Source organism: Buteo buteo, chromosome 21 (assembly GCF_964188355.1).
Source record: "Buteo buteo chromosome 21, bButBut1.hap1.1, whole genome shotgun sequence".
NCBI classification, from domain to species: Eukaryota; Metazoa; Chordata; class Aves; order Accipitriformes; family Accipitridae; genus Buteo; species Buteo buteo.
Window position 1 is genome coordinate 1395784 of NC_134191.1, and position 576716 is coordinate 1972499.

Consider the following 576716-nt stretch of genomic DNA (forward strand, 5'->3'; position numbering starts at 1 on the left):
AACAGCATAGGGAAAAAAAAAAAAAATCTGTAATATTTCCCATACTTATTTTATATCCCTTGGTGTTCATTAATGAGAGATGCAAGCACAGGACACTTCTGGTGGAAGTAAGTATCTTGTGCTGATGCTAATCAGTTAATGGGAGAGTACAGCTTCATGGAGGCTTTGTGAGGCTCTCTGGCAGAGGAATAGCTATCTGACAGAGATACAAATCTACCTGGAAATAAGCAGAAAAACGGCACTGAGAGAAGATCAATACTGAAGCAAGAAACTTGCAAAACTCTTACCGAAGTATTAAGATTTGTGCAGAGACAGCAAAGAGAGGGTTAGGGGTAGAGCATGATTGCACCTGATAGGGCTTTCAGAGGGACGAGGAAGCTTACACCCCGATAAAGGCTGCCCAGAGAGACACAGGGGGAGGACAGAAGCAGATCTGACCGACGGACAATGCATGGGGGGCTGCTCTGGCTGCTGCTGTGCAGGGGCTGGGTAAGCTCCGCTGTCGATGTGTGATCATCCTGCATTTTAGTAAATCAGGAGTCAGTAAAGATGGAGGCGTGAATTCAGAGTGCGAACCGAGTCAGAGCATCCTGACTTTCAGGAATTGATAAGGATTGAGCATTCTCCATTTCAGTTAGTTCTCCCTTTATGACTACATTTACCTTTCTTTTAATAGTGCATTAAAACATTGTGTTGAAAATGCACTATTCAGAGTTACTGCCAGGTATTCTGGTATTTCTTATTTTGAATATGACAAATACCAAATCAGATAAAAATAGGAAAAGGGTGAGCACTAGTATTTATAGCATTACATGATAGCTTCTGTCTGGTATGAAAATTGCATTTCCACTTCCACTAATATTGAAGGAATACTCTGCTTTTTATTTTAACCCCTTACTACCAAAGACTTGAGCATCGAGCAGATTGAGCTATACTGCCTTGAGCTCTAAACCCAGTATTTTTTCCCCTGTGCAGTACCCTACCAATGCTGCTTCATCACAGCAATGTTTTACGGTTGTTGGGCTGCATTTTTTTAGCGCATGAACATTTGGACTGTCGTACCATCTGTATAGTGCACAGTGAAATCTGAATGAGCATGTAAAATCCATTGCTGAGCCATGCTGCCACTTTAACACCAGTTTCTGTGTAACTGTCTAGCACCTCTTAAAATGGAGTATTTTTTTAGAACTTCTTACCTCTTTACTTTCTATTAAAGAAATGACTGGCGGCCATGTTTCACCCAGCCTTTGTTTTGCTGGGGACGAACATGGCAGGAACATGGCAGAAGGACCTCTTACCCGGCGACTTCACACCTGCGTGCACTTCAGGGTCACTCTGCTTTCGCTGGGCTGCGTTGCACCTAGGTTTACGGGCTCGGCTGCCCCGCAGAGTGAGTGTGTTCTGTTAACTTTCAGATACAGCCTCTACATTAGTCCGAAAAGGAAAGCCTGAGCTGAAACATCAATACAATCTGAGGAATGTCGATACCTGTCGGGGAGGAGGGCTCCAAACACTTTGGAGCTGTCTTTGGGCATTACGGTTATCCATTGCTGAAGTTTTCAAGTGACCTTCATCATTCCCAGCCTTCATTAAATATTAAAAGGTTAAAAGAACGCAAGCAGCAGGTTTGAACTAGTTCCTGGTGAATCTCTGCTCCCACTGAAATAAATAGTCTCTGCTGGTTTAGTGCGTGTTTCATGTTGTGCAAAAAAAAGACAAACGCTTAGCCTGGGTGCGCGCCGCCGTGGGCACTGTTACTTGTGTGACCACCAGCTGGGTGACGCCTGTGGCGAGCGTGCTTGTGCCTCCTTCTTCCATTCCCACTCCTCTGTCCCGTGTAACCACAGTGAATAAGTCTTCCCCGACGTGGAGAGGTACTCCAGTTAGTGCCGTGCGTTTCCCACCCTGCTCCTGGAAGTTCGCATTGCTTCAGGCTGCGGCAGCTAGCGTGGGGATGCGGAGAGACGATGCCATAAACGCCAGGGAATGGCAATCAGCAGCCCTTCTCTCTGCAGAGCCTGTCTGAAGTGCGGTGGAGAAACTAGGCTGTTATTAAATAATGCTTTGTGGCTGATTATAATGACAGAAACTATACTTGCAGTCTCTAGGTGGATCTGATCATCAGTCATCTCCATTTATTAAGTTGCTAAGAGAGATGAGAGCAAGAGTGCATTTAGTTCTTTCCATTTATAAGCCCAATTACCAAACTGTTTCTGCCCAAGCACAATGCTTGTCAAGCTTAAGTGAGAATAAATATTGCAGGAAGAAACAGAAGATGGCCGGTGACAAAAAATATCAGCCCACGAGCAAGGCTGAGTTAAAGAGCTGGCAGGTGGAAATTCTGCATGCGCGTTGTTAAAGGTGGGGGAGGTTTTACCAGGCACCAGCCCTCAGCATCCAACAGCATCCTCCTCCGTGACGGCCGTGGTGCCCCTCGGTGCTGTGGGGGGCACGGGGCTCCCCCCCGTCTGCGCACTCCCCTCCTCCCGGGGTGCTCGGTGAATTAAGTTCAAAGCTTATCACCAGAGTTTTGAAGGTGTTGAGGTATCTCTTTGTCCCTCTTCGAGAGGTAAAATAGTCCAGGTCCAGTGTACACTCTAATGTGTCCAGCTGTCCTTTAATGTGTCTAGACGAACACACCAGTTGTCAGTGCTTTTCTCTTTTTTTTTTTTCACCACAGTTTGCCATTTACTTAAATTTTGAAAACATAGGTTGTGTTTTGACGTTAATACTTTGAGATTGTTTGGGTGGTGCAGACAAGAAAAGAAAGAAAGGAGAGAATGAAATGAGTAGCTTTTTAGTTAATCCTGATTTCTGATTAAGTGATCAAGTAGGTTGGATGGCAGAGATGGGTAGGTACAGACCTGCTCTGTATGGGAAGACAGGATTTAGCAGCCACAGCAGGTGATGTAGGTTTATACACGATGCTAGTCATTGCGCTAATGAGAGGGAAGTGCACTTCCATGTCCCCTGGTACATCTGTGCTTAGCGCAGCAGATGTGATTTTGGGAGCTGCAGTCTTTCATCATTCCAGCTCTGTTGTGCTCATCCAGAGGACAATGGAAATCAGCTAAAATACAGATGTATGACTGCAGAGCAAGCCCCAGAACCTGACATGGGTGGCTGTGGTGTTCCCATTCTGAGTTTCGGTGTGAAAACACAGGCGGGTGGGCAGCGGCTCTGGCCCCTTCCTCGGCTCTCGGCACGTCCCTGGGCTCCCCCCCCGTTCGCTGGCGTTGGACCAGTAAGTGCAGAGGCACAGTTACTTCTGACACTTGCTAAAGGCAAGCGTTCAGCTGCTTGAATGCATTAGGAAAATCGGCCATTAAAAAGAGGGCTAATTATTCAGGAAAATATGTTGTGTAATTTGACATGGATTGTTCCGCTCTCCTTTTCTGAGCAGGGCTTAGGAAGAGGTGAGGCCGTTATAATTACAGATGTTTATATCTGCTCTTATTTATCTCTAGAGGTAAGACCACAAGCAGATGGACTAGAAAATATTTCCCAATATTCTCTTCTCCTCTTCTTCCAAAAAAATTCCTGTGGAAAAAATCTGAGTTTAAGGTAATTTGTACTTCTCAGCTGCACCCTTTAAAATCCGTATATTGACAGTTAAAATCTATTTAAACAGGTTTAATCTTTATGTATACCCTTCCGGTGGTGGGTCAGAATTTGAAAGAGAGCTTTAAGTTGCAGAAGACAGATTGATGCATGAAAACCTTCACCGTTACAAAACTGTGCAGCTACCCTGACCCCAGGGAAGCCGTGGGGATTTACACCCGCACACCGTCCAGCCCAGGGCATGTTCAGGAGACCTCTGCCTTGGCCTTTCTCTTTATTAGTCATGTTTCAAGTCAGTGGTGCAAGTGATTATTGCATTTGTCTTTGTTTTTCATGTTCGCTCTCTCTGGTGGCACTGTGTAGGCAATTAACAAATTTCCAGATAAAGATTTTTTTTTTTTCCTCTTGGACAAGGGGCTAGGATGATTTAAAACTTTAATTAAGTTTCCGAATTCTATATATAATTAATGGCACCTTTCCCTTGCTCCTTACTCATGTCTAAAGCAACAAATGAGCTCCTTGCAGGAGCCTGTAACCAAGAGATTGCCGCGGTACGTTTCCCACTGTACATACTGGATACGGAGGAAGATAGTTGCTTTGGGGTCATCATTTGAACTCTTCCTCCCAGTCTCAGAGCTTGCATCGGCACTGCAGGACCAGTGCAAAGGACCGGTGCTCAGCATAGGACAAACGGCAGGGAGAAAGGGAAGACAGCTGAAAGGGAGAGTGAATGTTTCTGCAAACAGTGCTGCAAAACCGTGTCCCCTCCTCCAGCCCACCCAGAACAAACCCCAACCCCATCAGCTCCGGCAGGCAGCTGTGGTCAGTGCCCGGTCCCTGCCCTCCCGTCCGCGGCCGGTGTTGGTGGGAGCTGGCAGAAGACCTGAAACAGTTAATGTACGCAGTGTTTGGATTTAAGCTCCTTACACATAGTGTCTCACACGGATAAATCTAACCGCAGCCATCATACCCCTACCTTACCCAGGGCCAGTCATACCTAGAACTTGGATCCGCTCCTCATTGCGTAACACCCCAGTCACCGTAATTACTCAGTAGAGCCAAGATTAATGGGAATGGCAGTGCAGATTTACTAAGAAAGAAACGCTCGTTCATTTTTCAGAGGGGTGCTGGGCTCACGCTCTCATTGCGTTGTCCCTGCTCCCTGGATTTCCCAGTGTGGGTCTGTGGCGTGGCTGGGAAAAGCCCGTCCTTGCCCACTCCGGGAGCTGCTGCTGGGTTTAGGGCAGCTTGTCGTTTCCCTCGTGTGCGGGTACCCCAGGGCTGCTCGGGGACTCTCTGCAGGTTTGGGACTGGCTTGTAGCCAGGGTGTGAAAATGCAGCAAGCAGAGATTCAACACGAGCGTGCTGCTTTGCAGGTGGAGGGCTGGTGTCTGGGGTCTCACTTTCAATGCACATTCTAAGTATTCCAGCTCATATCAAATATCAAAATCTGCTGTTTGATTAAAGTAATACACTAAAATTGTTAAAACAATTGTCAGGATAGAATTTAAGGACACTTTTTAATTTGCTGTCATAATTGGATAACTGGATACAGTAACTGCCTTTCTAAAATGTTTAAGTATTTCCTTAGATTGAATATAGATAAGAGCATCTGTAGGTAGTTGTGTGGTTGCTGTCTTGGGTAAAACACGTGGTCTGTCTTTCCTGGCTGGGTTCTGGTTGGAAAGGCTTGGGCACGGGATATCGGCCGTGGTCTGCGGAGCCCACAGTGAGGGACAGCAGTGCCAGCCAGGCTCCTGGGGAGGCACTGGTGAAACAGCAGAGGTCTGGGCTTCTCGTGGATGTGTAGGGTCAGGTAGGACTATTTCTGCAGGTAAATACAAATGGCTGAAGACAAGTTTGCAGAAATGGCTCTGAATCAGAATTCACAGGTGGAGAAAGAGATAGTTACCCTCTTTCTGTGCGCCACTGATTTCTTACTTCCCCTTCTTCTACAAAGTTGCTAGAAAATAAACTTTTTTTCCTCCCGCATTTATACAAGAAATACTCAGAGTAAAAATAATAAATGGAGTAGAACAGAAAAATACAACAGGATTATTTGTATCCTCATAAGAAGTCTAGCAAAGCAGAGTAATAGGCAGGAAAACGTCATGAGTGGGAGAGATGGAGGCACAGTAAATATCCAGACCTTCTCCATGGTTCAGCAGCTGTTTCTGTGTTATTAGTCCCAATCCTTCTGTATTTTCTCTCTTTCTCTCTCCCTCTCTCCCCCTGGTGCAGTATGAACAAAAGCAACTGTTATTGCCTTTTTATGAGGGAGTCAAACTCTCTGCAAAGAGTAAACAATTTTTCCATCAGTGGTGTTCACGGCTGATGACATACAATGCCAGTAGATAGTTGTTTTGGTAATCTGATGGGTTGGTTCCTGGGGTTAGTGCTTTCTCCCGTACCATTGCTCTCCCTTATTCTGCTCAGTGTCCTCCCGCAGCACTGCCTGCTGCAGCCGGTTGTGTGTCACAGTCATGCTTGACACAGCTTGGGTGTGTGTGGTTCTCGGTCTGCTTGGTGGTAGTAGTTCTAATAACCTGATAACCGTCTCCTGTGGAAGCCACAGACCTGAAGCAGATGTCTGTCGACAGCAATTATATTACTGCTCGCGTAGCTCCCGTGGTGTGGTGGGCACTCCGCAGACGAGTCCCTAAATGAGGCTGCTGAATTGTAAGAGCTCGCAATCAGAATCTAATGCTTCTCTAGCATTTCATGACTTTGTAAATATTGATGATTGTGAAAAATACATATGGGAAGGGAAGGAGGAGGGGAAGCCGCCTGTGTATGGCAGTAGTAATGTCAGGAAAACATCACCACCTTTGCAGTTTCATTTCTCGAGGTGCTCACTTACTGCTACCTTCCCATAATTGTAAGAGGATGACCCTTAAGATATGAACAGGCACATGGTACTGGGTGGGTCAAGATGAAAGTGTTTCCTTTGTGCTATGAATTATAAAATGTCCTTCTCCATTCATTTTAATTAGCATGCTTTAGACTGACTGCCACATTGCTCGGTATCAGAGAAAGAGCCACATTCAGACCGCTAGAGATAGCATTGAGTAATATATGGGATAATCCTGTAATTCAGTGACACTCATTGTGTTTCCTTGTACCTGACACTAAGCAGGACTCTCCGCCGCTGCTGGAGATGCCCACCTCTGGGGGGACAGTGCGAAAACAAGGTCTCACTTGCATCGTATAATTAAAAACCACGCAGCACTTTTCACACCATTACAGGTGTTAATTGGGGTGTTCTGGCCAAAGTCCAGCTGGCCAGTGGAAGCCCTCTCTGCTTTAGTGTTCCCTGGAAGGGGTTGCTCTGCCTCTTTTTTCCTAAAGTGCCACGGACTTTTGAGAGTGGCTTTGTCACGTAAAGTGGCTGCTCATGTCCCCTCCGCGGCAGCTGAGCTCCAGTGTGCGGTAAGCGAGCATCACTTCCTACACTACTGCTTTTCATGGGAAAACATAGTAATTTTTCCTCTCGGTCTGGTGTTATAAAGCGTAGTTAATATTCATTGTGTGAGATCCTGAGGTGGGAAGAATGGGTGATACTGCAAAGCGTTGTTCTTACAGGGCTCAGTGTAAGGAGGCAGCCCTGAACACGGGGTCACACGCCAGACACCTCTGTGGATCTGCATCTTAAAATCAGCGAATGACACAGTTCTTCCCCTTGCTGCACTGAGAACTTTGGGGAGACGTTTTAGTCACTACCTTTTGCTTTGTGAACCTTTAGACTGCACCCAAGTGAGCTTCCTAAGCTTTTCTCTAAAACCTGGAGGAACAGAAACAATTATTTTCATGGGCAATGTTGATGTTCTTAAATACACCCCACGCCATCCGTCTGCTCTCCTCCTTTCCATGGCGAGTCTCCTGCACTACTGCTCTTCCCTTGGTGAGCAGCTCAGGTAGCCACTTGCTCTGAGAGCAACCTAAAATGTGTACCGAATGGGGTCAGGCTCCTTGGGATCCAGTGGGCAAATCTGCTTGCATTTAGCACAGCTAGTACTAAGTGCATTTTGCTTCATTAAGGCGGTTGTAATTCATTTACAATGCAATGAAATCAAATTGATAGGCGTAAACCAGCAGAAAACATAAGTAATGTGGCAGTCACTCAGATTCAATGAAAGTAAATATTTAGATAGGCTTCTTATCGTGGGTTACAAACACAACTGGCGTGGTGGCCTCCACTGAAATCTATAATTTGCTTTGATAGTAATATTAATATTCAATATATTCAGCTCGTAATTGTTTTATCTTTCTTACTGATGTGTTTGTCTCTCCTCTGCTGCATCTTTGCCTTTGTGTAAATCTGTCCCTTTTCTCCGGCGTTACTTTTCCTGTACTCTAGCTCCAAGGCACCCTGCGTGGCAATCCCGTTCCATTCGCGCGTGTCCAAAGCCAGCTACAACTTCAATAACACGCTTTTTTCTTTACACAACTTGTTATCCAGTAAAGGCATGTGGGCATTGAAAGGGCTTGTCTGACGCTCTCTGCTCCCGTCCTGAAGCCAGTGACAAAGACGCTGGACCTCCCGCGGGCAGCAGTGCTGTGGGACCCCTCCTGCCCCGTCCCCCCTTGTCGGGATGCCGGTGATTCCCTTCGCAGACAGGCTGCACCTCCTTGAAACGTCCCCCGCATTTTGCAGGGGAGGGATGAATCTCTGACAAAGAGCAAAGATTGCACCTCAGCAGGGGGCCTCTTCTGTGCTCTGTCACTCCGCTGATTACAAATGCATACAAATTAGACAAACAGAAGAAATGATTTTATTTTATGCTAATTTTGGCCCGGCCACCTGAATGTTAACTACAGTTGCATTTAATTGCAGAGAGATGAATTGTGGCAGGTTACACAAAGTGGATTTATTTTACTTCTTCACTCTTCTCCCTTTTTAACACCTTATTGCTGTTTTGCTGGTGTGTGTGCTTCAAATGTTAATCAAGTATTTAACGAAAGGCCTAAATGAAAGTTAAATTAGATTTCATTCACTTCCTAATCTGCCTCTATGGAAACCCAAAAGCCATGGAGTAGAAAGTGCAATACAATCGCAAAGTCGTCTTTTTTTTTTTAACATTATTTTGCTGTACATATCACTTTATACTTGCATTTGTTACATTCAGTCAAAGGTTGATTACCCCTAACTTCTAGATAACAAAAATTTCTGAAACCCTGTATGACTTTGTTAGGGCTGATTATTATATTTTCAAATACTCGTTTTGGTATTGGAGTCTTTCCATCCACGTGAATACCTCCTACTTCTCCTCCCAACGTTGCACAGATATAAAATGACTGTCAAATACTTTTCCGTACCCGTCTCACAGCCTAGTGCACAGGGAGCCCGTGGGACGTCCCAGCGTGGCCCTGGCCGAGGGAGGGCAGGGGCTGCGGGTGGTGCAGACCTGGGGATGCTCCATCTGCTCCGGTGGTCCGGGCAGCCGCTTCTTCCTCAGGGCTCTGCGAGTGGGACCTGGTGCATCTCCTCGCTCCCCTTACGCTTAACATTTGCAAACGTAGAAAAAGGTAATACTTAATGTACGCTCTGTACTTTATTTTTCATTTAGGTCTTATTCCCAGAGCAATTCTATTCTTATGCGATTTAAAGTTACTGCATTGCTTTGAAGATCTTTTAGCCAGTTTTATTTTAATAAATTTTAATTAATTCTACCTTCCCTTTTAGGTCTATCCTCAGGAGCTAATCTTTCTATGCTTAATGCATTCTAAAATGAGGTGTTTACAATAATATGCAGAGTACATAGTAACCAAAGGCTGTATCATGCTTACTAAAAGATCTTGCTATGCTGAGAACGAAATGGCTGTTTTTTCCATGTATTTATACTGGTAATGCTTCTGTATGGGAAAACAAACATGCAAACAAACCAAACCTTCTTGTTCACTTAGTTTTTTGGGATGCGCTGGGATGCAGCGTCTCGCCAGCAGAGAAATCTCCCAGGAGGACCTGGAGGAGCAGCGGGGCAGGCAGGGGCATGGTGGTCCGTGGCGGCGGTCTACAGCACCATCGCACCCACCTCCCCTCGTTCCGTGGTTTTCATACGGAAAAGAACCGCACAACCTCCAGGCGATCTCTTGGCATGATCCGATCCCTGCAGTCGGATGGATGTATTGGTGGGGTTTGGTTAAACAACAGAAAATCTTTCACGTCTGCAGGCGTGCTCTCTCTCTCCCCCATCCCCTTTGCAGCAGAACAGGGTAGTTGTTGCCAGATGTGGGTGTTGCTCTTTGAATGGCGGCTTTCTGCACTTCTTTTAGAACATATTCCCCTCCCCAGGGGATAATATACTTTTATCGTCCTTGGCAAAAGTGTAAATATTTCCCTCGCCCCAGAAAAAGTAAAACAACAGCAAAAGCCTTATTATCTTCTGTGCACGGGTATGTTTAAGACACCGATCTGAAAGGGCAGGGCACTTCTTGCGCTGGAAAAAGTTTCGTAGGAGTCAGTCTGACTTGTCAATATTACAGCTTACTGTGTATGTGTATGTTTTAACTTGCGTAGCCTTTCCCTCGTCTATCATGCTTGCTAATGAGGGTCTTCTATGTGGGTTGAAGTCTTAACCAGTTGTCAAATTAAGTAGGGGGGAGAATGGGCAAAACGGGAAGGATGGAGCTGTGATTTCCAAAAAAAAAAAAAAAAAAAAAAAAAAAGGCAAACTTAAATCCTGGGGCAAGCAGGTGCCTCAAAGTATTGGCAATATCAAGGGAGGTGGTTGCAAACAAAAGTTTCAGATGTTTAATTTGTACGGGTGATATACTGGTCCATGAAGACAGCCATAATCTGATAAAAAGCTGATAGTTCATTTGCAGTTGGCACTGAAGATTAATGGCACCTCGTATAGCTAATATTCATAGAGATATAAAGGAAAGATTATTAACAGAAAATACAGTCCTTTTATCCATATCTCAGAGGAAGTCTCACCGTTTAGTTTAATGTCTTGGATCGGTCTGTAAGCAGCACAAAAGCACGTGGAAGAAGCGGCCGTGTCTCGCACGGTGGCTGAAGCGGTTTGCGTGATGCCCGTTGAGGCGAGCGATGAGGAGCGCTGCCCTGGGCATCCCGGGGGGCTGCAGCTGCGCGGGGGCACGAGGGACCCGGTGGGCCGGGGTACGACCTTGCCTCTGCAGTCCGTTCATGGGGTCTGTGTGGGAGGGAGGAAAATTGAGCAGTAATAAAGGATGGCAGCATCTGGCCCAGGTTCCTTCTTCATAAATGGCTTTTCCCAGGGGGGTGAGGTGTGAGCTCAGTGGCACCGAGCTCCCAGTGATGGCAGGGATCTCACCACGCGTGTCAGAGATACCAAACGATAGAACTGAGAAATCAGTCGTCAGAGAGAATATTATTTTTTTGGTGGATTAAAGCAAAGTTTCGGCTACTTTAACAAATTTTCAGGAGTCTTGGAGAAAAAGGAGACTAATTTTCAGAGCACTGCTCAAAATGCAGCGTCTCTTCTCAGCCTGCTAGTAGAAGGAAACATTAAATGGATTACTTCCATAATTACTTATTTATTATTTATTGGTCCTACAGAATGAAAAATCTGCTGGTGGCTCAGTTCTCACTGGAAGTTTCTCTCTTTGGCAAAAACACAACTTGCAATCATCTAGTTGAAACAACCCTTTCAGTACTTGGGGGGGCTGCTCGCTCCTTATCAAAGCTTTTTCTGTACATTTTACTTGTGTAGGGTGAGTCTGTACAAGGAACTGAGAATTTCTGTTGTGCACTTCTGCCCCCCCGCCCCCAGCGTGAACATCCAGTGCCCCTTCTGAAAACCATCGGGGAAATCCTGAGTATGAAACCCCGTGTGTTTCTGGAGACGGTGCGTCCCTTGAACATGGCACAGAGGCAGCAGGTGGATGTTCAGATTCCAGGCAGGAGATGTGAACACAAACCAGTCCCTTAACTGTTGCTCTGGCACATTTGAGGAACTTTTCTTCCAATTTTAAACTGAAAAAACTTTACTGTCATTCCTAGTTTTACAGACCTGAATTTGCACTGTTACACTCTCATGGCTTTTGGTGGAGCTAATCCTGCTGGTGGCGGTGCCGGACCGAAGGCGAGCACCATTCGCACGGCTGCACGAGCTCGGTGTGCACCCTCGCTGCCTTCCCATGCGGCAGCCCGCGGCAATTTCCCGGCACACGGGGTGGCTGCATGAGCTGTCGCTGAGATTTCTGGAAGGAGGGGTGCAAAACAGCACACGCCTCATGGCACAGAGTAATTAATTATAGAACTTTCTCTGTAGAAAAATCATAAAGGCATGCTGTGTATGTAAGGAGGTATTTAGCCCTTTACCTCCCTTTTTCTTGGAGGATCATTCGCATCCTCCCCATTGCCTGAGGTTCACAGCCCTTTCCTCTCTCCATTGCCATCACCCATCAGTGGTACCACCTTCACTCCTGCTGGGAAGGTCTACAAACAAAGAGGCATTAAAGGTCATGGAGAAGCTTCTCTGCTGTCCCAGAACTAACCTCTGTCCAGCTCTGGACATTTTGCAAGGGAAATAGTATTAAAACACTGGTTCTTTCATTTTAGGGAATGCACACACTAACACCGCACCTTTGTGATACTCAGGCCCTTTGGCTTTCAGTCAAACTCTCAAGATCAAGGAGGTCTTCGTTTTAAAGTGGGCCATTTGTCCAGCGGTGAGGTATTGATTGCTGCCCCGCGGTTACATGTGAGGAATTTCTTTGGGTTTGAGAACTGACTGTATGTAACTGGACTGCATTTATGAATCCCCCTTCTGCCAGAGAATGTGGGCCTGAACTGCCCTTTTTTTATTTTTAATTCCACTTCTCTCAATTCGTATGTTAAGGTCATCATTATTTTAAAATCTCTTGGTGTTTCAGGCAAAAGACCAAGTTATTGGGTCAGGCTTGACCCATTGATTGGTGACCCTTTATTGGGTGGTTGTATGTGGTATAACAGTTGTATGAATCATGGCATTTGCATCTCGCTTATTCCTAGAGAAGCTCACTGGCTTTAATAGGCTGTGCCTGTGCCTGGCTGGGTTAATAACAGAATTAACTTCTCCTCAGTGTAAAATCTTTTATCTGAATGATGATGCATGAACCCACAAAAAGGAGACAGCTTGTCCCTCAGTGTTCCCTGTCGTGTTTGTACTTACCACAGGGTGCACTGTCCCATATTAAGTCCCAATGAGAAGCAAGGAGTCCCAAAGGAAAGGGTCAAATGTTTAGACCATATTAACTTGTTCTTTTCTTTTTTTCTATACCTTTTAATAATTGTGAATCCATACCTGTTGGCTTACCTGATAACTTCAGGTGGAATGAGTGTTATTCTTTGGGTTTCCTCGTATTCAGTTGAAAGTGAAAGGTGAAGACAACATGAGAGGGTGCCTTTTCACATTATTATTTACTTTTGAGGTCATGCAATTATGTTACTGTGTCAGCATTCCTCCCTGCCACAAGGCACGCAACAGCGTGTGCTTGATCTAATAGATCTGCTACATCGTGTATGGGCATCGTTCAGTATGCCACCAGAATCCCTGTTATAAATTAACCCATAAACAGGCTCCAAAATGAGCCTTATTAAAATAATGATTCTTCTGTAACTCGTGTAACATTAACAATGATAATAGAAAATTTCAGCAAGTAAATAACTTGTTACCCTTTTTCCACAAAACCTGGAATTATGCTGAGCTACGCTGTAATGCATGGGTTAATAAGAGGGACCAAGAGTTGCTTCTAACAGATAGTTGGGGATGTGAGGAGGAGGTTAGAAACAGAAGAGGAACTAAACACGTTTCCTCAGAAGCCGACACTGCGGGTCGAGCCCAGCGCTCATTTGCATCTGAGTAAGAAACCCCGTGGTGTTTGTGGTAAGGGAGGAGATGATGGGAAAGCACATTCGGGGTGAGCTGGGCACAGAGTTACCCGTGTCCGCAGGTCACCAGGGTAAGGGACGAGACGATGTCAAGGCACATTTGGGGTGACCTGGGGACACAAGGGTGACTCTGTGCCCAGCTCACCCCGAATGTACTTTCCCATCGCCTCCTCCCTTGCCATAAACACTTAACAGTAAGTAGGTTCAATTTTTATTTCATTAGCTGAAGTACGCTTTCCAGATTTTATTGGAAAATAACAAATTTCCCCTTTCGTTACCATATAAGTGGTCTGAGCAGCTCAGCTGGGTCTCTTTGGCAGTGATGAAACCTCCCATTTTTCTTGTGAGACTTTTCTTCCTATTTCAATATTGTCATCTTTGTTTTCTCAGGCAATAACTTTTATGGGAAAACAAACAGAACTGTAGCAGTACACTAAAGTGGGAGCAGGGGAACACTATTATCTGGGAAGCAGAAAGTGAAACAGGCTGGTTTTATCTTTTAGCACTCAAACATATGTTTCAGCCAAGTGGTCGCCAGCCTAACTTACTTTTATTTTAACCTTTGCGAGACAATGTAGAATTCACTCACCTAATCAAAATTATCATGGTTATCAGTATGATTCGTTACAATGGAGTTGGCTGGATTCAAAAAGAACAGCAAGGGAATTTTTTCTATGAGGATGTGTACAGGAAGGTGAAATCTCAGTATTTCAAACGAGTAAATACTGGCAAAGAACTTCATGACAGCAGAAAAAATGACAAGTGTTGTCCATCTCTCATGAAGCCAAACACCAGTTCTGTTCGGTTCTTAAATAAGCAATATCCCTTCGTCTATAAGCAGTGTTCCCATCTAATTTCATGCTACAACAGTCTGTTGTGAACTGTTTGTGACCGTCCTGTGGCTTGGTCTCGCCTTCCCACGGCGTTCACGCTGAAGACTCGACCCGTGCAAAGAACAGAGTCCCCAGCGCCTGCCCCAGCCCTCCCGGGAGGGTGTCTGTGTCTTCAGCTCTCCTTGGCGTATGGTGGGGAAGGTGTAGGCATATCCAAAAGTTTATGGACAGCACTGGCAGAATTTGTCTGAGGGGAGCGTGCCGAGCCTGCCCAGGCAAGCCTGAGCCTGCGAGGAAGGCTGAGCGTCCACCTGAGGTGTTAGATGGGTTTATCCAAAAGCGGTAAAGATCCTTCCTCTGTTTAATTACTGAGCCATCAAGGCAGGAGCAATGTGAACATGCTTCTGACTTTGGAAGGTGCTCCATGGGAAGAACAGATACTGCGGTAAGGGCTCTTTGGGTAACGTGTACAGGCACTGCAAGAACCAAAGGTGGGAGGCTGAACCAGAGGAGCGTGCAGGCTTAACAGAGCAGGAGACTAATCATTGAAATAAAATACCAAGCACAAAGTGTGAATTTCTGTGTTTTCTAATTGAGGTTATATGCTCTTCTGGAACATCTGTTTTGCCCAGCTTCAAGTTAGTGGGTTAAACAGAGATAACAGGGTCAAATCCTGTAGCTCATGTTACACAAATGGCCAGCAAGCAGATTAATTAGAAAATTAGATGATATGCCCTTGAAAATTTTTCATGTATCACTTTATTTTAAGGGTGAATAGATTGATCTGTCTCCAAGCTTTCGCTCCAGCCTGAATGGAAAGAATTGCTGGTTTAGGGTGGCTTGTGTAATATAATCATTGCTTTGAGATGTGGCAAATTGGTGTGAAGAAAATAGTCTCTTGCATTGTCCCTGCCTTTAAGAAAACTAGCCAGGCTATGTTTACCCAGTTGGGGGTGATGGCGAAGAGAATGCAAGAGAGGTGGGTTTATTCTTTTTATTTAGGCAATTTTTATTAACACCTTGACATACTAATTCCTTGTGTTTCAGGAAACAGTAATTTTGCATAAGCGTGTCTCTCTTCTTACCAGGGCTCAAAGTTGCTTTTTCTTCCTTGTCTGTGCTTTATGTTGATACCCCAACACCTGAAACGAGTCTGATCCTTTCGGTGACTGGTGGAAACAGTGGCTCTGCCGCTGGGATGGACTGCAGTTGTCCGGGAGGAGATCACATCCCCCTGGCAGCAGCCTCCCTCCTGCATCCTCACCCACCGAGTGCAGAGCTTGGCTCCCAGAAACTGAACGTTTACTTGCTCGCTAAGGGAGAAAACCAAAAACTACCGTATCTGATGAAGATTGCTGTAACAATAGTGTTACAACTATTTTGACAGTGATTTGCAAGGAGAGGATGATATTTGAGAGTATGAGTCAGATTTCCCAACACCCTGAATATATTTTTCCACAAAATTCTCTGTGGTTTGATAACAGGTGATTATTTTCTTAGCAGGTATCTTTGCTCCAGAAACAATTATTTTTTTTTTTTTTTTTGGGTAAAATGTATCTACTGAAAATATCTCTTTCACAGTACAGCAATAAGAGTACTTTGAAGCAAGGACAGAAAATAAATGCATGACCAGATCTGGACATACACTTAAGAGATGTATGAGGAAAAGAAGAGGCAGCCCAGATTTATTACTGGATGACTCCATTTTCATCTCATGTAATTCTCCTTAATAAAGCTACACCAAAATAAAATTGGAATAATATACTGCTGGCCCTGCGCACAGCAGCTGATAGGAAGGATGTCTACACCAGTGTGTAACTCTGTGCTTGGATGTGCAGAGGATCCTAACAGGGAGCAAAGAACTTGCTAAGGAGGTGAATGAACAGTTCAGCTCCCTGTGAGACGCTAGTGCAGTCCTTGCTTTCGCTGAGCTCCCTAGCCTTTTCCTTTTTTTATTTTTTCCAGTTAAGAGTAAACCAAGCGATGTGCCTGCTTGGCAGTTTATATTAGGTCTTCCCCATCTCCGTTCTGTAGTCACCCATGTGTGCCACCGGACCATGTTGCATTACCGCGTGTGCTTTATCTGGAATGGGGCAGGATAAGGAAAAGCCGCAGCCCTAACCCCCGGCATTAGTCAGGGCAGCAAGTTCAGTTTTGCAGCCGATTTGCTTCCCCTGCCTCTCCGTGCCCACCGTGTAACAGCACAGGGTTACCGATGCTTCGTGCGCGACTTTTTCCTGGGGTCAGCTGCCGTCACGTTCCCAGCCGATGGAACGCGTTGGGTCCGCGCAGGTGCCCCAAAGTACTGCGTCTGGTTCTTTTGTCATCAGCTCTGAGGAAAGCCTTTAGCATTTTAATATCACATTAAATTCTTAAACCCCAGCAAAAAATGGTGCCAGCAAGCGTCAGAAGTAATGAAACTGCCACAGGAATTGTGGAGTTATTAAAAAAAGCAGCAATAGTGAATAAATTTAGCCGTCCTTCCATAAAATGCGAAGTAATGAATAACAAATAGAGGAGCTAGTGAAGATGCCGGTCCTGCCCCTTCCTTCGCGTGGCTGGGGGCACCGGTGGGTTTCATGACTTCGCTGGCCCCGCTTCCCTGCCTGCGGCTGTGGGGATGGAGGGACAGGGGCCGTGCACCCCGGGACCCGCAGCTGGGTGCTCGGGGTTGTCTGGTGGCGGAGGTCCTTGCTCACCACGGGGTGGGAGGGATGCCTGGCCCCCGTAAAAAGGTTACTTTGTCGGCATTTCAGCCCTCAATAGCTAAAAAAAAAATTAAAAAAATTATTAACAGCGTGGAAACCGTTTAAGTACTTCAGGTAATTAGAAAATATGCCGGCACTTTCAAATAAGTTAAATTAAATGTGTATTAAATAAGTACCAAAAGAGAAGCAAGTGCCAGGCATTAAACGAGTTATGAATAAAACATTTTTGCAACGTTACCCAGTAATTTAGATAACTTCACTCAGTGCATAGGTGGGAAGCGGTTTTGAGCGAACAAGCCTTTAATGTCTTCCCAAAGTGTAAAGCTGGGCGGTGGGCGGCCCGGAGCTTGTTTGGGGGTCTGTCGCCTGTCCCTGGGGCACCCGGCCGCTGCTGATGGGGCAGGTGGCCTTCTCCGAGGAAAACACTGGCGTTGGCCGTGGCCGTGGCGCCCGGAGCTGGAGGAGAGAGGCAGGGACAGGCAGGGCTGCCCGTCCCTGGGGAGCCTCCCGCTCCTGAACCCAAACGTCTTCTCGAGAGCGCACGAGATGTCGTAGCCGAACCCCCGGCGCCTGCCTGGCCCCGTGCAATGCAATGCTCGGCAGCGGGCACCTGCGAGGTGGGTACCGGCCCCGGGGCCCAGGGATGGAGACAGGGATGCGGGCCAAGAAAAACCCAGGGGGAATTGCGGCTGGACAATGTGGTTTTCAAACAAGCTCTTGCAAAGCAGTTTAAGTATTTTAATATTATTACAAATACTTAAATGTGTTAAATGAAAGCATGCGCGGGTGTTGGTTCATCGAGCATCTTTGAAATGAAAATAATGAAACAAATGACCTCTGCTAAATAAAACAGCTTTGCAGCACGCGGTTCAGCTGTGGAGTCTTTTGATAGTTAACGCTAACCGAAGGAGCGAGCGCTGGGGTCAGGGCTAATCCTTGGGAACACAGAGCCCTTGGAGTTTGAAAGCGCATTTGATTGCTTCAAAGGCAGCCCTTGAAATAAAAAAAAAAAGCCCTCCTCCACCCCCTCCCCTGTCTTCAAATGCGTTTTTCAGACTCGCCGCCGGAGTTGCTGCTCCCAGCAGCGCTGCTGCAGACGGCGGGTGCTCCGAGTGCCAGGGAGGGATGGGATGGAGGGATGGAGGGATGCCGGGAAGGATGCCCTGCTGTCCCGCGGCCCCTCCCAACCCAAAGTGCTGGGACAAATCTCGAGGTTTTCATAGCTTTTAGCCATTTCTTGGGCAAAATCACTAATACCGCCTGTGATGTCCTGTGACATCCAGTGTGATCGGGGGCACCTGCGTAGGGGGGACACGAGGAGCTGCTTTAACGGCCGCGGCTGTGCTGTCACTGCTGGGGTTTGCCTCTGACTGCGGAGCTTGTATCAGTTGAGGCTTGTCTTCCCCTAATCCAATTACATCCAATATGTAACTTGTACCGTTTTAAAATTACCTCTATGTCCTCCCCAGACTTAACTAACCAGTAATGAATCATAATTTTATTGTACTTTGGGCCATAAAAGTGTATTGTATCTTGCCATGAAATATCTTTATAAGCCTCAGCAGCTGTTTCATATCCCCTTTTTGCTTTATTTGATTTCATTTCAGCAGCAATCCGTACAGAACGGGCACACCGAGGAGGCAGCACAAAGCTGTATTATCTTTCACTGGTAAATACTTCTTGACTAATAATTTGATTCCTCCTAGAATTGTAAAGCAATAACAGAAATTAAAACAAAAGCCTGATTAATGAGAGGATAAATGGCAGCACGTCCCAGCGCAGAGCCGTGAGCAGGCAGCACCTGCCCCTCTGCCGCAGGAGCACGGGCAGGAGGAGAGGAGGAGAGGGCTGCTGACCTCCTGCACGAAACAGGGCAGTTCGGTCAACGTGGGGGCTGTAGCCTGTTCTTTTTTTTTGTGTACCTCAAACCTAATTTTTAAGACTTTCCCTAACTTGCTGCAGAGTGTAGCTCCTCTGTTGCTCATTTAAAGCAATCTTCCCAAACTCAAATTTCTAGATTTATATGTAAATGCACTGCAGATCAATTAAAAGATAAACCCAACTTTTATGTGGGTATATAGAAGGAATAAGCTCAATAAAATGTAATTCTCATATCCCAATTTTTGTATACAGTGATCAGAAAGCAATCAGATTATTTTTTATCCCCCAATAATAATTTTCCACTTTGTGGTCATATTTTTGTCTATAATTTATAGCTATAAAATATTTTTATATCAAAAGAGATAAGCTCTGTGTAGAGGATCTGTTTTGATCAGAGGCAGACTAACGAATCATAATGGGAAATATAACCTGGGGTGACCCGTGTATGAAAAATACTGTCATCGACACGATGATTTCTATCTGTATTTCGTAGAACAACCCTGCTTCGGGAAGGCACCGGGCCTGTCGGGCTGAAGAGGGTGGCAGAAGCAAGGTGCTGGCAGGGAAGGGGAGGTGGGATGCTGCCCGGAGCTGGCTCCCGGCGGGCGTCAGCATCTGCTCCGGGAGGCTCCGGCCCCACTGAGGGTCCGGCGAGAGCGAAGGATTGGCAGACGCGTGGGTGTTATTTATGAACAGCAGTGGTTCGCCTTCGTCCAGGCGGCACCGGATTCATCCCGAAGCGGGTTGCAGCCGGTGGGGGTGTCAGGAGTCAGAGCCGCTTCTGCGCGGAGGTGCGGGTCGGCTGTGCGGAGCCGGGTCCTGTCTGTCCGTCTGCCCGTCCTGCGGGGCTGGGGACCCTCCGCCGCTCCCCAAAACCCCGCCGCCGGCGTCACGATGGCCCCCGCGTGCGGGGTCCGTCAGGCTCGGGGTGAGCCGGTGCCTACCCCGTTTGGGTGGATGTGATGTGTTTAAAATACGCTGACCAGTAGGGGAGGCGAGGGGGCTTAGCGGAAGATGCAGTGGTCAGCGTCAACACAGTAATGTGTACTGCTGGATGTGACCCACCATGCCTCTTATCATAAACCTGCTTTTGATTCTAGATCTTATCATAATTCCCTTATATGATAGGCTCTGAGCACAGGGATAAGGGACTTAATTTACAGTTATTAGGATGCCTGGCCTGTAGCCAGTAAAATGCCTTTGCCTTTCAGGGGTGGTGTTGGTTTGTGCTGTACTGAAATAACATTGGAAATCATAATAAAAAAAAGAAAATCCATATCTCATCACAGTATAATCACACAAGCTACTTTTTCTTCTGATGAACAGTCCTACAGGCAAGATAAACTTTTCATTATCCTTGAACTTTGCATGTGCTACACGTTTCAGAATTTAACTTGGGCCAAGAGATGCATATGCAACCTAATCTTGGCTTTTTGTAAGTGCCAGGAGATTTAATACCATAGCAGAAGGGGTCATGGAGGTCTCCCAGGTTGACTCCCATTAGGGAAGCCAGCATATTTTAAAAATGATATAGGCATAAGCATCTGCCATACTTGAAAATAAGATGCTGGCTCTCCAGGTAATAAGGAGACCTTAAGAAAAAAAGTGCCTAAGTCTACTTCCAGGTGCCTGCATGCCCAGCTGCAAGGAACAGGTAAGGAGGGTTGATAAGTGTAGCTTCTACTTCCCTTGTCATGTAGGAAATCAATGGAGAGGAGAAAGACACAGTGTATAAATTAAAAATAAGCAGCAGCAGCAGCAAAGAAAAGGCTGGTAAGGCAGCATTACTCGAGAGGACAGAGAAGAAAAGAGAAACTCACTTGGCCGCTACTTAATTTAGACATGCTTAGGGACTTCTCTCATATATGTTTAGATTTTTGTGACTGCTTGCTGGAGAATTTTTAAGAGGTTCTTGCCGAGTTGCCATGGCAACGTCTGTATTGCAAACGCTGCATCCGCTGCCCGGACGGTGCAGCCGCCTTCCCAGAGCAACAGAAATACACTCAGATGTTTTTTTATTCTATTTTGTAGCTTTAAGGCTTGGTTGGAAATATTTGATAGCTCTAGCTCTCAGCCCGGTGTGGTTTCCAGGTGGTTTATAGGCTCCTCTGCAGCAGTCCCCCCCTGTACAGGGCAATACAGCCGCTGGAGGGGGAGCAGGGCTCGCTCCGAACCCCACGCACCCGAGCCCGGCAAAGGGAGAAGAATAGTGACCTGCTGAAAGAGATTTTCAGTGTGAAAGCTGAGATAGTGTTCATTCTATAAACCCTAAGGACAGGCATTTGTGAGGGAATCAAAGGATTACACAGACTTGTTCTTTTGCTGCTTTAAAGTGGGGGGCACAGAGATGCTGTGTAATTTTTCATGTGCTCCGCGGAGGAGCAGACGTGGCCAGCCGGGTGCTCGTGCTCCGCATCCATTTCTCTGCTGCTTTGCTGTGCCAAGCAGGGATGTTCCTGGGCCTGAGCAAAAGGTGGCATGGACACAAATCGTGAGACCGAGAACCGTGACATCTTGAGAAACTGTATTTGCAGGGCTGTCCCTGAGAGAAGCAAGGGGCAGGACGCCCGCAGCTGGTACCTGCTGGCGCAGAGCCTGCAGTCAGTCAGCAAACGCCTGTATCTTCTGCACAGTCCGGCCATCAGGTCTGCAGATCCCCTTTGCTGGTCGGGGTCGAGAGGAGACATGTGGCAGGGTTGGTCTCGGCCCCCCAGCTCCGGAGAGAACAGCCGGGGAGAGCTGGTGACGAACGCGTGGCTGTTGTGTCCTTTGCAGAACCACCGAGGCTGCTGGAAGGACTCTGACCAATGCCTTGAGACTTTGGGTACAGCTCTGAATTAATAAATCACCACGGTCTTCCTCCCATCCCTCTGTAAAATAGACAAATACACCAGGAAGGGGATGTTCAGGATGTCCAAATTCTCATTTAACAGTAGCTGCACAAGCAACCCCACAAATTCCCCAAACCTGCTGTTGTGGAGATGTTAGACTACGAGCACTGCATCTGCTGCCGCCCACTGCCGTGACTGAAATGTTCCTCTTGGCTTCAAAGGTGTTGAATGGAGCTTTTTGATCCCCACTCTTGATTTTTATTTCAATTCTCAAAAAAGTCCACTTCAGCTATTTATTTTAATGTCAAGAAAATTGATAAATGTTCATTTTTAATTTCTTTTTGTCTACTTCAAAAGGAATTTTTTAGTACTTTGTTTTTAAAATGTGAAGTTTGTGAAAGTTGTAAATAATTTTTCATGGTGGTCTTTAAAAATAGGCTTTTGCTCTATTTTTTCAGATCACCACATACTTATCCTGTATTGATGTGCAAAGAAAACCCAACCCCCTGTTTTTGAGGAGTTGTTTTGGAACTTAGTAAAACCACATACATCAAACAACTACGTACAGATGGTGGTACTTTTATTCCATATCAATCAAACCCACCAAAGTATCTTGGGTATTAGGAACACAGCATGTTGAACTGTAGAAACACATTTTCAATTATATCACGGCTATTGATCAAAACTCAGTAATCTGTATCTCAGAAGATATTAAGAGTTCGATCTGAAGATCAATCCATTTTCTTAATCTTAATTGCTCACTGTAGCGAAGGGATTCACTTTGAGCAAACTACGAACGTTGGACTAAACCCATCAGAAGTACTGCAGAGCGGGGAACAGAAGGCATACAAGCTCAGGAGAGCGTGCGTGCCAAAAAGCTACCGTTTTATCCAGTTCTGTTGGTTGGACATCTTACAAAATGTACCCCTCGATGGGAGAAGTTTCCTTCAAAGCAGAGCTGGGCAGGTGCTGCTGTGGGTGCAGGAGCTGCGTGAGGCTTAGCACAGGCAACCGAGGTGTTCTTCGGGGTGTGCCCTGTCCTTACCACCCCACTGATGGGTTCGTTTTTGACGTGAACTGCAGCGACATATTTGTCACTGATGTTTTGGCAAGGAGCGTATCTCGCTGAAGGTGTTTACAAAAGCAAGTGTAATGCCGGAGATGCTCTGGAGCACTTACGAGTTGTGCTAATGCATCTCAACATTTTTAGCTTAACCTTTCCTCGGGTGTTAGCCAATAACTTACAAACTTAAGTCACAACTTGCATTTTTGTTTCAACCATGAAGCATCTAGAAAGGCACTTGGATCACTGGTTCCTCTAGAATTGTCTTCAGAGGGTACTGCATGTTCAAAGCTGTGAATGGATGAGTGTGCTGTGGGATGGGGTTGTTGGCCCCATCCATCAGGTGTCTTCACAAGGCTCACTTGGTCCTGCTGCATGCATTGCGGTGGATAAAGCCATTAAAACTGAATGCCGGAGAGGTCTCTTTGTAGAAGAGAAATTTGCAGTGTTCAGGGGAAGCATGCATTGTTGGTCCTTTAGGATCAGAAGGATTTCAGAAAGGGCCTCTTTGATCACTGAATAGTTTTTGGGCAGCCATAGCAAACAGACGTAAACTTCTCCAAAATCCCGTTGGTTTTGCTCTGTCTGTAAGACTGTTCCCAGTAACTCCTGCTCTGACTTTGTGCTTTGTGCCCGTGCCTCTTGCTGTTTCATTCACAGCAGTGGAGGCTGCCAACCAGAGCAAGACCAAGTTGTGCTACGGCAGCTTTTGAGTTCTGGCTCGTCTGCGTGGTGACCTGGAGGGCAGCCGCAGCCAGCCTGAAGGTCTCCGTAAGGGAACACAACACCTGGACAAGTTGCATGTAACAGAACTGGCTGTTTGCAGCCTCCAGCCTTTTCCGCATCAACGTTCTGCCGCGGTGCGGGGGCATTGCCTTTCTCCCCTTCTCACGCAGTTTGATTTAGAGCTCATTGGTATTCCCAGTGACGGCGGTAGGAAAACTTTCATTTATCATGAGTTGTGCCTCTAATGAAATATCCATTTCCCAAATCAACTGCTCAAATTTCCTGTCACTTGAATGACTTGATATAGCATTGGAAGTATTGCTTTCGAGTGCTAACAACTGCTGAGCACTAATGCACAGAAGAAAGGCTCTGAGCCTCTAAAAGCTGAGTTTTCTTGCCAAAACAAAGTATGTGACTGGCAGGAAGTGTTTTTCTAAGATCTATGCACTCTTAATGGTGTCGCACCTATGACTATGCTTCCACGTTAGGACTCTCCTGCTGTAACTTTTACTTAAATGAGCTCCAAGTATGGAAACTGCAACTGTAGTTCGTGCTGTTGATGAAAGGAGTCCTTTCCACCTTACCTCCTGGCTTTTCCACCCCTGGGCTGCCTATCCCTGCCCTTTCCCCTGTGCTGACAATAATCTTCTTTTGCTCTGCTCGTTCATACTCTCTGGTTTCCCTCCGCCTGCTGTCTTCTGGGCTACCAAAGCCAGAGCCTTCTAATGAGTGATAAGTAGCATTAACCACTCTAATGGTCACGGGCTTATTTCATTGACTTTGCAGAGCTATTGTATTGGTAGTGTTCTCATAAAACCCTATGAAATGATGTGTCGTCCTTCTGACTTAATGCTAAAATGCGACGTTTTCATGATTTTGTTTAAAATTAGAGGTTTTAAGCCAACACTCATTCTATTTGGCAGTTAGTTTAATTACATTTGAGCTCACTTTAGATGGTGTTTGCAGACTCTGCCATCACAGGCAGGGCTGGACTGGCCACGCTGGCCATGAGCTGGGGACATTGGTTGTGGTCCAGGAAACCCTTCGGCAACAGATATTAAAGAAGATGTTTTATAAGAGCAATATTGCTTCATGATGAGGATGCAAAGCCTAACAAAGCATGCTGAGCAAGCTACAAAAAACAAAAATCATGTAAGATGCATTTGCTTTGGAGGCATTGGAGAAAATAGAAGAGATGCTTGTAGAGGTTGCTTTTTAAATGACAGGAGGACAGGAAGAATAGAAAGCATTACGTTGAAGAGATATGTAAGAGAAACGGGAAGAACCGCCATGCAACATGTTTCCTTGTGGCTCCTAGCAGTGATAATATTACTAAGAATATGAAAAAATAATTAATAATTATGGTGTGAAGAAGGGCAAAAATTAAAGACATTTTTTCTGTAAGGTTATATTCTGTTTACTCTAAAAATAAATAATTTACTATTTGTGATTTATGTTGTTAATTTAAATTACATTTTTCTTGAGTATGAGACTGCAGTAGATAATCATGTTCGCAGTGCCAAAGGCTGTGTTATGTCTTTTATAGAAGACAAGTCCTGGCCTATGTGTTTTGTGATTCAAGTTCCAAATTACATTATTCACCTCTGCCTCTGTGGTTTTATACCCTATTCAAGATATGTTCTAGCAGTGCATTCTTGTATGCCAAGAAGATGTTTTGGTTTTTTATCTTTATGAATGACCACATTATTTATTTGGAATACACCAAATGCCAACAAGTACTCATGGAAGCAGCAAGCAAAACCTCACAGCAAACAATGTGACACTAATCTGTTGTTTGTGCTAAAATACAGAAAGGAAATTACTGCTTGGCTGTCACGAAGCTCATAAAGGAAAAAAAGAAAAATGCCACTGAAAAAGAAAAAGCGTCAAAAGAAAGTTCCATTATCAGTTTGTTTCATGCCTTGTAGCTCCAGCTGCAAACAATCCCTTTCATAAATACACCCTCAAGATAAATGGCAGCACGATTCTGGTGGTATCAGTGAGATAAAACCACAAGTCTTCTCCATTTGGGGGAGGGAAGATCTGCTGAGACTACTGCTTTATTTTGTTACATCTCATCACCATCTTGGGGGAGAAAATGAATATGTATCGTCTGTTATCTTGTCATTTTTGAGCCAAACATCTTAAAATACATTTTCTGTGAAATAACCCTAGGGATTTCAAGACCAGAATAAATTATTAGAGCAATTTGAGCTTGGAGTCCCTGTACTTGCTTTAAACATGGCAAAAGCTCTTCCTAGTGTACGAGACTTGCTTTTGCTTAGTAACCAAAGAAAAGAAAAAAAGAGGAAAAAAACACCCCCGAAGCATACTTAGCCTAGGTGCTTCTGGCAACTGGGTAACTACTTAAACTGCACGAGCCGATGAGACTATTTAGTGAAGCTCTCCAAGGGCTTGAGCTGCAGATTGAGTAGGTGTAGTGGACAGATCAGGTGTTGAATGCCCTTTTGGATTGTAACACTGATCCTCTATTTAATAATTTGTGCTGGAATTTGTAAATGTTTTTTTCTGGTTTATGTTTTCCTTAGGCTCAGTAATAACTTTACAAGAACGTGTCTGGCTGTGAATGCCCAGGGAGAGACAGCGGATGCCCTTGCCCGGCCAAAGATCCCCCCGGCCGTCACCAGCAAGCGGTGCTGGTGCAGTGCCCGTGCAGCACCGCGCAGCCCAGCGTGGCAGAGCAGCAGTGCCGGTGCAGGACCGCGCAGCAGAGCAGCAGTGCCGGTGCAGGACCGCGCAGCAGAGCAGCAGTGCCGGTGCAGGACCGCGCAGCAGAGCAGCACGGGCTGTGCAGCCGCCCGTCCCCAGCCTGCCCTGCCCAGGAGAAGTCCAGGTCCCGCTTAGTTTGGCCAAGTGCTTTTCCCGGACGAGGGGTCCCAGCAGACAGCTAGGGCTCTTCTCTGATAGCTCTTGTGAATATATAATAACTACCTGACTTCAACAAGATCATCATACTGCCCCTGGAGTCGGTTCACTATGAAATGGCTTTATGGTATTTCCAATCTGAAAGCACTGAATGAGATAATTTGCAGTGGGCTTTAATGAGTTTCAGTCATTTGTTGCCTTACTCCCGCCACCACAGTGCTGACTGCCTGCAGCCACTTTCACAGGTAGCATTTGGTCCTAAAAATTGGGTGTTTTTTTTTAAAAGCACTGCCATCTAAATCATGTCATATCCTCAGTGAAACATTCAGAGAGTAAATGTAGAGTCCTGGAGAGAAAAATATTATTCCCAATTTTCACATAATGGAGCTGCTGCATAAAAATGCCCTGCGCTGAGGAATTCTGAAAATAGAGCCACAAATAAAACCCCAGATTTTTTTCCCAAAGTGAATTTCAGTATCACATATCCACAGCAAGAGTAGAAGTTTAATATCCATCAATATAAAAGGATTACAGCTTAGATTTGCATAGATTGTCATACTGCTTGGCTACACCAGCTGAAGGTTCTGGTTCCTGCTGCAGTGCAGGACGTTAGCCTGTATGGTCAACTGTAACAGCATGAAATGGTAAAATCTAAAAAAACACTTTTTAAAATTTATTTTGTTCTCACTGATGTGCATATTTAGTATCATATTAGGTAGAAATTATTTTAGAAATTTTAGAAATTATTTTTTGAAGGATTTATTTCTTTTTCTTCCACTGGCAGCGAAAGAGCCAAATCTTAGGCCAGAGCCACGACCAGGGAGCTCCCCGGCCGGTGCAGGGTTCAGCCATGACCCAGCCACGCAGCCTGGCTGGTGCTGGGAAATGTCTCCTCCGACCCCTCCGCTACACGGATCAGCCTTCCTCACTTACGGGTACGTTGCTGGCCTCAGGTTTGGAGCGACTCTCTGTCCATGCAGACTCTTTAAGACATATAAATTATATATAATGAGGAATACTAATGGTGCAAAGTCCTTTGTATAGAGTCTATACATGGGATTTGAGCACAAACAAAGACTTCTTTTGAGGTGCGTTGCCAAGACAAGTGATGCCCAGCATGCTTGGGTAGACTTGAGGAAAGTGTGAATTGCAAACACGGTCACTGTAAGTTTCCTGGTTGCAACGCAGGAAATTCCATTTAAATGTAAGAAGAAAGCCTTCTCCTGTGAGGGCAGCTGAACGTCAGCGTGAGCTGCCCAGGGGGGCTGTGGGATCCCCCTCCCTGGAGAGGAGGGTGCTGCACCCTTACCAGGGCTATGATACAACCTGACACCAGCCAAGATTGCTGTAAGAGATCTGAAATGTTTTTAAGTGTATCTAAGTGGCTGATGTTTATGTATCTCCCCAGTAGCAAATGAAATGTTCTCTTAACAACTATTAAATGTTAGTCATAAACCATCCTTAGCTGAGTTTTGCAGGTCAAAGATCTTACAGTAGTGAGTGACATTCAGATTTATTTGGAAAAAAAAAGTCCTTGTTTCTAGGAAAGTTCTTGAATTTAGAGGTGGCTGTGATTGCTAGGAAGTAAAGTATCTTTTATTTTGTGTACGTAGGTGATCGTATTTTAAAAACAGTGTGATGGGTTGACCCTGGCTGGATGCCAGGTGCCCACCAAAGCCGTTCTATCACTCCCCCATCCTCAGCTGGACAGGGGAGAGAAATATATAACATAAAGCTTGCGGGTCGAGATAAGGACAGGAGAGATCATTCACTAATTACCGTCATGGGCAAAACAGACTCAGCTTAGGGAAAATTAGCTCAATTTATTACAAATCAGCCAGAGTAAGGTAATGAGAAATAAAACGAAATCTCAGAACACCTTCCCACCACCCCTCCCTTCTTCCCGGGCACAACTTCACTCCCGGATTTCTCCACCAAACCCCCCCAGCGGCATGAGGGGGACAGGGATGGGGTTTACGGTCATCACATGTTATTTTCTGCCGCTTCACCTCCTCAGGGTGAGGGCTCATCTCACACTTCCCCTGCTCCAGCATGGGGTCCCACCCACGGGGTCAGTCCTCCATGAACTTCTCCAACGTGGGCCATTCCCACGGGCTGCAGCTCTTCACGAACTGCTCCAGCATGGGTCCTTTCCACAGTGTGCAGTCCTTCAGGAGCAGACTGCTCCAGCGCGGGTCCCCCACGGGGTCACAAGTCCTGCCAGGAAACCTGCTCCACGGGCTCCTCTCTCCGCAGATCCGCAGGTCCTGCCAGGAACCTGCTCCAGCGCGGGGTTCCCACGGGGTCACAGCCTCCTTCAGGAACCCACCTGCTCCGGCGTGGGGTCCTCCACGGGCTGCAGGTGGATATCTGCTCCACTGTGGACCTCCCTGGGCTGCAGGGGGACAGCCTGCCTCACCAGGGTCTTCACCACAGGCTGCAGGGGAATCTTCGCTCCGGCGCCTGGAGCATCTCCTCCCCCTCCTTCTTCACTGACCTTGGTGTCCGCAGGCTTGTTTCTCTTACATGTTCTCACTCCTCTCTCCCGCGGCTGTTTTTTCTCCCAACTTTTTTTCCTTCTTAAAAATGTTATCCCAGAGGCGTTACCACTATCACTGATTGGCTCGGCCTTGGCCGGCGGCGGGTCCGTCTCAGAGCCGACTGGTATGGGCTCGCTCTCTCTCGAACACAGGGGAAGCTTCCAGCAGCTTCTTACAGAAGCCACCCCTGTAACCCCCCCCCCGCTACCAAAACCTTGCCACATAAAACCAATACAAACAGATAAACAAAATCAGGTCTCAAAGCCAATGGTATATTCTGGAGGGTGTTTTGGGAAGTTTGCTGTGAACGGCTGGAGCAGGGACAGGATTGGGGCTGGAGGGGAGCTAAAATTCATTATTCTGAAATTTCCCAGTGCTGCTTAGTCTGTGACTCTCTGCTCCCTCCTGCTTCCTCCACAGCATCCCTCAGCCCTGAGGCACCATGACCCTGCTCCTCCCCGGAGACATTTCTCACCCCTCTATTTAGGAATGACTGTTCTGAATAATTTAGTACATTGGAAATCTTTGTTCTGTACCTCCAGACTGATGTGGAAATTTGTCTCAAACTTGAAGGCTATCTGAAATCAATAATATCATCAACTTTACCCACATTTACAAAGATAATATTTCCATAATATTGCCTGATTTCAAAGGGAAGAAGAAAGGCTGTGCAGTAGAAAAAGTCATAAAAAGTATTGCAGTGAAACAGCATTGAATTTTGGGAAACTTTTCCAAGACCATTAATTGAACTTTGTTACAAGATTTAAATGAGATATTGAAAATCAAACACTGTGGCGTAGTTTTAATTGCCTGTTCTCCGATAGAGCATAATCTTAGAGATGTAGTTTCTATTTTGTATCTGTAAAGAAAGGTTCAGCAGCCCCCCAGAGAACTGGTGTCATCTGTTTACTGCTTCAGAGATCGACATAGCATTTAAAATTATTTATCTTGTATGTACGCTAGTTTCTCAGCCGAACTCCTGTGTGCCAGCACACTTTGGGGACCATTTGTTGTTGGTACTTAAATCCTGTTCCGTGGTGCTGCTAAAAGCAAGTCTTAATGTAAATATCATTAGGAGTGTCTTAAAACTGTTGGTTATCACTGCTCTGGTTCAGCACTACTGTCTCCCTCCCAGTAGCTTCCAGTCTTCTGTGTGTGTCGGTGTGTGTGTACATATATACCCATTAAAAAAAGACTCCTCAGGGTCTCTCCTCACCTCGGGAACTGTACATGCATGACCGGAGCAAGGCTGGGGGTTCTGAAACTTCAGAGTTTTTGGTATGTAAAAGTAGCTTCACCTTCCAGCCTGGTCCCATCCCAGGCCGCTATTTCTTGTCATGAGCTCAGTGTTTAATGTTACTGGTTTTTTAATTATTCTTGCACTATGTGAAAGGCAGATGCCGACAATAAATGTATTCTAAAAATGCATGTATTTAATGGTATTACTTCCCCATACCCTTCGATAAGGCAGGTGTTGGCTCAGTCTGTGTGTCCGGAGGGGCGGATTGCTGTGTGCTGGTACAGCCCCGCGCGCTGCCTGGACACCGACACCCAGACCCTGGGGCTAAACCGGGGTACGGGGGTGCCCGGGCAGACAGCCAGGTTTTACCCTCTACCTGCGTGAGAGTGAATTGTCTTTGAGAAAGAAGGTGTATCGTTTGCTATTACTCACTGTCTGGCAGTAACGGGAGTTGCAGTGATTTGTTGGGTATCCAGCCCAGTGAGTCCCCTGGAATATGCAGACAGGGCTTGTCAAAGGTGGGCAGGTGTTGGACCAAGTCAACACAAAATTACAGTAGGGAAAACATTTGACCTGGTAAGTTCTGTGCCCAGAAACTCCGCTCCTTGCCACATTTTCCTTGCACGCTCTACTGCATTTCAGCATCAGTCTGTTTATTCAGAAAATAACTTCTGAATATTTTATCATCGGAGTTCACTAAACTTGATTTTTTTCCACACCACACATGCTAAAAAGGGAGATAAAATGTGCAACGAATGAAAAGCAGTTTTTCCGTTTGTGCAGACTGAAGGGTGCTGCTCTAAACCCAGGTACCACATGTGTGTCCCTTGCCAAAACCCTTAGCACTGCAGAGTACTTGCAAACCATTTCTCTGGGTGTAGCTGATTAATACCCATTCTTCACGGCTGTGTGTTGTACCAACTGAGTGTGGAGTTACAAGTTAGCAAGGAAGGAAAACATGAACTTCATAATGTTCATGTCATAGAAATAAATAATGGTGGGAACCGTCCTGGCCTGAAGCATGGTCGGTGCTTTGCACCGCCGGCAGCAATCCCACCCCATGAGTGCTTGGGAATGCAACAAATTGGGAAGGGAATGGACCATTTTGCTAAGTTTGGTAGTTCTGTACTCAGTGGCTGTACTGACATTTGTTCCCTGTCCTCAGGCAAATGATTGTGGCCACGTAGCCAGGTTTTTTGAGACAAGGACAATCGAAGTCATAAAAATATATTTATATTTTAAACTTCCACCCTTTCCACACGTGTTCAGCAGTTAGTTTGTCAACTTGGTAGCTGACACGAGCAATTCCATGATAAATGTTCCAAATTGTTTCACCCAAGCAAAAATCGCTGCAATTTCCTGCCGTGTCTGCTGTGGCATCTGCTGGGAGGAGGGCTGCTCCCCAGCAAGAGCCTTCGTCCTTCCCTCAGCTGCTGCAGCAGAGCTCAGCACCCTCCCGTACGGGCTGGGGAGGATGAGGAGGGCACGCTGCCACGCGCCAGCCATGGCTGGTAGCAAAGAAGACATTGGCATTTGTTACAGCAGTAAACTAGCAGTGTGCGGTTAACCCTAATTTCTGCACTCGAAGGGAGGCAGGTTGATGGATGGGTCAGTGCAGCGTGGGAAATACTGTGTCCCTAGAACGTTGTAATGAGAAATGACCGGAGATAAGAATTTAATTATGCAGCTAGAGGGTTTCTGAGTTAGCCTGACCTAATGCCGTTTGGGCTTTCCTTATTGAGAGCAAACCCTTGAAATGTACTTAGCAGAAAGCTGGCTGGTAATGCTCATGGGCTTTGGATCAGAAGAGCCCAGAACAAGATCCAAAAAGTAAAGCCGAATCACAGTTGCATGTGAATTTTACATATCTCCAAGTTAAGAATAGCCAAGTTTTACTGTATAATAGACCTTATATCAGTAAAACGATTTTCTTCTGCATATGTTGTCTCCCACTGGTAACAGAAGATATATCTTTGCAGATATATTGTAGATAGTATGTTTGAAGCAACTGAATCTGTACTTTTATACTGAGACATAGTAGCAGGAAAGTGGTAAACACAGCTTTAACTTATTTTTAATGAGAGTTAGTGGCTGGCAAGAGGTGGGGGAAAGCAACTTTCCGTGTCTGCACAACCAACCTGGGCTGCTGGTCTTCCACATATGACTGGCAGGGAGCTGCTTATCCCTGCAGTCAGGTAAGGTCTGCGCATGGATGTTGTGCACAGTGCAGAATTCAAGGCTTCCATGTTAATATTGCACTTAGGAAAAGTATTCCCTCAGTCATTTTTCCATTGCAGGTTTTCATAAACTGCTGAATATTTGATGAAAACAACACCAGTCCTTACTGTGCTTCCTGTGCGTATCAGAGAATGGCTTGCTTTGGGATCTTGGGGTTTCCTTATAGGTCTGCAGTTAGTGTTTATTTGGAAATAAATGCACCGGCAGGATGCGCTTAGTCCTATTTTTTAAGTATTGTAGAAGAAACTGCCAATATAGGGAACATGTGGTTCATGGTAGAGAAGGTTTAATGCAACTCGGTAGGTGTGAATTTTTGATGCAGAAACAATCCAATAATAGCCATAATGTCTCACTTAATGGGCAAGTAAACAACTCTGGTGAAATTAAAATAATTCACTGTATTAATACTGCAGGTTGAGCACTAAACAGGACACATATTCATGAAAAAGAGACCAATTTAAATCCAAAGGATATTAACTCTGTCCTTTCAAGAAGGTGTACAGCTATTTATCTTTTGCAGCTGGCAACACCAGTCCGGTGGAAGGGATCCTCCGTGCTGGCATGGCAGAGCAGGTGCAATTTCCATCTGCTTTCTATTCCCAGCAGAAGCAGGAGCTGCTTACTCTTTTTCCCGGGGTCGGTTACATGCCATAGCAGTATTCATCGCCTTCACTGTGAATTGGTGTTAACCATCGCTGGAGAATAGGCTGATACATATCCCAGTTACTACTGAGTAACTGAAACACACCCTGGGGAGACTTAGCTCTCAATTTATGGGGCATATGCACGGGGTTTCATATTGACTTTTCTAAATCTGTTATCTCTGCATGAATCACATCCATACAGAAATGGGAACTTCTGACCCAAACTTAAACACGTACTTAAAAGCCCCAACCAGATGAGAACCATAAATTGGATAGCTAAGTGCTGTGTATGTTGGAAATGGCAGATGCACAGATGGCAGGAGAGGCAAAACGTGTATAAATCTGACAGTTTGGAGAACTATGATATTTACACCTGGTGAATGCTTAAGGAGAGTGGCTATAATGATAAAGCTATGGTCCTAACTGCTGATCCCTTTTCTTTTCTTCTTCTTTTTCTTTTTTTTTGTTGGAGAGTGCATTTACAGAAAAAATGATAAACCTGAATTGTTTCCCATTCATACCAGAGAGCCACAGCTTCATTTCCAAGGGGATTGGTTAGCCTACCTTGCTAGTTTTAAATGGATTCCCTGTCATTCAGACTTTCCACCAGTTTTTAATCTGGACATTTTAATCTGCCAGCAGGCATTAAATACTCTGGTTTCTTCTGTTTCTTCCCTGAAACTGGCCAAGCTTTCCATGCGGCAGTGTTGTTTCATGAAAAGTTTTGTGATTACGTAGTATTAGTTTTCCCCTTAAGGAGCTAGCTGGGCCAATGCTGGTAACCAGCAGCGAGCACTAGGCAGGGGGAAGAGCTGCAGAAGGGCAGGAGGAGGAGGAGGAGGAAGAGGAGGAGGAGGAGGAGATGGGCCGGATGCTGCGGCGGGGCTGGTGGTGCCGGAGGAGAGCATCCCGCACCGCGGTGTGCTGGACCACGGTGTGCCGGGTCCCTGTCCTGCCGGCTGCTCCTGTGGGTTTCAGCGGGGCCCTTAGCCGCGTTTGCAAGGAGATGCTGGCCAGATTGTAGCGCTTTCTCTTTCTTTTTAAAAAGTGAGTGTGGCAAAGCTTTTAAATGCGAAATAAGGAGAGTTTTAAAGCGAAGCTGGGGACCAGAGGACGCTGCAGCATGCACTGGCAGTGTAAGAGGGCAGTCGCACCCCGACTGCCTGCCTGCCGGCGTGCCGAAGCTGCCTGCCGGTATTTTCCGTGGGAAGCAACGCTCCTGTGTCCGCACTTGAAAACTGAACTCGTAGCGTTGGTGTCAATGGTATTAACAATTGGGAGGTGGGACTGCCACCAACTGCAGCATTTCAGTGCCTCTGGAGAGGGGAATGTGTCTGGAAAATCTACAGATACTTGAGTCAAGCCTGTGTAAACATCTGCCTGGCAAGTGCCCCTTCATGCGTGAGAGATGGGAGATCGATAGAAGATCCTGGGTTTGTTTATAAATTACAAAAATGCAGAGAGGAGTACATGTATGTCTTTCTGTACATATACTATGTGAGACTTTTTGGATGAAGTGTCTATAGGCTTGCTTACCCTCACGTTTCAGGCCTTGGACGCAAACCAGCTCTGATGAGGTGGAGGCAGTTTTATCACTGACTTTAAAGAGAAAAGGATTGCACCAGCATGCTTTTATTTCCATGGGACAGCGCAAACAACAGCAAAAAGATCTGGGTCCCAGGCCTGTTCTGCACGATTTCCCAGGCAGGAGGCAGATCAGATATTGTCCTTTCAGTCTCCAGCGCTCTGGTTTGATGAGAGGAGGTCAGAAAACAGCCGTGACGGTGAGCCCTGGCGAGGCACACACCGCGTGCTCCCCGGTGCAGCCGCTCTGCCTCGTACAGCAGCCGCAGCAGCAAACCTTTGAGAAATGGCAAGGTGCAATGCAGAAACACGATCAGAACACTTAGCTGCAGTCTCTGCGTGGGCCAGAAGATAATTTTCTTTTGGGGCTGCCTTGGGATTTTTTGAGATGTAGAATTTTATTTTTACTGGCATTGCTGTTACGTCACACTGGTTTTATGTCCCGTTCTTGCAGGTTTGAAACAGTTAGTGCTGCCAGGGTCAGGGGGCTGATGGCACCGGCGGAGCGGTGGCAGGACGCTGCCCAGCTCTGCACACAGGATGCTCCTGAGCAGATTTCGTGGGCGCGCTGTTGGAAGGAGCAGCGACAGAGTTTCTTTCTGATGGGTGTTCTCTGGCTCTAAAAGTCCTTGTTCTAGTTCAATAAAGAGCAAGCGTACCACCAGCATATCCAAAGTTTCAAACTGGTAACAAAATAGTGTTTAGCTTTTTCATAGTATATGCGGTATGAGCAGGGTAGGACTGGTGAGGAAACTGGGAATGTCGTAGGAAATGCAAAGTCCCAGCACGGGCAGCCGGGGCTGGCAGGCGCGGGCGGGCAGTAGCTCACCGGGGTGGTGCTGAGGTCGCTTTTCACAAACCTCAGCAATGGTGATTTTCGTAACTGGTGTCACTGTGAGCAGCAGGAATGAATATGTGAAAACACAGTTTCAGAGGTTGCATTGCCTGTAATAAAATACTTACTGGTTTACATTATAGAGGTGAGAGTTGTGACACCATAGTTAAAACTGAGCTGAATTTCACTTTTTAAAACACATTTGTTTTTCTTCTGAGTTTAACCTTGATGCAATTTACCATATTCGGTCAGAGTATTACCTGGCTCTACATTGTATTTCACCCCAGACGGTGTTTTCTCTGTATCTTAACTTCATCATGCTGTAATTTTTGTCTCCTTATATGCACATATTCATTGATGTACTGGAACGTGTGTACTTATGTTTGAAATTTCTTCACAGAGGGTGGAAAAAGAGATTGCGTAGTCATAAAGGCTGCTGAAAATTCAAACCGTGATGGTTACTTGTGCCTGAAAGTATGAGCAGAGAAGAGTCTCCTATGCAGAAGTGCCCGGGCAGGTGTGCCCACACACTTTATTTGGTACACTTGCTGGGTGATGTAGCGGCACGCTTGGCCCTCACTCAGACCCCAGTAGCACCGAGAGCACCAGCTGGTGAGACGGCTTGCTGACACGGCAGGTGCTGAATCACTGTTGTTGAATCCTGCCGACTGCAGTTCAGGGAATTATAAAAAGTTATAGCTAGACAGGAAATAATTATATTGCTATCATATGCTGTAAGTAACTCTATGAATAATTACAGTTATCCAGCCCATTGCTGTACATCAAAGGCTGTGAGATAAGGGTCCGTTTCCAGTGTATGTTCTTTTAAAAGCTGTGTCTGACGTATCTTTCCTTAAACTGAAAGCTGTAGCTCATGCACAGGATAACTCCTTTGGCATAGCCAGAAGCTCCTCATTCAGTCCCTGTCTAGTGAAATTACTGCTTAATGTGAATCAGCCTAAAACTTGGCTACCCCATTAGAAATCTTGGAGTGACCAAAATACTCTGGTCTTGGAGAGTGAATTCACCAATGGCAAAATATTTTACTGTGAAATTGCATTAGGTGCATGAAAGATCAGGGTCTCTATCAGTGGCTGTATGGTATCTCTTCCACCGTACACCAAAACCTGAGAAGCCACGGATAGTTCTTTTGCAGACTTTTAACGGCCTCTGGGGTTTTACTACATTGAAAACATTGAAAACCAACCAATGGGAGATTTGATGTACGCTCTCCAAATGGCGACCCCGTGTTCATAGCCCGACAGCTATACACACAAACAAGAGGCCAGCGCTCTGCAGAGTGGGAGCGTCCTGATCAATTTTAATACTTAGTTGCCTTTTCTTCTGATTAATTAGGTGGTTGTTTGAATATTAATCCCTGTTCCTTACTTACCAGTATTGCCATAATTTTGTCTCCTGGGTGTAGAAGATTAAAATGCCCAGGAAGCAGCCTGAACCATTGAAGATACTAGTGGGAGCTGCGTTACTTTGTAAGCATAATATGATTGAAACATTTGTCTTCCCCCATGATTAATAATAAATCAGGCCTCTTATGTCTCCTACTTTAGGTTTTAATTTTAAACAATCTGTTGAAATACAGACTGCGTGCAAGAAAGGGTTCAGAACAGGCTTTGTTTGGATTGAAAACAGAAGTTTTGTACTGTCTTGGAACTTAAAAAATATATAGCTATATAAAAAATTCAGCCTCGTGTAATAACATATGGTCCCTTTCTGGATTTGATTTATGTCTGCAATCACACTATAAATCTTAACAACTGTACAGAGATGAAAACCATACAGTATGTATATGAGAAATGCCCCGGTCACCAGTGCTTGATAGTATCAGCTCTGGGGTTTCCAATGGGAAAGTCTGGTCCCATCAGACCAGGGGCAGGAAGAGTCTGTCCGAGAGTCTGCGGAGAATAAGGCTGTAAAGACCCAATAAACGTGTGTCTGCAATGAAATGTTATTGCCACAAACTGAGGAACCACGTGACGGTCTTATTTAAAGAGCTGAAGGAAGTATCTCAGTATAGTTTGGCTTTCTCCAAAAATTCTGTTCTGCTATTCCCTTCCATGGAGGTGCTCGTGCTGCCCAGATCACCTGGATGAACCCGGGGCTCAGCCACTCCGTCCCTCTGGGGCCCGGGGGATTCATTCCCATGGGCTGCTTTGAAGACTGCAGCCTGAGAGGAAATATTTCACTTCAATTCCCAGAATTAGTTTTGCTGTTACATGTGATTTCTTAATTTAAAAATGTGAGTAGAATACCAATATCAAACAACTTTTTTAATAAAAATGGAGCCCTACACAGATGCATTAGTGTGTGGTTTCAGCCAAAGGGCATTCATTACTTTTTCTCTGTACAACTCTGTGTTACTCAGCAGTTTATTCATAAAGGAAAAAAAAAAAGGTGCAATAGGAGGAATAACTGCACACTAAAGGAAAATTGAAAATTTTGCCTTTTGCCAAGTGGGTGAGTGAGCAGAACATCAGCTCATCCAAAACAGCACTGACAGAGGTGCAGATTTTTGCTTGAATGGAACAGTGCTTTACTTTCTGTAAAAAAAAATATTTTCAGGCTATTGGTCAAGATGTTTCTATGGTAACTGATATAATTTCATTTTAGTGATGGATTACAGAGGAAAACTCCAGGGCGGTTTGAGATGATGGAGTTTCATCTTACAGAGCCTGGCAGACCCTTTCTCTGGAGTTATTAGGCAGTTCGGGTTATGCTTTATATTTACTGGACATTGCTTGGGACGGCTGTGCACAGCGTCTTGGGAAAAATAGTAGTAGAGCTGTTCTGCTCTGGCGAGGAGAGACGCTGAAGTTTGTTCACCACCAGAGCGACGGTGTAGTAGTAGTCGTCAGCAAGTGAATTCGGTTGATCCAACCCAAATGCCCACGTACTTTCCTCCCCCAGCCCCCCCAAGTCCCCAGGGTGTGTGTCGCTGCTTAATTATTCAGTGTTCCCGTCTTAAACCAGCGTGGCGGGACCCGTCGTGAAAACAGGCTCCTGCACCCGTGTTCTGCTGCCCACCGCCGCGAGGGACGGGCGGAACGAACCCGCCGTGGCACCGGGGATGCTCAGGGATGTCTGCGGCGGGATGGGGGGGTCAGACCCCCGGTACCCCCGGTCTAACAACCGGGAGCAGCGCTGCTTGCTCCTCTGCGAGCTGGCACTGGGTAAACGCCTGCTTAAAGATTTTAAATCGAAAAACCATCTTATCCGTGGGTGTTACATCTGTCCCAATGAGGTGTGACTGGCGGCGGTCAGGACTCGGCGGCAGCCCCGGTGCTGGGGGTGGATCCGGCTGCAGCCCTGCAGATTCGGGGCAGCCGATCTGCCGAGTGCCCCGAAGCCGCCTCTGACGGAAAGGATGCTGTGGGCGCTCCCTCGGGGACAAGTCGGCGGTCTCCCACTTGGCTTTCTAATGCTTTGTGGGCCAGGCATTGTGGAGTTTAAGGTAATTTATATGTAAATTTTGTATTAATTGATACATTTAATATATTCATTTAGAGGGAGAGAGAACGACAAAAAGACCGAGGGAGAGTTAAAGATGTTCAAGTAGTGGATATATTCCATCTAACATGTCATCTTTTTTTTTATTTCCCTCCTACTTCTAGTTTTCAATGAGGGAGATATAAGAACCTTGAGATACTACTTTTTTCTGGTCTGTCAGATCCCATTTTTACTTAGTACCAGGGTCCATAGAGTTACTCCAGGCTTGTCCTCGCATACTTGGGAGCAGAATTTCCCCATAAAATGGGTATGAGGTAATTTTTGAATTTTGAGCCATTTTACTGCAGCCATGCGGCACAGGACTGGTTGCATTGGTTTTGTAAAGAATCAGAGAGCGGCAAAATTTGAGATCTTTGTTTTTAAAAGTTAGCTATTTCTACAGCAGGTATAAAATACAGGTACAGATATAGCAGACAGAAGAGATCTAATTTTTTTTTTTTTTTTGAGGGGATCAATATTCTACAGTAGGGAAAGATATCTATTCCCAGCTATAGTTTTATAAACAACATTTCATTATGCCTATTATCATAACAGCCCTTTCTATCTCCTCTGTCAATATTTGGCTCTATCAGGCAATGTCTTATCTTTAAAACAAAAAATCCATCACTGTGGCAAAAGGGAAAAAATACATTAAGAGCCCACCTGCTAATTTCTATTTGAGTCTAGAGGCCCAGAAGTGCTTTAAAGAACTCCTGTCTAAAACCAGCAGGTTTTGTATTAATTGCATATTAGGACTGTTGCAGTGAATTCCCACATCTTTTCACTCTGAGGTTTAGCAGTAGGAGCGCAGGCAAGAGCAGCAACGTTTGCGACGTGTCCGTGCAGATGACAAAATGTCCTGAGAGATTGCAGCTCCCCGTGGCCGACGTGGATGTCTGCCGGGATCCTCTCGTGGGAAAACAGCGAGGAGTCAGCAGGAGTTAGAGACCGTGCCGTGGGGAGAGGCAGCCCGCAGCTCTCCAGCTGCGTTAGCAGCCAATCCCAGATTCCTCTCTAATTTTACCTGCTGACTTGCATGAAGATTGCAAATGACCTTGCCTTCCGTAGGATTCCAAATCCCAGTTGTTACTTTCTAGGCTAGTTCTAGTTTAGACTATACTTGCCTCTGCTCCAGAGACGATGTGCTGTACATGGCTAGATGAATTGGCCGTGATTGTGGAGGTCCCATGGACTCACGCAGTCCCACTGAAGTGAAAAAATGAAATTTACACTTGAGAATCTCTTAATAATTAAACCAGTGGTGAAATTATAATAAAATTTCTGACTGGATAGATGCTTCTGAAGCCACACTAGCGCCAAAGGAGACAAGAGTAGGCTTCACGCGGGGCTGGTGTCCCAGCTTTTTGTTCTTGGAGGCTTTGCAGCAGCAGGTGACGTAGGAGATGCATATGGATTACTTAAACCCCTTCTTCTCATGTTCTCTTAGAGCACTGTTAAGACTAATCAGTACTTTATCCTGACGTTTCATTGGTTTTAGTTTTGTCACATCAGTATCCTTATAAAAACATCGTGTGTCTGCTTTGCGAGGGGAGAAAGCCTTATTCATTTTAACCATTTCTGTTGAGAGAAACACATGAGGTATTTCAGATACATATCATTTCCGTGCTAATTCGTCTTGAGCGCTATGGAAAAATATGTGGTATATTTTTATTCCATTTTGACATTGCACACAGACATATACTGCAGACTGCAGTGGTAAATGAGTCTCCAAAATTGCATATAATGTGTGTAACACCTGGTGTTAGAAGAGAAATAATTGCAGTGCTTAAATTCTATGGCAGGTGTCAGGAATAAAAATGTTACTTCTTCCTCATTGAAATATACAGGGGATAGTCTGCACACAACAGAGCAAGTACCAGCGTGTGAGCCTCAACTCTCTGCTGCCTTTATTTGGCAGAAAATAGTCTCAGAACCGGATTTCTGACTGTATGCTGCTGGGGTGTACACCAAGAAGCCTTTCATCATTTAACAGAATTATAAAGAAAAGATAGAGTAAGTTATCTGTGTATCATTTTTATTTGCTTGAGGGCAAGGAAGGTGCCTTTGCAGACTTCAGACCATCAAGGTACATCCATCTGGGGCCTCTTTGGTTGGGCCGGTGGGATTTCCCAGGCAGGAACGTCGGTGCACCTTTCCCTCTGCTGCCCCGTGGTGTGGCCGGGTGGTGAGAATTGCTGCCTTCATCACAGCAGCGAGGAATGGAAGGGGTTAATGTGGCCTCCGAAGTGCAATGAGGAAAGGGAAGGGAAAAAATAAATTGAAATCAAGAAAATGTCTTTAGAACAATTAATACGTGTCGGTACATAGCTCATCAAATGCAGCGCATAGGCAAATCGCATCATTTTAAAAAGGTTAACACCTTGGCAGAGTTAATTGCTGTTCTTCCTCTAAAATTCCAGTGTAATTTCTGATTTCTTATTTTGTTATTTATCTTTCAGCTAAGTAGGTTTTAAATAAAACAAATATTTATGCCAGTAAAGCACTATAGCTTAAATATTTAAGTCAAGCTAAGCAAACAAAACATAAGAGCATAAATATTTAAGGAAAGCAAAACAAACAAAACCAGAAACCCACACAGCTGAAGGAAACTGCCTTAAAAATCTGAGGAAGAAAACTTCATAACTAAAAATGTAAGTTATTCATTTAATCACTAAGTTGAATGATTTTGTGTATTAAACTTTTTTGCTTCAGATGTTGGGGTTCTTTGTCCTCGCTTTCTGCTGTCGCCTCAGTCTCTGTTTTCCCCCTTTGTGCGTAGAGCAGATTCTGAAACTCATGATTTTCCTTGGGGAGTGTATCATACATTTTTGCAAAGTGTTATGTATCTCTAATATTTATGCTACATGATCCATTTAATATGTGATCCATAAGCAGGTATGTGGTATTTATTACAATAGTAGTTACATTGTCCTCCTCCATCGGCTGCAAAAATGTGTTTCTGTGACATGACTCTCCAGGTCAGAAATGTCAGTTTATATACATGGTATAACAAAGGTGTAGATTTAATGGGCTGAAGCAGCCTAGATGCTGTGTATTTAGCAGTTAAAGTACGAAAGTACAGAGCACTTTTAATGCAGTCGGTGCTCGTGTGCGACAGTATGTAATTCAAAGAGACATACAGTGATTTACAGATTTCAGTGCTCTTTTCCTCCTGGTTGTGCAGAGGAGGCTGGAAATATGCAGGGCTTATTTCTTGGCCATGAATACACACATCTTCCCATATCAATTCTTTATTCTTATTCCATTTACATTTTCTTTTGCTGGGCAGAATCATGAAGGCAAGCTCAAACACTTTGAAGGAGCATACTTGGGGAAAAATTATCTGCCTTTTCATCTTGCCTCATTTCTCCATGAGCCTTGACAGGCTTTAAAGTCCTGGACTTCAGGCAATTCCTCGTGGCACATCTTCCTCCCAGCACATTTCCCTCCCCTGTGAACGAAACCTGAGGTTTTTCACTGTAAATAAAAACAACCTCTGTAAAATTTGAAGAAGTCGAGTTGGCTTTGAAGTTGTAATTGTGTTAAGCAGGGTAATGTGGTGGAAACACTGTCAAATTACCTTCATGGTGCTGAGAACAAATGCCTGAGTATCCGTTTCTGCAGTTGGAATGATTCTTAGAGAAACGTAGTGATAATCAGTTTGGGAAGTGGAAAGGACACCGTGTTAGAGGTGCCACTGCAGCCAGGGAAGAAACTACTGGGGCGAAACCCCTCGGCAGCCTTCTCGCGTCTTCCCAGCCGCAGGCTCGTGCACCGGCAGACGCCGCGTCCCTGGGGCGTTCCCGAACCTCGCGGCTCGGCTTGGAGAAATAGGATTTACCCAAAGTCCTGGGTGCCTGAGGTGTTCCCGCTGTGCCCCATCCGCCGCCCCGTGCAGATCTCGGCTGGGTGCGGAGCTGCAGCTGCCCACCTGGGACACCGCACATCTCCTGGCCTTGGTGCTTTCTGCAACCGGTTCATCATCGCATCCCCCAGTTCGGGTTGGTGGGACGGGGACAGACGGCATTGCGTTCGCTCCCAGTGAAAGGAACGCTCTGAGCACGGACGTCAACTGGTTTAGATACTCGGTGTAGTTACATGCGCTATAGCCATACACATTTATTACTTGGCATTTTTGTTAACAAAACAAATCCTTGTTTTCTCAAAGTTGATGATTCTAATATTTATTTATGATGTTTATCAATGGTAATTATAATTAGTCCTTTTCCACACTAGAAGTCTCTTAATTTATTAAACAAAGGTGATATTTACTTGCTCGAAGACTGATGCTGATTTCTGCTATTCAGAAAAGTACTCTGTATCCTCAGTTACGGTCTTATATAGCAAACATAGCAGCATTCACATTCATATTATTCACTTTTTATTGTACTAGAAAATGAAAAAGGAAATTTCTTATTTATTGGATTAATTAACTTTTTTACTCGTGATTTGTGTCAGACAGCTTTGGATGGCAGTGAAAATTCATTTAAAAGGCAGATCAGCAGCATCTTAAAACTCCTTTACTACTTAAGCAAAACTACTTCAAATATGTTGAATGCATCAGAAAAGTTCCTGACAAAATATGTTTTTAATTTTAAAATCTTTTCTGTACTAAATAACAGAAATACAAGCTAAAGTTCATGAATAGAATTGCTGGCTATTGAATCATTTTAAGACGTTACAGCTAATTGCTGTGAGGCTCTTCTGCATAGTTTTATTCTGTTTGGAAATGGGAAACAAGTTTTCCTCTTTCTTCAGCTCCCGCTTGGATTCTCCACTTTGAATGAAGGAGCTCTGGAGGAGAAGCCAACTGAACAAACGGAAATTAAGAAAATATTCTCCCTGCACCTGCAGAAGAGACTACAGCTGATTCATAATTTCACAAGCTGCTTGTAGGTGTATACTTGGGAATTTCTCCCAGTTCAGCGGTCTAACTACCTCTGAAACTCCTGGTACAGTTACTGCTTGGTTATTTATTTGTTTAATTGAAATAACAAGAAAATCTCTGTAGAGTTTGACCTGATGTGCCCTGTCACATTTCAGTTTAGTTTTTAGAAAGAAGACTTGGTTATAGCTAATTACAAGGTCTTTTATGTTTTTGCTCTCTTAAGTCACCTGCTGGACAGACCTACATGTAGGTGCGGATGGTAATCTGATATAAAATAAAGTGTACTCATATAGTTACGAATTGCATTGTAAATCCCACATGCAAGGGGGTAGCATTTTTAGCATCCCTAATGCATCATAAAATGAGATATAAAATAAGCATTATGTGGCCACTGTGTTGAATCTTATTTAGGCAAATAGGAATTCAGACACTTTTCCTTCTACCTTCCTTTCCACCTAGAAAAACAGAATACAACTATACAGTGTCAGCAGTTTCTCCTGTCGTGTGGAGCAAACTGTTGTATCTCTGACCTTAGATTCTGTGTTTTGGTTCCAAGATTACTTTTTTAGAAATTCTTCTTAGTTTTATTTTGTTTCTCCTCATGCACGTAGCATTTATCTTTTGTGGCCAAATAGAAGCAATTCATCAGCTTCAGTGACTTTATCTTTGTAAGAGGAAGGTTTTTTTATTTTTTTAAATGGATTAACTTTATAGCTCTCCTCTGGTCATCTTGTGAGTACCACGGCTGCTTTGATCTCTCCTGATTCCTTCTGCTGGGCAGGTACGAAAAGGCGCCAGCTGTGAAAATTGTTACCTTTGGATTTGCAGACAACGGATTTGTGTGTGTTGTTCCTGTGTGTCAGGCATACCGCTTGCGCCTGTCTGCATTTCACGCGGGGGTTTTCTCGGGGCCGGCGAAGGAGAGGAGAAGTCCCCGGCAGCCAGCCCGCGCCCACGCCAGCACCTTGCTTCATGTCTCTGACATCCTTGTCAATCCCACCAGGGCTCCCCAGGAGACGTGAGGGAAAAGGAAAGCGACGTTTATCAGGATGCTGTGATGTGTCTGAGAGGATCTCGGAAGAGGCGTGAGACAAATCTGTAGCAGGATGAAGGACCGCGGGCTCAACGCAGCTCGCCGGGAAGGAGCTCCCTCGAGGCTGGAGAAGTGTCTCCCTTGGAAGGAGCAACGTGGAGGAGCCCAGCACCGCTGTGTTCTCCTCCGCCAGCTGCCACGCGTGTGCGTGCAGGGAAACGGAGTCTTAACTGTCTGCTCCCGTATTACAAGAGGCTTGTTTGTCCTGTCGGGCTGATGGGCAGCTTTTGGAAGGCAAAGGAGCCTTCCAGTTGCCCCCTGTGGCAACCAGGACCCAGCCCTTGCAGAAAGCCACAGGGCAGAAGTGTACGAATGGACACGGACCTCTCTTCTTCCCTCCTAACCCTCATTTACAGCTTTGGCTGGCGTCCAGACATTGATCCCTGGGTTTTTAGCTGTAGAGCAGCTTTTAGAAATAGGAGCTCTTTATTCTTCCTCCTCCCTCCGCAGTAATGTGGGTGGAAAGTTGTCCCTCCCCGGGTGCAGCTGCTGGTCCCCCCCGAGACAGGGCAAACCCCTCGGCGCGTCCGAGGTGCCCTGGTCGGGCAGGCAGAGCCGTGCGGTGGGCGCCCTCGGATGGAGCTTCGGTGGGCTCTTGTCAGGTACTCCCGAAAGTCCTAAAATAAACCGTGTTTGGTAATTTGGTCTTCGAAGAGTGAGCCCTAATGAAAAGACAAAGGGCTGTCGTGCAAATATGTTTGCTTTGGTCTGCTTTTCCTAAGCGTTACAAGGAGCTCAGGACGTTCGGGATATGAAGGGTCAGTAATACCACCTGGCACCAGAGGAAACAGCTGGAAAAAGCCTACCGATGTGTGTAAAACACTCAAACCAGAACAAAGAACACTGACATGCTTGAAAATGAAGTTAATAATCTTACAGGAATTATTTAGTAGTATTAGGTAGTACAGTGTATTATATGGATAGTTATATTCAGAGAAGGTTTTGTGTAGGTCACAGCAAATAAGGCCTGGGGCTCATGTTGAATGATGTGACTAAAATGAAGTGTGGGAAGGCTGCTAATTAAGTAATACTGCCCTGCTAGAATCTCTTGGGGAAAAAAAGAGTATGCTAACATCTAACTGAAATTAAAGGACGTCTGATACTGTATTAAGGGGGCAAATTAAGGCTGTACAACCAACCTTTGGCCACTTCCAAAGCTCAGAGTGTTTTCTCCACAATATCAGCATCCTTCAGTGCAGCTTTCTGTGCAATACATACTGTTTAGCGTGATTGATAGTAAATATACAGCATCCTGTGGGCCAGTGATTGTAAACACTCACAAACACTGATCAAAGTTGAGGAAACTACCAAAAGAGCAAAATATCAAAGCCAGCCTGGCAGCGGTGAGGTAAGTCTGCAGTAAACGACGGGCGTCTTTGAGCGTGTATGTGTCACCCACCGGGACAAGGACTGCTGGATGGTGTTTCCCCTTATCCCAGGTGCTATGCCCAATATCTTGTGCCCTCCTCAGTAAATTTGTATACATCCTTGCCCTCTAGTGTCTGCATTTTGTACGTCACCCTTGCTTAGTCTAAGTAAACACATCAGTCTCTGTGTGTGTGTGTGTGTGTAAGGACACATTGGATTATTTCATTACTCGATGTGCTTATTTCCAGATAAGAAGATAAGGACCACACAGTGGTACAGTGATGAAAACCAATTGAGAAATTTCTGAAAAATTCTCCTTTTGAAATTTATTCCTAAATTACACTTTATTTTGCTTTCTTAATCTCTCATAGTCTATCTTTTGGTTTCTATGTGTCACTAGGGGCAGGTATTACTGGGTAGGTGACTCCATGCACAGCTTCTCCAAGAAAATATGCTTGATGTTGTCCTCTTTAGAGGCAGACAACACTGGTGAAGAGCTCTGAACCCTGAAATATGTCATGACTTAAAGCTTAAAGATGACAGTCCTTTTCCTTACCAGCTGTGCTATAAATGTCATTGGTCATACATGGACATGAAAGACCTTGTCATTTGAATGGTGCTTGGAAATTTAACCCCATATGTGGTACGTATCCCTGTCCTGCGGATGGCTAACAGTGCTCAGTACTGTCACATTGACATTGGCATTTATTTGACAAGAAGAAAGATACCTTTCAGGTTGTAATTAACCCCTTGAAAAGGCTGCAGAATACTTTCAACGTCAGAACTTTGCTGCAGAAAAGTAGGTCTTTGCAAAACCAGACCTCCACAGAAAAGGAGGTGGGCTGCTGTCCCCATTAGACTGAACACAGGGGTGGGCTGCATTATGTCACTGTGCTCCAGAGTTGTTAAAAAACTTGATGAATCTGAAGTATTCATTACCAAAGTACTGCTGATTATCATGTTTTCCTCCCTTTTCTTACAGATTTCTAGGTTTTTCTGAAGTTCTTTTGCTCCAGTTTCCTACCAGAAGATCACAAACCATGAAGCTTTGTAAATCCCCCAGTTCTTACTGTACCTGGTGAGGATGATTGCAGCCTTGAAAACCAGGGCTGAACAGCACGTGGCAGCCAGGGAGCCATAACACTTCTGTGATTTACTGCTTTGTTTCTGAGTAAACTACAGCTATATCCAGATGCAGATAATACAGGCACACATAAAGTCATCATACACCTACGGCTGCTATGTATAGAAAAGACAGGAGAGTGTGCCTTATAAATCCAGTGTCTTGATACAAAGGGAAACTCAAGTGAAGGAAAACAAAATAAAAATAGGTCTTAGCGAGTTGTAATATCACCTTTGGCAGGGTCAAAATTTCCCTCCTTGTCGTCTTGTCGGTTATATATACTTAATTTGATCTTCTGATCTAAAGAGGTAGATATGTTTGTAAAAGCGAAGGATGTAAAAAATGAGAGGGATGAATCAGTATGTGGAGAACTGAAAAGCTGTGGGCATAGAAAGTGGGTTTTGTTCCAACTTCGTTCTGGCTTTTCCTAAGCAAGTGAAGTCTAGAGTGTTCATGAATAATGAGAAAAACAAGAGTAAAGGTTAAAAAAAATCCTTGCAGCTGCCCAGTGTGATTTATCCTGTAAACAGATTGATCAGCCTGTTTTCCTCCAATGACGTAAACCAAGTAAATTTGTTTATCATTACAGGGCTTCCTGTTGGTTTTACTTCCCCATCTATGAAAGTTCCTAAAAGAAGAAGAAGCGTTTTCCAGTGACTTCTAGCGTGAGAGGGTACCAGCCCAAGCAAGCCCTTCCTTGGACATCTCGTCCTTCTCCGTTTGCTGAGCTGTCCTTCACTGATGGCTGCGCTGTGCCAGACCGTGCTCAACCGAGGGGCGAAGGCAGGGGTTCACGGGAGGGTCCATGTAAGTTCTCAGCATTTGCTGTGAGTTTAAAAGCCCACAGGTGCTGAATTGTGCGTGTCGTACTTCTTTTGGGATTCCCTCTGCAAAACCCTCTGGGCTTTGCAGATGTAGGAGTGGACATCATTCATCCTCTGACCAAAGTACATTTGGTATATGAAATTTGTGGCTGTAGATCTGTATGAGCCATACACCCCATACACATATGTTTCCCTGTCATTCAGTTTTTCCTACTTTGCCATGTGAATATTGTAGATCTTTTTTTTTTCCTGCAGTTTCGAATCATATTTGCTTGATGGCACATCATCATTTGCTTACTTAATCAGCAGGCACCGTCTTCCAGCCTTCACACAAGAGATGAAACTGAGAAGTATTTTTAGGACAAGGAATGCTTCTGAAGTAGCAATTAGAGTGTTGGGATCAACTTCACAAAATAAATGGGTAAGCAGATGTACATGAAGGCAAATACACTTGTGAGGAAACGTATTTTGTGCTTTACATGCTTCTGTATCTTGGAGTCCTTCATCATCTACAATGAATCTGAACACATGAGACAAATCTCCATCATAAAAAGTGATACATGAAAAGGACTTAGTAGGAATGACAATGGCTCAGGTAGTCCTCTTGTATAAAGATAAAGCTTTGGCCTCTATGAAATCTGAGTAATTCACTGTATTGTTTGTAGCTGTTTTGGTTGTCGTTTTCTTATTTGTATGTGATTCTGGTTTTCCCAGGTAAATAGTGTCTTAAGTTTATGCATGGCTAATAAGAATTAGCCTGACTAAGGGTAATTCTGGCCACTCATCCTTGTAGTGATGGGAACCCAAAAAGAAGTATGGAAGCACCAACCGAAAGACATGAGGAGGCCAGAAATACTTCCCTTGTTCCTTTGCAATGCTCTGCTGCCTGGCTTTTAATGTCCAATAATCTCTACCAATTCGCTAACCCTCTTTTCTAGGCACTGGGAAAGGTGCATGCAGAATAATTTATCATCTCCTCCAAAGCCACATGTGAAAGAGCAGATACAGGATTATACCAACTGAAAAGTTAGAGCAAGCCTCTCTTATCTTATGATTTAATATAGTAGGAGACAGTCTTTTTTATAAGTTAAAAAGCAATAGATTGAGATACATTCATCACAGATTAACTGAATTTCTTCCTTGAAGGGGCTCATTGAAATGTATGTGATGTTCATTGTTGTGTGAGATGCTGTTTAAAACTTTTAACAACAAGATAAAAGCTTGTGACTAGGAGAAAGAACTGCTGTCATTGCTGGATTTAATAAATCTTTGGCTGGGACAATAAGCCTGCGATAAAACCAGACAAAGCCTATTGCTTAAAAGTTATTTTGGCAGGTGGAAAGGAAAGACATTCTGTCACTGTGGTTCGGGGCAATGCATATCACTGAGCATGCTAAAACCTTCCCGGGATCCACAGGGAGAAGGCAGAAGCGTTGTCTTTCCCTGACAATAACCGCGGGCTCACAGAACGGCTGGGGCTGGAAAGGGCTGGCTAGGGCCAGGTGCTGAGGACATGCTCCGCTTGGGTCTGAGTATCTCCAAGGATGGAGACTCGGGGCAGCGGAGCCAGCTGATCTCCAGCCTCTTGGAGCTCCCTCGTGGGTTGGCCCGGGTCCCCAACAAGCACACACATCCAGCAGTCATGGAGTCCCTCAGAAAACCAAAAACATGGGTCAAAAAAGGCTTGGAGCTGTGAACAACAAAGTAGTCACCTGGTTTTTTTATTCTTCCCATGCCCAGAGAAGTTGCACGTTCTTTGAAAGACAAATTGTATATTTCTTATAAATAGAGTGGGTTTCTTTAGACACCATCTTACCAGTTTGTCTTCTAATGCTGACAATCTAGCCACATACACCAAAAAGTTTTAACGATATTTATCCACCTAATAAACTAGAAGCTCACAGATGATGTAATTTATAGGTAACAGAACCTAAAGGGTTTGGAATCTAAGCATTTAGATAGAGCATTTCATGATAAGGTAATATTCTTAAAAAAACTTTGAAGTCCCATCAAAAATCTCCAGTTTGCATTGAGACTATTAGAACAAAGAATTAAGAGTTAAGAGCTGATGTTAAATTGAGATCATGAATTCTTCAGGAACATCTCAGATTTGTCTTCAGTCCCAATGCAGCTGAGATGGACCTGTCCAAGAGCGTGGCTCAACTTGTATCAGTTATGTTGCTGCTTGTGTCACATCCACCAGAAATTAATTAGCCAGAGCTTAAAAGAGAAATCTGCGGTTGTCAAAATAGAAAAAGTATGTATGTATACTGTGTATATATGTGTAAAATGTATATATATGTTTATATTCATGTTCATATCTGTATGTTAAGACTCAAGAGTAAAATCAGCTAAAATAGCTCTGTGGCTGTGGGACTCTGGAAAGCACTTTCCTCTGGCTACGTGGCTTGATCCCCTGGTGTCTAAGGAGGAATTTGGAAGCTTTTCCTATAGTTGACGCATTTCTAGAGCAGCACCTCTCCTCACCCACCTGCTACCCTCACAGCCTTTCCTCAGCAGAGGTGGCTGCAGCCTCTCTCAGCCACCTGTATCCACGAACCCCGTAGCTGTGTTAAAACCTTTGTAGATGTGGCTTCAATACCGGTTTAAGCTTGCAGACGGCGTTGCTGTGTGAGAGGGTGCAGGTCAGTGTGAAGGCGCTGTCGGAGGGGCAGCGTCTCCTGCCGTGGAAGCATCTCGCCCAGTACTGGGCACCGAGGGGCTGTTACCCGCAGTGCTGCGTCCCGTTGGCAATGGCTGGAATGGCACAGAAAACTACCCCAAGCCAATCACGTGGCAGCAAAACCACAGTTATTGCCTAACAAACCTTAAACAAAAGGCTGATTCGTGCTCCGTTGCCTAATTATCACACTTTAGCACTAATTGTGAATTGCAGCTAACCAGCCAGGAGCATCAAGCTGTCCTTATTGTACCACTTTGAGTATCAGTAGCTGTGCTAGGAGTTTGGGACACATTGTTGGGCCTGATTTTAAGACCTTTACCGTGCTGATTAATACTTCACAAATCATCTGTTATTCATTTTATAGGACTTCCTATTGGTCAGATAAGATGTCGAGATTTACCCCTTCCAATAGTTAAGAATTAGGGAAGAAAATCAGAGTTTGGCAGAACGTACGTACCTGCATGTGAGTTGTAAAGAGGCCACTGAGGGACAGCCTTAATCATTGCCCATGCATCAAGTGCAAATGGAATTAAAAATGGTGTAAACTTTTCTTTAGGTGAGGGTTGGAAGTAAAAACTAGGACCTGCTGAAGTCCATGGGACAGAGTAGGTGACACTTTATGACGAATGGAGTCATAAGATTAGGTTAACTAAAGATTTCCATTGTGGCTAATGGGTTCAGAAAAATAGCTAAAGCTACTGAAATACATTTTGCACAGACCATTAGGCTGCCAAGAAAACCCATTTGCTCACTGAATAGCATCAACAGTCCACGTGTTACTCACATTGTGTAAGTACTATGAGATGAATTACATATAAAATTAATTTCCCTGCTGAAGAAGGGACTGGGACAAGAAGTCACATTTTGGTAAGTTATTTCAATAAGTTACTCTCTTTTGTATATTTGTAAATGAAAGACAACAGACAAATAACATTTTCTACTAGAAATGAAGTAGTCCTCAAAAGAAGCTCACTTCTTTAATAAAAGCAGCTTGGCTAGATGAAAAGTTCTAGCTGACTGGAAAGCAATTAGACAAGACACCAATAAAGTGCTTTTCTGGAGGAGTTTTATATTTTACCTCCAAGTGTTAGAGTGGCAAGTTCCTGCTAAAGCTTAGGCATGATGAACAGGGAAGATGATTTCATTTGCCTTCTGTACTTTCTACTAGTCTATTTTGTTCTATCAATAGGACTTAGATGGTAAGCTTCCTCAAGATCCTTCCATCTTAAAATTTCATAGAATAAAAGTTAACACTGAGTCACTTATCTATGAGCAAAATGAGTGTTTATGCTTTTCCATATGTTATTGCAGCGCATAAATTTGTACTTCACTAAGCACTACCCACATGTACCCCAAAGGGTTCGGTTTTTCCTCTTTCACTAACACATGTTCAACAGCTTGAGTCAACATGTTAAAAAAAAAATAATAAAAGTAGCTGTGGTCTAAAAAAACCCCAGTTTTTAATGATAGACCTTTCATTTGTTGTTGATTAATCTGGGGAGAATGTAACATGTTTTATCTCTGCCTCCCAGAGGAGATGTGCCTCGGAGGCGCATTTTGGGCACGTGCGGGTCTCTCGGGGATGTGCTGCAGCCGCTGGTGGGGCTGCTCCCCTGCCCGCTCCTGGGCTCGGGCTGCAGCGAGGTCTGGGCTGCGCCTCACATTCAGTGCGGGGTCTACGCTCAGTAAGTAGTTCATAGTTTTAACCTCGACTCTTACACATCTGAGAGTCTTAAGCAAAACACAGCCACATTCCCATTGTTTTAATGGCACAAATAACATATAAAAGTATGCTATTTTTTTCTGCTTTGTCCCTGAGATTAAGGAAGACTTCTACCAACTTTGGAGGCCAACAGCAGCATCAGCAAAGGTGAAAGAAAAGCAAACTCTTCGCTTAACAGCACCCTTGATGCATCCTTGTCAGCAGGGACTGAACCTGGCACTTTGTTAAAAAAGAAGACCTGACAGTGCGGTCACAGCAATGCGACCCATCTCTGCAGCCCGCGGCGGAGGGGCCGAGGTCTCCTGGCAGGAGCAGGAGGGGTGCGCGTCCTTGCAGACTCCACGCTGTCCTGACGGCAGCAGCGCAGCTAAGGTCGGCTTTCCAAACAGACAGCGAGTCGTCTCCTCTTCCAGTTTTCTCTGAATTACTTTAGCATGGTGAAACCGGGACCTGGTACAAGCTCGACCCTGCTGTCGCATCACTAGATCAGCGCGCGGTGGAGCAGCGTCACTTGTCTCTCCGTCCCCACGTGGGAGAGAAGCGAGGCTTTGGTGTGCGGGGAGTGGGCATGCGTTGTGTCGCTCGCCTCACTCCCTCACCCCAAATTCATACGTGACAGAGTCTCACGGTGGCCTGAAATAAATGATCCGTACTTAGAAGAATTCCTGCTGGCTGTAAGTAAACATTTACCATTTCAGCTTTAAATAATGCCAGAGTATAATCACAATCATTAATATTCACTATATGATTTTGCTGTCTACAAAATGAATGAAACGAGTATAGTAAACCAGGCAAAAAAGGGGTATGGATCATTTTTTATGAATTATTTTGAAAAGGCGGCCTTTTATATCAGCATTCTGTTAAACAAAGAGGGGGTTGTATATGGGAGCATGTAATCCTTTATGTTATACACTTAATGGTGAAGATACAGAAAAGAGGTCGGCAGAATTTAAGACACATCCTGGCATACAGAGGAGAATAGACCAAACTGTTTAAGTCTTAAAGCTGAAGACCATGGCTCCCAAGATGATAGGAAAATTACTCTCAGAGCCTTTAAAGGCCAAGTCTTCCATGCCGTCCCATCTGCCTTGAAGAAGCCCGTTGAGGCCAGAGGACTGCTCACGTCTGCAGCAGTCTCGGACACGGGCTGCCTGCGCTGACTTCACGAGCCGTCTTTACCTGTGGCTCCTACTATGGAGACCCTGAGAATGGATGGCGTTAATTCAGGAATTTAGCAGGTTGGCAGACCAGATATTTGTCTCCATGGGCGGAAGGGAGCAGAACCTGCTGTCCTCCTCAGGCACAGGGTTTTGATGTTCTCCAGCAACTACCACTGCAGGAGTTTGGATCCCCCTGTGAACTCCTTCCAGAAGGGTGTTGTCTGACCTGCAGTTGCCAAAGGGGAGGAGATATAGTTTCCTTTCTCTTCTCTCTTCTGCAGCTGTAACAATTCTTAACTACATAACCAGGGCTCAGATGCACCTTGTAATTCATGCACTTTTTTTTTTTCCCCTATTTTATGGAGCATGCCTGGGGCAGTGCCCTTGGCTACCGCACTAGGGAGCCCAGGGTCAAACTCAGCGCTGTAAAGCTGCTGTTTGATGATGTAGCGGCAGTGGAGCAACCGTAAGACCCATGTCAAGCAAGGGACTTGGGACTCTGGAAGAGCTGGTACTACTGTGATTTCACACAACGTGACAGAACAGTCCCACCGTGCTCCACCTGCACGCTGTTGGCAGGTTTCTGGAACCCAGCAAGATTTTAGAGGGAAAAATTTCTTCATCTCAAGATGGCTTAAAGTGATTACCCTGCATCTATGCAGTAAAGCTAAGATCTACTCAAGATTTGGTCAAAATCAAGAGATATAAACTAAATGAATAAACAGAAACAGTCAAGAGGTCACGGAAAACCCTGGGGTTTATGCCACAGTGGTTTAACAGTTTTATGCCACTGTGTTGCAGAGCCTCGATTGACTTGGCACTGATGGATCTGGGGGCTGGAAAATCGCTGGGGTGGGAGGGTGGAAGCCGTTTTTCCCAATGTCCAACTTATTACGCTGCTGGTTTACCCACTGCAGCCACCCAGTACCCACATAAAAGCCATTCTCTATCAGTGCCATTGGTACAAGCATCTTTTGTCCGTGTACGTGAGGGAACTGTTGGCATTTCAGTCAGGAAAACAAACCAGCACCTCTCTGTACCTGTACCTCTCTCGCTGGTTTGCAGCCTCCAGCCAGGCGGCCGCGGGGCAGAGCAGCCCTGGTGCAGCGTCCCCTTGTCACACTGGGAACAGCCTTGGGGAGCTCAGCCAAAAAAAGAGAACGGGTATTTCTGACTGGCCATACAGCTGAACCGTTACTTCCTGAGGGATTTCAAGCACTCTTTTTTGTGTCCTTGCTGAAAATGGCTCATTTTTAATTTCATTATATTGCTTCATAATATTTAGCATCTACCAAACATGATATATATGCAGGCAGTATCGTATGTAGATTATTGTCCTTTTCAGCCATCTGTCCAAAGGTGTCCAAAACTCTAATCTTTTCTACTGCTTACCTCGCTACATCACTTGTGTATGTCCTGGTGGCAGCCCCACCGCTCCGTCCCAGCAGTGGCACAGCTTGGTCTGGCAGCCATCGGGACCGCTGCTCCGGCTGCTGCCGCACGCTTACCGCACCTGGGGGCTGCAGCGCGAGAGGGGCTTTTGGAGCCTGCTTACGTAGATCACCTAGCATCTTAAATTGGGAGGGCTTTTCTTCTGGGTCCTGATGACCAAGAGGGCATTAAAGGCGTTGGCGTGTGCTGCTCATCGGCTCTTCTGCTAAGCAGTGCAAAATGGAGCCTAGCTCTTCTAAGTGAGTTCCAGCAGGAGTTGGAAGGGAAAGTTGATACTTTTCCCTGTAGGTCCATTTTCTGTACAGGGTCTATTTTTGGTTTTGTACATTATATGCAGCCAAGTATACTACAGGCATCAAAAAAACTGGAGGAAAAAATAAAGTCGAGATCATTCTTAAGGGAAAAAAAAGAAAGAGTACTCTTCTTGGGCAGTAAAAAATAAAAGCAGTTACCGAAAATAAAAGAGTTACTGAAAATAAATGTGTGATACAAATACAAAGCTTCGTGGCTATATTGAGAGAGCAAACAGCAAATAGACATCTTGGAAAATAAATGCACTCTTATGCACAAGTTGTTAACAACAGTAGTTAAGGCAGTACAACCCCTGCCCCGTCTGGAGGTCTTGGATTTACTGACCGTGATATGGGGTAAAATAACTCATGTAAGTGCTATGATGTATTGCTACCGCAGGCACCCTTATGAAGGCTAGATTGTAAATACTCGCTAGGCGCACAGCAAAAGGGGCCTCTTCAGAAAATTACTGACCTGGGCTTAAAGCGAACAAACCCCAAGTGCGGCGTGTGGCTGAAGGAGCCCTTGCTGGCGCAGGTGAGGAGGAGGAGGGAGGTAGCAATGCTGAGGCAGCACAGCGAGCTCTCTCTGCGTGCCCCAGCAAGGAGAGCCGCAGTCTGCGCGGCGAAGGGTTGACGGCACCGAAGGCTGTGGGAGTGCGGCGCGTGGATTTTGCCGTGCAATTCTGAACAATGTGGTGATTTGCTCAGTGAGCAGGAAGCCATCCCACGGATGGGCTTTCCCGAACTGCTGGCAGGAGCAAACACGCTCCTCTGAGCCGACGTTGCCGGCGAGGTGCCAGAGAACCAACGCGTGTCCCTCCGAGGAAGCTGAGCGCACCGGCGGGCTCCCACCATGTGCTCCCAATCCTAAAATAACAGCCTCAAATACAGCAACTCTCTCACTGGCCCCCCCCTTCTTTCTTCTTTCCCTCAGTAAATATTAAATAAAGCTGTGATGATTGGCAAGCTTACAAGAAAATAGGAAATTGAAGTTGGCAGCCCCAGATGTGGGAGGTGTAAGTTCAAATCTGTTTCCTCCGAAGTGTGGGCGGAAGGTGAGTAACTAACAGAAACAAGACCATAGAGCACAGCCCAAATCTTATGGGACTCCAGCTTTTGTAACTTCGTGCATACAGCCACCCTCAACGTACTCAAAATTTGTCTTTTTTGAAGTAGTTTTGGGAAAGGCCGGAGACACTGAGGGCTGGTGGTGTAATTCTGACTCCGTGGGAGTCAAAGGCAAAGCATCTGCCGAGCTGGATGGAAGCAGCGTCTCACCCCTCGGCTTTTATTAATTTGTTATAAATAATATTAATTATGCCTGTAGCACAAAAAGCAATTATAAAAATATTTTGCTAAACATCTTATCAAAAAGACTGTTTACCAAAAAACACTCAACTGTATCAAAGCCTTTACATAAAGCTCTCTTAGAAATTAATAAATATGTTTGATTAGCACTTTCATGGATGCACAGATTCTGTATATGGAAGCATTATAGTGCATTTAATTATATATAAAGGCAATTAATGTCACAAATGAAGACTAAGCTCTGACTCAGCCTAAATAATTGTCATTATCTATCATATAGCATGCCCAGAAAGCTTAACTCTGCAATGATATTTATGAACAATAAACTTGGCATTAACATACCAAAACAATTTGGGTATAATTCAGACTAAATAATAAATGGCAACAAAAAAAATCACTCCCATTCTTCATGATCTTTTCCTAGCGTAATCACATAGGCTTTTTTCACAGTATGTTCATCACCACGAGAAGTGAAAAAATTTATTCTCTTGAGCATGTGCTATAGATTGCACGCCAGAGACCGAGCATGAGTACATGTGCGAGTAGCTGCTCTGCCTCCCCGTGCCGGCAGCACCTCGGGGAGGTTCGGAGGTTGTCCATGACTTGGGTGGCCGCATCTCTTCCAGCTGAAGGACAGCTTTCCATGGAGGTGCAGAGCCCATGGACATCTCTTACTCTACATACACTTACCTCGAGTAATCATCGCTCTGCTCGGTACAGCCTGACATCTCCATGCTAGAGGCAGCTTTAGTTTTTTTTTTTTTTTTTTTTGCAGCACCTACTAACATAAGCTCATGCGTTTTTTTTCTGGGGGGGGGGGCGGAAATCCCACCAGCTTTCCTTGTCCAAACTTAGTCCTCCTTACTCATGAAAAGCCCCATCACTGTTGGCTACCATTCACATGACATAAAACTTGTCTTTAACACAAAGGGCCAGCTACATTTGCAACTGTTCTGTCCACAGGTATAATAACACACCAACAGGGACCAAAACTAGTCTCGTAGTACCGGTGTGTAGTCATTGGGTAATACGACGAAGATGTTATGAAAACAACGGTAATGCTGCATTGATGCTAAGTACAGCCAATTGTAAAATAAAGGACTCTAAATGGAGCTAAGGGCTCTTTTTTTTGTTTGTTTGAAAATGTGCTGTGTGGGTGTAGTTTGTGGCATTAAAAAAAATTATCAACAGTCTACAATGCAACATCTTCACCTTGTATAAGCTGTTAAAACACTGCCTTGCTGGTCTCCTCAGTGACTGACTTCAGAGTTTTAATAGATATATTAGACGTAGATCTAGATATAGATATAGAGATATATCTATAGATAGAGAGAAGTAGAGGTGATTCAAAAATTTACTAATGCATTTATAGTATTAAATGTCAAAATCCATAAATATTTTAATACAAGCATGATTATATATTGATTATAAATTATGTTTATATATGTGTGTAACATAAAGTGGTTAGCTATATATGGCAATACATACATCTATAGAGAGCTATTACTGTACTTTATCATATAGTTAGGTATAATACAGATTTACCAGTACAGGTCTGACGTCTTTAATTTTACACCGTGTGCATGGAGAAGCCGGTCACACGCTGGCTGAATGTTCAGCTGTTGCAGGAGGGAGCTGTAACTTCATGACCTTGCCTGCACCAGCTTCACCAGTGATCTGGCTGTGGAAGACACCAGTGAATGACACAAATCAGAGTGAGCATATTCCATGAAATACTTTGATATATGAATGTATTTCCAGGGTTTTCACGCCTCCTCAATTTACTTACTTTTTCAGGCAGTGATCAAACTAGAAAGCCATTCAGGGTGGATAAATCTTTTAAAGACTGACTCTGTGTTAACCTGAAGTAAACGAGTAGAGAACTTTGATGTTGAGTCTATGCCTGTTCAGAGGAAACGGGGCCCCGGCTGCAGTCAGATGTGTAAAACATCAGCCAGCTAACCTTTAACGAAAAATGCACATCAAGAACCAGAGGATTGTGGTTGCTCTACACACTGTGTGTGCGTGTGTGAGGGTGTGCGCGCATGCTCACACAGCTATAAAAATAAAATAAGCAGGAAAATGAAAGGCTCAGGTTCTATTCTCTGTTGGATCTAATGCAACATGAGCTGGGAGAAGAAATAAAAAAACCAAACCCCACATCACTCCCTCCCAGCAGCACCCTTTCCTCCTTCTACCTCATTCCCCCCTTTTCCAAACAAAGTGAAAACTAAACAAACCAACAAACCATTTTTTTTGCCCATTGAGAAAAAAAATTGGGGTCTTTTTTGATGGTTAACATACTTATTTAGCCCAATGCTGGCTCTGTCACATTTATGGACAGCACAGAGAAAAAGGATAGTGTTGCAGAGCCTCTGCCTTCATTATTTGTTGAGCTGATAATTCATTTCCTGCTAACAAAGGCTTTACTTGGTTGGAATTTCATCTTTCATTATTATATCTATGAATATTAAAAGAACAACGAGAAGGCCTTGCAAACATCTATCCAGCCCCCATGCTTGCACGCATAAAGAGTCAATCAAGATCTGACATGGAGGTCTTCATCACTATGCACTGTGGCCCATGTTGCAGCTGTCAAATTTTCTTTTGATGCTGATTAACTTCATCAGTATAATTGATCAAGTTGTCTAGAGAAAACGGGAGGCTAAATACTTTCCAAAGTAATCGTCACATTGCACCCAAAATGCTGTTACTATGCCGAAGGCAGCACGCAGGTGCTGTGCTGCAATTGGAATGAGTTTCCTCTCACCTCTTGCCTAAACTTTTCTCTTTTTTCCCCCCAGCTCACTCAACAGTTGCCTGGCAGATTGACTTTGATTAGTTGCTCATTTAATTGCATTCTGGTGTGCTGTTGAACATAATATCCTTCAAAGTCATAAAGAAGACTCAACAGCTGAAGACAGCTTTGGAGACCATCAAACACAGACACGAGGGCTTTCTCCACGCGACTGTAACTTGGCTTTTGGGGGTTGCTTGAAAAGGCACTTTTTTTTTCTTTTTTTTTTTTCTTTCTTTTTGCAATTAGCTGCCAGCTCCCCCAAGACCTTTTCCAAACCCGCTCTTTGTGCACAAAGCCTGAAATACCTCTGTGTTGGGTTTTTGGATGTCCACATCTGACAACATCATGAAATAAACTTTACTCACAAGGGGGGAGGGGGAGGGAGCAACTGAAAAAATATATTTATTGGAGTAAATAAAAAAAAGTTAACCAAAATCCTTTATTGATACATTCTTGGATAATATCACAGGATCGAGAGAATGGAAAGGAGGGGAGGAGTTTGCGGCAAAGATTGGTTTCACTAAATTGGCACATAAGCAGCAAGATTAACGAAATTACTTATTACAAACAGTATAAAACATACATGCTTTTTTAAGTCCTTATCACACTGGTCAATCATGGTGGGGCATCAACAGAGAAAAAACCTCAAGACATGTAAAAGCCATATTCTTTCCTCCAAATATCATAAGAATTATTGAAATTATTGCAAAATAGTCATATACCTTAAATAAAATAACAAAATAGAACACAAATACAAATATCAAACATAAATTATTAACATGTACCATAAAATACATTACTGGCATGCATTCCAAATATCAAGACCTCTACTAAAACTCAGCAAAAATCCTTTCTGCTTCCTCTGCAGCCCATCAGAGTTGTGAAGGGGGGGACGACTAACTTCGCCAGCACAGTTTTTGGTCTTTAAATTCTTTTTTTGTTTGTTTAGTTAAAAAAAATAACGTATATGGATTGCAGTGATACAGTAGTAATCATACAAGTCATGTACATAGGTCTTTTAAATCCTTAGTTGCTGTGGTGGTTTGTTTTGAATGTGCTAAGTCTGAGAGAACAGGGCCTCAATGGGACTGTGCATTCAAAAAACAAACAGTGAACTCGAAACAACATGGATGGCAATATGCAAAAATCCTCACAAACTGTACAGAAAGTTCAAAAACTTGCAGTCTGGAAGTACATAGAAAGACAGAATTAGCCCCTTGAAAGTCCTCGTAGCTGGACGCAGCCCGCCCCGGGGAGCTGGTCCTCCCGTGCCGCAGCCGGGCGCGTGGGCTCCCACGGCCGGAGCGGGTCCGAGGCCACGGCCGACGGCAGCGCCAGCGACGTACGAAGCCGAGAGCGATGAAGGATATTTCGGGGAGCAGCCGTCGGGAGCGCGGGGCTCCTCTCGCGCTTTCCCGCAGCATCGCCGTGCCCTCGCCCCCCCCGAGACGGACACCCCGGGGCTCGGAGGAGGTCTGCGCCAGCGGTGGATGAAAATCCTCACCCGTCCTCCGCCCCACGTGGCAAAACGGACTAGATAACCAGGTTGTTATAGCTGACGTACTTCTTTTTTGCAGCAGGGCCTGAAAGAAAACCGGAGAACGGTCAGAAACCCGCCAGCCGAGACCCCCTGGGAAAGGGCCGGCTGCTGGTCCGGACCCCCCGGCAGGGCCAGGGATGCGCCGGCAGCTCCCGCATCCCCGGGAGCAGCGAGCCCCGGGCGGCGCGCGCGCGCGGACCCCACTCCCGGCGGAGGGCCGATGGATCCGCCGACGCGGCGCCTCCAGCTCCAGCTATTACTACAGGCAAAGCTACCGCTGACTGATTTTGTTATACGCGTGCAGTCTGTACGACGCCACTGCTGAGGCACCTTAACTAGATCCCGAGAAGATTTCTTCTTCGTAAAAAACAGTGGCATCCTCTCCCGCTTCCTAAATCATCCTGGGCTAAACTTGTCTTTTCTCACGGATAAAGTGGTTCTCACTAAGTTTTATGACTTCCGCGAATTTTTCACTGTGGGGATGAAGGTACCAGCTTTCCTAATTACACCCCTCAAATTAAATCTGTTTGCAAACAGAAATAAATAAAACCAGTCAGTAACTACTTCGTGAGCAACGCTACACACTTCTGTCAGTAAAAATTGCAAATACTTCCAGCTGAATACACAGCAAAATATTCTGTAACACTTTGGCAACGCTGACGGATTAGGGACATGTCAACTGATAACATGTTCTCCATCAGGCATGTTAACAAAAACATCACTATTTATATGCAAATTCCATAACTAGGATGTAACTACATGTACTGGGCTTACGAGATTTTATATTGAACTGTGTTCCAATGAATATGGAAATTTTCCTACTTTTTCACTTGCCAAAAAAAAAAAGAAAAGCCAGTGTATGAAGTATGTATGCTCTTGCAGTAAAGATGAAAATCCATTATTCTAACTGAGTTTTCATGAGACCAGTTTAAGCTAATGGATATTCTCAAAAGGTTAAAATTATCAGGCACTGTTGTTATTATCAACTATTCTTATTCAGCATCTGTGGGGTTTTTGAGTAACTTGGATTCAATGAAATACATTAATGTGAATCATAATCAACCCTGCACAGCAAAACTGAATATATAAACAAACCTGATCCTCAATACATCCCCCAATAAAACAGACATTTGGAAGATAAGAGAAAGGGATAAGGCTGATTTTCTGGGATTGCTGGAAACCTTCTGCTCTTTTTCCTCCATCCCTCCCCTTCCCCGGGGGAGAGGAGGGCTCCGGAGCATCCCCCTGCCTCGGAGACCCTAACGCACCTCCCTCTGTGACCCCAGTCAGGGCCTGTTTTCCCTTGGTGTGTCCAGCAGCCAGAAAGCATTATTAATCAGAGACCGCTATTAATATTTCAGGTGGCCTGCTTTTCAGAAATACTTGCTTAAATAAGGACAGGATCTCCACCAACAATTCAGAATATTTTGAGAGTATAATGCATGAGAGTGCAGTCAAATGTAAATATTTTTCATGGGGTTCGCTATCTTTTTTACTCCCAAAGACAAAGAAACAGTTTTACTCCTAGGTATTTTCAAGGCTGTCATTTAAGAACCTCCTCTGTAACTCCAGCGCTTTGCAGTATTATTCTGAAACCCTAATTCAGCTGTTTCACCATGTTCCATATAAGAGTCAGAGCTGTCTGTTCAATCAAGGACTGATCCTACAAAATGCTGATCATCTTCAGTTCCCATTAACTTCTCTTGGACACGAAGGTGTTCAACACATGGCAGGATAAAACTCATTATCCTTCAAGGCTAGACTGCAAATATTCAATAAACTGTGGTATGCTATTAAATGCTGAAGAGAGGTAAAATGAAGCTGGAAAAAAAATATCATCATGAAACAGGTTGCAAAGTAATTACATGTATTATTTTGTGATATACTTCAGCTTTATCCATTACATGCTCCAATTTCAAACAGCAGCAGAGCTCCTACGACAGAGAAGGAGATTTTGATACTTTCCACTGCTGGTTCATATCACGTCAACCCTCTAATGCTAACAGGGGTTTTTTAGTCCAGCTTTCAGCAAACCTGATAATTTTGCTTGATGAGTTTTCTCACAAATTCAACCACAGTAGCAGCCCAATTCTCATTTTCAATATGACAATGAACCACCAGTGCCAAATGAGTTCAGCCAAGAAATATTGTTGATAGCGTGTGCTTCTGTAACCTCTCTGTGAAAAGATGGGCTCCACGCGTCTGAGCCTTAGACAGTAGTTATCTTTGGCACTGCTCTGCTTCACAAGAATAATGTAGTTGACAAAAGCATCATCCATAATTTAGATAAAATGATCAATAAAAGCTTCATGGTTATTTTAGAAGAGGAAAGACAATCTTCCTGGGTTTTAAAGGCTGTTAGGCCAGAGGAGATGATATCTCTTGTTAGGTAGCTGCTGCATTTCACAGCTCTGTTCCTGCACTAGCTCCAGGAACCTGGAGCTCAGCTGATGTATAACTTCCAGAAGCACTCCAGTCTTGATTTGAAGACTTCAGGAGAGAGACGGTCTACCTCGATAATGAATCGCTACTGAGTCTCAGCTCATCATTATCATTGGCAATTAGCACCAGGTATGGATTTTCCTCAAATAAATTAATTTACATGAAAATGGGGAATGCTAATGAAACATCAGCATTACCAGAATTCACCATGCTTTAATCCACAATACATGAGCATTCCTTGTTCTTTAAATGGAAAACAGATACAGATCTCATACGCTCTGTTGCTGCTAGTGTTAATGGATGACGGCATTCCAACAGTGAAAACAGATTGTCCTCTTGCGAATAACTTATACATGTTAATTAATATACATATAATTATGTCAACCTCAGCTGGCCATTGACATAGACCTGTTGGAGGCGAGCCAATAGCTGTGGTATGCAGAATCTGAAATTCGGGACTATACCTTCTGTACAGAAATACACAGTCCAACTGCATCCCCCTTCCTGAGGTCAGTGCAAAGGAACAAGCAAACAAACTGTGGGATAAACGTCGGCTGCTAGCTATTTTTAAGTACTGTGTAGAAAGGAAACATCCTAGATGTTGACTGCCTGCATATTTGCAAATAAGTATGCTCTTGAGGCATTGCTATCGTATAACTTGTTTGAAAAAAAGAGGACCTTTCTATTTAAAAAGAGGCTACATATTGCTATTAGTGAGAAGTGCCCTTTTCTGCTAATTGGTGGTGAAGAGCAACAATGTTAATAGAAGAAGAAATTAGTATGAGGAATACCTGAAGAGTACAATCTCATATATACGGACAGGACTGCTCTACTGGAAACAATCTCCAGGTTCAGTCCAGCCATAGGTAACCGCATGCCATGCACTTGTCAAGCAGAGCGCAGCACAGGGTTCTTCAGCCCCCATTATAGTTTTGCCTTAACTTTACTTGAAAAGAAAACTGTTTTGGCCACGTTATGGTGGAACCCAGCCTAGGCTGTCACACTTCAAAAGGTTAGGTAGGTCTGCTGCAGGGATGCACAGAGTGATGAACTGTCGTAATGCATTACCGCTAACACACGGTACTGGCGAGAAGGGAGGTGCAGCTATCATGTCTCCCTTGTGCTGCTGACACTGCTGTTTGTTAGTCTTCTGGGTTTATGAGCATTACACTTGCTCCCAATTTGAAAGTAATTGGGAACTTTGAAAAACCAAGAAGGCAAGAGCAATGCCTTCCAAGATGAGCTGAGACAGGGCGGGTGTTCGATTTCCTGGCAGCTGGACTGACGGAAGCATAAAGAAGGCACCTTGGTCATCACGAACCCCAGGCACTTCATAGCATGGCATTAATTGTAAGGATGTGCCTGTGTACAAGATACTGACAACCACGTGAGCTGCGAGTTGTCCTCTTAGTTATGTGCTGTGCCTTTTCCCGTTCTCCCTAAACAAATCCCACCCTCCTCCCTTGCAAGCATCCATTTCAAGACACCCGCACACAGCCTACAGCAGCACAACCCAGATGAAGACAACCTGTGGAAAATAAACAACATTTCCTTACAGCACGACAGTTAATTAAAAGCCTGTCCTTTACAACTTGCCAACAGGAGGTGGGGGGCAGTGATAGTCTACACCCATCCCCTTCCAGAAGTGAGTAACAGGATTTCAAATAACTGCATCTCTGTGCCAACAACATATTAAATACGCAGGAGCAAAAATCCTCTTTGGATATATAAGTTTCATCACTTGACTGGTTTTCATTATCTTGAGCATGGGCCACAAAGAAAGCAGCTCCCACAGCATCCAAAAGCAAGGCAGATCTGTCAATACTTGCTCAGAGTGAGATTTAATCACTTTCACTTCAATTTTATGCACATTTGTAACCTCTTTCGTGCTTAAAGAGAAAAGATTTATGGGGCAAAAGATGAATTTTATTACAGCCCACAGGCATCTTAAGCTATCAAATGTATGAAACATGATCTTAGTATTTCCAGCACTGAGCAAGAACTGACATCGTGATGGCTACGAGTCTGGAACTTCTGCTCTGATTTCCTTTGCAGTCACTGTGGCAGATTATGCTTACCTCCTCTTTTTCATTTTTTTAATTCTTGCTTAGAAGCCTGTATCACTTATGCCAGGCAAAGTGGAGGCTGATTATTAAATCCCACTTCTAGTCCATCTAAAAGGGAAATAGATGCAGGTGGCTCCTCCTCCATCTCTGTACCTGAAAGACAGAGCTATCCACATGCTCTGTTGCCTTTAAATTGGGGAATATATATGAGAAAAGAGATGAAAGCAACAGTCCTAAATGATCCTACATGCTTGTCCCAAACCTGACAAATGGAATGAAGCTTGGAGAAAATAATATAATTTTAAATTTAGTATCTAAATGTAAATAGATTGTTATATCACATTTTCACATCTCTCCTGTTGTGCTCCCTACCGTAGTGTATTGACAACTTATCTGGTATATAAATGCCTACAGTTATACAAAAAACATCTCATTTTATTGCCTGTGTCGGTGGGTAGTTGCTTGTCTCTGAGCTGCAGCCTGAACTGCGTGACTTTTATGCAGATTAGCACACAGAACCTCATGTTTTAATAATAGAATACGAATATATTAAATTACAGATATAACATTAGTAAAAAGTGTGCTCCTCTGTAATTGCTTTACAGCCTTCTCTTCTTATAAATTATATCACCTTTGGCTGTCATCTTTCCCTGTCACTCTCAGTAAAGCAGCAACAATTAGCGCCTCAGCACCGAGGACACCCATAAATAGCAGCGGTGTTCCTGTCGCCCGAGAGGTTTGCCAGCAGATCACAAACGACAACAGGGAGGGAGAAGCTGCTAAAGAGATTGTTTCTGTTTCCCGACGACTCATTTATCCAGTAGCTAAGTAGCCTGATGGCAACCTGGTGACAGGTTCAGAGGGGACAGCAGCGGGTCCATCGTTCTCCTGCTGCCGCCCCTGGCCGGGGCGATTCCTTCGCGCCACTCGGGATCGCACCTCCCGGGCTCGCCGGCTCCTCACCGGGCACACGTCGCCCATCCACACCCTCGGGCTCCCTCCCGTTTGACACGACCGTCCTCCCCGGGGGATAAACGCTGCAGGAACGGTTTCCTTCTCTTTGGGTGGTCTTGTCAAAAGTGAGTCAACAAAAATACAGCAGTGAGTACAATTTAACCTGCAGGATGAACAATACTCATGTTGAAGCACCGACTGAGGAATGAGCAACCCGAATAAACTTCTCTGACCATCCCCGCATCCCTTCTGAGGGGCACAGTCCTCTAGGTTCTCCAGGTGGGATAACTGGATCGATTGCCCTTAGCGATGACTGAAGTACCCGGTGGAGGGAGAACCAGAAAGAGCACGTTATACAAAATGCCATAATGAGAGGCAAGGGCTGCTTACAAAGAGTAAACACACTTTGGAAATTAATAGAAAAACAGTTATTTAATAGAACTGTATAGATTTATACAGTCATCACTGATATTCCTTTCACTAGTCTTGTGACACGCTGTGTATTATGGCATGTATTACTAATATGCTGCTTGTAATCCCCATGAAATGTTAGAAAATCAAAACCAGAATGAAAGTGGGTGGTGTCAGTTACATTTTGTCTTTTCCTTACCTTTTTTTAAATATATGCTTCAAATTCCTCGATAAGATTTCATCCCTCTGCTTTGCTCTTGTAAAGTGCTTTTCTTTCCTATTTTTGTCCAGTATTCAGAGTGATGTCACCATAGAATCCTGATAGGTATCAAAGGCATTAACTGTATTTCCAGACGAACGCTAAACCATGGCAAGGATCTTCTCTGCTGGGGGGGTTCATCCAGAAGAAACTCAAGACACCTGGAAACCCCCACCCTGCCACAATCACTTTGTGAGAGACGCAAGTTTTTGTCTTTAAATAACTTTTCTCCAATTTGCTTGGGTATCATACGTTGTTAATGCTTCTGATTTCATATCCCCCCCTTTTGCAATTGTCTCACTCCTCCCACCCTGCTCTGCCCCATCAGTAGTTTCACCTAACTGGTACTTGCGAAATGTGGGTTGAGATTTTGGAGGAGGATGTCCTGCATGTTACAACAGCAGCAAAACCACATGGAGCGACAGAGCGAGCCCTGAGGCTGCTTAATTCTCTAGAAAAGCCAGAATCTGTGAACAGTGTAATTAATTCATTAAATGCCATCAAAGAGCGCTACAGGAGGATGGAGGGCGCGTGGGGGGAGATAATGGCGTTAGGATGGCACAGCCTGGGCTCGGGAACGCCTCTCTGGCAGAAAACAAACCCCAGTTTCCATTTCAGTTTCACCAGCTCCAAAACCAAATGTGATTTTCAAGTGTGACGATTGGTACATTTTGTGTGAATTGGTATCCAAGGCACAAGACCCTAAATTGTCACTGCAAATAGGATCAAATTAAGCAGCCCCAGACATGGAACATAAAGCTGAGAAGGAACTAAAATGGCATAAAAAGAGAACGGGGCCGCGTCGCTTAGCAACCACCACCTTTTTGGGTGGATTATGCGAGTCCAGACACATTTGCACCATTGACAGTTGTTGCTTGTAATGTAAAGGAGCTTTCCCGTATCTCTGTGTGACAAGTTCAGTTAGGTGCTGGGGTGGTGAGGACCAGCCCAAGCGTGACCAGCATCCCGGTTATAGCAGGGATGACCTGCTCCGGCGCGGATCTGCTCCAGAGCTGGGTTTGCAAGAGCTCAGCTCTGACGGGTAGTCCCTGGAGGAGCTCCTCTTGTCTGGGGTTTTGCCTTTTTTAAGAACTTCGAGATTTTTTTAGTGCTAATCTCTTCTTGAGTTTTATTCATTTGAACTGAAGTGCTGTAGGTTGCCAGATGACTGCCACCAAAATAATAAAATGCACCAGGTATTAGGAATAGCTGTAAAATCTTCCAAAGGTAATCTGAAAATTTCCTTCAGAGGTTCCTTGAAAGATGAGTTTGCTGTCAAAGAATTTCCAGTGCCATTATGATATTTGTTTCGGCTTTTCTGAGATGCATTAGATTGGCTGAAGTATTCAAAGGACAGCACTGAAAGATGCTTGCAAACCACAGCCTGAGAAATTGCCCCCCCGAGCCGTGCCTGTGCACCTCTCCACGGAGGAGCCAGGCCTGTCCGCAGCAGGTATTGTGTGTGGACAAGGTGTTCCCTGCTATTTAATACAGAATACGTCATCTGGGAGATTCCTGCTAGCAGGGAGGAAGAAAAAACATCTCTGTGGTCAGGAAGATTGAAGTCTTGCAAATATATACATGAAGCAAATGGCTCACAAAAAAATCACAGACTAAGGTTTCTGAAGCCAAACTCTTAAAACTACTTGAGGACAGTTGATAGGTGAATATGAATAATAAAAAAGTCCTGCAGATTTTAACTGGGAAAAAACCCCTAAACAACTAGGTTCACTGGATAAATGTAGAACAAATAATTCACTTGGCTTTAAAAATTATAAATATATATTCAGATATTCATATATTCAGATATTTTCTTCACAATTTTCACAATCTGACTGTCTCATTTTCTGCTTCCATGCATTTAGAAATTTTGCAACAAAATGCAATCACATTTGCAGAACCTGATCTGCTGCAGAGGCCATACTGATCTATGCAATGCAAAGAGAGAAAAACTGAGCTCCTTGTCCCCCTGTGACCTGCTGTCCCCGTGTAAACAGGCAGGAACAGCATCGCCAGCGCTGGCTTCGGCAGCGCTGTCTCAGCCTCACTGCTGGGAGGGCAACCATTCAGCTGACTCTCTTGGGCTCAGATTGGGTCAATAATGGGATATTCTGGTCAACACCTCGATCCAGAGAAACTGCTGTACCTGAAACCACTCCAACTACCTGCCAGAGACACCCTCCTGTGTTGTGCTGTACGTCCTTCAGGAGGCTTGTTTCTGTATGCCACCTCCAGATCGCAGGCTGTGCCCACCCTGTGAGCTACGCTGCGCCTACGGGAACGCACCAGAATCTGCTGGTGAGACCATGCGAGCACCAGTCCCACGGCAAGCCTCGGAGAAGTTGTCTGACTGCATCCGACTGGACACCGAGATGGATGGAGAACACGCAGAATGATCCCACATTCACTTGGAAAGCAAAAGCAACTTGGCGGCAGTGGCTTTTTAAAGTGTCCCACAGTTCTAATTCCCCCGTTGCTGCTAAGAAGACCCACACGCATGGGATTTAATACTGCAGAGTTTGTCTGATGGAACGGGAAGTGGTGAAGAAAACCCCAATGCTAGCTAAAATCATCGCAAGTCAGGTCGGGCCACAGGGACAAATTTTTACCTAGTGTAGACACAGAATATAGCACTTAAGGTTAGAAGTCTAATGAGCTGTTGCCAAAATGTCAAATGCTGCAAAAGAAAAAACCAAACCAGCCTCCCCCACATGTGCACACACACTAATTTACGAAGACAAGGCCAGATTCTTTTTGGGCTCAACTCCACTAACGTGAACAAGGTGGCTGGAAGCCAGATGTCCAACCACTCTTTCTAGTTACATCACCAAATGCCACTCAGATGTCTTTGTTTCCAATCTGCAAAACGCTGATAATGTTTATAAACTCCTACCTCAGAGCGAGATCGTAAGGTGAACACCAGCACCTAGAAATCTTGAATAAGTGATTAATGCCAAGAGAGCTCAATCAGAAAAATAGCCTAAGCAATCTTGCCTGTCAGTGCTGCTCTATATACGCTTGATAACCTGGATTCATCTGGTTCACCTCTGTGGCATTCAGAATGCAATTAATAATGAAATGATTACTTCCAATTATTAGAATAATTATGTTTATGCATATGCATTCAAATGTATTGTTCAGAGCAGGGCTGGGCAAACGCTGCAGGTGTATTTCTATCTAAAGAGCATCCACACATCTGTCACTTTACACAGCTTCCACTTCTAAATTCCTCATATTCTAACCAGGGCTACATTTTACCTTTAGGGCTTTCTTATTATTATCCCTTTTAGAAACGGATATTTACCCTGTCTATCATGCAGCCCCTAAGCAAAGTCAGACTGCATAGCTAGTCAAGTGAATGATATAACTACACTTGAAGTGAGCCTTGAACCCAGGGGACTGGCAAAACATCGTACAGAGTAGTGCCAGGGCCATAAGTAACAATTACAAATATCCAATATAATGGGTTCTTTTAACGAGGATTGCTTTGAAGTTCCCAGAAGGATTTAATAGGAAGCAAGAGTACGACCTTGCCAGTTCCCCAGGGCACACTGGGATTTGAAGTAGGTTTTTCTTTAAACAAAAATCCATTTTAGCTTATAAGGCTTTCCAGTAGTACCTGCTGTCAGAGGTGTACGTTTTTAATTAATCAGGTTTTCAATTCATCAGGTTTTTTTTAGGATGCACTTTTTGTGAGAACAGAGAATGTATCCAATAGGAAGAATAATAAAAGCAGTTCGTGGGTGAGATAATGGCATAATGATAGAAATCAGTTCAGGTCAAAGTGGCAACGACATGACATTCTTATAGCCTAAGATAGCTTGTTTGGGTTTGACTACATAAAGTATGTGTTTGCTTCATCACTCTGCAAATGTATTCGACTGAGACCAATCTGCTGTTGAACTTTTATCTCAATAGGGATGAAGAAACTCTAAGCTCAGACAACATAGGGAAAGCGACCCTATTAGACAGATGATTGCACTACAGGACAAAGCTAGAAAATTCTGACTTCAGGTAGAATAATAACTCATTAATTTCAGTGAAGCAGACTTTCCCACAATGAATCCCAGAAAGGATGGGAAGCTTATCATACCAACCACCCTAAAACCCACAAAATGATGTAAAGATTATTCTGCAAAGTCAGTACACACCATTGCACGTGGCACTTACCTGTTTAGAAAAAGAAAAGATGAATGAATTGCTTATTTGAAAGTTGGGCACATTTTCATATAGTGTACCAGATAAATAATGAACTCTAGCTCATGCACTGACTTCAAAGCCATACTTCTCTAGCACAAGAGGAAAGAAATACAGCTGCATGTGGTTGGAAGTTTTGCCTACTGGCATGGGGTAACTGTTACACTTCTCTAACATTGCTCTGTGGACAGCAAATTTAACCTGTCTTTGTAAAGATAAGTAAGGAAAAATCCTATAGAATGTAGCACAAAACATACACTTTCCATTTTTAAGACAGCGTAATGGTGAACTCCAGCTCTACAAACATGAGTGAAATCCCACTCCCGCTCAAGTCGAGGGCAAAGCACCTGCTGATTTCAGCAGAGCCAGTATTGCTTGCCGTAAAAATTTACAGTATAATATAAAATAACGTGGAAAGTCATTGGTTTCTTACAACGCTTCTATAGCACTTTTCCATGTGGACACAGGGAGTGCTTTTGTGGGTTTTGTGATTTTCAGGCACACTGCTGTACGCAACCGTGCACCCCATGGCCCTTCTCCCTCGTCGACAGCCCCCCACCGCTGGGATCTGGGGGGCAAAACACGTCACTGAGCAACTTTACCCAAATAAAATGGCCTCTGACAGGAGACATGTCTGTGGTAAGGGCAAAAGTGAGTGTCAGAGGAAATTCACTCCTCGGAAGAATATAATAAAGATATGTACCTATGTTAATTCTTACAAGCTCTAAAAATAGGCCACAACTGGGATATGTGACACATGTTCCCCCTTTGCAACGGCAAGATATGGCATTCATCATTATGAATATTTAGCAATGAAAGTGATAGTTTTCTGTAAACAAACAAAAAGCCTGTCATTTATTTCTCTGCCCCTGAACTGCTTATGCTGATAACTCTGTCAGCATCAATAAACTCCTTTTGTTAAGCTGGAAAGATGATCTAAACCACCTGCGGTGACCGACACTGCTTTCAGCCTCCTCAGGACTGGGCTAAAAGACGTTTTTTTATCAGCCACACCTTTGACTATTTTGCAAGGTATTATTAAGGTAGGTGCATTCAGAGATAAATTCAGAGGTTGTTGTTTAATACTAATTTTCCCATCTGAGCCATCAAAAGAAAATGTGACTTTGAGTCAAAGAACAGAGCCAGACACATACTGTTTATGGCCTGAAAAATCATCATGTTTTTGCTGGAAAGATAACTGTAAGATTGAGATTTTGAGGCAGGTAATAAGACTGCAATAGAAAAGGATTAGTTTTACCCTTCTAAACAAAAGCTAAAATCAACAAGTATTGTACTGCCGAAGAACATTAATCTTGGCCACGTTTGGCTGCATCTTTCTCCCATCTCCTACTCGTCTGCTTTGCAGATAAAAACTTCTGGGTCAGGTGAAGTTTGAAAATATCTGCAACGCTGGGATCAAAGAATAAATAGCAGAAAGTCTTATCAATGCTTCCAGCAAATGAAAGATTGCAGAGAGGCTTAAAGAAGACCTGGCACAAGGAGCAGCCACGTAGCTGGCTGGGGTGTGTGTGCACTTTGGGGTGAGATGTCGTTAGGGGATGAGGCCGGGGAGCCGAAATCCCCGCTCTGAGCGGAGCGGGCACTGAGGAGCACAGAGGGACCCGATTCCCAGCGGACCCCAGAGCTGCTGTACGAACCTTCACATCAACTAAATTCACAGTGCTGCACTGCAGGCGGGAGCGTGCTAGAAAAGTGCCCAGGATCTTAGGAAATGTGTTTCCAAATCTTTAAGAGATTGTGGCAGGGAAGAAACAAAACCAATTCATATTACTCCATAATTGGAGCCGACAGTACAGAAACCACACTAATTTAAACTACATTTAAAATGTTTCCATTTGAATGCTGTGGACTGGAAAGATAACAAACAGTAGCAAATTATTTTCACCTGCTTAAAACAAAGCAATTAATGGTACGTTGGTTATCTTACCTGGAAAGCCAGGCTCTGTTGAGAGCTGTTAAAGCCAAGTGTGAAAACAGTTTGCATGAAACATAATTAAAATTATGACCCGAGAGATCTTCTAAAACATCCCAAAGGAGTCCTGAAGTCAGAGCTATAAGAAAACGACTCCTCTCTAGCTCTTCACTTTGCTCCCGAACCGGCTCCTCCACGTCCCCCACCGCCTCGTGCCGCTGCCCCTCGGCACGGCTGGGGGTCTGCAGCCGCCCTCCTCCGCCCAGCACATGGGTGATGCTTTCCACCCGGCTGCACCCCTCTCCATCTTGTCACCTGGAATCCTGCAATGTATTGTTCCCTTCTCTCCAGCTACTGAGAACCGATAAAAAAAAAACAAACCCACCCAAAACCATTTCTGACACCGCCTCAACAGCACTCGCCTTCAGTCAGTCCCTGTCCTAGCAATACCCCGGCACTTCCCCGTGCAAATCCCTGGGGTTTGACCCAAGCAGATATACAAGTAAATACACGGTTATAAAGTAATCACACAAGTAATCATTTTCTTTCTTACACCCACATTCAGTAAATACAGCTCTACATGTCTAGCTAGTTTATCCATTCAGTGATCAAAGAATTGAAAATGTTTTTCTAATTAATCATTCTATTTAATAAAAAAATCAAGAAAACTAAAATTCTGTGCAGTTGCCAAACAACAGGAACATAGGAATGAACAGCAATTTTTTCTCCTTTTTTTTTTCCCCCAACTATATTCAGTTATGGGTTTCATACTGAGTTAGATTACAAAGGTATTTTATGTTTACTCATTTAATGAGTTACAAGCAATTCCATTATTTACTCTGTTTATTTCCAGGGGTTTTTTCCTACAAAGTAGCACATTACCCTCCAGACAGCCCCCTGAATGCAGTGGCTATTTCTCTGTGCAGTGCCAAACCAAAAGCCTTGCTAGGACCTGGGCTCAAACAAATCATCCGTTTCAACTAAACTCAGGCACTCGTGGAGTCAGAGCCAGATTTGTATTTCTCACAATTTGGAAACACGTACTATTTTTCAATAGAAAATGGAAACCAAGATGACACCTGGAGAGAAAACTTTTGGAGAATTTGGATTTTGCCGAAGTCAATCTCCCAGTCAATAAACTGCCCATTCACGCCATCAGTCACATTTCCGAGCACACCGCAGCTCTGCTTCTGACGTGTGTGCCAAGGGAACCAGGCAACGGGGAGAAAAACAACATCTTGCCGAAGGACTGTGAATCTGAACCTATCATTGGATGTGAATGACAAGGTTACACCGAATACAACCTCCCTGTTGTAGAGGAACAGGTCATAGTTGTATTTTAAATAACAATAAGTGTCATATTTATTGGTCCATTTTTCCTTTCCAGGAAAACATAACGATAGAAAAGACTGAACAAACGCTTCAACATCCCGTGGGTAACTGGTTCTTACTCCGTACATCCTCTCCTCTGAAGAGATGAATTTCCCTTGATAAACACTGGATACAAAGCTGTATTTTGTACAGGTTTTTATGGCAACTTTTCACATACCCAAGCACACCCCGATTTCTCGGGGCAGTGACTATGTCCTCAGTGAAGCACATTGTACACGGGGCTCCAACCCATGGTAGGACTCCTTCTGGCTTGTACTTACACCGCACCAAAACCTCCTCCCTGGGCTGTCTCCGTGTCTGAGTTAGCGTAATCCCAGAAGAAAATGGTGCCGAACCTTTTGTTGGGTCATTTCCTTAGGAAACCACATTTCGTCCTGCTGTGACACACGCAGAGCCCAGTGGGGACTCTGGTCGGCTTCTCTACTCCTCAGGCATCCCGGCATCCCCAGGGGATGCCCTGTTGGCCGCACGGGACCTGGCTCAGCCAGCGCAGGGTGGCTTTGCTTGCGAGCCCTGGACTCTGTCACCTCTGCCTCCAGAGAGGGGGTCTGTAGAGCTCCAGCCCTGTCATGCTACTGGCCAGATTAACACCCTATAAATGAGAATGTGTGAAGTAGAGGGACGTTTGGCTATGGGCCATTTCTGGCAAGATCCACCACTGGGAGTATGACACTGTCTTACTGCCCCTAAGGAGATGAAGCTTGTATGAGAAAGTCCAAAAGGGAGAGGTGACCACCCCAGGGGCATCGGAGAGCAGTGAGGACACTCTTTCAACATTAGACTCTGCTGCACGTCTAAAAAACCATTTTGAACTGTATTCCCCTAACGCTTTACAATTTGGCACATGAGCTTAAACCAGAAGAATAACACCACATTCAGCTGCAGGTCTATTGGCATTAGGAAGATGTGCACACTTCTGAGAATGCGTGCACGTGTACCTTTGTTAGTCTACATAGATATTTGGGGTATGTTTGCACTGGCAAGCAAAAGAGGACACAGGCACGTGCAGCGCAATCACAGTCTTCGTCCCTCTCACGTGGGAAGTCTGAATTACTTCATCATGGAGTAAATGCAACGCCATACCACTGACAGGGTGAGGTTCCTCACTTGAAAGGAACTCCCCTCCTTTCCTTCAAGTTGGCCTGCTCAAACTAGTTGGCAAAGAGTTGCAAGTAACAAACATCTTAACAGAAAAATCAAGAATGTTCATGAAGTGCAAAGAGGCTAAATTCACTGGAAAATTTATTCATGGTACATAATTCCGTAATACAGTGTCTAACAAAATTACACTCTGAGCTGCATGGTTAAACAGAACAATTTTGCTGCAATCAACATTTAATTTTTTTTGCAGAAAGTCTTGATTTCAAATATCCTGGAAATGTTTAACAGCTGATATTAATAAGAGTACAGATTTAATGTAAGGCTCTTTATTCCATGGACATGATAAGCATCATGACAAGTGGTGTAACTATGGCAACTGTATTTTTTTCTTTCTTTTTCCACTGAACAGCAAGAACAGACATCTCTCTAGATGCAGTGCCAGACTCTTCTCCCAGGTAAGACTCAGTGCTCTGAGCTACAGAGAAGTAACTAAGCCAAACATCAGATCCCAGAGTGGAATGCCTTTCTTTCCTATTCTGTGTTGCCATTGTGTTTCATGGGCATTTACATGTATTTAGCCATTAACCTAATTCCCTTCCTTTTTTTTGCACTATGGCTAGAAAATAAAAACATGCTTTTGTTCCTTGTTGTCAGACAGAGTTCAAACCCAATAAACTCACCCCAAGTCAGAAATACCTATTTTCATGAACAAAAGGATGCTCTCCTCCTCAACGTATCACCATACGTCACTGAAAGAGATGCCCACATTTCCTTTCCTGAAGCCAACGACTAGAAAAAAAAACTGGTGATGTTTTCCAGAGATGCTGGGTGTGAAAGTGGTGTCTGTTTGCAATAAGAGAGAAACACTAAGAAAGACCAATTTCTTATGTGCCATTTTTTTGATTTGCTGCTGCTTACTGGCCCCCAAAAGAGAAACAAACCCAGGCCCCTGCTGCACAAATATATTCTCTGTTTGCTATCTGTGTCAACATAAAATAATATCTATCTCATTTTACAGTATTATTTTATGTCAGTGACAAATGAATGCTCAGCTGCGTCTCACGCTCGTTTTACTCACGTGCTCCTTCAGTTCATCAGCACTGTCATTTCCGAGTGCTACACTGAAATTTTCTATGGGTTTGTTTTCCACAAGGTGACAAAATACATCAAAGCTTGGGTAAAATCTCCAAAGACACACAACCGCACGCAGGAACAGGCTTGTACGTTATGACACCCGTGCCTGTATATTGCAGACACAAATGAAATACCTTGACCAGAAGCATGACAGCTATCAGGTAAATGTGGCTATAACTGACAGGCAGTTGCTGGGGTATGTTTGATTTTGTGGCAGCCATCATTTCTTTCTATTCCTGTTGACTGTAGCACACTTCAACCCAGAGCAATTTTTTACCATCAAGGTTTTTTTCTATTTTTTTCTATACAATCTTTGAACAGTTTTCTTCATGCTTGTAATCATGCACACAGAAAACTGCATGGATTCACATCTCTGAGAATGTAATTTACCTGTAATGTTACTTGTTTTCAGTTTTCCTGGCCTTTTTACTCCATTATTACTATGATTAGCATTTTAAACTCACTTACCAAATTTTCAATAGGTTTGTGAACAAACACTCTTTCAGCCAACCCGCTGCCACTGGTTCTGCCTACTGCTGGAAACACTTTGTACCTGCTTGCCTGTGAGCTGTTCCACTAAAGACTGGACTCCAATGATTTCAAATATCGTTCACCTCAGAAAAACACACAAAGGAAAAAAAAGAAAGAAAAAAACCAAACAAAACAAAACATGTTTTGTTCTCAGTAAAAACGCAGCAGCGAAGTCACCAGGTCTAACACAAAAGCAAAATCCCAGCAGCCAAATCTGAGAGGAACGGGCTCCACTTGTTCCCAGTGAGCCATGGACCCTTTTTCTGCAGGGAAAAAAAAGAAAGGGAGCATTCCCCCATCAGATCTGCTGGTGGGTTTTTTGTTGACTGAGCTTCACTGCCACATATCCTGTTACTTCAGTGGCAGCTGTGAATAGACCTCCTTTATACCTGAGAGGAAAAAAAATTAAGTCACTCATTTAATACAGGTTTTGCACCTAACCTTATCGTCTATATAGATTTCATCACAAATATAAGCTACTCACTTCTAAACCAGATGTTAGATGTCCTTAAAATAATTCATTTCACTGTCCTTTACTCCCTGCAGTATGTGACAGCTGTTATGGTGCTGATGGCTGTAAAACATTGCATGGGAACTGAAGCAGAGCTTCTTCATAGATGTTTTAATTCAGCACAGAATTTTTAAAGGAGGGTTGTTTTTTTTTAATGAAAAAAAGGAAAAATTATACCTTGCTTTGATGACCACGAAAATAAAGCGTGTATCTCAAGGCATGTGTTACTGGCTACTGCCGGGCAGGGCTGGGCAGGACGATGTGTGTAAGCGCAGGAATCCCTCACCACTACCACTGAGCCGAAGGGAACTGGGTTACACCAGGGAACGGCTACTGAGCATCAAGTCTAAGAACTACCATTGCACTTCACAGTCCATTAGAAATATTTTCTTTCCCAGAATACTGCATCTCCAGCATGCACTGAAGGCCTTTCTCTTCTGTCCTGTCTGCAAACCAAGCTTCAATATTTAACTGCAGTGGGGCTTTTCCGTGGAGGCTGTAGAGCGAGATGAGGAGTACTCAGACTTATTCCACGTGCACCACCTCGGAAATAGATCTGCAGCGTCGGCTGGTGACGGCTGCTTGTCTAACTGTTAATAATAACAATTTAATAAATTCAATTAACTAATTGTAATAACCACAGGCAAACTAAAATGGCTGCAAAACAATTTTCTAGCAGTGAAAAATCACCAACTGCAAACAAGATCAAGAAAATCTGCAAGGACTCGAAATTCTAAACCTTCAAATTCAGTTCCCATACTACCTCAGAGGCCAAAACACAGTACAAAGTTTAGCATATGATTCCTTCCGTCTTTGACTTAAAGGCCATTAGCTGTTCTCTCCCAAAATCTCTTTTCTAGCCACTTCCAGTAAAATTACCCACACTTTTATTCTCAGTGGCCAGACAACATTGTGCATCTGAGTTTGTAAATCTTTCTTGGGCTTGGAAGATTCCTGAATATATCGAGTCAGGTTTTGCACCTGAGGTTACGATCATGGCTGCTCGTGGGAACACTTTTGTTATAATTATAGTAGCAGTAACAATTAAAAGAGTACACATCCCGAAAGGTGCAAGATGCAATTGCAATGCTTCCTATTGCTTGGGTAGGGGAGAAAAGAAATATGACTCCAAATATTGCAATGTCCTAGCCTGGGGTGATTCCAGTGAAATTAAGCGGAGAATGTCAAGTCTGATTTCATAATCCTACAACTCTTTATCAGAGTCACCTCATTAACACAGAGGAGGATGTGAGTGCACATAAGAGACTACAGCAAGCTACCATGTGAGAACAGCACCAAGTGAGTCCTGTCAAGGTGACATGTACCCTGCTCAGGAGAAAGGGAGTCATTATAAATATATGGAAGACAAGAGAGCCAAAAGTCTTTGTCTTTTCCCTGATATTACAATTTATGAATTTGACAAATTCTCCCTGAGAGGATGTAAGGACTGATAAATTAGTCAGAGGGAGAACTCAGCACTACTAAGAGTTTATTAGGCAAAAAAGTGAGAGAGGGACTGGTCCGTGAGGTATAACAGTGTATGCTCACTCTTCTTCCAAATTTCCTAGGAAAAAAGATCACATAAAAAGACAAAGAGAAACAATGGAACAAAAGAGGAATAGTGATACAAATATACTAATTGACACTCATTTGTGTCTCAAAGACATATATCTAGCTACCTAGCTTTTAATATCCAAAGCACTTATAGTCATGAATACTGTGTTTTAGCTAGCATTGTTCAAACATCAAACTATAAGGTGATTGTTTAAGTGCATAAAGAACTTCAGTGTTTAAAAAAAGAAACAGTCTGACACTTTCCTGCATATGTACGTCTTGTATCGTGTAAGTCATGAAAGCTGTGAGACAGTCTGCAAAATAATTAATATGGGAGCATGCGATTATGTGAACGTATTAAAGTGCATCATCAAAAGTTGTTATTCTGAGATGTAAAAAAGAAAGTAACCCAATCCCCAAACGTTCAGACAGGAGGGGACCTGATGGAGGCTCCAGGGGGAACCGTGCTGCACCTGGAGGCTGCAGAGTCCTAGGGTCTCATGGCATCTACTGGCTTGTTACTGGCACACTTGGAGTTTTTCCAGCAAGATTTCCTGGACATAAAATAATATTAAAAATAATAATACTCTCATAAGTAGCTGGATTCCAACCATGCTTAACAAAGTCAAAAGGACAAAGACTTGGCTTCCCCTAACCTACCTCTAGGTCTCATTCAAGCAACAGTTGCAAAAGACTTCTTTCTGAGAGGTTTTAAATGAAACCTTTAAACAACACATACTGCTCTCTACCATACAAAGTGCTGTGGTGGCTTAAAAAATATATCTCCATTGTGAGGGATACCCTTCACAGTTTGAAATGTTGTGAGAAGAGTCTAACCTTGCATTGCCAGGAAGGATAATTGCAAACCCCCTTGTATCACTCACAAGATGCTTAGGGAGAGAATAATTTCTGGCACTAGCTTGGCTGCCGGGCAACAGGATGCTGTCGTGGATATATAAAACCTGAAGGAAAACATTGATTCAAATGGATATTGAGACCTTGAGAAACTGGTAAAAATTAAAATGCAAATTGAATTTGCAAATACAAACGGAGGGGGGAAGAGGAATTATGTTCCTGGAACAAAAGTCCTGCTTTTTGCTGTTTTTTAAAGGAGAAACCTGGAGAGAGCATCTGCCATGGTCCCACGCTGGTAGCTGCAGGGATGGGGTGCTGCTCCACTGCCCTGTGGGAAGGGCTCTGCTTTGCCCCCGAGCCCCTGGCCACGCTGGTGGCAAAGGGGTCCGAGGACAGAGTGGGAAAGGGAACTCATAAAACCCAACAAATGCGTTAAAAACATCAAACAGCACATTTAAGTTTCACTTGTCACTCTTCAGAACATACCAAACTGTATTTTCTTTCCAGCATACTGGTCTTAAGGCACTTCAGTCCTGCATGTCTTCATCTCTTTAGAGGTTGCATCTGTATAAATCTTTTAATTTAAAAAGTCAATAAGACCATATCAAACCAGCAAAATTGTACCTGTGGAAAACAGGCCTCATTACAGATACCCCTTGGTGTGTACAAAATTAAAGGTTGTTCAACTGTTCAACCTCATCAAATGTAGCTGGGCTACAGCTTGGAAAATATGTGCTAATGAATAAGTAATTTCTGGAATAAATACTTACATGCCAGTTTCCGGCTTAACTTTGCAAAAGTACTGGAGTGCAAGGAGCCTAATAGTGCGTAGAAGGGACCTGTGGGCATCTCTCGACCGGTGTGTGCCCATTAGAGACGCGTCCCTAAACAGGGAGTGACCACTGGGAAAGCAGCTCAGGAGAAAAAGTACGTGGTGATTACAAGAAGAGGGAGAAAAAAAACACCTCTGAAATGTAGAAAATGGAAAATAAAAAATGCACCTATGGTTCACAGTGTGGCACAAGAGCAAATTGTGTTTTGCCTGCTTTATCAAACTATGCTATGCAAAGTTACATAAAAATAAGAGTTAATGTTCCTGAGGGGGAGCAATGACAATACAGTCTGTTGCAACACATTTTTGCTAAAGCTTTAATAAGTGCCACCCGATCAATGTTGAGCAATATTTCTGCAAGTCTCCTAGCAGAAGCACAGCAAGTCTTGCCCTGGTGCTCCCCTTCAGACGATGGGGTGAGGGACTCACGGACTGCAGCATCTGGGACTGCGCCACAGGCAGGAGACAAGGGACAGCCTATGACACAGGGAAAGGCACCAGCCTCGATGCTGCAGCGACCTCACTGCAGTAAAGTAGGTGTTCCCTCGATTTCCCATTTATTGCCTGGGCATGGAGTCATAGAGCGGTTTGGGTTGGAAGGGACCTTTAAAGGTCATCTAGTCCAAGCCCCCTGTCATGGGCAGGGCACGGTCCTTCCCGTTGTGTCCAAAAAAGCTGTAAAGAGCAGTTTAAGTATCAGTTGAGAACAGGGAAAATGCTCAGGTTCTGCAGTAAAAAGTAGCTGAAAACTAAACGCAAAGCTGAGCTCCTGTATAGGGACAGGACCAGCCAACTCCTAACCCCCAAATCACATTTTGGTAGCTCAGAGCACTCACATTTTCTAACCTAGAAGAAACTGGGGGAAGTCTGTGGTCTTCAAGAACTGAGCCCTCCAGCAGGAGGGTGAGAGAAAATCCATTTTAACTGAAAAAACTTGCTAAAAAGGGAAGTGAATTTGTTCATCTATTTTATGCTTGAGTGCCTCCACTATCACTTGAAATCTGTTCTGCAGATGAAGCTTTACAGACCGTGGCACAGAGGGTGCCATGGCGGTGGCCGCATGCCGGCCGGCAATGCCGTCCCAGTCAGCAGAGGTGGATGCCGTCGCTCCTGCATCGCTTCTTGCACAGACCGAGGGCGAGATTTGGGGCTCGGCAACCCCACAGCGCCCGGGCGGTGCGGGGGTCACCCCCAGCAAGACTCGTCCCATGCTCAGCTAGATAAAGTGGAATCTACTATCTCAATACAATCATTTACAACTTGGGAAGCAGAAAAATGTGTATTAGGGTCTAATTTGGGGTGTTGCACAGGCTTATTTGGATATATGTCTGTGCAATACTTTTAAAATAAGCATATCATCATTAGAAGAAATTGATGATAAATGTTTGGTTTTTCAGTAAGCCATCCTAGAATACAAAGAGATGCAGTGAAGACCTGTCAAAGTCTTTTGCTTATCAATTTTGACTGCAAATTCTCATTTCTTAGCAGTCTCCACTGAATAGAAAATCCTTCAAGTGAGGTTAAACACAGAGCACTTTCTCAGGATGAAACTAGCCAGACTTAAAACGAAAATGATGCTTCAATCCAGAAAATAATTATTCTACACCACATGCTCTAAGGCGTGACGAGCTGCAGAACAACACACAATTCAGACCCAAAGGCTTCAAAGAGTCGCCCAGTCCCCAGAGATGCCGCTGCTGGATGGCGTAGGTGGCCCCAGGGGGGCCCTGGGCTTCCTGGGACTGCGGGCAGGGGGAGGACAGGCACGGAAAATCCTTGGCACTAAAGGGTAACTCGAACTATTTACCTCTTTCAACATAAGCCCAAGATCAGTTTGAAACCATGTCATGACTCGTATCACAACAGCTTCATTACAGCATAATCTAAGTAATTGCATATATATTCTAGGAGAGATACGACCAAGAAACATAATGACTTCCCACAACATGGTGCTGCACATCCCTTACAAGTGATCTCAAGGCTTTGCAATCACCAGGGAAATTCCTCCGCATACAGATCAAGCAAAAAATGACTTGTAAAGCAACTGAAAAACTTTTGGAAGTGGCACACTGTGCCCAAGCCCTGGGAGGAGAGCCCTTGCCTCGAACTGTGGCTGAGCTACCCTCACTCCTAATGCGACTATAATTGTTTAACAGCCTAAGTGGTGCTAATGGCCTGCTCTGTATAAAAGCCAGCCCTCCCAGCTCTGCCCTTGCAGAGAGGTACAATGATTTTCAAATTAATTCAGCTAACACTGGAGATCTACTCATTGCCCAAAGCAGTGCGCGGGACCAGCTTTGGGGAAACCCAGCGTGAATTCAAGAGGAAAGCAAAGTTCAAGGATCTGCCAGCTGCAGTACAAAGTTCAGAAAACATTTCTGCTGAGCAGGTACCTGCTCCTCTTTGTGTCCTTACCCCTCGCAGCCGAGCACTGCAGCACATAGCTAAGGTGGAAAGGTTGGCTGCTCTTTGAAAATCTGAGGCCAGTGCCTCCGCTAGTATCAATTGACGTTTCCTCTTCAAAGCAATGGGACCACTGTGGTTTAGACATGCTCAGCATCTGGCCCAGATCAAGTCAAAGTTCAGCAGAAAAGACAGACAAATGATAAAACGTCGCTGATGAGTTGCAGGGGTTCAGTGCATTATCCCTGCTAAAACAGCTTTAAGTGCTGAAGGACCACGAGTACCATCTTGTTGCAAAAAGCTACCGAAATAACAATGCCTAGCAATAATAATCCAATCCAAAAAGCAGGGGGACACTCTCCATTTAGTCTCCCCTTGACTGCTTTTATGAATGTTATGACAGACTTCAGAGCACAGCAAGCTCATGGGCATCACTCATGTCCTTCCTGGAGGAAAAAAGTAACCCATGCCGTGGTTTTCTTTGTCCTTCTTACACTGAAGCAAATCCCTGTTAAACAGTATGTATTATATACATAGCAAAGTGCTCAGTAACTCCAGTGTGCTGAAGGGACACACCAAAGAAAGCCACAGTCTGCACCAGCCTCGAAGAAGAATTCACTGACCTTGGCACGAAGCGTCAGACTGCTACCCTCAGAACATTATGGTCCTTGCTCACCAAGTCCAGAAGGCAGCAGAGGGAGGAGCTGTCTTTCTGGGACTTACGTGATCCCATCTGCAGTGCATGAGCATCTCACAATCATCATCCACGGGAGGCAGCACAAGGGGAAGGGAGCGTGGCACCACTTGCCAGCCTTGCACTGGGAGGCTGCGAAAGCCCAAGGGACAGATCCAGGTCTTTCAGATATCACAAGCACTTTAGTCGCTGGACTGTCTTTTCCTCCTGACCTGTAAGCATATTGCTTGGTGATGGATCAGGAGAAAAGCGCTGCAGATAATTCTACAGTGCCAAATGTGACTCTACAGCTCTACAAAAGCATTTGATGTTTCTTCGCCTTGTTCGGGTGACGGACAATTTTTTTCCCTGACCCAGATATCATGTAGAGTTTTTTAAGCCTTGTGTTTTCATCAGTCTCAACAGTAAAGAATTCCCATTTGTCACTCACAGGAAACAATTTAAAAGCATTATAAATGCATCTCTCTGTGCATCACAGAGCAGAAACTGATATAGTCAAGTAACAGCTTAAGCACTATCTTCATACCTACATACAAATATGTTACTAACAAAACAAGTGTCAATTTACAACTAAGTTGATGTTTTCCTCATATCATTGCTTTGCTTTTAATACAGTATATTGTTTCTTGCTGTTTTTTGTTTTGTATCCCTGGAAGAACAAATCAAAACATAGCAACCAGAGCTAGAGCAATCAGCCCAGTTGGAACCGAAGCACTCACGGGTGAGAAATGGAAAACAATACCTGATGCGGAAGAGCACTGGTGGGGGCAAGACCATCGTCAGCCCAAACCATCCTTGACTGTAGCATTTTTCATAGCTTTGTGGGGCCCAAATTTTAAAATCTGCTTCAAGAATCTGAATGGCCAATCACTTTTTATAGGACTTGGATGACAAAATTATTTGTGTGCCTTTGCAGACAGCAATTCCTTATATTATACAATAATGTTACATGGAAAAAATAATTTTTAGAAATCTGTGTGAGGTCCTAATTCTTTTAACTTTAAATGGTTTTTAAATTTTATAAAAAAAGGTGATTTCTCCTGAGATTTAGGGTGCCTTCTATCTCTCTCCTATTCTTCTCATCGCTTTCCTTTAGCAATTTCATCTTCACACAGTTGCCCTTTACTCTTTCACATTTGATTTGCAATAATACTTTGAGCAGCCCCTTCTCTTCTCCAACTACTTTGTTATATTTCCCTGGACACCAGCCACCATCAACCTTTCTGACTCTGGCCCTCTGGTAGAGGCAGGTCATCCTGGTGTTCATAAAGAGCTTCACAGCTTAAATAAGGCTTTCTGCCTGAGCTCTGTAAGTTAGAATAATGGGCATGATTCAAATACAATGAAAAGCAATTTGAACACTTCACAAGAACTTGAGCTGCATTGAAACTGGAACTGTGGCAATTTACACCAGCTAAAGATATTAGTATTTTTTTTCCTATGACTCAGGGACTCAATTCAAACAACATTCCTACCTTTGCTGATACAAGTTCTCACCTATTAGGGATCAGCTAACCATTCTGAAGGCTGTATACAGCAATTTCTTCTAGCACCAACTGCACCATACCGCAGTAGTCAGGCCAGCACCTTTCATACCTGGGCAAAGCCCCAAAGGAGCGGGCAAAGCCGTCTGAGCACACACACAGAGTTGCAGATATGAGAAATATTTATTAATGGTTGTTAGTTATTTCTCTCCAATATCAAATGCTGTCTCATTCCTCTCATTTCACTAGAAAAGCAGTAATTCCTGGCTGATGAAGTCACAAATACGAAATTAGCTCACAAGATCACCACATAGGCAGTCACAACACTCAGGAAAAGCCAGCCCTCAAAAATTGTTCACTCGTGGTTATACAGAAGTGGTCACTGGGATCATCCACAGTGAAAAAAAAAATTTTGCAAACTTTTTTTGAGCCATTTATAATTTTAGAGTAAAGAAGATTGCTCACATGTTAGCAAATGTTATTTTTATGCTGCCAGGCAGCCCTGCTGGTAAAGCTGCTAGAAATGACTCAGAAAACATCTTGTTAGTTGTTAGATCTGACTGCCATAATTAACTTTTGATCATTTGTTTGTTCCTTTTTAAATTGTTATCAAATATCTACATCTTCAAAGACTTTATTGGCAACCATCCCCACTGGTGGGAAGTAGAAGACCACCAGTCTCTTGTTTCGCTGGGCACAGCACAGGGATTAAATCACCCAAGTCCTGAGTCTCCCTTTTTCAAAGCGAGCCCTTCACGTGGGAGCTTTTGGTAATGGATGTGTGAACAATTTTTAAGTTAGATACTTGTCTTAACATAGCTGCACTAATGCACATTCAGCATTTATTTATGTATAGAATAATAATCATTATAATAATAATTTGAGAATAAAGTAATAAGAAGCTAGATTTTTCCTTACCTTTTTGGAAAGCAGGCAAAAGCTATACAGTAGGTGGAAGAGTGTACCAAGTAACAGATTTTTGAACACTCTTTCTTACTGGTGGTATGCAGTCTACAGGAAAAGTAAATACATTGGTATGTATAATATGTCTGTTCACAATAAACTCTTCAAATTTTGCCCTGTCATGGAGGCCATGACATTAATCCAACCGAAGAGCTCAGATTAGAGCAGCGATAGTGGAAAGCTGAGAGGCACCACTACATGAAATGAACTCTGGGTTAGAAATAAATGAACCAGTTCACAGAAGTTCAGGTACCTCTGAACATGGGAGCAGCTGCTCAGAAAAGAGCGGGTCTGGTTGATTTTTTTTTTTTTTTCCCCTTCCTCTCCCCTGAACAAACTCTGGAACATTTTGGCTTTAGTTTAAGACTCCCCAGTCCTTCCTCACCCATGCAGTCACTCTCAGGTTCCTCAGCATCATCGACAACCATTTTAGGTTTTTTCCTCAGAAAGATGGAATAGGCAACGTCATGTCAGTGATGTTAAGGATGAACAGGAATGAATACACAAACACACCAGGGCGCAGCACGGGAGCATTTGCACGGTGGTGTCTGCATGTCTGTCCGAGACAGGAGATGCTTGTGTTCCCAATACACTATCCAGAGTTTACTGATGGGAACCCACAAAGTCAATGTCCGTTCTCAATGCATGGAGAAAAGCGAGGATGGGCACACACTGCTCTTGCTGCTGTTGTGATAGAGAGGACCTGACAGTGCACAGGAAAGCACTGTTTTAAAATAGAAACGTGCCAACGGTGCCTGGTCTGTCCGGGGACAACAGACAGTGATTGCACTTCACTACTGAAAACTGAATCAACAGCCAAGTAAGTTCTACTTAATGCTAAATAAAGGAGAAAGAGAAAAAATCTTCTTGAATATGTCTGTACAGGTACTGAGCCCTCAAAGCACTGCTAACTGAAAAGTCCACAAAATTATAACACTACTGAAAATTAGACTGAAAATTGTAAGTCTTTAGGCCTTAAAGTTTTCTGGCTAGTCCATGGTGACACCGTTGCTTTGCCACTTCTCAACAAATCTCAGCTAAACTCCTTGGGGAAAGCGGTCTCCTCCCACGAGCTGCTCCATCTTTCCAACAGTTGTTTGTCACTTTGATGCGCTCGGTCTTTGCCACAGAGATGCTGCACATCTCCTGCTCACTGCTATCTACTACTGGGCTACTCTGCATCTTGATCTCAAAGCCATTCTCATAGATGGTGAGATTTTTCCCATGAGACTGGAAATGGGGACACTGGAAGACCAACACTCCCTGTGCTGCCAAGTCCCAATAAACCCTATCCCTATCCCTGCAAGAAAGCATCTTCCCAGGAGAGCCGCTCCCAGGAGGCACTGGGCAGCTTGGCTTCCTTCTCACTGCTGCTTCGAGAGGGAAATGCATGAAAGCAAACGTCCTTCCAGTAAGGTCTGCTCCTCCAGCCCACGAGAAGCACAACCTCCTCATTACCAAACCACCAAGACGCTGATTTCCCTGTCGTTCTGTTTGGTAAAGCTGTGAATTAAAACAAGTTTCTAGGGAAAAGGAGTAATTACATGTAAATCTCAATATAAGTTAACTATGGGTTGGGGGTTCAAATGTTTTTCTCATGGTCTGACACTCAGCCCTTGCAGCAGAAACACAAGCAGACAACCAAGCAGAAGCACTCACTGTCTGTTCTACTTCAGACTTGATAAGAAGTGTCTTCTCGAATAGTGTGAAATTCAACCACAGACACATGAGAGCAGAATGAACTCATTACATGAATGGAAGCTGCTGTGCACCAAATTCTGCTCATCTGACTCTGCCGCAAACAAGTATTAGCAGGAAAAAGCTGTTGAATGAGTAAAAGCATGCACATGCCAGATGGCAAACTGGAATGATTAAGAGAGTTTTCATAAGTAATGCAGTTTTAGATTGAAAAGCTTTGTTTTAATATATCCCATTCAGCATGAAAGCCCTCCCAGGTCATGGCTGGGGAGCTCGGCTTGTGAACCTTTTTGCTTCCCGTATATCCTAACAAAAAGCTGCGACACAGTGGGTCCTTATTCCTCCAGATGGGTGGGATATAAGACCACTGCATTTCAAATGATATTCCTCCCATGTTAATGTTGTTTCTTCTTTTATACTCACACTAAAACCCCAGTGCTTGAGCCCAGCTCTCCTAAGTGCTCTGCACATTTTTTCCGAGCTCAGGTTCCTGCAGCTCACCTGAGAGTTGTGTGCAGTGTTCCCGCAGGATGCTCAGCACCGCTGCTGAGGACCACCTGCTCTTAGGAAGCCGTGAAGGCTCAGGTAATTTATAGGCCTTCCAGTTTTACATGCACACCTTCAGTTCATTAGGCATTCTTTTCAAGTTAATACTAAACCACGGAGGTTTTGTTCAAGGCTATTTTTCTCTAAAACCATCCACATCTTGCTTTTGGTTGTGACTCTGGCATATAAGTAGGACAGGTCATAAATTTGGGCTTAGTCACCAAATTCCCCAATGTTTGGAGGTACGTGAATCCCATGCTGGTGGCTCAGTGCTAATCGGTTCTTAGGAAATATGAAATATGTGTGTATTTTCAACAGAAATGGCAACTCCAGTCTCCAGTACCTGAGCAAGCCATGAACAGCAGCATCACCAGGAAATATAATAGAAAATCAAACTGGAAAACCCAACTGTACTTTTCCACTTAGGAGAAAACACTTGGTAGCTAAGCCAGATCAGCATCCAAGTTAGCTTTGCACAGTGCTGGTGAGTCTTAGACTCTTCCTTTAATCCCTTTCAATTAATTTACTTTCAGCCTGACACGGTGAGCTCCAGGGGAACCTGCCACAGAACCCACAACCAGAACTTCCCACCCTGTGCCCCTCAGAGCAGCAGGTCACCGGCAGGCAGGGACGCGCTGCGCTCCGCCAGCTCCCTCCGCATCTGTAGGTAACTGTTCACCATCCGTAGTGGATCGAAACCAGTTTTAAAAAGAGATACTGAAAATACATTTTTTGTTTTCTTTTGAAAGAAGATATTTGAGATTTTTAAAAATGCTCCTAGCACTGATGCAAGCATCTGGGGCAACTTTTTATTCACATTTCCTACTTTCCAATGGTAAAATTCTGAAAATTTCCCCACCCATCCACTGTATAAAATATTTTTTGAAGTTGAATTACTACGAAAACACCAAAAGCTTATTTATTTGTGGACACTATATTCAAAATTTCACTGAAAACGAAGTTTGGGGAGTTTTGCTTGCATGACATTGGTTTTTTTGAGCTCATTAATATGGTTTTCAATTTTTCCACCTAAAAATGGAACTGTAAACATTTTTTTTAAACAAAATATTCAAATAAAAAAAAAAAAGAAACTCAGTTCAGGTATTCAATGAATTACTTGTATAGACATACATACTGAATGTTGCCTAATTATGGGGTTGATTGACAATCTATTGAACGCTACAGGAAAACTCCCATTAACTGTTGTAGTAGCCTACGCTGGGACTAAATGTACGCAAATACTGTAAGTACAGCAGTAGTTTATTTCATTTGATTTTCTAATAATTTCTATCAACACACATATCCAGGGAATGAAATAGTAGTAGTAGGTGCAGCTGATAATATGAACATATGGTACTATATATATAAATAATTAAAAGATTTAAAAGAAAATTTATTTTCCAAAGCATAAAAAATTTAAAAGCCCAGTACTTGGAGAAAGACATAGAAATTAATACTATTGCACATTTCCTGACTGGCTAGGTTGAACAGACAAATTTATATGCGTTAGAATCCTACATGTAAGCAAATGAGCTCACAGAAAGCATTCTCCCCTCACGCATACTAATTTTGAAGTGGTGAAGGTTTTGCTCCCCGTGGACTTTACCCCAGCTTTAAATCAGTGTTAACAAAACCGGGACTGAAGACTAGATGCTTAAGGCAGAACCTGATGGATCTCAGCACACATGGGGGATTCTGTCCCTTACTTCTCCTGCCTCTGAAAAACATATTCTAGTATATAGTCCTGGATGAAAAAATGTTGTATTTTATCAGAAATACAGGGGTTTAAGTGAGCAATCTTTCTTTTTAATAAACATATCTCCTTCCTCGGGGAAAAATTTGACTGTTCTTTGGCGGGGGGAAATATTCTCAGAAGTCTGAAACCAGCAATAAGGTGCAGCACAGGAGAATGGGAGCAGGAGGGGAAACCCGGAGCAGGAGAGCCCCAAGCTGTTGTTCCCACGGGGGGTCTACCTCTGTTTCTACACTGAACATTTAATCATCAGAACTTTCATATTTTTCTCATTGTTCAAGTCTTTTGAGTGGAAATTTTTAGATTTTGATTTTTCTGGAGGAGAAACTAATTCCAGCTCATTTGACCAGAACAGCAATTTGTGAAATGCAGTTCAGCAACACACACTCACCTGCCCTTTCCCAATCCCTTCCCCTCCTCCCTCTTTCTCTCCCTCCATCCTCAAAGGCCTTTTCCGACCCGGCCATCCCAGAAGCAATCCTTCCCGAACACGTGGAGGAGCGGTCGGACTCTGCACACCCCAGGGCTGGACCTCAGCAGCAGCGGCAGCGCAGCGAGGGGTAGACGCAGAGAGCAGAGATGATGGAAGGGGTTCCTCCACCGTGGGCTGCGTTACCCAACAGAAATGGGACTTGGCAGAGGGCTCTGCAGCTCTCACTCTTGCTGGGTAGTACCCCAATGTGGGAAATAAATAGAGTTATTTCCTCTGGCAGGGAGGGCCCTGTTCAGTATGACTGGAGGAGGCATAATATGGCCCTTAATTTACGAGGAGCATTTCCTTGCTGTCTTATGTCAGAATCATAGTTCAGATAGTTCAGTTTCCAAAGACAAATTTTGTTTTCCCAGTTAGAATGTGTTTTGTATACCTGCATGATACGACATCAGAGAAAAATACTCAAGGGGTGAATAAAGGGAGGAAAAGTGCTGTGTCAATAATTTGCTGGCTGTTTCCACTTTGCTTTGACAGCAGAGTTTCTGCTTTGAGGCAGATATTCAGACAGCAGTTAATAGACAAGAAGTGGCAGGGATTTCAGCAGCAAATGGATGAACGGATCATGGGCAAGGAAAGGGCATTTCTCCACATTCAGATCTGTTTTTCATAAAAACTGCAGACATGCCTAAACCTTTCCAATATGCTACAAAGTTGTGCAGCTGTCTCCTTCCTCAACTCCTTCCAGATTCAAATGTAAATCAAATTTGATGGCCTCAGTATGTAATTTTGTGCTACAATATACCAGGCTATGCACATTAAGGAAACTGGAAGCATCTTTTCGATCTATTTTCCTTTTAAAGCAGTGGCAAGATTTGCATTAGGACCGGATAAAATCCTTAAATGGGAATCTTCAGGGATTGTGAGATTTTTGCAAAGAAACTTTGCAAGAAACAAAATTATAACTCAGGTTAGCAGAGTTATCAATGAGTTTGGTGCTTGCCTCTCCATCCATCCTGGAAACTGTACCTGCCAGGGTTAGGAAGGTTTGAGTTTGACACAGGCTGAAGGGTCCAGTACTCAAGGATGCTGCTGATCTCTCACTCGCAGAGGAGGGAAAGGAGGAGGAGTTACTCACAGCTACCCAACATTTTGCGAGGAGTTGCTGCCAACTGGCACAACTCAAAAAAGTCAGGAGGAAATGGAGAATTTAAAAAAAAAAAAAAAAAAAGAAGTATGTGAGACATCAAAAATCTTTAACTGAGAAGACCAAATAATATGAAGACCCTAAACCTCAGGCATTGGTCAGTGCCTCCAAAACCCCCAGCCAGCCAAGGAAGAGAAGAGCAGCAGTACTTACTGTTTGGGTCTACGTTCTCACACAGCTCTGTTTTGGCTTCGCCGTTGGGCCTGTCGCTGGGTTTGTGCGAGAGCCGTGACGACATGGTCGCTGCTGTGACCACAGCCTTGAAGCTGCGTTTCCGTTTCTGGACGTTTAGCTCAGGGTGGAAGATGATGATGTACACCTTCGGCATGTAAAGCATCCCCAGGGCCACTGAAGCACTTAAGTTCATGGATATTGTAAGTGTGGTAGTTTGTATGTAGAGCTAGGAGACACAACACATGAGACACTATTACAAATAAGATGACTGGGAAGCAGGCTGCAGTACTTCAAACACTAAGTAACCCCTTAAAAGCCTTTTTTAAGGAGTTTGCAACCAAAGATACGTGAGCTGAGATCTTTGCACTGCAAACCCCCGTGAGGTCCACCACACATCTGCTACCTGTGGTATCGACAGCCTCTTCGGAGACTCAATGCTGGAAACTTTCAGTGTCCTTAACAATCACAATTTCTGCTTTACGCTTATGGTATAGCTTCCGTTTGTTTACTTGAAGATTGAAGGTCAGATTTGGATTTCAATAATGCTGGTATAAATTTAAATTTCTGTCTACTGTAAGTTATAGAAGAGGAACTGTAATAATACAGGTTAGTAAAAAAATCTTACTTTTTTTTTAAATTTGAGGAAGGTGGGATTTTTTTGTTTTTACTATTATTCTCTACAATTCATTGAAATACCTTTGCGGAGAATACACAATGATTCGTGCACTCATGACACTCAGTTATGCTTATTATGAAAAAATAGTATATATGCAAGTCAGAGAACAGGTACTGCCATGAGATGGGTATTCAAAGAAACCACAAGGATTTAAAAATGTACTCTGCAAATATACAGTGGTGGAAAAGCCTTTTTTTCCCTTTTTTAAAAATTTATTATCTTTTCAGAGGACACACTTAATAGATAAACAGTTCTCGCAACTTAAGAGGATCAGGTTAAACAGTTAAAAGTTAAAAAGCGCAGAGACAGCACAATACAGGTGTGAGGGAGCTGAAGAGGGAGCAAAGTCTCTGCGGATCCTCTTCAAAAATTAAATATACAGTAAATCCATATAGATGGGAAAATCATTACATGTTGAGGGTGATTTCTTCAGAACACTATTTCCTGTTCTCCTCCTATTCAGTGCTAATCATTCTGAATTTCTGATGGAAAAACTCCATGAATAAATATAATGGCAGAGTAATATGCTGACTCTGCCCAGGTATTTCCAAATCCCCATCTTTAGAAAAATATGAATGTCTCCAGACTTGCTAGTTCTATCTACATAACAGTTGCTATCATAGTGATTAAGACCACCACTGGAAGCAATAAAATGCCTTACAGAAAACATAAAAACATGCTGTGCATGGATGTGTCACCATCCAGATGCACACATGCAAAACTTAAAGTGCTTTCTCAGTTTCTATTTACTCATTATCAGAGGGAAACGACACTGCTGTTGTCAGAAATTTTGCCAAAGTCAGGACATTGGGACACAACCCATCTCATCTTGTGAAAGGATACCCTGGGCCAAGCTACACCACTGGAGGCTGGGAGGGAGCCCAAGGGGTCACCTCGTCTAAACCCCCGCCCAAGAAGAAGCCATCCACACCAGAACGACTTCTGACAGGTCACCCTGTCTACCCACGTCCTAAACCCACCCTCTGACGGAGGTTTCACAGCCTCCTGAGCAAACTCTTGCAAAGGTCTCCGAAACATCCAGTCTGGACCCAAACGGAGCTGCTAACTGTCCTCCGCTGGTGGCACGGGGAGCAAGTGGCCACCACGCCCTCCTCTCACCTTCTTCTACATATTTAAATCATTACTGTCTTTTGGAGAACTTTTAAAGAGCAGTATGGTGCCATGTTGCCCCTTGGTCTTTAACAAATAATGGGGTAATTTCTCCTAACTTCAGCCACTGGGAAGATCTTGGGTCCTTCCGTCTCTCCCTAACCTGGACACTGATGTCAATCTGCTGCTTCGCCAAGATGTTTTAATCCAAACCTAGTGTGGAGCTGGAGGATTATTTTCAGAATTTATCTTACAGCACTGCTGTGAAACATGATGTTTATTTTTTGCAGTCAGGTAGTGTAGTTGCCTGCTGCTCTCCACCGCGGGGTTACTACCCGGCTGGTTGCTCCTCACCTTATACCTTGCAGCTTAATGTTGCTACACTACAAATATATATATTCTATACCTTTATTTCTATATACATAGACACTATGTCTATTTATCTTATAAGAACATTTAAAAAAGAAGACAGTTTGCAAGGCATTTGCTTCCTTGGAGCTGATCCTCCTTTCAGTTATGTTCACATAAATCAGCTGTAACTCAATTGGGGTCAAGTGCCTTGCATTGATATAAATAACACAGACTTAAATATTTATTAAATAAATTGAATAGCTCTTTGAAAATTGGAAATTACATATATAAAATATAACATTTAAGGGCCGCAGGATAAACAGGAAGATACCCTTCAAAGTGTTTGTAACTTACTACCAGCTTCTATCCTTGCTAAGTAAGATAATTATTATCTCTATTTTATAAAGAGCTCTTGCAATTGCTATAGGAGCTGCAGATACCAACACCTCGAAAGGCCAGGAAGATGCTGTGGACTGCATACTTGACAAATTACATTACATCTAGGGACTGTCTGGTTCCCAGCTCTGTATTCAGACCACACATCTCTCTGCTGACACTTGGGAAGAAACCTTCCTTAAATGAAGTCTGCAGTCCTTCTGGTTTAGCCTGAAAAGGATGCAGCTCTGTTACACATGTTTAATAAGAACTACCTCTGTTTCTATATACTAGATATGTAACTAAACCTGACAGGCACTGAATACCTACTAAGCAGAATTACTGAATGAGATCTACATTGCTACAAGGTTAGAAAAGATCCGTGTCAGGGAAGAGCTCTGTCAGAACTACAGAAGATGTATCAGTACTTCAAAGTGGTGTTTTGATCAGCAGTTATCTCACACGACTTGAACTCGCAGAAAGTCTGTTCAAGTAGCCATATGGTGAAAAAGGCACAGTAATATTTTGAAACTAACTCTTGATTCACTTTCCTAGAGAACATAAAACCTTTATAGAGAAAGCAGGAATTTGGACCACAAGGGGGAAAAGTGAAAAAAAGCTAATGGCACAACATTGCCAGCATGACACGCATCATTATTTGTTTATGTTCCACAGACAGAAATAGCATATTTATGTTTGATTACGGATTTTGTCCACCCAAATCCCACTTCTTCTTCAGCATGGAAAACAACAGCTCCCCCCCCCAGGAATTTTGATGAACTTGTCAGTTAAACAAAATAACTTTGTATCACCACACTCATAGACATATGTCATAGACACACTGTGTGTGACAGCAACTTAAAATCCTAGAAAAGCAGAAGGAAAGATGCATTTTGAGTAAGAGCTACTTTTAAAGCGCTATGTAGCAAGATGTTTTCAAATGGGTCCTCAGCAGAAGTATTTGTTACCTACGCGTGGCATTTTCTGAATTTTGGAACAGCTCATGAGTGGGATATGCGATACTAACGTTTCTTATCAGAAAGAGAAGCTAAGAACAAGTGAAGACGGTACACACCAAGAGAAGAGGCTCCTGTTTGCACAGCTCCTTTGGGACAGGACACTCAACCCGCACTGAGGCCACCGCCTCTGGCGCGGGAGCCGGGTACCAACATTTGATGAGCTTGTGGTTTTGCAGGTACGATCAGCCCCCGGCAAAACCCCACCACCGGAGTCATTCGCTGTCCTCTGAGCCATCGCTCTCGACACGGGTGTTTTGGGTGGGTGGGCACAGGTTTCCTGAGACATCGCGGGAGATTGCTCCCGCGTGCTCGAGCACCTCCACAGCCACGCGCTACGGCCAGCAGCTTCCCTGCGTGGTTTTCCATGGGCTACACCGGTGAGGATCTGGTCTTACTTGGAGGTGACTTACCCTGGGGATGGTTTGACCCAACATTTTCCCCTTAATCCCAGGCTGCTGTGATTGCAAAATGGCAGAGTGCCTTTAACATTTTCATCTAGGTGCACACAGGTATTAATTTTTACTTCCTTCTGCTATTGAGGGGTGGAAGGTTAAACAATTATTTAGTCAACGGGGTCTTTTGCAGCACCACACCAGCAAAGTTTCCTACCTTGCAAATGCCGATGGGAGATAAAAGGAAAGGGAGAAAAGAACTTTTGTAGAACAAGGCAAGATGAGTGACACATAATGCTTCTCATGACAAATGGGAGCTTTATAAAGATAAGGGAAACTAATAGATATGCTTATTATGCAGAGCCTTAGTTTTATGTATTTTATCTCTGCTTTGTGGCTTTACCAGTCAAACATAAAAATGCAGTTTACGTGAAAGTATTTCATTTCTTATTTCACTTCTGATAAACTCTCTGAAAGCGTTTTAGATGAATGCAGGTGGGTGACTTAAAATACAAAGGATAAGATTTAACCGACAATGGGAGTCATGCATGCCTTTTATTGCTGGCTGGTGAACCTGGTAGTTTCAAACCTGATAGCAAATTAAGAAATTAAGACGCAGATTTAGTGAGAGATGCTCGAACTTGACAAATGAAAGCTGGGATTGAGCAAAGTATTGCCAGTGGAAATCAAAGCTTTCTAAAATGAATGACGTGTTGGTCTCTGCAAGCCCACTCCCATGGAGGGTTTGAAGCCACGCTTGCTACAACATAAGGACAAAGTCATTCTGGAGGGTCATCCTCAGTCACATCTCTCTCCTTCTCTCTCTCAAGCATACTCTGAATTTTGACAATTTTTAACTCAAACTTAACACACTGCAGTTACAAAAGCATCAGACTTTGAAGCAGTGCATTGGAGAAAGCTCAGTCCTGAAGATATCATTCACATGCAAAGGCACCTAGATTTTATCATTAATTTTACATAAATGATTTCCATCTGAATTTTAGATTTCTATGTTTTCCAGATTCTTGCTTTATTCATGCAAATGACAAAAATTACCTTCAAAACCTTGAGAGAAAATTAGACTGGTCTTGAATACAGACATCTAATAACCAGCAATTTTTATAGAACAAATTATATCAATGGACAATTTTGCATGAGCTAGGATTACTCTCAGAAGTAAAGAACTGCAGGATCAGACCTTTTGTTCTTTGCTAACCCAGGGGACTGATTTCCAACTGCTGGGCCATAATAACTGAACTTATAGCTGCAGATCTTAGCAAAGTCTCTTTAGGAGTCAGAAACAATTTTTGTAGGCTAATGCTTTGCATTCGCAGACTAATCAGGAGCAACTCTCCTTTTATCTAATTCAGCTTTCTAATTATGCAGTGAATTGTGTTATTTTGTAATATGGAAACGAAGTGGTAACTTGAGATATTTTTGGACTTGTGTTATCACAAACCAATTTGTCTCACTTTTATATGGGAATTAAAACAAGTGTTCTTACATATGAAGTAGACAGTTAATAAATCTCCCAGAATACTCTTCCAGGTCATCTGAAGATTTAATCTCATTCCCTACATTATGTTGTGCAAATATAAGAATGAGAAACATTTTTTAATAAAAATTAAAATTTGCTTCCACTGCATTATATGTTTGCAAAGATACGGAAAGTAAAAAGACTTGAATAGAAATGTGTTCTCAGACATTTTAGTGTCTAATGCCCCTACCCACCAAAGTTACCACATCATTTTAAAGGCAAATTAAAAAAGGAAAATACCTGTTTTCCACTGAAACCTGTGCTTCTTGTACTTTGACTTTAAATCGGCTTTGCTTAGGAAGGACAGCACTGCCCGTCTACCTCCAACAAAGGTGTTGGCCTTTCGTTACCCAAACCACTGCAAGGGGCTACATCGCATTTCTCATAGAGCAACCCCAGCTGTTATTACGGTGGCCTACGGCCAGGACCCAGGGCAGATGTCACTGTACAAAAATCTCCAGTCGCAAAGCACCCCTAAAACTACGCTAATTCAAGAGAGACTGAAGAATCAGCAGCTGCTTGCATCCCTCTGGGGACCCTTTCTGCCCCTCCGACCGCGGCTCTGCGTGGCAGGGCGGACAGGCTGCGGCCACAGCCCTGCATGGGCTACGTGGGGGGCGAAGGTCCTCCAGTGCGACCCCCTCCTTTTGGCAGCACCATACCCTCAACTGAAAAACAAAAACCAGCTGTAAAAGCAAACACCATTCTCATTTCCTTAGACAGCTTGATTTATGGAAGTTTCAGGCAACAGTGACTTTACCCAGGCAACCATGTCTTTCCACAAGGATTGTACACTTCTGTTGTCTGAGAAATATAAAATATTATGTGTGAAGCAGTCCTGTCAGCTCTCTTTACTGACCTGGCTCAGTAATCCTCTTTTCATGCCCCACTGAGGCTTTCCAGCAGCGCATGCACATCCCAGGTTCCCGCCACCGGCTCCCGCAGATACAGACATACACTTACTTTCTTCACTTGGATGGTACCAGTTCAACTGCAGATAATACCATGCCGCCCTGAAGCTTATCTCCTGACGACTTCCAGGACCCCTGCCTCCATCCCCATCCTTTTAAGCATCATAATCTGCTCAAGCTGTCATTTAGCAGTGACCTTTAGAGAACAGAACAGTTTGAGAAAACCCAAAACTCTTTTCCTAGATTAGAAGGTTTTAGGGTTTTAGTAGCGCTTAGAGAAAGCGGTTTCCCTTTCTTTTAAGCTAACATTATTTTGGAAAAAAAACCCAAACACCAGAACCACCCCCCTGCCCCCCTGTGGACATGAGGCTCCAGCATTCTGCACAAAAGGGGCAAACATCTGGCAAACAATCCAAAAGACAGAGATTTCCAGTGGCAGGAGGTCACTTAATAGATGAGAGACAGCGACTATAGCACTCATCCGCTGTTCTAACCTACTGCTCCTAATGGTATTAATATAATCCACACTGTATCAGTAGTTCATCATACTTTTATAGCATTTGAATATTTTATAGGCAAAAAATACATGCGCATGCCAACACATCCACTCTATACTTATGACAAACTCTAAAGGTTGCAATGTCAAGCAGTCAGGTGCTGTGATGTTAAACCAGGGTTCTCTGTGCTGCTTTAATTTGGTCTCCTGGTACACAGGTGCTACGATACAGCCATCAACTAGATGATCACATGTGCTTGTTCCTCAGGACTCTCTTCATTCATGGATGATTATTTAATATGCTCTTTTCTCCTCAGTTTTCAGCCTGTTAATTCCATTGCCGATAAGTATGCCCTTTGATCTTTGTTGTAAAGATACAATGCCTACTTTCTTTGTAAGATTTTTACAGATTTTTGCCTATTATTTGTGCTGTTGTACTGTTTGGTGCGTACTTTTCACAGTGCGTGGAAAACAACCGTGCTCCTCTGCAGAGGTGAGCATCAGTGATGCTTCAGAAACACAACTCAACAGCAACGTGAGACAGGCAACGGCACGTAAATTGTGATGCTCACCAAGTTTTACAGATGACAATGGATGCTACCCAAGGGACGTTTGATAAACAAATCATAGTAGTTATGCTGATTGCAGTTATTACTGTACAAAATAGCAAGGCACGCAAATAGCCTTTGTGAAAAGTCTATGGGAATGTCACAGAATCAGTCATACAATTTAATTATAAATTCTGTGCTTAGTAATTATATGAAAGGTGACACTGAAGGAAAGGATGGGATTTTAGTTTCAGAAAATTTCCCTTTAACGGTTGGTTGTTTTGCAGGCTGACAGCCCCAGGGCGGCTTATCAAACACACAAAGCTCACGAACATCCCCACCAGAGCTGCTCCCGGTGCCGAGGCCAGGCTCAGCGGACGGGCTGCGCGTCCCCGGCACACAGGGCTACGCGCGGCATGTGGAACACGAGGGCTTTGGGGCACGCGTGCAGCCCCGTGACATTTTCTTTTTAGTTTTTCCCAAGCTGATTTTCAAGCTAAACCCCCTGTTTGTTCTACAGCTCAACACGGAGCTTTGTGTGCCTGACAGGAATCATTTTACCAGCTGGCTGCGGCTAGACCTGAGGTTGGATGGCTTTCATCAGTGAAAATAGTTGGTCTATTAAGTTAGCGTCCTTTGGAAATTCTCACAATATTACATCTGGTAGATCAGAAAAAAATGCAGGTTAACTTAGTGGGTATATTTCAGCGTAATGGAAAAACAAGAATAGTTCCACAGGAACAGCAAGCACCCAGAGAGTAACATCACAGTTCCCTCCGAGATGTGAAAGTAAAGAAGATTAAAGTTTGGAAAGTAGCTCCCCAAATTACTTTTCTTTTATACCCAGTAATAACAACCACATCTCACTCTTTCAAGAGGTCATCAGCTATCTGCTGGCCCTCACTAAGCAAGAGCTCGTATCAGCACAGCGCTGAAATCCAGTGGCGGGAGCAAAAATATTTATCTCATGGTGGCAGCTCTGCAGTAATGAGAGGGGCCGCAGAACCCGAACCCCCGGCCAGGTACCCCACCACCGGCACAGCACACCAGAAGGGGAACAGTGGGGAATTCATAAGCCCAGAAGAAAACCTTCTCACACAGGTGGGGAGAAACATTTTGCCTTTTAAATTAATTTTTTTGTTAGGGCAGTTTAAGACAACTCTTTCTTCCAAGAGGTTCATAGGCCTTTGAAGGGTCTTTTTCTTTGCTAACAATAAAATGACTAAATATCACAGACTGTTCCGTGCTTTTTTTAGATGCAATCTCTGTGTTTATCCTTACAAACCAGAAATTTAGAGTTCCAAATAAACTACAGAAGTAACAACTAATAGACCATCACAAAAACATTGTGTGCCTGGATGAGTTTCTTAACCAGAAACAACTATTATTCCTACTAAGAGAACAAGGGAGGAGCTGAGAAAAGATTCCGATCTGAAGAATCGCCACCGTTGAAGCAGAAAACAAAATGGTATTAATCTCTTCAGGAAACTAGCCAAGCCTCGCATGCTATATACACTGCAACATAGACGCATCAGCTAAGTTTCCACAATTTCATCTCCAAAGGTGACCAAAAGCAAAGTGGACATTAGCAGGAAATATTGCATTTAATGACAATACTCAGTTGTCCTGTACACGGGGGACTCAGTCGAAGAATTACTTCTGTAAACGTTGGCTTCGAGGACTATAAATAACCATTCGCTATTGCCCAGTCCTGCTCTAGTTCTGGGAGGGATTAAAATTCAGTGTCTGTCTGCTGCCATGGGAGCAGTAAATGCAACACCTGGCGTGGAGTTTGGGCTGGGCAATGGTAGCCCATTGAAGGCATCACTGGCCAGCTCTCCCTGGGGGTACAAGGGCCGACAGGAACGCGAGCGTGCACACCCCCTCGCTGCGGGGAGCTTTACATCGAGACGGCCTCCGACACCCTTTCAGCCTGTGGCAAACGTGCCCCTCCATTGACCGCAACCATGCAATGCAACCTACTTTACCGATACGGCCTTCTCGCTGACATGCACCGGCTTCAAAAAATACCTACAGAGAGGCAAAGAAGATCTTTCTACTTTACCCGGAGAGCCCTTAGAAACTACCGCAATGGAGCAGGACCCCCTGAAAGGCAGCAGTCCCTGCAGGGCACGTGGCTTCAACAGCTCACACGGGGACTTTCACAGGCACTTTCCTGAAGCATCCACGAAGCCATGATGCCCATGACAGCAATTGGTTGAAGTTGCAATGTCAGTATTTATACCAATAAAATGAGAATGCCTCACATAGATGCACCTAAAAGACTGACTTGCTGAGGGCAAAATCAAAGTCAAACCAAGGAGCTGGATGCTCCCGGAGACGTCACCATCATCACTCCAAGCCCGCCTCACCTCAGGACCCATACCAAGTTCCCACAAACAGCATTCCTAAACAGAAGCGCAAACCCCTCACGGTTACCTTAATTATTCAGCTGTGAAAGGTCCATGTTCGCGCCCAGCACTCTGCAAGCCTGTGCCCCCCCAGGGCCCTCGGCCCCGTGCCCCCCCCCCAGCCCACCTCCACCTCCGTCCCCCCCGGCACGTGTCGTTGGGGGCAAGGGATGACTCTCGCCCCGGCTCACAGTGACGAGGACGGCCACGTCTCGTGTGCGCACAAGAAGCATCACCATCGCTCGCAGGACGGCACAGGCGCCGCGAACAGCGAAGGCGACCCGCAGAGCGACCACGGCTGCTTCAGACACAGGGCTTCTCCCCTGCCCTAAGAAACCGCTGATGCTAAAGCAAGCTTTGATGTCAGATCTGATATTTCTGGCCACCTGACGACAGCTTGTGATGTTCCGAAAAGTTGCTCTAAGTCACATCATGAAGTACAGAGGTCTGGGAGAAGAACATGCCCAGAGCCGTGAAATTCGCCTTGTCGCAAACATGCCAGATGGGATCTCGTTCCCTCCTTACGATACGGTAAAACATGACAGACACCAATGCACAGGTATCATGCTGGGAGAAAGAGCGAGAGTGTGATAATGTTGATAAACCCTTAGACGTGCTTATGAACGCCATCACGTTCGCTGCTCCCGGTGGTTACCAGCTCGGCAATGACCACGTTATACACCAGAGCTATGCAGGTAATGGGTGTGATGAATTATGTTTCAATATGTTTCTAGCAGCAGGAGGCTTAGCATACCAAAGGGAAAATTGGGGTCATATTCTGAAAGATTACCACCTGCAGAGGCCAAATGCAAAGGCAGACAGTACAGCAGTAAACAGGCCTACAAGGACTAATTTCCAATTCCCTCTGCCTGCACTATAAAACTGTTCCTCCTAGTGTCACACTGCCAAAGCCAACTTAAATTTTCATGTCCTAAGAGCATCCGACACATCTAGTTTTTCATCTTGCATTTCACTGGCAAACATGCAGAGTGAAGATGAAGTAAATGTACATATTTTAAATATATTTTCGTTATTCGAGCTCAATATTTTATACAGCTTGTTCCCTTATAATAAGAACTTCCTTATGCAAGAAATTTGCATACATCAGAAAAAAATAAATATTTATAGATTATATCCTTAACTTGTATGATAATTCAAAATACCAAATGTTAAAGCACTTGCTCTGAGGGTTATGATGCAGATACAGAAGGAGGAGGAATTTTGTCTCTCCAGCCTGAGAGAAACTCTAGCAGCTTATCTAGAAGGAAATTAAATTATTCAGATAATTGGACAGAGCAGCAATGGAAAAGCATGTTGCTGCTTTCAAAGGGCATCAAATGGCTAAAAGAGAAATTGAAGCTGTATCAAAGACAATCCCACAAGTCAAATGGTTTATACAGACTATATTTGGCAGAGATTCCACATCCCCTGGAAAAAAAGAGCTGTCTTTTCTTTCTGTATCAGTTACAGAGACAATAAAGATGCCCATGAACTACTTAGAATCATTTGGGATTTGCTCAGTGAAGAAATGAACAGTGATGGTCCTGGCTTAAGTCAACAAAGGATTAAAGTTGTTTCAAACTGGTGACTCCGTGGAACTGACTTTACGAGGATTTCTGAATTTTGTTGTCTCTTTGAAGTAGAAATTTGGCACAGAAGGATGTGCCAGCAAAACAATTTTCTTGCAAGGACAGTAGTGTTTGAAGCGAGGTCCATGCCTCTCCACCACTGAAATAAGATGACGTTCTGTCTCCTTTTGGGTTCATCTGCTCTGTTTGTTTGCTTCTGGACATGCAGCACTGCTCTGCAATGCTGCTGTCCCTGGCATGGTGATGAGAAACGCGTGTCCTGCTGCAGATCCGGGGGTGGTGGGTGGGCAGCCAGGGACGGTGGCAAAGCTGCGAACCCCGTCCAGGTTACAGCGAGGATGAGCCCTCCTGGTCCTGTACCTGTTAACGCAGGTAATGGCGAGGGAGAGCCGGGAAACAGCTGCACACGTACCTCTCCTTACAGTTTTCTTCTATGCTAATTCCACGTCCGTGAGCTGACGGACATAAGAATTTGAAATGGATGAAGTTTTCCCACAGGGATCTCAGCTGTGCGCTGTTAACCAGCGCAGAGGTCTGTCCACAATAGGAGTGTCCCCAGACCCAGCAAATCATTTTGCTTGGGTCACTAAGGGGTCTTCAGGTGCTAAGAAATTTCAGTCACAGCTGAGTTTGGCTGTATTTCAAGCACAGACAGAAGTGAATAGCTCAAGAAATCCCATTATCAATCCTCAGAACTGTCTAATATCTCTTGCTTGACATTCGTGTTTGTTATAATAGCTATAAAATAAGTTACACATCACTAAAAGAGACAAACACAAAGTGCAACAGAAGTAATGTACATCCCCAACTTCTATTATTAAAATAATGGCTTTTCCCTCTCTCACTGGCTGAGCACTTAGCTTTTTTGAGCTAGAAATAATTCTTCATCTGTCACTTTTTCAAAAAAAAAAAAAAAGAAAAAAAAAAAAGAAAGCCTTCATTTCATTCTTCACCTTCACCGCTGCACTGCTAAATTGACTGACATACAATCTTGGCATTTTAGGGTATTCAGTGCCAGACTTCAGCTGCTGTTATAAATCATATTTCTCCACACTTATTGCATTTTATTCATTTTATACATGACCAGAGATTAGAGTTCAAATGAAATAGATTTTGCTATCCTTCTTATACTCCAAACATCACTAGTCTAGAAATCTTTAATTTTACTCACTTCAACTACTGAATAATTCAATGTAAAAGGAGAAGAAAAAACCCTGCAATGCTCGGTTTGAGATTCTGAGCAAATAAAGCGGGGATCGTCTGACTGCCACGGCTGTGTCTCTGTAGCCCGGTGTGCTCGCAGGCACTGCCCAGCGCTGGGTACCGCCTGGGCACCAGGGATCTCTCCGGCCGGGTATGGCCCCGGAGCCGCGGGACGAGCAGCCGCCTTGGGAGGGCTCCGGGGAAGGGGGTGCCAACAGCCGGGCACGCTCAAACCCTCACCCTGAATTTCAGGATTTGAGAAGGTCTGATCACGAACCGACTCTGCTCAGGCAATACAGTATCTGCAATTACCAAAATCCCTATCTTCTAGCCTCAGTTTTCAAGAGAAAATTTATGGAAGTGCTAAAATGCACTCCATTGGGGAAATGCTGGCCATCCAGTGGGACGCCAGCACAGCAGAAATGGCCATTGCGAGGCCCTGAACTTCCCAGAACTATCTTGGGGATCAAATATTGCTCGTAATGGTAGAGACCAGACAGCCTTACCACACTTACAGTTCTTCCTTACCAAATAGCTGCTGAGTGAACATGAGGCAAAGCTATTCCACAATTAATGTATTCTTGAATAGAAAATAAACTCAGGCCAAACGATTTCAAGAGCATTCCATTTACGTTAGATGGATGAATAAGCAAGAGTGAATATTCAGTGAAAGGTATTGATTATAAAAAGATGAAAAAACTGCAAGCTAATGTGTGTATAAGTAAACATATAGACTGGCAAGTAGATGGGGAACTGAAAATATTATGGCCCTCATAAATAGTTTTGCATAATAAAACAATTTTAAAGAAACTTTCACTCAGAGAAGCTGCCTAGCTTTCTAGAATTTTACTTTGCAGTCATTCAGGATAGATGGTGTTAATAAATAGTTCAAGAAAAAGAAAAAATTTCTTTTTTAAAAAAACAACTTTAGATGCTTAATCTCACACCAGTAGCATGTTAAGGTAAACCTCTCTGATCACCAGTCTAAGACATTAAATGTTTTCAGAAGAGGTCTCTGTCAGACTGAAAGAGGTGCTGGCATTTATTACTCACAACAGGAAAACCTGAAGTCATGTTTAGGTTTATCTGTCTTCCCACACTGGAGATGCCTTTCCCTGGAGTAAAACACCCAAAGTTTGGAGAAAATGAAGAGAAAGCATCTAAGCACGGCCGCAGTGGAGACCATCCTACACTGACAGTGAAGATGTGTCCAACGCTCATCACTGCAGCTCAAACACTTACGCATGCAGAGAAAACCTCTTCAGAAAATTGTACCACAAACTGGTGCTTGTGTATCACGACGTACTAAGTGCAGAGACTTTCGACAGCCAGAAATACAGATGTACGAAGCATCAGTTGTCTGAGGCTATGTGACGTACTGCTGAAAGAGTGCATCAGACTGAGATGTGAAGCCCAGAGCGTCATTTTGTAGTAATGACATGGCCCACGAGCTACAGCTTTCATGTATGGCTGGATTCACAGGGGAACACAAAATGACTGAAATGAGAAATTACCTGAAATAACCACTGAAGCATGCTAATAACACATGCTAATTTCTCAAATTCTAAAAATTTAAGCTGCAGAATAATAATTACAAGTAAGTCTCATTTTCACTTCTTGTTAAATGTTACTTTTCTTTGGTGAAGCAAAAATGTGTATATCCTTACAACACTGGCTTGGGCTAAGGTTACATAGATGCCATACTAATACAGCAATGCTAAAATAGGCATATATAAATAAAATATGCCTATTTTAGCATTGCTGTAATAGTATGGCCCTTAGGAGCAACATAGAAACTGTTGGTTATGTGTGATCAGAATAGAGATGCAAGGTGCTGCAGGTCTCTCCTACCTGCAGTCAGAGAAGACAGCAACCAGAGCATCCACATGCCTGATTTCTCCCCTACAGGGCACAAGCTAGCTAACTTGATTTGCCTTCATAGAAGATCTTCTTGCACCGTTTCTTTCTCTATGCAGAAAGTACAAATAAATGTGGAAAAGTAACTGAAAGACCTTTCTATTTATCTGGAAGCAGATCTTCTTGGTTGGGAGTAAACTTTCTGTCAGCAATGAAGTAAAGCTTCTACTGACCTTCTCTTCAGCCAATTTAAATACACAACTTACAGCATCCAAAAAGCGATCAGCGGTCTTGTATTTTGGGGCCTACAGCTTAACCTCCCCCCCCACAGGCCATCTGACCCCCAGACACAGCCTTTGGGCTTTCAGAAAGTCACAGCCCTTCCGAGGTGCCGCAGGTTGGGCACTCAGAAGGACTGAAAAGCTCCAGGCACACCACAGTGTGCACCTTCCCACGGACCTCGCGTGCTCAGGACGAAAACAGACCTGCCAAGGTAAACATATTCTGACCTCATTGCGATAACTTATCGGGCTACACACGCCAGAAGGATCAAACAGTTCTCTTCCATCCTTTGCATGGAGCTACATGGAGCCTTTTGGAAGCTGCATGAGAAAGACAAGGTGTGAAGCATCTCAAAATACAAAGAATCATCCTCTAAGGAAAAGCAAGATGGAAACCCAGAGACAGCAGGAGCTTCTAAAACTCCCTTTAGTTCACAGGTTGGCTCTTTACACTTCGTATACTTTTATCAGTGTGGGCAAATGAGATAACATAGTATGTATTAATGCAGGTAGGCTCCTTTGTCAAGCTGCAGGTCACAACTGACGACGGGCTTGACAGTCAACAGCAGCTCATGTATCTGCACAAGGTTGTCATGGCAATGAAACATCTGCGAATGCAGCTGATATGAACTGCTGCTTTGCCTTGACAGCACTGAAAAATATTGCCAAAATTATTCATAGCCTGAAAATAAGAGAGGCGCAAATGCCCTAATGGTTTTCTCCCCACTATATGCTGTTAACCATTTTGGGTTTTGCAATTTTCTTTATTTTTATTGCACAGTAAATCAGTCAGCCTTACATTATGACAGCAAGGAGCCCTTTCAAGTAATGTATCTGGGTCTTGCAAAATTAAATTTATAATCCAAAATAAATATAAGTATTTTTATAATCACACACAGTAGCCTAGTAAGCTAATACTGTGAGGAAAAAAAAGCAAAAGAAAAAAGTCAAGCCCCAAACCACCCTTACAAAAGGGGCCAATCTCTGGCCGCACTCCAGGAGGGTGTTTCTCCAGGTGTCACTGGGGGTTTGGATGGGGCTGGAAAGGACAAAGTGCATGCATGGTGCCCGTGCTGATCCTACTCTGTGGAGGCTAGGTTTTCTTGAGCTGTCAATTCAGAGTCTTAAGAAGGAAAAAAAAGAAGGTATTTCAGCCCATGCTATGCTCCTAATGAGAAGCAGGGCTCCACACAGAAGATTCATTTTACAGAGCGAGTGTCAAAATTTTTTTCTGTCCTTTCACCTTCAATTTTGTCTCCCCTGATCCAGCCATATGAATGTTTTATTTATATCCAGTCACTTTCACCCAGTTGGAAGGCATTCTCTGAAATAAAATTGCTCTTTTTCTGAGACAGTCCAGTTAATAGATTCCCTTCGCATCCAGTCTCTTCAGCAACAGAACCTCCTTGATCTACTGACACACCAGGCTTACAAAAAAACCCAGCCCAAACCATCCCCCCTCCAAACAAAAATCCTCTGCCCCACCCAGAAGAACAAGACTTATTCTCCTACGCAGCTGGATGTCATATCTTCAATAATTATATAATTCTGAACATACATGCTGGTGATACTCTCTTTTGATCTGTTGAAGAGATTTCTGTGAGGTTGCACCCAAATAGGACTGAAGTATCACACTGCCATGCTACACAACTGCTGGAGAGTTATTTTACCTGCATCACCAGGTCTGCGAACACTGTCTGGAGAATTTATTTGATTTCCTCACAATTCTACTGGCTCCAGGGTATTCGTTTCTGGGAGCATCGATTTCATGTACACACTCGTTCTGTCCCTACCTGACCTTTTCTCTCAGAGCAGACTCCACCTGGCCTCCACCTAACCCTTCCATGTGGCTTGTTGAAGCAACCACGTATTCCTCTACACAAGAACAACTGGTGTGCAAAACCTCAAACCAATCCCAGAAAAAAATACTTCGCCCCTCTAACACATCTAAGAACTGAACTATGGCAACAGCCCTGCCTGTTCCCATGCTAATTACGGTCATCTCGTTTCCTCCATCACTGTGGCCCTGCTATAAACCCCAGAAAAGTCAATGGGGATCTTGCAATGTCAGTGAGGTTTGACTCAAAATACTGAGAATAAATTCTATATATTTGCATACAAAGTAAGACCTAATTCTGCTTGGAGACCTTCAGGGGAATTCAAAGTGCAAGCTGGTGTCAGCAGAGGAGAGGGGAAGAAAAAGGCTAATCCTACACATATTACTTCTCTTTAAAGACCTTTAGAGTAGAACACTGGTTATTAAAAAGCACTGACATAATATATAAAGCAAGCCAACTTTTCACTGACTTTTTAAATTATAATGTAATTATTATTTAAAACAGAGCATTTACATATTGCTTTTGCTACTTAGAAACAAACTTTGTTATGGCTGGAAGTGTCCTTTCTGTTTAACAACGCCATCACAGTGCTGCATAGAGAGTGTATGTGACCATGCAGTCTGAATGTGTTTTGGGATCTGAAGGTTGCATTCAAGTACAAAGATCAGTCTGCAATTCCAGCCCATCAGTTACTTTAACTGGGCTCTGATTTATTTATTGGCATGATAATAATTTTATTTTCTAAAGTGTAAAAGTGAACAGAGAGTGTGTTAGAGCTGCTTAAAAGAATGCCTGGATTCACATGAGGATAAGGCAGCAAAACCTTCATTCCTGACCAGCCATCATTAGGAATATAAATCCTGGCAAAATAAAGAAAAATAATTCCTTATATTTAAAAAAAAAAAAAAAAAAAAAAAAAAAGAAGAAGTAGTTAAAATTTTTCCTTTTCTGTGAGTTACCTGAGGATACCTCACTATTTTTATGGAGCCTAATTTCTCAAAAGCATCTACGGGCAAAGCAAAACACTGGAACATGAGTCTGCTTCAGAAAGCAGCCTGAAAAGCTGTGCCTGGACTCTTGTCTTCGCAGGGCTTGTGAAGCAGCCAAAACTAATGGGCTTCTTCACATAATCTCCATTTTCCCAGTCCGCAGGGAGAAAAGTTTCTGCTGTTCCCGAGGACACAAGCCCCTGTCCTGCTTGTGCAACCCCTGGTGCAACCCCACCAGAGTTACTCAGGGGCAGAAAATTGCACGGGGAGACCAAAATATTTTTGCCTTTGCTCTGTTTTGATATATTGGTTCTCAAAAGACAATATTCCTCCGTAACTGCAGAATGGTCAAAGGTCAAACTGTATTGTTTTAACAGTGGTAGCAGTGTACTGAAAGTTTTCCATCCTCAACCCCCTCACACAAAACCAAAACCCCAACATCCCCCCGCCCCCCCCAAAAAAAAGAAAAAAAAGAAAAAAAAGGATTTCAGACATGGGATGTGGGCAGCAAACAAAGCCCCACGCAGGTTTTGTCCATGCATGGCTGCTGCCAACAGCTCAAGCCAACCGTCCCTGCAAGAAGGGTGAACCCAGAGAGTTTACCCCCAGGTGCAACCCTTAAATTCTGCCAGCAAACCCCAGCATCTTCCTTTCCAAAAACCAGACTGGGCTTTCTCCGACGCTCAAATGAACTCGTGTGAATACAGAAAGGTTTGTGCCAGCCCTCTCCGTTACAAGCCCCTGTCCCCTCGCCCAGCGCAGTCGCTCCGAGTCGCGTTCCCCAGCCGAGGTCCAACGCTGCCCTGATCCATTCAACAGGCTTCCCCGACCCCTCACGCTGCACCTCGGCGAGCACTTCAGAATAAATCACACTGCACCCCGCAGGGAAACACGCAAAGCCAGGAAAGACACGTCAAGAATAGAGAAACACTTTGTGATTTATTTTTTTTTTTCAGACAAATTGTTCACGTTTTATAGGTGTGCACTAGTAGGTGTTAATTTTCTCTGTTATTCCTTCAGAGCTGTCCAAGTTTGCATTTAATTAACTAAATGACTTGAGCCATCCAATTCTTGTTGCTACTAATGTATCACAATTAGAACAAACTGTTGCCACGGCAACTGCTCAATCTATCATAATTCATAAACTGGAGTGAGCTTGCTTTGTGGTTTACGCAATCCTTGGGTTTCTGTGACATGCAGATGGGCGTTTATTGTTATGCTAAATTGGGAATGGGTAATCCCAGAATACGAGATGATTTAGGTGCTCATTTAAATGAGATTTAATTACAAAAACTCTATCATTTTAGGGCCTGCCAAATTCCAGTCATTCCACGATCCCCCATACTGTCAGGAGGTATCCATGCATATCAACACTAATCCAGAGCATCAGGAAAGAGCTTCCTCTCTTAATTATCAAATGCTACATTTATTTTATTGTAAGAATAAACTGAGTCTCTGTCTCAAGTCTGATGCTGCAATGACAATTTACAGCAATATCCAATCCACTTTCCAATATGGTCTAACGAGGTGATACCGCGTCCTACTGCATCCTTTATCACTGTATGACAGCTCACAATTCCTCGTTACCAGCTCCAAGTTAACTCTGAAATTAACTCCTACACATCATACCTGAGAGATAACATTACAAATCACTATGAATTATTTAGAGCTCCTTATCAGCAGTTTCATTGGGGTACTTAGACAGAAAGCAATCTAGAATATTACAGGATGAGAAAAACCCGAGCTTTAAGCCAAATCACCTCACACGTTTAACCAATCCATGACCTGACAAAAGTTAATGGCCCACAGACCCTATTCTGCATCTATATCTTATTAAATATATTTTTGACAGGATAAAAAAGCCAAACGCTGTTTATTGCTGTCTTCTTAGCTGCACAGCATACCTGCTTTTATACTTAACTGAGATTTATTTACTGTCTTCTATCCCTTATTATGTATCAAGAAATAAATGTTGAGTACCTAAGCAGTTCCCTTATCTCTGCATGAGGAAGCCACAAGGAAGCTTGTAAATACAAGGCTGAATTTGTGAAAAACTATACCTTCTGTCAGCAAATGCAAGCTCTGGGCCTCAGGGGAGAAAAAGCATCCAAAGGAGGAATTTTTCTGTGTGTATGATTGCAATCAAATCAAGCCAGTCCTGCTCCCACAGGGAAGTTTACTTTAATAAAGCTTGTCTTACCCATTACCTTCCCGAGCCCAGTGACACAGCGCTGGGCACTGAACAACCCCCCGTGCTCCGCAGACGCTACCCGGGCACACATCCAGAAGATGTGTTTATTTTTTCCCAAGCAAGTCCTTGCTCAGGTCCAAGTTAGACGAAACCTGGTGCTGGCGCTGGGCTCTGCCCGATGCTGGCGAGGTGGCTGGCAGCGCTCAGCACATGGAGCAATTATCAACAGGGATATTTAGAGGCCCTGACCTTTCCTTCCTATCTTCAGTCATTAACACATTTCATCTTCCAGTCAATAAAATACGCTAAAACTACATTGATTTTGAAGTTCTGGAGAAGCAAATCACTTGATCTTTCTGCTTAAACTTCCTTGGTCCTCCAATTAAGGTACCAGAATAAATCTTAACTACCACCTAATATCAGTTTTCACAAGACTTTCTCTCCAGCTGTAATCATGTTTTAAGCACCCTGGCTAAACTAATTGATTTTCATTCCTTTCTGTTAACATCACCTAACACAATCTAGTGCTAAGCTTTTAAATGTGTTTTACTCTTCAACTTACTGGTGAATTATTGTTGCTAGTTAAGTTTGTTAGCAGGATCTGTTCCACTACTAAAAAGAGCTATCTTGTCTTCAAATTATATTTAATTATCTCCATTAAACATTACAGGCTGCTCTGATGTTGAAAATGTAAATCACAGGGAACAAGAGGAAGATGATAGCATATTGTTCATCACATATTTTGCCCTCCTACTCCCTCCGCATTCTTTTAAATAAATGTCTCTAACTGTAAGTCCAATGAAGATCTTGTGAATGCTCGAGATACTCAATGCACAATACATGCGTTATTTTTCAGTTGTTATAAACACAACATGAGCATTACTTAATTGGTGAAGCCCCATGACTCAGGGGCACGGGCAGGGTTAAACCTCAGGCTTCCCTGCTCTAGCAGAGGCAGTTAATGGCTGAATGGATGGCATTTAATGGGCAATTAGCAGTGTAAGAAAGAAAGGGGGTTATTGCTGAGTCAGTAACCAGTTCTTCAGAAACAGGAGTTTCACCTCCTTCCCCTGCCCTGGGTTTTGTCACCACAGACTCTTCAGCCATTTAAAAGCCAACCGCCAGCAGGGATTGAACGATCTCTTGGTGCAGCGCCTGACACCATTAGCTGACAAGCGCTAAACCTGAAAACCCCTTCCTAAAGCCCGGCGAGTTTGAGGCCAGCAAGGCTCTCCTGCCCACCGCAGCTGAGCCCAGCCGCGGGTAAGGACGATGTCCTGCACAACACGCCTGCCGTGGTACCGCTGCCGCTCCGTGGGTACAGTTCGTGGAATCACAGAATCATTTAGGTTGGAAAAGACCTTCAAGATCACCGAGTCCAACCATCAACCATGCCCACTAAACCATGGCCTGAAGTACCCCGTCTACTCGCTTTTTGAATACCTCCAGGGATGGTGACTCAACCACTTCCCTGGGCAGCCTATTCCAATGTCTGACAACCATCTCAGTGAAAAAATTTTTCCTAATATCTAACCTAAATCTCCCTTGCCACAACTTGAGGCCATTTCCAGCCCCCAACCCCTTTCCCACCCCCACTGCTCAGTCTGGGAAAGAAAACACATGGATCTTCAGTTTCTGCTGCGGAGAGAATACAGGCAGGCACATTAGCCATAGCTAAGACAAAGTTTAAGATGGAAACGGTGTCAAACCACCAAACGGCAGAAGGAAAAGGCCTTCCTTGTCTCTCTTTTCCCCTGTCTGGACAGGGCATCACATCACCTGGTGACAACCCACAGCGGGGGCTATGCCACAGCCATGGGCAGAGAGGAGACCTGGGTCCCGCACCCACAGCCCCCGCGGTACGGATGGGGGCTTCAGGAGAGCTCCAGCTCCGCTTCGGGACTGCACCTCCCACCTCCCGAAGCTTTGCTCAGGCAGGTCGAGCAGAGCACTTCCCCAGTGAGATCCCTTCTTTAACAGGAGGGAAAAACGGTAAAAAAATAATCTCTCTCTGATCTCTTTCCCTAGGTTCTCTTTTCTCTTCCAATTTGTCTCCTCGCCCATGCATCAGAGCAGCTCTTCTTGTATATGCTCGTAGGCATCTTTGTTTTGGCAGTTGCAGACTAACCTCTTTCTCTTTGGGAGGCTTTTCATTTGTCATAAGGTATTGATCCACTGACAATAGTTCTCCGCTGCTTTCTGCCATATAAACAACATCATGGATTTCAAAAGCTGCCTGGGAAGTAAGGGCAGAGCGGGAATCGGGGACATCTCTGTGCCAGGCACCGCAGGATGCTCCTTTCGCGCTGGCTGTTGATCGGGGACATCTTGGTCTCTCCGTAACCAGGTTAAACAGCGTCAGAGCAGCTCAGCCGCTGCGGAACGAGCTGGCCAGGGACCACGGGATGTGTCCTGCTGGTGGCCGTGACCTGCCAGTGGCTGCGGTCCTTCCCCAGCCCCGACACCCACACAGCCCACGGAGCAACAGACGTATTCGGCACTGGCACAGCACAACCAGGTCTGCAGGAGCCCCACAGCTCTGCTGCACGGTAAGGGAGGGAGGATCCTCGCCAGCTTTTTCTGTGGAATCATTTTTGATGAATATGAACACAGATTTTAAAAAAGCAATTATTTCAAAATGCAGAACTGTAAACATGCCCCCAATCACTTTTGACGGGGTACACTTGGGACACAAAATTTTTGCTTCGTTCTACAAGAATTCATTATTTTTTCTTTTTAACCTTCTGCTAAGCTTGTGCCTCAAAGACAAAATACAAGGCAATTTCTTTGACTGAGTATGATGGTTTCTACTTTTACTATTATTACATGCCTGCTTAAACCATTTAAAACAACAAATAAATCCTTCAGGTCAATATTTTTCTGTTCATCTCTTACGTATATTTTTTTTTTGCTTTGCATTAAACTGGCCTTGCTAGACTGAAAATGCACTTTCAAGAATAGCTGTTTTCTTCCTTTGCAAACCCAGCTATATTTAGCTCACTGGTATGCACAGAGGACCTGACATTTTTGTGTTAGAGGAGCTTATTCAGAGCAAACTGCAACCATCTCCACAATCAACGGAGGTTTTGCTTTGCGATGGAGGAGATTTCCTTCCCAGTCCCTGCAGCTTTGGATTTTTTACTGATTTGGTAGAAAAGTCATTTCAGCCTTACTCTCTTGGGTAAAAACATCAGCTGAATTGCTAGCTCCAAAGTTGTGCATTCTCTCTTCTTTCCACACTGCTTTGGTGCAGGGTAATACAGTTGTACTACACGTAGGAAGTCACTGCCCTGTGACGCCCGTCCCACAAGCTCACCCTGACCGAATGAAAGGCAAAACTTCACTTGACTGACTCTCTCCTAGCAGGTTTGTTTTCTCCTTCCCTTTTGTTTCTGTTTATTCTAAAAGGACCTGAAGAAAAATTTAGCTCTGAATGCGTGACCCAAGTAGGGGCACTAAAGGATGCTCCTTCCATGTGGGACTGACAAGGGTACTTGATTTCGTGCCCTTCTGCAGGCTGCTTTCATAAGCCATTCATAAGCAATGACAAAAGTGCTTAAGGACCCATTCTTTCTGCTGAAGTGGTTTGATCAAATGAAACCCTGACTCTGGCATACAAGTTCAGCAAGAAAATTGAGAAACATCTGCATAACTTACATTGTATTGAATAAGCCCTTTGTGGTTTTCTTTTTGTTCCTGGATGAGCTTAGAATCAGCAGCCATTATTTCTTACTCAAAATAACATTATTATGTTTCTACAATACCCGTGGGGTTCAGAAACTGGTTATGATCTGCTCTCATAAAATGCTACTTCAGTTCCTAGCATTTGGCTTACAATGTTAGCCATGATTTACAGGATTTTTCTGAAAAGATGATTAACTCTTGTTCAAACAAAGGAACATTAATGGGAACTGAGGTTTTCCACAGCAAAAATCAATCTGCACTATACATCACACAGACCTAGCAGAGCACACCATCCTCTGGTCACCTGTTGTTGAAAAATCCTATAGAGGTTAGCACAGGGAATGACCTTTCAATACAGCTCCAAATCATCCCACCCGAACCCCTGAAACAGGGCTCTCCCCAAAAATGCATGCTAGAAGAGAATCAGGGTTGCAGGAATATATCAGTACCTCTGGAAAACCACATCGTCTTCGTCATGTATTTATCTCAAGCCTCACATACACAGGAAATTCAAAATAAGCATTAAAATACATTCTCACAAATTGAAACTATCTGAAAAGACATTCAAATAAACTTACCCTCCTCTGTTCTGAGCAAATGAGATAATTTTATGATTAATTCCTTGTAAACTAACTTTGAAGAGCTATTTTATCATGATACAGTTACCCCTTTTTCATATATGTAGGTGCCTTGAGGTACATGTGACTATTTACACTATTCAAAAGTGCTATTCACCAAACAGGGTTTTCTAAGACTGGGTTTTTACTGTTGCTACCATAGAAATAACAGCAAACTTGAAAAAATCCCCCACTAACACCCAACAGCAGTTGCAAGGTTGATGCAACAGCTCTGCTGGAGAAATTATGTTGTCAGCTCAAGTGACTTTGACATTGCAGAGATATCAAAACGCAAGCAAAGAGAAAAGTTTCATCAACAAAGTAATTACTCGTCTGGACTCAATGGAACCGCAATTATTTCACGTTGAGGTGTTGTCAGTTTATGCTGCAGATAAAAACTGTTAGGTAACACTGACAGGGGCCTATGCAGAGATTGCTTTTCAGATGTAAAACTCTCCTGGCAGTTCTAAATTTTCTAAAAAAAAAAAAAAAAAAAGGAACCAAAAAGTACATGTCAACACTATGCATTAATCACCTACACATTTTTCCCTTTAAAAATTATGTTGCTTTTTAGCCAGAGGCAGTTAAGTATGCACTAGAAATCACAGAGGAAAAAGATACCCTTCTTCCACACTTCCGCTCGGCGCCTTTTTGAAGTAAGTTCAGTGCTGGTGTGCATTCAGAGGACAGGGCAGCTGGGCACCAAACAAAGCTGAGCAGAGGCGGGGTGCCCGGAGAATTAGGGACAAATGCCCCTGCCACTTCAGGGGCTCAGAGCACGCAATGTGAAAAAGCACCAAAACCATTCCTAAGTCTGCTGTCCCAGGCAATCCTGGGATTGTTCATGCCTTGTGGCTCTTGGTTAACTTGGCAAAATCAAAATACAGAAGGCTGAGGAGGAGGAGCTGGTTTTAACTCCCTGCTTTGATGACTTGGTGAAGCAATTTGGCTGCTCTGGGCTGCACCAGCAGCGTGGAGGAACGGTTCTCCCCAGATGCCAACAAAAAATTACTAATTTAGGGTTTTGCCCCAGATCATCCCCTTCCTCCCCCCAAGGTGGCACCTGCAGCAGCACGCCCTGCCATGACATGTTCTCAGAGACCTGCAGTTTCTCTTCAAGGGGCGGGCATTTTCAGTCATTTTTGGTCTGCTTAAGTGGTCCAGAGAGGGAGACCACAGAACACAGCAGGGAATTTGGCAGCCCTGTTGCATTGTGCCCTGGTCACTGAGGCAGAAGGGGATAGGGGTGACCCTCTCCGGATTTGCGTGGGGGTATTTTCCCCTCTATAATGCATGCTCCTTCCTGGGTTCCATTTATTTTTCCATCTTCCAAATCAGATTTTTTTCTCTCTCCTCTTCACAAAAGGGAATGGAAAAGGCTAGAATTACCACAGCGAAGAGATCCCTCACTTTCTACATCAGACATCAAAGCAGCACGCTCGCAGCCTTCAAAGAGTCCCTCGGTGACTGCAGAACTACCGCGGGGTTGCTAACTTAAAGTAATTTCTGCTTAAATGAATACATCTCTGTTATGAGACAGCCACATACAAATTTAAACGTAGTAGTATTACTCCATTATGAAGATACCTGCTTCAGTAATTGAAAATTTCACAAAATGAATTGATTGTTAATTATCTTTTAGCTTTTACCTATACATTCCTGTAAGGCTATTACGTTATAAGCATGAACACAACAACGGCACCGCTTATACCTGACTAACAGTTGGTGGCATCCCTTCATTGGAAATGTACACCCTCCTCCTTAGGTAATTATGTGGAACATGATTGTGGCCTTGGGCTCTGCCTGCTCCGTGTTTTCAATTAGATTTTACTACAGAAGTATATATTAACATTAAAGGAGCATTACAATGCAGCAAATGTGATAAAACAGATCAATGTTAGATGTACCTTATGCTTCTGTTGTTTCAAGAATCATAATCACCATTAATTTATGGTCTTCTGAGGAGGATCTAATTACTCTAATCATCTCTTATTTCACCCAGAGTATGCACTTGTGCTGTTACCTAGCTTTAAATACCTGCCTTGACAATACAGACAACATAGACCTGCAGTTTTAGCAATCCTACAGCCTTTTACTGGCTTGGCTGAATTTAGAAGGTTCTGAGCACAGTCAGATGCTCGGATGGGAGATCTCCCAGACAGGATCAAGTGTGGGTAGAAATCCCTCTTCCAGAAGAGTCCTGACTCGGGAATATGATTGTGGGTAATATATTTATCACCAAAATGTCTTCATTCTTGCAGTCGCTAGAGATGTCTCTGAAGAGCACAGGTGTCGACTCCCACACCCTGGCCAAATCCTGGGTGATTATTTTCTGCCCAGTTTGAACTGCCCCGTCTTCCCCACCTGACGACACCGTTAATGCAGTCGTGGAGGGCACTCTGCATACCCCTGTGGTGAACACACCCTGAGAACATGCATAGAATGACACGCACCTGCCCACCTTAAGCTGTATTTCTGAGTGCTGCTAAAATACCTACAAGCTAGCTGATACAATGCTTCTAACATGCAGTTTTTAAATCCATCTGTAAAGTGCTTCAGGTTTCTTCTGCATGCAAGGAACTGTTATTACTGTTATTACTGTATTCATTTCTGAAACACTCCAATCTTTGCCTGGCTAAACATTATACAAATTAGTGGTGGATAAAAATGCAGAATCATTATATAGTTCCAGAAATAAGTGAAAATCAAAGCTTTTAAACACATTTAAATATACAGAGATATTTTCCCACCGCTCATTGTTTTCTACCCAGTGTAGAAATGCAATTACAAGGAATTTCATGGCAACACACATTAATATACCATTTTAGTCTCACTTCAGAGAGTAGCAAAACTTTAGGAAATATTTAATGCTTTACAAAAGTGACTCAAAGTGCTTTTGAAATACCGAGTGTCAAATCCGGTGTATAGAAATGCAGCTCCATCAGCGGAAGCGAGATCACATTTGGCTATCCCAGAGCCAGGTTCCATTTCTTACACGATTGCTCCTTTTTTTGTATTGCTTTCTGCAAAGACCCCACCTACCCGGCTTCACTCGTGCAATGCCTCACGGCATTGCTTGTGTAGCCTAAGCAGAAAAAGCAGTTGTTTCCCGGGCTGAGCTCTGCGGCAGAGCAGCTCTTCTCCGTGCTCCCACCTCTGAGCAACGCGAATGCCCCGGGACGGCAGCGAGCCAAGTGCTTGCACCAAGTCCCGCACACAGCACCTCTAGCCCACTGCCTAGGAGAAACCTGCACCGCCGGCAGTGAGGTCTCGGGATAAATTAGATGTTTTTACATCCATCTCTAATAGCTGGGGAAAGCTGCATAGAAGCTCACAGTCACAGCAGAAAGATTGCACTGGTTGCAATGCGATGCTGCCGACTCGGTGCGGTGCAACGCCGCGGACTCTTTTGCAGGAAAGCACTCAGGAGTTCGCGCAGCTGAGGAATTGGCATCCCCCGCCCGCCCCCCGAGTCCCGACCCGGCCAGAGCCCAGGCGCCCCGCAGCACCCGCTGGCCCTGCAGGCACCAGCGCGTCCTCCTGCGGCGCGGGGCACGGGCCGACACGTCGGGGCACGGGCAGCCGTGCAGAAAGACAAACCCGCGCTCGTTGCTCTCCGTGCACAGCTCTCCTGTGGCAAGAGGCAAGGTCCATGTACAGCTTGAGACGAGGCAATGAAATTATAAAATGGCCTGTCTTCTCTAGAGATGTTGCCTCAGGCACATCCTGCAGAACCACAAAGTGAAAGAGCTTCAAGTTTTCTTAAAAATACAACCACCACCCAGAAGTAAATCTACCCGCCGTCGTGCATCTCCTCATGAATCTCTGAGGCGAACAGCCTTCACCCGCTCCGTCTCCTGCTAATGAGAGTCGCGCTCATCCTCCACGGGAGCAGGTACAGCACCAGGTCGCAGCAGCCCCCGCATCGCCCACCCAAGCAGCGAGCACTCGATCATCCCCCAGCCTCGACCGCGGAGGGGAGAGCACCGGCAGTATCAACCTCCCAGCCTTTTTGGCATCAACCAGTCCAACAACTTTTTCTGTCTAAGCTTTAATTGGGCTTTCTCTTCGTGGGCCCGAAGCCGTTTCCCGTCATGTCAAGAAGTGACAGATAACCACACTTCTCCCCACTGTACTGAAGTGGTAGGGTATGGTATACCCAGAAATCCCAGGTGCCCAAGTTAGGCCACTATAATTTTGCTTCACTTTTTTTTTATTTTCCTTTTTTTTTTTTCCCCAAAATTTTTTTTACAGCAGCCTACTAAGCAGAGGGAGAGGGGGCAGGTATTCCTGATGAGGCCATTTACTCCCTGAAGCGATTAGTAAACACTGTGAAGCAATCCAGTCAGTAATATTATATTTTTCCTGAGCTGTACTCTCCCGTAGGAGTTCTTAAAAGCAGCTGCTAAAGGTCATAAGCCAGCTATATTCAGTAAGCGGTGGGTCTGTGAGTGTCTGTTTGTTTAGGGAAGAAACCTCCCACCAAAGCACCAGGGAGAGAGAAACAAGAGTGTGGCAAAAGATCGATGACTCCAGAACTCAAAATTCCTTTAGCACTTACTGCTTCAATGATATTTATGTAAATACTGACTTCTTATTTTAGGGTTAACTCATTAGTAGCAGTAACATATTACAAGATTTTCGTGCTATTTTTTGACTAGTAATAGCATCCCTTTCCACTTGGAAAACAAAATGGATGCAGAAGGTAATAAAAGAAATCTTATTGAGAACTTTACTGAGAAGTTAGACGTTTAAGATTTTTGATTAGTTCTGCTTAAATTAACTTTGAAACTCTATAGACACTTAAAGGTATTCACAAGGTTTTTTTACATACTTTTACGGTAGTGCTCTTATATATCCTGACAAAAATATATGCCAGCAGGATCATTTTTGTAATAAAGGTTATCACCAAAAAAAATTCCACTGATTATTTCATTTCTCGATTTCAAAGAACACTTAATTTTCCCCTCAATTAAAATGAAATGCTATGTACTCACTGTGAATAGCCCAATACTCCACAAAAGTGGACTTTATTCTATACTCTGTTCTTGGAGCGTCTCCAGACCTTACAGCTCCAGCCTGAAGGGCCTTAACTGAAATTAAGTGAAGCTGCTTTTCAGTTCAGGCTTGTCTCAAGACAGCTCTAATATCAGATACTTACAATCTATAGTTTTGTCAGGGATACAATCTTGAGGCTGGATAAAATTAAGAACTTCAGCATCTGAACATGCAGATCCCTAAGATAATGAAGCAATGGGTGAACTGAAAGCATATCAATGACAGAAATTAATATTTGTGGTTAGCGAATTTTATGCCGGTACTACTAGTAGAACGCTTCTTTAAACAAAAGCTACAATTCACAACTGTCCTTTTATGAGCCCCAGATTATGGGAGATTCAAAGTCACGTTCCCTGTGAGCCTCAAAGCCTGATTTTCTCCACCATCCAACAGTATAAAACTCCAGCAAATGTTGCATTAAAATCCTCATAACTCCAAAATCCACATATGTAGAGTTGCTATAGCAACTGTCATCTCAAGCCTTCCCAGGGGAGAAAATAAATGTGTGTCCTACCTGGTTAATCGGTATTTGTGTTACAGAGAATTGAAGGGTAACTTAGTTTCACCAAAAAATAGAACATATACTGAAGTGCTACCGTGTTAATGTGACATTATTTAATCTGAATAAGAATTTGCTTTGCATGTACCTTCAAATTACAGTATTTATGTAACACTCAACACAATAAGTAAAAATGTTGCTGCCAAATATACCTGACTTATGCTGCTTATTGATTTGAAGAGGGAAGGTGGAAGAGTAGATGGGATTAAGGACTTCAGTTTTCATAGTGGTTGTATTACAATAAAAAACAAACCAAAACAAACAGCCCTACAACCAAAGGGTCATGCAATCTGGATGCAAAAATAAGCTGATGGAAGATGATGACTGTATGGTCAACTTTTCCCCATTTCTCTTCATTCCAGGATGAATAAAGCTCCCAAGCAGGAAGACCACACTGGCTGAGAAACCATCATCACTCAGTCAGAGTCATGACTGTAACTGTTTTAACTTGAAAAATGTCCTGAAAATAATTCAAGAAAAAAAATCCCATTTGGAGAATATATTCAGGAGGCATGTCGACAGTTATCACTTGCTTGTAGAAATATCCAGAAATGTATTATTTTAATCTTAGCAATTACTAAATAAGAGTAATCACAGCTATGAGGCAATAAAATCTCTGTGAAACAAAAATATAATGATGACATATCCCTCTATGTTAGTTCAATGACATAATTTGAGAAAATAAGATCTTAGGAGAATATTCAACATACACAACTACATCTGTACATAGTTAAAGAGTACAGATATGGACTTCAAACCTGCAGAGACAATGATTTCTTTTAATCTAATGGTTATAGCTCTGGCGAGTTTCCAAATTGCACTCCTCCTTCAAAATCTGAAGAGCACGCTCACAGGAAGCCATACATCTGTACATACTAATAAGTGATGCCGTCAGTCTGAGTAAAATGCCAAACGTGCTTGTACAGTAATGCAAAGCAGCATTAGGTTTTGGGCAAGCGAAGTACCCAAGTGGATACTGTCATGCCTGCTACATAAAGCAGATTGATGTTCAGGTTTGCCATTAAAGGGAACCAATTTTTCAGTATTACATTCTAGGGATTCAGGAAATTTAATTTAAGCAACAGTGTATATATATATATAGTAGTACTAAATAACCACAGGAGAAGAAAATAGCTTGTGATCTCATAGTCCTTCATAATTAGAGCTAAACATTGTTCGAAGAAAGGGAGAACACAGCGCAAGACAAAACCCCACCCTAACCAAAGCTGTTTAACACAAACCCACAGGCGATTCCTCCTGCCCTATTAATCTCCATACACCACCAGCAATATACCCAAATTCGGCATTTCCAGTCTCCCAATCCATCCTTCCTGCGCAAATTTTTTTAAAAGAAGAGATTATTTCTAGAAGCTTACTTCCACTTTGGGATGTGCTTTTTATCTCAGCTTCCTTCCTGGGAGATTCTCCTGCAAACGTGGCGAAGGAGAGGGACGAAGCACCTCTGGGAAGGCTCCTGCCTCGTTAGGCTTTGCCGCCAGGCTGTGAGGAGGCTCTGCTGCCTGTCTTTGCCACTTGGCCACCACGTGCCGGTGAGCAGGGACCCCGGGGCTGGGGACACACTGCCGGACAGACAGTCTTACAGACAGAGCTGCTGCGTGGTGGCTCCGTCGGAGGAAGGTGAAGGCCAGTTTCTGTCTGTATTGCTGCTGAAGGCACCGACTGAGGATGCCACGCATGGGTCTGGGAGTCGTACTTCTATCCGCCTGTCCCAGCCATCTTTTCATATTCACTTAATCATAAATACAACTACGTTACATGACAAAGGCTAAAAAAATGGTAATAGGAAGTGTTGAAAAGTATTGTTTTTCCTAACAATAAATTGACTTCTATGCACAGAGAAAGCAAACCAGTATTTTAAGAACTCTACATATCACATTGATTTAACTACAGATGCTTTTTCCCCTTCACTTTGCTTTTACGGTGAAAGTATTGCCTCTGGAAATCTGCAATGGTGTAAGTTTTAAAAATATTTACATTACAAGAGAGACTAATAATAAAAAAAGCAAACTATTACTGCCACCTATGAAGTGATGTTTTCAAGTTGTGTTAGAGCACATCACATGCTCTGCCGCGCACTATCTGTAAAAGGAAAAAGAAAAAAAACACCACCACCCCCCCCAAGAAATGAAAACGCGTGACTTCGTGAAACCAGGTTAATCTCAACACATCTCCCAAAACATTGCCCAAGCAGGAGTGTGCTGCCAGGGAACAGCCTTCCCACGGAAAGAGCAAACCTGGCATCCCCACAGCAGCAGCAGCGTGAGCCGGGGGTCCCGAGGCACCACACGAGACGGAGCACGGCAGAGCTCCCCGCGCCGCACGCAGGGACAGGGCACAGGGACCTGGCCCCAATCAGCCCCGGCAATCCCCTCTGCAGCGCCCTGCCTCTGGAAATGAGTTTAAATCAGAAACAGATAATCAAAGTAAAAGTGGATGAACAACCAAGCGAGAGGCTGCAGGGACTAATTAGTCTCTGGTGCAGGGCTGCGCGGGGCAGGGCGCGAGGCGCAGCTTGCCGCAGGACGCGTTCCCACACCACCTGCACCCCTTCCCGTCCTTTCACTTTCGTACTCTAAAATTTTGACTCAATTTGGCTTATTGATTTAGCCGTGCTTCGCCTGACCTTACAGAGCAATCTGTGCTCTTTTCAAGTGCCACTTCGTATTGACTCTGCCGTGGAGCTATGACTCCTATAATTGGTTTAACAGCTCTTTGAGGCCACTTTGTTTCTGATAAGATACCCACACATCTGCCGAGAATTTAAAATAGTTTTGTTGTCAAAAACAATTACACCAGGAGCGTAAAAGCAGCGTTTCATCCCTACCGTCCCTCTCCAAACGTGTGGGTTAACAAGCTGAGCAACGCCAAGGTGGGAGCTGGGCGGCAGGCAGGGATGGGCACTGTCCCCTGTCCTCAACGCCAAAACCCCACTGACCCTTCAGCTGATGAAGGTTTTGGTCGTTAGGAGCTGCTCAGAGTGGAACAGTAAGTGAGCCCCTCTTCTCTGTTGGGATCCCTCTCTATATTTAGTGGCTTTCTACCAAATGCTAATGGAAGGATCATTCTGAGCAAAGACATGGCACGGTTCCAGTCCCCAGTACTGTGTCCTGGACCTCGAAGGTTACATCAGCAGTTTAGGATATATACTGATAGTTATAGGAAAACACAAGAAAACCCCACCCCAAAACACAACCCCCAAAACCTAGACAACAGCAGCGATTCCCAGGTATGGGGCAACGGCTATGTGACCATTGCATCAAAGCCGAAGAAACCCAAAGAAAGGTGAAACGTGGTAAGGACAACCATATTCCACACCCACTAGGAAACGACACGTTGCATTACCAAACCAAGCTTATAAATTATAACTGACCATGTGTTTTCTGAATTTTTAGATAGTGGACAAAGAAACCGGCTGAGTAAATGCAAGCTGTGAAAAGGTCAGGAATCTGCTTTTTCCATGTGCCACCACCCATACAGCTTATGTTTTACCTCCATCCTGTAGCACAAACTCCGATATCTCACCTTTCTCAAACCATACCACCCCCCTCCAGTCTGCTGCAAATGCTACTGCTTGAATTATTTGCCTTTTATGAATTACTTGGAGCATACTTCTAGTTCTTTTTTTGTTGCTGTTGTTATTTTCTACACTGAACAAGGTAGGTATTTTCAATATGCTTTCTACAAAACAACATTATGCTTGTATTTATTGATAAAATAAAATAAATCCATACAATGAGAATCACAACATTACATATAACACCATTTCTCACTTTAAAAGATTGTGTTGCATGAGATTTTCAGCAGGTGCAATTTCCATTTCAGCAAAGAGCTGTGTGGCTAAGCTTAAGCACAATATTTTCCACAGAAAATATCTGACAGGAAATCACTAGCAATCACCAAAAAGTACAATCCCCTCACCCCCACTCAAAATAAGAGAGACAGAAAAGCAAGCAAAGCAGCAGAACTACTGCAGCTCGATCTCTGTGCAGGGCAGAAGGGGGAAAAAGCCCAAACAGCAAAGCCATCGGGACAGCACACTGACCGAACCTGCTACAGCCAACGTCTGCCACCGCCACGGGCTGGGGCAGATGGAGACACCAGCTATCGCGGCTGTACGTAAGTGCATTCACTGTACGTAAGCGCATTCACTGTACGCAAGTGCATTTGCATTCACTGTACGTAAGTGCATTCACGCGTGTTGCGTGCACGCCCATTGCACAGGTACGATCACGCTGGGCGGTTCGTTGGACAAAACATCGCAGCTTTCAGTCCACAGAATTGCAATAAGCCCCCGCAGCACCTGAGGAGTCTGGGCTGTGATGGCCAGCAGGTGCTGAAGCCCCTTGTCCCCCCGCAGCGTCCCCCCGCCAGGGCTGCACCAAGCAGCAGCGGCCAGCGCCACCGGCTCTGTTCCCCTGCGCTGGAGCACAGCAAAGGGAAGGGCTGCTTCCTTCGCCCAGTACCCTCTTCTGTGCTCTGTGTGAAATCGAGTTAATCAGCATCTCTTTTGCCGTCCTACACGAATTTGTACAAGAATCTTACACTTTCAAAGAAGTACAGGGTAAATCAGCTCTATGACCACATGGAAACCTAAAGCTTTTGCTACTGAATGATTCTGAACGCTGGCAGCAGCCTTTGAAATTCTTTGGGTCTTTCTATCACCTGCTTAAATCTTTGCAGACAACAATTTAAAGCACTTCATCTTGGTCACCTGCAGGCCTAAAGCATTCCCAGGCAGGGAGCACAAAAGCTGCACTGTACTCCCTGCATCAGACCAAAGTTATAAACGGGCCCAACTGTGTTTAAAGCTGCTTATGCTGTTTCTTATCTCTCCCTTGACAGGGAGAGCAGAGATGTTTGAAGCATTTGTAAGACTTGGCAGACCTCCTTTCCAGTTGAAATTAATTCCCTTTAGGGATGCAACGGCTGCCTGTAAAGCCCATTGCAGAGGTGAGATGATACGTGAAAACCTCTATAACCTCTGCTTCCTCCTGGGCAATTCCCTCTTCCACCCGTGAACTGAGGCCAAAACAATTGCAAATCTCTGTACAACCAGTGTCCTGAATTGCAAAGAACAAAGCTCTGGTGCAGGCACCTTCCTATGGAAGGGACTTCTAGCCAAAGCACGGACCCGCCCCAACGACATTGCTGTCTTCCTGCAATTTTACTTCAATAACCCGTAATTTTAACAACTGCAAATTTGGAAATTATATCCCTGGCACAAAATGAGACGTGTTAGCTGGGATCTGAAATTTGCTCACTCATTTAAAAGATGCAATAATTTTATCCACAGCGGTGAGCTTGCCCAAGTCTTGCATTAAAGAACAAATGTTAAACGAAGATAGAGGCAAAAAAAAAAAAAAAAAAAAAGGGAGCAAGAAGCCAAAGCTCTTTCCTGCACAGAGAAGCCTGGGTTCAGTAAGTGGAGATAACTGACAACATGCTACTAAATCCACGCAAGATCTGTGGGAGAGCATTTGAGGTGAGGTCAACGATGCCTAGATTCAGCCGGAGTATGCCACAGGTAAGGAGACATGGCAATGATTTTCCCTGGGCTGGGGAGGGTAAAACGATCTTACAGCTGTTCAGGACAGCCTAGTATTTTCATTTCTCCCTGAAGACTAGGCTTGCAGGTGTTTGCCAAATCACTCTGAAATTACAGCTATCTCCAAACAAGATTCAGAGGGAAGTAAAACCAGATCTCTACCACTGAGCATTAGCTGGAGCCACTTGGGCAGCAACAGGAACGTGCAGAAGGGGCCCGAGACCCAGGAGGTAATTGAAGTTGCAATGTTCAGTCACTCACAGTTTGATTCAGCCCTACACATTGTAATAGTAGATTGATTTTTCACCTCTTGAATACTGTTTACTCAAAAGACACAGAGCAGCTAAGGTTCTCCCTTTTTAAACACTTTAAGGGCAAATCTGAAAAGTTTTTTTTCTTGCCAATAGACCTTCCAACACTTTTGGAAAATGAATCGTACTGTCCTCTGGCTGTTTACTATAGCCTGCTTCCTCCAAGGCCACCATCCCCACCAACAAATATCATGAGAAGAAGGGAGTGACTTTCTCCTTGTTCCGCTGTGTGAGACAAAAGAGAGGCTGTTAACGTTTGTACCCAAACCATCATCGCAGCATCAGCTGCAACACACAGGGCTGGGATCCCAGCTAACTGCGGGTCCCAGCAGAGCCGATTCGATATATTTACAGAGTGCTTTAAACCTGATTTCTGTTGGCAGCAAAGCCCAAAGCTGACCAAGTTTTGCATCTCTTCACATGCCCATCTGCTCTGATTGCCAGGGCCTATTTCCCTAAGCTGCCCAGCTCCTTTGCTCAGCTGCCAGCGCCTGAGCGGCTGTGAGCGCAGGATGGATGTGATGGGCACTCGAGCCCTGGGACAGACACACTGCAGACTCCTCTGCAGCATCTGAAGCCTCTCAAAGCCAGCTTCTAATTGAGTCTGATGGCGCTTTGCAATAATTCATTTTTGTAACAATCCAACTAATGGATTAGATCCTAGTGTTTGGATGCTTTTTCTTAAGTCACATAAGTGTAACACTTTGGACTGGCTTTTGGCGAATGAACAACATGGGCTGAAGCAGACCCACTTGCTAAGAAAGGCAACCTGGCATTCAGTCCAGGACTCTGGCTATACCCTTGCCATGAGCTATAGAGTAAGTCTACCTGGGCTAGTTTAAAAATAACGCGTGCAGAATGCAGTGTCAGTCTAGTCTCAGCAGCTGGAGCTCAGGACAGACTATTTACCCTGCGGTGTAAAGGTGCCCTCACGCTGCTGTTTGTGAAGCAGAGCAGTCATCAGACTACACACTGTCCTCAGTGCGGAACTCCAGAAGCACAGGAGTATACTTGACCATTTTTTGACTTTTTTTTTTTGCTTACATCTTGTATTCAAAATGATTTAGTTAAGAGATGCCTCTTTCTGGACAATATGACAGCTAATTCCCACTTATCCTACTGAAAAGATACAATTGAAATGGATGCAACAATAAAACTAATGGCTAATATGATTGCTATTGATCATTTGCCAGTTTATGAAATGAATAGCTAAACGGAGAAGGAGAATAGTGCTATATATTGCACACGTCTCAGTAATGAGCTAACTGGATAGCTCATTTTAAAATCTATGTAAAGCTGAACATCAGTGCGTAGTTTATAACTGCAATGAATCCTGATACATCGGAGCACGTTTGTTCATTTTCACCTACCTTTTCGGCTGACTGGGCAGTGCCAAAAAATATTGGAATGAAGGCAAGCCATACTATACAGGTAGTGTACATAGTGAATCCAATGGGTTTAGCTTCATTAAAATTCTCTGGGACACCCCGAGTCTTGATGGCATACACAGTACACGTAACCATTAGAAGAATGCTATAACCCAAGGAACAAATGATTTGTAGATCCGTAATGTCACATTTGAGAACTCCTCTGGCTTGATCAGGGTTCATAGTTTTCTGCTCATCATAATCTATGATGATGTTGGGTGGGTCAACTGCAAACCAAATAAAGACACCTAGAAGCTGAACAGATATCAAACTCGACGTGATCGCCAGCTGCGATGTGGGGCTTATAAGCCTAGGTGCAGTCACTGACTTTTTGCCCTGTTCAAATATGCGGTAGATGCGGTTTGTTTTAGTTAACAGGGCTGCATAGCTGATGCACATCCCCAAGCCCAAGAAGATACGCCGGAAAGAGCACACTGCAACATTTGGTTTGGCGATCATCAGAAACGTGATTATGTAGCATAGAAATATCCCTGTTAACAGGACATAGCTGAGTTCCCGCCCAGAAGCCCGGACAATGGGAGTGTCGTTATATCTGATGAATGTTGCCATGACAAAAATGGTGGCGATAATTCCCAGCATAGCCAAGAAGACGGGTATCACAGCCCAGGGCGAGTGCCACTCCAGCTTGATGATGGGTATTGAACGGCATCCCGTTCGGTTCTCGTTGGGCCGCTCGTTGTATGAGCAGAGCAGACAAGTCACCTCGTCCGCCTGGTACTGATAGCCGTCGCAGAGCTCGCAGTGCCAGCAGCACGGCATCCCCTTCACCATCTTCTTCCTCTCTCCTGGCTTGCAAGGCAGGCTGCAGACCGAGGATGGGACTTCACGCACTCCTTTGCCCCACTGCATTTCATCGATCTGCAAGACATGTGAAATGGAAAGAGGCTGGTTATTTAGAGGTTACTGTCAGACAACCAGGGTGGGAATGGAAGCAGGGAGGACCAAAGGGGAACCTACAATAGAGAAAAACCAAATGGATAAACTTTACACGTGGTAGACTCCTGGAAAAGCACCAGGAACCACACACACTAGTGTCTTCGCATGGGACTCTGAAGCATGACTGTATTTACTGCCTTCATTTTTCACTTTTATTAGTCGTTAATTCTGGTGGCATGACACACAACATCAGATAAAACAGTGGAGTGCAAACCTCTTCCTTTTTTCATGAACATTAGTAAGAACACTGCAATGGCTTGAGGGAAGGCAGGAGTTACATTCACAAAACTGCCTTCCACGCACCTAGAGCTTGGGGCTTCTTACTGAGACCAGAACAAGAGATCTCCCTTCTTGGAACTACAACTGACCAGGTTAATATTTTAAATGAGGTGGAAATGTGTCCTATATAGGGCATGGAATCAGTGAGAATATGGCAAGATCTGCAGTATGAGCCACATAAGAAATATGAAGGACAAAGAAAATAGTCATCAATGAAAAATGCAATAATTGGATAATATTTCATTTCAAAGTCACATTCCACTTTTGAAACACCAGACATGCTTCTGGGAATGCAAATTAGAAATGATTATATTAAATAAATGGAAAGTCTCACTTGCTCTGCAGTCTTAAGAAACCTAAACTCCAAAGTATGTGCACAAAGGCTCCCAAGGGCTGCAGAAAATTAGACTCACAAATCATTTCAAAATATTCCAGACTAAAGCCACTAACCAGTTTCCAAGAAAAAGGGAGGTTTAGCATTGGAGCCCCCCTGAAATAGTCCAGACGAGAACCACTGGGAAGGTCCTGACATTCCCAGTGCCAATTCATTGCATCACTTACCAACTCAGCTGCCCAGCAAAATTTCGGTGGCGCCGATAGCTGCTCTGTGTGTGTGTGTGTGTATATGTATGGCTTTTCCAAATACAAAACCTGATCTCCTGGGATAGGTGTGAATAAGTGCATTAAAAACACAATTTCAGCTCTTTTTTTTAGGTTACTTAAATGCTTACAAGCTCCACTATTTTCCCTACAAGTAAAAAATTCTAAGATGAGTTTCTTGAATCAGCTGCCTTGATTATTAAGGTATACAGGAAGACTGGGGTTTGCAAGTCTTAAATTGAAGGATTAAGTTGCACTTTCCTAATTTAATTCAAAATAGATCCTGTATAATCTTTATTTCATATATCTGAAAAAAACCCTAAAGTCACACACTGCTCAAATACTATACTACCAAGAGTCTCTGCTGTGAATGTTATAAAAATAATCCCTCAATAACAGATATTCTAGAGGTCTGCCACTGCTTGAGAAACTTCATTAACCTTCAATATTCACAACTTATTCTGAAAAAAAAATTAAAAATCCACGAACTCTTCTTTCATACTGCATTGAGCTGAAGGTATGTAGCTTACCGAAGCCGAAGGCATACTGATGATAAAGGAGAATACAAAGACTCATTTAACTGCACTGGTAAATGGTAGGTTGGTCTTACTGAAGAGTATGCATAAGGAGCCAGGAAGTCCATTTCTGTGCCCGACTCCCTCACTGCTCCAACTAAAGGCTAGCAAGCCCTTTACAAACCTGAGTTGAATTCCTAGGTTGTGCGTATGCCTCACAAGAGAGCTGGAGTAAGCTGGCACGTGTCCGTGTAACTTACTCACTGCAGAGGCACGATAAATATTGTCAGCCAGAAAGAGAACCAAAGAGACAGTGAGTAAAGAGAACCAGGGCCAAGATTTCCGACCCATAAAACAGGTGTGAAAACTTCATGACAATTCCTTAAGAAACCAAGTGACCGACAGTTTGCCTCTTCTTTTACTCTTCTTAATCACTGATTTGTACCTTGCTCTTTTCAAAAGTAGACCAAGACAGCATAACTACAACTTACCTGTACAGCTAGAAAGTGAGACATACCGATCCAGTCTGGAGCCTCCACTTTCTATCATAACTATTAAACACAGAAGTTAATTGACGACCTTGTTATAGCATGCAATGATATGAAATGAGAAAGGCATCCTAACTGTATGGATTTTGACCCAGTCTGCAGTGATGAAAGGGTTTTCATCAATTTTCTGCATGCTAATATCTCACAGAACAACAGAATTATTAATGTGCTATCATATCCCCCCCTTATGATTTACAAAAGGATGAATTTCCATATTCTCAAAAGTATCCCATGGCATTGCTGGATAGTTGGGACAGCCTAAAGGTACTTTATTCTGCACAGATTCTATGTGTAAAGAGATAAATAGAAGATCAGGCAAAATTATGGAAAGTCCTTTTTCTGGTCTCCTGGGACGACACCACAATAACTCTGTACAGAGAATCCAAGTCAAGCTAGAGACACTTTTCCCACTCAGAAGAGAACATTTTTGAAATATTTTTTGTCTTTGACATAAATTATTGTTTCATAACTCCTTTCAGAAATGCAAACAAAAGCAATAAAATGTTCATCCGTGTATTTGGCTGCTTTAGGATTGAGTAATTGTGCCTGACGTACTTTTTTCTGTCGCCCTTGTCCCCTCCTTCCTTCTTCCAGCTTTTAGTGCAGTTTCCTTGAAATAATTTAGCTTTTGAAAAACGGAATCTAAAAAAGACTTCTATTGTGGCAAGTAATTGTTATATTCAGCCATTTCTTGCATTTACTTAAATCTATAACTGCTTATCTTCAATGACTTTTTCCCCAAGACTTTTAGTCACTATGAACAGCAAACCGCTTGCTTAAAGATTTTGAGCTCAGAGTTTCAGGATCAGGATCATAAAATCCTGATAAAACAGCAAGGATAACTTTTGTCCACAACTACTGTAAGAGGACCTTCAACAAAAACAAAATAGCAGAACATTTCATTCAGGGGCAAGAATCGCAGCACTGGTTTCATCGCTTCTTTCTTAACGTGTCCGTGGGACGCAGCCGCAGCCCACTGCCGCGTCCTGCCCCAGCTCTCACCGATGGCAAACCAGCAGCGGGAACGTCCGAGCAGTGTTCGGAGATACAAGCCACAGAAAACAGAGCTGCAGACTGCCACGACAAGTCTAAACTTCTTGCACATTACTTCCTATTTTTAAAGGAGAGATGTGACAGAAGTAAAAATGGGTTTGAGGATGATGATTTCCAAGAGTGTTGTTTCAACGCACATCCAACCTTGTCCACCAAGATTCATAACTAAACCACATCTATTAAAAACACAGATGACAAGACTAACTAGAGAAGTGGCAGATTCAGGACTCACGAGGTTCATGCTCTTTTGCTGACCCTGCCCCCAGGCCCATTTGATTAACTTGGGCAAAGCACTTCACATATTTTCTTCAATTTTCCCACCTATAAGCTGGAGGTACTGTCAATTACATTTATAACAAAGACCTATAAAAATCTGTGAGATCCACGGAGGAAGAGTGCTATATACTTACAAATCCTACATTTCTATAAGCAAATACAATAAAGTCTTATCCCATAATCAGAAAGTGATTATCTGAAAATGCTAATCATAATCTAGAAAGCAGTAAGCGAACAATTTCATAAATCATGAGAAAGTACTCTTGCAATTAATGCAAAAGTTGCTTTTTTACGTAGAACCTTCCATTTCCGTCATATGTAGAAATAGCACACAGAGGATTAGGGAATTTATCTTCCCAAACCAAGACCACTTACAGATGTAGCCAGACACGCTGTACTCGCAGCTATCCAACAATGTCGCATCTTGATCTTATCACTTGACCAAGTCAGTACCGAGTGACACAATGAACACCTCCACTACAATTCTGCCAGATTTGGGAAGGATGCAAAACCTAGACTGCACTAGATGCTGTAGACACATGTGTTTAATGTCTTGAAAAATGACATATCTACCCATCATCCATTTATCATCATGTTAAGTGGCACATCTTCAACAGTATAATGTGCAGACTCATGCTATTATAGTTCATGCACTGATGAACTGATCTGATAAATGGGAAAAAACCCCCCACCAAACAAGCCACAACTGGTTCATTGTAGGACATTCAAAACAACTGATGAAAAAAGAACTTCAAAGCTGGCCCTGCTCCATGGTACTTGGATCGACTAGAGCCACCATGTTCCAGTGGGACACTATGTTTTGCCCTACCACCACAGTACAGAGGAAAAAAAAACCCAAGCCCCCAAATGAACAAACAAACAAACAAACACCCCCCCCCCAAAGAAAAGAAAAAGCTCCCTCCCAGATCCAGTGCCTTCCCCACAACCACAGGGCAATGCAGCATGCCTTGGTTAGGGGTTAACTCTGACTTTTTTTTTTCCCCAAGCTCTCCCAACTCCTACGTATTGCCCAGTTCATAAATGCCTCAAGCTAGAGGGATGGGATCCATTTCCAATATAAATTCTCATTATGTTCACTACAGAACAAACATTAACAAGAAATGCTTAGTCTGTCTCATAAGGCCTAACATAATTGTTCATTTTAATGAATAAAGTAACTCAATATATGTGTATAATTTAAACATCGCTGCTTTTTTTCTCACCACCACAAACAATTCTGTAATAAGCTATTTGTTCTGAACTAAATTGTTTCACGCAATGTTTGATTAAAATAAAAATCAGTACAAAAATAATTACATTAGTGATAATTAACCTACTTGGGGAAAAAAATAGCCATGATCCCTGGTATGACTTTCATAACAACTGTGCCATTAATTTCATGGACACAGTAGAAAACAAGTGCGGAGGATTGTGCTCAGATTTATTGCCACCTTACAGATTGCTTTTAGACTTGAGTTACTAAGTCAGCAGTTCAAACAGTTTTTTGTATATTCAACTTTACAGATAGACATATTTGCATGACTTAGCTTTTAGGGCTTAGCTATTAATGTCTTGTAATTAGTTTCTAAATCCAGGGCTTTAACATGATAATAGTTTTAAGCTAAGAATATGTCAATAACACATAGTCAACAGGGCCTTCTGCAAAATATCAACTAAAATCCCTTCAACAGATAACAGCAACGATAAGCCAAACTACCAGAGAAGGATGCAAAGCTACTCCAGTGACTTGCCCAGACACTGCAAATAACGTGTTTCACTGTAACTTGTTTTAATTGCACTTCCTGCAGGCGATTGACAGAAAAGCCTTAAGACAAGCGTGGAGCCTGCAAGGTGATGGAGACAAAAAATCCCGATGGTTTTTGCTTGTGACAAACAAATCACTGCATTCTGAGCAGTGCAAGCTTAACACGTTTTTCAGGGTAGTGCAAAAAATCCCCAGAAACTACAAAAACTCTGTTCAAACAGAATGATTGTTTCCGCAGCGGCAGCGTACCAGCTCTGAGAAGCCGCTGCATCCCTTGCCCTCCCTGCGGGGACCGAAGCCACGGTTCCAGCCCAGCCCCTCCGTAGGACCCGGCTCCGCTTGCCCTCGCACCCCCTGGCTCGGGAGTCACCCGCTTAGCCCGAGTGCTCTCAGCACCAGTTTGAGCCCAGTTACACCCCGACACCCCAAACCAAGGTAAAGACTGAGCTCTGGTCCTGCCTCTTCATTTTCTTTCTGTTTTCATGTTTTAAATCAAAGTCAAAATCCAGCTACTTCAAAGCGGCTTTTAAAATCCGTGCAGGGCAGAAGTAGGACACGTTAACCAGCAGCCCCCCAAACCCCGAGATGACAGTGCGTAAACCTGATCCCCAGCGGCTGCCAGAGCATCTCTGCTGGGACGGGTATGCTGCAGCCCCGGCAGAGCCCGGGCACCCCTGCTCCCCACAGAGCATCCGAAATCCGGTCCTGAGCTCTGCAGCTCACTCCTGCCTCGCGACAGCTGTTTTTTCTCCCTACTTTCAGGAACACTTCATCAGTGAGATGGAGCATCAACCCCAGCGCTGCCTCCCTCCTGACACCAGAGATGATGTGGTTTGTGCTAGTGAATGTTTTTAGGTATCTTGGGAAACTTCAAAAGAAAGCTATTTTAGAGGAAAAGCAAAATCTCCTAAATTTTCTTGCTCTGCTGCATTAATTATCTTAAATCCCTCCACTCTATCTTCTTTATAAACAGAAGTTAAATGTCCTTATATGCTTTTTATTCTGGTTTCTCCTACTGCTGTCCTTCTTGTTTCTGCCCTAATGTAACAGCAACAGCTGCGGGAACAGAGAGTGTCCTGTCCATAAACACACACAGGACAAGCAAATCACAACATTCTAATTCAAGGTGTTGGAAACTCATCACTTCTCCAAGTCTTCCAGCCAAAAAACTTGCAATTTTTCATTGTCAGCACAAATCAGAAGCGTTGTCAAGAAATTGTGACAACATTCCCATAATGCCAGACCCTCAGCTTCACACCTGCTGATTCAGATACCTATTAAGGAGCAAAATGCCCCCAGGATCAGTCTCACCCAGGAACCGCACAGCTCCAATTTCTTCCTCTCATTAATGTTGTGACAGCTCCTGGGAAGCCCCAGCGTGGGCAGGGATCCCACAGCGCAAAGCGCTGTATGAACGTGTGCGGAAAGTAACTTCCCTTAAAGCTTTTGGAAGACGCGGGACCGGCTCCTACGTTTACTCCCGTGTGAGGGGGACGGGGCTGCTCGGCGGCGGCGAAGCCTGGCACCCTGCGCGGCGCTGGGAGACCGGGGGTTTGCATCCCCAGTGCCTTCTGGGCTGGCGTACCAGTGTTTCACTGGGTAGCTGGTGGAGGCTTAAACTGGAGAAATACTGGAGGTCAGTCATCTATCTGCATTTTTCTCTAGTGGGAAAACTCTAATTTCATTTTAACACCTTTAATACCTGCAGGTGCATCGGGGAGAGACTCCCTCCTGCTCCGCTATTCTCGCACCGAATGTTCAGCTGCATGTTACCTATCATGGGTAAAAATTCCCCTGGCACTGGTTCTTGCCACCTAGAGTAAAGGACAGTTGGTATTTGGGTACAGGTATAAAAATCTGCATTGCATCTGCATCACATTTTATTTAACATGTTAAATTAATTATGATTTAAACTTCAACTAAAAACATCACTTCTGTTCCTACACTGTAACTCCTTTTCAGTGATCTCATAATAAGCAGTTCTTAACCTACATATAAACCTCATTTATTTTTCTCTTTCCTTTCCTAATCTTACTTTTTCTTTCATTTAATATTTGTCATCATTTTCTACCAATCTTACCTGCTTTAAGGACACCAGAAGCAAGTTACACTGAGCACTTATAATAACATCTTTAATGAGATCCGAAGGCTATTTGTTCTACATTAAAGCAAGGACATTTTTAGCACAACACCGATGTAGAGAAAAATGCTTAATCTACAATTTTTGCAAAAATGCATATTATCATACATTTCTGTTGACACACAATAAAACTGAAAATTAATTATTTTAATGCTTTTATATCTGACTACAGCTTCATGTCGTCTTCTCACTAATGGAAGGGGATGGACCATGCATCTTCAATATTCATCCTGCATCCCCTACATAATTTTTTTTAATTAAAAAAGAGCAAGTACTTCCAAATGTGCATTTATAATACACAATTTTTATCTATTTAAATTAACAGGTTAGAGCAAATCTATCTTCTGCAAGCAGAGGTAATCTAAGACAATTTTTCATCCTTAAGTGGCTTAGAATTAGAGTATCTGTAATCAGCCCCAAGCCAAGGACTGAACAACAGGGCGTTTGGGGGTTTATGCTGCTACCTCTTGTGTTGTGCCCAACATTTCATTCCCAGCACATCTCATTGTCAAACTGGTCAAAAGAGAATGCAGTCTCATAGTCATCTTCCATATTTCACAAAATAGGCTAAGCTTATGGTGCTCTTAATATTTTACATGCAGAAAATAGCATCTCCCACATCGGGAACAACACTGCCTTTCTTGCATGCTGGGCTTAATTTCAGAATATTATGTAATCATTTTAAAATTAATAAAACCAGCCCTCATTGTCTATTGCTGTTCATTCTGCTGCAGTCATTTCCCTCCTCTCAAAAAACAACAGGTATTTTTAGGGGAAAGTTCAGTCTCCAAGTGCTTTCCTTCGATTCCTGCTACAACCCAGCACAGTGCAAACCTGCGTAGCATAAATTATCTGATTTTTTGCTTTTTTGAAGGGTGCTCTAAAAGCATCTGTTGGGGGGGGAGGAAAACCTATTGCACGGCATTAAGGGGATATTTACACAGCAGATTGCAGCTTGATATGGGGAAAATGACAGCTCACTGTGGGACCAGCCTAGAATGCCTTAATCAAGTGACACTCCCACTGATTTCAATTGGAGCTTTCTTTCAGTGAGGAATGACAGATTGGTGTTTAATTATACTAGAGATCACCTTGAAATCACCAGCAGGTTACTCAAGAGACACAGCTATGAGGGATAATTTACCCTAAAAAGTGCTAACACTGTTAAAACTTCTTTGGGGGGAAAGATCTAACTAATGTGGTGCAGGGATTATGAAAAATAATAACCTCAGGACCATGCTCACTAGGGTGCTCCATGAGACTTGCCAAAGGAACTCTGTACTGAGTAGATGGAAAGCATGATTTTTCAAAGTCCTCTAGCTTGGCCCGATGAAGATGGATTTTACTGACCATAACCAAAGGCAGCTCCTTGCCATGAAGGTCTGCGCTGATCCTTGATTGAGAGCAGCACTTTCACATTACTCAGAAAAAATGTAATTTTTTCTAGATTGCATCTCAGAAACAGGTAGGTATTTTTGACATTTTTGCAAATGTTTCAAAAAATATTCTGCTCAGGTATCTGTAGAGAGGAAAGATCAATGATTTAAGATTGGCAGTGATAGACAGAACTGAAAGCATCACACTTTTTTTACTAATAAGCAATACAATAGCCTTCACTCACAGCAGTGTCTGAAAGCTGATTATACAAGCAAGATAATAAATGCTGTGCCTCAGCAGCCATAAGGAATAAAGGACATGCAGCACTCCAAATAAGAGCTATGCAGAAATGCTTTTTACACATACTCTTTCGGTTCACCTTTACAAACGAACTTGCTAAGTCAGGACTCTTTCTTTGATTCAATCTACAGAGCTAAATATTCTAGGAGAGGATCACTCTCCCTCATCATTTGATATTTATATTAGTTTAAATATATCATTTAACTAATGGGCCAAATGAGAATCCCCAAACAAAACCACAATGAAGTTAACCATGTTGTGCCGAGCAAGATATGTATGCGCTTTACTCAGAAGGACACAAAACCCGTGCAACCTCAAGGCTGAGAAAACTCCTGCCATTCCCCTCTTATGCCACGTTTTATCCAAAGAATGCCCCTTAGCGCTAGATGCAGTGTCACTCCAACCCTTAGCATCTGCATCTTCAGAAAAGACATCAGAAGCACATTTCCCAGCTTGCACCCCAGCACGCTGTCCTCGCTGGAAGCCACGCTCCAAGGAACCTCAGGCCATTACGCTAGGAAAGAGCGAAACACCACAAAGCGCTGAGGCTTCTTCAAACTTCTGCGAAGGGACACGTGGGGATTGTCACGTTTCTTGCCATGAATCCAGTCCCAGTGGCTGAACCGAGCTCAGTAATTTGCCAAACCGGTTTGAACTTCACTACCATTAGCCTTGTTACAGAGCTGCATCAAACTCCGCACACATTAGCCTTGTTAGAGAACTCACATCACACGGCATGCACAGGACGAAGGAGATGCGAGCAATATCCTCTGCACACTCGTGGCCAGAGTTCATTTCACTTCTTTAGATTGATTGATATGCCAGCTACAGGTTTCTTAGAAAAACTAGTTGTAGGATGTGGGTCAAAAATAGTGACGCCTTGACACAGACTATATTCCTGAAGAGAAGTGGGGATGTTTCTTCCTGATTAATGACTGCACAAACTCAGTAGGAATTAGGATTTTGACCCAGAGGTATTTAGAGAGGACGTGCCTATGTACATTCATAGGAATTTATGTAAAGCAGTCCATTAAACAGTATTAAGCCCTTTTAAAAAGCTGTATGTTTTTAGCAGACGGGACCAGGAGCAGGGTGGTCGTGCCACTCGGCAAAGCTCAGAGGAGGTGTCACTGGCAGAACTCATAAGCCACGATTTCAGCCTGAAAAAACGTCCACTCATCTCACTGCTCATAACCTTTTGCCAACTTCGGATCTTTCTTTTGTCATATATAAGGAGATAAACTGCTTAATTAAAGGAGCAATTTACAGCTTGTCTGGCTACTAACTGGGACAATGAAAGCAGACCTATGGAAATAGTAGCCTGGACACCCCTCTCTTAAGAATTTAATGCTTTTTGGCATAAGCTAGCTTCTCATTTAGTGTCACGATCTTCAGTGAAACACAGCTGAAAATGAAGCCTGGTGCCTCTGATGAACAAGAACAGCCTGCAGTGAGGAATATGCTTCTTCACACAACAGGTCACCGTGCCCAAATGACCACGGCACTGCCACTTAACCCACCTCTGGGTCTGCCCAGCACTCAGCATCTGTTATTAGAGAGTTGAAGCACCAGACTGGGTTGCATCCCCAGCCATCCCATGCACATCAAACACCAGGATCTCCATAGGAGTGGTCTGATCACAACAGGATTCATATATACTGCGATGTAGAACAAGAAGGGAAAAGAAGAAAGATTTCATTTCAAAGTGAGGTGGCCCAGTTATGTACTTGTATAAGAAAAACTGTTCAATATTTTACTATCCTGGTGGAAAGAGCATTAACAAAGTTCCCTTCAATCACAGGTATTTCAGATCTTTACTTTCTTCTGCTTTTTAGGTTGGTTGGATATGTTTGCATGAATCGTAATTCAAATATACCCATGTTGCAGCTAGAATTTAAATAAGAAACTTAAATGTCATGAGGTATATGGTAAATAATTAGCTAAGGCTGCCTTTTGTATGACTCCTAACAGAGAAGGCTAAAATGGTCTAGCTGACTCCCACACTGTTTCCCACCCGAAGATCTCCGAGCGGTACACAAACGCAGCAGTACATGATAAATAGGACAAAGGACACTATCAGCTGTAATAAAGCCGTGGCACAGTGAGATGAGAGCCCCAAGCCATCAGCACACAGTTTTTAGCATGTGCCCACTGACTCTACCAGAACTTCCCACATATCTGCAGTTCTGTTCTTGCTCAGTGCCCGTCCTACAGCATCGAGACTGAAGGGTTTCATTCTGCAGGATGACAAGAAACCTGCAGGTCAAAGTACCAAAGCACGTAAATATAGCTCAACATTAGGGCAAAGCAATTGCTTACCATTTAAACAGTCGAAATCTAATGTTCAAATGCTTTTTTTCTAACACGTTCATGATGCTCAATGATTGGCAAGTATAAGTCCTAAATAACTAAGCCTGGATGACCATGGCACATCTAGAAGCAAATCCAGGAATTCTGATTATTCTCCTGAAAACTCCTTTTCCGAGCCACAAGTTGACCTTACCCAAGTTTTAAGAAAAGGATTAGCCCCTTCTGTTTGTTTATCTCTGCTTATGAGCAAATAACTTCTTTTTTTCTTTTATTTACAATTGTGAAAAAGGAATACATCTGCCAAATCTGATATACTACTTTCAAAACGGAAAGGGTAATAACTAGAGATGTAACAAATGGCATGTGTTTAATTTGGATAGCATTTATCTTGAAGTGCCTGCCAGCTCAAAATGCTTTAGTTTATTTATCCTACTAATTCCCAAGCTGATTCAAAGACCAGTATTTGCTAGTCAAATTATTTGGTCCCAGTTTTCCCTTTCTAAAGAATCCACATCAATGGTACAGTAATTTTCTCATCGTGTCTCGCGTGCATGGCATAATGACACGCAGGCCAGGGAAGCAAGATGAAAGAAATGCAAAATGCTCAGTGAAACTCGGTACCTAACGCATTTAGGCCTTAATTGGATTGCTGCAGTGTTATTAATACTATTAAATTATCTTGCTCAGGTTACACTCAGTCAATTGGTCCCTAAAAGAACTGTAGATGGTACACAGAAAATTAGGGTTGGCTGATGGGACTTTAATTATACTGCACTTGAGGCCAGTCTTCCATCAATGCCGCAGTCACATCTTGCTGAAACTGAGCGGGGAGAGAAAGAGGAAAGTGATGGGGTTGTGATGGGTGGTTCTGCAGGGGAAGGTGGCCAAGGGCTGATGCTGGCAACTGCTTCTGCTCCAAAAGCTGCGCAGGACACTGGTTTGGTCTGCATAGAACTGGCATGTCGCAGCAGGTAGATGGACAAAATGGGAAAACCCAGCAGCATAGACTGAAATTGAAGATCGTTCCATGGATTTAATATCTAAATTAATGTTGGCCCTCCAGTCACACCCTGCCTAAAATTATAACAGTATTGGTCTAGTTGAAATTCCGCTAAAGTTCTGCAAAAAAATTCAGAGCTTTTTTTTTTAATTAACCTTGCAAATCTAAGGAATTGTGTGCCTCATCACAGTTTTGCATACTAAAGCAATAGTAACACAACACTTTGCCTTCCTCCTGCCTCTCCCTTCCATCTCTTTGAAAAGTAAAAGTACGATCAGAACTGGTACCTTATTCCCTCCAGGTGAATGACCTAACTATTTAACTGTAAGACGTACTCTCAGTTGTGCACCTTCCTTCTGGTGCAGTGAATTTTCCTTCCCACTAACAGGGTGATGCATTCAGTAACATCACGGAGAGCATCCTGGTGCGCTCCCCTTTCGCAGGGAGCAGCCGGCAGCAGGGAGGTGGGATTCCCCCCCAGGTGAGGGGGACCACATATAAAGCTCCCACATCCTGAATGAACTCGAACCTCATGTAACAGTTATCAAGGAGAAAAGCCTGTACCACCTTTTCCAGTTGTATTTTTGAGAAGAAAAGGGACCCACCATCAGCTTTTGCAAAGGGACGTTTAAGTCTGTACTACCCTTCACCAGCCAGTCTAATGGACAGGCATTGCAGGAATGGAATAAAATATCTAATTATAGTTACCATTGGGAGCCAGATGCTCAGATGCTACTTTTAATGGTCAAATACATATCCTCCACACCATTAAAAGGTGCAATTAACAAGTAAACAAGGTTGTTTCACGGGAATCATTTAACACAGCATTTTCATATAAAATGTACATTTGCAGATTAGTGGAAGAAGAAACAAATAAAAAACGAAAACAAAGCAAATAAAGGCTTCCCCTCAAGTTTTAAGAGCAGGCTAAAGACCCTTTGCAGCTGTTTATTTGGGGCCATTATTGCCTATCATGTGAACGATTAGCTTGAGACATATTAAAATGCACACTATATATCCGATATTAGAGTCTTGCTGCAAACCACATCAATTTTCTACAGAAATCAGTATTCAGGGACATTTAAAAAGTGATTATTTTTGACCCACTCAATACACATTCTCTGTCAGGAACCTTTATGCTTTGCTTAAATGTTGGAAACTCTAAGGACTGTTCACATGGTCCTGATGTGTGCAGAGCTTTTTAAATAGCCTTTGTGGGATTTCTTTCTCCCCTCTAAAGAAAACAGGCGCAATAATATGTGGTCAACATAATTTCTACTTTACTATCCTTGGCACTTGCATCTGCATGGTAGCAAAATTTCATTTTGCAAAGCCCAGGTGGATTATGCTTTGGACCTACAAAAATAGCTTTAAGCCCATAGTTCCTATACCTGTTAATACAATACATTAGAAAATTTTACATGCAAATTCAATAAATAAAAATGGAGACAAATAAGCAAGCCTTTGACTGCTGTTAATAGTCACAGGACTACTGGCATGACTGGAGGATGCCAGCCCACACCTGGCTGGCAGGGTACTATTTTCTGTCAAAATTCCTTTGCCAGGGCAAGGATGAGGTGCAAACATAAAAACTAGCACAGCACCTCTATGCCACCGGAGATCACCCCCACCAGAGAGCAGCCCTCCTTCACCCGTGACTCTGAGGGCGATGGGAGCTGCGAGGCACGATCAGAGCCAAGGGATGCTGCAGGTTTACAGCAGGAGTTACGGGGGGTCCTGCTGGACTGAAACAAGGGGCGAGAAGGATGGAAAACTCTGGCAAAACCACAGCTAAGGACCACAGTGGACCTAACTAGAAACCTGAGTTTTCTACTGGATTCCCTGACAGGTATTTGCAAAATGCCAAGCGTTCACGTGCTGTTGGACAAGCTGTTCTATTCTGCTTTCTGCTCTCCGAGTGGTGGAAGAGTAGCTGCTTGGTGAGCAGAACAGCTTTGTTGCACATATTTGGTGTTTTTCTCCACATAGCTGGGTGAACTTCTCCAAACACAACAAAGCACATCTGTCATTGAAAAGCATCTTTCCGTTTTCAGGTATTAAAAAAAGAATATTACGCCCTCAATAACACACAAACTGACATTATTACTCCTGCCAAAAGCAACCAAACCTGTTAATTACCCATAACATATCCCAGCAAAGTATTTGCTCTTGAATATATTTGCTGACAAAAATACATTAGCCTTGCAAAAAAGGATTTAAGAAGTGATGCGTAGGAGCAAAAATATCACCTATTTTAAAAACATAGTGATTTATTTTTTGACCTTCTATTTCTTATGTTACTCATTCTCAGAGCATAAGCCTGCCTGCCTACAGGCTCATGGACATTTAAGAGAACTACACAAGAGGAAGCAAATTCTGAAGTCACCAAGTCTTCCGCTACCTAATTTTTTTTCCATTATAGCTTTTATGAGCTCCTTACGTTTCTGTTTTTTTCCTATCTTTGAAGAGATATGTAATACATCTTAGATATTCTCTCAGCCTAGTTTCTCTTAGCATTTATATCCCTACAAACATTTTACCTTGTGACATTCTCAGACCTGGAGGAAAATTATACCGATGCTCAGAGTTGCCAAAAGCTGATATAGCTTAATTCACTTTGCTTTGCCTAAGGTAGTACAGCTCACATGGTATACATTACCGCCTAGGCAAAATGGGTCAATAACAAAGAGGAAATGACATTTCACGTCTTTAATTCCAAGTCTGAGCTAGTTTTCAGAGTGAGGTGTAAGATTTAACTATTGCCTTCCTATTTTTATATAGCAAAAATCTATGTATAAAGTTTAACTCACTGAAAAACCTTTCTTTTTTACAAACCCCACAGTTTTCATCATTTTTGAGTGTGGCAAATAAGAGACAGGAAAGAGATCCACACTGGTCTTGCTCTTCTCTTTGTGGATTATTTTCTAATTCTGCAGCCGGTGGTGACTGAGGGCTGCGGGTACTTGTTCTCCTGGATGTTCTGTTACGCTATTCACATTCCACTTTATCAAAGCTTCCTAACACTTGAATTCTCCAAATCACTTTCCCCATACCAAAAAATGCCACCCTGGAAGGATTTCTGATTCACTTCATACAAGGCCTTGCTGCAGAATGATTGTGCAGGACTCCCACCTGGGTACCAGCTGTTGCAGCACACGTTCCAACTATTTGCCAATGTTACATACCCCTCAGCTTTCTATTGCATATATGCAGATGCTAATGCAGTCAATACTGTGCTGCTCCCAAGATTTTCTGGTTTAATTTGGCATTACATGCTAAATGTTTGGCACGAGTGTATCGAAGGACACTTGGAGACACACTCAGATTCTCTGGGTTACAACATGCACTAGCTAAGACTTTTTTCAAAGAAAGCACAAGTACAAACAGGATTATCTGCATTTATCATGATTTGCAATGAGTTGTTTAGCTCTTTTCTGTGGTACAGAAGAAGTGTTCCTTGATTCACATGGTTACTATCACGTACTTCGAGGTTGTGCCCTTATCTGAATAAAAATTATTTACAACAGCCGTTTCTAAACCTAATGCATCAAAACCATCTGCAGTACTACAGACCACAACGGTTTTATTCCAAGAGTGCTTACCAAGTCAGGCTGCAATCACAGCTTGTGAGCAGGACCTACGTGATTTCAGTCCTGCTGCCTGTTAGCACACATTTTGGAGACCCGATGGAGGACTAAGGAATTAGCATATGGTCATTCAGCGGGCCAGTGGTTTGAAAAATTCCCTTCCAGTTGGCTGAAAGTTAATTCTGCAAGTTAAGATAATTAAAGGTGTTCATGCCAGTCATGGTTGACATGAGCAATGAAAGATTACAGAATCTAATGACAGAACAAAATAAACAACATCTATTATTATAGTATACATTATAGCTATTGACATGTTGGGCATAGTAACTCGCTAGCCAAAACATGTAATTGGGATGTATTTTAGTAACACACTGATGTAATTATTCACCTTTAAACCTCTAACTGGACTGCATACAGTTTGGCTGACGGTGTAATGGAGACTGAGCTCAGAAATGCCCAGCTATGGCAAAGAGCTTTGCAAACAGGCTGTAGACCTTTCTGGAAGGACTTTGCATTTAGCAGCATTTATGCTGTGAACTAATTCCCATAAAGCCAGGCACCTGCAGCCTCACGAGCACGATTGTGGCCGTGTGTCAGCCCGTGACTGTTTGATGTGACACTGAGAAGCGGGTGGAAGGACAGGACCAGGGTCGGGGAGCAGAAGATGCAGAGTGTCAGTAACAGTGCCATAGGGGAGAGGGGCTTCAGGTAGGTTTAATTCATCTTAGTGGGGTGTAAATGCCTGAAGAAGCAGCCCAGAACTTTTTTTATGCACCATGAAACTAGTTATTTTGGAGCAGAATAACATTTCCAAAGAGCGCCTTGAGAAGAAGAGGAATGCCGCTGCACTTGGATGTAGCCCCAGCTGAGGATCAGGGTCAGCAGCAGTTGCAGTTCAGCAGGAGCAGCACAGGCTGAGCAGTATTTCCATCAGAAAGAACAGCTCCGATTAAGTTACTTTCCAAAAATGTCAGAGGCAATAGTGGCTAAAATAATTCATATTTTTCAGCTATCAGGAATCCAGTTACTTCTGGATGCAACTACATCTCCATGTATGCCAATATGCTGTAACGTACAGCTAATTAAATCTAAGGGTTTAGCCGATTTCATTAGAAATGTAAACGGTGGTAATTTTCAACAAGTGGCTGCATCCGCTGAAAGCTCAAGGTTCTGCACTGACATATGAAAACAAAACATACTAATCATGCTTAATACTTAAAATCTTAATTTTAAATAACACCCTGACCTCATTTGCTGAAATTGTTTAATGAGACTGTCTAACACCTGAATAATGCATACCTCCTGTCAACCCATCAGCTCACAAGATCTCAGGCTCCAAGTTGTAATAGAGATGTATTATCTTTGTACCAGCTACTCATTACAGTCTGTAACAGGAATAGGAAATGACAGTACAAGGGCAATTTATGTGACAATAACTGAAATGAGAAAGGAAATTGATACCAATTTTTATCTATCTTGATGTAATCTTTGAACCGTGATTTTGAGCTTACTCAGATGTTGCAAACCAACAGAAATCTTAAGGATTATACATTGCAAAGGTCTGTGCATGTATATACATCCATCCATCCATATACACACATATAAAGGCATGTAAACACACACATTTTTTAATATATATTTGCAAATAGGGGCTTTGTGATCATACTTTACATGCATATAGGAGCTAGAACCAATAATGCTATCAATAATTGTGCTTTCAGTTACACACAGCTTCACTAAGGTGAAATTGTTTAAGCTAAAATTTTCTAGGTTGGGAGATGCCAAATTTCTATTTTTAAATCTCAGATAAATACTTCGAAATACATTCTTTTAAAAGCATCTAAAAATCCCCAAAACAACCCTGTGGTCATTGTGGTGAAATTCTCTCATCCCTTGCTATTTGAAGCAAAAACTTCTAACTGGCCAGGTAAGTGCCCTTTTGCTCTCCTTCCACCAGAAACTGGGGAAATCCCAAGCTTTCCATAAACTGAAATCTGCATATGCTCCAAAAGATTTACCTTTTGCTGCAAAATATTCTGAAAAAAAATATCCATCTGCTCTGAACATGCTCTACTCCGGTGAAAAAAACCTCCAAATCAAAACCCAACAACAAAACCAAAAAACATTGAACAGAAATAAATTTGAACACATTATTTGAGAAAAATACCATCTGTTGGCAGAATATTCCTGAGCCTCAAACTTCACTGAATAGTTGCTTGGATCTAATTGCCATTCTGAATGTCTTACCAAAAAAACAAGGCAGGTACATATAGGTCTCTTGCCAGAAGGTTAGACATTTGATTACACTTTTCATTAGCTTGCTATTCGTAACATTTATTTCCAAATTCTATAACAGAGATGTTTATGGCATGTAAATAGATTAGTCTGAGCCCAAAAAGATTCAGTAGGTATTGATGTGTGCAGGATCTGCATAAATTGCATAGATCATTACAAAATAACTTAATGTATTTCTATTTGTGGGGGAAAAAACAGAATTGCAGCATAGACGTTGCATCATTCTCTTTGTCAATGACTTGCTTCGAAAGGGTCCCTGCCTGCTGTCAGGGGCAGCGGTGGCTCCCCATCCTCTGGAGGGTGAAAGCTGACCTCAAGCCCTACGCACTCCCTGTTTGCTCCAAGACCAGAGACCCTGAGGTACTGGAATGTTACTTTCTTTAAAGCAAGGTTTCTTTTTCTCCATTTTTCATGCTCCTCTAAAATACTGGCCCATACCTACAGTGAAGAAAACAACATAATACAGCTATTTCCCCAAGGAGGAGGGAGTTATTAATAAGTCCACAGCAATTTCCTTTGCACCATATAACATGACCCAGGATTTATAAGGGGAGTTAGATCTATGTAATGTACGTGTTTATGGAAGCATATTGATAATTATCAATACTATTAATCTTCTAAGTACTTGTTTAGAAAGATTGCAGCAATATATCACTTATTGCTGGAGGAAATTAATAAAAGCATAAGGAATTGCTAAGCAGCCAGCCTTCCTGACGCTGCATGCAAAAGGCTCCATTTAACCGGCAGTCATGTTTCAAGCTGTACACTGCTTCATGTGACTAAACAATCTACAATTCAAGGGCACATCTATAAAACAATACTGATTTTTTTGTTTATCTCTGCACACAGTATGTTTAGGCATCTTTAATATGTATTTATTTCTGTTTGCAAACAAATTAATTAGAAGAATGTTTTAATTTTATCTGGAGCTTATAGTTAACCCCGTCCGATGCTTTGGAAGTAAAATATGTTTCAAGTAAGAGCTACTTGAAATCTCTACAGTGTAATAATGGACAGGACATCCTGTTTTCTGTCCACAATCGAGGATACACTTTCTTCAGCCATCCTGAAAAAGTGCTGCAGCATCTGATCAGAACCCCAGTGCCCAGTGGCACCTTTATAAGCCATAACACCGAGCTGGAAGAGCGCATTTGACAAGTTGGAGATGCTGATGCAATTAAAACAACATGATGCACCCTACGCGGACACTAATAGGCTAGAAGTACAGCATTAATTAGACAATCAAACTGAAAACAACCTGCATTAGCTTGCTCTAGGAAGATATCCCTCCCTAATGGCAAATAAATAGGTCTCCTGTAACCATTTCACTACTCACCAAGACGAGGGTGAAGGCGAAACAGGGCATCACGTCCGCCACCGTGCTGCAAGTTGTGGGGGGACGGTACGAGACGACCACCACGTCTCAGGTGGGTGCTCCACTGCGCGGGGGAGGCGAGAGCCCTTCCCCCAGGGAGAGCTTCCTTCTTGCTGTTCAGTCGAGACCTCTGGTTCGTCACGCAGGACCTCAACACCCCAACAACTCATTTGTTACTAGATGACGGAAAGCAGCTAGTGTCCGTACGCGGGCGCACGGACAGGTCTCCCCAGCCTGCGCAAGGCTCAGCCTCAGTGGCACCAACACATCCAAACCAGGCCTAAGCCACGCAAACTGAAAACTTTAAATGAGCTCAGCCTTTTAATGACCCCCGACAGCTTGTCAGTATGAAATAGGAAAACAGGGTGGGGATGGAAGAAGAGGCCAAAACTCTGGCTTTTCGGTCAAATGCAAGTCTGCTGCTCACTTCAGCAATACAAGAGATTGAACCCATATGCCTACTTGTCCAAATCCAATAGCAGTCTACTTGGCAACACTTTTGCGTAAATCACATTTTTAACAAAAAACGTTAACAGCAAGACTAGCTTTACTTTACTTTTCGTTCTGCATAACTGTTGGGAATTTCTAAATTTTGCTATCATATTAGAGGAAAAATTTGAAGGAAGTGGAACATATGCACGCTCTGTCTGCCCCTCCATCTGTCTGCACCAACTTCCTTCCTAATAACTTTTGAACTTCCTGGCCAATTTGAAGCACATTTGCTACAAGGAGAGATTTCTGAAGGATGTGTCTGCAGGATTAGTAAAACTCAGTGGATAGTTAGAAGAGAGATGCACCCAACTCTGAGCATCTCTCTCCCCCCTTTTGGTTTGGCCAGCCAGCCAACCAGTCGGCATACGTGTGATTCAAACAGCCACGATACAGGCTGCTGCTTGCACAGCAAATGATACAGGGGTGCGGGAGGGAGTTCAGGCACTGCAAGGATACTGTGGAGACAACTATGGGAAGGAGTCACAGGGAATGTGATGAAGAGTGCTGCTGTGATAGGGTATGCAGAAGACAAATCCTTGGAAAAATAAGATTCAACAATTTCACAGGGATTTTCTTTACTTTTTGATTTTGACAGTTCAGGGATACTTGCAGAGGTTTGGATGTGAAAACATAATAAACCTGGGACCTGCTGAGTTAACTCTGTATAGAGAAAGAGAAGCAATATCACCAAATTTCCCACGAGAACCTGCAGTTCCTCTAGGAGTGATCCATTTTTCTCTCCTTCAGGCATATCAGCTCCTCCAGGAGAGATGCATTTCTGTTCAAAGCATTAGAAGTTGCATTCATAGAAGCCAGCCAGGTATGGGAGCTGGTCAGCCAGTTCCCTGCATTCCTACAGTGCCTCCTATTGAGCAACCTCAAAGTGCTTTACAGAGTCTAACAAAGGCAGGCACGCGTGGCAAGATGACATCTATTGGTATTGGATCTATGGCATACATGGGGTAAAACAGAGCATGGAACATGAACTACCTTTCTAAAATTCCAGGTGAAACATAAGGCATGAAAGCAGACCCTGTATCTCCTGGCCACTCTGCCTTCATGCTTAACCCACAGAGTCATCCTCACTATTTCCCATTGCTTGAACAACACAAGCATTAGAGATCTAGCTACTGCTAAAGTAAAAAAAGAAAGTTACCCATTTGAAAAGCAAAACAACCAAAAACCAGCTGGTACATGACACACCTTCTTCTCCCCATGCTAGAATTCCTCCTTTTCACCACTAGTGCTTTTGGCTTTTGAAATATATTAAAACTAAATACAGTCAAAATAGTTCTCATAATGATGCAACTGCCTTGTAATACATGAGCATACTCTCAAAACTAGCATAGTAAAATGCAATCCTGGTTTCAGATGCTAATATTACTGTGGTCAACAGTTTTATTGCCTAGTTGCATTAGCTGTATCTTTGCTATTCAACAGGCTCTGGGGGTCATGATACAGGATTTCAATAGGGATGCAGCTGGCCAAATTTCTGATCCTAAAATTCAGGGCAAAGCATTTCAAATTGCAGGAGGACGCATACTATAAATATTGCATACTAAATCTGCATGCAGGGGGCCAAAAAGGGTCTGACAGAACATCACATAATCTTCATAAAAGAGAGAGAGGCAGGAGGTGCTCTTCCATGACCTCTTATGGGAGGTGGGTGGGCATCTTGTGATCAAACTTCACTGCAGGGAGAACAAAGCACTGCAACAGTTTTTCATGGAATACTGGCCAAGCCATTTAAAATTAGACATCTGCTCAATTTATCCTTGTGTAGATATCTGTGAAATACAGCCAAAATCATTACTAAATCATGCATTGGGCACTAGGCAAAGCTGTGCTAGGTTGCTTGACAACAAGCAAGCAAAAGAAAACTTGGTGATTATATTGTCCTTACGTAAAAACTACATTACGTCCCAAGTTTGCTGCAGCAAAAAGTCATAAAATATTTTCTTCCAAATTCTGACCTCAGATACAGAAACGTAAATCCAGGGTGAGTCAACGGCACTCAGAGGAGACACTTCACATACAAACTTGCTAAAGGGAGAGCAGAGCCTGGCTCCTGTGTGCGTAGGGAGCAGACATCTGCCTTTTTTTTTTTTATGTCTCACAAAAATGTTCAGTAAAGGTGATACAAAGATGTGGAGAAGCAATCAGGATAGAGAAATATGAATGCCTCAGAAATTTTGTAAAACCAGGTTTATAAACTCATGACAACAAAAAGAAAACAAACTGAAACAGCATATTTTGAGACTTGCAAATACATTGTTAAAGATCTCTTCAGTCTATCTACTGTCATGCAATAGAGAGAGAAATGTAAGAAGTTATTCTGTAATTTTACATGAAAAAAATCTGGTACAGCTATCAAGATTAATCAGCCCTGTGCCCCTCGTACTTCTGCCCTTGCTCCAAAATACTGTGAATGGGAAGGTGACATAGACCATTGTAGATTAGACAGACAATAGACTGAACAGTAGCACTAATTCCAGGGAAATAAAATGCAAAATATTCTTGGTCTTTCTTTGAATGAAGACAATGATAAAGAAGAAAATATTTACTCACCTATGATGGTCTTCGGCACTTATTTACCTACCGCCTTTGAGATCTGGAGTGTCCTTACCATTAAGGCCTGCATAATAGGGCAGAATAACTTTTCTATTTTGTAACTGAGGAAATTCAGACACACAGAACTAAATGAGACTGCCCAAGATGACAAGTCTCTTGGAAAACAGAGCATCACTTCAGCATTTTCTAAATTAGTAGTAGCACTCTCACCAAACATCCTTTTGTTTCTCTTCTTGTATTACTATTAAAGAAATAAGAATTGGGGAAATATATCCTGAAGTGTTATCTCCACAATAATTACTGAAGACAGATTGTAGCCTTTGGTAGTTTCTCCTGGAATGTATTTAATAGTAGCTATTATTTTGGTTGGTTATTTTAGGGAATCCTTGACTGCTCTAAACTCCACAATTTTCTTTATTATTGTAAGAAAACACAAACAGGGACTACCACAGCAATGCTAATCCTGTGTGAGAAACTAGGACCCGTAAGTGAGTAGAAGGGAAGTTAGTGAGAGAATCTCAACTACTGACATAACCCTGTAGCCGTGAGGATAGGAGGGTTAGGAAAGTGTGCTTTTTATGGAAACATTTAACACACCAACAGGAATACAAATCAAGCTCCATTAATTTAGCTTTAAATTTTAATGAATCAGGATGTGTAGTTTACATAAAGAAGGATTTACTTGATAAAATATTAATATTTTTTGCTAAAAGAACTGTAAATTGCAAGTTAATATAGTTTTCCTTAAATAGAACATCAAAAGCTCGAAATCACTGAAAGAGCACGTAGCAAATCAAAATGAGCCAAAATTCAGGAAGAGCAAAATATCATGGTCAGTCTCAAGGACTGGACCGTTGGTAGTCCACAGTAGTTACTTCATTTAACACAAGACACGAAAACTTTAAAAATAGAAAGTGCACTGCATTCTGTTACACTCCAGACGATGGTGGTTTGATTTACCTAGGCAGCCCATGGCTTGCATCCCAGCTGAAGCTGCATAGCTGGAGCGCTAGCTCAGGCTCCCCACAATTAACGGGTCTCATCCCCTGGGTGCAGCAAGCATTACGCCGGCTCCGCGCACAGAGAGCCGAGGCACAAGCCGCAGTTGCTGGGATCACACGCTGCGTGCCAGGTACGTCCTGGCCACCTCTCGAGTGCGTGTCAGGAGGGGACCACGCTCACGCAGCCTTCCCTTTCACCCCGTGCCCTATTTTCCAAGGGAATCTGGCAGCAGAGACAGAGAGGAAGCCGTAACGCACCAAGGATGGACAATGTCAGGAGAGGGAGCTGGCATCATCTCGGGTGGGAACTTGGACTGAGAGAGGAAAACCCTTCTGCAGCAACTGGCATTTCACTTCAGGAATACCTTGATTTTATTCAGGCTCTGCTGCTGAAAAGCAGTCAGACCGAACTGAAAAAAACATCTTTGTGCTTTAATAACAACCTACAAGGAGTCAAATAACTATAAGGTTAAACTGGCACCACTTCTCCATGAATTTGAGGCTCAAGCAACTTGCACAAAGTCACGCAGGAAGCCTGAACCCAGATCTCCAGAGACCTGTCACAGACCATCCTTGTATGGACAAAGCTGACACAAGTCTCCAGCTTTCTCAGCCACCAGTCGTGTTTTTTTCATCTGGGAAACATCAAAGTATCTTCAGGGTCTTTGATCGCCTGCTGTTACGTGCTTGTTTTTCTTTAGGCGTCATTACAAAACGGCCATCTCATTCATATGGATATCTTTGCTACGTGCTTAAAAGTAACACCGGAAAAGTGAGTCACTCAAAAATATTTAGTTTCAGCTTCCCTACAACCAGAAAAACTGAAAAGCATCTGCAAATGAAAGCCCACTGGTCTCAAACTACAACGCATTACTGCTTCATTTTCCAAGTTGGCAACTAGGGACTTCAGACACACAAAAGTAATAAAATTTGCATGATCACCTAATGTCTCTATTAGTCTGAGGAGCTTTGGTACCCAGGGTATGGAGAAGAGGTTGCAGGATGGAGTAAAAGAAGATAATATGCAAAAAAAAAAACAACCCACCACATTATGCATCTGTGAAGAAATAGTAAAGATCCCTACTAATCTTTGTAGGATGCAAAAAAGCATTTATTGACTATACCTGACAAAAAAGAGCAAACAAAGAATAAAATAGACTCACATTGAGCTGGAGGTCATCTGTCCACTGGCCAACGAGTCGGTAGCCGGGGGTGCTGGTGTTAGTGGTGTGGTACTGGAAGATGTCGTAGCGCCCTGGGGCATCACCGTTTTTGTTGAACATCACTGGAGTGCCAGCACTGCCTGGGGGAAGGAAACAAGACAAAATCCAACCAACCAATGCCAAATCTTTACAATACTTTTTTTATTTAGTCATGGTTGAGAGCTTTCAGACTGGCAATGTGTTTCAGGCAAAGGTCATCTATCACCCAATCTAAACTGGATACTTCAGGACACAGTGGGATCATCCTAGCCCTCTTCCAGAGATTAATTATCACTGCCCAAACCTAATGACTAAAAATAAAACAAACAGAACTAGATCAGCCTGACTTCACTCTAGCTTTGCACAAAGCAAGAAATATCAGAAGGCTTTTCTTCCTGCCCTCCAGCCTCCCTCCCATCTCTCTTTCCTTGGGGAGTTCTTTAGTGAAAATCACTCCTGTGAATGGAGCCTCTAAATGATTTTTTTCCCCCAGAAAATGTTCCATCTGCTTCTGAGAGATACTGCTGTCAGAAGTCAGCCCAGGTCTAGTGAATCTTGACTAGCATCCAGAAATAGCTTCCTCCTCCACAATATGTTCTTATTCCCATAATCAGCATGCAGTTGGGATGGAAAAGAACAGACTAAGCTACAGGAAAACTGTTCCTTGTGTACTCCTTTATTTAAGCTCTATGACACTGACATAAGCTGAAAAGTGTCTCAGTCAGGAACAGTTCAGGATCAGGATCCTGAATTAACTTTATTTGACATATACTAAGGTGACTAGCACGGGTAAGGAAGTGCAGGGCAAGCAACAAGGCAAGGATAGCCCCACAACCCTTCCTTTGTGCCTGGTGCTGAGCAAAGCCAGCCGGCAGCCTGGAGGTGCACCGATAGGTGAGCAATGGGACAGACGATTCCTGATCCTCTGATGACCTGAACATCTGCATTTTAATTACCATGGCATTAGATGTGAACCCTTTCTTAGATAAGAATTCAAAGCAGCACTGAATTTCCTCAGATCTCTAGGTGAAAACTTCAAGGGTGACATTTATTTCATGACATATTAAAATAGGTTTCAGTAGGGTAGAGTAATATTGTGTCAAGATTGAAGATTATGACAATACTCCAGCATATCTATATTCAAAGCTTCCTCCTCCTGCGTAACTTTTTTTCCCTAAAGCAATGAAAAATCTCTCCTGTTGTAGCACTGAACTTTAAGATTATGGTTTTCTTCATGATTCCCATTCTTCATTGAATTCCAGTGAGTGAAAAAAGATTTGAAGGAATGAATTAGCATAGTTTCCATTCTAGCTCTGGTAATTGTTTCCTGTCTATCCTACAATCCTCTGAGATCAGATACAGATTCAGTTCAAAGGCTGGTTCAGAAAATCTTCCACTGAAATCTGCCCTCACTGGTTCCTTATGAGCACTGGGTAGATATTTAATTGTCATTACAGATTAATGTAGCCAGAATACATTTACAGTGAAAACACTTAAAGTGAATAAGAAAAAATGGCTGTAATTCCTAGGCTCCTTCGGCAAGTCAGCACAAATGGTAAATTGGATTTAGCTAATCACAACTCTTAAAAGGCTGTATATTATTAGTTAAGCTCGGTTTTGTCAGAGCCGACAAAAAAAGTACAATTCAAAGGGTAGGAGCTCAAGCGAGGCTCCCAAAATACAATATAGACATTTGTGGTTTCCCCGCATCCCGACAAAACCCCAGCATGGACATGAAGAGTGTCCATGTCTGTGTCTGCACGTCAGAAGGCAGACCGAGAGCGGACACCATCATCGTGGCCATGCCAAAGTCAACAGTGCCAAGACAAACTCTGCTGCCTCAAAGTCTTCTGTAGGCTGAGGGGAAGCAGCCAAGAGCATGTCTACAGTCACCTTCGTGGACCATCAGGAATGTCGCCCAGAACCCTCCTGGCTAAGCCACAGCCACCCCACCACAGTGCACAGGGTAGAGCCAACCTCTCCATCCCCCGGCTGGGCACCCAGAGCAGGTTCCCTGCCTGCCTGCAGACGGTGCCGGCAGAACCCCTGATCCCTGCTCAAGGGGCAGGCAGCGGACAACAGGGCCAATAAACAGAAGGCCAACGTGAAGGATAGGTGCTGTTATGGACCTAAGAGGTCCTAAAGTGAGAATGTATCAGGAGCTGTCACTCCAAAATGTGCCACTTCTGTGTTTTGCAGGAGCAAGAAAACTTTGTGTAGGTTACTGCTAATTGTTGCTTTGCATAGCTGAATGCAGACAGCTTTTAAACACTGATGTTTAAAATAATCCTTATGATCGGTGAACGCGCTTGGATGCTACAGGGCTGCAGACTGCACAGCAACACGGCATGATACAGCATTGTCTGCTGGGTCACCTCCAGAGGCCCCTAAAGGCACAGTCCCTTGGGACATCGACCTCATGCATGGATGTGGATACTTGATAGTCAGCAGTAAACACCTGTTGCTATTTTCAGGTACACACACATTTATGCGTTAAAATTCTAGAGAAAAAAGCTGTGAAAAGTCTGGGATCTGTAGGGAAGACGAATAAGTATAGAAACGCAAAGAACCGATAATCTCAGGTCATAAGTCAAGCAGAAGTGTCCCGTTTCCTGACTTTGAAGTTGGAGTAATTGGACTCCTGGCAAAGTACCTACTTAGTAAGTGCAAGCTTTCTTTAACCTTTGTGTGGGCTCTGGTGCATGCTTTGGTGCTCTTTTTGTACCATCTGCCTGGAGGAACCCATCAGTCCTGTTTTAAATTGCTACAGTATTTCAGTCTCCACTTGCAATTCAAGTTCCTTTGTGCACTTACGAAAATAATAAAAAGTAATGTATGAAAACCTCCCTACAGAGAAGAGAGAGTATTTTCAAAATGATCCTATTTGTTATTTGACTTCTTGATCTTCTCATTATTAAAACATATGGTTGTTTAGTTGTGTTTTGATAATTTAAGATTTATTTTCCTTCTATTAAATTTTACAAGAATTTTGCTCAGCCCCAGAAAGCACTTCAGAAACTGAGTATTAGCCTCTAGACTGCAGCTTCTTGCTCATTCAGAGGCTATGACAATTTAATTCATCTTCAGTCCCCACCAAGTAAGCTGCCTTCTCACTACACAGACACAGAGAGTACATGACACCCTTTCACCTGCAGGATGCATTCAAAAAACCACACAATCTGACTGAATTTGTAGAATTTTGATATCTTCATCACCACAAGATAAGAAGTGAATTAATAGGAGAAGGACAGGGTGCTAGACAGGTGTAACTAGCTAAGGTGTTTCTTTATTATTCAGTTCACGTTTACTGCAGTTTGAGGACCTGAAGGGCTCATATGAACAGAATCTTTAGCTTTTTCAATAGCAAAAATACAAGCACTTTGCACTTTGAGATTTCCAGATTCTCACTGCAGGAGCACTTGAGGTTTTTAAGTTTTCCATATTTGGGGCCTTTTTGTTCTCAAGGTAGTGTGATGATATCAAAATTCATACTGAGCTCCTAGTACAAATCCAGTCTCTCCTCATTAAAGCGTTGCTTGAACTCTTTCTGCATGAATGTCATTACCTTTGCAAGGAAGAAAAGACTCCAAAAGCAGATACAGACAGGATGATTTCAACTGCACGGTGACAAGGAGATCTATTACATGCAAAGAGGATCTCAAGCTCACGGGCTCAGGATGCTTGAAAATGGGCTACACTTTTTCTCTCTGGCACACAGTTTGGACAAAGCACTCCTACTGCTCTACTTTCCAGTTTTACTACAATTTTAGGTAGAAGACTGGGAGAACAGGATTTTAAGCATAGACTAAAGAGTGTTTTTCAAGTCCTAACCTTCATGAGATGGAGTTGCATGGCTGCACCGGTGACTGAAGGAAGGGCAGGTTAAGATGAAGGCTAAAACCAAGAGAGTCGATACGAGCCCAGCAGCGCACTCCTCTGTCCCTGCCCTCCCAACCACAACATGATGGCCAAGGAACACATAGGCACCGGCACCCGTGTCCCAGGAGCTCCCAAGCTTTATCAACAGGAATACACCACCCATACCAGGCAAAGCCTCTCTCATTGCTTCTTCCATTCCCTCATCGCTCTGCATTTTTCAGACCGGCCTTGTCCGTTTGGTGAGTTATATGATGGTTGTTTATCCTGCACCACTGGGAAGACTGAACCAATCCACAACAATTCCAGGAATTTACTTTTACAGAATACCGAGAAGAAACTGGCTATCTTTCCATAGCCCAGGGAATGAGCCCCAGGAGGGTCGTAGCTGAACATGGAGCCTGGGTGTACAAACACATGTGCAGTTATGCGCTATGAATATGACAAGAAAAAGCTAAACTCTGCCCCTGGATAATGAACCTTAGAAGGAATTGGTTCTTTTCCCACGGAAAATGCCTACAGCCAGATAGCCAAGAGAAATTAAAAAGGTTTAAAGCTATCTCAGCTTTGTTACCATTCTCCTTCCTGTGCTAAAAAGCAAACCACTACTTCAGTCACTGTGCTGGACATGAGTTACATGTATACAAGCAAAGAAAAACACCATATGGCCATGTAAATCAACCACAAATAGAGAAAAAAAACGTAATCTTTTAAAAGCCTGACCAAGGAAACACCAATAAGGAAACCAAAGTTGGTGCAAACCAATTCTTGAAGCTGGACGGTAGGCAACATTACTGTGACACCCAATTTCTCATAAATTATTTCCCACCACTATTAAAATGATTAGATGACTGTTCAGCATCTTTATATGCAAGAACTGTCTAGAGATGACCATGTATGAGCTGCTTTTCAGTACTAAAATGGCCCAAGTGCAATACTGTACACGAATGCTGTACTTCTACAGGAGCTTTGTCCTTTATAATTAACCTTCCAAAATGAGGAAAGTAGAACTCTCCAGACCTCCTCAGATCATTCATCTCAGAATTTGCTTCTGGCTGTAGTTAACACCACTTACTTCAAGGAAAGAAATTAAAATCTCCTCATATTCACCTTGCTGTTTATAAGATGATTTATACAGGAAGGAAAAACATCCTTGGCACAAATGACCAAGCTTGACCATGAAATACCATCTGTGTTCCTACCTTTAAATCTCTCAGGTCCTATTGGCTATGTGTGGGTTTTGTTAAGTTTATTAATAAAAATGTTTATTAGTGGATCACAGCAGGGAACACCTCGTTGTGCTGCCCAACGAGGACATGAAACTCATGCAAAACCCTCTTCCCAGGCAGCGACAGCCTTGGCTGCCTCGCACATTTTGAAAGGAGATTTTTCAGTACTTTCCTAAATGTGTTCTAAATATGGATTTGGAGGTCTAACTTCTGGCTCCTGGTTAAATCTCAGATCTCTATCTTATACAGAGCTAGGGCAAGAGCAGTAAGACCTCCTGGTAAGTACATTAGCAAGGTTTATGAAGGAGAAATAACATTAAGTTGCTGTAATGTTACCTGCTGTAAGCGATTTGCTCTGGTGCCTCCGGGCTGGTTGCAAGTGCATGTTTGTTAGTGAAACTAATAATATTACAGTGAAACATATAGAGGCAAGGAAATTTTGCTAATATTTAGGCCTGATTTATATAGTGCAATGCAGAGAAAAAATACATGAAAACCCATTGTACTGTCTGAAACAGAGGGCTGGTATTGCAACCAACACTGCCACATTTGGGAAGCACAGGTGGATAAGTGATAAGCAGACAAAGAGATAAAGTCCTCCCATCCTCATTCCAAGGATGTTTCATCTCCTCCGAAGTCTTACTAGAGGAACGAAGGTTGGAGTAACTACTCTAAATCACATAGTTCCAGCTCTGCAAGTAGTCCTGGCCTTTCAGCCATCCTCTCCCTTCTCTTGAGCATGCAGCTAAGCTGGGTTCAGGCTACCAGAATTTCATCCAGTTAGTTTTCTCCAAGTACAGGAAACAATATAAATAACAAGAAGAAAATGATGTGTGATGCTAACAAACTTCTAGGGTTTCAACAGGCATATTTAGTCAGAGACAAGCTTAGGCTTTTACCCAGTTATTTCTCCCATAGGAAATCAGCCTTCTGGAAGGTATCCTAAAATAGCAGCAGAGATTTCTGTCTTTGGGCAGTTGTTGCCTATTTGCCTTGGCTACAACATGTTTTCAAATGGATACTAAATAAACATGGTCTTCTGCCACAAACTCTAGCATAACCACAAAAAAAGTCTTGATCTGCATTGAATGAAAAAAAAAAATATATAAAGTGAAATTAAATGGAAAAAAGCCACATGGGTCAATATGCTACTGAAGAAGCGGTCTCAGCTCACCGTTGAAGTTAACGCTGCGTATGTACTTGAGCAGCTTTTTGCCTCCTGCATGCTCCATCTCGGGGCAGACCCCCGGGTAGTCGGCACAGAGGTCCTTGTTCATGTGGTGGAGCGCGTGTGCCATAGCGTACACAGCATCGATCACAAACTGGACCTTCCCCTCCTGCTCATAGTGGGAGTCTTTGCCAATTCTCTCCTGTCCTGCACGTTAAAAACAAACACACACACATATACAGACACACAGAAGGACAGTAAGGAACAGTATTTTCCTGGTATCAAATACAAATGAATCCTCTTGGAGCACATTTAAAGAACTGCATGTTTTAGTCAATACAATAAAACATTTTGAGTTATGGTTGTACTAATTAAAACAAAAACGAACCTTCTTTCTTGATAGTAGAATCATCAAGACTTCTTCTTGCAAGTTATTCTACCATAATCCAGAAAAACAAATCCTACCATAATCACAAACTTGAAACTCTAACCTACAGGGACCACTGTAGAGAGAGAAAACACCAGACTCCGTATGCTCCCAAGTATGTCTTTGAAAGAAGAAAGCATTTAAAATAAAGCACAGCTGGTATTTTAAAGTCTGATGTTTTGTTCTGCTGCAAATCCCAGTCTCTAATTGAAAGACAGAGCCAGATTGAGGGAAGAAAGAGTCACTTCAGAGATGCATCCGAAGGGGTGCTCCAGAGAATTGAGCGAACGTGCCTGCTATTAACGCCACCTCAGGAAGCTCAGTATGTTTGCATTAACTATGCACTCCCCTTCTCCCCAACCTGCAGAGACTGAAATGTCCTTCAGAATCCACTGATTGCCTCTAAAATATTTTAGCAGGCGAGAACTTAAGGAATCCAAATGCTTAATGTCATCCCAACTGCAACGGGGGGGAAAGCAGTGCTTTGAAAGTCGTTCCTTGATCGCTGCAGCACCCAGCATGTTAGAAACTACAAACCCTCTGCCTGAGATCTTCTCATCCGACAGGACAACGCACCAAAAAAAAGTCTGAGAGAAGGGAGACAATTTGCAGATGGAAAATCAGAACACAGAAATTAAACCACAAAGAGCCAGAAGAACTCAATAGAGGTGACAAAAAAGGTGAATCTAAATATTTTGAGTGGTAGGCTTGTGCCTTAAACATTCTCTCCCTCTCAGACTTTAGATAGATATGTAACCTGGTAACATGACTGTAAAACTGGGCAATAAGGTGGCCTCCTTGCTTTTATGGTTGTGTGAACAGATAACTGGGTGCCTCCGCAATTAAGCGGCAAACCAAACAGTATTTTCAGAGCTTGAAGCAAGCCACAATGGGTTGAGAGTCAGGAATCTTTGATCCCTCCCCCCCCCAAATTGCCCACTAACTTCTTGTTTTACCTTGTCCAAGTAACACCTGCATGATTCAATCTGTCCAGCTGCAAAATGTGTGATTATACTTACCTATCTCACCAGGGTTTCATGAAACTTAATTACTGCTTGTGAAGTGTTCCAAGCTGCATCGATGAAAGCAGCAGAAGTGCAATCTATTATTTTCCAAGGGTGGCAACACCACATCCCATTTGTTCCCCCTGCAGCATCACACTTCTTTCTAACCTCTCATCGGTCTTGACCACCTTCCTGCAGTCCCTGCAGGTCTGGGTACTGCCAGGAGGTCCAAGAAACCCACCCTCGGAGTCACCTCTGACAAATATGTTAGAGACTTTCAATCAAAGTAAATGCTCAGTTGAAGGATGCAAGTGAGGAAAATTCCTTTGTTAACACCCTTAATTAGAAATAGGGATGAGTGAATTTAAATTAGTTGATTGATACCAATAAGGAAGGGAAATCAAGTTGTTAATGACTGTGAGAACTAATGATTTTAACAGAGGCAAGAAGTCCCTTTTCTTGTTGCTGCTCAACTAACACGTTCGTATCTGTCCCTCCTGTGCTAATGAACGGCAGCCTCACCGGCACCAGACCCCGTTGTCCAGAGCCAGCCCGAGCCACCTCCTTCCCCGGCAGTGCTGGGTTTTCAGAAAGCCATCACCAGGGAGCAGGCCAGGTCTTTTCCAACATGCCTTCCCTTGGGGCACTCTCTTGATTCAGCTCTCAGGCTGAATCATTTTGTAGCCAGCCTATGAGCAAAGTTTTTCAATTTTTTTTTCAGCTCATGAGAAAAGGCAGAGTCCTAAGCAATCCTTTTTTTTTCTTCTTTGAGTGGAGAGGCAGTAGACCAGAATTATGAATGAGCACAGAGAGATGACCACCCTTTTGCAGAAATTCTACAAGCACAAAGAATGTCTAAATAGGTCCACAGAAGCAATTTGCTTTAAAATAGGCAAAGATATAATCCCACTATATGAACATCTTTATTTATCTACAACTTTCCTCCTTCTTTGGTTCCCTCTGTTATTACCAAACTGCACCATTTACGTCTGATCCACTCAACGTACATATTATGCTTGAGAGACTCCCTACCAAAGCCCCTCAATTTGAAATCTCAGCTACACTGCAAACACTGAAGTCCTACAAATAATTCAGCAGGGTAAGAGAGCTTCCAGACTGTGAGATCCACGTACTGTCCTTTTCATTATTTCACTCCCCTCTCATTGATTACAGAACTTATTACATTTCCAGGCCCTGACAAGGAAAATGCTTTTAAGTGATTTCAGCTCAGCTACATAACCAAATTAGCAATGCAACAGAAATGCATGCCAAGGGAAGTGAATCCGGGATTGAAATGCTGCACACAAACAATACTGATTAGGCATATTAAGTTCCAGAAGCACGGCTGCCCAAATGCACAGCAGAAAGAAAACCTTTAGCAGTGAAGATACCCATGAAAGGAACCCAAGTAAAATTCACTTAGAAAAACCAAGTGCAACGTTAACAGTGTCCAAGTATGAAAATAATAAAGATTTGAAAAACTTTACAGAATTTCCAGTAACAAGAATGCTTTCCTGTACTGAAAACAGCCAGTTAGTTGAGTATTAAACATCAAGAATTGGTGCACAATAAATCCAGATACGGATTCAAATGTAACTGCCCACCCAGAAAACATGCAAGAATTTATACAATTAGAACAAGAGTGTGCTATCCTTCATATAAACATAGGTCGAGTTACCTTTTAAAGAGACTTTATTGCAATTAGAAGTTTAGCCCAAATTTGAACTAGCAAAGAACCTGCAAACCAATTGTCATATTTTACATATGTCAAATAGTCGTCAGACTTCAACACTAAAAAAAAATAAAATTAAATATCCAAATTAATGCACCTGGCTGAACAGAGTGTTCCCTCTAGTTTACACCAAACTACCACTGTAGTAATCCAGTGAGCAGCAAATCAGGCCCAAAGTCCATTTTCAGACAGGGATAAACCTAAGATGCACAATTTTAATTCCAGCTTCAACATTAGTGTGGCAAATATTTCCCCCTCTTAGGTTTAGCTGAAGATGCCAAGCAGAAACTTTTACCACATGCTTCAGCGATAGCTCCTGTATATATGGGTGTATAGAAATTCAATCATTAGTTATTCCTGAAAGAGAAGGAAACCCACAGAAGCCATTAACTTCTTACAGACAAAAGCAGCAATACCGGTGCTGCGTGTGCCTCCTGACAAAGGGGCAGTCTTGAACCCCCAGCCCAGTCATGTTAGGACATCGGGGGGGTCTCGGGGGAGCGAAGCTTAGTGCAAGAGAGAGAACCAACATACGAACTCAGGTGCTGCGTGCAGCAAGAAACCAGGCAACCCTCCATGCTGTCAGAAGACACCACAAGCACAGAAGGGAAACATAAACCAAATTTGCATTGTGATGTGCAAATCTTCTGTTCTCCTTACATGTCCCTGTTCTTTAAAGGTTGCCTTTTCTTTTTTTTCTTTTATTTTTACACCTTGGTGATCTTCAGAAGCCATGCAACAACATTATTTTCTTCAGCAATGAAGTAGCTGACACCTGAGACACATGCACACAAAGTGATTTCAAGAGAATGCACTTTTGTTCCATGGATTTGAAATGGAGTACCTTGGGATGTCACGAGAAGGATGAAACACAAAAGCAATTTATTGACATGAGCTTTTTTGCTTCCAAAAGATCTATTTGAAGGTGATGACAAATAATTTAACCTCACTTCCTACTAGAGTCTCAAGTGCTCATCATCGTGATTCCTAAGAGACTGAGCAGCTAGGTCTCTTGCTGCAGGCAAATCCTCACAAGAGAAAAATTCTGCAACAAAGAGAGGAAAAAAAGCCCCAAACCCAGAGTAGTGAGAATACAGAGAGAAATAAGTCCTCTTGTACAATCTCCTTCAGATGACAGAAATGAAATGCAAGTTTAAGAACTCCTGGTCACACTTTTTGCATCTCCATAAAGGCGATGCTTAACACCTCCTTGTATGGAAAAGGAGCTGACAACACCATTTTTCACATTACATTTTCTCAACATGTCTCCTTCAGTTGATTTTTCTGGACTTATCGTTGATCATCACATAATGTAGGGGATATGTTATGATGTATAAATAGTGTTGCAAGGACAATTTTTATGGCATATAATTCATACAGACAGACATCAAAATCCCACTTCATTGGTGGTTACATTAGAAGAATTCAGACACTGGTTCAGTTTCTGAAGGATTAAACACATTTTCAAAGGAACTCACATAATAGTACTGCTGAGAACCTGGTGATAGTCATCATTAACAAGAGATTTAATTTAAAGATTGCAGAATGCTCACAGTATCAAACAAGCAGCTATTATTTGTGCAAGTTAGAATTCAGCAGCTGGTTAAGTGCCGACAGAAAAATGTATACTCTTCATCCATCTCCAGCATATTTAGCATCATTAGAAACATGATGCCTGTGAGCAAAGAGACATCCATGATGCAACAGCTACAATTATTAGTCTATAACTGCGCAAGTGCCCATATATGCTATTTCATAATGACTCTGAAGCTTCCTCCAGCTACACACAGCCCAGAGAGCTCAGCCTGTGCAGCTGCAGCGGCTGAACTCGTGGCACTCCAGAAACATGCACAACAGCACAACACAAAAGGATCCATCTTTAATAGACAAGTGCCTATGTCCAGGGGTCTCCAAAATAAGATTAGAGCTATTACTCCTCAGATACTCACTCATGGTATAGACACTACTGTACACACAGGAGGTGTAAAGTCTGAAGGCTTCTCCACATAAGCTCTTTATTTGAAAGTAGCTGAGTACTAGAGCTTGAGAAAAACTAACAATATGCTAGAGCAAATATTGTAATTTAAACAAGCAGAGTATGACAATCAGGCCTCTTTGCAATATAATCCATGTATTGTCATTTTACAAAGAAATACAAGATCTGATAATACAGCTATGTAGTTACAGTCATCTATCCAGCCCATCCTAATTCAGAAGATCTCATTATAGACAAAAGCCTTTATCTCAAGATCATCAATCCAATCCCCATGGATTCTCTTGGGGAAAGCAGATGAACTTCCCAGTTTCTACTGCTAGCCACACAAGAACATCCTTCTGTGCTAGGTTAAAATTTCAGGCTAAACATCATCTCCTTCAGGCTACGGCAAGCTGGCAGAGTCAGGGCAGCAGCACAGCCCAGGAATTCCGGCCAGAGCAGCCACCTCCCGAACGTCGGTGTATGCCAGTTCTGCCGTATTTCTAACGGCCAAGGAAACCTCTCCCTCATCTCCTCCGCAACCTTCAGTATCAGTGTAGCTCTACAGCCTCCTGCCACCCTGATGGAGAGAGAGAACTTCATATCGCACAACAAACTTGGAAGTCAGACCAATGGTTCTATGCCAGTAACAAGCAGGGAAGCCTTTTTTAACTAGAAAGGCTTTTTTTCTTAAGTTGGTACACGCTGGACGCACAATCTGTACATCTACTCTTGCAGATGTCTAACAGATACAGCTGTACTCAGTGACTCTAGTAACACCACTAAAACCCCCAGAAAGCAGATGTAGTCAGCTTTAACTATGCCTAATCGGCTAACATTCTCTAATCAGACTTTGGAAACCAGGCTCTCACAATGCCTTACAATGTATTCCTCATGTAGGAGAGCAAAAAAAATTCCCGTACTGTAACTGGTCTTCACTCATAAGTATTTAAGTAAAAACCAAAAGCAGCATAGTGCAGCAGAAAGTCCTACTGAAAATTTGTTATTCCAATACCAGAAATAACAATATTACATAGTAAGGATCATCATCATAATAATTCAGCAGTTTACAGAAAGCCTTGATGTAATGAGTTTTGTGAAGCTACATCCACTTCCATGTGTCAGACAATTATTTTTTTCTCAGTTACTCTGATTCAGCCCACTGTAACAGTTTCTGTTCTCAGGTGTGTATGTATATCTAAGGGAATAGGTTTTAGATTAGAAAACTGACCTAATTTTCTTACCTGAGATGTTTCCTGTGCATTCAACACTCCTATTAAAATATATGCAATAGGTGTCATTTATATTCCAATGCTGAAATACTACATTCATAAAAATACCAGCACCAGGCTAGCCAACACTGATGTAAATCAGAGACACTTTACAGCTTTATTTTGCTAACGTGCAAATGAAGAAAGCTTCCTGTAGCAATAATTGCCAGTGAAGCCAGTGATCAAGCAAATGTATGGAAGAAGCACTTTTTAATGATTAGAAGGCCTAAACTGGAGCTATCTTTATATTTGGGCACTTGGGTAAAAATGCAGTTTGCAAATAGAGGAATATGTATGTAAATAGCAAGAGGATAGTCATTGAATCACGGAGCTTTGTTGGGAAATCACCTTGGCAATCTAGAAACATAAGCAATTCTAAGAAATGTATTTCTGAAAGATAATAGAATTTAGAAATCCATAGAACTGGTTTACCTTAAGAATAAACTCTTCAAGATTGGTTTTATGTTGGTTGAACCAACTATTGCAAGGTTCTTTTAGGAATTTCAGGTATATATATTTTGAATTACTATGATGCTAAATGAGAATAACTTTTTGAATTGAAAGCATAGAGGTCATTAAGCTATAATGCCTGCTTGGACAATTTGATATTATATGGAAAACTCTTTGTTTTTGAGTTGTACATAGCCAGTCAACTTGCAAAGTAGTGCATAATATGGTTCGTTTGCTCGTAAACTTGTGCATATCACATTTTTCAGAGAAAAAAATTGACTTTTCTTTCTCATGGGTGTTAGCATTGATATGTTTAGGCAGTCTGAAGATAATTGAAGTATTTACAAAATAAGATGCAATGCAATCTATGAAAAGAACAGGGAACTGAAATCCTGGGTTTCAAATTTAAGTCAAACATTGGCTAACCATGCATCCTCACACAAGTCTTAGCATCTCCAAGCTATGGCTAGAGCTGTATTAGGGCGAAGAGTCAGAGGAGTCACCCAAAGATGAGCTGGGCTTGCTAAGAAGTAGTTTATTGGAGAGATATTGAGATGTGTCTTGGATTTCCCCCTTGCCCTGCCTTGAGAGGGAGCCTATAGCCAAGATCACGGACAACTTGAAAGACAATCACCATCAGAAAGAAAAGAAGAAGCAGAAGTGGTCAATGGAAACATGTTACAAAATTATGGATCAGCCACTGACTAGCAAGGAGGAAGAGGCAGGCCGTACTAGCAAAGCAAGAAAACAACTGCCTAGACCGCTTATTTACCTGCATCAGAGCATGGGATGTAATTGAGAAGATAAGTTTCCCATCCTGGTCTGCCCTTTAACCTTATTCGTAGCTTGCAGGGCAAGCTAAAGAAGATAAATTTTAGTGTTTACCCTTTCTGCACTGAAATATTATATACCTTCACACACATGCATTAACACACGTTTCATACCTCAGAGCCTGGAGGAGAAAATGCACAGAGCAACCTCTGTAACAAGAGCTAACCAGAAGCTTTTTTGCTCATGCCTATGTCATTAATCACACACCACAAAATCCTGGGCAAAAATCCACCCCAAGATACAGGCATGTAAATCCTGCTGTGTCCAGTGACAGCTGGAAAAGGGTATCCAAGCCAAATACTTGACCTAAAGCAAATTATTTTACAATTTGTATACAGGATTCACAGCAACCAGCCTTACTTTAAGTATTTCTGTATTTCAGCACCTTGGGGCTAACCACAGCTTAGGACTAGACTACAGTTTAGGACTACTGCCTAGGCAGGACTTCTTACAGATGACAACAGCGGGCATTAATAAAATGACTTGGTCAGGTAGAAAGATTTAGTATCATTGGCCAAGATTTCGAAAAAAAAAAATACTGCTGATTTTTTTTAACTTGTTCTGTTGGGGGGGAGAAAAAAAAAAAAAGAAAAAAAAAAAGAGGGATAGCAACAAAGCCTGGACTGCCACAGCCTTAGCTGCCCCACCACAGAGCTTACAAGTCTGTCAACTTGTCTTTGCATTATGCACAGGGATAATAAAGCACAGCTACAGAAAAAATTAATCTTGATGCACAGAAAATTGACTGCTAACTAAACGGAGCTGACTGAACTGCTCAGCCCCTGTGCAGCCTTGGAAAGGCATTTCAAGGTACACTTATGTTGAGCACACCCACAACAAGAGACAGAAGGTTTTGCAAGCTGCACATTCTTGGACAAAAGAAAAATGTACTGTGGATGGTTTGGATCTTCCTAAACTTGCTTTTTCCGAAATTCTGAGGAATTCTTGATATTTTCTGTAGGACCAGATGCCGTGCTATGCACAAGCCTTCCCACAAATAGGAAGAGGAGCTGGGAGCAGCCGGCGGTGCAGCCCTGCGCTGCTGCCTGCGAACACCGGGCAGCTTTCTGATGGAGCTCTGGTTTCGTCCTTGCATCCCAGCGATAGCAAACGCTTGTTTCTATAAACCTGCCATCCTGAACCTTGAGCAGCGCTAGAGATGGAGCACCTTCTGCACTTACAGCCCTCAACACCCTCAGCGGGAATCAGTCTAAATTTAGCCCCTCTTCCCGACATGATTTATCTGGCACTGTGAACAGTGAAGGTCTTCTGACACCCTCAAGTCCAATAGATATTCATCCTAATGAATACCATAAAGCTGTTCTCATAAAAAGTGAATCACGCACACCATGGCTCCTGGCATTTGTTTTAAAAAATGCTTTAGATATTGGCCATCTGCCATTAAGTTGCTTGAAACATCTCAGACAATTTATTTTTTCCTGAGATGAGGAATTTTGATAGCATTTTGAAAACTATTTTTCTTTCCATAGTAAATTGCACTTTGCTAATCTATTAATGCACTAGATCACTTCTTGTAGTCAAATTATAAATAATATTCTGATATCCTCAGGCTCTGCTATTTGCTACATCTTTTGTTTCTCATTATTTTTCTTCCCTAACATATGGCTCCATAGTACAAGCCATTTTGCTGGTGAAAACAAGACAGGATATTGCTATTAGCTTCTTTATCCTCAACCCCCCTCCCCCCCAAAAAACCAAATCCCAGTTACTGGTATCATTTTAAACCAAATCACAGATAATGAAGTGGTTTGCCAAAATTACCTGGGTTGTCTTCCCCCACTCCTTCTTTCCATGGTCATGAAACTCAGAACAGTGCCACATTTGGGGTGACATGCCAAATCCTGCATATCTAGACTTGGGCTTCCAGCAGTGTGGTTTCATGATATATTTCCCAGAACCACCATTTGTTTTGAGAAAACCCTGATCAAACAGAGCTCTCAGCACTCTGTATTACATCTTTCCCTTCAAAGGTAAATCCCCCAAAAGCAGTTACAGGAAATTCTGACAGATGTACGGCACACATGGCACAACTTTACTGTAAAATATAAACATATAGGGTAACTATTCCTTTGCTACTTTAACCTTTTCTTGTATTAAATGGAAATCTGACCTTTTCTTCCTTCCCTAAACAACAGCTGTATCCAAAGCACACCGAGATTTGAGGCAGGACATTCACCAATCTTGTCTGAAGCCTCTGATGCACATCAGAGCATGAGGTATCCTCTCCTGAGCTCTAGAAGCAAGTATATGTGTATATACACACACTCAAATTACTGCCTTTTTTATTGTTATTTTTACCCAAGACACCTCTGTCCTTCACTGACTTTTAATCCTATTGTGTAATATTTTCAGATGAGATAAACTCAGTCCTTAGAATAGCCTTCCCTCACTGATGCTCCTTACCTTTTAAAAGGGATTTGGTCTCCAAGCCACCAAATCTTTGCCCAGTAAAATCCTGCTGATGCGGCAAGCTTCCTCCTCTTCCTCCAGCCTTCCACGGGAACCCAACCAAGGCCAGGGCTCAGAGCTGCCCCAGGACGGGCAGGTTTAGGAGCTCACTCCCCGTGTAGCGTGGCACGTGAGTTTGCTCACAACAAGGCTGCAGGAGATGCTCCTCGGTGCACAATGCACCGAAAGGATTCAGGGGAGTCCTGAGACTGCTCCTGCCTGTTCCTGCCTATGCATCGCCGGGGAAGGTGAATCTGGGTCCCTTTGAGGCATTTTCTCTTGCTCCAATTTAAATTCGAAGTGCAACAGTTCCTCTTCTACAAACCCTTTGCTAAGTTTCTGTCACTTCATCTTGCAGGGAGCTTTCTCCCAGCATCTTCTTTAGAGCAAGTCATTGTCTGAGCCATCACCTGGGCTGTACCTTCAGACTGATTACACTTGCAGATAATTAGAAAAGCTCTCTGAGTAATCTACGTTCTGATAAATGACATCCGAGGTGACATCACCCTCATATCACTTCAAAGTCTCCTTGAGTGTAAATCTATCTGAATTTAAAGCTATGTTTAATAAGTGAAAACTGTCAAGTGTTGCAATTGCCTTTGCAGGTACTGTTACCCACCAAGGAGGCGGGTCATTAAAAATGCAGGCGCTCTCGGTATAGCGGATGCCTCTGTGTATTCAGAGTACTTGCATTTCTCTGGCACACGCCTCCTTCTGCTGCAGGTGCGTGCAGGTGCTTCTGATGGAGTGGGAAACATTCCATACCCGCACGTGGAGACGTTACTGTTGGAAGCGGGAGCACCCACGGGGCAACCACGCTGATGGGTGCCGTTAGCAGAGCAACCGGCAGGCACACCGTGGCCGTCTGCACAGAGGTGGTACAGTGCAATACTACTAAACATTCAGCACTGTATATTTGATTTCAGTAATCACTTTGAAACTTATGAACAACCTGCTTCATGACAATACAGACACAAAAAACTTGTTTTATCATCTGTTAATTCTAACTCCCTAAATTTCACAGCACTGGCAATATTAGTACAATGTGGCTTTGTACAGTGAAATATCTTCAGTTGAGCTCACGATCAAAGCCCAGACCCCATCTCTGCACGGAACGTGGTGTGGGCAGAGCATTCGGCATGGCTCCCTTCGCAGAGTCACAGCTATGAACTACAGTACTCTTCTGCAAAGACAGTAATTTTCTTCTGATAATCCTCTTCTATAAAAGCACATTTTTACCATAATGCATGGTACTGCAAACTACTTTTTTTCCAAAATATTCCAACATTAACCTGATGTGGCCTGTTATGACTGAAGTGAACCTCTAATATTCCTAAATGTAAGCAGCAAGAAGTAAAACAGTGAACTGCCTAAACCCAATGCTTGTTACTATCACGCTGTTTCAGTGTTTACAGTAGGTTCCACATGTAGTTTGATGAAGTCTCCTCAGAAGCAAACCGCAGCATCCCTCAAGGGTAGAGGCAGCGACTCCAGGCCCTGGGCAAGCACAGAAGGCAGCACCCAGCCGAGGTGACACCACTTTTGCATAAGGAACAGATCCTTCTCTTCTCCGGGGAAAAGCAAGGGACTCGGCTCTTTCTGCCGTACGCGTACGTACGGCTTTGAAACGGCCTGCATCCCAGCAGAAATTATCTGCACAACAGATAGGTCTTAGATTTTAGGTACATACAAGGTATCCTTGGCAGCAGTTCAACTTAGCAGCACCGGATCATGCCCTGAACCATGCCAAAGTAAGTCAATCCCTGGAAAGAGCATTACTAATTACAGCAGTGTGTTGTATTTAATGTTATCTAGAAATAAGGTGGGGTGGGCTCAATGTATTTTCGTTTTCTCTTTCTACATCTTATCCATCCTAATTATTGAAAATTTTTCATGCTTAAATAAATATGAATGACATTAATGTAGAAGTTCTGCATATAGAAATATTTCAGGAAGTTGTGATATGAAAAGGTAAGCTGCCCACAGGGTGCCTTCTTGGAGCAGCTTTTCTTCTCGATCGCAGTCTGTGGCCACGAGCCCTGAGCTCTCCCTGCTATGTGCGAGCATTTCGATTTGGAGCATGAGCCTCCCACTCCTCACGCTGGTGCTCAGGAGCACTATTGCTGTCAGAAACCGATGGCCTGTAGCCTAGTATCTTGCTGCATTACAAATTACCAATCAAATTTTAAAATAATGATGATGATCATTCATAATATTATTACATCAGTGGGACATTACGACTCTCATACTAGCAATATAATTCAAAGCTAATGCTTTTTCTGATGCACAATTTACTTCAGTTTGTAGAAGAGGGAAGGAAGATGTCAGGGCATGTCATTTGGTACAATATCGAGCTACAATGCGGCATTTCAGTTTGATAGGGTAAGTTAGCCACCGAAAACAAATGTTTCTGCTGAATCTATGCCAAGGGAAGGCAGAACACCATTTTTACGTTCACATCAGAAAGCACAGGCTGTGAGCAATTGTAATAAAATAATGGCATAAACAATAAGGGTGATAAGACACTTTTAGAAATTATCCTAAAGATCTTTTAGCAATTTTTAGTCAAATTCCAGCCGTTGGGGAAGATTCCAAATGCCAAATTTAACAGCAGTGTATTCCCAGCGGTAACTGCACTGTTTCTGTGCACAACACTCCTACTCCTATCCATGAATTGAAACCAAAAGCAGATGATATGAAATATGGAAAGTTTTCATCAATTTTCAAAGTAAAACATATCCTCCTATGAACTAATTTCCTTTGATCAAAATTCAAGGCAATTATACAACATAACACATTTAAACTGCTGCTGTGAAAAATTAAAAGGAGAGGGAAGGAAAGGCAAAGGGAGGCAAGGGCAAGGCGGACATCTGACAGTGTTATTGGCTTTACTATCTGTATCACAGGAGATACCTTCAGGCCAAAGCTTATCCACTGCATTTTAAGCCCTGAGCAAATGCCACAACCCCAACTACAGAGGTTCACGCCACAAACACAGGCTTACCAGGGACCTGGCACTTTGAGGGCAGACTCCGACATTTTTCAGTTTCAGAAATACTTTTCTAGACAACTACCCTCAATCTAATACCTTAATTCAGCACGAGATTAAACTGGCAGTGCTGCTGTTGTCCCTATGGATCATCCCGCAGCACTTGGACAGGTCTGCAGAACTCCAAGAACATGCGTCTTTCCCTTCAATTCCTTTCAAAACAAACACTTCCAGTTCAAAGAACTTATCACCCCGCGTCATTAAGATGGTTATGCTGAGAAGTGCGTAACAGTTAAAAATGAAATCACCCCACTGTTACTTGGGCTTCTCTGTAACTAAAAATAATTCCTTGAATGTCCATGTGATCAGAAACAGGAATTCCTGGAAAATATGATATTTCTAATGGCAATACCTCATAAAAGGAAAAGAGAAGCGAATCTGTCATCCACCAGAAAACAACAGAGGTCAAACATGACTCTAATAAAGGTCATGAACCTCAGTCACAAATACAGACAGTGCATTTTCTATGTTACTGAGTTGAGGCTGCAAAAATTTATTTAACCCCAATTTCTTAAATAACATCAGTGAGGAGAAAAATCTGATCAACAACTTTATGCTACCTAAAATGAAAACATTTCACTCTGTGCTAATACTTCCCTACAGGTGCATTACCTTCAAAAGTTAAACTCAAATGTACATGGTAAGTATATGACTGTGAGCAGACGGTGCTTTGACACAGTAGGTGGCCAATTTGTGATTTGCAAATGGGTGACAAGGCACAAGTTGTGGAAATATCCTCCATCTAAAACAAACTAACAAAAACACCTCACCTCCCCCTGCACTCAAGCAAAAACACAAAAATATTGATTTTCCTGCTGCATGGACAGCCAGAAAAAGGAAAAAATAGAAGAATGTATTTTTTGACTCTTTCCATCTACTTCTCTTGTCCTGTAAGGCTGATGCTGCTGTTCAATTTTCTCTACAACCTACAAAAATTCAATTTATTTTTTCAATCTGTCCCCAGCCAAGCTTCCTTACATCAACTGTGCAGTCATTCCACTGCAGCCCGCGTCCAGCAGCACGGGGAGGGTGAAGTGAATGAAGTTACCTGTGCATTTACGGTCCGTGTCTTCCTTCTTTGACCCACTGATGGTTAACTTGCAGTTGAAGTTCTCCTCCCAGTACTCTGCAAACCACACGTTCCTTCTGTTGTTCTCCAGGGTGCGGGAGGTAAAATAGGCATCGAACCCTGGAGAATGAGACAGGTAGAAAGCTGAAGTGTAGCTCATACTGCACGGGAAGTACTGCAGCCTGAAGAACAAATACTCTGCCTATATCTTCTTCAACATCCAGCACACGTTCACATCTCTATCCACATGAGATGACCGTGGAAAAAAGGAAGTCCATTGTACGTTTTATCTAATCAGCTGCATCTTGCAAGTAAATTACTCTGCTACTAACTGCGAGGTATAAAGCTAGGTAAGATATATGTAAAACAGAGATAATACAAAAAGATTTATAAGCAAAAAGCATGGATTAGATATATACCAAAAAGGAATGGAATTAAATGATATAGTGCAGCTGATATTAGGCTGAGCTCAATACAACTAGTTTTGTAATTAACCTCTCCAGACCTCCAGAGAAGGCAGCTTCATCTAACCTGGCCATTATCAGTACACCTCATTGGTTTTGCAGTATGTATAGTTCCCTTAATTTCCTTTCACAAAAGTACAGATAAACTCAGAGAGCAAAACTTCTAAGAGGTAACTGTGAATCACCGTGATTTACCAGATGCTGGGATTAGACATCCTGAAGTGGGGGGGAAGGTTTCCTTCCTTAGACCTGTGAGATTTGGTTTGCTACTGAAGCCATGTAGCCACAAACAGCTTGCAGCGCTGCAAGAGTAAAAATGACACACAACTCCACCATTAAAATAACGGGGGGAAAAATTATAATTTTTGTTGAAGGGCAGTAAGGATATCTCAAGCCCCTGAGTCTTCTTTTTGAAAATACACAGTCCTCTATTCACTGAAAGAAACCACATAACAACTACTGAATAGCTGTGTAGTGGTGACTAGTTCATAGTTTTCATACGGCTCTAAAACATATTCTATCTCTCTTCAGCACCTCACCAACTTGCCAGAAGAGAAACATATTTTGCTTTGGCTTCATGTATTTTTTTTTGCAGAAAGGTGTATCACTGTATATATACACACATGTTTATACACATACACAAATGTGTGTGCATGTACATATATATTTGTGTATGTATAGTGATTAAAGGAAAGGTGTATCTAAAGGCTTACAAACCAGGAGGGCAAATAAAAAGAATTTAAAAACATACTACAAAATTATACAGTTTATTAAATTGTGATAACAAATTAGACCTGCCATAGCTCGGGCACCCATCCCAGGGTGAAGCTGCTCCCAACAGACACCAGTGGGTCCTCAGGAGCATGAGAGCAGGGACGATTGGAGACCACCACCCTCCCACAACAATATTTTTATTGTCTTACTATCCCAGTATACTTTTGGGTTTGGTTGGCAAACAAAAGATTTGCATGAGAACAAATACATTAGCGCACATCTACGTGCTCATACGCGAGGTCTTTTGTATTTTTTTCTTGTCTTTTTTTCTTTTTGTAGCCGACAGAAGCTGTATTCTCTCATCTGTTCAGCAGGAAGAGTACATGGTGTGACACAGCCAAGTGTTCTTGGCATAGAACATGGGAAAGGTTTATCACCTCTGCACCAGAGGTGCCAGGAAAACAGGCAGTCGTTGTTCCACCCCTTTAGCCAGGTTACGGACTCCTGGCAGCTGAAGTCCCTGCTTAATTTTACAGGCTTTCCCAAATCCGACAGTCTCTCTGAAGCAAGGGGGCTGTGCTCATTCTTTTCAGAGAGTTATATCAGTCTTACAACAAGCATATTCAAATAGCAGGATATTCAACACTATTAGTAGTGCTGAGTAGTTTTCCTAAATCCTTCTAGTTATCTGTCTTTAGCCCGCAATGAGCAACACCAGAGCTTTTGCTTACAGAGACAGTTTAGATTCAGTATTTTTAATGTAACCTTCCAGAACTGCAATCCCAGTTCAAGTTCAGGTTACAAAAGGGTTTTTTCTTTTACTAAGAAGGCTGTTGAAGTATTCAAACTATGCAAATGTGAAACCTGGATAAAGCAGATCTATCTTAAAGAGGACCTAAAAATGCTGGTTGCTCACTGAGAAGGTCAGAGGTAAATTATCTGCCATCCAAAAAGTGCAAAACCATTGAAGATGCAAATCTGAGATTATCTGTTTTGTCCCTTTACTTGGCTTTACAGCCTGTACCAGCATTGCAGAAGAGGGTGGAAACACAGAAGCAGCAAGCTCTTACAGATACTAAGCCATCTCTCTATATTGCATGATCACATGGTTCCTTTTGATTTTGCAGTTAGAAATGACAGTAAATACATATTCCATTGGAAGAGAGAAAAAAGTTCCTTGCACCATAGCCAACAATTTATCTCACTGAAATAGGTGGGTAAATTGACTCAATCTGGCAGTCCTCACAATGAAATTGAGTCAGAGGAAAAACATATGGCATCATTAAATTAGCATAGCAATCCATCCACTGTGGGATAAAAATAGACAGCATATAAACAGATGTTTTCAAATAAGAAAGAAGATTAGGAGTGGGGTCAATCTGTCTCCTTGTATTAGCTTTGTGTACTATTGACCCACCTACAATATATATTTTCTTAATTCTGAATCTACTGTTCATGACTCGCATCCAAAGCCCACTGCTTATAAGACAATGTACATAATCTCCAAAAATCAAATCAGAAAAATAAGTATTGGGGTCTTCAGAAACAGGTTGAAGGCAAATTAAAATTTTACCTGCAACCTCACTAGAAAATATGTGTAGGTCTCTCCCGCAGCAAATACATCAGGGTGCTTCAGAATGATGACAAACTGTAAGCGACAAGCCATACCAACTTAGTGCCACGCTGTCTAGTCGGCAGCCAGCACCTGAAGGACCACAACCAAATCATGGAAACCTGCAAGCAAACCACCAAAACGGGATAGGAGAAAACCTCTGTGGTGTATTTAAGTACTACTGAGTATTTAAGTCAACTCCATATACTTGGTATGGCTTGTCCAGCCATTAACATGGTTTTTGCAGCTCAAAATGAAAACTTTCCAGAATAAAACTGCATGAAGTTGCAGTAAAAGAGCCAACCTGTGATGGCAGAGACCCCTGATCTCCTCCTGCTGTATTTATGCTAGGGCAGGGACTTAACCAGGGTTTCCCACATTTTAGGGAAATAATTTAGTAAAACTCTCCTGCCACAGCTGTTCTCCTTAATTAATGACAGATTAGTCACTTATGAATGTTTCTGTGCACGGTCTCTAGAAGGGACAGCACAATTTCTGCACTTCTCGGATGAAATTGCCTCAGGAAAACATTCACGTGGATGGGTCAGAAGGAAATTTAGAAAATACTCTTAGATTTTAGGCACATACAAACTAAACCTGTTTTCCTGTAAACCTGTGTGTCTTAGTTTTACTCATAATTAAAAGAGATTTCAAAGGGGATACTGAGTCATAAGATCTGCAATATATATATGGCTCAAAAAGAGAAACAGTATACCTCACCAATGTGCCAAACTAACTGACCTCTGGGAAAAGTGCTCTATAACTTAATAAGATAAAATCAATAAGTCTTGATAAAACTGTAATAGAATTCCATAAGAATTACTCTAAACCTTTACAGATTTAATAACAAATAATAACATTCTCATTGATTTTTTTTAATGATCCCTCTGCATTCTCAAGAAGGACTATAGATCCCGATTAAAGAGTGTACATTTTTTATCATTATTTTCTATTGATCAAGACAAGCAGGCAAGTGACTGACTGACAGAGTGATGGAGTTAAGCAGCAGGCCAAATTTCTATTAATTTCTTACTGGGTGGAAGTACTGTGCACCCACTTGCTGTTTCTGGCTGCGCTGTGGATCACAGCACTACTGCTCTCACGTAGCAAAAATCCTGGCGAAGACCTCTAGAAGGCATCGCCTTTGCGAATTGCCCTCCTTCCCAACATACTTAGGACCAAGAAAAGTCCCCCACAGCCAGGGCCAAAAGGAAGGAGTCCTACATTGCTCCATAGCAGCAAGGCCAGGAGTGTGCTCACAGGCACCATTTTTTTTAATTTGATAAATATTTACAATTTTTACACAAAGTGCTGGCACATGTGCACAGCTGGGGTATGATACACCACAGAATAAGACCTAGAACGTTTCATATCATCTGGTGCAAACCTGTGCACCTCCACGGAATGAACTGAACTGTGCCAGTTCACAGTGGATGAGATTTTCATCCAATTTAAAAGTTAGTACAGAATGCTCAGTGGAATCTCACTGCTCCTAGAATATTTTTTTTTTTCTGTTTTTTCCCTATATCATTCCCAAGAATACTGTCAGAGAAGTTATTATGATTGTCTGAAATATACTGGCTGAACTGAATACACATCATGCTTGTTGCTCTGTGATTTGAGCCAACAAATCACTACCGTTTCATTTTTTCCCCACCATTATTTTCAGAAGGGTAATTGTGCTCGATGTACTTTAAAGCAACTTAAAAAAAAAAAAAGAAACCTAGAGGAAAAATATTTTTTTCAATTAAGAGAAAATAGGATCAATTTAAAGATCTTACTATTTTTAAAGTTCACATTAGATAGATGGCTAATAAGCAAAGCAAACCCCAAATATTCAATTCTCAGCAAATGCTCATCTTTTGCTAGTGTTACTGCTACCACGCAACCAACCTTGTCAGTGGATGTCAATTAAACACTAGGAATCCCACGATGAGTTTCATGATTTAAATTCCTATTAAAGAACAGTTTGTAAAGTAGTTACATATCTATATTATTGTATTTTGAACACTAATCATAAGGCTATGATGGATCTACACAAAGATTAGTGCCATGTAAATATTGTGAGCTAACGCGTAAGGATTTATGTCCCGAGTTTATTTAATAGCGATGGCTATAGCAGTGCTCTGACTCTCCCGAGGATGAGCACAACCCAGACGAACACAAGCACCAGCTTAGGAGGACGGCGGTGCACGATGCCACAAAGCACAGGGTCAGGCAAAAGGTTTACAAGCCCCTGGGCAGTGGCGTGTGGTGATGGGCAGCTCCTTTTTGAAGGGGCAAATGAAAAATGGTCCGTGAATAGGAGCTCCTGCACCACTTGTTCCACTGTTGGTCACACGTGACAAAATTATGTGGTTACACACTGCAAAATACAGTCTGTCACCTCTGCAGGTTGGTGTAGAGCAAAGGAACTCCTGATGTCATGCGAGGATTAACATTAGGTAACTTTTCACCAGATTCAGACTCATCTGTAATTTGTTAACTCTTGGAATAAGCCAATGCTTGCAATTGTCTCAAAAAGATACAAAACATATTCTGTCTTAAATCTCTTATCAGTCAGGACTATTTCTACGCTTCCCATGTACCACAAAGCTGTCCTGCAAACACAAGCAGTCCTATCTATGTCAGTGGGTTTGCATCAGAGGGACATCTTAAATGCATATCTAATTTTAGACACTTTTTTTGAATTAATATGATTCACAGCCATTAAAGTTGAAATACAGGCAAATGTGTTCTCTATCATAACAACAGACTTAAGTCTGTGCTTAAGCTTAATCTTTTTGAACTGAAGACATTAAGACAACTTACATGCATAGTGCTAAATGTAAGAGTTTTGGGTTCAGGGGCTCAGGGAATTATCTGACCCAACCAAAAAATCTGGATGCTTAAATGTAAAAGTAGGAATAATCACTTCTTACCCTTGTGCATGGCCAAATACTACACTTGAGTGACAAGATTTAGTGATTTCCCAATGTTCCCCATATATCATACTTAAGAAAATTATTTTTTTCAGCAAATACCTTTAAGAGACATAGATAGTTATTTTATGAGATTTTACAAATTACAATAATCTCTTATTACTTTAAATCACTGTGATTTGATTAAATCATTATTCTTACACATGGAGAGATGATACTACCTAATGGGTTCATTTATTCTCCACCCCAGGATTAATATATAAATTAACTACATAGCAATGAAACAGACTTTTAAAAAAACAACAAACCAAACAACCCCCCCCCCCCAAAACAGGGGGGCAAGGAGTAGAGGAAAGGGACCCAATCCCAAGCACTACGGAGGGCTGGTGAAGAACAGGCGAGGGGAGGGACGAGTGTCACTCGGCTGAGACGCCAGCAAAACCCGAGCACTTTTGGTTGTTCCCCTGCTTCACTCAGTGGGATACTCGTGGTGCCAGCCTCAGCACCCCTTTGATCGGGATAGGAGTTATCAGCAGCACTGAAGTGACTGAAATCAGAAATTACTGGAGGAAGATCGAGCGTCTCATCCCCAGCTGGCTGGAGTCAGGCTCTGCATGTCAAATTTTATCTGGGCGTTTTATTCTGCACCGTTTACGGTCAGTCATCTGGACGGGGAGTGCAGCACAGCATCCAGCCCTGCCCAGGAGACCCTCGCAGCCCTCCAGCCTCCCCGTCTGCTCTGAGAAACCCCTCTCGGGTCCTGCCGGGGCAGGGCATCGCTAGGGGAGCAGGATGCCACAGCACCGTGGAGCCGGGAACACTTAGAAGAGCAGTTCGATCCTCAACCAGAAAATGAGGCTGACTTGTGGTTGCTTTTGACACCCAAAAAAGCCCCAAATGATTTATTTCTAACATTAATCTTGCATCTCTCCTTCTATTTAATGTTACGTGTTGCCCATTTTCTGCCTGAAAGCATAACGCTCAGCTTCCCTGACAGAGGTGGCTGAGGGAATTTTACATGCTTTGGAGGATAAACCAGGCTCCAAGCCTACCGATGCGGTTTGCCATGGTCAGCTGCATTACAGAGGGAAAAAAAGCGCAGGAGCACAGAGGTGGCATTTATCACAGGGAAGGCGTCAAGCACACATCGACCGGGAAAGGACGGGCTGCAGACGAGAAAGACGGCTGCGCAGGGAGGGCAGGGGGAGACCCAAACCAGAGCAATCCCCTAGGAGAAGAAAGAGATTAAAAGAGGGGATCCAACGCTGAACTGGTACCCAGTAAAACCATCAGCTGCCCAGTGAAGTTTCCAGTACCTCAGGACATGAACCGCGGGCAGGTGGCTCATGAAGATCCCCGATGATAACATGCTACTGGTGTGAATGAACCAGATATTTTTTAAGTGAGACTTCTGTCGCTTCTTTACCAAATCACTAGCACACACTGTGAAGCATCTATTTCATGTGTCAGCAGTGACTTCGAGGGCTCTGGGGTTACTGAATAATTAAGGAAAATAATTAAGCCTAATTAAAACACAAAGTTGTTGACCAACTGCATTTCTCACATGCCTAAAGTGTTTTTATTCTTAGCCCACGTGGCTTGTAAGCAAATACAACATAATGACCCAATTTCATACAAGTAGTGATTTTAGCAGTTTATGATATTTTTATTCTTCTGTATTTTGTCCAAAGTATGTCCACACTAATGATTGCTAGTTATACAAATTTTATTTACCCAGCTAGTAAATCATGACTTACTACGATTACTGATGCCAAGTGAGTTGAAAGCAGCTACTCAAATAATTTTCTGATTTTCCTAGCATTCAAGCCAAAATAGTTTAATTTACTGACATTAAATGTGGGATAAAAGCTTTAGATGTGGAATGATAAGATCAATTTTAAGACAGCTAGTCTTTTTTCAGATTTTATTATGTTGCCCAAGCCACACACTACACAGTATTACGGAGCCGTTACGACAGTCTGTGGATATTTTCTTGACCTTCCTACTCAATAAAAAGGCCATCATATTAAGTGATTTTATTAACCTCCTTCATGCCATAAAAATGCTTTGCAGTTGTTTTCTTTTTTAATAGTTGCCACTTGTGAAAAAGGGTATTTTAGTTGATGTCACATTTGACTTTTTATATACTTGACATAAAGCATGTACAAAGGAAACTCAGCTTGCCATACTTAGGGCAAATCTGGGATTTTAAGCTATAAAGCTTCTATTACGGAAATAGATATATATTGGCTAAGTATCATCATTATCACTTTTATAAAATTACACAGCTGCCACGGCAATGAGATCATGACCTAGGTGGTGTCTAGCCAGTGCTGTAATAGAAAGGTTAATATAGAAGTATATTATTATTCATTATTCTACATTTTATTGCCCTCAGGCACTTCTTACTTTCACAGAGCTCCTACTTATACCAATACAAACAGTAGAAAACCCTAAATTTATTTTTCCTATTTGTTATTTAATTGCCATACCAGCTAGAGGCCTCAGCTGAGGAGGCAATTTTCCTGTTGCAGCAGGCACTGGACAAACACAAGGAGCTCGTCCCCATTCCCAGTTTCTCTTGCTGCCATGCTCTTCTGGATGGCACCAGGATCACCCTCGTACCCGAGCAGGAGGCTGATGTTCTAACGCAGAGGGTCCCACCGCTTTCTTTTTGCGCACCACAAAGACCGAATCCATGCCTCGTAGCACTGAGAGAGTTGTTACGGGGCAGTAGATGAGGAAGGCTTGTGCTCCTCTTCCCCCAAACAATTGCAGACTTCATAATGCATATTATTTTTGCCTTTTCAGCCACAGAGGGACTTTCCAGGTTGACATCGGTGTAAGTCACCTGGGTTGCTTAATGCATACAGTGCTCCCCTTTCAGCTGAATACTCCACATCTTATTCAAACGACTCCTGCTGCGGGAATGAATAATTTTTTATGAATTGCTATATGCAGAGTCCCAGCCAAGGGGGAAATGCTGCTCACATAAGCCTACTCTTGCAAGCAAGGATCTGTATCTGCTGTAAAGATTATCACCAGAATCAGGCCAAACAGAACAGATTTAAAAATACATCCAGAAGCAGAATGTCTCTCCCAGTAATTCATCCTTTCCTGCTGCCCAGTTATTGGAAATGGGCTATTTGTCTTGCCAGGACTTTATCCGTGAAGTATTCTTTTTTTCCTCATACCTGAAGATGAGTGAAATCAGTTGGTTTTTGTTTGTTTGTTTGTTTGTTTGTTTGTTGTTTTTTTTTAAACACTTATCACAAGGCAACTTAGTTAATAGCTTGCTTTCCTTCTCACTTACATACCTGGTCTTCTTGAAATTATCTGTTGCTTCTTGCTTTACTGAAAAATAGACCAGCTTCTGCATTAATCTCATTTGGCAGCAGTGAAACTCAAGTGGAGTTAAAACAGTGTCACCCAGGGACATAAAGCAAAGCAGTGGCAAGTCAGGCCCGTGGATCAGGATGCAGACCACTCTTTCCTATTAATAATACTTACCCCCAAATTCTGAGCTGTTATTTCAGTTTTTCATTTGCAATTAACTGTTTAACAAAATCCCTTTGTATGCATTGATGTCTTCTTCCCATTGGTTTTCCGAGTTCTTCCTTCCCACCCTTTTTGACTAAACGGGAAAAGCTGCTCCACAGATGGCCTGTTTCATTTTAATAATGCAGAGCAGTAAAATCAGAGAGATACAGAAGGTCTAAATGCAGAACACGAGAGTGGTTTTCTTCCCTTTGATAGCAGCAGCAGACAAAATGCACATTGCGTATCCTTAAAAGCATTTAAACTCAAGTCATCTGCTTGCATAATTTAAAATGGGTATAAAAATACAGAAATCCCTCTACATTGTAATGCAGCAGCTGGAGTAACCCCTGAAGATGTTCAACAGGTTAAAATTAGCAATAATAAAAAACCAAAAATCAATCAGCGCACATAACGAACATGCCAAAATAAACAAGAGGGCAGGTCAGAGCTGCCCACGGAGGAGAGGCTGGGGTCGCTGCCCGGCGCTGCTGCAGAGGACGGCCGAGGTTGGGCAACGCAGCCCCCCCAGAGCACCCCGACCGCGCAGAAGGTCGCACCCCGCACCACCGCTGTACACATGCTCTAATTCCGCAAATAAGCCAAGAACAGGACCAACAGCGATGCTACACAAAAGGTAATTTTCTATCATCCTGTGCTACATGACCTAAATTCTGAGCTGTGAAGTCATAAATAACCCCTGTGGTGGTCAATGCACACCCCCGGCTGTGCCTTTCTGGCACCCGTGCTTAAAAATCAACTTGCAAAACCCAAATCAATGCTCAGTCACATTGTTATACCTTCCCAGCAAACAAAACATGAAAGGAAATCAAAGCCCGTCCTCCTCCTGCCGACGGCGGGAGTGGGAGAGCAAGGCGAGACACGTACCGATGGAGGCTGAGACGTACCTGGCTTCTGCCTTGCAGGCGGGGAGCACGAGGGGCAGCCGCAGCCCGAGCCCCAGGACGCAGAATTCACTGGGTTTCAAATGTTACTTCCTTATGCTGCATTCAATTCCTTCAATATACAGAGTTAATTTTCTTTCTTTCTCTGTATATATTTGCATGTGCCTCGCTGAAGTGTTACCATGTCAACAGGAATAATTACAGCATGTGTAAATATATTTGTGTATCCTAAAATTTATATGCACGCTCACAGAGCCATAGTTATACACACACAGCCCCCCCAAACCAGACACCTAGAGTTGCCACTTTTTTCTTTTTTTTTAACTGTTGACATGGTAACACTGGCTAGATGAAAGTAACAATGCTCTTTCCAAATGCTATTTAATGTGATGCCTCTTTTCTGCAGAGCCATCATTTAAGCAGCACACACGGCAGACACTTGGAAGCCTGAGCTGCGAGCTGCAGTCAGGTGGAGTCGATACATAAACTGGCACAACGGAGGCCATCCATGCACCGCGCCGGGGGAGTCGATGTGATTGGCTGTGCACAGCAAAGCCATGTCTCAGTTAAAACTACTATATATACTACCCATCTTATTTTCAAATTCCCACTGAGATAACATCCCTAAGAAAATATTACCTGAAAACTCCATTGCATTCTTCCCCCCCTTTTTTTTTCTTAGAATCTTTAAAACAAAAATCCTTGATTTTTGACAACTGACTTCTTGGGTATAAGACAGCTTTAATAATGCCATCCAGCCAGAGTGTGCTAGGATGTAAGACAGAGCGATATAATGACTGTTCTCTCCCTCCCTCTCACAGTCTTCTCAGCTGAGGCTGCTAACACAAAGTTTCAGCTTCCACTCCAACTGTGCGCATTAATCACATCAAACCACAAGGTACTATCCAGAACACGTGCGCAGACTTGTATGTGAGAAGACAAAGATCAAGGTAAGGGGGATGATTTCTGAGGCTGGGGGATACAGTACAATCACTCAGGCTGGCCTCGAGGCCACGGAGTCCCGCACAGAAACGCGCCCATCGCCCCAAGTACTTGCTGTTGGAATACCCTGCACCTTTTAAGGAAAGCAAAAAAGCTTTCCAATTTGATTTAAATATTTCAGGAGCAGAATATCCTCTAGACACCCACTCCTGATCCTCTCATCATCTCTACTTTTTTTCTCTCCATTTTGCAGGGCTACCCCACCCCCAGTTCAGCATCCCCTTTGGGATGCCGGCCAGCCTTAAGGACCACCAGGCAAGTGCCCTTGGCCAGTTCCCGGCTTGGACCCTCCTCATTTTTCTGTGTTTCTGCCATGCGCCCAAGAAGCCAGCAGACTGCAATCGCAGCACCCGGCAGACAAACGCAAGCCTCGTCCCCAAGGAGCAGCACACAGAACTTCTGGGAAGATAAATATCCAACAGTATCTCCCCCGGCTGCTGTGGGGAGACCGACCCCCCGCGCCTCGCTGCCCCAACACCGAGCACTGGCCGGGGCAGAGCTGCTGGAAAGGGGCAGCAGGGCTCAGCCAGAGCTGGCAACTGGCAGAGGCACTTCCAAACCCGGCCGATTCGGGGGACCTCTCTTGTCAGAGATGCCTTAGTAGAGATGAGTAAGGCAGTCTAAACATAAGGAAACTTTTAAATGGCTCTCAAGTTGCAAGATAATTTGTATTCCCCTCTCTTCATACCAACACATTAACCAAATACATTATTTCCATAATGAGGAGATGAACATCTGTGTGGCTTCCCAAAATTTCAAGTGGCAATACTCGAGACAAGTATTCTCTCTTTGGGGATTGACACATCAGCATTTTAAGTAACTGCCAAAGCTAAAAACATGATTTAAATTCTAAAGAGACCTTAAAAAAGAGTTCAGGTGTAGTTTAGATTTTTTTTTTTTTTAAATAAAGCACACCAATTTAATTCCACAAATTAAAGTTGCTTCAGTATTGTATTAAACTTTGTACTTGGCCCCATGTAAGTGAAATGCTTAATGCAAACTTTAACAAAGTATGAGAAACGTAAACGCCTGAAGTAGTATTACGTCACTGAAAATTACTATAAGACAGACTTGGGTTTCTGAAGTGCTCTGGTTCATGTACCCGATGGTGCAGCAGAGCGGTCCCTAGCCCCTGCCAGCCTGATGCTGTCTCACTAGACAGAAAACCCACGCCATCAGCCAGGTGCAGAGATGTGCTCCCGGCTAACCTGGCTTCATTTCTTCCTAGCTTTGGCCCAATAAATCCACTAGATCTCCAGAAAACAAAAGCAAAACCAAACCCAAACCCAAACCCCCTCACAACTTCGCAAAGAGGCTATTTCACTATTTAGTTTCTGACTTACGTGATTGCTTATGGCAGCTGGAAAGTCTCAGGAGCCATTTCCAGCCACGAACACTGTCCATTCACAAGTGCCCATCACCACCCGCGTGGGAAGGGGCCAGCAGTCACTCAGACCTCCTGCTCGGAAGCAGTCACCCCACAGATTTTGCTTCCCTTTAACCCAATGCCTCAGTTGTGCATCACTACCGATACTAACACAAACCCCCCTATCTTTGACACCTTTCTTTCCACATTACCCCAATCATTTTCCTGTTGTCCTTGACTCCTTTACACAGCATCAGGCCGTAACCATCACAGAACCATAAACATTACAAACCAAAGGATGAAGCCAGAGAGCAAACAGACTCTTTCCAAGCAAGTATCTTTTGCAACAAAGCCTATGCGGCAGCCTCAGCACACCTATGTTGAAGAACAGAAGGGATGCCAATAACTTCCAGATGTCATTAGCCACTCCTTCCATTAGATCCTAAACTATTTTTCTCTGGAAATTTATGCTACATGAAGTGGTAATTAAACTGAGAAACACAGACTAAACTTGAAAGCAAAGATTAAAAGTATTTCCTCATCACAAGGGTAACTGAGAGCTACTTTGAATAGGTTAACCACTGTAAGTACCCCAGGAAAGAAATTAGAGAGAGAAATAGAAATAAAAGCTTAGTTTCACTTCAGAATATCTGTGGGAGCTTACTGCATCACAGATGTTCATGTACATGCCATACTGGAAGAAAACCAAGAACCTCATCTATCCTACTCAGTGGAGAGAAGCAAAGATGCTGGCACCATACCTAGTCATGGAGAATATACTGAAGCCTAGGTGCTACAGGTGGCTATTATCAGTGTCATAGCAAAACACTGACTCTAATTAGGCTTAATCATTATTCACAAGCAATTACACCATTCTCTTGTCAGTAGCGATAATCAATTTGAGGCTACTCACTTGCTTCATACATCATTCTCACAAATTCTAACGCAATTACTTTTTGGAAGGTGAGATATATCAATACATCAGGACCATGCACAATGAGCTACTGCTGAACCACCAGCAGAATGGAGAGCGCTGTATGAGGGGTTTTTTCCCTCTGCCCCCCACTCCCTGCATTTTTATATATTGCATTAGTAGAAACCTTTAGTTTGCCTGGCCCTTCTTTGTTAAATAGCTTGCATGATTAATCACATTATTAATTGTGTCCTAACTTAGTTAAGAGGGAGGAAAGACTACAAGTGTCAAAAGCTTTGGTTGACTGCAGCTTGATGCCAGGTGTATATGGGAGCTCCTGGCCCACTTAACTGTGCATATGCATGAATTGTAAATAGAAAATAATGGCTTTTGACTCTGCAAAAAGCAGTTGCTGCTCCAGGGAACAGCAGCAGAGGGGTGGCTCAGCCGGCAGCGGGAGCAGACACACAGCGCCTGGGCTTGGGCTGCACCAACAGTCCCTGCTCTCCCAAACCCCCGTCACCCAAAGAAAATGGAAGTTTTCTAGCAGAGAAAATGTCAGTTAATTTGCCCCATCTCCCAGCACGCGCAGTGCTTGGCGTCCCTGGCAAGCCTTCCTCGCTGAGGGCAGCAGTGCAGCGCTGTGTTGCTGGGCAGAGGTGCTCCAAAATGCACTGTAAAAGCAAAGCAGCCGAAAATTCCTCGGCAGTGCTCCTTCCAGGGGCAGCGTCGGACAGGAGCCTGGGAGGGAGCAGCAGAAAGAGAGGGCGAACAGAAATCAGCTGAAAGCTCCTTGCGGGGGATTAGCGAGCGCTGCAGTCTCAGACACCCAGCCTGGGCTTTCTCTTCTAGATGTTCTTCTTTCTTTCCCCTAATTTTAGTAGTAGTTTGAGGGTGGTCAGAGGCAGTGTGACACCTTGACCAGAAGCTCTCCATCTCATATCATCTCACAGCAAGCAGGTGTTTCCCACAACCACATCCTTCGTCACCTTCCAGCCCCAGACTCAGAAGTGGAGCAGCAGGGTCAGAGGCAAACTGGAGTACAGTAGTTGCATTACAGCTGTGTTAACATGAATAAATGAATTAATTTCCAGATGGACCATGTCGTGTGACTGAAACAAAGACTGAACTACACTTTCAAGACATATTACCTTAAACTGCACAGAGGGATATCTTGACTTGCAAACACATAGTTCTTCACCATCCTACAGTGATATTTTAACTATGAGACAAAAAGTTTGGTTTTATTATCATTACCAGGAGATCACGATCATTAATCTATTGACTCCTGCTTCACTTTAGTAAAGAGCTAGCATATGTGATTACATCGAGGATTTTTTTTCTAAATTATTTTCCATTTCCTTTGTTGTCATGCAGTCACTCAACAAAATGAAAACACATTCCCAAAGCAGATCTGCAAACCCAGCATGAGTGAAGTGGGCACTTTAGCATTCATTGTATCATCCTTAAGGAAATTATGTGTGTTATTACGTGTATTATTTCCTAAACTATTACTTTCAAAAGCCTATAATCATTCAAGTATTAACAATGCAAACTAAAAGGAAAAAAAAATCAAACAAACAAGAAAACCCTTTTAAATCCCTGTCCACTTCCTAAAATTAGCACATTCATTTTTGTGTCTAAACCTGTCTTACCCAGTGGATCTGAGCCTGTTTCAGAAACACGCAATTCATGTGTGTTTGTGTGTGTGGAGCCCCAGAAGCGGAGAAGCTGGAGCCTGCAGAGATCTTTCCCGGGATGCTCCAAATCCCCATGGCAAGAACTAGGATGGTAATCAATAGCTACTCAGGCAGAAAAACACAGATACATAATACTTACAGTGAACACATTTTTCATGTATAACGTAGGCATATTAATTTGCTACTTGCAAACAGGGATGCCATGCTTGCATTTTACTCTAATAAAAGCCTCAAATTTTTTTATTTTTCGCTTTGACTGAGAGATTGTGAAGTAGTATTTCTTTTCTGGCTTGCTAAATACAAGAAAGAACAAGTAAGTCATAGAGGATTTCAGAGACTAATTTTAAGTGGTCTAGAGAGAGAATCTTTCTAGGCTATAGTTACCGAGTCAGAAATACCATAAGAAAAAAATTTCTTGTGTTAATTTAGGAACTTATGCTTTCAATTTCTTTGAAAGACAGAGAAAAACCGACCCCAAAGAGGAAAAGAAATATTAGACAAGTTAACACTTATTAGCATTTGTAAAGAGTAATGGAATAGTTCATAAGATAAAGAAATATTCAGAGATATGAATTTAAACAAAGCAGAATGGAAATAATGTTACTGTAAATATATTAGAGCCAAAGTTATCTTGGTAGAGGATTTAATATACATGAACGAATTACACATGAGATTTAACAGACATTTCTGATAAAATATGTGCAGTTTCTTGGAGGAGCAAAAGTGAGGAGTGCTGAACATACACACTTGCCCTCTCTTCCTTCAGGCAGCTGGTGGGGAAGGGCATGACCAGCACAGAAATGACATGAGACCCAACAAACAACAAAGCAAGCCTCCTGGATGCCGTGAGGTTCAGCTGGCAGCGCGGGTTCAAGGCGTCTCAGCTCCTCTTTGCTACCACACAGGAACCTGCCCGGTTCCACGACTGAGACGAGCCCCGTACGAAGGTGCCGGCTGCTGATGCTACGGGAGGTGCTCCCAGCGCCGGGAGGAGCAGGACGTGCTTTCCATCTCGGCTGCTGCCTCTCCCTGCACAGATGCTGCTCCGATGGGCTACACTGGTATTTACTTAGCAGATGGCAGGGGGATCTTGTTTCTTTCATTTTAATTTCTAATGTATTAATGGTATTTTAAATTCTTGTTGCAAAGAATAACCCTCATAGAAAAGACTGTTGACTGAACCTTTTATTTCTTCATCGCCTTATGGCACAAGCAGGTTGTATTTGTATTCTGTGTTTCACTGCCCCCAATTTCAGTGTCTGAAGCTTCCCAAATAAAAACACTGTAATAATTATAAAGGGAAAATGGTCACCTAGTATCCATGGACCTAATCCCAAAGTCCTTAGTCAGAGCTCTTTTTTGAGCCCAAATTCGTCACAAATGTGAACAAACATTAAGAGAGACCATCAGTCCATCTGCTCAAGTAAGTGTTTATTGCCTATTTTGCAACACCTATGGGCAGTCCACCAGGCACTGGACTGGAAATGCTACCTGCTATATTAAACTCTTTCTGCTTTGCCAAAGCAGTATATCAGAGATGAAAAATTATCTGTTCCATTAGGAACAATATGTGGTTCTCAGGCCTCCTGCAGAACAGCATTTCTAAAACTAGGTATTTGCGACCATTCATGGCTATTTTTACCTAAATCAGGAACAGTTTATTTCAGAAAGCTCCTGCAATCCCTTTTTTATGTGAAAAATACCTGAAATATAAATGGCAAGACAAATACTCTGCCAATATACTTCCTGTGAAGTAGAAAAATGTGTTAACCTCTTAAGTTACAGTGTAACAAATATCATGTAAGACGCAACTCTTACAGGTAGGGGAGAGGGGAGCTCTTCGCTCTCCCTCCCCATCCCCACAGAAGCGGCCCCAGATCTGGACCCTGCCACGCTGGCAGACGTAGGGTGTGATGCTTCAGATGGACTACGGGAACACCTCACCGCCCACCCTCCCTAATTCCCTTCTCCTGCTCCTTTGTTTCAGCCATGAAACCGCTCGTGCTCTCAGCTCGGAGCTAGAACATCCTCTCAGCTCCCTGCCTCGGCCGGTTGAGTGAAGGAGGCAAACGCAATAACCAGTGCTGTGCTTGGCGTGGTATCGGTGCCAGTACTGCTCTGAGGGAGAGGGAGAAGGTGGTAGAATCTTTTCTTGACTTCTGTTTCTATGACTAAAGAGCATGCCAAACTAAGATATTATTTGTTATAATTCTCCGTGAGGCACCTCTGCTTCAGTGGCCCAGAAGGGGCTCACTCATGCGGGGTCCGGTGAGGTCCCCTGAGCTTCATCGCTCCCCAGATCCTGGAAATCCTGCCAATATTACTAACAAACAGAAAATGAATTCCTATGAACAAATGAGGCTTGAATCTCTGCACAGAAGCAAAGACTGACAGCACCAGAAAACACTAGGATTTCCTAGTCTGAGGGGGTTGCATAGGAAACAGTCATTTGCCTCCTGCGTGCGCTTGCTGCGTGCTATCCACGTGTTGCCGAACACCCCTCGCAAGGATGGGAAGTTTGGTTGCCAGCCCAAGCTGCCCTTGGCTCTGCTGCCTTGCAAAAACACTGGAAAGCAGCATATGGCTGTCTGCTGTGTGGAGGAAGAAACGCTCCCCCGTGAAGCCTCTCTAATCACGGATACCCACTACCGCCTTCTGCGCAGAGCAGACCTGCAGAGGAAGGCTTGGAGGTTCCTACCAGATCACATACAGATCAGGAGCTGGCACACAAGGATAGCAGGCTTTCTAAAAATAAAATTCTTCCTTTCTGGATGGAAATACTCTGCCCAAATGTGTCCAACAGACAGGTCAGACAACTTCAGTGCTAGATCATTGAGAGGCAAATTGTTCTTCAGAAAATGCAATTCAGGGTATTCCAAAACAAAGACCACTGATGACCTATCTGAACAGTGATCAATAGCTAAATATTGTTCTGTGAATTATCTCTTCTTACAGCATCAACCATTCTAGTTTGTGTGTGTGTATGTGTGTGTACACATCTCCCTCTCTCAAAACAACCACCCACACAATCTCCAGTGTCCTGAGATAACAGTTAAATATGAATATCAAAGAGAAAATGCCAACATAAGCCCTGGGAGCAATACACAAAACACAGAAATAGCGAGAGAGACACGTATACCCACAGAATGAAAAACAGCTGGCTCCCATCAGAGAAGTACCTCCATTTTGAGCAAGCCAGGTCTCTTGTAGGTTGGGCCAGCAGTTTATTTCATTTCCAGGGGCCAAAGAGAAAGCTCCCTAAATCTTTGTTTTACAGTGGTTATTTATGGTCCAATTAGAGCTTTCTACCTAATTTCTTTGCTATGAAGCAGCAATGCCATTTGAAAAAGTACTGGTTCAAACCCCATTCGAGATAAAATTTCTTGTTAATGCTGTTGTGGTTATGAGCTGTGTCTGGCACTGAGCAGTGGCATATAACTCTCTTTAATACTCTAAAAAGATCACACCTTCAAACTGTCTAAGAAACCCCAAAAGAACTCCAATAATTGAACACCACAAAACAGCCAGATGTGTAACTTTAGCAAAATTCTACACTGAAATGATGTAGAAGTTTACATTTTGAGTTTCAATGCTATGTGTTTTTTCTAAACACATTGTCTCACAGGAGCTCAGGTTTGGAGCGCTATGGGGCATTGCCTTTGAGTCTGCAGCAGAACAGTGGTTACAGCTGAGACTGTATTTCTCAGTGACTAACACTTACAGGGAATCTTAAACAAAAGAAAAAAACCCAGAGGCTTCAATGCCTTTGTCAAGGCATTCTTTCAACACCTTGAAAGAAAACTACAAAAATAACATTAATTTGAAACTTTACAAAAATTGTGTTTCTTAACTTCTCTATATCTGCATATTAAAAAATAATTACACCCTTAAGCTACTGTCTCTGAACTTCCTAAACCTCTCCCCAAAGCCTTCGCTTCAACCCTTTAATGTTAAGCACTGCATCACTACTGCAACACCACAGCGAATGTACAGTTTCTGCCGACAGTCAGGGAATAGAGCCTGTTTGCCTGAATCTCCAGCATTACCATATCGATCGATCTCAGGAGACTGGTCAGCACCGTGCAGCGGTATTTAAGCCAACATTTAACCGCACCATGCTTTTCATCATGAAGCTTCAAACCAGCAGCCCACAAAAGAGCGTACAAGACAGGCGAGGTGTGATGCCTGGCTCCCTAAGCACCCCAGCTAAAGCACGCTCACCTCGGCAGCGCTCAGCGCAGCCCACTGCCCGGCCCGGCGCACGCATCCGTCCGTCCGTCTGTCCTTGCACGCTGCACTCCTGTAGCATGAGTCCGTACATACACAGGCAAGAGGCAAGGAGATTCAGCACTAAGCCAGGAGGAATCAAAGCTAATCTTAACTCCCAAGAGTGGCTTTTCAACCAGCTGGAATCGATACACAATAAACTTTTCAAGGCTGTGAGTGTGTCTTGGATTCCCAGGTAACCGCGGTATTAATTTAAATTCAATTAACGGCTTCATCAGCACTGGGAAAGATACATTCCCAACAAGTTTGCGGGTAGAATGACTTTAAACACTGCGTGACTGATATAGAAGAACAAAAAGGGAAATTCTTCCTTCATCTGCGGCTGGCCAGCTAACAGGTTTTCTATAAAAAATATGAAGTTCCATTTGAAAGCATCTTTTTGACAAAATGTATAGGATGAAACAACAAACCTATCTTAACAGATGACACATTTCTGTATTTACTTACTTAATAACATGAGCACACAACACCTTTAGCATTTTAATTCCAAAGTTGCTAAAGACAATTTACTCATGGTGGAAAAAATGCAAATAAAAATTTACTCATGGTGGAAAAAATACAAATAAATGTTTAGATATATAGTCCTTTGTGCAAACTTTGCTTCTAAGAGATAGCGTCAAAACCAGAGTCGCTCTGTCAAGCTACTGACACAAACAACCTTGAAGTGTATTTCCTGATTGTTGTTGTTTGTAATTACACTATGTAAAACCCCAGAAACCAGAGACGATCGTGCTCGTGTGCCCCCTCCCAGGCACTGGAGCCCGCTGCTGCCATGCAGGGAAGGGGAGATTGCTGAGCTGGTCCCACGGCTCTCAAACAGCCAGCCTGGAGGTGCTGAGGAAGAACTCATCCGTTGACACTGAAGCCTTTCCAGCAGTGCAGAAAGCAAAACAGGTCAGGTGGCAAGGAGATGAGAGGAAAATTCAGGGGCAGTAATGGGAAGAATGAGTAAATTCTGGGAGTGATGATCTGTGCTACCTCCTCTTACATTTTTCCCTTATGATGGGTGTCCCCTCCGGCTTTTGGTGTCCATGGGCTCTGCTATGGCGAGGCTGCAGTGATCCCCTGGCCCTGGCAGCCCTGCAGCTCGGCATGAACCAAACCCCCCGAGCCAGATCTTTCCATCTCGCCTACTCTCTTAAAAGCGCACACTCGTGCCCCAGGGACACAGAGAAAAAACCTGAGAACAACAGAGCACTGTAGAAGACTCTGAACCAGGCTGTAAACAAAAAGAATCCAAACCTGATCATTTTACAAATATTATTATGAGATATAAAGCTGTTCTGTTCTGTTCAGGGAGGAGGTTGGTAAGTGCTACACAAAGCACGTCTTTCCCAGAGAAACATCCTGGGGTAAATGCAGCCATAGCTAGACACAGAACAGAGTGCCTGTATTTATTAACGTTGGATAAAATTCAATACTCTCTCTTAACACAGAGGAAAATGAATCCTGAGCTCCTTTGTTTGACTGGGGATGGGAAGGTAAAATATTTGAGAGCCACTAAAGAGTGAGATATAATTTCATTCTAATTTTTTCTTAAATCACTAGCCTTTCATTGTTTTTTTCCGGGGTTTAATACCATCTAACCAAAAAAGAAGCAAATCAACTCTTGTTGGAAATAAAAACAAAATATTAAAAACATGATTCACCGTCTATTTGAAAGAAAAACAACTGAAAAATTCAAGGACAGTTATGTAGGTTTACAGCACTTGCAATGCTTCTGGTTTTTTTTAAATAGCTATGCACTTCCTTGTGCTGAATTTGAGTCATCCTTTAACCTCACAGCTGAGAGCTTCATGGGACTGCAAACCTTGGCCACATCCATAGCTTGCTGGAATTGAATCATTAATCAAATCTAGTTGAATCCCATTGTTTAGTTGCATCAAATTCTGAACTTAGACCATAAAGAATATTTATTTCCTCATTGGCAAAGCATTTTGCCAGACTTTAAAAATAATTAACATCATATATATATTTTAGCTTCTCTATTTCTTACAGTGGTTCCTCTCCTTGGTTTCATTTCCCTGTGAGCTGGTGTTCATGAAAACAGATCACATGTAAGTAAGAAAGATAAGGAAGACTATTTTAAAAGAAAAAAGTTAGAGGAAAAACCAGATATCTGAAAGTGCTAAGTCAGTAGCATGGCTGCTAACAACATGAACCACAGTATAACAGCCTAATTCGAAAATTTTCGCACAGAAAAGAGGCATAGGAACAACAGAAAGCAAGAGGTAAGTAGATAGTTGTTCATCTTCTTCACAGTTGAGATTAAGAGGAAAATAATTTCTAAGATATCCCTGAACTGAGACATTTTTAGTTCATGGAAATTATATATATTTATTTTTGAAACTTTGTAAGAGCTACTGGAGGTATTTGGACTCCTTAAAAATATGGCTGTGATTTTCAGAAATTAGTTATCTCTGTTCTAGTCCTACCTCTTGGTCTTTTGAATGATTCTTATTTCCTAAAAAGGTGTTCAGTATTTTCTACAGATCCTGCAAACCTCAGTGTATCAGACTGGGTAGATTACAAAAGAGCATCCAAAATTACTACTGTCTTGAAAACACTAATTTTCATTACTTCAGATGTGGGGCTTAACAAGATACTAACAGGTATTAACAAGGGCTTACCAGGTATTAGTTCTTCCTGTGCTAAGCCTTGAGTGAGAGGCTGGAGGGGAAGCCCAGGGATGCCACTTTGACTGTGATGCCCAGGCAAGCTCTGAGCACCTCACCCGGGGTCCGCATGGGACCAACAGTGGAAGGATAAATCTTGGAGTTGCACGATAGGAATATTTTTTCAGGAATAAGGCTGCTTATTTCCTCATTTCAGCTGTGACACTGCATTTGATAAAGATATATTGCTGGGCTGCCATGCAGAGAGCTGTAGCCACCTTTTGAAGGTCCAACCAACACCTTGAATGTTCTTGTTCTACCTACCATGCCTGCCCTCTACTGCCACCCTCCTGAAGGAGTTTAATGAGCCATTTTTAATCTGAATAGATACTACAGACTGATATAAGCAAATTTAAAATCTGAAGTGTAGATGTTGCTTAGATTAGAAGAAAAAATGGGAAAGAAAAAACCAAAAAGGGGAAAGACACTTATTCCAAAACCCAAGACCACCTGGCCCAACTCCATTTCTCGGACTTGAGAATCTTCTGCACATGCACTGTCTTACAGCTTTCTGTACTGAATTCAGCAAGTACTGCATAAACCTGCTCCAAAAAGATCAGGCTTTTTGATCTCTCATGCCACAGATATCCTCTTATCACTGGCAGAAAGATCTGCTTCTCCTCCAGGGAAGGGATTTAGGAACTCCTGACTTTGAAACTGCCTGCTAGGGAGAACTGGAATTGATGTCTGGACCAGTAGTATTATCATCTTTAATCAGAGGGTGATCTAGGTAACTTATATACAGCTATATGGTGTAATAAAGACAGCTACCCCAGGCAGTTAAAACATATAATTAGATTTGGGTACAGTAGTGATAACAAGAGGAGGAGATGCTCTGAAGTTTATTAAACCTACTGAAACCTGAAGAGGTGAAGTGGCACTGGAATACTTAAAGGTCAGTTTGTGTTTAAAGAGAGTAGTGTGGAAGAATTCATTTCCATCTACAAAGAAACAGGGTTGCAGTTCATCCCAGCCCTCATTTGGGGAAGTCCGCAGCTGGAATGACGGTCCAACCCACGAGAATCTATGGAGTGTTTCCATATTTTGTTTCTTGCTGGTTTGGATGGTCTACAAAGCTTCTGGGACTTCAAATGAAAACTGCAACAAATGAACAACTTTCTCTCAGACTATCACTGCCTAAGGAAAAGACAACCATGTACAGTAATTTGCTAGTCTGAAGGCAAGTAGCTCAGCTGAACTGCAAGAACAAAACACTGTTTTTTTGAAGTGTCAACCTTTCTTTTCATTTTCCACTGTGCTTCCATTCTCCCTCTGGCACTTGAAATTTTGGGGACTTGTTATACTTGCCTCAACATCTCCCATTTTTACCACGATCCTGATCGCATAATGACTCTGTAATAGCCTGCTTTTTCTTGCCTGAAATCTTCCTGCAGCTCACACTCGCTCCTCTTCGCGGCATTTCACCCTTCCCGTGATTAGCCGGGCACTCTTTCTGTTCTTCAACACCAAACTGATACAGGAATCTCTCCCGTGTGCAAAGCTTATCTTTCTATTCAGGACAATGAAGAAGAAGAAAGGTTTCTGGGGAACAAAGCAGCAGTAGGTAAAATCCCACCAAGTGCATTATGGAGAAGAAAGATTTTCTGCAGATTTTGTTCTGTTGTGTTGCTGGTTTAATGTATGTCAAATGCATCCAGAACCACAGATGTTCATCATTTCTGTATTACTGTAAAATGAATGTAATACTACTACTACTACATCCCATTAAAACTTTAATTAGAAAACACATCTTTCTTCTGTTGTTTAAACTGTTTAGTTCTCATCTTCCAGTACTAACACTCACTCTGTGGTTACATTACACCTTTTCACAAAAACGTGACAAGGATATACTCTGAGTAAAAGACTATTCAAAATAAGGCATATGACTTCAAACTCTTACATCCATAAGCACAGGTACTTGCAGTTCTGCAATGCAACACTGTGTTTGTTCCTCAGAGCATATGCTGAGTTTCAGGACTGGGCTGAAGTTTTAGCAACCTTCTGTGAGCATGAGGACACACCATGACAGCTTTGTTTTAGAAGAGTTCAAAGTAACAATAGCCAGAATACAATATTCTGCTGCCATACTTGTTCTAAAAATAAATACATTCTGCTCTTTAGCCCTGAAAGCCTCTCAAAGCCTTTCAACTTCGTTGCTACTTGGTTAAGTTGGCTATGGAGCTTGTTTCAAACACAAGTTTTCATGAAGTGATTACTATTTAAGTGTGCGCTTCCTCTGGCTCACTGTCTACTGCCATTATGCAAATAAGATGCGACTTCATCCTTTCAGCATAATTACATCACACACAATCGGGCTATATTAAGACTGACTTAAGATGACTGAATTCAGTTCATGTAATGATTTCCTAAATCACCCCATGGGACTATGGCAAAGAAAATTTTGTCCCAAGAGTGACATCAAGTATCAAGACAAATAACTGCGTATCTGGGGCCTGATTCTACAAGAAACTGAGCGCTTTAGACTCCCGCTGGAGTCAGAGGCTGCTGCGATATCCCCACTGTTACCAAAAATAGGAACTTCAAATGGTATATACACACATAGGTGTAAACACACCAACACACCTGTGTTTCACATCTGTATTTTGAATTGAAGAATCATGGCTAGGGGAGAAAAGGTATTTGAAAAATGCCTTTTTCTATATAATGATTGTTTCAGTTTAAGACTTACAGGACCAAGAGCTTTACAGACATATAAAAATCTGATAATCCAAAGTGTACCATGTACACTTGAACATGCAGGCACATTAATTTTCAATGCAATTTAACATTTCTTGGCTTATTAGACTAGCATTTCTCCCTGAAGCGTGAGAAGAGGCTAGGAGTATCACATATTTCAGGTTAAGGTATGGGACCTGCGGTGCTCTCTGTTTCCAGTGAAGTTTGTTAGGAATCTTTTTCTAACTTTTTACAAATACCATTTAACACAGTGATAAAAGGAAAGGAAAAAAAAAAAAGGAAGATGCTCTTGAGGAGCAAAATAAGGGTAACCCCCTCATTCATGACTAATAAAGAAGTTCTCACCAAATCCAGCAGGAATTAAGTGGTGCTTAACTGTTGCCTTGACCTGGAGCCTGTGAGCCGCAGGGGCAGGCGGCAGCACTGCTGCACAGCACTGCACAAAAAGGAGACTGCGAGGCTGGGATACTGCTCAAGACATGGTCCTTTGGGGCAAATTGAGTTCCATTCTGCTCATTTAGTCTGTTTCCATCAATTTATAGGGAAAAATCAAGGCTTCTTATTTCATTTATTTTATGTCTTCATCAAAAGAAATGCATTACTAAATTTTAGGAAGCAGATGTTCACTGCTGGATGATAAAAGAACAACATTAAAATGTCTGTTTCCAGTTCCCTTGGATTCATAGCCAAATGAAATTACTACAATGACAGAAAGAAAAACAAACCAACATACAGCAGTCTAAATGCAAGAAAGGCAGACAATCTATATGGATAACAGCCTCACTAAGCAAAGAAATGCTAATACCTAAGGATTACTTACTTCTGTAAGTAACAGATTTCACTGGATGTTTCTCGTAGTGGATGAAACAGAAACGGGATCAGTCTGAAAGGGGAAATGCTGAGTTCTGGAAAACTGCTTCAGGAGAATGGGAATTTGCTCTGCGCTCTTAACCATCCCTTTACTCTTCCTCCTAACAGGACTAAGCAGATGGCAGATACAGATGGCAATTAGGGATGGATGAACGGGATTGAAAAAGGTAAGAACCAGCCTGAACCTTTCTGAGTGGTCACAGAGCAGCCAGGAAACATTTGCTATTGACAGTGCAACTGCTATTCCGGGACACTTTGCTCTGCCTCTCCTTTCATACCAAGTACAGTACCTACTTCTGGCTGAGTGCTTTTCCCTTCCCGGTGTCGTGGTTTAACCCCAGCCAGCAACTAAGCACCACGCAGCCGCTCACTCACTCCCCCCCCACCCAGTGGGATGGGGGAGAAAATCAGGAAAAGAAGTAAAACTCCTGGGTTGAGATAAGAACGGTTTAATAGAACAGAAAAGAAGAAACTAATAATGATAATGATAACACTAACAAAATGACAGCAGTAGTAATAAAAGGATTGAAATGTACAAATGATGCGCAGGGCAATTGCTCACCACCCGCCGACCGACACCCAGCCAGTCCCCGAGCGGCGAATCCCTGCCCCCCCTTCCCAGTTCCTAAACTAGATGGGATGTCACATGGTATGGAATACACCGTTGGCCAGTTTGGGTCAGGTGCCCTGGCTGGGCATGAGAAGCTGAAAAATCCTTGACTATAGTCTAAACACTACTGAGCAACAACTGAAAACATCAGTGTTATCAGCATTCTTCTCTTACTGAACTCAAAACATAGCACTGTACCAGCTACTAGGAAGACAGTTAATTCTATCCCAGCTGAAACCAGGACACCGGAAAGTAACATGCAACTCACGGACCTCAAAATATGTATCTGCTGTATGGCAGCTGCTCCTGAAAAATGAACACGATTATATATATAGGCAAAATATAATTTAAGCATCACAAACAAGTAATCATGCAATCTACGTGACTACAAGTACAAAATGCAACTAGCCAACTTTCAGGCAACAGGCTAATATAGTCACTGAATAAGAAGATATTTGTGGGCTCAATGGACATAATTTTTTTCAGATACTCTAAATATGCTGATATTTGTAACTGTTATTTAACTGCCTTTCTATACCCGAACGCTTCCACTCCGTTATTGTCGCTTATTGTGTCCAAAGGCAAACTTCATGTTTCTCATTATGTCCAATGTATATTATAGAAGGAAAATATTTTAAACCAAACAAACTTAGAAAGTTTTTATTTTTGTGTACTGTTGGCAGACTTTTTGTTTCTGTGTCAAAAACCCTCAGGGACGAATACAGACAGTATGAAAAGATTATTAAAATATCCTGGTTTTCAGAAACAAAACACTTCACTGTCTATCAACTTTACGTATTTATGGAGAAATAACATGTGAAAATGCCTCCAGGGTTTAAAAAATGTAAAAGGATGAAGCATATTATATACTTGAGAAGAATAACTAATGAGGTGCAGACACAGTAAAAATGAATGCAAATATTTGGTTTTCCAGTGAGTGAAGACACCAGAGCCTATTTTAATGTGGGCAACATGTTCAAGGAGCCTTTGGAGACCCTGCCCGACACAATGCCATGTTCCAGCTGAAGGAGCTTGTTTTCTTTACTCAGTGTCTCCCTTGTAAAGCACTTTTCATATTATAGAGAACACGGGCTCTAATCGATGAGTTTGGTTTGCCCAGAGGAAGCTATTTGGATAGTTGAGCATCTATACAGACAAAAGGGATAACAAATTGAGGAAAGATCAGACAACAAACACTTCAGAACACAAAGAAATGTTCAGAAATGAAGGGATTATGTAAAAAAAGTTTCCCATAATTTTTAAATACACATGCATATGTACAAGTACATATATTTGTGAAGCACACAAGCAATATGTATAAATAAATCCAGTGCTCGATCTGAATGAAATGAAAGTTAAGCTAAGTTTAAATGGAAACTGCTGATTTAAAAATGAATTTTTACTTCTTCAGTAGAAAACTTATCCACTGCTTCAGAGATAATGCATAAATTGCAAAAGATTTTCTCTTCCTGTGTATATACATGATATGTTAAGATCATTTTGGTTTACTTTCTATTAAGTGATAAAGGCCCTGTCATATCACCACAGCTTAATATAAGCTCTGAAATCGTGCCTTTAATAAATAACTGCCGGTAGCTTCTCAACTGCAGAAATAATGTATAGTTTTCAGATGAGGAACACAAACATTTAGGAAAATTCCAGGAGATGAAGACTTACTTAATGTCCTTTATACTCTTTGTATGTCTGTACATATTTATTCAGAAAACACACACAAGAAAAAATTATGGGCGATTAATTTTGTACCACCAGTGTTTCAGGAAGCAGGAGAGAGAGAGGCAAGCAGAAGAGAGCTCTTACCCTCTATGGTGGCTCGCTTGGGCAGGATGGTGATGGCTCCCTCAGCGACATCCTCCTGCTGAAGTAACGGGCTCACCTTGGAGCCCCACGTGTCCGAGCCCACCCATAGGAAATGACCAACTTGATCTGCCCTCTTAGCGGCTGCAAGGATTTGCCTGCAGAAAAGAACATTTTGATCACAAATTAATTTCATTTAAACATATAATTTCTTGGGGAAAATGGTGTGTCGCAATGGACAGAATGAACAGAAATAGCATATTCCTGTAACCAACAGAGCTCAGGAATTTCGCAACACACCGTATCATGATCTATGCAGCACAGATTGGACCTCTCTCTTAATTCACCCTATATACTAAGACTTAAGTACTGATTCCACTAAAACGTATATTTTTGCCACTGACTTTACTGAAACTTTATCCTAACTTGTCTGTGCCTCGTTTTGTAGAACTGAGCCTCTCAGCAATTGACAGTACCATCACAATTTTAAGCTAATTTAAAATTCTGGACAGAGAATATGGGACACGGGCAAGTGAGAAATGAAAGTCACACTTTTAAAATATTCTTTATCTTGTTTTATGAGCGAGTTGTATGTGGTTAAACCTTGAGCACCTTATGTAGTTCAACGTTGAGCATCCAAGACATTTTATCACTAGTAACCATCATTTGCTGTAAAATAGACTCTGAATTAATGACTAATACATAGTAGCATGAGCTTGGAGAGAGGGGCATCTTCTTAATGCCTCTTTGAGAGGTAAGGTCAAGTCTGCCTTCCAATGCCTGAGTAACCTTACGCTAGAAAAAGCCTCCAGACCTTTATCAACATTCCCATCCTCCCACTACTGTGATGCATTGTCTGGAGCACCACATGAGCCAGGGCAGCAACAGCAGCACCTCCGTACCTGGCGCTACCCTCTACAGCGTAAACTCCACATCCCCCCATTGCTCTTACCAACAGACATTTCCACTTCATTATTCATATTCTTATTTGCTTTCTCTTTTCTGCATAGCTATCAAGCACAAATCAATTAATTCCCTCAGTCATCCTTACTTTATGTCCTCATCATTGGCAAAAATAACGATGGCCCTGGCATTCGGAGTTTCTAGGAGCTGCTTGATAATTTTATCAAAGTCGATGGTCTTGTCCTTGCGATCCTGGGGGATTTTCAGGGACTGAGCAATGCAGAGCCCACCTGTTAAAGAAAGAAGAAAGAAGAAAAGGACTATGTCAGAGGAGAGTCCAGGAAAGGCAGTGGGAAATACACGTGGCTGGAAGGGGGGCCTGGCAGGAAGAGAATCCCTCCAGTCTGATCGCTGCCCTTACAGAGCACTCAATCTTCATGTCAAGCTTCCTGAGGGATTCGTACAATTTTATTTTTTTTTTTTGCACAGAGCACTCATTGCGATACGCACAGTCTGCATGCCTGGGTAGGGTCACGGATTAAACAGATGGGCAAAACCAATATCATAGAAAAGCAAAATAAACAAATAAACCAGTCAGTAGAGGGATTAAAAAAAAAAAAAACAACACAACCCAAACAAGCTTAAACTGATTAAAAAAAAACCAACACTACAACAGGCTGAAAGGCAAGTGATGTTTACAATGTATTACACAAACTTTATCTCAGTGAAGAGCTGAGATTCTTTTTAATTTTGCAAGCTGAAGGATATTGATGGAAAATGCTTCCACTGAAACAACTTATCTGGAACAGGAACAGTAAAGGAGTTGAGATATTGGCAAAGCAAAGATTGCTCAAGAAAATCCTTACTCAGTCAAATACCCATTACCAAATGGGATGGAGCGGCCCAAGCAATTGAAGCCTCAAGACAAAGTGCATGTCTGTGAACTGGACTTCTCATTAATACACAGGTAACATTGCAAAGATGGTATCAACACGGTAATAGTGATAAATACATCCATACCAAAGAAATATTCACTTTTAGCACAGTTCACATATTACAGTTATATAGCTTGGTTTAGGGGAAAAAAAATTAAAAAATCACATTTCCAGTGACATTCTGCTTGTCATTGTTGGCAGATGAAAACACAACTTTTGCCTTCATTATTTTGTTTCTCAGTGATAAACACTTTCATCTTTTATGGCATCTTAGATACCAACTTCCTCAGTATACTGCACAGTGTGTTAATTAATAAAGTATCAGAGATGCATAATAAGAAACAGCAGTAGGGATGAGTTAATTAAAAGACAGCAGGACGAAGGAGATATTCACAGATATGCTTCAAAATACAGATTTAAAAGTAGTGTTAAATGAAGTAATAGAGAAGGTGTTCTCAGGGAAAGAACATAGAGGAGGAGGCTTAACCACCATCAGCACACGCGGTCTGCCTGCAGTCTGCCAACGAATAACGCAGTCATCCTAAACCACGGCAGTGCAGCCATACAAACACCTGGAGGAAAACCACTGAACATCCGTAAAGACCAAATGCATGTTTTAAAATTGCAAAATGTGGCTCTTCTGCAGATCTCTGAGCACTTTACAAAGTAGGTCAGGATAATTTTTCCTTATTTTAGACACAGAGAGCTGAGACACAGAGGTTGCCTGAAGTCAAGCCAGGTCTGTTGGTACTGGCTGACCCAAAAACTCCAGGGGAAAAAAAGATTGGTTTCAGTGGGAAGAAATAAGACGGTGAAAAGGAAAGGCTGAGAAAGAATAAAACAGAATAATGACCCCCAAGTTTTTCTCTGAATCACACAGATTGTTTCATTTTGGTTTACAATTATTACAACTTGAAATTATGGCAACCTGCTTTTTTTCTTTAAAAGAAAACAATACTGATTTTTAAAAGTAAACCTCATTTTTAAATGAGGAAAGAAAGTCACATTGCTAGTAAGTTCAAAAGGTTTAAACATTTTTAAATGCTCTTTTTCTTTTCCCCAGTCAAAATTAGACAGAATCAACTCAAATCCATGAGCAGAGTTACCCAGCTTTCCTGAAATGCCCCACTTGGCACAGATTACATGCTGGTTTAACGCACACCCCCCCAGCCAGCTCTAGTTTCAAGCCTGAGACTCCTGCTCCGCAAGCAGGGCCAAGGCATCTCCCAAGCAGACAGTCGGAAATCGAGGGGAAGCCATCCATGTGTCTCTGTTGAGGAAAAATCTCTCCATCCTGGCATCACGCCTAAGGAGAATTTAAAGTTATTAGCTGCTCCTGGAAAGTACCCGTGCCCTCCCTGGCACTCCATCATGCCAAGCCAAGCTACTTCGAATCTCCCACGAGAGACTCCTATTTCTCTTGTTAAATAAGGACATGGCAACTTTGGAGAATCACTGAGAGAAAAGAAAAAAAAAAAACCAACCCAACCCACACACTGTTACAAAGCTCCCAGATTTGTCACTTGAAAATTTATGCATTCCCTCCACGGTGTCCTTTCAAGAGCCTCCCACTTTGACACAGCAGAACAGGAGAGGATATATCTTACAGCGTTGAGACCACAGGGCTTTCGCGTGCTGGATGGAGCCATTATTTAGACACATCTGAAGCTGTGGCGAAGATCCTTTGCAACCCTTCATAGGTCTCCATTGCTTTCATTCAGAAAAAGCAGGCTCTCTCACGAGAGGGCTGGAGATACAGCCCCAAAGACCAGACACCAGCAGACGGGCACGCAGAGCAGTATTCCCCAGCACCTCCTGATTTCTAGTTGCTGCACCAGTAAGTAACTTTCAGAGCCTTTTAAATCAGGACAGTAGAATGCTTACAGGTGCTCATCCCCCGATACCACAGCTCCACCATGGAGAAATGACCACCCAGCAGGCATGCAGAGAGAAAAGAAGCAAAAGGCTCTCAGACCTGGCACCCAGCACAGTAATATTTCCGTAGTTAAGAGTCTGTCTACATTAAAGTATCCTTGTATCCAGGGGAAAAAAAGAACCACCCCCCTCTCAGATCAGGTGATGCATTGTTGTTGTAAAACTATTATTAAAAAAATCAGTATTTAATATTAAGTAATTGTGATCTACATGATTTAGGTGCTTGGAAGAAAGGCTAAAATCGTTGGGAAGGCTGCTAGCTCAGCAACCTACCCTGACAATAATTACACCTATTGTGTGGGTCATGCAATCTCTATTGCCTGGATGGAGAAGCCAAAAATCTTATTATAGTCGATAATGATTACAGCTGAACTGAGCATCTCTGGACAGAGAGACAGCTGTGGCCAGGCTCTCAATAGCGAGGAAAAAAAGCCTCTAATGCAATGTACGGCTTCAAAGTATGTAATTTCCACGGGGTTTTGAAAGAAAAGAGGGCCCAGGGTGGAGAAAGGAAACAGCTTGGAATTTGGGAGGGCAGATTTCAGGTCCTTTTTGTGATACAGATTTTTCTACTACCTTTGGGAGGTCAGCTCTTAGTTTCTCTGCTGTCCACTGGTGAAGGGAAGTGACAGAGCTCCTCTTTTAGCATGCCAGTTATGGTAAGTGTGCGGTGGTCAGACACTTTGCATTTAGCCCACGCTAGATGGAGAGCTGCTCTTACAGCCGGGAGGGTGGAAGAGCTTTCCCAAATGGAGCAGATGATATAATACCCTGTTAAGCTTTGTGCCATCCCTGGCGCAAAGGAATTACAGATAAATGGTAAGCAGGAATTATGGAAAAATGGTAAATATCAATGACTAAACCCAAAATATTTTATCTACAGTATGGTAGCTACGATACTGTCAATATAACCACAGCAGGAGTGATGAGCATTAGAAAGCACTCTCTGAAGCAACATTAGGAACAGAAATGGCTAAAGCCATACAAGGCAGATCGAGGGCAAATAAAAAAGGCAGAGAAGTAAGATGCAAGAGGACCAAGACCCAGATAATACAATTCAGACATGTTGATGGGTATTCTGATTTTAAACTGGTAGTGTCTCTTTCAGGGAAGTGACACTATTACAAAATGACTAATATGTGCTCCCAGCACCGAAATGGGTCAACGTGTATTATTTTCTAATTTGCTTTGTTTTGCTCAAGTCCACACCGGGCAGCATTTGACATCAGCGCACAAGCTCTTATTGTAGCAGCAGGGTGATCCATCCTAGCCACCCGACTATACTAGTCACATTAGCTTCTCTTTACATCCAAGCTTATGAGCTTGAATAAAAGTGTTTTGATCTCGGCAGAGGACCTCATGGCAGGCAGAGGCACACATCATTTTTCATTCCTTAGCAATAACAGATGACCAAGAAATTGGGTGTATATTGCCCAAATGACACATATAGAATAAGTTTAACTTTCATATTCTCATCCTGCATTCTTATTACAATAGGAAACGTGCACAGGTATTTAAACTGTCAGGTAAATTCACAGTGCTCCCAAGGTAAAAACCTCCAAGGGAATTCAGCGATAACAATGTGAAAGTTGCAAATTAAGGATTTTGTCATAGGATTTCTGCAGTAATATATTACCCTTGGCGGACTGGAGAAGTGGCATATGCTCCCACAAACTGCTATGCCAATTAACAGCAGTCTGGGAGTCGAACCCGTGCTGCACCCTGCCAACGAGATGGAGCTGCTCCGCACATCCCCAGCAGCCGTGGTCTGCAGGCTGCGTGGCACCAGGAGCCTCCCAGGCATCCCGGGGACTCGTCCCACTAGCAGTACCACGCTTTAAACCAGCTGGCTACAGAGGGTTCCTGTTGTCTGCTATGGTTATTTCTGCCTAGTGAGCAAAGAGAGCAGGTAACTAACTGAGATGCTACAACCAAGTGCGAAGGCCGTTATGAAGATAATGGATATTGGAGATGCATAAAAGAGATGTGAACGGTAGTATGTATAAGATACATCATTCAAGCAATTCTGCAAGCAAATGTTTAACTCCTTTAACGATGGAATTTTAAAAATTTACAGGAATCAGTATATGAAAGGCAGTCAAAACAATGATGATGAGGCAGTCAGTTCTATATCACTCTACCCTTGAAACAATATCCTTTCTCTTCTAGGCTATGTATAGAAGTCTAACATTGGCATGTTTTTCATCCTTCCCTGCTGCCAGCAAATGTTTTTGTAATAACATCAAATCCGGGATGGGAACACCAGGAGCAGACCTGGTAGGTTCAGCTTTTCCAGATGCGCCTTTGTCCAACAAGTAAGCCGTGAAAACGCACAATAATCTATGAAAAGGATAAGACAACAAGGCAAACCATTTCCTCAAACAATAACTTGAAAATTATTTGGTTTTACAGCTTCTAGTTCTCCCAGTGGTTTGTGCCACTTTGGCAAACTGACCCAATTGTTTGGGATTGTTCCCGGCATTAAAATTCCCCCCACTGCAACCACTGGCAGCGCTCTGAGAAAAGACAGAAATGCCAACATTTCAACTGAAATTAACAGCACCTCCAGATTCTTTTTCGACAAACAGCATGCAAGTGAAGTTGGGTCCTTTCTCCCTGGCTGGTGAAAAACAATTTCCCCCCAAAATTTTATTTCCAGTAGAAGAGCCCTCTGAGCTTCATTAAGTCACTGACAAGACTCATTTTAGCAGAATTTCTGTCTCAAGAACCTTGTTCAGTTTCACTTTCATCCTTATAATGGTGCCTACTTTCTCACATGCTTCTGGAGAAGTTTTAATTAAGCAATGCTGGAGGCAGAGGAAATTTATCTTAAGGTATTGGTCAGGATGCTGGCAATTATGGATATACAAATACCTGATTCTTTTTGTTTGGCTGCCAGACTGAAAAAGAAAGTTTATAGATCAAACTTTTTTTTTGTTGTAAGATCTTCAGTTTTTCTCATTAAAATAAAAAGTCATGCAATTAATTTCACCTAAACCAAAAATCTCCATTTTATCTGAATTGGAAACAGTCATTATTAGGGACCTGTGGGAGGAAACAACTGAGGAACCACACAGGAGATTCTGGTGTCTCCCTCCTACCCAATGATTAAAACAGTTGTCCAAAAAATGTGAGTTTCCTCTTTTCCCAGAGAGGTGTTGAACTTGTACCTCAGACTTCCCAGTGTCCTGACCCTGCCATCACCTACCGATACCCCAGGCCAGAGTCCCCACACCCATCTGCAGAGCTGCACCAGCCCCAGCTGGAACAGAAGACAATGCTGATTTTCAGTCAAAGAACAGTGTCAAAAGCGAGATCAAAGCCACCACGCACAGACGGCAAATTGCTCTCAGGTACAACAGGGAACCCCAGCTCCCCTCCTCATGTTCCTTCCCCACTCTCACCAACCAAAGTTGCAGACTGAATTCAGTCTCAGTTTACAAATAGATTTAGGAAGCATGAAAACACATTTTCCCCCCAAATTAGTATTCACCAGAATTTTTTTTTCCTTTTTTGCAGACAATTACTACTCAGTCAGGAACAGAAAAAAACAGCACTGAAACTCCATGAAGGAAAGAACAGTAAGGGTGATCAGAAAAATGCAAGATGAGCAGGTTAGCAGTGGTAGACTGAAAAGGACTAGTTGTGCAACAAGTGGGATCATACAACATCTGTTTCTTCGCTTTGGCTTATAGGAAGGATTCAGTTTGTTCAATTACTGTCAGAAACAATGGACTAAACCCACTCTTTCCCTGCCTACACAGGATGCCAGCTTTCTTCTTTTCCCCCTTTCCAACAGAACACATGTAAGATTCTGCCTCACAAGTACCCTCAAAAAAAATGTTTTGCTATGAAAACTGGTATTGAGACATTCTAGGAAGTTGGTTTTGGACTCTGATAATATAAAAGACATTTTTTGAGTACATAAAAGCACAAAGTAGAATAAAATAAAATATCAAAACCAGTAATCTTTACAAAGATTAAAAAATGAAAAGTTTCTGCTCACATTTTTCCTGTCTTCAACCTCTTGAATCATATGGCATTTTCACGTTACAAAAGCACCCAGTGTTGCATGGAGGGTCAAGCGCAGGTACCAAACCCAGCCCCGCCACACTCCAGGAGCAGAAGCAGACACCAAAATACCCACATTGTGCTGCCTGCTCAGATGCCCACCCTGAGAAGGTGCTGGAGCCATCGCTATAGGATGATCATGGTGAAACAATCATACTTCCAAGGCTCATTATCAAAGTGCTTTTTAAATGCCTATTTTATTTCTTCCCTTTTGCACTTTATTTCCTCACTATTAACACTAGGAGGGAGGACTGGATCCTTTCAAGCAACAGAAAGGAGAAAGCCAAGCTGGTCGCAGGGGACCCTGCTCAGACCACCCAAGTAAGAGCCCCACGTGCCCTTCTCCTGGGTGCCTTCAGGACCCACAACAGCTTCTGCGCAGAGGAGGCTTTTGTCCAGGGTTCCCATTCCTGCTCTGCAAAACAAATGGAGAAGTCAACACTCTGGTGGAGAAATTGTGTCTTCAACCTCATGATGGATCCAGTGCTGTGAAATAACCAACATGCTCATCTTGCTGTGACAAAAGGTCTGGTGCTGTAGAGACACAACATCGAGCCCATCCATTTGCTGCGGAGTGAGTGCCAACAGCACAAGCACTGTAAAAGATTATCAGATGACTTTTTTCACGGGAATCCCACTCATATGTCATTGATGTGGGATAGAGATCGGGCCACATCACATAATGCTCCAGTTCACAGGCAGCTCGAGGACAGGCGGGCAAATTGAGCCATCTGGGTGGCAGCAGTTGCAAAGCACACAGGAACTTGGAAGAAGACAGAGAGTCTTAGAAATATCATAGCTGCCTTCCATTCGCCTGCTGACAGATTCTGTGCTGTGCCTCTGAAAGGCAAAACCTCAGGAGAATTCTCTGTGCAAGTTCAAGCAGTCATGCATTAAATTGTTCGGGGCATTAAACACCTAACTCTGGTATTTAAGGGTAATGGATGTATCTAGTAATCAAAGTGTTGCTTCAGTATCCATGGATACCCACGATTATGTGGTATTTTGATTCTGGTACAGCACTAAGTACATTATTCTGCTTCCCTGAAATTCTCCAAGAGCTATTTTTCTTATCACCACTTAATTGGATTATCAGGTAGCAAAAGAGACAATTTAACACTTTTTCAGATGATTTATCTACAGAGATACTCTTTTGGGGGGAATCACTTTTAGCAATACTGAAAACGTCGCTTCAGAAAGCTATGTTTGCTGTTGCTAATTATTAAAAGGAACTCTCAATTAATTTGATTAATACGTTACGTTAAAATTAGCAGCTGCCGAAAGCTGCCTCCTGGATGTTTATTACAATTACGGGAACAACACACAAAGCAATGGGCTCGCACCGGCTTCCTTCTGAAAGAAAGCAGCTGATTGCTTTTAAAGACTTTTCTCCCCCCTCCATGGATTTATCACGCTCACAAGGCTGCTTTCAGGGTAATTACAAGGTCTGACATTTGTTCGGTTTTGTACCAAAGAAAAGCTGAGCCTGCAGCTACTGCGACCCCCGCTTTCCTCAGTTTGGCCGGAGGAGGCTCATGGATTCTCCTCCACTCCTCCTCTGCCTGGCCCCTTGGAGGGCAGCCTGTCCCCGATGCCCTACTGCAGAGAGATGGCACGGCATGGCTCGGCACGGCATGGCTCGGCTGCTCCTCCACTGGCAGGGATTTGAAGACCTTTCTCACTGCACACCAGCACAGAAACACCCTAAATTTGGGATTTTAAGGAAGGTTTATTGGGAAGTATATGGAAAGGTCAGGTTAAGTACAGATGATATATAGATTTTTTAATCTAGACAACAAAAATAACAACTCCTCAAGCAGTGAGGATTTCTGATCCCCCCTGAAAGAAACCCTCCAGGGAGCCAATGCGGTCCCATGGTGCCCCTGCCAAGAGACATGGGATGCTCAGCAAAGCCCCGTGCTGAAAGCTCTGTGAAACAGAGCAGGAAACCCCACATTTCACAAGGGGGAATAAATCAAACAGTTTGACATAAGTTTGGGATAGCCTGAAGGAGAGGAATTAATTGGGGAAGAAACAAAATAAACATCAAAGGCATATAGTATTTTTTTCATTTTGTTGCACATTTTATATGTCACTGCTGGGTTTTGGCATATACTTATATATCCTGCATATACAATTTGTTAGCTGCAATGAATTTTACTTCTAAGCCTCATATATTCTGTAGAAGAAAAAGAAACCAGTGGCAGTAACACTGAAGACTGACATTAAAGAAGTCAGTATTCTCCCCATGTGAAAACTTTGATACCACAATTGAGGATATTTCCCTGATAAAGCTGAATTACGTCCTAAAGGAACCAGAATGATAAAGATTATTTCATATACTTGAAATACAGCCGGGCCTGCCAGCTAGCTTGCCGTCAAACTCCTCACCAGTAAAAGAGAGTTATTCAAACAACTGACACAAAAGCCACAAAATCTTCAAAGAACAATCACTGGAAAGTCAATACATGACTCACATGTTCGCTTTAGAGAAGAGTGAACGTTATGCAGCAGGAGCCTGTGTGTCAGGTAGGCGTTTTAAGGTGATTTGTTGTTATATGTGGGAATTCACATTTACAGTTTTAAATCAAAAAAGAGACACACCCCCCCCCCCCCAATGACCACTTTACAGGACTTGTCATCAGCCTCATGCAAGAAATAATAAGATTTTCATTAAGTTAATCTAGTGTAGGAAAATTTCCAGTCCCATTCCCAAACCTGTAAATTCACAGTAAACCAAGCTAGCAAAATAAACCCTGACCACATTACAGAACCTCTAATATTCCCCTGTCCCGTCAAGGGACAAGGTGCTGCGAGTGTGAAAGTTCACCAGGAACCGGTCTGAGCCCATCCATACGCTTCATATATAAGCTCTCAAGCACTCATCCAACAGCAAAGGCTGGACTTCAGTACTGACCCATCTTCTCTTTAAAGCAGTGATGCAGAGCCCAAAGGAGATGCCCCTGGGTGATCCATGACAGTGCCAGCTCTGGCAGGTGCCATACAAAGAAACTTTGATCTATGGAAATTAGCACACTGTTAGAAAAGTTCCTGCTATTCCATCCAGCCAGAAATGGAAATAAATTAATTTATTCTGACCCCCAAAATTAAAACAGACCCAGGCATATTCAGAGAAAACTGACTGGACTTCATTCTGCCTGCATTTGCAGGGTTAATGTAGTCACAGCTCCACCCAGAACAAACACAGACCCAGAAAATGGAAAATTCAGGAGCATGGAGTTATCACGTTTCAAGGAAAACAAACAAACAAACAAACAAAAAACGGAGAGGCTAAATCAGCATAGAGTATGCGGAATCCTCAAGAAAAAAGAACTTCAAGTAAAAAAACCTAACTTACAGAGAGATCCAGAAATGACAGTTGGGTCCTTATGTCCAAAACCAAAGTTTTAACGAGGCTCTGGATCAGACTTCTGTTTCTTTACTAGAAACAGTTAATATCCTACTTACCAAGAGTTATGAAGTTCTTGCGTACGCCAGTAAAAGAAGTTTACAATTGCACTGGTGTGCAGATGGGCTAGAATTTAAATTATGTCTCCATAGCCTCATAACTCAATTGTAAAAACTAAAATGTGCACCAATAATAAATTTACATTAAAACATGAAACCGCAACAATTTATCCAAGGGAAAGCATCCTTGTGGATACGCAACAGCTTTAACTTAGAAACTTTCTATACATTACGATTCTACTGAATCATTTTAAAATTTGATTTTTGTGAAGCTTGTTTATTGTCTCATTTTTTCATGTTAGACCTCATCATAACCAAAGAACAGAAGACCTAAACTGATACAGAAGACTAATATTTCTAGTATGTTATTCATTAATGCTTAATTCTATTGTATCGTAGCTTTGCTGCATATTTAATGACATTCCTAGTGCATTTTATCACCTCAAAAATTGTCCCTTATTATGGCAGTTAAACTCCAGCAATATACAAAAAATTAAGACTCTCCCTGGAACACTAAGTTTAATTATAAGAATGGTATAAGATCATCATTTTCAAAGATTTAGAAAAGCTCTGTTTGCTAGACAGAAAATAAAGAAAATGAGGATATCCTGTTAGATCAACAACCACCCATGCTCACAAACCCACGTTTGCTCACACTGCAATGCTTCAAAGGCTTTGAGAACGGACTCACTTTAGGCATTTGCAGTAGAAGGGACTTGAGATTTATTGGCTTCCTAAAATCTGTACTATAAAGAGTACATTTGAGCCATACAGTGTAGCCATGTAGAAACAAAAGCAACATAAAATAAAACTTCCACTTCTGCTTCAAACATTTAAAACACTTTTGTTGTTACAACTTCATGCCAGTAGTGCTTAAATGACCCAGTCCAGATCAGGACTGCACTGTAAAGCCTCTAAAAGGCGGTAACTAAGCTGCTCTGAAGAACTCCTAGATGAAGACCCAGGGCTGGAGTCTGAACAAGCAGATTCTCAGCTCAGTAACATTATTTATGTTTTGAATTTTACCATATACCTATTTCTAACAAGAAGCGCCTGCTATCAGACATAAAAGAGAGACTCCAAATTCAGACACCAGAATTAAGTTGAAAGGAATGTAATTAAAGGTCTGTAAGGAAGTCCCGGGCACATCTGCCGATCTGTGGGATGAACAACCACAGGGGTGCAAAACGCTTTGTATGAACTCATACAGTGCAAACCCAAAAATAATGCAATCCTCCCTCTGTCTTTTAAGAGTCTGATTTAGTCAGACTAAGACCAGCTCTACTGTGTTGCGCATAAAAATAGCAAAGGCAAAGTTCTCAGAAATAGTGTCAGAACACTTTATAAAACATGGTTTCTTTAGGAACAACTGTAGGCGGTAAAATCTCTGGCTGCGGGTAGAGACAGAAACAAAGCACCAAAAATACCATGTTTAAAAGCATAACATACAGCCAAGCAATGTTACGAATTAGAGCCATGCTCAACACAAAACACCAGTTAAGTATCTTAGCCTTGCAGCTGGTTCATAAATCCTCAAAACTGGCAAATTCGAAGTCCTACATGGAGATTTGCAGGGAGACCCAAACGAAGCGGTCCCTGACGGTAGCCCTTCTAACGCTGTGGAGGAAGCCCCTGGCCCCACGAGCACCGCGGTGGTTCGAGGGTTTTCCTGAGCATCGCCGGTGGCATGTGATGGCAGAACCCCACGAGAGGGGAACCTAGCCAGGCTACCTCCTGAAAATGAAAAATGACCCATTTGAAAGGAGATTGGATTCCAGGGAATCAAGAAAGAAATAAACAAACTGATCAAACATTCCCTGTTCTTCTGTAAATAAGTGCTACGATTAAGACACATACAGGCAAACCTAACTTTCTCCAGCATTAAGGCAACTGAAAAACAGACCTGTTACCTGCCATGGAAACTTTCCGGCTGGCTGCGTCTCACCTCGCCGCACAGAGTCAATGTGGGCAGTGGGCAGCTAGGCTCACCCCCTTCTAATCTCCAGTTATTTGTTTGCTTCCCAAAATGCCTGAATGCAAGACTGCTCACAAACAATACCTTCCGAGGCTGGTTTGGCTCCCTTGCAAAAAGCAATTTCCTGCAACCTTCACACACACTAAAGAATCCTGTGCTCTATGGCATGGTTTTATTTGTCTGAACTGCCTCTTGGAGCGCCACACTGTAATTTAGGAGACTGCTTAGTGCTGTGCTGTTCTTGCAGGGATATTTCCCCCCTAGTAATAATGATGCCACCTCTGGATAGTGAATCATTATAAACTGCAAGCACAAAATGATCTCTAATGATGAAGCTTTTCTAACTACCATTTGGAGTGTTCCCATGTTCCTAATTCATTTTTTTCTTGGAGAGGTAACATAGCATTTTAGCCTTCTCTCAGTTAATGCTATTTTCTTGGTTGTTATATATCTGTTAGGGCAAGTGAAGACTTGTCAGTTCTTCAAAGAATGAGAAATCTGGAGAATAGCAATGACACAATGACAAATCTCAGTGGGAAGGGAGGGAGGATTAGAAATCTTTTAAGTATGCTTTTGGAAGGAAACCTATTTCCTGATTTCTCCAGCCAAGAAGACACCAGCATTTACAACATGAAAAAATTATTCCATGAACACAGTGTCATGCTTGCAAAGGCTCTGCAATAGATAAGGTACATGAAAAGAGACTGATAGGAACTCCTGGGTTTTGACTTAGCGAGGACAAAAAGTGAGATATGGGACCAGGGCACAGAACTACTAAGGTAAGCACCCAAAACCAAACAGCATTTGGCATTCACTTAGCTAGAAAGATCAGCTACTGTTTTGGTAGGAAAACAACAGAAAACAGAGTATATCAGCCTGGGGGACATGGAGGGTTAGAGGAAAAGGCGGCAGCTTCCATAACATTTTGTTTCACCTCCAGTTCCTTGTGTCTCATCCAAAGGGAGGCAGAAGAGATCTGCTTATTACTCCTATATACTTCTAGCAGGATGAAGGTCTCCTCTCTGTATGCTTCAGCAACCATCCCCAACCCTCTTCTGGGGAACTGCTCTCTAATTAGCACACACTACTCTGCTTGCTGCTTCCCAAGTTTAACTGAAGCTCTAAGTGATGCTTCTCATACCATACCAACCCTCAGCTCTGCAGAATCGCAGGTCCCTTTCGTATGGAGATCATAACAGAAGTAAACTACATGTGGTCTAATTTTACTGAGAGAAAATTTCATTAAGTATCATTAGCAAGCTGGCATTACATTATGTATGTTCATATTTCATAGCATTTTGGTGAAAGCTGAATAAAGCTCTGATTCACATACACGTTTGCTGAAAGCATATATATTAGCACAGCGTTCTGCAGAGTCTCGAAAGCAAATCACCTCTATATCGGATTTGCAGATGGCAGTAGGGATGACTGAGAAATCAAAAGATAGTTTTTCTGTTAGGTCCTACCTGGGTTTCTGATTAGTCCTCAGTCTTGCTGCAGCATATTGTCTCTCAAAAGATTTACATACAATGTCATTACTGCAAGCTTGTACACTGACCACTGCCTTCTGGGAGTAAAAACATGTAAATTCAGCAAAGCTAAGAAATATTTAAATAGGTTATCCTTCCAGCCCTTGGATGGGGGAAACACAAAACAGAAACAAAACTCTTTAAATTCCTTGGTCTTGTCTTTCTCATAATCCTCATCTCCTTCACACTGGAGTAGTGTTCTTAATGTACAATACTGTGCTTTAATAGCCTTCTCTCAAATGAGCACTAAAAATGCAATATTGTTCAATAAAATCACTATCGCAGCATTGCAAAAAACCACCCCCCATACGCTGCCTGTGGATAATCAGTTCAATTTAATGGAGTTCTGCAACAAAATGTTGTAAAAGGCACAAAAGTTAGGAGCAAGCTCTGGGAAGGCAGTCCAGGTTCCATTCCAGCAGCGCCTTATCTCATGTAAAACAACCGCTGTTACATGATAGTTACAGACCAGAACTCGGCGCGGTGCTCTGGGGACTCTGACTGAGCGAGGGACCCCAGACGAGGTAAGGGTGAGGTGAAAGTCTGCCCTACGGTCAGGAATACTCTGGGGCCTCGTACGCTGCCTGCAGCTTGGAATATGCACTCAGCAGTAAAACGTCAAGGGCAGGAGGTACCCGGGGAAGGAGACTGCTGGCAGAGGGGTGGTCCTGGTCCCCAGGAGCAGTCCCGCCTGGAAGTGAGATGGCTGAAGAGATGGGGAGGTGACAGCTGGCTGTTAAGTCATGGTCGGCATGCAGAGGTGAATGGGGAACGCTTGCTCGCTTTCTTTCTAAAACACAAAATTGAGTAACTTAGATTCCCAAAGCAGTTACACCGAGTAACATGGGGCCAGGGCCGGGATGCTGCACAAGTACATCCTTGCACCTTTACACTCAGTCTGGGCTCTCTTGACTGGCCCCGAGTGGTGAGGTGTAGGGTGCTGAGCTACACACACAGGGCTCTGACCTGCTGCAGCAGCTCCTATGGACACCGTGAACTGAAGAGGTGTGAGCGCTGCTGGGAAGCGAACATAGAGAACGTGGTGCAAAGATCACCTTCTGTCTTGGAAAGCAAAGGTTTGCTCCTCAGGCTTTGAACCGCAGTGATGGTCTAGTTCCTGAAATGTCTGAATACATTTGCTCTCAGATGAAAGTTTGCCGTATCTCGAACAGCGACCTTAATACAGTTTGTAACAGACTCAAGACCTGGCCTCTGCCCAGCGAGTGCATTTCATCTCTGCAATTCACCTGTAATCCCGTCTAGGCAGGCCACAAATACGGGCGTGCAGGTTCAGGAGCATGAAAAACTTAATAAGCAAAAAATGTGCTTGACCCAGCAACTGGGAACCACCACCGCTCTACGGCCATTTGCATTCGCTTCACATGAGAACCTCAGAAGATGGATTGAATATGGTTATACCTGAGTTATTCCAGCACAAAGCTCTTCATTGACTGTTTTCTGAAGAGTCTTTTCAATGAACAGCCCATTAAAGACAACGTGATTCTCTTAATTTGATGCTGAATTCAAGAGGTGTATGAAATATTTGGCAATATTTGGACTACCTATTGTGTTTAACTGAAAGAAAAGCGATTGCTGCAGAAATCATTCCTCCAGTAAAGCCCATACTGTCCTACAAAGCACCCAAAACCATTACGAATCTTTAAAGTCTTCATTTTCCTTTCAACAAATGGAGTTATGGCAATAGTACACCTGTACCTTTGGCAACCCAACTTTTAAGAAAACATCCTTTTCCTTAACAGAAGGAAGAACAAAGGAAAAAGAGACTTTTGTTTTCCTTTTTGGTGCATACAATAAAAAGCCCAAACCCAAGTGTTAGGACTTATGGGAATCAAACACACAAATCAAAATCTTGCAGGCAGCGGTGGAGGGATCCTGAGAGATGCCGAAACTGCCTAGCCAAAAGGGTCACAGGGGAGAAGGGCAGAGAGGACTTTACAGTGCGCGTTCTTATAACTAAACTTATTACTTGCAAAGTAAAAGATCTGACTTATTAAAATGAGTGAAACCAAGTGAAAATTTACACAAAAAGAGCAGCAATCACATAAGCCAAAGTTTTCATCGTTTTGGGGTAACACTTCATCTCCAGAGAACATTTAAGCACCAGTGGCAAGCAATGGAAAAAAGCTGTATTTTCCTAAATTGAATGCGTAGGGGAGAACATCCACCACCAACAGTTTGTCAAGACTCACTCCTCATCCTGTACGTTTTAAAGACCCCATAAGGTTTGCACTAAAATAGTGAATATCCCACAGAAGGAGGGCAGGAGCAGCGCAATAGGCACTTAATGATAATGTTATTAAGAACACATATGCTCCTGCAGAGACTGTCTTTGCACTGATGCAAACCTACGGACTCCAACAGATATTTTTTCACTGTGTGAGCAGGAGAAGGATTGAGTGTCAAGTTTGTCTGAGATCTGTCTCCTGCAGTCCCGAGTCAATGAACTGTGCATCTAGGCCTTTTACAGTGTGGGACGTGCTGTACCAGTTTACTGTGCTACCCTAAGAAAGAATAAAAGTAAGGAAATTCACTTTACACCAAGAACTTTGGAGAGTCAAAATATTTTTATTTTCTGATCTTTGGTACTTAAGGTAGCAAGAAATGAGGTCACACCCCCAAATCAATATATAAATAAATACTTAAACAGTCTTAATGCCACAAAGAAGTTTTATCACTACACCTTTTGTGGAAACTTGATATGGCAAGGAAACACGAGCAGATCTGGAATTCAGAAGACCAAAGAGACACACACAAAAAAGGCTAAGAAAAAATTAACATGCTGAATATGCCCCTTTCCCTTACTGTTGGGGCACTCATCATATTAGTCTAAATTTAATTAAATTTTCTTATATTATTTGCAGATCAAATTTCACACTCTTCCACCTACACCTCATGACATGCACCTACAGCTACACTGCTGAGCAGCCCATTATTTCAATTGTCATTTATTATATCTCATGGGAATTTAAGAGATAAAAAGCTCAACTTGATAGCTGAAAACGTACATGTGTAACTAATTAGTATGAAGAGTAATTTTTGCTTGTATTATAAATCCCTGTGCTTCAGGATGTGACTACACCACTGAATTCTCCCATGCAAAACCATACCAACTCTACCACTCTGTGCTGTCTCATCCAGCCGGAGAACTAGCTGGGGGCAGCTAAAAGTTTCAACACTTTCAATCTGGAATAAGTGATAAGAGGAAATATATTTTCTCTTGAAATTGTTAGGGCTACTACTCGTATGAAGGAATTTAAATGATGATCTGAGTACTACATAAATTAAAAGTCAGTAAATCAATATAAATTCTAAGTAAAGAGATGTTAACTTTTACTTCGCATAAAACATCCACTTCCTATTTTTAATTCATTTTGTGACCAGAAAGATGACCAAAGTTATCTTTATTTGGCATAAACTACTGCCCCATGTGTAGGAGAAATTAACACTGAAAATTAATTTCAAATATTTCTCTCAGTTTCAAAGGTTTTAAATTAATCATTCTTCCCAATATTTTGGCATATTGGAAGAACTTGATTAGACTGATTCCAAAACAATGACTGAAGAGACAGCTCACCAATTTTATTAAATTCCTCTCTGGCACTTCATGCCTACCTACTCACTTAAAGCTTGCGCTAGTGCCACAGAAAAGCTGCTTTACTATCAAATCTATTTGACTAGAGAGCACTGAATTTTCTATTTAAAATTCTATTTCTCAAAGCTGACAAACACATTAGTTCATTTCATGGCTCATATCTCTGCATTATAACGTTTACAGATATTTTTCAAACTTTGTACCTCAAAATCAAGGTAAGCCACGATAGCCATTTGCTAACCACATCGAATCTCCCTGTCACTGACGCAGGAACGTATAACCCTATACATGTAACTTGGACAAAGGGCTCTTATTTTAACAGTACGGCAGCTCCTCAGCACCCCCGGTCTTTGACCGCTGCGGCCGCACAGCTCGCGCACATAAGGAGCGGCCGTGAGCAGGAGCCGCCGTGCCCACCCAGCCCTGCCAGCCTGCGGCCGTGGGTCCTGCAGCCCCGGCGCAGGGCTCTGGTCTTCCGGGGCAAGCCTGGGACTACCCGAAGGGAAAAATTCAAGATAACAGGTGCTAGCTCAGCAAAGCGCAGGTCACTGCTGAATAAACTACATCAGATGGCTTTACAGATAATTTCATCCGTTTCTTGGATAAAATGTAGAAGTCACTAGCACTTGCAATTATTAGAGATACCACAGCCAATTATTAGCGACACTCACGCATCTGTTCACCAGCAGCACTCCGCTGTCTTTCATTCCCATTTATTTTCTGTTTATTTTAAAAACTTCCAGAAGTTTATGTAGATACTCTGACCCCAGCAAGGACATGATGTGTGCACCAGCAGCAGGGCTGAAATAGCTTCTCTGTCTGGGCAAGACTGTACACAGACAAGCACAGGTATCCGATTGTGCCAGAATACTCATCTTTTTGCCAGCCTCATTGAGCAATGCTCAACTACTGACAGGGTTTAAACATATTTGTACAAAAGCATCAGGTTTTGGCGCATGTAGCGCAGCAGCGATCAGGACTGCAAGGTACTGTCCTTGAAGCAACTTTGCTACCTGCCTGTGACTGGTGCAAAGGATCAGGAACAGAGTCTTAATTTTGCTCTTTCTGCCGCTTGTTGGACACTGCTCCAGACCAGGAACAGACCCTGCGTCTGGAAGGGGAGTTTCCTGAAAAAGTAGCTCCTTTTTAGGAGTCAATAAGCTTACTTTTATATGCCTTTCTCAGAACACAGCAATATTCTCTGCATTAAAAAATAAAAAAAAGATAAAAGAAGAATATAAACATAATTTCAGCGAGTCTTGTTTAATCTGCTTGGTTTCATTTGTTCTACAAACTTCTTATTTTGGGGAAATAAATGTTTTTAATTAAGTTGACTGCATAGTTACTTAGGTAATATCTGACTGTCAAATATTTTGAACAGTTCCACTTTACTCAAGATGCATATCTGCACCAATAGCTTTAGTTTATTGTGATAAAGCAATTTGTTGAGTCATGCTCTTTTTCCCTCTACATCCAATCTTGATTCCCCAGACAGTGTCAGTTCCCCATTTGTTAATCCATATTTAATTTTTAAATCACAAAACATCATGGTTTTAAAGATAAGCTTTTAAAATGCCCTCCTACACAGTCTTTCTTGCTGTCTCCCGGGATATTGCTGATAACAAGCAAAAATCATATGCTTCAAATATTAATGAAGAAGCTGCTACTGAAAACTGGGAACTTAGAGGCCAGGTGATTACCCTGTGGAGATGTGATGTAAAATCAAACCTGGAGAGAAACAAGGCTAAGGAAAAAAGAGTACTAAAGGCAAGACAGCAGCTTGCAAGTGTCAGATAAGGATCTATAAAAATACTGCCTCTCTTCAAACCCAGGGAGCAGGGGAAGGAGCTCTGCTCTCACGGGTGGGGATGGGAACCCCACGGCATGGGGGATGAAAGGTCCGGTCCCCAAATTTCTCCTTTTTGGGAACACAGAAAATGCAAAAATAACCACCAAGCTGTTGGTTTCTCTTGCTTGGAAAGTTCCTGAGACACACAAGCAATTTAAACACGAGATGCAACCTTTCATCAGCAAGCTGCCTCACTGAAATCCAGGCACTTATTAAAAACCCTTGAAAAATACTTACCACAGAGCTATTTGTCTGCTTTTGTTTTCAGTGAAATATCATTTGTATGGTAATTTCCCGACCGCCTCAAATCAAGCCTGAAAGCTGCTGTCACCTGGAATGAGAGCTGCTCCAGGTCTGTGCCAGCAGCTCCTGGTCTCCACTTCTGGCCGGGGGATGCCAGTGAGGGTGATGTACTGGGAACTGGTGACACTGGGGCTGTCCAGTGGCTGCAACAGCACCCTAACACCGTTTCCAACACCCCTTAAATTCCCAGAGAATAATAGAGTCCTTCATGTATGGAAGAAGACTCCACTGAAAGTCTTGACTCTGCATAACATGATGGGAAGCGATGCTGAGACATTGCTGGAAATCTGCCCTCTTTGCTTGTGTGACCAGCTTAAACCCCTCTTTCTGCAGGTTGTCGGAAAGGAACCTTTCAAGAGCCCCAAATTCACCTGAGAACACCTGTTGAGAGGTAGGAAGGCACTCCACTCACGCGCTTCTCAGAGGAGTGCCGGGGCTGCGGTAACCAGTGATTTCTTTGGGCTTGCTCAGAGTGATAAAGGCATGGAGGAGCAATGTTCTCGCCGAGTATCTCAGTAAAGCTTTTAAATGCAAACTTGATTTCTGTTACACTGTAAAAAGATTTCTCTTAAAATGAAAATTACTTTGATGATAAATTTTAATTAGCAGTACTATTCACAAAATACTAAAATAATCTCATGGATAAGGAGAATTCCAGCTGAAACAGCAGAACATGTAAATCCTCTGTCTGATTTACAGATCTTGGAAGTGAATCTGGAGTAGTTCCTTCAGTCTTTCATTCACTACTTTTTATTTTTGTTAAAAAAGTTACACTGCCTAGGAGACTTTTTTTTTTGTAGATCCTTTTTAATTACTAGCACTGGCTGATTTGCATATGCCTTTTATTAGGGTTAAGGTCACTGTCACTGGACACCTTTTTCCTTCAAGTATCAAAACAGTGATATCTAATTCTGAGCTCCTTTATTAAAAATTCTATATTCACTTTCTACAAGAAAAAAAGTATTCCGGTTTTTCAGCTGGTTATTTACATGTCTGCTAGGACATTTGTACTTGTCCACGTCACGTACGCATCCTTGAGTCATCTCTGGAAAATGGGGATGCATTTATATCCCCTTACTTACAGTAATAAGGCAGCGACCTGCAGAAGATCTGTAAGGCAGTTTGGCACTGTCACACTTTGCAACTGGATGGCTGGAACCACCATTACACAAATACTTTTAGCCAGAGTAAGTCTCTGCTGCCCTGGCCAGCCGGGCTGGGCATCTCCGCTCCACGAGGGTGTGCCTGCATCAGCGGTCAGGCCAGGGAGACGGGCTGGAAGGAACCACTCCTTTCTTAGAGGTAAGGGATAAAAATTCAGGTTACTGAAACTCCCTGGATGGGTCCCCCCGCAGATCTCCAACTGCTGCTGCTTTGGCATCTGAAAAATGACGATTCTGATGGCTCTTTAACAACCACGTTTATGGTCACAAATGAGGTCCAGGAGCCAAACCTAAATTCAGACCTCGAGTCTAAGGTGACTCATTAATTACTGTATACATTACATACATTAACTGCTGTACTTGTCTGCCCCATATATTGGCCAGACAAACCCGAAAGCCATAGGCTGGTCAGGTCACGATTCCTTCTGCCTGCCACCCTTCAGGTATGCGTCCCTGAAGACCTTCTCCGTAAGGATGCTATAACAGCAGGAAAATCGAGTGGTTAGATGATGGCTAAACGAAAGGTGGATCGTCGCAGCCCATCCCGCTGCAGAGCTTGGTGGCACTGGCAGATTACAGCCATCACCCACTCCCAGCACAAGATCATCTCCTTGACAAAGTCAAGGAAATAATTCCCAAATACACAGTTTTTTAAAAAAATGCCTTATGATCTCTCAATATCATTGACATTCTAGCCTTTCCCTCACCACAGACTCTTAGAAAAAAGGCTGTTTCAGTCTATTGTTGTTATTTTAACTTTATTCAGTAGTTTAGAAACATGATGTGCTGTTTGCTTTATCCAGCAAATGCAGAGTTCAAAGATTTTTATGTCCTCTGACTGGGTTTAGAGAATACGAATACAATCTCTATTTCAAGGCACTGAGGTTGTGTAGCAGAGGATGTTGTAGAAAAATAACATTTTTTTTTTGCCATATTTCAATGCTGTAATAGATCTTCCCAGTTTTTTAAATAAGTATAAGGGCTTTCTTTTAAGACAACTCTTGTGAGCTGGGGGCATAGTATGAAATATTTTAAAAATATGTTTTCATTCCTAAAAAACCCACAGGGATGCTGCTGAAAACAGGAGAAGAAAAACTAACATTCAGAATCCCATTTCTGAACCCGCACATCATACCTCCCCATCACATTGTAAAGTATAAGATACTCTTATTAATTTGACATAGTGTAATGTCAGGACAAGGAAAGGGCATGAGAGGTTTAATCCTCTACACCGGTTTATGTACCATTCTGCTTTGTCATCAGAGACATAACTTCTAATGAAGTACGAGTTCCCATCCACCCTGCAGTAGCATGTGCTTCAAATGTTTACTTCTTTTTAAATAAATAAATGGAATTCTTAAAATGATAGTTCAAGTGACTCCCTTTAACTCAGTAAAATGGAGCATCAGAAAAAGGATATTATGTTGCAACACTCAATCTGGCATTTCTTCAAATCCCCTGATAAAACATATTTTAAAGCTTCATCAAATCTCACTTATCAGATGTCCTCAATAATTTCATTCAAGTTCATTAAAAAAATATTGCAATTGACGATAGCATTTGAATTCAAAATACAAGCTACTTAAACCCTCTTACATGTACACTGACAGAATTGGAAATGCACTTTGAGATGAAAAACAAGTGTGTATTCACGGACTCTTTATAACACTATTGCTCTTGGCATCACTATGGCATGTCAGCATTTAAACCATAAAACCCTTTAAATCTCAGTTACTAACATTCTACTTCAGACAAAATATTTCAGATGGCAGGAGGCTTCTTGCTTTTTCTTATAATTGAAGGACAAAAAAGCAGAGTAGTGGGAGGACTTTCTGGTTTTAATAGAAGGAGTGTTGGTGTGCGAACATGCAACTTCTGCATGCTGCCTAAATGGAAGGGATTCAACATAAATCATTTGTATGTGCACATCTTTTAGACCAATAAAGTGATTTTTGCACCACAGCCATGAGCATGTGTGTCTAGCAATGTATCAGATAAGAATACTGAATTTAGTGAAGTCATATTAAGTAAGCTTTTGTTTAAAAATTCAGATGAAAATAAAAATTGGACTCTCTGTGTTGCTATAACTTCACAAAACTGCCTATAAAATCCTGTGATAACAATGAGAGAGACATGCAAAATGTAGCATAGTGCAGGGCTTCATGACACAGTGTCTACACAGAATTTAAGAAAAGTGGAAAGGATTTAACGTCAGATATTGTGACACTAGCTGAGAACACACTTTTATGGTACTTTCCTTCTGTCCCCCTCCAGAAGCAGAACCCCACAGCGGAGAACAAGAACACAACAGGGAAAAGCAGGAACACACCTGTAGCTCAGATGATATTACATTTCACAGTACAACCTCACTGCTCAAGATTTCACAGCAGCTGTGATTCCCTTGTCTATCTGATAGACTACAAAAAATATACAGAGGATAAGCATGATACACCATCTGATCTTGCCTCAAAATCCCTAATCTAAGTTTTACTTAACACATGGTTTCATCAGGGTGAAAAGATGATTTTTAAAAAAATAATTTTCCTAAGAAACCTTTTCAAATGTAAGCCACTTAAAGGGATAATTTTGTCTTCGTCCTCCAGGAATATTATTTACTAGGATTATCTTTATCAGGGAAATTATCACCGGCAGCTGAACATTTTTATCTCGCACTGCCTCATCAGGGAGCCGCTCTGACTGGGCTTCCTGGCTTCCTCCCCTGAATTATGCCACCATCTCATCCCCGCTATTAGCTTGGCATCTTCAACCTAGTAACCTCAAGTCTGCTTTCCCATAAAAAATATCTACTAGAATAAAATATCAGGATAATATGAAGCTAAAACCATTAAGCAATGCTTCTGTCCAGAGGATATGCTAAAAGGTGAATAGAAAAGTGAGCGAGGGATGAATTAAAGGAAGATTTGCAGGAAAATATTTTCAATTATGGAGGAAAATTGTTTGAACGTATTTTTCCTTCTTTGCATACCTGGGTTATTTCTGCATTTTTTTTCCACCTCTGCTTGTTTACTAGGAAGGGAGCTCAAATGGCTTGAAAAGAGATGAATCTAAAGGAATAATTGGAAATTGAAAGGGAGGGTGAGATGGGTACGGGAATCTAACCATGAAAGACCAATATATACCACTTTAGTGCTATGCCAGGAAAAGTGCAATTCAATCCCACTGTGAGTGTCACAGAACCCACAGCTCTGCAGCATGGAAAGACCTCGGTGGTCCGATGGCTTTGGGAATGAAAACCTTTTCTGATATGTGGCACTGGGAACAGGGTCCCTCCCCCAAGCATCACTTCACAATCAGCATAGTCATTGTTTTGTTGTTGGGTGGGATTTTTTGGTTGTGCTTTTTTTTTTTCTTTTTTTTTCCTGAAGAAGACATAATGCCTTCTGCACACTCTTTAAAAAAATAATGATTTTAAATATGCAGTAATAACTTCCTGCTAATAGAGTTACTCTCTCTGAATAAAACCAGCCCTCTTTCACAGGAAACCTTCACATAAAACAGACCAGGAGAGCCAATAAAAGACCTTTGTGAGATAACTAGAAGACAGTTGTTGCAGTAATGCTCTGTTTTCCTTTTTTGTTATCTTTTTTAATAGCCCATTTTACATCTGACGTGTGACAGGTCTTCTCCTTCAGGAGAATTACACTTTTATGCTAACTAGACTGTAATGCGTAAGGACTGTCAGTCCTTGTGCTTCATGGTCTAAGAGGAGCCTTGGCTCAGGGTAGACGTCTCACCATGGGCAGTTCTGAATAGCCAAGGTGCTACTGTGGAATAAGAGCTATTTCTCCTTCCCTCAGAACACTTGGTACCCAGCACTTGGGCAAATTTGTTCCCAGTTACTCTAGAATAAGTCAACGCATTTAATTTTGACTTTCAGCTTGAAATTTAGAATTTATAACTGTCCATTGCATTAACAGAATAGCATTAGACCTTGCAGTCAGACCTAGTGTGCCATGATTTCCTCTGCCCATGCAGAAAAATCACAGGCTGCATTCCAGCAGCTTCAAGAGAGCCTCTGGGCCATGCCAGTGGGCATCCAGACCCACAGGATCCGGCCAGGCTCTCCTGCTCCATCCCTACTTCTCTTTCTACATTTGGAGATGTGAGGTACCCATTTGCATCACAAGCTGGATTGCTGTGTCAGTCTTTCTCCCTGGCTCTAACCTAGCGCACCCCTTTCCCTTAATGCAACACTCGTGATCTATTTTTATTGCTGAAAGTGCTGGTGAGGTACCGCACCCCTGGTGCCAAGGCATACATCACATGCATCTTCACAATCACTGCCACGAAAGCTCCTCCCCTGCAGATGAGCTGTGTGCACAGCTGACATTAGATAAAATCAATCAATAGCAAACAGCAACAAGAAAATTTCCATAACAATGCATGTCAGACAGACTGGCACTAGAAACATTAGGAAGTCCAGAGACCTCTGACTGAATTCATCAAGTAGTCCACCCAAAACCAGAAGTTTTTTTGGGGAAAAAAAAAAATAAAAATCATAGTTTCTAATTGAGAGGGAAGGCAAAATGTTATTTTACCTACCAAAGATCTTTCTTTCCCCTGTTCCTTTTTTCTTTCAGTTCACAATGGCCACACAGACCTGGTCTACATCCTATACATAGATAAACTTCAGTTATATGACTTCAGCATCTCTTATCCAAAACCCAAGTAGCTTTAGGGTAGAAACCAAATCCTATCCCCAGTCCAGAGCCAAGTTCAAGAAAGCTGTGCAAATACGTGCCATTTGCTGCCTGTGTCCTGCCCAGTTGTGGTAACACTGCTAAACTCCACTAAACCCTGGGGAGAGGCTGAGATTACTGAAATGGTTTAGGAGCATGTCTACACATCCTAGATGAGTTTTCCCACTTCCCGCCTTAGCACACACTCCGGGGCCCTTCACACTGCTACAGAGTAACCGGTCAACATACAAATTTATAGACAGAAATGCACAGTATGCTGCAATCTTATTTGAGTTACATCATATGAATATTCATCTTATGAATATGATGGGATTTTTTTTTAAATCTTAATAATAGCATTTCACCAGTGGTTGAAAGAGAAATGGAAGCACTTTTTACCTACCAGAGTTCACTGTTCTGTTTCCCCTGCCACAGCTGAAGACACCACTAACACCTAAAACAGAGCAAAGAGCTGCACTTGCATATTAAATGTCTAATGACAAGATGCAGAAATAAGTGCAGTTTATATCATCGCTCTCTCATGGTACATATTCTAAAGCAAGTATAAAACTTAAACCCAAGGAAAACACTCTTTTCCATACCCGCTAAGTAAGTGTGGGGCAAAGATTGCTTTCTAATATGCACTGATTGGGGAGAAGCAAAACAAAACCCTCAGGGGCAGCTGGGGCCGGGGGATGCTCGGTGCTGAGCATGCAGGGGGTGCTCAGCTGGGCCTTCGCCTGCTTGGCCTCCGCAGGCAGAGCGCTCTCGGCTCGGCTAGCATCCTCCTGGGAACGCGCCCTCCCCGTGCTCCAGTTCAAGCACTTCGATGGTCCAGCGAAACCGCTGGTGGCCATGCCACAGAAGACGCTGAGATCCTGCGGGCACTCTTCTGGGCCAGAAACTCACATTTCCCCAGCATATTTACCCAAAGACCAGACGAAATTAAAGCTGTTCAGCACTAGTTGAAATATGACTATATACAAAAATCACTGGGCGAGCCCGTGACTTCTGAGGTTAGCTCCTCTCCAGACCCAGGTGGAGAAGGTGGCTACATCGCCATACCCAGCTCCCGAGTGATGCTCGGTGAAACAGGCAAGCCGCCTGTTTGAGGAGAAGCCGTCAGCCCACAGAAACTGCTGTCACTGATGATCGGGGCTGCGGGAGCGCGGAGGGCTCCAGCGGGGCAAGGAACCCAGGCACCTCACTGCCTGAGCCACGCATGGCACGCAGGTAAGTCTGCAGGAGATTCTTCATCTATTTCAGTGAATATGTTGGCACAGGCCAAAAGAAAAGACGCGGGAACAAAAACAAACAAGTAGAAATGCAGAAGTGGAAGGAACAAAACAACAAAACATTTCTGTTAGTGCAGATTAGCTGCAAATACTGGCGGCTCCTGGTAACCAGTAAACAACAGTCGTCACTGTTGAAATGTATGCCGTTTGCAACTTCACTGAGCAAATGGATCACAGCTTTTATGCATGCCTAATAATTTTTCTTTATCAGTTCTACCTTCTGAGCGGGTTTGATATTTGCTTATATAATCAGATTTCAAAAGCAGATGATACAATATCTGCTTTAAAACAACAGATTGTTTGATGCATTTTTTTCCAACCAGACACTCAGAATAGCTTGAAATTTCTAGCAAAACAAGACAGGAAAACAAATTTAGAGAGATAGCAATGTTCAGGTGAAAAAAAGTACAAACAAGACTTGTTTGAGGTCATAGCTTTGCCTTGAAGTTGGCCAGGCAAAAAAAATGTAGAAATCAATATTTTTTGAGACAGGTTATATCTCATTAGTATCTCCCAGTTCATTTGCTGCCTTTTATCCTGTTCCTCCCAACAACTCATAATCCTTTGCAAATGAAAGCTACCTTTAGTAAGAATAACGCCCAGAGAATTTTCCTAGTACTTAGGCAGAAGCCAGATGCAACGAAGTGCTGCTGCAGACTGCAGCAAAATGCCGTTTTCTCCGTCGCCTTCATGGTTTAAGGAGCCCTGAGGCAGCCCCTCTAGATTGCCGACTTCTGCCTGTGGCGTTGCTCTAATGCTGCCACGTGTCGGCTGGAAAGCAGCGATGCATGAAACGCAATGCTAAAGAAATTTGAAGATAATAATAAACAGAGCCATTCCCCTTTGTGGTTGATTTTCATTTAGCTGTACCTGCACATAAAAGAGCTATCAAAGAAAGCTATCTGTTACTTGCCAATTCAAAATGACATCAGAAAGCAGTCCCCAAGCTTCCAGTGATAGATGTCCAACAAAACAACCTCCTAATCTCTGCAAATTGTTGTAAGAGCTACATTAAACCAGCCTGCCATCAATCTTTGTTCTCTTTGCTGTAACTCAACTGGATGTACTACCTATAAGTACTTAGAGGAAACAACTGCAGTAAGCTGCTATGGTAAAAGTAAAGCTAGCAACACAAATGAGAGCTTTACTTTCAAAAATTTAGCACCTGCATTCTGCTGCTACTATACCAAGGGGAAATGTAAGGAAGGAAAGACAATTAATACTGACAGTGGTTTCTTCTTGTCATCATTTCAAAATTCACTGTTACACAATGTTTTCCCCATTCTTACATCCAGCAAAAAATATCCCCCTGGATAAATTAGTAAAAGCCTTTTTTTTTTTTTTTTTAATGATAAATTAACTAAAATAAGTAAAAAACAAAGCACACCTACTGTAGCTCTCTGGCTCCAGCCTAGCTCAGTGCCTGAATGATTAGTGTTGAATCCCATTCAATTTATCATGAGTTTGTCAAAGGTGACAACCTTACACAAGTCAGTGGCACTGACCATAACTTCCAAATTCTATGTATTTGGATTTTTACCTGCCAGCTGGAATATGAGCTAAAGTGAAATTATAGCCCTCCTGCTGACCACTGAAAATGACTCCCAGGAGTCAGTCCAGTGAAACCATTCCAAAATGCTTTGATGGGTTAACTTCACTTAGTTTTTACTGTGGATGGCCACTTATGCCTATTTATTTCATGGGAGGATTTCATCTTTGCTGCACTGTATTTTCTACAGACAAATTTTCTGTCTAGCTTTTTCTTCCTTTATTTGGCAGAAATAGAATTAAAAACTAAATAGCAAAATACCCATGATTTTGCATCAAGGTTCTCCAATCTTTTTAAAAGTGGTGGTTGATCCGGCCAGTTCAAACTCGTTCAGCCAGTTTGGTCAGAAGATGTACTAGAGATATAATTCAGGGATCTCCTGTTTCCATGGTAAATCAGGATGAACAACACTGAAGTCAAGAGAGTTAGATCTATGGAAAAAAACCATTATGGAGTAAGGAACAGGAACAGGAACTGCACAGAATTAGGCTCATTAAGCTATGAATGGGTATAAAACTAATCAAATCTATCTAGCTGTGACTGACTGCCCAGCAGGGCACTGGGAAGGGTGGGCTGGCTGGCCTCATCCCTTCGGTGTTACCTGGAAGAGATGCTGACTCTGAGCAGACTCACGCACTCGCCGGGGAGCACTGCAAGGAGCTATGTGCATACGAACAATGCTCCTCATGATCTCCTTATAAATTGCTGAATTGTTGCAACTCGAAACTTCCTGATCCCTGAAACTCATCCTCAAAACCAGTGTTCTGGCCAGAAGACTCACCTAGGGACTGAAATTTGCTGAGACCACAGTGAGGTATAGTATGTAATAGTTTTGCTGCTCATACAGGTCCAAGCTCAGTTTTCAAGTAGAAGACACCTCCTTCATCTCAGACAACTCATGGAGAAGTCTGTCAGACATGGAGAGCAAGAGAAGAAAACCTTTGTAACCAAGGCCACGATGAATTCCTTCGCACAAGTTTATTCTGCTCTTTTAGATAGTTATTCAGCTGCCTTGACAGAAGCTGTCTTCACTTAGAGATAATTTTGTGAAGATTTATGAGATTACAGTAATATGGCTGTGGGTCAGTACATCTGTTCCACAATTAAGTATTTAAAGATGTTGTCAGTGGAGCCAGACCAATCTGCACACGGGTGAAGGTTACGGGCTGTTCGCTGAGGGAATGGTGCCGAGAGCACCTTTCAGATAGCGAAGGCTCTTTAACACGTTATCCTGTTAGAACTCAAGAGGGGACGTTTTAAGTAGGATACTGCAAACATTTAGGCTGTCATTGCATTTGTTATACATTTTATAATTACCAGTCATCCTAAAAAGTTAGATAGTTGGGCATTCCAGCCAGGCGAGTGCAGCTTCGTGAGTCACCATACGCTGGAGCTAACAGCACCTGGAGGCCCGCGTGCTGCCGCAGTGCTGAGGCCAGCTGCAGCTAATATATGAGCGGCATAATCACTTCAGCTTTACTACACTGGCACCAGCAGACCCCACAAAAGACAAATAAAAGGTTTACACTACTCCGCAGGAACTTGGTGCTCATTAGAAACCTCTCCCTTAAGTCTTACCGCATAATGATGACACATAGTAAAACTTTTTAAAGTTAAAAATTAGGAGCCTTTAAAGGAATGTTCTAGTCCTTGCAGCAGAGTTTAAAAGCTCTTCAGATAGGACTGACTCTATCATGAACAGTTAATACAAACCTACATTTAGGATAAGCAGGACGGGTCATACTACACAAACTGGCAATTGATGGAAGCGTTCATCTGCCCTAAGAACTGTTTTTTCCAAATCCAAAGAGAACATAAGAAATAATATTCAGGACAAAGGACTATGAGGCCACAGTCAGCTTTCAAATGTGGTTAAATCCAAATGCAAACAAATCTGTTCATTAACACAGAAGCTGTTTATTGAGAATTTACTGTAGTTGTCCCAACAGTATTTTCCCCAAAAGGAAAAGATTAGGATCATGCACAACACAAACATGATATGAGACATTCCTGTTGCTTCATTAAAGATCTATACACCTGCCTTCTTAAAATGGTGGCTGACTGCACCTGGAGCATCTGGGCATGTTGAAAAAAACCCTAGAAAATCATTCAGAAATGGTCTGAAACGACAAATATCAAGGAGGTTCTACCTGTGTCTTTGAAGAAGCCAAGACCTAGCATTAGCAGGAAATGGGGACCAACAAAATCACTTTGTTTCCCAGTAAGGTCAAAACTTACTCTGATTGTGTTAGATACTCTTGGTATTTGCATCTAAAATCCAATTCTAGAAACATGTTATTCCTGCCTCTGAATCTATCAGAGGCCTGAGCACCACCAGCTAAGCAACTCCCCAGATGCCCCAATCCCAATGTACAAAGGACAGGACAAGACAGACCATTTTTTTATGTCTCAGGAACAGGTTATGCAGACAAAGCACAGTGGCAGTAAAGCAGGCAAGCACTCAGTAGGTTCAAAAGATGATAGGCTGAAAGATCTAAGATTTTTTACAATTCCTTTAATGTTTCAATCATTTTCTTAGTTACCTTTTCTTTACATAACTCATTTTATTAGTTGGTAACATATCTTATATGGCAAACTAGCTGCTCCATCTCTTCCAGGTGAAACCCTACGAACCCTCCTATTGTCCTCACAGCATCTCCTAAGATGGCATACCATCAGCTTTGTCCCCTGATTCAAAGGGGAGCAGGTACCAGGTCCTTTCAGAGCTCAATCTTAACTGCAATTTCTTGATCCGTTTCAGAAAAGGCAGACTGTTTTCCAAAGGCTTCAAAGGACTTCCAAGCCCAACCACTCAGGCAAAATGAGAGATAATCTAAAAAAAGCACACTGAATTTCCCGTAAATTGACAGCATTATAGCAGTTATCTATTTTTATACTACTTTAACACATCTATTTGTTTCAGGTGAATGACAATTGGTATTTTTACCACCATTATTTGGTAGACAGTCTGGAGGTGAGGTGAGGAAAATATAGTGCTGAACAGTGCCTAAAGAATTGTTTCTGGATTAAATACAGAGTCGGTACCTATGATATTCTTATTCAAAGCTTCTTGTATTTTCTGTTGATTTTTTCTTTGGCAATGTCACTTGTGATAACAGGTCCAGATCCTAGTTGACCTACATAGTAATACTTCTAAGTTCAGAAAAGCACACGCTGCCTTTCACTATTTTTGTAGAACATAAACGTAAATGTATGTATTTTGCTTGGTTATCATGCCACTCTTGAGCTATAAAAATCAAAGTTGAACAAATGTTCCAGACTTGTCCAATTTGTAAGGCAAATTCACAGATCTATTCTTTTTTCAACAGAAGGACACACCAATGAAAAATAATCTTATTATTTCATATGGAGGCATAAATCTTACTGCTTTTACACTCATATGACACTGAAGAACTTCAGTCTACAGGGCCAGCCATTGCTGACCTAAGGGAATGAGGAGATGGAACTTTTCCTTCAGTCCCTGCCAACTTTTATCAATTTAGCAGAAGCAGCAAACATCGTAAGATAGGAAGACAGATGAATCAAAATAATTTCAACCCATTTTCTTATTATTCTGTTACCCTGTAATTGTCATAAATTAATCCTGCAAAACGACGGACCTCTTGTTCTCCTTTCTGGCTGTCACTCTCTCTTTCCCTAAAATTCAGTAGCAGCCTCACCTGCCTGCCATTTCCCAAAGAGCGCACAGCCATTGCTTTGAGGTCCATGCTTTAAATGAGCGTGACATAAGCAGAAGAAAAACTTTGGTTATTTGGTTAAATCATATCCGATTTTAAAAAAGGTACAGAAGATGCATATATAACTCAGGTGGCAATCCTAGAACATGCTATTTGCAAAACAGTCATTTTTACAGCTTTATTTTGCAACATCCTTCCCACAGACCCCCATTTCCATAGTGATACATAACGTGTGTTGCATCATGTTGAGAAGGACACAAACAAGGTGAAGCCTCCTCGTTGGCTCAAGAGGGCCAGATAAACGGGGCACGTCCCTGAAGCGCTGGATGCACACACAGAGGCGCTGGCTGAGCAAAGCCAGGGCAAATGAGATTCTGCAGCCCTGGTAGGAGAGCAATGTACTACTGAGAAATTATTCCAAATTGCAAGCGTAAGACTAGTGAGAGCCTGGCAATGAGCCTATCCTGTGCGGCTCGCTGCCCACACTCATTATTTGTACCCATTTTAAGCCTTGCAACTGTGACCCCAACTATATTATTTCTCAAGCAGCAGGCATCATCTCCTCACATCAGCTCTGCGCGGCTTTGTCTGAACAAGCCATCCTCTAACGACCTGAAAGTGAGCCGTGCTCACGCACCAACCTCAGTATGGTCTCTCTCTTAAAAGAGCAGAAAAAAGTGGAGAGCTGCAGCAGGACCATGGCAGAGGGGCAGTGTGGGGCTACAAGGCTCTTCTGGGAGGGCAGGAGCTGTTTGAAATAACAACAAGACACACCATAAGGAAGGTCATCTCCCTGTGGATAAGCCACGGGGTGTCCCCCAAAGCCTGCTCCTGTCATCTGTATCCCTCTCGCTGTCTATGCTCCAAGAGCAGAAAAGAGATTAAAATGTCACAGGCGATAAAGCTATGGACTTACAAACATGAGATCTGAATGACGAGCCTGAAGCTCATTCCTGGCTTCCAGCACTCTATCTCTACCCAAGTTATTGATAGTCAGCTCACAAGTCAATGGACATTTTGTAAGTTCAGAAGCTCATGTGTTTATAGACATTAAGGAAAAGGCTTTTCTCAAGCAAACCAGACCCTAAAAACTGGCCATGCAACTAACTGCTGGAGAGGTAAGACACAACAGCAAAACAAATCTTGAAAAATAAATCACTGAAGAGCTTAAAAAGTGGTATTCTGCATATATCCTGATTTGTTACAGATCTTGAGGCTGTAGCCAATAAATGTATTTCATCACTGGGTGAGCAAGCAATGACACCAGATACCAAACTATGGTTGAGCAGAGTCAAAGAATTAAGAGAACAAGAGAAAACTATTACCTGCCATCAGCCAACCACTCTGCTGTTTGGGAAGAGAAAAGCCAAAGGGGATAAAACAATTCAGAAACAAACATTGCAAAAGGATACACTTGCCAAAATAACACGTATACCTATAACAATGCAGAAATGTTAATCCACCTCTGCTCATCTCTGTTTCCTTACCTTAGCATTTCCCATCCTTCCTTTTAATACTTACAGAGAAAACATTTCTCCCTGTCAGTAATCTTGTTTATTTTAATAAAGAAGTCACTAACTAAAACAAAATCCTGTGAATCGACTGTTGACTCAAAACCTAAGAGAAGTTCCCATAGGCAAATCTTTTTAATATTCTGTAAGCATGACTAATTCAATTAACACCAGCCAGAAGAAGATTATGTAAAGCTATGAAGTTATACATATATATGTATACAATAAATGAAAATTACATGTTAAGGAACACTCTTTGTTCCAGGTAAGAGTTGTATGTTTTTTATTTTTTATTTCAATTACTGGTATCAAAATCTGACTATGCCCATAGACCTTTTCCAAATATATCAAAGTTTCACAAACCCCAAGACATGCACACTCCTCAGGTACCACTTTACCTTAAAAAAAAAGTTAATGTTTTTACCCGAATTCCAGTTGCTGACTGAAATGGAGCCGTTTCCATCAGCAACATGACCCACCGCAGCTGCACCAGCTGACAGCAGCTTTGGGGGAAGGAGCGTGCAGCAGGAAAGAAAAGACTTCTTCTCCAGTTTCAGAAGAAAATAAGCACTTGTGATATGAAACATTATGAGAGCTCAAGATAATGATGAAGGTAATTACCTCTTAATTTTTGCATTTTATCTGCAGATCTGATTGGGTAAAAAAATTCATAGCTAGTAAGCATATAGCATATACTGCACGGAGCACGGCTATGGAAAGTGAAGCATGTGAGAGCGGCACACTCTGATTGATTTCTTCCATGGATATAGGCAGTACTTTACAGAGAAAGGTGTCAACGATAAGGCCCAAGAGGGCAGAACCCCAAAGCCTACACCTTACGCTAAATACGCTAGCAGGCCCACCAAAGTTAATAGTATTATTTGGTGCTTAAACGCTTTATGAGTTTGTGTTAATGAGTTCAATGTCTCATAGACCACTCCTTAGATTTCCCTGCACTGCCATTTTTATTACCAGGTTGACTCCAGAACATGTTTACAAACGTTAAGACACACGTGAAAACAAATTTTTAGAATCCTGTGCTTTTAATTACTTTTTCTTTATTTAAATGATTATTAGAAATTGTTATGGCAGAGTTATCTTTGTCTATTAATTAGTAATTGTACACATACAAAACCCACTGTGAAATGAAAATAAAATTCAGGTCTAATTTTTAAAAATAACACAATAGAATCCTTCACCCTTCTTTTTCCTTGGTACTAATTCAAACTCTTCATAAAGCTCATGAAAAGAAAAAATCAAGGAAGTGGAAAGAAGCTTGTCATCTGGATCACCCATGCAAGGAGAGAATTTAGGATTGCCCTTGAAAGACTTTTCTTGAGACTTCACAAACCCAGAGCACAATTAAGCCAACTATGGAGTCTGAAAGCTCTTGTACCAGAAAATGCCTTCTTGTACTTTTTCTTTGGCTCAAAAAATGGAGGTTAAAAAACCCAAACAACCAAACAACCAAAGATTAGTTTGTCATTTGGACATGAATTAGAGGTTGAAAATGTGAATTGAAATTAAGTTAGCGTGACTTCTTGGATTAGCAAATCCAGCTAATCTGGCTGGTTTTCTTTCAGAACCTGAACACATCATTGCAACCTGGGTACTGGCGACAACATGACTTTACCTAACTGCATAGGTCTAAGAGTATGGAAAGTTTTCAGAACAAGTCTCATCTTTTATTTCCTATAAAAAGCATAATTTCCTGCCTTGAGTTTTCCTTCAGGCTAATTTAAAATTCAAGATCAGCCAGAGCACAGCTAAACTTTTTCATCAACATGCATTGAGATAAGATGAAGTTGCACATTCACGTCATTTTTGCCTGAAAAATGAACTTACAGTAGAATGATATACTTTTTATAAATGTGTGAATAAGGGCTAACTAAAACTTAAAACTCAAAATAAAATGCTAGTTAAACAGCCATATGGATAGATCCTGAAACACAAGGCAAGGCGAGGACCAGCACATCTTACAGTGCAGTGATTTTGTACAGAGCCGCTATATTTGATCACATCTTGTGTCTAACATTCTCACCTAACAACAACAGCCTTATTGCCCTGCAGCCTCTTCCAGGAGGATCTCAAAGCCATTAACTGAGAACATTTAGAAGACTAAACATGAAGTAAACTTACATCACTCCGATGCTACCCTCAGGGAAACTGAAACTGTATGGTGAAAAATTTCATTGACTTTTGACCTCAACCAGCCTCGGAATATTCCACAAAATCCTTGGCCAAAGCCCTGGATCTAACCCATGGCACAGCTGCAGATTCAGCGTCCAGCTCTGCTCAGCGCTGGATGTTTGACCGCACGCTGTTGCTGGTGGACTGGAGCAAGCCCAGGGATGTTCTGAACAACATGCAACATGTCATTTTTAAAATAATGAAGTAGAGGTTGGGGGAGTTGCCTTTTTTTTTAATTTTAATTATTATTTTAAACATAAGGGTAACATCTGTTCCAGGCAGCCTGCCAAGCAGCAGACTGAACCAACTGGGAGGTCTGCACATGAGCTAGGCCAGTGGGTATATAATTTTGATAGAGTAACGGCATATTCTTACTGCTCACATACATCCTTACTCAGCAGCTCGTTTCTAAAGATTTCATATACCAAACAAATTGGTTACGGCAGCATAGTAACAAGCATCTACTCAACTTGCTTCCTTTCATGTCCACAGGCACTCGGCTGCTCGGCATCCCTCGTCCCATCTCATCAGGTTTGTTTCAAAGTCCAGCCGGTGACACCTCCCCTCGCCTCAGCGGTGCCTCTGCCGCGCTGACCTGCGCTCCGTGAGGGGATGAACCAGCTCAGCTCGGCACCGCTTTTGCTTCATGCATTATTCACATGGGAAAAAAAACGGTTTTGGGGTGTTTGCATGGGCAACAGCAGGAACGCGACAGTGGCCACCCCTTGCCTCTGCCATCCTCCTTCCAAAAGAGGAATGTAATAAGGGCCAGACAGTGGCACTGGATTTCACAGCATGGTGCAGCTAACTCGGCTCCCCGGGTGTTCCCGGCTGGCTCTCCCACGCTGCCGCCCCACCACCCAACAGGCAGGAATAACAACCCTGGTCCTTGCACTCCTTCTAGGGGCAGGCAGAAGGCTGGTGCAATAATGCCACTAATCTATGAGGTTTAAGAAACATGGATGAGCAGTGATCAAGCTGAAGATGCTGATCTTCAAGATACATCATATAACTATAAATATATATTTTTAAAAAAAAGAGAGAGAGAGAGAGATAAACTGTATGTATACATTGGAATGTAAGGCAAAGCAGAGGACGGGAAGTCACTGTGCATCAGCCTGTTGAGGAACACCTCTGCCCCGATGATGTTGTTTATGTCTGGGTTCAGCTAGAGCAAAAGTAAATTTCTAGAGGTTTTTTTTTCATCACATCTTTGAAGGAATAATGAATACATAAATCTGCAGAAGGGAACAGCAATCTATACAGTCTAACATAAGTGTTAGAGGGTCTTATGTAACAGCCAGTAATAAAAGAGCTTATGGAAAAATAGCATTTTCAGTTCCTTGAGATAAACGTTGCGCACTACTGTGCGACTTACTTGCACAACATTCAAGGCAACACAAGGATTCACTGGCATAGACTCACTGTGCAAAGCTGCAAGCTGTTGCAGAGAAAGCTGGAGACTTTATGGCAGTCTGGGTTTTATCTGGTTCTTTTTCGATCGCTGCTTCCTTCGATCAGGATGGCCACTCTGCCCTTTGTCTTTCCAACGCCTATTTGATTTGTTTTAGAGTAAATCATTTGTGGTAGATTTAATTTCTGGGAACTGATAATGAGTGTAGCTAGATATGGATCCTTTCATTTAAAAGTCTCCTTTGCAATTTAATCAGCCTTCTCAGCCTCACCACCAGCTTGAAAGTAATGTGGGATGGTTGTAACGGTGAATAAAGAATAGAAATAATTAGACAAAAATTAGATTAATGATTTTATCAGAAATACTGAGCTGCTCTCTATAATCAAGTTTAACTGTAATGCGCTCTCTCAACACACTTGTACTTCTCTGGGGAGGATTAAGTCTCTGTAAGCAACCTCAGGGTTTGTCCAGTGCTGAATAATTACATCCCTTCCCTCCCCGACCAGGCTTGTTTCCATCCCGCAGCACAGGGGCTCCTATCCATACGCAGGAAATCAGGAGAGAAACACCACTATTTGCATCGATTTTCCCATTCCCAAGCTTCTTCAGAAACATTTTTATGAATGATATGGCACAACATTCACAGTTACTCTGACAATCCCCAGGCAACCCAGCAGGATTCATCCTCCCGGACATCCCGCATCTGCCTCCATGCTGCAGAGCTCGGCCAGCCGTGGTGGGGTCCGGCCCATGGCCGGGCTGCGCTGCCCATCGATGGAGCCCGCGTCCTCGCCCCATCCCCACTGCTTTGCAGCTCCCCAAACTGTAGCACAAATGTCCTGTTTAGGCAGTTTGGGTTTATACCTAGTGACCCTGCGATAGCCAAATACAAAAATGTTTGCATATGGAACAAATAAAAAAACCCATTATATATCAAAAGCAATTGCACATCTATCTTTTCATCAGCAGCATGTTATTCCCAGTGTTGGAATCCTTCTCCCAGTGACTGGGGCTTTTTGACGGACGCAGAAGATTTGGATCAATGGAAATGGAAGATTTAGTTATAACGAAAGCAAGACTACCTATAGGCACTTTGGAGAAATACCAAAGGTGATGTGAAAAACCCAAACGTCGGATTTCAATCTTGTCCCTTTTCCTGTCAATATTTTTCCACATTTGACCAAGTTCCATTTTGCTGCCAGTGTGTTTCCTTGTTTTATCTTCACAGAAAAGATGAGTCCTTGAATGTTTACATAAAACTTATTGAAAAGAAGTTAGCCTGTCATGCAAAGGAGAATGGTATAATAATATTCTATTTAAATAATATGGAAATGAATAGTGTATAGTATCTTAACTGATGACCGAACAGCTTCCCTTTAAACAAATTTGATTTGGGGCTGGAAGCTCAGAAAATGAACTGACAGAATCAAATGGCTTATCTCACTGAAAGTATGTCATTTTTATAGAAGAGTTAATTTTTCAAGGAAAACATCAGCTGCCAAAGCAATGAGACATTTACACTTGATAAGGATGTTTAAAGACTCACAAAGAAAACTTTCACCATTCCACTGTAATAGGATTAGAAATCTCTCAAACAGCTCCAAGAGCTGGAATTTTGCCCTGAACAAAAAAAGATATGCCCCCAGACCAAGCAGAAGAGAAACTGGGCTGAAATTCCACAGCTAAGTCACTTAGGTGTGTAAGAGCTATTTAAAAAACACCTTACTGTAAGTCACTAGGCCTTGGCAGCCCTGCGCTGCAGCATGCGGCTCTGTGCTCTCACCGCTCCGGGGGATGCAGGGCACGCCAGCCCGCAGGGCATCGTCTGCACCGGGACAGCACGCGTGCCAGGCTGCCCGGGTACTGCACACCAAAGAGCAGCCGCTGTCTCAGCCTCACCCGAGTCTTGGAACTGCAGTGCAAACACTCGGTGTTTGTCTGTGCCACATGGTGCTGCGCAGAAATACCCAAACTTCAACTCGAGCATCTTTAGGTACTACCCAGCAGCAAGGCATCTGATGGCGCTGGCTCGGCACTCTACCATTGCCCCTGTTCCAAACCCTGCGTGACACCGACTCCTGTCATCGCAACTCAAACCCAGCATCCTCTGCTGTTTAACCTGTCATGAGATTTTGCCTTTTTTTTTTTTTTTTACAATAAATTTCATCAGGAAGAGTTTTCTTGTCTTAAACTTACAAGCTGTAAGCTTTTCCAGCTCATGCTACTGCAGTTTAGAATAAATTTGGAGATAGCTACATTCAAATTTTTTATCAGCCAAATGCTCTTAGTGACATTCTGAGAAAATCACTGAGCTCCTCTGTATCTTATTTCTCCATCTCTAATACAGGTATACTAGTACCCATTCCCATCACAGACGAAGTGATGCGTTAAGTCATGAATGAGGTCATACATCTATATATATGCATATACATATACACATAGACACCCACACAGTTTTAGGCTGTGTGATGCTGTAGTCTGAGAAGCAAGATGAGAAACCCTGAGTCTGACATTGCAAACTGAAGACATTGCAAATGGTGCACTGATGACTTAAATGGTGGGGGAAGAAGAATCACTTTGACTTAAATGGTATTCATTCTTTCCTCCATACACTTAAAAGAATATTAAAAAAAATCCACATGTGACTGGAAGGGAAGAAATTGCTCTCTCTTTCACATGGGTATGTTTATATCAAAAATAGTAAGACCTTTCTAAAAAAGACATCTGAGTTCGGATGTTGGTTTTTATCTGCCATAATTCCTCATAAACATGCACATAAAATAACTATTCCTGAATATCACTAATGAGGCCTTAAGAACTCTTATCTAAAATCTCAGTTTAATTCTTTATTTAAATCAAGTCTGAGAAGCATTTGGTCTTCCTTAAGGATAGTCAGCATATAAATATAAGAATATGTTTCTGTTGACTGAAGAAGAGCTAACTCTACAATTCACAGCAAACAATCCAAATTAAAGTGGTGACGAGATCAATGACTGTACTGTAGGTTGTAGTTCAAGCAGGAATAAGAAGAGAAAGAAAACCACAGAGTGGCAAACGCCTGTTAATGATGATCTGGAAATGATGCAGAAGAGGGGCCATTACCACTGGCGTCAGCATTACTCCTTGCTCAGCCCAATCCAGTTAAATTGAAAGGCCATCATTAAATAACCTGCCTCACTGACTAAATCAATCTGTTCAGTTGCTTCATTTCCAATTTGCTTTAGCTTCAAGCTCTCTTTCTCTTTTAAGGATCTGGCCCCATCACTCCCCTGATGAAGAAGGGAAGCCCCAAATTGCTCCTACCTTTCTTCCTCAAGCATCCCTCTATTATCCCTGGTCTTGGCAAGAAGGATCCTTTCTGATGATGCTTCCTCTTGTCCTAAAACTCTCTTTGAACTATTTTAAGAAACTGTGTCTGGCAAGAGTGCTGGGAGGTAATACCATGCACTGCTCTGCGTACAATCCAATCAGACTCAGAGCTCTGTACGTCGCCGTCTATCATCTCCTTCATCCCCCCTGACTAATGTATCTCCTTTTTGTCTAGTTTGCCACAGTCAATTGATGTTCTGGAGTGCTGATGGCATGCCAAGTTACATGCCCACGGGACACGGACTTATTAACGAGATGGGATGGATTTATTGCTGGTGATCTCCAGAGCAGATGCTGGCCTTGCTTTGCTGCCTGCAAGCACTCCCTCATACCTCCCTACACACGAGCAGGAAGATGGTCCCAGAAATATGCAACCTGCAGCATGAACAGCTACAAGCTGGCCTGGAACACAACCAGTCTCCCTTCTTGCTCCTAACCCCCCAAAATACCCTTAACCCCAACAAAGAGGGTAACAAAATATTTGGTTCTGTCTTCCCTTCAACTGCACATAGGAAAGGAGGGGCTACAGCTCAACAGGTAGGTCTGACCATGTCTGGATCCCTGCTGTAAAGACTGTTTGCGCTGTATGAAGGTGTTATCATGAATACACCTGTAACCACAGCACAGAACGTTTGCAGAGTTTGCTCTTCCTTCTACATTTTGTATGCTTCTTGGTGAAGTGCTGGAGTTGCAGGTGTGACTGGGCAGCATCATGCGCACCCTCTTTCCATGGAAGATGCTAAATTTTACAATCTAATTAATTTGCCTCTTAAAGGAACAGATAGACACATTTGTAAGAGATGTGCAAGCTACTTTTCTAATTTCTGTTAATCTTTGAGACACCATAACATATTACCTTTATTGACTTGGTGTCAGTTGCTACAGTTTGCAAATGGAAATAAATTATTTCAAAGACCCACGGTATCCTTTATTCATAAAGCTATCTTTAACGAAGTTCAAAGGTTATTCACAGAACTGAAAGATGTTTTTTCCCCATGTATGATATATGCTTGACAACTGCAGACTTCCTTACGTGCTAGAATGCCAGTGACCACATCTATGAGCACTTATTGCCAATTACTCTTCATGCTTTTCCTCTAATTAATTTAGTCTGGCAACTTTTCCATCTCCAGCCACAGTGCCCAACACTTTGCAGTAAGTCATATTGATGTAATGACAGTGCTGATCTTTGTTCTAAAACCATTTCCCCAAGTCCATACATTGAATCATGAAAAGCAGAAGTTGAGAAGGTAATTCATTTTTCTCACTTAGGCAGACTTAGCTACCCAGAAAATGTTCTCCCAGGGTGTTCTAAATATGGCTCTCAGTTAAAATAATGTGACTCTTTGTCTGATCATGTCATTGTCATATACTTCGCGCCTTTGAATATTTACGATTTTGCACTTTTCTGATCCTGTCCCCAAATCTTTGGTTTCCTTTATATGACTGTATTTGCATATTTGGAGCTGTCAACCACTTTTGCTAGGTTAATTCCCTAGTAATGCTCTTCCCTGTAATTCAGCACACAATGAAATTCTGTACCACAGTAAATAAACCTACAGACAAAGTGTACCTGCTAAACTTGAAAAAGAAACTGGTAACCCTCTATATTTCAGTAATAAACATACCTGGGAAAAAGTGTGATTTTTTCCTTTTTCCGTCTATTCCACAGCACTCATTTTACAGGCAAGGCTGAGATATGCATCATTTGTGAATCACAGCTGTCCTCTCTGTCCCACAGAACAAGCATGTTTAGGGGTCTCCTGCAGGAACACTAAGCCATATCCAATACGTATTACACTGCAGAGATGCTCTTGAAGTACAGAATAACATAATTAATTTCAGAAGACATCTTTACTTCTGGAGCAGAGAGGAATGGAAGCTTTAAATCTATATAATTGTATGCTTTCTCCTTAAAATTGAAAGCTAAATTGGAGGCAAATCCCTTAAAGAGACTCTGAAGGCCATGGCCAAAATCACTAAGCCAGCCCCTGACCTATTGGGGCAGCAGAAGTGGACACCAGTGATTTATACCCGCTGCTGCCTGAGCAGTCCCACATCCATATCGGGGTCCCCAGGCAGCCCCTGTGCCCATGGCCAGTTCGATCACCACCGTGCAGGTGACAGCGAACAGATAACAGCCCTCCATCTGCGTGCTGTTGATAGTGGGATCGAGACCTTAGCTAGGAAAGGATTTTCTTATATGGATTTGCCATCGCAAGCAACATTAGAGAGAGAGAGATTGGCTGGTTAAAAAAGGAGAGAAAGAGAGAGTTCCTCTTGCATGGAGATCAATTCATGACACAACCGCTTAGATGAGCAAAGGACATATCTGCAAATAAGCTTTCAATACCAGACATTTCCAACCATTTTTTATATAGGATGGGGCAGGAAAAATCTTATATTCAAACCCATCTGCTAATACACCTGTGCACATTCATGTACTAAAGAGAAAAGCAGCTTAAGTACTAATGACATCCAAATTACATCTTTCCTATCTTTAATGTTTATGATTCTTGGCTCCTTTTTAAGAAAAAGATGTCATTAGAGCTTAATCAATAGCATTCTGCTTTAAGAAAGGCTTTCTGAAGCTGACAAAACTACATAGGTTTGCTTTGAAACCTGCTTGAATTTGAAAAATGATAAAAAGAATGTGCTTTATTTTTCATGCTCAGGAGGTCGTTGAAATTTCTCGGTAAAATCAAACAGCAACTACAAAACACGACGTTATCTTGCTTCATTTACGTGCAACACAGGGCTGAAACCAGGGAGAAGAGTCGCATATGCCGACCATGGATGCAGCTCTCTGCTCGCTGCAGGGCGTGCTGCCGAGCAGGAGCGCTCGCCGAGCTTGGAAATGCTCAGAAGCCAGAGATTAATAAAATATAAAAGAAATATATATTCCACCCAAAATTGGGAAGATGATTATCTCAGGGCCACACTCTGCTCCCGCTCACCGACATGGAGCACACATCCTTTAGCATCAAGCACTGCCCTGCTCAGCATCAATAAAGTGGCAAAACCCGGGTGTGCAGCTCTGGTGGGAAGTGTCAGCAGCTGCCTGGGGCTGCCAAGGCCACGTCAGCTGCTGCCTCCGCGCAGGCAGGCAGGCAGGAGGCAATCAGTGGCCAACAGGTTACTCGTGCAAGCCATAAATATTAATAAACCCAACCGAGCGCTGCACATGCACTCCAAAGCATTTGGTTTGCTCCTGGTCAGCTTGTGACCCTCAGCTCTGGGCATTTCAACTCAGCCTTGCACAAATAAATAAGGCCCTTTAATGGATGAGTAGCCCTGGAGAAAAAAAAAAAAAAATTAAAAATAAAATAATTGCACTTCTCCAAAGCAGGATTTCTATAAAAGAGGGTTTTGGCACAGTCCCAAGCTACAGCAATTGCAGTCTCTCCCACTGCAAGCAACTGGGTTTTGTTTGGGTTTGTGGGGTTTTTGTGGGGTGGTTTTTTTTTTACTCCTAAAGTGCCAATGATCTTTCCCTGTTTCCCAGTGAAATCTGAGGAAATGGCTGAGATGGCCTAGAAGATGTATTTGTTCTCAGGTTAAACGAATTACTTCCTTGGACACCAAGGTTTCTGCTGCCCTTAATCCAGAATCTCAGAGGCAGTAACACAAATGCAAGGGAAGGAAGAAGAGGGAAGCAGAGGAAGAACATGGTGTGGCTTTAAAAAGAGGTGGTGCTTTTAATGAGTTTTTAAGTTCTCAGGAAGTAAGATTGTAAATTGCTGGATTGATTGCACTGTAACTCAGCTCTTGTATTTGTTCTTGGAAAAGACTGGGGGGAAAAAACCCGCATCAAAGAAACCTCGAGTGAAACAGCATTATTCGCCAGAGCCTCAAGAGCCAGAAGACTAATAAAATTTTGCAAAGCACTCAAAAGTGCTAATTGCTTTTTTAGTGCATCTTACGGAGTGGTGGCATTGTAGGGCATCTAAGTGTGAAGAACCTAGAGAGGGGCTATACTTTCTCAGAGCTTCTGTAGAGATTTTTCAAAAGATGTTTATTTCAAGGAACAGCTTGTGTACTATCGACTTTGGCTGCAATTTTGTGATGCTGCTTCTCTGTCTTCCCTCCTGATGTTAATAAATAAAAGTTATTTGATTACAGCAATTGGAGGTTTGAGATTGGTTCTGGCTGTAATGAATATGCTGTGCTTTCCTAAGAACGAAGAACACAAGAAATGAACTGGTTCAGGGAATTACTAAAAGGTAAAAACTCAAGCCTGGGAATAGCCAAGCTTAAATTCATCCTGGCTCGGGGTAGACAGGACACTATCCTTATCACACAGTTTGAGCTAGCAAAGTAAGACCCATTTTGATGCAGAAGTGTCCAAAGAAACATGCCTCACCCCAACTTCCAACTAAAAGCTCTTCTTTGATAAACCAGCCGGCTCAGACCAGAGATGAGTTATTTATCAAAGCGAACAGTATTACCTCTGGGAGCACGACTCCTGGGATTTTGCCTCTGATAAGACTCGTCACCGGGTTACTGCACGACGGCACCAGAGCTGCATTTTTCAGGGTTGTCAGCCTCCCACCTTACATGAATGCTGAGGCCAGAACGTTGAGACACAACTATTTAAGGCTGGATTGATTTCTGCACGTACAGAGCAACTGCATCTCCAATCAATTTGAATGGAAACCACAAATGCTCAGTACTTTGGAAAAAAACCAAGGCACTCAGGTTCCTTTATATAGATTCAGATGTCCAAACGTAAGACTTCAAGTGGCATTTGGTTTTGACTTTGAAATAGTCAGATATGAAAAAAGACCTTCCAAAGAATAATAGAAGAAAGCTGGCAAAAGGCACATGCTGCAACAAATGAAGGCTATTTCTTAACCAGAGTCCACATGTTATCCAGCAGTGATACACCAGCAGTATGTTCTTAATTAGCCAATAAAAGTTTTTAGACAATCTGTCTAGACTTTCTTTTGCCTGAATATAAAATTGGCTTTAAAAGAAATATATCAACAGCAAAGAAAAGTCAGTGAAAAGCCGTCAAAAAAAGCTTCCTGCTGTTTCACATCTGTACCCTGCACTCTTCTTAAAACATGATCATTTAAGTGAAATCCTTCATTTTTTAAGCAGAAAAGCTGCTATATTTGGGATTACTGCATTGCAAGCTCACAGTCAGCTTCCTGACTTCCCGGTGTAGATCTTAACTGGAGGACACCTCTCCTAGAAAGCTCTGAGCAACACAGCTCAACACGGGCCTTCGTCTTGAGGAAGCTGAGCCATTAGAATTAATTGTAACTGAGTATAGACACGCCTTGAGAGTACACTGGGCTCAGTCCCGCTTGCTTTGAAATGGTCTTTTCACTGATGCAGTAATACCACCGCTGCCACGATGCAAGGGTTGAGGTAGAGAAGACACCATTTTACAGCAGAGCCAGAATTTCACCAGCTGAAGGAAAGTACTTTTGACTAGCCCCAGACAGGCAGAGACAGCAAGAGAAGACCTGCTCTCCTCGGGGCTGGTGCAGCAGCAGGTACAGCAGAGCTCTGCAGAAGCTGGCCGAGCAGGCAGGCAGGAGCACTGCTGCCTCCTCCCTGCTCCGCTCTGCTCAGCTGGAACGTCAGTCCTATCCTGGGGGAGGTCCTGAACAAGCAGAACAGGCGTGGGACCAAAGGACAGCGCTGGGGATACTTGTGAAGAAAGAGAACAAAGTGATTTAAGGGGAAAAAAAAAATATTAGGCTGGAAAAGGAACGAAATATAGATATAAGATAAACTGAGGGTTAATTAAAGGGTTGATTAGACATGCGGATTAGTGAAATTAAGGGGAGAAACAAAATACATTCAGGGAATTAAATTATATTTTATCTTTAACCAATGCTTAAAGAGAGTATTTTCTTGATCGTAGCCTGAGATAGCCACTTCCAGATTTTTCGCATCTGGATAAAGTCTTCTATTGTAAAGCAGCAACCTGAAGCACTTCTACCTTTTATTTTTCATAGGAAGCCACTTTCCTTTATCTCAGTGCCAGGCCATCGGCAGGACTGTGCTGGTACCCAGAGAAGCGGCTCGCCTAGCTCCATCACCGTAAGAACGTGGCACTCGCTCTCGCAAAGCAGCACGAGGAAGTACCGACAGACCACAGCTGAAGCACAGAAATGGGGGAACGGCCAACTGGAACGGCTCCCAGCCTTCGGCAGGTGAGCAGAGCAGCGCGACAAGCTCTGAGACGCTCTTCATCAGCTCTACTAAATCCTACATCAGGCTGCATTTGCCTAAAGGGTGGCAGCAAGCTCGCTGGGGAGCGGAGCCGGAGCCCCCAAGGGACCCACGCTGCAACCGCGTTTCCTGCAAGTGAACTGCGTTTCACAGGCAGCAAAAACAATGTCTGTGTCTAACCTTAAGCAGAACATCTTATTTTAAAAACAAATCTAGACTACGGATGCCTGCTCTCTTTGTCACCCTTGGGCTCTCCCAAACAAACAGCAACCTAGTGAAGTGTTGCCGTTTATCACGGGTAAGGAGACGGCTTCAGTGCGTATTGCAGCATCCAGTGTCAGCATAAAATCCAATTCAAATTTCAAATGAACATCTGCATGTTTGAGTTGCCTTTCTATTACCCAAAGTTTAATCTGTTTCATCTCCATGTTTACACAATGAAATACATGCCAAGTCTTTTTCTGATAATAATTGAATAATTTGCTTTTTTACCAACTTTTTGTTATTAACAGGCCAAATACGATGCGAACAGGGAATACTGAAAGCACCGTGCTTCGCATAGGGCAATTTGCTGCTGGCACATCAGGTTACCTGTGTGGATGTAAACACCTGCAGCATCGCATGATACAGGACCAGCCAAGGCACCTGTCCGGAAAGAGGGAGGGGTATTGTCAGCATGAGGTTTTTGTTTAAATAATGATCATTGGTAAAGTGTTAAAATAATGCCAGTAGTCTCCATTATGAGAGCAAGCCAGATGGCCTCCTGATTCCTTATAGATTGAAAATATATGAATCTTGAAACACCAAAGGGAAAGGAAACAGAACAGCCTGCACTATAAACAGTGTATATATATCTTCCCAACGTCCTGGCTAGATGTGTAAACCACTTAAAATGGCGTACTGCAGTTCATATTTTCAGCTCAGATATCTTATTGAATATACTGGAGCAAATAGTCCAGGTATTTCAAACACTGCCTTGATAAATAACTTTCCTAAGAACATGTAAGAAAAGAGCATAAACTCCATTGATGATAATTTACTACCTGCTATGATTTTGCAAAGCAGGGTACATATACCTGGTTAGAGTGACTTTCTCCTCTCATTGATCTTTTTTTCTACACAAGGAAGCTGGTCTGAGGAAGGCTTAGATAGTTTTGGAGACAGACCAGGGAATATTTTTGGCACGCCCAGAAGATCACTAGCAATGCATGAAAGCCATCTTCCAAGAGTGTGAAGGGTTCAGGACGTTTGTCATCCTCTGTTGTCTGAGGAAGGATAAGGAATGAAGAAGGCAGGGGAGGGCGCGTGATGGAAGAGGCATCTTAGAATTATTTATGTGCTGCTACTCCCCCATGGCTATGAAAGCTGTTCTTTGCATTAGCACAAACTGAAAAGGGACTGTGAAGTATGGAAGGTACAAGATGAGGCAATATTTTGTATTTCCTCCTGGGATGCAGGATTTCAGTGACAGAAACTGGAATAACTTACTGCGTTCAATTATATATTACCCTTCAGATGCAGAAATGCATTTAGAGCTGGTCCCAAATGACGTTCCAACAAATTCATCCTACTTTGCAAAACAGACATATCCCATGGGAAAATCTCAGTGTAATCACAATATTTCTATTTTCCATGGGGAAAGTCAAAATGACAGCAGGGGCTTCCTCTGCAGAAGGTTTTTATGAAATTCATTTTATTCCTTCAGGAAAACTGACAAGACGCTTTGCACCACACACTGGAATAGGCACCGAAGGCGGAGGCGAAATGGGAGCCAGGATTCACAGGCTCCACTTCTTCCCCTGGGTAGGCTGGGAGGCAGGAAAAAAGTGTAGTGAAGAGCAAAGGCACTCAGATGTAACTGTCTAGGAAGTCTGGTTCATTGCCCCCCGGCAGAAAAAAGGGACTTTGGAAAGAATTACTAACTTATCTTCCAGAAGTTTTAAATTTTCACCATCAAAGTCAATTCTGTTTCTGAATTTTTTTTTTATTTTTTTTTTTTTGGTGAAACAAATGTGATTGTCTAAGCCCACTCTCTGTGGCAAATTTTCCTTATTCATAGGTATTTTTTTCCCTGCCGTGGATCAATCTTTGCAACCCCAGCCACTTCTATCAACCTTCATTTTATGGCTTTTCAGCTTTACGTCTCTCCTTCTCCTAATCCTCATACCTCTCTTGCTCTTTCCACAGACTTGTTCCTTCCTTTTCTTGTTCAGTAAACCTGAACTCTCTCCTTTCCCCCTACTCCTGCCCAAAACGTCAGCTTTTGCATGCACTTCAATAGGACTTTGTCCTCAAGCTTTCTAATGCACATTAACATACTTTTTGTCCATTTCCTTAATATTTCCAGCACTGTTTTTTGGGGGAAATTTCTATTCTTCCCAGCAGAAAATGGATGCAGAACAAACCCAAATGCTCTTGCTTCTCCAATTCTACTCCATACTGCTATCTTTACCAGGAGGAATGTATTACCTGTGAGATGCAGAAAATCTGCCAAAGAACAAATGAAAAAAACTGGATTGGGATGAATAACTTACTGAATCTGCATCGAACCAACTTCTTCACTTCTGCATCATGGGGCATGCACATTGCAAAATGCAGGAGTGTTCCCTGGGGGTGTCCAACTTTGCAGGTAAAAATAAAGGCTCAACAATACATTTTTCTACTTTGAGATAATGAGGACTTAATGTATCACTTGTGTTCAGCTGATCCACATGATACATTTCACATAACCATGAAAGCAATGTTTTATTAAATTTGGGGTAACATTTTTAAAGGATGCTGGCAGTTATTTGTTTAGTAACAAGAATTGCCTATTTGAATTTTATTCTGTCCTTGAAATGCAATCTCCGAACGTTCAATAAATGCCATAAAAAGGCAGATATTTATCATTAAAGTGACTTATGCTATAATTGTGACAGCAGCCTGTTACAGCTATCCAATACTTCGCCAAGAAACCAGCTGTGTGAGATCATTCAGGAGGACAGAGTGCAAGTTTCTGCATGTATCAGCATGGAACTGGTCTCAGATTTCACATAAGCAGATGCGAGGATAATCATAATGTCATATCTTTACCTCTTTCCTTCTCCCCAAATTCTATGTTATTGATCTTTCTTGAGTCTATTTGAGAAAGAGGAATTACTCAGACCCCTGCTAGTTCCATCACAGAATTATAACAATATTTCGGCAGACAGGCTTCTGATGCTGCAGTGCTATCAGGTACGTATCCAAACCATGTATTCCATGCATGAGCCTGGAAGAGGGCCATGAAGATGATCAGAGGGCTAGAGCACCTCTCCTGTGAAGACAGGCTGAGAGAGTTGGGGTTGTTCAGCCCGGAGAAGAGAAGGCTCCGGGGAGACCTTAGAGCAGCCTGCCAGTACCTAAAGGGGACCTACAGGAAAGGTGGGGAGGGACTTTGTACAAGGGCATGTACTGATAGGACAAGGGGCAATGGTTTTAAACTGAAAGAGAGTCGATTTAGATCAGATGTAAGGAAGAAGTTCTTCATTGCGAGGGTGGTGAGGCACTGGAACAAGTTGCCCAGAGAGGTTGTGGATGCCCCATCCCTGGAATTGTTCAAGGCCAGGTTGGATGGGGCTTTGAGCAACCTGGTCTAGTGGAAGGTGTCCCTGCCCAGGGTAGGGGAGGTGGAACTAGATTATAGTTAAGGTCCTTTCCAACTCAAACCATTCTACAGTTCCTAATGCCCATCAGCTTCACTGCTTTCCAGATGAGATCATAAGAACCCTATAAATCGACACCAGGTATTAATCTTCCAATGATGACAAAAGATAGGAAAATAAATATATCACATACATAGCAATGATTGGATTTTTTTTTTAAATTCAAATTCTTTAATGGCATGCTTATATTCAGTGCCTACACTCCCTGTGTAGTCAAGAGAGAGATATAGATGTTTCAAAAGGGCAACTCAGATCTCATCACTCTTCGTTACTGCACAGGGAACAGAGCCAACTAACTTAGGACATCTGTTATGTCTTAGGTAGGAAGACGCCTTGCTAAAGAGGTAAAGATTGTATTCATAACATTTTGATAACCTAAAAATACAGGCAGATGCCTAGAGGGTTTCAACATCTAAGCCAGGCACTTAATCAGTTTTAGCCAATATCACAGGGAAGTCAGAAGTCCAGTCATCACCTTAAGGACATCACCCATTCGTTCCTCCGAACAACATCACTTCTCACAAGTTATTAAAAAAAAGCCACAGCGCATAGACCATGCACACAGAGTAACAGATTTACTTTGCAGAGACGCACTTTGGTTTTTCTTTTCCACTAAGAGAAGTATACTATTAAACTCTAAATGCAAACCAAAACACCCTTGAGGATCAAGTCCAGTGCATCTTCTACTAGATCAGTTACAATTAAAAGAAAATCCTATTAAACCTAACAGACTACAGGACACAAGTTGGCACAACTTTAGAAAGCAATTCTTCTTGACTTTTTTCTGAAATGACAAAACATTTGTTATTTGACAAAACATAGGAAGGAAAAGAATAGGTTTCATAACATTGTTATTTAACATAACATCACTGAACACCAAAAGGGACAGATGCATGGATATTTAAGAAAAATAGAAAGTAAAATGAAAACCACTTGAAGTGCTCGGATATAAATTACTTGATTTCATTACTGGTTTATGTACTTATTTTCACTATATTTGATCCAGAACACAGGCTCTCAAGTAAATGAATAAAGGCCATTCCCATCTGAAAGTATAATCATTTAACACAACCAAAGACAAAGGAACAGCCCTGCACTGCTGCCTCTCCATTCCCCCAGAGACCTCCATCGCTTCCTGTAGACACTGAGCCGCCCACCAGGCAGAAAAACACCAAAGGGAGTAGTCTGCAGGACCAGTAATTCACTGGGAAAACTCCATAAGCCTTGAACCATGCTCTATACCCTCAAACTCCATAAAAGCACTGGGGTCTGTGACCCTCCCGAGAGCTGCTGATCCCTGAAGTGACAGCACCTGAGATACGTGCTAAACACAACTTCGACAATGTCTGGCTTGCTTAGGCTGGCTTTTGGACTGCACTTCAAAAATGTATTTATAGACGAATTTGTCAACATGTAAGGTCAGCTGTTTGCTCTAACTGAAATGCTGTAGGAGGTTTCTTCCCCTTGGGTTAAGGCAGAGGGAGATCCAATGAACACAGTTTGCAAAACGCTATTCCTTCAGCTAAAGAAATAAACAGTCATCACAGTGGACAGTACAACACCTTAGCCCATCTTCTTCCAAAACAATGACTCATTCACATGAATATTTGAACAGTGACTCTGATAAAAGTTGGGTTCTGCTAACTGCCACAAAGAATAGAAATCATAGAACATAAATTTTGGGCATCACTGGATGATGTGTAGTATCACCCATTGCCAGTATGTTGTGCAAAGCTTCACTAATGAATCATAAGTATTTGTTATTTATTAACATAGCCAATGCAATCTTTGCCCACCACAGTGTATCACAGTGGCATCACTAACTTTTTTCACCTTCCTTTCTCATTTTTGGGCTTCTTTTAACCTTGGGTTATGTTGTAAAGTGACTGCTCCTTGTAATGAGTATTCTAAATCCATTCAGTAGGGTTTTAATGGATCAAGAAAAAAAGAGAGATGTTTCATTAACATCAGAATGTAAGACAAAAAAAAAAAATCAGGATTTTCTACTTGGCAGTAGGAATTGGTACTCTATTTGAGATACAGAGACAGAATAGTCTCCTCTCCCTTCTTAAAACACAGTTGTACAACTCCCTCGTAGCAATGGTTTAACTCTCATGTTATCCAGCACTAATTTGTGCTAATGGAATTCCCAACAGACAGCATAAAAATTACATTCTATTACAAAAATGCAGATTCAGGATCATAGCAGGCAGTTGAACAGACCTACACGAGCCTACAAAATGCTGCGTGAATCACTGAGGGATGATATAGCAGCTCTTGGCTTTTAACAGTGTCAGCTTCCATAGAAGATAAGTACTGAATTAGAGCACCATATTATGATATACCACGTTGAGGATTTCACAGAGAGTATCATGAGATGATTCAGATCACCAAAAACCCAAATCAAAAGATTCAGATCTTTTTAGAAACAAAAGTCAGTGTAGAAAAATACCAAGGCTTTAGGAAAAGCCGTCATATTTTCAGATTTAGGTGGCTAAAGGGGTTTAAAACAGTCTTTGCTACAGATAACAAACCCATAGAAAATAATTTCTGTAGGAGTATTTAATTGTACATAGCTAATTTGTAAAGAAACCAATGCATTAGAAGATTATACTATTTAATGCACAGATTATAACTGCATGCAAAAAAGTGGTTCATCTGATTTGGGTGGAGTGACACTTGTTAGACATAAGGGCAATATGTCTCGTATAGGTGTGTGTGTATGCATATGGTTTTTACTAGCAAATATAAAGCTGGGAAAAACAAGGTAAAGAAGAAATTAAAATTTATATTGAGGGATAGTAAAGAAATACTGTTTAGTATCATTGCTGGAAAAAATTCTACTTATGAGAAGAGTCAAAATTTCAAGGGTCTCTTCTTTGCCCTGCCAATGAATACTTTTTGATGTTTCTTCTGTTTCTGAGCAAATTCAGCTCCTGCAGCGTGTACATGTAGGCCGTCCCCGCTGCATGCAGATGTTCTCAACCTTACGTAACAGATGTCTGTGCAGCACTTGAGGATCATGGAGAGAGAAGAATTAAAGAAATGAATATTTCGAAAAAGTCTTCAGCAAAAAAAGGAGAAAAGAAGATAAAGAGACTGTCACAAGTGTTGTGCTTCCTATGTTAAAGTGGATTAAAGTTTATTCTGCTTTTTTGTTCTGTCAAGGTGATGATAGCCTTTTAACAAATATGACACTGCAACTAAAAGTCTTCAGAAGAAACTTCAGTATATATAATCATATTGGCACACTGGTACAAGAGCTTTAATCCCTTTTTATCATGTCTTTAGAGGAAGAAGGCATGCTTTTCCAGAATTCTTCTTCTCCAGTCCTTCCAAATGGTTGAGAACATCATCATCTAAAATAATTCTTAGCTTGTACATTAAGATACTCTATTACTGACACACTGCTCTACAATACAACAGGTCTAGTTTGTGCAAACAAGCAGAACTGTGCTCAAAATCAGCCTTGCTGAGCAGAAATACTTATTTCTGAGGTGAAGTTGGACAAGGGAGCAACTTGGAGTTGGAAGGGCAGAAAATGAGTTAAAGGCAGCAGGTGTACAGGTTTGCAGATCCGGGCATCCCCTTCCTTACACCGTTTGTGCTGCAGCCTGCGGAGTGAGGATCAAAGTCTCCACAAGCAAAGCAGCCAGTGTACTCATCTGTGAAAATGGGCAATTTTTGGAGGAGAAAAAGATGAATAAACGCATACTAGATCTTTCATTTATCTGTTAGGAGGCATTCAAGTGGTCTTTTGCTAACGACTTCAATATATATATTTCTTACGGATAGCAATTAACCTTCTGGTACAGATTAATCTTTAAAAAAAATCAAAGATGAATTAATCTTTGAAATTCAAGTATTCGCTAGTTTCATTAATAATCTGAAATTGTCCTTTAGATTTTCCATAATTAGACCATTCCCCTAATTTATTAATCCCACAGACTGCAGAGCATGTTTCAAATCTTCATCTCCTGCCACAATGACATATTCAAACACCCTTGAAGTACTCATAATAAAAGTCACTTTGTGAAGAATTATTAACTCAAAGGATCAAGCAAAGTCTTTATATGCTAAAGCATATTTGAAAACTAAGCAAGGATAGCACTTTCTACTCATCCTCACAATTCCTAAGATCTTGGCTGAATCAGAAACAAGTTTGGATAACACACTGAATTAAGGATAATTAGATAGCTACAGATGCGAGGCCAAAGATAATAAACGTGTTGGTACCTATGGAGTAAATCTTCCTTTCTGCCAAAATACACTGATTATGAGATATAAGGCAATTGTCTGAGGGCTAATAATGACTCCTTATTGCCGCTGTGTCTCAAACTTTGACTAATTACCTCTGCTCCAGGACTGTTCCAGCTCCTGGCAGATGTGCATGATCCTAAGGGGCCATGTTGGGGAGAACTGGCACAATCAATCACAGAATCATTTAGGTTGGAAAAGACCTTCAAGATCATCGAGTCCAACCATCAACCATGCCCACTAAACCATGGCCTGAAGTACCCCATCTACTCGCTTTTTGAATACTTGAGTCAGTAAAATTATTGCTGCTTATTGCTTCTTGAGGAGGCTCTTTCCAAACCCTGATACTACAGCAACCATCTGACAGCCTGGTTAACCACTGCTTTTGCATAAAATGTCCCCAAGGAGACACAGCCACATCAGGCACCAGGAAAGCAACCCAAAAAGGGCTGAACCCCCCAGGGCATGTCCCCCAGAGCACGGGCAAATCCCATTGCAGCATGACCCTGCAAAACAGCAGCTGGGAGATGGTCACAACCGATCCCTGAAGTCGGGGGACAAGGTGCCATTTCCCTGTAGGGGATCAAGGTTGGGACCTGTATCTCCAGGCAGCACTGCTCCATTAAATATCTAGACAACAGGATCTTGCACTTCCCAGGGTTTTAAAAACCCAGGGAACTTGCTGACAGGTATTAAATCCCCTCAGAACTTCACCTAAGCTTTATCTGTGTAACACAAAAAAATTCAGCGCAGCCCTAAGAAGAAAAAGCGGCTGTACTGAATCGGAGGCAGCACCGGGGATTGGATTATTCCAGTTTCCAGACAAGGCAGGCTGCATATATGAAAGAAAGTTTATGCACTATCCCTGTTAGTGTCTTAATCTTGTAGGTGTGACCTCTATCACCCTGCATGAAAAGCTGTTTAAAGCAGGGTATTCTTTTGGTTTTATGCTTTATTTTTATGAAGGATGTTGAATTACATGTTAACCACATGAACAGCTCCTATCATTAATTTAATTCTACAGAAGGTCTATAAAATGATACAGTATTATTCAGCTAGAGTTTGTCCTTGGCGTGGAGAACACATTTCTGGTACGATTTCGCAACAGTGGATATTTGCAAATAAAGTCAATTTTAAATTATAATAAACACTGGCATTTGTCACTTCCTGAGGTATTAAATCCAAACCCATTTTCTTTAATACCACATAAATATGCATTCGAACGAACAGACAAATTTATGCAAATATAGGTTCCTTCTGTGATATCAACATAATGAAACAATTCCAGATTCCCCTCTCTAAAGCCCCTTTCTTTTAAGCACAGCCGCCTTCTCTACTCACTCTTTGGATTATGCTGCCAAGAGCGATCCATCAGTTTGGGAGCGAGCTGTCACTCCACCTCGCAGATAGCACAGGCGATTTGCAAAAGCAGAGCATATGCTGTGGAACCAGCTCTGCAACAACCGAGGAGATGGAAACCTCCGACGGCCGCTTCAGAGCAACGCCTGTCCCGTCCTAGTCCTTTCCTTTCATGCACTCACTAATCTGGCTGGTGATTTATGTAATTCAGTAAGTGAATTGTGGATCGTGTTGTGATGTTTTTATTTAACGCAATGCCAGGGCAGCTACAGAGTAGGAGATCTGTGAGTTCATTTTGGGAACACAATAGAGCTTATTCTTGTACAATGATGATAGGTTCCTTATTGGGATATATATCATTGAAGGCTTCTGGAGATAGGCCTTCCATGTATCACCAATAATGAATGACATAATCTGCTTTTTTTTTTCCTTACCAGCACAGCAATGAACTTTAAATATTTCAATTTTCAAACCTTTATGATTCTGGATTGCAAATCAGCTTGCCGTGGATTTATACGTCTATTCCCTGAAGTGCCATCTAAAGTCCTCCTATGTTCTGGTGTCCCTGGGGAAATTTAGAACTATTTACCCTGAAGAACAACTCATGGGGATAAGGGTATGAGCGCACAGCAGTCACACCTTAAGACAGGTCTCCTCTATGTTTTGTACCAGAACAGGAAAGCAAGCTGTAGAATTAGAGATTTCTTCCAACAAAATTATGAAGGTTCAACTTGATACCATAAACCTGACCCAGCGCAAGACACAGCATCTCCCTGTCCCCTTGGAACACCTCTCACTGGCAAGTGACATTGTCCAACACAGTTTGGCCTTCCTGGGACACCACTAAATGAAACAAGTAACAAGAAAAATGTGATGCATCACAGCAAAGGTCTGATGTGCCTTGCACAACACTGCTGAGTTTGTTGCCTCCATACCCCAGGTCAGTAATCTCTGAGCCTTCAAGTAAAAGATTATTCATTTTCTCACCTGAATTGGTCAAGAGAAATACTAAAGAAAAGCAATACAAATCAGGCAGCGATCTGAAAGGTGAACAGCAATAGTATGACACAAGTCAATGTCTGGTAACAAGCGGTCTTCACAGAATTTCTAGCTGTGGAGAGATAAAAGCTCAGCATTTTAAAATCTGTTTTCTACCCATGTCAACATAATATAATGCCATCCAGCGGAATAGTAGGAGCTTCATAAGACTCAGGGTTTTCTATTTTCTCCAGAAATGATTGAAAAACACTAAGGTTTCAAACTCTCTGAAATTCCATAAGCAATTTAGGAATAAGAGTATCTAGGAGCCACTGCAAAGAACTGGAGCAACTTTAGAATCAAATAGATGTTCTAGAAAAAGAATATAACATTTGGTACAAAATAACATTCATTACTTCTATAGCGTTTTCTGGAGGGAGGACGGGCATTGCCTACCTGCCTCTCTGGAAATTTGCATGAAGGACTCGACTCCTTTTTCTCCATAATTCCCTTCAGATGCCAAAGTGGACACATAATTCCATCCCAAAGCTTTCACAATGTCCACCATTGCTTGTGCTTGGAAGGAATCTGGAGGAACCACACGTGAGAAGAAATCATAGCGCCTGTCATCACTCAACTCTGGTGCAGTTGAGGCATAACTGATTTGTGGGATCTGTAGAAAAAAATAATTTCTGATAAATATACATATTCATATACTCATTGCACTTCTTGCAGAAGTTAGCTAAAGCAGTTAGCTTCAGCTGAGCCTCAGTTTGTCTTCATTGTATCCATCTGTATTTCTCCAGCCCCTTCCTTTAAAATGTACCAAAGAAACAATCTTTTCATTGACTTCAAGTTACACAAAAAAAATCATTAATCAATTGAAAACAACCGTATATGTGCACATTTATAATTTCTTCCTTTCAGGCAATCTTAATCAAATACAGCACACACAAACCATTTTTCTCACTATGTCCTTTTTATTGGTGTTCTAGCATCAGATTTTACTAGCATCAGGTTATTTGGGATCCTGAACGCAACCGAGTTTAAATCTCGCTGGCTGAAAGCCAGAAGGACCCTTCATCAGTTTTTGGAGGATGAAGCTCTTAAACATTAAACTGCCACTGCAGATTTAAACAAAAGGATGTTTATTTTTTATTCTTTCTCATGAAGAACAGTCATGAAGATTGCTGAGCATGGAGATCTCTGTCTCACAAAGACAACCTGGTCACGATTCAACTCTGTCCTAAAACTCTGCCTGCCCATGACAAACCAGCTTTCGCTTTTCCTTCTCATGGCAGAGTGCGAGGCAGACTGCTGGTTACTTTTTATAACAGAGAGACCAGAATATTGTTCAGGGCTATTTTCTCCTTGATAACAAAGGTCCCTAAACAGTTATCAAGCTGACAGAATGTTAATCCCCAAACCCATTATGCAATTTTTTGAGTAACAGTCTGGGACTGCTTCTTAAATTAAGGAACCTGCCATAATTCTCACTTGAGATGCCAAGGAGGGAAAAAAGAGACTTGCAATATACACAAACATGACCATATATAATGATTTGAGACTTCTAGACTGTGGAAAGGTCAGTATTTCATGCCTTGGTACAAGCATCTTCTGCATTCTCATATTCTGTCTCTGCACAGCTTTCCTACAAGTATTTATTAGCTCTCCTGCCTTCTCAGAAGAATAAACATTATATTTCCCCAGGCTCAATACTGCAAAGGGCTTGGCACCTTCGATTCCCACAGAGCTCAGTAGCAGATGAGAGCAAATGCAGCATTTCCACAGAATACACACTATGTCTGTGCATCTGTATGTACATTCATAACTACTACAGCAGAGTAAAAGCAGACCTGTAAAGCAACATTGCTGCTGAAGACTCAGCAGATAAGCAAACTTAGCCAAACCATCCAAAATTACTAAATACATCGACATTTGTTGAGACATGTTCCTGTTTGTAAAGGCAATATCTACTGTTTTATTATAAACCATAACAAACCATAGCACATGACTTATTTAAGATCTCTTTAGCTTCACTCAGCATCAGCGTAGAGCAAAACATGGCTCATGGCCCTTGTTCAAAGCCGTGCACCGGCAGGACCCCTATGCAGGGCACTTGCTGAATCTGGTCCCAGGCGTAGTACCAATCTTAGTTGTTATGAATTATTAAACCTAAGCAAACACTTAAACTTTCAGCGGGTGCTTGGGCTGTCATTGTGGATGTTGGAGAACCGAATCCCCCATCACTTGGCACAGCCTTTCCTTCGGATGTGTCATGTCACTCCTTTGCATGTCTGCTGGGTTTACAACCAGAGAGGTGGCTAATCAAGCTGAAAGCTGGGATGCTTTAGGTTTTTAATGCAAGACAGCAGTCATCTACAAAGTCTTGCCAGATTTATTTTAGATCTGTGGCTTGTGGACAGCACGTTGCCAGCAAGACCTTCAAATGCTCCAGTCACAGAAAATTAAAAAAGTTAAAATTGAGGCTGCCGGGAAGAATACAGCGTGGTGTTGACCACTGGTACATGATTTACTTGCTCAGTCTTTCGCCTAGGGGCCAGCAAAGCTTGGGGACCACTCTCAAAGACAAATAGATTGATTACACCAATTTATCATGGTTCTTTATTTTTAATCTACCTTAGGGATGACTTTCAGCTAACACCAACTGCTGCGGTTGCACAGAAAATGCTGGGCACCCTGGCCATCAAAAATTAGTTAAATTCTTAATTTGTCTGTGCCTACGATTGCTGTTATAATAAATGATTGGTGACATTTTAGGATCGCTCTCTTCTCATTTGTACAAAGCAGCTAACAGAGCTTGCTCAGCTGCTTATCAGCTTAATTCATCTATTCATTGGATGATATTATATTAAGTGGAACAGTTAACCAGGCTGACTTTATGGGTGCTGTTTACCCGTTATTAATTGGACAAGCATCCAGTACACAACATACAGTCCCACACACAGAGCTGTACTGAGATAGCTGAGTGCTGGTTTTTTAAATTATAAATAAAAGAAAGGATGAAATACGAATTTTTATCTAGGACAATGTTTGTATTCCAACTTGGCAACAACTGCTTTTTCAACTGAAAATCAAAAGGAGCATATTCTGCACTTTTACAAAAAGCAATGCTTCTACAGAATTTGCTCCATTGCTTATATTACTTAGGAGACTTTTTGGTTTTTTAGTCTTTTTCTTCTGTCCATAAAATATTAACCACTTCTGGCTGTTTCAATCACTTGGAGTATAAAAAGTATATATTGGGGTTTTTTACCAATGTTTCTTACAGGATATATAAAAATAACAAAGTTATATGTATGAGGAGTAGAATTTTCATAAGATTTTGTCTGAATATGGGGAGAAAAGTCCTTGAATGGGTACAACATAGACTGCAGCCATTAGAGTTCAGCTTTGTCCAGTATGCCAGAGCATGCTGCAGACACCTACAAAAGATATTTTCCCTTTCCGCATGTCTTCCCGTGCACGCAGGCGGCATCCCAGATGTCCATACTGAACATCTGTTTGCATCAGCTAAAATCTAACAATTCAGCATTTCTTATTCTCTTCCTTTTTTAATGTTCATATATGTGGACAAACCTCCCACAGCCTCAGCTGGAAACCTTTCTCCCATATTTCACACCATATGTTCCTCCGCATTACTGTTTTGTTTTTACTGAGAGTGACTTCAGTTTGAAAAACACAACGTCATGTTAATGCCAGGCAAATCTCAATAGCCAGGCACCCTCTCCTCTCTGAAATCTCTTCACAGGGCTTATGCTCATCAGACCAACATCCAAAAGACAACATACATTGCTGATGTGTACTGATGGCTGCTCACCAGGTAAGCTCACAGACATGCGCCTTCAGATCCTGTGAACGTTGAAGTGCATTTGAAAATAAAAATGGATTGACCCCGTTCATCAAGACCCAACCCCAAGCTGGCCACATGTTGCTGTTCTCTGTTCCCAAAGATGATGCAGATGGTCTCACCGTGTGAGGAGGATGAGTGGGGCCTAAGGGAGAACCAGAAGGGCTATAATTTGATTACTCTCTCTGATCATGACATTCATTCATCCCCTTGGTCCACCTCTCTCAAGCACATGCTGGTGGCTCTCAAGACTGGCCCAGGCCTCCCCCTTGGGGCAGGAGGCTGGAGCCTCCCCAGCCCCCTGGCTCACATCCTGCAAAAAACCTCCTGCCCCAGGGGCCAGATGCACACAAACTGCATTTCAAGGTGCAGACTTTGGTTGCAGGTGCAGACTGACTCCAAGGTGCAGAAAAAGCCTTAGTAAAGCTATCAACACAAAACTGCAGTTGAATAGCTGGACGTTTAATAACCAAGTCTTCTCCACCCTGATCAGTCTGTAAAACCCATGCTTCAGCACTGCCAAAAGGTGCTGAATGATCAGCCCTACAACAGGAACTCTGCCGTCCATGCGCAGACACGAGATGAATAAGCAAAAGGCAGAACAAGCTGCAGTACAGTGCCAGGGATGCCTGAGCAGTCGATGACCTTAAATGTAGTCCTACTGCTACCTAGTGTGTCCTTTAAATGTCCCCTCAGATGTACCAATCACTGCTGGTTTTTTTTCTGTTTTGGTTTTGAAAGCTGCTGATATGGTTCAGGCTTGCAAACGAAAGCCATCGGACAGTACTGGCTAGCCTGCGCCATGGTCTAACCACATGAAAAATTGGAAGTTTATCCACTTCACCCAACTTACACACCAAGTAGAGAGCACCTAAATAAAAAGGTCTGCACTCCGCCTTCCCTGTAGCTTTCCCCATTTTTACAAGTTTTTAAACACGTCACTCTTCTTTTCTTAAGCCATACTCGTTCTCCTTTTGGTCCTGCAAGGGTCCAGTTTGAGACATCATGTCCTGCTGCCATGGGAAGAACTGGGATGTCCACAAACCCAGCAAGCATTACAATGACTTCATGTCAGGATCACAGCACTGAGTATTTTTAATGAGGTTGGTTGTTAGTTATTTTTTAATTAACCAGATAAATATTGTCCCTTAACTGATTTATTTTTCTTTCATTCTGGTAAAATCTGCTCTTTGTCATTGATATCTCACATTCAAAACTTTAGTTTAAAGAAGCAAGCTTTCTAGTCCATCACATTTTTCCTATTTTCTGTTCTGAAACATGTTTGAAACATCAAAAAGCTCTAGGGAATTACAGTCTGCTTTCCAAATGGCTCTAACATCTTGGCAGAAGAAGAGTTGTGATCCATAAGGCACAGGGGATAAAAATCCCCCTGGCCCTTCCACAGCAAGGCTGTGAGTGAGAAAAGCCTGTGGTCCTCCTTCATGTACTGCACAACAGCAAGTGCTTGCAGAAAAGGCATCCCGCCTGAGCCTTCCCCACCAGAACAAGACACAGTTGTAGCTGGAGCTTTCTGAAGGACACTCAGGTGTTGGCAGATGAGTAAGCAGATCACTGATGGGGGAGGCAGAATTTTCCTGAAGGCATTCTTCATGTTTAGAGGACTATGGCAAACATTGCACTCCCGAGTTTTACATGTCGTTTGCCTGGCTGATGTTCTGATTACAGTAAGAGTGAATGATTAATGCTGAGAACATTGCATTAGTCAGTGATTAATGTTAATTTATTTTTAACATTGAACACTATTCTTCATTTATTTTATTTTCTTCTGTTAATGAAACGTTCTCTCTGGATCACACTTGGTTGTCTTGCTTGAAAAGCAGGGCCTGTTTGTGAGCACCTGCACCAAAAGCCACAACAGAAAACACACCAAGGATCGACATGACTCTTTGACTGTCTCCTAAGTCACTCTTTGCAACAACAAATACCTTCCAACATCAGGTTTGGAACTGCGTATTTCAGGGTAAAAAGCAACTGAAATACAAACTTCTTGTTCCAATTCTTCATTTCAATCTTATTTTGTATTACTGCCTCATCCCTTATCCTCCTCTCACTCTTCTACAGACCCTTCTTTTCAAACAAAATGACAGAAAGTGGCGACCTCCTTGCTAATGGCCAAGTGTCTCAACTGGAAACACACAAGAGACCCAGTGCCAGGAGACAAACCAACTCTCTCTAAAGATGCAATACCCACCAGAAGCATTGGGCTTACTGCCTACCTCCTCATCACCTCTGCCTAACTCTGCCTGCAAGTTCACTTGCACAGCCAAGAACCTCGCAAATCCGTGCAACCATAAAAGTAATTATTGCTACTATGCTACTTCAAATGTGATTGAGTTAGGCTACATCTCCACAGTAACTTATTAAAAGATTAATAAAATGGTGCACCTGAACCCAACCCACCAAATGACAGCAGTCAGAAAACTTCAGAAAAGGCAATTTTCCTAAGGACCCTGTGCAATTAAGATAACGCATGAGTATACCTATTGAGATATTAATGAGCTCCCACCAGGGTAATATTAAGTTCACAGTTTGCTGCATTTTTACTTTCAACTTCCTATTAAGTTTTATTGATATGATTTCCTGACAATAGAAAAAAAACCACCCTACTTTGATAAAGCCTCTTGAACTCATCTAATTTGGCAGTGCAGCGTCAGTCTACACAAATTGCAAAATCCTGCCAATAACCTAACTTTACAAAAATAAGATGCCTGAAGACTTTTCACTTGGCTGCAAAACTCTTCGTGTGAACTGATGGATGACTAACAAATCTCGAATCTGTTTAGGTCTCAGATTTTATTCATGTAGAAATTTATCATGTCAGGATTTAATCATCAGTTAGTACAACTACTCTTTGTTCACCATGTACATCTTAAATTGCGTAACAAACAGCTTCAGCATCCTGTGAACTGCATATAATTGTTTTTGTTGCCTTGAATTAAAATTATTTGAAGTTACTAACTAGCTGTTTTCTCTGGGCAAAAATCCTCTACACTTTCTTCATTTTCACATTGTTCTGAACAGGAAGAAAATTTTACCTGAGATACCAAATAGGACCAGATTATGACTCAAAGCTTGCAAAGATAATAGGAATTAATCTTCCTGCTGATTTCCACTCGGCTGGAGGGGGAATTCGAGTTTCACTCCATTTCGTCAGGAGCTGGCATCTGTGGGGTAGTGCAACAGCCTCAGGTCTTGCCTGCCCCGCAGCAGTCAGCGGCCTCGCAGCGTGCCGGCTAGCTAATCGACATGGAGGGATGTGTAACAAAATAATACCCGTGCTTGTTGTTCTCCTCCTCGCCAGCCCTTCCGAAAACTAAACACTGCTAAATCAGTAGCTTTGTGTAGATTTTCTCGAGGTGTCAATCTACCAGCATGTGCCCTATTTCTGTCCTGAAAGGTGCATATGAAAACAAATATTACTGCAATTCTTGCTCTAGGGCTCTTAAAAGACTAGGGAATAATATTCCCATCAGTCTTAGGTAATGATGAGAACAAATCCTTCTAAAGTACTTTGATAATCCCTCCTTATTATGTTTCATGATGAAATTCTAGAAGTAGTGCATTTCAAGCTGGTTTTTATACTCAAGAATCAAATGTTGACAATGAGAAAATGAGGCAAAAGAATTAACAAAGAAAGTTTTCATGTAAATAAATTTTAAGAGCAATAGAAAGTATTTCTGTACAGCTCTGCCACAGTCTATGAGGTGTTTACATATGGCAAACCTGTTGCTGTGTGCAAAAGTTACACCACAAGAGAAATTCTTCTGAGCAGTGAACAAAAGCAGCACATCTAAGGAAGGGCATTTGTATAACAGAAAATTTTCAAAACCATTAACCTATTTACAGTTCACCTCAGTTTCTCTCACTCTATTTACCAATTACTAAAGCCACTGGTGTTCAAACAAAGTCCTGTTTGCTCGCATCACCACCTCTCTTATGTTATCCCACAGTGAATTCTTAATGATGTATTAGAGATCAACAGAATCACCTACAAGGGAATTGGATAGATATTTCATAAGGTACAGAAATACAAATATAAACATCAAATACAAATGAGAAGCTGAGCCTAGAGGAGGAGAAGCGCATTTAATAAAACAGAAATATCTTCAAGAGCAACAAAAGAAACACTAAGAAAATAAACCCAATAAATGATTCATGTACAGGAATTTTGCCTATGTCCACGCTGGCCCATTCCACCAAACCTCACTGTGCTGTGTGAGCTCCATCTCACACTACTTGTCCCATACCATGACTTCAGCTAATATGTGAATGGGTCTTCTCTCAACTTGAGCTTATTGACCAAAAGGACTATTAATATGTCAATCAAACAAGGTAAACCCCACTTTCCAAAGCATTTTAAAGGAAAGATTTTCAAAGTGCTCAGCATCCACAGTTGAGGACCTGTGTCAGGGCTCCCAAGCTGCATGCAGGTTCTTTTTTTGTGAAAGTTTCCAAGTGGGATGGCAAAATTCCATATTTATGGAGAACCATAGGTGTTCTTGACAAATTGTCAATGAAAAACTGGATGAGGTCGGTGCTGTGTGGAACTCTCAGTATCAGATAATTCAAGAGTGACAATGATAGGAGAATAAAGTAGTGTCAGGAAGGGTAATGGACTCACAAAACATGGGGAACTACAGGGGCAAGTTATCTGTAATTTTATTTCACTGAATTGTCTTGCTGTGCAGCATAGGCTTATAGTTTCAATACATAATGAATAAACATTAGAAGCTCCATACAGATTGTCGGGTGGAAATTAAAAGGGAAGGCCAGTCCTATTAAAGGACTTACTATAATTGAACAGTGCAGTAATAGACCTTAACAGAGCTGTTACGAGAGCAATGCACCACTGCTCTGATGTCCTGACAACATGGAGCAACTCAGCACACCACCATGCTTCCAGAGCAATGGTTCTGGTTAGTAAGACTTAAAATTTGCAACTCCTTGATCACCAATATTATAATGGATGCAATCCATTACTGAAACAAACACTTCCAATGCTACTTTGGTCTTCTCAAATACAAAATAAAGCTGTCACTGGCTTTCTAATTGAATGCATTTATTTTTTTTAATTCATTTCAAACCTGAAAAGGGCATTTGAAAGAACCCATTTCCAGGCACATAAATCAACCTTCATCCCCAGCATAACTGCCACAGCACTAAACTGGAAAGACATCCTGAATAATATTGGCAAGCTGGGAGTATTTTCCATATCTACAAGGTCTCTCCTGCTTCCTTTTCTAATATAAGAAAGTACTCATATTAATTACTCCAGAAAAAATAATTGTAGCAATTAAGGGAACAATAATTACAGCAATTAGTACTGTCCACATAGCTCATGGGAGCATTTTATCAACTCAGACAGAAAGCAGGAAGAAAAAAATGATAAACACATAGTAAAACCAGAGGTGTCCATAAATATGAAATATCCCTATATTTCATCTTCATGACCTATGCCTGGAACTAGGTCTACTTGTCACAATGATGAGCATATGGCATAGCTTGGGCTTTTATAGCACAAAATAGGAGGTGATCTCTTAGCTTTTAAAGGCTAAAAGATCCTTGGATAGATGACTTGAAACCAGGATCCACAATTTTAATGAAAATCAGTCTTAGCACAAAAATAAGCATCTTGCCTCTTTCTAAGGCTGTAAATAACACTGTCCTTCTACTAAATAAGGAGATAACACCTGTCTCAACAAGTTTACATATTGCAGATTAAGAACTGTCCATTTATACTTCCATCATTAATACTTTCATTTGTCTAATCTGTGCATTAGGGTGGTCAGGCACTTAAAGACAGATACCCATCTCTCACTAAATGTATTCCAAGTGGCTAAGATCTACAAATTCTTCTACTGAGTCAATTTATAATGAACCTACAAGCTCACTTCTCTTCCTACACAGGTATAAATGAAATTTTTAAAAAATCTCTTCCGTGACACTCCCTCGCAGAGCAAGGCTCTCCCATGCCTTGTGCCTGCAGGCACTTTAACCTGCTCCCATTCGGCCTGAGAGCTAGTCCTGGCCCAGCCACACAGCCACAAGACAGGAAAAACACTTGAATCAATAAACTAGAGAAACAAAAAGTCGTATCAGTCATGCTTATCTATTATCCAGTAGGAGGAGGTACAAGAGTGAAGTGGGTTTTGTCCCTAAGGCAAGGCCACCTACATTACCTTCGTATGAAACACGTAGCTACCAAAGAAAGACCTACTGCAAATGGAGAAGCAAACAAAGTCATGAAGCAGCAATATAGATACAACATACTTTGCTGAATTTTTTGAGATTTACAGCTCCAGTAAGTGACTTTTTTGCAGTTAACAGTCTAATAACCTCTTCCACGGGCAGAGAATTCTTTATAATCAAGCTCCTTTGAGCAGGGTCTATGAACCAATTCAAAAAGTTTCTTGTTCTTAAAAATAATTCATTCAAACCTTTGGACCAAGGTGTGCCAAAAACCACAGTTCCCACTGTACTGCTACTACAAAAATAGACCACCTTTGAGAAAGGCAGAATAGGATTTCAGCACCACTGACAATATTGCCCATTGTTTTAGAAATAGGTGAGGCCCAAGTGGAATTCAACCGTTCTTTCACTTTGTGTCCTTTAGAGAATTATTTAAATAAAAATCTCAGTCTATGCTGTAGCTTGGACAAAAAAGCGTCATACATATTGAAGACTACTACTTTAAGAGACAAAAATATGTGCCTCTGTGTATCAAAAGACAAAATATTCTGTAACATTTCTTAGCTATTGTGTTACAGCACAGCCACAACAACATAAAAACCTAGTTCTTTTTGTTTGCAAGTATTTTTTGTATTTGCAAGATAACCATTATCATCTGAATTGTTAATTTTTCCAGTGAATTGTCACACCTTGGGACTTTTTTTGTTTCAAAACAGTCCTTGAAAAAAATTGCAAAAAATGACAAGAAATCAGTATTTGAATTTACACTGAAATGGAAGAAGATTTGTAGATACACACTTGCCTGATCTGTGCGTACAAATTCTTTTTGGGTATACAGTTGAGTTTATGTGATCATGAAGAAGATCACTTCTAGGTCATCACTTCTCAGGAGTACAACTAGCTTTTATTTCTACTACTTACATTTTAATTTCTCTTGTTTTATCTGTATCTTGATATAATAATATTAAATTTGAAATTCAATTAATACTTTTTTTTTTTAATTATTATTTCTAGCCCTAGATATATAAAGATCCTTCTTTATTTTGAGGAAAGACTGCCTAGAAGCCAACAGTCCCATCAGCAGCTGATGAGCTGTGCAGCCCAGGCCGTGCAGCCAGTCCCCCCCAGTATCACACACTGGCAGAGATGGGCATGGGTAAGGACTGGCAGCCTTCCAACTCCCCCAGCCCTTTGCATATCGCAGAGATGCGTTTGCACATCCCCTGATGCAGGTTGGCAGAGGCACGAGCTCCTTCCCCCGTGCAGGCTCAGTCCGTCCTCCCTGACATACAGATGTATGCACAGACAGAAGCCAAAATTTCCCCCAGCTGACACAACAAACACATCCAGGTATAGGGAACCTCTTGCAGCTCCCAACTGGAAACAGAAATATTTATCTACTGCACCACAGAGATTATTGATAATAAAGACAAAGGAACAAGTACTATCATGAAACTTCAGCACTTAATGTTTTTAAGTGAAATATTTAACTTTTTAAGAATTTAGGTGGCTCGCTCATAAACTAGCAAGGCGATAAAGCTTTGCTGGTTTGCAGATCTTGTGGATGAGATATGACCAGCACAGCACATTCATATATACTAGTGCATATTCATTGATTTTACAATACTAACTAGAATATTCCTCCTAGGATACATCAGTTAAAATATCAGTGGTGATTGCCCATCCATTGCAATGCAAGAATGCACAGCTCTTCATATTTTAACTCCGGCCCTGATAGAATGAAAGCTTGAGAGCAGCATTAAAATAATGGATGGTATGCTGCTAGAGGTAATTTGAAATCTTAACAAAGCATCAAAGGATCTTGTCTATTATGAGCTAATACTTCAAGCCAATTTTTAGCTGAACTCACGTAAGGTGATGGGAGTACGGGGACCCTATAACCTTTCTAATGGCCACGTTTTTGTAATGATATGGTACAACAAAGCTGCTTATGCAGCAATAGTCTTTTCAGCCTCACGCTGTGATTCAAATTCAGCCTACAAATAACATACATGGATATTCTGTCACACTTTTATCCCATAACACACCACAATGTCTAAAACATAATTACAAAGGTAAGGGAGAGAGAACGAACAAGTTTAAAAGAGGTATATCCTGTATTCTTCGAGTTTGTGCTAAGACTGAATCCTACTTTTGAGGTTGTTTACTTCTATCACAGCCTAAGAAAGCATAAGCGATATCTCCAGCAGATAAAACAGGCAATGGTATTTCAAAGGGAAGAAACCATTACATGCTACAGATAACAAAATAACTTGTGTCAAAAATGCAACTCTATTTGTATCACATTGCTAAGAATAAGATTAATGATTGTCTAACCCATCAGGCACTTGGGAATTGGAAAGGATGCTGTCTTAGGTAGGTTCACATTTTGGAGAGGCTGACATCAAGACTTTCCAAGTGTTGCACAACGAAGCAGAGGGAGACAGAAGGCATGGCTGCCTCTGAACACACGCTTCAAGATCTTCTAGATGCCAAAAAATAATCCCTTGAGTACTGGAGCCTACTTCTTACAGCATGCAGATTTACATGGAGCAAGGCATCCTCAGAAGGGTCATTTCAACCATTCAGAGAAGTGCTGAGCAGAGAACCAGAATCCGTATGTGCCCTACACTCAGTTGTGGGACATGACAGCAGTAGGTAGATCTGTTTTCTTCTCCTTTTACGTAGACCATTCCCATACCCTGTCTGCACAGTCCAAAACCTGAGAAGTCAGTCACTGTGAACAGATAGAGAAGTGATGTATGTACACCAACTGTATATATATAAGCATAAATATGCTTGCAGTGATTGGAGCTCACACATCCAAATACAGACTCACAAATTCTAATTATTTTGAAAATAAATCAGAACCAGAAGATAAACACAGCAAAGCAGCTTTTATGTTTTATTTATGTGTACACATTGCTCCATTCATTGCAAACATATAATTGAACCTTATATTGTCTATGCATATTTTAAAAGGTTTTTAATCTGCAAGTATAAATCTCATTGATTTTGAAAGTAGCCCGATAAAGACAACAACAGTAAAGACTTATTCAGCAGACGGGCTGAAATATAGAAAAGCTCAACAGCATAACATAGTTTTCTGAAAGTAATACGCAAAACCAGACACACACAAACCCACTACAGTGGAAACAAATTGCAATGTGGTACAATGTGAAACAATCATCCCCAAAGCTTAGTTATTAGACTAAATGAAAGCTGTCGAGTTCGTATTTGAGCATCTCTCATAACTGCATTTCTAGACGAGCATCCATGTTTAAGTTGTGGAAAATAAGGCTGTGATTTGAATATTTATTCCTAAATTTTCAATATAGCAAAGTGTCTTATAGTCAAGAATAAAGCCAACGGCCTTCTTGTTTTTACAGAATAACACAACCAAAATCTGTCAATACAAATTTATCAATATTAAGTGTTTATTTACAATTTCATTGTGAAGTTAAACTTTCAGCAAGCAGCTGAATATCATGATTAGCAAAACTGAGCTCCTGTGAATGACTTTCACTGATCAGATATTGCAAAATCAAGAATCTATACTCATAAAAATATCTCCAAGTGGTTTTCATTTTAACAGTCTTGCAGAGTGAGACTTCCTCCAGCTCCCCCCCGCCAGATCCTCTACAATAAACTCGCAAGGGTATCAGCTGCATTTCAAGCAGTAAAATGGTGTTTTAAACAGGGTTTCTTCTTTCCCTATTTCCTTCCACACAATATTGGAAGTATTCTTGCATTTAAAAATGCATCAAATAATACAGAAAACTACGTTTTTAACATGGTCACACACTGTGGTTGCCTGAATGGTTTTATTTAAGCTGAAAGTATTTTGTTTTGGATCGGCACATTATTAAAAGGTTGAGGCAAGAGCAAGACTGTGGGTTAGAAAGAATACGTGTAAGCTCCTATTTGAATCTCTCGCTTCAGTTCTGGTCATTCATACCTACATGCTTCAACAGTTTTTTTCACTCTTTCCTTCTGTCCTGGAAATGGTGCACTCTGCACTGACTACAGGTGATGCCCAGGGTGAAACCATGGTTAGGTAACTACAACTGGAAATGATGAATCCAGAACTATAAAACTAATCCTCATTTATGAACAAAGCGATATACCTCCCCATACCAAAACATCAGCCTGTACTTACGGGAACAGTGTTGCTTCTGCAAGCGTTTCCAGTGACATCAAGTAGCATAAATTCCCTTTAAGCTGAAGGGTCTCCTAATGAGCCTGAGATGCTCCAACACGCTGCTGGGGGAGCACAGGAGCGCTAGTACCCGCACACGGCACCATGTGTGGGGATAAGTGGAATAAGGAAACATGTCACGGCTACCAATTAACATTCTGAATATTGTACAAATGTCTAAGCAATCAGGATGAGATTGTATACATAGAGCAGATTATCCCCATGTCTGCATTCACAGTGTTAGTTTTCCTTCCTGTGGTAAATGATTCCTACAACTGCTAGAGACAAGTTATGGCCTAAACGAACTCCAGGATAAAATCTAACTTGTCCGTTCTGGGTTTTTTTTGCCCCCCCCTCCCCCGACACAAATTGCCTTCTTTTACATTGTAAAATACAGAAGAGCATTTCAGAGCATCTTGGATACCCTGAGTTTCAGCAGCAGCCAGCACATACAGCAAAGAACTGTTTCCTACAGCAAGTAAAAAATACTGTGTGGGGGGAAGAACACAACTACGTATTTTTATCTCATTATCTCAAATAGTGTGGTGAACAGGAAACTCCTATATACAATTTTAGTAGAGATATGATACAAATGTATTCTCAATTTCAGATATCTGGAGCAAAGTCTCCATTCAAGAATAGCACTTACAAGCCTTTTGTTGAGATGTGTTCCTTAGTGCTAAAGCAGTAGTTTAGGGTATTAGTTTGTCTCTGTAACAAAATCTTTGCTAAATTATTTGTAACTCTCTACTAAAAGTTATCACCTGCTGCAGCAATGACAACTCTGCCAGAGGAAAAGTCTTGCTGTTAACCCATTGCAAGAAAAATTTAATATAAAAAGGTTCACCGTAAACAGATGAGCTACATAAACTACAGCTAGCGCTAACCTTGAACTACAAGCTACAAATTGCATAAGAATGATACAAGCATAACACTGGTCCTCCAACCTCTTACTGAAACTTGATGTTTCTTCCAGAGCTCTGAAACATAATCAGGTGAAAGACACTGGTTTCAAGCAGGCTTGCACTTGTTTTCAGTTTTCTGCTTTCACAGGTTTAGGGTTTTTCAAACCAAACATAGCTGGAGCGGGATCTGACTGGTGGGGCTGGAAGGGGCAGGTGGATGGGAAGCAGACAGAAGGTCCTGGTCCCTGCAGAAAGCCCCCACTGATCTCCCGGCCAGCCTTAGGGTGGGTTCCGTGCTCTGCCATGCCCTGCTTTGATCCCCACCTCCCTCCCGGTTCATAACACGGCTGCATCCCCACTGCTCCGTAACCCAAAAAGCAAAGACCGGAAAACCCCAGCCACTGAAAAACTCCAGCCTTTGACAATAAGCTTCCCATCACCTGAAACCACCGCAGCAAGGCTGGGTGACTTCCTAAGGGATGTTCTCCTGGTGAACTTCAGCTTTCCAGCACCAGCTGACACAGGCTGTATCAGATGCGATCATGAGGACTGTAATCCTTCCCTTGGGAATCTGCCATCTCTCAGCATCTGTGATCACATCCCCACCTGGTTTTCCTCCTCCCTGGCCCTGAGAGCTTTACCCTTAGCTTCCTTGGAAATGCTCACAGGACTGCTCTCTGCAATGTTTTTCCTTAAACTTGTCATCTTCAAACTCATCCCCAAACACTTGGGGTCCGTCCCCCCCCCCAGCAGAGCTGCCTGCCCCGCAGTCCCTGAGCACGCCAGCCTCTTCTCCCGTGCATCCTCCCCAGCAAGGTGCAGCCAACAGATTGACCTTTGCGGTCACCGCCTTCCGAGAGCTTCTCCTCGGTGCGAGACCCTCATGTTCCCGCACAGCCGGCAATGCCCACTTCCACTGCTTGACTGGAGTCTGCAACTGGTTTTCCTTGGCTTTACACCCGAGGTATCGCCAGCTCATCCCCCAAGGATGAGAGGCAGAGGGAGAGGAGGCAGCAGACAGTGCAACGTGCTCCGCTTCTCCTTCATTGCCCGCAAGGTCAAAAATCCTCTCCTTTGAAATGAGAGAGTCACGGGCAGCTTTTAATATTCCTTTGTAAAGTTTAAGAAGCACTTCTGTAGGGACACTGTGCTGACCCTGGCTGTGGGGATGGGTCTCACCAGGGAGACTGCGTGATTAGATTTAGACTGCCTTTGATTTCATGTTTTCTTTAATCCAAAATAAACATTATCATGAGTAAAAAGGCCTGTTGTGTCCTCTAAGCATAAGAAACCGAACAAGGTCCTTCAGGACACAGACTTTAGGCATAAAGGAGAGTGAGGAAATGCAGCAAGAAGAGATGTAAGTGCAAATGGATTATAATTATGGGAGAAATCTGCATTTGACATTTCTTCGACTACATATACAAGAATTATAGGGCATAGTGGAGTTTCAATGAATATCTATACCTTTTATTTCCTTATATTTCATCTCTGGCCTTTTACAAAGTGCATCATCACCATGTAATTCTACATATATATAAATATTTATGTATTATTACAGGAAAAACACAAGGCAATCACACTTTTACCTTCACTGGTTTTCTTCACCTCAACATTAAGCTTGCCAGCTAAATAATTACATTTCTCCTTATCTAACTTGTGGGAAAACAAATTTAATAACAGAAATACAGCTAGAAAGACAAATACTTAGGGGAGAATAATTTTCAGACTTAAACTTCACAAGCCCGATAGATTATTCTGGACACTGGATAATTACTCGGCATGTCTTTATCGCAAAAGTGCCCAGACATTCTAATTAATCCAAATTACTTTCTAAGGGCCATGTTATTAGGCACATGCAGAAGCAACCAGATATAGAAATATATCTTTTTTTTTTTTTTTTTTTTTTTTAAGGTCTCTAACAGCTCTGTCTTTCAGCACCCTGATGAAAACCACACCACAGAGGCCACCAACTCCTTCCCTCGCACTGCAGCAAGCCCAGAGCAAAGGAGAGGAAAGGAGCCTACAGGGAACTCTGTGCAACAAGAAACGGTCAGAAAAAGCTGCACGGCTTGGATCACAGAGTCTTTTTTAAAAAAAGATAAACAATATTGCCAAAAGAGAGAGAGGGAAGGATCGGTTTTGTCCAACTCCCTGAACTCAGCTCCCTGCTGCGGTGAAGCTGTTGGTGGCAGAGCCAGGCGGTGCCGGCCCCGGCAGCCTGGGCGCAAGCTGCCGATTTCACCGATGCCACAGCCCCCAATCCACAGAGACACCAAAAACTCCCTCAGGTCACCAGGACCAGTCAGGCTGCAGGGCAGCAGGAAAAGCCTCGTGCCACGAGGGCAGCTCCTTGCAGCAGCCGTGCTGTGATTTTACTGTCGTAACCCAACAGAATACTCTTCTTCTTCAATGACCTCTTATTTATTTCTCTTTTTATCCATCTATCTATATTTATTTTGCAGTCCTTCTCATGGGAAATCATAAATTTCTAGCTCTCGTTTCATCTCCAAGTGAAAATAATTTTGAAATATTCTCATATGCAATGCAACTCCACACAGGGCTCCTTTCTGAACTTTTGCTGGTGCTTCAGCCTGCATCTCAGCAGGATGCCCTAGCTCCGACTGCCGTGACCCAGAACTGGTGTGGCTGGTGAAGTACTGGGTGATGGAATAGACATAACTCTCTTCCTCATCTCTCATATGGCAATACATCACAGACGGGAACTAATCCTCGAGTCAAAGGAGGGCTGGTAAACTGAGTCGCTTAAAGGATTACAGAAAACTGCAGAAAGCTTCTATGTTCTTCATGTGATTATTTTTATCATCATTCGTCCTCTTTAATAGCCTTGTTAAGTATGATTTTCCTTCAACCAAATACAAACTTTCAGTTACTTAAAATTTCTCTTTAAGAGGCAGCAATACATACAATTTGGGGCAGCAATTTGCCCGAACAGAAACATTCTCCCCCAAGCAATTTTAGGCATTCCTATAAAAGCACATAGATGACAAACATTTATAGGTGCATGGACCAAAAAAATTTCTAATCCTTCAAGAAAATACTTATACATGTCTATGATGAAACTAGTCCTAAGTAAAATGTACCAGTAGCCATTTTCAACGAATAAAACAACCTTTCCCAGTCCTCATCTGCCTTTCTCTTACCTTTGCTGAACCGGCCAATGTTAGTCCATCATTAACATAATTTTCAGTCATTAGAAAACAATCACAATTCTCTACCAAGTATCCTTTTGAAGTTCCATGTGTGCAAATCTGGTGTAAATTGCTGTCAGTATTCAATATATGGGATGTTACATTCAATCGTTAATCAAAGAAAATGTCTATGCAAAGTGCGTGCCTCAAGTAAGTTAGGTCTAGTTTGTTTTCTCTCCTGATTGCAGAATTGTTACAATAGACTTGACCTGTTATACATGAGCATAGTTGCATATAGCTGGGCTTGTTTATACTTTTAAATGAAAGGAGAAGAAAAACAAATGCAACTAAAGCCGCTTTTACCCAGATACTAAAGTAGTTTCAAAACAAACTTGATAGTTTTCTTCTTGCAATTCCTTTAGCAAGGAAGATAGAGGTACTCTGGAAATTTGAGTGGTACCTGGAGGACTCACATGTCAAAATTTGGAACACCTTTTTTCTTCAACGAACTGACCACCCGGGCTCTCTCTGGCACTTGGCTGGTTCATCACTGTGCCTACAAGTTGGCTTTAAGCTCTCAGATCAAACTAATGGGTTCCCTGGGCAGTCTTGTATTTTTGTAACCTTTCTTTCCATGCTTGACTGACTGTCAGTTGTGGGGATTATGCTGGCAGCTATGTCTTAAAGCTTTGCATAAGATTTTTTAGCTGATCCATGCACAGGGCAAGTGAGCTTCGTCAAGATGAAAGAGATTGCTCTGACCCTGAAAAGCTCTGAAGATAACAGGTACAGAACCCATTTCTGGAAAGCACTAAATATTTCAAGATCCCTGCTCTATGTAACAGGCTGCTAACGCTGGAAGTTCTTGTGCTCATCATTATTTAGGGTTTGATCTGCAAGGTGCTAACGCACCAAGCCAACTGAGCAGAGAAACCTGTTTACTCTCAGGAACCACGTGAAGTAAGTGAACTATGGAGGCAGAGCAGAGGAAAAGCTGCAGGCAAGAAGGAATGATACGATACCATATATTTTTCCCTTTTATGAAATAAAAATTGTACGTAGAGCATCACATCCTCAGCTGGTGAAAATTGCCATTGGCTTCAATGGAGCTCTACCACGTTACACAGCTTGAAGATCTGATGCACAAAATTAACACTGCAATGAATGGTGCTCTGCAAATAATCGTGCATCTGTATTTATCATATTAAAATGAGCATCATGACTTTGGAGATCACCTCATGTTTATGCATGTGCAGCTTATACCCTAAATCACTGTATTTTTTTACTTCTCATTGAATAGATATTTCTAAAAGAAAGTTTATGCAAAATACCGGGTGTCAGATCATTTTGAACAACTGAATATAACACATCTTCAACAGCTATCACCAGAACAAATTAAGCAGTGCTGGAAGGTCCATATGAAGAAGAGTTCGTTTTGATGGTGGTGACGGGATGCGATTTTCCCCATTAGTCCCTGACCAGCAGGGCAATGCTCAGCACATCATCCTTGCTGACAGAAATTAGGCAAGCTCCATGACCCATGTTTACAGAAGCCTAAAGCCATCACAGTGGTTGAGCTCACTGCAAGAACAGATCAGCCCTTCCAGCCCCAATTGCACAAAATGAGGAGAGGGGAGAGAAGGAGAGAGGAGGGGGGAAAGGAGGAGAAGGAAGGGGAAAGGGGTCTTTACTCTCCACTTGAAAATATTTTGAGAATTTTGAATGAAAAAAAGTATCTACATGAGTGCTAAATGTCAGCGTTCACAATGCAAGCTTTTCCAGAGAAGCAGCATACTGGGACTGTCTTATTTCTGTGTGATAAGCCGTAATAAAACATGAGTGACAAACAAAAAACCAGGTATTTTTTCAAACACTTAGCGTATGACTTCTGCTCCTTTGTTGCACCTCCTGCTCTGACTCCGTGGCACAACGGCATTTTTATCAGGATGCTGGTAGCTTTTTAAATGCTGCCTCTTTACACTTAGATCTTGCAAGTGTCTATCAGATTCCTAGGTGTCAGCTTTTGAAATAAACATAGGGGGGGTTTATTTCCTTCTTCTTCATTACCGTTTTTTCAATTCCCTTCCCTCCAGCTATTTATTCCTCTGGAGGGTAAAGGAACAGCGCAACGGAACAAGCCCCTTGTGCATACTTCATCAAGATCTGTAGACTTGCTACTAATTACTGCAGTCACAGTTATCAACCTTACAAGCAGTTCAAAAGGATCAAGCCAGTGTTTCATTGCGAAGCTCAGCAGGTTATGCTAACCCTGCAGTTTACTGAGGCACTGCATCACGCCACATTTTTCGGAGCAGAGAAGCACGGGAATTTTTGAAATGCTGTGTTCTGGTATCACAAGCAACCAACAGGAAAATTAGCATTGTAAAATGGCAACCTAATTTAGATAAGCACTATGTGAATCCATCTAATTTGTATACAGAGTCATTATATGGTCACAACTGAGTGACTCAAGCCTCTTTCTTTTCTTCTCCCCCCCCCAAATAACAGTGCTCTGGGAGTATCCTTAGTTATGCATTGCTGTTAGCTGACAGTTCACTGGCAGGCACATTATTGTTAATAGCTCAGGAATGACACCTGTCAGTCGGGGAGGGTGGGGGGAGACAGCAGCTCTGCCCTGCACCCAGGGACCCCCCCAGCAGCCAGCCCTGGCCATGCAGCCTTGCACCCCTTGCTGAGGATGCTGACCACCTCCCTGTGCTTGTGAACTTCAGCGATCCCCCAAAACTCCCCTCTGCATCGCTTACCAAGCTGCTCACCAGGTTTTTCTGTGATTTTCTGGAGCTGCTGAGGAGCTCCTCAAAGTGGTTGGCAGCCACTCTCCACTAACACAATATCTACCACTTAGATGCTCTTGTTAGTACACATCTGGGCACGGGGCAGGAGACCTCACCATAGCTGGCAAGTAGGTGCCACACAAACCCCTTGGCTGCATGGTTTGCAGCCGGCGAGTTCCCCTGCATCGGTCCCCAGTGCCCCCTGCTCACTGGCGCTGCTGGGCGAGTGCTTGGCACTTGCTGCACTTGGAAATACATGTGTGGAACTGCTTTATTTGCTGGCTTTGTTTTCCTGTGGACTTTTTCATAGCCAGAAATACCAGAAGATTTTAACATCCATGCCGACAGCTTGGAAATCACCATGTTTAGTAACAGAAAGCTGAAGAGAAACTAGATAAACAGAAATACTTTCCACTTGCATACTGTCCTGTTCCATTTACATTATTCCAGACATGCAGCAGATTTGTATCTATCTAGGTGCTTACACTGATTCCATCACCATGGTATCCAAGTAGCTCACAAGTCTTTAAAAATAGAACTAATAGCATTTTCTCCTTATTTCTTCCTTTCAAGCTTTCAAGAGAAATGCTCGATTCATTTATGGCTTTTATTTATTCATTTGTTTGTGAAAGAGGCTGAGTGAAGCACATAGCTACCCCCTTTCATGTCAAAAAAAAGAGAGAGAGGAACAACAACAACAAAAATTTAAAAGAATTGTCTATGTAGTTACAAGAGTCCCAGTACCTGTGGGTGCTTATACATCCCTGGGGACTCTGTCTCCCCTGCCTGATCTCAACTCCAGTGGAAGCCCTGACTGCCACACCTTACCCCAGGTAGGATAGGGAAGGGGGGAGAAAGAGAATAAGCACTGCATAATTAAGAACAATCCTATACAGGGCTTAAATTAATTAGTGCAGAGATCCAGACTCAAGGAAACAGGCACTGCAACCTTGGTACTGCATTTTTTTAATCACCTGCAAACTCAGGACAGCGTGTCTGACACAGTGCACACAAGGTATAGATGAGAGGGTTTTCTGCTACTCCAAGCATCTAAACCACAGGGAAATGGCAAATCAATTTAACACTCTGAAGAAAGGTGCCTGGCACAGCACAGTGTATCACAGAAGAGACAAATGGCCTTTGGATCACTTCCTTCCCCCGCTCCTTTCTATTTTTTCCCAGGCTGGAGAAACAGATGGGGGTATTATCTGTATTTGCTCTTTTACCACCCCTCTCCACAATTTTTTTTTCTTAATAAGATGGCAAGAGCCTTGCAGATCTCTCGGCGAGTTTCTCTTCATCCGTACAGCCTCCTGAAGGTACTCCAGGTACAACCCCAGCCATCAGGAACGTGGATGTGACCAGCAGGAGCACGTCCCAACCCGTGCAGAGGACACAGCGGGGCTGTCCTGGCCTCGTGGGAGCAGCACTCCTGCCTGCCGGGGGGGGAATGGGACACGGGGGCTTTGGGGCTTGGTATTAGGAAATGAGACACTATTGCACGTGTTCCGGAAGAGGGGGGACCATTTCAAGCCCCCCTGAAGACCTGCAGGTTTTGTGTGCAATATGCCACTCTTTCCCAACTATGTGTCCCCAAACCCTCTAGCTTCAGAGCTCCTCACCTACAGACACATTACAAAACACAGCAGAACAAAGCAACAAAGTACTAAGTAATGCAGAAAGGGATGACTCTGTCCCCTTTCTGTTGTCCCCTGACAGAAGGAAGCAACTTCACTATGTTCATTTTATAGCTCTCAATGAGAAGGAAAAAAAATAAAATACAGCAAAACTCATTAAACCAGGCAGGAAAAATTCAGTTCTTCCACTGGTATCTTCTAGGACTATGGAAATTAGAGCTGGAAAAAAATCTTTCAGACCACCTATTCCATATCTAGGCCAATGCGGAGGAGTATTCCCCGCAGATTCCTGGCCGCTCTCTCCTGCTTACTGCAGAATAATTACAGGGAACAACGTGACTTCATGTTTCCCCAGAAGCAAGCTTCCACATCCTTCTCATATCCACGAACTTGTAGGGCTCCCAGGACAACCTTACTTGGCCTCGAATGCATCAGCAGTTCTCATTTCCAGTAATGATGTGGCTTCAGCATGCGCCGCCAGAAACATTTCGCATCTCAGACTTCTGACCACATTCAGCACAGAAGTTAAACTCTCAGATTTATTCTGTCCCATTTTGCCACCATAATAGAGAAGGAAGAGATACTAATTAGCTCAGTGCTGTTGCAGGAATGCATGAATATTAATGCAACCATCCAAACTCATTTCACCAATTACTACTGTTAGAGCAGCTCTATTACAATTCATAAACTGAGGATTGATATGAAGATCACTCTTATTAAGAGAGTGAGAACAACTGTTAGTAGAGCTCTGTCATGTCTCAGCTGACACTAACAAGGTTAGAAACTTCTTTTTTCAGATATAAAATAATAATAAAAACTGTAAATATTTTAAGAATAAAAAAAAGTCTTCATCATTTACTAGGAAAAAATATCCCATCCAGTTTTCAGAGATGCTTTTATAGCCATGAATCAGAATGGTAGGATCTATGACCTGATATTTTATTCCAGCTTAAACAGCAAGGGTCATTGCCTTTCTGCTCATGTCGATCAGTTATGCTGGCTCTTTACCTGAAACATTAATGTAGACTGCTTTTCTGTTATTAAATATACACGGAGCTTCCTTCATCACAGATTGAGCTCAGGGAATTTTGTCATCTCCTGTTCCTAAATTCTCAAGCATGGAGCATTTAACACTGGGAAAGACAGAAAGACCCATTAAACCAATGAACTGATTCCTGATTTGGGATCTTTATTCTCTTTCTAGATTTCACATTGATAGTCTCCTTTAAAGTGTTTGAGCTCAGGAAGACATCAGTATGTGAAATGGCTGATTGATTATATGACATGTTAAAGCTTAAATGCACGTTTATTATGCACATAGCATTACATTTTTGTATTTATTTCCTTTTGTAATGTTTTTTCCCCCCCTCTCTGCAAACACTGCCAATACTTGGAAATTACAAAGCTAAAATCTACTGCAATTACAAAGAAATTAAACCATTTCCTGGGGAAAAAGAATCATGATATACATTTAGATTACATTATCAAGTTATACTGGTTCAGAACAATGGTAAAGCATCACTTCTCCTTCCAAACTGAAGGTGACCGTTGCTTTGCAACTGTCCACCATGATTTAAATAACTTGTACCTACACATATGTGTCATTTATTAGATTCACAGCACTATGAGATACCACCAAGTATCTGACATACAAATCAGTGCGTCAAAAGTTTAACTCTCAACAAAGACAACAAGCTTATGTGAAGGCAACATGGGCTATAGAGATGAATTTCCAGTTTGGACTGACCATGCACTGCAAGTGTGACTCAAAGTCCACCTCAGCCCCAGTGACCACAACCAGGTATCCACAGCCCTCTGGGGAGCCTCGCCACAAGCAGGGCTCTCCCATCCCAAGCACCGTCCACGTCCCCGAAAGCCTGAGCCGGCCCTTGATCCCAAGCAGCCGTCCGCGGTGCCGCCAGGGACTCCCAGCCCACCGCCCGCGCTGGCTGTAAACCTGGAGGCTCGTGCAGTTCCCCCTGCAAAGCCTCATGCTACACCGTACCCTGGGCCATACACCAAGGCAAGTACTCATCTCTCATTTATTTCCAGGGGGAGATGGGGAGCAGTGGACAGAACAAGGCAACAGCACTTCCTAGTAGATGAGTATCCATTTACTAAAAAATAGCTTTAAGAGAGATATCACAGGGTCCTAAACAACTACATCTGACCTTGACACTGCCAACTTTTTTACCACAGTTGACTTGACTAAATACTGAACCTAGGTACCTAACATTGTGCCAGACGCTTAACAGAGATCTTTTATATATCAGGGAAACAGCAACTCAATTTAATAAATAGCAACACAAAACATAGGGTCTAAGCACAAATTTGCTTTCCTGTTGCTTAGGATGCATAAAAGTAGGGAAAAATGAAACAAAGAAAAAACCCCACTGGTAACAATCAAGGACAGAGGAAGCTGTTTTAAAAATCACACAGATCAGGCTGTTATGGACCAGATGCAAGACTCACCGAAATTATACAGTATTTTATATCCCCTAATGGTTTGCAATTTTAGAAGAAAACAGCTTCTCTGTGAACAGCATGGAAAGATGCAAGAGCCTTTGAGAGGTTTTTTTTCTCTGCTTCCACCTGCTGGTCAGTCCATAATAATTTTTGATCAAGATGGGCACTGCAGATGGAGTTAAAAACACTTGGGAACTGATTATGGATAGGTCATGCCTGTGGCCAAAGCCCAGTCACTGCATTGAAGCTTTGCTGACATTCCCAGAGCAGCATGACAGGGCATCGAGTTGCTCTTTACTTTCTGTAAATGCAGCCTCAATATCAAGTTTTACAATTATTGTCTGAATCACAATACATTTATTCCTCTGGTGGTATTGACAAATTCCTGTGCAAATACTGGACACAGTACTACATACAATATAAAAAGAAAGTAAAACAGAAAATGTGGTCTCTATGACATCACCATTATTTCTATGGTAATACCAATGAGGAGGAATTTCGCAAATAATAATTATTTGGGTGAAAAATGGTCTCAACCTATTTCAGAAGGAGTTTTTTTCCAGAAGGGACACTCACTGAAAATTGGAATAGACTCATGAAGATTGTTCCTAGAGATAATTACTATTAATGACTTTCATCCAGGATGAATATCAAATTAGAGACAAATTCTGTTGTGATGTGCACTCAAGTACATAATTGAGAATTTTAATGTAAATCTACTGCATTTGCTAAAAATCAAATTTATCTTTTGCAGTAACCATCATCGTAAACACTTCTATGCAGTATTCTTCTACTCTTGGATAACAACCCCTGTGGATGATGCCCAGTATGTACGCATGGAAGCAATGGTGATGAGATAAGACCATCTTGTTCATCTCAAATAAATGCAAACCTTATTTTTGGAATATACAGTACTATTTCGAATAGCATTTGCTCTATCACATAGAATAAACATAAAGTATATCCTAAAATACATCTGAAGTTTGGTATTCAAAAAGGACAGGGAAACCTCTATAACATTGGGAACCCAAGAAACAAGCACCTTAGGGACACAGCAGCTCTCTGCTGGCGCATCTGTCCCGTGGCCACACAGTTGCATTTTGGCCCCCCTCTGCCCAGCAGAGAGAAGTACAAGTTGAAAATTGCTGAAAATCTGAACATCCTTTCACTTTCTGAAATACATGCTGTAGGTGGTCACCAACCTATGCTGAGCTCCATTATGGGACTGAACACCTAACACTTCCATGTAGATCACAGCCCTCCCCACTCCCTCAAGCTCTTGTGTTCAGCACAGACTCAGACCTGATGAGGTCCAGCACCATCCCCTGAATGTCCCGCCACGAGAGAGCTGCTCATGGTCAGGCAATGCCCAGGTCAGTAAACTCTCTCCTGCACATGGAGAAAGGACACCTGTCCCAGCTGGACCCGGCAAGGCTCCCTCCAGCACCGTGGGCATTCAGCTCTGCCCCAAGACAACCAGCGGAGAAACACTCACAATGCCTTGACACCAAGTGACTGACTTCACTGAGACTTATGAACTATTTATACAGGTCCTTTGCCAAGTGTGTTTCTGTACAAGATTGGAAAGCATCAAAAACAAGTGATGTGCTTCAGCTATTCACACAGGCCTCTCTTCCTCTGCTTTAATAATTTAATGAAATTGTGACATTCTGAAGTGGTCTTTTCACGTTACCACACTTATTTTGTTTTGAAATAACACTTTACAGTATTCTTTGCTCCTTTTTGACTCTATATGTATGTGGCATGTCACAATTTCATGTATGTGGCATGTCACAAGTTCAGAATAAGCCCTGTCATACCCTTCAAGCAGCAGCTTTCATTTGCTTCCTGCTTTTTATTTTTCTTTTTTAAATAAAGTGCCTCTCACAAATATTGTTTATGTCACCCCAAATACAAAGGACATCAGTTCCACCACAAATGACATTATGCAGAAGCATGGTAGGAGGCAGCATCAGTAGTAGCCAAGGATAAGGATAAGATGGAGTTTGAATTTCTCTCGTTTTGGTGAACCTGACCAAACTAGCATATCTCCAAGAAGCAGCTATTGATAAATACAATACCATCAACTGTGCTTCTCTCAGGGTGGGAATGCACATGCCCCCAAGCTATGATGTGCATTCGCAGGCCCAATTTACAATAGCTAACATAAAGAACAATGATGGCCTTTCACAGAAATTGCAATTTCCTTGTCATCCAACAAGACAAAATCATTTGCATCATTATACCCAAATACCAGTTTTCAAATGGAAATTGCCAGTCCAGCAGTTGGAGCAGTAGGTGAAATACTGGAGAGATGCTCAGGTCCCTAAGCTGTCTGATTTGGAACAAGCAGGGAGGAGCAGCTCATGGTGCATGGAGGGGAGAGGACGAGGAGCAGAGCTTCCCAGGCCAGGGCAGAAAAACAGATTTGTTTCTCACTCATCTTATTCATCAAAGCTGCAGCAGTACTAATAGGATAAAATAGAACAAAAGTGTTCAACAACAGTAAACCAGCCATATTTAGACCAAGAAACGGTACTGAAAATGTTCCAACCTGCTTTATAGCTAACTGTATCCTTTGTCATGGCTCCTTTTATGTCCCTCTTTCCCACTGAGGAGCAGATCTTTGGTTTCTTCCCCTCAAGGCCTGTTAAGCTTTTCTTTTTCTGGGTTTATCTTTAAAGATATTGCCTATATTTCCAAGCCTTTCATATTTCTCTGTTACATATCCCTGCTCCATCTGGCACTTGCAACACCTTCCAATTTAGATTCATCTGGAATGAATCCAGCAACAGCTTCAGAAATACTGAAACAGATGCTTTAAACAATATCTCTTCCACCTTTTGCTCTGATGGAGAAGAAGGGAACTGTCAGACCTTCCTGCTCTCTCCTCTGCAAAGGAGCACTTCAGACTCCTGAGTCCGTAGCTTTCACCAAGACTGCTGGAGAAAAGAACACTTGACTTTCAGGCTGTCATGGCTATTTGTGTGGCTCTGGGCACAGGCACCGAGTGAGCCCCACAGGTCCTGGGCAGCTCCTGGTTTCCTCCATGCAACCTCACTCCAAATCCACACCACATCCTCACTCCCCTGCAAATGAAACCCCATGCTCTCTCCAGTTATCTGCTGCCACCATCTCTCTCTCCATCTCTGCCAGCAGCTATATTGCCTTCTCCCTCACCACATCCATTGCCAAATGGCCCAAGTGTCACCAGGCAGGTCAGTCCCCCATCCCTGAGCTACCTCCCGATGCTCTGCTGCCTCGGTTGCTGCAGCCGGGGCTGGGGATGGCAGCAAACTGTCACAGGGACCCTTCTTGATTTTCAAGTATCCCTGAATTGCAGGGAGTGAGGCAGTGGCTTACCTCCAGAGTCCCATACCCAGAGCTGTGAGGAAGAGGAGCTGTTGTTCCGGGCAGTGCCAGGGTGCCGTGCCACCTGCGCAGATGCTCAACTCAAACTGAGAGCAAGCCCTGCGACACGCTGGTACTTGCGGGTTGTTTCCATATCCTCAGCAGCACCTGTCTGCCTCCAGTCCTGTCCTGACTCTTCCCAGCGAGGCTGCTTTACTTCTGAAGAGCTCTTGGATTTACAGATCTTTAACCACCTCTGATGCTGCTGGCACAACTTGTATATACATACACCCAGGAATGTTTAATTATCAGAGGCATCAGGCACATAGACTTCAGCTCCACATTCACAACTACCTACTCAGTATATATGCCACACATTTATTTAACTGACTCCATTTTCTTCTTTGGTTTTTTTTTTCATCTTCATGATTATTGCCTATCGTTCAGGAGGAAGTTACATCCATAATTCAAAACAGAGCTTCAAAACTGGCTCCTGTTTATAATGAGGGTGTAGTGTAGCATTGATCTAGCTTCTTGTATGCTGTAATAAATATAAATCAGACTCATAATCCTTCCCATTTTTAAATGCAAACCTATCACCAAATAGCCAACCTTATTTTAAGGTTTTCCAAGTGTTGCTAATTTTTCAAGTATGTATAGAAACTAATTCTTTATCCCTCCTGCAGCTTAAATACAAGCTGAACCTAATCTGTAACTGTTTTCAGACTGTACCTCGAATACTGAAGAGGATGAAATTACACACCTTCACACAGAGCATCTTCAGGAGTGGGACTGCTTCGAAATGGAGTGGTTTGGTGCAAACTGGGACATACAGGGTGCACAAGGGCCTGGCTGGATGAGATTTCACAATTAGGAACCCCTGCAAGTTTCTTCAGAAATATGCCACTCTGCAAGGACTTCTATAGCAACCAGCCCTCGCAGGGAGCTTGTTGAGCAGACGTGCCACCTGAGAATATGAAATGTCTATGACCGCAGATAATAGAGTGGTTTTAATTGCTGAAACTATTAAAAAGCATTTGCTCTTTTTTTTAAAGGATCACAAAGAAAGCTAGAGCATAAAATAAGCAGGAAAATTAACAGTAGTCAAAAAATGTAGAAAGATTCCCTGCTGCCTGAACATATGCAGGAGCTGGATCTCCCCCATGGGATGCTCTGGAGCACCAGGAGGTCAAGCCCTCCTTCCCTTCAGCACCCACCCACACCTGAAAAAAAAATCACCCTCATGCCTGATTGCAAGACCACTGCAGCCACTGGAGTAATTCTCATTAAGTAAATTATTATTTATCATCATTTTTTAGTGGTCACAGGACCCCATAACATTTGTAAGGTGCGGGAGCCGTGCCACCCTGGCCCCAGCCAGCCTGGGGGGCTGACGCTGGCACCGACCCTCGTCCTCAAAAGAGCTCAGTGACAAGTGGCAAGTCGCACTGGGCCGACCCCAGCCCCGATCCCACTCCCACTCCTGACCCCATGCTGGCAGACTCAGCAGGGAGGCCAGGGCTGACCCCTCCTTGCAGGGAAGAATCAAACCTCCTGTTCAAGAACACTTCGGATATTTATTCCATCTCTCACATGGTCTCACCGAAGCCATCAATTTGCCATCTTTCCTAGTCACTAACATGAGTTTGTTCAGCAAACAAAGTGAAATATGGCATCTATAACAAACCCCTGTCATTTCAGGGTGTCAGGAGGGAGGCATGGCTAATCCGTCTCACGGATGCCTGCACGCAGGCTGTGAGGAGAAAGCCAGCAGTGGAAAACCATGTCTCTTATCTGAGCAGCATCAACATGCCCGAAGGTACAGGGATGCCTACCTTCTAAAATCAGAGGCTGTATGCAGCAGCTAATTGTGCAAGATATGTGAATGAGGCATTGTGCATTTAAATGTTGAATTAAGCTTTGAGAACAGAAAACCATATTTCGTTTACAGTACAAGACAAAGTTGCTGTAAAAACCCTCCTTCACAAAAGTTCTATCGGAAAATGCCTTACATGTAATTAAATGATACAGTTAATAAAAACCAAGTATCAAAGGGAAGGGAAAATAAAGGTTTGAAGGCAAAGAAAAAGATGTTTTCAGATCTGATTTGAAAATGATGTTGCATAAACGAGAAAGCAAATTTAACAATATTATTGTACTCTATCATTAGGAGAAAATGAGAACAATCTACTTATCACTAAACTGCATTTTTTAAACAAAAAAACACTTAAAGCAAAACACGTGGTTGATATAAAGACCATAAAAGCTGGGTTATTCACAACAAACCAGACTGAAAGAAGGTTTTAGCCAAGACGTCCTGTTTCACATGCTGCGTTTCAAAACCGCCGGGTGCCCTGGCTGGCGCAGGGAGCACAGGGGGGTCCCACCACGGGAAGGGGAAGGCAGCGTCTGCACTTCTGAACCAAGCAAAAGGGCACCCACAGAAGCCATCTCAGGCAGAGATTTTACTCCCAGAAAATCCCTTGGTCAAAGGTGTAAGATCCCAGCAGGAGCTTACCGACCAGTGGCATCACTGCTGTGCTGTTGCAGCCCCAGGTTAAACCCAGTCATGGGTTCTGGGACATCCCCGAGCAGGCTCAGATCTCACCCAGTATCTCACGTGCTTCAGGAAACGGCAATGGAAGTGAGCTGATGCCTGTCATAAAATTTTATTGTTTCAATATAAAGAATGTGCAAGTCAGCTTTTGCTGTCCACAAACTTGCTTCGTGACTGATTTGCACCATGTTCTACCTTAATATAATGTACTGTATCTTGGGAAATAAACAAGTTGCATAAGTCAAACAGCATTTTTCTCCTCAGGCTCTGAATGCAGGGTTCCCTCACCAGACCTGTGGACTGAGGACAGTCTCTCCCCTAAATTCTCACTGCAGGATAAGAAATGAGATGCATTTGCAAACACATAATTTGCTCTTGTACAAACAAAGGAATTTAAAAAGTTAGCAAGGTGAGTTGCCAAAAATCGCCATTTGGTACCAATTCTCTCTGCTCAAAAAATTTAATAAGCCAATAAACCTCTTTTATTACAATGTCACACTACAATCTCCCTCAAAAGTCAAGCGAGGTACGAGGTTCCACTTGCCCCCATAAGCACCACTAGATACCAGCTTCAGATTCAGTCATTTCCAGCCCAGATTTAGATTAAGTAGAAATTAAAAAATAATTCCAATACATAAAAAATACTAAGTTATCAAAATGATTCTGTTCATATGGTGGCTGAACTATTCTTTCAAAATTTACCATTACCACTGAAGTACCAGAAAGACAACTAATACCCAAAGTACTTAGACACACTCAAAGCACCTTGAGAAATCGGGGTTTATACACATAAGAATCACACTGAAGTTCACTGCAACAAATCATGCAAAATTAAACATGTGCTCAGCCACTTGACTGAACCAAACCCATAGCTGTGATGATATCAAGTATTTGGTTACTCTACCCTATGCAACTTAAAGAAAACCAGCGGCTGTCCCTGACTGAGATTCTGTTGTAGATAGGGGAAAGCTAAGTAAAGAAGAGAAATGCAATTTGAAAAATTAGCTGCACACACAGCCCAGGATGCTACTATCCCGTTACTCCTGGGGGGAAATAGGAGATACTCCTTGGCGGGGGGAATGGGAGACCAACAAGCAGTCAGTTGGTCCAGGAATAGATACGGAGCATCCTGGGCTGGCAGTGGCCGGGACCAGCAGCCGGTCTCTGCTCTGTCCATCCATCAGTTGCTTTCACCTGGTTCATTCCAGGGCTGAGGCCAGACCCCACACATCCCACAGGAGCAGGGCTCTGGCTGTCACATTTAAGTCACTATCTACCCTCCTCATCCCTTACGCTTGTGTGCAGAGCTGGGCACTGATGCTGAAAAATGCACAAGATACTCTCCCTGCTGCAGAACATTCATAATGTAACGCAGGGAAAGCCAACTACTGAATTGGTTCACAAAACCAGTGGCTTAACTCTGCCAGCTACGCCAGGGAAAGCAGGAATGCTTGAACACACAAGCTTTAAGATACGTCAGAATAAGAAGAGGCTTTTGATATATATTTAATTGCAAAACTCAAAAGAAAATCCAGAAGCAACCTGAGGTGAACAACTGAGATGAGAGATTCAGCTAGGAGAGCTCAGGGAAACGCAAAGAATTGCACATTTTCCCCCAGCTGAATCCTTTAGACAACACTTCAAACAAGGAACACAAATCTAGAGGTGGAAGTGGCTGCTCAGCACTCTGACAGTCCTGGGCAAGGTGTGCAGCCTGAAAAATTCAATGCCTTAACAACTGGAAGAATATTATGTATTATCATGTATGTTTTCAAAGCAAGTAAAAAAAAGAATAAAAAGAGAGAGGGAGAAGCACAGCAATGCCTTAAGAAGGTGATGCTTTCTCCAGGTCTAATTGTGGGAATGCTGAAAATTTACACTACCTCACTTTTAGCGTCCAACAGATAGTAGCCACAGCCAGTAGTAGATTAAGCAGTAAAACTGATAAAAAGAGTATGTGCTACAGATTTCTGGCACCAGTGAACGGACTGGATGGATTCACAAATCTGGGAGGCCTTTCTCATTGACTTTTCCCTGAAAACTGTGGCAACGTTATTTTTTTCTCCTGACTATATTCTTATATTTTTAAACTTGTAACTGTGGAAAGGAGGAGTAATTTTTTCTTCCAACAGGCAAACTTGATACAGGTCATCTCTATCTGCATTAAATCTACTAGAAAAATACCATCACGGGTGAGACACCCTGAAATGCCCAGCTGAAAACAGGAATGCCACCTCCACAGTGCATCTGATCACTGCAGAGCTGTAGAACATTCAGTAAGTATTTTTCTCCCTGGAAGCAGCAACCCCATCATGACCTCTGGTTTATCAACAAGGATGCTGTGCGATGGAAAAATGAAGGCACTAGTTACGCAAGCGCTTCTGCAATTTTACACTCGTGTGATATGTTTTCCACTGACGCTTATTGGGACAGGCACTGTCTTACTCATTCGTGCTCAAGAGATCACCCTGCAGAGCAGCTCACTCCAGTCCTGCTGCAGTTCCTAATAAATAATGCCTTACTCCTCTACTGCATACAGGGGGAAATGTGAAAGGCGCTGAAGTTGAATAGCTGGTGAGGTAAATGGAAAACTGGCAAAACTTGTCTGGTTTGTCTTAAAACACAGTAGCTGTGCCAGATGTGTTTCTGCATTGGAGCCAATCCAGAGCCCCTCAACGTGAGATACCCCTCAACTGAGGGTGCCAAAATAGAAGATTGATATTAGAAGATGGGGACAAGGGCAGGTTGGATGGGGCTTTGAGCAACCTGGTCTAGTGGAAGGTGTCCCTGCCCAGAGTAGGGGATTGGAACCAGATGATCATTAAGGTCCCTTCAAATCCAAACCATTGTATGGCAGCCATGCGTCTTGTCCTTTAGCACATTATACCCAAGCTGGTTTTTTTACATTACCTTGAAAGATACTGCGTGTATGTTATGATTACCTATGCACAGACTTTCCCTTGGGTGCTGTTACTTGCAAGGTTCCTATCCTCACAGCATCACTGCATGCACAGCCCTTTCCATGCATTTATCCCATATTTCTACCAACTGGATAGGAAATGGAGACCCAAAGGAAAGGCACAGTGAGCCACTTGCCATGAGAACAGGGAATTGCAGTTGAAGAGCATCACTTGCCCCTGCTCCATTTTTCACTTCACCTCCAGATTCCAGAAGCAGCTGGTCTCTGTATTGAGTCAAAATCCCAGCTCCCTCTTACTCTCCTGCTCTATTAAGCAGAGGTTTGTGCCATCCCTCCCAGCCCAGCCCTAGCTCTCCAAAGGCACCTGCCAGTGGAAATACAGCCCGAGAGTTGCGAACTGCTGCGTGCAGGTACCCAGCGCCGGGACCCAGCGTGGCTGAAAACTTCTCTTAATTAAGAAAACCAATCCATTTTCAAAACAAAAGCAATGCACTGGGCAATCTCCTGCTAAGGCACTGCCCTACAGTGACAAACAGAGGGAAATGGGGGGAGTTTCTACAGCAGATGCAGGTGTGGCTCACCTAACCGTGGAACAACGTGCATTTAGGAAAAGAAAACAGAAATAAATAAAGAATAAGAAACCATTTAGAAAGAGGCTCCCACACTGTGTTTTCAAGACGTGAAATGTAACTTCATTTGTAAAGGCAGCAAGACAGGACTGCAGCTGGCGTTGGGCGAATACAACAAGTAACAGACTTCAGTGCCCGTGAGAACAGAGGTGCTGTCCTGGGTTTTAGACAGGCTGCTGCGCTCCCCAAAGATAAAGAGTTGAAAAAGAGTTGGCACATGTGACTGAGATCTTGGCTGTGTGCTCACTGATTCAGAACAAACCCACCCAAATCTCCATTGAAGGATAAATTATGTCACAGTTGAGAACAGATGCTTGACTGTACAGTGACAAAAACTATAAATACATTATGGCTGCATATTATATAAACATACGTACTTGTAAGCATTATGCACTGCAAGACACAGCTCAGCCTGAAGCCACAGAGAAATTAAGGGACTAATGACTCCAAGGGCTCAGAAGAAGAGCCCAGCTCAGAAGAACACTGCACCATGGCGTCTGCCCCATGCCTTTGAACACCTTGACCGCACAGAGCTGATCAGGGGCTGTCAGAACAGCACCTCTTGCAGTACTTTATACTTCCTCCCTTAATTTACCTTGTGGTAGTCAGGGATTAGCTGGTTGGCTGCGATTCTCTGAAAGCTCTCAGGCCTCAGGAAGGAGGGACTAAGGAACTCAATGCTCGTTAAGAGAGGAAAGCCCACAGCTCTTCCCAGAAACACCTGACCTGCTGATGCTTTCCAACACTTACCCTCATGACTCCTTAGTGTCACCGCTCCACCGCTTGTGAGGACAAACCGGAGAGCTGTCAGGGGAGCCAAGCACTGTCCTTGCACCATGCTCCTGTCCTTACTGATCTGCAGTGCGTACGCCCAAAAGGAAAAGCTCGGTCTGAAACGTTGGGATCTTTGTTTGACAAACCCTGCATTTTACAGTAAAAATTAACTACATCAATTCACGTAGTCTTTTTTTTTTCACTCACGTAGGGGTTTGGTTTATTTTTTGGCTAGAGAAGCTTTTCCTCTGAAACTTGGACAATAAAATAATTCCATTGTTGAGCAATGTTTCTCATTTACGGATCTTGAAGGACTGGAGGAATTCATGAGAGTATTTTCCAACAATGAAAAACTGTTTTGAATAAAATCCCACAAATCCAAAACAAGCGGGGTCAAACAGGAACAGGAACTAATGCACGACAGCAAACAACAAAGGAGGAAAAATTAACAGGTTCGAGGGGATCGTTATCTCCCTCTAGTCTCGACCCACACAGGCAGCAAAGTCTGCCCTGCCGCTGTAGGGTAATGGTCTCATCACCACAGCCCCGGCTGAGATTAACGCAGGGGGCTCTTGGGACCGTGCCGGGGACACCAGGGAAAGAAGATGCCTGCGGTGCAGCCAGGGTCCCCTACTTGGTAAGTGCTATCCCACGCTCACCACCTGGTTCAGGCTTGAAAGGCTGAGAAGGAGAAAGGTGAGAACAGGTAAGGAAATCCCTTGCTCTGCGCTTGAGCCTGATCCTGCACGTCTGCTCCGAGCACCTGAAACGCTGGTGCGTGGCAAGCCCCACAGCAGGAAAGCAGAGCTCTTACATATCTCAGTGACCTGTTGCACAAGGAAATACTTTAGAAATCTGCCCTTTAGACTTTGGGTGCTTCAGCTCCCTGCCTGTAAAACCAGGCAGAACAGCAGATCCTGCACTGTGCCACTGAAGACAGGAGCTCACGGAAAAAGGAGTTGTTCTGGTACTAGGGAGATGGGCAAAACCTGGAGGAGGTGGCTACAGATACATGTTAGAAAGACGACGCATACATTAAAATACATTTTCCTGAAAGATCAGGATCTCTTGTTTAGAATATAAATAGCATAAAACCATCCTTCTGAGAACTATGTAATGCTAAGGTGGAGAGGAAAGCTGGAATCAGAGAAAGTCTCCTAAAGAAAGCTGTCTCTGCCCTGTTCTTCCTTCCCCAAAAAAATTATTTTTGAGTTGGGGGGCAAACAAACAGGAGATGCAATCTTTGTTTAAGAGAGAAGAAGCTTTATCTTGCCTTCAGGAAATACATATTAAAATTTAATTCTCATAAATATCTTTTACAGCTTACAGAGTTAATTGGATTGAATTCATTTAGTTTTCAAACCATTAAATAAAGTTTTTTATTGATTTACAGATTATAGGTTGATATATCACAGCAAAGCTCCCTCCTGCTTTATTATTCCCCTAGAATCCTTTTTTAAAATATTATTCAGTCTGAAATCAATAGCTACCCTTGCAAAGGAAAAAAATATAGATATAAAAAGGTTCCTAAATGCAAGCTTTAAACCTGTGGGCGAATCTCACCCAAAGCACTAAGAAAACATTTTGATACCATCCAAGTGCACAGAAGGGATGTGCTGCCATTCCCAAGGCCCTGGAGGCTGCCAGCATGACAGAGACCCTCACAAGGGGGAATGGGAGGTGAAGGAGCAGAGTGCTTTGACATGTCAGCAGCACCTCAGCAGGATGAAAACCCACAGCTATATTCATGAAAATGGGACATTTTGATTTCAAAACACTTGACCAAAACATCTCTTTAATTTGCACTCTCTCCTAATTTCATTTCCCACAATAACTTTTTTTCACTATGAAAAAGGTGATAAATAGCTAGAAGCCTTTTTCATTTACAAAACAGAACGCACCTAAGGTTTTTGCTCACTGTTTTTTGTATCCATTTTGATGATTTTTTTATATGGCTTTCAAGTAAGAGTGGATTAGTTTAGAAAGGCATGACATTTTCCACAGAAAGTGGAAAATATATTAAACATGATAATTATGTTGTAAAGAATGCATTTTAAAAATCATTCCTCAACAAGTACATTTTTTTCCAAAAGCTTTAACCAGTTCAACAGCTGATGAGTCATCAGTCTACTTGAAGATGTTCAAGAATGACTAATTTAAATTTTAAACGTAAAAATACGAGGGTTACGTACTTCGAGATGCAGGCCACATTCATCTCTAACAACATCTCTTAGATGAGAGTGAAGTAAGAAAACAATTTCTGCTACAGATTAGACGGAAGGTATTTTTCCTCACTGCCGGGAAGCTCCCGGGGCTGTACATCCCTGCCCCTCCTGCGCCCAGGCCCTCTCTTCCATGCTCACCCATGCGCGCTTTAATCCTGTTGCAACACACAGCAATCGATAAGCAGATTGCCGAGAAAATTACAGCATTTTGCATTGGTGCTTTTATGGATTAATCCATGAAGACAGGCAGTACTGCCAACATTTGCAGATGAACAGCATCTGAACAGCAGCTTAACAGAGGACCAGCCCTCTTCAACAAGTGGTAAGTGCATCCCACAGTCCGTATGGGATGCTGGGAGTCCGGGGGCACAAGGAGGAGGCGAAGACATGATCACAGGGTTAGCACATAAAACTCGGTCAGTTAAGAATCACACTTTTTTCTCCATCATCGAGGAAAAAGTTAGTTAATAAAATCAGTTTATCTGTTATTAGATTCAGCTCCAGTCACTTTTGACTGTTCAGGCAGTGATACTCCTACTGGGAGCATACAGGGTGGAGGGAATAAATAAATAGCTAATTTTTTACCCACTTAGCTCCCATACCTGGCAATGTCTGCCTAGCGAGTCAGAGAAGATTGAAATATATGAACCTGTGTCAGAGCTTTTTTTAATATTCCCAGAGCTGAGCTCAGGAGATCTGCTCCTCCTGGGGTGACAGATTTATCATAGGCAACAAAATGCGATTTAAATACTTTCATGGCAGAAAAGTTATACAGTATAAAACTTCAATATTTCTGATCTACCCTTTCTTAATCATGTTTTTTATAGCTGTGAAGAAAGAACATTTGTTTTATTGTTTTAGATCTGAAATACTGAGACAAGCCATTGGCATAACTGAAGATCTGCAATAGAGGAGGACAGCTTTGCTGGAGCCTCGTGGGTGCCTCCCTCCCTCCCAGCAGGGTCCTGTGTCCTCACCCATCCCCTAATAAATCACTTTCCACCAGTTGTTTTATGCTATTTTCAATAGCAACTGTCTCTAACCTTTGTTATAGTAATGCAAGACTGGCTGGAATTGCCTAACACCATAGGAAGACATCAGTGACGATGCACCCGATTTGTGAAAAAAACCTACATATAAATATACATTTTAAGATTAAATTGAAAGACATCCCCCCCGGTGAGCTACCTGTACACTGCCAGTTACCAGAAGTATTTATTCATGGTGTCAGCATGTTGTTCCTTGTAACTTGCCACAATACGGCATTTCATCACCTTATGCAACAGTACCAGGATTAAGATCATTATTACTGGCTTATCCAGGTTTTACCCCTCTTGCTCATGTGTAAAACTCTGATTTTGCTTTCCTTTGCCAGACTGGGTGCTCAGTGCACCTGCATAAACGGGTTACGATAATGCAGTATATGCTGCTTTGACAGACATTCTTCTCAAGCAGAGCAACTCCACTGACTGCAGAGCTGTCTCTCGCTGGCCTGGCAGGTCCCGGTTATTCACAAATTCTTGTCCTTTAGGAGATGAACTCATCTCCACAGTTTTTGTCTGTCTCCTCCATGTATTACACTTATCTATGGATGCTGACACTCAGTGGCTCAGCTGCACCTACCATGTCATGATCTTGCTTATTTACTGTTTGCAGTTAATCACTACTTTTTTTCTGTATTCTACTTGGATTTTTGCAGGTTTTACATGCTATTGTTACGGACTTGCTTTTATTTAAGCAAGTCTAAAATTGTCCGTCCTGCTCCTCCCCAAAACGTACGCCAGTGAGCCCTTTTCTTTCCCCATGGTAGCTGCCCGTTTCATCTTTTCATTCACCTCAGTGCTTTTGCTTTGCTGGTTTCATCCAACTTCAGAGCCCTCCATCGCTCCTTTTCGCAGAGCGCCCAATACAGCTCTTCTGGGTTTCTGTGGCGGGGTTTTTTTGGTAGCGGGGGAGTGAGCCGCAGGGCCGGCTCCTGTGAGGAGCTGGTGGAAGCTCCCCGGGCTCCAAGCCGGACCCGCCGCTGCCCCAGGCCGAGCCAGTCACGGATGGTGGTAGCGCCTCTGGGAGAACAGGTTTCAGAAGGAGAACCGGTAGTGGGTAGGGATTGGGATGCGAGAGGAACGCCGCGGCGGATACCGAGGTCAGTGAGGAAGGAGGGGGAGGCGGCTGGCTGTCCCCCCCCACAGCCCATGGAGGGGAGCGGAGGCCCCCCAAGATGGCCGGGACTCTGTGGTAAAGCCCGCGCTGGAGCAGTCGGTGACTGAAGACCGGCCCGCGGAAAGGCCCCACGCCAGGGCAGTCTGTGAGGAGCTGCAGCCCGCGGGAAGAACCCGCGCTGGAGCAGTTGGTGAAGGGCTGTCTGCCGCGGGAGGGACGGACCCCCCGGCGGAGCAGGGGCCGAGCGCGGAGTCGTCCTCCCCTGAGGAGGAAGGAGCGGCAGAGACAAGCGGTGAGGAACCGACCCCAGCCCCCGTCCCCTGCTCCCCAGGGAGAGAGAACCGGGAGTGGGGCTGAGGCGGGAGGGCGGGGGGGAAGCTGTTCTCAGGTTGGGGTTTACTTCCTAATTTCCATGTTTTGATTTGATTGGTAGCAAATTAAATTGATTTTGTTTCTTCCCCAAGTTGAGCCTGTCTTTTCCCCGTGATCGTAAGTGGGGAGTGATCCCTCCCTGTCCTTGTCTCGACCCACGAGCTTTTCTTTATATTTTCTCCTCATCCCACCGGGGCCGGGGAGGGGGGGAGTGAGCGAGCGGCTGTGTGGTGCTTTGTTACGGGCTGGGCTGAAACCACGACAACAGTTAATCTCCCATTTTACTTTCATTGTCTTCTCACACACACACACTTCGATCTTAAGTTTCTTCTGGCCGATTCTGTTTCGGCTAATGGATGCACTTCAGAGAAAGCCTCTTTGAAAGACCCTTTTTCCCCTACATTTCTCTTCCAGGATGGTTTTCTGTCCTGCTTTTGCCTCATCAGTGTCAGCACTTAAAACGCTGCCTCCCAAGCAGCCGTCTCTATAGAGCAGCGGCTGTGGCCTCAGGTAAACAAATCACTTGTGCATCACATCTGGATTTCTGATCATGAGCGTGAAAGTCCCATCATTACAATTAAAGGGAAAGGTGATTCTCTGGCAACAAAAAACAGCTTTAAATTTTCCAGTTGGGTGTTCAGCATGGCTGTGGTCAGGATGGGAAACACACAGCCAGTGTCAGCCTCTGAGCAAAGGTACACTGGGGTGAAGGATGGAGGGAGGGCTGTGCTTACTACCTCTCTAGCAACTATTATTACTTGTGATAAATGAATTTAGTCTCAAACAGGATTCCAATCAAAGTTAACAATTTATTAAATGAATAAAGGCAAGCAAACAGCGCTGGACACACCAGGAGCTTCTACTCTACCAAGAAGCGGGCCATGAAAAACCAAAACAGCTTCTTTTATAATCTAACATTAGTTACATATTCATACTAGGCGTGTCCTTCCAAAAGACTCTCCACCTCCTGGTTGTGTCGGTGCAGTAGTTCTCCTAGAAACTTATCTCTGACCAGGCTCCCCACTGCTCGGGCCAGACAGCAGACATCCTGTGTAACAGCTGACACCTTGCACAGCACCAGCTACGATCACCAGAACCCAAACAAGTTCACGGCACACACCTCCCCCTCAACAAATGCATACAACGAATGGCCCATCAAGAACCTAAGTACTGCAATCTCTGAGGCTAAGTATACATTTAAATGCCTCAGTTCTCCCCTAGGATCTCTTGTTTAACACTGTGCAGTTAACAACAAAACCGGTTTGGGGCTGGCAAAACTATATACATATCCTGCGGTTATACGAGGACCAACAAAATGGTTAAAGATTACATATACAGTGAGGGTCACATTTTATTATGCGGCCCTAGCATTGTTTATATTGACACGAATCAGATGAACACATTTCACAACTATTATTATTACTATTATTATTATTATTATTTACTGCTACTACCACTGTTATTTTAACCTCAGAGCTTTTCTGCCTGCAGCATCTGGAGATAAAGCCAAGACTTCGGTTCTTCCCTTTCACCTGCCCATGAGCCCCTCAGGTAGCACTGGTGGGAAGCAGGCATGATGCAATGGTGTTTGCTACTCATTTTCCAGCATAAAACAGCCCAGTGCAGGTGGTCTCTCTTCCTTACTCCTTGTGCCAGCACATAGAACAGGTCAGAGTATTCTCAGTAATGAGCTCATCTGGAATTACTGACCCCTTATTGCACTTTGTAGCTTGCACATAACAAAATGATACTATAAATAGGAAAATATCTTATTTTCCCTACCTAAGGAAAATCGTTCCCATGTAGCAGTATTATTATACACTTCAGCTCAGCCCAACTTAGAGGAAAAGCTATTACTCACCTGATAATGAAGGTTTTTCTTTACCTGAATCCACTTCACAAAGAATAGAATCAGAAATGGCACTTTTCATCTAAACAGTGTTTTGCCAGAAAAATGTATACCTAAAAACCCTATAAAGAACAGCTCACTTAAAATTAAATCAATTTCCTTTCTACTGTACTCTTTGCCTGAGGCATTAATTTGTTTAAAAAATGACAGAGAACATGATATCCCTGCCATGGGTACCAGGGGACACAGCAGCTCACAAGGTCTGTGTTCTCATGACACTCCGAGTTGGTTCCTTTTAAAATTTCTATTGCAGAGGCCCCCATCGACCCCCCCTGTAATTATCCACGGCAGTTTTCAGATACACAATGCATGCATCTATATAGCAGATACAGTCTTGTGAAGCCCCTTGAAACAAGCTTTTGAGCTATAAATTGTACTCCAAGTTTTCACTGAGTGAAGATACAGCACTGACAGCTCCTGCACTCCAGTTCAGATAAATGAGGGAGAGAGTGCAGCCTAAATATGGACCAAGAGCCAGCAGCTTCTCAGTTGTCATCACAGGTCTCACGTTCAGCTTCCCATGGGTCACAGCTTCCCAGGGGAAGAGCCATCTTCTGCACAAGGGACTAGTCATACTCCACATGACTGCTATAGGGACTGTGCCAGCTGATACTTGCAAAGCTGTAAGAACAACTATGTTTGACTTACTTCTGTTTGCTTTTGTAGATTATTTAATTCTACTGGAAGAAGTAGTTACGTGGTGGGGGCGGTGGGAAGAAGAGGAGCTGACTTCATTTCATTGTAGTGGGTTGGATCCTGTCTCTCTGGTTATTCTTTCTACCACTGAGAAACATGTTTTAAGAGACTAATAAATCCTGGTTCCCTGCCTGCACGCCTTGCTTGTGGAAGAGACGATCCAAGGTCAAAGGCAGTGCAGAAGCATGTGGCTTTAGAAATCATCTTCAATGTTTATCAATATGTAATACAAATATGTAATACGTAAAGATTAGGAGATACATCCAAGACAAGTTGCATTGCCCACTTAGAAAATACTAGTGTGGGTGCAAAGACCTGAAAATATTAGTGTGGGTGCAAAGACTTGCGTGCAACTATATACAGTTGTAGTGCACAACAGAAATAATAATGGATGATATATAATACACAGCTACCTCAACAGCATCCTCGAGGGAAAAAAGTTTATAACTTTACCATGTAATAGAGTCTTTGAAACTTCCCACTGAATCATTTCCCTCTGAAGTTTCTACAGCTACTCTTCCTTTTACTTTGGTGAATATTTCAAAGCAGACGTTATGCTTTTATTTCAATTATTCTCTTTCCCCTCCCCGTTTTCCAGGGAATGTCAGTTTTCTACAAAGAACGGTTTATTTTATATTTTCAGATAAGCATTTAAAGAGATATTATACAGATGCTAGTCTGTAGCAAGCTCATCACACTCTCTCCAGTGTTTGATGCTGTCCTACTTTAAGGATCCTCCACACGCTGCTGTGTTACGCAGAGACTATATTAAGCATACACATGCATAAATGCTCTCTATAATGTCTGGGTGCCTTTGAATTAAACAAGTGGTAAAAAAAATACAAAACAGGGCACACATTTCAGACTGACAAAATTATCCACATCAGTTGGGGCAAGAAGCCTCAGATTATCTCATTGATTAAAATCATATCCTTCTTCACGCTGATCAAACAGATAATGCACCTTATTTATTTAAAAACAACTAACTATGCTAAGTAGTACCTGCTGAAATTGAGGTTTCATGATGAAATTAATGCCATTCGCTCTTTGAAACGGGAGGAAGGTGCTGTCTGGGGATCCAGAAAAAGCATTTAACTTGAAATTCATAAATAATTCCCTGATAGCAGTAAGCTCAATAGCAAGCTCTTGTTAAATTCCAGGCTAAGTCCTTTAAAACAACAAAACAAAACCTCAGTGGTATTCAGGTACCAACATGTAAGACTGCATGGCTGAAAATCCTCTTTCAGCTACCACCTAATCCTGGAGACACGTTTGTGGGTTTCCATTGTGAAGTTCCCCGGGCTGCTAGAGCTAGGGAGAACCAGAGCCCTTCCAAGCAATGGAGCAGTGGCTGGAGCACACAGTTGGGAGGCAAGAGCCCTGCACCCACTCCCAGGCTGTGGAGGCATTCAGCATGCCAGCATCTTCCACACTTGCATTAAACTTGTGCCACTTGCCCAAAATAACCACATATGCACTGATAACAGAGAACACAAAAGGCAGCGAGACATTAAGACTGGAAAAAAGCATGCTCACCTCGCTGGAGAAATATGAGGTCCTGTTCTCTGCCCACAAGCCACTTTTGTATTAAGCAGACATTGGATAGAAAGAGCATCCCTGGGTGGGTGCATGCTGGCAGCAGCACCCCTGTTTAGCATGCAAGTGTGCCCCGTCCTGCCCCGTGGTCCAAGGTCCCCACGGGAGCACCACAGGGATCCCAGCCACTGAGAATTTCACCGCCGAGCCTAAGCGTTAGTTGCGTGACACTGATTTCGTAAATGCCTGAGTCCTTTCTCGGATCTGGTACTCAGAGCAAAGCAGCTCTCACATTGAGTGTCCTGATGGACTGCAGCCAAAGCAGCCTCCCTGTTGAGCCAGAGCCCACTAGAAAGAGTTATGACAGTTTTATACACTTCAGTCAGTTGTGAACCAGATTATTTTTTTCTTGTGAAGAAGTTAGAATTCACTAAGTAAAACTATAATCATCATTAGCTTTTTTCATCATTTATAAACTTAAATACCTGCTACCAAACAATCCAGGAACAGACCCCTGTCTCCTGACAGACCAGCATCAGTATTTCCTCCCTTGAGTAGAGCAGCCTAAATGACATAAAGCAACTTCATCTTTAGAAGAACAAAGAGTTACCTAGACTTGGCTGCTAAAGTAGACCGACACACAATATTTAATTCTCCCTCTCAAGCTCAAGTGCAAAAGCAGAAAGATTTTGCTCTATAGCCATCCTAAAAGTCAAGATCACCAAACATTTCTAAGAGAGAAGCAATTCAGTCTATCAGTTTAATGGAGGAAATGGGGAAAAAAGAAAAAACAATAACTGGTAGCCATAAAATTCTGTAGATCAAATGTCAAAGAGTAATTAAAAAGAAAAGAGGATTTCTGTGGACCTGAATGCATAATCAGGAAGGGAGCTACTGTTGAAGTGACACTGCTTAATAATCTCATTGTAAAAACTGACAAAAGTTGCATTCAGGGGAATTATTTTTTAATTATTTAGAATTGGTAGTTTGAAAATGAAATGGAAAATGGGTGCTTATACTGTTAAATGCTGCTAATGCACAAGTCTCCTGAACGAAAAAGCTTCTCAATTAAAATACTTGCAATATAGTGCCATTACTTATCAGCTGAAATGCATTTTGTACTGCCATTCTCTTCAGGAACGCAATTGTTCACTGAATTGGGAAATTAACAGCCAAATCCAGGGAACTGCTGTGCTCTCTCCTCCTACAAAGCAAACTCCCAGGGTTTCACTGGGCTTTGCGTAATGCTCCAAACAGAGCTAGATTTTTAATCTGGACCATGATACATGTTCTCTGCCCCACCCATATTATCTGAAAAGAATAAAGAGGTAACGGCAAATGAAGGATTTTGTTATTTTTATAATATACAGTTTTCAGAATAGGAATCAAGTGCAACAGTGGACCTCAGCACACAGCCACAAAGGCTTTTTCCCCCAGTAACTTTATGAGGCAACCACATTGCAAGTAAAAGCTGCCCTTCTAGAAGTCCACGTGGACTGCAGAGGTGGTGACAACCACATTGCTGTCTTGTCTCATCATGGGCAGAAAGGTCTGCAGCACATGTTGCCACTGCCACATCTTCAGAGAAAGCAAATTGCTTTAAACACTTAAAACAGCTGCTAGGAGACGCAGAAATACAGACAAGGAATGGCACAGGCTTTATCTTGACTAGTGTTAGATTTGTCTGGTGTAGACACCTGTGGGTGAGCGAGGTTCCCTCAACAGTCAGTGGAAAAAAACAAGGTGGGTCAGGAGCACGTTTCTTCTAGATGTCTAGTTGAGGATGAAATGCCTGCGTCCTACAAGGGCCTGGAGAAGCCCAGTCACTATAGATGAACAGCACTGTCTTTTAAACTCAGAGAAAAGAAATGGGAAGGGTAAGTCCTTGTTCTTTCCTGATCCTTGGCTTTGAAACATTGGGAACATGATGGGCTATGACCATGGCTCACCCCGCCACCCTCAGCAGGAGCCTGAGTCTTCAGTCCACCCGAGAAAGATTAAATGGAGGAGGATACAGCTGGACGCAAGACATAGCGAGTGTCTGCCTGATGGTAGTGCTAGGATTTTTGCAGAATAAGGGGAGGAAGAGGTACGCTAACCTACACTTCATTTTAAATCCACGTTTAATTCAGTCCGTGCAATCTGTGTTCAAATTCTGCTGGCATTAAGCACTGGGGTAGAGCAGCTTTTTCTTGATCTGGCACCCAAATGCACATCACATGCAAACACACTCTATTTTACTTAACACTGTAGGGCAAAAGGTCAGATGCAACTCCATGAGTAACCAGGAAAACACCTCAAAGAGTTGGTGACTACCCCATGGAGCCCGGTCACTTCAGTTCACATCCAGGGAGCGGCTCGCTCCCAGCCCGGGGAAGATCGGCTCAGCTTTGTATTTTCTCAGCTGACTGCACACCTGAAATCCAGAACCGAGCCTCACCTCACTGTCAGATGTACTTCTTCCCCTTGCACTAAATTATAGATGTTAGATGATTCCGAGATGGGAGTGTTAATTATTAATAGGAATCATCTGAATTGATTTTCAATTACAGAATATTATTTTCTATTACATTGCAATAAGACTGCAGGAATTCCATTAAATTCAAAATGAGGATCATCAATTTCCATTAAGACACATGTAAACTAAATACATTATATCTTTGTTGAAGCCAATGATTTCCATTATCCCTTTCCATTAATTTCCATTCATTTGAAGTGACTCCATTTGAAATGGGCTTTAACGACTTGATGGCTTATCAGTATTCTAGGCTGTCTAATTTGACAGGGACATAACCTAGCTGCCACCTGCTCCTGCACATTCACGAGTTGAAAACCTCTATTGAACTTCAGGATTGACTGCAACAGGCAGCCAACAACTTCAGACAGTTGTCCAAAGACAACCGCCACTTCTCCCCTGCATCAAATCTGTCTTCCGAAACCTGACGCATTAAAATTGACTGCTTGGGTTTCTTTCTCCCGATTAAAAAGGAAGGGTGGGAAAATGCCCTTTTTTTCCAAAGCTTATTTGTCTTTCAACCACTTCTGGGCTTGAGCTAAACTCACTGATAACCAGCACTATTCCAGTGCTCGAGACAATTCAAGCAGGGAGAGGATTTTCCCTGAAATTTGTATAACGTAATGTATGTTTGTAATACTGCTGAAAGCGAGGTACAACACAGGGAAGCAGTTTGCTGACCAAATGCCGGCCAAATTATTCTTCACCTTCTAGATAATATTTGGAAAGTTAAAAACAGAATCTGCCTTTAAAGAAAAAAGAAATCTTCTACCCATACCATTTTGTAAATGAGGTTATTTCTCTACAAATGCGCCCTCACTTGTATCCTTAGAACAGGCATGGGTACAAGTGTAACGCTGTTCTAACACAAGTATCATTTTAATTTCCAAGTGTTTCTCATAAGTACCACCAGTAAACACATAAGACATCTCCCTTGTGAAAGATTCCTGCAATGACAAGGTTTCTGGTAAATCTTAATCACGCTTCATTAATACTAGAGAAAATCACAGGCTGGACTCCTTATTGGTGCCAAGTCCCATCACGGTGGATATTCATTCTTGCCAGTTTAAATGAAAATACTTTTGGAATAGGTCAGATACGGAAGGATATCAATGTCTGAGAACATGAAAATGCGGGGGGGGTGTGTGTGTGTGTGTGTAACTTTCACTTCAATGATATGCTTTTAAATGTACTGTATATGGCCTGACTCCTGGCCCATCCCCAGATTAAAGTACAAATACTGAAACCTGACAGGGGATGCTCTAAGTCTCAGCTTCCCCTTTCCTTCCTAGCTCATGAAGAAAAGCATGATTTTTATTTTAATCTTATTTTTATTCTATACTTTGATCATCCTTAAGCTGCAAGAGCGAAGACAAGTCATTTGGCTGCATTTTTCTCAAAAAACACAAGAGGTCTGCTGAGCTCCCAGCTCCCACTGCAGCCAGCCCGGGGGGGTGCTGCCGGCCGGCAGGGCTTGCCCAGTGTCGGTCCCAGCACCAGGGACTCCTGATGCGCTGCGACTCGTGCACCCAAACGCATCCGGTTATGTCAGCTTGCATCACCTACTGGACCATGCTGGGATGACCTATTTACTCCTTTCTATTCAAGGGTGAGATGAGTTATGAAATGAGGCAAGCTGGGAGCGCAACACGGAGATTTGGAGGTGCCGCCTGCTCTTGGTGCTCGCAGGACCCGAGACACAGACTGAGGAGAAGAAAAGCATACCGGCGGAGGAACAGACTAGTTCTGCCCACACATCGCCGCCTGGTAGCAAACAGGTAACTGCCCCACGGGGCTGCATGCTTTGGGATGTGCTTTCATATCCACTCTGGAGAATGAAGAAATACTTTCTGAAGACCTGAAGCTGCTAGTTACTACAGTGGTCAAAACACTAGGAAGTCACCTGCATAGTATAGAACCACAGCAAGAACAGGAGGAAAAAAACCTGCAGCCAGTCCCCTCGATGGGGTGACGTTGCTCCCCAAGCCCTCAGCATCAGCCCGTGCCTCCATCCCACTGCTTGTGCTGCTCTCCCCAAACTGCTCTGAGCCCAGCTCTCCCTCGTCCCAGTTCGCTGGGCTCCCCTCCCCTCTCCTTTCACAGCAGGACACTTTGCTTTGCCAGACTTCCCATTTTCTGCTGCGCCGGTATTCCTCCTTCACTACCTCAGACCCAGCCTAGCGCTGCCTTTTCAACCCTTCTCCCATATTGCTTTCTCCTGCTCTTCATCATGCAATCACAGAGAGCAAAAATATGCATTGAGATTTTTTTTTTTTTAAATGAAAAACATGACCTATCCAGTGCATTTCCATATGCCTTTCACATCAGAAACACTCTAACAGATGCTCAATACAACTCAGTCATTCCCCTACATGGATATTTCCTTCTTTGAGATTATAAGATGCAGAGCATTTTACGCATGAACACTAAAATAGTAATTTATTTCTAAGCTTTGTGCAGTAAAATAAGCTTGGGATTTAAACAGTTTTTTACCCTCATCTTGCAGTGGGAAAACACAGAAGCAGGGTCTTTCTCTAATGAATAGGCCATATAAGCTGTACACAGGTGGTAGCGCAGAAACATCCAGATGGCTATTGTATTTTAGTAACATTTTTTTTTTACTGCTTCTGATACTCGTTTTTTAAATGTTATTTTAATTTTTAAAGGGCTCTTTCAGCATAAAATGAATAGAATACACAGGCCAGCATTCTAAAGACAAAGTCAATAGATTAAAGCCCAAATAAAGTAAAAATTCCCCCCCCCCCCCCCCCCAAATGTAGTGGAAGTAATCTCCAGTGTGGCTACAGAAGGCAGCTTTTCAAGAAACAAACAACATTCTAAAAATATGGTGGTATCTACAGCTCAGTGAGTCCCCACTACATTAGATACTCTGAGAACATCAATAAAAGTCACAATTCATACATCAGGGGATTTACTAGCTAAAAAAAAAATTGCCAAACCAATGAGGTAGAAAGATCACTAGCATTAATTATGTTTGCATCAGAGAAAAAAAAATATCTAAGAGACATTTGCTTACATGCCATTGTAGGTAGAGTGCTTGGAAGACTACGATACTGGTGTGCAAAGCACAAAGCCTACTAAGTGACCAGCCTTGGCCATCATTAAATTACTGATGGCAGTACCAGTTCAGTTGTCTTTAAGCATCCTTTTGGCAGTGATTTTGAAAAGCCCGTGCGATGAAAGGGTGTGATGAGAGCCTAGCACCAGCGCTGCTCCTGTGGGTTATCATATGGTTTGTGTCCCTGCTTTCATCTGCTGCAGGGAAGTGACGAAGGTGTTGCTTTGCCTCACTGCAAGCTGTGGGGGGACTATTTCATAATTTTGCTGCTGGTTTCTAAAGCACTCGATTAGTCCTTCTCCTCATGGAAGCTCAACACATGACCAATGTGAGAACTTCTCTTCTCCTGGTGCTGCAGGTGAGATGAGCAGCAAAGTGACTGACCTGCCTGCAGACCCCTGCAGAGCACTCACGCTCAGGGTGGATTTTCCTTCATGAGTCCTTTATCTTTTTTTTTAATCTTTTTTTTCCCCTTCTCCCTGTGTAGGAGGAAGACTTTTATAATGACTTGGAGCAGATGGATAGGATCTGCGTGTCCTATTCCAAGCTCCACTCCCTGGTATTTGTCTGTGCAGACGGGTAGAAAACAGGCAGATATTATAAGAAACAGAAAGCTTTATGCTGACCTGAATGTTATTCCTATGCGCTCATTACTACCTCTTTTTCTCTTCCTATCACCATGTTGTCTCACAAGACAGAGCAGTTCCTTGTAAATGCATGTAAATCTGTGATTTATATACTTTTTGTGACTTTTGATAATTAGTAATCATTTTGGATAGTGGTTTGCTGAACTTGAAAATCTTGACTTGTGTATCTTTCGATTTGACATTGCTTGGCACAATCATCGCAAGGGTGGGAGGAGGAGAAAAGTGGAGGGAACAGACAGACACCCTTAAATAGGGCAGTGGAGGGAAGAGAGGGAAATGGAAAACTGAAAGGAGCCAAGAATAGGCCACAGTTAAATTGAGAAGTACCTTGACAGCAAAAAACAATGTAAAGATAATATAGGAAATAAAGTTCTTTGAATGGCTTTGAGCAGGGGACAGACGGTCGGGTTTGTTGGAGCAACTGGGTTTGGATGTTTAGTTCTTGTTCTGTTAAATCTGGCAGATTATTCGCGAACAAAAGCTGACAGGGCAGATGAAGATGAAAGACTGAATACGCATGGAGAGGTCAAGGCTGAACATGCAGAGTCAAGACTCTTCCCCAAGGAGAAGTTACTAACACTAAAACTTAATTAAATTGCCCAAAGTAATAAAACAGGAGTGGCCCAAGGACAAAGCTTTAGTGACAGCTGTGAAGACTGGAAGAGAAGGAGGGAGACACCAAGAGAGCTGGCCCCAAGAGAAGGATCATCAGTATTAAATGCAAAACCTGAAAAATTTAAAGGGATGTAGTTGGGAAAAAAAAAAAAAGAAAAAACTATTCTATGTATTATTCTTAAAACCTACAGATTTAGAATTCTTTAGAGAGAGCAGGTACTACACATGAGTTAGAAGATTCACTTACAGATTTAAGATGTCTATTCAATTTTACAGAAATTCATCATATTACCCTACAGTGCATTAAATACAGTAAGTTTTAAAGTTCCTTAGAAAAAGATCATTTTCTGCTACAAAAAGTTTAAGTCAAGTGAGGCCTTAATGATTGCCTAACCTTGAGAAATTGCATCTTGTTTTTTAGATGGACTGTAATAACTTCTGAATGACATATCTGATCCACTCAGAAACGTCTGGGAATTAAGCAGGCATCAGTAGGCAGAGTCCAATTGATTCTGGAGAAAGCCAGGAAAAGAGAAGAGTAAATGAGCCACATATTACTCTCTTTATCTGGTTAGCAGATTAATTTCCTCCAGCATCTATCTAATCATTTATAAGCAGTTGATGGCAGCTTTACAAAAAAAAAAAAAAAAATCAGTTCAAATTGACATCTTGAATGCCTTACTTCCCATGCAGAAGAAAGACCTTGTTCTGATCCTGTTATATTTAAGAGGATGAGGGGAGGCAGGCTGGAGGTGCAGGGCCAGGGGGACATGATGGTGGCACACAGCTGTTTTGGGGGAACTGGGCTCACTGGGGCATACGGGGGCAGCTTCCTGGGAAACCCATGAGCTGTTGCAACACAGAGACCCTGAGCCAACTATATTATTTTTAAATTGCTATTTTGAAGAACTGCAAGCACAGTCTTAAAGAAATATACAGTGTCCACTACCTCTATTTTACTTATAAAAATCAGCATTGCCCAGTGTTTTTTTACAGTTTGCCTTTTTTTGCTTTGGCATAGTTGTTCTCTGGGCAGTTTTATTCCTTGCCCAAAAGAAATAATTATGAAATCCTCTTCTTTGTTGTTTGATGTGAATTAACCCTTGCAATAAGGCATCTGTTTATGTAAAATTAAAGTTATGTTGAACATAAAATGCTTCTTTCCTTTGAGTCAATAAGAATAAGGAGCCTTCACACTCCACACTGTCGAAAAACATGAAGTATGCAGTGCTTCTATCATTTATGTTGACTCAAAGATGTTCTTCCGCCAGAGGAATATGTCATTCTGAAGGGGCACTAATCTGCATGAAAATTTACTATATTACAGCAATATCGTAGTGGATGCCACAGTATCACGTAAGTATGCTGTATTTCACTTTTTGAGATTTCTGGCAGTGACTACACCTTTCAAGAGGATCCTTCCTACCTAAGGCTGATCATTAACACGTCATTTACTTGGTTATTTACTATTTGCCCACATGAAGCCACCTTCTCTGAGCAACCTGAAGCTAATGTTGCTGGCTTCTACTGGCAAAAGTATTTCTCCCAGAACACAGATGTCTCTTAAATACTACGAATGATCTACTAATGGTTTTATGGGGTTAATTAACTGTTTCTTTTTAGAGATAATAGAATTTGCAATGAGGAACATCGCCATTATCTTTAGTGCTACCTCTGCAAATGGAGAATACAGGCTAATTGGTACTGCCGTGTATTGCCCATTATGCACAAAATTAAGGCAAGGAATTCACACATAGTGATTAACATTGGTATTTTATTACCTTCAATTCTTATAATAGATTGCAATTCACACAATAGATGTGCAAAAACCTTGTTTCTGTCTTTTACTAAAAACTATATATTCTGCTAGAATGCCCCCATCTTTATTCCTCTAGGTTTTTTTCCTGTAAGGAGCCCACATCTCTCCCAAACCTGGTGAAAGCATTTAAATGCATTCTGCATCACATCCTAAATACTAAAGAAACATTCATTAGGATATAAAGTGATCCTCTATCAATTGAGGAGAGTCAAAAGGTTATGAAATGTCTTACACTTCAGTTAAGATAAAACCCTTGTAAGGGACTATAATGCTCCAGTCCCAAGATGTTGACAAGCAAGTCAGACCACAACGAAGAAAGCACAACTGATAGGAAGCTAGGAATGAAGTAGTTTTCTTGCCAAGTGCAGGTAGTGAGTGCATGAGCCCCCGCACTGTCCTGGTGGGAAGTGCAGTTTCTGGCGTCCTTCTGAAAGGCCTGTGCCTGCAGTCCTGTGCTTCGGTACAAATCTGAGTTTCCTTACAAAAAACATGAGCTTAGCTTTTGCTCAGCAGATCCTGGAAAATGAAACCTTCACTAAAAAGAAAAAAAACGTGGCAATTTTACGATGAGCAGAGCAGGTTTGTGAAAGAATGAGTCACACAGGCAGAAACTTCAGTGCTTTCCAGGAAAGAAACGTCAGCGACACGCACGCTCTGTTGTAAAATGTCCCTCCTATGCAAAAATCTCCCTGCCTTGTGCTCAGCCTTTGCCCCCTGTAAGAAACGCAGGGGTCTCCCCGGGATGCTCCCAGCACAGGCATCCCTGCGCTCCCCCGCCGTGACCCTGCCGAAGGGCCCCTCGGGCTTTCCGAAGGGCTGTCCCCAGCCCGGGGACCGATGGGGGGCTGGTTGTGATGTCCCCCCCGGGGCTGTGGTCCCCTCGGCCGTGGGTCTGGGCACGGGCTGTGCCAGCGCTGCCTTTGCCCGTGGCCCCAGGGGAGCAGAGCCTCGGCCGGTGACCGCGGGAAAGCGGCTTTGTTCCCACGAGGCTCGACTCTTCTCCTGCCAAATGGCATCACTTTGTCTGCATCAAACCAAATAAAAAGTAGCCTGAAGATGCAGCTTGCTCCAGGAATACATCTAGGTTTATAGACTTCTTTTTCCATAAAAAGCAATAACATGAAACTTGAATGTGATCTTTTTCCTCCAGAAAGCTGATTTTTCACACTTGGTCTAATACAACGGAGTTTTACATCAATATCCATTACTGCAGCGGAAGCCTTGCCATGGGTATGGCAACCTGCAGCTGTAATTCACGGAGTAATGACAGGTACTGCACAGTTAGTGCTGCCTCTGAGTTTGCGCTGCCAGTCTGATTGTGACACTGGCCCATCTTAAATTCAAATATCATCCTCGTCCAAGAATTTGCCTTTATATCTGGGGCATAGAAAGGCTATTTGGATAACAAGTGACATAAGCTGGGTATGAGATTCCTGCACGCCGACACTACCCAAGAGCAGGCGAACACAGTCCCAGCCCTGCAGCAGGCAGCTGCCCTGGACCCAGCGCAGGGCGATGCATCGCGGTCCCTGTCAGCCTCTCTGCTCTGCTGAGCCGATTCCTTTCCCCCACCTACAAAGTATTCCATTCTGTGGGTGCAAGGCTATTATCATTCCAATGTTAGCAAACTCAGCTGGAGTTTGGAAAAGGCTTTCTTTTTAACCAAAGCGGCTGCAGCTTTTCAAACTACTCAGACAATGCAGGTACCTTCTCTCCTGCGCCCTTCCCGCAATTAAATGTGAATACAGTTAGTACATGATGTTAGCAAGTATCGGATTCACCAGAGAAATCTATGAAAGATGTCCTCCTATTTTCAGCGTTGTCTGGAATTTAAGGAACAACATTTCCAGCATGATGGTGCAAACCAATCTAACACACAACTGCCCAATTCCAGCGGTTATCACGGACCCTGCAGAAGGAGCTGCATCTCCCAGGTGACTTCTTGACCTCAGCTCTCCACCCTTCTCTAATCAACAGAAGCATTCCTAGTAACTTCAGAGGCATGGCCGGTGTTGACACTGAGACTCTTTAGCTCATGGTTTTCACCACGTATGCAGTGGCAAAGAGCCTGGGTTTGCACAGCCATTTGTCACTGCCTCGTTAAACAACATAACACAATAAAGCATACATCTGCTTTGCCTCACACCGACCTTTCCCTTGCAACAAGATGAGGTTCTTTATAGCACAAAGACACTTATTTCATGTGCAGTGGTGGTTACAGTGCAGATTTTAAAAATGCCCTGGAAGTCCTTAACTTCTGAACATCCAGAACAGGACCAGAGTAATTGCTCCTCATTGAACCAGCCATTCACAAAAAGGGCATTAATAAGGCAGAGCAGACAAATGCCTTCCTCTGGATTTAAAACCCCTGAGCAGGTGATACCTCCTCCTCCCGTTATTCTCACAAAGAGAGTGAATGAGAGAAAGCGAGCGCGTATGTGTGTGTGAGACAGACGCAACATTTCTTTGGGGTAAATTCTGTTCACAATCACAGCATTCTGGAAAATTATTATAAACAGCTTCTAAGCAAAACTGAGTCAAATATATTCAATTTGTTGTACTCCTCCCTTCATTTAAAGCTTTATATATTCTTCTCATCTTTGTCCCCTGACAACAAAGATGGCAATGAAGCTACAAAATAATGTTGAGTGCATTGTAACTAAAACTAAAGGGTCCCAAATTAAATATTAGTGGTGTACAATTTAATCTGGTTTTTTCCTACAACTCGTAAAAACTCTTAAATTGTGCTTCTGCAGCTTAGGACATCAGCAAATTCTCTAATTGCTTTACAGCACCATTGTTATTTTATGAAGAGACTCTCCATCCTACATGTTCTACAGCTGGCTAATTAAATTACTCTTTTTTTTTTTCTTTCTTTCTTTCTTTTTTCTTTTTTTTTTTTACAAGCAAGGTACACAGGAACCACAGCCATGTTTCCAGTATAACCAGCCATGACTGCTAGAACAGGAAAAAAGAATCTAAAGAAAACAGGAGATGCAAGGATCAACCTCCAGTCACACCAAATCCCCTCTGGGCCACTGCACCAGGATAAAGGGATCTCACGGTGCATGCAGATGGAGAGATCCCCCCTTTGCACGGATCTCTCTGGCTGCTGTAGAGCTGGTACACGGGATCTGTGTCATCGCTGATCCCAGCTTACAGCACAGGTTGTGTCTGTGTCAGGAGCAGGTACGAGGCTGCTTTCCAGCCCTCACGGCCCATCCTTGGTCCTTAGACCATCCTAAAACTCAAAATGCAGGTCTCGAGATGTAAAGAAAAACCTCATTTCTGACCACGGTGCAGGAACGAGGACAATTTGACAGTGTTTCAGGTAAGTTTAAATTTCTAGAAAACAACATTATAAACTCATCAAATTACGCTTCACACATATCTCTGGTTAGCGGCAAGTGTCTGTGGATACTTTCACCAACTTGATTCTGACAGCAGATCACTTCAAGAAGAGAATTCATTTCAATCCATTTTAAAGGTTTTCAGATCATCCACTTCTTGCCTTGCTTCAGACAAATCCAATTAACAAGACTGCTGGGAAACTGTTGGGACTATTAGGAGTCTATTTCCTTACTGGCAAATACAGGTCATTTGCACATTGATAAATTCATCCAACTTTTGCTTTTTCAAACTAATAATTCATCACCGTTTTCTCTGCGCTCTCACCACAAATTGTTAAACCCCATGCTTTTCACACTCAGCCCCTCTTGTTTGCCCTGGTAAGGCTGTTCCTGCACAGTCTCTATCCAGCCATCATTCGCTTCTCTCAAGATCTTTTTTCCACCTCTTTGCTGTTCTTGCCGATTATGGGGACAGGCAATACATCAAGTCTGTGGACTTTCCTAGAGCTGTCTGGTTTTGCTAGCCTTTACTTTTTGATCATTGTTTATTTCCCTTCTTAGGCACCTGCTAATTTTCTATAACTCTTTTATGTTTTTAATCATTTATCAAAGTCTCTCCTGATGATCTTTTATCCTTGAAAGATGTGGTCCTTTTGCCATTATGCATAATTAACTCGCTGCTGACAACTGCCTATTGGACAAATTTCTTATCCTCCTTTGAGTTTGCCTAACAAATAACTACAGTTACTTTTGGCCTTAATTAATACAGTTGGCCTTATTAATTTACTAAAAGGTGTTGCACCATTCTTAGGTTTGAATTTGGTATTAGTATTACTACATCCTTCACATGATTATGATGCAGTGACTGTCAATTAATTTATATAATCTTTATTTTTAAAGAGAAGCTTAGGGAAATATGCATGAACTTAAGTGTGTCATTGCAAATCTTTCCAGAAAATTCCTTGATCAGATCCTTATAAATCCTCATCTATGCTGCCACTTGCAGTAGATTCATTTGGGGTTTGTGCTAATTCACTGGAGAGTCCTGTAATCCCTTGTCATAAATATGAAGGATTTCACCCAGCCTATTAACAAGTAGAATTATAGATTGTCAAGGAGTAAATCATCCACACTTTTCTACTCATATCAACAATGGATTGAGAAAAATTACTCATTCATTTTTATAATCCTTTAATTCTTGCAGATGTTCCTTTGAAAATTGATTTAAATCGATGAATCATAGGGCAAGATTGGTGTAAATTTTTCAAGTTGAAGACATTGCCTTTGATAGAGCAATCACAGTATACACCCCTATACCTACCATAACTCATCACTTTTGAATGTTCAACATACTTAAAACTCTAGAGTCAGCTCCTGAGGCTGTAAGAGCAAATGGGTTTTAATTAAATGAAGCCCAACCTGTCCTGATACTTTTTTTTCTATTTCTCAGATGGAAGAGAAGGGCAAGATAGAGAGTCAGAAATTCACCTTCTTCAGATGTTAGTGACCAACTTGTTTAGTGATCTGCTCTCGGATGACACAAACAAGACCAGAGTCTTCAGCTCATGTCCTGTGCTCCCAGCAATGCCTCGTTTATGGATACAGGTAAAGAGTGATCCACAGCCACAGCTTGGAGCTTGGCAGGTAGAGTTTGCCCCTGCGCTGGCCTCAGCAGACACTCTGCGCCTATTGAACACCTCGGGGACAACACGCAGCCATGTGCGCCTACGACAAAATTCCCCCGTTGGGGAAGTCACAGGGTAGCAGGTGATTGTACACAACATGATATCCCATAACCACGCACAACAATGTCAGCAGAAAGATCCACAGAGCTCAGATTCCAGGCTTATGCCCAAATTAACCATCTGAAAGTATTTGGCATCAGCCACAGAAGGAAAGCACTTTCCAACTTCTTACGTAGTCTATTCTGTAAAAATAATCACAAGATAGTTTAGCCTACTTTGGGTTATTGCTGGTCCGCTGTTTCAGAAGAGGTATTTGCCTGATATAATTTGCACAAGGATAAACTAAACTAAACCTCTGACTTGATCACAATTACTCTTTTCCTTGTTTTGTGACTACAGAGGATCTAAATTTCAGAAAAAGATGAGGCAAAGCTACCAGCTAAGCCTGGAAATTCTTTTCTCTTACAGAACTAGAAGAATGCTAAAAATAATTTCATTGTCAGCAAAACAAAGTTACTACCCTCTGCTGATGACAATGGACTTACAGTCCATGCAATAGTGAAAGCCAACAGGAACAAAAAACCAAACACATTTACATTAACCTATGTGGTGGGTTGACCCCAGCTGGAGGCCAGGTGCCCAAAGCTGCTCTATTGCTCCCCTCCTCAGCGGGACAGGGGAGAGAAAAATATAACAAAAGGCTGGTGGGTCAAGATAAGGGAGAGATCACTCACCAATTACTGTCATGGGCAAACAGACTCAACTTGGGGAAATTAGTTTAATTTATTACCAAATCAGAGTGGGATAATGAGAAATAAAAACCAAATCTTAAGAACACCTTCCCCCCGGTCCTCCCTTCTTCCCAGGCTCAACACTGCTCCCAAACTCTCTACCTCCTCCCCCCCAGCAGCACAGGGGGACGGGGAATGGGGGTTGGGGTCAGTTCATCACACCTTGTCTCTGCCGCTCCTTCCTCCTCAGGGGGAGAACTCCTCCTCTTCCCCTGCCCCAGCGTGGGGTCCCTCCCACAGGAGACCGTCCTCCACGAACTTCTCCAATGTGGGTCCTTCCCACAGGCTGCAGTTCTTCACAAACTGCTCCAGCGTGGGTCCTTCCCACGGGCTGCAGTCCTTCAGGCACAGACTGCTCCAGCGTGGGTTCCCCCACGGGGTCACAAGTCCTGCCAGAAAACCTGCTCCGTGGGCTCCTCTCTCCGCAGATCCTCAGGTCCTGCCAGGAGCCTGCTCCAGCGCGGGCTTCCCACGCGGTCGCAGCCTCCTTCGGGCATCCCCCTGCTCCATCGTGGGGTCCTCCCCGGCTGCAGGTGGAGATCTGCTCCCCCGTGGACCTCCCTGGGCTGCAGGGGGACAGCCTGCCTCACCGTGGTCTTCCCCAGGGGCTGCAGGGGAATCTCTGCTCCGGCGCCTGGAGCATCTCCTCCCTCCTGCTGCACTGACCGGGGGTCCGCAGGGCTGTTGCTCTGACATGTTCTCACTCCTCTCTCTGGCTGCGGCTGCTGTTGTGCAGCAACTTTTCCCCTTCTTCAAGCCTCCGTCTTGGAGCCGGCTGCCACTGGCTCTGTTGGACACGGGGGAAGCTTCTAGCAGCTTCTCACAGAAGCCACCCCTGTAGCCCCCTTGGCTACTGAAACCTAGCCATGCAAACCCAATGCAATCTATGAAAATTTATTAAAAGTGCCTCAAATCTCCTTTGGCCAAGTTTTAAAATTTAGCTTGGTTATATACATGCAGCATGACTAGAGCATATGATTTCCATGTCACAGCAAGGATGCCCTTTGCATCCCTGAGGAGAGACTGACCAGTAGCAAAAGAAAATAAATACAGCCCCCTACAAGCATATAAGCCAAATAAAGTATGCGTTTTGATGCCATTGGATGCAGGACACATCTCCTGCAAGTTTTATTGTTACTTTTGACCACTGCACATTAAGGGTTCAGAGTGAAACTCGCACTTCCAGGGAAGCCTGACATTGCAACCCTGCACCATGAAGCACCGAATGCCTTTGGGTTGAATGGCCCGCCAGTCCTGGGCCTGCCGTCAAGGTAATTAAGTGAAATCGGCAGCAATTCTGCCCTCTTCTGAGCTGACCAGAGGATGCCATTGCTCTTGGTGTGCATGGCACCTGCAAGGGAGACTGTTCCTTCCATTACTGGCAACAGTGTGATACCAAGTAATTATTTTGCAATGCAATTTGAACAGAGAAAATAGGAGCTTGTATCTGGGTAAACAGCATCCACTGGTTGTAAACAATTATTTAGAAATGGAATTTGAGGATCCTTTCAGAGTAACAATTTAAATTGGTCAGAACAGTGCGGGAGACATTGTATTGCTCTGCCGGAAGTATTGTGGTCACATTCAGAAAACTTTTCCTGCGTAATCCCTTAAGTCCATTAGCTTTCCACCAGAGTGCTACGGCTGTGAAAGCAGATCAGGAGGGAGTGATTGGTGCTTTGCCTGTATGATATAATTACCACCGAATAATGTTCCAAAATAAGGCAGCTTTCATACATTTAATTTAATTTAATTCAGGGCTGGAAATCATTCCTGTTATAGTTTTAAATATATGTTCACCTTGCATTCATTAATAATACACAGAAAATTTCTTGGGGGTGGGGGGAAGAGCAAGTTTTATAAATTAATTGTAGAGGAAGAGCGCATGTGGTACCACCTCCACCTTCCCACATGCTTTAGCCTTCTTCAGGTCCTGGGACCTTGACCAAATACCTTGACAGAAACAACTTCCAACACAAGAAGGAAACCCACCTGTCCTTGTCTACGTTTATGTTTTTTGAGTAATCTCTCTGTTTGAACACAGATCGGTGCTAAAACCCAAGGCAACAGGTTGGGGGGGGGGGTTGACTTTTGTGATGGGAGAGCAGAATGGTCAACTGCTGGCACAGTAACAGCAATTCATTGCTCCCTCAGCCCTAAGTCACTTCTGGATAAGGACTAAGGCTGTATCAGAGCGTCAGAGCATTTCTTTCTTGAAAGAGAAGTTTAGGCTGCGACTGCAGTGGCAGCAGGTCTTTGCTAGCAATGCACGTTCAGCTAGTGCCTGTCCTGCGCAGCTCTTACAGCGCGTCTGACACGAGTGTTTTAAGGAATCACCTGTGAACCTCACCACCACACTGACCTAGCCTGGAAAACGAGGCCCACCTCCTTGAAAATAAAGAGAAAAAGAGGTTGGAAAAGGTTTTAAGCCTGGAGAGAAAGCCAGAGCGGCTCTTCAGAAGCAGGTGGCACCAGTTTTGGGGTGGCCCCATCCGCCCCGTCACCACCGATCCCCTTCGCCTCTGCGTACAGACGCACACATGCGCACCCCAAACCCCCCACGTCCTCCCCGCAGCCCCCAGCGCGCTGCCTGCCCAGCCGGGCTCACTCCTACCCCGAGGGGAAGACATCTGACTTTCTGCTTCTATAGAAACAGCATTACTGCTGAATTTCAGCTGTGCTTGTTTTGCCAAGGAAGGCCTTCTGGGCTGCTTAAATGTGTGTATAATATCTATTCTGCAGTAATTGTTTCTTTTCTGGGGGTTAGAAAAACTACATTATTCTTGCAGATGACAATGCCTTTAGTGTAAGGATGTACTGCAGTTCCTGAACAAGGGGAGCTCTGTCAAAGCAATGAATGATTACTGTTTTCAGTGGTTCTCTTTCCCTGCAATTGTTTTTTTAATAAGTAAAAAGTTCCTAGGGGACTATTTTTTTTCTTCTCCCTGCAGAGTGCGGGCTATTGTGTTGGGAGTATCAGTAACAGAAAAGCTTCTCATCCATCTGAGGAGGACAACATGACATCAAGGGCCCTTTCAACAATGAGATTTTTAACAAACAGATACACAGGGAAATTAAACCTGGACCAACACCAAGCTCAGTGAAAGATGGTCATTCCTGAGGGAGAAGAGAGGACAGGGATTTGAATCGAGAGAAGCAGCACCAAAATCCAGCTGCTTTCCTCAGGCTCCCCACTTTTCCCTTCCCCATATTTGCATAGGACAGCAAGAACAAGCTGCACCTTCATTTTCCCAAAGAACAGAGGAATTACATGATTTATTAGCTCCCAAGCAGTCCCTACAGTTTTATCTCTCTATAGCGTTTTTGTCAACAACATGCCCACTGTTGAGCTGGGAAACAAATAGGGCATCACCCAGACACTGCTAGGAAAATCTGATCTCTCCAAACACACCAGGTTAAATTTTTGTACGTATGGAAAGCAAGAAAGAGGCTTTCTGGAAAAATCAGGTCATTTCAAACAAAAAAGACAAGTTGAAACTGTCATACAAGAGGATTTATAATTCACATTAATATTACCAAAATTTTTATTCCAGATGTTGCTTGAATATTCAAATGACTGGCATTAAGTTCTTTGTAAACAACAGCTGACTGTGCTTAAGATTCATGTTATGTCAGTTGTCTTCAGCACAGATTCCTGCGGCTGCATCTGCTACAAAACCTGCAGGACCAAGACCCAAGCAAAGACCTTCTCCACCACCCACCTAGCTGTGAATGGGGCGGCCGGTCCTTCCAAACCCCAGAACGTCCCCCCATCTCCCCGCAGTGTCCATGGGGGACAGCGACACACTGGCCCAACACCTCCAGGCACTGACCACAATGATTTTCTGGGCAAAACCTGGCAAAACCCCAAGGGCCCTTGAGGTCCAGAAACTAATACAGAGCTCCTTCCCTGAGTGTACAAAACACTTTTACCAAGCTATGCACTTGGAAACACAGTTCAAACTCCTATTAGCTGAATATATAGCCTATAATTACCGTCAGCCATAACTAGATTCTGCAAGACAATCTTTTCTATTTTTATTTTTTTCTTGTGCCGAAGACAAATTCATTATCAGATGGACAAGAGCAGTGAAATTCCAATTAAATATGCAATAAATTTCATTTTATTCTTTCAGCATAATTTTAGTAAAGGGAGCTGCCACAAGTCGTGACAGCCAGAGCAAGCTGCGTTTCAAGGTGGAAGGTCTCTACCAGTCTTCGGAAATGACATTACTAAATCAAATATATGTGAAAGCCTGGTCTATTCTCACTGAAGCCAATAAACAAGTAAAAATCCCACGGTCTTCAAGGGTGTGCCTTAAAGTCCTGAAGGCTGAGAACTAGCTAGGCAAGTCCTCCTCCATCCCTGTCTGTTCCTGTTTCTCTGCTCACATGGCAAGCCTTACGGCAAGATTTTTTTTACATCCCAGCCTCAGACACATCCAAGGATGAACTTGCTGAAGAAGGCTTGCGTAAGCCACACCTTCAGACAGGCAGGCAGACACCCTGCCTTGCCCAGCCCTCTTTCTGGCTGTGGGCTTCTTAGCCCAAGGCTGAGTGCAAAGACTGGGAATGGAGGAATGATGAGGAAAAAGAAATTAAGGAGTGCAGAATAGCTTACAAAACCAAGTATGCACCTGAACTAATATGGAGCACTTGGTCTGGCCACTCATATCCTTTCACAGCCTGGCACTCCAGGTACCCAGCACAGGCTCCCTGTCAGTCTGCAATAGCAGAGTTTGGACACCTCAAGCAGTAAGGTCATTAGAGTCTGGAAGAGTACATAGTTCATGGTGATGATGAGTTTATTGGGAGACAACACACTGTCGTGAAACGAAGCACATATATGAAAAATATAGGACACCAACCCAACTGGAACATTAGAGTACCTGACACGAAAGCCACTAACAGCTTTAGCAGAGTAGGTTTTAAATCATATCCCAGAATATCTCCTTCCCTCCTCCTTCTCCCCTTAACATGGTTTGGAGGGCAATTCTTCCAGTTTCACATTAGGTTTTCTAATACAGTAGGAGCCCCAGCAGACCTGCCTCGCTGCTGCTCACCCACACGCGTGGTCGTCACACCAGGTCACCAGGCTGCCCCCATCACCTCTCCACGCCGGCCCCTGGGCTGCGGAGAGCCAGGGCTGCCTCTGAGACACATTGCACCAGCCTCACCACACGCTTAGCTGAAGCTGTTGGGTGAAAGACCCTGGGAAGCTAGCAGAGGAAGAAACACTAGCCCTGGATCAGCAAGATAGCAGCAAACTTGTTTCCAGCAGAGTCCTCCAGCGCAGCCCACCCTGGGCAGGAGCGAGGAGGGATGACGGAGCCCCCGGCGCAGCTTTGCAGCCCTTCAACATGTTGACATAGGTAAAAGCTGCCGAGAATGTGTCCGTTTGTCAGTAATCCTGTACGAAATGCAGCCACTGATCCAGATTATCTTTCTTCCCCTGAACGCCTTGCTCACAAGCCCGCACGTATTGCAAGGCGCGCTCTGACATTTGGAAAGAAACAAACAGGAGATTTCAAACCCCAAGTACAGCATATAGCTGACTTAGCAAACACTTTCATTAAAGAGTTCAAAGGAGTGGGGAGAAATATTTCATGAAATCTAAAGCATTCTGCATATTAATTCACTGTGGAAACAACAAGCACTGAAAATAAATGGAAGTGACACACGGACTTGTGACATGCATGAGATCAGGACATATTACACAACAGCTACTGTCAGCTTTCCTGGAGAATCAATGGTCATGTCCTGCAATCTTCATTCTGCCACGCAATCTCTGGCTGCAGTGAACACATAATTGCCTGACAGCAAGGGGAAGAATCAACCCAGCTGTTAGTCCTTTCTGTTACTTAGGAAATCAGCCAGCCCTCCTAAATTTTCTAATAATTGACAATAACTAAATTAGTAATGTGCCCTAATATTTTAATAGCTCCTAGCCAACTTCTGGGGGAAAAAGCCAGCCAACGCTCTCTGCCAGTCTTGATGTTCTAGTCTTTGATTTCATGTAGAAATAAGAGATATTCCAGAGTATACAATGTTGGAGTCAGGCAGAGTATAGTATAAATAAGTCATTCTGGAAAGAGAGAAGTCACTTTTTCATAACATTACTCTAAATCAATAAAGTCCTTTTCAAAAATTATCTTTCAAAACAGGGTGGTCTAAGTTACATCTAATCTGAAATCCTATGAACGCAACATAGAAGTATTTTATGTGTTTGATATCATGACTCTTAGATGTAACCCCAGCACACTATGTAAATAATTATAAAGTTCCTGACTAAAATTAAAATTGCTTGCCTAAAATCCTTCTCACAAAGACCGCCTGACAGTGTTACAGCTAAAAGACCATTTTGAAGTGACTCCACATGGTAAAAACATTCCCAGGATCTGAAACCAGCTGGTAGGACCCAATCACTAGTCAATGGCTGCCCACTATTAACACAGACAATAATTCCCCTTTTGAAGAATACAATTTATTTAATAAGGCTGATTTGAGACAGAGTAAGTAGGCAAAAGACAGAAAAAAGAGGAGGAACAAAAGAGAGACGCTAGTGCCAGACTAAGTCCTTCTTGCTGGAGCATCGCTCCTCAAGGGAAACTCTCCCATCCTGCAGCAGCTTCATCAACACGTTCAACTTCCAATCAGTTGGAAAGTGAACAGAGCTTATGAAGAGCAGATGGACACATTACAAATGCCCGTGTTTGGATCAATTTGATTGGTATCATCAACAACAAAACCTCTCAAGTTAAGAGAGCTGTTCACAGCAGCAGAGGACCTACAGTTAATCTCAGCCACCAGGCAATTGCTTTTACAGGCAACGCAGATCTGTTTAGCACTTAGCCTGCAGTAATGATAATGCAAACAGATATTTGGCTTATGGACTTCATCGCTAGAACTAACTAGTACGACACACAACAATTTTCAATAAATCTAATATTTCAAAATGCTCTTTCTGCCAAAGTAGCACTTTATATTTCTGTCCTTTACAAAAGTGAGCAATAATGCATTTTAGTTCTAATAGTCTCTCTCTCTCTTCAGCAGAGGGATCTCAAAGTACTTTGCCAACACTAAATAACTACAATGCAAGATATAAGGAAATTCACATGTAAAGATCGCTTCCCCCAAAACTAAAAAAAATGGAGCTACCTCCATACTAAAGTCCAAAAGAGAACAATTTACAACACCCACCTTACACACGCACATAGAAAAATATATGATTCAGAGGGAAAGTTCTGTAGAAGATAACTTTAACTCCTTTGAGCTGAGATTTAGCAGGAGACACTCCAGTAAATACATCTGTTCTTCAGAGAGCAGCCAAGGAGCCTTGAATGACTACTGTGATCACATGAAAGATAACAGCAAAAACGTGGAGTCTAAAATACTTTTTGCTATATTGGTTTGCTATTGATTGAAATGTGAAGTCACTAAAACTACAACTGTTAGCATTTAAATACTCCATCCAAAGCTGGAGCACCTTCGCTTAACAGAGATGACAAAAATAACAAAAGCTGCATCACTTCAGAGCCACCCTCTTCTTCCACAGAGCATGTAAACCTTATTGGATTTGAACTATCTAAAACATGCACGGTTAGCTGTTAACAGAGACAGGCATATACCTCTAGCACATTAAAATACATAATTATTTGGTTTGTACTTTGATAATTTCCAGTACACAGAATTACTTTTCTTAAATCAAGGAGTTTTAGAGCGAGGAGCACCCAGCCAGCGAGTTGAGCTGCCAGCCAGGCTTGCAAAATGCAGAAACCCTCCAAGTGCATTGATGGAATGAAAATCTGATCCACAAAATGCGAGTGAGAAGCAACCATTCAACCTCTTACGTGCTGGCTATCTGTCTGTGCAACTTTCTGGACTTCCAGATTACAAAGAATGATGTGTTGGATGCATCTATGACTATTGCCTCAAGCACTTGACATCTGGGAAAAAATTATGTGGCAGTTTATCATCAGTATGGATGTCTACAGTGCAAGAAATTCAGGATGGCCAAAAAATAATCTCCAATTCATCAGCGAGCGTTTCAAGAACCAGAGAACCCAGGAAGAATACAATGATTTTTGATGTTCATGGACTCTCACGCAGCTTTTCAGTTAGAAGGAAGAATGGATTCTTATTCTTTTTGATTTCTGGATCAGAAACATCCTTACTTACAAACTTTTCCTTTAAGAGCTGCATCTTTTGCTTTGTCTTCTGCTCTACCTGACTTTTCCCTGATTTTAAAGTATAAGAGATTTTTTTTCTCCATCTGTAAAAAAGTATTGGCAAAAATAATTGACCAGAGAGCTTGAATGCTTTCCCTTGTAGAAGTTGCTGTGAGCATCTACCTGACTTAAGGGTGCTTGTGCTGAACTGGCTTGTGCTACGGCCACCTCCTGCCAGAGGAGAGTCCCACCAGCTCTTTGGCTGCAGAACCGGCACTGCAAACACTGACATGAAAGACTGTCACAACTTTATTTTTGGCACATCAGAGAGCATATTCCTGTTGCTGTCTGCAAAATTTGAAGGGCGTATATATCCAACATAGTGACGGTAACCTAAATGAATGATGTGATCTGTAACAATAACTCTCTTACAATGTTAGCTAATGGCTCCCACTCAAAAATTTCTTAAGCGACTTCCTCTCTGGTACAGAACACACAACAAAGTGATCAAGCAAAATGCCAAGTAAAAGAGTCACTAAGTTAGTAATGACTTTACTGATCAACAATTGCATGTAACTGAAACCCGGCTGATAAGGACCAGTAACAAGGGATGAACTGATAACATAATATGTGCTGTATGCTCAGAAGCGTATGGGCTGTTAAAGTCCTTACTTGCGATGTACTAAGAGCTAACAAACAAGATACTGTAGATGTAAAAATATATGACTCACAATCTTGGAGCCTGCCAGCTCAAAGATCAACAGTGACAGAACATCCACAACATGGCCGTATTTACTTGCCTGCGGAGGTGGCACTGCTTACTTAACAGTCATGGGTTAAGACAGGAAAGGTGATTTACCTTTGTTCATTTGCAACCCTTGACCTAAAGTGTGTCTAATCCAGAACTTTTCAATGTCCTTGAACTTAGTCAAAAGGCTATAAAACCTACATTAAATAAATTTTGAAAGTTATAAATTGTACATTCCAAATTTTATTTCGTGCTTTGCCTTTATCCAATTTTGTGTAAAAAAAAAAAAGACACAAGAAGAATCTGAGATTTTTCTACAACACTGAAAACATGGGATGGAAATTAGCTTGGTTAGGAAGAGATATCTTCAAAGAGAGAAGCCCAATAAAATGGGCTTTGATGAATTTCTGTCAAAAAAAGATAATTTAACTACCCCTTTTTTCCCCACTGATCTCACATAGATAATTTACATTAGACTTCACATTTTTCTTGATACAAGGGTAAGACATTTTTTCCAGTGTATCTTTTTCACTAATCACCATAGAATAATGATATCTTTTGCAAGAAGTTAGGATATACATCATTATATGATGCATGACAGACCGTTTTAGCACTATCTGTCTGGGGTTTTATGTCTTAGACTAGCAGGTTACAGATCTGCAACATATGTGATTGCGTGAAGTTTTACAATACTGGGACTGACAAATGTCAGCGACCAGATAACTCATCTTCCCCTTTTCTCACAGGCTCCCCTGTCTCCCTACCACTAAAAGAGCTCAATATAAATACCGAGGCAGTGGAAAGCCTCCGTTAGTATGAAGTCCTGCTACGCAAGTATTTGGCCACACTGATGCCAAGATGTAATTCAGCAAGAGGCCACTGATCTTTTTGTCCAGAAACATTCAAACTGGACCTAAATGGAAATATTTTAACCAAAATCCAATGACCTACATGCATCAGTGAAGTTTTCTTAATGAAAGATATTACAAGCTTTATAGATAAAGATGCAAAAATAAATAAGTGTGCTCATACCACAAGAGTTTTGATAATAATTAAATTTATTTCTTTTCCTCTACAGTTAACCTTGAAAATGTACTACTTCAGCTGACTGATGACTGCAAAAGAGAAGGAAACAGTTGAAATCTGAATGATTATGCTTGAAAATAATTATTTTCCTGCACTATTAAGGTATTGAGATTCCTGGTTGCTTAAAGGAAAGGATAAGTGACAACTTTCACCAGTACTCCAAGACAGAAAGGTCGCAGTTACTGGAGAGGGCCCTGGTGACCGGAATAGATGTCATGCCCACCTTCAAAAAGGACAAGAAGGATCGGGGGATCTACGGGCTGGCTGGTCTCACCTAAGTCCTGGTAACATTATAGAGCAAACCCTCCCGAAGAACATTTCCTGAAGGACAAGAAGCGGAGTGGGAACACCTAGCATGGAGTTACCAAAGGCAAAGTAGGTTCCCTCCACATTCTCTTTGCATTAACTGAACAGGCTTCTGAAGGATTGCTGTCAGTTATGGAGCCCTGCAACACAAGTTTAAAGGAACATCCCTAGAAATGCAAAATAAAGGATGGATCTCCATGTCAAGCACAAGAGAAGCGGTCTGGGGTGGGTGCGCATTTTTCAGCCCCTCAGCACATTTCTGGTTTTTTAGTTTACATTTCCTACTATTTGGCAAAATCAGTTGCTTACTGCCAATTAAACTTTCCTACATTGCCTCAAGAAATGGATTTAGGATGTTTACAGGAATTGCTGGTTGTTTGCATCAGCTCCGAGTCAGCGGAGTGTTGGGAGCACACCTTTTCACTCCTTGTTAGTGTACATCATGGACACCACCAGACAGCTGGTGTAACTGCATTAAATGTCACAAAAAACCTCTTCTGCTTGGAGCATTTGCTTTTCAATACAAGGAAAATACCTTTACAAAATTTCAAGTTCAATTGGGTGTGGGGGCATGAATTAAAACTTCATATTTAAAATGTGTATCCCGCATTTTATAATTCCACAGAAATATAATATACATGGGAAACTCTGCAACTGGTGTGAGTGGAGATTGATAAATACAGCCCTGAAAGACTGGTAGCAGCTTTGATCTCTGGTTACTGTTATCATCCTTCCATCTAGTATTAAAGGCTAAGCTACTTAAGGGGAGCTTTTTCACTGCCCTGCATTCTGGAAGAGCTGCCTCAGGTCTGAAAGAAAGGTTTAATCTTTAGACCCATGAGAAAGGCAATGCCACTTTCCCTCTTCCTTGCTTCAGAAGATGGAATCCTAGAGAATAAAATGCACTTTTCTGAGGTGCACAGGCATTATCCCAGGCTCGTCAGGAAAAGCATTCTGCTTTGGAAGCAGTGTAAGTACTTTATTTCCACTGCTACTGTCATAACAGAAGATCTTCCCGTTATTAATTTAAACCAACTAGAGCAACAAGTTGCTGAAATCTGCAAACTCTTTCCCCTCAAAAATTAAATACTCGCATAAAAGCATTTTCCAATCTTCAAATCCAATAGCACCCCTGACAAAGCGCAGTTAAAAGTAAGAAATGCAGAGACTTATGCTCCATATCCCAAGTAGATGGAAGGGCTGGTCACACATACAGACTTCAAGAGAGTCCATGGTATGTTGATATTAAATAAGTTTACATCTGAGATAAGCACTAATTTGGGGCTCATTTGAGAGCAGTGCATTTGAGACAGTTGAAGTTTGCAGCAAGTTACACTAATTAGATAATACATTACAGTGTGGTTAATATTTCACTCCTGACACTTTATTTTCAGCTATCAACAGCCACATTTCCCTCACTACTGAGTATCCCTCACCACTGTGAAGGGCAATTTGATGCCAAGGAGATCAGAAATGAGACGCATAGAAAGCATGAAGAGGTGCAGCAGGAGAAGGAAGAGACTATTTCTTGAAATTCCCTCCCTCCTTATCTTACTAATGACATTAGAGGAGTCCATAACACATTTAATAAACAGTTAGGAGCGCCAAAGACTTTCTTAGCCCTAAGTCCAGAGTCTTGTCCCAGATGCCTACAGCAATGTATACTGAGAACTGCCGATGGCTCTTTTAAGTTACGGCTCAGCTGCCTCAGGAGGAACACAGCCATTCGAGCACGTAATTCGGCATTTGCCCATTTTCCCAAGCACCCAAGATCCACCAACTTCTGCTGCTGTTAGCTGAAACTGATGTTTCCTTCCACAGCATTTCTGTGGCCAGCAGGTGCCTGTCCATGCAAATGGAATGGGATGCACCTAAATGTCATACCAATATAGGTCCCATACACATTTTGGAGAAGTTCTGATGACTTAGAAGTCCTATGTTAGGAGCTGAACAGTGATCTCCATATTTATCTTTTTTAAACTGGAGGGTGCACGTGTACAGGACTCATTAGAATGAACGATTACATAGTGAAAACTAATCCAGCCATAAACTGCCCACACATCGTAAAGAAACTCTTGAAATTGCATGGGAAGAGCTTTAACTGCATTAACACTTGAAAAATACTTTAAGAGACACAATTTATACATAACAGTGGTATTTTTCTTCACTACCAGTGTCTGACTCTGGTGTTGCTCAACAGGTGAGAACGACGCCTCAACACGCACAACAGATACACAACGCAGCGAGGTGTCGCTGAGCAGCCCAGACGATGTGCACATCCTCAGCACCTGGACACCAGCACACCCTGGATCAGACAATCTCCATAACTAGTAAACATTTGGAAGCATCACGATAGCAAAGCCACGTGACAAAGCAACAAGCTTTTGAACAAGGATGCCAACACGAGCTTGAAGGAAGGGCAAAACAATTGCACCCTAGCAATTTAATTACACTGCAAAAGAATTTAGCATATTCAGAAGGCACAGAAATAGCTGGTACTTTCATTAAGTTTGTGTTATGTGTAGAAATGTTGAGTGCTAGGTCAGACTTTTCTCATTATCTTAATGGGGATACCACTCACACAGAGAGATATGATGCCTAACTGTCACAGTGGCTCTAACGAATTGTGCTAGAAATACAGAGATGAGGGGGAGGAGATGCATACTTAGACTGCCTAAGCTGAAAGTTGTTACAACGAGATGATGACAGGAAATCAAATGAGCCTGCAAAGCAAGATTTTATATCACTACATTGGTGTAAATTCCATCAAACCTTCGTTCGGCCCCCTGATGAACTGCTTGAAGCGGTGGCCCTCCATAAACCGCGGACCAACCCGTTCGAGCCACGAGCTGCTAGCTTTATCTTAAGCCAGCTGAGCTCGGTGTGACTTTCTGCAGGGTATCTGAATGACTAACTACACGAAAGAAGCTGAAATCAAATTATTATCCACTTGGATTCCTGCCAACCTCCAGATTAAGTTGCCAAATTACTTTCCATTAACTTTTATTTTTCCCACAGCCATTCAGTTTTCCTCTATACTTTAGCCCTTTGCCAGTAAGTATTTTAATTGCAAACTTTTTCTTCCAGCTATCTCAGGGTGGTCTAGTGGCCCTGCAACCCTGTCCGTCCTCTGTATGTTGGCATATAGTCACACATAGTAAAGAAACTGCCTAATGCCTATAGGCTTGATGCAAAATCCACCTACGTCTAAAAATAACTCTTCCATCAGCTCTCACAATCTTGAAGGGAAAAGCTATATATCAGACTATGCCATTGAAATGCTGTATGGATGTATATAGATGTATAAAGCTATAGAGAGCCTATATATAGCCATTAAGGAAAGCCTTTTAAACCTTTTCTCCAGGAGGACAGCCAAGCCGTGGAAGAGGCTGCTCAGCGCCGCTGTGCAGGCTCCATCCTGTGAGGTTTTCAGAAGCAGGCTGGATAAATCCCTCAGCAACCCGGCCTGGTCCAGAGCCCGGCTGGGAACAGAGGCTGGACCAGAGACCTCCTGACCTTACCACTTGAGTTACTCTGGGATTACAGCTACTCCTATTTGCAGCTCCACTCTTTTTTCTTGCTTCCCCAAATACACATCTTATTTACCAAGCATTAGTACATAGTCCATCTCATGTGATGTCCAGTTTGGTATACTTTTATACACTACAGTGAGATTCAGTATCAATCTAATTGAGTACAAGGGTGAGGAAGATGGAAGGAGAGTGATGAAAAATGCTAGAGGCTTCCAACCCAGCCACTACGGAAATTTAAGCGGTCTGATGTCAAATCATCACCATTTCCATAAGCAGGAAGCTGTCAGCTGATGGATGAGGACATACAAGCATCTATATTTTGCAGGCAGAAGTGGGACTAAGGGTAGAAATATTACTGTGTCTGGTGCGACATTCTCACTTAAAGTCGCTGGGTTTTTAAATATTTTACTTTAGGAGATTTGTCCCACAGAAACCATTTCAGTTATTCAGCCTGGAAAACTGCCTTTCCGTCATTCTGCTGGGACTGATTAATTGTGCTGCTTCTAGTGAAAACATCTGAGAAACAATGATCTAACATCTGATTTACTCGCTTTGGGTAGAGTGACCTACCCCCTTGTTGGCACTTGTGCTTCAGTTAAGAGCTCTCCACATGAAAAAGAGGAGGGCAGCACAGGGAACACTGGAATAAGTGACATCCTGCTGCTGGGCACTGCAGAAATGTGGCAAGAAACGAAGGTTTCACCATGTAATTTCGGTCCCATTAAAGTCAGCTTTTTTTTCCTGGGGGACATTTCAATCACAGCATTAGTAGCACATTTCCAACATACAAAAAGGCCTACTGAAAAAAAATCACACTTCTATTAATGTATCTTCATTTACCTACAAATTTTCTGCTTGGTACTTTTTCTGCCTTGTGTTTATCGCTGCAGTGGCAAAGGCTTGCGGTGTGAGTGGGATGCAGACCGACACGTTTATTCAGATAATACTTGTGAATCTATAAATACGACTTTGAAATATCCTCTTTGATAACATCAGGCCAGATTTCATAACTTATTTACTCTGAACAGCAGCTAACTCCACAAATAATCCTGCCGACTGCAGAAGGATTACTTCCACAATAAACCCAGGCGTATGACGGGTGGCAGAGTCAGGCCCGGGAGACGTTTCAGGTTCAGCACCACGGTACAATTTATCCAGTTCACTGGAGGTTTTTCACAGCATCTTGGGTGAATTTCAGACCTGCAGCATGGGCGCTTCGGGAATAACTAACCTGCCAAAGGTTTTTGGGGTCGAGCGGAGGAGCTTGCCCACATCCCCCATTGCCCCCTTTACTGGACTCTCGCTGGTTTGATGCTTGCCCAAACCAACCCATGACCCTCGCACGGGGGAGATGGAGAAATGCGAGGCTTGCGCTACCACACACCTTTGAAAACGGCTTAAAACCACCACGGGGCGAGTGACAGCTCTCGCAGCTGACACCCGTGCCCACGGGCAGCAGTCCGGCCCCAGTTTCCCCCACCAGCATCCCTTTTTTTCACCTTCAGGCCCCCATTTCAGCTAGCCTGGCGCACAGCCTGGGCATTTTCTAGTGTTGCCTCCCCACCGGCGGGTACCCAAGTGCTCACGCCTTTATTGGGCTATTAAGAAACGATGTGCTGGCACCAAACTCGGAGGCTGTTGTAGCACAGTGGATGCCAAATCCCTTCCCTACCGTCAGCCCTTATTAAAGGAGGGTTAGGGCGTGCGGAGGAGGCAAACGCTGCTCCCACGGTCCAGAGTCCCCAGCGCTGAGCTCATCCTCAGCTGAACACGAGACACCCTCCTGGTTACAGCAGGACCAAAGACGCAGCCCACAGAAAGCAATCCAGAAAAAACACGTCTCCTATTCAGGTTTCATAATATTGGTGATCTGCTACTAAATACCCCAGACTCCATCCTCAAACAGCGTGCTAATAACCCAGAAGAGGTCCCCGATGTAGCACCATAGCAATCAAAAAAAGTTCCAAGCCAATAAAAAAAAAAAATCTAACATTGAAAAGTACAGTAACCCAGATTTTGGTACTCAGGAGCTCTGTAATTTGCAACATTCACTTTGATTTCATTTACAGTGTGCTCCACTCCTGCCCAAAATAACAGCTCATCTCCGTTTGTTGGTCACGGAGGACACCCGCCTGGCAAGAGTTTCAGGTCAGGTACGGGGGGGGCCCTTTGAGTAACAGAAGGACTAATCCTTGCTGCCAATACCACCGCTTCTCCTCTTAAACTCATCTCATGGACTCAGCAGTTAAAAACGCGTAAACCGCTCCAGGGAGCGGCGAGAGCCGCTGGTACAGGCTCAGACACACGCACGCACAAGCCTCAGTGGGGACCATGCTCTAAAATGCAAAATTCCTAAAACTCCTCTAGGAGAAGAATGTCACTGCTTTCTGTAATTACGTTGACAATTTCTCCTCTTCTTTGATGTTGCTTTTCTTGTAAAAAGAGGAGAGGGTGGAGTTTTATTTTTGTTGTTTGTGCTTGAGAAAGACTCATTAAAATGTGCTTTGGGATGTAGATGTTTTGGGTTTTTTTCAAGTATTTTTCATTATTTTTCAGATTAATTTACTTGAAGGATCATCAGGGGACCAACTCACATGTACATTTTATGCTGTATCATTTGTTTTTGAACCATAAGCAAGATTTTAAATAAAACAGAGATATTTATACCATGCTGAGACACGTTAATAGATGCAGCAGGCGAGGGTTGGATCCCAAGTCAGCGACAGATCTTCTTCAAGCCAAAGCCTGCACCAATTACTCTTGCAGACACAGAGGCACGATTAAATTCTTTTATCAGAAAACCAGCTTGGGACTCAGGTCTACTCTCTGAAACACCAAGTCGTAAGGAAGATCAGAGTTAAACTGCAAAGCCAGATGTATTTCCCTGAGCACAAATGAAGGGGGCATGGCTGGTGGCTGCAATCTGCATGTGCTGGAGATAAGAGAAAACCACACGTATTTGCAAGCATGAACGTGGCAGGAAGAGGGACTGTTTAGCAACTGATATACTGGAGCAGCAGCTGTACAAAGAAATTGCTTCCTTTAGTCTGTGTTTGTTTCTACTAGCTGAGAAGGCCTTTCAGGACATTTTGTATAAATAAGCATTACATTAAGGACATAAGTGACCTATATACCGCCTTAATGGAGCTGTCTCTGGAAGCTCCCGAGTCTTTGCTAACTGCCCAAGCGAAGGAAAAACCGCAGCGCAATGCTCAGCCCCTCCGTAAGTCCCAGCTCGCTGGGACCAGGCAGGCTGCTCGCCCGTGGTGGAAAGCGAGAGGAGGCTGCTTGCAGGCCTGGGTAGCTGATTTGCAAGTATTCACAGGAAGGTTTAACGGCTCTTTTATCTTTTGCTCCCTTCTGGTGTTATTTCAATGTTGATTTGCATAGTCAATATAAAACTCTTTACACATAAACTGCCTGCAAGGATGACACCATCAATCCTCAGCTCTATTCACAAAATTTATTATTTGTTTCAATTTAAGAGAGATCATTGCCGGATTACACAGTTGCTGATGAGGATTTATATTTACATTTACAGCAAGCAAAATACATGTCCAATTTTTTTAAGTCATCTACACAAATGTGAAAGAGGAAACAAAAAATAAAATCAGTGCGTATACACTCATGAATGCTTGCAGATCATGTTCTGCGACTTATCTTTCCCTCAGACAATATTGCAAATTAGTCAGCATCTGTATAACATCACTAGCATGAGCTTGATCATAAGAAAGAATTAAAGGATATTATTGAGACAGTTCTTAATCTTATGTGGCTGTGAAACCAAACACTCATATATGTTAGTTTAAATGAGATGCAAAAGGCATCTAGTTGCGTTTCCGTGACATCGTATCAGACATCAGAAATCCGCACGCTATGTATTAAACAAGTGTATTAACTTCCAGAAATTATTCACCCATATAGAAATGTCAGGTTTCATGAAAAACAGGACTGTAAAGATTAAGAGCAGAAGAAAGTTTCAGGAGATATTATACTTATCTAGTCTGACCTGTTGAGCAGCATAAAGCTTGTAATGCAGCAGATTTCACCAAATAAGTCTTTTGACATAAATCTCACAGGATGTGGGGAAAAAAAACAGGGATGCATCACAAAACTGGCTGAACTCTGGTTTCCCATGTAACTCAGGAAAGAAGATAACTTAGCTGCGACACTCTACATCACCCACAGAAGTAGTTCATAGAAGTTACGGCTTCCCTGAAAAGAAAGGATGCCCGAGTGTGAAATGATCCAAGCAGAAACTGAGTGATAAGTCCTGCCTTGGAAAAACTAAAGCAAAACTGTTTCCCAGGACAACGGCAGGAGGAATGCTACGTCTATGTTGCCCTCCGTTAGCAGATGGATGTTCCCTGCAGAGCCAGTGTGGTCACACCAGGAGTCTCCTGCCTGCCTGGACCTGCCAACACCTGCACTGCCACCTTCCACAGCAAGTATGGGCAATTGCCATTGACCTCCAAACCCACCAAAGGAAGAGCTGATAAGGTTATTTAAATTCACGTGCAAAGCAGAAAAAGTGCTAACACACATCAAAGATTGTTAAAGCAGAACAGTAATCTGTTCACAAACCCCCCAGCTCTAACTTGGATCTATCTGAGCCTGAAATGGTGCCATCCTGGGATCAAGGATTCATTTTATTTTCCTGAATTATCACCTCCAGAAGAGAACAGATACTGCAATGATTGATCAATGAATTAAACAATCACTAGATGACTGGTAGAGATGAAAGAAGCTTTCTCACTTCAAACTTGCTCAAACCAGTATGAACACTAGCCTCTCATTAAAGGTCTTCGATAAGTGAAACGCGTTCAAATGTGTCCTCCTTTCACTCAGCTGGTTTGACTGTAGGATCTTCCACCGTACTTGCTTTTCCAGTTACCTGTAGTTATTAAAAGGGTGTTATAATTTGCACGCAGAACACCACACCAGCCAGCTGAACGGTCACCCAAGAGAATGGGGGTTTACCACAGAAAGGGCAGCTCTGCTATTCGAACAGTGTCGGCTCCTGTGGTCCGTATTTTGTTATTGGAACAGACGAGCCGAGCGCAAATCAAAGCCCAGCGGAGGAGTCCGGCATTTATTGGTTTCACTAGCATCTGTATCAGATCCTTCAGCCTGATATAAACTCACCAACTTCAGTCAAGTATAAATACAAATCTAGACTTAATGCATCAAGCATTTACCCCTTCCTACCTGTTTTAAAGATTGCTTGAATCGGAGGCAGTGATATAGATCCAAACTGAGGAACACCTGACCTCTTACTTATTCGATAAGACAGATTTGCCCTAGGCAGCTTTGGTGCAGAATAACAGTAAGCTACTAATGCAAAATAAAGACCATAATACTCAGTCAGTCAGGCAGAGTAAAATTCAAGCCAAGGAGGTCCAATCCCCTTCTTTATGTAGCTCAGTTTGAAGTCTGAATCTGCATCCCACTCAGTGCCAAGGCTGTGCTACTGTCTATCACTGAAGTCTGTTGAACATTCAGCTGTGTCTTCCAAATAACATGTGGTACTGCATTATTAATGCATTAATAATAGAAAAGAATGTGTGGATTTCTTTTTTTATATATATATAGAATTTGTTGTTGCTTTTAAATCACTGAGTAACATTTGTCTTCAAAATTACTTTTAATCGGATGTACATCTGTAATCAAGGAACTGCAAAACTCTCTCTTGCAGGGCGTGAACAGCATGCATATTTCTTAGGTTGATGCCCTGTTTCGCTACAAGCACAGATTTGTTTATATGGACTGTACAAGGGTTTACAATCAATTCAGACTGGCACAAAGTTATTCAAAGATGAGTCAGAAAGAAAAATAGTGCCCAATAGATTAAGTCAGCCATTGTGAAACCCAATCTGTTCAGAAACCATTGACACAACTGTCTGAGAAGGCTGCCAAAGTGGCAGATGTTGCTAAAGCTTCCACAACACAGCATCTGGATCGGGCGCTTGTTATTTAAACAAAAAGCAAAACAAGAAAGCGGAGTGCTTTGAGTGACCAGCGAAGCCACTGCTCTCGGCAGGTCTCGCCGGCTAATCCAGCGCCGTGCCAGAAGCCGGTAGCCCCATGGCACGGTCGTTTGGTAGCGCAGAGTCAGGGGAACGAGAGACCAGGTAATTCCATGTTCTCCAAGCAGCTACTGATACAACTTGTTTGCCACTAAGTGCAACATCATCTTAGTTATTAAAAATGCACTACATTTTACACCACTTCCTATTGAAAAATAGCTGTGCTTGAACTGAATTGCTGACTTTGAACTTGCTCTACAAGCAACATCTTCTGCACCACAGGTGTATGCAAATTATAGTAAAAAAAATAGTCTCCCTGATCCAAAGTACATTTTTTCATCACTAGATTTTCAAGCACCAGGAATGGGGTGGGGAAGCCAGTCACTGTTTTTCCCATTTCACAGTATAAGAAGCTAAAAAATAAAGGAGGAACAGCCTGACACATCCCACTTCCCTAGGGACAACATTTGATGGGAAAAGAATGGACTGTGGCAATAAATTTTGTCAAGATTACAAACCAGAACTCCACCAGTAGATAACATTCCTATAAAGATGTGCCTATAGGTCACGGTACAGCTGCTGCGCTTCCCAGAGCTCCGGCAAGGGAAGGCTCCCGGGCAGCGCACCCCAGCCTCCGACAGCGCGTTCCCGCTGCGGGCACTGGGGCTTCAGTGGCTAGCACAAGTTGAAAAGTCCAGCAACCCGGGATCTGTGCCCAGCCTTGCTTCAGGGAAAGCATAATTTCTGATCTGTGTATCCGTAAAAACAGATTAAACACTGCTTAGTCATTTTCAAAAGCAATTGGAGAAATGACCCAGAAATTAGTTGGAAAATATTACATGTACTCATCATTGCTTCTGCTACTAGACAAGGGTGAAACAATCATCAGTAAAGAAAAAAAAAAGATTAACGTCTCTCTCCTTTACCTCGTAACATGCATTTTTCACATTTTAAGACATTAGCACTGTTTTGCAAAGCTTAAAACCACACACATACACCAGCAACTCTTCTGCTGTGATCTGGAAGTCAGAAAAACAATCTAGGACTTGCCCACATGGCAACAATTCAAATACTAATTCTGTCAATTCAGAAATGAAATCACCTCAATTCGTATAAACACTTACTCAGAATAAGGCTGAAGTAGGCTTAATCCACTTCCAGTGTGAATTAAACTAAACCAAACTACAGTCAGTTCTGCAGGAGACTTCCACGCAAAGAGCTAATGCAGCTTTAATAAGCTGAGCCAGAATTAATTGATTCCCTTTAGCCTACCTGCACCTTTAGTGTGAGCCCATGCCTGCTGGAACAGGCCACCTCCGTGCCAAAGTGGAGACGTGCCTGAGAACATGCAACAGTCTAAGTTTAGAGAAGAATGTTTCATCCAAGAAAGTTTACTAGATTTTGTATTTTAATTTTTTTAATGTAAACAGTCACAAGAAACTCAGGCAAGACACCAAGTTAACACTAAAAAAACCCATGGAACATCCAACTCATTTCATTTGAACATTTCTTTACTTGGTTATATTTCCAGACAGAAAGACCCAGTAGGAGCATATTTAATCTGAACAGCATCTTGTGAGGATTTATGATAATTGATATTTAATAGGGTAATTTTAGACTGATGCAGTTAGCTTTGAAACCTGAGAGATTTGAAAAATCTTGCTGTGGAGCTTCTCTGTATATGAAGAAAACTGCCTTCTTGTGAAGTCAGAAAAGCCTGAAATCTCTAGAAAACATTTAGCCACAGTCTTCTTCAAAGGGGATAAACAGATACCCTTAAGAGATAACATTTTAGTAAACTTCTCTTATTGCAATGGACTGATGGGGAAAAAGGGTGGGGAAAAAAGCTAAAAAAAAAAGTGGCCGAAGTATGGCTGTGGGATCTGGAAAGCAAGTGTGGGCACCAGGGCTGGAGAGGACACCTGGGGAAGGGAGTGAGCGTATATCTGAGCACAGAAATGGGGAGGGAACGAGAAATCGAAGTTGTATAAGGGGGTGAGCTCACACGCGCACCCCAGCATGGGAACCGTAACACCGAGTAAGTCTCACTCTCACAGAAACCTGAGAAGTAAATGAAGCTGGGAACACCAAAACTGGATATTTTTTTTTCTCCCTCAGAGCAAGAGAAATCAGTAAATCAGATGCTACAGGTACGACAAGCCTGGGAGGCCATTCCACTCCCGAGCAGGAGCTTCTCTGTGCTCTGTGGCACTTGGTGAGACTCTCTCACCGCTGCCTTTCCTGTTAGCGGTCCACCCCAGACTCATTACCTTAATTGTGTGTAGGATTTTGTCCTACCATTACCTGCAAGTCATGACATTTCTGATCCATTTCTTTTACTTAATATATCCCTTTCATTAAAACTCTTTATTCCTGTATTCAGCTACTTGTTTCTCAAACCCCAGCATCCTAGGCAGATAACAACATTCAAAAAGCATCATTAATCTCTCCTCCCTTTCGTTCTCCAAAATTCGGTTACATAACAATATCCTCAGACACACTGTGACTGCGCCTTTTTAGCAATCATTTCCCTGCTTTCTCCAAGATTACAGTTTTAACTTCAGGAAAAAAAAAAAATCCAAGCCAACCTAACAGCGGAGTCCTCATAGGTTTCATTGTTTCAGAGGGGACAAATGAATCCGAGTTGTTTGGCTCATTCTCCCTCTCTTCATTCCCATCTAGACAAGGAAGACCGAGCATTTCTCTTCCCCTCTCAAGCAGCCGCGCACGAGCGGATCCCGGTACGCCTGCCGGTGCGTGGCTGGGGACATCCCAGATGGCCACGCAGCATCCAGGCTGGCTTCGCCCCCGAATACATCCCCCCTTCCCACTTTGATGAGAGCGCGTACCTCCCCAAGCACGCGCGCACGCACACTGTATGCATGATAGCACACAGCTGATTTAATTTGCCTTTGTTTCCCTGAATTTTCCAAATTCATATCTAAATCCAGCGATGCCTAGCATTAAGTCGGCATCCGTCTCCTGCCCCAGCATCCCCCCTGGAGCCACGGACCGCCCCGGCGGGACCGAACCTGGCAGCCCCCCGAGGCAGGAGGGGACGTTTCCCAGCTCATCGCCTGCCCCTCGAGCAGCACAAACTCCCCACCCCATATGGAAAGCCATAGCAAATACTAGAGTTACAAATACATACCCGAACCTCACTTCAAATTATCTTGGGTTTTTAAGAATCCCCTGTTACCTTGATAATTATTTCTCTTTCACACCCTTTTAAAATACAGCTTAGAGTTTGGTAGCCACATCTTTCAGGGCCAGCTAAAAGCCAGTTTGAGTTGTACTTTTCTGCTGTGCAGGTCTGTAACTGCTCCGGGTCTGGAACAGCCACCAAAAGGGTTTGCTCCTTTCTTCAGGAAACAGGAGTTTACTGTAATCTTTTGCTCCTTACTTTCCCCTACTGCATGTAAAGATTACCTCAATCTTTTGTATTGCATAATGACAAGCCTTTCCCTTCTCACCAGCCTCTAACAAGGATAGTTGTTTAAAACACTTTTAAGTAAATTCCTTTGATTTGTACATTAGTATTCACTAGGCAGAAAAAAAAATAGGACAAAAATAGGATTTGCTCTAATGCGGTCTCATCTTCTTGTTTATTTCTTATTATTTCCACCCTGCGTAACTATGTAGGTCAAACAGATCAAATTAATTTCAGTGCATCTGTCCCAACACTGGTAACATGTAGGTTAAATGGCATTGATGCTGGGCTCTCTGAATGGGAATACGGCTCCATTAGCTCCCTGAACTGGAATAAGTTCGACCCATTTATTAAACTTCAGTCTTACAGCCAACATTTCATAATCTGCTTAGAACTGCATACCTGATCTTGTCAAAATTCTCTTGATGCTCCTAATTCCAGGCCTCTGGCACCCTCAGACAATTCAGAAGACAGACTACAAGAGCAGGGTGCGAAAACCAGTCGACATAGCCAAGGAGGTGGCAACACGCTCTGGTTTGGCATCACTGTGGCTGCAGCTATTACAGTTCAGTCTGGCAATCTGTCCTTTCTGCGTGAAACGGATTTGCAGCAATATTTAGATAATTTACTGCTAAAGGCGATGTATCTATAAGTGCCTTCTTAAGGCAGCCTAGCCAAAAAATTTGGCTGGCAGAAACGCATGGAAGCCAGGGCATTCCACAGCCGCCTGCCGTCTTTGAAAGTTGCCAATTCAACACAACCCCAACCCAGGTTGGCTGACAGGCAACCCCAAGCCCATTCCCTACAGATCTTGCTAAAAAAAGAGAAAGAAAAAAAAGAAGAAAAAAAAGAATATTCTGTGCAACAATAACCCGATACCATTTCTTAAGCAGACACAAGCGGTTTTCAACAAAACTTGACTCAAACTCACTTTGAAGATAGAAAACCCCCCAAACGGTAAGGATGCAAGTCCCTTCCTTCCTCTGCTGCCGCTTGGATGTGCTTGAACAAGAAACCATCCGTCTTATTTCCCCCCACCCCATGGAAGCGGCCCCAGCAGCTGGAGAAGGAGAGCAAGCCGTGCCGGAGGCAGCAGCCCTGTCCTGACGCAGCAGAGATGCCGCAGCGCCGGCATCTCCTCCCCGGGGCCGCGGGGAGCAGCTCAGCCCCAGCGCTGCCCCCCGAGAGCTCCCGCCACCAGCCCCGCCACGGCCCGGGACCCTGCCCTGCAGCACGCACGATCCTAACCCTCTGGGCGGCTGAAAGAGAAAAGCCGGCACAAAGGACAAGGGCATCCCAGGTGTTCCTCTCTGGGATCACCTCCGTTCGTTTTTAACGCGCTCGGAATGATTTCTCATCTGCCCAGCCCAGCACCCACTGGACAGACCCTTATTCATCAGGGAGGAACCACGAGCCAGCTCTCAGACCTGTTTACCCCTTCCCTCTGAATAGGCTGGAAATTCATTATGTGCCACACACAATTCATTTCTATTTTTCCTCAATGAGCGCAGATTTATCTGAATTATTGCATCATTTGCAGAAAACAAAGATATTGTTATGAAATACAGTTTTGAAGGAGAAAGGCTTTCTTTGAATGAGTGAGAAATTCATAACCTGACAGAACTCTGAATTCAATGGCCTCCTTGTAGGGAAAAACTCAATGCATCATTTTTGATCGATTGTACTTTCAAGTCATTTTCTTATTTATGGGTGACTGAGAAGACACTTGAGCTAGCAAAATAATTCATGTTTGTTTGCACAGACAAAACCAAATTTAATAACGCAGCCTCTTTTAAAATAAAGTCATGCATTACAAAAGGTGCATTTAAAGTCATCCTTTGTAGAAAATTCACAGCGTGAACTCCAAAGGGCTCCTTTTCCTCCTCTCAAGTGAAAACCTTCTCTAAGGTGCATGTGATACACTTCATACTCCACTACAAAAATAACCAGGACCTGAATTTCTGTTGCAAGTCAGGAGCTTTCTCCTAACTCAGATTCATTAATGCCAAAACTTCCGTTCAGCTCCTGAGGCCCAGAACAAGGTCCTAGCAAAGCCACACACCAGTGTACAAGAAGGTGACCACTGCACTGAATAAAAGTTTCCTCTGCCCATCCATGGGGGTGTTTAACATACAGATTTGTGGGGTCTTAAGAGCCAGGAGATGACAGATGGGAGTCACTGGGGAGAAATTTGGGTCTCAGATACGTCACGGCAAGAGAGGAATTTTCTCTGGGAACTTTGAACCTCTTGTTTTAAGAGCACTGAAAATAATCTCTAGAGAGGAAAGCTAAAGGGCCTTTTCCACTAAGATTACCCTCTGATATTCCTTTCAAGGAACATGTATCCTCTAAATAGAGTATATTACAGTATCTGAATATTCATCTTGCAACAACAGCAATTACCCCAAGCCAGTTTGGATTATCGCTCACCTGGTAAGAGCACGCTCTTTCCCCCATGCTGCTCTTCATCTCCCTTCTGCTGATCTTCTCCTGCCACTCTCCCTTCCCCAGCCAGCCAGCTCCTCTCTCATTTATCATCTTCCTCATTTGCCTCCTGATTGATCCCATCTGTGTCACTGTCTCCTTAATTCATCTTCATTTCCCACCTGCTTTAGCCTTGCTCCCTCCTTGGACACACTGTATTGCTACTCTGGGGCATGCCTTTTTTTCCTTCCCTTTTTTCTTTCCTAAAGGGAATGGCATTAACTTCCTCCTACACTGATATTTTGATCCTTTTGGTTTCCGACCCCATTTTATCAGTAAACAGCAACAGGTGCTTAAGAACTATCTTTTTCACCCACTGTTAATCTTTATTACCTGGCTTACTGTCACCTGACAATAAGAAATCTCAACATGCTGGGAAAACAAACCGGAGTTGTCACTACCCACTGCTCCTCCAACGGGAAGACTTTTGCCCTAGAGGTGCTAGGAGCAGCGTGGAGGATACCAAGGAAAACAGGGCATGAATATCAAGACCTAGAAGCAAGGAAGAAGGAAAAGAAATGGTGTCCCGTGGGAGAACGCTCCCTTCTCCCCCATCGTCTGGATGGGGAGGGATGATTTTGTGGCCATGGTTCTCGCGGGGACTTACATTATCGAAGTTCACTGCACAGCTCTTGCAGATTGTCTGAAACGATCAGAGGCAATTCACTTAATCTGTTATGCCTCTCAGTTTTCCATCTGCAAGAGGGAGATAATACATCTTTCCTCCAATCCCTTTGGTTTTTTTTCTGCTCAGATGGTAAATTCTTTAGAGCAGGGACTGTCTCATTGTGTCTTTAAACAAAGCCTTGAAGAATGGTTTTGGTTAGGGTCTTTCAAGTCAATGATAACGCCCCCAAACAACCCCACCCACAGAAAAATAAACAAACTGGCACCTAACCAGGGTTCTGCCGGTTCTTCTCAAGAGTAAACAGCATTCAGATGCTTTTGTTTACCTTCCCCACAGTCTTAGAAATTGCTTTAAGAATTATTTTTGTGCTTTCTGATGACTTTAAATAAAAAACAAATGATGACAATGTTGAAAGCATATATATATATATGTATTTTTTTATATTTGATGTGTGTCCTGAATTTAATTTTGCCCCAAAGTGCTCTTAGGGGATTTGTGTAGTTATTTTAATAGTCCTAATTTTAAATCCATTTAAATGTATTTATGCACCTTTAGACCAAACTCATTCAGGCATTTATACCACAGTAATGAATTGTATGACAGCAATGTATACACAGAAAGAAATCCTTTCCTTTTGTAGAGCATATATTAGCACCGATTTATAAATTCAATAGTTAAGTTCATTGGCATGCATAGAGTCAAGGGACCTTTGTTAAACTAGGACATTTGACGATAACTATTTGAGGAGATGCACATTGAGAAAGTCTTTCCTATTTTAATGTCAGGAAATTAGAAATATTATAATGAATTCCAATTTTTCACATCTTTCATCAAAGCCTTTGAAAAAGGTCAGTATCTAAACTTGTTATTTTAAAATGCCTACTCCAGTTTGCCTTACTGTGGTAATTACAAGGAAAGTTCCCATAGCATAACACCAAAACAATCCTGAGGGACTCCTCTTATTCCTGATTGTCAACAAATTTCAGCATCTGAAGGAAAAAATGATGCATTTCACAGGCATAATGAGTATAATGGTCACAGTAAACATTATATAAAGTATTTACATTTCATGCTTTCTCTGAACTGGGAGCTCCCTAAGTCTGGGGTAGCCTGAATATGCTGAAATGATTTTTTTTTAATTTTTTTTATTTTTACATTTTCAAACTATTCCTCTACCTTTTTTTTTAGACAGAACTATTTCAAAACTATTTGCTGAATTTGACCCACATTTCAAAAAGGTTACACTCCGCTGCCTCTGCTTTTCTTGCTGTGGTGACTCCCAGCTGCAAGAGCTCTCACTCAGATCCAAGCTTTTAATCTCTTTATTGCTTATTCAGATTCCATCCCAGCCCCAAGAAATCAGGAGCTGTTGCCATCCCAGGGATGTTTGATGGCTATGAATAATACCGAGTTAATGCAGAATAATAATTGGCATCCCGTCTCCAGTATAGTGATTTTTCCAGCTTCGTGGTACTCCAGCTGAGCTGCTGGTGCAGAGCATGCCTCCGCAGGGGTGATGCTAACTGGGGACAGCATCAGTGACCGCGGGTGAGGATGCTCCGGCACCGGCAGCGCTGCCTTCATTAACCAGGTAAAGCCAGAGGAAAGCAGTCCACAGCTATTTGGCTCAAATCACAGCGCTACTGCGGTTTAGGAGAATGAGCGGTGCCACTAACATCTGCTCAGCCTGTCCTTGCTCAGGACCGACCGTGAGCGGGGTGACAGGTCCGACCGGCTCCGCCTGGGGAGCGTCTCAGTCCCCACTCGGAAGGAACTGTTCTGTGCTTCCCACAAAGAAAATCCACCTCCAGATCTTTCTGAAGCAGCTCTTTCCATGCTGCTACCAGAAGACTTCATGCCTGCTAGGGTTCTGTAGCAGCCCTGAGAGGTTAAGGGAGGGTACCTTTGGAGTACCGAGAAATAACAGTCCCTGAAAAAGAACTACCAGATATTCAATCTACATTTAAAAGTTGGGTTCAGTCTTCCTTTGTTACATTTGCAACTCCCCTTGCTATCTAATTCAGATAAAGTAACAAAGCTGCACTTCCGATGATTGTAACTAAATGCAGTTAACCTTAAAAAGTCACTTTTACAAACAGAGCAGATTTATCTGGATTTAAATTTTAGTTCTTGTACAAAGACTTAAGAACAGGTTCCTCCCCATTATTCAATTTAACAATAATAATAAAAACCTCCATGACAACTATAACAAAAAGGCTCTGATAAAGCCTGAAACCTTTTTGATAATGAAACATACAATTTCCCTGTTTGAAGCATAACTCCCCAGAGAACATTTTAAAAAAGATATAGAAGAACTGTCGTTTTAAAACTGTTAATGTAAAGCACTGCGTACGAGAACAGCCCATGTAAAAAACAGACTTTCAGAAAAGCTAGAGAAAAAATAGTGGGTGGGAGAGACTAGACAACTTAAATGCAGTGTCTCATTAGGACAATTACAGGAGTCAATAAAAACTAGCAAAACTGAAAAAGATTCACCACACTGCTCGGTTCAATTTCCATTTAGTTCGGAGACACGGAGGTCAGCTCCAGCCAGCAGTCATCTCATTCGGTTCCCGCGGTGCAGATGACTTAGCCGTACTGGTAACTACCTTTTTTCTCTTGCCATCTAAGTACACCTTTTGTTGGATCGTGACAGCTACTCACCATCTCATCGCTTTTTTAAATAAGTCTATAATCACGTTATCTATAATGTACTTTGAACAACATTAATTAAGAGCAGATAAACTGTCATATAAGAAACAGTAACACGCATTAATTAAGGTTAGTCCTACTCTTACTCAATTCAAGTCTTAACGTTCCAAGTTTTCTCATCAATACCTTATCATCATAATGCCAGAGAGGAATTAATGCACTGAGAGGATGTCAGCTATTTGAAGAGGATCAAGCACTTGGGATGCCAAAATAACCAGCTGAAGCACTGGATTAGTGAACTAAATATGAGAGAGAAAGTCGAAAAGTGCAAAACCATCAACACGATAGGTCCACATGGCTCCCCAGTTGAGGTCACGGATGAGTCTTCAGCACACGTGAATTATCCTTACGTGCTCTACTTCATACACCACACGAGTACAATTTTTTACCATGTAAGAATTTAATCAAATTTCAACAGCTTTCTGTACTAGTGGGTATTTTTAAATCGGAGAGCATGAGACCTCTTGATTTTTAACGAGACTACCTTCACTTGTCAAAGTGCCGAAACCTACTGAATTAAAATGTAAAAACTGCCTATAAACATACATTTTTTTCAACTTTATGTTCTTTCCTGTACTGGACAAAGTCTTGAGAAATGTCCTGAGCACCTTACAGCACATTTAGATCTTTGTAATTTTACTGCTGTTGCAATTGTATTTGCATGACTTTTTTATAATCTTAGCTCCTGTAGCCATGAGTTACTGTGAGAATCTACACTGTCATTGAAATAATTGTGTTAAAAATTCACAATGTTTTGAGTTTTGAACCTTTGGGGCAGGGTTATGTCTGCAATTTTTTAAAAAAAATCTGAAGTTTTAAGTGGTTTTTCTGACTGGGTGGGGGCTTTTTTACAAAAAATGCCAGTCGCCAAAATCTGAAGAGTGTGTTCACATCTTAAATAAAGCATATGATCGCATTTCTCCTTTTATCTAGATAGCTCTATTTGTTGCTTTTTCCAGTGCAGCGCTCCTGTCTCATCAGGACCGCATAGATGCTGTTGGTTAGACACATTACCAGCAAAGCTGTGATCACTACTCCCCAGAATAATGTTCTTGTCAACAAGGTGTGAATTTACAAGCTCATTTGGAGATACATAATGATAAAGTGCAAAGCGGGGGAAAAAAAAATCAACTAATTAACCTGAAAAGTTCATTTTAACACAAAGAAAAAAAAATAATACTAGAACACATTTGCCTCCTCTTAGGATCCATCCTAGCAATACCCACAATCCACATTGGCCGGATTTTCACAGTGCTTAGTGCTCCGCAATTCAAACTGGTATCAGTGAGCTGGTCCTAACAGAGCTCCAGTAAGAACCACCTGCGTTTCTGAAGCGGCAAAACCAAGGTTTTACTTCTGACAATTCAGGGATAAGGCTTCTTACACAGACGTTAAAGATATCATTGATTCCCTTTGTACTGCCAAGAAAAAGGCACTAATCCTCATGCAGGCTGGGGTTAAGACTCCCACAACTCTGTGTTCATCCATACCACCTTTGGTTCATGCCCAAAGCTACATTAGGCGCAAATATTAGCCAATGCAGAAACCAGATGTCACCACAACTCTTTCCATCTACTATTACGTCGAAGCTGTTGACAATACCAGCACATCCATCTGACCAAAGCCAGTGACGGTCATACTACTTAATTGCCAAAATAATGTGCATCGTTCTCCTGATCAACTGGGATTCTCGAGCCAAGAAATGGTATGTTGAAAAGTCGGCAAACCTGGCAGTCAGAGATTAATCCGTGTTAAAAGTGGACAGGATTTTCTTTTGCATGAGAAGACATTTCACTTTATTAATCTGTTAGACTATTGGCAGGGTTTCTCTCTTTTCAAAGCTGTGCAAGAAAATGTTGCGCTGGTTATTTATGGGTAGATTTTGTGTTCAGCTCTGAAAGACAATGAGCAAAATCCTAAGGTAAGGGCAACCTCTGCAATTCTGCTGACAAATTCACTCCAGCCAAAAAACCAGCTGTTTAGGCACTGTCATTACAATAATTTCTGTATTTTTTAGTATTATACTGGCAGTTAGAAGCCCCAGTTGAGGTCAAAACCTTGCTGGACAGCTTTCCAGACCCATGTACTTAGGATAGTCCTCATAGTGAAGGACTTATACACTAGACACAAATTCTGCTGAGTTACACCCTGATTTCTATGACAGGGTGTATTTTATAGGTCAAAAACCCCCAAATAATGTTTTCCAAATATTTTTCTTAGATCTGTGATGCCTGAAATTAAGATGAGAAGTATGCCTTTAAAAAAAAAGGTGAATGCTTTGTGGGTTTTGCATCTGCCAAAGGATTCAAGTTTAATAGTACATACTACACTTTGCCAACCGTTAAGGAAAAGATTCCGGTTGTACCACATTTTGCTTAATTTATGTGAGCACTGGGAGGGAGGTAAGGTGTAAAAAAACGACCTGGAGAGCAAAAATTTTTTTTCTTCCTTTTTTTACTGTTCTGCCAAAAAACTTGCCAAGTTTGAGAGGCTCCAGAGAGCTCCTCCACACCGGAGCACAAGGAATAGACAGACCCTGCTCACCCCAGCCGCCAGTGCTACGGATCTGCCGCGCATCCCTCGGCTGCAGAAAGCATCGGTGAGACCAGTCTGAGCACCCACGGGGGATTCCCGGGCGATGGGGGAATTATTTGGCCAGTCCCCGGGTACGAGCAGGGTCCCTGGGGCTGCTGGGGGGCTCACGTGGAAAGCTCGCAGGACTGAGAGCAAGGAGCGTGCAGGAGTAGATAAAAATCACATCTCCGTCTTTCCTGGGCTTACACCAAGTACTCATCTGCTAGACTCGGGAGCCAGGTCACGTATTACTTTGTGAAACCAGTATTATCTAATCTAGGCCCAACAGATTTCATACAAAACAAGTGTTTACAAAGTAAAGCAAGTCCTACGGAGCAGCTGTGTTTTTGCAGTTGATTCCCCCATCACACCCGGCCCAGCTGCCAGCAGCCCCTCGCAGCAGCCAAACAAGGAGAAGTTCAAGTCTGAGGGAGCTCTTTGTCCAAATTAGGAACAAAAATAAATTTGATAAGGGGAGACATATGAGAGCAGTGACTTTGCTCCCACCTGCAGCTAGCTGCCCTGGCTGAGCTCACAGCCCCTCATCCCTAGCACAGCTTAAGGTCCATTAGGACCAATTCCCGTCTGTCTGAGTGCTGTGTACCTTCGAGTCCATTTTCTCCCTGGTTTCTATTTTTAAAATTGCTGTAGCTTATAAGAGTATTTTGTTCGGTGCAGTGACAGGCTGTCATTTAGCCTGAACATGCCCCTTCCCTGCGATAACCATCCCAGGTAATTCACTAAGCACCTAAAGCCTTTCCTGAAAGGCTCTCTATAAGGCATGCTGTAGGTTCTCGACGGAGTCGCTAGGTCCCGTATCATCTACTGTCCCAGTGTCACCAGGAGAACACCATGGAGCATGAGAAAGCGCTCCCAATACAGGAGCATCCCTACATTGCCCACCGATCAACCAAAGTTAAGATGGATTTAGCCATCCCAAGGCAAACGAAGGAACTGACTCTGCAAACGTAGACCATGGGAAAAGGATCACGCAAAGAGCATCGGTGCAGTAAGAAGGACGCCTGCAAACAAAGGGTCTGAGTAATTCATCATAACTTTAATTTTCACCATTGAAACACTCCAAAAGACTACCACCAGTTAAAACCAAAATGTCTTATGAAGTTTTATACTAACAGTCAATATAATGATTTGGCTTTCAGGCATAGGCTGGGATAAAATGAAAATGGGAGGAACTGGAAATGTACTTTATTTACACTTACTGGTTTTGACAATCCCCAGCCTCTCAAAACCCCAGGGTGCATTTCCACCCTTCCCCGGGTAATGCCGCAGCAAGCCAGCACTATAGCCCAGACTCCATCTCGCCTCTTAGCAAACCACAGTACCACCGAGAAACATTCAGGGTACCAGGTATAATGCAAAGCACAAATCTGAGAGGTAAAGTAGCACAAACCTCAGTGCAATTTTATTTCATTAAATAACTGACACTTTTAATTTGTCTTCATGGAGCACATTAAAAAAAACAAACCTCAGTCAACAAATATGACAGAAAGATTCATGAACAGTACAAATACAGTTCAATTGAGAAAGATCATGTTTTCTCGTAGCTGTGTGTTTAAACTATACCTCATTATTTTTGTTGGTTTTAATGTGTGCCATATTTATTATAATTTAAGTGATAAGATTTAACATGCTCTACAAAAAACAGTAGGAAAGACAAAAAGAACAGTTTGCTAGTTTTGCTAGCTCAATGATACCTTTTTAATGGCATGAGAAAAAAAATCTTCATTTCATGAACCCAATAGCATCTTATCTAAAATTCACCCTGGAGATTAGGATCAACTGTCAGACCAATTTTCCAAACTGCTTAGGAGCTGAGTGAGGAACAGTGGAGGGAGGGAAGAGGGAGAAGCACACACATTCTTTGCTAAAAAATTCAATTCAAAAAGTAGCAAAAGGAAAAACAAAGCAATATGTATAAACAAACCATTGCATAAAAATGTGTACAATAATTTGCTGCACAGAGGTACCACAAATCAGCTAGTTTGCCCCGTGGCACAGTTAATATTTTTGATAAACTGTTACAACTTTTTTCATAGCTTAGAGCCATGAAGGATACACCTCAGCTACCTGACTGCTGCAGCATTTGCTTCCTTGCTAACATGCAAACATGCCGTGTTACCCGTAAGAGGAGCCCCAAACCTGCTCCAAACCAGGCTGCAGTGCGATGGCTGACGGCCCTGCTCTAATTCTGCATGTGGCATTTTCACTGGGGCCGATAAGAGTTTTGAGCCAGGAGCAACTGCTGAGTTATGATAATCAGGAGAGAGCCGTTACATATGTAAATATTAAGTGCAGGGTCACAGCACAGCATAGATACATGCTCAGAAACAAATACAGGCTTTATTTCACACCCGTGCATTCATCATAAACATAGCCATATAATGCACATTTGAATAAGCAATTATTATTTCACTAACAGATGGATTTCTTAGAGAGAGCAGCAGAAGCTTTGCTTGTCTCAAGCAGGACATTTTCTAGAAGAGTTATCAGCCTCATTCCTCATGCTTTTGTGCTTAGAGGTATTTATTTTCTTCTGAAATGTAAGAAGATTCTTCCTGAGAAAATAAGCACAGGGTTTGGAGGCTTTTTTAATAACAATTTGATTCTCTAGCAAAATACATTTATCACAGGTGGAAAAAAATGTTTTTGTGATTTCTTTCACTTCTTCAAGGATTTAATGCCCTTCACAGTTTACCAGATCACAAAAATATTCCTCAAGATGGAAAGCTGCCTTCCAATGGACTTCCACACCATCCGCCTGGTCTCACATTGAGATGTGTTACAGATCTCAATGCGTTACAGACTTAACTTCTGCAGCAGTCCTGGACATCCTCCATGAAGCTTGAAGAAGCCAAGTCATTTCTCCATTTCCCCATATCCAGTTTAGCCAACAAACTGAAAACAAGCTGTAACCCCCTAAGGGCTGATGCCATCATGGTTGCTGTAGGCAGATGGAAAATTAATTTTTTTGTGTCAACGTCCAGAATCCCATGCAGTACACAAATCACTTTACCTAGGACACTAACATGCTCCTACAGGAAATGGTTTCAAGCACTGGAACAGGCAAGGAGCTCCCAGTTGCCGCAGACTTGCTGGGGAAGCCAGATATCAAAACAGCCTTTCCTAATTTTGAAAATCCTTCACTGTAGTAGTGGTATATGCACCTTAAAAAGATAATTCCTTTACATCACTAATACTCGGAGATTTTCTGTACTGCTGTCAGATAGAAAAACTACAAAACCACAAAAAAAATCATTTAATTAATTTTTATTGTCAATATCATTTCTGTGCATTGAAGTACTACCGCAAAATTACCTTCTTTAAAAATCACTAAAGCATCTCTATTAGCTGGATTTTATTTCTATAAAAGTAACAACTTCCAGCCAAATTTGAGTTGACAGCTTCCCTTTAACTTTTGATTTATTCCTGCCATTTTTTTATTAAATGGGATTTGGCCTTGATCCTACCTATTAGGACTCCATCTTGATGGGATCAGCACGGGAAACAACTCTGGGCACTTAGTCTTGTTTCTATAGCTGCAAGGCACTAGCACAATTAAAACTGGTGGTGATGCTGTCTAGGCTCTTACGAGCTGTCATGAAATTCAAGACAACAGGATAATTTATTAGCTTTCAGCCATCCATTAGGTTAACCTGTACCTTATTGTTTCATATTCATCTCTTCATCATGCATCGCCCTGAGAAATAACCATACACTAAGGGCATCTCGGCATACCTGCTGCCCCAAAGATCACAGACCTGGGGAATGTACCCGTTTCCAAAGGGAATAAATACATAGAGAAGAAAGCCACAGCCTCAGCTGGTGTAAGCTGCCAGAGCTCCACTTATATCCATCAGCAGGGAACTTGACCCCAGCCATACAGAATCACTTTTCTAAATTGAATAAACCCAGCCATCAGCCCTCGTTAACCAGCAATAGGTGGGTGGTCCTCTGGGAAGCCACGGTCCCACCGCATCCTCCTGGGAGGGCAGGCAGGGTGGGAAGGGTTCTCGCCATGGGTGGGGATAGAGAATGCAAGAGAAACAGCAAGTGGAAAAGACACAACAAGGAAGGTAACATGAATAACACCCCCGAGAGGCCTTTACCAACTCCATTTTATACACAACAGGAAGGACAGGAGGGTGAGAAGGCAGCACAGGTTGTTCTGGCTGCATCAGCCGAGATGGAAGTTCTGAACTTTGAAGTTCTATGGGGAGAGCAGCAGCAAGGGTTGGACACAGCCGGAATACGTGTTTACAGCACAAGAGAGGTGCTTATGGACCCGAGTGTCAAAAAAAATTCAAATGCTGAAGGCTGGGGACTGGGGAATCAATGGAGAATGTAACACAGTGAATACTAAACTCTGTGTTGTCCTTGAGATACACAAGGTGCAGGCTGATATGTGGGATTTGATCAAGTTGCCTTTGATTTTTTTTTATTTTTTTTTTTAACATGGAAATCAAGTACCAAGATACATGGGGGACACTGTCAAAACTCAAGATGAGCATCAGAGATCTGTCAAACATCTACAGCCAGTTGAGCTCATCCGGGAAAAAAAGATAATCTTTGTTTCAGTTTTAATTAGAGACTATATGCTTATATCTATTTTCAGGGTTTAAAGTAAGTATGTTACATGGAGTCTTGTATTACTGGGATGAAACATTAGTGGTCTCTGATATCATGACTGAAACCAAAAATGTTGATTAAGCTTACCAAGTTGTGTTTATCAAGCAGAGGTACTTAGAAAGCAGCAAATGCATGGCTCTCCCAGGATGAAGGGCCATATTCACAGTGAAAAGGGAATTTGCCATCAAACTTTTAGTCGGTCTAGTCAAGCTTTCTTTGGCAACAGAACTTTTAATACTAACTGGTCTGTGTTTACCTCAAGATGTCTAAACATAAATTTGTGTTCAAAAAAAAGTACAGATTTATCACAAAAATTGTTTATAAGTTTATTTCCAAAGTAAATTTGTTTCAGTCTTAGCAGTGTTTTGATAGCCCAGCAAGCAGTAGCAGCTGCTCCGGTGTGCTCAAACTGGGCTCCCAGTGTGCCCCCCATGAAGTCTGTGCGGTTTCCTCATGATCACATCAGCTGTGGCGCAACCAGCACCTCTGCCTCTCACAATTTGCATTTTATCTGTGATCTTGTATTAAGGAGCTCATTTGTTGTTGCTGCTGGAAATAGAAGGCCGCTGAAGCTTTTAAGGCCAAAATCCTCCATTCTCATAGAAGAAAATTGCCTGCTGTCCTGTTCTTCTTAGTATCTTTAACATGCCAATATAGCTGGGGCCGACAATCCTGCAAAAATGTAAATTCCTCCTGTGTCGCCAAGCGCTGCAATACATTTACAAAGCAATTGCACTCAGTTTGTACTGTGTGCAAAAATACCATGCATATAATTACGAGGCTGAATTTAATGACATTGAAACAAATCTCCATTCTGATGAATGCATAATTACTGTTATTAAAATATTTATGAAATAATAAATTTATTAGAAAATCTTCTGCATATGGGCTTGCAGAATGCTTTACCGTACACAAATTCTAAAATGGCAGGAAAGAAAACAAACTTGTAAGGCACCGAACTTGAACATTTCCACCCGAGACAATGTAGGCACAAAGGTCTCCTGAGATCCTGAACCCTCTGTCCCCTATCAAAGTATCAAAGATACTGAATAGAGAGAATTGGGATTTTATTATTTTCTTCATTTGTAAAATTTTCAGTTCTTTAAACAAGGGCTATTGTGGAAGCAAACTTCTCACGGGGTTTTTGTTTGGTTGGTTTTTAACACAGGTAGCCTAGACTGGAAATGCATCACTGGGACGAGACAGAATTTAAAATAACCACTAGTACCCATCCAGACCACTGGAAATTTAGGCTGACATCTCGAGCCTGAATCAGATGGAGTTTCACAAGTCTCAGCTGAGTGAATGTTAATCTTGTGGATAAATCTCTCCCATTAAAGCATTCCAAACCTCTACTATTTGTACCTCACTTCCAGCATAGAAGGGAGAGCAAAAGTCTTCCTTTAGGAAGATTGCTATTGCATCTTGTGTTGCACTTAAGCCTCATAGCCTGCTGTGAAAGTACAGTCAAAACAAAACCAGGAAAATTTCCAGCAAGGAGGATAAAAGCTGACTATTAAGAGGGAAAAAATAGTCTTTCATGGAGGTTGTAGAATATTCTTCAGAAAAGTTTATAAAAGAACTTAGCCAAGCATCTGCTCGGACCAGCCTGGCTATATGGGTCCCACCTCAGACCAGCGACTCGGCACGAGTACGGAGGACCGCCGCTGAAGGAGTCGGCAGCAGGAGCCGCATCGATAACCTCTGCTCCCAGAGAACGGGAGGGGAGCACCCGAGGGGGCCGGAGCGGGAGGTTGAGGGGAGGGTACCAGGGCCAAGGGATGCTTGAAACTGCCCAAGCGAATTAGTGAGGTCCTCACCCAGCTTGCTGCCTTCCCACCGACATCAGCCAGTGCTGGAGCATGCAAAGAAAATGCTGGAAAATTGTGCTAAGACAAGTGTGTGTTTCTATCCTCTACACTCTTTGGATTTATGGTCCTATTTATGTATGGGCACTCTTCTAAGAAAAGTTAGGATTAGTGCCTTTGCATAGGATAGTAATAAAGGGCTGCTACAAAAATCGCATGCAGGGATCTATATTCACTCTTACACCATCATTTCTATAGCTGAAATTTGGTCTATGAACAAAAAGGGTGACTTTTCCAGCTAACCCTGCAAATCCCCCATAACCACGCTGCAATCAACTTTCTCCCGTTTCCAGTGACAAGGGGTGACCTTTAAAAAGGCAGCGCGGGGCTTGGCTCGCCCTTCAGCTCCCCTTAAGGCTGCAGCACTGACGGTGGCGATGCTCGCTCCTTCCACGGGGCTCGGATCGCTGAACCCCACCGCCTGCGGGCACCCCGAGCAGCGCTGGGCTGCTTGCTACATCCTGCTATCAGCCACAGAAACGTGAAATTTCTTATGCAGAAAGTGGAGATACGGGTTTGTATCAACCCACCTGAGGAGAACCTGGATCAGAGTCATTTTTCAGGACAACTATAGCTTAAGGTTTTGGCTTTGTCAGCAGTTGTTATACCTGCAAGTGAAAAGCCAAAACCAGCTGTAAAACTGTAAGAGCAAGATCTAAAGGCATATCTACAGCAGGCGAGGGAGCACAGGGACCACACCAAAGGCAGGTCCAGATTATCTGGCTTTTGAACTGGGAGCAGTAAAGCAGCCCCAGCAAGGCACTGCCCTTGGGCTGAGGCGAGCGGCCCCGTGCCAGTTACCCTCCGTGTGACACGCCGACGGGGCTGTGTCCTCCCTGGGACTCCCGTGTCACTGCCTGGCACTGATCCGGGCTGTGCAGGTACCGGACTCGACCTTGGCCGCTTCCTCCACCAGGGCAATGCGCTGCACGGTGACCGCTCTCAGCTCCTCCACCCCACCTCGACTCTCCCTTGGATCCCTCAGAGCAGCTCGAGGCAGAGGCAGAGGTGGCAGGCACACGGCCAGTAGCCTGCCACAAAGGGAATGGCCACCACAGCCCTGTTGTCCATCCTCTTTGCCCATGCTGGGGTCCCAAAAGCCACTGAGCTGCTGCCAGGAGAAGACCTGAGGCTCCTGCTGCTGGGAGGAGAGGGAGGGAGAGCTGGTCCCGCAGAGCATCCTCCTTCCAGCACCCTCTCACCCCGCACCAGCCACACGCCAACCCCTCCACCGTCTTCCCCCTGTTTTCCATCACGGTTTCTGCCTGTCCTCCCCGGGTAGGAACAGCCAAGCCTGAACACAACCCATTGACTGTACTGCTGAACGCCTCTGAGGTGGCTCTGTATTACTAAAACACGTCTTTTCTCTATTAATCACACATCATTGATTCTTCTGAGTCCTAACATCATAATAATGCGAGACAGACAGAATCGAAAAGCCAAACAAGCGGGTGACATGACTGTCGGCACGCTGACAGCAGTGGCAGTCAACGAAAGCGGAGGCGTGCTCCATCCCTTCCTCGCCCACCATGTCCTGGCACTGGTGCCTGCTCTCCCCGTCCCAGCCTTAGCCCTGAGCAAAATGTTAGAAGACAGGTCACTTAACGTTTACAGCATAAATATCTACAAAAAAAAAGGTATTTTTATATACATGCAAGTATATGCGTATGTATATATATAAAACACCTACATACACAAACATATTCATAGACATTAAGCAGAACCATCATCAGAATGAAATCTTGCAGCCCTAGACTACTCTTAACCGTCCCCTCCACCCCCACAGGTCAGGCAATCCTTTTAACAAAACCAGAGCTATTTGATGTGCCCTACATGTGAAAAGATTTTATCTGTGCCACGCCAGGCAGCACACGGCATTCAGAAGTGAAGGTCTCCCCAGCCTGCCTTCTCTTCCCATTTAAATCAGAGGCCAGGGAGTCTGAGTGCTTCTCGTGATCTCTACTCAAGGAGAAAGGCGATCGCTAGTTAGGAGCACTTCACAGGCATTTGGGCGTGCTTGCCAAGTTCATTTAAAAGTACTTGGAAGTGAGGCATTGGCCTGCATTACCCCATCAGCCAAGGAATAAGAGGATATATACTTTGCAACGCACTCCCATTCGTACGGCACGCTAATGCCTCTCCCGAACATCCCAAGTGACACAGCAAAAGCATCACTCCTCACAATGCAGGCTAAATTAGACGGAAGTTGGGCAACACTGCTGGAGTTACGGTTTCTTTGGAAATGTAACACCACTTGTCAAATTTTCTCAAAAGGAGGTGCTTACCCCCCGGAGAAGGAGCGAGGCCCCGATGTGGAGGTCTCCGCAGCCGCCCCGCTGTAGGGATGCTCGGGGTGCACCACCCCGCACCCTGCCATCGGGTCCGCGTGTGCACGGCGCCGGCGAAGGGCTTCGTAACGAACTACGGAACGCGGGAGCCTGCACACCCCACCGCAGTACCTGCTCCGTCACACTCAGCAGCCCCCAAGTTGCAAAACCCCCCCGTGCCATGCCAACCTCTGCTGTGCTGTCCGTGCAGGGGTAGCACGACGACATGGGGACACAGAAATTAAAGAGCTTTTAGACCGTTCCTACGTATTAACTGCTGTCATTTGAAGTCTCTCTTCCTGATGTAGTATGATTCCATGGAAGAACTACGCTAGCTCTGCAGGTATGAGTTACTCGGCCAGGTAAAATGCGTGGTGACTGTGCACCAGTGACTGGTGGCCTGGGGCAGGGCAGGGCTACCATATTTTAGGGGCCCATAACAGGACCATGCTTTATTCTCAGCTAAATTGGTGATGATTCAGAATACCTCTACTGCCTTCAGCAGAAGGGCTTTATAGGACCTTGTGAATCATCAGTAATGAGGAAGGCTTTAGAAATACTTGTTTTTCTTCAGATTTCTCTCTGCCTGGATACCCACTCCACCACACTAATGACCTGACTATATTGGATTCCATGCTCTCCAAACAGCCTTAATTACATGCTTCGTATCTTCCAATATTATGATAAAATTCATCATAGTCCCATGTCTGGGACAGTCAGCATTGTCACTCATTGAGATTAATTTGAATATCACCATAAATAGAAATAACAACAGCTGATATTACGATGCAGAGTATTGTGCTGGATGCCTCCAAGCAAAACTCATTTAATAGAATAAAATACAGAATATAGAACATGTAGTTTTACAGTATTAGCGTTATAAGATTCAAAACGAGATCAATATTTCTTTCATAGAAATTAATGCCTTGAAATGAACCCTCCATTTGTCACTCCAAAGAGGTCACCTTATTTCATTTCAAAGAATAAATTGGGAATGGCACAAATGTACTTGCTGAATAATGCTTTCACCCTAGAAGCTGACATGTTCCAGCATCCCCCTGTGCTGCCCCCCACGCCAGCCCCAATTATCTGCTAATCCTTTGCTCACGTAAGCACCATCATCCCTCTCTGTCTCTCTCCATGGGAGAGCATCCCTCTCCTGCCAGAGCCAGTCTTCTTCCACAGGACTCTCTGCAGTCCCTTCTACCTAATGTTTATGGAGAGACACTCGAAAATAGATTAAGAGCCAAGATTATTACTAATATTGAGTTTTGCCTTGTCAAAAAAATAAATTTTTCCTCCAAAACACCGGCCTCCAGAAAAATATATTCATAGCACCTCCAACCTCCCATTAGTAACTCCTCATGGAAACACGTGAATTCCTGAAGCAAGGATTTTACTTTTGATTTATACAGGTGAAATAAGATTCCACATCTATTAAGTGTAGCCCAATATTTCAACAACAATACAGTAGAAAGGCATGGCTCAGCTTGTTGACACGTGTTAGGTGCACCAGTAACAACAAGGACAAATATTTGGAGACTGATGAAAATGAAAGCTTGCTGAGAAACACAAAAGCCATTTTTTGAAAAGAGGCAAAGAATTAAAGTTTACTGTTTCCTATTTTCAGCTTTTTGTTGAATTCTCTGTATGAGTCTAACTGAAAAATGTATAGTTCTCCTGAAATATCTTTTATAAAATGAATCATTACCCCACTTCCTAAAACCAATATTGTCTTATTAAAAGTTAGAAGAGGAAAATGCAATAAACTGGTAATGAGTTCAAAATATATTAGCACCTAGAGAAAAATATTGCTAAAGTGTGTTAGTTTTCTTCCCAAATACCAGCAATAACCCAAGAGTCCCCCCATGGCAGGTACACTGCAGTCAATTAAATTGGCCATTTACTACCATCTCATTAAGTCAAGTTCAGCAGGAAGGGGCTCGCCATGAGTCTTTGGCTTTGCACCCAGAACCTACACAAACGGAAACCTTTGGGCCTATATCCCATATTGCTGCAAACGAGAGGGAGAAAGGGAGGAACAATCAGTTTGCAAATGCTTTTGCTGCAGAGTGAAGGATTTTACAGAATCTGATCAGATGAGCAGCATAAAATTAATTAAAAACCAAACACTTAAGAAGAATCTCTTGAAATCATGGGATCACACGTTGTATAAAGGGATTGTCATGCAGCCCTTATCCTTCTTCCCTGTGACCGTGCTGCCAATCCAGCAGGAACAGGCACCGATGACTGCTGAGAGCCAAATTGAATTCCCCAGGCCAGAAGCTGAGACAGAACCACAATCTCCACCGCCACCGGTCGCAGCACCTCGAGCGTTGCAGCTCAGCCAGCCACAGCCTGTTGATGCAGGCGGCTACCACCGCTTTGGCAAAGAGGATCTCCGCACTCGGAGAGCCCTGGAAAACGCGCGCCCCTTTCTGAAAAAAAAGAAGCATCCAACTCAGAGCTGCACTTCGAAGCTGTATTCCCTTCTGAATAATCGCATTTCTACTGGCTTCATTGTGTCTAGAGCAGAAGGCAGGATCGCAACTTTCAATCTGTCTCATTTCGTACAAAGGTGCCTGCAGATGAAAATAGAGCCAAAAGCCCCCAAGGGATATAAGGGAAGTTTCAATTTACACTCCCAATCTCATTGTACTCCTTTATCCCATGCTGGTTTCTAAAAAGTTCCCTGAAGGGGCTTGGTAACGCACCCCTGTGGGCCACGAGAACCATCACTGATAAAAGCAAAAAGGTATTTAGACAAGAAAAAATGATTGTTGATTGACTATTTAAAATTACATCCACTGAGGACAGACACCTGAAGCGGTAATTAGTTCATTATTAAAGCTTGTAATGAGAAGTCTGTAGTTCTAAAGGAGTCCAAAAATTAGTTTTCCAGTAGAAAAAAGAAAGAAATCAGTGTGCTGATATTCCCCATATTGCGTGGTTCTACTCCCAGAAAATATGGAACAGATGAAACATTTGGCAATTTTTTCAGCATAGTTATTGAATTTCATGGAGTTAAATTTGTAAGGAAAGCTATGACACTGTGAAGTAACAATATTTTTTACAATGCAAAACTAGCAGCCTATAAACATATTGCCTCGAACTCCCTGATGCGTTTGGAAACAGCTTTCCAAATTGTTTCTGTTTTATTTTTAGAACAGATATTTAATTTACAATCGGCATACTATTTATTGGCATGCTGTAACAGAATTGTGTTTTGAAAAAGTCACTGTATTTGACATACTTGAATATTTATGCATTTATATCTCCACGGTCCACCACACATTATATTATCCCTTCTGTTGCATTAATCCGAGGCCCTGCAGCAAAGACACAGGCCCTCGGTGCTGGGCAGCACACCTGCTCCACGCAGCCCTGCTCCCAAAATTCAGGGCTTAACCATCCCTCCTCGTCCAGGACAGGGCTGGGGCACAACCCCTGGAGAACAGGAGGTCTCGTCTACAGAGGGACGTAGTCAGAAGGGGCTGTATCTCACACGAACTCCGGCCAGGAGCTCATCCCTGCTTCTCAGGAGGAGGAAGTTAAATACCAGGGAGCTGCAAAAACAAAGCAGCCAGCCAGAGGCACCCCCAGCTCGACCCCTTGCCAAACCGGAGAGAGCTCGTCTGCGTTGTCTTCAAAAGGGAGTCAAACATCCAGCCGTGCTGCAGTTCGTCTCGGGCGTGGGTCCAACCTGCTCCCCAAGATGGGACCTCGGTGCGCCGCCGGGATGCTCTTCAACATTTTAAACGAAGTAACTCAGGGAAGATCCCACACAAAGTTCACGGCAATGACAGATACTGAACCGGGGTGTAAAGCCTCCTCCTTCCTCTAAACCCTGCGCTGGTGCAGGGCCGCTGCATCTCTCGTTAGTTGTAATTTTGGAAGAGAAATCCTCGCGTACTTGGCCCTAGGAGACATACTGCCCTCATCGGCAATGCCTGTGCCCACCTCCAACGCACCGACACATCCTGCGTGACTCAGAGCCGCGACGCGTGCTGACGACGGGTCTCGGCAGCCCCGACAGCTCCGCTCCATCGGCGTGAGCACGTCAAAGGCAGGCAGAGTCAGGGCGACGGCTTCCCCTCGCTCGGGCAGCAGCTGGGACTCGGTGCCATCCCCAAGGCTCCAGGGAAAGTCCCCCCGCCCCGACTAGTCCCATCATCTCTTATCAAAGGTGCGATTCAGGGATAAGTGGGGAGGCAGATAGAGAGGCAGGGGGAGGGACTTTTGCTTTCATCACACGGGAAAGAGCCCAAGTCTAATGCAGATACTTCACATCCTTTTTTTTTTTACAAAAGGAAAGCCTCTACTAAACTTCAGTGATTACACGGATGAATTCAAACCGGAGGACCTCAGTACCGTTTTCCCTGCTGACCCACCTGTTGGCATTAGCTGAAGATGCTCCCAACCCTCTGTGCTAGGTTGGGAACAGGCAGGTGAGCTGCATGGAGAGCTAGCGTAACTTCACGTGCAGAGAGGGAGATGAAGAGCCTAAATCTTACCCATCCTGGAGAGAAAGCCCCTTAAGCATCAGTAGCTGGCTGAGGAAACCCCACTATGCTTTGCATGGGTTATATATATATATATATATATTTATTTTTTCTCCCTATGTTACAGTAGAGTACAAATACTTCTCTTCCAAGATACTGTCAGAGAAATGTAAACACTAGTACGATTTCTTTGCAGAGGCCTCCACAGATGGAAAGAGTTTTCATCTACAAGATGTTAGGGAAAAGCCAGCTTGGGCATGAAAAGAAGTGTTCCAGAGCCATTCACCCACCCTTCACCACTGCCATGGTCAGTAAAACCTTGAGTGACCCATGAGAAGCAAGCTGGCTGCAACAGCTCATGCATTTGAGAAAGTATTTAAGTTAACAAGTTTTTTATGGTTGGGGAGTTGTTTTTTTTCTTTCCAGTAACTTACAGCTTCTCACCCACCTCCGTGCAACAGTACTTAGTTGCTTAATAGGTCCAGTTCTCCTCCTCTCTCTTAAAAGAGTTCTTTCTTTCTTATTTCTCTCTGGCTGGGACACGTTCTGAACTGTGTTTTGAGGGAGGAGAGGACAATGAGGAACAGTTTTATTGCATGAAAAATCCGCTTAAAGAAGGCAGAACTGAGCTGTAAAATACATATTCAGTAACATCTCTCTCAGTATGTACCAGTTCCTGCTTTCTGGATGATTTGGTTAAAAAGCAATTTTGAACAGATGCTTAGTCACAACACATTAAAATGTTTAGATTTATATAAATCTCTCTAAACGCAGAAACTGCCCAAATTTTCTGCAAACTCCATTACATAACATATCATCAAAGATTTTGCAGGTATTGTGGCATTCCACAAAAGGCTCCCGGTGCCCAGGATTTCCTTCTGAGTGAGATCTCAGTCGAGAGTGCCCAGGATTCGCTCTTGAATGAGATTCAGTATAAAACAGCTGGCTCATCTCAATCTACTGGCTGGTGGAAGTCTACAGCAGATCAGCGTCTGCTGAACCGGTACTTCAGCAGAACTTCAGCACCGCTCGCATCCCTCCAAGCTTCTCGGCTCCAGCTCAAGCAGAACATGAGATCATCTGTTTTGCAGCCCAGGAAGGGGTGTTTGCAATGCAAGAAGTCTCGAACAGAAATAAGTACAGCGTACCTAGCGATGCCAAGCTTGCTCGCGCGCACGAGCAGGGCTGCTTTCTCGGCGGTAGCATTGCAATACAAAGACCTGCACGTTAAAGCCGCACAAATTGTTAGAGATTCAGTACACCGCTGAATCCAGAAGCAATACAAGTAGCATTTTAATTTGCCAAGAGGGGGGAGGCGAGCAAGGAAAACAAAACCAGATCCTTAATGTTCTGCCAGGAAAATGGACAGGACCGAGTCCGGCTGGGCAGCGCAAAGGGCAGCGATGGGAGAAGGCGCATCGCTCCGTTCGTCTTGCATGTGACGGCCGTACCTGGCACCGACAGCCAGATGGGAATAAGGAGTAAGGATGACTGCTGACAGCAGAGAGTGGATTTGCCGTGAAAACCTCACAAGTTTCCAGCTGGGAAAAGCGGGGGATCTCTCCGCCCGCCGCACAAAAATAAAAATAAACCCCACCACCACCTTCCGCATGCGAAGGCGTAGGATAGGAAGCGAGAAACTCCGCTGCTCACGATGCATCTGGTGGCGGTTGTGTCACTGTCACTGCACCCCGATCGCTGCCGAGGAGCACCCGGGGCTCGCCGCCGGGCCCCGCCGGCTTCACCCAGCGCCCCGGGGGGGGACGGGGACCCCCCAGCCAGGAGCCCCGACCCGCCCCCCCCCGCCGGGGAACCAAACCCCGGCTCAGCCCCGCACAGATGCCGTCTCCCGGACTTGGGGTGCCGGAGAAGGAAGGGCAGGAGGAGGATGCAGCCGAGGAGATGGAGGGGGGGGGACGACGACGGCGGACAAGTGTCCGTGCCCCGACAGCCAGCCCCGGCGCCCGGAGGGGCACGATCGCGGCGAGACCCGGGGTGGGGGGGCGGCAGCGGAACGGGCAGGCGCTGCAGAGCATCTCCCCCGCACACACACCCCCGCACACACACACGGTGCTTTAATCCCCCGGCTCCGCTCATCCTCCCTCGGCGCTTCCCGGAGCGGAGCGGCGCTCCCGGGCTGCGGCCGGAGCCCGGCCCCGGCCCCCGGGACGGCCGCGCTGCCCGGCCCCTCCGCTGCGAGCGGGGGTCTGGGCTCGGCTCCGTCCCCCCCCCACCGCCTCGGGAGAGCGGGGGGAGCCCCGGCCCCAGCCGGCCCCGGGAAGCCGTGGGGTGCCCGGAGTTGCCCAGCGCGGCCCCGGCTCCGTCAAGTGCCGCCGGGGAAAGCCCCCCTCGGGCCGAGCCCCCGACCCCCCGGACCCCCGGGACCTCCTGCCCTCGCACAGCGCGGAGATTTCACGCGAGGAGCCCGTCCCGGCCGTGCCCCCGCTGCCTTGCGCCCGCGTCTCCGCCGAGCCATATTTCTCTCTAACGCAAACCCATCTCAATCCTCGCCTTTCCTCCTTTTATTTTTTTTTTCTTTTCCTCCCCCTCCTCCTTTCCCTTCACGGATTGCTTTTTGCAAATGGGGCGACAAATCCAGAAAGTGCCACGCACCGGGGGAGGATGCTGAAGCAGGGAGGGTGGCTGCGAGGGCAACAAGATGCTCCGGCGGGGAGCCGAACCGAGCGCCTGGAGGGGCACGAAGGGAGCCCGGAGCTGCGGGCGGCCGCGGCCGCCTCCACCGCCCGTCCCCGGCGGGCAGAGCCCCGCGGTACGGTGCGGTACGGTGCGGTACGGTACGGCCCGGCCCGGAGGGGACGGAGCTCCGCGACCCGGCCGGCGCGGCGCAGCCCTACCTGGAAGAGCCGGAGGATGTTGGCCACCATAATGGACACCGAACTTCCCGACGCCCCGATCACTCCAACTACTTTTTCCGGCTTGACGAAGACGGGCGGCTCCCCGTTGGTGCACCTCACGTCGGAGGTGTCCTTCTGGATGAGAGCCTGGACGAAGGTGAGGGACTGCTCCAGCGCGTAGGTGTCTCGGGAGCAGGTGTCCAGGATGCGAGCGCCCAGCGTGACATTGGGCAGCAGGTCCGGGTCGCTGTTGATCTGGTCCAGGGCGTAGAGCATCGCCTCCAGCCTGTGGATGCCGTTCTCCTTCTTGATGTCCCCGCAGGGCACGCCCGAGGGGCCCTTGGCGTGGACGGGGAAGAGGCCGCCCAGGGTGATGTCCCCCTCCAGCCGGATGGAGTGGGGGGCGTACATCTCCTGCCCCTGGGCCGCCTCGGAGAGCAGGAACTCCAGCAGGCAGCAGGGCAACTTCATCAGAGTCAGGAGCCGCAGGAGCCTGCCCAGCCGGACCATGGTGCCGGTACCGGTGCCGGTGCCGGTGCCGCCGCCGGGGCGATGCCCCGGGCGATGCCCCGCGCTCCCACCCGCGCTCCCCTGCGCCTTCATGCGGCCCGGAGGGACCGGGGGCGGCGCGGCGGGGCCGGGCCGGGGAGGCGGCGGGGGAGCGGGGGGGGTTCGGCCGGTCCCGCCCGCCCTGGCCGCGGCTGCCTCCGCCGCGCTCCGCGGCAGCACGGCACTGGGGAGCCGCGCCGCGCCGCTACCGCTTTAAATGGTGGCCGGTCCTTCTCCGCCTCCCGCCCCCTCCTCCGCCCCGCCCGCCGCTGCGCAGGATGCGGCCGCGCCGCCCGAGCCCGGCCCGGGGATGGGGATGGAGCCGGGCGGCGGCCCCCGGGCCCGGCGAGTTACGGGGCCCGGAGGGGGGCTACAGGTGGCGCGGAGGCTGGCCGGACCCCGACGGCGCCGGGGAAGGAAGCGGAGAGCCCGGGCAGCCCCGCTCTCCGGGGCCGGAGCCGGGCGCGGCGGGGGGGTGCGCGGCTGCCCGCGGCTGGGAAGCGCCCGCGGAAGGAGCCTCCGGGGAGGAGCTGGGGGGGGGACACACGACACGGCCGCTCAGCCCCACTGGAGCATCCTCCTCCTCCTCCTCCTTGCCCCCCCCTCCTCCTCCTCCTCCTCCTCCCCGCGGGGAAGCCTCGGGCAGCGGGCGCCCCCAGCTAGCAGGGCCCGGCGGTGCCGCGGCGGGGAGCGGGGCGAGCTGGGGACCCCGGCGGGCCAGGAGAGCCAGGGCGGCGAAGCCTGCCGCCCAGGTGCAGGAGCACGCTAGCAAGCCTATTGCATCCAAGCCAGCCATCCGGTTTGACATTAAAAAAAAGAAAAGCGATCCTCCTCCCCGCTAAGGTGGATACCAATGGAGCCGGTGAGGAGGAGGAGGAGGAGTTTGGATGTAACCCCATACTCCCAAAACCGAAGGAAGGCAGCCGATCTCCTTCTATTTCAATATCTCCACACCCGTTTTTCTTCGGCACACCCCGATCTCGAGGATGCTGGAACATCCCGGGTTTGGTCCCGTCATCCCCAAACTGTGACGGCCAGAGACACCCACCTGTTGGCACTCCCTGCTGACCAGCCAGTCCATGCCCTGTCACATTCCCGGTTCGAGAGTAATGCAAAATGCATCTCTGACACCTGCTTCCCACCAGACCAAGCGCATTTTTTGGAGACAACCTTTAATTCCTCCTTCATAAACACCAGATCAAGTATAGCCGCGGTTCATCATTTGGCCCCTAACACCCACCAGACCAGCCGCGCTTGATGCGTGGTAGCTCAGCCTGCCTAGTCCAGCTACAACTCTGAAGTGTTACTCACCAAAAGGCAGCTACAGTGATTGCTTAATTCCCAACTCATTATATTTCAGTGAAGTCAGAGTAACACAACTGTTACTGTTGTAACAGTAAAAAATACCAGTAAAAACTGATGGGTTTGATCTGTTTCGGCATGGCCAAATTTTATCTCACAACACTGCAATGTTGCAGCGCAACTAGTCTGGCAGTCACAAGTGAGTGGCTTTGCTGGCCGGGTCTTGACTGAGATGGAGCTGGCTAGGCGTTAGTGATGCATCTTCCAATAATTATTAAGGCATTTTAACACCTTCAAAATCTCTTTATTTTTTAAATTGTGTCCTTACTGTATTTTTCAGCCTTTTTTCTTTCCCTTGTACATTGGTTCTCTGTGTCCACTTGTATTTGGCAGAAGTTACTACAGCCAAGGTTTCCAAACTGGTGCTATTCAAGTACCACCACAACCAGAGAAGGCATCTGAATGTTCCTTGGTGAAAGGGGACATTTGGAGAGAGGCAGCAGAACTGGACAGACGTAGCGGGTCAGAGGATTTTGCAGTAGGGCCAGGATATAACAAGCATAAACAACAATAAAAGCAGCTGGACTTCTCCACTAGAAATTATAATTTTGGGGCTTGGGACCAAAATTTAGTTTTTCCATGGTCTGCAAACATCATAAGAAACTATTTCATTGTAAGTTGGGTATCGTGATGCAGCCTGTGCCATCACCCAGGCCTTGTCGTTTATCATGTTTGTTCATCACTGGCTGAAAGCACAGCCGTACTTTCCCGACAAACCCGCACTTGTCCACCGTCATCATCCTGAGAGCGCAAAGTTCACATGCAGGACGGGGCACACATCTGCTGGGGGGCGGGGGGTTGTCACAGATGCTGGTGACTTGGCTGCTGCCTCCCCACAGCCCCAGGTTCGGACACCCACTCCTCATCCAACCTCTGCCGGTCGAGCTGCAGCATAACCAGTGCCCATTTCCCACCCCTCGAGGCACACACGCATCTTAGCTCTTTACGTCAGTTCACCTGCGGCGCAGTGTAAGTGCTTTCCTCCTCAGCTAGTCCTTGGTAACATCAGCTCCATCCCCCTTTGACACCTGAATGTGCGCAGTTAAAGTGTAAGCTCTTCAGCATTTATTTACCTCTTGCCCACTTAAAGCTCCTCTTTAAGAATCTTAGCTGTATTTATTATTATTAAAAAATCTGACTCTAGTGGTTGTAGAGAAGAGTTTGCAAGCATGACTCAAGTTTTCCTTAAGTGCTCAAGATTCAGAAAGGATGTAAATACAAATCATCTTTTCTAATAAATCTCTTTGTTTTGCAGGAAGCTACCTCATGATTTTGAAAGCTTCCTGTTGATTTTTGGTTTTTTTTTTTTCCTTTGGGCGAATCTGCAGTTACATTGAACATGTTTATCCTCTCAAAATTACAGAAAACCCATCTGCTGTCTACTTCATCCTCCTTTTCCTCATGCCCTGCTTTACCTAAAAAATTAGTGTATGTATTGCGCACCAGATTCCCTAAGGCAACACAGAAAATGACACAGTTGATCAAGGCAGACCCAGGGTCCATCCCAGCCCAGTATCTTCTCTTGGAATAGCAGCAGATGTGTCAGAAGAAAAGGCAGGAGCTCTGCAGTATGCAGATGTCTTTAATCTGTTCCTACCATAAATCTCTTCCTGGTCTCTCATATATAGAAATTGGTTTAAGCCTTGAAGCATGAAAAATTATTCTAATTACATTACAAAAATTGATATAGTTAATCATTACTCTGGATATTCTCGATATCCGTAAAAATGCCCAGTCCCTCTTCCACTCTTGCTAAGTACTTGGCTTCGGTGGCCTCCCGTGGTAATGACTACCACTGTTTAATTGGACGTCGCCTGAAAAAAACCTGTTTATCAGTTTTCAGTTTCCTGCTTTTTAAGTTTAACTCTTAAAATAGCCAGTAATCTCCCTTTCATCATACCTGATCTCCATCCACTATGTGCAGTCAGCTACCTACATTCAATCTGGCCCTCTCAGACAAGAAACTAAATATAATAGCCTGTGCATCTGTCACTGCCATATTTTACTTTGAAGAAGCATTTCATTTTGGTTTGGATTACTGAATACCTGGAGGTGAGACAACGCCGACTAAATACCACTGTAAGCATATCACACCTGCGCTGCGTAACAGCCCGTATCCCACTGAATCTAAAAAAATCCTCTCCTCCCTTACAGCCCACCAGAACAGCTACACTAAGTGGATTCAACAAGCAGTTCCTAAGCAAAAATTAGATTATGTCCACTCAAAACTGAACTCACCCACTCTTAAAGCCATCAGTGAGAATTTCGAGTTACGACATACTAAATCATGTTAAAGTTGTAGCCCTAATCTGAAATGACTCTGGGAAAGCAATGTTATTACAGTAAAATAGCATTTTATGTATTTAATGGGAATATTGACAGAAGCATATGGGAATGGTGGGAAAGTCATTTCAATGTGACGTTTTGTATTTCACTTCACCATTTGTCATTCTTGTACCAAATCAAATTCCCAGCACAAGTCGCTCGCTAAGTTCCCAGAGAGGGTGAACGCTTTCTGTCGATGTCCTGGCTCAGCCGTGGGAGCACTGCGCTCACACCGGCACAAGCTGCAGACCTCCTATGGCAAGAACGAAGCTATTCGACTTTTCTCACCCCAATAACGATGCGCAGAGGAGGTCAGAATTGGGGTTTGATGCACGTGAGCCCTATTACCACTCCAGGTAGGACCGGGCACCCAGAAGCCCACCCATGCCCCTACCACCTGTGGGCACACTTCCACTGCCTGCACTCCTTGCAGTGCTGGGGACATGCTCCGTCTCCCCCAGTGAAGGTTTGCTTCACAAAAAAACCCACAAAACAAAACAAAACAAAACTTCACCAGAAAACAAACAAACAAACAAACCCAAACCAAAACCCCAGCCTGATCTTTTCAGCAAGAGAATTTGTTTAGAAGTAAACAGTGGTTAAACACATCCAAAAGCATATTCAAGAACATTTCTTAACTTGTCTGTCAAATAAGATCGTGGATTCAGCCAAATTGCTACCGGATAAGCAAAGACTTTGCCAGAAAGAAATCAGCATCATAGCTGGCGTCCTTCAGGGGAGCTGTGCAATTTCCATCACAGGAGGATCTTACCCGCACCTACTTTCAAAGATGCTGTGCAATTAAAAAGTGCTTTTATGTGGGCAACTGGCAGAGTGAACACAAAATCTTGTTATAACTGACCAGTGGAAGCAAAACAAAGGGCAATGGACTAGCAGAAAGGAGAACCAAAACAATATTTCAAATTTTGGTAATGTAGCATGATGCTGCCGCGCACAGTTGGAGGTGATTTTGAACAACTGTAATGGACATGGAACAAGCAATTAATTTGTTGGGTGAAGTCAGTGTTGGGATAGCAGCCAGAGCTCCTGATTATCTGGCGTTCAGAAAACAATGACTTTTTGGAGCAGAGGCCAGTGAAAAACTCTGATCCTTAACTCGGTGCTTTGCTGTTGCTGTTTACAAAGAGAAGGTGTCAGTGTGGCTCTGGTTTCCAGGGAGAACAGGGGACAGCAAATTCTCTTCAAGGATATAGTAGCTTGGATCTCTTGCTAGATCTTAATTTATATAAGAAAAAATTTATTTTTATATTTATATCTCATTATAAATTATTGGATTATAAATTATTAAAATATAATATAGATCATAAATAAATTATAATTCATAACACATATTAAGTTAGTAAATCTAAAATACTTGTTATGGATTGTTCCCAAGTCTACGAAGAAAAAAATGCAATAAATACTTTGTGCTAAACCACAAAGTATCTGGGCCTAATTCTCTGTTGCAACATGCTAATGTGATCCCATATAAACCCAAAGCAGTGCAGCTCTGAGAGCCAACCTCAGCTGCTCCACGGAGAGACACATTTGCCTTTCTCTGATGCCTGCAAAAATCCACAAATTTACACATACACGGTTATTTTCCATTTTCAGTCACCTCCTGGGTCCCGCCACCTGTGCGCAGGCTGCTACCGCTTAAAAAAGAAAAAGGCTCTGGGAGGACGAGAAAACCCTTGGCCGCAAGTTGAAGCCAATCTGTTAGACGGGGCGACTGGTCCAAGTCCTTGACAGAAAACTTTCCTCCCTCGCCTCCTGCCCGCGTCGGAGGGAGGTCACCGCCGTGCCGGCAGATGCCGCGAACGGGAGGGAGCTTGTGGCTGACGTGGCGCGAGGGTCCCCGCGGTGCCGAGTCACGGGAAGACCCCCCGGCACCCAACGCGGGGTGGCAGATGCTCCGGTACCCGGCAGAGCAGGCACAGCCCAGGGCTGGAGCCCTCACCTGCGGATCCACGCGCGGGACGTGACGGTGTCGCATCCCCGGGTCGCTTCCCGACCACTAAATTCTCCCGTGGGGAGGGATGTGCCTTGGCGTGGGGACAGAGGAGCGCTCGCTGAGCCTGCGAGGGAGCTCCAAGCACTTACTGCCAAGGTATAAACCTTTCGGAAGTTATCTACGTTATGAAAGCAGGCTCACTGCTAAAAGAGCAGCTATAACAGAAGGTGCCAGTGTGCGGTAACAGCGACTGCTCTTATTTTTATCGTAGCTTACGCTATGATATATTATATCCTGCGTATTAGGAGCTCAGCGTACTTGGAAAGATAATTTTTGATAATACTATTAAAATAATAATCACACTGTAAGTCTTTACAAGTGCAGAGATGATGAATTTGGTAATTTTCATCAATATAGGTTATTTTTATAAAATACCACCAGACTAATTCATAGAACCTGCAGGATAGCCGGGGGAACTTATTGTCAACAACTCTTGGGATCTTTATTTGAGTTTGTTTGGGTTTTCAAACCACAATTGCCTCCATCAAGAAGACAGTTTCAGAAATGACCAAAACAGAAATCAAAATTTTTCTAAATACCAGCATGCGCTCAGTTTTAAAGCCAAACTTGCTATATTTTGGAAAACAAAATGTTATGAAACAATCCCGTCTATTTAGTGCATGTTTAGAAAAAGGAGTCCCAGTGCAGGGGTCGGGTACCACCTTTCCCACTGCCAGGGAAAGACGAAGATGGCGGGGCAGGAAAGCCCTTGCTCCTCCCAGGAATGAATTTTGGGTCAGTTCTGAACAATTCCCGCTTTCTAAATGGGAACTCCCATTAGCTGAACCACCTCGGCCTTTGCCCTTGGTACAGGAGAAGCCCTGAGGCATTTTTCCCACCAGACCACGTAAAAGACACATCCCCCTTGAAGCTCCATCAAAACCTGCCCCCCTGGCTTTGAAAGCCATCCAAGCATTTGAGAGGAATGGATCAATCAATTACACGGGAGACACTTTAAAACCGTTCCTTTGAGATCACAAATATTTCAAATAGGCAGCTCTATCAGATGGGCACTTCAGCCAAATCATTAAAATCACTGCAATCCACAGAGAACAATAACTTTTTCTTTTCAAACACTTATTATTCTCTTGGTTTCTGATTTCCTAAGAAGATTTTGATTCATTTAATGCTTGGAACATCTCCTCCAATGCTGAATTAAAAATGAAGGAATTGCACATTCATGATAATTAAATAAGATGTCTTTCTCAAAATAATAATAGTTTTGTAATGTCAGACGATAAACTGATCCAGCCAGTGCAGGCAGGTCCCCTCCTTCCCGGCTGTCTGCGGTGCCTGGAGTTTTCTAAGGGACAAAGTGGCGTTAAAGCTACAGGCTAGGCTGATGGAATCGCTCAGGATGCTCTTGAGAGGCTTCTTCCTCCCAGTCATGAGCACCCTTTTTCTGGTTTTACAGCTTTCCCAAATTTTAAGCAAAAATACTTTGAAAATATTTGACATTTTTTTTAAAAAGAATTCAGACAGAAAATGGTTCATCTATTTCTGAAAAATACCTTTCACTGGTAACGTTTGTACCAGCCCCCTGATTAGGACACGGCATTTGGTCCCCTACAGTGGAGACCAACCCACACGTAACACATCCGTGTGCAGCGAACGTGCAACCGTGCTCCTCGTGCAGAGCCAGCGTGCAGCGCCCATCTGCAAACAAAACCAGCCTCGCCATCCCCCAGACATCCCGACAGAGCTGGGAAAAACACTGTGACCCAGCTGCGGCAGGACCGTGCCCTCGAGGCCTCCAGCGGCCCAGGAACAGGCTGCCGAGATGCTCCGAGACAGCCGAGACATAAGGAAAGGAGGAGAAAGGAAATTTTTCCTGCACTGAAGTCGCAGGCATCCTCCTCCTTTCAGTCTTCTGTTTGAGTATTTCCCTGAAAAAGCCACACCGCCTACTTAAAAAGCAGCATCAAGTATGCAGAATCCAGCGTTGACAATGCCAGAACCAGGACTGCTTCCTCAGCCCGTTCTGCATGTGGTATGACGTAGCTCTTAATTAAATGATCAAACATTACTTTATTTTCTGCTGGGCCCCTACCTCATTCAGCTCACAGAACAGGCAGCGCTCACTTAATCAACAGTTATTCAATACGTTGCTTTATCCTCAGCCGTCAGCGTGTGTCCCCAAGACTCCTCCTGCAGAGCACTCGCCGCATACTGAGTCAGAAGTAATAACTTCTTCCTGGGTTTGTTTAGCTTGATCATCATTACGGTGTCTGAGTGTTTCAAAAACAGTAATTTATTTTCACAAGATAAGTGATATTATTATCCCTCTTTACAGACAGGCTACTGGTCAACAGGCTCAGAACGATTAAGATAAAAATATCATTGATTTTAGGTGCCGAGTTTAAGTTTTGTTTGGCTTGAGTTTTTTTAAGACTTGCTTTCTATAATCTCATTTTTAAGAGTTGGAGCCTCTCCACCTGTGCCGACCAGGCACTGCTGGGGCAAAGTCGAACGCGTCGGGGTGGGCAGAGCTGGAGCTGCCGGGGCGTCTCTGAACGCCCCTGCCCCTCGCTTCCCTGTAAATCAGTCTCTGATATTTTGCCATTGCTGCCCAGAGATTAAGTCATTTTTAATTACTTTTTTTTTTTTATAGTAGGGGACACAGAACTGCATGTAGGTTATACAATGGATGACTTTGCCTGAATAAAATATGGGTCAGAAAGGTTTTGTTTGCAAACTACTTCCAGAGGTTTATGAGCCTGCTATGCAGTTCACATCAGAATTAAAACTCAGGCACAAAGTCATAACCACGTGCACCGTTTTCATAGTCATACCTTCCTGAATTTAAAACTGTTCCCTTTTTTGAATTTAATTTTTTTTTTAAATAAAGAGAGGTGGCTTACCACAGAAAAGAAAATCATATGTGTAATTTAATAAATTTGTTTGTTTGTTTGTTTGCTTCAATAAAGAGTTACAGAAAACTCAATTTCATATTAAGAAGCAACATATCTGCAGGGGCTGCTAAATACCTTAACTTTTGTAACGGCACAGACGACAGCTAACAGCAAGCCACTAAATCACTAGTTGCTATTAGCTAATTCTACGCAACGAGCTATCTTGGTTGAGTCCCCACTGAGCAAGGTGCCATGATATCAAACGCTATCACAGCTGGCACTCTTCTTAATTAGTCCTGACAAATCTTGATAATGAATCATTGAGAATATGAGTTAAGCATAAAATAAAGCAAACAGCAAGAATCTTATGTAATTCTTCCTACTTCGATGGCTGCAGAAATTGAGTCATGAGATTGTTTTGGAACATTTTACAACAGAAATCAGGAGTGCTCTTTGTAAATTAAGCTCTAATTTTTTTTAAGGTCCCTTCATGGCTGTACACTTTTTATAAAGTGCAGATCTTTTCCTCATCTATTTTATTTATTTTCTTGATGTCTCTCCCCATTCATTCTGTAGAAAGTCTGGTCTATGCTAGATTTTATCCGTGTGTACGACAACAAGCAAAGCCTGGCAAAATACATTGACAGTCCGGTCTCCCCAGCTAATGATAACAGATCCTTTTCTCTTGATGTGGTTTTATGTTATAGATTTTTACCGTTATCCATTTGCTTTGATAGGCTGAGTATTAGACAATCATGGCTTTTCCCCCTCTTTTGGTGCTTAATCATGACTTTCTTTTATGGCCTGTTATAGTCTCTTTTAAAGCGAATCTTGTCCTCAGCTTCACCCCTCTCAGTGCTCGCCCCGTGGGCCGCTTCGATCCCGACGTTAATCTCCGGAGAAGTCAGCAGCTGGGTCGTGCTTTGCCACGCCGCGTCGCTGCCTGGCCCCGGCCCGTCGGGCTGAGGTTTGGCTGCGGCACCGAGGGAGCGGGGTCCTCAACGTGGGTCTAGTCCAGGGCAAAACCCACCGCCCGGGGACGGCTGCTCTCCCCCGGGGAAGCCGGTGCAGGGCGAAGCCTCTCCGAGGTATTGCCGTGGGTGGGAGCGTGGTCTGGGGCCGCGGGGTTGAGGTCAGGGTCTACCCGCTGTGATGAAGCCAGGTCCGTTCCCCCTCTTCCTCTCCTGTGTCCCATCAATCGTCCGCGACAGCCATTTGAAAGCACTTTTAAGCAAAATCAAGAGGTGCTCCGGGCTGCGCTCATGATGGATCCTCAAATATCGGGATTTCTGCATCCCAGGTGACAGGCTAGCTGTTTCAGAGTGCTCCTCTTCAAGACTCGCTGTGTTTTCTACAGAAAAAAAAATATTTTACAGTGACTGGTAACATCTCCATCACCTATGAGCTGCTCCGACAACATATTTTTGTTTAGGGTGCTTTGTTATTGTAATTATTGAACAAAGATTTTTCAAACCTCATTTAGGGATTTGGAAAATGCAGGTGCTAAATTTCCTCTCTCAGGAAATCCTGGGCTAATAAGGGCTTTCTAGGCCAGTTGCTTGAGCTAAACGAGCATAGAAAGGCACCCAAAATAACTTGGAGTTACTGCAGAACAAAAACAAAATTTTCTTTATGAAAACCCTGTCCATCCAGAGCAGCAGGACACGTATGGCTGCTTTAATGAGATCCGAATGACACGGCTTCAGACAATGAGCTCCAAGGTGCCGGGCTTGTGTGTGAAAGTAGGTGAACTACTTTTAGATGAAGTACTGATGAGGACGGCTGGGTGGGCTGACAGTCTCGGCGCTGATCCACTTCCACTGAGGTCGATGAAAACTCATTAATTTAAAAGATTGGACCATTAATTTGAAAGCTATTGACAGAGCAGTGGGAGCAGGTCTGAAGAATTAAACGATGCAAGGACAGAGGACATCCTTGCAGTCTCATAATATGAATCCTACAGCTGAGTACAAGCAGAACCAGGTTAAATCCCTTGAACAGATTAACTGAGCCACGAGCGATACAAAAAGGCTCTGTGTGCATATCAATATTTTTACACTTAAGAGAAAATGGATTTTATCCTCAATTATTTCAAATCAATGACTTTGCATTATCAGAGGGGCTGAATGGCATTACGATGGCTGAAGATTCCACGCGGTACAAATCATGATGCCCCGGGGTTAAACACAGGCGCTGCCTCAATACCCTCGCAGAAGTCACAGCCAAGCTTCGGGTATCCTGATGACTCAGTTTGACAGACAGTTATTGTTAACCAGAAACCTAGTGGAAGATGTACAAACAGTTAGAAAAAGGCCTGTAGCTTTTATTTAATACGGCATGGAGAGAGTCGGTTGTGTCAGCACGTAGCTGTCATTTTCCAACTTGCTGGCAATTCAGTTTTGTTAGATGCTTCAAGTCTGACGCAAACCAAACATTTTTGAATGAACATTTTAAATATTTTCACTATTTTTTTACAATGAAATGGAAGCAAATATTATTTCTTGACATTTTTAGGGCATTTTGTTGAAAAAAAAAAGATGTCAAAATGTAGATGCTTTATGTGCAAGCTGTAATCCAGATGCTGGGCAGCCCCTGGCAGTATCGGAGCTGTGTGTGAGGACTATGGCCACGTTAGCGTGCAGGACTGGGTCTGTGGAGTGAAGGTCCTGGCTGAGGACGCAGCGTCCAGCTGTACCCGGCTCAGGGCATTTGCTTTGGGCTGGCTCTGCTCTGAACTGGATGCCAGCGGATCGTGCTAGGGTTGCTGCTGGAGCCCATCTCCCACGTCATTTAACCAAAGTTAATCTGTTTTCCTCACTTCAGAACCATGCCCCAGTGAAAAGCAGAGCATGGTAAATGGAGGCAGTTGGGAGATTTGCTTATAAAATACAGCCCCGAGCTCCAGGAGACCACTTCTGTGGGCACCGCTCCCTGGTAACTCCACCACTGTCCTCTGCTAAGTACATACAGCATCTCCCTCTGAGGCATGGAAACACAGCAAAAGTGCCCACTCTTGTATCAATTTCTGATTTGTAACTATAATTAAATATTGAAGTAATAGTGTAAAATACTGAATTTCCTACCCCTGCCCTTTTCCAAACGTGTACACAGATGAAAAGCATTGCATACTTTTAGAACTGCTTCATGCCAAACAACTTCAGCAAGTATTATTTTATTGTGATGTGCACAGCTGAAAACCAAATCTGATATAGATATTGGATCAAACCTTGTACTCTGTGGCAATCTAATTTTATCTTGACATGTTGATTGCTTGCTCTTCATCTGCAGTTGCTGTCCCAAAGGGTGCTAAGTGAGAGAAGTTGTATTTTTTTTTCCCCTAAGAAGATGACATGAAATAAATTCAGAACACCCAAGAACAACGTGGGGTTTGTTATTCACAAGACAGATTTGAGAAGGGAAAAAAATGGAGCTGAGATTTTTGAGGGCTTCCACACAAACATGGATGGTAAAAAATACGGTGGAATTTCTGACTAATATAGCATTCCAAAAGAAGGGAATTGGGGCACATAGGGGCGTTTGAAAATCCCTCTACCTTGCCCTCACTGCTTACTATCAGGTGGGAAACACTGAATTTCTTTGAAAACCTGGGCCTTTGACACATGCCATCTATGGACAAATGTAGGAATCTACAGCTCTTAGACCAACCAACTTCAAACCCCAAATTTAGGTGCAGATTTTACTCAGGGATTTTGAATTCTTTAAGTAAGGAATTTTTATCAGATGCACATGCAAAACATAAGGGATGCTGAGCTTTGCTGCAGTGTATAATTAAGTGCCTGTTATTTAAATAAGGGCTTGCAAAAATTAAGAGATTTTTCACAAACTTCCGTGGATATAAAATTACAAATATATACCTAAACAATCCCAGCAAGGGACAGAGCATCAGACTCCAATAACAAAACAAGATCCCTCTCGAGCACATTCTCACCGAAGCAAAGGCAGACACAAGGAGAAGCGAGACCCACGTCAGCCCAAGAGGCACTAGCAGGAGATACTCTGCGACACTTCACCCGAGTTCGAAAGCACGTCTCTTGCTCAGACTTTTGGTGTGTTTCAACAGAAAAGGTCCGTAATGAAGCCATTTCCCCCCCATTTAGTTCTAGTAGAAATGCACAGTGCAGAGCTTCCACTCGCTGCAGTTTGAATATGAGCACTCCTTTTCAGCGACGAGATCCCCGTCCAACCTCTCTGCGTATCTAACCTGGGGGTCACGGATTCAATTCAGCAAACATTTATGCGCATTAATCCTTCTAATGAAAGGTGAAAAACTGATGTGGATATTTACAGGACCAAAACACAGGGGTTCATTTTCTTGTAAGTATTCAAGAAAAAAAACTTTGAACACAAACTCACCATCCCATTAAGAAAACATCATTTGCACCATATGACAATTCAGTTTTTCTTACTGAGCCTCACTCACATGTAATAGATCCAATCTTTAGAGTGTTTCTTAATTTTAGCAACTTTTTTTTTCTCTTGACCCAGATATAAACAAGCTTTCACTATTGGGAAATGAAATGTTCATGCAGCAGTACTAGTTTCCCCGTCTTTTATTTTTGAATTAAAATAGGAGACTTTTTCTTCTTTCCCTTTAATTACCTACCTTGATAGTGTTCTGCATTATCTGTAAGTTCAGAAGTTTTCTTATATTCCTACTCTGCTTTCTCCATTAACTTAGGGTATAACTCTGGCTAAATCGAATTGAGAACTTTAAAACGTATAAATGGTGGCTCCAGATTGGCATTAGTAGACAAGAAAAAATCCTCATTTATAAGGTTTTTATTAAAGGCAATTCAGTTTGGAGAAACAGAAAATGAAATTAAACTGGTGATGCTGGAATGTATGTTAATTTCAGACGGTTAATTTAATTGGAGGAACGGCTGATGAGTGCGAAGCAGCGCTGGATGGAGACTCAGTGTGGACTCCAGTTCTAGCTCTGCCACAAACATGAAGAAAAATCAGTGTCTGGACAAAAATCATTAACTTTTCTGGTTGTTTGATTCATTAGCAACTCTCCTGTTCATGCTTTTTGAGGAATAAAAAGAAAAAATGGGATTTGGGAGAAAAGAGGAACAAGTGAAAGACAGGCAAAACTATGAAAGCACTTAAGGAAGAAAAAAGCCCTCCTGTGTTTCTTCTTGTATTTTCTTCTTAACTTTTACATTTACACTTAGGCATTTCAATAGTGAGTATATTACATAAGGAAGTCCCGCATCAACAGAGGTACCTTCCAGCTGCCTGGATTTCCAAAGGGCAAAACTTTCACTGTGGCTATGAGGAGGCAGACAAGGCTGTCAACTGGCCTCTAGCTTGTTTGAAACCAGGTGAGTTTGCATGCAGGTTTTTTTTTCTTTTTAACCAAGACATTAATTCTAAACATGAATTCTGATTCAAACCCATAGATCATCAACTTACCATCAAAGGAATGTTTTATAGTCAGCAAGATTAAGATGTGTTGAGCATTAAAGCTACATCGCTTAAAATCACAGTAACTACTAACAATCTTTTTGAAATAGAGCAAATTACCTTTACTTTTTATTGTCAGAAAGGAGAATGTCCATTTCCAAAATATGAATTTTTACTATCATTTTTTATCACTCTCTGGTTTTATGAAGCAAAAGTTATGAATGCATTTCAAACATAAATGACTTGAAAATTCTCCTGCTTCATTCCCACTAGAACTAAGCTCAAATTCTGTAGATCCAAGTATTTTGGAGTTCATTCTCCATTTCTATACCAACACAATTACAGTATTTTTCACATCTAACGAACCCAGTCTAAAAATCAGGAGAAGGGAAAAATGGGCATGAGTACAATCCTTGCAGGAAACAGACCTGTTCCACCTCCACCTTTGCCTTTGGCGTCCAGGTCCTCCACCTTGGGTTTGTCAGCAGAATCTCAAGTCTTTAGGCAATGCCTTTGCCTGGTCATTTTGTTGTGCGCAGCCGACCTCGCCGTGCGTTGGCAGTGCTCCAGACCTCCAATGCACATGGGACTGCAGGGCTGGTGTTTGGAGAGGATTAAATTTCTCCGTGGGCCAGATTCTGTGTATTTACAAACCGAGGAAGCAACTTCACCCTCTCACGCCTGTCGAGGAGAGGCCTCCAGATAGCACAGCTGTGGTGGAGAAACAGGACCTTGAAGAAACAGATATTAACCAGCAAAAAGCCAAATGCTGGAAAGCCCATAGCTGAACCAGTCAAGTTTGGCAACTGTGTTATTTAAAATTATTTAATTGACAGTGGGTGGCTGTATAATTTAAGTCTTCAATACAAGCAAAAAAAAACTTGAATCAAATTACTATGACAAAATCACTTGATGATTGATCCCCAAAGTATACTTTTAATGTCAGATCTAAAGACTTTAGGACAACGGTCCTATTTTTACTGTGTCACATCATGTATTTCATTTTATGGATGCAGTTCTCATTCGAGAACCGTAATTTCTTATTTGGTTCACCCTGCAAGAAGTCTTTGCCTTCTCCTGAAATACATACTTAGAAAAGCATTCAGAGGAAGGTTACAACCAACAATGAAAACAACCACCCTAAACCCACCATCAATTTGGGGCATTTTCATCAATCCAGCTCCTGCTGGTGCTCCTGTTGGCGCTCCGGGTGTTAAATGATTTCTCACTTTCATTCTCAATCTGAAACTGCACAAAATTCTCACATTTAGCCACCGCTGGAAGCAATAGAGAGAAAGCCGCAAAGCTCCTGGGTCTCTGCAAGAGGCAGGGAGCATTTTGCCTAAAATGTACCTACTTCCCTCAGCATACTTCATGGTAATTGAGTTTTAAAACTTGAGTCGAGCTTCCTGTTGGCAGTTCCTGGCCCATAACGCCATACGTTTTGGGGCCATTCTGTGTCTCCTGGGACCTGGGTTCAGCTCCAGGTTTTCCACAGCTTTCCTGTGTAGGACTCTGGGGAACGATCTCATTTCTTGCTAACGCAGTTCATCTTCTGCTCAGTAATAACATATCCACTAATTCGCATAGCTCCAAGACACTTAGAACTACAGCAGTAAAACTTGCAAACATACGAGAAATAGAAAAGCATGTAAATATGATTCAAACCCAATCTGAAGTTACTAAAATCCAATGGAATTCAAATTTTTCTTCTTTCTCTTCCCCTAGCTGATGTTTCCCCAAAGCTACTCTCTTGAATTACATGTGCATAGTCACCCTTAATCTAGATCGCTTGCATTTCCATGTCAAAAACCCCCCACCATCTTGTATTGCTTATGGAGAAAATAGATTAAACTATGAAAATGCAATCCACATGTGTTTCATATTCATGAAATGACTGAACAACTAGGAACACGTCTCTGATACTGAAAAAGGTTTGCAGGAATGAAACAAAGGAAATGTCTTACCGCTATTTTCAAAGGATAAGAGTGTTTACAAAAGCAGACCAAAGGGTTTGAACAGCTTAGCAAAAGCAATCACTGTTACCACTGAACAAATGACTATAAATTCGGTTTGAACAAGCGTAGGGGAGAGCGTGGGATGTTTCTCACCATCAGAAGACCAAGCCTTGCTGCTGGAGCAACGGAGGCACAGGCAGCGAGTCAAAGGGATGACGTCTGGTGAACTGGCCATGCTATGATAGCACCTGTGGTACTGGATTTGGTGAAAAATGGGTTGTTTCCAGTTTTTCAGCCCTGGGGAGCAAAAAGACTGTTGGTTAGACTTGGTTGGCATTGCCATCGTCTGCTTCTTAATGCCAGGACAACATGGATTTATGGAAAACATAGCTTCTGCAATTAATAAGTTTCTTTTAGGGAGATTAGAAAATTGGCTGATAAAGGAGGCAGCGTTGAGCACAGACCTTCCAGTAACCAACTGTAAAATAGTCTCATGGGACAACAACTAAGGAATTGCTATGGTACACGAAGGTACCTTCTACAGAGCACACACAATAAACAACTCATTTGGTTTTTTTAAACCACCTACATCCTCCCGGCGTCATTAAGAGGACCCCCCTACACGGGGGTGGTACTTTTGGTGGCAGTGGCTGCAGACACGAGGGGTGTCACCATGCAGCCACCTGCATCGTGGCTTCAATGCTGGGAGCTGGTGCCTTAGTGCAATCAGGAGTGGCAGCACAATTAGCTCTCAGCTATAGCTTAAATGCAAAATCTCATCTGCAATACATCAGACTGTGTGGAGGCCTCTGTCAAAAACAGCCCTAATATTAAAAATTTAGAAGCACCATCTGTTAGAGACTTTGTTAAATAAAAATATCTCATTACTGAACGTAGATCTTGGAGAGGGATCACTTTCTTTCATATACATCTGATTTTCTTTAGGTGGACAATCACAAATAGTTGTTGCCCAGTATTCCTGAACAATTTCCAAAGGTTTCTGACAGGAGACACGTTCCTAACCTGTAGCAAAAGAAATAACTGTACTATTAATCTGGGGCTGGTAATAACTCATGACATTTGAATTATGTTGCTGAAAGGTGTCTTTTTATCAGCTTTATCTCTGCTGGTAAATAACAATTCTCCTAATTACAGATATAAATCTGTTGAGGTATGAATGCACAGCTGAAAGTGATGAAAATGTTTAATAAAATATGTCCCAGAAATGGAGAACGAGATTAGATTCAACATGTTGACCACGGGTGTTTTTTGGATTTGCTGATAGAACCACAGACCCTCGGGATGGCAACACACTCTCCATTTGAGTGATAAATGTAAAGGGGAGAATAAACACTTAGTCTGGTGATTATAATTGTTCCAAGAGATCTGAGCAACCGATGAGGCATAAAAATCCTTTTTAGCTAGACAAGTTCTTATGGCTTCTTACAACAGGGAAGAACATATATTATATGCTCTGCTTATAAACAGTGGACCTTTAGTTATTCTGTTTTTCAAGTGAAGTTTTATGAAGACATGGTTATCTTTTGTGGTCTGAATTTGTCACCTCTCTGATTGTGACTCATATCAGATCTCTAAAAAGAGAAATTGGAAACAGCTCAAAATTGTAGTTTATTTAAAAAAAAAAATTAAAAATCACTGGTTTTAAAATTCCATCCTATGTCAACTATTTTACAAAAGCCATGGTATCTTTATCTGAAATGGCCTTTGTCTTGGTGTTTTGTTTTCAGTCTTTTATAGTATTATATTTATTTATTATATTTCTTTGTTATGTTTTGGCAGTGGATAAAGACAAATTCTCTTAATTAAGATTGATTATTCTAATTGTAGCCTCACCAAAAATCTCTAGCACAACTTCTCAAGTGTCCCAGACCTCCACAGCTCACCGACACCAATACAAAGACTGAGACAAAGATGGTACAAATACCTGGATGGCAGAAGTCTCTGAGTTTGGCCCTAGTGAAGGTAGGCTGTGGAGTGGATAATGACCTTCCTGACCTTTTAGATAAAATGTATGATAGCTCAATACAGCATACAGGTTGGGTTTCATAACTCATAAATCATAATCATTAGACACAACTGCAATTTCATCCCAAAACTTCTATCCCACTTCTAGATACCTCCTTTCAGCTGACTCTGGGAAGAAAGCCGACAAGCTCAGCCTCTCTGACCTTCTTCAGGGAATAAGCAGAGAAGTTCATTATCAAGCTGCCAGTCTAGTTCCCTTTACCAGTGCTACCTTCATTTAACAATGGAGCATAACACCAAAATTACTCCTTTTTAATATCTGCAAAGATTTTCATGTCACACTAGGGGTGGTTATGTCTCATTACTGCTTCTTCTTTATATTCACATTATTGATGTACATGTGCTTTCCATACAAGTATTAATTAATAAACTGCATTCTTAATCCATGTGTTCCCTTGAAAGGAAGGAACCTCTGACATAATATCTGCCTATTTGTGTTCAAATTACAAAAACAACACTCTGGTTCTGCTATCAAGCTTTCTGTCATAGAGAGGGTTTCCCACATTTTATTTTTCCAGACTACATATATAGACAAAACTTTGTAGTTTCTAGTTTTCTTCAACAAAAGGCTAGAGGAGAATTTGCAGTTAGTGGCCAGAGTAGGTGCTCAGGGCTGCGAGTTCACAAGCGGAGCAGTGCTGTTCGTGCCCCGCTGCCCGACGGGCTGTCGCATCCCGTATCCTGCATCCCGTATCCCGCATCGCAGGGCTGAGCATGAGATTTCTAAATTTTTTGGGGGTTGCAATAGCAGCTGGGGAAGGACAGCACCCTTCTCCACTGGATAAAGAGAGGTCCTACAAGTTAAATTTTCCTAATAACCAATCTTCCAATTTGCACCCCCATGAGGAAATCAATCACAAGAATCTTCTTAATTCAGATTTTAATATGAGCCAATATATTACGGCATGTTGAAGAATACACCAGTAGATTGCAGTATATATTTATGGTGGCTAACACCAAACCTTTCTCGCAGACCTCTTCTTCATTACACATCAAAAATAAACCCCATCAGTCAGCATTAGAAAACAAAACAGAACCAAAAATCAAGTACAGGCACTGACAGTTTAAAATCAATTCTCTGGGCTGGGTACAACTGAAAATTAAACCAATAACAGGGTTTTTTATGAGAAAACTTGTATGCAAGAGGAACAAATAGGCTGCAGAACCCAGAACTGGCGTGCAATCCTGAATTAATAGCTTAATGTAATTCAGTTCTTACTGGTTGCCTGGAAACTAAGTTAGAAAAAAAAGTAAAAGCACAAACCATAATGGGTGTAGAGGGCTTAATAGGGAATTATTGATGCTACCAGTCTGTTAGACAGTCTGATGTATTTCTAACAAAATCACTCAAAATGCTCCTTTATTATTATATGATATTCTGAATAACAAGGTCCAAGGCCAAAGAAGATAAAATATTACATAATGCTGGCAGTTAATGCAGGCAGAAGAGCCTGGCACGCTGGTATTTGCCATCATACCAGCGATAGACCGTCCGTTCTCCTCACTGCTGTTGCTTTTCTCTCTTTTTTTTTTTTTTTTTTAAACAGAACGTAACTGATGTTCTCTAACAGTAAAAGCAACGAAGCTCTTGTGTATTCCTCACTAAGTCAGCTGGCTTGAATTAGCCCTATAGATCTGCTCCAACAAGGAGATGAGTTTATTAATTTCAGCTTAAACCAAAACTGTTTTCTGAGGCAAAGACGCAGCTGTTTGCCAAACACTGTTTTGGGGAAAGTTTTAGTGAATGCTCATAGTTATGTGTGTTGGGGGAAAAAAAAAATCAACACCACCTGATCAGCTCGGTGTCATTCCAAAGGCTGGCAAGTCCTTTCCTTGGGTAGATGCCTCCCACCAGAGGTTACAGGAGACGCGTAAGTGATCACAGGCAGCGCCAGCAGGACGGCGGCAGCGGCAGCAGGGCTGGCTTGCAGCAATGCATTAAGGCAAATGCTTGCTGCAATGGAAAGGTGCCCATTAATTCCAGTAAGGACCTAGTTAATTTGGGAAAGCATGAAGTTAACTGACTGGACTGAAAATGCATCTGTCAGTTAACAAAGCAAGCAGTTTAACGGTTCTGGCATCACAGAGCAAATACCGTTTCGATACCTGTCGCTGGCGCGGTTGCCGCTGCCCCCGTGGCGCGTGGCTGTTCACCTGGAGCAGCTCCAGCACCCGGACTCTGGTGGCCAGTTTTCCATCTTGAAAGAGTTGCTTAGGGAATGCATTTTTTATCCTAATTATTTTTGACAGGAATTAGGTCAGTTTAATTAGTTTAAAATTCAGCTGAACAACCACCTCTCTCCTAATTACTTTTGGATATATAAATAATGCATTTACAACACCAGAAGAGGAAAACACCATAAAAACTATCATCCTCAGCCTATCGGAGACCATCCACAGGCGCACAAATAAACCAACTTTGTACTTCAAAGACAAATCCTGGCAGGTTTTCAGGGGATAAGAATGATCATATGTTAGAAACAGCTTTGAAAACAGACTCTATCTCTTCTTCCATATCTAACGTGCAAGTGTACAAGGGATGTATAACGTGCACCATAATATAGAACATATTGTAAAATATAACAGCGCAAAACTAATTTTGAGTCTGCTCCTGATTTATCTGTTACGTTGAGATATTCAATATATACCTCAAGAGCATTTTAAATAGTCTCTAAATAGAGCAAGTCATTATTTCTTACTAAAAATGGAGCTTTTAAATGATCCAGTTACTGAAAAACCAACAAACCGTAATTTGTTTTTAAATTTCACAGTTCCCTTTCCCATTTCTAAGTGATCTACAGTAATAAAGTATCAACAGAGAGATCAAATGTCACAGCAAAAATGTTTAATGACTTAGAGATGGTACATTAAATCCCTACAACCTAAGATAAGAGAAACATAATCACAACCCCTTTTTATTGCAATTCCTTAGAAACCACAGATATAAATAGAATTTAGCACAAGAGTTAACTTATTTCTCACTATTATCCCATTACACACAATTTATATTTTCCATTTCTCTCTTTCTACTGGTCCTTGAACCAGCAAAACCAAAAAGTGAAGCCATTTCAGAGTCTTCAGTCATTAGAGGTATTCATATATTTTCCAGAAAGAGTGGAAGTGAGGACATCGGTTCAGGCCAAGAAGTTGAAAAACATTTTAGGAACAGACTGCACTCTACACTAGTCTAGATGTCTGGCAATGTCATTGTTGTATGAGAGCTCCGTGCCTACTCTGTACTCGGGTCTGCTCTTTCTAACTTGGACTCCAAGCACCCAGGGTGCGATGAGCCAATTAGCTGACACAGAGTTATCGCAGAGAGGGACCTTCGTTGCACCTTGTTAATGATGATGCTGTAGGCTTTCTGTGGAAACAAGGGGTGTATTTTCTCCCATAGGTATTTCTATCGAAACAAACTGTGTAGGTTAAGACTATTGCAAAAACGTTGGGTGAGAACATCCCTCCCTGCCACCACACACTTCCCCAAGCCATAAAAGACCGCGACAAGGATGTCCCCAACTGCTAAACCCGCTTGGTACCTAACACTGAGCACTGAATTTGCAGCACTATGTCTCAATGATATTCTGCAGAAGTTGAAGCATTCAAAAAACTTGGCACCTAAACCAGCCATATGTTTGAAATTATTAACAAGCACCTTATTTGAAGTGGATTTCACTAGGAAGAGCAAGTGTGGAGAACCTGGACATCAATCACAACTATATGAAACATGTTTATGTATTATTCCACTGACAAGCTAGGCTTCTTATGGATGGCACGATGAAGTCAGGCAACTAGGGAATGTCAGGGTTTTTATTCTGCTTCATAACATTTTTTAAATCAGAAGAAAGTGATGTGAGAAGCAGAAATAATTTGACTTGACATTATTATCTGCAGCCCAGTTGAAAGACTTGCAGTCACCGACTCCTATGTGACCTCTACACTGACCAAAATGGACTGGGGAGTCCTTGAGATGGGACTGTTGAGAGCAAACATGGAAGCTCAAATGCTATTTTTGTGCATTCATTTCTCTGACTGTAACCACACCATAGCTACTGGAAGTATATGTGATTAGCCTGAAGCTATTATGCCAGCAAACTACAGCTCAAGACAACTCTCATCAGAACCTTTTAATGTAAATTGATGTCTCCTCCTTGCCATCTGTGGAATTAAAGTGATTTATTTTAGTTCAGGAACTGTGTCTTAGTTTGTAAACTTCTTATGGTGAACATAATGAAAAGTATCCATAAACCTTTTCTTCTGGAAAGAGGAAGATGTCCTCCTGAAGTTCAAGAATGTCAAAGTCTTAGTTTTTTATAGTTGCTGGAATAGGTCATTCATAGATTACAAGTACTGATATTTATAGCAAAGCAGAAACTCAAAATCTCATGGGTTTAATGGGAATGTTCGCAGGTCCTTTATTATGCCAAAGTGAACAGTGGTGTTAAAAATTCAGGTATCAAACTATCAAGGCATGATAAATGGATAGTGAACTGCTCATGTCATGCCACTTATTAGTTGGTACCATAAATTATTACACTGTAAAGATCAATGTTTACTTTAGTCTTTCTCTTTCCATATTGCTACAGCTATTTTCTAGAATTCATTTAAAAACTACAAGAAGAAACAAAAAAACCCGAAACCAAAACCATGTGAAACAGGAAAATGAATTTTCTTCATGCTGAATTGTCCTCTACAATTGTCCTAAACAAAACAACAACTGAAGGTGTTGCAATTAATAAAACCTGCTAGACAAGAAAGTATGACTGGGAGATGGATCGGACCATGGAGTTTATATATTAAATGAAAATTCCGGAAGTTGAATTAGGAAAAGTAAAAGTGCATATGATTTCTTTTGAGGATGAATCACTATATATCATCTGATTTATACTTTCTACTACCAGATGTGAATTCAAGGAATACAGTTAGTGCAGACAAAGTCAGGTACAGTGCTCTAAAACTAATTCTCTTTGATTTTGCACAAGAAGAGAATATCATGTATTTTAAAACAACAAAATCCAACAGCACAGATTTGCTCCACTTCTGCTGCTGGACACTCCCTCGCCTTACCCCCACACTGAGAGGATGCTTACAGCTGTCCAAAACCAGCTGTTTGGTGAAAAGTGAAGAAAATACATTTCTGACTTGTTCTGAGCTGTCTCAGACCGGCGGGATGCACGGCCCTTCCATCCCTCCCTAAAAGACTTTAACCATATTTAGTTTCTCAAACCGCTCTCTGTAGTTTCAAGTACATTGCACAGTTGTTAACTTCCACTGGAAAAAGCACGAGCAGCAAAGGCAAAACCAGATTTCTGCAGGCAAACAATGCTGCGCCCCTGTTTGCATCGTGCAATTAAGCGTGTGATCAGGATCATACTGCACCCGTCGTTTGGAAAAGATAGCACATGCACATTTAGGAGCAGCACGACAGATTCATTAACAGTTAAGCACAACAAGAAAAATAGGTTTTCCATGGTTTTACACTCATCAGAGTGTTTTTTTTGAAAAAACTTTCTACATGATGTTTCTGCCAGTTTGATTTCAGCTTATACTTGGCAGGAGATGCACGCCAGCAGTGATTTCCCTGCTGTGCTTTGGGTAGTCTCTGTCTCCTAAAACACAAGGTATTTTCGTTATTCATCTCCTTGAGCACAGCACCTGACCACTCGTAGTGCTTTTCTGCATTTCCCGAAACCGAAGGTAGCATTTATCAAATGCCATATACAATATACAAGCTGGTAAAAAACTTACTTCTTCCAGCATGACCACACCACCTGAATTTATTGCTAATATGTCAGACAATTCACAAACAACAGCATCAAAGAGCGCACTAGCTTTACCTCTGAGTTTGCAGTACATCCTATCTCCTATGAGATTTTATGACAGATGGATTCAAAGGGGAAAAATCAAGAGGCCTCAAAAGCTTTTATGGCTTTTCTTACCTCATCTGTATTTGCAAAACATCTTAAGCCGGACCATGTATTGCCTTTGTTTTTATGGTTGGTTTTACAGCAGAGTACACTGTTTGCCATAAATAATAGAACTGAAGAACAGAAAGTTATCAATAAGCCCTATACGGCTAAAAGCGATAAGACGTATTTCCGATGCTCACGCAGCAAAAGTGAGATGTTCTGATTCAGATGAGGCAGGCAGCAGAGCCTGGTGATTTGGGCAGGAGTCGTCAATTGGCTTGGAATTTAATCATGATACTGCCATTGATTTTCTTGATGGCCATCTGCAAAACTCTCTCCTGCTCTTAGTCTTTTTTCTTGCATATAAAACACACCTAAAATCCATGCCTGCCCAAGAAGGGTGCTGAACTGATGGAACATCCAAAGCTTTACATAAATACTGTGCTTTACGGTGATAATGTGATGTCACCTTTTGGTTACACAATTTCTTCATAAAACAGATTTTTGCTATGTTAAAATTCCTTCATTCCCTAACATAGTTCATTTCCTAACATAGTTAGGAAAATATATTTTAACCTCAAAGCAATATGTTAAAAAAAAACCCAATCCCCCAAAAAAGAGAGCAGCAGAATTCCTTGCAAAGGGAGTGCCCACGTGCAGGCAGGGTAAGTGCCTCCTCCCCAGAGCATCTTTGGAGGCGATTCCCAGGAGCTTTCCCAAATACTCACGTAAATCCAGCAGCATTTTAAAACGCTGTGTATCTTTGAAACCATATAGGATAACTTACTTACTGGTAACTGCTGACATTTAATAAGCAAGTGCTGCATGCTCCGATGAGGCTGAAGGAAGGAGCACAGCACCAACCAACCAGCCCTGCCCGCAGCACCTTCTGCACGGCCCCCAGCTCCCTGCGTGAGACTAACAAGAAAGACATTTCAAAACAGTACCGCCATTTCAGCTAGGTTTTTTTATCATTTTGGGTAGAATTGCTGTTATCACGCACAGATTTCTATTTCACTGCAAGAATCCCATGAAACCATGCTGAAAGAACATATTTTTTTTTCCCTTGTCTCTGACAACACTTGATGAACAACTTATCTTCCTAGAAATTACCTTTATGAGGCTCATGTGGGGAATAGCTCACACACTTTGACATCATACAAATTAAGAGAGCTTTACCAGCTTATTGTTGGTTAAGCTTAAAGGAGAGGCAACCTCTCTCGCTTTCTTGCCCGTTCCCAAGGATTTTGTTTAAATTAGCCCTATGTTGCAATTCCAAATGACTGGTTTGGGTGCGTTTTCTGTAAGGAAATCTGTGATAGATCGCTTCTGGAGGAACTTCAGGGTGTGAGCACAGAATCAGGAAACCAGACAACCGAAACCACAAGTGTAGGAAAAAACCATATTGGATTGCTTTGTGTAGCATGACGGTGGGCAGCATCACAGGCTTCGGTGGGGACTGTACAAACTTGGCAGCATCTGAGATTAAATGCCGAGGTACTGGCTCATAAGAAGTCTTATGCTGCTGCGGTGGATTATCTGCTATTATTGCCTTAAAGAGAACTTGCAAAGCAGCACCGCAATAAAAGGTGCGACTGTAGCAGACACCCTCAGTTACAACAAAGAATACTGTCACTGCGTTGGGGTGAAGGAGAGAGAAAGAAGGGAGAACTACTAACGCTTTCTTGGTTTATGGGCACTAGGTGGCTGTGCCAAATAAGATGCAAAAAGCCCCCTGTTCCGAGCATTATTGCTGGAGCTAGGTTGTGTCTTCTGAGACTGAGCATTCAGGGCATTTGTAGTGCTCAAGTAATGGAAGGATATGTTTTTCCAGAGGTGCTATCACAATTTTACTTAGGAAATAAAATCTGAATTTTGTGAGATACCTAAAAGTTCAAACATTAACCTTAATCCACCTTTAAAAAAGAGAAAAGACTGAAGAAGAACGTGTGTCTGCCTATAATTTTAACAACTTCATCTTTGACTCTATTTATATAGTGGAAAATGAAAAAAGCTATTGTAGGCCTCCCATGCAAGTGTTTCAGATCCCAGGACAAATTCTCCTAGCTTACAAAGGAACATTTTTTTAGCCCTCTTGTTAGCCATGCTACAATGTATTATGGGGTCCTAAAGGTCAAACACTTCTGTGCTTTTTATTGCATGATCATTGTAACAGCCCTCCCAGTCAAACGTCAGATGATAATTTTGCGGAAGATGAACAGAAACAAACTCATTAGTCTCGCAGGTTCAAGGTGCTAAATACCCTCCGAGTACAAAATATAATCTTCTTTCCTTCCACACTCTATCCTATTACCTCCAATTTATATCATCTTCCTTGTTTTACATAAGCAGCAGCCTGCAGTGTAAATCAGATCCAGCACAACTACTTGCTATAGAGACTTGCCTTTCAGTGCAGAGTTAGCGACATGAAAAAATATTTTTGCATTAAAATCAAAAGAACAATCTCTGAGGAGTCTCTTCTCAGTACTCAGACTATCGTAACAACATGGCATGGTATGAAATGAAAAATCATGCAATTTCCTTCACTATACAGTTGGAAAGGTTTAACTAATTAAAGCAATTATTTTGCTATAATAATATGAAATTAAGTTTTCTTTGCTTAAAAATATTAGAAAACTGCAATCTAATCTTGTGTTTAAGTCTATATGAAGGATATATAGCAGTGCTGCTCTAGGGCAGATATTTAATGAATTACCGAATAAGATACTGCATGCATCGGCTGTGCCTTTATTGCATATTCCATCTATTCTTTACACATTTTGTTGTGAATTATTGCCCATCCCTTGATGTTTATGCATGTGATAGACAAATACTTCACCTACATGAGTGTATTTCCTAACAGCCTGAGAAGGCAGGGGAGTTTTACCAAGTTTCGTGGTTTCCAGAATCCGGGGCCATGTGGCAGGACCACCGCTGCAGTCCTCTTTAGCCACAGCCATCGCTGCTGCCCTCTTACCTCAGTTTCCCATCAGAGAATTCATTTCTGTGCTGCTGGAGCGATAGAAGCAGCACAGCCCCTACAGCTTTTCCCTTCCCTCCAAAGGGAAAAGGCGTGCTGGTCCTCACCAGCATCTCAGGACTTTTGCCCTTGACATGAAAAAAATGAAGCAAGTTTTGCTTTGTCTTGTGGGAAAAGATGGATAGGCTACAGCGAAGAGAGGGTCAGACTCCAGACCTTTTCCATCCAATTTTTGTTCAGTGAGGTGTGGAAGTCTGAAGGGACATGCTCACTTGGCCTGGAAAAGGCATCCTTCAAAAACAGGCATCACCACACTGCAAACATGTTAAACACCAGAGTTTTCATCCATGTTTTAGATGAGCTTGGGTTCTGTTCATGTACTCTTCCTTCTACGGATCTTCATCACGGTTTTTAAGGGTCTGCACAAATAATGACTACAAGACTGTATCTCTACACCTGTCTCCTTCGCTTAAACAAATGCTGGGTTTTGTACTCTTAAACAGTTGTTGATGACTATACTGCAATTAAAGTTAAAAGAAAGTTGAACAATTGCAGATTTTTTAAATTTTTTTTTTTTGGATGATTCTAGCTGACAGTATAACAATAACATTATGGCTTTTGCTGTCATGGCACAGCCCAGGGTTACTCTTTAACTTTGGAGAAGTTCTCCATGTGATCAAGGCTTAGTCTCAAATTGCACACAAATACATCTAAATGAGCTTCTCTGTCTGCACATTCTTCCTAGACAATCATTACTGAAAACTCTTCTCTTCAAAGCATGCTTGCTAAAGATCAGAGCTTACACGCAGGAAGGCAGGGCTTGTGTCCCAGCAATGCTGAAACAGGGACATCATTTGCAGGAAATTTACCATTTAAATTAGGTTTTCAGATTTCATTGGCAATTTGACTCCTGCTTCCCCCGTTTTCCAATACAATCTCTTCTTGGCTACTCATACCGCGGTCCTACAGATGCTACTGACAGCTCCCGTGCTCTCGTACCAAAGCGATCAGCTCGCCCCAGTTTTGTGCCTGTGCGTGGTGTGGGCTCTGCCTCCCTTCAGACCGTTTCCCCTTGTGTGTCGTGGCAGAGCTGCGATGATCCAGAGTTTAGGGATAAAGGACTGTCCTGCAGGTTTGCTCTGCAGTTCCCGAGATACCCGGTGCCAGGGGCTGGGAAATAACCCCAGCCGCAGCAGCAGCGAGGTGACGCAGCCTTGCTGGAGAGCCACCACGCAGAGCGCGCCGCATCTCCCCGTTCCCTCACCCCTCGCCCACTCGTGGCTGTGAAGATGCAGCTCCAGGTGGGAAGGACGGGGAAACCAGCCCCAGACAGGCTGTACCTGCTTCTCCCACCGACGTGCACTGTAATTTTGCATCTTAACCTTCACTGAGGTCCTCCCCAGCTTGCAAATTGAGTCGGATTAGCACAGCAGTGCATTTATGTGATTACCTGCTCCGACAGCTCCCAGGGCTTTCTTCTTCTCCTTTTTCCCTGCAGTCTTCAGTCACAGCCATGCGTGCACCAAGTGTACGGAAAGGATAAATACACCGTCATCCATATAGACTTGTTATCACTGCCTTTATGTTGGGAATTATGTTTTGTTTCTACTAGCATCTCATTAAAGTACTGTTGAATGACGTTATATTCTATTGTATCCTGTTCTCACTGCATCTGTACAGAGGATATTCTGCCCCTGGGGGATAACAGGGGGACGGGAAACCTGGAAAACTTCTGTTGGTTGGTTGGTACCACTTCTGTTGGCATCACTGTCTATTCTGCAGAGTCTGGGAAAGAATCTGTTTCTACCTCTCTATTTGCGAGTCCAGGCAATAATTAGAGAGCAGCAGTGAAATCTCCTGTCCAAATCCCCCCCTAACAGGCAGGCGAGCGCGGGAAGGCTCCCGGGATAGCACCGGGCACGGGGACGAGCTGCCTCCTGCTCAGGGACCTGCTGCTTCAGGAGCAGCACAGCGCGTCCGGGACAAACAGTGTGGGTGTCTCACAGAACAGCAGCGTGCACCAATGAGCAATTGCACCTACAAAGTCTTTTCCATAGACCTGGAGCTCATTTTTATGTACTCCAAATATAACTTTCTTACAAAATATACTTACCTATTTCAGTGCACCTGTATGAATTTATGTAAGTCTCAGAGTTAATAATTTACTTATTGCATATTACACGTATTATGTTCTAGTCTAAAAACATTGTTTATACTTATATTATTTTAAATTAAGTGCAAAATTTCTGATTTTTTTTTGCTGTTCTGACCTTTACAGAACAGTGAGCATTGCTAGCAAAGCCAATAATTCTCCCATACTGCACAATGGCAAATCTAACTGCAAAATAATATTTGTGACATCTATTTATAGCAGATGTAAAATCCCCTCAGGAAGCTGGTAAATCCCCTTCTCTGTGTTCAAATATTAGGGGCCACAGCATTGCTTTTCCAATGCAGGAATACGGCTTCATTATCTGATACTGGTGATTGATGCTATTCCCAAGTAATCTTTCAGATAAATGATCCCTCCCCATCTCATTTACATAACTATTTTATCACAGTGTGATTTAGTTCTTCACACTTCTGCATAGTTACATCTCAAACATGAATTTTTTTTACTGAGTAATAGAAACATCTATCAAACAAAGAAGATCTAGACAACTAGTGCTAAATATCCCCTAATAAGCCTCATATTGATTCTCTTTAAGCAATTAAAATATACAGGTTTTTCCATCAATTCCTTCACAATGTGAATACAGGCAAGAAAATCCAAACCATGAAACAAGGGCCAAGCAGAAGGTAGGGCACATTTTCTAGGACATCACAGGGAAAAGTAGTGAGCGATTATCCAAATAAAATACGATACAGATGTAAAATCTGATATGTAAAAAGCTTCCTCCTTTAGTGTCTGCAATAGATTCCTAAAGCATCTCTTCTTTCTAGCAAATAGCTTCAAACTAAATATAAAAATATTTAAAACAGATTTTGGAGAATTTGGAGACAAGAAAAGCCATTACTTTCAAGGCAATCTGGTTTTGCTTAGATCATTTTCTTCAACTCTAATCTGAAGAAGGTGTAAAAAAAGGCTAAAATGAGGCCAAGATTTCGCTGGCCTTGATGGTGTGCCAGCGCGGAGGATTAAATCTCTGGAAGATCAATTCCAGGTGACTTTCTCTATGTGCTAAGACTCACTATAAAACCATTTTTTTCAAGGGTCTAACATAAAATCTAAACATACTCTCACATTGAATGAAGCTTATAACTAAAACCACGGCAGGGTTTTGTGGACGTGACTGGTTACATTTAGCCACAAAGGTCTCACAATTCACCAGTGGTACATATTTAAGACTCCTTCTTCAGTGGAATACTTACATTTCTTCAAGAGAAAGAAAAGAGAATATACTTGAAACCTTTTCTTCAAGAAGAACAGAATATGAGATTAGAAGAAAAACTAGGTATACAAAATAGTGACAATTATTCAACTATTCAGTTATTTAAATATTATTTCTATTTTAAAAAACATTGTTGATAAAAAAGTTTTTGTGTTCACAGATTGTCCACACACATGCCACATATAAGGAATTTTAATTCAGAATTATTTTAGTTGCAAATAATATTCATAAATCAGGTTTTAAATGAGTACCTAATGCTACGATTTAGCTAGCAGTTGTCAGGAACAGAGCATGGAGAAAAGAGCAGCGAAGTACAAAATCCAACACTTGGAAGGAATTTAATTTTCGCTTAATTTTTCCTTTTCAGAGTTTTCCACCCAGCCCCACACCTATAAGATCTGAGAAGGTCGCTGGCTGGCAGCGCACCGTCGCGGCTGTCAGGGCTGCGATGAGTCACGTTTTCCTCTGCGACAGCCAAGATTTGTCCCAGAAGGTATGTCAGAGACACCCCCTCACCACCCCCCAGCGCTCCGCCTCGACTCAGCAGCTCTTTAAATTCCCCGTTTCTAAACGTGATGCTGGCCGGAGAAGGCGAGGGCCCCCCGGGGCTGGGGCACAGCTGGACACAGCTGGACACAGCCGGACACAGCTGCAGAAGGACCCCGGGAGCAGCCCAGGCAGGGATCCTACGAGATGGAATTACCCACCATTAACAATATCCGGTTTAAGGTGTTTTTAAATATTTGATGGTGGCAATGAAAGGTAATAGAAGGTTGTGGGTAATCATAAATTAGAAGCAATCCTTACATGCATTTTTTACCTCTCCTCTTTAATGAACAAAGCTCCACCGTTAACTCACTTTACAAATGTTAGCTGCCAGAAGGATGTCCTTCTTGTGATGAGAAATGCTGGCATTCAGCCTAGTTTTTGGCTGAGGTCATTACAAAGTTGTAAGCAGCACATCCCAGAAGAAAGTGAGGACTGTGATGTTCAGATATTTATATACCGCGTGCCTTGCCTTGTTACCATGACACCGAGCGCCCAGTCCTACCTCCTCTCTCTATAGACATGCAAGCTGGAATTTCATCTTTTCTGCACAAGCACACACACAGTTCCTTCATTATCCAATAGAGAATATTGGCATCACTTCATACGAACTATACCTTGACTTATTTCAAAGTGCTTACGCCCTTAACATGTATGCTGCCATCTCTGGGGTGGTTTGTGTAGTTTGTATTTCTCCTATACATTAGATGGAGTCTGACATAAAGGCATGGCATTCACTGGGATGTAAAAAATAGAAAGTGTAGCCACAGAATCATTAGATCCCCAACTAGATGACTTTGTGCCTTGCAATAGCATAAAATTACAAAAATTTGTGTCAGCGTGGCTATCGCTCTAGGAGTTCAGTTGGAAGTACAGCTCTTCTAGACTTGTCTTTGCTGGTAAGCAAGGCTGTGCATTAAGGATATATTCATTTACATTCCTTTCAAGCTGATGCCAAAGTGTCCTTTTTGTAACTTTGATTTTAAACCTCATGTAATTTGCATAAACTATACGAAATTGCCACCTCTTGTAAATCAACATTTATGTTGAAATCAAACATGTTTCCCTCCATATCCTGGGGCGTTGCTCCTCGTGTCCTGTGCTTGTTCCTCACCCTTAGTGCCCCCACATAATATTTGATTTCTCGTTAAATCTAGAAAATATTTATGTTGAAGTAAAAGCATGGCCGTTACCTGTAGTGTGGCTGACATGCAGGTGGAGGTCAGCCTTTCCAGCTCTTCTAGGGTTTGTCTTCTGCAGATCTCTGAGCAAGGACACTGTTGTCCATGCCACGTGGGAGGAAGGACCCAGCAGCTTTCATCATCTCCCTCTTCACCTTGAAGGATTTTCTTTCCTTTGGAATGGCCTATGTGAAACTGTGCCAAAACAAACAGCATTCCTTAAATTCAATTTATATTTTTTGAACAACAGAAGAAAACATATGCAAAATATAATTTGGTTTACTATTTGAAAAACTCACACTAGACAGCCTTGCCTTTGGAGATTAGGAAGAGAGAAAAAAAAACCAAACAGTCTCTCTCCAGAAGTAAAGCTATTTTTCTGAGCAATATCCAAAAATGCTGTCCAAAGTGTTTTACTGTTTCTGTCTGTGGCTGGAAACCGCACGTCCTTCCATCAGCTGTGTCAACTCATGGATGTTCAAAAGCAGATCAGAGCCCATGGGAAGCTTCCCAAATTGCCCCTCACTCCTGAGGGCTCGTTTCCCTGTTCACCATCCCAGAGCTGTGCCTGCAGAGCTGGGTACCCGAGTCTTACCCCAGCCAAACCCACCGCCCTCCATGGTCATACCTGCGAGCTCTTCCCTGAAGTCTGGATGATCTAATTCACCTATCTATCTCTTTTGTAAAAAAAAAACCAAAAAACAAACCATACTTTGGAGTTAAGAGGACTGTCTGGAGATGGGAGAGGCTTGGGTTCACAGGATGTCTCCTCCTCTGCCTGTTTTGCTGCAGCATTTGACACCCAGATCTCCCACTTCCACAATTGCAAAGCGCCCAGGGGTGACCATCTCCATTTCTCCCCCCAGGTCTCGCACTGCACGTTAGCAGTTCGACAGCCTCGTACGCAGTCTCAGACAGTGGTCTTCAAGCCAGAAGCCCTTAACTGCCAGGCCCTACAGAAACTGTCCTCCTCACTCTTTGACTCAAAAACCTACTTAATTACTTCTAAAAAGTAAAACACTTTCAGTAGAAGCAGTTGGGAGAGATGGACCCCCAGCAGCAGTTTGAAGAATGAGACCTCTGAGCAGAAGAAGTCGGTTCAGCAACCGAGGTGAAGCTGTTTGAACCTCTCGCGAGTGTCCCGGGCAGGGACCGCGGGGTACCTGGCCGGGAGGAGAGCCCTGTGCCTGGGGACACCGTGCCCCAGGAAAGCCCCTGCCCCATCAGTCCGGACAGGGGGGGAAATGCTCCGTCCTGGAGATCTGGGGCTGCACCAGGTTTGTGGCAGCTCTGGGTCTCTGGAGGAATGCAGAAGTATCAACTGAAGTTGTGCTTGTTTGATAGCCAGTGCACCCAGTTTCCCCAGTTTCACTTTGCATTTAAGGCTTTGTTCAGCCCTCATACGCAGGAAGGGCAGGAGCTGCCAGGCTGCCTTACCAACCCAAAATGGACCAGTACCACAGGAAAACCTGCCTCTGGTCCTTGCACGAAAGCACAATAAATGCTTAGACATAAATTTAGGCCAACCCTTCCTCTTAAAACCATCAACATCACCACGAAACAAATAAAGCAGCACCGCTCCACGCTGCAAGCTGCTGGACTCTTCTCTCAGCCTTTACATTCAGCCAAGAACTCCCACAGAAACATTTTTATATCTCAAGACTACTTGAGACTAACCTAAGTACTGCACTTTCGCTGCCAAATTTAATTTCTTCGTGGAGCCTGTTAGCTCAGTTAAAAGCTTGCCAGCCTTTCTGAGGACCGAGCGCTCTTCAGGGCACTCCTGGTCTCTCCCACGGAGGCACAATTAGCCACGGCAAGGCTGCACCTGCGTGCCGGTAACGAGCCCCGCGCTCGATGCCCCGTTGGGTTTTCCCATTCTTCTTCTGCATTCACAGAGAGCAATTCGATATCTGAAGTACGTCTTCTATAGCAGCTGCAAAACAGCACCCTCCTGCAAGAAGAGCACTCCGGGATCCTCGCCGCGGCGGCGGTCCGGCAGCGGAGGAGGAGATGCCCTTTCGGCAGCCGGGTGCCGGCACGCGGAGATGGCAGAGCCGGCGCTGCCGAACCGGCGAGGCCAAGAACGGCGCGATTCGGGGGCTGCGGCCACAGCACAAACCTACGTAGGGACAAGCCAGCAAGAAAATATCAGCCAGCGCGTTTTGTGTACGTGAAGGTGAGAGGGCAGATCCTAGTGTCTATATATACATAAATATATGTATAGTTTGTTGCGATAAAAATCTCAAAAAAACAGAGAGTGAGAGAAGAAAACAGACATAATACAGTACCCAGAGTAAATTAAAGAAACAAAATTAGAAACAATCTGTGTTTCAAAACGTGGTCAACAGAATGCATCACCATGACAATTCTTGCTAGAAGCACCAAGGGATGCTTCCTGGCAGTGCTGAGGGAGTGCTCTTTCAATAGTGGAGAATCATCAAAATGCAATTTACAGCACCAAAAAAAAAAAAAAAAAATCTGTAGTGGCATTTTGTTGACTTTTATTCTTAAAATGTGAGAACTAGACTGGAGAAGCATTGCCTCACACTGAATTCTGTGAAAATCCTGATCCCAGTTGTAATGACAGAAAATCAAAGACATCTTTAGCATTTTCCTTAGTGGCTACATTACAGACAAAGCTAAAATAAAGATCAAAGATTTATATCACAGTTATAAAATGAAATCGAATGAGAGTCTCATATTAAGGCACACAGAGGTGGGCTTTAAATAATAAAAATGGTCTTAAAAGGAAATGTAAAGAAAGGATTAAAATACCTAAGCACTGAAAAATAAGAATATTAATTCCTTTTAAAGGTCATCATCTAGTCTAAAATACGTAGAACATATAGCAACAAACTACAGCATAACAATGCTTATATAGGAGCTAATAATCTCACTGAATGAACTGGATAAGCAATGTATTCTCTATTTTGCCTCGCGTAGGAGTGCTTATGGACAGCAGGGCAGGGGTAAAAGAGTTACTCAGGGGCATGTTGTCCCTTGGGGAAACCTGCCCGTGGCGGCGTGAGCACCTCGTCTTCCAGCCTGGAGCTCCCCGGGCAAAACGTGCCGGGACGCTGGCACAGCTTGGCACAGCCCCGGTCTCCATCCTCCTTCTTCCCTTCCAGCTCCCACTATGTCCCAGCTCCCAACTATCAGGTAAGAGCAGAAGCTGATGCAATTTTAATGACGGCTCTTTCAAAACATCCCGTTCGCGAGGCTGGACGTCCCGTCCCCACAGCAGTCCTTGCCGGCATGTTGTACGAAGAGCCACAGCCAACAAAAATGGATTGTTTTAATTTGGGGCAGCTGAGAGACAATGACAGAGCTCTCATGGTAGATGAAATCATACAAATGTGTTCATTTGAATCGTGATGGGTAGAAGACTCAGCTGAAAAGTGAGAAAATAAGGTTCAAATGTACCTAGAGAGAAAGCCAGGGAGCCTATTAAAAAAAAAAAAAAAAGAAAAGAAAAGAAAAAAAAAAAAGGAATGTTTTGATGACAAACGAAAAAAAGAAAAAACTGTGGCTAGGTGGACAGGGCGCAGGATGGAGTTAACATGTAGTTTATTCTCACCACATGTCAGCACAATACACGTACTTCTGGGGGCTATCATCGCAGTTACCGTACAGATAGCACAGATAATATAGCTGATTGTTAATTATCTCCAAGCCCTCCTTGGATACAGCAATAGCAGGTCATCCCTACCGCACTGCTGTCAGTGGAAATCACGTCTGGCACCTCCAGGGGCTGCACCCAGAGGCTCTGCTTTTAGGGGTTACTATTTACTACATTTTAGGGAGTTTGGGCACCGAGGATAAATTTCCTCTCCTAAGAACATAAATCTGTACAAGTCTGACTGAATGTAAAATGTAGTATACACGTGTGGCAAGGGCTGACCTTGAGCTAGAGAAAAGTTTGTTAAAAAACTTTTCCTTTTGAAAAAAACACAAATTCTGGCTGACCTAAATGCTTCACAACTATCCATCAATTTCAGCAAGTTGTCTTAATTTTTTAGTGTTTAAGTAACATTTCTTTCTCATCAAAACACTTTGGGTCAAATTTTTCATTTGGAATGTTATTCTATGTTAAAAATAGTAAATTACTTAGCAACTAAAATGAAATATCTAATGTGAGGTCAAATTGAAGACTTTGTTGATTCTGGGATGAAACAAAAATTTTTAACCATTTTTGTTTTAAACAAAGCTTTATGTTTTTCCCTAGGCAATTTAGAATTGCCAGGGAATAAAAAAAAATATACTACCCACAGCTAGATACCATATAAGTAATATATAACAGAGTTATAATAGAGAACACTGAAAAACTCCATTACGTTCCCATTCCTTTGTCAGAGACAGAACCGCCTGGTTAGAGCAGTGCTTGTATATCTAAGTAATATCTAATTCTCAGAGAAAACTTACCAGCAGTGAAATCAAAGCTAGCCGTAGACAAAAAAGATAATCAAATACTGTCAGAAACCAGCCTATTCATGTAACTGGAGAAAAAAAAAGAATAAATGGGGAAAGAGGCAGTGTGTGTAATGTTCATAATTCATAACAAAATTATGTGTACTTTAATGAGAGAGTAAAAAGTATGGCATGAAAATGGGGGGTCAGACTTCTCTTGCATGGGACTTCTGGTAGTTTCAGTAGGACCAAGGAATCTCACTCCTCACTGGGATTTTAAGGGAAATACCCCAACCACAGCATCCTTCCTAAGGATCCAGCTTTCTGAGCTCTTTCCTACACAGTGGCTTGGTAGTGCACCTGTTAATTGAATGGCAAACTGTTGTCTTGTAAGTGGGAAACCATAATGCGTAGGCTGTGTAAAAGCAAGACTATTTGAACTAACACTTTGAATCCTTTGCAAAGTTATTTTCCCATAGTATTGCCTCCTAAAATCATAAAACCTTTAAGTAGATCTATGGCACAATATGTACACGTACGTAATTAAAACAACTCATCTTGGTCAGATAGGGATTATCTGATGCATGCTACTCATCTTTGTCACCCACTATTGTTCTGAACAACATTATTAAAAGAAAATCAAATTAAGGATGAAAAATAATTGCGAAATATATCAAAGCATAAAACAGACGTTAAGTGCATGGAATAAACAGCTGTAGGGAAAAGCTTTAAAATATTGTAAGAGCTTCAAAGAATAGCTTGTATTTCAAGCACGGTTTTATCTCTCATTCTTCTCCCACACTTTTTTGGTGTGGAAACAGGCTTAAAACTCAAAGATAAAGAACAAATAAATGTTGTCTTTCATTTCCAAATATGAAATGGGGACTTCACTCTTTAAGTTGTAAATACCAGATCTGCTTCCTTTAGAGTTCATCTTGCCAAAAGTCTGGTTTATAGATAAAAAAGAAATAGTATCAATGTCTAAGCAGCTGGGCATTACCTTTTATTTCCCCCAGCAACATTTCATGCGGTTTGCTCCTCCTTTACGTAAGAGGCCCATCAGATACAAAGCGACTGTCAGGGTAGCTGGATCCAGCTTCAGAAACGACGCTCAAGCATCAGGACTTAGCAATGTGTAACTGCACATCACCAGAAAATTAAACCTCCTTCTTCCTGGCACAGCCTGCACCCAGCGGGATGCCCTCGCTCTGGTGTTAGCAGGGGAAGAGCCAGGTTGTGACCCAGCTGCCATCTACTGTATCCAAAGCAATCAGTACTTTGGCCAACAACTACCCAATAACGAGATATTGTACGTTTCTACAACATCTTCCCTACCAAATTATCATGATGATGGTGAAGAGAATTGAGGTTTTCAGAGCCAAACAAGGCGCAAATTTGCCACTCTTATCATAAAACGCTTCTCCAGAGCTCAAAAAGAAAACCCAACTTGTTCCCACGAGTACCACAAAGACAATAATAGTGTGAGGCTCTGCGAGAAAGGGAAAACGAGCCAGGGCTGCGCACCCACCTCCACGGCCAAGCTCCTTCACACCGCACCAAGGCCGGCGGCCCGTACGGACTGGGGCTGAGACCTGGCTCAGCTTTGCTGAGCTATAACACAAACGTATAGCTTGGGCGACCATTCATAATCACAACTTTATTCTGTGTGAGTCATTTTCATCCCACCGACTCGTACAGACACGGCCACGTTCAAAAACATAAAGATGATGTTTACCGACGCACAGCGTCCCGCTAAATTATGCCAACCGTTCCCCCACCCAGCGTTCCTGGTTGCCGCCGTAGGTTGGGACGCCTGACTAACACCCTGCGCTCGCGGAGGGGAGCCTGGATCTGCATCGACACGAGCAGTTGGGACCTCTGCGCGGTGACTCACTTTGTCACCGGCTGAAGTGACAAAGTGTTGAATTTCCTCTACGCCCTGTGTCACGGTGCAGCAGTCAGCGAGGGGGCACAACTCTCCTCTACGCATCCTTCCAGCTATATTTATTGGTGAAAAGACGGAAAAACATGCTCCTGTCACATTTTAAAATAAAATATATGTGAATTTTGTGAAAAGCACCAGATGATTGCACACAAGGATGAAGGGATATTAATGCAGACAGTGACACCTCCAGTTTCTTTGTGCTGCCTGGAGAACGCGCCAGCAGAGCTGGCAGGCTCGCCTTTGGGTACCTGGTTTCATTCTTGCTCAGCCCTGGCTGGTTTAAGCAGAGGGAGGGAAGGACAGGTGACACATCGGAAACAAGATGAGCACCGAAAAAACCACAGACAGGCCAAATTCTGGTCTAACTTTTAAGAGAAGCTGGCAAAGGGTACTGCGGGGAAACAGAAACACTGGCATATTTTGAAACATTTTCATTTTACAGAAATTTAAATTCTATGAAAGCCACATTGATGCATTTTTAACAATTTTTACTTTCTAGTATATTTAAAATAGTCATTCTTCAAAGTATTTTACAAGGATGTACAGTCTTCTGACTGAAATCATACATCAGCAATTATGAAACGCAAAGGGTAACACTACTGAAATAAAAGAGACCTTAGACACAGAAAGGTTTTAGCTTCTCTAAATCTAATTTATAAGCAGGGGTAAAATGGAAGAGTAAATGGAAGAATTTGATAGCTTCATGTCAGAAAAGACATGAACCGTGACACAGCAATGTTAGCAAGACTAAAATGAGCTGTTAAAATACCTGGAGTGAAACAACACACAGTTTCTAAAGTGGCAGATTAAAAAAAAAAGAAATTATAATGGGTCAAGTATGATGAAATCTATGCCTTGTTTCTGCTGTGCACTGGGACTTCCACTTTAAAATTTTCAGTCAGAACATATTAGATTGCCTCCAAATTAAAGCATCAAGGTAAAACTCAGCAAGTGTAGTTCAACAGCTCTGTAAAAACATTGGCAGTGAGGGAAACAAGAAAACAAACCTCATTCTGATTTTACTTGTAGCACTTGCACCTGAAGAACATGCCTTTAAGTAGAGGCACTCCAACAGCATAAATATGATAAAAACCAGGCCCTGTAGCAGTGGTATATAAGGAAGCTTTAAGTGCCTGTCAAAAGATTTTAAATAAGATTTTTGAAGCTAAAACATGATTTAGCTTTTCCAATATCATGTAAAACGAAATATCAAAAAAAGGTGAGGTTTTTTTCTTGATCTTCAGGAGAAAAAATATTCTTGAGAGCTGACGGCCATTGAGAGAGACGGCGAATAAGCAGATCCAGCTCATGTGATTATTGAGCAAATAAATTTTTCAACCATTTTTTCCACTACTTCAAGCAATGTCTCAGCAGAATTTAACAGTTTCCAATTCAGTAACTAAAAAAGCTCAAGGGTCTTTATTTTTCTAGGGTGAGAAGAGCAAATGACAAAATGGAAGCATCCCTGCTGTCAGGGTACCATAGCATTTGTCTAGCACAAAACACATCTCATCACAGACTGTGCGACTGGGCACCCACCTCTGCATTTTCAAGGGCTCCTGGGATGGAGATGGAAAGCTCTGCATTGCCTTTAAATATCTCCAGTAAAAGACTATGGGGAGGAGGAAAACTAATTTTTCCTCCTGACCCCAAATGAGTTCCCTCCAAAAAAAAATACAGTCGTGTTAATTACTTCTCAGGAGATTCAAGAAAGCAGTGAATCCATCATACCACATGTACCCCCGGAATGGCTTCCTCTTCTCTAAAAGTTTAGTACAGCTTTTTGGAAATCTTATCAATTGAAACAAGAGATCTTCCTCGGATCATAAACTCTGAGGGGAATCAGTAGTTTCTGCTATTTTATTATACTGACCTTTAGACCATCCTCTGGTTTTTTACTCTTCAGTTTATATATCAGAAAATATCACAATGTATTGAAGCATGCATGCTTGCATTGCAGAGCTGGTCCTTCCCATCACCAAAGACAGACCTTAAACTCTTTACTCACTGAACTGGAAGATAAATTTTTTTGAGTGACTGCTTGAAGCAATGGGTAAGAAGGAAAAAAGCCCTTATTTATATACCACTTTTAGCTGGTGTCAGCTATCAAGATTTTGTTATTTGCTTACATCATTTATTTTTAAAAGCATATTTTCTCTGTTAAGACTATGTTTTGAAAATCCCTTGGCATTTTAATTGGCTTGATATTTCAATTCTCTTGTCAAAAAAGGGACTTGCTCAAAAAGCAGAACACAATTTCTCTGCGGATCCCTCCTTACAGCTGCATAAAGGCTGCTCACTTTCTGCACAAGTTTGCAGTACACTGGCTGCAGTTATTACAAAAACTTCTACATTTCAAACAAGTAAGTCTGGAAAATCCAGTAATCTTGAGCAGTGATTGACCAGTAACAATCTACCTGTGAGTGATTGACTCAGAATTAGAGATTCCAGACCAAGCTTTTCATTTCTTCTTTTCAACCAAAGAGCTACGAAGAAAGAGCCAGGAAAAAAAGCTACAACTGCCTGGAGACCTGCATAGCTATAGGTAAAGCCTTCTTGTGGCAGCTGCAGTTTAAAATTGTACCTTCGGTCTCCAGTTCCTCATTTTCGGCCATCCTTCTTAGCACAGCTGGGATTGGAAGATCGGGATTGTTCTCCCTTGAAACTCGGCTACCTGGAAAACAACGAGGAGGCGTAACGGGATGGAGCTGCCGCGAGGACGCCGGCCAGGAGCCCCCCGGTGAGTGCTGCTTGCCCCAGACTCGCTCTTCCTGCAGCCCGACGTATGCATTTATCAACATGCAATGTACGTATTCCTAGCAATTGCCTAGCACAAGGGAAATGCTAGCAAGTAGCAGTTATTTCCATTTAACATAGTAGGAGTACTAACAATGTCAGTCTTTCTGTTCTGCTCACTCTGCATTTGCTTTGCAACACGCTCACACACCAGTTCAGACTGTGGGAAAACTGGAGGGGATATTTGCTGGTTAGATGACCCTGCTAAATGTTCTCTAGCTTGGTTTTCTGCAAGAAATAGGTTCCTCCAGTCTGACATGGAGAGCAAATTATGATGCTACCTGTAGTACCACACATGCTCAGTGCTACCCAGAGCTGCTTCCAGGCATGAGTTACCTAAGGGCTGGGCTTAGGCTGTCCTACCAGCTCCCCTCAAAAGGCAACATCCTGCAGCAAAGGCTTCTGCTTTTCAGTTTCCAAGAGTTTAGATAAATACAAAATTTCTGCTAGATCTCAGTCATTTTGCATTATATAACCAACAGTGTGCACTTTTATTTTCTTCCAGTATCTTATGCAGGTTAGAAATATTGGGAGCTCATAAAGCTTATCTGATTTTAGATGCTTCAGGAGAAAATGAGGAAGGCTGGGATTTTTTTTATACCAGCAGAGAACAGTTTGCTTGCAGTAAGTTATAGGTTAATGGCTCTGCGTGAGAAAACAGTGATAATGGCCAGTTCCAAGTAAGATTCAGTTTCGAGTTGCTTGAAAACTGAAAAGGTCAGCACGCCCAGTCAGGTTCCTCTGCGCTTTTGTTTTATTTAGCTTTGCAAATCGGAGTTCTCTTCATTTCCCAAGTCTCTAGTGTGAGAGTAAAAAAAAATGAAGTTGCAACATTGAAGTTTCATGTTATTATGTTCCCCATCTTATTATCTAAATTGCGATGCCATGAGTGAATTCAAACCAGAAGTCTGTATTGAGCTACATCTCTGTGACTAGAACTACTTTTTTTTTTTTTTTTTCCCAAACCCTAGTGTGTTTACATGTGGCTGGAAAAATTTGGAAATCTGTTTACAAGCTGTCCAATGTAATTGAGAAGGACTTTTCTTGTGCCTTTGAGGTCACATACTTACAAAGGTGAAACTTGCTGCAGTAGCTATTTTAAAAGGATCAAGGACAGAGAATAATTACTTGTAGACTGGGGACCAATAAAGGGAAATCCACAGAGAGCTCTAAAGACCTAAGAAATAATCTAGGCAATGCACTGAGAACAGAACGAGTCAGGAGAGGAGAACTTGGGGAAAAAAGTTAATGCCATTTGAACAAATTGAATATGACTAGATTGAAAAAAATTGGTAATCTCAACAATTTCACTTATGGGTTTTTGCCTTCTCTTGCCTATCGATTCTGGCCATGGGCTCAGGTCGGTGGTAGCTGAGGGGCTGCCGCTGCCTTGCTTTTCATAGGAGAGGCCTGACACACAAGTATCATTGGAAGGTGAAAACTGATTATATATTCTCTGTGTATTTAATGTGTAGGAATTTCAGTGCGTAGCCTGAGCTCTAGCATCTGAAAAAGTTCAGCAAGCGTTTCATCAGGCAGAGAAGTACAGTGACGAAGTCGGAGAGGTCAGGGTACAAAGCGTGGGGCAATTAACAAGATAGCATTCTGTAAGTACATTAGTAATAAAGGAAGACCAAAAAAGGAGTGGGAAGGCCATTAACCAAGCAAGCTGAGTGTTTAATAAGCTTTCTTTGCTTCAGTCTTCATGAAAAAGGCCAACTGAGAGCAGATGGTCGGCACAATAATACTGTAACAAAGAGGGAAGATTGTAATCTCATAAAAAGGGAATGGTGAGAGTGCCTAGCTAATTTAGATGTTTTCAAATTGGTTATGCTGATGAGCTTTATCTTCGCATACTTAAGGAACTGTCTAAAGCAGTATCAGAATCTTAACTATTATCATGGAAGACCGAAGAAGGAAAGACAGGGAAAAAGTAACCATGTCTTTAAGACGGAGGAAAAGGTATAGCTTTACATACCAGCTCACAGACCATTGATTCACAGAAAAATACTCAATCTTTCCAGAAAAGCAACAAGATACCGAAGGCATGAGCAGCAGCAAACAGCATTTGTTGAATCGCACCATACCAACTGCATTCCCTTCTGTGGGACACTAAAGCAGCATCGCTTGACTTTAGCCTTAGCCATTAACATGGCATTTGGTGATATGTATACAGGCTACAAAGCTTGCTAGAAGACCATTCATTTCCAGAAAACAGTTCTATTCAGAACGAAAGGATGAATCAAGCACAGTTTCAGAGAGACCTGCCTTGAACTCAGTATTATTAATTTTTTCATTAATGACTTGCATGATGGAAGAAGGAATATGCTTGTTACATTAGCTAATAACACTGTGCAGGGAAGGACTGCAAGCACGTGAGAGGGCGGGATTAAAATTCAAAAAGGTCTTGACAAATTGCAGAAATAATCTTTAAAGAAAGCATGTTGTTCAGGAGAGACAATACAAGATACCATACTTGGGCAGAAATAAAAAATTGCATAACACCAGGCTGGGGAATAACTGTGCGGGTTGGGGAAAGGGAGCTGGGGGTGGCTGCTCTGACAGAGGCAGTCATTCTGGGATGGTAAATGGAAGCGTGGCTATCAAGATGTGGGAAATAATCCTTCCACTAGGTTCAGTCCTAATAAGTCCTCATTGGAGAATTACATTCTGTTTTATAAACTAACTGTTAGCAAAGTTGTGGACTATATGGAGGGAATCAGAAAAGGACAACAAGGGACATCAGAGGTCTCGAAAACATCGCCAAGGGGTGAAACAAAGTTGGGGAACTGAGCCTTAAACCAAAAAGAGGTTGAGGAGAGAACTTAGAAACTTAAAATATATTCAAGATAACAGTAAAGATGAAGGAATGACCTGGTCTTCAGGGTTTTGCCCTATTAGCCACGAACTGGGCAAGGAAGATAAAGGGCAGCCCACCAAGGAGTTCACCCCGCGGGGCAGAGCTCCCTATGGGACCGGCACCGGCACCGCTCCCCGGGGCCAGCTCCGGGTGCAGGGACCGGCTGCCCCACTGTCACCGGCTGCTCCGGTGCTGCCCCACTGCCCTGCTAGCCCCGGGTGAGCCGGGCTGGTTGCTGACACTAACCATCCAATGGTCCTGCAAACCATTTACCAAAAAATCTTTGAATATTAAATGAAAAATTCAGGAAGGTCAATTAAACTGTTCATGGATATTTAATAATAGAGAAGATGGGAAAAATAATCAAATAAATTATTTGTTCCAAATTATCACTCCATTTTACCTGTAGTTCATTACTGACTCAGATTAATGAATGCTGAAAAGATATTACTCTCGTATGAATATTCAGACTTTGCTACCTGATTGCAATTTTTCAAATGAAAAATGCAGTATATCAATTCTTGATGAATTTTTTAATAGAGTCAAATGCCAAATGCCCTCAGTAGTAGAACTATCATTTAAACAGATCACATTGGTATACCAGGCTATGGAGAAGCTCCCTGCTGAAAATACAGGACACCAAACAATTGTTAACACGGGGAAATTAACTTGGGAATTGAGCTCAGGCTGGCACGGGGAAACACATGCATTTCTCCATAGAGCTCACCACACTTCAGCTGCTTTATGTTATAAATAGTGGTAACTGTGAAAAGACCTAACCCTCCCCTCGGTGTTTTGTGGGCTTATTTTATCCATTTTCACCTTCAGTAAAGGAGCATTTGCCAGGGAAAATGCTTTTGTACTTTGCAAAAAATAAAACCTGTGAATCACCAGGGAAGCTGAGTGGGAAAGGTCACCAACTGGCTTCTCTATAGCAGCAGACGTTTATTTTATCATTTGTAGGACCTGAACTTGTTCATGTGATCATCCAGCTTTAGATTTTAATAGACAGGATTTGGTGAAGGTGAGAATCTTGCGTTTCTTCAGGGAGAAGTAGAAAGGAGGTGACAAACAACACGCTGTTCAGTGCCAATGCTGATTTACTTACCCAGATATTGCTAAATGAGTTTATTCCATTTGCTTAGCTCGGGAAGTGGACCAAACCAGAAACCCCGGGATGAGTAACTGCAGAATAGCATGCCCTGGGGAAAGTCATCATTAGCCCAGTAAAGGCTAATTTATATCTGTCAGCGGTTGAGTTTAACCCTCTCCAGGTGAGAGGAGCTCCCTGCCCGGGGGGGAGTCCGACCCTTCTGCTGCAGACCCATCTCTGCTCCACCAAGGAGCACCCCCTGACTCAGGCAGCACCTTCCTGACCAAACACCTCAAGCAGAGCACGGAGAGCCCTCAGAAGGCCCTGGGAGATTCCCAGTTCAAAGCAGACAGGGAAACCGTGACACGTAGCTCCTTCAGAGCAAAAGCATGCTAAACTTTCTGCCAAACTTGCACCTTTTTGCGCAGGGTCGTGGCATGTGATGGGCATACGTCCCCCATCACCCAAGATTTATTTAGCTATGGGAAAATTATCTTTGCAAGGCATGCTGTTCATTTATTTACGTGGAAAGGTGGGTGACTAATTTCCTCGGTTCCTTTGGAAACCCCAGTCTGCTCAATAAAGACAGCCGGCGTGTTTACAGCTCGGCAACAGCTACATGTTGTAAACCGTGTCCTTCAGCGCAGCGCTCGCAGGTGAGGCGGCTGGAAATAACAGCTCTCAAGAGTTACATAAGAAGTAAAATTTCCTCCTTCAAAGCATTATAAAGAAAGATAAAATGACTTGCTTAAAGCCAGCCTTGTCTTCACAATGATTTAAACTAACGCACTTCCCAGCTGGAACTGGCTGCGAATACGACACAGCTACGTACTGCAGCATCAGGGATGCAAACTCATTCATAAAGCCTCAGTAACTCGATGGCCTTGGACCACAGGGCTACAGCTTTCCTTGACGGACTGGTTTGGGAAGAAAAAGATTTAAAGGGAAAAAATGCATTTACCAGTCCTGTTTTTCCCTCCAACATCTGAATTGTCTTCAAGTTCTGCAAAGCCAGATTGTTCTGCCCTCTAAGGTTTTTAATAACTTCCATTTGTTAGTGAGATGCTGAGTTAAATGGCAAAGCTATTTAGTTCAAAGGCATTTTAAACTCATGACAGTCATCTTAGACCCTTATCAGCCATTTTAGAGATATATAGCATATTCATAGATAATTACATGCAGAGACATCCATAACTTGCATGCGTGTATATACATACACACATTATCTACTGAGCAATTAAGTAACTAAATCTCTGCAATGAACATGTTGTGAATGCCTTATCTAATTACTCTGCCGCATAAGTCATTTGTTCACATTGGGCTTTTTCTTACTTTCCTACCTTTTACATTAATCCTTCCCCTAATGAAGAGTTGCTCCCTAGAGCTCGTCTCATACAAGTTTGGCATCAGGACCAAATCCACAAAAATACCTTCATTTGCTACTTTATATTCTCCAACTTGTGGATTAGTGACAGGGAGCCAGGCTCCTTGTCCTTGTTATTCTTTGTTCTTATTTTATTCTTATTCATTCTTATTTTATTCTTTACCTACAAATATTTCTACCACATAAGGTCCCTCCTTTTCTCATAACATTCCAGATGCTCAGAAGATCCTGTCAGGTACTGCAACACATCCAAATTTTCCCATTTTCTGTGCAGAAGGGGACATAGGCAAGTGGGCAAAAGAGCACAGAGCAGCGGGGGAATGGCCATGCTGCCCGCAGCTTGCAAAGTGCAAGTTTGGTTTGGAAATGAAGCGGGGCCTTGAAGAAAAATCCCAGCTGGCAGGAGCAGGGCATGAGCACAGCTCTTGTGCCAAGCTTATTCATCTTCGCTGTGCTCAGCCCAGGAGGACTCAGCTAAAATTGCTTGAGTGGTTTTAATCACAGATTTTTTTTAATTTTTTTATTTTTTTTTTTTTTATGGCTCAGTGCAGACCGTTCTTTCCTCAATCAAACCCTCTCACCCTCAGACCTGGCTTTTCCAATTACTGATTTAGTACCTTTCCTACAGGTGAAGGGGTAGCTTACAGGTCTGCAGCTTTCAGAACCACTCAAACATTTTCTTTACTATACACGTGTCACAGCAGCTTCTTGTTCTGTTAAGATTTTTTTGCATATCACTGCTCAAGGTTACCCATTTCTCCCTCTCCCAGGTTGTGCCGTGGTGTCACACACTGGGCATCGCTGTGCTGTGCCCGTATCCCCTCTTCTGCAGCCATCTCGCTTTGGCCAGTATTTCATTGCTTTCCTCCCCAAACCAGTATAACCTTCTGGCATTTGGATCTTATTCCTCTTTTTCAGAGACACACCAAGTTCACTTCATTTTTGGCCAGAATTACCTCTTCTAGCAAGAAATGAACTTCTATCACCCAGAAATCAGGCGGTACCTCTCACTCACTCGCTTCTCATCTGCTGAGATGTTTCTACCCAACTCTTTAGTCCATTCCTCTTCCTCCATAACTTGCTCTTTCTATAGAATTGAGTCTGCAACAAGTTTTTCCACAAGATTTTCTGTAAGCCCCACGATTAACAAAACCCCACTGCACATGAAACTATGTTTTATGGTGCTGCCTGATGCCCAGATTTCTCCGCCTGCTGGTTTCCTGGCCAGATGCTGCTGCCAAACTGTTTTTAATGTCCAGGTTCTGCCTGCTTTGCTTTAGGACAGCCCTTTCCCTCAACCAACTTCTTTTTAGTAAGTGTTTTAGTATTTAATTATCGATGAGTTTTCTCTCCCACTGTAAAATCTAGTTGATTTTACAGAGACCAAAATAGATGCAAAAGGCTCAGCATTTCTGTGGGCATCACATGAACCTCACTTTCTTAAAAAAAATACAACTAGGTCAAAATGAGAGCCGGGGTGGGTGATTTGTGGGTGCACAGGAACCTCAGGAAGATGGAGAGCGACGGGGTCAGATCCCTCATTAGGAAGTGTAGGTGGGTGCAGCAAAGCTCGCGCCTCGGAGCGCCTTAAAAAGGAAATGAGGACATACAGCAAGTCATATTAGTCCACATCCAGATTTGGCCTAAGCAAGCACAAATTGCCAAAATGGGAAAATTATATGCTAGTTCCTTAATGGTTGGGATGAGGTAAAGATTGGTCTGCCCGTTTCTTCCCCACTCTGTTCCACACACCCAGCGGTTCCAAGAAATTATACTTGATAAATGACTTGTTTTCTTCATGCTGGTGTTCAGGTGTTGCTGAAGTAGGAGAGTGGGGAATTACAGCCTGTGCTGCTGCTGCTATTATTATTATTTGTCAGTAATTCCCCTAACTTTCTTCCCTGGAGGAAGACACAACTAGCTGGTCTCCTGCTCCCCAGGTCATCCCACCAGAAAATATTAGCTATTTGCTTCTATTAGTTTCAATTATCAAGGTACAGAAAACCAAATAACAGTCAATTTACAGTGTTTCATGGCTTACCTTAAATGTGGGACTGGAACACGTACCCCAAAGCACGGGTAACTACAAGACAAAGTCTCCACGAACCCAGCTGGCAGCAGGAGGAGGATGGGGGGGACCTCCCCCCTGCACCCCACTCCCCAGGCAGGACTGGGGGAGGCTCCAGCCCTTCCATTTTTCTCTCCTTTCTGTAAAAATGGGCAACTCAACATACTGAGGAACCAATCAGATTAGCTCCTAATACAATTATCACTCTTTTGGCCTCCTTTGTAGTCCTCTGAAGGTGTGAAATAAGTAATTTTCTGCAGTTTTACAGGTACAATATACACAATCCCGATAGCTGCTGATGCATTCCCATGCTACTGCTTCCCTTTTGCCTGCATTATTTAAATCCTTTCTGACTCACATTGTAATACAACATCTGTCCCCTCTGCCTAGCCATGTACTAGTAGGCGGCGCATTATTGGTTTAAAAGACGAGGGATATTTCATTTCAAAGTGCAAGCAGTGATGATTAGATATGCTTAGATAAATTACGCCACAATCTCCAGAACTTCTCAGCCCAGACAGACAGCTCTGTTCACAGCCACATAAAAGGCAGGGTTGGAGTGAAGGACCCGTCCCACGGAGAGCAGACATGGTCTCCAGCCAGGAACTCCTCCGTGGGAGCCCTGGAGACCAGAGACAAGCACTACTGGCAGCCGAGGTGTGAAAGATGGAGAGAGGGTATCAGTGAGGGACACCGAGTCCTCCAGGTCTCTCGTGGTTTGAGTCTGCTGCCGTTAAGTCAGTGCCTTAAAGACAACTCAGAGTATTCGGTCTCAGTCCAGAACTCAGAAAACATAAGAAACACTGGAACATCTCAAGATTTTAACATTAAATGGTTTTGAAGTTCATTTTCCTTTTGGCTTTATCTTTCACAATGTTTAACCTTGCTGTTCCCATCTCCCATTGCTTGCCTGTGATCCAAAAGGCTCGCAAAGATCCAGAAAAGAAAGGGTAAGGGAGGGGAGAAGCCCCCTCTGCACCTCCTCGCCCCAGGAGCCAGAACTTGGTGAAGGAGGAGCACGTTAGCGGTCTCAGTATTTGCAATAAAATGGTGCAAACCAACAGTGTTGGCAAGTGATCGTCCCTCTACATCTCCCATGGTAAAGCAGCACATGCTAGCTGTTTGATACCATCATTTTAATGCAAGACTATATTCACTGCAGATTATCTCCTGAGAAAAGCTATGTGAAAACAGTCAGCCAAAAAGAAACAAGATCTTCTTAGGGATGAGTTGCTTGCTTTTACACACTGTTTCTATGAGGAGACACAATTGTGAATAGAATAAGGTGTCTGGATATGTTCCTGAATATACCTTAGTACAAGTATTAAACCAACTGCAAACTTGTCCGGAAAATGCTGCTGCCCTGCCCCACTCCTCCAAGCGGTGATAACCTCAACATAAGCAAAAAAAGAAAAGTAGTTTTTCCTGAAAATTCTCAAATGGAAAGGTTTCACCCTTCTCCTTCCTTTCAAAACATTTATCCTCTTTTTTCTTGCAATGATATGAAGGGTGCCTCTAGAGTAGCCAGCCGACTTTCTGTATCACAGACAACTAGAACAAAGGCTTTTAGAAGGTAGTTCAGAGATATTAGGCAAGAGCCTAAACACCTGCTGGACACCCTGACCTGTCCCTCTGTCCCTTTCCTTGACCCCACACATACACACCGTGTCCTGCTGCTGCCTCACCCACCAGCTGTGTCCCTGCAATACCGCCCTGCTTCCCTTCAGCATCCTTTTTTCCTCCTTATAAGATGATGTATTTCTTTCCAAGGAAAAAGGGCACTGGTAATAAACTCTCTACTTCCCTCCCTCTCAATTTCTCTTTTGGCCTTTTAGCGAAGACCAATTTTTTGTTTTTAAATAATGGATATTAAAACAAAAAAACCCAAAACAAAACAAAAACCACAAAAAAATCCCAGAAAAATCCCAGCCACAGAGAAAGCATCACCCCATCTTCAACAGGTCATCCATGCAAAAGATGAGTTAATGAGCACACCATGAGGAGCACTGCAAAAGTCCTGCATGCATGCATTTTGCTGGTTGTTTTTTTTTAAAATGGATTTAAAAATCAATCTTTTTTGGATGGATTAAATTATATGAAAAGCTCACAATGGGAAACATCTGTTTGGTCTTCATGAAACAGATTTGAACAACAAACCATCAGATGCCAGAGGGCATGTCCCACTTCTAGATGAAGCTCAGCACCAAACCAGTTCTTCCATGGTTTGGTAGGTTGTGGTTCTTCATGGAGGAAGGGCTGGGTTGTCTTTGTTTCTCCCTGCACAGAGGAACAATCGTCTCGCCACATCCAGGCTCAGCTCTCGGCTCCCTGGCAATAGCCTGGCATGGGGGAAAGCCTGAGCAACCCACTCCCTCCGTGGGAGAGACCAGAGCAAGGTATGGGGGAAACCCTGGAGGAAAGAGAGGAAAAAAAATATGAAATCAGGTCAAGAGAGACAGCAGAAGATGTGAGATGCTGATTTGTGCTACAGCCACAGTTAGTGCCACGGAGGCATGGTGCTTATGATAAGATGGCAAAGGTTAGAAATCCCCCAAGCGCAGGGATGCGGTGCCAATATTTCCATGGGCTCTTCTGAGCGTTTTCACTGCTGATCTCTGGCATGCTCATGGGCTGCCTTGGGTTCCTGGCGGGAAAGAAGAAACCCGTGAAATCACACCATCACCTGAACTGCAATGCTCTCCAAGCCATAACTCAGGAGAAGAAGTTAAAAAAAAAAAAAAAAAAAAAAAGATTTAAAGTGCAGATTCCATAGAAAACACCAGGATAGTACAGATGGAAGGGAGGTGAAGTGATGGTGAAGTGCTCCATGTGCTTTGTAGGATTTTTAAACTTTGACTCCTGAAAAATCAACGAGCACGCTAACACTCACCAGAGTGCTTTGGTTCTGCAAGGTGGGCAAGTGTCACAGATAACCCTGAAGATTTCCTGTCTTGAACACTTTGGCAATCTTTTCTTTCAGACATAATCTGGAGCATTCTGTCAAAACAGCTTTGAAACTCAGAATTAATTGTATTAAACACAGGGACAAATAACCGTTTATAAAGATAGGTTTGTGCATGTAGAGAGAGGGCAGCTGCAGTGGGGAGAAGGAAATCACTCTCAGCTTGTCTGGCTGAATATAAATATTGGGAGGGGATCTCAAAGGTACTCCACACCAGGTAGTTGATATACTGTTTACCATACAATGAGATGTTCCATTTTAGCACCGAAGGTATTTTTACTGAAGAAACAATAAAAGTAGGCTTTTAGCCTCATTTATCTTCTCTATGTTTAGACATTTTCAAATTTTTTTCCTGATTTTTGTTTTCATTTTATTGTTGCTTTATTTTCTTTTATATGGAACACTTAGAAATCCCTGCAGGTTCTGGTGAGCTTTCATGGCCATTTGCACATCTTGTGTTTAGAAAGGGGAATTTTGAGTTGCTACAAAACTATAAGGATTATACTGCTTTTCAGTAGTGCCTGCCCTCAAAATAGTTTTCGATTGGCTTTATAACTATCCAATATTGCCATAGCATTCCCACCATTACCACACTGCTCCTACTGCAAATATTGCTACCATCATTATCCAGTTTGCAACAGCAAAATTGGGTTTCAACTGCTCCCACAACATGTAATGTATTAGAGTAGGTAAAACTTTGTAATACACCATGAATATCAGTGGGAGTTGGAGGTAAATTTAAGAAAGGAAACATTTAGGCTATACTTCTAGGCAAAAAGAGCGTGCAGATAGCGAGATTGATTTGCCTACCCAAGAATTTACCACAGGAAATGGAAAAGAGCCCAAACGCTCAGCAAACTGAAAAGATACTGTGGCTAAAGGAAAGGAAAACATCGGAGGGAACAATCCTGAGCTGAAGCTGATGAGTTTTGATTTAATGTTTCTTTTTAATTTCTAGATTTGTTTATTCTTGCCTTATTTGCACAACAGAAAAGTACAATAATGGAGGTATTCCTAAAGTGATTTTTCTCTAGATGTTATTCAAATTATCTGTAGGCTAAGGAACATGACAGATATGAATTATAACTCCTAGTATTAAAATACCAAAACAAATTATTAGCATATAAAAATTGATATGATCTATTCAGATGCGTTACTTTGAAATATGGTACATAGCACGGTGCACCTATCTTGAATCATAAAACTTGTCAAAGGTACCAAAAGTTTATTGCCTTGGAAGATTCATGCAGCAACACTGGCGCACTTGATTTAGGTCTGAACAGCCTTTTATAATTCTTGCAGGCATGCAAGCATTTCGGAAGATTTATTTAAATACAGAAAAAATAATTTAAGACAACAAAGCAGCCTTTTCTCCTAATCAGATGAGATAGAAACTCTTTCAAACCACTCTAAGAGCTGGATTTTTCATTTTTCTTCCTATAATTGCACACCACAATAAATCTTCCCATGTGAATTAATTTCTTAAACATAAGAGTTATTTATTAACACAACAAAGCATGTTTTCACAATGGTACCAGCAACAAGTGTATTATACCCAAACGATGTAATGACACATATTTGTTCACCTGTCTGTGCAATATAAAGCCATCAAAGTGCCTGATGTCTCCCGCAGCCCCGTGCACTTTGCTGCTGCTGCTGCTGCCGCGCTCCCGTCCGACCTCCTCGCTGTCAGAAGCGGCATCGGTTTCCCCAGCCCTACCACCACCTCCTCTCCTACAGCAGTGACTGCCTGCCACAGTTTGAAAAAAAGCCCAATTCCCTTCACTAATGTAGGTCTGATTGAGTTTTTGTTGTGTGAACGAGCAAAAAAATTACAATAGGGAAATTTCTTAATACAATAAAAACGTGAAACAGAGAGAAACAACAGCAAACAGAATGGGCCTTAATAACAAAGTCTCTGGCAATGCAATTTCTATGCAGCTTGCAACGTAATCACGGCTTCTCCCATAACAACCTCAGCCTAGGAATTACTCTTCCATTCCCATAACTTTCAATCAAGTCTCAGAGAAACCAAAATTCAAACTGCGATTCTTAATAAAATGCATATTTTCCAAATACACTATTCCAGCTTTTCCTAGATGTAGACATGCTTCCAAATACAGAAAGCCAGTGCATTTTGAGTGGGATCTGTTCTACAGTCTATGTCTTTTCCCACAATAATTAAAAAGATTAACTTCTGTTGTCAGTAACTACAGCGAAAAGCAGCAAAGGCTCAATTCTTAATTACAAAGGGAAACACAAAAATGCAGCAATTAACCTTTATTCACACTAACAGCAAAAAGGCATGGCTGGAGGCTTCTGTGTTTGTTTCTGAGAAGGAAAATCTTTGGTATCTGCAGTGAACTTTTCCCTTGATGCTGACTATGCCTAGGAAAGGGATTGGTACGCTGTTGATTTTATTGCCAGATAAAATGCCATTCACAAACCTGGCAAGTTAGAGACTAGAGAGAAATTCCCATCTTTAATATCTTAATAGTACCTTAATTTTATCTGTTTGAAGGACGCGGACACAGACACAAGAAGAGGCACAGCGTCAGTGCCGCTCTCAGCTGCAGATATCGGCCACCAAACGCTGTGTCCGCGGGTCGGTGGGAGCCCCGGGGATACATGTGGAAGCCGAGTACGAGCCAGCCTCCAAGTTTCAAAGTCCAAGTGTCCCATGTGAAGCAGTGTTTGACACATAGAGACTTATTTAGGTGCCCAGTAGAGGAAATTGTCTTTTTCCCCATTTTGGTGGGGGTAGAATTCAGGCAGGATAACTTCAAATGACCAGTTGAAGCTCATCCAACGGGTGCTGGGTTCACTGCCCTCCCGTTTATCTGGTAGGACCAAGCGTGTAGGACTGCAGTTCCAGCAACGCACCCCGAGCTCCAGCTCTGGAGCATCCCTCACTGCTGGTAGCGCCAGCAGCCATAAATGATTTATTTTACTAAGACCCGAACTGTAAATAAAAATGTAAGGGATCTCCAACCTATCCAAGCACTGCTTGTAAGAACGTTACAAGGAAGCCAGCTTCCAGGAAGAAATTAAAACTGTCAATATTTATTTCAAGCCATTGAAGCCCACTGGCTGGAGGAAGGCTCGCAGGGGACAGAAGCCCTGGGCAGCCAGCTAAAAGTCACTAAATCCAGCCTGTGGAGAAGTACTGCACAATGATCTGAAGCTAATTCAAAGGCTTTCTTATATGCAAAGTGTATAAGGTAGCAAAAATCTCTTTTTTTCTACAGACTGCATAGCTGTGAAGGTCTTTAAAATTACCAGAACTCCATATTACAGTGCAAAATCATATTGCTATCTTTATGTTAGACCTGTAAAATGAGGTACACCATCACAAAAGACATAAATTTAAATACTATAAGAACTAAGAGAATCTCTCTACAGTTATTGTTTCGACATTCTCTTATGATAACATTACGGTATTACAAAAACCCAGGTTATACCTCCACCAGAAGACACTCACCAGAAATACCTCTGAGGGATCCCAGGTTTTATTTCAGGTGGTCAGGTCCTCTGCTTTTATAACAGCCCACAGGGCCACGGGGGTTGCTGGAGATGACGGCAGCTGGTGCCTAGTGGTGGGGCTGTCCTCTTCTGTGTTAACCCCAGAGGAACTACCAAAGGAAGCTGAGAATTTCCTCAAAGATCAAGGCAAGTTTAACCACAGAGCTTTGGTCTGGGGCCAAGTCTTGTTCTTTCAGGCAAAAAACTTTAGCACCAAGCATATGGCAAATGCTGTCTCCCTCCAGATCAATATGTTATCCTGTTGTTTACGGGAGTGAAACATACTCAGCCTGTCTCCTCGGCTGGTCACAGAACTTCTCTCGGTTGCAGCACACTGCTAGACATCCGTGTCTCCATGCTAAAACAAACTCTGCAGTAATGCAATAAAGGTGCAGAAGCACAGTCCTTGACAGATTTCAAAAGCTAGTGTAAATTCATGAGCATATGATTATTTCAAAAACCACTAGAGAACTGCTTAATGTTTGGCAGCAGTGTACTTTTTTTTGGTCAGTCTACTCTGCTTAAAAAACTGTTTTAGATATTTTAATGCCAATTGATGTTTCTGGGAATTGCACCATGAGGAAATATGTCACCATGTCTCGCTCTCCCTTGGGGCTGAGTACGTGAACATACCGCACATTGCAGCAACAGCCATGGTGCGTGTTCATAACAGGGCAGTTGTTCCATCAAGTCTCATACAAGACAGCAAAACCTTCTCAATGAGCCTGCAAATATTGAATCTTGAAAGAAACAACAGCATCTGTGAGTCTATACAAACTTCCTGAGGTCTTGTGCAAATTCCCATAGAGCTCAAAGATTAAAAAAGAAAAAAAAAGTGGACACTTCTCTAAACCACATTTTATTTCAATTATACTGTTCTGTTTATCATCTAATAAGAAGATTATAGCGATGTTCTGATCCTACAGTATGCTGATGTGATACTATTGCTGACTTCAGGGGCACACATGCACACCTAAGCCAAGCTGTGGTACAAGCCTTTGTGGGTTTATTTCAGACATGGAGTTGAACCTGTACCGCTTAACATCCTGGTTCTTATGTTGGTCTAAGGACGTGAGTGTTTATCACAAAGAGATAACTTATTTATATAGTAGAGCTTTAAGATCTTTGAGGTCATGGAGTGTGCTACATACAGTAAATACATAGTATTGCAGTTATCAATAATAAGTAGGTTTGGCATTATTTTGTCCAACCTTTCCCCCTCCACCCTTTTCTATTAATCTCTGTGGCATTTCCTTAAGAAAAATGTAAATGTTCCTCTTTTTGCAACTTTATCGCCATATGTTTATCAGCTGTAATTGCCGCTTGGTCACAGTAATTAAAATACACAACACCTACTTGTTAATGTAGGCAAGTAAAGTCATTTTCTCTGTCATAATTTCAAAACATTTGTTCAAATTGTAGCCACAAAGAATACACACATGTTAATGCATTAGGTGCCAAAAAAACCCCGTCTGTATGACTCAAGAGAAGCAAGTGCCAGCTTGATCCACCAATTAATTCAGTGGATAAAACAAAAATCTGTCCCAGTAAAAGCCAACATTTGTTCTTTCCTAATGTATGATAAATTGTAGTATGATAAATACTACATTTTCCTTCATATAATGAGAGTATCCTTTCTGTCCTTTAGGGACACAAAGAGCAGGGCTCCCCGGAGCCACCGGGCACTGCTGGCTGCAGGGTCAGGGTCAAAGTGTGTTTAAGGAAACTCAGAGCTGTATAAGAGACTCCACCAACCAACAGCCTCCCCCCCAAAAAACTTTCTTCTTACCCTTACAACAACCACAAAGTTACGCAATCAACTGATATTTCATGGAACGCAAGTCAGAACAAAGGTGAGAGAAGCTTTAGAGTAAACTAAAGAACCAATTAATATAAACTTTTGTCTGAAGGAGGCAATAAGATGTAAATAAATGATAGCTTAAACATACTCCCGAATTTGTTCGTGTAGCGCCAGACCGTATTTACCACTGAGAATAAGGTCAACTTTAAAGCAAAGATTTAAGAAATGCAAAATAAGAGGATCTTTATCATTTGGTTGCGCTCAGGAGGCTTTATTTGTTGACACAAACCGTAGCCCAGTTGTTTTGCCACACACAACAATCATTACTCATCTCCTGGGTCACACCGCATTTTCCATCCTTTTAGGTAGAGCCTTGGGATTATTGATCCCATGAATCAAAGCGCCGGGCATCGCTGCTGCCTCCGAGCCGCCGCTGCGCACCGGGCTGCCGGGTGGGATGGAGACGGATGGATCTGTTCTCAGTCTGCTCCTCGGGGACAGGGGAACCAAGGAAATGGGGGAATGTTAAGTATTTTTCTAAATGGCTGTCAAGTCACTTCCAGAGTGCAAGTAATGAAGTCAGCGGTCTCCATTTTTTTTTGGTTTTGCATTCAACTTGAATGGTGGTGAGCTCAAACCTGAAAATATGTAAAAGCCCAGCAAACTTTCGGGGTGGGGGGGTGGTAGGTGGTGGTGAGTCATTACTTAAAATCCCATCGGAATAAGACAAAAGCTTAACAATTATCCTACAGTGCATCTTGTCCTCCATTAGCCTCTGAGCTCAAACGGTGCTTATTTAAAAAAAAAAAAAAAAGCCATAATATAAGGCTTAGAAATTAAACTTATTTGAAATCATGTATTTTGTGTCATCCATTAATTTGGCTCTTACAAATCTGGAGTACTTAGTGTTATATGAAAGACTAAATTTTTTTTCAAAGAGCCAAGGAAATTCAAGGACTGGGAACATAAGAAAACCCCGAACGAGTCACAGGCATCTTCTCTTTGGCTGAAAACAGGATATATATAGAAAAATTAGCATGAACTACAAACTAATGATTCAAGATCTGTGCAACCCCATAGATTATCTAACAAGTCTAATTAGATAATGTTAGCTAGCACTTCCAAACGTGGTATGGCAGCTGTATACATCCTGGTAAGGCACAGCACACGCCAAAGAGAGAAGCAGTCAAAATCCCAGACGCGTTTGAGACTGTCCATGCCACAATGCAATAACGAATACTCCCTTCCTCTGTGTATTTGTAACACTAATGCCAGTTATGAAATGTTTACAGGGAAGGGTGAAAACCCGCCAATTTACTGAGAAAAGCAGAGGTTATCAAATGCCATCTCTTTGACAAAAAGACTAATCCTTAACAAGAGAGAGAAGCTGCCTTTTGCTGTGGCTTTGATCCGTGAGGAGTCATGTATAATGTAACAGTGCCGTGGCTAATAGCAACAAGAAATAATTTACTCCTCTTTTAATGGATACATACTCCTCTCTCTCTTCTCAGCATATTAAAAGAGCTCCCTGCAAGTGATCACTCCTGCTTGGAGCATGCATTACCTGTTCCCCAGCACCACTGTTGGGGGAAGTTTGCTCATGGGGCCGGGGCAGACTCGCCGGGAGCAGCGGGAATGACACACGGCGCTTATTGCATGGGAAAACCCAGCGCTGCTGGCCAACACCTGCATTGCTCCCCCTGTACATGTTCCCTAGCATTTCTAGAAGAACCACACCTCTACTAAAAAGATCCTAATCCTTCCCACCACCAGCGAGTGATGCACTTTCTTCCTCCTCCCCGAACATGGGGGTAAGCAGCGTGACTCTTGGGAAGATTTTGTTGCATCATTTTTGTCAACATGTGGATACCTTTCCTACTTTGAGGAAAGGACAACTGCCGGAATCGCACAAGGCAGGGACGTACCTGGATGCATGAAGCTGGTGGCTCTCCTGCACGCCATGCGATGCATGCTGGCAGTGATCTTCAGCAGCACAATATATTTTGACAGCTCTCACAAACTTTTACCTTGAGGAGTTTATGAGAAAACGGCTGTTTGTTTCTTTGTAGTACAAAACGTGTTACCTGAGAAGATAAATTCCATTAGGCAATGAAATGTGCTTCATTTCAATAGTAAAAACTGATTTCCAGCATATTTTTTTCACTCTTTTCTTTTCATAGCATCTCTTTTTGGTGGCGAGATGGCCTTCCTTCATTCTTTGAATACTTCTAAGGAGGAAATAAAGTCCGCAGTTCCCCAAATATTAAAGTTAAGTGGGTAAAGACACAGACGTAAGTAGGGGGATTGTGCAGTCTTGCGGCTATGATCACATTATGTCATGCAGAAATGCACAGCAGCTAGAGCAAACGGTGGTACTGGAGGAGAAGACGAAAGCTGTGCGAGTGCTCCCGCTGTCCGTGGCTGAGGTGAAGATCGCAGGTATATAATCTAAACCTAAAAACGTACTACCGCCTACAATTAACGGGAATAACGTGGGTATGCGCCTGCTGCTTGTGAAATGGCTGTTTGGAAGAAGTTCCAAATTAAGGGGAAAAAAAAAATCTTTTACATCAGTGGGGTCTTGCCTTCGTGCACCGTCAGGGCTACAACACACGGTGAGAGGACCGAAAGCTTCAGGATTTGCCGCCGGTTCCTCCCCAAGGTCCCCCCGGTCCCCCCCAAACCCAGCGCGGAGCCCCCGGGGAGCGCCCGGCCCCGCCGGCAGCGCCCGCGCCCGCCGCCAGGTGGCGCCGTAGAGCGGAGCGCGGCGGGGGGGGGCGCTGACCGAGGGAGGGGGGTCCCGGGTGAAGGGAGGGGGGCAGTAACGGGGGGAGGGGGGTCCCTAATGAAGGGAGGGGGTCAGTAACGGAGGGAGGGGGGTCCCTAATGGAGGAATGGGGTCAGTAATGAAGGGAGGGGGGTCCCCAATGAAGGGAAGGGGGCAGTAACGGAGGGAGGCGGGTCCCTAATGAAGGGAGGGGGTCAGTAACGGAGGGAGGGGGTCAGTAACGGAGGGAGGGGGTCAGTAACGGAGGGAGGGGGGTCCCAGCAGCCAGCCCTCCCCACCCCCGGCGGCCAGGGAGGCTGCTCCGTGCGGGGTTCCTCTCCCCAAGCCGCCCCCCCTGGCTGTGCCACTCTCCGTGCTGTCCCCCACGGGTGTTTCGGGTGGTGGGAGCGGTGCGGGAGCCCACCCGCGGTACCGGCCCGTGGGGGAGGGTTGGGGAAAGGCCAGGGCGCAGCTGAGGGGGGGAGGGTCTGCAAAATGACTTGGGGGAGCGCTGCTTCCCCCCGAGCCTCCGCAACAGGCGCTCAGCCAGAGCACGGGAAGGGTGGTCCAACTGGAAGAGCATCATCAGCTGAAGTTTATTTAGAGGCGTTGCTGCATTGTTTTTAATGATCATTCCTTAATCATTTTTATTTTAAATTATTATTTTGAAAGGCAACGCCCATAGTTAACACAGATAAATGTTATTCCTTTTTCCCAGACACAAGGTGCGTTTTAATGCATTAGCCACCAAAAGAAAATTTCTGGATGGCTTTGGGGTCCGTACCACTGACACCAGAGAGAGATCCTCTACGCAGATGACCAGGGATTTCTGGCTGAGACGTACCAAGGTCAATATCTCTTTTGCCTTGGAAACAGGCTGTAGGCAGCAAATGCCTACATAAACAGCAATATTATTATGCCACGCTACGGTGGGTATTTCCACTGAGGATATGGGAGTTTTGTTTTCAATTCCGCTTGTAATGAGATACAGTCGAGACTGCTACCAAGTACAAAATCTATTTAAAGTATGTTCTAAGGCTTATCAATGAAGTTACATTATCTCAAGTTAACGTCCCATTAAAAGCATATAATTCACTCTTAACCCTTAGAGTCTTAAATGCTGTAGGAAAGCCACAGTCTAGGTCTTGCTATTTCAGAGTAAATTCAAGCCCTAGAATTCACTATGTAACCTATTTTTCAGTAAATAGGGTTTTCACGCTACACTAGCACACAGCGGGGTCAGAAAAAATAACCCTCATTTATTTTACCAGGGGGAAAAAGTCACAGACTGAAACTCACCCTAGCTCTATCATCATTATATGCATTTTAGCAAATGTATTTGAAATGCTATGCAAGTTCTTTACTCGGGGAACAGCATGATAGTCTCTCTTACTGATGGCTATGCAGCATCTCACCGCAGGCACCAAGCTCCCAATGCAAGTTCTCTGACTCCATGAGGCTGTCTCCTTAATTACTTCACTAATATCTCGATTCAGATTGAAACTCTTGTACAACATTTATTGCTTCTCTAAAAGGAAAAGAAAAGAGTTATACACTTCTGTTCACATCTCAGACATAAAATGTAGGTGCACACACTCGAAGAAGAGCGAGACGTCAGCTTGTGGACTAGCAAAGGATCATCAAAACTAACTCAGAGTCTGACGGTCTCAATCTTACGGAGTTAATCAGTAGAATCACCACAATTGGCTACAAAAGCCTTTTACGTACGGACATTGCTTTTCAGTTCCCTGGTTGATAAGAAGGGATGTGTAAATGCTGCTATCGTTTGCCCTTTTAGTGAAATGTGCAGAATTTCTCAAATGCAGAAAGTAAATCCTGTGTTGGCTCTTGGTACGCTCGACCAGCTGTGGTAGCTGAGCTGGCTCAACCAGCAGTACAGCTGTGATGTTTGGTAGGGCATCAGTCTGTGCACCAGTGGCATCCCGCCGTGAAAGGGGGACGAGTATCACCAGGAGAGACCCCAGCCAGGCCTTAGCAGGATAACCAACAGCTTCAGACATTCTCCTGACTGGTGAAACAGAAACAATTCCATTTCCTTTTTAAAGAAAATGAACAAAACCTGGCTCTCCACATTCCACAAAATATATATATGTTACATACACAAAACAAACATCTCCCAGCAGTTTTGCAGATCTTCCCCTGGATTTTTCCTCGTGTATCTGGAATATTCAAAAAGCATTAATTGACCCAAAATGTGAAAATAATGTCAGAATGACTGGCAAAGTATTTACTATTCATCCAAAATAACTCACTCGGAGCTATTATGTGGGTCCCACAGTTATTTCCCTCACCCACAGTAGACACAATCACAAGCAAAGCGTGGTCATACGGACAGGGAGCACATAATTTTCCTCTCGTCTGATCCTCAACCTTAGTAATTTTCTCTTTTATAACATTTTATGAAGAGGAAGGAAGATGACGAGTAGGGAAAAGAAGAATAGGTAACAGAGAAGATAATAGTAAAAAGAGTCAGAAAAGAGGTGATACATAATATACTACAAACAGCAGCAGCAGCACAAGGACTTCAGGTATTATATAGACAAAGCATGAGTAAATTCTACATTCTCAATATCGACATTTTCTTGCATTTTGTGTCCTTTCTTTTCCCTTATTTCAGAATATATTTTTTAAGGATCCATTTCAGTAAAAGAAAAATATCTTCCTTTATGTAAGTATAGCATGTTCCTCTGGGTAAAGCGGTATTGTCTGGCCATTCAATGCAACAGTTCAACAGTTTTTGGCAATACAGAAAGGCATAACATGGTAGAGAAATGAGACAGAAATAAGAAGTGCTTAACAAAAGTTAGCTTGTCTTAATTAAAAGTTCTATAAAATGTACTGTACTTTGACATGTATACGAAATAGCAACAAAAGACTAATTATTGTTGGTTCTTCTGGCATCACCTACAACATCTGACATAGGATTATGTGAATTTACTTGAAATGGATATAGCACTATTTTGTAGCCATCGGGTATCAGGAATAGGACTGCTAGTTGGTGCATGCTTTTTAGAGGAAATTTTTACTCAATGCAGTAATTTTTAACAGCTTCAGCCAGTTCTGACCCTCCATGTGTGTTGGGGTGAGACACAGATTTATCCAGAGACTCTTTCCATCACTAAGTTACTCACAGCCATGTGGGGATTTGGGAGAGTTTGTATATTTTGGGGGGTAAAATAAAAAAAAAATAATATTGTTTTGGTAAGAAAATAAATTGAGTGAAAGATATTTCGTCTTTCTATACACAATGTGGAACCTAAATACAACTAAAGCAACATAAACTTTGTCTTATTCCCTAAGTCCTCTTTGTCCTTACTTTTGTGATGAGCATATAGGTGAAACTAATTTCTCTTACCTAATATATCTCCGTTTAGTGCTGGTTTTTTACAGCTGAAAACTGCCTCAAAGCTGGATCACGCCCTCTCTTTACCTTCAGCCAACCACATCCTCTTCTCATCTTCCTTCTTGGGGTTACTGCAACCAAGAGGCGACGTTATATCCAACATTGAAGAGAACATACTTCCACGAACAACATCATCGCACGTTTGTCACGTGAATATCCCACCCGAACAGCTCGTGTGGCACAGCCACCAGCTGTGGAGCAGGCAGGCGCAGAGCCCCTGCTCCCTCTGCCCTTCCCCTGATGCTCGCGTGGGTTTGGCTCTGCAGGACAAGACACATCTCCCCTCTCCGGCTGACTCCGGGCAAGTGTTCATGCAACAGCGAGGACTAGGAAGGTTGTAGGCTCTGTTGTAAAATGATTTTATGTGAAACGAGGAATGACAGTGTGTGATGGGATGCTGGTAAGATCTCATTACCTGCGAGACCCGAGACAAATCTCCTTCTACCTGTCAAGCTCTAATAAAACGTTTATTGTTGACAGCCTTCTACTGTCGCTCCCATGGCACAAAGAGTTTGTTATCTGATCACATATTCACAGCATGAAGGAGGAGGAGAGGACGTCCCATCAACTTCATGGCTCCTAAAGGAGGTTTTGTCCTTGTTGATGTCTGCCCTGACAGAAAACTACTTAGGGTTGTGCAGTTAAGGATCTTGCTGAAAAACTTCTTCCACACTCTGAAAGTTGTAAGAGCTGGATTCCCATCAGAAACCCCTTTAATCACACAAAAGAAAAGTTTACACCATCAGAAACATTTTCAGAATAGCAGAACTGGAGTCTAAGTTCACTTATTTGAATGACTTTCCAGTAGATCTTTCCATTCTAAACTGTACAGAGCTTACAGAGCTGAGCCTCCTGGTTTCAGTACATCAGGGCTGGCAGTGCAACTAGACCTGGAGCTCTTTAGTCTGCCCATGGTGCAGGGAATGAAATCTGGAGCTCAAGCAACCTTATTATGCACACAATAGCCTTAATAAGAAGTGTAAGTAAATAAAAATATTCTGATTACAATTGCACTCATTTCCAGTCTCCAAAGACACCTAGCAAGGCCATCCCTTTCTCTCTGAATAGCTGATCAGCAGACTAAAATACTTTCATTAGACTCCTTTTGTTTGAATGTGAACAATTGCTGCGTTCTCCCAAGGACTGCAGCTGAGGAACAATATCGCAGAACCACCACATCGATAATTTCTCATTCTTGTGCAATAGGACCATTTCCAACTTATCTGAATATTTCTTCAGTTCCCCCATTAATAATACAAAATAAATAAAAATAAGACATTTGATCAGTAAATTCATGTATACTGACTGGGAAAGGAGAGGTAAGGGAGGGTGGGGAGAGGGGAGCATCTGTGTTGCCTGGAGCAGAAGGATATTCTTCAGGGATTTCCAAGAGGACCGTTTTGCTGATCCCCCACCCCAGCTTCCCAAAGGGACAAGGGATTTTCTGCAACATGATAACCAGTGAGAGCCAAGACATCTATCTATAGTTTTTGTAACCAAGATAACACAGCAAAATACATTATTTCACTGGGCAGTCAAGAGAGTGAGCCTTACCTTGAGAAGAAAGGTGGAGCCGATCCGGGACATGCTTTGGCCAACCATGAAAACAAACCTTAACGAACCCAAACTGAAACCGCACACAGATCCTGGTGAGAGCATTTACACAGCTCCGATTTCCACCCTGCAATCCCACGGAGATGGGTGCGGGAGCGTGCTGGGCTCACTTAAAAACCCTGAAAGCTACTGTCCCCCTTTTCCACCCAGGGACGCAACGCCCGGTGAGCTGTGGAGGTGGAGGACCATGAGGGATGGAGACCAACGTGCCACGGGGTAACGGCAAGCGTCAGCAGCCCGCGGCGGCTGAGCCACCCACGGTCCCAAGACCCCGAAATCCTGACGGCCTCAGGGGAGCTGCATCCCCCAAAGGCAAACCTGCTGGCCGGCTTTCAGAGCCCAACGAAACCGAGCCCGAGTTTCACTACACAAAACTCACGTACGAGCTGCCGGCGCGGCAGGAACAGCACTCACAGCCTGGAGGAGATGACATCTCGGGTGGCCAGACACTCGACCTCTGGATGTGAAAGCTCTCTAGAAGAGCATCCTGACCCATTGCAGTAGCTGATCCCACTCACTTCATTTGAAATATATCTGGTGTTTCCCTTTTTTTTCCCTAGGTATTTACACCAGACTTGCAGGGAGGTGTCCTTTCAAAATTCAGATTCACACTGCTTAAAGTTTTTGTTTCAAGTGTCAGTTGTACAACTTCAAGCTTTGTTAAATTATAATATATAGTTTTTCAGTGAACTCGGCTGGTAAGTGCTGGGATGTTTCTGGGTTCCCATGAAAAAAAGGAGCTCTTTCACATGACTACAAGTTGTGGATGTAAAAAAATCCCAACAAAACATAAACACAAATATTTCCCAGAGAAAGCCAGCATGCTCTTTTTTTAACACATGAAAAATTATCACAATCAAATTCCATTGTAAAATGCACTTCGGAATTTGTTTCACCAGCTTTATTACCTAGACAACTGGGATATTTTTATTTTTCCCAAAGTAGAAGCAAGTATCTAAATGAGAGGAAAATTGATGATATATAGCTAGCAAGTGGTTATGAAAAATAAGGGGCCAAAATTTATCTCTATCGTTACTATACAATGAAGCTCATACTATAATGGAATAAATCAGAATGGCACCAATGATCATAATCCTTATTCTTTATGGTACAGCCTAGAAATCAGGATTCAGGATCCCATTTTTCTTGGCATTGAGAGAAACAGAGCAGAGGAGACAGCTGGCGAGCTAATAACCTGTGTGATGGACAGGATGCTACAGGAGGGAAAAACAGAGAGTGGCAAAGGTTGAGAGACAGGGACAGCAAAATAACAGGGAGCAGAAGTTACAGCTTGTCATTTACCTAACCAGTGCCAGCGGGGCGAGCCGCAGCCATCAGAGCACAGCGAGATTTCAAAAGGGATTTAAAGGTTAACACAACAGCTTACAAAAATGATTGGGACTTTTTTTCCTATGCACGAGGGTAGTGTAACACATAAAGGGAGTTGAGGGAGGCAGGCACGGAGGTGACGGGAGGCGCCGGCGCTGGCAGAGCAAGACGTGGCACGGAGAGAACGTTTTTCAAGCATTTCTGGGGAGGAAGGGGCAGGATGCGATCGACAGGGACGTCCGCTTCCAGCAACACATTTACTGCACTTGAAAGGGAAGGAAATACATATGGTCTGGATGAGGATCAAAATAGCCTGGAAAAATTCCTCTCGGATAGAGCTTAGGGATAGTTAAACCGTGCAGGCGAAGTGAGGAGCAAGGTGAAATGCCAGAAAGAGCATCTGGTGCGTAGTTGTACCGAGTTACCTGGGGCAGTACAGCTGGATGAAAGTCAAAGACGGGATTAGAGCTCCTAAGGAACGAACAGGCTGGGGTGAGATGGACTCTGGACTGACATGCAAAGGAACAAGACTTATATTGGCATTTCTAGGAAGAAAAAGGCTACGATATAAATCCGGACCTCACTACGTGATAGAGAAGCCACACAGGAAAAAATGCTTCTCATTGCTGCCCTATTAATGGAACTACTTCAATCACCAGTTGTTCAAAGGTGAGAAACCCATTCTTTCAAATGTTATTCATATTTCATTATTCATTCGTATACTCATTTGAGTATAGAAATTGAGATAGAAAATCTGAAAAATTTCAGGATAAGCAGTCTCACTGAAAGGCAACATATAGTAATTCTTAAATAGAGGTCATCTTTAAATGAATTATGGGTTGTCTTTTTTTTTTTTTTATATAGACGTGCCTCTCGGGAGGAAGGTAGCTATTGGTGGTGAATAAGTAGTATAAACTGTAGTATCTGCAAAACACGTGGGGTCAACCCTCACCTCTCCCGGCCAGGAGTACCCACCAGCTTCGCATCCTTCTCCGGCCCTCGGCGGTCCTCACCCCTTCTGCCTTATGAAGACGTTTGCTCAAGGTACTGCTTACGACCAGAGGACGTAAGAGATGTGTGGCTCACCGAGACTCCCACGCTTACAATACATTTGACCTCAGGGAACCAGTTACTATGAAAAACAGGCCTAGTAAGAGAGAGCATTTCTTCACTTGCATAAAAAAAATAATAATAATACAGTAGAAAATGGCTCATAAGGCGAGGGCTGCGTGTGCGTTGGCTACAGCATCTGCCTGGCTGCCCTGACAAGGTCAGGGCTGCAGCGGGAGCATCCCGGTCCGGCGGTGCCGGGCAGGTCTGACCCACAGCCCTCGGGCGGCACCGGGGCCACCCGGACCGGGAGAACCGCGCGGTGCGGCCGGCCAAGGTCGAGGTCCCGGTTGCGTCGGGAGGATGATCTTCAGTGCGGAGCCTGCCAGCAGCTCCAATCCAGGCAGGCTGTGCTGGAGTGCTGAAAACCACAGACTTCAGCCCTGGTTATAATTTAGCCTGGCTCAGCCTCAGCTAAAGAACTGTTTAATTTTTAACTATTTCACATTATGTATTTTATATATTTAAATTCATGGAAATGTTTACTTATATACTTATATTTCATGGACTATAAAACAATAATAACAAACTCCAAATTAGTCATTTCCTTTCAGATAATAAAGTCACAATGAGAAAAATTTGTAGCTTCCAATTGTTCCAACCAGTGCTTGAAATGACATGAAAATCTCTTCAGCAGTCATTACCGCCTAATTGTTTTGGAAAGCTGTGAGAGAATTACCACAGCTTTTTTTGTTGGTGGTGTTTGCTTTGCTAAAGAAAAGTTAATTTTATTCAAAATTATTAACTATTTCAACCACTTTATTCTTAAAACCAAAACAGATAAGTGAATTGGGAAATGCTGTTGAATATTCTATCAAAACATTTTTCTACAAAATAAATCACACAGCTCATTTCTCTTGCACCTTACAGAGAGCAACTCAGATCTGCCAAAATATGTTGTCTTAAGTTCGTTGCCAATGTATATTTTGTGGTAAACTGAATATCCATATGCAGTTTTATAATCCCAGTTTAGTGCTGGGAGTTGTTAAACTCGTGAATTATGCATTTCATTCTGTAAACACAAAAGTTCTTACAATATAATTAGCTTATTTGGTATTTTTAAAGATCATTCCAATTTATCTAATAATTAATAAAGAGAATGTATCTCATTTATATTGTTCGGGGGATGCCAGTGGAAGGTACAGGATTTCTCTGGCAGCTTTAAGAAGCCTGGGTACAACAGAAAACCAAATGTGAAGTACTCGAGGTAGAAGACAAAGAAACCTGGTGTTCCAGTACTAGTCTGAGACTTGGAACATCTTGTTCCTAACTCCATTACAAATTCCCTGTAGCAACTTGAAATATGAGCAGGGCAGGTAGCATCTGTGCGTTCCCTGCCTTCTCTGGGTTTCAGGCTCTTCCAAGCAGGAGGCAGTTGTTCCTGTCCTACTGAAACAATGAAAATAAAAATAATACTTTGCTCTACAGATATGATCCTTCGAGCCTTCTCTTTACACTCTGTTTAATAAATAGAGTCTATTTTCAGGACTGCCCCCGGACAAATTGCTACACATCTAGTCCTGCATTTTTTCCCTAAATACATCTGGATCCAATCTGAAATGAGCACACCAGAGCTAAGTTTTTTAGGATTAAATTATTCATTCTTATGTCTCATCTCAGACTTAGCAGATGCTTGGCAATCTTTAATATCTTAGCTTTAATTAGTTTATCATTATTGTCTTCTCACGTCTCTTACAGAAGCTGATCAAAGTTTATGAACAACTCTGTAATTAGGGTACATATATCAGGAACAGGATAACTTTTCGCACCTCAGCTGCTGTTGATTCCATCAGTGATTTCACTGTGTGTCTTCTAAAAGACCTTATTTCAGTTTTTTATGGCCAGGTTCAATAACCATCAACACAGTCTGAAAGAGTATCACATCTGGCTGCATGTTTATTCTAGATTTCAAATTATACTAATCATTTGTGTGATGGATAAACTCTAGGCCCATTCTTTAAGTACCATAATCCTGATTACAAGACAAAAATCCAAAGCTCCTAATGCACACGTGTGCCCTCTGGCAGCTAAGGCAGGATTTTTCTGTAGCTCAGTCAAAATCACTTGTTCATACAAACAAACAGCTTAGTCTTTTGGCATTCCCACAACATGGCAAAAAGGGATGACCAATGCCTATCTGCTTCTATCATCACATCTACAGTAGCACTGTAGATATTATAGACATATAATCAACAGTCATTCTATTGGTGCAAATGGGTGATTCTTATAAACCATCTTTTGCTGGAGGTTACAACTGCAAGAAGTCAGTCAAACCTGTTCATACTCCTCCCATGGCATGCCAAATGAACCCGATTAGCAAATAAAATGCCAAAATAATATCACTAGCCTTAGGTATTGAGTACAGAATGCCTCTATGGTATAGAGATCTCATTATTTTCAGTAATGGAGAAGAAAATATATATGTTTGGAGGTTTTTTTTGTGTTTGTGCATCATTGCCATTAGATGCTTTAAACATCATGCAGTGTCATAGAAACTGCAAAGAGGTGATGCCCTCATGCTGCTGCTTCGTCCATGTGGAAAAATACTCCCTTACTTAAAGAATATTCAGAAAAAAAATGCTCGATATTTAGCTAACACCCTGGTTTCTACAGAAGTGTTTCAGCAGCAGCCAGCACCTAAGTCAGTATGATTCATTGGATCAATAATTCTAAGGTCTGTACCTAAAAGGTTGAAAAATGTGATATAACCTGGCAGAAGAGTAATGATTGCAATGTTCAGCAAAATGGTTAATGAGGCTTGGAAAAAGCAGACTTTGGGTGGAGAGAAATATGTACAAGTTTAACCTTGCACACCAGCTTCAGCAGAACATTCTGTCTTTTAGGTTAACTCTAAAGTCCCCGTACTTTAAAAGACATCTTTATTTTCTTGACATTTTCACTCTTTAACTGGTTGGCCTTTTCCTTTCCCCAGTTTCATGCACTGGTTATGGGAGGAGGATGCGGCCTCTTTTCCAGGTCACAATATCCTTAATCGTTACTTGTTGAATGGTTGATTGTGGTAGCACAGTTACATAAAGACACAGAAAATAAACTTATTTTCTTTCTCCCCTAACTGAATGTTTTGGTTTTAATTCCATCTATTTTCCCTCCATCAGTTACCATCCTGCTCTAAATAATAAAATCTTTTCCCAGATCCCTACTTTCTCATACTTTCACTTCCCTCAGATGGTCTAATATCATCCTATTCCAAGTATTTGCGCTCAGAACAAGCCAAATAATAATAGTGCTGAGGCTGTTGATATTATTTTAGCATTTCATTGTTCCCAGAAAGAGAGACACTGGCAACTACAATGTCCTGTTGTTCTCTCTCCCTCCTTAGTAAGGAGCACCTGGTCCCTAAGAGCATTTCACCAGAAGCTGGCCCCATTTTGGGATGCGTGCGATGGCATCTGCCTCTGAGCTTTACCTGGGATAGGAAGCAGATGGCCCTTATCAGATCAATAGTATCAGGAAATCAACCCAAAGAAAGAAATATTAGGTAAGTGATCTAAACCTGTTTATCCAGATAGTCAACCCCCCACCTTCCTCCTCAGCAAAGCACCCACCCTGCATTATCACCAATACATTTTTTCTTTAAAAATACAATTTACCATTAATTCATTCACCTTCCAGAAGCTGAACAAAGGAAACGTGCTTTGCAACAGCAGTGAAATATTCTACGCTGTGTCCCTTATTTGTCAGTCTGCATTAGCAGGAGATCTATTAGGAATCTCAGTGCCACCAATGATACTGCAAGCTGCACCCTCCCTCCCCATCTGTAAAGCATCGTGTCCATGGTGAAGACGATTAGATGTTTCTGATCTCTTTTCTATAATTCACTTTCCTGTCTAATCAACAAATATCCATAATGAACTTTCCATTGCTAGTTCAAACTCTCTCAGCTCAGCAGTTTCTTTTGCCTAGTGTGAGACATAAAGGAAAAACTGGTGGCAAAAGGCATATAATGTTTTATGAAGTGATTTCTGAATAATCACACTTTAATTTTAAAGCTGTTTAACAGCCATAGCGAATGGCAGACAAAAGAACTGAAGTGAGGAGTATGACCTATGAAACTGATGCAAATTCATTTGGAAAAACCCTTTATTAGAGAAGGGTCTCCTCATCACAGGTCTATAAATCATGCAGTAAAAATGCAGCTCAGTTGTAGAAGCAGGTAGTCTTATAATTGTGTATCTTTGTAGTCATCTGGGTGGTAATAATGGTGTAAGTAAAAAGAAATATTTTTGTCCTGGCTGAAGTTGCATGAAGAGTTGCAAGAGGTTAGGAGTTGACCCTCTTATTCATAATCTCTCAGAGAAGTAACTCGGAGATTGGTTTGCACAGACACCCAAATTAATCAATAGTCCAAACTCTAAGGTCAAGGTAACCCACCTGCTCCCTCTTACCCCAAATCCCATGGCTTCCAGATGCTTCGCAAGTCTTTGGAGAAGCTCCTGGGGGAGTCTCTGCTGAGCGGGGCAGGTGGCCGGCCAGGCAGGAGCAAACGCTTCCGAGCTTTGTTGAATTTTCATGCAAATGCACCCAAGCTCACCTCCAAAACTTCACGGACTTCAGTTTTGATGGCAGCCTGGAACAGCTGCTGTCTTGGCCCTTTCCTCTTGCCACGCAGGCGGGCTGGAACCTGCAGACCAGCACTCGGCGCTGACGGGGGAAGAGAGATGCAGCCCAAGCTCACCAGATAACCCGAATCCAACCTGTTACAAAGTACTGAGAGCCATATACAGTTTCCAAAAGCATTGCTGTTGTATCTTAAGGAGAAAACATACATGTCTTAAAGGTAAATAATAAAAAAAAAATTAAAAAAAAAAATAATCAGAGACTCTGTTACTTAATTCTCTTCACAAGCTGCAGGCAATGTGCTGGGGGTTGTGCGCGTCTCTTGTGGCGGTGCCGCATCCCGCCGCTGGATTCTGGGGGTGAACAGCAGCAGGAGGCTTCTGTACACTTCAGAAGAGCAACTCCATCTTTCCAGTACGATCCCATCCTCAAAAACATTTCATGCCCTCAGTCTTTTTTGGAGTAAGATAGAGCCGAAGGTAACTCCGCTCACCACCTCTGATGACTAAATTCTGCATCGCTTTCAATATATTTACAGTTATTTAAGACATATTGTAACCTGTTGAGGATATTATGTTGTGCCCTTCTCACAAAATTTGAGCCATACAGGAATAATTGTGTTCAAAGACAGTGACCCATGCACTAGTCATTAACTATCATTTAGCTATTGTGGCTTGATACTCCCACGTTGTTTTCCCCCAGAATATCCAGATGTAAAAGAGAAGACAGTGTGGTCCCTCGCACAGGGCTGCAGTTAGCTGGCTGTTAAATACCCAAAGTTTCACCCCCATTGCCGGTTAACAGCTGCAGCACTCGGTGAGGAAGAACATTTGACTGGGAAAGATCTGAATGGTGATTTAATGGCTGCTAATTTAGTCAGCATCAGATTTTCCTATCATCCTGAAGAAAAAAAGCCCATGCAATGTAACTACTCCAAGGGAAGAACCGCACCTGGTGCCTGGGGAAGGGCTTCTCGAGCCGCAGCATCCCTTCGCCTGCGGTTCTCCAAAATCTCTGTACCGAACCAGTCAAGAAGGCAAAGAGCTAAAGGAAAGCCTTCATGGAAAAGCATGCATTTGTCTTCACTAAATCTGAAAAATGACTGCTTCCCCTCTTGAGAAGAATTTAAATAGTGAAAATGTTTTAAATTTGTTGGAAGTGTTCAGGCACTAGTTGCCAACCAACTATTTTATCTACAACAAAGGGTTTTTTCAAAAGAATTACTAGTTGTTTTGCTTTCTCAGATACCCCTCCTGGAAACACACACTATATGTATTGTAATGTAATTACTGTCAATTGTAATGCATCAAAAATGTATTGCAAATATTAAAACATTGTGCGAGTACAGGGAAAAAAGTGTAAGCTAATCCTTATATGTATTTGTTTTCCAATGCATCAACCTACAGTCCCAGGTACGTCAGAGAAGCTCAGACCTGTGGATTATCTGATCAATAGCAAACAAGAATGAAAGTATTTTCAGTTCACTGGAAGAAGTCAAGGAACAGAGAAATAATAATGGAAGCAGTGATTCGATCCGAGGGAGCTGTAGTAGGTGGCACAAAAATGTAGGACAAATGTCAAACACACAAACAAATAGCACTGCTGAAGTGAAAAAACATGAGTTATTGAGTTATCAGAGTGTCTTTCGGAAGGGCTCCATGGGTCAGCCTCCTCCTCCTCAAGAAGTGGTCTTGTTGGAAAAAAAAAATTATTCACAGAAGTAAAATCATGTGAGGCTGCAGCATTTGTCAAATTTGCCGTCCCAATTTTTAAGCCACGGTCACATCGACCTTCCTGTCATTTTTAGACTTGAAAACAATGAGAGGAAAAAACATGGGGCTTAGGAGCATGCAAGAATAACTGTTTTCTAAATCCTGATGTTTGCAAATGCCTCTTTGCTTAACAAAAAGATTTTTCTTCCAGAAAGTTTAAACTAATGAAAAGACAAATGGGTTTTAACTGGTAGGAGTGAGCTGATGGTCTTGTAGGACTGTCAGACATTATGGAAATAGTTCATTCTTTCTACTGTCAGGCAAAAGACAAGTCAGAAGTAAGAACGGGCTTTTTTTTTTTATAGTCCCAGATTTATTAAAAAATTTACCAGTCCTAACTAGAGATTAAATTTAGACTCCACCTGTACCGATGTCTACCACAAGCAGTGTTGCGGTGTCTCTGGTAGTAGGGCAGAACCTGAGCATGGTGGTACCCAGCCCAGTAATGGCTGGCCCCCCCTTGCTGCAGAAGAAAAGCTGTTTTAAGGATATACTTGCTCCCCGAGGCCTCAGCCCAGCTGAACTCGTCTTTACTCGGGGGGAAGAGCCCAGCTCACCCTGCCCACCCCAGGACCGGCCAGCTCGGCACATCCCCCGGCCAGGGCAAAGCCCTGTGTCAAGCAGCGTAAGGAGATGGAGGTGGAAGAGAAAACTATAATTTGGCTGCAAAAGGCATGAAAAATATCTTGTGGAGAAATGCCTGGAGGGGTGAGGGATGGTAATAAAGCGCAGTAACAAAAGTGCTACAGTCCAAGAGCAGAAAATACCAGAATTAGACAGCGGGAGCCGCACAGACCTACCCACGGACGGCACTGACTGACGTGGGGACGCAGTTCCAGCAACGCCACAACTGTCAGAGATTGCCGGGTGTCGTTACGATAAACCCAAACCTCTGCCTCAGCCAGCGGAGGCAGCTTTGCAAACAAGATGTTTCTGTCTCCGGCTTTCGTGGCAGCTGGCAGGTTATCAAAGCGTCAGGAATGAGTCAAGGTGTGAGTTACCTCCCCAAAACTTCCCTCCAGTTCGGTATCACCAACACTTGCAGAAATGGCCGCAGCCATCTAAATCACGCCCACCCGGCTGATTTTAAAAGATGCTCTGTTAGGTAATGATGGGGATGAGTTACCTGTCTCAGGAGCTCACCTAGGACCTTGTTCAACCCCACTGCTCCAAGAAGCAGGTAGGAAGAGACACGAAGGTCCTCACCACCTCCGTGTGCCTCTGCCAGCACCCGGCACAGCCAAAATAAGCGTGTGCCTGCCAAAGCTGCATGTTGCTGGGGCAGCAGCGAACTCCCACCATGGCACAGGGACAGCAAAATCCACACGTGCCCCCTGCTCCCCTCCTCGGCAGCTCTGCAGCCGGTAGGCAGCTTGCTGCTTCCCAAGGGTAAGGACAAAATAGGGGTCGGTGCTTAAAAATGGTGTTTGTTTCAATTCCATGGGTAGGGTACAACCTTACAGACAGTTTAGAGATTGAGTGAACCCTATTCTGGACATGTAGGGTCCCTCTCTAAGCCCTCCCAACCACCCCCAATATGTAGGACTCCAGATCTTAAAAAAAAAATAAAATTATTATATACCTGCACAGGATCATCTGTTTGTTTCTTGTGGAGTTCAGGTGTTTCCCCACTTCACAGGTTATCAGCAAAAGGGCTTATCTAACCTACAGAAATCCCCTGTGGGCAAGAAAACCCAAATGCATCAGACATCAGGGTCTGGGAAGCTGTCACTTGTAAAGACTTACTGAATGAAGGTTTCCCAAGCACTTTACAACTAGGTTCTCTCAGAATATTTGGGTCTTATTATACAGTAACAGACATAAGGCCCATCATTTTATCCAGCTGTATCTGTTTACTCTTTCACTTTATAATTCTCTTAGCTGGATTAAGTAGTGCTGGTTGATTAGGTGCTTTCTTTGCAATATGCATTGAAATGTACTACACACACACACACACACACACACACACCCCAAAATCACAGTACAGTAAAACTTAAAATTTCAATGAAATGATCTTCCCAATCACTTATAGGGCATTGCTCTTATATCTGCCTCTTGAGATCATTGCTGATGGTAAGTCTTGCTTTAATCAAATGTATTCACAGGTGTGATACATACTCTTATCAAAATACCATCTTGCCCAGAAATATTTCTAACTGCATCCAATAACAAGAACAAAAAAGATCTTTTCTTCCAGCACTGTGCTGGGGTCCCATAGGGGTTCTGTTCAGCCCTTTCCCAACTGATAAGTGGGGAAAAAAGTCTGAATCCAATCCTGGGAAGTGCTCTCAGTGAAGGCAATGGCGTTCTGCTTGAGTGAAGACTGCAGAGTTCAGCTAATTGTTAGTAATTTTCTCCTTTCTTGTACAGCATGATGAAAATGCTGTGGAAGAGCAATCAGACTGCTGTGAAATTACACGCTGAAGAGAAAACGGAAGATTTAGTTGTGGGTATGGGCCACTTTGAGGGGTAGCTCTAGTCTTGCACAGATTTAAAAGGGAACCTTTTAAAATTTCTGCTCACTTGCCAAGCTATTACCAGTCAGCACCTTCCTGATTTCTTCTGAGAGCCCTGGGAACATGATGGCTCTCACCACAGCCTCAAAATACATTCACGTGCCTGATGTTCTCCTCGGGGACCTGGACACACTGGTGATGTAAATGCATCACACACACACACATACACAGAAAAAAAAAAAATTATCAGTGCTTTGCCCTCCCCCTCCAGTGCTGCAGTCCCTGAAGACACTTTTAAGATTTTCTATTAAATTTCATCCTATCTGCTTTTTATTCCATGTGGAGAGAACAAATCACACCTCTCCTGATTAGCAAACCATCTATTCTGCTAACAAAAGGAATAGACAGACAGATGGACTCTCTGCAGTATTGTTAATCATCAAAATTGCATGGCAGGGCTTTCAAAAGCATAGCCTAGCTTTAAAAAAAAAAATTTAAAAAAAAAATCATTGTGGAACGTAAGACTTCAGCCTGGCTCACTGAGTCCCTTGCTAGCACAGGCGACCACGATGCACCATTTCATTTGTCAGCTGATGTGTCCACACTGCAGCTGGCGAGGTTTGTTGCATGGTCTGTTCCCACAGAATGGGGGTTCCAGGTCTTCATCCTTTAGTGAATTTTGGTCTTAATTCACTCACAAGAAATTGAAGCTGATCTGACTGCATTCCTTTGGTTCTGTAGTCACCTTCTGCTATTTCGTCCTGATGCATCTACAGAAAACAAGTTGACCTCTTCTCCAGCTTTGAGCTGCTGGGCTGTTTTAACTGAGTCCTTTTGGGATCCTGTTGAAAGACAGGCTGTGATGCTGATGGGGAAGATGGAAAGTCCTTTTCCACTGTTCCGATTAACATTCATTTTGAACAACTGTGACCAGAATTGTAAACAGCATCCTACATGCAATCGGTTGCATAGCTGCACCAGGTTCTGGTTTATAAGAAAAGATCTACAAGAATACTAAAGTCCTTCTCTTCCTCCATCCTCTAAAACTGCAATTTTCCAGTTATGGCAGAAATTTTTCATTTCTGAGTCCCAAAGCACGTAATCTTGTACTTTTTATTGTTATTCATATTATTTTCATTACTGCAGCCCTCCCAGTCATCTATTTCTTCCTATATACCAAACCTCCCCTGTACTGGCAATACCTCACTAGCTTTTGTGTCACCGGCAAATTTCATTAGCACATTGCTAAGTTAAGCACCAGTCTCAAAACTGTTCCTAATGAACTCTAATAACTCCAGTCCTACAGCGTCATTCTTCTTTTAGCATAAACCATACCTAATTATCTTGTAGGATGGGTGGGAAACTGGCACAAGTAGGTGCTAAATATAAATGACTGAATTTAACAACTTATAGGTTCTTTTTATTTTGACCTTGTTTGTGTTCTGCAGCCCTTATCATAACTGGAAAAGGCAGCTAGCATGGAGTTTGACATGCCAGAGGTGCTACCACGCTGCAGAGGTGCCCCCCCCCGGCAGCGCTCCCTGCACCACCACCGGGTGGTTTCAGCACGAGGAGTAACATTGCAAACCAGGACATACAAGCTGTTACGGGCCGATTCATTAATGTTACTACGATGCTCCTCCTTTGTAAGCAAGCACATTCAGAATTAATTTGGGTACCTTGTTATGTAGACATACTCATAAAAGCATTCAGGGGTGACCTGGCACATTAACAGCACTGTAAAATACCAGTTACAGTTTAAAAAACCATCCAGAGAGGATCAGTCAAAGATTTGGATGATGCTTCAGTGGCACATGCTAAAGCGACTTCAATTAGCTTGTTCTCCTGGGAAGCAAGAGGCTGAAACTAACTGTAATTACATGGAATTAGGTGTGGTTGGGTTGCCTCCTCCTGAGTCAGGGGTTAAACGAGAGTTCAGGACTTTGTACCTGCTGAAACTTGCCATGAAGGAGAACGTCCTTCTGCCTGGGCATCATGACACAAGAGGAACGGGCTGCAGGGACCAGTGTCAAATCAAATGGTTAAAATACAGCTTCCGGTGTGCTTTCCACATGATCTGCACTTGCTCTTTCTTACTGATATCTGTGCTGGAAAATATTTCTTAATTACTAAATTGCATAGTGTGTTGGGCCAGAATTTGACTATTTTTGCTGTGGAGCAGAATAAAGTACCATCGAGTTATTCACACCCCCTCCACATCCCAGGAGAAAAGGCGGCAGTGAGGAGGAATGGCTTTGCAGAGCAATTCAAGAAGTGCAGATTTTCCCTGCCCCTGGTACGAACCATCGAACTCAGCCCGGCTTTATTTTGGAAGCTGTGCAGCTGTGCTAATGCACATACGCTGCTATACTTAAGGTTTTAAAGTGCATACATATATAAAAGCAGGACTTAATATTGCTTCCTTCCCGCATCAGTGAGGCTCTCGCAGTGCTCCCTGTGGAACACTCTGCTTAACCTACCCCAAACACAAAGTTAGCAGAACGTAAAAAATCCATCCAGAAACTCCTCCATGCAGAGCCTTATCAGCCACCTTTGCTGCAGCTCAGAACAGGTTTTGCCCCGTGGGCACCGATTTCACAGGAACACTGTTGTCTCTGGGCATCCTTTGCAATACGACTAGACACCTCAAAGGTGCACACCTACATGCATGAGACAGCAGCCTGTGTCTGCAGTTCACAGTATTAAAAAAAGAAAAAAAAGGCAAGCAAAAAATGCCGGAAAGCCGTAACTGCCAGCTCTGATGCATTACATTTTCCTATAATAGCCTTCAGCAAATTCTAAGCTTAATATTAAATCAACTGTTAGTTATAGTTCAATACATAGTACTTAGTAATTCACTGAGTAAATTTCAGTACTACCCTCTGGAAAAAAAATTACTATATTGCAACACCCCCAGCCTCAAAACCCCTTGCCTGGCCCCCCATGTCAGCAATACAGCTACCCAAAGGAGTGCCAGGCAGACTTGGAAGCCAATGCATTTCCTTTCACATCCTGAAATGGGTTAGGTAGCACCCAATTTTTCTTTTTGAAGAATCTCCTCTCTTTTGACAAGTAAATAAATGTCTAACTTTTTGCTCCTTTTAGTGCCAGAAAGAAAAAGAAGAAAGAGAAAGAAGGGGGAGAAGAATCTGCAACAGGTTTGCTGAATATTAGTTATTCATTTTATGAAACACAACAAGGATACTTTATAAACTAATCCAGCTTTACAATGACTGCGATGTTGCCTTCAGTTTTGTGTTATTGGGTAATTTGTCAGTTCTGGCACTTTGGCAAGTAATAAAGTAAGGAACGACTACTAGAAGCATAAGAAAATTATTGAATCTGGTTCTTCTTCCTCCTCCTTATTGTATTCTAAACATAAGCTGATTTTAAACAAAAATAGTGTTGGCAGAAACAAAATAACCTTTAGGATTTATGAAAGACACAGCACCAAAATAAGATGCTTGTGTTTAAGGGGTTTTTTGATTTTGCTTTCCCCCCTGCCTCCCTCCCCAGATAGATCACTTTCCATTAAATGATTTGAGCTAAACATGAAAAATCCTAATCCCTACTCAGGTAAAGCTTCAGTTTGCATAGCTGGTAGCTCTGAGGAAAAAGAACATTACAATGACTTCAGTTCAGATGTGGACCACTGAGCACAGCCACATAGGTACGGCTGCATCTATTTACGATGAATTTTCAGGAACCTAAAATTAAAACCATACTTAAAAAACCATGTACCTGCCATACCTGAAAACCCATGTACCTGCCTCAGTCTGTTGATGGGAAACGAGCAGACATTTCCAGTGCAGGGGGCACAGTAGCAAACTGATGCCACTGCTGGCTGTCTGCTCCAGAGAATCCAGTCCTCGGTAAGAGCTGGAGCCTGGGACACTTCCAGAGCACTCCCCGAGACACAGAAAGCCTCTGCTGCCCCTGAGAGTTAAAGGAATTCACAAAAAAAATCAGTATTTCCACACATGCAACTTGTACAATGCACCACGGGAGGGGGGAATTATGTAGCACTAACACTTTAATTAGATTCAAATTCATTGATGGCTCACATAACCAAACCTTAGTGGGTGGAGCCAGAGTTTATTTTCTCTTAGAGCTTGTCCTAGAAATGAAGTAGGGACTCATGAGGTTTTAACCTATTAAATTATCATGAGAGATTAGGAACCAGTTCCACAACAACAAGAGAACAATCAAATAATAAAAGCTTCTGCATCAGGTACTAATTTCAATCCTCATGGTGGGTCTGCATCTCCCTATGTTGCTACTAGCTAAAAAGAAAACAAGAAAATCTAGAACACAGATTTTGAACATATAATTATATTACTGCTGGTCCTTGATGAAATAAACAAATCACTAACTGTCGAAAATATGTGGAATTGTTGAAGAAACAGATGTTTAAGTGTTCAAGGTTTCATTTGCTGCTGAATTATTGTGTACATTCACTAGCCCTCATCAGTATTTCACCCTTTAAGACTGTCATTGGCAGTGAGAAGCAGATAGGAATGCTTTCCAGTAATGTCTTTAAAATGCTAACCTGTTTTGGTGGTTTTGTGTTTTGTTTTGTTTTTTTTTCTTTCTTTTTAAAGCAACTGTATCTGTTATTCAGATAAAGCAGCTCATATTTAGGACCAGAACATGGGAAAATAACTGCCAAAATAAGACAGAAGAGGCTCCAGCCCTGATCAATAAAGTGGCTGGATTTGTTTCAGTTTGTTGTTTCATAGATTCCAGTGAAAACGATACTGAGCCTGGATTTACTATCAAAACCCCACTGTAGTAGGTGGAAATATCACTTTAATGTAGAAAAGATCTTTCAGGGTATCAAGCCTCGCTCGTTATCTAGAGCCCAAAACTGCCCTTATGATCAGCACTTTGCTGACCTGAGGGAGATGAACTGTTAACACTGTGAAATAAAAGACACTGAAGAGGAATACACTCTGCTGGAACAGGAAAGCAAGCAACTCTGGCACATTTGTTATTATCTTATTACTAACTATCTCTGCGAAGAGGCAATGTCAATATATCATTCTCTTTTCTCAACTTGTCCCACATACGAATTACATGAGTTTAAGATGACTTTTGAAAACCTTGCCTAATTAATATGACATTAAGCAAAGGGGATGTTCATGCATTGACAGACATAGATCTCATTTAACATTAAGTTTTGTCTGTTTCTCCAGGTTGTGCATTTCGGATATCACTAAATTGGAAGAGTAAGAAATGAAAACGTCTCACACGCACCCCAAATTTCCCTCCATGACCGATAGATGTGCCAGGGATGTGGGGAGTGACAAGTTTACGCACAAGTGGTTGAACAGACAAAATCAACTTTAAAAGCCTGACTCTGCTGTGTCACACTAAACCTTTTCCAGTTTTTCAAAATTTGTCTTTGGCAGGTATGTCCTGAACTATCCTTTAATGATGAGGGGTTTTTTCCTCTCTGCAGAGCAAGCTTGCTCCAGTGCAAGCTGCACTTTCAGTGGAAAAAGGCTTTAGACAAATAACTCTTGTGTCCCAGCAGCCATCCTGGGGAAGAGCGTCCATAGCAGCAGCGAGGCTTGGTGTAAGGCTGCTCTGTAGCTCTTACTCCTTTCCTCTTTGGAAATAGCAGCCACTTATCTGCTTCTCGCGGAGGCACAATCCGCGATGACAAAATTGTGGGTTTTAACGTGCTCCGAGACAGACGCACGTAGCTGTGCTTCTTGCGCACCGATGAGCCACTCCACAGGCGCTGGGACATTTTCTGGGGCATCTTATTTGCCCCCCTGTGCCAGCACAGCTGTGCTGGGCAGTGTATGTGGAAATAGAGGCAGAGCTCTACCTGCACCTAATGCTTTCCTGCACACCTACCCGGGAAAGGCATTAATGGCCAAATGGGCAGCTGCCCAGGCATTAATGGACAGAGCAGCAAGTGCAAAGGAGAGGGGAGGAGATCTTTAATGTCCATTACTTTACTGCATCATTTCATCCCCAGGGACACGATTTAGCTTGAAACGCTTGTTGTGGCTAGAGATCTTACTTCTGGACTCTGCTTATGCAATTTTGCCTTTTAGTGTTCTCTTGCATGATAATGATTCCACCTTTGCCACTAATTAAAAAACCCTACTCTTCATCTGATAGTCCATTTTAAAAATTAGATAATGGATCTCGCTTAAAATATTTTTGAGAGGAGCATACAAAAACGTATAAAGCCAGCAACTGTTGTGTGGTTCCACAGTTCTGTACAAACAGATGGTTCATGGTTTCCTGGTCATTAAAAACTACTAGCTGAGAGGCTCAGGAAAGGACCCTATGGCTGTGCAGGGACAGCCCAGAAGCCAATTACACACCCAGATACCATACATTGTCAGGAAATTATATTCCACAGCTTGGCACCTGCGCCTGCCAAGCAATCTCTACATGAGCATTGACCAAGAATGTCAAGGTCACTGCTGATCCATGTGGAGGTGGAAATGGAGTTGAATCATTGCTGCCAGAAATGTGACTATGTTCTGACAATTTAGTAATAGAATTGCGTGGAGATGATGACACTATTTCTTGTTTTCCATTCAAACCCAGTGTAGGGAGGAAAGTGTAGTCTAGAAAGTGTAGCTAGTGCAGCAAGGCAAAAATTACCACTTTTCTATGCCTTATCTAAAACTTGCAAAGATCATGTTATAATCCCCTATTTTGTTATCATTTCTATTTATTAGTTCTTATTTTAGTTTGACAATGATAGTAAAAAACCCAAACCCAAATATCCTATCCCAATAATTTTCCTAGCCAGACGAGAGAGAAGAAGAAACATTAACCGAAGCTCCCTGACGAGTCTGAGGACCCACAATAAACAAGCTGTCAAAATACAAGCAAGCACGACAATTTGGAGGAAACCAGGTTCTCCGCGATCCCACATGGGAAGATTTCCCACAGAAAATCTGCAGAATGGGTCCCACATCCTCCCTACCCCCGGCAGCTCTCCATCAGGTTGGCGGTCACCTCCATCAGGTGGTGAACCTGCTCCTGGTGGGAGCCGAGTACAAACAAAATGGCACTGCACTCGGCTTCCATTAGCCACGGGGGTCCCCAACAGCCCCCCAGGTGATGGTGTCCCCAACAGCCCCCAAGGTGACGGTGTCCCCGTGCCCACCCCACCACTGCCCAACCTGCCAGCAATTCCCCATCCCTGCACCGGGTCCGGAGGGGCGGCTGGACACACTGCGTCCAGCTCCACCGTCAGTTCCCTTTTTCCCCTTCAGAAGCCGATAGCTGCGCACGGCTTGTGTTTTACTAAATATGAAATTAGTATTACGTTCTAATGTAGCAAAATGATCTAATCCTAGAGCAAGGGTGTCTCAGTATGCCTCTCGAAGCATCTGGCCAGACTGTGGTAATCTAAAGGCGCCTGGTGCAATTAAGCTACAAATCAGTCATGATAATTACAAGAAAACATTTTTAATTTTTAATCGTGGGAGGGGGAAAAAAAAAGGACAGTCGCCAGCACCTCAGTAAAAACAAACCCCTATTCTAATTAAATGAATTTGAACATGAAATATCATAATGACAAAACCGCTTTGTGGTTCTTTCCTGCTGAGGCTGGATGAAGAGCTGCAGTAGATGAGGAGCAGCGTGATCTTGCAGGTTTGAGAAGACAGCAAAACTCAGCAAAGAGTTACCCAAACACAAGCAGAGTCTTCTAACTCTTAACGCAATGCCAGTGCAATCAACATCACATTTCAACACCTGTCCCAGCAGAGAAACAAAAGCAAATATTGTCCCTCACAAACCTTTAACATAGCAGAATAAGAAAGTGGACTTTACCGTCCGTGTATCATCACCTTTACTAAGCACTGACAAGTGCCTGAGGGAACGACATGGGCTCCTGTGTTCTTCCTTTTTTTATCCTTTTTTTTTCTTTTCTTTTTTTTTTTTTTTTTTAGATTTCTGTACTGTATCTTTTCTGCCTTTGTGCAAGGCAAAAGCTACTTCTGCTGATTGAGTTGAAGCCTTCAGCAGTGCCCTGCCCACCCAAAGAGGGGGACTGAGCCGGAGAGGGGCACAGCTCATTCCTCCGGGAGATGGGCACCTCAGGGACACCGTAAGCGTGAGTGCCACAGAGTTAGCCAGCTCCCTGGTTGCTCTTTTTTTGCATCTTTTGTCCATGCTTGTTTAGCAATAAGAGCAACCTCCCCAATTCAGGTAATTTCATTTCTTCACAAAGAAAATAAGAGCTTTGATTGTTTTTAGTGTTACACTGTGCAGTTCTTGCTCTAAGTTCTACAGGCAGGGAGAGATGAGGAACAGGAATGTTGTTAAAATAAAATCCTTTCTTAATAGTCTACAAGTATTTTACCTGTTTTCTATTCCTTTTCCATATCTTTATATGACCTTTAAAAATATTTTCAAGCCCAGCTGTTGCAGCCACTTCTATCCCCAAACCCTAAAAACAAGTACAAGCATTTACTGTTAATGTAAATACTGTTCATTTCCTGGCAGACTGGCAGTCTGGGAGACTGGAGAAACCCACAACTATTTTATATTCACCCCATTTTGCTTCACCTTGTTTTATTACAATAGACAAACCTGCTTTTGTGAGAGGCACTGACAGACAGGAGCTTCCTCAAGGTCTTGCAAGACCCATTTACTCCATAATTATTACAACTCTGATCAGATAAGCCCAAAGCAGGTTATTTGGCTTACCTGGGTATAGTTTCTAGCTGTGCTGCCTGGCTGCTGGATAACGTAAAGCAAACCACCTTGTTCCTGAACCGCCTGCAAAAACAGGGGTAGCGATACCACGATGCTGTCTGAAAGCTATTGATTTAAAAGGAAACAAACATCCTCCCCCCAAACGCATAAAAACAACCCTCAAACCCCTAATGTAAAAGTTTGGTATGATAAATTAATATACTACTTTTATCCCTGTTTGTTGTACAGGGATTACCTTCAATGAAAAAAAATTTAAAAAGCAGTATATTATCACTGCTTGCAGGACCCCATGTGATTTGAATTTAAATGTGTTTAAAAAAAACAACCAGTTTTTTGGTGTATGAAAAATTGGCCATTAGCATCAAATTTTTTAATAAAAGTAAATGTAACCTGGATCTTAAAACTCTAATTCTAGTTGTAGCTCCAGCACAGTAACCATAGAAATAATCTAATCCCTTCCTACTAAAATGCTGTTTGACCTTGATCATTATTTTTCTTAATTGAAATACTTTAGATACTTGGAACAAAATTGCTTTGCAGCACAATATATTGCATAAAAGTTGTTTCATTTTGTAACCTGCTGGTACACTATGTCCTACATTTTAACAGTTTTCTGGGAAGCTCCTTAAAGGCATCTTTAATTTTTAATAACTCCCTGGAAATCTGAAACGGAAGAAAAGGTAGGTCATATTTTTGGGTATCCCATTTTTGACAGAGCTCTTTGAACTATGTAGTTGTGATTGCGCATATATATATTCTCTGTGACTTAGATTCTTATCTAATGAAATTTTAAAAGCAGCAAGTCTAATTCCAGGAGGAATAACTGGTTATTTTAACATTTTCTTAATTATAGTAACCTGTGACATCTGTACCTTCCTTTCATGTAAGGGTGATAAGCACAGCATACCATGTTCCGACACCAGAGCTGCCCTGTCCCAGAGTCCGGGATTTGTGTCCACCCTGTCCTAGACGGGTCAATTTATCCTTGAACCCACATTAGAGAAACCCCTGCCAAATACTTTCGTTCGCATCTTGGGTGCAAGACTTCTGTGCAAGGCTGCTGCTGCAGAATAACCACAAAGCCCTCAAACCCGTGACTAATCCCCCGGTTTCATCCCGGGCGTGCGGTGGGAATGCTCACAAAGGCTTCTCTGCAGCACTGCTTCATTTGTAAATTAAACTGGCACAGCAGACCTGCGGTCCACGGATGAAGTTGATTTCTGGCCCGAGACCCGATTAATGCTAATGGGATGTGTGACAACTGGATTGAATCCACGGCAGCTCGAGAAGGCGTGATTAAGAGAAGAAACTGCTGAAGAAGAACGGACAGTATGAAAACCAGGTCTGTGCAAGGGCTGTATGGGATCCTCAGATGTGTGGTATATTAACAGACTTAGAGCCCATTTATTTTGATAGGTTCAGTTTGCCTACAGACTGCATTCGGAGGTGGCGCATTTACTGTCAAATTTCTAGCCCAAAGTCTTACTAATTTGCTAGCACAGACCAAGCCTTTTCCTAAGATTATCCTCTCAGCCTTCCCCTGCATGTGGCAAATTCCCTCCAAACCAGTGTGCGCGTTATCAATAGACACAGATAAGCCCAGCAAACAACAGGGCGTAAAGAGCTAATTTATCCACTTCTCTGATGGGCAGCCTGGTCCAGCGTTCCTGCAGCAGCTCAAACCGATCAGTCCCTTCCCCTGCAAAGTGGCAGGGAGCGAAGGGACCTGCTGCTGCTGCTGCTTTCCCAGCTCTTCTGGTACAGCAAATGTTCTCTACCCGTTTGATCCTACCGCACAAGAAGGCATTTGCTGGAGCCAGCAGGCGTTTTCCCAAGCCCCGTTAGCACCGAGCAGGGGATGTCTGAGTCCCCGTCCATCACTCACTCTAATTGCTGCCGTCTCAGGAGCAGACTTCAGTCCGTTTTGAGGAGGCCAGCGTGCTGTGGCATCTCCCTTCAAGCAGTGACACCATATATCAGAGCTTCTTGAATTGCCCTGAAAACCTGCCTTCCTAAATGGCCGTCACAGCCTTTTTTGACAACTTCCTACCTCATTTCTTTGGCATTTGACCACAGGTTTTGAGAAATTATAGAAGTCCTCTGAAAGCTGTGATCCCCAGAGCAGCTAAAGAGGATTCACAGACTTTAATCCCCTAACATGCCCTGTAAAAACCACCACAACTTGAAAAATAATCATATATGCTATGTGTAGTGATGCTATGCAGACATCCTCTGTGACAGAGCTAGACAAAATGCTGGGACCTCGGACAGGACCACACCACTCGCTTTCCACTCTACTCCGAACTCCTCTCTTGCACCACTCCCTGCAACACCCATCGCTCCCACAATTTTCCCAGTTCTCGGTACCGTTCAATTCTGCCTTTAGTGAGATTTCTTTTTCATACGTATACAGGATACGTCACAAGTGAAATCCAATTTCACAGCGCAAAAATATTTCTGAGGAATAAATTTCCTATCAGAAGGTGCTTTTCATGGATTGCCATCACACTGTACAGAAGTGTGATTCTTCTCCCTGAATTTAGATGATACATACAGACATCGTGGAAAGGAGAGAAAGCAAAAGTAAGTGCTTCCACCCTTTGGTGATGGGTGCCTAGGATAACTGGGGCTGACAAACAGTTGAAAAGTGTTATCTGATTACTAGCATATATACAAGCTGAGTGCCCGGTAAATGATGGGCTGGAGGAAACCTGTGACCTGGCAAATCGGAAATGGAACTTGGAGGAAAAAAAAATTAGAGCTGTTCCCTCTACTGTCACTTTTGACATAAAATGCACCTTCAAACCCTTTGAAAGCCATTCAACCTCTTTATCTGCCACGGTTTTCATATCTGAAATGGAGATATTGGATAGGATGGGTTTAATACTTTCAGTCCATCATGAGGAATTCACACATGACACCATTTGTGAAAAGGACACATTGGTTTCAGTAGGGAATACCATGCAGAAATTCATAACATAAGTGACATTTTCTGTTTTCTCTCTGTAAGACATGTGGAAGTCTACTTGCTGTACATGAAGTGGAGCTCGAAATCCTGTTTGTGTCAGCCTTTCCCTGGACTTCCAGAAATAATTAAAGCCCATTTATTCCCTTCTCTTATTCCTCTGATGTGCAGAAAAGCAACATTGGCTGCTGAATCTGCCATCAAAATGCAAACACTTCATGAATTACAAAGTTTTGAGTCATGTGCTTCTCTGAGATGAAGGGGAAGGGAGCCAAGAACTGAAGTGGTGGATGTGTACTGATCACTTACAGATTTAATAAAATAAAGATAAATCAATTTGTATTTTATCCCAAGCTACATAGAACTCAAGACTATAGCATGGCAAAGAAGCTATCACACAACTTTAATGTATTTTAATTGCTTTTAAGGGGCACGCTTGTTAGCATCACTCCTTAGGAGCCTCGCTCAACCTTGCTTTCTCTGACAAAACTTCTCAGAACCACTTAGGAGTTTTCAATCACAATCTGTCACATAAAACATGAACAGTTTTCAGCAAGCCTCTTGTTAATGGACTGAGCTGCCGGCTTGGTGCCTCACACCCACCCTGTGACCAAGCCCATGCTGCAATACTGGGGTGTGGGTAAACCGGACCTGGAATAAATACATAGAAAGCATTGCTTTAGAAAGATTAAGACCTTCTATCCAATTCTTTCTTTCAGTAACAGCATAATAGTACCAAAACGTCAGGGAAAAAGAACAGAAAGCAAGATTCAAATGAAACTTTCAGGCTTAAATTAAAGCATGCTGTGAAAAGGCAAAGCTAGAAACCCACTTTTTCACCTAGAAAGCCACCTGCAAAAAACAAAGGCTGCAGTGGCTTTAAAGCAAACTCAAAGCAGTAAGGGTCTGACCCTGAAGGAACCAGCCAGCATCCCTATGTCGGAGCAGGGGAAAATGAGCACCACATCAGGAGGGACCAGCAGAGACCTCGCAGTCCTCCTGGACAGCCAAGGCAGGCTCTGGAACGGTGGCTGACCTGGCCACAGAGGAGGTCGTGGGGTTGGTCACTGCAAGAAAAGCCAGACACGAACCCATTCTTGACCAAAATCAGTGGGAGCCCCTGTTGATTTTGGCAGAGAGCAGTCGGTATTTGCTAGGGAGTGGAAGTCACTCTCACATCTGCAGTCCAGACCCAAAGCCTCGTGTGACCTCAGGTAGTGGGGGAAGCCAGGCAAAGAGCCGAAAATCCGACCTCGCTGCGGACCCGTGTATCCAGAGTTGTACCACCTGCCAGCTGAGCAGTGGGGAACACAATCCTGGGTTTGGCTCTTTATCGTCTCATTAGGGATCCCAAATGCAAGTTAGGAATGAAAGTTTTGGAAGCAACCGTAAAAGGAACAAAATGAAGATACTGAATATGGAAGAAATTACCATTAAAAATTGAACACGCCAGGGACAATACAGGTATGGCCATTGCTTCAGAGATCTAAACGTGCTGCAAGTCAAAGGGAGAGAGGTGGGTTCCTCTTTCAGTATACCACCCACCTCTCCATACATACACAGCGATACACCCAGCACTTACTGTATGCCATCCCCAGCGTAGCTGTATCCCAACTGAAGACTTCTACAGGCAAAATTTTAAGTGTGACTTCTTAACATGCACCAGTAAATCCATCAGTGAGAGTAACGGATAGCTACAATTTTTTTGTACACACTGAAATCCCAGTATTTACAATATTTTGAATACAGTGAGGTTAAACCCCAGCATTTAACAAGCAATAAGGGGAGGGTTATATCAAAGTAACCACTTCCACCAGAGCAATCTTCAGCTGTTGAACAAGAAGTGTATTGGCAAGTCTTGTTTAAATATTCAAAGTGATCTGCAGAAGATCCCAGTATCACAAGAGATGTAACATGAATAACAGTGGATAATATGATGTAATTACAGGGATTATCCCACCCCTGGGACAAAAAAAAAAAAAAGAAAAAGAAAAAGAAAAAGTTAAATTCAAGCACTCTTTAATCTCACTGGGACTGAATGAACTCAATGATAACCATATTTTGTTCAAAAGAATTACTTGTACTAATTAAGAGATGAAGGTGGCAGTTCAGAATCTATTCCTGACTGTCATTTCAGATGTCACATCAATCTATTCCACTGAGAAAATAACAATCAAAATGCTCTCTTAGTCCCAGCAAGCCAATTTGTACTATAAAATCACTTTTACACAGCTGATTATTATGGCTTTCTTTTAGGCACTCTAGTGAACCAACATTGCAACTATATTAAAGAGAGGCAAATACATTTATAAGATAAAAATATATCTTTACATGGACTGTGTACATCTATTAAAGTCAGACCACGTGTTTTAAATTGCAATACAATGTTCAAGAGCCAGATCGTGAAATAGTAGTATGCATTTCAAAACATTTAAAATATGCAAAGGTACAAATGAAGGGCTGCATACCTAAATCCCAAGGCCTATTCATCTGTACCCATGGGCACCTAAATGTTTTTGTGTATCCCTGAGATATTCAAAGCAAGACATATGTACAATTGCATGAAAGGATCATACTTCTTCCACTGACCTTTGGCTGCACTGCTTCCCATAGTGAAAAAGATGCATTCTAAAAACAGTTTGTGGAAACAGGCTGATACTTAATTGTGGCTTTAGCCTCATAATTCACAAGGCAGGATTTGCATCCCGTATGCTCACGCTTAACTAGAAATGTGCTGCAAGAGCACAACGCTGAGATGGTTAGACTGAATGTGATTCAACATTTGGCAGCTGTTTTCATCTCGAGTCATGCATGCAATGCCCATTAACAATAATGGTATTGATCCTTCAAGTGCTACGAGCAGGGAATTACAATAAGTTCTTGGGTGAGCTCAGAGATCTGCTGCAGTCTTCTATTTAAATCCCTTCTGAAGACGACATACAAAAAGGTGCTTATTCAGTCATAACAATTTCTAAATAAAACTGAAAGTCAGAACTATTGACAAATATTTATCTACATATCCAAAGTATAAAAGTAATATAGCAGTAACAATTTATTGATATAAAGGCACCGCAAGCCAATGAGAGTACATCGGCAGTGTTGTTTATCTCATTTCTCCAGTCCCCCCACTACCTTTCTCTACATCCTCTCAAATTCTCACGCAAGTCAATCCAGACTGTATGTGCATAGTTTTTAGTGCTAGAGAATTTACATATTATTTCTTGGCCTTTTGGCATTTCTGTAGGATTAGCAATTATAAGTTGTACCAGTTTAGGGAGTTAGGATGTGTATTACTCGTGGCTGAAGTCCCTGTGTACTTTATCTAGGAGATCGCATGAGAGAAATAGAATAAAATGCTATTACCAGGTAACACATCCTGGGGGAAGGCAGTGGTACCCCGCCTAAGAAGTAGATGTCTTTAAGCTCCTGGCAGCTCCTACAAAGCCAGGCACAAATAATTGAATGAATACTACTGAATTACAAACAGAGTTCATAAATTCTGCAAAAAGTTGTCTTTCAAACTCATAATGCCTATAAGAAATGGGAAGACTAAAAATGTGTTCTTTTTAATTGTGTTCATAGGGTTCAAAGACTGGGTTTCAGGAGGTGCCATCCCTACAATAACATTTAGCAGACAGTCAGGATATTCTGAGAGGGGGAGGTTTGGGAGCTGGTAAATGTTTACAGTGAAGATAATCAAGCACAAGCAGGCTGCCTACAGAGGTTAAGGGGTCTTGGAGATATTCAACACCTGAAAGGACAAGGCCCTAAGAAACCATGATTCAAAATAAAATCCATCCTGATGGACTAGATGAAATGATGAGGTCCAAGCAATGCATGAAAGAAAAAAAAAAAGGAAGGATGAACTATAATAAAGGTCGCAGTGCTAATAATCAAGACCTAATACCTTACAACAGACAACAGAAAGGAAAAACTAATTTAAAAGTTTACTTCCGTAGAGGTCAAAATAATTACAAGGAAAACTCTATTCACCAAGAGCTAATGAAAATATTGGGTAGTCTATGACAAGCTTTTGAATTCTAGCCATCCCCACTGGAGTAGAAGACTGATGCAGTTATTTTTTGCTAAGGGAAAAATGTTGTCTAAAGTTTTGGTTGCTTATCTATAAAAAGAATTCATCCACCTTGATAGATGCGATAGAAGTCCCATGAGAAGGCTATAAGACATAAGCAAGTCTGGTGGAACATTGATCCTGACTTTGTCAAAAATCAGACAGACAAAATCCTCAAAGCTGTCAAGAAAAAAAATAAAAAAAATCTCTTCCTGCGAGCTAAATTGTTTGTCAGTGGCAGGGGGCCAGGGCGGATGGAGACAGGCATTAGAATTTTTCTGACCAAGTGCATCCATTTTATCACCCCTGAAATGTCAAACAATCCAACTCCCAAAGGTATCTTTTCTGGCAGCTGTTAAAACAAAACAAACAAACCAAAAAAACCACAGAGAGAGTAGCAGCTGCTTGAGTTGTTACCAATTCATTTTCCCTTTCTTTACCCAAATCTAAAACATTGTCATTTTTCCACACATCAGCTTTCCTCTCTTAAGCCACCATTTGAAGGACCAACAAGAGATTTTGCTCCTTTGTCGGTCTAATCACATCTATCACATTTCAACAGCTTGTTTCTTTGTACAGTTTAAAAGAAGCTACCAAATGAGCACGAAATCTATTTGCACTGGGTCAAAATAATTATTTTCATTAGCACAGACAGTTGGGATAAATACGGACAGCCATGGAAGCTGTGTGTGAAATAACAACAAACTAGTTATTATTTGAGTGAAATAGTAATAATGAATTTGATTACCATCAGTAGCATATGAGCAATCCTTTTCCCTCCTCAAGTTCCCTGGGTCATGTAAAAGTTATTAAATATATGATTTACTAGACAGTATCTGTATATAATTACTTATCCTCATAAAATGGCATCCATGGTTTATGAGCAGTTAACTGCTAATATTTGTTATCCCAGTTCACAGTGGGGTTCAGTTTTACTGCACATACAGATGTTGAAGTTGCAGTGCAATGTTTGTGATATCTTTGTTGGTAAAACAAACAAACAAACAAAAACCATTCATACATTCAGCTTTTCAGCTTTAATGTTCATGTTTGAGTTTAAAATTCACTTGCCATAAATATTCTCCATTGCCTGCTATGTCTACAAATGTTCTACTGGGTATATTAATTGGCTTTGAAGACAACAAAGAAACTGATAAAGCAAATTCTACTTTGTCAAGTGTCATCACGTCACGTTTGCCCCCCCCCTCCCCCCAATACTCACCTCCACTTGAGGATACTCGCCTCTGACAGTGATATTTTATAATTTATAACCTGCCTGGGGATGTGCCAATTTCATGATGTGGAAAGGGAAAATATCCTGAGGTGCTGAACATACAGAATAGGGTAATTAAATGATTTTGTGTTCTAATTCTGACACAATAACACAACAGTTATCAGATAACATGATCTTTAAAGCTGCTTGATCCTTAAAGCTACTTGTAAAGCTTTTATTGAGTAGAATAAATCACCCCAAATTAAACCACCTTCTTACACAGGCATTGGTTTGGAATATCTCTATATGATTGATTAGAAAGAAACAATCTTATTGATAACTATGGGTACACTTTCCCAAATTTTGGTATAAAAATTTAACTCACAGGAGAGAGTTAAATTGTTTCCTGGGAATCGGTCTGAACTACGCTGCTGAAAGTACTGGTCAAAGCAAGGAAGGCAGAGAATACCTCTAATTCCCAGAGAAGCTATGGGACTTTGGGATGGGTTCATGCAGAATCACCTCTTCCAGGAAAAAAAAAAAAAAAAAAAAATCTTTTACTTCTTTCAATGCATATCATAGCCACACGATGGTCTGGGCAAGTTTTGAAGAGAGCAAGGTTGATTCATGTTTGCATCAGGTTCCCAGAGACACAGGCGTTTGGATGCCTCTGTGCTGTTCCTTACTTTTTGCACTGTTATTTTGTGGTTTATCTTCAGTCTTCTAACAGAGGGTGAAGCAGAAAAACAATGTTATGTTGCCTAATTATGTAGTCCTTGTTAGCACTTTTCTAGAGTGTACAGCAAAACCAATCAATTTCAATTAGCATTTTTGTACATTATCATAATTTTTCTTCTCCAACAGAAAGTCGTGACTGCATTTCGAAGTTCAAACAAGTGCATCTGTCCATCTAAAGTCCAAGCAAGTCACCTTTTCTGACAATCTGTAGGGAACACAAGGACCTTAGGTAGGTAGATAGTCATACCTGTGCATGCTAGCAGCACTCTGGAAAGGTCTTCTGCAAGTGCATGATGTTAGACGTATGGCTATTCCAGTAAATTATATCTCGGTCTAAATTATTAGTTTGGAAGGAAAAAAAAAAGGGAGAAAGCATACATTCTTCTTGTGCATGGAGGAGTTTAGTCTAAAGGGCAGGTGAAGCTCAAAAAACCTCAAAGAAATGGCAGGAGGCAAAGAAGTGAAGAAGAGGAGCACTTGCTGCCTTCCCATCTGCACAAGGGATCCCACCGGGATGGAGCTCAACATCACACAAAGCCTCGCTATAATTGCAGATCGAGGGATTTCAGCAACAAACTCCTTGCTGGCTCGGAGGTCTCGCTGGACGGGGTAGTTGAGATGCATTGGATTTCTGCAGAGCCTTTGAACTAGAAAATTCTCTTTAAGAGGGGCCCATGGGGAAGAGTTACCTGGCGGAGAAGCTCGATTACTATCAGTGCAGAAGCATACAGATGGCAATGATTCCACAAATCTCTCCCCACCCCCAGAAATAAAAGATTTTAAGGGAAATTGCTTGTGATTGGCAAGGGTCTTCACAGAACTACCTGCCCTGAAGTCCACTCCTGAGTCTACCTCCATGGGAGGGAAAGTTCTCTTCTGCTGCTGCTCAGTATAACAAACGAAACACATGTCTACATGGATCCCAATTAAGACTAAAACTTAAAAGGAAAATACCAGGGAAGCAAATAGCACACAGATGTTCAAAACTATTTTCAAAGGACTGTGGGAAGAACACCCATCAGCATTTGACAGAAATGGAACAAGAATCTCTCTGGTCTAAAAGGCAAGGAAAACCAAAAAGATAAGAGTTACCCTCTTCTCTTCCTTCTGAGACCTGCCTGACACTAGCAGAGGACAAAGATGACACGGTAAAGCATTTTAAAGGCTGCAGCTGGCAGCAAGTTTGTAGCCTATGTAATTGTCTGAACTAAACATTAGCTCTTTCTCCACATTATTAAATACGAATAATACCTTTCTGTGCTTGTGAAGGATCTTTTAGGATCATACGTCATAAACAACTCATCTCAAAACGTTCAGTGATGCTCAGAGGACTGATGCAAGCTGTAGTGACAAATGGAAAGAGAAGATCAAGACTACTTAAACATGGGTGATAATACTCCTCTATGTGCAGTGTATTAGCAAGCCTGTCTCTGGTATCTCTGTTGAGAGAGTAAAGATGACTTAGAAAACAGCCATTAGAACAACCAGAATTTTAACCTACAGATATGACCTGAATCTGAATACGTGCCAAGCGGGTGTGTTAACAAAGCGTTCCGGCAGCACACACGGTGGTGGGTTAACATCACCACCTTTTCCATAGACTTAAAGTTTATATACAGAAAATTTCTGTACTAATAATGTGTCTACCTTATTATTAGATTCAATGGATATCATTTTAAGGTGAAAATATTTGTCTGTGCAAAACTGTCATGGCTTTGACACTATTTTCCCTTGGTGAGTTAAGGTAAATACCAAATTCTAAAAGAAAGTGAGGTAATTACAATATTGGAAGCAGACACGATTATTTATTTATTATATCTTTGCCTGTGACAGAACCTCTTCCAGATTTTAATTAATTCCACTTAACATTTAAGCATCCTATATATCTATAAACATGAGTTTAACTCAAAGTTGGCTTTTATTAGCAAGATAATTGTGCTTATTACTTAAGCGTAGTGCCTAGCTGGCATTCAGCCCAGATCGGACTTTTATCTCTATTGTATCTGCAGAAAGATTTGGACCAATTTCCACAAAAGCAGATGTTTTACCAATTAGGAAGAACTGCACCCAAACCCCAAACCTACCCTCTAGCCTATTACAAGTACTTTGAGATGAAATGACCATGCACAGAAACCAAGAGATGCAAATTACAGCCAGACATTTAGCACACGGATGTGGAAGAGGACAGGCGTGGGTTTGACCAGGGGCCAGTAGAGATGCAGAGATTCAGTTCTCACAGGGAAGGGGCACTGCAGGTATGAAAAATGTAAAGAACTGATTTTGAGGTGATTGATACCAATTGTGGCTTTTTGTTTTCATCGGTAGACACACAAACATATTTAAAAATTTCACCATAAGCTGAAGGCCAAAGAAATTGTACAGCCAACATTGTCTATAAACACATTTGGGCAGATTAAAATCAAAACAAAGTGAAACAAAACCTTTTATATTAATAAAGTCGTAATATAGTATTTCAGATAAGCCACTGCACTGCGATTTTGATGAAATTCATTAATTTGGAACTTGTTTTAACATTGTTGAGAGCAAATTTCATAGGAAAATCCAGTTTAACGTGCTAGATGACATCATCACACTTTCCACGTTGCATATGCTGTAAGTGTTCATGATTCAAAATAAAGCATGCAATAATACCAGACGATGCTGCTGTTGTGGTTCCAAATAACTTAAATATCCACTTAAGTGCAATACTGCCTTGGAAAAGAAAACAAGCTTTCAAAGACAAGATTATTCTACTCTGAAATGATTTTATTAGGAGTATTCTAACATCTTTATGTTATTGGGATGTTTTCAGAAGAATGGCCCATCATCCTACACAGCTGTAACAAACCGCAAAGTTTTATTTTCTACTTCCTATGATCTTCCAAGGAGCTTTCTGTAGATACTTTCTATATATTGCATTAGAAATTGGGTGCATTAATTCCTTAGGCTACTTTCACAGTAAAAGTGGTTTTGAAGCAACAGTTCAAAATGCATCAGTATTTTTTAGAATGAACTATCTGGTGTTTTTATGCACAAGGTGGAGGGAAGGGAAGGGAAGAGAAGGAAAGGGAGAAGAAGGGGAGGAAAGTTCACACACATCAAGAGTGGTTGGTTTGTAAACATGTGAAAGCCCTTAAATCCTATTTCTGAAAGGGTTGGTAGCCAACATGCCAGCTGGTTGGAGCTCTGCCTAGAATGGTTATTTCTTAATGAATTTTTAAGTGAAAGCCTTGAAAGACTCAAAACTCATATGGAGTGCAGTGAATTTGGGGTTTTATCCAATGCCTATCAAAGTGTATCGGCACAAGCCCAGCAGACAACGAGTAGCATACTTAAATCCCTGGCTATTGCCCCCCCCACACACTGAATACAGTTTCCATAACCAAAGAACTATTAGATCACTATATTCTTTAAAAGGCATATTTCACACATGTTTTGCTAACTTAAATATGTTGTTGCCTTGCACAAAACAATCATTGTTGATAAATTTTCCTCTTTAGTATACTAGCTTGCATTATTCCCTGTAGAAATGGCTTTAATTTGATGAACAGACGCAACATGGCATGTAAATCAGTGAACGATGCAGACCCAGAAACAAATCCCAAAACTTCACCCTTTTGCCTTCTCTGTCCTTTGCTGGTTGTTAAGAAAAGGCCATATTATTCCCTCAGAAATAAAACAGTTAATGTCATTTTCTTTCCATTATTTATTTATTTTCATTTGTTACTCAGCTACATATTGATAAAGGTCCACAGAATTTGAGGAAAACTGACTTGTTGCCAGTTTGCTGTGAATGTTAAGAACCATCTACTTCTGAAGTGAATCTTCCTTTCCCTCTTTAATAATTAACTTCTGGTGATCAAATACATCCTTCAGTCTGGACTATAAAGGGAGAAAGAAAGAAAAAAAAAAAGAAAAAAGTGCACTCATCCATAAAAGAAGAACTAACACTGAAAATTTTTCTTTGTAATTCAGTACTGTGATCAGACTAACACAGAGCTCAACTATCAGATAAGGAAAAATCTCCTTGTACATGCAATGTTTTGTGACATGGATTAACATGAATTCCAGATGTAAAATCACTTTCACGGAAAGGCTGGCTTGAATTTATATCTAAGGTAGTCCATGATCAAGCGCGTGAGGAAAACCACAACACAGATGAAATCTTCAGATGTGTTTCACAAGGGATAGGCCCCTGTTGAAAAGATCTCAACTGCAGAAATAGCTCCATAAATCTTTATTGGCTCCTCATTCACCTATCCCCTTTTGATCTCAGAACATTTCCAACAAGACAGATGTCTGCATTATACAGGCATCTGATTTGCTCTGTCTGCTGTGAGGATGTCAAAGATTATCCAGTCCCCAGAATTTTAAATAATTGTCTTTCTGGGTCAAGATCAAGGTGCACAAGTAGGGGAAATAAAACCTGGCTGTTCTGTAGCTAAGCGGAGCTTTAAAAGAAAGGCTAAAGGACTGGGAAATCCCAGAGCTGCAAATTTCTGGAGGCTGGGAAAGCCCGTGACTCTGCAGTGACAGGGGTTCTTTTATTTTTTATTAATGCCCTGAAGCCCTCATCTGTATCTTCTTGCAAATAGACTTATCTCCTTTTGCCTGCTCAAAGAGAGAAGTGATAAGCCTTTCCATAAAACCAAGCAAAATTATAAAAAATTTAGTTGAAGAGCCAACATACATCGCACATTTTCTGCTGCAAAGCTTGCCAGTAAAGAATCAGGATGACTCGATAGTCACAAGCGTTGAATGCATTAAATGGTTCCTACATAAAGCAGCTGCCAGGGTCATCATTAAGTTCTTTACCTTTGCCCTTCATAATTAGAGATGTTAAGGTATTTTACCAGCGCCATACAAAATATACTCAAAGATTATGTATCTTTTTCAGAGAGACAAATATAACTAAATACACACATGCATGTACCCATACACTCAGGGTGCATGAAGTGGCCAGAAAATCTAGTGTTTTCAATGGAAAACTTTAATTTCTGATGAAAACCAAACAAAATGAGAATTGAAATCATAATGTCTCAGGATCAAGCACAGGAATAAGTTTCAGCTGAAAGCTTTTGTTTGCTTGTTTCAGACTAGGTGAAAAATTTACATTCCAATTTCTGATGAACACCACAGAAGCAATCACTTGAATTCAGCTTTCCACTAAAACAGTTTTCCTTGCAGAATTGTAGCTTTCTCTGCCTGGCAGTTGCACAGAGCACGCAGAGATCCCTGTTCTTGCTGAGCATCTCTGTGCCCCACAGGGTGAACCAAGAGGTTCTTCAGGAGGAGCATCTTCCCCCACCCAGAGCAATTCACAGCTAAACTGCCCAGCTAAGAATGATAACTGAGAAAATGAAATGGAGAAATTACTCAGGTAGGGAACAGCTCGAAGCCCCTCAATGCTTAATCTAATGCCATGTTTACAACATATTACTCAGAAATGCAAACTAATTATACAATGAGCGATGGGCCCATAAAAAGTGTTTAAATGCCAATATATATTTTTGAAGAACAGACAAGTTACGAGGCAAAAATATACCAGAGATTGCATTTAAATATTTTATGGTACAAGTGAAGCACGAAGATGTTAATATTTCTCAGCGTTTATAACAATTCATAATTGGTAAGCTTAATAGTAAAGCCAAGGAAAAGAAGTAGTAGTAAAGTCAGAAAGGAACAATAGTTTTTTGATAAAGTCAAGGCTCATGTTAAGTGTTCACGTTTAGAGTCAATCCTCTGTTACGGTACTCCCACAATCAGGCCCTAACCAGTATTTTCCACCCTCCAGTGTTAGAAATACATGGAATGCCAGAGATTGAAGAGTATTTGGTCACATTAAGATGAAGATAGGCCATTTCCAAAATACATATCTCCTACATTCATTTAAATTAATATTACTTTGTTGAATGATTAAGAATGATATTAATGATTAATTTCAGAAAGTAGCATAGCAACTAAAACTAAGGCTACCCCCTCAAAAAAATACCTATGGAAAATACTAGAAAAGTATTGCTATGAACTTCTTCAGTCAATAACCCTTCCTTACTGTAATCACAGACCTCAACAATCAGATTGAACATATAATTGACCTATTTAGTTAAATAGATGCATGTCAACTTTAACTTGTCAAATTAATTAATTTACACCAGCCTCCTTTCCCCCACAAAAGAACAGTATTTGCAGGTATGTACATACCTTTGATCAATCAATCATTTAACGGGAACCAACTTAAATGCCACATGACTTGGAGTTAATGCAGCCTGCTGCCTATTGTAACGTGCAGGTTTCTGTGAGCACTGCATTACAGTGGAGCCCAATTTCTAAAATATTTATGGATCATACACTGGAAGAGACCTATGAACAAGCTCAAATGAGGATTCATTTACAACTGGCAATAAATAATATCTGAAATCTACCTCTACAACGTACTGTAGCCACTATATGCTATTAAAGAGATGCTTCCACCCTTGTTTATCACTTTTATTTAATGGTATCAATCCTCAATTCACAGGCCTGGTACCAACATACATTTGTTTGGTATTCTGAGAGTAAAACCTTTATTCGTATTCACAAGACAGTCAGTCAGAATAATCCATCAAGCTTTAGGTAACAGCTGAACAGCGACTCGATTCAAGCCAGTTTTCCACTGATGAATGGTTTTATACAACATTTTCTCTTGCCCAGTATCTGACCCACTTGAAGAGCGTTGTACCAAGAATTTACAGATAAATTACTTATGCAGCTCGGTACAATATACCTTTGTTCCACATAATATAATTCACAGAAATTATTTCCCACAATGATTTACAGAGTTCTATAATGTAGTTATAGAGTTAAAATAATGGCAGAGTAAAAAAGAAATTAGAACCTATAACTGCTGAAGAAGAAGTATGTTTTCAAATGTGATTTGCAAATAGACAGTGAATCAACGAGGCAAAGAGACCAGAGGATACTTCTATAGGAAAAATAGCCAGGCATTGAAAAGTGGGGCATTTGACAAAGCATTGCGCTCCTTTACTGCCACTTGCATGGACTGGCTTCACCCATTAATCTCCAAATTATGCGCTGTTGGATCCTCAGTAAAGTTATTAGTACCAGACTTTATTTCTGGTTTTTTTTTTCTACTCACCGCAGACATCCAACCTGATTTACTCATGCTGGTCAACAGAATTACTAGCCTGGGTACCGCAGCAATGTGTTGCAATACAAGTGGCTCCTGCCAAGAGCAGCACCTGACAGCAGCAGGGCTTCCACCTGCAAGCTTGGCTCCAAATGCACCTCACCTGCTCGCCCGTGCCTTCTGGCCTGCACGCTTAATGTGTGAGCGCAGGCCTGTTCGCTTTCCAATATGTGTTTTTCACTTGGGTAATTACTAGATGCTTTCCTCATGCACAGGAGTGCAATTTGTATTACACTTAGGCTTTACCTGTACTTCCAAATTCACACTGAGAAATTTGAAATAGTGTACAGTAATTGCATATTAAAGAGAGGAAGACGGGCAATGACGAATTCAGATATTATAGGTACCAGAGCCTTAATAATGGTGATAAAAGGAGTAATACAGATAGTAAAATTAATTTCAGTAAATCACAGGTGTTTTACAGAATAACCTCACTGGATGCACAGCAAAGGCCAGTCCAAGAGAACATATTTAAATTTCAGGGGAAGCTTACTGAATGTTATTGGACAATAAACAGACTAAGTGTACATCTTTATATTCCTAGCTACATTTAACAATAAATATTCATTCATTCACAGAGAGTAGAAAGCACTGAGAATAATCATGCCATTTGCAGACTGCAAAATACTTCCTAGTCACATTCATCAAGGCTACTTAGAAGTCACTTTTATAAGCAATGGAAAAATTTGTTCCCATATCATTGCTCTACGCTCTTGAAATCTGTGGGGCCGTGCTGCTTTCCATTCAGATGTGGGAAAGGTGAAATCCCAAACCTACAAAGCCAATGGCAAAACTATCATTGTTTTAACCTCTGCTGTATTGCAGAACATAGGTATAACTACGTAGCAGAGACTGGCCTGAGTCCATCTGATGGACTGGAACAAGTTAACCTCTATAATGCTCCTACAGAATAAAAATTTTTAAAAAAGCTGTGGAGCTTCAGGTCACTACAGTCCCTCACAGTTTTTTCAGCCAGAGTTGTAGCCTGACAGAAAAAGCTTATGCAGGGACATTTTCTTTTGGCTGTCATTCCAAAACAGTACAGAAATGGCTTTTACCTACAGAGAAAATATTGGAACTATTAAAAAGTCAAATAGCGAGCCTCTCAACCCGTTCGGGACACATTTGCTGGGGCTGAGAGAGATGCATCTATATTGAGGACCTTGGATATTTTTCTTCATTTTTTTTGATAGTAAAAAAAAAGGTATAGCTCCAGGACACTAGAAGTCAACACTGTCAGGTGTTGTGCTTTCCAGTGGTCCTGAGAGCACACCTCAGCAGAGATTTTCAGAATTTAACAGTGATGCGACCTCTTGTGGGAAAGGTACAAGCTGGTGGAAAGTCAGGGACGTGGTGCCTGAAGTCCAGAAATCACAGATGGATAATTTAGTTAATGCATGTATTAAAGCTCTGTACGTCTTAACCAGGATCCATTCGTTTTGGAGTCAACTTTGTATTGCATTCAAGAAAAACGCAGGGAAGAGAAAATGTTAAACAGGGTAATCCCTGTCAGAAGTGTGTAAAAGTTTCCTCTATCTGTCAAAGACACTGAACTGTCAGTAGTCTAAAAATAACAAAGACACATCTCAGTTTCTGTCAAATCAGACTGACACAAAAAACTTGGATATCAGTGTAAAAGAAAAAAAAATACAATGTCAATCCATTTCTTCACTCAAAAGCGACAATCTAACAAGACAATTTCAGCTTTAGCACTGAAAATGATTGCTATGCATTCTTTAAATGTGTTCTGGAAGAAACTGAACCAAAGGGATTCAGTTCAAAACTACCATTTTCCTAACTGAAATTTCCATAAGTCCTCTATTATTTCCAAAGACAGCAAGCACAAAACAGCAATGGATCCTCCAGCTAAAGTTGCTTTTTTGATAAAGAAGAAAGGAAGAATGACTGCAATAGATGCAAATTAGAAAGACTTTTTCACGGGGCAGAATAACTTCTAGGGCCACCTACAATTTCCACCATTATCTTTTTTACAGCTATGTCCTTTTAGACAGGGAGGGTATTTTTCACCTCAATGATAGCTGCTGAAGCAATGTCTGGCTGATATTCCATAACTGATGGAGAAAGACAGGCATCACCAGAGGACGTTACCTTCATTTATCAGCAAGAAAGCCGAGGCAAATTTAGGCTCAAAAAGATGAGTCCCATTTTTAAACGCTCAATATGATCTCAATGATACCCAAGTAAGACATGACCCTGCAGCCGCATCAGTCTTAAAAATAACAAATATACTAAGAAAAACAGCAAGAGAAGAATAGCAATTTAATAACATAGTGAGAGTTAAGGACACCAGGAGAAGCCTATTGATTTCCTGAATTTTAGAGCAGGTCTTGCTTGAGAATAGCATGGGAGGCATTCAACAGTTACAGCTCCTGATGTTCTAGCGTTTTCAGAAGGGACTCAGGCTGCTCTTATACAGTATATTGACCAGACACGGAGGGCACAAGCTACCCATTCCACCAAGTAGCCTCAACTTCTCCTGAACAAAAGCATCAGTCTCGGCTGCTTCTTGCCCCTGAGTAGAGAAGCCGGAGGTTCGGATGGTGTAACCCCTGCGCTGCCCGTCGCTTCAAACAGCCGCCTGCAGACAGGGCTCGTCAGCTTTTGTCTCTAAAGACACGGCACTTTTCCCAAAGGTTGCCGTGGATTGCTTGGTACGTATGATAACCTTTTAACTTATTTGTGTGGGAGGAAAAACCTTAGGTTTCACTAACTGGCTTTGAGTGGTGGAACAGCAAAATGCTGCCATGTGTAACTGGAATAGCAGATTACAGCTTCAGCGATCCCCATAGCTGAATAAAGCTTAAGAATGAAAAAAATGAGGGGAGGGTGTGTGATTGATTGGGCAAGCCAAGACCTTTAAAACAAACACACTTTTGCACTTATTGGTTAAAATTAGTATTAGCTGCTCGGACCACGTGCATCCTTCAGCCTGCCTCTCCAGCCATCCCACAGGGGTTCAGCATGAATCGCAAAATAGCTCACAGGCTGAGGTGGCCAATAATTCAATTAGCCCGACTGAACTGAAAGTTGTATTTTATCTCAATAATGCAGTATTTTGGACTACAATAATTTCCTTTGGCTGCTGAAAAGGAGCTCGTACATAATAACATGAAGAGTGGTCAAAATAGAAAAGTGATTTTTAACTGGATTGTGGAGACGGTTGTAAAAATATTGTAAAATTATATATATATATAAAAAAAAAAAAAGGAAAATAGTGAATGGCATAACTCTGAAAAGCCTTGCTCAGCCAGGACTGTGGTTTTAGCTTTAGCCTTGTAAAAGATAGAATTCAATCTAGCTTAGTCCCCTCAAAGGGGCCACAGCATTAAGTGATGACACAGAACCTGGTCTTGAGTCTAAGCCTTTGAAGTTGAACGCAAAAGCTATTCTATTGCTTGATTCACAGCCAATAAAATAGCAAACAAGTTAAAAACACATAGTATCGTTTATGTGGCTACGCTCCAGTGGAAGAAATGGAAAATTCTGAATAAACTTTTCACAGCCACGTGCAGTATTGCTCCAGCCGTTAGAAGCCACTCTGTATTCTGGCAACAGGTAAGAAGTAAAATGAAACTTACACCAATGGTGCTCTCCAGCTGATCAAATAAAGGCTATCTTTAATTGCTTTATTGCTAAAAGCAGAGATCAGGACACTGGAGCAGAAAGCTTCGGTGTGCTTCAGGTTGAAAACCCAGCTTCGTTGAAAGGTCAGCTCCTCTACACACATCACGTCAGCTCAAATATAGCTCAAGAAAAAAACAATGAAAAAACCATCCTGTCACTGTCTGTCTCTGTCAGAGATTTTCTTTTGATGAAAACTAATCTGAATACTCCACATATATATATTTGTATCAGTATGTATGGTGAGACACTTACTCATTTGATTATTTAATATTCAAATCTAATTTTTTCACCCTGTAGTATTTTGAGATCTAAACCATTTTGCATTGTTAAGCTACACTGAAATAGTTTTAATGGTGTATTTTTGACCATGAAAGGAATGGATTGCTTGTTTCCACATGCATTATCCAAAACATTAGGACAGTGTATCCATGAAGCTTGAACCATAAAATTCAAAGTCCATTGAAAAACTACTCCAAACATTTTTTTTTCATTTAAGATTAAAATACTGCATCCCCTAAAAAAGGTGCTTTAAATATATATGTGTATGTATATATATATATATATATATATAAAGTTAAAAAAATATTTTAAGGAAATTGTTTTAATTTCTGCTTTAGAATCCAGTGTGAATCAAACTCAAATTGGAAATCAAAACCACTTTGTGCATTCAGACGCAGATTCGACAAGGTATATAAGCCCCTGCTAAAATAACCATTAGTCCAATGGTTATTGGACTTTACTTCTTCAGGTACATTGGACATTACTACTTCAGGTAAAACATTTATTTAGCTGGAAAGCTTGAAATAAGTTTAACGTTAAGAATATGTATAAACATCATGCTGAACTAAGACCTAGCTTACAGTTCATATTCAAAACATGGCGACATTTAAATAGAAATATAAACCATTATTGAATTGCTATTCCCATCTAAACTCAGTCTCATAGTTTAAACCATTGGAATCGACAATGAGCTACTCGGAGAGCTTTTCACACAGCTTTGTTATAAAACAATGCTGGAATCATGAATAAGCAAAACCTGTGGTGAGCAAACAGCAAAGATAGGATATTGCAGACATATCACTCTTGACAGGGCTAAGCAATAGGTGATACAGATAAGTGGGGTTGGAATAAAATATGATTAAACCAGTCTTTTCCATTACGTTTTGATTTAAGAGTACAAAGTGCAAACTATTCATCTTCTGTCTAGAGGCAGTAAATCAACTGATAAAGAAAAGTGAAAAGTAAGTGGGATGCCAGGAAAAATCAAATCATCACGTGCTGGTAAACTGCTTATGGAAAGGAGGAAAATAGGATTAAATAACAATGCAGCAGTATTGATCCTAGGCATCATCAGGATTTATTTAAGGTTAGTACAGAAACAAAAATTAACATCAACAGCCAAGCACGGAAGGAGGGAGGAAAAGAGTAAATACCAGTAGAGTCAAGGTATTATGGTGCAGAAGAGTTCACATCAGCGCCGGGTCTAAGGCAGGTTCCCTGTTTATTTTTCTTTAGGCTCATACCACAGAAGTGGTGTGTTTTAAGGAGTAGTAGGAAGAGAGCTGCAGTGCTGCTGAAGTGCTGCCGCTATGAGAGATGGCCACAGTGGTTCTGGGGTTATTGAGAAGAAAACGCACCAGCAACTTCTCTCTCTAGTTCTGTGAAGATGGTTATAACTAATGCTTATTTCCATTTGCTACTAGTTTGAAGGTCAGTAACTGTCATTCTCAAAGGTGGAAGCCCCCACTCTAAGGAGGGTAAGCCCAGGTAGGTATCGTTCAGCAAGAGCAGACAACCTGCGTGAACACAGCATGCTTCCTAGTTCTCACCGTGTGAAAGTAAGGGACACAGAAAGAAAAAGAAAAAAAGGAAAGAAAAACAAAACAAAAAAAGATGCACAACACTTGTTTGGTTCAGTTGCAATTCCAAAACAAATGCATAAGTTAAAAAAAACTTAATTTGAGACTGGAAATATTTTATAATCCAAATCCTAACACACATTGTCTTTCAAAGATTCTACTTTTTCCAAGTTCAGTTGCACATGATTTTGGTTTTATTTGTTGCATGGTAGACAATCTATTCGCAAAGTGCTTGCCAAATCTGCAGATAGGTAGATCTTTACAAAAAATGAGTGATAACTAAAAGCGTTCCCATCTTTATCAGAAGACACAGCTGAGGAGCCTTTCAGGAAAAGCTCTCACATCACCTTAGAAACTACAGGAAGATCAACACCCACACAGGAGACTTTCTTCCAACTACTAGTGGATCCCAAACCAAAAAACTCCCAATGCTTTTTTAATTGCTTTTTCTCTTCCCAAACTTCTGGGTTATGGGGTAGTTGTACTTAGAACCCTGACTACGCGCCAACGGCCCTTACCGTGTCCTACCTTCATCTGCTTTGCCTAAGCATGCACACCGATGAGCAGTTCGGGAGATTTATGTCATCACCTGGAGCCATATCATGGCACAAACAGCTGGGCCTAGGTCAGGGATTACCAAGGGTTCCTATCCCACTCATTAGAGCAAAATTCATAGCAGCACGTACCTAATCTGGGGCACAAAGCCTCTTGAATTTGACAAACACCCCTACCCAGTACCACTTCCATTCCTGCACTTGCAGCAAGCTTCTCCCCTCTTCCTCTGAGAGTATTTAAGAAAGAATTCAATTGAAAAGTCCACATGCTGAAGATACACCACTATTATGTTCCCTCCTAAAAATAATGATTCCATTAAACCACAACGCTTCATACTGCAAATGTTCCTGATTGACTTCTGCTTGTGTTGGGCTGCTGAATGCAGGCAGCACCACAGCAAAACGTAGCATATTTTAAACTTGCAGGATGAGAAAGTCTAAGTGTTTTAAATGAAATGATTATACTGAGGTTAGAATATAATGCTGAACTACGGAGGAACACAGTACGGAGCCTCCTGAGGAAGGATCAATGTGTCAGCCAGGAAGGGATGGAGTCATGAAACAGAATTGGCATTCTTTAGAGAAATAGCAAAGCAAAATGAGCTAGAAACAAGCTGAATGGGTGAAACGAAGGGGATAATCCTGCGTTTTTCACAAAAGCCTACAAGGAGATTAGTTGCCAGCACTAGCTATATTCTTGCAGCATGATGGTTAAAATGAACGCTTGATGAATAGCTGGTAATTATTTTTTCTTCACCAATATTGTAGATCAGTAATAATGATAAAAATCTCTATACTGCCATCACCACTGCTGCATAATTACCACTACTTTTTGCCCTTAGATTTTAACTACATTACAAGAGAATTCTTTGACTCAGATGGTGGGATGAATCAAGGGGGGGACACGGGCAGGGTCACACACCAGAAGGGGCAGATGACACCCTGCCTCCTCGCACCAGCGCGGCACGCTGCTGACTAGGACATGTCGTGTCCCCAACTCCAAAGGCACAGTCGGAAGACGATGTCCCTTACCGGACGGTTATGTTTTGTGAAGCAGCACGGGAGCAGCGGTCCGTGGGCACGGAGGAAGGGGAGGCGAGTCCACGGCTGCTCCCCGGACTCGGCAGGGAAGGGGCCATGGTGGCAAGGGCAGGTGATGTACTTTGGATAATCCCTCAAGGCTGGAAATTCTCAACCTGCAAGGCCACCTTATCTCTGGAAATAAACGGGGCATAAAGTGATTCCCAGTCTAGGACCCTTTCCTAAGACAAGACACAAAAATTTCTTTAACTGACTGAATTGGACCACAAACTGTAGAGCTTGAGAGACATTGCCTTGGGCACCGCTGCTGCCTGACACGAGATCTAATCTGCTCCTAATGCCAAGGAGAGGACCCAGACACCACTGAGGGCCGTCTGATTCACTTCCTCTGTCCTCTGCACTTGCTGGAGAATATAACACATTTCTCTTACAGTTGCATTTTGCAGCTGAGGTGAAATTTTTCTGAGATTGCAAGTCTGGGAAGGCAAGCAAGCCCCTTTCAGGTTTATAAATCCAATGTCATTTGCACACTAGGTCTGTGGAAAAAGTATTACTTCTTGCTGTTTCAACTGATGTCAGCAGTTACAGCGGATAGGAAGAGAGGGAAGAGGGAAGAAATAGAAAGTATAAGCATATCTGAGCCTTTTTGATTTAACTTAAGTCTCCACTTCTACTGGAGGAAACAGTATTAGGGTGGATATGAAAGTAGCTGCACCGGATCTTAGTCTGAAGGGGTTCTCTGCTCCTCACAAAGCCAATTACACAGAGGAAATTAATCAGTTCCAATGAACTGCAGTCTGTGTGAAGAGGGGCGTGCTGGTTCACGGCTGGAGCATTTACCAAAGACTGGTCACATGCGGAATTACAGGCACAGAGTCAGGATGGTAATTTAAGAGTATTACCAACCATAGCACCTTGAAAAAGCCCAACTCACACTGTACGCATTTATAGAGAAGAGCTTCTATGTATTACTTTACTTTTCAGCGGTACTCAGACTGTAATCTGTGTCATTTCCAGATCCATTATGTTACTGTATGGTCTCCTTGCACAAATGGGCCAAAACTGAAGCTCTGCATTATGGAAGAGCTGTACAGCTCCTCTTCCTCAAAGCATCTTTCCTGAAAATGGGTAGGCAGGAATAAGGAGAGCCACAGCCCTACTATTCCACTTTCCCAGCTAATGTCTGCTGAGAAATGCCTCCAAAAACCCTTCTAGAAGTATCCTCGTTACCCTAATAGGATTGCAGCATCCCCAGGCAAGCTAGCCCTTATGGCATACATTGTAGTTAATCCTGAGCCATCAGCCAAACGCTAAACTAGATTTACAAGCCTGGAGAGCAAACTAAGGTCGTAACATGGTTAGAAAGGGAGGTGCAATCACGGGCCCTTTGCAGCCATCAGCAAAGATTTATTGCAGAAGCTTGACTAAGAGTTATCTCAGCTTTTCAAGGGAGAGGAGCAATAGCTCCTGCTAAGTGGAGCCCCACGCACCATAACCAGCACCCTGCACAGCAGGGGCAGCACCCATTCCCACGCAAGCGCAAGTCCAAACACAAGTGAGTCTGCACAGATGGGTGCTTATGTTCGCACTGTGTGTTATCAAACAAGAGTGAAGTAGCAGAGCATTATTTTCAGTGGTGAAATTATGGTTTTGGGCAGTGAATAGAGCTTTAAGAATTTTTTTCCCTTTGTGTGTCAAGAAACTTCTGGCTGAGTAATCCTATCCTAAAGCACAGTTTGTGGCGTACTTGGCATTAATTCTGCAGGCGTGTTGCCATGAGTATTCAATCAGGCTGCTCAATTACACAGTAACTGAATGCTGACACCTACTGACACACAAACCCCTCCAACTAACACCGCAGAAACCTGACTGATGCACACCATGCACATGATTCAGCTTTTCCCCCAGCAGTGTTAGTGGTAAGGATGGGACCGTGAACCTTCCCAAAGGGATTAAAACATCTGCAGTATTCTAACGACTTAAAGAGCAGTGGTTTTACTAAGTTTGTAAAGAAAATGCATGTATATGCATTGAAGGCACACACAACATTACTCACATCAATAAGTATTTGCAAGTCAGCTCTGCATCAGGCTGGGAAACCTGAGGAAACATGGCGATTCAGCTACTACAGTCATTCAAAAGTGCAGAAGCTTGAAATAATGATGTCATTTAGGCCACTCAGATTGTGTCACACTGCTGCTTCCAAGCATGCTGATCCCCAGCCTCCAGGCTGCATTTGAAACAGAAGCCCATTGCAAGCAGAATTGAGCCAGAGGAGATTAGCATCATAAAGTGATGCATTTCGGTGAATTTTTTACCTTGAAATGGGAACATAGTAATGTAGTATTTTATATGTTCTTTCAGGAAAAGCATATTCTTCCATTATGCAGGTACTCAAAGATAAATAATAGTGAAGTACATTAACCTTATTATCATCAGTCTGTACCTGAGCAAAACATCTGTTGATCTCAGTCCGTGCTTCAGCAACTACAGAAAGGTTTTACTGAATCAAGCCTTAGTAAAACCACAAAAAATAATATAAAATATTACTGATTTACTGAGTTGGAACCATTTTCACCATATTGCACTATGTAAAGAAATGCAGATTTACACAAAAGCATATATAAAGACAAAGCAAAAATGGTTTAGAAAGTTTTGACTAGACTCAATGATCTGATTTTCAGAGATCGGTTAGGGACAGTTAAACACAAAGTATATTATTTATTTGTTCATAGAATACACTCTTAGCCATTTGGTGAGCTAACAGGCTCCATTAGCCATGGAAGGAAATACCAATCTTCTGCAAGTATATTCAGAAATAGAGGTATAACTTTATCACACCCATGCTTTAAAAGAGGAATTGTCCCTCAGCCAACCATCACTTTTCCATTGAGATTTGTGCATGGAACCCCGCTGGTTTCAGCAGAGGAGAGGCGCGGCAGGGTTGGTGTACATGGCCACGAGTGCCATCAGGAAACAATGAACCACTCCATTATAATACTTTATTACATTTGTGAAAGTGCTTCCACAATAAGCGCTATTAAGAATGGTTGTCATTCCTATATTTCAACAGTCATCAGAAGCAGGAGGATCAGAGCAATGCATATAAATAGAACTGTATTAACAAGGTTGCCCTGACTTAAATTATCTTCTGTTGTCAATAGGGTGCTGGGGCCTTTATCTCAGCTGCGTGTGAAAAGCAAGTACACTAGAGTCACTGACTGATTGCTTCCAATTTCCTTACCATAGTGGCCCAACAATGCCAATTCAAAGTAATAATAATAATAAATTATTAGTATAGGAGCACAGAATTGACTTAACTCTTTATCCATTTTGGCTGTAATAGAGTATTGCTCTGGGAGAAAAAATTGCTATTACAATAACATTGAAAATAATTGACTATAATAATTATTTCACATTTCTGTACAAGTGTACCTGAAAACTTCTTCAGCTGTTATACAGGGTTTTGCTGTTATTACTGTAAGCTGCAAACTCTGACACAGAAACACACACAAATTCCTCTTTTTTCCTTTCTTGAAATAGAACAGGGAAAAAGCCCTCTCTGTTCTCTAACACCTCCTAAACAGATGGCGATGAAGCTAAACACCTCCCACACCCAGCTGGAAGGTATGTGACAGGAAAATTCCTCCCCCGTGTCCAGTTTAAAAAGAAACCTGCAGAGCAAAGCGGGGAGGTGGCAAGAGCCCCCGCAGGGATGCCCCTGGCACGGCCACCACCTCGCCATTCCCATACCAGCCTCCTTCGACTTGAACGGCTCTGGACCAGCCCTGTTCTTTCTTAGCTCACTTCTGAACTCGGAGCAGCTCCAAGATCTGCTCTGTTTTCCCGTCTCTCCCCAACTCGATCCGCCCGTTCCAGTCCCCGCTCTGCCCCGGCACAGGCAGCGGGCATCGCCCCGTTCCCGCTTCCCCTTCCATCCAGCTTTGTCCTTCATGGGAAGGAGTAAACATTTCTGCAACTTCTCCGAATCACGAGCTTTTCTACAGTAATTTTTTCCATGTAGTGAGCAGAAAAATGGAATAAAAAAAGCTTCAGTTTCATCGTTCTGCTCTATAAACTCCCACTTACAGTGGAAGAACGAAAGAGAAGATGGATCTGGCTCCTGCCCACGCTGCTGGTTGTCCTGAGGTTGATGCCCAGAAAGACAACACAGCCGAGGATACAGCCTGATGAGAAATCTGGTACTACTGTGGCTTAAATTCCTCTACTAAGTGCGCTTAAAAAAAACAACAACAAAACAAAAAAACCAAATACCCTTATCAGCAATTAAATTTTCAGCCATCAGGTCAGGTGAATACACAACATCTACGCCTAAGAATTAATCCAATATGCAAAGCAGTGTCATTTTAGAATTATGGTTCAACCATACTAAAGCATCAGGGGGTACTACGTGTAAAGTAATGCACAGAATGATTGACTATTCTAGACCATCAGCCTGGAAGCACTAAAGTCCTACTAAAGCTCAGTCATCTTTTGCTGGGAGTTCTCACGTATCTTTCTGAAATGATGTTAAAGCAATAGCTGCTGGCTCTGACCTCCGCATGATCAAGAGACCACATTCAAGCACTTTGAGAATATTCTACATTCTGTAAAGCACAAAGGTTTTTAAACAGATTATAGCATCTGGTTTTGGCAGTAATCATCCATGAATATAAAATATCCCCTAACATTTGTTGCTACTGTATAAAAGGAATTCTGCTATGATCAATAATTAGAAATCAATTACAAAGCTTTGTGTGCAACAGAAGACTGCTCTCATGACTTGGGTGCCTCTATGCCTCTATTACCAACATCTGTAAGGGTGGTAATCTATCTTAATAAGTCTTAAATCATGCATGAATATAAAAGTGCCTATGGCATTATTCAATTCCTATTTAAGTCCAAGGAAAGGTGCCTGTTTAAATTATACAGAAGTCCTATTTCTCCTGAAATGCACTTTGATGTGATTCTGTGCAAATACACGTTAGCGATAAAACAATCTCATTTTTGAAACAGGTAGCCTAGTAATGCTGCTCATTGATTCAGGCTATGAAACCAATTCTGCTTTTATTTTTCCCAAGTTATGATTTATAATTTGTTCTTTTCTTATTAATAAATTCCAAGGAACAGGGTGTGTATTGGCAGGCCCCTTCCTCAAGAACGACCACAGGTCTGCAGTGACGGATGCCAACATGATGGTTTCATATTTCAACCTTGCGTTCAGCCTGGGACTATTGACCCACTCCTCCTGAGGCATAAATCAAATTTTTCCCACTTCCATGGTCTGCTTCATTCTTAATTTCTCATTAGAGAAGTTTTAGTGGACCAAGAATACTGGAGTATTGAACAATGTACATTTGGTTGTAGAGATTTATTTTTTTTCCTCCCTGTTTTAGTGGAAAATCAAATCTGAATACAGATTCCCGGTGAAGCCTGTGGCTCGAGTCGTGACAGCTATCACCATAAAGCCCTAGATGGTAATGTCCTTTTTGCTTCATTTTCTGCCACGTATATGGGAATGTCTGTAGTCTATTAGAGAAATTTCAGGGCTTCTTTCCCAATGAATTCATATATTTCCAAAAGTTATATTTTTTCCTACATCTGTAAGACAACCACCTTACCACGTTGTAATTCTAAGATATTGGAGTTAGAGCTAACTAGTCCTCAGACTCCAATTAAAAAAAAAAAATAAAAAAAAAAAAAAATCGAAAAATAGTGTTTGGGTTCACTTTTCAGTAATATAGACTATTTTCAGACTGGTTGTTTTGAATCCAAGTACAACACAATTTCTGAAGAGAAGTGTCTCACAAGACCAACTTTAAATATAGCATGAGCTGGTACAAGCCCAATAAAGTTTCTTCTTCCTGCAAAATGACCAATCACATAAAAAAAGGTGAAGCGTGTAAGTAACACTGCCTGTCATTAAGAAACACAGGCTGCATCACTGAATAACCACACCTGGAAGGCACAAAAGTGTTTCAGTAAGAAAGCAGATCACAGGCCGACAAAAAACTTCACAAATGTCAGTGAGTTTGCTTAAACAATACACCATATTTTGGGGGTACCATTGTTTCCACAGAGGAGGGGAAACAACGTTGGCAGTCCCTGCTACGTCCCAGGTGAGACAGCAGCCTGTCTGCAAGCGCCCGAGCAGCTCCTGAACTATTTAACGTAAAGAAGACATAATCAGATAGCAGCTTTTCCTTGTGCCGCACAAAATACAGAAAGCGCACTGAATTCATTGAGACTTACGTTCAACGTTCTTCACAAAACCCATCATTTCAGAGATGCGTATCTTGAAAACTGTACTATTTCCCAATAATCAGACAAAATTGAAAACACGTAAAGAACTAAAAAACTTACACAAACAAACAAAAAACCAACAACAAAAAAATAACCCCAGAGAAGTGCCAGAGGTCACAAGCAGAATGACAGGACCCAGCTTCAGCTTATCTGAAATGTGCATGTCGCAAGAAATGAAATTTATGGAGAGAACACAGGATTCAATCTATCAACAGAATTAACACATCAATAGCTCAAAACGACCCCATCAACAGCAGCATAAGGTTGCGTGCCAGGCAGGTGAAGGCCTCTGAGGCCAGAGACGAAGGGCAGGTAAGACAGGCTGGCTCCAGCCCTAGCACATCCTCAGATGCTCGCAAAGATGACCCAAAAGTGCCAAGAGATGAGTAGATGCCGCCACTGGTGGCATTGGCCAGCTGCGGAGAGGAGAGGCTGGGAGGAAAAGGTCCTGTGGTGCACGGAACCGGGGTTCTACTGGTACCTGCAGCACCTCCGTAAATAGGTTAATTTTAGAAATTCTCTTTTGCTGTTAAGGAGTGCTCTCCTATCATTAGTTGTCTGCAATTCATGAAATACAAGGTAAGTGCACTGAGGGGAAGAAGCAGAGATCATAAACTAGTCAAGAAAGAAAAATTGTGAGAGGACCAAAGAAACTAGTTGTTTATGTGATAGACGAATAAAGTATCAGCTTAGATACTGTACTCCCGTGAGCAAGTGAGCTGGACACATATTTCAGCTACTTCCACAAATTATCTAATATTATCATTGCAATGATAATGCAATGGTAATGATAATGATGTTTAAAGCAAACATTTGTGGTTTAGCTTGATATTCTTAATCTTTTCTTAAGCTGGGTTTTATCTGCATTCCTAATTTAAATGGAACAAAAATACAGAAGTAAGGTCTACACATCTTTTCTGAATTAGTTTATATACAACCTTGTTGGAAACTGGATTTAAGGACTAGAAATAGCAGGCATTTTTTTCTGAACCATTTTCCCAGGGCTCCATCCCCCCTCTTTTCCCAGAAGCACCTGATTCATACCGACCTTTGGAAGGGTCATGTTTGTCAAATGTATCCCATTGTTTTTCACTGGGGTGGCAGTAGGGAAGGAACCTGCACAGTTCTGGAGAAGCCAAATCATTGTTTGAGTGCTTTTGCACTAAAACTTTTTTTGTTGTTCTAAATTATTTCAAACACTAATTCAAGATTTAAAAAAAAAAAACACCAAAGAAACTGTTTCATGTCTATTTAAATAAAATACTTAATTTGGTTCAAAGTTACTTTTCTAACAAAACAAAAATAAGGGAGAATATCTTTCCTTGTCCCATTTGCAAACTTCAGCACCCCCAAACTTCTTCTGTAGATGTGGAGAAATTGAAAGCAAAATTTAGTAACTTTCCCAATTCAGCAGCTGTGACTAGGAGGGTCAGTCCAGGTTAGCAATCGGTGAGTACAGCCCATGTGATTAAAAGGGTCAGTCCCACTTAATACAATCCTGCTTTGCTTTTCCTTTGAGACCCACCTTTCAGTGCAGACGAGCAAGCATCCCCTTCTCCTTAATGGAAAGTGAAGGGAGCTTTCGCTTTCCCCGTAGCAGCTTTCCCCGACGCTTGCAGCAGCTCTTTGATACAAGGTCCTATGTGACTGACTGACAAAACATTCATTCTTTTAATTCTATTTTGGAGCAGACAAACAAGGGATAGAGAATCATCTTACTGAATTATTCAAAGTCATTTTTAAATATAAGGGGTTTTATGTGCTTTTTCTTACAAAGGATACTGAAAATGAAAACATCTACCAGGCTGTTTACCTGTTTAAATTACTCTTCACACCTTCTCAGCCACCTTTGCTTATCTATATTGTTTCTGAGAAAAACCTGTTCATTTACCGACATCCATAACTGTGATAAAATGTGATTGAAAGCTTCGTACGTCAGATAGAAAGCGGTTATCACAGCTGGATTTTGAGCTTGGGATTATACCATATAATATCCTCTCCAAACAATATACCTGTAAAATGATTTTATGAATGGCCTTTGCTAGATCTGAGGATAAACTTCTGGTAATAGAAAAGAGTATATGAGCTGATGGATAGCCTTATCATTGATGAGGGTTAGATACATTTATGCTGCACAGGGAATTTCATGGATCAGGAGAAGTCCCTTTACACTAATTAAATGTCATAGATAGACATCTTCAATTTTCAAATAATTTATCCTTCTTTTCATTCCGTTTCAAACCAGGGGAATTGAACTGATCGAGACTAGAAGCACATTAATATTTAGTATATAAAAGCACATTAATATTTAGTATGTAATTGCCTATGGGAGTGGGAGAAACTGCTAGACATCATCTCTGAGCAGCAACACCCTCTTCAACCTCACATCTGTATCCCTGTCCATGCCCCTACCCAAAGACAACCTGGGGCTGTGCACTGGAAAGAGCCATCAGCGAACTCTACACTGGGATAATGATTTTGCATTACGCCAGCTGTAAATTCACAGTCCACCATTACTTACCTCAAATAATTACTGAAAATAGAATGAGTTTGAAACTTGTTCAATAAGCTAACCAACTGCAGGGCAGGCTCAACATCTGCACGGTATTTAAGCTAATCCTTGTGGTCATGCAAAGGGGTTTTTTATTATTTGAGTTTTGCTGCCCAATCAATGCACACCTCTGAGTCCCTCAGAATTTTACAAGCACCTTGGGTTGTTTTATTTTTTTGGTTTCACTTTCAATTACAGCCAGTTCTTCTGTTATGACATTATACAGAAGCAGGCGGAGGGGGGGGGGGAATCTAACCACCACCACAACTGTAAGCAACTAAGGCATTTTGGTCCATTCAATTTCAAATTTTGTTTTTCCTTAAATACAGGGAGAAATTTTTCAGTAAGTGTCCAAACCAGCAGAGTTGGGATATCAGTTCTGGTTGTCTTTTCAATGAATCTGTACAAGATTTTGTTTGACACTTGATCTTCATCATCTTCTGCGCAATTTTTTCCATTACACTTTACCAATTCCAACTTTTGTGTACTGTAACAAATAATACCTCTAGGTGCTTTTCAAAGTAAATTAACATATAAACAAATATAATACTTTTAAACTTCAGAGTGAAGTCTACATTAAACATCAACTGGTCAGGAAACTAGTTGGAAAGAGCTATGTTCCCATCTACCTTTTCACAAATGCGGTACATGAGCAAGCGCATCAGGATCAGGTAGTGACGATGGACCCGCCACGGGTGAGCAGGCACCTACGCTGCCAGAACGAGCTGCTGTCACATAAAATTAGGATGCTCTACAGGAACTAAAAACACAGGTAGGAAAGGAGTTTAAACATTCATAGCTATTATCACCTAAAAAAGCAAGCTGGCAGCCTGGTGGCCTCAGAAGACTCAGGGGAGAATAGTCACTAAAGCTGCTAATTCAAAATGCCAAGTATAAGAGGAATGGAGCAATTAAGCCTATGTAGTATGAAGGAAAAACAAACATGTTTTATCTTCGGCAAGTAATGGAAAACTACAATTCTTCTCTGTGCTCTTTCCAGTGATGACTCAGCCATCAGATTGCATATGCTGATCCCATAATTTGATATAACATCTCCTTTGGAAGTAAGGAGAAAGCAGGAGTGCATTTTTTAAAGGGAAAAATATAGTTTCATAACAACGTTAGTTTCTTTACAACCAGATTAGTAACTTAATACCGTACAAGAATACAAAAATGTATGGAGCCTTCGCACTTTTGTAGCTACGACCGTCAAAGATATAGTGAGGGGAATTTTGCAGGAAAAGGCAGTATGTTTTGTTAGACTAGTTGATGCAGGTGGATAAAGAGGTCAGTCTTCAAGCACCCAAGTCTTCTGAGGTTTTGTTGTTGGGTTTTTTTCTGATCTACTAAAATGTACTACCCCTAGCTCTGCTTTGCTTAAGAATATATATGTGAAAAAGTGAAATCCAAGCCTTTGGTAATCACTTCTGCATGACATCCAAAGGCTCTCACAAAATTCTGGAGTGATGGAAATTTCAGCCTTATTTTAAATGGATACATTCCTCTACACTGAACAATAAACCAGATGTTTAGATTGGAAAACAAAGAGTTAAATTTGCATAAGGAATGTCTTAATATAATATAGCACAGCAAATGTATTAAACTTATCAACGTATGGAAGATGTCTCAGAATTGAGCTATTGAGGAATCATCAAGCTGGTATCCAAAAGCTGTACAACTGGATATAAATAGTAGAAGTAGCAGCCTAAGAATATTTTTTTTTTTCATTTTCAAATTATCTATGTGCTTCCTATAATGATTTAAATTCATGAGACTTCCAAATGACATGTTCATCTGCCATATATTCAGACAAATTTTATACTATTTTAAACATAAGAACAAAGGTATGCAAAAGCAATTGAAACCTCTATTTCAAAGACTCAGGCATTACTTTTTTTAATTGATAGAGAAAAAAGTTTCACTATATAAATCATCCTTATCCATTTTGGGCAGTTTCACCAAGTTTTCATACTCTGATAAAAGAAGGATTCAGACTTCTCAGCTGCTCCATCAGAGGCAATACTAAGCCTACCATTTATTCCTTTTCAGTATTTTGAAACTCATGTGCAGTCATCTTGCAGGTGGCTCTGGTGGCTGAAGTTTTATACACCTAGCATCATCAAGAAAATGCCCATGATACTCGTAGAAGTCCAAACTCTAAACTTCACATCCAGAGGCCAAATCCACCAGTTCATACCCAGATCCAGAAGTTCAAACTTATTTAAAACACTGTGACAGTCACTGATGACATGGTCAAGAGGTGCCTGAACACCCCCTGTCTGGTTTTTTTACCCTCCCCAGTGGGCAGCCCCTCTGCAAGGAAGGAAACACACCTTCTCCACCCTCCCTGGTTCTCCACCCAGGCATCTCTTTTTGTAGTTAATGGAAGAGGATCACAGACGGGGCTGCCAAAAACCCACCAAAGGGAGTAAACGGCTCTCCATGTCCATGGAGGAAAGAGTACAAAAAACATCAGAATATGCACCGTGGAAAGTACTCCAACTGTCAGGACAGTCAGGCTCTGGAGCAACAAGGGTTACAGCCCTTCACTGGAAGGGGTTTTTTTGTTGGTTAAGAAGCAGCTACACAGTTATCAGTTAGGAGCAGTTTTAGTGTAATTATAGTAAAAGGGTGAATTAGAACAAGCTTCTAACAAAGTGACCAGTTAACTATTTTTTTGAAGAAGAAAATCCACAGATCATAATGATAGAGTGAGCATAATGAAGTATATCTGTGAAATATGACATTACTTACCTCACTGTGCTTTCCCTGCTACAGCTAAATGTTTTAATTAAGCTGTGGCAACTGCCTCGTGCTGTCTTCTACCTGCTGCTCCCCCAAAGCCAACATGAAGAATTACCAAATGTATGTGTGAGTCTTTTCCTCATCTTTCTTAAGACTTTGATGTCCAAGAACTACCAGAAGTCCATAAAATAAAAAGTTAAATAAACTAAATGGCTTTTAAGGGACCTTGACAATCCTATTTTCTTGATGCTGTGATTATGAAATAACTTAATTCATTAGTTGATATTTTTACTGTTTTTCCACAGTGCAATGCTATGCGATGTGAATGCAATATCATTCCTGTCTATGGAAACCCATTTTTCTTGAAACAAGCAGGAAACAGAGATCACCCAGCCACAAGCAGTGACAACAGACTTCTTACATGGGTTTCGTCTTTAGATACCCCAAACAGGAGTTAGACTTGCGCTGGACAGCAAGACACTCATGTAATGAACAGAAACTGTCCTGTGTTTCCAAATGGCACCAGAGACCCTGCAGCCTTCGAGTCTGGTCCTCTCCAGGGAGGTGGGCGATGCAGGCGAGAGGAAGGACTTGTCTCAGCGTCATCACCACGAGCATGCTCAGAACTGAGTGACGGCTGGCTGCGCTGACTTAGGAAAAGAGAAAGTCCCCATTGCTTTTTGCCTAAAGCCCAGCCTTCACCAATCACTGGAATACCTCTGCCCCACAGCCCAAGTCCCAGTGTCCACATCAGACTGACCAAGGCCTTCCTGAGGGCATGGAGAAGCAGAGCTCGAGACACAGGAGGACCTCTGAGGTTGAAGGAGAAGCTACTTCAGGAATTCAGGCAGCAGCTGAGCGGGATTTTCATAATCACAACTTGGGCACAGATGCATAAATACCACCAAAAATCCTTTTCTCATCTATGCTTTCTATTCTATCCCTCAGTTTTCCCAGCTGCAAAATGAGGTTAACTTTTCCAGCGCCTTGCAAGGGTACTGTGAGGATAGCTATGATAGCACAAATACATTAGTGAATTACTTTCTTAATAAGATGCTCAAATATGACATTAATAAGATCTGACATCCCATGGAGAACAATAGTGATGCTCCAGAATTTTAAAAAGGAAGCTATGAAGCCTTGAGCAAACTCAAGACTCCCATGAAAGCTTAACTTGCCCACTCTTTAAGACTCTAAGAGTTGTGATCTCCTGGGACAAATTTGCATACTGCTCCCATAAGGGAGCTGAAAGGTCTACCAGGAGGTCATCCAGACCGTCTTCTCTGTACTCCAACAAAAACCAAACCATCTTGAAATTTGACAGTGAAAGATATTTTCCAGCTTCTCTACTCAACAACAAATACGCTCAACACATTGAAAGCCATGAACTGAAAGCTTCTGTGAAGTTTTCCTTGAGCCCTAAATAGAATTTATCATCACAAATAATATTTTAGGATTATTTGACAACATGAGAGTATTTACATTTATACACAGGAGAATGAGTTCATACAAGTGGTCATAGCTGACTGAACAAAATAATCTCCTGTAATTAATACTCTTACTACTCTGATGAATCAGCTTCTCTTATCCAAAGCACAAACACCCTTCACCACCATTTTATTCTGCAGAGCAGGCCACGCTGTTTGGATGGCACATTCAAAGTTACTTGCCTACAATTTTGGAATTAGATCCAGATAATTCAAACACTTTCTTTTCCCCACCTGGAGTAGAGTTTCATAAATAACTGTGGAACATGAATGTTTAGTACTTTCCATTTCCTTGCAGAGGCCAGACTGTCATCTAACATGGGCATTTCCAATACGTGAACCATTCTTCAAGCTTTTCATTGCCAAGGACAAGTCAAGATGTTTGTAGGTGCAGCTGGAAAAGCTGAGGAGCCTGCACAAACCTTTCTACTGATGTCTAAAGTTACTCAGCAAAACAGAAGCGTAAACTTTTCTCAGACCAGGCGTGAGAAAGAAAATATTCTAGTCCATGTCCTAGGGGGAAGGAAAGAGCGTATTGGACACAAGGGGTAGGAGGAACCCATGCAGCAGAGGCTTGTGAATCAGGAGTCGGAATCCACAGTGCAATGAAGCACATGCGGCATGAGCAAAGGCAGGAGAGCAATAGAGGAAAAGGAGATGGATCGTTGCAGGTGATAAAAGAAGAGTAAGAGAAAAATACAGCATCCATTCTCCTATTCTCCCACTAAAAGTAGCTAAAAAATACTGTGAAAATACCTGCATAAATTTTTCAATAAAATGTTTGCTGTGGTTACTAGAGCCATCAAATATTACTAGGCCAGTGAGGACAGAGAAAGAGCTGTCAATTTGCTATGATGTTGTCCAAATTCTGAAAATATTTTAGAAAAACTACACTACAGTGAAAATTTCCAAACACCTTAAATGGTTTTCTTAGGAGTAGCCATAGTAAACATCACTTTGCTGTGTAACAACCTCCTGAGAAGTTAGATTTATATAGCAAATCTCAAGTGGACACTAGCAACCTGCTGGTTTTCTACTCTTTCCTTCCCCCAATCCTGATTTAAGAACCTTTTTCATGGGGAACGGACACTTGCATTTATAGTAAGCTCATAAAGAAAAAAAGAAATACGTGCTTTAAAGTTAGTCCATCTCTTGCTTGGCTAAGTCTCTTCACAAATACGTTGCACCACTGAGCATTTTCTCCAAAGGTGCCTGCAAAGCCTCATCACCAGCCCAGCAGGCAGCCTGGTTACAAGGGCAGCTGTACACAGATGGAGTGGCTGAAGTACCAAGTCTTGACATGTTTTATGAGTTAATTTAGTGTTATTTAGTGCACTGCACAGCAGCACTAAATCTTCACATCCTTTTTACTGCTTTAAGTAATGCTTTAACTTCCTGGTAACCACACAAGCTGGTATTAAAACTTTTATATTTATTTTTTTAATACCCAGGGGAGCTGCAGAGTACTTTCTTTGCTAGAGGATGAGCGATCCAATCTAAGTTACGAAGTTCTATTTTTTCAAGGCACTTTTCCCAATCAAGTATAGATAAGGCAACAGGAAATAAGGAAAAATAAAGATCAAACCCTCCAAATCCATTAAGTGTTCTCGCTTTAGAGACGTCTGTTATATTTGATGACCAGATTAATAGCTTTTCTGTTGACCATACAGCATCCCTAGTCACCCAAGGTGAATACAAACTGGAGGAGAGGCAGGGTAACTCCTAGAGCTTCCCTTGCCCTTTCCCTTTTCTGAAAATACCAAGATAATTTCCTTCTAAAATTCTGTAGTCTCCTGAAGCAAAATCTATACTTTAAAGAGGTACACAAATTAGTATATGATAATCAGTCAGTAAGGAAATAAATCACAGTAGGTGTTATTTCAGATTGTCTAATCAGAACACTGAATATCAAGTGGTGCAACTACATTACATACCGTAAGTCAGTCATTAAGATATACTCCTAATAAATCATACAAATCAAGATAACACTTGATGAATCACAGAAAATGTTCTCAAGTGTGAACTAGCAAAATCTATAAATACTACAAAACACCTCTGGCACTTAACTCTGCTGTTTGAAGTGCTTCCTTAGCCAGGGGATATTGGTTAGATTGACTAACAGGTGGACACGAAGGTCCATCAAGTACATTATCGCTGCCATCCTGTGAATGGCAGGCAGCTAATACAATGCTCAAGGGAGATTTCCACCCATTTCTCCTTAATAAAGTTACACGATAATGTTCTGAATCTAGTCTTTTTAATTTTTAACTCCACTGTTCAACAGTATAACTAAAAAGTTTATCCTGGAAAAACCCACAGTTTACAGACTGTAAGAAACTCATGATATCACTGGCATTTGTTCCATTAGACATACTATATGAGAGTCTTATTTCTCCTTTTCTAATTTATTAACAGGAGTTATTACGCTTGAAAAATCTTAATAGAACAATCTCGTTGTTCTATTGCTAGCAATGAAACTGGATTATTGTTGTTCAGTAGCATCAGTCCCACATTGGGGAAAATGCATATTGATTAAATTCTACTTTTATCCAAGAAACCATAGGCTCCTGCACCAGATACAGCACATCCTGCATCTAATATACATGGATTTTATACTCTACAGAAGGTTATTGTTAAAAAGGAGAAAAGAGGGTAAGTATCTCCTGCTATACAGGGACAGCAATGAAAAAGAATAATACGGCTACATTTTGCTTTTCTTGACCACTTTGAGTGCAGGCAGCATTCCTATACCCCCAATCCCCTGTGAGAGGCGAGACGTCCTTTACTCAACATCAGCTGGATATTTCTCCCAGTTCTGCCTCAGATCCCCATTCCCTGATGTGGTACAATCAACACAAACATACGGTACAAAAAAAAAAAAAAACCAGCAGTAATTTCAACTAATCTTTCAATAGCTTTTGAAAACACCATTGTCTCTAAAAGTTGACTGGAAGTACCCGTTTGGGACAAGAGGAAAGTTCTGCCTGAACCAGTACAATAACAGTGATTTCCCTGGGAACTTCCTCTCCTTTCAGTTTTACAGTAGTTTGACAAACTCATAAAAATCCAAACCTAGAACAACAGAACAATGGGGTTTTTTTGATGAGATGAATTTAAGAAAGTAGCTTCTAAATGCAAGTCTGTCTTTTTGCACTTGTGACTGCTTGTTGAAATGAAAGAAAATGCTGCTATCTAAACAACTGAATAGTATAATTAAAAAAAAAAAAAAAAAAAAATCACCCAACCCCTCAGAATTACAATGCAAGTGACAGAATCCTGGCAAAGTTCAGTCCTATGGCCCCAAGATATACATTTGGAGCTTCTATTTCAACCTCTTCTATGTTTGGTTTTCTTAGCCTTTGGGAAATAAAAAAAAATTAAAAAAAGAAACAAACAAGCAAAAGAATGAAACCAACATTTGCAAGTGGTGAAATTTTTCTGTCACCTCAGATATTAATAGTGTATTTTAACAGTTAAAATATGCAAAATCAGAAAAAAAAATTGGCAAGTATAAAGCATGTCCGTGTAATGTAAAACATCTTAGAAAAGCCTTCCAAGCAGCTTCATTTGCAACCATTAGGCTCCCGCAGATACAATATTCTCCCATTAAAGTAACAAGAAGTACTGTGATATTTTAAGTTTTCTCTTCAAGCCCGTCCCTCCAGCTGGCTGGAGCCCATGGTCACGGAGGTTTGCCTACGGACGGTAGCAGCCGAGGGAGCACCTCTCCCTGCTCGGCCAGGTTCAGGGGGAGTATTTAACATTTGCTCTTTGATTTGAGATGCAAATCCCATCCAACGCCATTCTCCTTTTTTTGACTGAGCGAACGTTATTTTTATAAGCATAAAAAAAGACCCAACTAATTTACTGGAGCTCATCCTATGCTACCAAGAAGACTAAGCTGTAAGTAAATGCATTAAATGGGTTTATCAGAGCTTAGCAGAAGTTAAGCAAACTTAAGAATTTAAGCTACTACTAGACTCCTAGAGAGCATCTAGCAATAAAAACAGCAACACCAAAACAGTCTTCTCCAACAGCGCCGGCGCTGGCCGGTGCCTCGGAGTGGTTTTGCTGCAGACCTCGGCGCCCTGGGAGTTCGTCGCCCGCTCCTTGCTCCGGCGTTTCGGCTGCCCTCACCGGGGTCCCACACCAGCCCCTGCCCCAGGAGCTGCTGCTGGCACAGGGCCACCCCCCCTCGCTGGGGACATCATCCCCGTCACCCGCGGGGACGTCACCGCACGCTGCGCATCTGCCGCGCCGCCGACAGCGCCGCCTTCATCAGGCGACTGCCCTCCTGCTGCGGCATCGAAGCACGCCGTCAAAAGATGGTTTCGGTGATAGCTCACTATCCCGCTAAGATTGTTTGGTAACTTACGTGTGTTTAAGTACTTATATCAGGGTCAAGCACGCCATGAAGATATATGCATTTATTGAGCGCAGTTTAAGGGATGTAGTAGCCGTATACATTCATTAAAGAAAAAAAGCAATTTAAACATCTTTTAACTGAACAGCTAAATGATTTTCTTGCTTAATAGGCAGCACAAGACTCAGATTTCCTAGTCGAAGTGCTGTATATATAGAAGAAACTTTTACCCTTCTTTTTACAGTCTTTCATGATTATTCCTGTAGTACTTTTAGAAGACTGGGTGGAAGAACACTGTGATGGTACCAAACTTATGTATAGTTATTGAAAATACATACAATTGTGAACAGATCACTCTGGGAGATTCATAAAGCTTGTGAAACATTTACAAAGAAAATATTCACAAATGTTCAGTTCCAGGAACAGAGAAAACAAGCTGCATCTTTAAAAAAAAAAAAATCTAATCTCTGCTAACGCTGCATTTATATTAGAGAAGAAAAGCGGTATACTCACACACGTGTTTTGTGCTGCAGAATTAAAGGCTATTTTGCAAACTTTCAGACCTCACGCAGAGAACATTTTCCATCTCACGCGGCTCCTGAAATGCCATCAGGTCCCGACTGAGCCGCCACTACGTCGGCGTGACCAGTCACACCGCACCCCAACGCGGGGAGGAAAGGATCAACAGTTTCCCCCAGTAACCACAGGGAAAAGTTTGGGACAGCAGGACCGAAGTGGGTCAGAGCAGGAGTTAAACTCTGCAGGGAGTGTAGTTCCACCTAACTGCGTCTCTAGCGTTCTCTGAGGCAGAGCAAATACATTTTTTCATTTCCACCCTGTTTCTTCATTGTTCTCCTGATTCTCGTTTCGTTTACAAACATTTCCCAGGTTGGGACCTGGGCCGGGGAAGGTCGCAGCAGAAGGGAGCGCCCGTGCCGTCGCGAGACTTTCGGCGGCCGGCTGTTCTCCCCGCTGCTGGCGGCCACGCAGCCCCGAGCAGTAACACCCTGCAAATGCCCGAGAGCACATGCTGGAGATGCCAGCCCAAAACGACGGCTCCTGAGGGCTGCGTACCCCCCTCCCCAGCAGCACCGACCCGGGGAGGGACCAGCCCATGGTGCCAAACACTGCCCCTGGAGAGGCGATGCCACCCTGACGCGGTCTTCCCATGCAGGGGACCCAACTGGGGGACCCAAGCCCGCAACCCCACGTCGCAGGATCTTCCTCCAAAAGCTTTGAGCCAGGAGGGCAAGACCCAAGGCAGCGACAGCACTGCCCGTCGTACAGCCGTGCTGCCGCCAGAGCGGCCGCTCGCGCATCTTCATCAGCTCCAACCACAGCCTCGACGCTGGAGTTACGTTTTCAGAGGGATGCAGAAAATAGCTTGGTTGCTGAAGTGACAACCAGGTATACGCAAACTGGGATTTGAAATAGGACAAAAATATGCAAACAAACCAACCCGAAGTGTTACTTTTACTAATAAAAATGTGTCAAGATGTACTACTACTCAGCAAATTAGCTTGCTTTAGGGAGGTTATTAACTCAACCTAGTTTTAAGAAAATAATGTCACAAGAGACGAACACAAAAATAGATACTTTGAGGACTACAGAGGTATCCCAGTGATTCGTGTGAACAGCTTTAAAGACACTAACCTTTAACCAAGCTGAATGCATTTTTTTTTTTGATTCAGAACCCTAAATCAGTGTGGAGAAAGAGACTACCAATTTTATTTTTTTTTAAGCTTTACCCAGAACAAGCTAAAGTGAATATTTTTGAAGTCTACATTAATTACAGGCCAAAAATATGCATATAAAAATGTCTTATAAAGAATCCGAAACTGTTCAGAGGTAAATCACATGTGATAAAACAGGGTGCTTCTAATTAGTTTTAATTAGAAATCTGCAGTAAATTTCCATAAATTATTTAAAGTTATCTAAAAGATACCCAATTGGGGGTGGCGGGGGGGGAGTATTTTAGTCTGCATTTACTCTACTCTCTCTTCTCAGCAACAAAGATATCTGACCAAAGGATATTTTCACTAAATTACCTATTACACAATGCTGAGGCACTTCTCAGATGAGAGCATAGAACATGCACAATCTCACAGTGTGCACACTGCTGAGATTCATAAGATGCAATGCTGAATAATTTAGTTTAGAAAGATATATATCTAATTCTAGTCTAAAATTAAAAAGACAAATACGAAGTGATGCTACATAGGCAAACTCAGTCCTACAACAGTATTTAGCTCTGGCAGTTAGCAAGGCCCGGTGAAGATAGGCTCAAATCAGTCCTAAGATTCAAAGCATCCGTTATTACATTAGCAGACCCTAAAAGAGAAAAGGTGCCAAGTTAACTAATCATTCTCATCAAGGTATGCAAATATGAAGACTTAAGGAGAACATGGGCTTGGATGATACATGCAATAACCACACTAGGGATAATCACCCTGAGAATCACTGTGCCTGTGTCCTCATAGCCATCACACCACCAAACCTTATGTCACACACGAAGGCTGACAGAGCACACGTGGTAGCAGCTCTCCAGGAGACTTACACCCGCAGGTCGCGAGGAGAACAAATGGAAAGGGAAGACCCTCCTCGCGGGATAGCAACACCCACATGCTGGCAAAGCACTAGCTGAAGACTAGGTTCCCTCATACGATCTTGTTTACAAGCCCATATTTGTGTGTGCCTGAAAGTCCCACCTGAGAACAGAGCACAGAAATTCTTCCCGTGCCCATTGAGGGGTGGGTTCACAAAAGCCAGTGCAGTGTGTAAATTGGCATCATCGCCTAAGCCATTTATGGAAAAATGCTTTTCAATATCACTATTCATATAACTGCACAGGTGCAATTCCTCTGTTAAATCTTTTTAATACTGCGAGATGTCATATCAAAAAACAGTGTTTTAATTTATCCGTAGGAAATTCCAACCTATTACCAGCAACCATTAAAGTATATTGCATTGTCTTTCAACAGCAGCATCTCAATGTCAGCTGTAGAGGCTGAATACACATTAGGGTTGTGATTAGAGAGACAGCGTGGATTAGAAACAAATCCTCTAATCAATCCCTGTTCCCAGATATTAATGCAATTCACAGACCAGTTTTGGTGAACACCAACTAGACTTCTTAAAGAAGAGATTAAATTAGTAGCTTCATTCCAGAAGTGCTAAAAAATAGATTAGTTTGGACCATTTTAAAGCATCCAGATAAGCTCGAAGTGCATATGATCCCAACCGATTCTTGGTCCCTCTAACAGCTTTGAACTACATCTGTGGCTTGGTGCTGGGGCCAAATGATGTAGTCTGCAGAAAAGCCCTATTGTGCATGCAGTGTAGATACATACTCCTGAATTTAATCTACTGATCCTCTCCTGTGCCGAGTGACCCGCTCATGGAGATGCAGACAAAGTTTGCCAAAAAAACCAAAAACCCAACTAAAACCATGCAGACGAGCTATCTGCATGAAACAACTCCATTGAGACAGCGAGTGCCAAAACCACCCCAACCCCATTTCCATGAGGGTATGCAAATGCTGGGATTTTAACGCAGTCATAACCTGGAGGAGTCAGCCTTGCCGGAGCACGGTACCCGTTACGGACAGGCAGTCTCTTGCAGCTGGCAGACGCGCATTCGTCCTTCTGACCGAGAGCTTCGCTGCGATTCATCCCTGCCACGACCAGAGCGGGCTGCTGCGGGGAGATCCACGCCGAGTTACACTCCCGTGTCATTCAGAAACAGCAACTGACCGAAAACACACCTCCGGCTTTGTAAAGAGGGCAATATCGATGCCAACATCCACGTTTTGCAGATTCAGGACGAATGCCTGTGCATCTCCGACTTCAAAGGGTTCTGTTAATTCCGTGATCAGCGTGGGTACGAGAGCTGTTCTCGCCGTCCCTCCCTGCCACTGGGACCTGCGGAGGCACCACGGGTGATGTGAGCTGCTCTGAATTGCCCCATAGCATTCAAAAACATCTTTTTTTTTTTTTCTTTTTTCTTTTCTTTCAAATGGTCTGGACCCTGATGAGTAAAACCCCTCGTTTCCACTCCCACAGTACAGGGACGAGGGAGAGGCAGTGTTACAGTGCCTCAGTTACATTTCAGAGCTCTTGCTGGTTTTGCTTTTGCTTTTAACTGCCCAAAGATGCCGACCACAAGCAGAGAACCATTTTAGGAAGGATGTTTATATAAACCTACATATGCAAGTGAAATACATTAACAGATTCATACAGAATCTGTTAAAAAAATAGCTACTTAGGTCAAAATTAGGGGTTATTTACCTGCCCACCACACCATCCACCAATAGGGAATTAAACTATTAGGGCAGAAAATCGTACATAATTTCCCCAAATTAAAATGCAGTTTCATGGATGGTTTTGGAGCATCTGCAGACTGAAACCTCCACGTGAGCACTGGTTTGGTGCCAGAAGAACATTAACTCGGTGCCAGGCCCTTCATCGCAATCAGTAGCTTAAAATTATCTCCATCTTACAGAAGGTAATTGAACATGAAAACAGGATCTTGAAATCTAAATAGGGCAAAATGTATTCCTGTTGGGTAGGCTGCAGTCAAGGCAGTTCTTCTCTGACATTTTCTCAAGTAAAGTGCCAGTTCATCCCTCTCACCTCTGAAGTTTAGCTCACAGGCTATGTTAAAACACAAGTAAAATGTATCGTCCACCTTCCGTGAGCTACCTTTAACAATAAGAATTCTTAGAAATTATTTATAGCAGCCTAAGGGTCAACCACCAGTCAACTCTTCTTTGTTACAGTGGTTTCTGACCTTTCCTGTCATTGTACACTTTCTATACTTAAATAAATCTAAATATTTTTCTAATTACTATTTGCAACAGGAATTTTATGATTAGTTGGATAATTGCTTTAAAATATGCCATTAAATTTTCATAATGTATTCATTACTCTCTTAATATAGTATTCTTGAAACATGATTTTCCATTGAGAACATATTTCTATATTAATTTCCATAAGACAGACAGTTTTAAACACTAGATTAATATACTTCCTACTTACTATATATATAAAAAAATCATTTTCCATTAGATCTGAATGAGTAATTTGCAATGAATAACTTGATGCATTTTCTTCCTCCTCCTCCCCCCCCCTTGAAATTATCCTAACATGGTAGAAATTATCCGTGTTCATCACTTAAGTTAATTCAAATTTCATCCGCAAGTCTTGAAAACTAAATTATGTATAGTTCAAAATATTCAAGATGTAATCTAGCTACCTTAAAAAATTATTTCTAATAACAGACTAATGGAAAAGCCACAATCTTGTATTCAAAACAGTTGAGAAATTAAAACTTTGTCAATAAAAGCTGGTAAGCAATTAGCAACTCTTAGAATTAACGTATTTTGCTAGCCTTCTAAAAGAAAGAGCTCAGGAGTTCACTGAAGAAGATGGCTTTGAAGCTTGTTGCCCTATCCCATTTTTTTCAATGTACAGTATACAGAAGATGACAAAACAGATACATTAGATTTGAAGTTAAAAGATGGAACTGCAAGAAGGGTACCCATCTGACCAGAAATGACCACTGTATTCTTGGTTCTGTTTTGTTTCTGAGAGAGGAAACAATGAGTGAAATTCTATTATTCTTCAAAATTTTCAGTTTCCCAGTGAGCAATAAAAAACCCCACACATTTGGGATTCACAAATCTCATTTGTAAAGGATAGTCACTGGAAAGCAGAACTTTATGAAATTAGTATTTTGGATAAGAACAACTCACAAAAATACCAATTTTTCCATTCAAAATGCATTGGAAAGAATATTTTAATCTACTTCACTGTCACAATAAAGCAGCGTACTTCAAGCATCATTACTCTCCTGGTAATAGGTTGCAGCATCTACAGCAGCGGGGATCACTTAACTTCATGCACTGGCCAACATACAGTGGGAAAACTGTCAGTATTGCCTAAAGCAGGGTCAAGATTTAATATACCATCCAGAAGATAGTTTTAAAACCTGCATAATGCCTGAAACTGTAAAACTCTGCACCCAGTCCACACAAGCCTAGAGGCAGAGAACGTGCTCTACAGCACAAACACCAGACTATACCCACTTTTATAGCTTGCTATGTCATTTCAAACTACATCTAAATTAGACAGTGTCAACAATCTGTAAAAAGAAGCCACATAAAAAGGATTCAAGCAAAACAACCAACATACTACTAGGTAATAAAAATCAATATTAATTTTGGAATCTCCAAGACAAGTAATACTGGAAATATTGCCATGAAAGTTATGTATAAATATATAGGCTTTTGCTCGTTAGTCCTAACTATTGCTGAATAGGTTAGTCAACTGGCTTAGTGCGACTGCAATAACATCGGTGTTGTGATGGTGACGCTATAAATTATTGCCAGAGTTTTCCATATATCAAAACTACATTTTTATTATTGAAAAAAAAAATACAGATTGTGTACATATCTCTGCTTCTTTTGAAGGTCCTGTATTTAATCTGAAATACCATCTTTACCTTGACTAAAGTATAATGTCACACTTTGGTGTTGTGAGGCTCCTGCCGCATCTGAGAGTTTGCTGGACTGAAACTTTAACTTGGTAGAAAAAGAAACCCAGTAGGTGCTGGAACCTGTAGCAGGAGAATATGTGCTTATGATCAAGCTACATACTGCTGTCATCGGACTGGCTCCAGCACTTTGTGGTTTCCAGGGTCGTCTTGTTCATTTGGATGTTAAGATCTGAGAAATCACGACAGTTTCTGTGCTTTTTGGTTCCCCTTACAGAACTTCCTTACAAAGCCTGGAAGGGCTGTTGTTACAGACACTTCCAACCAGCTCATGGCTTTGACTTCTCCAGCCTGCCCTTCTGAGGATGGCCAAGCAATTAATTAGCCTTTGTCCCTCAGCTCAGCTACCACTGTACGTCTGACTTTCTCAGAAAGCTACACAGAAAAACAACGGCTGTAAAGACGTGGCAGAGGAAATACAAAAAGACAGGAGAAAGCAAGTTTCCATACCCCATAAATACCACAAACACTCGTAAGTGTACGTCAAGTTCCTTTATCAGACCACTGTCACAATATTCTACCCTTCAGTAAAATCCATGCACTGCCCTGCTCATTCAGCCAGCACTGAAGGGTGAAGTGACATGGAGAGAGGGGGAGAGCAGCAGGGGGATCCGACCGCTCCATCTTAACCAGCCAGAACATCTCAGGAACAAACCCAGCACAGCCACACTTCGGGTTATTATTGAGGGTCTACATGGGGGCTGCACCTCTTGGGCAGAAGGCGTTCTGGAGACCTGCGGCGCGGGGGCTCCTCTGCACACAAGTGCAAGTGCCACAGGCACAGTCACCCCTGCCAGTCCCTCATCCCTCTCATAACGGCAGAACCAGGGACCCCTCACCATATTCTATTTTATCACTGTCAATATTGGAGAGTTGCCAATGACATTTTCTACAGGCAACAGAATTTGCCACAGGGTGGTGACCGCGTAATATGTGGTGTACTGAGACAGCAATGATTTCTTTTGGTCAAACAAAGCAATTATTTTATTCAAATATCACATAACTTGTCAAGAATTTATGGATATCTTCCCCTAGGGAAACATTTCCCCATTGCCTCCTTTTTCTTAAAATACAAGATGTCTGATCCAAAGCTATGAGTGGAGGAGAACATTATCTTTTGCCACCTTCAGTTTCCTATATTCAAACTTTCAGATAATTTAGGAAAATCTCTTTACAAGCAACAGCTCTGTTTTTCAAAACATGGTACTTGGAAGCTACAATGTTCTGCAATACAGAAAATATATTAAGGAATCTTCATAATACTCAATAAATTGATTTGGATTTTTCAAACTGGTCAGATTTACACTCTCTTGATGACACAATGACTAAAGGAAATCTATACTATTTCCCATTTTAGTAACCCTATTACATCATTCCTCCTCAGAAATAGCAGAGTATCTGAACCAGGACATGTCAGATCCCATGATTTATTAGGAGTAAGCATGCAGAGGAACAGAACAGTAAGCTGTTAGCTTTTGTATAGTATATAATTGAAAACACTTTAAAAGAGCTCTGTAATTTAGAAGATTTATTTTGCAGAGAGGCAGAAAAGTTATTGACAAAGCGTTAATAAAGCAGACTCACAAGATGAATAAATGTACAAAGTCTCAAAGATCCAAACATCAAGACTGACTACAGAGCAGATTTCCAGAGTGTTCAGCATCTACCCAGTTCTGCTCCTAGTGGGGTCGACAGAGGAACATTCAGTGTCTATAACCCTGAAGTAATTGCTCAAATAAATCTGTAGTTGATTTTAAGACTAATACAAATTATATTTAATCCCAAGTGATTTACTACCATCTTCAATAAGAACTTAAGATACTTCCAAAAATAAAAGTACATGTTTCTTTGTGGAAGTCTCCCGAATTAACTTCTTTTACACATCCACATTTGCTATAGGCTTAACTCATTTTTCTTAATTTTAGAAGCAAACAGAGACTTGTCTTAGCTGCACTTAACAAATAGATTTCCCCTTTTGTTTTCCAGTTGACATATGTTGCACTCCAGCAAGTCAAATCAGGTTATATTAGTGATCAAACTAACTAAAATAACACAGTGAGGCTGGCTGATGCAACACAGTGTGAAGTGGTTTCATGGGTTGGACTTGATAGGATTAACTTGATGAGCGACAGTAAGCATTGCAAGAACGATGCAGGGAAGAAGGAGGGGGATAGGGGTGGGAATATAGGAAGCAGCCATTACTGGCCAATTAAACACAGGAACAGAAAACATTCAACTTGCTTTTGTAGATTTGCCCTTATTTTCCTAACCCTTCCTTCCCTTCTGCAACCAAATCAGCCTAAGCAGACATTTCCTCATATTTCTTCTACAGATCTCAATATATTTCCCTAACTCAGTGGCTAAGTTACTGTATACGTGACAAGCAAACATAAGATCTCCATTTAGGCATGCCAAAATAGCAACTGTATGTACCTATATGCTCTATAAAAGTGGATGGCGAAGGAGAATGAACTTGCTAACCAGCTTAAATAACTATTCAAATTAAATTCTTAAAGTATGCTGCTTATGCTTTTTTCTACCTATGTAGAAACCGCATTCAGCTAAGTGGGCAACGTGGCTCAACACGCTCAGAAGGCAGTGCACAGAGAGTAAGTCAAATACTCTTAACGGTATGAAGCCAGAAGTCTTAATTTGCTTGTTAATGGAGAAATTCTCCAAGGAGGTAATAAAGAAATAACTACCACTGACAGCAAATTAAACAGGCTGATGCAGACATGAAATCTATATCTGGTACAGACAAGGAAATTATGTCCAAGAATTAGTTAACTCATTTCTAACCCGTTCCTTCATCTGGTAAGTACAAACACCTCCCAGTAAGCTGACAATGACTACAAAGCTGGAGATTCAGGTTATCATATCACAACAAAGGATATGATTTGTATCATATGAATAATGATCTGAATAATCATGACAGATTCAGTCTGGGTTTAGAGTATAAAAGTTGGTTAGATGCACACCCCCACCCCCAACAAAACTCAGCTTTGATCCATAATTTCTTCCGTATGGAAAATTTGAAAGATACAATATTAAAAATAACTGCTGGACAATAATGCATTTAAAGCACATCATTGTTATTTCTGGCTGTAATCACAGTTGAGTCAAATCAGAACTCAATTTTGTGAATCTCAAATGCTTCTGCTGATCTGGAGATAAGATTTAGCCTACTTTGGGCCTTTTCCAACTGGATTTAGTCAATCTAAGCATCAAATGGATATTCAAGTATTTGTGACTATTTTCTAAAGAAGCCATATCTAAATATTCTCAATTTGTCTCTGCTAATGGTGTTAAAATCATGGCAATCTGACCACCTTCCGGTCGATGGGGGCTTTGCCATAGACCAGAATGTTAACAATCACACCTTTGATTTTGTCTTCATTTATTCATTATTTCAAAGGATCAGTATTATAATGAATTATAAATTAAATAATTTGGGGAAAAATATTACATTTTTTATAAATTGAATACTTGTAACATTTCCCAGAAGAAAAAAAATCCATGCCACTCCCAGAGGCACAAAGTAAAATTTAAGATTAAATTCTTAAGATTCTTTCCACAAGGGAAATAACCAATATGAAATAGCATCTATTAAAGTGACAATTAAAATTAGAAAGGTAAAGAGAGATCCTTTGTAAAAATTAAGAAATCAATATCTTAAGCTGCACTTTCTCTTGGGCATGTGTGAGTCCTGTAAAAATAGATGCAAATAACAAAAATTTGTCATGCCTTCACCTCATTTATGATATACCTGTTCTTGTTGCTTAGAACATGCACACAGAAGTACTGCCATAATAATTTCTTATTTGATTTTCAAGTATTGATGAAAACCCAGGTCTCAGAATTTCTGAATTACACAGTCATATCTGATTTATTTTTTTTCTTTCTCTCTCCATTTAAGTACTTCACTGTACTAACTGAAGTCTAAGACCACCTATCAAAGGAGCGTACATTCATGTTGTATCTCTTCTCATTGCAATTATGGTTTGAGTCTGCACTCCCTCTCTCCCAGGTTTGGGAATACTCCAAGCACTGTTAGAGTGATGGTATGTGACAACATTTCATCTGCTCGGACTTACTGACTTGGTTGTCATGGGAAGCAGCACTCAAAACCAGGACATGTAACAAAACACATTTATGTTGTCTGACTAGCTAGCTAATGTATTCAAAACTGGATAAAAATGTGGACAGCTCTAAAGTAAAAAGCATTCTGAGAGACAGAGCCCTCTGCATGCTTCTCAGAAATCAGCAGAAAGATTTGCAATTTCTTAAGTCAAGAACACTATGGAGTAAACTGATGAACACCATTTATTCAGTAAATATTAAGAGGACTTTTTGCACCAGGGAGAATCTTTCGCTTAAGGGAGGAGCTCATCTCAGAGGAGCAGAGTTTTACCAAATACACAGGAATCTTTCAGCTTCTCTTGTAAAGTGGTCAATCTCCAAATACATTTGATCACTTGTGCTTTATTTCTAGGAAGAGACAGTTAAAGCTGTTTAAGGATTTAAATACAATGGGGCTGGATGTCCCTTTCCTTCAAAAGCTTTCAAAATTGACACCTGGTCTTATAAAGCACAATTCAGCTACATTATTTGAAATATGTAGGTATTTGCTTTAACAAGACATTTATTTCAGATGTTCTGTAGGTAGCTGAAAACAAATAAAAATGACTGTTCTGAAAATTCCTCAAGACTTTTCTTTTTGATTTTCAAGGATCGAAAATCTTTGGCATCTTTCTAGTTAGATGATAAAGTAATGAACACAGAGACAACTCACCTCAAAATATATTTTATCTTATCCATATTTAAAGGTGTTGAAAAAATAAAGAAATAGAGAAAAAAGCTGAAAATCTAGAAAGAAGTTAAATAAAAAAGAAAATATGAAGGTATTGATCTGAAGAAAGCTTATATTAACTTTTAAAGGTTTATACATCTTTAAAACTTACCCTTCTGACATTGAGGTGACAGAAAAGAGTAAGAACAGGGACTGGGGACAGCCTCCATAACTGCACATTCACACACTACTGTGAGTTTTAAAAGCTGTTAGTTGGGTCGGAGCAGCAACTACTGGAGTCAACAGCAATGTTTCTAAAAATACAACAGCAGGACTAAAGAGAGGCGAGAGAAAACAAGAACTCCAAATTCCAAGAGAGAAAGAGAAATCAAAGTCTTTGAGACCCATACAGTAATCTCCTGAAAAGGGGTACCTTCCACAGCTCTGATCATGTCTACCTGCATATGTTTTGAAAACTCTTGCTTTTGCTCATTCAGCCCTTTCATCCCACCTTTCAGATACTGGGGAATTCAGAGTTCCCAAAATTGTCTTCCTCAATAGCTTGAATATGTCAATGTGGAAGGGAAAGGACTGTCAGCTGTCAACCAGCAACTTTCCCATATCAATGTCTCCCTCTCCCAACCTCTTCATGAGTCAAAAAATTGTATTTAACACAGGTTGAGCTCCTAATGACCAAAGCTCCTGAAGGCAAATTAACCAAAATGTCAGTGCCCCTGTCAATCTTTATGACCTCCCCCAGGCAGGGCAGTCACAGCTCCAACACAGGAATCAGAGTTAAGTTGCTGTATCTCTGGTTATTTACACAGTGAACAAAAATATTTGCCAGGCTAAAGAAGAACATCTTTGGGTGCACAAACAGGGGCATGCAGGAACAAGCAAATCCAAAAGGAGAAAAAGAGCAAAATAAATTCAGTCACTGGAAAGCAAAGGTCTGGGTTGGATGTGGCTCTCTTCTGAAGGAACTGAAATCTCCATAATACAGGAAGGAAAATAGTAGCCCTTAAAATAAAAAACTTAACCTGTTTCTATTTCTCAGGTATGCAGAAGACAACTGTGATTTTTGCCAGGTTATTCAATTTTCATGCAAGTGTCATAAATATCTCTTGGATTTTATTTGATTATGGATTGATCATAACTAACATTCAAGCGCAAAGCATCCTGTTCTCTCCTTCATTGGGCTGAATCACCTCATCAGTGAATGAGTCTGTTGAGGACTCGAGAAACCTGCAGACAGTTCCCTGAGTGAGTCAGACTGTAGGATGTACAGATCGCCTTCGAGAAGGGAGATGATATGGGAACCATATGCTTTCCGTAGTATTATTTCTTCATTGCTTCTACAGATGCTGTCAAGAATTATGCCACTGCGGACACGTCAGACCCATGTCCCTACATGTCGACACGCAGAGTGCTCTGGGCTAAGCTGCTCAGTGAGGACCAGCACGCCATGGAGGCTCTGCAGAGGTACATTAGGAATATGAAATATTAAACACGGTGAGGTAGATCATGCCACACAGCCTTACGGTGAGCCTAAAGTGCTCCAAGTAGGGGCCTCTCCAGAAAAATCTGCACATAGCCCCAGTGATCCTGCAATGGCTTTAAAATCTGGTGGGGCATCTCTGGGTCACCTCAGGATGGATAAACAAGGGGATTCTCAAGAGGGGTCCACGAACAAGGCTGTACAAGTAAAAAGTTCTGCCTCGGGTGCATTCAGCCAGTTCCAAACAGCTGCTGTACTTCTCCTTTTCACCCCAGGGAGAGTAAAACACCCCTGCCTGCTGCCTCATTCTGGAATAGCCCGGGCTCGCTCCCACTGTTTGGCTCTCTGCAGTGTCCCATAGGGAAAGCCCCAGATGCCAGCTGATAACCACGGATGCTGCAGGACACAAATAGCACCAGGGGACTTGCATGGGGGATGCCTCTAAGCATGGTAACCGTGCTGCCAAGAATAACACTCTGTCTTATAAGCAATACCATTATGAACTTTTGAACGATGCTGCACACTTAGAAAACAGCCTGTGAACTGTGCCAATAGGTATCCTCTACAGCTCTGCTAAGGAATTAATAACACAACCATATATGCAAATAGCATTGCAAAAGACTGAAAATTAGATGTTAATTCATTATTAAAAATTTCCTTCTAAAATGACACATCAGATGGAGAGCCTAATATAGTTTTTCCTTGATTACTTGGTTGGCTTCAACATGCAGTTGTTATTTAACAAGCAGGAGAGGAGCAGAGGGGAGCAAAAGCAGGTTGTCGTTAGCAGCTATTTATAGACTCCAGGAGGAGAGCACAGGGACAGAGTGGAATAAAACCACATCACCAGGAGCTGCTGATGCCTGACCTGAGATTTCTCAGCTAATAACCTGGAATATTAGTGATATGAATTACAACTCCAGCATTTTATGCACCCATTTTTAATCATCAAAAATAAATTTTAGTCATCTCCTTACAAGTCCCATTACTTGTTAACTTTTATGATCACAGTCTCGAAGAGTCTATTTTTGGTGACTTTTCAATTCTTTCTGTTCTTCTTCCTAAGGCTAAACTGTAAATCTGCATTCTGCAGAGTGTGCCAGTTAAATATTTCCTCCAAATACAAATGTTTTCTTCTTCATGGGAATTACCTGAAACCTCAAAGCCAGTTCTCCCACCAACACTTATATGCAAGTACAAAAATATTCATGCAGATAGTGTTCAAATTCTAAACCCCGTTAAAAATCTGTAGTGGATCAAACCCGATTAATCTGGAGACCCTCACACAAACCTGCATTTAACATAAAATTTTGAACCTAATTTACCAGATTTATACACATTAATGGAATACGGTGATCTGACCAACTGATCAGCCAAGAAATCAAAAGCATTCAGTATGAAAAGTCTTAAAAGATTAGACTCCTACGGGAGGACTACAGAGATGCCAGTACACTGTGCTTGAAATGTTAATTGCTTGGAGGTAATGTTCCACCTGTCAAACAGCATGCTAGCAACATTGCAGGCTTCTAATGGTTTTAATTAAAGGTCTTAAGTTTAGCCACCTTAGTTTAGACATAAAATTAAAGTTATACTGACTGCCATTCACATGAATAAAGTGTTTTACAGGCTCGACTTTTCTGTTCCCTTTTTGTAACCCAGTATGTTGCTTTCACATACAGCCACACAGTCCTCTATAGCCTTCACCAATAAATCTTCATTATTGAGACACTTTTATTAAACTACATGCACCTTCCAAGGAGGAAAAAAAAGCCTTATTGCCATTGAAAGAAAGGATGGCTGGCAGAGCATGATTTACAGTAATTAGCAAGATTAAGAACCACAATTAACTGCAATTAGACAACAGAATATTAAAGGAGAAAAATTACCATGCAGAGCATCAGTAAATAAATACATGGAAGATGCAGCTTCTTGCAGATGAAGCAGAGCAGAGCTGGTCAGCCCGAGTCACAGGCCAAAATACTTTTTCATGCCAACAAAAGTGTATGTCATGCAGGAGCATAATCTGAGTAAAATCATTTTCAGGGTTGATGTAACATAGCCACAACCATACACCTTTGCAAATGCAAGGTGCACAAATTTCCACTTCCCTGAGTAGTGAGTTCATGGCATTGAAAGCTCATGGAACAACAGGATAGCAAGTTTGCAAATAAAGAGAAAAATGCAAGACATTTACAAAACATAAGAGCTTTTCCAGTATTCCAAACAGCTTTGGCTTCTTTGCTTCTGGAAAATGAGTAAATTGGCATGCTTCCTCAAAAAAGTTTATTTCTTCCTGTGAGATCCTCTGTTCACTCCTGTGCCATACCCTGCCTCCCTTCACTTCTCCAGCCCAAGGGTCAGCTAGATCTGGCTTAGGCTCCAGGACAGTTTTCCAGTGTTGTCACCAACAGCAAACGAGTACAGGCGTTCTCCCTCCTCCTTCCCAGCCAATACAGTTTCTACCCATCGGTGGCTTTGAGACAGAGGCAACTGAGGTGCTCTGCCCCCAGGCACAAGCGCAGGAAGAAGTGATGCTTTTCTGGCATCCCTCTGCATTTCTTAATAGCTCCTCTAAGGATATTATCTGAGGTCCAAAATACCACCTGGAGAAGGAGTGGGGTGAGCAGCAGAACGCTCTGCAACCACAGAGTTGACTATGTCACTTGGCAGGGGCTGGTTTCTTCTTTCAAGCAGCAGTTATCACCAAACCAGTCCTTGAATACCTGGCTGAGCACCCAGAGCCAGAGAAGGAGCGAGAGGGTTGTGAAAGCAACATAAAAACTCCCTCTTTAGATCCACAAGTGAATTTTGTCCAACCTGCATCAGTTCCACTTAGGAGGGGCAATAAATGCTCTGTGTATCAAAAAAACCAGAAAATCTCCAGAGGAAAAACTGTCCACGGTGTTCACGTGGAAACAACTGGCAATGTTGACAAAAGCCACACCGACCACGCAGCTCATCGTATTTCCCCAGCACAGCCAGCTCCGTCCCGGGCACAGCTTGAACGACCCCTCGGCGCTTCCTCGGAGGCTGCAGCTCACCTGGATGTGCTCAGCCCTACAGCATCCAGCAAAGCTCGCCCACAAAAGGGCAAGAAACTTCTGAGCTTTGCACAGCTTGTTAGCTTGATTTTGCCAACAGGACACAAAGTTTGTCAGAGCAGGGTTTGGTTTGTTTTGTTGGGTTTTTTTTTTTTTGACAAATATTAGAAGATATTTTCTGAAACAGACCCTCACAGTCAGCAGATCTAATGTAAAGTCAGCAAGCCACATCGATGGCATCGGTCTATGCTACAAATAAAGCCAGTGGCAAAGCTGGGCTGCTCAGATTTAAGAGCTACTCAAAGGCTATTGCCAGTTTGTGAAATATCCCTTCTTCACTTGTTTGCAAGAGTCTGTCCAAATCCAGCACATCTGTCTTCTGACAAGTTAGGAAATCAAAAAAGAAAGAAAAATTATACTACTTTTTCTTGTAATTCTCTATAGTCTAAATCATAACTACTCATCAGTCTCACATTAGAATATTTATCAGACCTGTCCTATAAGCAAATGTGCTGGTGCAGACTTCCTTATATATATTACTGAAGAGGACCATACTAAATGCAACAAATCTTTCCCACAACAGGACAAGGCCTGTAATCAACAGGCTAGTAGCAGGAATCAGCAGAAGTTATATTTTCCTCAAAGCCAACTAGAATACTATTCTCCAAACCAAAATAATCCAATTCAAACTTCGTTACCAAAGAATTTTACCTTGCCTTGGTTACATCTGTGTAGGTACCTACCTACCTGAGATCCTTCTTGTAATCAAGGCTGAGACAAGCAGTTCCTTGCAGAACAGTAACAGTTATGTTTATCATACAATGTTAAACAAAAATAGAAGTTTTCCACATCTAATGTCTCCAATGTTACGCTTATAATCAGTGCTAAGTAATCTATTATATCTGGATTTCAGTAGAATGTTGAACATGGAAACTGTGAATTCAAGAGGAAGACACGGGGATTAGAAAAGCTAGGGGTAGGGAAAAGAGTAAGACAGCCCTCAAACTGCACAATTAACTGAATTCCTGAAGTGTCAGCCTTATAACAGATTGTTTTTAACTCCTTATTGATTTTTCTTTGGTACCAACCTGAATATGCTAATTGAATTAACTAATAGAAGTCAGGAGGGTTCATTCACTGGGGAGTATCAGGTGTCACTGGAATGAACTACGTGATGCTGAGTCACAGAATGACTCAATTTTACCACTATGTGTGGAGACATAGAAGCATGGCTACAGTTAAGTGAAAGATGATGCTCCTTGGAAGCAATAAGAATTTCTGTTAAATATCAGGAACTCATCTGTTAGAAGAAGAGGAAACCAAGTATGCTTTATGTAGAATGGGAATTTGCAATTAAAAAAAGTTAAATCCTATTACACATCCTTTTTCCAATAGACAGAAACACAAAGAACTCAATTTTCAATATCATGTATTATTTTGTACATCTTTACTCAAGCAAGATGAATTACAATGTGTACAAGTATTGCAAAGAACTGCGTGGATGATCAAGAAGTGGGAACAGAGGATGAGATTAAAACAAAACTGCTTATTTAGCCTAGAAAATTAGCTGGATTTTGTGCCAGTAAATAAATAAGGAAGAGAAAAGAGACAGTTATGCTATAAGACAGAGTTGGAAAAAAGAAAAAGTAACCTGGCCAAAAAACAAGGTTGAAAAATCAAGGTTTCTAACAATCAGAAAAATTAAGCTCTGGAATAACCTTCCAGCTCTCCAGAGGAGGAAGGAGCTGAACCAGTTATGTGATTAGGCTCTAGCACTTTATGACAGAAGGCGTGATGCCGACACCTGCAAAAAGCACTTGATTACCCAAGAGAGCACACACAGACCCTTGGTCACCACCACTGATGGTTGCTTCATTCTTGCATTTTTGCTGCCTTCATATGCAGAGTATTTACAAACTGGATGCTGCATCACCAGAATCGCAGGCTTTTCGCACATCCCCTTACATTACTTGTTTGCTCACAGAGTTTGATGTAGACACACACACACAGACACATCACAACCCAGGCAGGTAAAATACCAAAATCAGAAAATGACTTACTAATTAAACAGGCTTTGATAAAACGTGTAATATCTGAGAAAACCCATAGCCCTTAAAAAGGGAAGAACACCTTGTTACCAAGTATCAGGTGAACACAGTCCAAAGAGGTACATAACTGAGTATTACCCAATGGCAGTGCTGGAGGCACCAGCTTCTGCACCCTGCCCAGCAGTGGTTTCTAGTTTTCAGGTATTTGGAGTGTCAAATGTTAGAAGTTATATTACAAAATACCTGCTGAAAAGCAGCTTTGCTTCTAACTCAGCTGAATTAATTGTATTTTAAAGCAAATTTTGAGGAACCATGGAATATGATTTCTTGCGTTCTGTCTCATACACTCAACCAGTGCCACAGTGCTGGATGCACTGGGCTGACATTTGGGTCTCACACCCCAGCACCTGCCTGCAAGTAGCAGTTGATCTCATATGGATATTGAATAAATGGAACAGAAAACAAACTTTCGGAGGGAGGTACCTCGGGATTTAATGTTGAGCACCTCTAAGTAGGGAGGAGAACAAGCCCAATATGGAGCCAAACCCTTGCGCTACAAAATTTATTGTACCTTTTGGACTTCACTAAAGCCAAACGTCAGGAAAGAGAAACTTGAGACCAGTCATCTGCCAATATATTAATATAATTAACGGTGCCTCTAGTAACTTCAGCTGAAGCCTTCTGTGTCTGAAGAGAGGCAAGAATCCCACACTGACCATACAGTCAATTACTGTACCCACTGATGAATAACTAGTGGTAAAAGCATTCAGTTCTGGAGTCTCATTTCTTCCCCCAGTTTTTCATATTCAAGTCATTATTTTACACAAACTCTGAATTCACAAAAACATTTAAAAAAAACCAACAAGGTACTTCCTTATTTACAAGAGAGAAGTAGAAAGTATTCATACCATAACCATATACCAAAGGAAGAAAAAAAATAATGCTAGAGTTATGCGCCAAACATAACACCAGAGTTTCTTCATGTTAAACCAGTAACTATTGCCTATATTGTTCCTTCGGAGAAAATTTATTGTCCCAGGAGCCGTTTCAGCTCTGATAGATACAGGTTCTCACCAACTACTTCCCTTAATCATACTGAATATAGGATCTAAACCAGACATATAATCACCTAAAAAAGGCTGTTTTCTCAGAGGAAATGGGCCATGCTCAAATACCCGTACATTTCTGTTCCGCTGCAAACCACCACATGCTCATTCAAAAGCACCTGCAGCTTTTCTGGCTACAGACACCAAGTCTGGAAGCAAGAGCGAGGAGTTCAGCTGCCGTACGAGGGGGCTGCTCCTGCCAAGCTGGGTGAAATCCGGGTGAGAAGTTTGCAGGTCCCTGACCAAGGTCAGAAGGCAGCAGATAAGGCACAGACCGAAGACAGGTAACGGTCGTACCCAGCAGACAGTGGTTGCAGCTTAGCAATCTGCTTTTATTCCTGCTCTACCAGCCCCTCCACAGCAGCTACTGCACTCCTCAGGATATGGAAGCCAATCTTTCTACACTGGGTTAATTAAAAAAAAAGTCACTGCAAAGGGATTCAGGGTCAGCTGGAGCATACAGCTAAAGCTTGCTAGAAAGACGTTGACAAGCTTCCGATCTCTTGCGTTAGGACAGAAAACCAGAACAACACAACTCTCTAAAGATAGAAAAATGCAGATCTGCTAGGGGAAAATGCTTCAAAAAATAGAGAAATAAATCTACCTTTTTCAGATCTTCATTCTACTTGCACATCCAGCAGCCTCCAGAGCCCCAGAAAAGTCTCTTCTTGTGACCTCAGGGTGCTCGTCAGAACCCTCCTCACTACACAAAAATTCCAAGTTCCAGCCAAACATCCCAGGGCTGCCCCCACTTTCCTCCCAGATGAGCCCACTCCCCAGCCCCACCTCCCCAGCCCTCTCATTTGCTACCCAGACAGACTCAGAATAAATAGTGATAAAGCCAGTAAGCATTGTGTCACTGAGATTTACAGAGTAAGGGCATGGCTCATAACATACAGCAGAACTGGGGTCACATCAGGTGGGTTGCATATACTTCTGGCATTCAAAAATATAAATAAATATTCAAAAATATACATCTGTGTGGAATAATTTCAAAAAGGTAGCTATGCTGAAGCTTTCAGGCTATAGATATGCAAAAATGACTCCAGGATGAAATATTGCTGGATCTTTCCAGTCCTTAACAGAAGAAAACCAGAGAAGTTTTCCAAAGCACAGTGCTGTGAACATGCAGGCGGCGAGACGAGTGTCCTTCAGCTCCATGTGCTCTCACCCCTGCGTAGCACTCCAAGCTGTGAACGCTCAGCATAAATCACATGCTAAAAGCTTTTCAATTCTATAACCGTGTATATTGAAATATCTGTACCACTACTTTTTAAGAGCAAGCAAATGTATTGACTGGTCTCAAGACTGTCTAGTTTCAGGCTAAAGTAAACAGGTGCAAACTAGAAATTTGTATGGCTTTGTATGGAATCGAGCTGGGCATAAACTCAGAAAGTTTTCTTAACTGGACATATAAGGGAAAAAAAACAGAATTCATGTTTAGCTTTCTGTGCTTCCTATTATATTTGCTTTACTGGCTTCCCCTCCTTTACTGCTTCAACGGCAGTATTCCATGTTTTAATTACTGTTAAAATTTCTAGTTTGCTTCAACTTACTTTATCAAAGCCCACCAACAAAAACCCTCTCTACACAACATCGGAAAATGTTTTGGGTTCACTGGGTTATTTTAGTATTACAGAGGTGGAAATTAACAGTGGTTTAGGACACTCCTGCAAACACGCTTTATAGCTATTGTGGGTTTAACATTAAACTTTGACAAGTCTTATTTCCAAGTGCTCTGAAATGCTGTGATGGTAAATGAGACTGAATTCCCAGGTGGTCCTGACTAATCTGCATCACTCCCAGAGATCTTCTCAATTGACACCTTGAAAAATGACGATGATCTGCTACAGCCTGGCTTAATTAATTGAACTGTTCGTCCTCTCTCCTCCCCCATATTAACACACCTGATGTGCTGAATCAGTAATCTGAAAGTTATGGTAGCGAAAGCAGGGACACTGACAAAGAACGTAGGAAATCACAAAAGAACAATTTTTATTAAAAATATATCAGTCACCCATAGGCAAGAATTCTGGATAAAATTTAACACGCAGAACCCATTTCCGCTCTTTCTAATAAACAAGCATTTAAAGATAAATTGTCTATAAAATAGAGGAAAGACATTTCTGCCACCTTTTTGAAGACATTTCCCCTACTCCTTGTTCAGGACTCAGACTTTGTTAGGGACATGTTTAATTTGTAAAGAGGGACTTTATTGTAACTTGTGCTATCAATAGCCTCGAGACTGGAGGCTGTGACACGTCTCCCACAGCGAGCTACGCCTGTGCTCCTTCCTTGTGTCGTCAAGAGAGAGGAAAGACACATTTTTCAAAATAATTTTTGGAACTAGCGAGTGTAAATATTACTACAGAGATTAAGCTTTTAATCTTTTCTTCTTTAATTTGATATAAATAAGACTTATTTCAAAGGAAATTAGAAGACATGATGTCATTATCCCCGGGACTTCTCCTCATAGATTCTCACAGACAAATTCACAGATAACTTTATATTTTAAATAGCGTACTAGTTCAGATATGATGTCTCCTAGAAAGTTTATTTCAGATAAATAAGCAAACAATGGTAATAAACCTCCTATCTTTTCCAGCGTTGCCGGCAGGGTGGGATGTGCAGAGCCCCGTCCTTCACTGGAGGAGCCACCGCCGTTGCAGCAGCCCAGCACAGCCCGGTGGGCTGCCGCCTGCAATAAAGTCAATTTGACCTTCTGCGTACCCTCAGCACCCGGCCAAAATAATTGAAACCCGGAGGGAGACTTCAATACATTTGTAGTTCATGGTGGAGGCTTCCTTTGAGCCCGATTAGTGTTTCTCATGAGCCAGTTTTGGAGTTGAGGATAGAGAAAGAAAGGGATAGATTTTGTATGCTACAGATAATTCAATCCCATTCAGTGTAATCCAGAGCTGTTAACTATAAGAATCTGAACATGCACGCACTCTTCCCTGTGATAGGAAACTTGTGTTAATCATCTGACTTAGTCTTTCCATTATCTCTAAGTCATTATTTCCTGCTTGCTGGTAATAACATTATTTGAGTGGGCAAGCAATGCAGCTCACATTTTTGAATTAATATGTTTCATAATACAGTATGCATATATATTTGCATAATGAAGTGAATGGAAAGATAGTAATTTTATCCCAATAATATGCTTTAGAATTTACAGTAGTAAATTCATCTTCAGTGATGTTGGAGGAGAGTGGAATTTGGACTGGCATTTTTATTTCGCAAGGTTAATCTGTGCAAAATTAGGTAGCTGATTATGGGTTCAGGCATATATTGCAATTATTTTTCCATGAATTCTGAAAAGACATTCTATCTCCTTCTCCTCAAGCTAAACCAGAGCACTGCAAAAGTGGGGGCTCAAACTGATGATGGGATGTAATGGCTTCACACCACTGAAACCCTTCTTTTGGAAGATTTCTGAGGTAGGGAGAAAGTGTTTTGTTTTCTTGTGTCTTTAAGATTGCATTTCACCACCAACTACAACGACAGAGCAATAGTATGTTTTTTCTCATTAATCTGAGTTTTCCAGATGTCTGGAATAAATTAGAAGTCTCTTTCAAATAAATATCCTACATTTTATAAATTAAAGCCATGTAACAGTCACAATTAGCATTTTAAATATTTATCTAAAAAATTCTGAGAGCTACTGACTGAAAGCTACAATTTCCCATGGTAACAAGCAGTTTGACTTTTCTAATACAACCCTTTAATAACAATTAAAGACAAGCCAAAACCTATCCTTCCCATTTGCTGTTCAGAACCTTCAAAGGAATTGATTTTTTTTCATTTAGCTTTACCTAAAACGGTCAGGCTGCAATCCTTACTTGGGGCTGTTCTCAATAAGAAGGAGCAAAGGCCTCGTCAGCAATCGGCGCCGAGCCGCTTGGCCCGCATCCTGCAGCATCGCTGGCTGGTGCCGAAGCGCAAACCTCTCGGTGCTCTTGTCCGCTCTCAGATTTCAAATATTTTAAGCTGAAGCTTTATAAATTAAAAAGAGTCAGAAATTTACCCCGCAATGCTGCTGCAAATCATTGACAGTTCTGCAATATTTAGCAATGGAAAAAAGAAAAACAATTTTTAGTACTGAAAACATTTCGGTGAGGAGCGCGGCTGGTGCACCCAGCAGCGTGCGGGAGGGCTGACCCGCGATGCCAGGCACCCCGGGGGTCCTCAGCAATTCCCGGGGGGTTACGCAGGGAAGGGATTTCTGCAGCAAAGGGAGTGAACCTGCATGTGTTCTAGTAACGCACATGTGTATCTATCCCACTACATTAGGATTAGTGAACTCATTAATTTTTAAAATGTATTTATATTCATTTCCCTGTCCGTTACAGCCGTGTACTGATGAGAATTTTAAAAAACCTCTAAATTAGGTTAAAAGCTGAAAAAAGCCATAGCCAGCCCAGATGAGCTGAGGTAGCTGAACACGTGCACGTTACCAACATGTTGCAATACAGCGCAGAGCGCAGCTCCGCAGGGAGCACGGCAAGCACTTCAAAAACCATTCTGCTTGGCCTTTATGATCCGATGCACGCTCTGCGTCATGCGAGGAGGATCAAAGGCTCAAGTCCTTGAAGGCTGCTGGGGTACTTACTTTTCAAATCTGCAATCAATAGGAATCGAGACACTCTCACAGGTCTGGGTCCAAGTGACCCGGCCAAGTTCAGCGCAGAGCGTATGTAAGAAAGATGCCGTCTCCTAAATGCAAAGCTCCTAAATCCCTTGGGCCCTGTTTGTCCCCATCATAAATATAAGCACTGATTCTTCAGATGGAGTTTTATGCAAGTGAAACGCAGCTATGGGACCTAACGAGCAAACAGATTTACTTTGCATAAGCGAATACTGACCTAAATGACATCAAGGCCTCAGTATGGAGCTCCATTGATATTTTTTGCAGAGGTACTTTTCTCCCCAGACAGGCTGAATCTGGATTTGGCGTTATGCTAAGAATTGTAACATTCAGGGAAAGTTCAAGCAAATGTCTCGTTACTGCCTCGGGATACAGGACTTTATGATCCTCACAATGGTTTTCAGTTTATAAAGTCCAAATTAACATTCCAGTATGTAAAAGCCTGAAATTGTAACCTGAAAGAGTTTTGAGTCATTGGAAGCATCCCACTTTTAATTAAACACCTTTCTCTACAGCTGGGCATGCTGCAGTCACAGTTTAGCTTGTTAATTATGCTGCGCAAGGACCACTACTCTGTACTCCTAGTGAATGATTTATTAACTCCAGCAATATAAAATCTTCTCTATAGTACTGGCACACCAAAGACAAAAGAGGTAATTACTGTGCCCAAAGCACTTTAACTTCATTTCTACTCTGTACACTGTGAGCACCATCACGGTGCCCTAAATCACAGCATTGTTATTTAGTCCTCAGAAACCTTTTCATTGTGACATGTTCAGCATCATCCTTCGCTTACAGCTACTCTGGGGCAAAATCCGACGTAATAGATTATGTCTGCAAAGGGGCTATGCCATACATTAACAAACTTGCTATTATAGAAGAATTCATTGCCATGTCAGGCTCAAACAGCAGTTCTCATGACTCTTCCTGTGCTTGTAGGACATAAGTTACAGTATAAAGTCTGCTTAAGAACTTCATTCAATTCTGTATACAATTAATTTAGCAATGCTCCTAACATTCACATCATTTTTTTTTTTACTCTTTTCAGCTCTGGAACATCTTGATATGCCTGAAGTGAATATGAAATGATATCTTCTAGATAACCTGCATTTATTTAAATTACAGTGTCTCTGTTTTCCGAGATGTTTCATTTTACTGTCTGGTACCTTTCCCAAACTAATAGATAAAACATTAATGTGCTGGGGAATGAAAGACCCAACAGCAGGATCTGTTCAGAAAAATATCTGACGTGTGATTGCCCATGAAAGTAACTCTTGTTTGTGCCGGGGTGTGTGTACAACACTTGCCTGGAGTCTACGTCTCTTCAAAATTGATATGAGAAGACAAAGTAAAAGACCTAAAAGGAAAAGGAAAGTTGTCATTTTAAAGTGAAGCATAAACATTGTCAAAAGCATTAGAGCTAGTGTAATTTGGCTGCCTCTTTCCAAGGCTGCTTCTGTAGCAGACATCCATAAGAGGAAATCACAGCGTGAGCGGCTTTGGCACGACAAGGGGATCCTTTGCCCGCTTCAGGAGCTTAAAAACTGAGCCTAAAAGTCTCCCTTGAGTGAGCATGACAGTTGGCGCAGCGACTTCCCCAGTTATTTATTATTTATATTACCTTACAGAGGTTAACTCCCCTGTGTTAGCCATGGCCAAATATAGAGCTGGAAAAACGTCCCCTGTGCTTACAATTACATCAGGAAAGACAGAGGGAAATGATCGAGAGCGAATCGCATCGTGGCTGACAAGGCTGAGCTTACCACAAACAGCCCCTTTGACTTCTTCCTTCAGGAGACAGAGAGTTTCTCAGACAATTTTTCAGTGTCTTGCGGCTGTCCCTTAAAATTAAATATTGATTCAATATTATCTGGGTTCTCAGGGGGAAAAAATGAATATGCATTTTCCTAAGTATATGTAGTTTTAAATACCAGGGCAATTTTAATGGTCTGCAGATAAGCCGAATGAACACTCAACAGCTAATACGCTGTTTATACAAGCAGTGCATGCATTAAGATATACTGTTTACCATCACCTCGGCCGACCCTCTTTGTTTATTCATCAATAGTAGTCATTTGGGAGAGTTTCAATCTGGCACAGTTCTGCCCTGGACTCAGCAGGTTACCTTCCCATAATGTTGAACATGCTGTAGTGAAGTTAATTAGACATAAGTAGCTTTTTTTTTTTCTAGAGAACGTAATTTGTTGCTTGGCGAGCTGTGTACATCATTCTAGATGCAATAAACATCTGGAGAGGTGTTGAAATCTGGTGGAATGAAGGAAATAGGTGTAAAATGGGGGGGAAATGAGAGCAAGTTTCATGAGATTAAAAGATAGGCTGATTCTAAGAAGACAGAGAGTGCCTTTTTTTTTGCCAAGTGGGGCTATATTAACAACTAAAGCATGAGAGCACCGTAAGGTATGTATTATATTCAGATTAACCAGAATGAAAATCTATCCTGTTATGTTTATCTATCAGATGCTGGAAATAGATCACAACATAGCATTAGCCTACCGTTTTGTCTTTCTTCTCTCCAGAGAATTAACAGAAAGATTTTAATTTTCTATCTGCTGGTTTTAAGTATGTTTAGGTGACCCACTCAAGCTAACTGCTGTGCAGTAGTTGACCAAAGGCAAACTGAAACACAAATACAGAAAACAGAGGTAAAAGAGCACTTGGGACACGCTGAACTTTGGGGGAAAAAGTCTGTGACAGCTCTTTAAATATTGTAGAACCATGTCACTTCATATCAGCTGATAATCTGGTTCGTGCGCTTCACATTAATAAAGGACTTAATGGCTGTATACTGCTCTGGAAATTCATATCCGTGCTTCCATTGTGATTTACTGGCTATTAATTTATTTTCCAATGTGAACCCAGTCATATGAAGCTATATTACAATGTTACTTGGGAGTAGCAAATTGGTTCTATTAATCTTATTTACTACAGCTATTTTGAATTCGAGATCGTAAGGACTGTATTGTATTAGAATAGGTCACCTTGACCTAATCAATACTAATCAGCTACCAGGCTTTTTGAGAACAGAATGGCTTGCCCTACTCTTACTAAAGTCTTACTCTTTTCGCTTGTGTGTGTCTTCATTTGCTTTTGCTTTGCAGTAGGATAAGAATCTGAAAAAAGCAGGTAATCTGTACTTATATTTGTATGTCAAATTCAAACACAACTAGTGCAAAACAAAAGAAAATAATGGACTGCATTGGCAAAGGCAGCTCAATAATTAGTTTATGGCTAACAGATGATATTAAACGTTGTATTAACGAGAAGCAGAACTTCTGCTACCTTGATGTTGCATTTATCAATCAAAGCTGTCCATATAATTACTTTTTTCCTCCTCATCAAACTCCAATCTGTTTGTTTCCCCTTTTATTATTTCTAGTTGGCATTAAATTGAGACTGAACAAAATCTCAAGGTGATGGGCTACCAGTATTACTCAGTGGATGCAATAAAAAGCAAAAGTGCTTAAGGAGTACGTCCTGTCCTATGGGATCTTGTAGCCATATTTACTGTTCAAGGCCTTTGGCCTTTTATCCACTTAGAAAATAAAATTCCCCAGTGCCCTTCCAAAATTTTGCTCTATAGCTTTCTTTCATTTAAGCAGTTTTAATGTCTGTACACTTCTGCAGATACAGCCTACTTAATTATGCTGCATTTAGAATGACAGATCCCTGGCATCCTGACAAAGGGTTATTAATAATGCTCTCCAGGAAAGCAGAACCAATAGAAAACAATAACAACAAAAATATCTGGCAGATTCCCTTCCTCTCCCTCTCCCCTTTTTCCAGCAAGGGGATCAGTAACCCTTTTTTACAAGATATGGTTGCCTAATAATTCACTCAGGAGAGGGAGCAGGACTTGCCGACCAGAGACTGCTGGCACGTGAGTAACTCACAGACCTCCTCGGCCCCATCTCTGCGGCAGTAGTTACACTTCCAGTGAAGGCAGGGTTTGAAATCCAGGCAGGTACCCCTTTCCAAGGGGCTCCTGGCCAACGCAAGCAGTAAGTGTGACCATAAGGATCACAGAAGCATTTGCAGCGCTTGGTATACCCTCGAACCCCTTACGGCATGTTGCCAGCTGTTCGCTGTGCTGTATCAAGGGTATCTTGATTGTCTGTGAATGGTGGATCTTGTACAATACCATGTAAACATGCCAAGACCAGAATTCCCATCTCTTCCCTAACACCACCCCAGTGCTGACGCAGAGGAGGATTTTGCTGCACGCACCCTCACAGCTAATCCTGTGCGTAGTCTAGCCAATATAACTTGAATAAGACATCACTTTCTTTTGCTTTTATTATTATTTTTGCTCACATCAGCAAGAATTATGTTTATTAATAGTACAAATCAAGGAAACAATGCAGGAAAGTGTTCCCAATATGTTCAGGACAACCAAATCACTCACCATTCACCCAGCAAATCCACATGGCAAGCTGGCAGTTTTCTGGCTGTAGGAACTTTCAAATTGTTTTTGTTTTGTAGGCAGGAGAGACTAATTTGAGGAATATTCATTGTGAAATTAGCTTCTATCCATTTAAAGCTTGGGGTTTGTTTTTTTTAAGGGCCCACAGATTGCATAGGATTAGCTGCAGAGTAATTAATACAGCTTAGAATAGGGACGGACTTTAAAATGAGTTTTAATTATCTGCAAATATGGAAGAAACTGCTTCCTTGTTCCTTATGCACTGTAAAATGTCCATCAAACTTTTGACCTCCACTAAGGCCATGAAAAACCACACAGGTTGGCCAAATGGCTGTACCCTGCTACATCGTAATCACACCCTTCTTCCAGCCATGGGAAAGGAGAAATGGCCCCGACACCACGAGTACTGGGTACTTACTCCAGGCCCAGTGTGTAGGGTCCAGCATCCCCAAACACAGGTATCCAGCCAGATACCTCCAGGTGAGTCAGTCAGATTATACACGGGAGTGATGCACGTTATGCAACTAGCCTTTAACAGCAATAATTCTTTACTGTCAATGAAAACTTATTGCTTGAGTTACCAATTCTAACTTTGAGTTTGGGGGTTGCCTTCTCCCCCACCATGACATAAGATCGTCATGTAAAAAAGAAATCAGGCTTCATTTCTGTTGCTTGCTGGCAGACACGTCTAGAAGTGTTTTACTTGGAAGTACTCAGAGAACATATTGGAAAACCAGAAAACATAAGGAAAAGTCTGCTTTTGCCAACAGATTTTCCTGTTCCATCCCACTGGGGAGCGACAGCTATGAATGGCTGCAGACACCCCCCGCCTTCGGCATCGATGCGATAGATGAATGAATGACATTCGGGTTTTGTGTAAGACAGAGTGCCAAAGTAGCTCTTTGCTGTGATATTCATAAAGAAACAGGTTCTCTGCTCTAAATCTTTAACATCTGTATTAAAAATAAAAAACAGACATTCATTTTTTTATGGGCATCTTAAAAATAAAAAAAAATAGAAACACTTTCAGCTGCCTAAAGCAGAAACAAACTCCAAACTTCAGCTCCCTGACCCCTTGGACAATAGTAATTTCATATAAATATTGTAAAAGAAGAATTTCTATTACCCCTCGTCACTCAGCTTCTGCAAGTTTTATTCCAAACCACAATATACATTGGCAGTGTTCTTCCCACATTAATGCTGTGGTACATTGATGCCTCCTGCTCCCTGATAAAGTGTTTCCTTAGCTGATGCACTGGCTTGGTGGGAGAGAACCAATGTGTTTAGTAAGGGCATCTGAGGCAGGGGTTTGCTTTTTCCCCAGTTTCTGTACCGAGGCTCAAGGCACCACTATTTGCTAATTCTAAGATGAACAGTTGAACTACTTCCCCCACCCTTTTTTTACTGTATTATGCAGCTTGGGTCTGTAAGAGATTTTGACATCAACTCCCATTATTTTGTAGCCAAGTGAAATCCTACACAACTGAAACAGGCTATGATTGTAAAAAAATGCAAAAGCTAATTTAGAAATCCTCTTGCTACATAATGGCAGTAAGCTGGGCCAGGAAGGTCAAAATGAGCAAGCTCCTAGAAGGGAGACGTTGCTGGGGCCATGAGACAGTGCAGCCCCAAAAGTTGCAACTAATCTCCTTGCTTCCACAGTGGCTGCTTTCCCTGGCACAATCCTACAACAAAAATGCAGAAGAGGCACAACCATGGCAACTGGCCGCAAAATCTAAAAGACTGGATGTTTGGTTTACATTTATAAACCTGCAAGAAGTGTAAAAAACCTGAAGAATACAGCAAAGTAACTCCCTTCTCAATAGGCTGTTATATTTTCAATACCATGTTATATTCGCCAGTTCTTAAAAGTTAGGGTACATCTCAATCCTATTTAAACGCCAGAAAAAGAGGATTCACTTCTGAAATATCCAAACCAATTGAACCAGTAACCTCCCATCAGACAGACAAAAAGACATATTTTTTAGCTAAGATTGGTATGCTTCGACCACCACTGGCGTTACCTTTTCTTAAAGTGCACTCATCCTGTTATTAAAACATGAATCACAGTTAATTATTCTGCACAGACATGGTATTTAAGTGTAAGGAATGTTGTATTACCTACCTACAGATTAGCCTTTTTAACATTTTGGTTTGTCTCTGAGGGGGAGCGGGGGGGGAAGAAAAAAAGCCTTGTGATAATTTGTAGAGAAACTCAGTTAGATGTTGGCTGAAACCTGGTTCTGTAATGCAAATGTTTTCACCAAATCCTGCAAGAAATTTTGCTTGAGTGACGGCAGAAAGATTTCTCTTATGATGTAGATGTACGCTTTCATTTTAGATTTTGAATATCAAGCTTGTTTCATTACTGACCTAAGGCAGGTTTTTAATCGTGTTGGATATGTGTCTGCATGCATGAAGATACCAGTTACGGTGTTCCCCTAAATTTCCTGGGAGAAGGTGTCAGGTTCCTTGCTGACTGCATAGCAGCAGGGAGGTCCACAACAACCAAACTCAAAAATCACCTGTGACGTGTCCCTTCCACTCCCTTGCACGCTCCCATTCCGCATCAGCAAGACCAGGAATGCTTTCCTCTTCCACCCTCCTTTTCCAGGACGTGCAGTTTCATTGGTAGAGAGGAATGTGAGCTGCACCCTCCGGGAGAGCAGCGGGGAGGTGGGCACCGTCCCCAGCTCCAGAGACCGGGCTGGTGCCACGTTCCCCTTTGCAGACCCCAAAGGGGCTGGAGCAGGGTCTAGCTCCAGAGAGATCCGGAATCCGCGAGTTTAAATCCATTCTCGGAAAATTATGCAGCAGTTTTCAAGCAAAACTGCAGCTGATGTTTCTGCTCTCACACGAAAAATAGTTTGAAATTTTTTGCCTTTTTAGCAGAATAATCGGTTTCCTCAAACTTGCAAAGGAAATGGTGTCATGGAGAGATGGGAAGGAATAGGTGTAGGAGCTGGGAGAACAGGAAGACAGCGTTAATTACACAGAGCCTGGCAGGTAGAGGAGAAAATTTTGCACTTCTCAAAAGGAAAAGAATTTACAGATGATTGAGAGCAGGGAAAACTGGTAATTTCTTTGAGCAGTTTAATAGTTTGCCAACCTTTTAATGGAGCTCCGTGTATTAGAAAAAAAATGGAAAACAATCAAAGCAGCAGCCTGTAAATATCTAGATTAGCATACTTCTGAATATTTAAAAAGTTTTAGGTAGGGGAAGTGTTTGTGCCTTGTAGCTTTGAGCTCTTGTGTTAAAGTATAATGAACTGACAAAAGCCACAGGCAGCTTAGCCCGCCTCGCTGCTGTACCCTCTCCACACATCCAGCTCGCTCTCAGTAAGAAAGGCAAGGTAATGTCTGTGGCAGTTTGTAGCTTTAAAACAACATAGTTTTAGTAGTGCAGAGTTTAGTAATTTCATGTAGCGCATAGTATGTACCTGAAATATGATGGGGCAAATGACACATGCAACTCAGCCGCGTTAAATGATGAGCACATGGGTTTCCAGCTTCCTCAACAGAAGCTGACAGCCCTTGGGACACTTCCAAACACACACAAATGGAACCAGGCATTAGGTTTCAGTGTGCACCCTCACTGGAAGAAGAAATGATGATGACTTCTGAAATTCTGAAATGAACGCCAGATATTTCTTCTTTTGTGTAGAACTCAAAGCCTGAAAAATTCACCTTTGTTTGTTTTTTTGTTTTTAAATTACAAGAATTACTTGGCAGAGGCTGTGCTCCAAATTTTGAACAATTTCTTCTTTTTTTCTTCTTTTTTGAAGGGAGGGGGAAATGCTCTTTACTCTGTACTTTCTGAAAGTTTATTGTGTATTTCCCAGAAAGAACAGCACTGAAATATTGTGTCACTGAAGACCCACACAAACTGTATCATGGATGATTCTCTTCATAACAGGGCAATTTTATGGAAAAAAATACTGACACGGAGAGAAAGAACAGTTCCTCCAGGTCAGGAAAAGAACTCCTCTGACAGCTATTAAAGTACAGTGTATTGGCAGTTGGGAGTGATTAACTTTTCTTTTTTAAGGGGGTTGCTTCAAAAAGTCATTAAAAAGGCTTCTGAACCTTGACAGTTTTCCTCTGGTATATAGAGAGGAAAATCAAAAGGGCTAAAGAGCCAAAGGAGGTAGGGCAAGCAAAGGCTCTGCCAGCACATTACACATGGAAGATGGAGGATGTTTTAAATCCTCAACAAGAAAGGAGAGCAAATAACGCAAAGAAAACACAAAGAGTAAAGAAGCTGTCGGTGCCCAGCTTGCCTCTGTCCTTGGACATCAGGTATCCACTGCGGTAGTGTCAGCAGAGAAAGGTCTAGGGAAAAAAAAATACATGCAAAGAATACTTAGGGAAATCAAAAGCATTCAACTCATCAGGGCATAGTAAAATTCATCCTGGTGAACTTAAGAGCCATTAGTAATTGGCTTTAAAACCTTGTGGAATGGGTGAGAACCCAGAAGACTGAGGAGAAGTGGTAAGAAGACCAGGGAAAGCTGTAGACAAGTTTTTGATACTTTGATACATAGAAAAACACTAGAAGGGATGATTTAAAACATCCCATTGCATGCTTCAGAAAACAAAACAATAAAAAAAAGACCAAAAAAGCCAAAACAGACTTCTGGTCAAGATTAAATCAAATAAACCCAATCCATTATTCAGTATACTGGCAAAACCCAGGGTAGCCTCACGCTGAAAAAGCACGAGCAGAACCCAATTGTCTGAAGTTGAAAGAATGAAATGGGATAAAAAATGACATTCAGTAACATGCCAAATAGCATACCGGGAAGAGGAAATGAAAGGCAAAACAAGGACGACCGAGCTAAGCACTGAGGCAGGCTACAGAAAATGAGGCAAATTCACATTGTGAATACGAAGCATTTCCAGAAAATACAAACCACAGCATCATCCCATGCAACACCCCCACCTCACAGTGACAGCGGACTGTTCCCTTCCAGCCCTAACCACCGTCTCTAGTACCAGTTTCCCCAGCAGTCCCCTGTGACTGGGGCTCTCAGAGTGCTGCCGCATGTGATGCACTTTGCAGAAGGTAATGCATGGTCTCTGCAGGAGACAGGGCAAGAAGTCTGGGGTGCTGAAATCATTACAGTTAACTCTTTCATAGTCACATTCTCTCTGGAAATTTCTTATGCAGCTGTTAAAGATTAATCTCCTTAATTGCCTGTATCGAAAGATATTCTTGAGCATGTACAGGTAAGAAACACACAGCTTTTAATTAAAAACAAATAAAACCTCCAAAGAAATAATTTCCAGTTATAAAGCTGCAAAACCAGACCTTTGACTACTGGTCCTTACATTATTTACCTCAAAGATTTCATGGTCATTATCGAAAGCATCAGATTTACTCATAGCAGCGAGTACACCACAATTGCCCTCACAAATAGGTTGAAGTTATTAAGATGTTATTAAAAAGGCTAAGCAACGTGTGCTTCACCAGCTGGCTCCAGTTGTACATTGAAGAACCCAGAAGTAGGAAAGGTCCTTAGGTGCACTTCCAGCTTGTGTCTGCCCCAGCAGATTTCACAGGACAAGAGGCAAATCCAGAAAACGCCCAGAAATGAAAGACAGGAGAAGCTGAAACAGACAAAAGGGAAAAATAAGGGTGCGAAGACAATTTGAAACTAATTTTAGATGTCAAAATTAGCTGGAAAGGTCTGAGATTCAAAGGAAAATAGCCTCACAGATGAAGATGCTATGGCCCTCACATATCAGGGAAAGTTTAAGTACAAGAAATGGCTGCAACTTTTTCTACCAAATATTCTTATTTAAAAATACGATATGCCCAAACTAACACTGTTTATGGGAAAAGGCTGATATAAAAAACTTCCTGAACTGACAGAACACGAAGCTGAAAAATACTTTTCATTTTGAAATGTAAAGAAAAAAGTTAAAATTCAAACTTGATAAAATCAAAGTGCTTTGAAATGACCAGAAATGGAACGTATTACTTTCATGAAAGGCAACAATAAAGAAACAAAAACACTCACCTCAATTCGGGAATGGAAAGTTTCTGAAGTATGTTGCAGGACAGGAAACAATTTAACTCACAGGTTCCTGAGGGAACCTAGGAGAAAACTGGCTATTCAATTTATAAAAGCAAGAAAAGAATCCATTGCGATGTTACCTTTGGCTATGAGAGATATAAATGAAAATAAGTCCAGATTCAGAACAGCAGCAGTCAAACATGCTTCCTCATTTTATGACTGACATGTAAAGTGCTTCATTAAGTTTCTCCTGCCATTTGAAGCCTTATGCCGCCAGGGGTCAATAACAGTTAAATGTCAAGGTACAAAACATAAAGTATGGAATATGAAATACTATGGTAAATTAAAAACCTCTCAGGCTGCAAAACTCACAGCAAGTGATGTAGGCGCTGGGAGATGGACGAATGTCTGCAGCTATGGCTAACAGTTAATATACTGTCTAAAAAATACAGTTTAGACTACATTTGTACCAAAATAGTGAGAAAGTGATGAAGGGTTTTACTGGAGTTATTTTGAGGAATGAAAAGATCTTATCACAGCGAGTATCCGTGCAGGCAAAGACTGGAGAGAGTTACCGCTGGTATTTCAGGAAATGGAACTGCTAAATGACTGAGGGTGGAGAAAGACTATAAAAAGCAATAAAAATGATTGTGCAAGAAGCCCAGCACCTTTTCCCTGGATAGTTTAAAACCAATATTTTAATTCCACTCTGTTTTGAAAGTATCTTAAAATAATTTGAGATAGGATACTTTTATGGTGAAAGCAATGTCGCATCTTGCTAATCCAATTTATTTGTATGCAGGCATCCTTAGACATAATGCCAATCTTTCGTATTACAAATTTGGGAAGGTCCTTTTAGCTCTGTTTTATTTATCTCTCTCTGTACTTCCTAAATAAGGTCCAGGAGACATCCACTGTGGTTTAGCCCCAACCTTATTCAGACCTTTTAGCCTTGTGTTTCAGCCAAACCATGGCGGAAAGCTCTACCATGCGCTGGCAGCTTGTTAGCCTGCGTGCTATTTAATGTTCGATGAAGTAGATTCTCATCTTTGAAGAAATCCATGTCTATAAGGAACCGCTTTGCAAAGCTCTAAATGTTGACCAAACGTAAAGCAGAAAAACTTTGAAAGAATGACATTTGGGCAAATTCCACAGCAATGCAATAACATACCAGCTGCAAAAGAGTTGGGGGAGACGCGAGCATGACAACAGCAATAAATCAAAACAATTTTAATCAAAGGGGATAGTGTTTCCAGCGTATCAGCTTTCCTGCTTTCTTCTTGTCACTTTGAGAGAACCTGGCAGTAGCTTCTCTGGACTCTAACCTGGGTGGATGGATTCTTTCCACCTGATCTCAGCGTTTCATCCAAACATCTCATGGCATATTTTATTGCTACCTTACGTACTTTCCCACCTTTTTGAATTTTGTTTCATTAAAATTATCTTCTTGACTCTGCCCTGGTAAATTTGCTTGGCTTGCTAACTCATTTTCCCTTGTCCTTGTTTTGTGGTATCTATCAAATCAGTATGCAAGTAACATTTTCTGTCATACTATAAGACTAACTGTAAAGAGAAGAGAAACAGAAAAGTTCTCTGTTGCTGTACAGATTTATCATGTACTAGTAGCACATTTGGCATTACAAAAGAGATCATACAAATTGTGAAAAATGGTAATGAAATACATCTTGGAAATGTTATGAAGAATCCTAGTTTCACCATGGTAAAACAGAGGCAAAAATCTAAGGGGGGGGGGGGTTAAGTGAATGACCATTGCAATTTCTGAAAAATTAAGCATAGAAAAGCAGGATGTGATTGGAACAAATAACATATCAGAAAGAAGACAGAAGAATTAAACTATGTCTATAAGTCTTCAATTGCTAGTATTTTCAATGAGGTAACTTTAATAACTTACAGTGCGGATGAAGATTAAAAGCAGAACCTGTTGAGTAAGACCCCCGTTGACCTGAGGGACCCGAGGTCCCTGCTCTGTTGGTTACAGACCCCAGCAGCTCTGCAGGGTGGGGGCTGTTGCCCCAGGACCGAACCCTCGCCATGGGACACGCTGCAACCTTCCCTCCTGTGTAAAGCCAGGTGGAACTGAGACCATGTGGTACCTTAAGAACGCCGCTATTCCTGCTCCCGGGCTTGCTTTTGGCAGGTCCGACAGGAGTCACAAAGCTGTAAATGAGCTGGGACCTGGATCCCCGAGCGACGGCTGGTCCTCCTGCGGGGAGAGCAGGGGATGCTCACGTAGGACCTGCCTGGAGTCATCAAGGGGCCACCAGTCCCCACGTGAGCCGCGGTGTCGGTGTGCACCTCGGAGGATGCCACGAGGTCTACTTTGCTCTCAGAGGTCTGAGTAGGAGGCACGCTGACAGATAGAGAGTTGTTCTGCTTGTTGTCTGAGAGGCGTTTCGGTATTTGCAGGATAAGCGTATTGCACACAGTAAAAAACTCCCAATGCACAGGAGACTCTGATATGGCAATATTTTGTTTGTGCTCTTTGATGTGCGGCTCGCAGTTGTTTTCTGTGGGATTTAAGGAACAAGCTCTTTAGATGTTTTTATGATTTTCTTTGTTTCTTTGCCAGACAGTCCGTCCTTCAAACGGGAGAGAGGAGGAAGAGACATGAGAAGCAGAGGAAGCTGGTGTTAATGTGATTTTTGGAAAATTCAGGGAGGAACTGGGCATGCAGAAAGGGCTCTAACTAACAGTTACACTTACGGCATGTAGCATCTCAAGAATCAGGAGTTCTTTCCTCCTATAAAAAAATTTCAGGTACTAGGGTTGTCTTCTTGGTTAGTGTTTTATGGTGAAACTAAGCACCTTTTCAAGTTTTTTCTTCATGATAAAGAAATCTACTTTTTTATTAGATGGATAACAGAATTCTCTGCCTAAATTGCAGGGACTGTGACACAAAGAAAAAACAATCGTAGTTCTTTTTTTTTTCCCCTGGTTAATATGAAGAGATTACCACCATTTACAGAAAAAACCCTTACAAATCAGTTCAGAAGGAGGCAAATTCAATCAAGTGAAGCTGATTTTTGTATTTGAATGAAGGTTTGAAGAGACCTACACTTCAGTAATCTAACAAACATGTATTTTATGAGCACAATAGATTCAGCACTAGTATTAGAAAATGAATAAAACATTCTTAAAATGCAAAAGCTTTGTGAAAAACATTTCAGTGTGTGCAGCTCTCAGGTAACAGTGGAGGTGAATGATGGTGCTATATTTGTCTATTCCAGTCTTAAGCAATCAAAACAAATAGCTATTTAAAAGAAATTTAGGAAAAATGTCAAATTTACCCACACATGACTTGAATTCCATGAATGAATATGTCTCTTACAGCATGCACAAAGCGATAAGGCTTACATAAACACGCTACATCATCTGAGTAGTCACTTTCTGATCTTCAAAATCCAACAGAATTATTTATATCTTTGTATGAAATATTCATGGAAAAGTGTCCATTGCCTGAAATTTCTGCTAAAGAGGAATTTAACTTGGTTTTTTGCATTTCTTACTCTCGTAATAATTTAGGTCAGGCAAGAGCCAACAATATCATTTGTCTAAAAAAAGCTGATGAGTATTATAAAGTCTCTAGATTTGTAGTAGGTATTTTGTAAAAAGCACGATATACCATGGGCCCAATCCAAGCCAACTAAAGGCAATAGCAGTATTTCCATTTATTTTAGCCTGGATGAAACCTTACAAGCTATCTTTCTAATTACAACAGCCAACTCAGTAATTCGCCCCATATCCAATGCTACTGTTACACAACAGCATATTGTGCAGTAATAAGCATGTATTTCCTAGGGCCAGTAATAAAACAAATAAATCCTGTCATATCCCCCTCCCAATGCCTGCAGCGTACATTGAAAATCCCTTTTGGTTGGTTTAAAACTCTTAGAATAATGAATACAAAGGCACAGGAGCAATATGACTGGTGCTATTGGGCTGAATGCAGTGAAAGCTGTAGGTGAAAATATGTGGTGTAATCTCAAGTGTTGTTCAACATGGGCCAAATTATGGAATCATTATGCCAACATATTTTACACTAACTTCAATTAAATTTCCTGGCTAAAGATTCCTTTCTTCCCCATCTTTAATATTTTATACCTTTTTTTTCTGAAAAATATGATCATCTTTAACTCCGTATAATAAATATGCAAAAGGCCTAAAGCAACAGATGGTAGGGAACATAGAAGTCCAATACAATAAACATATATATGTGTGTGTGTATATGTAAGGTGCATATACATATATATGTGTGTATGTCTGTCTTGAAAGGAAGAATTTTCTCCAGAAGGTTTTGAACTGCCATTTTCACTTACAGTAGTAGTGATTTTATGACCACCAGATGTCATAAAAACATCTACATTCCCACTAGCAAGCAGGAGCTGCTTCCATCCCCTCTCTTCATGCAAGCTCTGCTTTGCAACTGCTTTCGTTCTGGACAAGGAAAACTCCAGAGTTAATTGAATGTCATTCGGTCTGGCGAGGTGTCCCGTAAAGAAACAAGTAAATGGAAATGTCTTAAATCATCTGAAGCTTCCTACAATCCAGCTGTCCCCACAAACCCCTGGCCTGACACAACTGAGCTGAGGGTGACGGCAGAAGGCAGAAGCCTGATCCCTCCCTGGCATTGTTTTTCCTGGCAGAGCTCAGCCGCAGCTTTTCTCCCGTCGACCTGCCCGGTTCCCGACTGCCCCGAGATAAGGCCGTCCGTCTGTGGGACCCGGCCACCAAAACCACGTCTGGGAAGCTCCGCTCCCCACCCCGACGGCTCCTCCTTGTCCTGACACTGGTCGCTCCCAGCCTGACGGACGGGTCCTCCTCCCTCGGACACGGTCGGGCTTGTCCTAAGCATCTCCACCCTATTCCCACCCTTCATACCAACTAATCATTATTATTTTGGCAGAAGCCCTCTATCTGACGTGCCCCAACACAGACGATGGAAAAAAGCCTCTTGGCTAATTCACCCTCCTGCCCTCCTGGGATTATATTTGCAAAGATGTGTAAGAAGAGGAAATATTTATGTATTTATTTATGTATTTTTGTATTCCAGTTTACATAGATTGTAATATTGTAAAAGGGATCGGTATTCTTGTCTCAAAAATACCGCTAAGAAGCAACTACTCTTAAAACCTACGAGTAAGAATCTTAAAATGCTTTGCATATGATAGTTATGTATCTAAAGAAATTATGTATCTAAAGAAGTTATGTATCTAGACAGACACATATGACAAATATAAATATTACATACTATTTAGACAGCCATACAGAAAAGTACCTTTTAAGAACAGTGCTGACTAACAATCTGAAGTCCCAAAGTTTTCAAGCAATTTAAAATGCACCTCCAAATATTATCATTCCTTTTCAAAAATTACCACCCCGCTTAAAAGCACAATGGTTTCAAGACCCATATCTCATGTTCCTGCTCTTTGCTCATGTCGACTTTATCTTTTTGCATATTTTATATGTATTTATAATTAAAAAGCAACATTTGCTGCACAGTAAGTCCTAAAAGGTTTTGCATATCATAGACAACACGGATGTAATGGATAAAGAATAGGATATATTTGCTTCACCTTCTGAAAGCCATTTGCACATAATGAAATGGGACTCAGAACAATGTACCCTAATGTCAAGTAGTGGAACAAGAAGAATCAAAAATAACCTATTTTTTACATCAGGTTGTCATTACCTTTTTAAATAATACATCTCCAAAAAAATTCTTGCGGATAATTGAAAGGAAGAAATGTTTTCAGGAAGCAGGTGTTTTTCCTATTGCTACCAAATAATTTAGGCTGGCACATAATGTTTTGACAATACATATATGTGTGTGCGTGTGTCTGTCAGGCAGAAATTCTCCTCTAAGACAAAGGCTCTGTGAGATGTACAATATGTAACGACATCAAAGGCTCCAAACCCTGAGGAGGTCGAGCTGTGACCAAAAATGTGACACTAAGAATCATATATAAAATATCTCCTTAGTTACTTAACAAAATGGGGAAAATTAGGTGTGATTTCCAATTCTAACTTCTCAGCCTCAACAAAACAAACTCAATGGAAATAGCTGGCAGCGGAAAATGTCTTATTAATAGGGCATTGGGACATAGCTTTTGATTTAGATTGCCAGAAGTTGTAGTCTCCACACGTTTTGAACATGACAGTCTGAAAAATGCCACTGAAATCTTCATCACCTTTTCACATTGTTCTGCACTGAAGCCAGGTATGAATTTTGAATTTCAGATATCAAGTGCAAAACATGGTCAACTGTACGCAGGTAATATTTTTGCAAAGATGAGTCAAAAGTTCATAGCAAAACTTCAGATCGGCTTGGGTTTCCTAGGTGCAGACCTTTATTGTGAATATATTTACTAGCTTTGGATTACACTACTAGCATAAATGGCATTTAGATTAAAGTCTCCAGGCTGTTTGTTTTGGGTTTCGCTGTGCTGGAGTTAGTTAAACGTTGCATGTGCACACACACACACAGAGCTCACATTTGTTCTGACCTCAGCAGGAAATTTCCTTCAAATACTGTTCCCTCCTACAAGTAGAATAAACTAACATTAATATTCACTAACATTAATATTCAGGTAAAGTTAATTACATTTGCCCTGTTGATTGCTTGAGTAAAGTAAATGATTTGCTTTCCGATTTCGGAAAGAAAGATCGTGGCTCAGACCAGACCTGACCCTCTTTGCTGCACCCAGTCCCCAAAGCCCAGTTGTCACCTCCCATCTTATCACATTGCCGGTAAAATCAGAATGTGCTCTCTTCAGGCTAGGGACCTTGCTCTTCTCCTTCAAGGAGCTGCTTAAGGAAACATGTCCCGATATGACCTGTAAAAATTCCCTGGATGCTGGCAATAAATTGCTAGAGAACCTGTTCTCATGGGGGGAGACAGGGCAGAGGGAGGAGGAGGAGGAGGAGGGTTTCTGTACAGGCTCAGCCAGAGCTGCCTGCTCTCTTTCCTTCAGGAGAACCTGGCTGCAGGTTTAAATAGATAATAATTAAAATTGCAATCCCAATATTCTTCTGACTCTCCTCTTTCTTTCTGCCTCTTTCCATCCCCTTTCATGATCAAATTTAAACCCTGAAACTCAAAGGAGCTCTCTCCCACTACATGTAAATGTAAATTCCCATTCTTGTGAATTTTTATACCAATTTGTGATAGTATGATTTGATGTGCAACATCTCTATCTCCACCATGTCACTTAATCTGTTTCTATTTCATTAAAAACACAAATCAAAAGTGTGATTTGGTGGATTATAGAAGGACAGATCAAAACTAAAAGGCAATATTTCTCTACCTACCAGAGAAGAAAGGAAGGAAAACAGTTTAGTTTTGCCAAAACCTGCGGTAAGTTAGCAATTATTCATTAGAAGAAACTTCATTGTAACATGAAATAATATGTTAAAACTCCTTATAGATGTAAAATGCTGACAGTTTCTGCCTGTTCTTCATTTATCATTTTTTGTAGGAGAATTGATTGCCTTTACATTATACAACTCCATCTGTTCAAACAGAAAAGTTACTATTAAATAAAAAAAAACAGAATTCAGTTCAAAAATAATGTTAATAGCAATATCATGAATGTGAGAAAACTATGCATGCATTTTAAAGCTATCCATTTTACTCTCAGAGGACTGTTACATTTACTCTGCATCCTCATTTTGCTTTAAAAAAAAAAAATAGTATTTACCTATGTGACAAACTGAAGTGAAGGAATCATATCTTCCACTAGCTTGAATGATAAAAATAGAGTCAAAGAATTATAATCTCAAGAGACATAATTGAAAGAAACAAGAAAATTCTTTTGCATAACACAACAGCTTTTCCTTTTCCTTTCAAAGTTCCCCTCTGCACAGACACTTTATTTTGCTGGATTCTTTGCAATGGGTGGGAAGCATCATTTTTTAAATTATCTTGCAATAGCACAGATTGCAGTCTTAAACATTGACCCAGTAAAGCAAAACAAACAAAAGAAAAATCTTTGGATTTGGGGGAGTTTGCTCAAAACAAAATCTGAAAAAATCTGAAGTTGAGCTTGCTGCATAGCAACAGTGGTGCACAGATCAGCACTGCTAGAACAAATGCTGTTTTCCAGGAAAAAAACCCAAAATGCTTACCTGGCCTGAGCATTAATTAAAACATAGGAGACTGAACCTCCACAGAAAAATATCATCATGCTTAAAAACTCCGCCAGCCTGCCTTGCCAAAGTGCAGCACTGGATATAAAAACTATCATTTCAGTAATTTATAAAAATAGAAGAGCAGAGACAAGGCTTAAGGGAATATACAAGAAAGACATAAACCAAGTGTCGTGGCAGTATAGGCACAATAACTATTGTGAGCAGCAGTAAAGCAAACTGTACATGGGATAAAAAAGAAATTACGGACCACCTATTAAAGATGGATTTCTAGTAATTTGGATTTAAACATAACAGTTAGGCTAGGAAGATCATAATCCAAACCCGTTAAAAATTTTCTGGTGCCCTCTGGCACAAGAAAGGGCAAAAATTCAAATTCAGGTCCCGGTTCTGAATTCCGAGGGCAATTCTGAACAGGCCTGCAAAAGACTTTCCCATATTTCTGCGCAACTGCAACGTACGCGGGCAGGTCGGGTCACGATAATCTCCTGCATCGTTCTCGTCTTCTCTGCCACTCAACCCAACCGCTCTTCCCCGACCTCAAAACAAGCAGTTAACAAGTCCACACGCAAAACCCGCCTACTTTAACGCATTTTGCCTGCAGAAGCATCGGCTGCGTACGCCCGCGTAGGTACGGGTTTAGCGCATGGGACGAGGACGGGGCCGGTCCCTCCCGGCCACCCGCACCCGGGCAGCAGCAAGGTCCTCACCTCGCTCAGGGCTGGGACGGCCAGAGACACGGCGCTGGGGGAGAGCAAACCGACGGCTGGTGCATCGCTGGGAAATGCTGCGGAAAGGACTCGACGGTCCGCTCATTTGCAGTGCCAGGAGGTACACCTGCATGCGCCCCAGAGCAAACACACCTCTTCGCTACGGCAAGCTGTCACCGGGAGTCCTAGGTAAGATGCAATTTTCCGTATTTGTAAGAGGTGCTGGGCCAAAGCAGCGCACAAAATTTTCTGTGCTCTTCCCTTCCCAAACTTCAGTAATGACCACAAGGAAAAGGGCCAATGAGACCCCAAGGAAATAACAGCCGGTGAGCTGATGCTGAAAATAAGAAGAGAATGTGTTGTTTACAACCATATAAAAAGGAGCCTATTTGATAAGGCTTGCTGCAAAAACAGTCGCTGCAGAAATTCAATTCCCTTGCAATCCACGCTGACCTTTGCCACCACATCTTGTATACAACCATGGCATTTGGATTAAATAAGTGGCCCTGCTTGTTAAAGCAGCACTTTCTACAGGTTAACATCTCAATTTAAACTCTACTTCATCCTGCCCTACTGTGACTGAACGGCCTTTAGAAATCTATCCTTGATCTCAGTTGAATTACAAGGCAAATTATTAAGCTGGAGTTATGAGCCCTGTTGTTATGCCAGAACAAAAGTGGTACATATAGCAATTCATGTAAAGGGGTCTAGCATTACATGGGACAGAAAATTAAACACAGGTCCCAGGACAATTCCCTTGAGAGAGCAACACCAGTATATTATGCATGGTACACGCTGGGGGAAGCATTACACTTTATGACATTCTCCTTCTCAAGTACTCTTTCTAAAATTTCCCAGAGTCACCAGCTTAGCTTTTTCTTTCCCTCTCTGTTTACAGAAGATAAAATCAAGAGAATCAGAATCCAAAAGAGCCTCAGCAGAGTGTGGGTGAAAACAACAATAGAGCCCCTTGTTCTCTCTTAGCAATCCAACCAGACACTGCACGACGCTGATCCCGTCTCCTCCAGGACACATGTGCCAGTACCGTTCCTAAAGATTCAAGAAAAGGTGATGAGTCAGTTCCTCTATCTTGATCAAATTCGTCTGGAACTGCAACAGCAGCAAAATGCAGTTTTATCTCCAAGAGGGGGAGAGAAATAGAGGGCACAGATTAGACACAAAGGACAGAAACAGCACATTCCAAAACCTGAGATTCTCATTAAGCCAGAAGGAAAGAGAACTGGTGACAAATGTGGTATGCTGTGGAGTAGATAATGGAAAAGGCAAAGAAAATGTACATTATGCACAGGACATTATAATTCTTTACAGCACAAAGTTTGGACTGTTTCAGTTAAAAAAAAAAAAAAAAGAAAAATCCTAATGAATGCCTGAACGCTGCTTTATTCGCAAGGAGCAGGGAGAAGGCTGCCTCGTGAGCACATACTCTAGACTCTAAGACTTCAAACTATATAAAATACAATGGGAATGGAAAAGTGGATTAGACCGTGAAATATAAGTATGACGCTATTAAACAATATTATGATACTTCATAGTGTAAAAAGAATAAAAAGTGGAATCACTGGGTTGTGAAAGTTCTTCTTTCCTCAATTAAATACAGAGTATAGCATTACCTGATCAAGGGGAGAGAAAAGCTCTTGCTTCAATAGTTTTTCTAATTTACTCAATTCCTTAGAATATACTGGGAAGCTGAAAATCTCTAATCGAAATTTATAGAGGCAGAGGAGAATCTTAGTGAGAGAAAATATGCTGCTGGTCGTCCCCCAGCCAGCCTGGGCATCACCACCCAGGGCACCCACCGGCACCAGGGGGGTGGGCAGTGTGCTGAGCCCCCGCCTGCACCCACGGGCATGAACTGCAGAACAGTGGTTTTCTCCAGAACTGTGGTTTAAAAGAGAGACCAGAGATGCTATAGTATCCAGTGAAAATCAATGACACCACTGCACAAGAATCTGATCTTTTCTCACAAAATGGGAAAAAGATGCCCTGGGCTGAACAAAAAGGGGATGAATTGCAATATACCACCTAAGACATAAATTGGCTTTGTGAATCCCACAAAATGTTCACGAAATATCCTTGTCCAAAAAAAATCATAATCACAGCAATGTTTTAAGATGTTCAAGGCCCTGGGAGTCACCTTGAATTAGCCTATCAGAAAATAAAAGCGTTGTTTTAGCCTGAAGCATTTTAAAATGACTCTGTTTTATCTTGAGAGTGTTTCCCCCCCCCCTCAGTGTTCATCCCTCCTTTTTTTAAAGGCATCTCAAAAAATGGTTTCCAAGAAGTTATAAATATTTTTCATATCCACATGAGCATTTTACTGTGGTGAAAGGAATCTAGAGCTACCATCCAACGCAGAGATGCCATAACCCACTGCTAGGCTGCTGTGCAGAGCTTCAGTGATGCTGTGGGACTCGTCACCGCATGGTACCTGCTGCAGAACAGGGTATAAAGATCTGCCTTTGCTACGTATAAATCACTTGCTTCTGCAATCAACAGGAAAAGTTCTGAAGGGCCTGAGCTGGAATTGAAAATTATACTCATATACCTACACAAAGCTACACAAACAAACAAACAAAAAAAGATCTAATGCATTTATAACACTACAGACAACTATTTATCCGTAACAGTTCCTTCAACAGCAATGCGATAGCTATTCCATTTCTGAGTGGCAACAGTTATCCAGAAACACATGTTAATGCCAACACAGTTGCGTACAGAGTATGGAGGTTTTAGTGCTTTAGCTATATCAGTATAATCAAAGAAACAGGTTTTCAACATAAGCAGGACTTTATTTTTCCTGTGGCCAGATTTAAATAGGAAATAAAAAATTATATATCATCAAGATAATAAAACTGATTAGGAAAATTACTATTTTAGGTCATTGCTACACTGACAGAAGCCCTAGTGAACTGTATGCTCAAAACAAAGGGGATTCTCTGATGAAGCAGGTTATTTTGTCCAGGGAAGAATACTGCTCTGCAGATGTAAAGTCTGAAGTCCTACCTTACAGCCAGACCCACAGTGGTCCTAGAGCAGCCAGGCCTCCGAAACCCCTACTGACTTCAAGTACGTTCTCAGGGACAAGAAAGAAAAGGCTTTGGGGAACAAACAAAGGACATCTACCGAAAATGGCACTCAGATTATAAACCTTACACTAATAGATAAAAGAAGTTAAAATAGTTTGTATATCTACTCACCTCAAAAAAAGCCAATTTAAATAAATAAACAAAACATTTTGCTTTCTAAGAGCTTTTAAAATTTATTTGAAGCTCCCAGATAAAACAAACTCTTCACAGGCAGTAGAAGACCGGAATACTTAAAACTGAAGCAATCTAAACAAGACAAATAGAACACATAAGGGAATGACACAGCAGCTCATTAGGAACGGTTCACAGAACAATCTTACCAGTGAAAAATTTTTCCCCCTACATTTTAAGAAAGCATCCACTTAATAGGAAAATTAATTCAGAACGTTGACTAAATTAAGCTTGGAGACTTTCAGCAGGGATTTAACAAACTTGTTGGGTGTTTGATTTCCAATTTATGCCCCAGACAAGTCTGATTCACGTTAAAAACATACTCTTGTAATTATTTTCCTAGCATGATCTGTGCGTACGTGGGGTGACTCCCCCGCCACGTGCCGGTACCTTCCGCGGATGCCTCAGCGGCTCTACCTCCCGCTTTGCAGGGGAGCGTGGAGGTTTGTGGCAAATTATCCGGCCAGCGGCCACCGGCGAGGCTGCAGGGTGAGCTGATGTCCATCAGTGCTCCCGCCGGCTCCCCTGGGCATCGGGTCAAGAGTTACACATGGCTAAATCGAGCGGCGTTGTGCATAACAGCAGAGTTTGGTCGTCTCCCAAAACAGCCTTAACCCGACCGTTCAGCACTCCCCTGTGCTGCTGCTCTAGGTTTGCAGTGAAACAGTAAAACAGTGAGCATCTCCAGAGAAAATGGGGATCCGAGAATTAACACCTTTATTGATATTTCCACCATTATCTACCAGAAAGGGGTTGATTGTTTTGGTTTCCTTTGAATAAAAAGTGGAATTTTGCAATATGTCATTTCTGGACGCTGAAGCGTTTTTTAAGAATCTGTCACTTAATTCTTTGGAGCTGAAATACCTGCACCCTCTTTAAATTGAAAACTGAAAAATTTAATTTTCTTTTTTAAATACGGGCTGTTGCAGTAGTGATGGGAAAGACTCCAAAGGGTTTGTAACTTGGGTTTTCATTTAGATAAGCTGGCCATGGCCAGAGAGGTTATTTAAGCTTATCCCCACCATTGCAACGGCTCGGCTCTGCGGGCCAGCGCTGGGACTCCTCATAAGGACAGCTTTTCTTGCGGAGTGTCAGCAAGTCTAAATCTTGTGTCTGCCGGGGCATGGGAAGTAGGGGAAAATTATCTGGTATGTCAGAGCCTTCAAACATGCAATAATTCCATAACCATTAACAGGTTCCTCCAGAGCATTAATCATAAGAGATATTGAGGCATTTTGCGTATCACTATCCCACAAAACACGTGAGGAAACCAAAGCAGGCTTCACACAGTCCTAAGGACTAACAAATTCAAAAATAAACCTACTAACAAACAAACCTAAACTAAAAAAAAGACTATAAATATTAGTTATGTATATTTGAACCTGCAACTAAAAATCCTGTTCTTAAAAGTATAACAAGATTTTGCTTTGGTTCTATTTGCAGGGAAAGGGAGCAATCACAGGGTGACTGGGTTAATCCAATTGTTCTACACGAGAGCTATAAAAATCAGAACAGAGGCCATAAAAGTGGCTTTGCATCAGTTATTTGCTTTCTATTGAGTTAAAAGTTGCTCCGCATGGTGTCTGATTTTGCATGCTAAATATACCCAGGAAGGGCTGAGAACATTCGAAGTCCACTGGCTCCATGGGAGGCTGACACCGCTCAACGTCCTGGGCGAGGTGGCCATGAAAGCACTTTTTTCAGCTGGGAGGTTGTCTTAGTCAAACCAGCCGCCTTCTCCTGCACCCCTGCCGGGCAGCTCTCACCGGCCAAGAAGCACCTCCATCTCCTCTGTGCTGTGTGTTAGAAACTGCCCACCGCTCTGGTCCCAGCGCTTTGGGAGAGGCAGGCGTGGACACTGCTTCTCTTCAGTGCATGTTGAGGCATCATCATTGAAACGCTGTTTTCCATTTATAAATTTGCTGGTAACTGCACCAAGTTTCAGAACTGCACCAAGCTGTCAGGTTCCTGCAAAAGCAATCCGGGGGTCGGCTAAGCCCCACAGGACAGGCGTACCTGCCTCAGATACAAGTCCTCTTTGGCAGCACGACGGAGGTGGTAGCGGGGGGAGCTGTGGGACGCTCGTCTGTGACCGCTCTGCAATGTGGATGGCACCAATGGGTAAGAGGCAAAGTCTACAATTTTACGGTAAGACTGCCCAGTTCCCTGTAAGACTATTGCAAGTATCAAACCAGTAATACTTCAACTTGGAAAGTTTTCTGTTCCTAGCTACTGAGGAAGATGTTGGTAAATAACTTCTACCTAACCAGTGTTCAGTGTTGATTGGATGTTCTCACAGTGAAATCCAGCAGACTACTTCATGAAATTCAGCAGCCATGGATCACTGAATCTAAAACCTGCCATAAATCAGGTACAGACCCCTGTAAGGGGCCCTATTGCACCTGGTGGTGCAACACGCGTGTGCTGGATCTGAAGATGGACCAAAGGACAGAATGACCCAGGATTAGCTCCCAGTTAAGTGATCTGGGCTGAATCTCTAGTAGTAACCCTGACATTCATCGAGGGGCATTCAAGGCATGTATTAGCCCTGCTAATACTGCTAATTAGTACTGTAAGGGAACTTCACTGCCCAGACAGACAACTGCAGCAGCCTGGCTTTACAAGATCATAAAATGACTGAGCACTGTTTTCAGATGTTCTGGTAAATTTTAAAAATCACTTTCAGTTCTTTGGTGTGCTTTACCATGGCAGAGAACGTAGCAGAATTACAAGCTGTGATTCAGAATCTTTAAAAGATCCAAAAAGAAGAATCAACTTATTTAAAGCCTTCAATCTGACTTTATTTAGATATGGCCAATAAATAAACACTGTCCCAAGAAATATGGCACAATGAGATGGACATTTTGACACTGAGATGCACAAAGGCACATTATATTCTTCTCTTGCAATAGTTATTAATCCCATTTTAATCCAAAATTGCTTTAACAATAATATTTCCCCAACCTCTTTCCTTAACTGAAAGCTGCTACAATTAACAAATATACCAGAATCTGATCCAGAATTAATTAAAGAAAAAGTGATAGGAAACAGTATAATTCAATCACTGCACTTTATGACAACCCATAAAGGAGCAAAAATCTGTAGCTGTAGCTGTATTAGCATTAAAGAGTGATACACTTATTACACTGATTTTCTGTTTAACACTTACTTCAGAAATTTACCCAGCTCTTAAATCCAGGCCATATGTCTGCCTTCACAGTAACTTATGGAAGGGAAATGCCTCATTTGATTCTCTGATATAAATGAGTATGCTACTCAATTTTGTTACAGGACAGTATTGAACCCTGGTTTGCAAGGACAGAGCAAGTTATAATAAAGGGATAAAAATTAAGAAGAAAAATAAAACACCCTGAAGATCTCCGGTTTCTTCTTTCTATGTAGCTGGCTGTTGGATGTGCTGTTGTTGGCAACCTATGTTATGCCTCCCTTTTTCCGGGGTATGAAATGTGGTATAGCTCCTTCTCAGGAACACATGGAGGGCAATGGGCTCAAATTATAGAGAAGAAATGTGTGACAACTTTCTGTGCAGGATTTTCATTAGGAGATTATAAAACTCTTTAAAGAAATAATATCACCACTCATTGGTCTCCCCCACCCCTAGTTATGCTCACTAGTGGATACAATTTCAAGATTTTTTTCCATTGCCAGAGGAATTTGTTGTTGCTGCATGTGTTGTGTTGATAACTGAGAAATTAAAATGGTATCTAACCTTGTCAGAACTAAATAATTTTGACAGCAATTATGTCTGCTTCTTAATTGTTAGTCTTCAAGTATGTCCTACTCCTTTCTGAGTCTGTATGACCTGACACCCAAATTTTCCAGAAGAAATGCATTTGAGTGACATTGCAGATAAATGGTATGGGAGCACAGCACAGCATTCAACAGAATCCCACCAATGCCTATTTGCAATTAGAACAGCTCCAATCTGTTAAAAGTGCTCAAGGTAAGAAAAGTACAGCAGGGTTTGGCCAGCTGGGAAGGACTACTTGCCTAATTAGAAGGTATCTAGCAACATTCTTTTCCTATGGCACACATACCATAGACCTAAACAGTCCTATCCCTGTTCCAGGCATCACCATATTTCCAATTTCTTTGGAAATGGCTGGTTAAAAAAAAAAACTTAAACAGACATGGCAAAATTTTGTTCCAGTCATAAAAGTAGCCACAAAACATATAAGTTTGTTTGTCTGGGTATTCAACTGGATGTGCCCAATTAAACTGTAATGAATCACTAAAAGCATAAGTGCTTTTTCAGTTTATTTTTGCCCAACCATCATGCCAGTAATCAGAACACAACTCTGAACAAGAAGGAGAATGCCTGTCATTCGTTCACAGTATGACCTTTGGGGCAGTCATGACTTCTCTATACACAGTTTTATCCACCCAAAAATGCATAGAATAATTCTTTGCCACAACTCACTGTGGAGTTTGCACATGCAAAGCACAACAGGTACACATTTATGCAGTATATCTCTAATCACAGGATTAACACTGGGCACTTAATCAGCTGCAGAAGAGGAGTATCAGTGCAGTGAGGGAGAATCCAGCTGTGTCCATTCAGGAATCATTTTAAATAAAAATTGAACAGATTTTACTTAAAGAGCCATTAACAGTGCTACAGAGCTGAGATGGAAACTGGCTCCGTTCCATTTCCAGACAAACCGTGTTCAATGGACAGCACTAACTGGGAAAGCAGCAAGTATTGAAGAAAAATCCAAGCACCTGGTACATTAACAGTTCATCAAAAATCAATTATTCTATAACCACTGATTAATATAATCTAGTTTAACTTTTGTGATAATTTCAGCCACTCTAATAACTCAATAAACTATTGAGATGAAACATGAGAAAATATTTATCTACAAGTATAGAGCCAAAAATTGTCTAAAGATTTGAAGCAGAGAACTCTGGTAAACAAGCAGCCTTCCAGACACCTGGAACTTCACTTTTACAGTCTTGATGCATAGTATGCTGTGAAAATATATTAATCCTTGCTAGAGTGGAAAACTTTTTCCTGCAGTGGCAGTTTTCGGTTACCTTGCATTTCCACCCCTGGATCCCCCATGTCCCTTTTTGTTCCAAATAATACATGAAATTTGCAGTCTTGTAGTGCTAAAATCTATTACCAAATATGCTTCACTAAACCAAATTCAATGCTCAAAGGTGGAAGGTAAAAATAAATATGCAGTCCCCCAGTCGGAAAGAAACTGGTGAGGCATACAATAAACACATAATAAATCCCAAAGCTGTTTGACAAGCTAGAAGAAAGTAAGTTAATGTTGTGTAAAAGGTACACATTTATTCCTGGATTATCATCAGTCTTCTGGATCATGGCACAAAGATTACAGAGAATAAATAGATGTAATTTGGGTAGGCATTTTGTATTTCACTGCCTTTCTCATACCATGGTTTATACTGCTCCTTGCTATTTGGCTGGTTATCAGTGGGCAGCTGGTGAATCTAGATGCAGTGCGCAACTAATGTAGGTGAAACAGTGTAATTCAGGATTGACAATAAAAGTGTTACCATCTCCTTTAGAAAACACAGAAATTCTGAGGAATCGGAGGATATTAATTTCTTAAATGTTATTTGTTTTTTCTATTTGTATGTAAAAATACCTACTGGTAAGGCCCTTCTTAAAAAAAAAAAGATATGTTTGACACAGATCATGCCAATTTCTATGGCCATTTTATTAGAAATCCTTCATTATTACTATTTTAATATGAAAAGAAGACTTTTTTGTTATTATTTAGGGGGGTTTATTGCTAATTTCTCACTTCAGGAAATCAGAGTGTTTCTGGAAGTTAAATTTCCAGTGCCTAGAGCTGAGGGCTTGCTCTGTTTTGCAATGTATTTTGGAGACATCTTTGGCTTCAAACCAAACTATATGTATCAACATTTACATAAGTGTTATGTATTACCCACCAGATCGATGAAAAACCTTCTTCAATAGGTTAGGGGTAAGCTTTTTTGATGAAAAAACTTTCAAAATACTGCACATTTGTATTTTATCCAGTGCATTTACAACAAAGTCTTTTGTTATTCATACAACACCCATTATCAAGGAGGTTTCAGCCAGGACTAGCTCTCCACACCGCGGTTGTCAGAGAAATACAAACAAAACCACAGAGTTATAGCCCCCAAAAGTCTATGCTCTATGAAGTGAGGAAGCCACCAAAGGAAGTACAGCCAACGCGGGTGCAAAGTCTCTGGAGGACACCTGTCCCTGCTCCTGCTCTTTGTCGTCCCCTGGAAGACGGGTACATTTCGCAGTAGACCTTTCAGCTCATAAAGTTGGAAGAGGAGACGGAGGCACAGTGAATAGTACTCACTGCTGCTTTCGTCGTACGTCTGGTTGCATCTCCAAACAGGTTGTGGATAAGACTTCTGCACTTCCAGTTGCATGGGAGAAACTGGCTTCATTTTGCTGAGTTAGCTTCATTCTGTGAACGCAGCTGGCAGAGGAGACAGGAAGATTTCTGGGAAAACAGAGTGGCCGTCAAAGGTGATAATTAAAAGAAATCTCCTCTAAAATCTTGTTGCTTAAGTACAGGTTCTAGAGGACCAGTTGTGAATAAATTATCTTAATTCATTATTGCTGACCTTTTTGTAAGTCTCCAGTGGTGCTGGTTTGCTCTGATACTTTTTGAGTTATATAAGGTCATCAATAGTTTACAGGAAAAGCTCCTGTAGCCACATCAAATAAATACCTAGAATTTCTGCTAAAGAAATGGCCTTCACATGAGAGTGTGTTAGCAAGAGGAGACTATTTTTCCCAAAACGATAGAAGGTATGAGGGAAATCCACCTTCCTTCACATCCATTGGGGGTGAATTCTTATTATTCAGCTCTGCTACAGCTGCTCCTATGGACTACAAAGTCATCATGCAGCCTTTTATCTGGGGACTAAGCCCTCATCAACAAGAACATTAGCTTAAAGAGTATGTCCCTAGCTGGAAAGTGTGGCAGGATAAGAACTAGGCAGTGACACCGACAATGAACATGGAAAAATGGAATAAAACATGGAGAGTAGAACATATGAAGTATCTTCAGGGTATTCATAGCCTACAAGGAATTGCAGTAGTGGAGCCCTGTAAAATCTATCTCCAACATCATCACTACTAGAGTCAAATCCAGTAAGAGATTTCCCTTTCTGAAGTCAAAAATAAGGCTGAAAGTATAGGAAGGGCTTTATTTTGACTCACACCTATTTATTATAGACATAACTGCAAAAAACTTGAGATAACTAAGAATAGTCTTTAATTAACATGAGGACAATGGTGAATTTGCAGCATGATGCAAGCAAGTGCAGAGATGACAATCTAACCACAATTATGAGAGCACTCCCGATATATCTGTGCCTTGAAAGGATTTTTAATGTTGGCCATTTTCTGAAGGAACCTGCCATCATTCTGAAGCTAGTAAAATTGAATTGGTCTCCAAGAATTAATGCAGAGTCAAGTTTTCAATAGTACAGACAACATTTATTTCTCCTTTCTCCTCCCGACTTACCCATGTTTTTTCACTTCAGTATTGTTATTGTTGCCTATTAAGATTGGAGAACTTTTCAGGCCAGACTTCCATTTTAATTAAAATGTGGCAGCAACAGCTGTTTGTCATTGAGCTGCAGTTCACTTGGTGAAAGAGAACCAGCATGTTCTACGTAGCAAGAACAAACTACATTTAAATATGACTCATTCCTAGTATATTGACTTTGCTGCACTGTAAATACCCAGGCACTCAGGTTATGACTGACAACACAAACCACTGAGACTATGTGACAGCCGAGTATGGTAGGCATGACTCATGTCTTCGAGCATCTGTCTTGGACAAGGGATGCAGTGCCAAGGAACAGTTTGTGAAGCCAGGATAGTAACGGGCTACGATGAGGTCTTTGCAATTTGGGATAAGGCAGCATGGTGGGTTTTGCAGAACAAGGTAAGAGAGCGTTACACAGGAAGCTTTCACAGCATGCAAGACCTCTTCAGTGCAAGCACTAAATTGTCCTCAATTTGGTCATCCGTTCCCAAATGAACCTCTTTGGTAAGAGCCAAAGACTGCAGCTGGAGGCAGAGTGATCTGCAGCACCTGCGTGACCCAGAAAGAACGTTACAGCAAACCACTGACATTCCGCCACAATCCCAACTGCACTGGAGGAGGTTGGCCCTAAGACAGAGGATCCTATTACAGTAACACGTGCAAGGACTAGACTCAGTGCAGCCATATTCAGACACAAGGGGGAAGCATGTTGTTTGTGGTGTTCATGCAGCGGTTTCTCTGAGTGCCTCAGGACTTTCACCCACGCCAAAGCTCATACCTCAGCGCCCGAAAGAAGCGGAGCTGGTGCCAGCAGTTCAGGATAAGGGTCTGCTCTTCCAGTAATTTAGGATCTGATGGAAGAATTAATTGCTTTGGCAACAGTGTCAAAGTCAGGGTTTGGTTTCCTTGGTGGCACGGAGTAGCTCAGTGGCTCATAAGAAATGCTGAAAAAATTATGTTCCCTCTGTAGGCATCCAGATCTTGAAGATCTTTCCATGAAATGTTCCCAGAGAAATTGTTCACAGCCTGGTAGTTATAGGGAAGGAACATGGAAGGGTGACCTTCTGTGTCACTTGCAATATTTACTTTACACTGCAAATTGGCATATGGATACACATCTGGGGGAGAAACTGTAGTTCCAAAATATCACAGATCAGTCTACTCTGTTGTCTTTCTTTTAAAAATATTTAGCACTTCTGAACAACTTTCCACCATGAAGCTCCCCTTGCATCTGAAAGGTGGCCAGCCCTGCTGCCTCCTTCCCTTAGGAAAGGTCGACTTAATATGATAGGACAGATAAAGTGACTTACCAAGGGCTGCATGGCAGGATCAGTAGTTAAGGTACAAACAGTAAAGGTTGTCTGCTAAATGAGTGAACAAATAATAAGCTAATACTATGCAGCATGTGCACTTTAAATCTTCAGTTCCATTTGAAGTAATTACATTCTGACAATATGCGGGTGTATTAACCTAGTTTTTGCAGGAAGCTAGGCAGAAAATACGTCCACAAAAGGATTAAAACTTCCCTGAGACTAATTCCTGGCTTTTCCTCTATGTTCAAAACCACATTTCTCTCTTACAGAAGGTCTCTCTGCTCAGCTAAATCACAGCAATTACATTTTATTCTTTGATACATTTTTCTGTTTTTATTTTCTTGTGTAAGTCAATATTTTTAAACCACTCATTTAAAACGTCTCAGGTCTGGTTCACGTCATAAGTAAATAATGGAAGGTATCATTTACCATTTGTTCCTATTGCAATGACACATCTCCTTGTCTATTTTTTTGCAAGATGGCCAGTCACTGGGAAAAAAAGCTGCAAATGCATGACAGACTGACTTAAGAGGGCAGAAAAATTCCTCTTTTCATGCCTTTTAATTAAAAATCACAAATTAGAGGCAGAGCCCTAGCTACTGCCCCTCATGTGCCAAGTCAGGGAGTTAAACATTTGTCTGCAATCCCAAAGTTCCAAAGAAATACATAAATTTAAACAAAACATGACAATGTTTCAGCCAACAGGAGTCAGTAGCCTTTCCAGGGACAAACAAATGTTTCTATTTCTACTGCCTTCCTCCCCTGGCCTTTGAAGACAGCATTCCCACATATTAGTCCTCTGGAGAATAACTGAACTATGAAAATAATTTTATTTTTTTTCTCAGCCTTCTCCTGCCCCCTCTCTTTGATAATGGCCTCTATTAAAACAAAGCCTTTCAGCAAAAACTCAAAGGAAGAGGCAGGCAGGAGGTTGTTTTTAAATCTTTTGTGAAAAACAGATTTTGAAGTATTGATTTTTGATAGTTTTGTCCTTCTTCCCAGGCTTTTTGTCACGAACATCAAACAGAATGGCTTTCCCTTTTGCTCCTGTTAACTGTAGTCTGGCCAAATTTCTGTCATCTTCTAAAAGCTGAAGAGTGAGAAGGGAAAATCAAAATAATAAGAAGAATCTTATGTCCTGAATTTGTAAATGGTATACATAGCCAACGCTTACTAAGAGTTAATTTAAGAGTATTCATAACAGATTACAGTATGGAGAATTACTTCAATTTGTTAAATACTTGTTAAATTCAGCAGCAAAAACAAGTCAATATTTTCTTCGAAGTTGTATTCCAAGAAGGCCAAATATCCAAAACAGAGTTAATTTTGAAATATTTTCACTGAATGAATCATTTTCTCTCTTTTTTTTTCTTCCACTTCTCCTTTTTATTTATTTTTTGTTTTGCATGAACATAAACCTATTCAGGTGGACACAAGAGCCATACCAAACCCCAGAAGTACAATATAAGCTGACCAGACACATGCTGTTCCTCCCATAGCTCTGCCACTGCTCTGGGTGCAGGAGGGAAGGGTCAGGTGTGCTGTGGAAAAGAACCAAAAGGCACTTACCCATGAGCAATGTGTTACAAAGGGGATGAACACTCAAGTTAATTATTGCACAATTTAATGAGGAAAATGCCTCCACTTCATTAAAGGACTTTGCTCTTTACTAGACTGTCCTTTACACACAAGCAGACTGAAAGGCTGAAATTGCTGTTGTTCTACACCAGCTTACAGAAAGCTAAAGGCTGGGGGTTTTTCCTAAGAGAAAACTTAAAATCTTACATTTAAGTGTCAGACTAAGCATTAATAGAAAGCAGTCAGACCTGAATGCAAGCTTTCTGGGTCACAATATGTGCATTTTTTAAGCCAGTTTAGATTAATATTAATGATAATGAACTTAAAATTTAACACCTTTCTTATGAACAACAGAAATCACCTTATAAAGGAAAGACATTTGTAATTTATGACCAGGAAACTGAGAAACAAACCATTTCTTGTAGTTCCCTGCAAGCAGTATGGAGAGCAGTGACACTGCCCATGGCAGTTGAGAGCATACAGCTGTGGATCTCTCTAAATTCATTCTGCGTCCCACAGGCTTTTAGTTTGTTGGATTTGGCTTTCACAGCATAAACATTTTCTGAAACAATTCAAAATCTGTGCAACTACCTGCAAGTTATAACCTCCCTGTAGTCAGTCAAGCAGGCACCCATCTTTTCCAAAGCCAGCCCCTCGGGAAGGAAAGCCTACAAATCTCTGCTCCGTCCCTCTTACACTTGCAGGGAAGTACAAAAGGTAAAGACACAACGGAGACTGCAAGGAACTCAACAACCTGCAACTTTTGATTTCATGTGCTGTAAACTTCCACCATTTCCTTTCTACTTCAGAGATTTAGTTTTGCTTGTAAAGGCTCTCTGTTGCTTCCAAGACCAAATACAGAACGAACAAAACCACATCAGAATATCGGCAGAGAAACCGATAGAAACTGCAGCACATCCGTCTGGCTGCCAGCACTGCAAGGTGCTTTGCATCAGTTCATCAAAGGGATGCTGCTGTATGGTCAGCAATTGCTTGAAAAGCTGGCAGGATATACACAAATACCTTGAATCTATCCGAAGGGGCACGAATGAAGGTAGCTGGTATAAAATGCTAGATCGATGAAAGTAATGCAGGACTGGGCTTCAGTCAGAGTGGAGTCATGATTTCACCGTGGAAATAGCCTAGAGCTGAGCCGGTGATGTTCTTCAAAGTGCAGAGCCCAGAGGATGCATTACTCCCCCGAATGAAGCACCAATTTGGAAGCTCACGCAGCCTGAAGAAGAGCAAAGCAATTCTAGAAACTCAGTTTAAACAAGCTAAAATCTGTCCTCTGTACAGTGCCAGTTTCTACTTATACATTCCTGTTTTGCACAAAGGCAAATAAGAGCAAAATCTGGCCTCAAAACTGCCAATAGTTCTTTGAATACTAATTTAGGCTTTTAAAATATCCAAGTATATATATAAACACAGCTCATATTTGGAAAACAACCCAAATTGGCATTAAAACGTCTGCACTCTCTTTTCCAGACCTCCACCAGGCAGACCACAGGTCCTCCATCTGGCCAATGCTCCATCACTAGAGGAATAACTCAATTTTACCAGTGCGGGTGCCGGGACTCACACTTCGCTGTGCACTCTTGGAGAGCTTGCAGCGTGGAGCACAGTGTCCTTGGTCCAGAAGCTGCTCAGCTGTTAAGTCCCTGCGATGCAGTACCTGGCTTCAGGAGAAGTTTTGCAAATTGGGTTTTTTTACCACATCACGGAGCAGGCTTTTTTGAGTTTTTACAGGATGACTTATATCGCCAAATTATTCTGTGACCTATTTTCAGAGCTGGAGTTACCAAATGGAAAAGCCAATGGCCGGCAGGTTGAAGCAGTGCAGACAGTATGATCAGCACATAGGTCTGCCAGCTTCAACTAATTGTGCCGTGTTGGCAACGGTGTTTGCCGCAGTGAGAGTAAGTCATCACAGCTGTAGTTAGACGCCAGACCAAAAAGACACCAGAGTTCCTACAGCATGGCGTAAACCATTTAATATTGACTATTGTAGGATAATTTTCCTTAGGGACAGGAGTATACACTTTGAGCATCATTAAATGTGCCCTCTGAGCACCCACTAGTACCCACGCTATATCGAAGGCAGGATTTAATGGTTGAAATAGATACAGGAAAACTACAAGCGGTGTGACCATTTCGACTGATGTAGCTGATGGCATCTCAAACAGGCTTAGACAGAGTGGTTTGATCACCCATTTACTGAAAGCAATCTTACTCCCGGAGACCTAGTCAATCCCACAATCTGTTTTACAGCAGGTATATAATTTTTGTGTTCCATGTGTGGCACACGGAAGCCAACAAAGAACTTAGGATCACAGTAAAATATTTTCCCTAGCCAAAATATATACAGTGCCAGTCATGGCAAAATGGTTTAAAATTCTAACAGAAATTTGGTGGGTAAGCTTCATTTTTCAGAGGCGACTGCTTCAAAGGAAAAGTTTGGTTTACAGGCGTCTAATTTTTTTTATTTTGTACAGGTCTTATCCCTTAGCACTTCGTATCAGCAGTTATTTTAATTAAGCCTCCCAAAAACTTATTTCAGGATTTTCATTTGATTCAATTCTTTCACTGAAACGGTGCCAGCTCATGCTTTTAAAAAAATTTATGAGCACTTCTTTGAGATTCATACACTAGGCATAAGCTGGGCAGCTACCTTAGGATTGTTCAGTCTTAACACAAATACACACAAAAAAATTCATTAGCTTCTTACAGCAACTAAAATTTCCAGGAATTTTATTATACCAGATAATAACCTGCATGGCAATTAACCAGCAATTAATTACTTTAAAATATATTCACTTGATCACCTGAGAATGGGATGACTACTTATTTTGCATTTTGAACAAAGAGCAATCCTTTGAAGTAGTGCAAGGCAGCTTCAGCAAACCCTTTCAAACAGCTCCTGTGACACTGGGCCCAGTTCGTCAATACTGGTGTTAATGGGCACATGGCCGTTCCTTTTACTCATGGTAAAAATCAATCTTACCAATTTTATTGCAGCGATGCTCAGGAACACCAGGCTTGGATAGCAGTTGTCATGTGCAGTGTGCTGTACAAATAAAATATAACCCCTGCATCACTGATTTTGCTATCTAAATTACAGGATTTATGTTTGTAGACAGACTTTCATAGCTGGAATTAACCTTCTATATCTTATTTTGTATCAGTGGTTTTGCATGTTATTATTGTTTATGAATGAAAACGCATTGACTTTAACATTAAGATAAATTTTAGCGGACCATTTGAAAGCTCTGAAAAGCATTGCATGATGTACATAAAACAAATATGTCCTATATCTTACCATTACAGCTCTTCTCTCCCTACTTATTTTGCATTTAATTTTCTTTAGTGAATCAAATGAGGCCAGAATACTCAGTCTCTGGGAGTAAGAAAATGTCCTTTAGATGAACTTGTTCTCTCCAGAATAGTTCTTCCATAGGCAAATAAAACCACAGGGAAAGGCATGTTATCGAATCATTTTCATGGATATGATAGACTTCCTTTCATATTTTCTATCTATTTCTATTGTATCTCAAACTATTTCAAAATAACTTTAGAAATAAACTGTGCCTTTTTAACATGTGTTAGATACTGATATTTCTATTTAGATTCTGACTTCTATATCCATTTTATTAACGCCAAGCATTTACACTTCTGTGTCCTCACCTTCTATCTCTTTGTTAAATAATATAAAGAAGGATCTTCCAAAGGATTTAAAAAAATATTTGAGGGAAACAGTGAAAAAGGAAAGGACAGTCAACCACACACATATATTGTCTTTTTACAACCAGATTTCTCTCTATAGCTTACTAGGATCATAATACCATAACCACAGTGGCGTCTTCCAGATTACAAAGAGAACTCATTACTCCAACGTATTTGCAGTATCACGTTATAAAGAATTATGAAATATCTAGATTTGTATTGGAAATTAGAAAATTGCTGTTGAAAACTAGGGAAAAAAATGGGCTGGAAGTAATTTTACCTATGCAAAATAAAGGTTAAATTATAAAACAGATACATTTACTTTCACTATTTATAAATGCAGACATACGTCTCAGGTTTTCTGTGCATAATATAAGGCATGCTTAAAACCTGGCCATCAAACTACAATGTTTTGCTGTCTTTCTGTGGGGCAGTGTAGGCAGTAAAGACACATTATGTCCTCATATGAGCTGTGAAATGGCTCTGTAACGGCTCTTCGCTATCTGCTCTGAGCAAAAGGGTTAAAGCAACTCTGCTCTTTTAGGTCTAAGTGCATTTTCACTACAGCATGTTTGTGATACCCTTCTCTCCCTCTTAGCTTCCCCAGTAAAAGCTCTCCCTTTCCCTCATTACTTCAGAATACATGACTCTCTTTTATTCTTCTTTCCCAGCCAGGTGTTCTTTTGGCAGGGGCTACCTAACTATGCTCATGGTATTCTCAGGCTACACTCCTGTTTGAAGTCAAGGGAAGCTTTGGGCCATGAAGACCAAGCTTATGAAGTTTTTATCAGCCAACATAAATCCAGTGATGACGCCTGTACTTGTCACGTTTTCAGACCCGTCCAAAAGTTCATTTGAATTTTCCAAGTCTTTTTTTTTTTTTTTTAAGGTATCCAGATGTTCAAGGGTACCACAATAACAGTCACCTGCAGCTCTGAATTTGGATGCTGTAAACTAAACTCAGTTTATGACTGAAATCTGAACTTCTGATGCTTGCTTGTGGTCAGCTCTCCACCTCCTCTCTCTTCACATCCCACCCCTCGGTCTCCTGGGCATCCCACGTGTGCTTTGAGGAGTCAATCACCACTACTTGTGCACATTTCGTGTCTTTTTGAAGACCCACCAATGTGAACACCTGCACATGCACCACCGCACAACAGCACCACTGCTGTGTTGTTATTACAATTTTTTTCAGGTTTCTGTTATGCCTTTGAACTCAGTTATACATCTTTGATAGCAATAACAACCCCCAACCAGAGTGAAGGGAATAATTTGTGGCAGAAATCAAAAGTGCGCTTGTTGCAAACGTGACACAGATGGAAAAACAAAACCAAGCACCTCTCCATCCCTTCATCCCCCTTCCCTCCAGTACAGTAGATTTCATTTTGGCTGTGATGTAAAGCCCTGCGGAAGGAGCAGAAGGATTTTCACTGACCTCTGGAGCCTGTGCATCCTCCGGCTCTGCCGGGCGGGCAGAGGGGAGCCATAAATTCTCTCTTCAGGCCACTTGGCAGAACTAATCTCTTTTAGTCTGCTCTCTTTATGGCATCTCTTTGGTCTGACAAAACTCCGATTTATTGACTGTCGGGAAAGACCACGAGGCCTATATCTTTCTTCAGCAGTTCACTTTCTTCAGCGGTGTTCAGTGGCAAGGGAGTGAATTTAAAGGAAGCCTTTCACTCGCTTAAGTCTGATAAGGTTGCGTAGTGTTACATTAATAGATAGCAGTATTCTAAAGCAATAAAAAATTTGCAGTTATTTGACAAATTAATGAAAAATTAGGACTCTGTTTCGTTCAAGTGATACACATCTTCCTATAAGCAAACAAGAGCATGGCATGGAAGAGAACAGCTGGAAATACATAATTTTCATAGCAGGTCATCAGGTGTTTGGCCACCAGCACTAGTGAGCCCCATGGCAGACCCGAGAATAGCACTACCCTACCTATATTGTTTCCTTTTCTGTAAAACTTACTGGAATTATTCCTATGTGACCTAGGTTTAGCACCCTCCCTTATTTTCAGGGAGAAAAAAAGAGACATCATCTCAGGGCTTTCTGACAGTTTAACTGATTGGTCCCATGGCTCTGACTTTATTGATTCCCTCCCCAGTGTGATCTCTTGGGAAGAAGTGTATGCATTTTGTGAAGCAGTTAGATTTTGAGATTAAAAAGAGAAGAAGGAATTGAAGATTCATAGGATAAAAATAATTATCCTTGATGCTGAAAATCTATTTCTTTTTTTACCCAATCTGGCAAGACTACAAAGTAATTAGTTAAGGAAAATATTATTTATACAAGATTAGTACTTAAATGTCTTCAGTAAGATATTCATTAGCATAATATTGTGAAGGGCAATAGTTAAATATTAACTGGTTTTGGCACAAACAGATCAGAATAATAATGACAGCCATCCTGACCTTTCAGGTCAAAACTAAGTTACAACTAGAGCAAGTGATTCACCCAAGCTCACACAGATAGTCTGCAGCAGGAGCACAGGCTGAGTGGCAATATTTTGCATACCGATTCAGTGCTTTATCCAGCAGCTCATCCTGCCTCTCCTAATTCCCTGAACCTGCTCTATCAGAGTCATCACAAGACAGAAGTTGGAATTTAAATAGTTACATACCACATTTACCATCTCACCCCAAAGGATTTAATGGAATTAATCTGAATAACGTTATTCACGTGCATACAAGTATTTGCAGAACTGGTCCCTGAATAGGAAATGTTTTAAAACACGTACCCTGCAAGGGGAAAAAACATTTGGACCACTCTTTTCTGCTACATGTATACATTGCATCTGTAAATTGTAAACATAAGGTAAAACTACTGCAGAGCCTTGATGGAGCTTGGAGTTGAAAACGATCTGTTTTGGTCTGCTGGTTTGAAAATGGTTTTCTTGATGAAACTCATGAGTCCACTGGAGACTGAGACACAGATGGATGAGCTGAGCATATGATAAACCTGCTGCATGAGTTTGTAGTTAATTGCCCATCATCTTTTTTGTCTCACCATAAAAAATTTCACGCCCACCTTGCACAGTAAAGGTAACCTAAGTGTCATAAACCATTTGTCTCCTGTGCTTTCTTTACTGCATTATCCGATCGGTCTTGTTGTTAGAGTGCTGTTGAGACAAGACAAATTAGCTAAGCCTTTTTACAGATGAAGCACACTGCATCTTTTATCAAATGATCTCCATTCTCTAATGAGAAGAAACACCTTCCAGAGTCATTTGCATACTAATATCTTTATTTCTAAAACAATAAGCAGGCTGTAACTCGCAGAGCCGTCAGAACAGAGCGATTTCATTTGCATGAGCAAAGTGTGGAGAGGTTGCAAAGAAAACATGCCCCTTACCACGGACACGGAGGGTGCCTTGTGCTCAGCAGAGCGAGGGGCTGAGGGGTGCAATAGAGGAAACATTAAATGGGTGGGGAGTCCGAACGAGAAGCATCCCCGTCCTCCTCTGCCTTCACAGCTCCTGTTGGGACAACAGGTCCTACCTCCTGCAGGAATGAGGGTGCAAGGCTGGTCGTTAAGCTGCAGGACAAGAGGGAGTGAAAACAGGAGCCGATACCGCAGATACCATCAGTGCTTCTCAAATGTGTTTATCACCGGTACGTTTCTCTCTCTCTTCTTTTTTATTATTACGTGGGGACAAAACATCTCAGAAACTGGTCATTTCAGGGCAGTACAGTAGTCTTACACCGAGCAATAAGAAAGACAAAAGACTGCCTAACCACCGTACTTCTAAATCTGCTTTCAAAAAAATCTACTTTTTTTGCTTGGATGCCATGATACAGAAAGGCCGTCCTTGCCTGCGACAGCTCCAAGTCAAACAGTGTCTGTCAGTCTGGGGGGTGTGGGGTCTCTTCCTGCCTTCCAACGTCTCTGCCCATCTGAGCCGAGTCACGATAGTGAGCATCATCCATTAAACAAAGGGAGAAGAGAAAAAAAAAAGTCTTCCTTGCACTGAGTCACTTCAAAGAAAATTGAAACCTTTTCTCGATCCGAGTGGTGTAGCCTAACTGGCCATCTAGAAACAGCCAAAACATTTAGTGATGTCAGAGCTTCCCCAGAAAACAGCTTTTCCTCAGCTAACAGATACTTTAAGTAGGAATGAGCAAAGTCTAATGGGCAGTTAAAGGAATTAGCCCCGATTTCCCTGGTGTGCTTTACAGTTCATGGCCCTGATTTACAGAACTTAAATCTTTGGCAAATAGATTTTCTCTGTTCCTCTCACAGCACCAATTCATTTACCCTTTCCACGGCTCCCCTTCCAGTACCAGCAGAAAGGAGAGGAGCTGCCAGCACAGTGCTCATTGCTCTTGAAAAGCTTCTGGAAACAAGGAGGACTCTGCTGAACACTTAATTTTAGAGTTTGCTGGATATAAGTAGAAATGTCTCATAGAAGAGGAACAAAGTCTTCCAACAGCCACCATGCAACATACACTAAGACATTGGCAACAACACTGGTAATTGAAGTGGGGGTCTATATTTACTAATCTAAGAGGATGACAATTTTAAGCATTTGAGAAGTGATGAAATGACTAAAAATAGTCCTCCATAGAAATAAGGTCTAGAACTGAAATAATCTTGTTAGCATCAGGAAACATTGTTCCCTTACAGGTTCCTCTGTAAGTGCGTTACAAATGACCAATTTTCCCCTTCAAAGTAAGAGGAGCCATCCCATGTTATGTGTGTTTTCTTCTGACTGTATTAAAACAAACATTAAATGGAAGGTGGTTTTTTTCCCATATCTTTCAAAAGGCTGCCACCATATGGGGGATTTGTTTTAATACAAGGATCAGTTTTGGTTTTTGTAAATACGTCTTACTGAGGCATCAGCTCAGTCTCTGAAAGAAGACAGCACTCCAGGTCAGCCAAGGAGCTGTGGGACCACACGAGGAATAATGGCACAGAAATAGCTCCATACCATGAAGGGCTTCGGGCTGTAATTACCTTCCTCTCTAAAAATGTGTACTTACTGCAAAACATGTATTTTATCCATTTGAGTTATAAACATTTCTGTGTATTTGGAACTGCATAATTTAAATTCTGCTGCACTGTGGCTAAAACTACCAACTTTGCCTCTACGCACTTTAAAGGACTGCTGTCAGTGACTTACACTTTCTCGTCTTGCCACCTTAAAACTTCAACATCCATAATGCTTGTCTACATCTTTTCATGGTGAAGATCTTTTTTTGTCACACATCTTTTTAGCAGTAATGTTGCAATTAGCAGGAATTATGTTATGGGTATCCTTACGGAAGGCAGTAAAGTTCATGGCATCAGGAAGAGCCGCCCAGCCCCACGCTCAATGCATTGCTAGAAGGGAATACGCAGCCCAACAGCCCACGATGCTGGATGGGCTCCCCCGCTGCTGGATCCCTGTCGGGATGCTACCAGGTACGCAGATGACATCTGTTCTGCCACTCTCCTTCAGCAAGCACAAAACCTCACTACGCTGTTCACATCTTGAATGTGAGGAGAGACCCTATTACTTCAATTAAAACACTCAGCTTAAAGGTGCACATAGAAATAAGTGGTTTTCTGACTAGTTACATAGATGACTGAGCTCCAAATGACAGAAAGTGTCTGATTAAGATAAGCCCAGACCAGAGCAGAAATGCAAAATGGACTTTTCAGAAATAGGAAATCGTTTTTTTAAAAATTGTTCCGTGTTCTCATTCGCTTCCTGACTTTAGAAGTAAGCAGAAGAATGAAAATACAGACGAGAGAAACACTGAGCAGTTACCATGCCACAGTATTTTTTACTTGCTTCAAATCTGAAAACATATTTTGAACAGAATATTTTATAAGAAAACCACCTCTACAGAAGTTTCATTCCACTGAATAACAGAAGACTATCTTGAATAAGGTATGCATAAGCTCCTAGGCCAAGTTCTGAACACTACAGATACTTGTAACTTATTCAGTTTTTCAGAAAAAAAAGTACAAAAATCTTTCCCACTTTTCTTTAAAAGGTGTACGTACAAAGGGCTGGCTTCTAGATGTCTGGACGTACAAGTTAAATGGTGGATTTCAGCAAGCTGATATCTTATTACCCCATTCCATCATACGGATTAAACATACGTTACCAAAAAAAAGCATTAGACCTATACAAGGACATAGGAAACAAGACAGCAAATCATCCTCTCTACACTGACAAAGTTGCAAGAAATGTCGAGTGGTAGCATTGCCTAAATAAAACTGTGGGTTAAAGCCATCAACAAGCTACAAAAAGCAAGCTATTTCATGGCTGCATAAATTCTTTGGAAGCATTTGGAGCAGTTTGTCAGGACAGCTACCAGCACCACGCAGGCACCGAGGAGGTCGTGTCTGAGGAGCGCTGCTGGGTGCGACTCCAGCCCCGTCTGTAGGAGCTGTGCCCATTCTAAAGGTGTTTCACCGTGAAGTTGCACAGAGAAAATCAGCTGTGAACTCAGTATGAGGCAGAACGTGCTATGAGATGACATAACCACAAGATTATATTGCATGAGTGGCCATCCGCTTGCTGCATAATAAATATCCCATGCACCATTAACTCACCCCTGCAGCTCTTACCAAGCATTGTAGGAATTATTTTTCAGAAGCCAGGAAGATGAAAGTAGTAATACTGAAGAAAATAATACGGTTTACTACGCAAACATCATATTGCACCTACTTGACTCGTGTAGCTGTGGATGCGAAACAGAAAGTATATGCTCACCTGCCCAACAGGGTATGGAGGGTGCCCTGAATCTGCGCGAGCAGCACTGGGTTTTCAGTTCAGTGGACAAGTGATGGGTGAGTAGTAAAAGCTCTTACCTTGCAGCCTTGTGGGAATAAACACAAACCAAAGGAAGACACTTTTTTTTCTGGATTTCTATTGGAACTAAGAATAAAACTAAAGAAAATGAGAGAAGGTGAAATGAGGGAAGCGTGAAGCCTTTCCTTTCCTCAGAATTTCTCCACAAGATCCGACACTATTGTACAGCGGGGCAGCTCTGCTGATAATCCTGTGGTCACATCAGATTAGGTCAGCTGAAGAACTAACCCTAAAAATGTACATGTACATTTATTTGATAAATAAAGGTGATTCTTCATCTCTCAGTGGAATCGATCAAGCCAGAGGTTCTTCCTGTCAAGTTACAAATGTTATCTAAAGATCAAGTTCCAATCTAATGTGAGTGTTTGTTCAACAAAACACTGTAGTACCTGCACAGCAAGGTTAAACAGAGTAAGAACTTTCAAATAATGCTATTCTTAAACTTCATTCGTCTTGCGGACACATTTTCAAAGGACAAATAGAGACAGATTGCGTGCTTTGCATGGAATATCAAAGCAATGTCCTGACCACTCTACCAGTTCACCCTCTAACACACACGTTCCCTTTGCCTGACACAGAGATGTGTCAGTCCAGCGCTGACTCACTGAAGAACATGCAAATCTGTAGATTCCACTTCCATTAAAAAATTCTGACTTACCCAAGTGTTTATTTTGCTGTTTGCATGGCTCAAAGATACCAGCTACTGCACGTGCATGGATTTGAAATGCAGGAAGGGTGATACAGGCATGATATGAAAACAGAGCTCAGAGGAGGAAATCTCTGCCCCAGGCTCACCGTGCTGGATCCTCAGCTGGATGTGCTGTGAGGGAGGGAGGTGGGCCAGGCAGTGATGCTCTCCTGCGATGCTCTGCAGCTGGAGCTGTGGCCTCCTGACCACCTGGTTGTCCACCCCCACTGGCTGAAGTCAAGAGGACTCAATGAGGCTGCAATGATTTTGGGAGCGGATGCCGTGGCTGGTGTTGCCTAGTGTCAATCTAGAGCTCACGTACACAAAGTAATACTGGAATTATGCCGTATTTAAAGCAAAGCTGAGCGCCCAGGTTCAGGTCCCTGATCTCCAGCAGAAACCTACTTGTCACTTCCAAATGGGATGTGGAAGTGCCACAACCCTTCCTTTGTCCAGATATCTCCAGAGCATTGCTGAAGCCCCAAACTGGAGTTGTCCACCTGAAACAAGTAATTTCCAGGCTTATTTGCCCTTCAGAGCATACATCTCTTTATCTGAGCAGAGCAAATATCAGTGTCTGGGTCTCTGTGCATCTCTGCTCTTTGCAGAGCATTGCTTTATAACAAGAATTGCCAGATTGCATCAAGCCAAAAGTCTAAATAATTCAGTCTCTGGCAGTGTCTAGGCACTAATACATTTTCAAAGCAAGAATCCATGAAGTTTTTCAATACAGATACCACCCTATATAGAGAGGAACTTATGAGGAAGTACAGTCTTTGAGAATCAAATTTCCTCTTCTTCACTGTTGTCCCAAAAGAGTCACTACAATTTTCAAATAATGGTTGGGAAGATCGAGTTCGAACCAGGAACATGTAGAGCTATTAGGAACTGGCTTCACAGGTGAGAAAAAAAAAAAGTAGGTTCACATCTTCCCTGGGTCGATCACAGAGCTAATCAGGATACAGAGTGAGCACAGCATCACCAGAATAAAAATGATGGCTTGCTCTGAAAGATTAATTTCTTGTGCCATAAATACATGAATGGGAAAGTATTTTTTCATGGCTCTTTTTTTTTGCCCAGAATGCTGTTGCAAATAAGGTATTTTTGATCTTACTAGGGAACCCTCTAGTTTAAATACTTTAAATACATATAGGACCAGATGTTTATCAGATTATATAAATAAGCATACCCTGTACGCTTCAATGGATCTATATTGATCCATGCTGCTGAGAATCTGGCCTATAGATTTTAAGTTAGTCTTCTTCTGCCCCAAGGGGTGCTTTAAATTCTTTTAGCCTAATAAGCCTTTTAGAAGGGCTTGACTTCTATACCCACCAGCCCCTTCTCCATATATAAGAAAATTGGTATTTTCACACTTTACTGTTTGTGGTCAAAGGAAAGCACTGCTGTTGCAGGGCGGGATGTGTGTCTTTTTCTATTTATCTTACTTTATTTTAAACACTTCATACATTAATAATGGAGAACTGGAACAGAAACCCCTGTGATCAATAGCCAGATTTAGCCCCCAGAGTGGAAAGTGACTCCTCTACTGGATTTGCAGCTAGGATGACAAGATAGCGTTTGAAGGATGGAATAAATCTTGGTGACATCTTTGCAGAGAAAAAGGTGAACTAGTATAGCTGAAGATGAAAAACCTCACAAATTTCCAAGCAAAATAATCGCCATTAAAAACAGAGATGTTAATTTCTTATTACAGATGAGATGTCATTAAATTATAAATCAAGATTTCACAAAAATTTGCCCAGATATATATATATTATATAGTCTATATTCATAAGACTCCCTTCCCTCCAGTTCCTGCTATGAAATGGCATGAGTGTGTAATGTCAGCTCATCACATAACACGTACTGGTTTTGAAGAGATTAAACTCTGCATCTCATTTCTTTTGAGTAGTGAGAATAGTTAAGGAGAAAGAGAAAACAAGTTTCGGAGATGGACAGTTCATCTACTTCAGTCAGCCAGCGCTCCACCAGTGCCACCCAATGCACTCAGCGAAATCCTGCCTCCCCTTTTGAATGCCCGATTTCTTAAATTTTCATATGCTTTTAATAAAAAAATAACGATAATCAAACCAAATGTCTATTAAAACATGCCCAAACTGCTTTGAAAGCATGAATTGTCTTGTAAGAACTCGCAAGCTTACTGTTAAGACCATACAACAGTCACAGGGAGGAAGGGATATACACACCATCATCTTCAGGCAGCTTTTCCAGCAGTCAACAGCACTAAGAAAGGTGAAAACTGTCTTCAGCAAAGGCTTTAGTTCTGACATTTAGTTAGTGATTTATCCAAAAGTATCTCATGTAACAGAATAAAAAAATATTTATCCAATTAATCCATTAATCAATGATAATGAAATAATTAGACAAGCACACAGCTCCGCTCTGCCTTGTGCGCTTTCTGCCTTCCTGTAATTCTGTCACATAAACCTGTACGTTTCTGTTCGAACAGGAGAGCTCTCATTCAGCACATAAACAGGCAAGCTGCCTGGCCCTTTCAGATATTAGGTAGGGGTGTCACTGCATAGCTCAGAGGCTAGCATTTTTATTTTATTTCTATAGTGTCACGGGATTTTACTAACAATGATATTCCTATCTGAGTTCTTATTTGCCTCATAAATTCAAAGAGTGTCCTTTATTAGCTGATACAGAGCTTGTGAAGACTCCTGTTCTAGAATAGCAGAAGTCAATAAAAGTAATAAATTAAATGTACTCAGCCCATTTTTTTCTTCATCTGGCTCTACCAGTTCCCTTGAAATCCTGACACCATTGAAATGCACTGCTAATGCCCTCCACTACAGTCAGCAGGGTAAAAAACAGGAAGAGAAAACAAGTAAAAGAGGTATTACTTAACCACAAGAAATTACCTAAGCATGCACAGCTCCATCCTGAATTCCAGCAGCCTGAAAACAGAACTGCAAAACTTTTTGGCTGCAAAATATTGTGGCTTATGTTGCCTCATTTACGTGAACGAGGATTTTACCTGGCCACAGACCATATCTCTTGATGCCAAGAAAACTGAAAAGATAGAGAGTGAAAGAAAAAGTCATTACACCTGAAGTTTTAACATTAGCAACAACAGGTTTTTTAAAATGTAGTAAAAATTGCTTGCCATGTTCCCCTTACACGGCCTCAGGAACTGGCAAAACATTCTGTACGTTGTTGATTGCTGCAAAGCGACTGGAGCTTAAATGAGGTTTTATCTTTAGTAAGTGTTTATTTCACTCCTCATAAAGTAAAATGCACCACAGTTTAGAAATAATGTATTCACAGCCCTGAGTATTATGGTGAACCCATTATTTTTATTGCTTGCTGTGTAAAGAATACTTCATATTTAGGTAACAGCGGTGTTACAAAATAAGTAGGTAGGTAGGATGGTGAAAAAAAAAAACCCTAGGTGCAAAAATGCACGTACAGTTATGTGCCTAAGCAACACAGAAATACATTGTAACTGCTCACAGAAGTTTTATGTGTGAGAATAATCACTTATTTGCATGTGCAATTACTCCAATTGCAAATGCAATTGCATCAATTGTCCAATTACATCAACTGTTTTTCCAATGAGCTAAAAGAAAAATAAAAATTACACACTTATTTTTGCTGTAATAAAAGTGCAATTTGCATACAAAGGAAAAAAAAGATTTTTGTTTTCTGGGATATGAAATTAGACTACCTTGGGGTATTGTGCTTTTCTGTTCTTGAATGAAGGATAAGAGTTTCTGTGGTATAAAAAAAAAAGGTTGGGGCTGGTTTATAGCTTGGGACTTCGCAGTAAGATGTTCTCTTGGGCAGCTGTAATTACTGTACACTACTCCGTTCTCATCAGAGAATTTATTTTATATTTACAATTAGAAGATATAGTCTTGGGGCACCAGATTTTTAATAGCATTATTTTCCTCTATAATGACTTAGATCATTAGGAATCACATTTATTTCATTCCTTAGAAATGTGCAAATAAATGAAGAATTATAAATTCCAATCTAGAATTATATTTCCAGAATTACCTAACATCTGCTGTTTCTAATAGCGCAACAGGTGGTAGGAAATCCCTTAATCTACTCATCATCAATTTAGACTTGTGAAATTATTGCATCTTAAACTGCAGCAATAATAAGAAAAATATAAAAACGGTACCCTGGATTTTTTGAGTGTACAGAGCATTTCCAGGATTTTCAGATTTTATTTCCTCAGTTTAGAAATAAAGAGTTTTGCTTATTTCCTTTACTGCTACCACAAAACGACTGTGCACTTTCCCTGTGCAGCATAACCAGAAACAGAAATTTGACCATCAGCAGAGCAGTATTGCAGTGAAACATTTACAAGCCCCTCATCAGATTTGCTCTCTCCATCCTCGTATTTAGGTTGTGCCAGAATCCAGCCCTGGCCCCGTCCCTGCAGTTCTGCACAGGGCAAGGGGCACAGGCACGCGGCGGTGCCACCCCGGCCCTTAGAAATCCCGTATTTGGGGCTAAAACTACGAACAATTTATGCTGAAGAGGCAGCATGCCACCCAAGGAGATGGAAGCCAGCGCGCTCAGGTGTAGCCACAACACCATACAAACACAACTGAATATGGACATCCAGGAAAAGGTTTCCACCAGGGGATGCTGAAATTCCTGTCCAGGTTGTGCTCCCATGTCTACAGCACCAGACAGATGATATTCTCTTTCTAATAACATTCTAATTTTCTGTTCTATATTACACTCTAATGTTAAAAAAGAAAATTCATTTTGTCTGCTGTGATAGATGAATATTTAACCTGGAGGAACCAGAGTCTGCTCTCAGTTGAGCTAAACAGCAATAAAAACAAACCAGCACCCACTTGGCCTTTCCCTTCATCAGAGGCAGATGAAGAAAAAAATACTGTGTTAGGTATGAGCTGAGTGTAGGTGTGATCTATACGTCAGTTAAATTCCAATTTCTGTTGGGTTACATTGTCCTACCAACAAAAGACAGGTTCTCTCTGTCATTTACAACTCTATTTAAGAAAATGAGAGGTAGTTTAGCATTGATGACAGATACTTCATAGGCTTTTGCAGTTTTTAGAGGAATAAACAATGTTAATTAAAATGGCATAAAAGTACTGGAGCTATTTTTGCTTCAAAAGCTGCCTCCTGCAACAATTAGAAATCCTTATGTAATTTTTACACAAAGTCCAAAATTAAACATACACAAATACATCTGTCATTGAAGAATAAAAACGGAAAACATTTGACTCATGTTAGTTGTTCATTTTCAACCTGTTTAACAGTGACTCGGTCCCTGGATCAGGGATCTCCTTTTCCTGGCCAGCCTGCCCCTCGGTGCGTACTGCACGGCGTCTCTGTTCACTATTACCTTTAACACAATATTACCTTTAATATAGGTTAGTTTCAGATGTATTTTTCTACTTCCAGTGAACTTCCAAATCTGGCCATTAGGTAACAGCATGTACTGAAATTAAACGGAAGGCAACAGAGTATATAGAGTTGATATCAAAGCCCAGTTGATTTCCAGTTCAAAACCACTCCCCTCTTCCCTCACCCAGCAGGTACATACACGTGAGCTCTGGTCTACAGGCACTACTTATTCAAACCATGAATGAGACCTTGGGAGAAAGTTTTCTGCTAGAGAAAAGGATTTTCTTTTTGAAAAATAACTTTCCTTTCATTGTGAGATCATTAAAAGTGGTGGGATCGAGCAACTACAGCTTACTGTCAAGAGAACTGGAGCTCTTGTTCGCCACACGTTTCAGCTGAGATAGGTCTCTGGAGTTTCTGAGTACTTTAAGGTCATTTTCGCACTGTAGCTATGGTAGAGAGGTTTCAAAAGAACAGTTTATTAACCATGAGAGTCTTCTTGTGCCCTCTTCAGATGGTGAGGATGGTGCTTCACGCGCCAGCTGCTGTCTGCTGCAACGTGCACGGGCTCTTTGCGAAGAGGCTCAGTGGTGCAGGCTCTTACTTCACCTTAGGAACATGAAAAAACTCAGCGTGACAGAGTTAATTTCAGCACATCTTTTTACTTGGTCTGCCAAAGGTCCTGAGGAGTAAAAATCAGCTCATATACAACAAAGTGGGTTTGGGGGGTTGGGGTTTGTTGGGGGTTTTTTTGCTTTCCTTCATCTGCCATAAAAAGGTAGGGTTGGATGAATTTTTGAAAACACTTTTTCTTTGTGATAATCTTAATTTTTGTTTTCATATGTAAAAATGTGTGTAACTGTATGTAGGACTGAGATTTTAAATGTTAACAGAAAACTTTTTAAATAAATGCCTTACGAAAATAAACAAAGGCAGAAGCAAAATGCTTTAATTTGTATCTGTTGATTCTTGGGATGAATGCCTGATTATTCTGTCAGTGAAAGTTTGCTATTAATTTCACTGTGGGCAATGGGGTGCCTCTTAATGTGCCTGCTTACCAGCAGTGCTTATTACAGAGTTACTCACAGGCAGTTCGGGATATATATGGACTTACCTGGGAAAAATTTTTTGCATGAAGAAAAGAGAGTAGAGAGGTCTGAGACTTCCTCAAAGCAACCTGAAAACAATTCTCCACTCAGCAAATAGCTTTGGAGTATTAAATGTGCAACTGCACATTGGTTTTAGAGTCAAACATTCATGCAGACAAAACTAGTAGGGTTATTGAATGTTTGCTTGGAAGCAGCCTGCAATATGGGGCAGCTGAACACACAGGGTAAATTTATCTAAGTGCCCACAACCAATAATTATAAACATTTAAGCACCTGAAATGAAATAAGAACTTAATACACAATATTATTTTCATTTGCCCAACCTTCCTCTCCCCTTTTTCCTTAAAATCACCAGCTGCTCTCATCCAAGATTATTTGCATCCCTCACCAAGTCTGTATTTGAATCATTCAAACAGATCGGTTAATTGTGTTTTAATTGGTTCCCCAGTGTCACAATACTTCAAAGACAGAAGCTCTAGAAACCATTTAGAGCCTGGAACAAGAATAAGGTGGTTCTTATTTTAATTTTAAATTCACTTTATGGGCAGAAATATAGAAGGGAGGTATTTAATTAAGTAACAAGGCTTCTCTAGACTTTAAACCTTTTGCTTTGAGCAGATTAACTGGATAAAGTTATTATTGAAACCTCTTCAAACAGAGTATTTGGCTTTCCACTGTCCACAGAGCAGTTACAAGTATGTAACTTTGTGGTTTACAAATGGCACAACTCTTTGATATCCAACCTACGCTCCCATTTTTAATGCTTCTCTCCTAGAACAAGTATCAGTGGTTTTCCACTTCAAAAGTGCTAATCTTCAAGGCCCTGATTCAAAGGATACACTTGAAGATGTGCTTAAATATATTCTTAACTGAAAATATGTGTATTATTTCCAGAGAAGACTATGGGTTTAGGCATACGCTGAAGTGACATCTGTAGGAGATGGTCCTGAGGTGGTGTCTCAGCTTCAGAGAAAAAAGTATACTGCAACCACATAGAAGAAATAAAGCTGCACGTACCTCCCTTTGTTCCAATGAAATGTGCAATTACTTACCAATACTTCAAAACAGGTTCATGCACAGATCATGCAACTCATTGACCAGATATTCAAAGACTATACACATTCAATACATTTATCTCCTATTTCAGTATTATATCCAACAAGAAATAAATGCACCTAAACCACATCATCTTGATTGGAAATCCAGAAAGAAAGGATTATAGTCACCGAAACAGCAGCACGTGAAATGTGCGATTTATTCAACTGGTGTACTACAGACTGGGACAGCTACCTTCTGCAATGAGGCTGAGGACACCTTCAGTCTTACAAAATTTTCTGCTGCATAAAGCAAAGGTGAAAAGTCACTATTTCTTGCAAAAGTGAAAAGGGTAAAAACGTCCATCTCTGAGACTCCCCAAGAAAGAAGGTGACGCTGCTGGCTCACCGGTGGGCTCGCTGCACGCTGCCAGGCCAGCACAGAGCCGTGCAGCAGCTCACAGCGAAGAGGAGATAAGCTAAGGGGCTCCAGCGGAGGCAATCGGCTGTGGATTTACTGGCTGGAAAGCCAGCGTGCCGGACTTAAGGAGCACATATTGTCTTGAACGGGGGAGAGGAATAAAGGAGCATGTTCAAAATTGGGCATGCAGTCTTATTGGTACCTGGTTTTGTAACAGCAAAAAAGTAACAAGTAGTATTCTTGCACCTAGAAATAACACAGAAGAGCTACCTGACATCCAGTACAACCAGCCTTAGTAAGACAGCTGAGTTCTCTAGACAAAGCAGTTGGTGCTGCAGTTCCCAGATGAAAAATGAATCATTTCTGTATTCAGCTCAAAGTAGCAGAATTTTGTCCTTTTTTATTTGCACATCAGGTGACATGCATAAGCAAGTTCAATTCTAAAAATGGTTGATAAAGGTGACAGAAAAGCTGTCCATTTAATGTTGTGGAGTACCAGTGTAGTAAACAACACAAAATAACAACTCATTCCTACGGTATGTTGTGATTCACACATAAAAACAAGGCCTCTTAGAAGAGCAGCAGAAGTCCAGTTAAACTTCAAAAGCAACTCATTCTGGGGTGGGAGAGGCACTCACTATCACTTTAGCTTTCAAAAGTTTTAGTTAGGGCTCCGCTGATTTCTAACACTTTGGGAACGGGTGGGAAAGTTCTAGAGAAGGCAGAAAGTCAGAACAGACTGCGGAGTCGGCAGTGAAACCTATCGGTACAGAGCAGGCTGCAGCGGCAAATCCCTGGAGAAACGAGCTGGTTCTGGGGAGGAGAGCAAGGTGCTGGTGCAGACAGACCCATCCAGCAGATGCACATTTTGCCTCCAGGGCCATTCCCAAAGTATCCGGCAAAGGCAGGCTTCGGTACCCCCTGTTTTTTCCAGAGGGAACATGTGCTGGTGATTAGCCGAACCCTTGGCCACATGCATCACCTGGGGCATCTGCTCCCCGTACGACGTGCCCGACCAAGGCAGGCAGCCTCACGCCGAGCATTAGCGTTGAGCTTTGCACGCTTCCCGTTGCGTTAGCACATCAGTTTCTGCTGAAAGCAAATCCAAAGTCACCCCATGGTGGACTTTGAACCAGCAGGGTAGAACCGGACGGATACATAAATACAAATGTTTCTACTAATGGATTCTTGCTCCATTACCTTAATTACAGTAGCAGTGGATAGTGAGAAGAAACAGAGGTTTAACCTCAGCATTATTGTATTACTTCATTTCTTGTTTGAGATTCTGAGAAGAATATTGCCCAAAAACACATCCTGGAGATACTGACAGCAGTATTGTCATCCCAGAGCATACCAGGGAATTCAGGTAACACAATTTGAGCAGAAAATATCCAGTGAAAAATTACATTCATATGTGCCTTGCCAGAGCGAAAACAAAGCACTCAAAGTTACCCACCATCATACTGACACTGAAACAAATACCAATGACAATTATTTCAAACACTACTGCAAACCCTACTGTGAAGCAGTAGATGAGGTTATTTAGCAATGGCTTGCCATCCTTGCTGGGATCATACTTACACTCCTGGTCTACCCAGAGGAAGACTCCAGATGCTGCTCTCCTCGCGCCAGGGCTGAGCCGTTCCCATCTGCTGATTCTGCAGGTAAAAAGAAGAATTATTGGATATTTGTACTGAACTACTGCGCCCACAGAGTTGAAGATAAATCAAAGTGGGAACAATGACTAGAGGAAACAGGCCATTGGAGAACGTCCAGGGTATACTGGGAGAGAAAGGAGTTGGGCTGGGAACACCAGAAGTCCTGTGGGAGGGGAATTTTCAGGAGGAACAGCCCCAATCTCCAGGGATCTCTGCAAATCCCTGGACCAGGAGGTCTACCAGTTTCCTTCTGTTCGTTTCAAGGCAGGGACATGAGTATCTCTAGTATTGGAAAGATTTCCCCAAGGGTTACTCCTCCTCTTGTAGTTCTCCCACTGTGGAGATAGGTGGAGATAGTCAGAGCAAAAAGTAGAAATTTTTTTAGGCAGAAAACACACAGGAATTCAGTTCAGCTATGCTGAATTCTACAAATCTCTCTGCCCCACTGTATTTGTAGTGGGGTTTCACTTTGTGCCACCTAAACCTGATTTGCTCTGCAAGCTTCCTGTATCACCAACTAGGTTGCCAATTAGGCTAGATTTCTGTATTGCCATATTTTTGTTAACTTACATGTAAAATATCCCAGTTATGGTTACTCTGGAATATCTAGGTCAACCCCATCTTCCAGGTACCTGCAAGTCTTAGTTTTCGTTTATATTATTTCTTCTTGGCACAGAAAGTGGGGCAGGGGAGGAAATCAGAAAATTCAAAGTTGCCCTGGTGCACCTGACCCAATTCCTGGCCCATTTGTTTCGTTTCTCACAGAGTTAATGCTAGAGGAGGTGAGCACACTATTGTACTTATCCACCAAAAAAAACCACAGAAAAGTTGTGATGTGCACAGCACAGCTAATTTGAGATGCGAGGAAGCAGAGCAAGGACAGCTACTGCCCATTCCTGCTCCTTAATCCCTTAAAGGCCTGATAGATACCATCATCAGCCCAGTGCCTTGGGAGCGATGGAGTCTAAGGAGATTCTGCTCATAGCTGCAGTTTTTCATAAACCTCCGTGTCCCCATGACAACTCTCATACCTTCTTGCAATCCAATATATTTTTAATGGCAATCCTTTACCCTTCTCCTCCTGAGCAGGCTGCAGCAGAGCTGCTGACGGAGCTAGGGGAAATCACTATTAGAAACTAAAAAGAAGCCTGAAATCCTCAGCCCACACAAATTCAGAACCAAATGGCTGCAGCCAGAGAGAGTACACTTGAAAGCAGTGCCGGGTGCTTCCCCACCTCCCAGGACAAGTGCTGCTGGCCACGGGGCCAAGGAGGTGCACGGCTTCAGTCTGACCCATCAAATCTGCTCCTACCTTCCTAATACCAGCACCTCCAGGGGTGAGGGCGCCTTTCCCACCCCTGTGCAAATCATCTCCACTTTGATACTTCTTCAAAAGAATAGGGAGTTTTGGAAACTTTCTTGCATCATCTCTATGCTCATTTTTGCATTTCAATGCTCATCACGCAACAAAGCAAACTAGAAGTCAATCGCATATTCGAGTTTAAATGAATTCTGCTTTCTTTGTGGCTTCCTTTTTCATGTATTTGTAGTCCCTACATATAGGGATGAAAAAGCTAGCAATGCCTTTCAGATATTTTCAGAGTAAAATGCTATCAAAAGGGCAAATTCCAGGTCTCACACCCTAAAACAGATGGTACATGTACACACATACACATACATACACCTGACATATGTAATTTCACACATTTTCCATGCTTTATAGAAAAATCATGAATGAGATGTCCGTTCTGACTTTTTACCTGTAGAGCTACAGAGCATCGTTCTGAAATATCTAGTTATAAAACCGTAGTAAGCCAAGTTCTTTATTTTCCTTCTTTTTTATTTCTTTATGAAAGTTTACATTGATGCCCATGTTGTTAATAGTTTCTCTGCATTTTCTATTCTAGCCCAAGGTCAATCTGATATATAGTACTTTACAGAAAGTGCAAATATGACAAGGGAGCACTTTATACCCTTTGCATTAAAAATGAAATTGTGTTCTTTTCTCACTTGCAACATTTTTTTTTTTTTTTTTGAGTAAGAGGGAAAGAAAAACCACATAAATATTTTCAGTAACTTAAGGAAAGCTAACTAAAGAAACTGAAAAAGTAAGTGGATTTTGCTCAGAAATAACCTAGAAAAGAGTTCAATATTTAACGTAGAAAGTTATACAGTGCTGAAGAAGAGCTCAAATTTAAACACAAAACAGGTGGATCATTTGCGACTATACAAACTAAGCTCTTTGAGGACAAAACTTATTTCCGACTTGACTCCATTTCAGCAGCACTAAATGTTACTTCATTTTGTTCTTTGTAAAAATGAATGAGTTTAAAATGCTATGCATTAAGAAATTATGTTGACCATTCCCTTTTTTGTCCTCTGCCCTCTGAGCTTTCTTACTGAAGAAAGAGATTTCCATTAATAAAACCAATTTATTTCACCCTGCCTGTTGAGCAAGAAAAAAGCTTTGTGAAACTCCCAGCTGTGGCTTTGAGATACTGCTGCTTCCTAGTCCTCCTCCCCATTTCTTGGCAACTTCTCCCTTATTAACATGCATATTTTCATAATGTTTTAAGGTCAAAGTGTCTCAGTGTCACAGTGCTAAATGGATGCAGTGCTAAATGGGTGCTTTGCAGAGGTTTTGGGAGCAGTGTTGCAACAGTAAACCCAAGTCATATCTTCTTGTCAGCACAGGACAATTTTTTATCCTCAGAGCTACCCTAGGTAGTCATTGAGCTAAGCAAACTGAGCTAAGTGCTAAAATTGATTGTCAAAAATAAGGATCATCACGAGAAAGTGAAGAGGTATCCATATGAGTCTCAGAGGTCCATTGAAAGGGAGGAAAAACCCCAGTTCTCACACTTCTGGAGAGACTCTTACCTTTGCTTGCATATGGCAAGTACTCCTTGAATGATCCCAGGCAGCTCTCCATCACAAATACCTCACTGCCAGGAAAGTGTGCTCATACATATGTGTGTCTCAACAGAAAAGGATGCAGGGGGAGTGAAGGAGAAAAGGAGAAGTTTCTCTTTCTTCTACGCAGAGCAGTGGAAATGAAACAATACCCAATTATTTGTGGTACAGTCCACCCTGCACTGCTGCTAGGCAAGGGTAAACAGACACTAGTTAACCCACCTTCTTCTTGAACTGTTCCTTTATCATCTGTCACACTGTATTCTCTAGGCAAATCCCCTCCCCAAAATTATGAAAATTGCGTCTCCTACCACAACATAAGGAAAACTCAAAGCCTGTGTTGTCCCATCCAACAGCCTGTAAACACGCACCTGGTAGTGACAATTTTAACACCCGAAACTAAGTCGTGAAAAAAGAGGGAAAGGAAGAACCATCTGAGTTTACTTACATCCATACTTTATTTTTTGGCTTACAATAATTATTGCCAACAACAACAAAAAAAAAAGAGACACACTGTGTCAGTCAAGTCCGTAACAATAATTTGCAATACAAAGCAAAGAGACACAGAATGAAGTTTTCTAAAAAATTGTAATAGAAGCCTGTGTCCCATCCACTAGCCCAAATGAAAATTTTGCTCATGTTTATTGTCCAACGGTCATGTGTTCTATATCAGGGCAGAACACTGAGCACACACGATATGAGGCAAAGTCCTATAAAACTTATTTTCCGTCTGCAACTGAAGAGCAAATGAAAAATAAAACCAGCACACCTAAAGTCATGTACAGCCCAAGGCACATCTAACAAATATTATGATGAATTAATTTTATTTTATTCTATGATCAAAACCTACCAGGATTGAATTGGTGTCATAAATTCCAGCTCTGAACCTTCCAAAGTGCATCTTCTGAAGAACAGTAATTGAAAGTCTATTAAATTCTTCAATACTTTAAAAATAAAGCTCTCAGGAAAAAACTTGAGAAGTCAGGTCACTACTTTGATAAACCAAGAACTTAATTATATCTTCACAGAAAAAAATACACTACTAATTTCCATTAAAATTGGAAAACCCTTTCTGCAGCCACTTCTTCTTTTAATAAAACTCTGTGAAATGAAAATTAAATTAGCCTGTTTGGAGTTCTGGTTTTAAGCTAGCCCGCAAACTGCCCTCTATATTTGTAACTTTATTCCACGTCTTTTTTTGGTGAAATCACAAAGGCCACTTAAGTATCCAAAATGAGTTGCAATGAGTTTCCAACACTGGTACTTACAAGTTATATCTAGAAATAAACACACTACCTGATTTCAAAGTAAACTGATAACATTATTCATCTGGTGCAGAAATGAACCCCATTTCACAGTCTTAATCAGCACCTGGCCCTCACCTAACAAAAGAAATGCCACCTTTGAAATGCCACAAAAGTAATTACTGCATTGCTGAAAACTAACCAAGAATATTTTCCTGCCATTCTGCACTGAAGCTTCTTCCACCTTTTCTTCACTAGAAGGTACTTGAGCAGAAGCTAACAAATAAATTGAACAACAGGTGAAATGTGGCTCAGCTGAGCAAACATACGTGCTGTTCATTTATACATCTTACAGATACCGCACCTGAAGTTTACAAAAGAACAGATCATGCTTCAGGGAAGCCATTAACAATTCTGACAATTATCTTTTAGTTCTAATAATACAAAACAGATTTGGAGAGAAATCATTC

At 42.3% G+C, this 576716-nt stretch overlaps 1 protein-coding gene across 2 annotated transcripts; it reads right to left on the bottom strand.

Moving 5' to 3' along the window:
* Positions 1–60973: 60973 nt before the first annotated feature.
* Positions 60974–369293, bottom strand: GRM7 (glutamate metabotropic receptor 7). 2 transcript variants are annotated; one of them, XM_075052544.1, is made up of 10 exons: positions 368684–369293; positions 262382–262598; positions 205041–205182; positions 203993–204147; positions 175881–176021; positions 161631–161831; positions 155313–155452; positions 129652–130587; positions 92692–92938; positions 60974–61231 (listed from the first exon to the last, which is right to left on the bottom strand). In XM_075052544.1, the coding sequence occupies exons 1-10, from the start codon at positions 369284–369286 to the stop codon at positions 61182–61184; spliced, it is 2832 nt and encodes a 943-aa protein (XP_074908645.1). In that variant the 5' UTR covers positions 369287–369293; the 3' UTR covers positions 60974–61181. The 2 variants fall into 2 exon arrangements, with proteins under 2 accessions (XP_074908645.1, XP_074908644.1); XM_075052543.1 differs by lacking the exon at positions 60974–61231 and having other exon boundaries at positions 92325–92938.
* Positions 369294–576716: the final 207423 nt, after the last annotated feature.

Coding starts and splice junctions, on each gene's coding strand:
- GRM7 (XM_075052543.1), bottom strand. CDS start 369,286: ATGAAGGCGCAGGGGAGCGCGGGTGGGAGCGCGGGGCATCGCCCGGGG. Junction 161,832..175,880: donor CACGGACCGTAAATGCACAG/GTAACTTCATTC, acceptor TTTAACGTGCAG/GACAGGAGAGAATTGGCAAA. Junction 155,453..161,630: donor ACGCAGCGTTAACTTCAACG/GTGAGCTGAGAC, acceptor TCCTTCCCCCAG/GCAGTGCTGGCACTCCAGTG.